The 418,757-nt window shown below is 42.9% G+C and overlaps 2 protein-coding genes and 1 pseudogene across 10 annotated transcripts; all 3 read right to left on the bottom strand.

Moving 5' to 3' along the window:
- Positions 1-58,767: 58,767 nt before the first annotated feature.
- TRAF3IP2 (TRAF3 interacting protein 2) lies at positions 58,768-98,896 on the bottom strand. 4 transcript variants are annotated; one of them, XM_070417890.1, is made up of 9 exons: positions 98,760-98,896; positions 85,838-86,674; positions 76,471-76,663; positions 73,711-73,889; positions 71,523-71,611; positions 66,312-66,380; positions 65,209-65,325; positions 61,686-61,760; positions 58,768-59,350 (listed from the first exon to the last, which is right to left on the bottom strand). In XM_070417890.1, exons 2-9 carry the CDS (start codon positions 86,664-86,666, stop codon positions 59,204-59,206), a joined length of 1,698 nt encoding a protein of 565 aa, XP_070273991.1. In that variant the 5' UTR covers positions 86,667-86,674; positions 98,760-98,896; the 3' UTR covers positions 58,768-59,203. The 4 variants fall into 4 exon arrangements, with proteins under 4 accessions (XP_070273991.1, XP_070273989.1, XP_070273992.1 ...); XM_070417888.1 differs by lacking the exon at positions 98,760-98,896 and adding an exon at positions 98,131-98,215; XM_070417891.1 differs by lacking the exon at positions 98,760-98,896 and adding an exon at positions 96,017-96,101.
- A 34,885-nt stretch (positions 98,897-133,781) lies between these two features.
- FYN (FYN proto-oncogene, Src family tyrosine kinase) lies at positions 133,782-336,623 on the bottom strand. 6 transcript variants are annotated; one of them, XM_070417886.1, is made up of 14 exons: positions 336,162-336,623; positions 309,444-309,483; positions 242,245-242,314; positions 188,916-189,173; positions 185,200-185,296; positions 178,474-178,572; positions 173,970-174,073; positions 172,855-173,004; positions 169,309-169,464; positions 166,652-166,831; positions 165,329-165,405; positions 165,078-165,231; positions 146,907-147,038; positions 133,782-135,380 (listed from the first exon to the last, which is right to left on the bottom strand). In XM_070417886.1, exons 4-14 carry the CDS (start codon positions 189,160-189,162, stop codon positions 135,172-135,174), a joined length of 1,605 nt encoding a protein of 534 aa, XP_070273987.1. In that variant the 5' UTR covers positions 189,163-189,173; positions 242,245-242,314; positions 309,444-309,483; positions 336,162-336,623; the 3' UTR covers positions 133,782-135,171. The 6 variants fall into 6 exon arrangements, with proteins under 6 accessions (XP_070273987.1, XP_070273982.1, XP_070273984.1 ...); XM_070417881.1 differs by lacking the exon at positions 169,309-169,464 and adding an exon at positions 169,881-170,045 and having other exon boundaries at positions 336,162-336,618; XM_070417883.1 differs by lacking the exons at positions 169,309-169,464; positions 242,245-242,314 and adding an exon at positions 169,881-170,045 and having other exon boundaries at positions 336,162-336,619.
- LOC139013088 (U6 snRNA-associated Sm-like protein LSm4 pseudogene) lies at positions 236,600-238,575 on the bottom strand (annotated as a pseudogene).
- Positions 336,624-418,757: the final 82,134 nt, after the last annotated feature.

Below are 418,757 nucleotides of genomic sequence, written 5' to 3'. Positions count from 1 at the left end.
GGCGATGGGAGTGATTTCAAAATAAGACTGCCATGTTAAAATGCATTTTCTGGGAAAATAAATATTTTGCACACGCTGAATGTCAGATGTACAATACCAGCGATTCTCGTGGCATTCTCTGGCACAGGAGTGTTCTTGGAAGTTGAATATTCTGGCCCTGACTCAATCACATTTTTTAGGATGGGGCCTAGGAATCTGTATTGTTGGCAACTGCCCCCACAACATTCACAATTATCAAATAATGTATGATTGAGAAGCTCTGTACTGTATTATAATAAAATAGATCCATAATACTTAATTCTATTCCTAACTAGAAAAAGGTAAAAGCATCCAGTTTACAGGTTAGCTATTTCTAGAAAAGTGTTTCTTTGCTCCTCCTCCTTGAATCAACATCACTTACTTTAAGAAAAGGCAACCACAGTTCCAATCCTTCTAGAACTCCAAGGAAAAAATATTCACCCTTGAAAAGCATTTGCAGCATGAAATTAGGATAGCGTGTTCATTGACTGTATTTGAGTTTAAGTGGATGTTCAACTGGAAACCTAGTACTACTCCCCTAATTAATCACTATAAAATGTGTTTTATAAATATATTCTCTTGAAGTATGAAAGAACTCTGGAATTTTGAATCAGAGAATGAAAAATGAGTTTGGTCAGATCACTTTATTTTTTGGAGCTTGTTTCCTCATCTATGAAATGGATAGTAACTCCTGTTTTAAATTCTCAGAAATGTTATAAGGTTCAAATGAGAATGTATCTGAAAGTATCCTAATAAACTATTGACTTTCAGAAGTCTAAAAACAGTAAAGTCATTTGAAATTGTCTTATCTAATACGATATGAGAAATGCCAAAATTGAACTCTATACTTAATATCCTTAAAGCACCACCTTTTTAGTTGTTATTGTTGAGTGGCTTCTATTTGCCAGGTGATTTGAGATACAGTAAAAAGCAAAACAGACATGATCCCTGTCTAGTAATCTAGAGGCCTGGTGCATGAAATTCGTGCACTGGGGGGGGGGGGGGGTTGTCTCAGCCCAGCCTGCACCCTCTCCAATCTGGGACCCCTCTGGGGATGTCCCTCTCACAATCTGGGACTCCTGGCTCCCAACCACTTGCCTGCCTGCCTGCCTGATTGCCCCTAACTGCTTCTGCCTGCCAGCCTGATCGCCCCCTAACCACTCCTCTGCCAGCCTGATCGCCCCCTAACCACTCCTCTGCCAGCCTGATTGGCACCTAACTGCTTCCCTGCTGGCCCGATTGCCCCCAACTGCTCTCCCCTGCAGTCCTGGTCCCCCCACCTGCCTTCCCCTGCAGGCCTGGTCTGCCCCCAACTGCCCTCCCTCCCCTGGCCTGGTTGCCCCTGACTGCCCTCCCTTGCTGGTCTGATCACCCACAACTGCCCTCCCCTGCTGGCCATCTTGTGGCTGCCATCTTGTTACCACATGGGGCCAGCCATCTTGTGTGAGGGTGTGATGGTCAATTTGCATATTACCTCTTTATTATATAGGATAGTCTAGCACCTTAGAAATGTATTTTAGTCATATGAGCTATGCTCACATGTCATGCATGCCTGTAGTAAAAGCCTTCCCAGCTTTCTGCACCAATATTGTTCAATGTCTGGTAGCTTCTGCCTGTTAGCAATTTATAACCTAGCACAGAAGGCAATGGCTACCATAATAAGATGACTTAATACCTATCCAACCCTTTTAGCTTGCTTTCTTGTACTTTAGAAGGTTAGAAAATGAAAACTACAGGTTCTAGACTCACTTGCAGCAAGAATGCTGGCATGAGATGAATGAAGTGCTAGAGAATCTTTAACAATAGCTGGGGAAGGGGAAAGACCCTGATTTGTAGCATTGGCCACTTTTCATAGTATGGATACCCCTAAGCTACTGAAGTCACTTCATTGTATGTGGAGATAGTTGGAGAAGATGCTAATGATAATGACATAGCTTCAGCAATATCACTACATATGACCTAATTTCCAGCAATCAGATGCACCCATTCAAAACCTGGTTGTAAAAGTGAGCAAAATGATGCCTCAGCTGCACTCAGGGAGATGGGATTTTCTGGCTAACACCATGGCGAAGGTGTCTGGTTCTTCTGAGGAGCGGGGAGGAGTTCTGACGTCCATTTTTAGAGTTACAGGTGCTGACTGGCAAGTGGTGCTAGGATGGGTTTCTGCTGAAATAGCCCTGTGATGTGAGATGAGCTTTCTTCCTCGTTTGTTTTTTCCTGGATGTTGTTTCTAGCTATGTATTTAGCTCTCTGAGACCTGTGAGCTAAATACTATCCTTTAATTCATTTCTGTTTAAACTAGTTCAGTCATGGCAAGCTATGTAATTTGTGAGGTTCAGAGCAAAATGAAAAACATGGGGTCCTTTGTTCAAAAGGCAGAGAAAAAGTGCCATATATCCTAAAATATAAAGCTTTTTCTGTCTTGCCATCTCTCCTTCAACTTGTCATGATTTTTCTATTTGGTTTTTAATGTCATTCTAAGTAAAGAAAAATTTGAGTTTTAAATTATTAGAATGAATTTTACCATTCATTTTTATATTGTGCATTGCCATTTATAAATGCAAATATAAGAGCATATAATTCATACATGGGAGCACCAAAATTACACAATTCATATTTCATAGCTTGTGCATGCATATATGTATTTCGTGCTTATCAGAACAGTGTAAATGCTGCACAAAATCAACACAGCTGTTTTTATTTCCCTTCTTGATAGGCACACATCCTACTAACCTGAGTAAGGAAGGTCTGAAAGGAAAAGCAGCTATGGATTGCCCTACCAGTCCCCTTCCTTCTATGGCACCATTTTCAGTGTAAAAGGTAATGCACAAGTAAGAAAGGGTATGATAGGTTTTTTTTGCTCACTTTATTAGGATGCCTTGCCTTCTTTCTACACCTGAAGCAAGTTCTGGTTCCAATGGAAAGCATAGCCTCTTGGAGCTGTCAGCACCTCTATTAAATCAGTCATAGATGTAATATGCTTATCTTGTACTCACTTTGTGACTTCAGAGTTCTTATATGTCATAGGTCCACCAGAATCCTATGCTTATGAGGGATCATGAAGACTGTATACACACAGGGTGGCAAGGAAGAAAGAACACATCCATTGCCTCTTCTGTTTGTGTATATGATGCATTGTACCACTGGACTTCATTTGTAAAACAGACAGTCAAACATAAAGGTATTAAGATTTTCAAAATGGTGATTGTAGAGCATTAAATCAAGCACTGAGCCCTGTCTGACTGCACAATTAGCATACCTGTGAACTTGACCCTGTGTTCTGTGTTTCTCCAAGGGCTTTTCTTGGTATTTTGAATGAAGCAGTTCATTGTGCAGGATATTTAACATCCCTGGCCCCTGGGAGTACATGTCACTGTGACAGAAATGCCCCAAAGAGGAGTTACTGCTCTCACTGAACTAGAGTGGACTCCACTGTCTACAGTCAGGAACCGTAATCTTACAGATCCAGGGAAGGTCTTGTGTAGTTTTTGATAGTGATTCTCAAGCAGAGCGAAATATATAGTCAAGTTAAAAAAATGTAAAAATTTGCATATCTGGGATAGCAGAATTATAGTGATTTTCCCCCATTGTCAAAAAAATGATACCACCTACATTGGTGATGAAACAAATATTTGGGATGAAAGTTTAAATGTGATCAGTGGAGCCCGGCTGGTGTTGTTCAGTGGTTGAGCGGCAACCTGTGAACCAGGGTGTCATGGTTTGATTCCCGGTCAAGGCGCATGCCCAGGTTGCAGGCTTAATCTCCAGTAGGGGACTTGCATGAGGCAGCCGCTCAATGATTTTCTCTCATCATTGATGTTTCTATCTCCCTCCCCCTTACCCTCTGAAATTAAAAAAAATTTATGAAATAAAAATAAAGGTGATCTGTGGGTTTTATGTGTCACATACATATAAATGGTAATTGACTCCAGATAGATGGCAATTTCTGGCAGTTAAGAAAAAAGAACAGAGAACCACAGAAAAGCAGTGGGAGCCATCTTATTTTCATTATCAATTAGCTGAAGGGAATGGAAGCCCTAAGTAAGTAGGGCAAACCCTGGAGGCAATTGCTATCAACTCCAACCACTCTCATAAAACTTTATGCAGGTTTCCACAATTTATTCAAAGTACCTGCCCGGGTATAAGGTATACACATAAATATGTATTGCCTGAATGGTAAATAAAGCATTTTTGGCTAAACGAATGGGGTTTTCTCTCTTTTTTTTAAACTAAAGGGAAGCCAAATTAATCATTGTGGTGTGAGCTGAATATCTCTCTGTTCTCATCTTTTTAACCAATTAATCTTCTCAGTTACAAGGAGAAGCAAAACTTATTTAAAACAACTCTCAACTCTCCTACTTCCATAAATTATCAGTAATAGTTTTAAGGGAGAGACCAATGAGCCTATAAATTAAAGATGATGTTTGAGGAACAAAAAATGAAAGAAGCTTTTAGAATAGAGCAATATTAGATCTGATGCTTAAGCTCTCCAGGACCCTCATTTAAATATCCTATCTAGAATTTGTAATGGAGCATTTCAAGTGGAATATGGCTAGGAAGGAAGAGACCAAACACACAGTAATGTCCAATTAAATCCCCAAATCTCAGAAACAAGGTATCTATATAGAGCAGCATATCTCAGAGTAGTTTTCCCTGGCTCCAAAGACCCACTGCACTTTTCACAGTTTAAATCACATTCCAGGAAGACTTCCACAAATAATCTTTGTTATTTTTTAAAAATATGTTACTGATTTTAGAGGGGAAGAGAGAAAGAAAGAACCATCAATCGATCACTCTCCCACACCCTGTTGGGGGACCAGCCCTGACTTGTAATCGAACCAGAAACCTTTCTGTGCATTGGATGATGACGCTCAACCAACTGAGCCCACACCTGCCAGAGTAATAATCTTTGTTATTGACAGTGAACTCTTGAGTTTTGATCCTCATTTTACATACGCATTCCAGGGGCCAGGAAAGACTATTCTCAGATGTGTAGATACAGATCAATACTTACATTTCTTTACCTTCTCAATAAAATGTATTTTTTCAATCTTAAAAAGTTTTAAATAGAAAAATGATTAAAATATATGGGATCACCCAGCCAGTGTAGCTCAGCAGTTGAGTATTGGCCCAGGAAACAAGAGGTTGCTGGTGCAGTTCCCAGTCAGGGCACATGCCTGGGTGCCTGGGTTGCAGGCTCAATCTCCAGTGTGGGGCTCTATCCCTCTCCCTCTCTCTCTAAAAAAATATATATATATCCTATATAATAAAACCCTAATATACAAATCGACAAAACAGCAGAACGACCGGTCGCTATGACATGCACTGACCACCAGGGGACAGGTGCCTAACGCATCAGCTGCCCCTGGTTGGGGGCAGCTCCTGTTTTGAACATCTGCCCCCTAGAGGGAGACAACCAGCGGCAGCATTTGGGGGTGCAGGGGCTAGTTGGGGATGGTGCAGGGCTGGCTAGTGGGCAGCGCTAGGCTGCCAGCCAAGGCAGGTGCCAGCAGGGGCCCTTATTGCCCCGCCTACCAGTCACCCCACAGATGGCCCTGATCGCCAGTCAGGCCTAGGAACCCTACCCTATTTATTGGGAACAGTCTCTTAGATTTAAAAATTAAAACCTGGTAAGGCTACTCTAACACTGAAAAAACAGGATAATGCAGCGATGACATACGTGGACTCTGGCTTGCACATTTTGTGATCAGCCCTGATTCTGACACTTAATAACTGTGTGCCAAAACCAATTACTTCTCTCTGCTTCAGTTTTTCCACCCATAAGATGGGGGAAATGGTACTAGTGCCTCAGAAGATTCATGTTATGTACTACTTTTTATAATCAGGGTAAAAAAAATGTAGCTGCCCATACAACAGCAAGATGCCTTTCACCTGTATGAAAAGTATGGTCACTGGTGCATGCAGCGTCCCAGATTGCAAGAGGGATGTCTAACTGCCAGTTTAGGCCCAACATCCCCTGAAGGGTCCTGGATTGTGAGAGAACGCAGGCTGGGTGGAGGGTCCCCTGCCCCCGTGCATGAACTTTGTGCACTGGGCCTCTAGTATGTATATATGACACTCAGATCCATCCAGAGGTAGTCATTAACATTTTAGTCCATAATTTTTCTAAAGAATTTTTCTAGAAATGTATTACATAGTAGAAATAATGTCCTTTTGTTTTTACTTTACATTACAGCAGAAGTTGAAAATTAAAATTCTTCATATACATTTTTTAATCGATGCAGACTATGCTGTACTGTGGACATAAGCTAGTTTACTGTTTTCCCCTGTTGGCCAACAACAGAATGTTTTACATCATTATAAATATCCCAGCATTTACTCCATTTTGGGTCCTTTTTCTTTTTTTTAAACATTTTAAAAATATGTTTATTGATTGTAGAGAGAGAAGGGAGAGAAAGAAACATCAATGTGAGAAAAATACATCAATTGGTTGCCTTCCACACATGCCCCAACCAGGAATTGAACCCTTGACCTTTCAGTCTACAGGAGGATGCTCCAACCAACTGAGCCATCCAGCCAGGGCCAACCCTTACCTTTTCAAGGAATATTTATAGTTCATTATTTGACAGCATCAGTTCCTGGTACATGCCATGTTTCTCCTCTCCAAAAGAGAATTGTATGTGATAATCTTTATGCCCAGTTTGCTGTTCCTCTCTTCACCTCTTTTTGCCCAGTTAGTTTATGCTTTGGATTTTAGGTCAAAGGTCACTTCTTCAGGAAAGCCTTTCTAAACTCTGTATTTGATTAAGGGACCCAGTAACATACTCTAATTGTAATGTGTTCCTTTTTTCTATAGCACTTACCTCTGATTTTAGTAATCAATTCAGTTGTGTATTATTTGATTAATTTCTCTTCCTCCCTTTGGACAATAATCTGGATAAGCAGTGATTTTAAGGTTGTTTATAAGGCCTATTAATGTGATCTCATTCATATCACTGACTAGATGGGTTAAAGCTTGAGATTAAAATACAATTAGTCCAAAAATACAAATGTGGCAGGCATTAAGCTAGGTGTTGGGAATATACAAGTGAAAACAGCAAGCATTGCTTTATCCTTCATGGTGCTTATAGTCTGGTTTGGCAAACTTTTTCTGTGAAGGTAAATATTTATTTTTTTCATGCAACATGGTCTCTCTCACAACCATTCAACTCTACTGATGAAATACAAAAGCAAACATCCTATATAATAAAAGCCTAATATGCAAATCTACCAAACAGCAGAACGACTGGTCGCATGATCCGCACTGACCACCAGGGTGCAGACCCTCAATGCAGGAGCTGCCCCGTGGTGGTCAGTGTACTCCCACAGGGGGAGCACTGCTCAGCCAAATGCCAGACTCACGGCTGGCGAGCACAGCAGCAGTAGCGGGAGCCTCTCCTGCCTCCGTGGCAGCACTAAGGAGCAGCGAGCGAAGTGGTAAGGAGCAGCAAGCAGGTGGGTGGTAAGGAGCAAGCGGTCCCAGAGTGCAAGAGGGGTGTCCAATTGCCTACCATACTTTTAGTAGTGACCGTAATTTTCATACAGGTGAAAGGACTGCCCACGGGGGAGCGGGCCTAAGCCAGCAATTGGACATCCCCCTAGGGGTCCTCGACTGAGAGGGCACAGGCCAGGCTGAGGGCCCCACCCCCACCCCCAGTGCATGAATTTCATGCATTGGGCCTCTAGTCAATAATTCATAAATGAGTGTGTCTGGGTTCTAATAAAACTTTATTTAAAAAAACAGGCAAGGGAGTTAGATTTGACCCATGGGCTATTGTTACTGATCCCTGGTCTAGTGGACAAGATAGCCATTAAACAGATGAGTTGAGATGATGAATACTTCAAAAGAAAAGGACAGGGTGCAGTATAAGGTCACATAGCAGGGATGTCTAAACTAGTTTAGGGAGAGGAATAAAGACTTAAAGAATATGACTAAGATTTAAGAAAGAAGGGAGTTACCTGGATAAAAATAGGGACAACAGGCTCAGTGAAGACCTGAACCATAGAAAGAGCAAGAGTAGAAAGACATTCCTTCTTGAGCTTGGCAATTGATAGGGAGTTGGAGATGAAATTGCATAAGGATATAGAGTGAAAAGACAGACTCAGAGTATTGAAACATTTTCAGAACCAAATACTTCCCTAAAGGAAGGGATGACAGCAGGAAAGACAGAGAAAGAACACTCAATGAGGTGTAGTGGTAATAGGAAGTAAGACCTTGCGGATACTCTAGCCTCCTCTTCCACCTGGATGCATAGGATATGTAGGTTGGGAGGTATTATTCTGTGGTAACCTTAGGAATTGGTAGATTTTCTGAAGGGTAAGATATAGCAGCATAGAGAATGAAAATGTGGTGAAGGAATCAGAAATAATAAAGATAGGAACACATTGCTGTTGTATAGTAGATATAGTAAGTGCCCAATACTTTTTTGTTAAATGAACGGAAGGATAACAATATAAGAATCCAAGAGGGAAAGGGTTTCAATAACAAGTTGGTTAATAGTTTAGCATACTTAAAAAGGCTATTGATCAAGGCAGGTTTCCTTGGCTATCTGGGAAAGGATTCAGGTTAAGCCACTCTTGATGTCCTAAAACAAAATAAGCCTGACCTCTAATTCCTACCTCTAGGAAAAGCTGACCTGGTTCTTTTCTTCCCTCAAGATTTCAATGTCACTACATTCCCAAAATAAAAATATAAAATTAGAATAGGAGCAAGATTTTTCATAGATTACAGTGATACTAGCTCAACTGTTACTTCTTTTCTGTCACCTATATTAAATGTGTATTCTATTACTTAATTCTAAACTTATTGTACTATTGTTTCCACTTTTTATTAACTTCTTTTTGATATCTATAAACTGTTACTTTAGATACCATGGGTGATCTAAAAAATGTAAGATATGGCTCTGGTCTCAAGCATTATGTAACTGACCAATAAGTTATAAGCTTCTTGACATTAGAAATCATATTTGACATTTTCTTTTTTTCCTTGCACAATAACATGGTAGTACTGCAGAAATATTTTTTCCCTGCCCTCTGCATTGCACCATTTGGTAACCAAATGGTGTCCATCTAGCCACTTCTGTATGAGTTGGACAAAACATGCTGCTTTCTGAGGCAGTCAATGACATTCTGAAGGTATTAGTAACAATAATTTCAGCTTGTTGAAGGTGGAAGTTTTTGTAAAGGTCAGCCTGTCAGTAAATAGCATGCCACCCTGTTCTTTCAAGATTATAAGAAACTTATAATCAGGGAACTATACCCAGTTGTCTTCATCAGATGTATTTAAATCAGATCTGGGGTGATAAGGTATAATTTACTTTAAACACATTTATTTCCACAAATCTATGAGAGCAGGGAACTGAGATTTTTCTTGCCTGTTGATTTCACTCTCCATTCTATTTTAGCAGAAAAAAACCTAACCTTAGGATGAAAATGTGAAGCAGAGATTCTTACCAAGTCTGAAAAGTAGAGCAAAGATTAGTCTTCAGGATTAAAGGCAACTAGTTTTTCTTAAAGCTGCTACTTATTTCTGCATTCGTGTGAATTGTTTTTAGAGTGAAAGCTCATAGGTAAGGCAGAACATTCCCTTTTTGGAATATACAGTTGCCTTTACAAGTCATATCTAGCCTTTCAAGACTAAATTTATTAGCAACTGACACATGACTTACAGTCTTCTTTTTACCTTAACTCCTGCCCTCATACTGAATGAATTATCACCCAAGTAGACAGCCCTCCAAGCATCAGCCTCAAATTTCCTTGACATGCTGTCTCCAGTGATCTTCAGCCACTTGCTCATGTTATCTCGCCCTGGAACTTGTCATACACCCAATCTGTTTCACCTATAACCTTGTAAATGGAGCCTTCATATACTCTGTCCAGAACTTCCATCCTAGCTTTCTCACTCAGTTACTTCCATACAACCATCCTCAGTTTCCTGAATCCCATTTCCAGTGCTCTTCCCCACTCTTCTTCAGCCGCTCACCCTTCTCAGATTTCTATGGCTTGGAACCTCCAGTCCACAGTTTTCTTTCTTCTGCCTATCAGCCTTCTCCTGCCTTCACTTCCTTTGATCTCCAGCTGCATTCTATTTTAAATTACTTTACCACTCTCTTGCCAGGAACCACATCTCCTTTGCCTTGTTGATTTCTAATCACTAATCTGACAAAACACCAGCTCTAACTGGGTGCCTATACCCAGATTGTTATGTGCACCCAGACAGAAAAAGTAACATTGCTGTGCAGATTGGCATTTAATACTGCACAGTCAGGACCACAGACGTCAGTTAGATCACTCTTCATACTGTTGGGAAGAGAAGGTTATCCTTATAATGTATTAGTCTCTACCATCTGAACCTCACATTCGATATGCCAAGGCAAATTAATATTTGATCAGTCAAAAAGAACATGTCTCAAACATAATGGCATGAAATGATAATTAAAGAAAAATCATTCCTAGGGATATTTACCCTTTTCAGAGAGGCTTTTGTGAATCCAAGTAGACTTTTAGTTGCTGTAACTCAGGCCCAAGGGCCTTGGGCTCAGCTCCCTTTCATTCTTGCCTTTCCCATTTTCTGCCTTCCCTCATTTCTGACCACACAGATTTTATAAAAACATCCTTTCCCTCTTGTTTGGATGGGAACAATGGTGGGTACTGTTAGGAGTTTCCCTACTTACCTGCTCTGTGACTTTGGGCAAATTACTTTCTGAGTCTCGGTTTTCCCATCTGTAATATACAGATGATAATATTGGTACCTACCTCACAGTGTTGTTGTGAGGGTTGAACTACATATATTAAATGAGTTAATACCTTAGAACTGGTAAGCACTCAGTAACTGTAAGTTATTATTTATCATTTAGAGGCAGCTTCTCTATTTCCTAAAATACATTTATTCATTAAGAAGAGTATAATGATGAAAGCTAGGAGCTATTAAAATTCCATTGATTGGATGTAAAAAGCAGACTTTTAGAATTGCAAAAGACCCAGGAAATTATTTAGACCATTGGTTCCTGAGCAGTAGCATGTTGCAGAACCGTTTATGAAATATTGTGTAGCCATTGTTATCCAGGCCCTCCCTTCTCACATCTACCACGTCATCATGTCCACAGGCAATTCCAGTGCAGTCTTTCCCACAAGAATCACTGAAATTTTATGTCTTTAGCTTTTATGATGAGGAAATTGAGAATTAGAATAAATGACTTGCCTAAGACCACACAGAGTAAGTGAGATCCTGGTTACCTAGCTCCTTGCTAAGTATTCTATTTTCCTATATCTCTTGCCAAATATATTAATTTTTAAAGGCATTGATATGGTAGTTTATCCTCTCAGTAATATCAGTAAGAATAATATAGACTTTAAAAGAGTACATAATTCAGCATTTAATTTAATTTCAAAATAACACAATTTATTTTACAATCCATGCAGAGGACTATTGCACATTTACAATAGGATTTAAAGTGAATTTTGCTGTGCTTTTCATGTGGACATTAGTCTTTGCCACAATGCTTGCTAATTAGTACAAGGAAACGCTGTGTGTGGCAGACAGCTGCTCAACCCAACCTCACACACTGACAGGCAAACAAATTCTGTTTAGGACAAGGTAGCTGTAGAAATTAAACCCTTTAGAGCGCTCAATAATAAAATAGGCATTTCTTCTATTTAGGATTTCTTGTTTTACATTTTTAAGTTTGGGGGTTTTTATTTAGAAACCTGTGTAAAATATTCTTGGGATTTTTGAAGTCTATGAACAGAACAATAATGTAGAAAAGTCAGTGGTTATTAGGTATTGTGTTCTTATTATAGTTTTATTGATTGTTATATCAAATGTCTAAAAAATGTAACAAAAAATTCTCTAGTTTTTGTATTTGGTATTGGGTACTATGATATTATATCTCTTAAATATTTTCTCTTTATTCATAATCTAGAGCAGTGGTTGGCAAACTGCGGCTCTCGAGCCACATGCAGCTCTTTGGCCCCTTGAGTGTGGTTTTTCCACAAAATACCGACTTCTGCGCATGGGCCACAAAGTTTCAATCGCACTGTACGTGTGTGCCCGCACGTGGTATTTTGTGGAAGAGCCACACTCAATGGGCCAAAGCACTGCATGTGGCTCGCGAGCTGCAGTTTGCCGACCACTGATCTAGAGGAATAAAAAATGTATTAGAACTTAAATGTGAACTTGTGCAAATTTGTGAATCAGATTAAGGTGACAGGGCAGAAGCAAGAAAATGGAGCTCAGATTAAATCTACCTCTCAAAGTAGGTCTATTTATATTTCACTGTATTTGCTTTTACTGTATGTGTGTTTCTTTGCTAGAAATGATAAATGGCTACCAACCCATTCTGATTCTTAGGCAACTCCATTTTACTAACAAACCACTTATTTGGATTTGGTAAATGCTATGTACAAGGCCCTAAAGAAGTCCACCATCTCAGATCCCCATTAGCTTATTAAACTACTGTTGCTTCTACTGTGTCTTTGCCTGATTCCATACCCTTTGCTCTATACTTCATCTCAGGTTCAACCTTTGGATCTTTTTACTTGATGCTTATTTTTGACTTCATAGCATTTTATTGTCTGTTTAACCTGATCATCTTTGGTTTAGACTCACCTTCCAGATCCAAGCTGCCAAGTTTTATACCCATTGATTTCAGCAGTTCAGGAATTCCTGGCTTAGCCACTGCTGCTACCTCAAGGGAACCAGTCTCAAACACTAGCCCCACGTTATAGACATCCATTTAGTCATTTGTTCAACAGACTTTACTCATCACTTCTATGTGTAAAGCACTAAACTTCTGGCTCTTAAAATCTGGTAGGACAAATAATACAACTGTACAATGATAATTTAAGAGGTATGTATTTAACTCTTATGAAGTATGTATACAAACAAGACATTAACAAAAGCTTCAAATAGATACTTAACCAGAGAGTTAAGGTGTATGGGGTACAAGGGAAAATGACCATAAGAATCTGGGATGGTGGGTCATGGATTAAAAAAGACTGAGAACATTTACAGGTATAACTAGGCTTTGAATGTAGGATAGGATAGACTCCATGGGAGAAAGACATTCCAAAAAGTGGAACCAAAACAACAAAAGCAGAAAAAGTAAGTTATGTTAAAGAAAGCTTATTCATCTAGATTGGTTGACAGTATAAGGAGTAGAGAGAGCCTAAGAAAATTGGTTGGAACCAGGTTATGGAAGGCTTTGAATACTGCTGAGTTTAGAGTTGGCAAGCATGTACTGGGAGTCGGAAGGTTTTGAGCAAATAATTGGCTTGATTTCGCTGTGGTATACAGGGAGGATTTGGTAGTGAGAAGAGAGGCAGACAGCGATTGCAGACCAGGAAATCACTAAGAGACAATACAGTACATGCGTATCTTGTTTTATTGCGCTTCACTTCACTGTGCTTCACAGATGTTGCATTTTTTACAAATTGAAGGCAGGACTCTCTACCAGCAAAAAGATTAATACTTGCTTTATTGTGATACTCACTTTATTGTGGTGGTCTGGATATGAACCCGAAATATCTCTGAGATATGCCTGTAATATAAAGTAGGGAAGGCCTGGAGATGAAGACTTTATTCATTTCATTAAGTGCCAACTGTGAGCTAGGTGCTGGTGATGAAATGAGGACTAGGGCCTTGTCACGAGGGAATTTTTATTTTTATATTTTTAATCTTAAATATGTTTTTATTGATTTCAGAGAGAGGAAGGGAGAGGGAGAGAGATAGAAACATCATGATGAGACAGAATCATTGATTGGCTGCCTCCTGCATGCCCCCTACTGGGGATCAAGCCTGAAACCCAGGCATGTGTCCTGACTGGGAATCAAACCATGACCTCCTGGTTCCTGGGTCGACCCTCAACCACCGAGCCACTCCAGCCAAGCCATGAGGGAATTTTTAGTCTAATGAGACATTGATCTCTTAAATCAGCGGTTCTCAACCTGTGGGTCGCGACCCCTTGGCGGTCGAACGACCCTTTCACAGGGCTCGCCTAAGACCATCCTGCATATCAGATATTTACATTACAATTCATAACAGTAGCAACATGACAATTATGAGAAGTAGCAACGAAAATAATTTTATGGTTGGGTCACAACATGAGGAACTGTATTTAAAGGGCCAGAAGGTTGAGAACCAATGTAAGGCTCTTAGAGAGGTCTCCATGCAAAGGGACCACTCTGACCCTTCCCTTGATTACTAAGGTCCTCATTTAACCATGAGATGTATTCCCTGCTATCTAAAACTACTTTTCCAAATGAGTCTGCTAAGGCAAAAGTATCCCAACCACTTGTACATAAAGAAAAGCAATTTATTTTATTTTATTTTTTACTTAAAACAAGGTAAGAACATTACACCAGACAAGGCAAAGAAGAAAACGACATGTGTTTTAAAGAGATAACTGAAGATGATGTGGAGAATAACTTGGAGATTAGATTAGGGGCTAGAAAACCAGTTAAGAGGTTATTGTAATAATCCACCCACTTGATTATGAGAGCCCGAAGGAGGAGAGTATGAAAGAAGAAGAACCTTTAGTGGCTACTTCCACCGTAATCCTTTCCATCACTTTTATCTGGCACAACTGAGGGATGGGTAGGGGACTCTCACTTAAAATTGAATCTTGAACAGAGAGACTCAAGAACACAAAAAACTCTGTTTACTTCTTCAGACTTGGAGGTAATGCTCCCACTGTCAAGTCGTCTCTTTTCTGGTTCCTTTCTTATTTGGAGCATAGTTTACCAGCCTTCCCATCGATTCTGTGAGCTCCCGCATAAATTCTTGCTTTTGCTTTAGTTGGCCCAAATTGGTTCCTAGGGCTTACAAATAAAAAACTCTAGAGATCTACCAAAGAACTTGTATGCATATGTGCATAACCTCTGGACACAGACAATAGGGTGGTGGAGGCCTGGGGGTGGGTTGGAGGCAGGCTATGAGGGGTCAATGGGGGGGAAAGGGAGACATACATAGTATGTAATACTTTCAACCAAGACTAAAAAAACACACCTATTTGACCCTGTATGTGATGTTTGAGACACCTATGGATAACCAAGTGTAGACTGGTAGTTGGAAATAAAACTGGGATAGTGGTTCTCAAAGTGGTGCATCAGCATCACCTGAGAAGTCGTTAGAAATGTGAATTGTCAGGCCTCACCCCGGATTTACTGAATATGAAAGTGAGGCCCTAGCAATCTGAATATTAGCCTTCTGGGTGATTCTAATGCATGCTATCTACTTTGAGAATCAATGAAAGTAGAGCTTAGGAGGGAGATTGGGGTGGAGATAAATATGTGTGAGTCAAATATGTGATAGCTGCTGTTGGGAGAATGAATAAACTCCCAGAAGAGTGAAAGAGAGAAGGTGAACCCCTGAAGTAGATGAAACAAAGAAATTGAGATGAGTGCAGTACAATTGAGGAGGGGAAAATTTAACTGAGGTGTCAGGTGATCTAGTTTCAAGTACTGTACAGAGGCCACAGTGGATGAGGTCAGAGCTAAAGCTATGGGACTGACCATTAGGAGGTTTTTAAGAGAATGGTTCAGGTAACAAGAATAGGTGGTGAGAGAGTAGAGGCCGAAAAAATAAGGGAAACTTTTGCAGCAGTTTAGAAGTGCAAGAAATTTGGGATAGTAAGGCCAAGAAGAGGTTTTTCAGGATAGATATTTCATTTAGTTTTTATGCATAACAAACACTCTAAAACACAGTGGCTTAAATGAGTTATTATTATTATCGTTCACATGTCTAAGAGTTGACTGATCTCAGCCGGGCTTGCTTCTGCATCTGCAAGCCTACTAGGTTGGACTCTGTTTTATTTACCTGTCATCCTCCTCCTGGGACTATCTGGCTTGTGTGGGCATACATTTCTCATGGAGATAGGAGAACAGTTTTAAGAGGACAAACAGAAACTAAACTCCATATTGACATACAGGCACTTCTGCCTCATTCTATTGGCCAGAGCAGATAATATGGTCAAGCCCAGATGCAAGGGGTAGGGAAATAGAATTCACCTCCTTCGTGAAATTTCAGAGTGACATGGCAAAAGGCATGGGTTCATGGAGGGGTGAAAAATTGGGACCATTAATAGCATAGTGGGAATGACCTGAGCATGTCTGAAAGTAAAAGGGAAGGGATGTGTAGAATGAAGAAGAAAATGTAATAAAGAGAAAGATCAATACCATTGGTCAGAGAATTAACCTTTGAAAAAAAAGAAGGGCACTTCTGGGAATGGAGAGAAGGGGATTTGAATGAATTAGATTTAGCAGATTAAAATACAAGATATCCAGTAAAATTTGAATTTTGGGTAAACAATGAATAAGTTTTTAATATTAAGTATGCTTTATACAATATTTGTTAGGCTCTCAGTTCATAGTTTGCTATTTTTATTCGTTTAAATGCATTTGAATATTTCTATAATGCAATATTTGGGACATATACTAAAATACGATTCCTTGTTTATTTGAAATTCAAATTTAATTGGGCATCCTGTATTTTATTTGGCAACCCTACTTTAGGTGAATTTTAGATAAATCCATAGTAAAATAATTAACGATTATTTTAATCCTAGAAGTTTGGAATAGCTGCTATGGATGCTGTTACATGTCAATGAAAGGATTGCTGAGCAGAAATGGAGGCCCACTTAACAACAGACAGTATGAATTTTTCTTGGATTAGATCAGCAGTAATATTTCACTGCTGGGAAGCAGCAGTAGTAACAGAAATTGCTGGTACAGGTGACCACGTTGGTTTGACTTCAGCAGGAGAGGCCTGTGCAGACGTTTGGGCATAATTGAAGTGAGTAGGGGTCCAGTTTGTGCCGAGAAGCAGGTAAAACCAGAGCTAAATTGGGAGGTAGAAGGTGAACAATGAATTAAAGAGGTGAAAGTTCACAGAGGAGAAATAGAATTTACAATACGGGAAGAACAGTTGTGTGTGATTATGGGATTAAAAATCCAATTTTACATTACAAAACTGGAGCTAATTAAAAGCAAGAGCTCTGGAGACAAGGTTTTAAGTGAAATAAACCATATGAAGTGCCTAAAACAGTACATCTGGTACATAGTGAGCTCTCAAATGTTTGTTTTATTATTTTAAATGCCATTTACATGTATCCATAATTAATAAATGTGCGAGCTTTCGAGAATATTATTTTAAAGACAATGGCAAGTATACATTGTGTTTTTCACCTTAGCTAACAATTGCTATGTTTGGTAAATACATACACAGTTAGCTACCTGTTGAAGTTGGAGCTAATGCAATCTTTACCATTTAAGATTGTTTTTTTTACAGTTATTATAAGAAAATAATTATCATTCTCAAGTCATATGTGTCTCCTCCTTTCCCCCTAGGTAACTATGCTTGGGGATTTTCGTAGTTTGAGTAACTCCTCTGGGTTCTGCCACCCAGCACGTTAAAGAGGCCAAGATTCCTCGAGGGGGATATGGTTCTGGGAATGTGAGAGGCTTGTTTTCATGAGATCTGCACCCTGGCCTGGCCTACTGTTAGGAGCTGTTGCATTGGTGATTGTATTGTTTTCAGTTGTCTCTGCCATCTTACACAGATGGAAGATTTTTGAAAAGTGAATATTTTATGGGGATGTTTTGGTTATACAAAAAAAATTAAAAGGATTTTAAAGTAATTACTCATGTCATAGTTTCCTCTTTCGAAATAAATGAAAGTATTAATTGATACTGTCTGGAAAGAAAATGAATACCAAGGAAATGGCTTTATGCTGAGTGTTTTAAAATAAGTTAATGTTGTCTGTTTGAATGGAGCCTTCTAAGGAATTATTACAGTCTCAGGCACAATCAACTTAAATGCATTCTTTATCTTTAAAAGGAAGCAGAATAGGATCATTGAGTAAATCACATGTGTTCATAGTCTTGTCTGGTGTAATCATATACTACACAAACACATTATTCTCTAGTCAGGAGGACAAGGGGACATTTGAAGTAGGATTTGCCCTTGAGGAGACCTTTTTTGTTTAAAGAATAGTACAGTAAAAGACCACACAGTGGAAGACAACAGAAAATATCTCTCATGACTTCCTCCACCGTTACTCTTTTTCATTCTCCTTGGTTCTCTAAGGACATCTGCTGTAACGATTATTCTGTAAATCTCATAGGTACATAGCAGAGGGCATATCATATTTCATTGATTATTTTTGTCTACGATAATTATTGCTCTCATATCATGCCATTGTAGGTTTTGAAAATATTTTGTTTATAAAAGATACAAAGGGATATTGTAGAAAATTTGTTAGTTGACTGTAGATATCTAAAGAGTGAATCTCTTAACTCTGAGTTTAATAAAATTTTATCTTAAGAATTCTAATAGGCTTATTAAGCTACATCTTAAAGAGGAAAATATACTAAAAAGAAACTTAAAAAGAAGAATTTAATTTTCCTTTTAATATTAATTGCAATGAATTTTTTAAAAAGTATTACAGACATTTGAAAGACATTCTTAATTATGAACAACAGTACAGTGATGTGAGACTTCATAGATTTCAAAATAGGTTCCTTATTTCAAAAGTTTTAAACATTTTGATAGCTGGTTTGCTGTCTATATTATACATGCAATTCAAAATGCAAGTTTTTACTTATTTTTTGTTGTTGTTAATGATCCTCTCCTGATGATATTTTTTTTCCCCATTACTTTTCAGAAAGAGTGGAAGGGAGGGAGGGAGGAAGGGAGGGAGGGAGGGAGGGAGAGAGAGAGAGAGAGAGAGAAACATCAATTTGAGAGAGACATCGACTAGTTGTCTCCCTCACAGGCCCCAACTCAGGGCGGGGAGCAAACTCCTTGACCAGGAATTGAACCCACAACCCTTTGATGCATGGGTTGACTCTCCAATCACTGAGCAACAGCTAGGGGAAGTTTTTATTTCTTATTAGAGTTTTTATATTGCCTCTCAATTTTGCCCTAGGTCAATGGTCAGCAAACTCATTAGTCAACAGAGCCAAATATCAACAGTACGATTGAAATTTCTTTTGAGAGCCAAATTTTTTAAACTTAAACTATATAGGTAGGTACATTGTTATTAACTTAATCAGGGTACTCCTAAGCTTAGGAAGAGCCACTCAAAGGGCCAAAGAGCCGCATGTGGCTTGCGAGCCGCACGGCCCTAGGTAGATCCTTTGGGGATTTTTGAAATTTATGTTTGAAGGCTTTTTTAAAATCCTTTTTAGAAAAATTTCAAATATATACAAAAGTAAAGCAAATAGTATGATGGACCCCCAAGTTATGTTTGAGCTTTAAGAGATATGTTAGTGTAGGTACTACATTTGTTAATGCAATTATTCAGAAACTCAAGAAATGCTCGTGGCTTAATGCACACTTGAAAGAATTTGTGTAAATCAAATTTTAAAAAATATCCAACCATTTCTCAACCTATGACAGATTGTATTTCAAATGTTTGTTGGTGGTCAGCCAGTTTTTGGATCTATAAATGTTTTCCTCGTAGAAATAATTTTAAAATGGCCATCAGCTTTTTAGGTTAACTCTCAGTAACTTATTTAATTAATAGTTAAGGGAAACCTGCACACCAATTTCAACATAATTTCAATGAGAAAATTCCTCCTTTGTAACTAGAATACAGAAATTGGAATACCACCAGCAGCAATCTTTCTTTGAAGGAATACCTCCTTTGTAATTGGAATACCACCACCAGCAATTTTTCTTTGAAGAATGGGGGATAAAGAATGGGGAGTCAAGATCTCCTATAGCAGGGATTCATGTCCATGATGGGTCCTTACTTCTCTCAGCAAAACTAGCAGGAACTCAGAGAAGGCAGTAGGACTGGGGGGGGGGGGGGGGGGGGTACACTCTACATACCATTTTGAAATTATTTACCATTTCTTCTGCCAGTGGAGTTTGGTTTTATGCTTTTTAAAAAAAATTTCACCTGAGGATATGTTTTTTTATTCTAGGGAGAGAGGAAAGCGGGGGGAGGGGAGGGGGGAGAGAGAGAGAGAGAGAGAGAGAGAGAAACATCCATCTGAGAGAGAAACATCGATCTGTTGTCTCCTGTACCTGCCTTGATGGGATCAAACCCACAACCTAGGTATGTACCCTGACCTGGAATTGAATCCACAATCTTTTGTGGGTATGGGATGATGCTACAACTAACTGAGCCACCCAGCCAGGGCTGGTTTTGTGCTTTTTTTTTAAAGGCCTATTTATTAAAAGAGAGGAGAGAGAGAGAGAGAGAGAAAGGCTCAGCCGGCGTGGCTCAGTGGTTGAGTGTCAACCTGTGAACCAAGAGGTCGAGGTTGGCTTCCTGGTCAGGGCACATACTTGGGTTTCGGCGTGCAGGAGGCAGCCAATCATTGATTCTAATCTCTCTCTCCCTCTCCCTTCCTCTCTTAAATTAATAAAAAAAAATTTTTTTAAAGGAAGGGAGGAAAGAAGTTAGGAAAAGAAACCTTCCTTTATAACAGAAATACTCTATGTTGTATCTAAAGTTCACATTTTACAGACTTTTTAAAAAGTAGGCTTCTGATTATTTCTTCTTTGAGTAAGCCTCTGACATAGGAGGAAAATTATTTTCATTGGCTGAGATATGCCTAAGACAACAAGAAAAGATTCCTGACTATTGAAACAAAATTGGAATATGAACAGAGGTACTAAAATTCCAACCAGCTAAAATCAAGTTGTTGAAATAATATTTATAGTGAACCAATAAGTAGTAGTAACCATTTGGAGTATCTGGGAATGACATGCAAGCAAGAAGATGAAAATGGACTCCAATGCTTTTGTCATGCCAACCTATACTTTCACTCCTTCTTCCCAATTGATCTTAAATTCCTACTCATCCAACATCCTTCTCTAGATAAGAACTTGGAGCCCCCGAATTGTGCCAATCAACTACTTTTCATTTTGTGCACATAACATATAGGGTGTTCCCCCCAAAATGATACACACTTTGAATAATTAATTACAATGGGTTAAATCTGAAAATAAAGAAACATCAGTTGTATACATTTTGGGGGGTTCACCCTGTATATAAAGCAAGGGAAGTAGAGCAAGTGCTTTATAGATAGAGCAACAGGCGCAAGATTTAGAAAGGGTGGAATAGCTGAAAACAAGGCCAGCTCAGAGTTAGGGACTCTAAATATTACAATGTTTTCTGACCCTGGGACAGTCACTTACCCTCCTAGGATAATGAATGATTAGTAAAATGAATGACTGATATCAATCAGTCCTATTCCTTCTGGTTCTAAAAATCCCATCTGTGAATAGTCACCCAGATTCAAATGCCAGTGCAGTGTGTCTATTATTCTGTCGGTTAGTATAGGCCTCAATCTTACATCTCCCCTCCGAAGAGAGTGTGTATGCTTGTGAGTGACATGATAGCAGGCCCCAAAGCTAACCAGCCTCATTTTCTGCAGGGAGTAATGCCAGCGCCCTCTGAACGAAGAGAGCCAGGCATACTTTGTGATGAGTCCACTGTAGGTACCACAGCGTGGTATACCATAGCCTCACTACTGACCCAGGCCTTAGGTAAAGAGGGGCATACTGTGTGTTAAGTATTGCATTAATGGGGTACTTTATATATGCTACTGTATTAATCTTCACAGTGACCTGAGGAAAGGGTATTGTCCTCATTTTACAGTTGAGGAAATTTTCCAAGACTGTTAGTGATGGAGCTATTGAATGGAAAAACTGGAATCAAACCTGCTATTGAAGGAAATGAACCACAGATCTCTTATTCGAACCTGCTTACCAAACTAACTAAGGGAAGGAAACCAGGAAACCTTCTCTGGAAGGTTTTTACACTCACCAGTAAATCCAGCAGGCCTGCTACTCTCCATGACTAACTGTGTAAAGTGCTTATCCTATATAATAAAAATGTCATATGCAAAGCGACTGAATTGCAGAACAACCAGTTGGTGGGGGGCAGGACTGGCGAGCAGGCGGTGCCAGGCCAGCCTAGGTGCATGACTGTGGGCAGAGGGGTGGAACGGCGATGGTGGGGGGCGACCAGCGGTGGCAGAGGAGTGATGAATGGGCCGGTACCATCCCCTGATCGGCCCGTCCAGTTGCCTCCCACAGAGGGAAGCCAGATTGCGGCTTAGGCCCGCAGTAGGACATCCCCTGAGGACTCCCAGACTATAACAGGGTGTAGGCTGGGCTGAGGAACCTCCCCCCCCGCCCCCCCAGTTCATGAATATTCGTGTACCGAGCCTCTAGTAATGGGATAAATTGCTTGCCTTCATTAAAAAAATAGTGGGAAGGAGAGCTAGGAAACATACTGACTCGTAAAAAATATATACAGATTAGAAATGTAAAAGTTATAAAGAATACTCAAAACAAAGTTTCATTGGTAAAAGAATTTGGATACTCTTTCTAGAAAATGCTTCTCAAACTTAATGTCCACACAATCACCTAGAGTGCTTTTTGGGCTGCAGATTCTGATTCCAAGGATTTGCTCCTGTCCACAGAGCACTTCTAGCATCAGACTCTAAAACTGCAGTCAGAAGTGCAGCCACTAACTATCCAAAGTCAGCACTTGAAATGTGGCTAGTCTAAACTGAGATGTACAAGTGTAAAATACACACTGGTGTTTGGAGACTTAACACAAAAAAGAATGTAAAATATCTTTACAATTGTTTTACATTAATTCCATGTTGAAATTATATTTTTGGACATATGGTATTAAATAACATGTATTATTAAAATTAATTTCACTTGGTTCTTTTTACAAACAGTAATGTGGCTACCAGAAAATTCGAAGTTACATATGTAGCTTGTATTTTTGGCTTGTGTCATGTTTTTATTGAACAACACTGATCTAGAATAACGGGATTTTACTTCAGACTGGGTCTTAAATCAGCAACATAATGCAGGAAAGTGATTAATGACCAACTTTTGTATAGTCACATAAACATTCCTCGGAGTTCTTAAAATCTATAGGTGGCAGTTGAGACAAATAGAAATCATAGAATTTTAGGTCAGGAAAGGAACTTTGAGGTCTTCAAGTTCAAACCCCTTGTCTTACAGAATTATTTATCAATTTGACAAAGATATATTCAGGACCTAATATCTGTAAGTACTTACATGATAAGAAGTGAGTAAGGTGAGGTGCCTCGCCTGCAGAAGCCACCAGTGGTGTCTGTAACAGCACCCCAGGAGGCATGTTGACAGAGTGCTCTCAAACAGAGACAGAGGCAACAGGAGACTCAATTTCCTGAGGAAGAACAAGACAAGCTCCACATAAGATAGGGTTTTTTGGGGGCTGGCCCCAAGTTTCCCCAGGTTTTACAGCTTCTGTTTGATATTAATGATGCAAATAAGGCATTAGGATTAACTTTATTTAAATAATCAATGTAAGTCAGGCTATTCTTTCTCACAGGAAATAGATACACTGCTATAAGAAAGCAAAGAGCCCTAGCCCAGTGGTTCTCAAACTTCCTAATGCCGCGACCCTTTAATACAGTTCCTCACATTGTGGTGACCCCCAACCATAAAATTATTTTCGTTGCTACTTCTTAACTATAATTTTGCTACTGTTATGAATCGTAATGTAAATATCTGATATGCAGGTTGTATTTTCATTGTTACAAATTGAACATAATTAAAGCATAGTGATTAATCACAAAACAATATGTAATTATATGTGTGTTTTCCGATGGTCTTAGGCGACCCCTGTGAAGGGGTCGTTCGACCCCCAAAGGGGTCGCGACCCACAGGTTGAGAACCGCTGCTGTAGAGACACAGCTTCAGAGGACAAGCCTACCTCATTACCTGCACAGATCCAAAGGCCCTGGTGATTCTGGGTTGGATATCATCTGAATATTTGTGGCATTCATTTTTCAACCAATATTTTTTAGATTGCCCATATGGGAAAAATCAAACCTATCCGAGAATGACTGGCTGGGCCTTGCCCAAGAGTGAACAACTGCCTAAAGTTATTCAAAGTGAAACTTGAAGTAAGGAGAATAAATAGTTCTGCCGCAAAATTGTAACTGTTTTCCTTTGCCTTTAAGAGTAATTGGAACAGCCTTTTTAGAACCTTAAATGTTTGCTAGGAACCAGTGAGTTAGTTTGGTTCATTTTTGCTTTAGTTATACCAAAAAGTAGAGTGTATTGAGAGTTTGGTTGATTTTGAATTTTCCTAGTGATTTTTAAAAAAACTTCTCATTCCCAAACTTGAGCAGTAGTTGTTTATAGGAAGTGGCCTAATTTTCTGAAATAATACTCTACGCCCCTCTGCCCTCCCCTCGTCCCCCCCACCCCCCCCACACACACAAAGGGAAAATCCATTACCTCATTTTTAAAAAATGTGTCAGTTGTTAAGAACCTGTCCTTTGGATCAGCATGTTGGGGGCGCAGGAGATTCCTGTCTTGGAATGCCTGTCCTAAGGATCCCATAATAGAGGGATTTGGGCTGATGAGATATTTACAAAGGTTTAGATTCTGTAAAAAAATATATACATACATGTAAATGTCATTAAAAATGTGGTAATTTAGGTATAAATTTTTTTCTTGCAAATGCAGTGTTTTAGGAGAATAAGATGTTTTGGGAAAATCAACACGCTGCTCATGTCTCCCAAAACACAAAGATTGCTTCTCTATTTTCCTGAGTTGCATCAATAGACAAAATATAAAATGATAATTAGTCTCCTTGTCACCTTATCAGAGCTTTTATAGACTTATAGTTTGCTGTATAGCATATTTATGACAAAACTTATACCCTTATTTATTTGATATTATTTTAGTAGATGATATCTGCAGGCAATGAAAAAACAACAATTTATGTTATGTAAGTTTTCTATGTCAGGTGGTCATTAGAAAGCTTCATGGGTCTTTTTGAAAAAATTGTAATATTCCAGACTCTTAAAATAACCATTTATCGCTGTATAACATTAATTTCTTCCTTAAAATTTGTACTTCAGCTGTGATTTTAGGGTAAAGGAAAATATACATAAATGCATTTAAATTTGTGATATGCTGATTTTTTTAAGCAGCCTGTAATAAAGAAGAAATTCAAAACACAAAACCTCTATCTAATTTCTTCAAAAGTACGAGTTACAAATCTGCCAACATTCCAATCATTTAGCTTATATCTCCAAGGCACACTACCCTTACTATAGGACAAACTTTTCTCTCTCGGAATATAGTCCTATACAATAAAAGCCTAATATGCTAAGTGTCCAGTCGTCTGGTCGTCTGTTCAACCAATCAAAGCATAATATGCTAATGATATGCTAAGGCCGCTCAACTGCTCGCTATGACGTGCACTGACCACCAGGGGGCAGATGCTCCGATCCATAGTTTAGCTTGCTGCTGGGGTCCAGCCCATCCAGACTGAGTGAGACGGCCGGACACACCCTGGAGCCTTCCCACAGTCCCTCCCTGGCTGCCCAACCTCCCACATCCCTCCCCGACGCTGATTGTGCACTGGTGGGGTCCCTCGGCCTGGCCTGCACCCTCTCGCAATCCAGGCTGAGGGACACCCCCCTCCGGGTGCATGAATTTTGTGCACCCGGCCTCTAGTATGCATAATAAAGAGGGATTGACATTGCTAATTACTTGGCTTCAAAATGATGTTTTCTTCATGTATATATATTCAGGAGCAAAATGTTTAGAAAACTGTTTCAAAAGTATCTTGGGTTGAAAAGACCAAACATGGCAAATTTAATCTACTCATTCTCTTACTCTCCTAATTCATTGTTTTATACCTTCTTCTTTTTAAGCCACCACCACCTCCTTCTCCATCTTTCTTTCAGTCCTCATTTTCTATTTTCCTAAGAAATGGGAATAATCAGAAAAGAACTTACATAGACCGCCCCCCCCGCGCGCCCCCCCCCCCCCCGCCCCGGCCGCCATGGTCATCTACTGGTATCTGTGCCCATATTCCCTGCCCTCTTTCCTGTAACTAAGAATGTAATGCCCCTAGCTCCAAATCCCCGTGGCTTGTGCATCCCTTCCCCTACTTAAAGATAGTGATTCAGCAACTTTCTCCTCTCTCCAGCATCATCATTCCTACCCTCTCTATTGTCTGCTGGCTGAAAGTGTCTTTCTTTTGCTTTAATTTTTGAAGGTTATATTTTCTGGATAAAGAATTCTAAGTTGTTGTTTTGTTTCAACACATGTCTTCTGGCTTGCTTTGTTTCTTATAAAAAATCAGCAGTCATTCTTATCTCTGTTCTCCTGAATGTAATCTTTTTCCTCCCCTCTTGCTGCTTTCAAGATTTTTCTCTTTATCATTGGTTTTCAGCAACTTAACTGTGATATTCTTTGGTGTGGTGGTCCTGTGTTTATCCCTCTTGGGGTTTATTGAGTTTCTTCAAACTGTGAGTTTAGAGTTCTCATCCAATTTGGGAACATTTCAATCTTCAATTTTTCTCTCTTCTCCTTCTAAATTATACTCCTTGCTGTTTTCCCACTGGTCACTGGGTGTGTGTGTGTGTGTGTGTGTATGTGTGTTTTCCCTCCTCTGTGCTTCAGGTTGTATAATTTTCATTGCTTATTTTTCAGGTTCAGTTATCTTCTGTAGTGTCTAATCTGCTGCTGTTAATCCCACCCAATGAAATTAAATTTTTTATTTCAGATAATATATTCTCACACTCTAGAAGTTACATATGTCTTAAAAATTATTTCATGTTTTCCTTTGCATCCTTGAACATATTTATAATAGTTATTTTAAAGTTCTTTTCTATCAATTCTACTGTCTCTGTCAATTCTGAGTCTGTATTGATGGATTTTATCCTGGCTATGAAGTACATTTCCTTGCTGCTTTACCTAATAATTTTTTTATTGGTGCTGGAAATTGTGATTATTATGATATTGAGTGTCTAGATTTTCTTGTCTTCCTTTCAGGAGTATTTTGTTCTAGCAGGCAGTTAATTTACTTGAAAATCAGTTTGATCTTTCCAAGGTTTGTTTTTAAGTCACATTAAGGTGGTCTAGAGCAGAGGTCGCCAACAGGTGGTCCATGAGGTACGAAAAGTTGGTGATCGCTGGTCTAGAGCAGAAGTAAAGTTTTTCTTTAAAGGGCCTGGTAGTAAGTATTTTAGGTTTTATCGGCCAATATGATCTCTTTAACATATTCTCCCCCTCCCCCAACCTTTAAAAATGTAAAACAACAAAAAATATTTGCTTAAAAGCCATACAAAACCAGACTTTGTGTTGGATTTGGCCTGTGGGCCTGACTTGCCAACCCCTGTCCTAAAGAATTCATTACTCTAGGGCTGCTTTAGCCATGCATTTATAGTATGGCTTTCTTGAGGTCTCTATCAAGTGCCTGCTGTCTAGTCAGGGGAACTACTCAGTGTCTGAGATGTTACCCCCTACCTGCAAACCAGCAAATGAGACTGCAACAGTGCCTAGATGCAACTTCTAGTTCAGAGACAAAAGACTTCATTACTCACAGCACAGCAGGCAGTCATGAGCTTCCTGTTCTTATTGTTTTTCTTGTCCCCCAAACCTCAAGAGGGCTATGTGGAAAGGTCCAGTGGATGTTACACATACTAGTACAATGAGCCTGGATCACAGGTGAGGAACCTAAGCTTAGGAAACCTTTCACCTTATAAGGTAGCTGCTAGCAAATCTGCCCAAACTTTGCCCTGAAAGGAGCCATTCTCTTTATTGTCCTGGTCAGGAAGCAAATCTTCCCTTTGTCCAAAAGGGCGACAATATACCTTCCAAAGGCTATACAAACATCTTTGGAAAGATAGTCCGGGACAAAAGGTGCCACAAGACTTGTAGAAATGCCATGGAAGATTGTCTCTTAGAACCCATCCCCTGGATGGAACTCAAAAGGTTCCTAGCCCTGTGAAAGTGTTGCTCATGTCTTAAATACCCAGTAGTTCTTCCTTTTAGAGTTGTTCTCTGAGTAATTGTTCTTTGCCTGGCCTTATGGAGTCCTACCTTATTATGCACGTGCATCTTAGTATTCAAACACTCAACATGACCCTTATGCAAATTTCTGGAGCTCTGTCTCTGTACATCTTTCTCCTTCTTGGTACTCTGTTTGCCAAATTAGTCACCTTCCTAGTTTCAGTGTTTCTTGCGCTCAGCAAAACTACTCTGCCCTGCTTGAGTTCTCTCTCTTTGGTATGTCAGTCCACAGAGAGTCTTAGGCAAAAAGCTGGGGCATTTGTGGGACTCATCTCATTTGTGTTCTTTCTCCCAGGGATCATAGCTAGTGGTTCAAATTCTGAAGATGGTTGTTTTATATCCTTTGCCCATTTAAAAGATTTTTTTTTATAGGAGAGCTAGTCTGGTACCACTTACTCCATCATTGCCCAACTGCCCTTTTTAGCACTAAAACTTCTTTATATGTTTTGGAATTTTGGTTTGCATAATCACTTTGAGTGGGAGATATTTTTGTTGTCTTCTTTTCTTACCCCATCTCCAATTTTATGAATATTTCCATCTTCCCTTTATCCCCAACCCACACCCCAATCCAGAACAAGATATTAAAATGCTGCTTATTAATACTGGGAATATGGCCAGTTTAGTAGTTGAGCCAGCTGATATCTCAGTTCAGTTGCTGTAGTGATGTTTTTCTTTTGTCCCTTTGCTTTCCAGGGTCCACTGCTTCCATAAATTCACAGCTTTAGGCAGAATATTGGCAGCAGTTTCATTCGGCCTCTTTTTATGGGGCTGGGGAAAGTGAGTTGATCAACCATTGCTGTTTGTCTGGAATTAAGGCGTTTCCAAGGACTTGGGGTTTTCAGTGCTAAAACAGGAAGAGAATCCTGGGAGGATCAGGTCAGGTGGTCTGCCTCAGGTCCTGGCTTTGAGTGCTGGCTTTGGTCACATATTGAGTAGAGTTATTTAGTCCCAGTATTCCACAAGAGCTGAATTTCCAGTTATCACTAGCTGCTTCAAGAACCAGACCCTGATATGCCTCAGCTTTAGCCCAGCTCACTTCATTTCTGTTGTGTTTCTTGTCCACAAAGATATTTACCTTCTTCTTTGAACCCAGCAATGACCTTTTGGTTTTCTCTTTTTTGTTTTATCTGTCATTATTATGTGTTTAGAACATATAGGATAACTTGAAGCATGAACTCACTGTGCTACTTGACTGGAAATTCTACAGATTCTTTTTCAATTTGATATTGTCCTGGTTTAGGAAATAATGTCATTTAAAAGCTTGAATTATTTAGGAACCTTCTCAGCTCTTCTGGTCATTCTGAGACCCCCAAATCACAGAAACTCAAGTGAAATGTAGTCACTGTCCATAGAGTGGTTCCATTCTTTTTCTGAGGGCATCATAACTCAGTACTTGAGTTAGAATAGGACAAAGGAGAAATGGCATCCTAGCTTTGCTCCAGACTACATCTTTAATGGTTTTGGAGAACATGTGAATTTTCAGACACTTTGTAATAACTTTGGAGCCCTCTCAAAGAGGGCAAAAGGAGCAGGAAAAGCCTTTTTACTCCTGAGTGTTTTGGTTTTGTGTTTTGTTTTGGTTTTTTTTTTTTTTTTTTTGCCTTAAATTATGCTCTATCTATATTTTTTTAGATATGATTTTTTTAAACACCCATGTTCAGTCTTTGCTCCTCCGTTCTGTTGACAATAACAATCCAATTAATTGTCTTGCAGATTTTCATTGTAACTTATAGTAAGCATCTTAAATATTTCTACTGGATTAAAGAACTTTTGAACATAGGGTTTTTTACATTTCAAAGCCAAGTATCTAAATATCATGCAAACCAAGCTTCTGTCATAGTGTAAACTAGTGAAGTAGTAAAAATGGTTCCCAGAACAAAGTAGTTCACATGATCTTAGAAAAAATACTCCCATCACTCAGCTTTGTTTTTAATTGAAGTGGTAAAATGGCCATTCTCATTTAGCCACTTAAAAAATGGCTGTTGCATGGTATCATCTTTAAGAACCTGTCTGTTTTTAACAAAAATGAAATAAATATGTCAGTTAACTGTTCACATGATGGAATTAATTATTTGGGGGGAAATAATTTAGTAAAAACAAATGATTCAATAAATGATTATCTTAAACACATACATATATAACACAGACAGACAACAGTGTGCTGATAGCAGAGGGAGAATGCAGTGGGGGTAGGTGGAGGTGGGCAAAGGGGGACAAATGGGAACAAAAAGAGACTATGCTTGGGGCGATGCAAAGTGCAGATGATGTTTTCTTGAGTTGTACACTTGAAACCCATATGGATTTGCGAACCAATGTCACCCCAATAAAGTCAATAAAAATAAAATAAAATAAAAACCTACTTCATTTCTGTCTGCAGAAAAAAATTATTATCTTACTATTTTATTTGCTTGTTTTGTTGAAGAAACTAGGTCGAAAAACGCCTTATTGGGGTATCTTAAAATAACTCTATAGGTAGCTGGTTGGTGATTCCTGACTGGGGGTGTGGAAACATTACAAAATGAACTCGAGAGCTATCATTTAGTAATTGAGAACACACTTTGTTTATTTAACGAGGACTAAATACTGCCAAAGCAAGTTTTGTGCTAAAATTAGACACTGGGGGTAGGTCCAATAGCAGCACAAGTTATAATCCTTTAGAAAGCAGAGTCTGTTGGTTCAAATCAGGACACTGTGTTGTGAAAATATAAATCACTTATGCCATGCTCTTATGAAGCCACAGCTGTTTCTATTATAGAACAGCAAAGTTACCAAAACTGGTATTACTTCTACCTAAAGATTGGGTTTTGTTTCACTTATTTTTCTTTTTTTTTTTGCTTTTCTTTTATATTTGGGAAGACTCTTTTAAAATGGTATTTAATTTCCTAATGCTCTGGCTCCATATGGAAGCATGTAAGGTGAGTACTGTGGAGAGCATAGTAGAACCAGCATAAGTTTTAGAAAATTAATGGGAAAGGTAATGTGGTCTAGTGGAAAGAGAATGGGTCTTGGAATCAGACAGACTGTCCTGTGAATCCCAGTTTCATCATTCTCTCTATAACTTGGCAAAATTATTTAACTTCTATAGGTCTCAGTTTCCTAATCTAGTTAAAACAAAAAACAAAGTAGAATACATCAGATGCTAAAAAAATGTCTCCCCCCCTGCTGTCCCCACCACCACTATCAAAAGACATTTAGATAGATAGATAGATAGATAGATAGATAGATAGACAGAATTTTATTAGCTTAATGCTTATTATGTACCCAGCATTGTGCTGCACATTATCTCATTTAGTCTTGACACACCCATGAAGTACTGGCACTTATGCAGGCCTTATATATGTCCTTAGGTTTTGCTTGCTTAAAGGTACATGACTCAAAAGTGGCAGAACCAGGACTAGAGAACAATGCTCTTAACCATTCTGATTTCAGCCTCACAAAAATCAAAGCCTCTTAGAGACATCCTACTAATTTAGTGCTGTCAGGAATGTAATGACAACCCATTAGTGTTCCACCATATTTAATTTTTTAAACAAAATTTAATTTTGATGCATGTATTAGTTTGTTAGGGTCGCCATAACAAAATACCACATACTGGGTGGCTTAAACAGCAGAGGATTATCTTCCCACAATTCTGGAAGCCCAAGATGAAGATGTAAGCAGGTTTGGTTTCCTCTGAGTCCCTCTCCTTGGCTCGCAGTTGGCTGCCTTCTCTCTGGGTCCTCACATGATTATCCCTCTTTCTATTCTGTTGTATCATTATCTCCCTTTTTGTAAGGATACTAGTCATTTTAGATGAATGACCTCATTATCGTTTAATTGCCTCTTTTCAGGCCCTATCTTTAAATTTAGCCGTATCCTGAGGTCTTGAAGGTTAAGGCTTCAACATATGGATTTGAGGAGACACAGTTCAGCCCCACACAATGCATATGCAGCATAAACTATGTGGTACCAGATAAAAAAGTGATGTCTGCTTAGGAAAAAAAGCAAAAGTGAAGCACGCATGTCTTAGGTCTTAAACTGTCAATACTTCATGTGGGTACTATTAAATAACTAACCCCTATAGAGTGTTCACTATGTGTTAACTTGTTCAAAACACTGTACACATGTTTATTTAATTAATCCACATGAGCTATGTATTATTCTTATCCCCCTTTGATACTGAGAGGTTAAGTAGTTTGTTAGAGGCCCATAACTAGGAGCTGGTGAGATAGGGTTTGAACCCACAGACTGACGCCATAGTCTGTAGTCATCCACTATATTATACTGCCCCTCACAACAGAAGCATCCCACTTGGACCAAAGAAACAGAAAACACAGTAATATTTATTTGAGGTAAAACTATGATTAACTTCAAAAGTCTGTGTATTTTGATTAGCAGTTACTAGGCTGTTATACATGAAAAATGATAAAGCCACTTTCATTCCTTTATTATGGCACAAGTAATACATCAGAGACATTTAGAAAATGGCAAAGAAATTCTAAGTAAATTTCTAGCATTCTACTCTATGCAATAAGAGTTAACACAAAGTATTTTTCTTCTAAGTCTTCAAAAGCAAATAGTAGCCCAGTGAAGAATGAACGGTTGAAGATCTAGGGCGTACATGCCCCCCTTCAAGTTCTTCTCCTAGGTGGACATCACTTCTGCTTCAGCCCATTTTACTGACGCAGAAAAAGGAGCCAAGTTCTGTGTCTGAAGTTGGGCTCAGAGTTAGCAATGTGTTCTTTCCACCCACTGAACCGAGTCTACAGGCACAAGAAATTGGAGCCAGAGGCAACTAGGAAAAGAAACTGTACCAGTAAACCACCAGTAAACCTCTTCCAGAATCCCCAGTTCAGAAGGAATGTAGGGCTCCCACTGCACGCAGGAATGGGAGCTGAGCCAATTTAGATGAGTCTCAAAGGGCAGTGTTCCTCTGCTCAGATCTGGTTTAAACCCAAAGTAAAAAAAATAAAATAAGAAAGAAAGAAAGAAAGAGAGAGAGAGAGAGAGAGAAAGAAAGAAAGAAAAGAAAGAAAGAAAGAAAGAAAGAAAGATAGATAGATTTGGGGTTAGGGAATAATACTGTTGTGCTCTCTCATTGCCAGTCATTTTAGTCCATCAACAGAGCCTCTGCCTTCAAGATGCTTAATTTAGTGACTGGGGATTTATAAATGAGAGTTTACAGAGCACTCACAGTCAAGTTCCAAGTTGAACATAATAAAATATGAGAGTGAAGCTGGAGACACTTTATGGCTGTTCAGGATTTTAGAGGCCACTGCTGACTGGAGTTATAAGGACATTCAGTGAAGAAAAGTTGGGTTTTGAGAAGGGCCTTGAGAGATGGGGTGGGATTCGCTGGGTGTGGAGAAGTGAAGGCTTTTTAGACAGAAGGTTCAGTAGCACCTGGGCATGAAGGGAAGAATGAGGGAAGCACATGGGAACAATGATGAGACATCCTCTCTGGAACAGACAGACTTGGGGAGTAGCAATCTTACCTAATAATAGACAAACATGTAAATTGACCGTCCCTCCGCTACACTCACCAGCCAATCAGGAGAGTATGCAAATTAACCCAACAAAGATGGCAGTTAATTTGCATACGTAGGCGCCCAGCGGCCTGGGTCCCGGGAACATCATCAGGCACCCAGGTCACTCCTAGGTAGACCCCGTGTGGGCCCTGAGCAGCCTAGGAAGGGCCTGAGCCAGGGGGGCTCCTGGGCAGGGCCTGAGCCTGCGATCAGAGCTGAGGGGTCCCCTGCCCAGGCCTAAAGCCTCTGCTAGAGGCTTTAGGCCTGGGCAGGGGCGGAGCCTGTGATCAGAGGGAGCAGGGGCAGAGTCGGCAATCGGAGGGAGCAGGGGTGGAGCCAGTGATCGCAGGGAGCTGGGGGTCCCCTGCCCCAGGTATAAAGCCCTGGCCAGAGGCCTTAGGCCTGGGCAGGGGCCGATGAGAGGGAGCTGGGTGTCCCCTGCCCAGGCCCCGAGGCTTTAGGCCTGGGCAGGGGCCAAGCCAGGGATCGGTGTGAACTATAGAGGAAACACCTTTTCTGACCGCTAATTGGCTAAGCTCCCTGTATGCCACTGGTAATATTCTTAGTAACTTGGGTAATAAGAATCCAAGAAGGTGACCTAGGGTTTTTCCACCACACTCCTGGAGGAAAAAACAAAGGTCTGCTGCTAGAGGGCTAAGAAATGTCATATCCTGCCCTAGCCAGTTTGGCTCAGTGGATAGAGCCTCGGCCTGCCGACCGCAGGGTCTGGGTTCAATTCTGACCAAGGGCATGTACCTAGGTTGCAGGCTCCTCCCTGGTCGGGGTCCAGGTCAGGGCTCATGCAGGAGGCAACCAATCAAAGTGTTCCTCTCACTTTGATATTTCTCTCTGTCTTTCCCTTTCTCTTCCACATTCTCTAAAAATCAATGGAAACATATCCTCAGGTGAGGATTAAAAATAAGAAGAAGAAAGAAAGAAATGCCATATCCTATGAAAGACACATCTTGAAAATGCCTAGAGAAAGTTGTCATTTTTTTCATGGTGAAGGGACTAGAGTCCATATTGATGAAAACACCTTGTTGGCTGTGATAACTGGCAGTGGCTGCAGCAGCGGGGTGATGGGCTGGTGCCTTCCCCTGATCAGCCTGGCCGCCTCCCACAAAGGGAGGCCAGACTGCAGCGTAGGCCCGCTCCTCAAGGGGAGCAGGGAGCGGGCCTATGCCGTCAGTAGGACATCCCCTGAGGGCTCCCAGTGTGTGAGAGGGGGCAGGCTGGGCTGAGGGACACCCCCCCCCCCCCCCGTGCACGAATTTCATGCACCGGGCCCCTAGTATAATATATTTTAGGATTAGACAGAGTGGGATGAGATGATGAATATGGCTTCATGCTAGAAGTCAGCATTATTACTCTGTCAGTTGATTTGCTCATTGAAATTATCTCAGTTCTCTAAACATGCTCGCAAGAACACATCTCAACTAAGTGCTCTGCATCTAGTAGCATGTTTGTTGTCCTTAAGGCTGTTCAGAAGACAACAAGATACTCTGTGGACCACAGTCCCTTCCAGAAGTGTGTCATGCCTAATTGAGCTGGGAGATCATACAACTGTTAGCCCTAGGCCTCCATAGACTCATCCTGGCTGGATGCCTTGGAGCAAGCTTAAGTGGTTGCAAGTGCCTGACTGGAGTTGAGGAGAGAGCCACTGCTCTGCGAAGGCGTATATAGCCTGAGAAATGGCTTCAACTTTTTGAATCAATGGAACATACCTTCTTTGTTTGCATTCTATAAACCTTAAGAGGGGAGAGGTCTCTAGAATTATGAGACTTCCAGGGTGTCTTGTGGGAGTAGAAAGAAGTTTTGGAATATAATAGACCTTTATTTGACTTCTGACCCTCCTGTGTGACTTTTTAATCTTTTTAAGCCTATTTTATTTTTTTAATTTGTAAAGCGGCCCAGTTACTATGCAGTTACTATTCATTCTCTTCCTCTACTTCTGTGATTTCTCTCAATCCCTGAAATTTCTGAAGAACACCTTTTTCTAATCATAAATGGTCCCTCTGTCAGGAGATCAAAACTGTTCTGCTTCAGATGCCTGTGGATCCTGAAGAAAACATGGGGTGGAGGGAGTTGGCCTGCCCCTGTCCCCTCCTTCCCCAACCATGGATTGATTTCCTCAGGATAGGATTTCAAGTCAACAAGAGCAAATCCTCAGGGTAATACAGAGTTTAATAGGCCCAGAGTTCTAGGAAATCATCTCAGAGTAGAGGAATAAATTGCCCTTGTTTGTACTGAGTTTAAAACAAAAAATATGACTTAAAGCCATTATGTGACTTAAAGCATATAAAAGTTAAGGTTACATGTGACAAAGCATTTATGAGTTCAGAAACAGGCGGGCAAGGCCATAAACTATCATATTCCTAAATTGCTACCATTTCTAATGTTCAAGGCTCCAACCATAACTTTGTCCTCAGAAATTGCAACCTGCTCTCAGTAATGGAGTACCCATGTGCTTGCAGCTAAGAAGCACATAGGGTTTGCTGGTTAGTAGTTTGCCTATATTTGAATCCTAAAAATAACCATCTCATGAGAACAGGGTGAGCTTTGTGAAGATTATATTCCAGTTGGTTAGAAAGGGGAGGTACGTTTTTTCCTATCCCCCCTTGCCTTTCATTTCTAAACACATTTGCCTCTCCCCGAAGCAGAGGAGACTATCAGAGCAGCTGCAGCGAGCAGCTGTGGAATCTTCTGTCATCTGCTCCTCTGCTTTGCAGACTTTGCCCCTTCCTCTGCTCCTGGTTGTCCTGTCTTCCTTTCAGAATGGCCCACTGCCCTCTTCTGCCAGTGCCCCGCCTGGGCTCTGGCTTTGTTCCTGCAGTGATGTCAGGGAATTTTGCCTGGTAGCCCCTTGTTTTTGCCATTCTTTGTGGTTAAAAAAAAATCATTAGCAAAAACATTTTTATCTTATGAAAAACAACTAGAAGGGGAAAAGTTTACCAGCCAATATACAGCTTGCTTGCTGCTGCCCCCGAAAGTTCTGCTGAGCGTTTTTGGTGGTGCCCTCTTCAATATGCTACCCTATCAGTACATTGTAAAGCTTTAATTATACATTTACACGAGAGACCTGACGATTATGACTCTTTGAAGAGAAGCCCTGCACAGGATTACCTTGAGAGAAATGATTTACTCATCCTATTTACAGTAAGCAGCTATCCCAGAGATTGTTCCCAGTAACTTCACACACAGTGCTCAGGGACTGGCTGAGCCACCCCCAGCATTACTCTTCACATACAATGAACTGTTACAACCAGCAGCTATGCACTTTCCTCCTCCTCCTCCTCCTCCTCCTCCTCCTCCTCCTCCTCCTTCTCCTCCTCCACCTCCTCCCTCTTTTAATGTGCAGTTGAACATAAGCTTCTCTCTCAGGTAGATTAGGGGAGCTAGTACAGGACAAATTCCTTTGCACAATATGTTAAAGACATTTCTGTTCCATGGATTTTAGGGAAGAGGCAGCTCATTTGGGCTGGTCCTTTTAATGTTGTTTTGATTTGAACACTTTAAAAATGGGCTTGCATTCTTTTTCTCTGTTTGAAGAAGCTATTATGTTGTTTTAAAAATACATATTTTAGACCTCAGGTAATATATTATCCAAATACTAATTTAAAACAGAGTATTATTTAATATATTTGATTTATAACATATTACATACCCCAAGCATAGAGAGCAGGTAAAAACAAAGTTTATGTTTCATTTTAATATGTTGGCAACAGAGTAGTCTGCTTTAAAAAACAATATAAATCATCTTTACTACTGTTCTCTGAAAGTAATTCAGGGTTAACAAAATCTAAATCGCACCTGTCAGAACTGCCAGTCATATCCTCAGTTTTCACCGACTCTAGTCTTCCTTCTCTCTCTGCATGTTTAGAGTAATGGAACAGCAGCACAGTTTCCACAACAAAAGTCTAAGAAAGCAAAGGAAGTTTATCACATTTCTTTTGGGTCTGTAAGCAGATGAGTCCCAGCAAACAGCATATAAGTACACAGAGTATAACTAAAGTGAGGCAGTACGCATGCGCCAGACTAGATGTGTGGGTGTCGAGCATGCATGTGTGTACATGTCAAATTGCCCATTTTATCACATAAATATGGCAGTTTCAGTACCTCAGTGAATATATTAATGTTTATATATATATATATATATTAAAACCCCCTCACAACTCAACATATATATATATCTTTGCTTAGAAATGTAAAAACAGTATGCTTGGGAGTGCTAATTAACTAGAATTTAAAGTAAATACTTTGTGAAGAATACATAACAAACTAGAGTAATTAGACCTCAGTTGGCCAGGCCAACTGTGAAAATACAGAATCAAAGAAGTTCTGAGCTGGAAAGATTTGATCAGGTCTCTATCATCCAAATCTTATTAGAGGCATGAATCCCCTCTGTCACATCCCAGTGAAGTGGTCGTTTTGCCCTGGTTTTAAATACTTTTTGTTATTACCACAATTAGCTAGTTATTAATATTAATGAAATTTTGGTGTAATGATACTCACTACCAATGCAACTACCATCAAGTCCTTCTTTGTTTTTTAAAAATATATTTTTATTTATTTCAGAGAGGGAGAGAGAGGTAGACATCAGTGATGAGAGAGAATCATCAATTTGTTGTCTCCTGCATGCCCCACACTGGGGATCGAGCCTACAACCTGGGCATGTGCCCTGACCAGGAATTAAACCACGACCTCCAGTTCATAGGTTGACACTCAACCACTGAGCCATGCTGGCCAGGCAGGTCCTTCTTATTTAGGGACTATATGCTTATCTGTACCTATATATTCATTTGGTTCTTTTTCTTCCCCTTCAACCCATACAGAATAAATCTAATCCCTTCTTATAACCCTTCAAATATTTGAAAACAATCATCATGACTTATAACTGTCCTATAAATGAGCTGTCACTAACCAAGACTCTTCTCCTAAACCAGTCAGAGCTGGGATCTTTATCTGTCCACATCACTCAGCAGCTGAAAGATGCTCATCCATAGGAGATTGGGGGTGGTGCTTCTCAGATGAGGCGCCTGTGATGTGGTTGTGCCGTGTTAATGAGCTACTGCTGAAGACACTGGAGCCTGAGAGGGGAGGTCCTAAGCCCAGAGAGCCCTTTTATGGGTCTTAATTAAGTTGGTGGTAGCAAAGACAGGAACTGCAATGCTGCACCTATACCAAAAACAAAAACAAAACTAGTAGTTCATGTCACTGACATTCAACAAAGCCTGTAATTTTTGGAGTTCCAATTCCACCACTACTTCTTCCACTGGCCAGTTGCATGCCTTTAGGCAATCCTCCCCACCATTCCAGAGTGCGCCCCCCCTTCCCCCCCCTCCCGTGATAATCAAAGACACACGCTGCTTTTCTACTTAGAAAGGTGGCCTCCTCTCCTGGCCTCAGCTTCCATGTAATTTCTCCAGGAATGCTTCCATGACTCCCATCCCCACCCACTGTACCCTATGGTCACCTCTACTGTAGCTCTTCACTGTGTTTCAATCACCTGTTCACTTGTCTATCTCTGCTGTACTGGGAGTTCTTTAAGGCGAGGACTCATTCTTGGTCCCCAGCACTTAGCTCACTCATGCGTGGTGCATACCAGAACTCAGAAAATATTTGTTGATAAAAGGAAGAAGGGAAAGAGGAGACAAAAGGGAGAAGATAAAATCAGGAAATTGAAGTACACGATCAAAATAGTCTCTAACAGCTAAAACTCTACAATCCCCTGTTCTTAAGTTCCATCTTTAATGTCAACCTCAGACTTTCAGAAATTCAAATTTTCTCTAATAAGAGGATGCATTTCAAGTGGGTATACCAAAGTAGGAAAACTATAAATATGCACTCATACATATAATTTTAGGACTGAGATTTACAGTTCACTTAATAAACCCAAACCTTATTTTATACATGAGTAAACTGAGGCACAATGAAATTAAGTCATATATTCAAACCCATCCTGTTAGCCGGAAGACCAGATTTCAAGCTCTTATCTCTCTTGCCCCTAAACCAGGATAGCTCATCTCTAGTCTTCTCCCTTTTTGAAAGAGCTGCTACAAACTTGGCTGCAAATGGAAGTGACAGATGTTTTTCCCTTTTATGTGATGGTTATATGGATCCACAACTTTGTGGCTGTAAATTAAACTTTGAGAAACACCCTTCTCTCTTCTCCCAGAAATGTCAGAGTGTGCTACAATGCCACCGGAGTGACTCCTGTAGGTTGTTTGCTTCTTGTGAGTTGCAGTCATGTGAATCGCTTTCTGCCAGGTTGGGTGTTCAGGCTCAGTGTTCTGGTGTTAAGCCAGAGGGGAGTGCTGCCATGAGGCCGTCTTCTTGGCGAGCAGCCCCGAGGTGCAGCTGTAAGGTGACCCAGTGCAGGCTTGAGGCCAGGGCCCAGTGCTCAGTGCCAGAAACCTGAGCCAAACACTGGAACTGATTCCCAGGACACTGAATTTGTCTCAATTAAAATTTTAGATGAAATGATATTTTTGTTTGCCCCAAAGAACCACTTCAATTATAAGCTCATAGGAAAACTGGATGTTTTGCCATTATACTTAGAATACTTTTCAGAGGCCAAATCTAGGAGGAGTAGGAGGATTATTTAAGAAGTCATGAAATGTTTCTCGAAAGCAACAGAATTCATAAGATATGCTGACTGGAGAACCGTCCTTTTTCTATGTCTTTGAATATGCTGTGTAAGTTGTAAAACTAGTTCATATGTAAGGTGGTATTGGAATAGAAATGGTAGAACTCATGGTCAAGGAGATGGTGTTGATTGAACCAAACTCTGGACCCGTACAGATTTGAATTCAGAACCAAGCTCCACCACTTACTAACAGCTGACCTTAGGTAGTGTACTTAATCAGAGGCTGTGTTATATATATAGGAGTTTTCAACCTGGCTATGGTAGAACCACCTGGATGCTTTTATTTTATTTAAAAAATATTTTAAATATGTTTTTATTGTTTGTTTTGTTTTTAGAAAGAGGAAGGGGGAGGGAGAGAGATAGAAACATCAACAAGAGAGAAATATTGATCAACTGCCTTCTGCACGCCCCACACTGGGAATCAAGCCCGCAACCCAGGCATGTGCCCTGACCGGGAATCAAACTGGTGACCTCTTGGTGCATGACCCACTGAGCCACACCAGCCTGGCCCATCTAGATGCTTTTAAAAGGTATGCCTGCCTGGGCTTCAACCCAGACCAATTAAATCAGACTCTCTGGGGATGGAACCCTGGCATGAAATACAATGGTGTGCCTACGACATAGTGACTGTTCAATTATAGCTTTATTATTATCATCATCATCATCATCCACAATTCCTTTAATTCATATTGGGCTTAAGGGTTCATAGTCCTGCAGAAAAGACTGATAAATCAGAAGCATCTTACTAATGAACATGATAGGGACAAATATTTGTATGTAACCTTTTTGTCAGATTTTGAGTGAAAGGATAAAGTTCAGGGTTTTCTTTGACTCAAGCCCCTACCACACCTTAGTATTTATTATTTCTCCACTTCACAGTCTTTAAAAACAACAACCAAGCACACAAAAAACTGAAAATAAATAAATACAGAGGCAATCAAGGGAGATACACATTGGAAGGAGGACAAGGGAGGCTGGAGGCCTCCAGCTAGAAAGATATTTCTTAGCTCAGCTGTGTGGCTCAGTACTTCTCAAACTTTAGTATACATCAGAGAATCATCTGGGTGCCTGTGAAAATACAGATTGCTGGGCCATACCCTCAGAGATTCTGGGAGTAGGTTCTGGTCTTGATTCTGTGGCCTTGGACAAGTCACGGACCCCGCTTAAACTTCAGTCTCCCCATTAATAACAGCAGGAAGTTGGACTGGGTGATCTTTTCCCACTCTAACATTGTCTGGTGGTCAGATGCAGGGGTTGTTAACCCTGTCAGTGGAATCCCACCTGGAATCAGGTAGAAAGGGCAGTTGTGTCCTCAAGGGGCTTAGAATAAGATGAATATATACATTTTTCAAACAAAGCAGAACAGTATAAGTTTGTTTAAAGAAATAAAAGGAGGAGCTATGACTGTTAGTGAGAGATCACATCTGTTTACTGATGAGGGGGATTGTGGGTGGGGACACACTGAGGGTCAGCCCATCCCTAATGTGCATGTCCCCACCTCATTGATGAGAGGAGGAGAAGCTGCTGGGACCCCCATAGTTTTAAGCTGTTGCAGAAACCCATCATGAACATGAACTGTCTAATTCGGAAGTTGTTGGCTCAAGACGCAGAAATTGGCCTAATGCTTGGAAACTGCTTACAGGGGTAAAGACAAAATGAAAATGGTTGTCAGGTTCCTGATAAACGCTCATGTCTTGGCCTGCCCGTTATTAGTCAGGTGGCCTCGGGCAGGTCACTTCTCTGAGCCTTGCTTTCACCTCAGTTCCTCCTCTAGAGATTGTGATAATAATATCGACAATGTAGGATCGTTGTGAGAAATCAATTGGATGGAGTATGTGCCCCTAGTCACCAGGGCCTAGTGTAAAGCCTGAAGCACAGTAGGCATTCAGGAAATTTTATCTTCCATCTTGCTTCCTGCCCCTCTAAACATGTCCATGTGTAGAAACAGCCTTTTAAAATCCCTTTGGGTGGGGGACAGATAATGATAGATAGATAGATGATAGATAGATAGATAGATAGATAGATCCTTCCACAGTAATTACATATAGTATTCTATATACTCTGCCTTTGCATAGATTTAAATTTTAGAAATTATGTGCCATGTTTATTGAAGAAGCTTTCCTATCCCTTTCTAGCGATTGAAAGGACAGGGTAGAAAGGGCAAATCGGAAGTTGTCCCTGGTTTATCTGTGGCTGAAGGAGGAAGTCGGGAGGTCCAGCATGTAGCATTACTTCTTTCTGCAGGTGAATTGATGCAGACTTAGAGGAAGCAGCTGCATCAAGGCCAGGGTAGCCTGCAGTGGTTCTCAACCTTCTGGCCCTTTAAATACAGTTCCTCATGTTGTGACCCAACCATAAAATTATTTTCGTTGCTACTTCTCATAACTGTAATGTTGCTACTGTTATGAATCGTAATGTAAATATCTGATATGCAGGATGGTCTTAGGCGACCCCTGTGAAAGGGTCGTTCGACCGCCAAAGGGGTCGCAACCCACAGGTTGAGAACCGCTGCATTATAGGATTGTCAGGCTTTTCAGGAGTCCTTGTTGTTGTATCTATGGTTCACCATCATCGTGGCAACCAAGAAAGATTTATGCGGCAAAAAATTACATTTCATTAAACTTTGGGATGAGGAAATCTATGTGTAGGATATCATTACTTTTTAAAAATTAAGGAAAATCATCCATTCTCCCAACCTCTAAATATTTATTGAAAGCTGCCATTGAGATGGGAAGGTGCCTAGTGTGTCTGAGGAACAGCCAGGAGGCCAGTATGCCGACTGGGGAGGGAGAAAAAAGTCCACGATATCGGGTCAGAGAGGAAACAGGTGGTTGTGTGGGGCCTTATAGGACATGGTAAGGACTTTGGTTTTCACTCAGAGTAAGAAGAGAAGCCACCAGGGAGTTGGGGCAGAGGAATAAGAAATTGTGTGGCCCATTTTTATTGAGTGCTTACTCTGTTAGAGTCTATTTCAAATGCTTTATTTGCAATCTTCACAGAACCTTATGAGCCAGGACTCATGATTTCCCCACTTACAACCGAGGAAACTGAGGCCCCCCCACAGTTAAATAACTTGCCTGAGGTCACATGGTTAGTAGGGTCTTGGCCAAAATTTAGACCCAGATGAACTCTTATTGTCCTGACTTCCCAGATGCTTAAGAGAGTGAGACAGACATTTTTTTCTTTCTTAATATCTATGTTTCCAGAGTACAGTTATAATGAATTTACTTCATACCTAGTCATGAATACAGAACTTTTTTCAGTTAAACTGACAAATATTTCCAGTATTTTGCTGCTGCTTCTTCTTCTTCTTCTTCTTCTTCTTCTTCTTCTTCTTAGTTTATTTTGTTCATTACATTCCAGATATAAGTGAAATCATATGGTATTTGTCTTTTCTCTGCCTGGCTTATTTTACTTAGCGCAATACTCTCCACCCAGTGTTTTGCTTTATGATTTTAAGTGTGTGTGTTTTTTAAGCCCTCAGAATAGCATATTAACAAGCATGTTAACATGTTTCTCTTTAATTATGCAGACAGGTGTTTTTTTGTTTTGTTTCTAATGTAGAGGTTGATTGGGAAAATTTTTATTTTATTGCTTACAACCTTACCTTAGTGCTACCTAAATCACTATTATATGATTTGGCATCTATAATTTATCACTTTCCTCTGCTATTAAATGAAATGTCCTTTAAAGCATTCCACAGCAAGGTGAACACAAGTCAAGCTTGCAAAATTCTAGAAAAAAGAATTGCAGAGTCATTAAAGAATCATGAAAGCTGATTTATATAGCATCCAATATCAGGGCTGCCCAGTTGAACAAGGATGATTATTCCAAGTCATTTTTAGAAGTCATCTGCATTTGAGCACCTAATTTTCATCCTTTTTTAAAGAATCACAACAGTAATACCTTATTTATGTAAAAATTCTAAAAGCTCAATCTTTAATTCATTTCTCTTAATTTCATGAAAGCTGAAGCTGAAACAATAGACATTTTAAAATACAGGGAGCCCAGATCCTTTTACTGTTGTGTGGCTTTAGCATTTTACTGCTGTAGCCGAGTCCTTGTTTCTGGGGCCAACTGCCTTTTGCATGCTGATTTTCCAGAGAGTCTCTCAGGAGTTATTACTTTTGAGTAGTATCTACCACGACTTCAGTCCCTGCAGGAAGTGGGGGTAGCAGAGTTTGGAATGAAAACATTGAGGGAAAACAGATCTCTCCCAGTAGAACCATTAACTCATTCTAATTTTAGGTTTCAGGCAGACCACTTAGCTGTACCTTCAGCTACCGGCAAACATATACCTCTCAGGTGCCCGTCATTAAAGGACTACAACCAGGATATAATAAAGATTTCTATTGTAATATTTTTTCAGTAAAATAGGTTATGTCTGAGAATGTGTGTATGTGCACACGCATGCAAACCATGTGCATGTACACAAGTATTCATGGCATTCAGTATAAGAGAGATGCTCCAAAAGGGGTTCTTTCTATTTTTCATAAACCCTAATTTTTCCTTCCAACCCCACATCACCAAAAGGACTAATAGTTCTGGGCTCAAGACTCGGAAACCATATTACTGAGTTTTGAGAAACAGGAATTTTTGGGTAACAAATTTTATGTGGTAGCTATTTGGGTAGAAAAAGGCTATACAAGTTAATTCAATTCACTTCTACCAGGAGCGTCCAGATGCGCTCAGCATTATGCTAGGCACTATGCAGGGAGTTGAAGAGACAGAGCACATGGCCCTTGACTCAAAACAACCAAATCAAATCTAACGAAGGTCTTTGGAGAGGAAATGGTTGAAAGGACATGCTTCATGGCCAGGAAAACCACAGCAAAGTATTCCAAATAGAAATAAATTCGAGAGTGCTACACTTTCCCGGAAGGTCAGGAAGTCAAACGCTTGGTCTTGAGCTGCCTCTCACCTCCACCCCTGCTGACCCTGAGAACAAGTCACTCTGTCTCTGTGGGAACTCAACAGTTGCTGCCAAGTCTTGCCATTCTTCTGCAGAGAAGAGCCAGGGGTTTTCACCAGAGGCTGCTGGCCAGCCTCAGCAGCAGAAGGAGGTTGCCGAGGTGCCAAGGGCTCTCTCTATGCTGCCCCAATGCCAGCTTTCTGTCTACAACAGAAAGTTCACTACACTCACTAAAGCCAAGTCTGGCCTATGTTTAAGTCTCCAAAAGGAGTTTCACAAGCAGTTTTGCTACTAGAAGATTAAGCTCTCGTTTCCCAGATTATATTTTTTTAATTTTCCTTAAATTCAACAGCACTGTTTGTTTCTTAATCCTCACCCAAGGATATTTTTTCCATTGATTTTTTTTATTGTTTAAATTATTACATATGTCTCCTCCATTGACCCCTCCCCGGCCACTCCCACCCCCCAAGACAAGCCCCCACCTCCCCAGTGTCCGAGTCCATTGGTTATGCTAATATGCATGCATACAAGTCCTTTTGTTGATCTCTTACCCCAACCCCCACCCTCCCCTGCCTTCCCTCTGAGGTTGAACGGTCTTTCCATTGATTTTGAGAGAGAGTAGAAGAGAGGGAGGGAGACACAGAGAGAGAAACATTGATGTGAGAGAGACACATCGATTGGTTGCCTTTCTCACATGCCCTTACTGGGCCAGGGATGGAGCCTGGAATTGAACCTGTATCCCTTCAGTCTGGGGGTCAACACCCACTGGCTAGAGCAGTGCAGCAGCACTTTTAATCCACGACTGCCACGGTGTACAGAAAACCAATTCTGGCCCAGCCGGTGTGGCTAAGTGGTTGAGCATTGACCCCGGAATCAAGAGGTCACCGGTTAGATTCCCAGTCAGGGCACATGCCTGGATTGTAGGCCCAATACCCAGTAGGGGGCGTGCAGGAGGCAGCTGGTCAATGTTTCTCTCTCATTGATGTTTCTCTCTCCCTCTGCCTTCCTCATCCTCTAAAAATCAATAAACACATATTTAAAAATTTTTTTTTGCTTTTCTCATAGTTTAAAGCTTACAGCTGTGACATCTTGGTACTTGTTGCCTTATGCTAACATTTGATTAATTTTTTAAATGTCCTTTAGGCATGTGTGGTTATTTGGGAAACTGGGGCTATGAAGTGAGGTGCCCCAAACAGCTGAATTTGATGAAATGTCATGCACTCTTGACCTTTTTAATAGTACCTATTTTGCTCTTTTGACAGCATCTAAAAACCTACCTGTCCTTCAGGATTTAGCTCAGTTCCTGCTTCCTATCCAAGGCTTGCCTGACAATTTAAGTTCTCACTGAGGTCTTTCCTCTGGGAACACCTAAAGCCTGATTTTCTGTGCAGCTATTATGGTGTTTAGATATATTATTATGCACCCTTATTTATTCGATTGTTTTTTTTTTCGAGTCAAGGGTCATGTGCTCTGTCTCTTCAACTCCCTACACAGTGCCTAGCATAGTGTTGAGCACATCTGGATGCTCCATGGTAGAAGTGAATTGAATTGACGTGTAGCCTTTTTCATCATTTCCCCTATTATCATATCTAGGGCTAGTGTTTGCATTATTGCCTTTTATTTCTTGGTTCCCTATCTGTTCTTTAGTGACTCATAAGCATCCAGAGTGAGCTGTGAGTTGACTACTCCTGGAATAGGTTTGTCACTTATGTTTTTTGGCTTGGACATCACTGTTCTGCATCACCCATAGAAAATGGGAGACAAATTCTATTTCTTATGACTGTAGTCATTGTGGGGGGGGGGGGGGATTACCAATGAATATAAAGAGAAAAGCTAAGCTAATGAAACAGAGAAAGACCAGAAATATAAAAGGTGAAAGGAAAAGAGATGGTGAAGAGGCAAAAAAACAAAACCCAGCAATCCTGTTCTCTGATGTAAATATGTTTCCTCTTTAAATGACAGAACATAAAGACTCTTTGCAAGTGCATTTAATGGATGATTCTTGCACATCCTATGAATGCTTGCTCTTTAGGGAATTGTATGCAGAAACAACCACCTTTCCAGTTTGAATCAGGAATAAACTGGAAAGGCAGTTACTTTGGAGGAAAGGAAAAGCCTAGCAACACTGGCACATTGTATGCAGCAGTAAGAAATGACAACTCAGAATAAGATAGACTTCTCTCTTCTGTGATCAGCTTGCTATGCCCTCAATAAGTCCATGAGATTTTGCATTTTATAGGCTGAGCTTCCCACTGGCAGCGACTGAAGCAGTTCATTATGCACATCTGTCACGTGACCCACTTCATCAACCAAATGGAACTGGGAGAATAAGTCACCCTAACAAGATCCTTCAGTACACTCTTAAAAACTACTTACAGATGTACCCTTCCTCTGAAGGGGTACAATGAGTCTCCTTGTATGGTGCCACACGATACAGGAAATGCATTATTCCCCTCCAAATTCAGACTACCAGGAGGAAGCACACGAAAAGAAAGCAGCTTACAAAAGCACACACAGCTTTTGCAGAAGTCCTGAGAGGGGCTTATCCACCAATTTATGATAACGACAGAAAAAATCCCAGGCCTCTGAAGCTCAGTTCATTACAAATGCTAATGTCCACGCAGGGAGAGGAAACCACATCAGCATTCAGCATCCACACTAACACTGCTCACGCTTTTATTTATGGTTGTCACTGAGTCCCCTCAGCAGTGTGCCAGCTCTCTGTCTGTGCTGTAACTTGAGCTGCTTTATGTGCTTTCATGACTGGCTATGCTATGTACCCATAGGCGATTTGTGCTTTCAGACTGTGTCAGGTGAGATAAGCAGCCACGCTTCTGAACTTGAATCAGGAACTATTTGGTTCACATTCAGATCAGGTAGAATGAATGTTTTTGTAGGCCAGTCCAGGATTAGATTTACCTGCCATTGTTAAGTCTTTCTATTTCAGTTGGTGTGATCAACTTATCATTCAGTCAGCCAACGGATATTTACTGCATACTTACCATGTGCCAGGCATTGTTTTAGGCACTGGAGATTAACAGTGAACAGAGGCCTACCATCATAGAATTACATTCTAGGTGGGAACAGGGGAGACAGTAAACAAGTAAGTAGGTAATATGTCAGTCAGGATAGGCTAGGTTATTTGCAGCAATAAACAACCCAATATCTCAGTGGCTTAAGACAACAAAGTTTGTGTCTCACTTACACTACACGCTCATTGCAGGTCAGCGGGGGCTGTGCTCTGTGCAGCTTCCCCCTTGATGCAGATCCTCCGGAGTATGGCTCATCTCCGTGGCAGAGGGAGAAGAGAGAGTGGGGAACTGCACACTGGCTCTTAAAGCTTACACCTGAAAGTGACACAGGACACTTCTACTCACGGGACTAAGCAAGTCTCATGGCTGCTACCAACTTCAGAAAGTGAGGAAGTGCACTCATGTGTTTGGGGAAACTGGACACATTTAGTGGATAGAGCTGTCACAGATGATGACAATTGCTATGAAGAAAAAAGCCAGGTTCAGGAGATGATGTCCCGGTAGGTGGTTTCTACTTGGCATTGATGAACAGGAGTGGTCTCTCTAGTAAGGTGATATTTGAGAAGAGATTTCAGGGGTGAAAGAGAAGGCCATTGGATGGGGGCAGGGCAGCTTCCTGCAGAGGATAAAGCAAGGGCAAAGTGTGCCTGGCATGGCTGAGGAACAGCAAGGAACTGGAGTGAGCAAGGGGAAAGCTGTAGAAAATTAGGTCAGAGAGATAACAGAGTTGTGGGACACAAGGTAGCACCTTATATTAAGGGCTGTGGCCATTGTAGGTTTCGGGTATAAACATGCTCTGAGTTAGATTTTCAAAGGATCCTTCTGAGTACTGTATGGGAAATAAACCAGAGGATCAAGGGTTGAAGCAGGGAATACTTAAGAGGCTCTTTCAATAATCCAAGTGAGGTAAAAGAGGGGGCAGTGGTCAGATTCTGGATATAGTTTGCCAATGTATATATGTAAGAGAAAGAGAGGATTCAAGGATGACTTTCAAAGTTTGTTTCTTCTAGTAATCCCTGGATATGTCTAAGGACTACTTCATGTGATGTTTGAGAATCTTCAAATTTGGCAATAACGTCATAGTAATAACCTCCCCATAAATGAGTACAGAGTTGATCAGCCAAGGGGAGATGTGGATGCTGGGGAGTCAGCTTGATTCATGTACCAGCCTAGGAACTTCTGTCCCCACATTGGCCTCATGTCTGGTCTCTCAGGGTTTGTGATCCAAGTTAATTTATATCACCAGAGAAATTAGCTTCAAAATTACAAGCAAAATAGGAGCTACGACTGAGTCATCCCAAACTCATCCCACCCCTGCATTCATTTGTGAACCTCAGATGTCACTCCCAAGAGACCCAACTATTACAGCACAAAGTCTATCACCTGGAAATTGGTTGAATAGAAATTTTAGCAAATAAAACAACATTGTGTCCCCTCTGTCTGCTCACCTGTCTTTTTGTAACATCGCTCTTCCCATCACCAACACCTAGGAAATGGCAACTAGAACTCCCTACTACTCCTAGGCCTTCCCTTGAGTCCTCTCCAGCATAGTAGAGCAGAGGTGAATGAAAAATTTGCCAACTACCATAAGATAATGAATAAATAAAGGTCAGTGCTGCTTTTAAACCCTATATTTTGGGGTCACTTATACTCAGAAGCATTCATGCTTTCAACAAATCTTAAACTCCTAGTATGTGTCAGGTACTCTTTAAGCACTGGATTCAGCTATGCATAGAATAAATAAGTAATACATATTGTTGAAAACTGGGAAAGCATAGAAAGTATTAGGGGAAGATAAAATTTCCACTAACTCAACACTGAAACATAACTGCTGGTAACCTTTTTCTGCCCAGTCTTTTTTTTTTTTTTTTTTTTAATTGTCCCATCTGCCCAGTCTTTTTCTAAAAAATACATATTCTTCCTTCCTGATTTTTGAATATAATGTACACCTTTGGACTTATACTATACATTTTTTCTTTATAAATTTTTTCTTAAAAAAATAAATCACAGCAGATGCTCAGTAATATTTTTTAAATCACTGGAATAATTAATTATAGAAACTTAATAAATTATAGAGAAGCAAAAAAATTTTTAGTGAAAATCAGCAATAATATCACTTCTTAGAGATAGTATCACTATTAATAGTTTGTGTTGTTCAGTAGGGTTTTGAATAATCAGCATATTTTTACAACACTGCTCTGCAACAAATGGTTTACTTTTTAAATGACAACTTTCTCTTTTTCCCCCTAATTTCAACTGGTATGGTAACTCTCAATTTATTTTATTTTATTTTTTAATATACTTTTTATTTGTTGATAGTATTACAGATATCTTCCATTTACCTCCTTTTACCCCCCTCCTCTTAGCTCCTACCCCCCCCCCCCATGTTTTCACTACTCTATTGCCTGTGTCCATGGGCTATGCATAGCTATATAATAAAAGCCTAAGTGACTGTTATGGTGGAACGACTGGAATGATTGGTCACTATGATGTGCATTGACCACCAAGGGTGGTCAGAAGTCGGGCTCATGGCTGGCGAGTGCAGCTGCCACAGCGGGAGCCTCTCCCAACTCTGCAGCACTGGCCAGGCTGAGGGACCCTCCACCCCCGGTGCACAAATTTCATTCACCGGGCCTCTAGTAAGTATATAAGTTCTTTGGTTTTTCTCTTCTCATCCCCCCCAACCCTACATTGAGGTATGTCAGTCTGTTCCCTGCCTCCATCTTTCAGGTCTTACTTTGTTGGTCAATTCATTCTGTTCATTAGATTCCACAAATAAGTGAGATAATGTTATATTTGTCTTTCAATTTAAATGTTTGCTTAACCAGACCCCTCCCCACCTTTCTTCTGTGGCTGGATAGTTCCAGGTAGGCTGCGTTGCAGGTGATAGTGATGCCTGCTTTTTTGGAAAAGCAGAGCCAGAGCAGAGCAAATAAGTTTTCCCAGCCTGAAGTAAGAATTTCCTTTTAAATAACAGGTATAATATGAACACAATACTGCTTTTCAAATTACTCTTCAAAATACTTTCAATCCATTATCCTATTTTTGAGGCCCCATTGTGAATCATGAAAGTTAGTTTCCTTTAAAGTCAAACATCATTGCCAGGTTTTGGTATATTCTACCTTTGATCATTCCAGCCAGTGCTGCTGGGGTTCTCACTTCCTCACAAGGTGTTGGAGGAAAGAAGGCTGTCTCCAGACTCCGGGATTGTTCTGTGTGTCAGCCATGGCCTCTCCCAGGTCAGCTCTTCTGAAAAATGAGATGGAAGTTTTAAGCTTAAAAGCTTATGTGTTGACCTCTCCTAAGGGTTCGTTTTTAAAACGAAAGACTTTTTCTTGTTAGGACTTGCTGCTTGCCTTTTTGGAAATAAGAAAATGTTCAAAGTCCCCATAAATAATCATTAATTATGAGGAAGAAAGCAAGAAGGAAACAGCAAGAGAGGAACATTTATTGAGTATTCACTGCATGCCCGGCACTATCCTGGCTTTTGTCATACATCTTACCTTATCCTGACAACCTGCCTGGGAGGCAGCTCTGCCCTCTGTTTCATGGCTGCGACTCTGGGAGGTAAAAGAGTGAGCCTCAGGCCACACAACTTGTAAGTAAGTGAACTGGGATTCAGACTCAGGTCAGTGCATCTGACTCAGCTTGGTCAGTGTTTTCTGCCACAGATTTTGTTTGGGGAAATTGGACAATCCAATATTCATTCATAGAGAGTGTTTCTTTGCCCATTCATTCCAGCAGATTATCATTTTCTGCTTTCTCACTCAGTTAGTTGTATATTTAGCTGACAGGCTCAACTTCAAACATTCTCCACACCCTACTTAGCAGAGTGCAGAAACCCATTTGCTCTCTCCCAGCAGATCCCGGCACCAGCCAGGTTTCTGCTTCTCCAGATGTGGAGGGTGCGGTATAATGAGTATGTCCTCACCTTCCCACTTCCCGCTATGTTGTCTGGCTCTAATGGAGCTAGGCTGCTGAGGTGTGTGCTATAGGCTGCATTGTCATTTACTGTTTAATATGCATACTCTGTGGGCTCTTTCATACTTTCCCATTTTGTACATTGTCTCCTAATCTCAGATCTCATTTACATGGTGATTTATAATCTAAACGTGTATGTAGGAAAAAGGAGTGAGCAAGTCTTCTGTTTATTGGTAAAAACCTCCAGTCATCTGCCTCTCTGAAGATCTGACCTTGAAACTGCATCATTGTGAGCTTGGTCCTGAGTCACCCTGAGGGTCAGGGAAAAGGGATCAGCTGGCCCGTTTGCTTAGCACTGACTGATGCTGCCTTGGGCTTGATCTTTTCACAGGTTGTGTCCTATCTCCTCAGCTAGAGTTTAAGTAATTGGAGGGCAACAGCATGTATCACTCCTCTTTGTGCAAAGCATAATATCTGGCACATAGTAGGCATTTTATAAGTAATTGGAGATTGTTTGCTGATCTGCTGCTTAACTCTCACTGTGTAACCTTTCTGAGAGTAGCTTTTGAATGGCAGTATCATTACAAGTGGGAGCATGACGGGACCACAACTTTTGTGCTCACACTGGAGTGTCAGGGACTTCTGCTTCATGTGTCTGATATCCAAAGACCTGAATTTAAAAACCTGAGTTTAAAAAACCTGAGTATAAAAAGGCCCTGCCCACCCACTATCGAAGGCCCCCACTTTAAGGTGGACTCACAGCACGGTTTCATGCTTGAACTTTGTGGTACTGTTTTTCCCAGTTGGGTTAGTGCACGGAAACCTTTCCACCCGTGACCCCGGAGCTTCCGTTAGTTCTTCAGCAGCCATTTTTCCCCCTATTAAGATCAAAGGTGTGGTGATGTGTGAAGAGGCATGCAGGCATCGTCTTGGGGGGCCAGGGCTCCATGAGAGGGGCAGGAGGGTGGTGCTGGGCATCTTGTTGGAGGAAAGAAGCGCAGACAGAAGCAGGGGAGAGGTTTGCTGAACTGCTTGCCAGTTCTGCGTTGAGCTGGCTGGCCCTGGCTGCACAAGAACTTTGAAGTTGACAACAGATTGGAAGATAGAATCGGTTAATTCCTGAACTCAAGGAGCCCTTGGCCCATATCTCAGATAACACGGATGCTGAAAATTGGACAGGTCCCAGTCTCACCTAAACACGATTGATTGTCCTCTCCTTGGAAGACTGCAGCTTTTGACCACCGCCAGTGGGAGCCGGCCGCACCGTTAAGCCTGGATGAATGAGTGAACAAGAGGCTTTCTGTGGAGGACATCGCCCAGAAGGTGCAAAGGCCAGACAGGTACCTGCGGCCCAGCTGCTGCTCAGTGACAAAGCTGGCAGCCAAGCCCAATGCCAGCTTTTTGAAAGCAGCCCTTTGATAACACTGATTACATTTGCTTCGCTAGAGCCTTGGGCTGACTGAGCAACAGCCAACTTCTCTGGGTAACAAAGAGGAGGGGAAAGTAATCCAAACACAGGTTTTATTATAAAAACCAGGGAGTGAGAGAAGTGTGTTTATTCTGTAGATAACACACCTGCTCAGTGCCCGGGAGGCTCATTTCCATCAGTTGCCATGGCAAACTGGTTATACTTCAAGGCCATGTGGCTTTGTTTCCTTTTGAGATCTGGTCCTTGTCCTACCTTTTCTAACAACTCCAGCACAATGACATGGAAGCCTGCGACAGCATAATTGATTTCTCCTTCCCTCTATCAACGGCTTCCATTTGTTCGGTGCAGGACTGAGGCTGCCTTCTCCTTTGAACTCCATGCTAACCAGGAAGGCATGCTTCAGAGAGCCGTCCTCATTAACATTCCAGGTCCCCCTTCCCTGTCAGCGATAAACAAGCCCTGCATCAATGGCCTCCTTCCTTCCAGACTTACAAATGAGTGGCTCAGTTCCACATTTTGCTGCCGATCCAGGTGCCCAGGCGGACAATGTGGGGCTAAGAAGCACGTGGGAGAAACTAAAAATAGAACAGCAGTTTGGACGCATACCAGAGCAGCTACTTCATCTCAACTTGCTTTGCACACTAAGCCTAATGGGATCCATCAGGCATGAGTTCTCTCTCCCTCCCACTCTCTTCCTCTGTCCCTCTCCTCCGTCTCCCCAGCTGCCATCAGAGCCTTCCTGGTGAAGGGAGCAAAGAGAGGTCAGGCAAGGGACAAGAAATGTGTGTCCTTAAGGTTTTAGTTTGCAAGACCTGGGAGATCTGGGGGCTGCAGTTATTCCTTCCATACGCATGTGTCTAGAGAACAGCAGGCAGGTCCAGAACAGTCACCTGTGCCCAGGTACACTTCACTCCAAGACTGTCACTGTTTAGCAAAGGCTCAAATATCAGTTCCTTAAACAACGGGGAGGTGTGCCCTAGACCCACACTCGTACACTCCTTAAAAGTTAGAGAACTAAACTACACTGTGTGTTCCTCTTACAGCCTGTGTGGCTGGAGACTAAGAATTTGGGAGCAAGTGCACAATCACAGATGGAGGGGCTGTGGCACACGTGGGTGAGCCAGCAGCAGGTGACTGCCCAGGGTCTGTGGAAGCCTCCCACCAAGGGACATGTGATTCTATCGGAAAACTTTTTCCAATAGAAAATGGAACAGATAAGTATGAAGTTAGGCACATGCCATCTTGCCTGGGCACAAGGCCACCCTGACGGCCAGCTGCATTGACTGAACTAGGCTCCTTTGTGTCGTGGATGGGCCTCCTGCAGCTTCCCCACCCAAAGGGGAGGTTGCGAGACCCATATGTGTCTCATTTCTTCATCTGGAAGGTAAAGCAGATGTTCCAAACAGCTATGTATTATTCCAACAAGATGAATAGAACAGATTTCAAAGTAAAAACCTTTTTCAATGTTTTTGTTTTGGAGACTGGCCAGATAAAACTAAAAGAAATTGACCTGACACGGGTAGTGGGTTTTGTCTGTAAGCTTCAGGAAGGTGTCAAGGTCTTTTAAATTGTGCCTTCGTTTCATATAATACCGGTATAAAATAAATATGCCAAGCTACCTCGGGAAAAGTCACACACCATATAATCGGAGCAATAATTACTTCCCCAAAGAATTTCCCACAGAACAAATTGCTACATGATCGCTGAATCCTCCAGCCACCAGAGGACAAAGGGGCATCTTCCCTCAGGCCTCCAATGTTCTTGAGGCTCAATTTACCTCCGGGAGGTACTGGGTCTGTTGTTGAACAAACCTGCCATCAAACACCAGAAAGCTTTCTACGTTCACCAAGTAAATGTCTGCAGACTGGAAATCGGAATACCTAGGTTTTACTGCCTTAGACAAGTCATGGTTTCTGAAGGCCCCCCTTTTCTCACGCAGAAGACAAAATGGCAGAGGTGCAGGATTTCTAAAGTCTGAAAATTTTATGACAGAAATAAATTATATGAGAATTAAATTGTTTTTGGTGCTTTCTTTCCTCTCCCCCCCCCCCCCCCCCCCCACACACACACACACTCAAGTTCATTCTTTACTTCTTTTATTGAGTTCTCCATCTCCAGGATGTCTGTGGCGAGCCTGCACGGTCATGGCATACTCAGCCCCACGCTGGGCGCCTTATGTGCCACGCCAGCTCAGCTGGGTTTGGTGAGCCCGAGTGGGGGTGGTGAAGGATTGAGAAAGGACAGACAAGAGAAAAAAGCTGGGTCTGGGTGGGACGCTGTCCTCTCTGATGGAGAGCTAGTGACAGCACCATGGACTACAAGCCGTGTCTTTATTTTATAGCCAGATTCCACGAGGCAAAATAAGGGCGTGGTTACAACGTTCTCGTGGGTTTCGAATCTACTCAATTACATGCACCTGAACTCTATCAAGCCCACATCATTCAGGCATGTGGGGCCACATGTTCAGACCATAGGTTCAAGCTTACAACTACAGCTGTTGGCTATAATTGTGCTGGGAGGGCTCTGCCCTCCAAGCTGGGACTTGCACGTGGCCATGAGAGGACTGTGCCCTCTCATTAGTCTGAGGCTTGAACCTGTCCAAACACTGTGGCCGCTCTCCACAAATGTCTATTTGGTTCGTTTTTAAAGTTTCAACCTCTATAGTAAGTACTCGTTTTGTTCACTGGTTTTTATTTCTGAGTTCATCAAACTGCCTCTCTGTCTTTCTTGTATTGTAACTCGGAGTTTTTTTGCAGAACTGTGATCTTGAATTCTGTCATTCAAATCACACATTTCCATGTCTTTAGAAGTTTATTTTCTGGAGATTTTTTCTTTTCTTTCTGAGCTGCCTCATTACCTTGGCTATTTGTGGTGTTTGGTGGATTCCTTCTCTGTCCACCTATGTATGAGTGACAAGTGTTTTTAGTTCCTACACTGCTCTGGCTTTCAGATCTCTGTGACTTTGGTGTTTTCTTTCTTCCGGCCTGGGTTTTTGCTTATTTGGTCAGTGGGCTCATAGAGAGCTAGTTATCTTGAAATATAGTGCATAATTCTTCAGGATGAGCAGCATTTCTACTGTGTGAAATTTTCCCACACTCTAACCTTATCTTTTCAGTTGCCCCTAGGAGGTGGGTCTCCCTGATTCTTCTTGGTTCATTGAAAAGAAACAGAAAGATTCTGTGTTTTGAGAGGCTCTTTCTGGATCATTTCCCAATGATCATAGGCTTTGTAACCCATTGGCAAAGGTGAGGGTGACAATGGGGTGTTGGGCAAAGTGGATGAGGTGGTTGATGGAATAGCTTAGTTAAGAAGAATGCTTGGCAAGGCATCATGAAACAATGTCTGGAATGTTCAAAACAGAGATTTGTTTAATAGGAAAAAAGAAAAGGCTTATCAACTATAGTAATTTTTTCTGAGCACTGAGCTGAGAAATAGCTAGTCTGATACTTTGTAACCATGGACCGAGATGTCTTTGAACAATATAGAAATTAAATTAAACTAAACAGGCAGACATTTTGAAACCAGTCACTGAAAGCAAAAATTGTATTTTAAATTTTGTTAGTCACTAAATATTAGACAAGAACCTAACCTTGCATTCTGCACATCTCATCCCTAAAGTCAGTATAGGTCTGAATAAAGCTGAGGCTAAGGGATTATTTTTACAGTCTGCCATAACCCACCTCCATCCCCCAAGTATCTACAGATGAATGCAAAAGGACCAGGATAATGTCTAAATAAATCAAGTGCTAATCTTAGTGCCAGTGCTCAAAAATTGTTGTTAAAATTCCTTTGATGTTTGTGGTCATCAGATTGCATAGAAACTTCAGGGGTCAAACTTTCATCACTTGGCCAGGTGTTGTGTGTGCGTGTGCACGCGTGCGCATGCTTTTTTTTTTTTTTTTTTTGCTACCAATGCAACCAGCTGCAACAATTTAATGACTATTTGTGGAACACCAGGGACCTTCCCTCATCATTCACCTGGGGTAGGAATAGTGGCTGAGCACTCGGGACCGGTCTCTGAAGGGTGGGAGGGCTAATAACATCACATTATTAAACCTTTGCTAACTAGAAACATTCAGAGTACTAATTGCTGATGCCATTCTATTTATAACCATGTGTAATCCTTAATGATGCTACTCCGCCTGGGCAAAAAAGATAACAAGAGAGAAAGAAGACTTGAAGATTGTGTTTGGGGTGTTTTACATATTTGGAGTTAATCAAACAAGTAAGTCCACCTGGCCGGTATGGCTCAGTTGGTTGAGCTTCGTCACATGCACCAAAAAGCAGTCGGTTGGATTCTCAGAGGCAACCTATCGATGTTTCTCTCTCACATTGATGTTTCTCTCTCTCCTTCTCCCGAAAATCAATAAAAAACATATTTAAAACAAAATGAAACAAAAACACCCCAAACCAAGTAAGTCAGTTCTACCAGGTCTCAAATGCTTTGAAGCTAAAGGTATTTGTCATTGAGTCTTACAAATGAGTATTTAAGGTATACTAGCCTTACTTTTCCTTTAAAAAAACCCCAAACGTAAAGTCATTCATCTTACTCAGTAGACATCAAGGTTATAATATAAATAAAATTAGTGTTTTTTGCATTTCATTAGTAAAGTTCATTATTTATAGTTGATAAGTATTGTTTTTGCTATGGTGACACATAAAGTTGAACTATCTCATAGTTTAAGAGGTTAGGCAGACAGATACGGGAAGAAATAGCTGAAAAGTCTTCATATTGGATTATTCATCTTGGGCCATTATTAAAGTTATTCCACCTTGTTCTATATAGAATATATATTTTGTTTATTCTTTTTTGTAGACAAAAGGAACAAGATATATTTTTCCCCCTGAAATTATGAATGTGAGGGTATTGTTTAAAAAAAATAAGAAAATGTCTCTGTTAAGAAAATGTAATTTCATTCCCTGGGAGAATATAATTATGAAAATGAAAACTTAGTTATTCTTGAACAGAGTATTTAGAATTTAGGTCCTAGACCTTAAACCTTTTAGGGTCATTAGAAATACTTTTTGGTCCATGTCATTTTATAAACTAGTCCCCAGAGTTTCAGAAAAGTGAAAGGACTTGCTTAAGGTCACACAGCTAGTTCGTGATAGCACCGAGATTGGGACACATCTCCCAAACCCCAATTCTAGCCTGCACTGTACACCCCCTGTCACTTCATATAACACAAATATTTTTACATATATATTAAGACCCTAAGAACTATGATTCTATTTAGAATCATGGTCATGTGTAGTACAAAGTTGTTTTGTTTAAAAGTTCTACTGCAAGAATAAAGTTTTCACGATTATGTTAAAGGGATTGTTTATCTGGCTTGAATCTTTTAATATAGTCTGTTACATCTGTCTAATATTATATCTAAGAAGCTTTATTGATGGTCCTTGAAGCAGCTGCCCATATTATTATACATTTATATATCTTTGAGATAAGGGAAACACAATGTTACAAAAGAGTAAATGTTTTATTATTTGTACATGAATCCTTTTGGTCCGAGGCCACACAAGCATCTGGCTAACACATAAAAGTAGCCATAAGCAATGGGAGGGTGTTTGTGGTCATTTACATGTGGTCACTTATATGAGCTCCTTGCTAAGCAGTGAGAGGCCCAGAATGGACGAGTCAGACTGTTCAGAGGAACAGGCAGTGGGGATGAGAAGCAGGGAATGCAGAGCAGCCCCGCCTCCATTCCAAAGACAGGGTCTGCGGAGGTCTCAGGAGGAAGAATAGGCTGCAAAACAGGTTTTCTGGGGTTGGAGGGCCCCTCAGGGAGGGACTGAACACAAACAGCTGTGAATGCTGCCAGCCAGCCTCAGCTAGAGGAGTGCCTGCCAGAACAGGGTCCAGATGTGGCCGGCCCCAGTGAGCTGCGGCTGGGGTGTCACAAGGGCACCACCTGAAGCGTGGGCAGAGGCCCCCGGGGGGGAGCCACGTACTCTTCCTCTCGGAGCAGCCGCAGCAGGATGTTTTTTTTATTCTTGGGCCAGCTGTAGACGTGAGTGTTCTGTAGCCAGGTGGGCACATGCTCCTATGGAGAGAGAATGACAGGAGCAAAGGCCATTAGAGAAAAACCTGGATTCCAGATCCCAGGCTCGGTTCCCAAACATCTATGGCTTTCCCTTCTGGGGCATTTCCTACCAAGCCATCCTGGGAGTTGCAGTGTTTTGCTTTTGGAAGGGGTTAGCATGTGACGTGCTCTTGGCTTTGGGTGCAAGCTGTATATCTCATTATGGAAACCACATGTGCACAGCATTTTCTGTCAGTCTCCCAGGCTACCTGCCCTTTGCATTTCAATGTGCTTTTCACCACCCTCACATAAAAGGGGTAGGACCAAGGTCATGCAGAGTGATTCGAATTCCCCTGTGATTTTGTAAGAAGTATGCCAAGACTTAATCTAATTCATTATCCTTTCACTCCAGCCACAGGTCTGGCCTGCAGTAGAAGGATCCCAGCAGACCTCCATTAGCAGGCAAAGGCAGAAACTGTGAGCCGGGGATTGTGGGGTGCAGTTTCAGACTACCCTCAAGGAGTGGGCATTCTGTTGGGGAAAGACAGAGTTGAATAAGTAAAAACATCTCGTGTGTTCGATGGGGATACATGCTGTAGAGAAAAATAAAACAGAGAAAGGGGATAAGCAGCGCTGGGGCCAGGGTGAATGGTTTGCAGTTTTAAACAGGGTGTTTAGAAAAGAGCGGAGGGAGAAAGCTTTATAGAGACCTGAGTCCAGGCGGATAGAAGAGTGCGCCTGGCTGGTTCAAGGAGCAACTCAGTGTGGCTAGAGAAGAGCGAGTGAGAGAGAGTAGGTGAGGGTCCGGAAGTGGAGGGGCCGTGTCACAGAGAGCCTTGCAGGTTTTTCTCTGAGGAGATGGCAGGCCTTTGGGGACGGCAGGATGAGCTGAGAAGCAGCACCTGCCGTGTGTCAGGCATCATGCTGGGTATTAATGACACCCAAATGAAGAAGACACAGGTACTGCCTTGAGGAGTTAATAGTCTTATGAGGGAGTCAAAGTATAAAGAAAAAGAAACTGTTTTCTAGGCAACGGCATACCCAGGGGTCAGGTGGTCGGAGCAATCTGCCCTGAGCACAGGCAACAAAGGGATTGTTTGAAGAAGTTTTAAAAACATTAATAAAACCAACTGAAAGTTGGTCAGCTTTTTCCATCACCCTGATCCAGTAATTCTAAACAATGACTCCCAGTGCCTGTACCCCAACCACACACCACGAATCAAGGTCAGCACAGGGGACGAGAGATCAGGAGAGGCTGGAGAGACTGGGTAACATAAGCATAAGCAGGATTTCACTAGACAGACAAGTCAGGGAAGGGCACTGCTAGTAGAGGGAACAGAAAGTGCAAAGGCACAGAAAATGAAAGCATGTGTGCGTGGGAGGGCATGCTGAAAAGTCCAATTTGACCAAAGCATAGAATCATCTGCACATGGTGATAGGGAAGGCTGAGCATGTGGGCACAGGCCTGTCGAAGGGGCCTCACATGTCACGCTAAGAAAGGTGGAGATGATCTTGTAGTCTGTAGGAAACCACTATGAAACTTTTGAGCTGGAGAGAAATCAGAGCTACATTCTGGGTGTCCCTCTTTGATGGCAGAGCAGAGGATGGCTAATACAGGGTCAGAGTGGAGACAGGGAGACCAGTAAGGAGATCTTGCAGTGAGAGCCTGGGCAAGGGGTGGAAAGGCAGGCTATTGCTCAGGCTGTGAACTGTGCAACCCTGGGTTCCCATTCACATAAACTGGGCCCTCCCTCATCCAGAAGTCTCAATGCAGTCCTGGCATCTAGGAGTGCAGCTGGGCCTGAGCTCAGGGTGCAGCAGTCTCACTTTCAAGACTTTACTACCTCACTGCCTTCCCTTTGCCAAGGCTTGGCCTCAGGTGTGTTTTGCCCCCATCCCCCAAACCTGCTGGCAAGCCCTTCTGGTGCAAAAGCCCTCCTATAAACCACAGCAAAGTTCACTTTGATAATTGTGTAGATTTAATTCCTGGATTCTACAGCTTTGAGAGCTGAACTGTGTGCCACAAAATACTTCCATGGAACAGCCAGCAAAAAAAGTACACATCTTGACTTTTATGTACAAGAGATAAGAAGTATCAGATGAACAGTCTCTTTTTGGCTCATAAGTTAAAACACAAACTACCTCTTTGTGTGTAATAGCTGTTCAAACAATTAGGACAGCGATGGTCTATCAGATAACACTCTCTTCATGCTGCTGAACTGAGTGGTGCAACTTGCTGATCTTTCTAACACTGTTCTTTAAGGAGTGATAGAGTTGACTAGGTTTTCCACTTAAAATCCCAGATAGCAAACAAAGCAAAGCTTGAATTCTGAGGGTATTTTTGTTTGTTGCTTACCTTCTTAGCATTTGGGAAGAGCACAGGGATGAATCTGAAATTCATACTTCCTTGTTTTATAAACTCGATCTGCATCTGGAAGAGAACAAATTCAAGGTTTAATTTCAGGAACGAGGATGAGGAGTTAGTGTACAGTACCCACAATCATACGAGCCCACAGTGCCTTTATTCTGATTTCCTTGAGTGCCTCACCCTTATAATTTGAAGCTCTCCCCATTACACATCTATGCCATTTACTCATTCACCAATCACTTATCGAAGGCCTAATCAGCGTCACGCTCTGTGCTAGACTTTGTTTTAAGGATTAGGATTGGGGTCTGCTGAGCTGGTTGGCATCAGCTCACAAAAGCCAGATGTGTGCCTCTTCCCAGTTCTGTGTTCAGTGTCTTCACATTGATAGCTTGAAATTGGCCATCGTGAGAGTAGTTATACCACAGAAATGGGAAGATGCTATGAATCAGGGTTTTGTGTGGTTTTTTTTTGGGGGGGGGGGGGGTTAAGGGTGAACCAGCTTACCAGAATACCGCTGATACAAACAAACCCTATCAGCACAAAGCCAGCAGTTTTGTGAGCACTCAGAAGGTAAATTACCAACCACAGTGCAGTGTGGAAAGTGTGAACAAATTGCTGCGGAAGCCCCAGATGGGGGCCATCCATTCTACATCAGTTACAAGGACAGTTACAAGGGAGGTGTCATTTGGATGCTGGAAGAAGAATGTGGTCAGGCAGGGGGAGAGGGGAAGGACGTTCTCAGCATAGAAAAGGCCTGAGCAAATGCCCAGCGTGTGGCAGCAGTCAGTGGGTTGGGACCAGCAGGTAATGCCCTGCAGCTAGAGCACAGAATGGGCTTGGAGGTGAGGAAGGCAGGCTGGGGGGTCAGTTGTGAAGAGGTCTGACTTCCAAGCCTTAGGCTGCCCACACCAGTTCCCATTTGTCCTGACACTGCAGTGGCCCAAGGAGCTTTAGCTGCCAGAGCTCCATCAAAACCAGAATTTTCAAACAGAGGAGTCAGAGTCTTCCAAATCCTGTGACCAGCAGCAAGTTTGCAGGCTTCTGATGACAGGGAGAAGAGGAATTATGCGTTCCAACTATTTCATCTTCCAATTGATTTTTATTACGGAGGAGTCTTTGTCGTGCATGGAATAAAAACAGAACCGAGAGGGACGTGCCAGTGGCGATGGCTCGTTACTGAATTCACCAAAGAAACCCCTCCTAAACTCACACTTGTCCACACTCACGCTTATTTGCGTACACGCCCAACCACACAACACACAAGTCATCCACAAGGTGTTTTCTCAGAACCACCTCCCACTGAGAATCAGACAACGCCAAAAGCATGTTTTAAAGTGACCAAAGCACTGCGCCCCTCAAAGCACCAGCCACATCAGTGCAGACACGTGAGCGGAAGGGCACAGTTTACTGGTTAAGAGTTAAGCACTGGGTGCAGTTCCTGACTCCCAGGGCACTGGACACTATAAGCTTGTTCACCAGGCTGCTCCGCCTGTGGAGGGGCCACCGGCAGGAGTGCATGTTTTTCGCCCATATTTCCAGATACTGGCTTTGTGTGCAGTCCTGGCTCTATGACTCAGCCCCGCCTGGGCACCTCTTCACACCCTGTCCAGGAGTTTGCTGCTGCCTGGAGGGGACCAGGAAGGCTGTCGGGCGGGCAGAAGGCACGTCTGCCTCTGGCCTCTTCAGCCCCTTCCTTGATGAGGGAGGGCCCAGGACATCGTTGCCCAAGACACTGAGTGTGATAATCTGGCTCTTAGCTGGGCGGTCGGACAAGCTCCGGGCCGAGCCGTGTTCCTGCCCGGCACTGTAGCACTCCAGCAGAGCTCCACAGGTTTCCTCGGGACCTCACGGGGCCTGGAGCCCTTCCCACACACCAGCTGTCCCCTCGGGACTGCCCGGTTCCTAGAGATGCAGACAGGACATTGAGTGCTTGGAGGCCACGCAGACAAGTAGCAGCAGACAGCCAAGGGGTGGCAGCTCCCAGGCCAGCCATGACCTTTCAGGGCAGAAACTATACTTCTCTGGGCCCTGCCCGTGGGCTGTCAGACCTGGAGAGAATGGAGCAGGAGGGAGACGTGCCCCCTGACTCCTCGGCCTTCCTCTGTGACCGCACCACCTTGCCTTGGCGTTTACTTTGGGTTGGTTCTGAGCTCAAATATGTGGCTGGCACTTGGTAGAAGAGGAGACAGAGACCCTGAAGACCCAGATGGGGAGCACCCACCTACCCTGCCTTTTTCCTGTGCTCCTGATCCGCAGGACAGACCTGATTTAAGTCAGCGTCCCCAGAGGTAAAGCTGCAAGGCCCCTGCCGGCCTGCCTGCCTCCTGCCTTGTGCTGCTCACCCGTTCTATCGGGACCACTTCTGCTTCCTGCCCATCCTCCTGGCCTCATCAGTGCCCATTCCAGGTGCTTGCCCCCTGGGGAATGTTAGGACTGAGATGGGGCTTACAGGTTCTAGTCCAGTGATCTTCAAGCCTTTTTAAATCTCAGAATCTTTGATAAACAAACAAGCCGGAGAAAGGCAGACAAGCTGTGTCTGAGGTGGGGAGAGGCCCAGAACACCCACACCCCCAGCACATATGAGCACGCAGTAGGGACTATGGGAGCATCTGACATCCTGGTCAAGCGTGACTGTCTGCACAGTATCTCTGTAACTGCTGAAAGCAGGAAGACCGCTAGCCCATAAAACAGCCAGTTCTAAAGCTGGGTGTTATTTTCCGTCAGAACGTTCCATCAGATGCTGAGTAAGTTAACTCCCTATAAATGTCTCCCCCTGGTTTTGGTTTGACCAGACCCCATAGTTGATGAGCGATGAAGAATAGAGACATGGAGGCACAGAGAGGTTTGAGCAGTTGGCCCATGGTCACACAACCTACACGTGAGGAAGGTGATTTTGAACCAACCGCACGAGTCCTTTTGGCCAGGCTATTCTGCCTCTGTGAAAAGGAGGGGGACAGGATATGACACCCCACAGGAACCCCGCCCCTCACTGCCCCGCCTGTCGATCCTCCTAGGCCCATGGTCGGCAAACTGCGGCTCGAGAGCCACATGCGGCTCTTTGGCCCCTTGAGTGTGGCTCTTCCTAAGCCTTAGGAGTACCCTAATTAAGTTAATAACAATGTACCTACCTATATAGTTTAAGTTTAAAATATTTGGCTCTCAAAAGAAAGTTCAATCGTTGTACTGTTGATATTTGGCTCTGTTGACTAATGAGTTTGCCGACTACTGTCCTAGGCCATCACATTTGGTAAACAATCAAACCAGCAGAGCTGTTTCCAGAATCATGGAACTTAGAGCACGGATCCCTCTGCCCTTGTTACTGACAAGAGCTCTGAGTCTCAGAGGAGTGCTGAACTGCCCAAGGCCCCAAAGGTAGCAGCCCCCCACTCTCCTGCCTGGGGTTCTTCACCGGCATCACGCCTTCGCTTGGTCTCTAGTGAGGGACAGGCCTTCACAGAAGAAAGAGCCTGTCTCCAGCACTGGCGAGGTGCTGCGGGCCGTCACCACTCACCATGCGATGGATGTACTTAGTATGTAAGCCGTGCTCATCCTCGTCCAGCTGCGACTCAGCGCCTTCCACATCCTGTTTGTATTTGGGGCTGATTGCTACGATTATCATCACTGTCTTCTGTTAATGAGAGGGAGAAAGCATGTTTATGAAAGTGTAACGTGCGGTCCATTTGGTGAAGGCAGGCTGGAACCCGGCCAGCAGGGCTGTGTGCATTGTCTGACACAGTGCGGGTGGAGGGCTGGGCTCATTCTCCGTGAAAGCACTGGCCCCGCTCAGGCAGACGGCTGTCTCCCTGCTCCCCTCTGCCTCCCGCCCGGCTCCCTGCACACACCCAGAGCAAGTGGCTCTGCGTGGAGCTCTCCTAAATGGATGCGGTTTTGCCCACCATTTTCCACAGCCATCACTAACCCATGGCTAATGAAAGCCCCAACCACCAAGTGATCTGCATCTTGGTGGAAAGACTCTGCAGCCCCAACGATGAAACGCCCTCCCTCCCACAGCCGATCGAAGCTGCCAGTGACTGCGCCCTGACTGCCCTGCTGGTGGCAGGGCCCGTGAGCAGGAGGACCAGACCTTCCACACAAAGCAGATGCCAGGCTGCACACAAAGGAAAAGCCCAAAGCTCCAGCCTGCTGAGACCTCCCCACCCGCTCTCTCCCCCAAAGCAGCAGCTAAAGCGCCCACAGGGACATGCTGGCAGCAATCAATTTCTATCTTGTTGAAGCACAAAGTGCCGGGAAAGCTCTTCAGCCCAGCCCTACACAACACTTGGGGTGGTCTTGGATTAAATTGAATTCTGCCTCTCCCTCCCCACTCCCGCCTTCATTTCCTCCTTCCCTCTTCTGGTCAGAAAATTGTTTGTTCTGATTGTTATCAACCACCTGTGTCTGGTTGGACTGTTATTTCCTGCCTGTGCCTGTCCAGGAGGGCGACCCCATCCTTCCTCTCCAAGTCTTTGCACGGCTGCCAACAAGGGAGGCTTTGTTGGGACTTTCTCGGCTTTGGACTTGGTGGGTGTGCCAGAGCTTCTTTCATAAAATAACTTCACAAGCTAATTGTCTTTCTCACCAGAAAATAAACTCAGGATTTTGAAATGTACTTACATCTCTAAGGTAGCGTTCCATCCACTTAATGATATCAATGCCTCGGATTCTATCCTCAAAAATGTCAATCTGCAAGGAAAGATGTGGGAAGCAGCTCTTAATGAGAAGCTTTATCTAGATGCACAGCAAGAGAAAACATGAGACTATATGCATTTAAAATAGAAAAAGTTACTCATGCTTTTTGCAGGGAGGAACGTGTAAGTCTAAAGAAAATACAATTTAAAAATAATGTTCCCTATTTCAATATTAGTAGGCATTGAACTATTTAATACCCATAATTAGGGTATACAGGCATGCATCAAAATGTGTCTTTGGCTACACAATAATTATGTTTTAAAAACCTGAGAGACATGGGCAACAGGTTGGATGTAAGCCAATAACACACAAACCAATTATATATATACTAGAGGCCCGGTGCACAAAAATTTGTGCACTGGGGGGTGGGGGGTGGGAGGGGGGTCCCCCAGCCCGGCCTGTGCCCTCTCGCAGTCTGGGACCCCTCGGGAGATAACGACCTGCTGGCTTAGGCCTGCTCCCAGGTGGCAGAGGGCAGGCCCAATCCCTAGGTGCAGCCCCTTGGTCAGGCTCAAAGCAGGGCCGATGGGGAGTTGGGGCGCCGCCCCATGTCATGTACAGAGTAGGGCGGATCGGGAGGTTGCGATGCCACCCTCAGTCACGCTCAGGGTAGGGCCGATTGGGGGGTTGGGGCACTGCCCCCTGTCACACTCAAGGCAGGGTCAATGGGGAGGTTGCGGCGCCACCCCCTGTCACACACAGAGCAGGGTCAATCGGGGTTGGGGCACTGCCCCCGTCACTCACAGAGCAGGGCCCATCAGGGGGTTGAGGAGCTCCCCCCTGTCATGCACAGAGCAGGGCCGATCAGGGGGTTGAGGAGCTCCCCCCTGTCACTCACAGAGTAGGGCCGATAGGGGAGTTGGGGCACTGCCCCCTGTCACACACAGAGCAGGGCAGATCAGGGGGTTGGGGCACTGCACCCTGTCACACTCAGCGCAGGGCCAATGGGGAGGTTATGGCTCTACCCCGTTACACACAGAGCAAGGCCCGTGAGGGGGTTTGGGGCGCCGCCCTCTATCACCCACAGAGCAGGGCCGATCAGGGGGTTGGGGCGCCGCCACTGTCACACTCAGAGCAGGGCCAATGGGGAAGTTATGGCTCTACCCCGTCACACACATAGCAGGGCCTGTGGGGGGGTGGTTGGGGCGCCGCACCCTGTCACACAGCAGGGCCGATCAGGGGGTTGGGGCGCCTTCCCCTGTCACGAACAGAGCAGGGCAGATAGGGACGTTGTGGCCCCGCCCCCTGTCACACACAGAGCCGCAGGGCGATCAGGGGGTTTGGGCGCTGCCCCCTGTCACGCTGATCCTGGTGCTGGGAGGCCTCGCGGCTCCGCTGATCCCGGTGCTGGGAGGCATATTACCCTTTTACTATATAGAATAGAGGCCTGGTGCACGGGTGGGGGCCAGCTGGTTTGCCCTGAAGGGTGTCCTGGATCAGGGTGGGGGTCCCCACTGGGGTGCCTGGCCAGTCTGGCTGAGGGGCTGAGGGCCGTTTTCCGGCTGGCGGGTGACTGAAGCTCCCAACTGCTCCTTTTTTTCTCTTTTTCTTTTCTATTCTGGGCCAACTTTAGCTCTGAGGCCTCGCTGCTGAAAGCAGGTTTCTGGCCTTTACCTTCTGTATTTGATACAATGTTGCGGTCCGGCTGGCTGAAGCCCGGCTGACTGAAAGCCGGTTTCTGGGGTTTTGTTTAGTTTCTATATTTGCAACATAGTTGCTTAGAGTTGCAGCTGAGAGGCCGGCAAGTCAGGCGGGGAACGTTGGAGTCTGCCATCACTGGAGCAAGCAAGCCTCCCTGTTCGCTTCAGTGCATGGCTGCCGGCCGCCATCTTGGCTGACAGTTAATTTGCATAAGGATATGCTGATTAGCCAATGGGAAGGGTAGCAGTCGTTTGCTAATTACCATGTTTCTCTTTTATTAGTGTAAATATATATATATATATATATATATATATATATATATATATATATAAAATTTGAAAGGAAAACATGATTCTGGAACATTTTAATGGCTACATGGTGTGCAAGTATTGAGATATAAATGTGGTGCTTTACTTGCATTAGCCAGGTCATCTTTACTGTATTATGTCCAGTTTCAATCTATATGTTTAAAAACGATTGCATGAAACTTGGATCAAATCCAAGGAATAGTCACAAAAACAATTACTAAGATGGTGGGAAACGGTTTATGATGAAAATCAAGAAGTAGACCTCTTTGGCCTTGAAAAGACATATAAAGTCTCTGAAGGAGTATAGGAAGGGGAGAAAAGTTAGTTGTTTTCTGTTTTACCGTAGCCTGAATGTCAGGCCGTTCTTGGGCTCAGACCTGTCCTGTAGCCAGAGGGTAGTGAGTGTGTACAAGGTGCTCTTGATTGGAAGGAGGATTATGTGCTGGAATGGGTGACTCAGGTCCAGTGTCCTGAGGAGGTGTTAGTTGATTCAGCCACACCACTTGCTCCCAGATCAGTTGTCTTAAATGTCATTCCACTATTTAGGACGGATGGGGTCAGCAAGCTGTCCATGGCATCTACAATCTAGTCTCACCTTTCTCCTCCCCAAGTGCCCTGCCCTGGCACTGTACCAAAAAGCACATTGCTAGCCCCCTGCTCTCTGAGTCCTCCCCACACACCGACTTCCTCCTCCTCACCTCACCAAACTCTACCCCATTGTGACACACACATTATTGTAACATTCTTTCATTTACTAAATGTCTCATTTATTTCTTCAACCTGGTCCCAAGCTTCCTAGAACGAGATAATGCTTCATGTTCACCAAACTGGCAGATACATATGGTACATAATGTGAGCTCAGAATGTTTCTTTACTGATGGCACATTAAAAATGACCATTTGCTGCTTTAAAATGTCTGTTGTCCAATGACTTACATTAAGTAATCTTGAGAAAGCTTTTGTGACTCTCTGTTACTGCGTCAGCAATCCATTTCTGTTCTACAGGTCAGAAGCCCCATAATGTTGGGGCTGAGAATAGATGGACAACTTGGCTCCACTCTTGGTTCTATGATTGGCTTCTGCACTTCCCACTTGCATGAGTTTGGAAACATTACTAAAATTCTCTAAGTTTTATTACCTTCATTTGTAATAGGTGGTTAATAAATGTACTTTCTAGGGTGGTTGTGAGGATTAAAATGAGTTAACATGGAAAAGGCATATCATAGTGCCAGGTGTGATGTAAATACTCAATAAATGATGATAATGATTATCCCAGCACCTAAATTATTCCCTGCTGTGAGCTGGACATTCCAGGAGGCACAATGTACTGGCTATCTTCCACTTGTCTCTCCAGATCTCTGCCAAAGTCCACAGCTCTGTCAGGCCAACTTTTCCACGTGGCCGCTGTTATGGGCCAAATTGTACCCTCTCCCCCCGAGATCATGTTGAAGTCTTAACCCCCAGTGCCTCAGAATGTGAATGTGTTTGGAGATAGGAGTTTTAAAGAGGTAATCAAGGTAAATGAGGTCACATGGGTGGTCTCTGGTCCAATATGACTGGCGTCCTTACTGGAGGAGAATAGGACACAGAGAAAGGCAGAAGGAGATGGCCACTACAGGCCAAGGAAGAAGCCTCAGCATGAAATCAATCCTGCTGACGCCTTGAGCTTGAACTTCTAGCCTCCAGAACTGTGAGGAAGTAAATTTCTGTTGTTTAAGCCTCCCAGTCTGTGGCACTTTCCCTAAAGCAGCCCTAGCAAACCACTACAGCCACCCTTGCTCAGGTTGCTATAACCACTGCTCCTTGCCTCTTTAGACCTAGGGGTGGTAGCAAGTCCCTGCTTTTGCTGTCCCAGGATATTCCCAAAACAGTCCCTTTAAAAAACTCTCCTTGAATTACCCATGAAGCTTTCTCACCACTGAGGAGGTCTTAGTGCATCAGTCTAGTAGTGAGCCGCCAGGACTGGGCTCGTGACTCTACCTCAGGGCTTCGCAGAGGTGAGGTCAAGGAGAGATTTAAATTCTGCCTCAGCAGCCTCTGGTTGTTTAGGTCACAAAAACCTGTCCTCTTCTCCCAGGAAAATCCGTATGCTTATTTGGAAATGACCAAAAGTAAGGCCTTTTCTGACATGTTGGCCTTATGTCCTGTAATTTGACTTTATGTCACGGTTGCCACAGCACTTGCTTATTCCAGAAATGAGAAATTGAAATGTTGGTCTCTAATATAGTCATGAAGTTGGAGTGTATAAATTGTATGCTTTTTTAAACTTTTAAACACTTGTATTTTTTAAAAAAATCATAGAATAGAGAAAAAATTCAAGTAAAAACCCTTGTTAAATGATGTCAGATAATCTTGCAAATGGACATTTTTATTTACTAAGTGTTCCCTCCTTATCCGTCAACCTTCCTATCCTTAGACATTCCCCTTAATTTTTTGCCACGCTCCAGAATTCACTGTCACTGCATACCCAGAGCAGGCCTCGGGGAGGAAAAGAAGTGGCCTCAGTGTTTGAGGAAAGCCAGTCTTCCACGTAGGCTCCTGTGATGTTTTATTTACTGTCAAGAAAAGCTTACATGGCTTGAAGCGGTGGCAAGGCACTACAGGGGGACTTGAGGAGCGTGTGCTTCCTGAGATTTCTCGGGCCAAGATCACAGTGGACCGCAGGGCTGGGTTGTCTCCCTCCCTTAGAACCAGACCAGCCGAGAACCTGGCCCTGCGGTAGAAGCATCACCGCTGCATCCGGGTGTGAGATGGCAGCTGTGCACGGCGGGGGCCCAGGCTGCAGGCTTCTGCCTCAAACCCCCCAGCACAACAAAGGACCCTGTAAAGTAAGCGGGGGAAGCCTGCCGCCTCCTGCAACAGGAAGCACAACCGAAGCGGGTGAAAGAGGGCAAAGGGACAAAGTGCAGCAAGAGGCTGGCGTTTCCTTCAGGCCAGGGGTCGGCCGCGTCTGGGCTCGGCATTAACGCCCTTGGGGCTGCTCAGAGGTTCTCGCAGGGAAGACATGCTAGAGACTTTAAAATCCAGAAAATAGTCACCTAAATTCATAAGCATTTAGTTCATAGTCACGTAAATCAGATCATTTAGTTTAAAACATCGGCAGCTATTTATCATTTGTCTCCTTTTGTGCTTTTCTTTTCCTGTACTCACTTTAATTGTTCAGTCTCCTCTTTGGATACAATACTTACTGCAGTTTGAAAGCCATTTACCAGCAAAAAGTTCACGAATTTCACCACCTCCATGGCTGTGTCCACAGAATAAGTGATAAAGACTTTCCCTAAGAGAGATTTTTCACATTTATTAGAAACTAGTCAAATAATACGTGTATTATGAACAATACATGTAAATTGTATGCAATGTCTTTTGTTCTTCTAGAATAATAAAGGGAAACCTCTGGGTGGGGGTTGGTCTAAGGGTCTATGCCTGCAGCAGTGTGGACTGCTGTCCTCAGGACATAGATCGCAGGCCCAAAGGAGCAGGGGGTCTGTCCCAGGGCGTGCAGACTGCTCATGGTGCGTGGAAAGCAGAGGCACAGGGGAGAGCGCGGGCAGGTTGAGCCAAGCTGAGAGGTCTTCTGAAAAACCACACGATGCATTAGCAGAAAATCCGTCACCCAGAACCTGCATGTCCTTAAAATCAGGACACCACCTGGTTTCTTATAGACACTTGGCACTGTGCCTAAGGAATGCTCTCACAGCAGGCCAAGAAGCTGAGTCTTGCTATGGGGCCACCCTGTGGTGTCCTCCTTTGATCTTGTGATGCTCTCTGCTGCCTTGAACTCTTGCTTGACAAGAGCAAGTGAGGGGAGAGGGAAAATGTTCCCTCTCCCTCCTTCCTCCCCATCCCCTCAGTGGTGGGGGAAAGGCCAGGAAGTTGGAGTAGACTAAAGCACAACTCAGCAATGTTAGTAAAATCTCAGTAGCTTGAAGGAGAGTCACTGCCTCTAGGCGGTCCAGCTCTCGGCCTCCCTCGCGCCTCCCTAGGTCAGCCTAGGGCGACAGACAGTATTGTGCCTACACACTTGACCCAGGCAGCGTGAGAACCAGTGTTTTCTCAGGCTTATGCCTTGGGGAAATTATCTGGCTAGCGCGTTAATATGAGAGATGAACAATCTCTCTGTGTTGGTTTCTAGTCTGGAATGAACCCGCTATATCTCAGGAAGCCCCTGGGGCAGAGGGTGGAGAAGAAAGTGGAGCTGGAGAGAAAATATGAGTCTTTTATATTAATCTATGCTTAGGCTCTTGTTTTCTGAAACCCACCTCTCAAATGGAAGTGTGTACAATGGTCATATTGGCTCTTTTAAGCAGCCAGGTATATTGATGGCACTCAATTTCTTTTCTTCTCAACACTTTATATTCAACAAATTCCTATGTAATAATTTTAGGACTCCCTTTATGAATTATGGTAAAACAAATATGATCTACATACTGACACCAGGCCTATATCCTATGCAGGGTAGCATCCATGCTCCAGAAATGCTCAAAATTATAATGTAAGACTTTAAGGAGATTAAACATGTTTTTTTGAATGAAAAACAACACTGGATCATTGTATTAGAGATCGTTCAACTTCTAAAGGACTAAAGAGCATAGATCCCCAATAGGAATTAGTACCAATGCAAAAGGCTTAATTTTCAAGCTTGGTTCAAAGAAGTGCCTAGATTTAGACAGGACTTCCTAGAATTACCTGAGCTTCCTTAGCAAGCACAGCAGGATATAACAATTTCACAAATAGTGGCTGTTTTCCTAAGATTCGTGGAACTTACTGTCCTGACTGACCTTAATATGAGGACATTTTGGTGATATTTCAACATTTTTGTTTCTGACTGCAAAATGTGGAAAAAGAATTATCACCTGACACGTAGTCAAATATTTCTTTAAAAAAAAAAAGGCTTAGTTTGCATTTGGTTGTAAGGCAGCATGGAGAATGTGAGACTGCTTTTTTCCCAATAAGACTGCTCATTCCTACAGGAAACGACCTCGTTCTTGATGGCTGCTGCTAATTTATGGTGAGAAGTTAGGTTCCTGGCCAATACCATGTGGGCATCCAATCAACTTACTCAGGGACAAGTTCCCTCAAGAGCATCATTTAGAAGAAGGAAAAAGCATCGGGGTTATTTGTTGTTGGAGTTGAATGGTTAAGAAAACCTAGTGATAAGCACTTTGTGAGTACCTCTGGTAGTGTGGGAATCACCAAACACATACATACAAAATGTCGGTCACTTTCTTAGCAAAAAGCAAAAAAGTAAATTTTATTTACTTGAAAAATATCCAAGATAATGGATGAATAATCATGAAATACTCTCAAAGTATAAAACCGGAGAAGGAGGAGGAGGAGGGAGAGGAGGAGGAGGAGAAACCATTGCAAACAACTTACGTAATTCTTCTGGTAAATTGCTTATTTTCAGAGTTCCTCTGGCTGGAGGGTTACTAGGGGGTCTAGGGACAGCAGCTGGAGACAGAGCCTGGGGACCCTGTGGTCTCAGTTCGGCAGGACACTCCAAGGACTCCTCAGGAGCTCCAGCTCGTTTTGGTGGCTGGTTATATGGCTGGTCCCTGGGAAGGAATACATGTACAACAATAAAATTTTCATTTTCAACAAAGGTGCACCTTGAGGAATAGGAAGGCTTTAAGAACTATGGGAAGATACCAGTGAGCTATCTTTCTCCTCTGCTTCCAGTTCTTTTCTGAGCCAGAGGGATAAGGGTTGCTCATGAAGTTTTGGTCAATAAGCTATAGGGCAGGTGCTAGGAGTCGCATAAGGGAAGCAGAATTTGATTTCTCGATTCAAGGACTGTCTAATTGGGAAGATGAGTCTCATGCACAGGGCTGAGGAGGTCACCAGTAAAACATAATATAATGGTGGTGCAAGGCTGGTGTTACAGGCATTCTGATAAAAAGGACTTTTAGCTCATGATAGATAACATCTGATTACGTATCAAAAAGTAGAAAAGGCCATGTAGCTTTAAAAGTATTAATGTTGTTAACAGAGGGATGAAAATCTGATCCTGAAGATCCTTTCAGAAAGTTTCTACCACTTGGTTTTGGTTGCCAATATTCCCACAAACATTCTGCTGAGAAGAACCATGAGACACACTCATGTGAGATTTGGAAGCAGAGGAAATGCAGGTTGTGCTTCTGCTATACTCCTGTGGCTTGTGCTCTGCAGTGTCAAGGCCAGGGCATGGGCCTCCGGTGTGGCCAGTGCAGATCTAGCGGGCACTGAACGCATCAGTAGCTGCAGTGCTGGCGGCTACCTGGTTCTGGATTGTACTGTGCAGTGTGGCCATGAGTGGAGAGCTCCACAGCGACGGTCTGGTTCTCTGCCTCTCTGACCCTCACATTGGAAGCAGCCCCTTTGGTGTCCTGGTCTGCGGTGTTGCTCTGGTATCATTCCTGGAAGCCCAACCTAAAGTTTGCTCCTTCAACCCAATAATGTTGTAAGCACCCAGTCCCCAAGGTAAAGCCCTTCTGCTTAAAATTGCTAGAGTTGTTTTCTGTAACTGAATCCTAACTGATAAGGGGACTAAGTTTTTTCCCTTTAAAAAAGCTCTGATTCAAATGTTAACATTTAAAAATCGAGGTAGTGGGAACATATATGTTTCTATTTGTTTTGTGTTTGAGATTATTTTAAAATTTTAAAAATGTTTTGATTACAAAATCTATGTGTATATGCCATTTTTATATGGCTTATTGCTTATGTTTTCATATTTTTACCTAAAAGAGTAAAATATGCAAGAAACTTTATACAATAGGATTTTAAAGAAAATGACACAGAATCCAAACTATACTATATTTCTAAAATATGAATATTTGAGGAAGTTGTTTTTATTCATCCAGAGAAAAATTCTTATAAAATATGCCTTCATCTAATGGGAATCTAATTCCATATCCCTTTTGCATTAAATAACTTTATGCCCAAAGTTGTTTGGTTGTTATAAAAGACAAATGCTCATCTAATAAAGAAATCTTAAGGCCTTGATAATATTAAAAAAAACTTCAATGTAAAAACAAAATCATGAAGAATAATGACAGAGTAAACGTTCTGTATTAATGTTCTCTTTCAAATTATCAGGAAGAGGAGAATTAGCTTCATTACCTAGGCTTATTCTCCATGACCCCAGAACAGCAATGTTAAATCTTTTTCATCTCGCCCTAACTGGTTTGGCTCAGTGGATAGAGCGTCAGCCTGCAGACTGGAAGGTCCCAGGTTCGATTCCAGTCAAGGGCATGTACCTTGGTTGCGGTACATGCCCTTGGCAGCTAATCAATGTTTCTCTCCCATCGATGTTTCTAACTCTCTATCCCTCTCCCTTCCTCTCTGTAAAAAATCAATAAAATATATTTTTTAAAAAATCTTTTTCATCTCATGGCACACATAAACTAATTACTAAAATTCTGCAGCGATCTGACAAAAAAATTGTATAATTTTGATTCATTCACACTGGACAGCTATTATTGTGTTGCCTGTTGTTGGTTTATTTGACAATCTAAAGGAAAAGAAGTCTGTGCCCCCTGTAAATAGTCAGGTTGTGCATGTTTTAAAAACTCTTGCGGCACACTGGTTGAAAACCGCTGCCCTAAAATGATCAAATAAATCCAACGAGACCATAGCAGGCTTAAATTGATGTTAGAAAAGCAATTACTCTGTGCTATATTTGCAATTCTTCTATAAATCTAAAATTATTTCAAAATAAATGTTTATTTTAGAAATTATTATTCTTCCCCTAATCAACACCAAATATGTTTCATAAAGATGCTTAAATTTTGTTTTCCTTAGAATTTTAGATATTTCTTCTGCCAGAGGGCTTGTAGCTTTAAAAGCTACATTTTACATTTTACTTAATACTATTATTTGAACTGAAGGTAAAAGAAGCAAGTGTGACTTAGCATCTTAGGAGCCTTTCTTTCAAGAAATTTTGAACGGTCATCAGTGGCTTTATATGTCTGGTAAAGAGATTCTTGTCAACCAGCTTCCGCTTCCTTCTGACCTGAAAAGTCTGTGTGGGGTGTTCCACTCTGTGGCTTGGCCACTAACCTGGGTAGTAAACCAACAGAGTTTTATGCTCTCGATTGCATTGACAGCATTTCTTTTTTCATTTTAAAACTGTCTGCAAGTTGGTTCTGTAATACTCACTGATATCTCAGGAGCCCTGGGGAGGAATGGTCTCTTTGTGCGGGCCTCTCTTCTTGGTCCCAGGGGCTGGGATAATTCAGAATGATCTTCTGCACAGGGTGCGGGCCTCGCACGCTGGCTCCAGGTAGGGGCTGTCTAGGTAGAGCCGGTTGGATCACTTGCTGGTAGGCTGCTCGAGGGTAGTCCTGGCCATCTGTCGGAGAAGACAGCCAAGAGAACAGGGAAGACTGACTCTAGTCCCTTCGTGTGAAAGGAGAGGTAAGCTCAGTGCAATTTTTTGTCTTGATACCAACTGAGGGTTCCAGATATCAGTTACCACCTCTGTAATGTTTGTCATATTTCTGCACATTTACTTGATAGTTTTCATTAAATTGAGTCGTTGTAGTTTTGTTTTCCAAAATAAAAACATCTGTGAAATCGTGAGTCTGATGCTCTAGTTGGAAAATGCAAAGCACCATCCAGGCCCCCATTTTAATAAGTTACTTAGGATAATCCAACCATGAAAAACCTCCCCATCACCAGAACCCAGAGCCAGGAGAAATTGTCCCCATAATAGATAAAGAATCACTGCTCTTTCCTTTTCTTTCCCCAAGTGGACACACACACACACACACACACACACACACACCACTTTCTCTTACCAAGAAATAAGTGAATGAAAACTTGGCGCATATCTCTGGGAAGCAGCCAACCAGTTGGCAATACCACCCAACTTTCTTGGTCGTTTCGTGCTAAAGCCTACATGCACTTGAGGCCAGGGCGGTTAGAAGAGGGCAGGGCTCAGCACAGCCAGGGCTGGCAGTGACTTATGTGAATGTGTAACCTCGGAGAAAGTTGGTCCCAGCCCAGCCTAGGAGCAGCAAGTCTCAAGGGAAGAAGGGCAGCCTGTCCAGGTGGGAGAAGAGCACGGAAGGCCAGAAGAGGGATGCAGGGGACCCAGTACAGGTGAGAGAGGAAAGCTCTGAGGGAACTGCCCAGGCCCAAAGGGGCTCAAGTGTGGGAAATCTGAGAGGTGAGGATGTGCCCAGCCTCTGAGGAGACTGGAGAGAGCTACATGGGTAACCCTGCAAAACTAACCATGAACACCTCCTGTGAGCCAAGCATTGCGACCTCTGCCCTTGTAAGAAGTTGGATATCTAGGAGGCATAGCTAGTTAGAGCAAGAAGGAACCTGTTTCTCAGAATATATGAACATATATATCTTTATTCATTTTCTGATAATGAAAGTAATAATCGAGTTTTCCCACTGTAGGTAGGATACAGGCAGGGATGTAAAGTGAAATCAAATTTGCAAGCAAGCAATACAGTAACAGACAAGGTAGGTTGGAACCAGAATGTAGAGGGTGAGAATGTGTGGCTAATGATTGAATTCCTAGTTCAGTAGGTAGTCAGACGCCATTCAAGTTTCCAGGGGAACATCCAGGGGAATAATGTCCTCAAATACGGAAAAGAAGACAAACAACCTGTGTGTTCACTAGTGTGGCTCCCTTCAGGTCTCCGCTGTCTGAATGCAGCAAACTTGCCTGTGTGGCCCTGGAAATGTGCCCAAGCCAGTCACTCGTGGTCAGATTCCCTGGATTCAATCTATTGTCTGCTTTGACCTGTGACACTAGCAGGTCCTTCCTGTCATGTGTCCTCTGGCAAAAGTGACTATTCTCCTCCAACCCAGGTTGTCTCCTGGCCCTGACTGTAGCCTTTGCCCTACAATTGTTTAGGACTGGTCATGACATTAGGGGCTTAAGAAAGAGGAATAGGATTAAATGGTCTATCCCAGCCTCCAGCTGATAAAGGAGACCATGATTTGAGAGCAAGTCTAAGAATGGGGAGATGGGACTACAGAGGCCCCTGTGTTCTAGGACAAGATACACTAGGCAGGTTTTGCTTTTACAGCTTCCCTGGGCAGGTCAGATATATTCCAGGGGTCCAGATGGCCAATTGGAGTTTTAGGCCAACAGGGAGGTCACGACTGCTGCTCCTTTCCCCAGCTAGAGAAAGCATCCCTGCCATCAGGCCACCAGGCAGAAGCCTGCCCTGCTTGTAGATGAATCTGGCATGAATGGACCATTTACAAAACCAGCTGTAGGTACAACCAGGCTGTCCAAAGATCCCATTGCACTTAAAATCCACCCTGTACGATCCGATCCCAGTCCTTCTAGGCCTTATCTCCTATGATGCTCTCACACGCTCACCAAGCCCCAACTACCATCATGGCCATCATTCTTCATCTTAAACACCCCAAGCTTGTCCCCACCTTTGGCCCTTGAGTTGGCATCCTCTCTGCCCAGAATGTTTTTGCCTTGTATCTTTACAGATCAACTTCTTGCTATTCAGGGCCCAGAGGCTCGGATATCACCCCTTCACCCAGTTGCCCTACCCTACCCTACCCCCACCCATTTTACTTTCTCCATAGCACTTAGCATGTGTTTGTGGAAGTAAGCATGATTGTTGTCAACTTCTTGTCTGCCTTCCCTCCTAGCATCCTGTGAAAGCATGGATTGTGTCTGTTTGCCATCACATCTCTAAGCACAGTGCTGGCACCAGGAGATGCTCAATAAATGAATGAATGAAGACTAAGCAGTTACAAAGCCAACTCCACACACATACACAGACACACACACACACTGAAAGAGAAGCCATTCACCCTCTGCCTGCTAGGTCTTGGGTAATCTAGATCAGTGGTTGCCAACCGGTGGTCTGCAGACCACTGGTGGTCCATGAGGTCCGTAAGGTTGGTGACCACTGATCTAGATCACTCTCATTAGCTGTCTTTTTTTTTTGTGTGTGTGTGTGTCTCTCTCTGAAAGTAGGAAGAAGAAAGACAAGGTAAAAAAAGAAAAATTGCCCAGCTGGCGTGAATCAGTGGTTAAGCTGTTCGATTCCCTAGTCAGGGCACATGCCTGGGTTGTGGGCTCGATCCCCAGTGTGGGGTGCACAGGAGGCAGCCGATCAATGATTCTCTCTCATCATCAATGTTTCTGTCTCTCTCTCCCTCTCCCTTTCTCTCTGAAGTCAATAAAAACATTAAAAACAAAAAGAAGAGAAACTTTGTTAGTGGGCTTGAACATTTTTAATATTTGAAATAATGTTTGCTTCTAATATCCATTAATAAGTAGCTAATAATGTTTTATTTGCTTTAAAAGGACTACCCAGCTCTAATCATAAGGCTTGTTTCTTTTCCAGAAGGCGGATGTTAGTGCTGTTAATCAAAAGCTTTGAATCCAGGTCATATGATCTCTAACAGATTATTTCCCGCACAACACGTTTTTGTCTCATAGCAACAAATCTTATCATTAAAATCACCAAGGCATGTGGGCTAAGTGTTTGATTAGCTGTAACTTTCATTTCTGAAATGGCCACCTACGGTAAAAACTTAAACTGGTTTATGTGAGCAGACAAAATGATCCACCTCATCTAGTTTTTAAATTAGGGTACTGACAGAACAGTCCTTCATGCTGCCCTTTGATTATTTAAAACAAAGAAATATTGAATATGAGAGGGAATAGCAAATACAAGGTTTCCCTCTTGTAAGTGGAATTTGGTTTTGTCTGGAATTTGGCTGGTTGTGTAGGAAAGTTGCTAAATAAAAACTATGCTTAGTAGATAGATGAATATCTTTCATTGCTCAAATTTCGATAATATTGTTTTGCTATTTTGACAGAGGCTTACTAGTTTAGGTGAGTACTATATATATAATAACGGCTAACATTTATTGAGTACTTGATACATGCCAAGCACTGTTCTAAGTTCTTTGTTCAGGATTATAGAGTTCAATTTTCTGTTTTCCTAATGAAGTTTAACTTAGAATCAAATCAAAATTCCTTACGATGGCCCTTGCATCCATCATTGTCTAGCATATCAAGTCTCTCCCTGCTCACGCCGCTGCAGCCCTGCTTTCGGTACCTGAGCAAGCTCCTACTTCCTTGACCTTCTCATCCTTTAGGTTTCAACTCAAATGTGTCCTTCTCAAAAAAAAATTCTTGCCATCCTGTCTATTAATGTTTCTTCTAACACCTGGTTATTTCCCTCATAGCACTTACATTTATTTTATTTGCTGATTTCTATTTATCTATCTCCCCAGTAGACTGTGGAAGACAACCCCATGTGTTGTAGTTACCAATGTACACTCAGTGCCTAGCAGAGTACTTGGCAAATATTCATTGACTAAATTAATAAGTGAATGGACAAGTTCTGATTCCAAATCCCAAGGACCTCCCTCCATTCGCCCTTCCCCCATGAGACAATTAGAGGCGGCCTTTTCAAGGCTTGATATCACAGGGGCTCTCTCATGCTTAGGTCTTCCTCCTTTCCCCAGGAAGTAGGGAGCAGGTTTCTTTGTATTCATTCAACAAATATTTATTGATTTTCTATGGCTAGACCCTTGGTGAACACAGATAAATAGGATACAGTTCCCTTAAGTAGCTCAAAATAAGTAGAGAGAGAAAGAAAATCTGTGTGTCTGTAGGTGTCTGTTTTGAAACACAAACCCACACTTGTTAGTGTGTGAGGAGAGGCGTGCAAATCGGCAGCCACCTACATGGTAGACTTAAGAATTACTGCCCCAAAATATCTCCCCCACTAACTTGTCCCCAGTCTAAAATTTCATCAAGAGTTTATTCTGTGCGAGATGAAGAATAGAAGGTGGTGGGTGGTGTGATAGACAAATGATTTGTTAGCATGGCAACGCCTCGATTCTGAGGCAGTCTTAATCACAACACACACCACAAATCTTACAATCATAAATGGGCGCCCAGAATGGTAGGTTATTTGTCAATCTTATGACCCTCTTGGTCAGAGTACACACGGTCTTCACGTTCCTGGGTTTTTACCACTTGGAATTTTTAAGCCAAATCCTAATGAGGTTTTCCGCTTATCAGACAAAACATTCAACATTTTTCTTCCTTATTAAGAATGGATTAGATGAGTTTATGAAAGAAAAAATAAAATCTGATTTTCAAGTTGTCAAAAAACATTATGATATAATGCAGTTTAGCCAGGAAACAAAAGAGCCAACATAAACTGTTACAGGAATGCTCCCAGCTATAAGCAGCTGTGGTTCCTGGAGGGCAACTCCTTTCTTGATCATTTCTTCCATCTGGTTTGTCTTTTCCTTACTTGTATTTGTGCGTGCATTCTAACATGCAAATAATCACTTTTCGGGGGTCCACATGAGCAATAGTAGGCATGTGTCCACAGTTTTATTTTATTCGGTCTCCTTAGTAGGGAAAGCAAGAATTTTATAGTAAAATAAAGCCTCTTTAGATTTAATACATTAATTTTTTCTACTTTATTTGTATCATGGGTTTCATTTGATTGCAGTCATGATCTCTATTCTGGTGACCTTCCCTGGAAGGATTCTCAGGCCGCCATCTCCAAAGGGGGGTGGGGGGAGGGGTGGAGAGACGGGTTTATTTCCACTTCTCCACTTGCTTTGAAAACTTTTTTTTTTTTTAACATGAAAGGGGAGACCAGTAGCCATTTTTGCTTTAACTTGCAAAGGCTAAGATATGCCATTTGCGTGGTGATCATTATTTATTTATATTTTCATTAACGGATGAGGAAGTAATGCTCTTCTAAAGCTGAGTAGAACCACGTAGCCATGGTTTCCAACTGCACAAGCATCCCTTAGGTGAACAGCTCCTTTGAAGTGGTTTTGTTGGCAATTAAGTGCAGTTACAGCCCCGACATGAAACTAAGCATTGTACACATGCTTTGAATACTTAAAATCTGTACCAGCAAAAGGGATCTGGAAGTCGAGGAGCTCTCTGCAGAGCTGTGCTGCAGGATTTTAATTTAAATAACAGTAACTGAGAGCTGCTAGTTATTCAGGGCTCACTATAAGCCAGCCACTCGCCCAGTATCTTTAATACATTACCTCATTTAATCCTCACAGCAACCTGGCAGGAAGCCTTGGCTATTGGGGCGGGGGCGGGGGGGGGGGGGGGTGGTCTCCTAAAATATTCTGGGCTCGCATTGCCACACAGAAAAACCCTAAGCCCTGGGCATCCTTGACAAAAAGGACCCAACCCTGACTCCATTCCCCATGATCCAAGGCATATGCAGGGTGAATCAGGGTGGGCCTGTCTATACACTCTCATTTTCCCTTACTTTTCTTTTTTCTCTCTTTTATTTATTTTTAGTTATAAAAGTAATACTTGCTTGCTATAACAAATGTAGCAAAAGTGCATGAAGTTAGAAGGAAAATCTCCCCCTCTCTTGGTAATTCCCCGTCCCCTTCTCCCATGATCACTGTTAACGGTTGGGGCCAGATTTTTTGGTATGTAGTTTTTAAACACATAAAGTTTTTTAAAATAACATGTATAGAATCTACACTGCATGCTTTTCCACTTGATCTTTTTTTAAATGTCAGAATGTGTATTTTACTCTGTAATAGGAGCCTACTAGTCCACTGTATGTTAGTCACAGATTACTTATTTCTCCCCTTATTGATAGGCATTTTCGTTTTTATTTTTACTCTCATGCAACAAGGCTTTACCAACCGTCCTTGAGCACGCATTTTTACCTGCTCACTCGGTGTTTCTGTAGGTTCCTACAGTGAGACTGCTGGGCCAAAGGGGAAGCACACTTAACTTTTGTGGACTGCCTTCAGGGAGACTGTACCCATTGCACTCCTACCCAGAGCAGATGGGAGTGTTCCCTTCTCCAAAACCCACTAACACTGGATGGTGTTCAAGGTTTTTGAATTATGTACACCTCATTAGGGAAAAGGTATCTTTAAAATTTTTGCACATATAAACTTTTCTTAAATTTAGTAACGTTAAGCGTGGTTTCATATGCTTATTGGCCGTTTGTATATTTTCTGTGAATTGTTCCCCTTTCCTGTCCTAATTCTCTCCTCTCTGCCTTTCATCACCTCTCTTCACTCCCAGGATCCTAGGTGCCCCCTTCCTCCCTCCCCTTCAATAGAAGGAAATAACGCAGAAAGCAAAGGGAAGGGACCTGATGAAAGAAGTCAGGTCAGAAGGTACTGGAGGCTGAAAGTGTTCCCAGTCAGGAGTTTTGTGTTTGAAAAGAGCCTGCCCAGAGCGGGCAATGCTCACCTCCAAAGACTGGATTGCTTATGGTGCCACTTTAGGCTTCAACAGGAGAAATATTTTCGAATAGGAATTTCTTCCTGGAACCCTCATATGATAATAAATCAATGCTTTCTTGGTCTATCATCATATCCTGTTAGTAGATAAAAGCAACTGCTTGGGACTTAGTATCCCAAAGCCCTGCACGATGTATTCACACATCTACACATTAATCTAAGGAATTCATCAGAAATGCAGATAACAACTTAACGTACATCATGTTTGTCATGTAATTGCTTATTGGATAAAAAACTGGAAACTATTTAAAATGTCCCACAATGGAGAATAAAACAATTTGGTAGGTCCATCAGATGAAATACTATGCAGCATTTTAAAATGATGTTAAAAGTAGTGCACTAAATGTCATTGGAAACTAGTTTGAGTTTACATTGAATGTGTAAACAAAGAAAAAAGAAACAGAAGTAAATATGTCAAAGAACCCAGTGAGGAATTATATTTGGGTGATGGAAATATGGACTGAACTTTTGGGCATATTTCCATTTTGAGAGTGAATAAATATTACTGTTATGACCAGTTTGTGGTATTATTCTAATAAAGTATTCCCTTTTAACCTGGAAATCACTGAGAAATAAATGCAACCCTGACCCTGTCAAAGTTCATTTCTCTTATTTAAGGAACCCCAGCCACCACACACATCCTATTACTGGGAGCTCAAAGCAGGCAGTGGTGTCCAAGGCTCCCAGTCAGGTGACTTCCCAACATCCAACCCTCTGGGTCTCAGTTTTAGGCCTCAGAGGCTCTTCCTCCGCAAGCCCTGCTGTTTTCGCATCTCCTGGCCTTATTCTGAAACTCATGTTCCTTCTCATCTGTTTTTCCTAATTTAAATTCCTCTACTTCCTTCCTTTAAAAAAATCATTTAATTGCTGTACTGTTCCATTCACTTTAGGAACCGTTATACTAAGTGCACATGTATAATACATAAACTCTGATTGGTTACAGCATTTGTAATTATTTCTATAATTTATTTTAAAGCTAGGTGTCAGGCCTTTGGACAGACTCTTCTTATATCACTTGAATTGCTTTTTTGTACAGTTTATTTGCTAAGAAAAGTATTGTATCTCAGAGGCCTGTGTTTGATCTGTAAAGCCCTATCTTTATTTTCCAGTGGCCTCGGTGGAGATTGAATACCAAGGATTTTGATGAACCTTCCATCTCAGTCTGAGACTTTATCACTTTCAGAGATGCTTAATGCACTGATACATATTATTCACTCATTCACTTATCCAGAAATAACTTATTGAGAATCTAGGATATGCTAGTCACTGTGTTAAATGCTGGGGAATTATAGATTGAAAATACATCTTTATTGATGTGCAAAAGCTTGCATTTTGGAAAGAGAGGTAGAGAGACTGGTTATTAGGGCCCTGACAAGCAGAAACGAAGGCAACAGAGATCCTGAAGGAGGGACTGGTCTAGGGAGGTTTCTAGAGGCAACACTTGAGCGAAGTCTTAAAAGATATATATGGTGATGGTCATATAACTCTGCAAATAGACTACAATTCATTGAATTGTACACTTAAAAAGGTGAACTTTACGGTATGTAAATTAGATCTGAATAAAGCTGTTAAAGAAAAAGAAGAGGTGTAGAGCTGGGTCACATGCACAAGAAGGGAAAGAACATCCTAGACAGAGCAAAGAGCACAGGCAAATACTTGGGATGTGAAACAGCTAGACAAGTCAGGGGACTGCGTCCGGGGTGTGGCTGGAAGGCAGGGTAGAGGCAGATGGCTCAGGTCTCCAAAGGGATTCAAGCAGCAGAATCACAGGAGCAATTTGATCTTCATGTAATGGCATGAATCCAGAGTCTCAATGACATTCTGGCACCTTCTGATTTTTTTTTTACTAAAGACCCCTTTCTCTGCCAAATCTAAGATGGGGAGGAAGCATGCAGAGAAGGAAGAATCCAGATGCCCAAGAATCAGGGCAGCAAGTACATTTTGTAGAAGTCCATTAGTTCATACTCCTGCCTCTAGGCCGGTTTCAGTTAAATTAACTAGACAGAGGAATCTTTTCTGTCCTTAAAGGTACCGAGAGAAGCCGGTTCCAAGAGGGACAGGTTTTGGGCTAAGATAAAGCATTCTTCCAAAGCCTCTTGCAAATCCAACCACACACAGAAAGCCCTACGAGAAGCAAAATGCCCTCCCTGCATCCTGCCTGACCGGTCTGTGCTGATCTGCGATACGAGGCACTGACCTGGGGCCCTCGTTTACTTTGTTGCCCAGCCCACAATGTCCAGAGGAGGGAAATCTCACTTACATGGCACCTGGTGAATGGGACCTCCAGGACGATGGTACTGATGGTTCCACTGAGCCCGTGGGGAAAGGTGGGGAGGCGGCATCTGTGCACACGCTGGGTGCCTCTGAGGTTCAAATGGATGATACTCCCTGGACCTGAGAGGTCTGGGGAGGTCCTGGGGGTAGCACATGGAAGTGAGGGGCAGGGGCCTTTCCAGCTGCCTGATGCCCAGGACATCCTGGGGCTGGGAATTGTACCCCGTGTCTATGGTAGGCACGTCTGGGGCTGCTCGGTGCCTGTGGGGCTGGGGCCGTTGCACCATCTCTTGGCTATTGCTTGAGGAGTCTGCTAAGGCATTAGGTAAATTTTGGTCTGATTTGCCTGAGCCATGGCCAGTGTCAGGAGAAGCTGCAGAGAGCGGAGATCCCAGCCATTGATTATGCTTTTCCCTAAATGAAAACTGATACTCTGGAGAGAAGGCCCCAACCACAGACTCGGGGTTAGGCTCGTTGGCCCCGGAGGAGTCCGAGGGCAGATCTTTGCCCGGGTCCGGATGTCTCCTCCAGAAGCTGTCTTCGCTCTCCTCCAGGACTTTAGCGCGCAGGCAGGTGATCTGCCGGGACACAGGTCGCTGGTGGTTTACCAGTTGCAGGCGAGGGGGAGCCTGAGAAAAGTCTTCCGAGGAATGGTGAGGGGTTTGGAGTGCAGACGAGGCATTGGGTACCATGTTCCTTATGTTTGGAGCAGGGGGTTCTGATCCCTCTTGCAGGGAATATTCTGGGATGGGGTTCAATAGCTGACTCGGGTATGGTTCCGATTCGTCAACCTCCACAGGAATGCTTCGGTTCATGGTCGTTTCTGAAACAAGAGAAAACATGCCGCAGCCTAAGAGGACAGATCCTGTTTTGGAGTGCCCACTTTATGACCTTAAGGGACCTCGCCGAAGGGATGGTTTCGATTAACAGTAGTGTGACACCAACTGTGCTGGCAGAGCCCCAGTCACACAGTTGTTTACTGACCCTCCAGGCAAAGGCACTCACGCTTATTAAGATATTTTTATCTGGAAGGTGATTTAAAGAATGTGACTGGACCGTCATGTGGCAGGTAGCACATGGGAAGACACACATGAACATCAAAGACCAAGGATCGAGGAAAGAGAACTGAATCCTGGTGTGGCTGCTTTGTGTGTGCTTGTGAATGTTTAAAACGTGTGGAGGGAACACAGGACATTGCTACACTGTGGTCTTTGAGGATGGAACTCAGCTGAGAAGAGATGTGAGAGGGAGAGCTTTTACCTTTTAAACTTTTAAAACTTTGCTGTGTGACTGTTGCCTAACAATAAAAAAATAAAAATAAATAAAAATAAATAAATAAATAAATAAATAAAAAGCCTGTGTTTAAAAGCACTGACAAAAGGGTCACAGTGACATTTCCCACTTAGGTTGTCTAGAGGATTTGCTTTCCCTCGGGCACTGTGCCTGCCACGAAGCCAGCTGACCACCTGGGTTGTGACATGCAGGCTGAACCAGCAAGGTTTGCTAAACTGGCCTTTAGCCCACGGGCCATGCAGCCCACAGCCCAGGTGACCCTGGTTTTACCTGGAGAAACAGAGCTCTTCATCAACATAACAGGAGAAAGACAATCAGCCTCCCCTTATGGGCTGAGATGAGGCCCGGGCACCTAGGCTCCAGGGGAAGGGAGGCAGCCGGGGGTGACAGGAGGTCTGTAGGAGGCTCCAGAGCAGGTGTAGTGGGAGGGAAGGAGAAGGAAAAACAACAAATCTCAGAGGTTTGGTCCATGCAGGCCTTGCACAGGCTGTACTTCAAATATCACGCAGAGAAAGGGGGGGTGCCGGCAGGGGTGGGTTTTGAAATTCATATTTTGAATCCGTGTAGCATTTCAACTGCAAACATTTACTGAGGGCTCACTGTGCCTAAAGCCACGATGTACATCAACTATCGTTTTAAGACAAATTTTGAAAAATATGAATTTGCCTTCTCTGGAGCCCTGTATCCAACCCCATGGCAACAAGACAGCATGCACTTTAAAATGCTTCCCCTCGGAGCAGAGATGGGCCAGCGCCTTCCTACCACATGTATCCTCACTGCCTATAGGAAGACACCTCAGCTGGCTTCTCCACTGAGTGCCAGATGAACGCTAGCACTTCTCTGTACCCGCACTTGGTAACAAACGTGCCCGTCTGCTGCAAACAACCTCTGGCCTGTGTTCTGGCACAGCTGAAAACGCCCGCCTCTCCCTCCTGCCTCAGTTTCCACTTTCCTACTGTCCCCTTTCCAGGCTGCTCTCTAGGCTGTGTGTGTCCCTGCCCCCTCGGCTCTGCAGAAAAGAGACCTCATCACCCAAACTGATTAGGAACCTACGCAAAGCACACACATTGCAGCTGGTTGTGATGTGTAAATGCTCACCATGGCTTTCCTTTCTTTCTTAAAGTTTTCCTACAGCCATGACATTGGAGATACCATCCAACGTGCTCTTCAGCTGGTCCGGAAACACAAGCATTTTCTGAAGGGCTGGCTGAGCGTTGTGTAACCTCCCGCTGGCATCCGTGGCGCGGCCGAGTGGGAGGGCACAGAGGCATCGAGTGAGCCAACCAGCAAGAGGACAGGATTCTGTCAACCCTTTCTTGTTACTCGGTTCTCTCCCATCACCCACACTTCAGGCACCACTGTGGGTGATCTCCCTGGGCTTTCAAGTGTGAAAGCCTTAGAAGTGCTTCCCTAAACAACAACAAAAGCTGCAGATTCTGCTCTTCTAGCTGAGGAGCCAATAAAAAAAGGTGACAAGTGCCGACATCTCACATAACTGGAAATCTGAGGCCCAGCTTACGACAACAATTCTACAGTTCAAACTGGTCTGAAAGGCACAAAGGGCCCCTCGGATGGTAGTCAATAAGCCTGGCATGGTGATGAGCAGCCGCCCAGTAAAGCTATGGGATTAATAATCCTTTAAAAAAAAAAAGGACCCTGATGTTTTAAACATATGCCTATCAAATATCCAAACAGCAAATCATTAGTGAAACCTGCTATGTGTCCACCTCTATGCTGGGTGTTCTCCTTAGGCACACACTTAATGATTTTTTTTTTTTTTTTTTTTTACAATAGGTAATGCCTACAAGTGATACAACATTCGAGAGTACAGATGGGTATGGAGCAAAAGATATTCAAAATTATTTCTAGAGACGTATAAAACATGTTTCCTACCTTCAAGTTGCTTGTGATCCAGATCAAGAGACAAAACTAGTAACAGGAAATCAAAGGCCCTACCTCAGGGCCTTTGCGCTTATTGTTCCTGCTTCTCAGAACACTCCTCCCCCACATATCTGCGTGGCTTTCCTTCTCTCCCCTTCAGGTCTTTCCTCGGCTGTCACTTTCTCAGTGAGGTCTCACTGGCTGTCCTGTCTGAATTTTTCCCATGCCCCTTTCACTCTCCTCCCTGCTGTACTGTCCTCTCTAGCAGTTATCCTCATCTTATGTACTACAAATGTGTATTGTAAATACAAATGTCTAATACATCCTTTGTTTGTTTGTCACCCACCCCCCCCCCCCCTCCAAATTTAAAGTTCACACTTTAAAGGTGTGATTTTTGACTGCTCTATTCACAGCTATATTCTCAGTACCTAGAACTGTACCTGGCACCCGTAGGTGCTCAATAAATATTTGTTGAATGAATCAATGATTGATGCCTGTTTTGAAGAGGTGACAGACCCACGTAGCTGGCAGTATCACGAACAGTGAGAATGTCAGGTTCCATGAGAGGTAGCAGGGAGTATGGGGTGGACCAAGTCCTCAGAATTTGCTAAATTATACCACATGGGTACCCTTCCCTATTCCTTGCTTTCTTTCTCTCTAATATTGTATTAAGCCCACTCAGTGTCAGGCCCCAAGGTGGCCCTGGGCCATGCCTAAGAGGTCCCACCCATGGGTAGAGTTGATCACAACAGCTCTTACAGAATAAAGGTGATTCCACCACCCAGTGTGATAGGAACATGTGACAGCAAGGCAGCTGGTCTAGTCATGTATCCTCAGAGCTTCGCCCAGAACAGCAGAGGGTGGGGCAGGCCTGCACCTACCATGTGGGTGCCTCCCAGCCCTGGACCCTTGTGAGGGTGTCACAGAGAACAATTACACAAAAATGCCACATCAGAGGACCCTGGCGGGGTAATGGGTTGTGTTGTGGTTCTAGTTCTTGGCAGTTTTATTTGTTGGTCTTTAATGTCAATATTGTAAAAAGACTTCATATTTTAAAAAGTCACTCAGTACAGCACCACTTTTAACCATTTCCATTTCCCCCTGTTTTATTCCAGGACTTCTCCATATGATGTCCACATGGTTGTAACCCTGCAAGGCCTGTGCTCTAGTCCCCAACTAACAAGGGTGACACTTGGATTACAGTGGAAAAACCCTGTCTTCTACCTATGACAGTGATGGCGAACCTTTTGAGCTCGGCGTGTCAGCATTTTGAAAAACCCTAACTTAACTCTGGTGCCGTGTCACATATAGAAGTTTTTTGATATTTGCAACCATAGTAAAACAAAGACTTATATTTTTGATATTTATTTTATATATTTAAATGCCATTTAACAAAGAAAAATCAACCAAAAAAATGAGTTCACGTGTCACCTCTGACACGCGTGTCATAGGTTCACCATCACTGACCTATGATCTAGAAGAAGGCTCTGCCCCTGAGGGGGACAGGAGACCTGCCAGACAGGACCCCGTGAGCCCCGTGCTGGCATCACCCCAACACGAATGCTGAGCTCCAAGGCCTGGGAGACGCTGAGCCTGTCGGGCCTGGAGGTCACGCTTGCCTCACCGCGGCAAATCCCTGCGGCTGGAGGTCCGCAGGAACCCAAGGGGGCTTCCAGCTCAGATCCCCTTTCTGAGCCACAGCACAGGTGCCCAGGCCCCACACCCACAGATTCTGAGATGGGGCGTGGGCTCCTGTGTGTTTTTGTTTGAGTCCCACTGGGAAAAGGGTTCTTTCAGATTTTGCCAAGGGAGGGTAATCTGTACAATTTGGCAGTAACCAGTTGCCCTTTGACCTAGTAATTTCTCTTCTAAGAATTTCCTCTCCGGTGATATGTGAAATGAAGTCCTGTGAAATGAAGCGGCCGTGAGGATAGGCGATGCAGCAAAGTGTAGAAACAAGCCACATGCCCAAAAAGGGTCTGATGTTTTAAATTGTGGTCCAGCTGTACAATGAACACTGTGTCTTTTCAAAAAGACTGAAGAAGTGCTGTGTGAACTGGTGTGGAACTGTCTCCAAGATTTATTGTGAAGTTAAAGCGAGCAGGAGGCAGAGTATGCACCCCTTTGTACCCTCTGAGCTGTATGTGCGCACACCACCCCTTCAGAAACCCGCGCAGCGGTCGCCTCTGAAAAGGACCTGGATGACTGGGAACAGGGGCCAGAGGGGGGGTGTTGCTCCTCAGAGCACTTTATACCTTTTAAATTTTGTACCAAGTGCCTATGCATCTACTTAAAGGATTAAAAAAGAGAAAGAAAAATAAAGAAGCTCTTCTGGTGATTCTGATGTTCACAAAGGTGAGAACCGGTGGGAACAAGGCACTGCTGAGACCACCCAGGAGAGGGAGAGCATGTCCCAGGTGGGAATGGGGTGGGCACAAGCTAGGCACGCAGGCCAGTCCCAAGTACATACAACTAGGCTGGAACAGTTGTGTGGCCAGTCTGGTTCTGACTCTCTTTGATCTGACCCGAGAGACGCTATTTTCCTTCTCTGGAACCCACTGCTCTTTGGCTGTGAGTTGTGGTTCTAGCTCTTGGATTCTGACCCCTCTGCTTGTTTTCTCTGCCCAGGCCTCTCTATGGCTTCCTTTCGGCCTCGGGCCTGGGACCTTCCTCTTAGCTCCTCTACTCTACCCTGGATTTGCAGATAAGATCTTACCCCAGATGGCAGCCGATTTAACATCCCATGTGACACTGCTCCTAGTGTCCCCATCATAGAATTTTCCATTCCCTCCCTCTCTCCCTCCCCCATTCTCTCAGTCAAACCCCCTGAACTGCCTCCAGTTCTTTGCTGATGTCTGTTGCCAGCACCCGTTTTCTCCTTCAGGACACCCTGACTTAAATTATATTCATTTCTTAAAACGGAGCCGATTAGTCTTCACAACACGACCTTTCTGATCTCACAGTTCATCGAAAAGCTTCTTTCCTCGCATCCTCCCCACCTCCCTTTCTGCATGCCCACCAGTCCCCGCTTGGCCCGTGTGGGAAACAAGCCGTGCACATTCACAGTTAACCGTGCCTGCTGTCTTCCAGATGGGCTTGCCCTGAGTCAACACATGGTTCTAGAATGTGGGGAAATATGTGTATTTCAGTGCGCGGGCCCCAGAGTCAAACCCCCGAGGTTTAAGCGATTTCTCTGCCAGCTGCATGGTTAGATGTGTGAACTTGAGAAAATTACTTAACTTCTCTGGGCCTCATTTTTCTCCTCTGTCAAATGGGGAAACTAGCAACACCTGCTCCCTAGGCGTTTGTGAGGATAGAAGATGTAAATAAAGTGCCGACTGCAGGGCCTGGACCATATCGAACTCTCAAAAAATAGAAAGTTATTTTGTTATTATTTTTACAACACTTTCCCAGGCACCCTATTTGATAGGAACTGTTGCCAGTCACATTTTACAGATGGGGAAACTGAGGCACGGGGAGGTTTAGTAACTTTCCTAAGGTCGCATGGCCAGCAAAATTATTATTTTGGTCTGGGAACTCTTTCTACACTATGTTCCCTGGTTTTATACTTGGGTGCTCACAATAGCACAGAAACATGATGTCTGGAGACGTATCTTTTTTCACTGACGTATATTTTGGGCACATTTGATAAATATCTCGCTTAGTCCTTAAAACAAGCTGGAATATGGGCGAGCGGTGTACTTGGTATCGCTTTACCATTCCTATGCCGCAGAGAGGGGCACATTCAGTAGCTTTCCTAGTCAAAGCTGAATCTATTCTAGCCTATACATCTCCTAACTCTTCCCATTAGAGTCATAGAAATTGGGGCTTTTCTCTTAGGGTCCAGATAGTAAATAGTTCATGCTTTGTGGACCATAGATGTCTCATACTCTGCCTTTGAGGGTTTGTTTGTTTTTAAACAGCCCTTTGAAAATATGAAAACCATTTTTAGTAATATTTTAGTTAGTACATAAAAGACCATGGGCCACCTTTGGCCTGAGGTGGTAGTTTACCAAACTCTGATACAGTCTAGGCCAGTGGTCGGCAAACTCATTAGTCAACAGAGCCAAATATCAACAGTACAACGACTGAAATTTCTTTTGAGAGCCAAATTTTTTAAACTTAAACTATATAGGTAGGTACATGGCTATTAACTTAATTAGGGTACTCCTAAACTGGCCTTTGCTAAAAACGTCCTCAATCTGATTGAGGTACGTTCGCTGAGGTCAACCCCTTCCAACTCTTCCATCCACACTCGTCTTGTATACTTGTTTCGTCTATCGTTTGTCACCCACACGCGATTTGCGGATGCGACTAGCACTAACCACTGCACATGAGACTGCTGACTGACGGGCTCACTCAACTCGGGCATGAATTGCGCGTGCCTCCCCTGCACCGCATCTCCTGTCGCCTGACCGACCGACCGACACCCCCCACTTCTTCTAACACCACTTCTTCAAAATAGAATCACCCAGGCCGAAAACTGACTGCTGCGCATGGGCCACGAAGTTTCAATCGCACTGTACGTGCGTGCCCGCACGTGGTATTTTGTGGAAGAGCCACACTCAAGGGGCCAAAGAGCCGCATGTGGCTCGAGAGCCGCAGTTTGCCGACCACTGGTCTAGGCTGTTAAATCAAAATACGCGCCTAATGTAATGGATATACTTAAGAAACCTTACGCTTTGTTAGCCATAATTGTTCCTATTCACTGGATATTTACTATGCACCAAATACTGTTCCAAGTGCTTTACATGTATTAACTTATTTCATCCTCACAGCCACCCTATTTGGTAGGCGCTATTGTCAGCCCCATTTTACAGATGGGGAAACTGAAGTGCAGGGAGGTTAAGTAACTTTCCTAAGGTCACATGGCAAGAAGCAGAGATAGGATTCAAATGCAAGCAGTTCAGCATCAGAGCCTGTGCACTTAAGCATGTTCTCGTTTAGAAGCATTAATTTATACAGCTATTTGGTGGGGAGAAAGGGGGCAGGGAGAGCTTCTGAAATGAACGTGTTTTAGCGCCATTCACCTTGAAGGTGAGGAGGTGTGGATACAGGCCACCCGTGTGATTCGGCGAATGGCCAGGCTGCAAACCTGTGGTGGCTTTCCTTCATGCCGTGACAGTAGAGGGTCTGGACGAGACTGCTCAGGCATCTTGATTGGGGAAAAGCACTTGATTGGATCTCATTAAATTTTAATCATAAACTGAATTCAAAATAAATTGGAAACTGGTTGACAGAGCACAAACAAAGGGTGATGATAAATGGTGATGCAGCTAGAGAGGGGATATCTTCCAGGGGATGCCTCTGAGGCGAGGACGGATGGGATTTAATGAAGGTGTTATGTCCCCAGAAGAAGACAAATAGCAGAGCAAGAAACAGAGGAAGGGTAGCAGTGAGCTGCCTGAGTAATGAATAAACCACGTCACCAGCTCCAAACAAGCAAGGCTTGCGGCTGTTCACCAGCTGCTTGGGTCTTTTTAAAGCATTCTTTGGGTCAACAATAGGGTCAGAGAGCATGAATATTTCAGGTGGGCTTTAAAAATAAATATATAAATTTATAGCTAGGAGGATCCTCGGATCCAATTACAAATACTTTTAATTACAGACACTCCAGGTCTTACTTCATTCCCAAGGGAGTAGTTTTCTTATGTCTAAAAGTCATGGATTTTAACAAAAAATATTTAAACTCGTTAATGTTCTTTGTTTACTGTCCAAATGCATGCAAACTTTCATGACATCGGCTTGCTTAGTGGAAGTTGGTTTAGAGTGAACTGTTTGGCTCAGGATCAAATTCCAGTGAATAAATACTTCCAAGTTTACTTGCAGAATTTCCCAGACAGAACAGTTCTTCCACTTGGTTTGCCAGAGGATTAGAAGCAGTGGTGAGCCCTGGAGACCAGGGAACATTTACTGGCCCTTGTTCAGACCCTGCACTGTACGCCTCAGCGTCAGGCTAAGGGCAGCACAGCGTGACAGGCCTGATTTGAAGAAGTCCCCTCTGGAACTCCCCTGAGCTATTAGACAAGGAGGCGGTGGGCTAATGGGAACGGGCTGTCTACGCCACGTTGGACGCTGATAATAAACATTTAGAGAACAACCTCGAAACAGCCCAGGGGATGTTTGTTTGTTTGTTTGCTTGTTTCAGATAAGACTTCTCTACCCACACATTTGTGATTCTTAATTCAGTCCAGGACCCAGAGTGAAGAAGAAGGGGCAGAAGGGAAAAATCAGGAGAGAAAGAGGAAGGGAGAGGAAGGAAGAAAGGAGAACAGAAGAGAAGAGAAACAAGGACAGCGGAGAAGCCTTGAAGGACATTTGTAAAAATTTACGCTTTGTTGGTGTAGGAGACACTTAACTGTGAGTTTTATGTATTTGGGGGTGTGAGAAGTGGCAGTGGGAAGGAAAGGAAAGAGGGAATCCAGGTAAGAGTGTTAGAGGTAATCTGGTAAGCCAGGAAGAGTCTAAGCAGACATCACAGAGGGGGAAGGGAGTTCAGGCACTGAGAGAGACCTGGTGACCCTGGGAGGGGAGAAGGAAAAACACCCGAAACCTCACCCCAGTAAAACCGCGAGGAGAGAAGAGCTGAGTTTCCTTCACCCACGAAGGAGCTGCTGAGACTCCAGCAAGCCAGGTCTGTGGATTGGAAGGGAGGGGGACACGCAGGCTGGGGCCTGGTCAGTCCCAAACAGCTTGATTACAGCTGCCTTATCAGGGAACCCAGCCAAACTGGCACAGCTCAGAGGGTCACAGCCCACTCACCTCCCCTGGCCAGTTTATAACTTCTGGTCTCCTGGAAGGTCTGTGTACACATCTGCGCATGTGCGCGCACACACAGATAGGCACACACAGGGACGCACACACACACACAGAGCAAGCCGAGCACTCAGACATAGAAGCACATTTGGCGGAGCAGGAGGCCTGCTGGGCCAGAGACACAAAGAATGTCAGAGGTAGAAAGGACAGCCTGGGTTTCACGAACTAAAAATACCTTGTGACAATTCACAGGGAAGAAATGAGAGAGGCCCACGGTGGGAGCTTCTTGATTCCGTGGGAGCTTCTTGATTCCGATCCTCAGATTGTTTTGTACCAAAGACTGCAGGATTGTTTTGATAAGGAAATGTGATCAAACATTAGGGGTCATTTCCTGGGATCTGAAAGGAATTTAAAGTGAAAGTGCCTCATTGGTGTTCTTTTCTGCATCAGTTGTCTCCAATTCATGTCATGTTTTTAAGACCAATCTAAAATTGCCCACAGCAGAAAAGTGATTTGAATTCAAGATATTTCTGAGATTTGATTCTACAATGTGTAAAAACACATAGATTTCATTTAGACAAACTACCCACCTAATCTATCTTTCTGAGTGTCTACTAAAGAAAGCCTGCAAACATGACTGCCTTCTCCTCTTCCTTTTATTTTTAATGAATTTAATTTTTCACTTTTATTTATTTTAAAATTGATTTAAGAGAGAGGAAGGGAGAGAAAGAGAGAGGAAGGGAGAGAGGGAGAGAGAGGAAGAGAGAGAGAGAGAGAAACATCAATGTGAGAGAAACATCATTGGCTGCCTGCAGCACACACCCAGGTATGTGCCCTGACCAGAACCACCACCACTTTTTGGTGCACAGGACGAAGCTCCAACCAACTGAGCCACACCAACCAGGGATCCTTTCATTTTCAGGGCATTTTAAAGTCACCAACTCCTTAATCCTGAGAGAAACTGGCTTTGCACCCTCCAGAAGTGAGTGTCCCGGAGTTAAGAACCTTTTCCCGGACAAGCTGGTTCACTGCCCAGACTTCACTTCTAGTCAGCCCGCCCCACGCAATAAGCAGAGCAGCCACACACTGTCCAGCTCCGCAGGCTCCCCCGCGGCCGGCCGGCCTTGGAGCTGCAACGCCAGGTTAAGAGTAACTGTGGGTGGTCTCCCTGGATCAAAACGAGGCTGGCGGCCGAACGTTAGCCTGATTTCAGATAATGGGGCATCATTACTTGAAAATAAAATCAGTCACTCATCACAAGGAAAACATCTTGAAATTCCTGACCTCTCATCCCAGGGGGATAGGGAGAGCCATTTAAAAACATGATGAGGACTATACCGGGGCCTGGATATTCCACAGAAACGGTTGAGCAATCCCAGAAGCCCTGAGTCAGCCATCCCAGTCAGCCACGGCCCGTCTGAACTGGTCTGACAGAGTCATTGCCCAAAAGAAACAATAACGACAACAGAAAGGAGTGGTTTGGAAAAGGTTAAGGATTCTGTGGGTCCTGTCATAGTCATCCCCCTTACATGGTATCAGGATGTGCTTTGCAGCTTCCTTTCGGCTCCCATGAGAGGCCCCGCACACAGTCCAGCAACGCCGCCTCTGCCAGCTCTCTGGCCTGCCTGACTCTGGGCAAGTGCACAGGACAGCTCTTCCTGCGTACCCCGAACGGGATATGAACTAACTCCAGGAATCCCCCGTTTTCTCCTACGGAGCTGGAGCCAGGATTACTGCCTAAATTCCAGGCAGCCCTCCCGCAGAGCCCTGAGGCTGCCCAGCTTTCTCAAAGCCTTACACCCAGACCACGGGTTTACCTTTTGCCTTGAGAGCAGACGAGCGACACAGAAATGAAAGCAGCTCGTGTGGAAGGATCCTGAGCACAGAGGGGCTGTTTGATAGTATCATGGGGGCCAGGGGGTCGAAAAGGATTAAGAAACATCCTTGTCCTCCAGCGACTAACCATCTAGCAGCAGGAGGTAAAAATTAATATATTTGAAGAAGCCGTAAACAAGGCTTCTAAGACCACCCATCATGGCTCCCCTGTGGGACTCCCATTACCCTAGTTTTATTTTATTAGAAAGGAATTTAGACAAAATCATGTTAGTTCGCCACCACCACCCCTCAGCCCCACACATTTTATTGATGAAGAAATCCAGGCCTAGGGAAACCGAAGGGAATTGCCGAAGACTCAGAGCCAGCAAGAAGCGGAGCGAGAACTTGGAACCAAGTTTTTTTGGTCCTCTTTTTATCATTATTACTTGCTCTCTTTTTTTCCTGCTCATTTAAAAATAACCCCTTATTCTCAGAGACCATCTTAAACTTAAAAGACACAAGGAGCTTGATTACCTTCTAAGATAAAGTAATAGCATTTCCTGCTGTTTCTCCCTGAAGGCTCTGTCCAGGGCCAGCAGATGTCTGGGTGGTTGGCGGGGAGGAGGGCGGGGGAGAGGGGCTGGGGGCGGCCGGAGCCGGCACGGAGCTGGGCCGCATTTCAGGCCCAGAATGGAGCGTCGATCTCTCCCCTGCAGGAAACAGGGATCAGGAACACTTGGGCGTCCCTTCCCACCTCGGCCACTGACGCCTCCCGGGGCCCGAGGCCAAGGACGGAGAATGTCCGCCAGCCCGGGCTCTCGGGGGAGGAGGGGGCCTGCATTCTGCATGGAAACTCGTGGGGACGCGAAGTGCTCCCGCAAGGGGGTCGCGGGCAGCCTCGAACCGCCCGTGTGCGAGCCTCCAGCCCCAGACCTCGTCTCACGGGCCGGTCTGGAATGCCAACCACCCCCCCCCCGCCCCTTCCACAGCAGAGACGTCACGGTCCTTTTCTCAGCGCGACTTGGTCTCCAAGCACAAGCACAAGGTGGGGAGAGGGAGGAGGGGAAGGAAGGCAGCGCATTCAGGACAGGAGGACGCGGGCGTGTGGAAGTGGGTCAGTGGGGACGGAGCCAGGCCGGGCAGCGCCCCGTCGGAGCACTTACCTGCGGACCGCGGCGGGCAGACCGGCCGCAGGTGGTCGCGCTCTGCTTCCCGGTGCCTGCACCTGGGCTGCTCCCGCCGCCGCCGCCGCCCTCCAGGCCCAGGTAAGCGGCGGAACCGGCTCCGAAGCAGGAAGTGGAAGCTGTATGCAAATTTCTACCGGGGCTAGGAAGCCTCCGCTCACAAGGCTCCCCTGTGGGCAGTGAATCAACAGCCGAGGAGTCACTTTATTTCTTAAAACAGAAACCTCCTTCATTCACTAGAACAGGCCACCGACCAATTAGGCTGCAATGTTGCCTCCACCACCCAGCTCAGCATCCGCTGGGAATGCCCCGCAGCCTGGGCCTCGGCCCGAGAGGTGCCTGGGGAGGGGGTTGAACTTGGGTGTGAAGATGGGTTATTCATTAGCGGCTCCAGGGAGGAGACTGGGGACACAGAGTGGGGAGGAGTCTAAAGCAAGGGCTTCTTGATATTTCTAACTGCTGGCAACATCATCATTGCTCACCCAGACCCTGCGAGGTCGGGCACGTGCACAGACACATAGACACATGTACACATCTACAAACACACACACAACAGACACACCCCCTCTGCCCCAATGACAGGCACGAAAAAATGACCTTTTTTTAATACTCACCAGAGGACACGTTTTTATTGATTTTAGAGAGAGAGGGAAAGAGAGAGAGAGAGAAACTTCAATGTGAGAGAAAAACATTCAGTTGCCTCCCATACACACCCCGGTGGGGGATCAAAACTGCAACCTAGGTTTGTGCCCTAACTGGGAATCGAACCCAAAACCTTTTGGTATACAGGCTGACCCTCCAACCAACTGAACCACCCGGCCCAGGAGAAAAAAATGACTACTTTTAAGAAAACACTGCCTGGCTGGGTAGCTCAGTTGGTTAGCGTGTTGTCCCGATATGCAAAAGTTACAGGTTCCATACTGCCTCAGGGCACTTACAAGAATCAACCAATGAATGCATAAATAAGTGGAACAACAAATTGATTTATCTCTTTCACTCCTTCCCTCTCTCTAAAGTCAATCCATAAATAACCCTCTCCACCACACACACATATGTGAGTGCTTTTTTCGTGACCTCAAGCTTATTTTCTCCTTCTCCTATTTAACCAATAGCCTACAGAATTTATTGCCGAAGTTGATGCTGGAGACAAGATGACCAGGGCAGCGTTGTGTGGTGAAAGCTGCGGTGGCTGGAGTCTTGGAATCAGAGGGGTTGGGTGTGAGCTCAGTTATGGCACTGGCCAGCTGGGCACCACATCTGGGGCCTCGGCAGGCACTCTGCTCCTGGTGCTCGGCCTGCTTCCTGTGGGCCGCAGTCTCCCCATCCTGGGGCAGGGCACAGGCCCCAGAGCCTCCCCAGCCAGACGGCCAGGCTCTGCTCAGGGCATGTGAAGGGGCTGCTCTCCATTCCTCAAGCAGAGGGATGCTGCTTGGTTTTAAAACAGCACATGCAGGTTGTCTACATTTTGATATAGCCTTCCAATGAAATACTACACAGCTGTTAAAAACCATAAATATTTAGGTATATATTTCTTTCTACATAGAAAAGTGGATATTATTTAATACAAACATGATCTCATTTTTGCCAATATATATGACAGATAAATACATTCATAAATATCTAGATTTGTTTGCTCACCACTGGTCCCAGCTCCTAGCTAGTACACTGTCCAGAGCATAAGAGGCAATCTATAATAGTAAAAGGGTAATATGCAAATTGACCAAATGGCTGAATAGCGGAACCATCCGGATGACCAAGCTATGACACTCACTGGCGCCAGGCCAGCCAAGGAAGGTGTGATGTGATTGGTCAGGGGCCTGGCCATCGCCCCATGATTGCCCTGCAGAGGGAGGCCCAGGCCATGGCTGGTGGGGCGATCCATCAATCAGGAGGCTCCACAATCGCCACAAAGAAGGAGGGCCTACCTCTTTGGGGCGATCGATTATGGGGTTTCCAGACTGTGAGAAAAGAAGGAGGGCCTACCTCTTTGGGGCGATCGATTATGGGGTTTCCAGACTGTGAGAGGGTGCAGGCCGGGCTGAGGGACAACCTCCACCCCCAAGTGCACGACTTTCAAATATATAGTCCCTATATATTTGTCAAATGATGAAAAGTGACAGAAATTTCTGGAAGAATTCATACCCTACTGTTAAGTGGCTGTTGCCTCCAGGGAGTGGGATTGAAGAGACTAAATAAGAATGAATGGCTTTTATGCTATATACACATCTGGGTTGTTTGATTACCCCCCCCCCCCCCCCCCAAACACACACACACAATAAGCATATAGTATTTTATTCATTAAAAAGAACAAAGATTTGCTGAAACCGGGTTGGCTCAGTGAATAGAGCGTCGGCCTGTGGACTGAAAGGTCCCAGGTTCGATTCCGGTCAAGGGTATGTACCTGGGTGACAGGCACATCCCCAGTGGGGGATGTGCAGGAGGCAGCTGATCAATGTTTCTAACTCTCTCTCTCTTCTTCTCTGTAAAAAATCAATAAAATATATAAAAAAAGAACAAAGATTAAAGAGTAGTAAAATTAACTTGGCCTTGAACTTTCTGCCTCAAATTATTACTATCATCATCAATATTATTATTATTAGTTGTTGTTGTTGTTAATCCTCACTCCAGGATATTTTTTCCACTGATTTTTTAGAAAGAGTGGAAGGGAGGGAGGGATCAAGGGAGGGGAGAGAGAGGGATAGAGAGAAAGATCAATTGAGAGAGACACATCAATTGGTTGCCTCCTTCACACGCCTGATTGGGGCTAGGGATCAAACCTGCAACCAAGCTATGTGCCCTTAACAGAGAATTGGGCTGAAGCTCTCACCAGTGAACATACCTGACAGGGTTATTATTATAACTAGAGGGCCGATGCACAAAATTTGTGCACTTGGAGGGGAGTCCCTCAGCCCAACCTGTGCCCTCTCGCAGTCCGGGAGCCCTCAGGGGATGTCCAACTGCTGTGGAGGTGGGAGGGGCTCCCACCACCGCTGCTGATCTCGCCAGCTGTGAGCCCGGCTTCTGGATGAGCAGCGCTCCCCCTGTGAGAGCGCACTGACCACCAGGGGGCAGTTCTTGCATTGAGTGTCTGCCCCTGGTGGTCAGTGCACATCATAGCGACTGGTTGTTCCACCATTGGGGCAAAACCAGCTCTCCAACATCCCCCAAGAGTTCCCGGATTGTGAGAGGGCACAGGCCAGGCCGAGGGAGCCCACCAGTGCACGATAGGGGCCGGGGAGGAACATGGGAGGTTGGCCAGCTGGGGAGGGACTGCAGGAGGGCTCGAGGGCATGTCCAGCCCATCTCGCTCAGTCCCGACTGTCTGGACCCCAGCAGCAAGCTAACCTACTGGTCTGCCCCCGGGTGGTCAGTGCACATCACAGTGATTGGTTGAGCATCCTTAGCATATCATTAGCATATTACACTTTGATTGGTTGAACAGCCTACCTGACGACCAGACACTTAGCATATTAGGCTTTTATTATATAAGATCTTTTTTTTCTTTTTCTTTTTTCTTTCTTTCTTTTTTTTTTTTAAGAAATAGCATTCTCTGTGGACTGCTTGGTACCAGAACACTTTGAAAAAGCTGTCAGTGTTAGGAGATGAGAACAGGAATGAGAAGAATGGCAAGGGGAGGACACAAGAGGGAGAGCGAAGAAAAGGGTGGGGTGAACATATTTTTCATTTCTCTTAGATGCCCTTAAATGGATTGGGAAAACCCTGGAAGGTGCTCCTGCCAAGTACTACCTTTGGAATACAACCCATGAGGAAGAACAAGGGGGGCTATTTTTTTTTTTATTTCTCCCACCACTTCCCCAGATGTGGGGGCCCAAGGGTCCTGTAGGAAGAATCCAAGCACTGAAGTGTTGCTTTTAATTGCTGTTCGCAGGGCCTGCCTCCTGTCTCAACTTAGTCTAAGCCGAGAGGCAGGCACCTAGGGAGTTCATGTTCCTACCCAGGAGCCTTTGCTGGGCCCCCTACTGCAAGGCAGCCTGAGGTGAAGCTGTTTAGAGAGGGTGTCCTGCATGTGAGTAACTTGGGTTGGAATGTGCCCCAATCAGTCACAGTGAAATATGATCCCAGGGGAAGTGTCAGGGAGTCTGGGGAATGAGCACTTCCGGCCCCAGGAGTCCCCACGGGGAGCTGGTTTTCAGGCTCTTTCTCTCTCTGTCTCTCTGTCTCTCTGTCTCTCTCTCTCTCTCTCTCTCTCTCTCTCTCTCTCTCACACACACACACACACACACACACCCTGTTAGCTGCTGCCCAGGCGAGGAGCTCTTCACTGAGGACCCACCATGCACTCCCTGTCAGTGCACTTCCTCCTCCGCACAGTCCCGCGAACTGCATTTGCTGTCGTTCCCATTTATCTGTGAGGGATCCCAGGCTCAGGGAGTAACTTCTCCGAGGTCACACAGCCAGTGTGGGGTGAAGGATTCCAGAACCTTCCCACTGCAGAAGAGGGCGTTGCTTTCCCTGCCCCCATGGCTCTGTGCAGTCGGCCTTCCTACACGCTCAGGTGGAACTCAGGTAACTTGCTTTCTTTGCACAACTCTTGACAATGTTCTAGAGCGGGAAGAAAAGGTGTAGGCAATAAGAGGGTGGGGCTGAGGCTGTGGCGCTGTGTTTATGCGGTGATGGCCGCTGTAATGAATAATAGGTCGTCACGATGTGGGCCAGCCCTCTCCCTTGAAGTCTAGGAGGAGAGGACTTGGCTGCCAGATTCTGCAGTTTGCTCAGTATTCTTGCAAAAGGCTAATTAAATAAAGGTCAGTTCTCCCCATCTCTGTAAACAAAACAAAAAACAAAACCATTTGGATTTAATGTTCAAAAACTTTCCATCCGAGGCATTAATCTATTAATAGAAAGGAGGGGGAAAGGAAAAGATTCACTGCTTGGACAAGCCTTGCTTTTCCATTTTTAAATGCTACGATTCCGAGTGTTGCAAGGGCAGAGTAAAGCTATGACACATCACGGGAAGAGCACACTCCGTCCAGCACCGCACGCACTGCCCTGACAGTGGCCTTGCTCAGAGGGTGGACCGCACTTCCAAAGCGCTGGCCACCGCCCACAGCTTCTCCTCACGCAGTCAGGAGGCAGAGCAGAGATGTCCAGACTCCCTGTGTCTGTCCTGCCACAGCCCTCAGGAGGCACCTGCTTTATTCCAGACAGAGCTAGGTGCAAGGCATGCACACCGAAAGGTTCTTAGCATGTTCTGTGTCCCTTTCCGGAGCAAACGGTGGAGATGCAGGGCAGCTCCAAACCAGCTAGCCAGCAGAGCTGAGAGTCCACCGGCGGCTTCTTCTCCCGCTGGGGTGGGCTCAAGTCCAGACCCAGGCAGAAACCAGAATCCGTCATCCAACCTCTCCCCCTCCCCCCCTCCTGCCCGAGGACCCTGCCACCACCAGCCCAGGGCCTTCTTCCTTCTTGGCAAGTTCCCCTTTGGAACTGTGTCCTGTCCTGTCCGCAGATTCAGTCAGGACCTAATGCATCTAGCAAAGGGGTCCTGGTAACACAGACTCTCACAAGGAAAGACTCGCTCTCCATCTTTTCCCTTCCAAGAGGTTCCTCAGCACCAGTACAGGTTTACTCCCCTCCTCCCCCCATGGAGGGGACGTGGGGAACAGCCTTTGTAAAAGGTCCTGCCGCATGGGTTTCCTAGGGCCCGGGGTGTCTACCCACCTTCCACGTGCGTATTTAATGGGGAGCACTCTAAAGTTCGGAGGAAAACCAAAGATGATCCACTCCAAGGTGACTCCCCTCGTGGTCAACTGGACCCAAAGTTGTTGGCAGCTTCTCTTGCTAAAAAAACAACGACGTCCTGGCACCCGGGCTCCCCATTGCTACCACCACAATGACCATAGCTAACCCGTCAATGGTGCTGGTGAAGCGCAGCAGGGCTCTAAGAACTTTTGCTGGGGTCCAACCCCAGCGGGTCCAGGGGTCCCCAAAGGTGTGGACGGAGTCGGCGATGAAGGAATGACACGGAGGCAGCATTCAGTTGATCAGCATGGTTGGGTTCTCTCGCGTGGTTCTATCCAGGATCTCCAGCCAGGTTCTGTGTCCATGTTCTCTTGCCATATTCTGTCTAGGTTCTCCAGTGAAGTTCTGTAGCCAGGTTCTGTCCAGGATCTTTTGCCATGTTCTCTGGCTAGGTTCTGGTTAGGATCTGATGAGAATCTGATGAGGAGCTGATGAGGAGCTGATGAGGAGCTGATGTGGAGCTGATGTTTATTGTCTTGTTACATCCGTATTTATACCAGCCGATTTTAATCCTGTCAATTTCTATTACAAAGGTTAGGGCGTTTCTTATCTCCATTTCAGGGAGTAAAGATTATGTAGCTTAACTACCCGCCTGGCACTTAATTAAGGGGTTGTATCCCCTCCCTAACCTCAGGGAAAGATCCCCACCTGGGGAAACAACCTTTCTCAGAGAGGTGACCTTGGTTAAAACACATGGCGATAAAGGGAGCAAACATATTAAGAACAGTATGCTATATACGCCAGGTCCCCCGAAACATACGCTGTGCAGATGTTTCTTCTCTGCAGCGACTGTGTCAAGCAGCAAGGATGGACCGGCTCCCGGCAAACTTTGTATGCGTTTGCTCACTTAATGAGATCGGCACTATAAGGCGATCTACCATTTAATGAGTGTCTGCTATGTGCCAAGTGTCTGTTATTATCTTTATAATGAAGTGGAGATATTTGTTCCGCAGAACTCCAGATAGTTGCTTTTTAAGAGAAAAAAGCAGAGAGAGACCAGACTGTGCTTCTTATGAGGGGTGGACTCAGCAGGCCAAGTCCGAGGAGAGAGGAGCGTTTGGAGGGGGATGATGATAAAGTTCCCCTTGGAAGGGAAAAGCATGAGCCCAGCAGGGGGGGTGGAGGAGACACCGGGAGCGGCAGCAGGGGCCTGTGTGGCAGCGGGAAAGCAGGTGGACCATCCCTGGGTCCATGCAAGAAAATCTGTAATAAAGAATCCATGATAAATAATTCTCCAAGTGTTCTCTAGTTGGATGTACTCAATTGGTTGACTTTTGGACATGTACACGGGCAGCTTTATTGAGGTTACATTTAAAAATTAGGATGGTTATTATAAAAAATAGAAAATAGCAAGTGTTGGCAATGATGTGGAGAAACTGAAACCCTATGTGCTGTTGGTGGGAATGTAAAATGGTGCGGCTACTGTAGGAAACAGTGTGATGGGCCCTCAAAAAATTTCAAATAGAATTACCATATTACCCAGCAATTTCGTTTCTGGGCATCTACTCAAAAGCATTGAAAGCAGGGTCTGGAAGAGGTGTTTGTACACCGTGTGCAAGCAGTGTTATTCACAGCAGGCAAAAGGTAGAAGCAACTAAGTGTTGGAGAATGAACAGGTAAACAAAAGTGCTATGTCCATGCCATGGAATATTACTCAGCCTTGAAAAGGATGGAAATTCTGACATGTGTTACAACATGGCCGTACCGGGAGGACATTATAGTAAGTCATAAAAGGACAAGACAGTCATAAAGGACAAGTATGGAATCATCCCACTTATATGAGCTATGAGTAATCAAATTTATAGAGACAGAAATTAGAATGGTGGTTGCCAAGGGCTGGGGAGAGGGAGGAATGGCGAGTTACTGCTTAATGGGTATAGAGTTTTGGTTTTGCAAGATGAAAAGAATTCTGGAGAAGGATGGTAGTGATGGTTGCACAAAATGTGAATGCACTTAATGCCACGGAACTTTACACTTAAAATGGTTAAGATGGTAAATTTTATGTCATGTGTATTTCACCACAATTAAAATAAAATAAAAATTCCCAAAGCAGCCCTGCACAACAGGTATTATTAACCTCATTTTACAGGAGAGGAAATGAAGGTGCCTGGAAGTTAAGTTCTTGCTAGGGCTGCACAGCTGGGTTTCAAACCACCTATGACTCCCTAAGAAGGCCATGCCCATGCCCTGCACCGTGCTGCCTGGCACCCACGTGAGGAGGCGGCCAGGAGGGCAGTGGGCATATACTGAAGCCGCACAGATTCATCTCCTTTCTGTGCCCTTCTCCCTCTCTAGTCTGCCCTTCCTCCAGTATGGCTTTTTCTAGTGTCCTTATGCTCTCCCCTGCCTTTCCCTCATCAAAACCTGGCCACTCGTTTATACAGAGGTTGCTCGGTGTGAATTTAAATCGCATGCGCTCTCTGAGGGGTGCTTGCATTTTAAGCCTCATTAACCGGTGAAATGAAAGCCTTTGTTCCATATTAAAGGAATTTCAGGCATCGGGCACCAAGCAGGGAGGAAAGGGAGAGTGGTGGTGGCAGGTAAGGCAAGCACAACCCAAAGAAATGCGTTAGATGGGGGAAACTTTAGGCATTAAGTTACGGGGGAGTAGAGTGTTTGGAAAGACTGATCTTTCAAGGCGACCCAACAATATGAGGCGTGGGAGCCAGGGAGACACTTGAACCCTCCCCTCTGAGCAGACTTGGCTGACTGACTTCCAGGCTCCCAAGTCTTTTTTTAAAAAAATGTATTTTTATTGATTTCAGAGAAGAAGTAGAGGGAGAGAGGAATAGAAACATCAATGATGAGAATCATCGATCGGCTGCCTCCTGCACGCCCCCTACTGGGGATCGAGCCCTTTGCCCTCCCAGACCCTTTCTTGCCACAGATCTGGTCGACCCTCTGCCTTCTGAGTGTGTCTGACCCCCCCCCCCCCCCCCGCACCCCGCACCCCCCACCCCCCCTCTCACTCCCACTGGTGAGGTAGAGGGTGAGTCGGAAGTGGTGGAGCTGAGATTTTAACCTGTGCAGTCTGACTCCAGGCTCTGGACGCTTTGCTCTGGTCCTCCAGCCTTCGGAGTTCATCCTTATTTTACAAACAAAACGACTTCATCAGGCTCCCACATCCTGTGGGAAGTCCTGCAGCCTCTCCAGCATTTCCAAGGAGTCCTGCGGGGCGGTAGGGGTTGAGTTATATTCTCCTGCTTATTTCCACTTATAATATTTTTTTAAAGAATGCTTTTTTTAAAAAAAAAAAATTGATTTCAGAGACGAAGGGAGAGGGAGAGACAGAAACATCAATGATGACAGAGAATCATTGGTTGGCTGCCTCCTGCATTCCTCCCCCACCCCCCCCCACTGGGGATCGAGCCTGCAACCCAGGCATGTGCCCTGCCCTGGAATCAAACCGTGACCTCCTGGTTCATAGGTTGATGCTCAACCACTAAGCCACACCAGCCGGGCTCTACTTATATTTTTAATCCCTTTAAGTCCATTTGCCTCTAGCATCTTCTGTCCTCTCTCCCCTTTCCTCACCCAATGTAAGAGCATTGTCTCTCCTCCTTATTCCCTAAAGCACACCTAAGCCCAAGCTGTCAAGTTAAAGGATTCTTAAGGATTGGGGATGTTTGCTGATAATAGAGGGTCACCATACCATAGGAGAGCTCAGCAAAGAGCTGCAAATTCAGAACGGGCATGCCAGTCTGCAGGCCCACTCCTGTACTTTAGGGAGGGATGGGACAAAAGTACAAATGGAGGCCCGAACACTAGCCCATCTCCCATGGTCTTCCTAACACCAGGGCATCCTGCACATGAGGGACTGCCTGTATAATACCCGGCCCATGTTTGATTGTACCACCCCCTCTGGGAAGAGGCGTGCCTAGGAGCGGGGATTTCCACGGTCCTGAAGGAGGGGGTGGCTCAGTGTGCACACACCCATTGGCCCACACAGTGGTGTGCTGCCCAGCACGCTCTTGAGAGCTGAGTCACCCCTTCCTTACGCCACTTGCAGTGCAATCCCACTGACAGCTTGAAATCAGCTATGATGTGGTGGGAATATTTCCACAGTGGGAGTTAGCAAACATGTCAATCAGATAAGATTTTATTTTTTCCCGGAGAGCCTGTTTATCGGTACACCCCTGGCTCATGGACACCTCACTCCATACACAGGGGCACAGCCGGGAGAATGCCCATTTGGACCCCTCCGAGGGAGCAGTTCTCCGATTTCACTGCATATTAAAATCCCCCGAGAGCTCTGGCAGCGAGCTATTGGTCTTTCTAAGTTTCCTAGGTAATTCCCAAGTATAGCCAAAGTTGCAGACGGATGACCTAAAACATCTCTTATCACACTAAGGGTACATATACATTTTAAATGACAGAATCTGAGGCCTGGGACTCTGCGTGTTAGTAATCTCTTTGGTCTACTGATGCTGCTACTCTGTGGACCACAGTTTGAGGAGCAAGAGCCTAAAGCACAGGCCCGAGGGCAGTAGCTGCTCTGAGGACCCTCAGCTTTGCTTGTCCCGGAGAATTTCTCATTGAAGTTACCTTTCTCCGGACGCCCTGACCTTCACCATTTTCTGGAGTCTATCATGACCCCTTTTTTTGCTATTCTGGGTATGGGACACTAGTCTCCCTTGATGCCTGGGGAAAAGTCCCAAATTCCTGCCGTCTCATCTTTTTTTTTTTTTTTTTTTATAATAACAAAGTTCAAGAACATTTATTTAGAAACAGTGGCTAAATTCATGGGGGATTGAGCCTGCAGCCGAGGTACATGCCCTTGACTGGAATTGAACCCGGGACCCGTCAGCCCACGGGCCAATGCTCTATCCACTGAGCCAAACCGGTGTGAGTACTAGTCTGTGCTTCTTCTTCTTCTTTTTTTCCTGCCATCTCATTTTGCAGATCACTTTAGGTCTTCCAGACTACACTGGGAAGCTCGCCTCTCCTTCCTAACCAAACAATGGAATACTACGCTGCTATAAAAAAGAGAGAGAAGGAATTCTTACCATTTGCAAACTGGTGTTTTCTTAAACAATGAAGTCGTTTTCTTTCTGCTTTCCCTGGCTCCCCACCCAATGCCTCTAGAATTCCAACTCACAACCACAGGGATTTCCTTGTTGTACCAATTCCTTCCCTTCCTGTTGTATCCTCGAAGACTGAGACTAGTGAGCTAGTGAGCGGAGCCCCGTTGCAGGTATGAAGGGCCGGCTGGGAGCAGAAGGGCGGGACCAGGCCAGTCACACCCGCTGCTCTCCCAGGCCCCAGCGAGGAGAAGCCCAGGCCTTGTCTCAGACTGAAATGATAGCAAACCTTTCAGCTTGTTGTGTAAAAGTGTAACTAGAGAATAATATAACTACACCTGAATCTTCCTGCCCAGGGTGGGTTCGGTCACCATCAACAAGTCTTACTTCAAGTCTTGATGAGAAACCACCCCTGTGCTTTTATAGATGCATCTCTAGACAGAGGCGACCCTACCCCAGCATTAGAATTAAAGTTCTGGCTTCCACGTGGCCGCCCGAGGCTGACAGGCGTGCAGGTCCTGTGGCAGTGAGGCGGCTTCTGTCTGAGCAGGTCACATTCCAGGCTTGTCCTGCCCCGGGGCTCAGCCCTGCCGGGAGCGCCTGGCTGCGGATGTGCTGCATGCACAGCGCTGGGAGTGAGAGTTAATCTAAGCTGTCTGGTGTCCCCAGCTCCCTGCAACTCACATTTCTGTCCACAGGCTGTGCATTTTGCCAAAACCTGTCTCTGAAAGGGCGGGTCTCGGTGTCTGGCCCGCTGGAGCACTCACGGAGCAGGGCTTCTCTGCTCAGCGTGGATGCTCGGCTTCAGGCGGCTCTGGTTTTCCTGCTCAGCATCATCCCAAAGCCCGAGTCCTCGGTTGTCTGCAACTCCCTCTTCCTTTCATAACTACGCCAAGCGGCTGCCCGTCCCTCTCGCTTCCTCGCACTCTGAATTCCTGATCTCACTGGACATGGGTGCAGCCATCTCGCCCCACATGGGAGAGTCCCTGCCCCACCTGCCTGTCCCTCCCCCTTTCCCTATTTGCTGGAAGGGCCACCATCACAACTCCTTTGAACATAACAGATTTTAGCTGAAGGTTTTGGGACAATGGAGGGAATGACATCCAGGGCAGACCGAGAAAGCAATTTAAAATGAACTGTGTGGCGTTCTAGCTTCATTGGCCGTCGTTGCCTTGGTGAATATCTTACTGGTCAACTTTCATCTTACGATTCCCAGACCTTGGTGATACAAAACTTCCCTCCCCTTTCCAGAGATCCCCTTTCTCTCCAATCAGGCCCAGAGCCCTGTCTCAACACCCCCAGTGAAGACGACATTCTTGCAACTTTAGCAGGCAGCACCGCCTAGTTCCTTTTCTCGGTGGTAACTTGCTCTTCCTGACCATTGGAAGGGAGCTTACCTTTCATGGCCAACTGTGTCCCATCAAGGTTATTCCGTGAACATCATCTGCCACCAACATCAGCCCTGTTCCCCAAATGCCAAACGTGGCCATCTTTTTATGTTTTTGTAATGATATTCTTCTTTCTGTTACAACAGAAATTTTAGGAATATTAAACACAAATTAGGAAACCATTTGGGGATTCCTTAAAAAGTTAAACATATGATCCGGCAATTGTTTTCTTCTGGGCGTATGCCTAGAACAGTGATGGCGAACCTTTTGTGCTCGGCGTGTCAGCATTTTGAAAAACCCTAACTTAACTCTGGTGCCGTGTCACATATAGAAATTTTTTGATATTTGCAACCATGGTAAAACAAAGATTTGTATTTTTGATATTTATTTTATATATTTAAATGCCATTTAACAAAGAAAAATCAACAACAAAAAATGAGTTCGCGTGTCACCTCTGACCTCAACAACAAAAAATGAGTTCGCCATCACTGGCCTAGAAGAATTGAAAGCGGGGGCTTAGACAGATATTTGTATACCCATGTTAATTGCATACTATTCACAGGAGTCAAAAGGTGAAAACAAGCCATTTGTTCACTGATAGATAAATGAATAAACAAAATGTGGTATATCCATGAAAATGAATATTATCCAGCCTTAAGAAGAAATAAAGGACTGATACGTGAGAGGCCATGAATGAAATTTGACCTTATGCTAAGTGAAGTCAGGCAGACGTAAAAGGATAAATATTATATGAGGTCAAACTTTGGAGACAGAAAGTGGAAGAGAGGTTACTGGGGATGGGAGAAGGGAGAATGGGGAGCCACTGCTTAACGGGTGTGGAGTATCTGTTTAGGGTGATGAAAAAATTCTGGAAACTGATAGTGGTGATGGTTGCACAACAATATGAATATACTTAATGCCAACGAATTGTATGTTTGGAAATGATTAAAGCAATAAATTTTATGTTGTATATATTTTACCACACACAATAAAAACACAACACAACACCGGGCGTCTTGGCTCTTTCATATTCTACACCAGGGGTGGGGAACCGTTTCCTGCCAAGGGCCATTTGGATATTTTTAACATCATTCGAGGGCCATAAAAATTATCAACTTAAAAATTAGCCTGCTATATTTGGTCAAACATCTAACTAACTCACCCCTCATGCCTAGGCAGGGCCAGACCAAATGATTTTGTGGGCCTTATATGGCCCGTGGGCCAGACATTCCCCACCCCAGTTCTACACCCTCAGGAAAGTCCCTGGAGAGCCCTGGAGGGACAGGTGAGGGCTGAGGGCAGGTGAGCTGGTTATCACAGCACAGCTGGGCCTGCAAGGAGGAGGGGCTGTTTTTCAAAACCTGCTTCTCTTTGGGACTCAGCCTCCCCACTTGGCTCTCAGGTCAGCCTTCCCTCTGAAGATCCCAAATGTGTTTCTGTTTTCAGTTTCCACTTGTCTTTTGATTGGGTTGAAGCCAGCTCCCTCCCTGGGATTAATATTCACAACAAGCAGCGAGCGATTAATTTAACCAGTTGAAATTTATTGTGCATTCGCCTTAACTCAAAGCCGGCTTCTGCTGGGTGTTTATTTTTCACTGTTGATGCATTGCTCATGACAGCCCCTAAGCACCTGAATTTAAAGCACAGCATCGCACAGAATTCCTGTGTCTCCCCCCCACCACTCCCCCACCCCCGCCCTCCGACCCCCTGAAACAGACAGAAATCCACACTGTGTCTCAGAGAAGGTAATTCTTGATTGCTGGCCTATGGGAACAGTTGGGAGCCTTAAGGCAGTTTAAGATTTGGATTTCATGCCCAGCACATCGAGCTGGTGACTCATTTCATTTCAGGAGCTACAGTCAATAAATTCTGATTCTAACTTACAAGCCCACCCCACCCCACCCCCAGCCGGCACAGGAACAGCCAGAGAGTCCGAGCTTGTCTCTCAGACCAAGCATGCAACCTTCTCACTCAGGGCTGCCCATGTGCCACCAGGCATTGGTGAGTCATCCAGCCCCAATGCTCCCTTCCCACCTCCCCTCTCGCCTCCTCTCACCCGCTGGCCCTCCCTGCAAAGTGACTGTCTAGAGAGGACTCTAACTGCTGGTGCCTAACAAGGCAGAACAAAGGCCCTCATGCTCACAGAGTTCCATTTGGAGTGCATGACAATTTCAGAGCACAAATGGAAAAAGGAGAGAAAAAAAAAGATGGTTTGAAATCTATAGCTAGCTTTTATCAAACCAGAACTTGTAGCTCTCAGCTGACAATCAGCCGGCAGCTAAAACCCACGAGGGACAGTTCTCACTGGCAGCTTCTGGCTGGCTATTAGCTACCCGCAGCCTTCTGACCCTTTTTCCAGGGACGTAACAGCTGGCAGCTGACAGAGGCGCTGGCAAAGTGGGCAACTTTCACTTCTCTGGAAGCGGATGCAAGATTGGCAGGAAGCAAGGCATTTAAAATATGCCGATCAGAAGCATTTCCACTTGCTTTCTTTATTATGCTTTGGCTTTGATAGCTAAAATGTATTACATGCTAAGGAGTTTTCATGATATTCTTTTGCACAGTAAATGTCACTAACACCCATCCGGATAAAGGTGCCTTCTATGAGTGTTGTCTGCTTAGCTATCTTTAAAGCAATTGTTAATAAGCAGAGATGATAATCTAATGGCCACAAGTGTGGTGCTGAATAATTAAAACACGGCTTCAGTTTAATGAGAGCCGGTCGGGCAGGGCCTCATGTGTGTTGCAGCAGGCAGGAGAAGTGAAATCAGGATTAACTAGCAATGCTGTGGGTAAAGATCAATTTAGCACAATTTCTCTGTTCTATGCACTACTCTGCCCTCCATTTTTCTGTCAGAAAGGGCAGGCGTGGTGGGTGTAAGTAGGAGGCCCCCATCTCATCATCGCTGAGGCATGAGCAATGGTGAGATGGGATAGCCATCCTGAGGACCTGGCACGACCACCCACACTACAGCCACTTCCGTTCCAGCTGCTTGGCCACTTTGGGTCTCTTCACAGGGCATAGCACTTTGGGACTGCGGCCAATACAATATTTGCAATACTGCTGTTTTTATTCTGAGAATAACATTACAATCTGCTATTGTAACAGTTGACCTATATCAAATGTTTTCATTAAACTATAGATGGTTAAGGTAATGTTTGTCCAAAGAGAAGCAGATGGATGAAGACAAAAAGCCTGGTTCTGAACCCACGTGGCCAACAGGATAGAGAAATATCTGAAAGGTCAAAAGGACTAGACTAGATGGAAGAAGGATGTTTCCATGATAGGCTTAAACGTCAAACACAAAAATATGCATTTTGGCTTACTGAGATGAGAATTTCCAGAATGCTGGATTCTGTTTCTTATGTTCTTGCCCAGGAGTGAAAAAAATGAGTCAATGTTGAGAGGAAGGTTTACTTTTCAAGAATGGTGGGCAGGGTACAAGGGTTTCTCTCTGCTCCCTCCCAAGAATTTATTGAAATAATAAAGAAGGAATAGGAAAGGGGTATAACAGCATGATAATTGAGGAGCAGGAATCAGTGGGTTTGGGAGAAAGAGGGTAAGAGAGAGGACTGTTGATTTTCTCACTAAATCCTCTGTACCATTTGTTTTTTAATCATGTAGGTACATTACTCTGATAAAAAAGGACTTTTTTTTAAGTTGGAAGAGACCTTGTTGTCTTGTTCCTCCTACTCAGGTTTTTAATGGCGACCACACTTACACCATCCTAAAGACACACGTTGCCATCCTATTTCTAACAACTCCCAGAGAAAGGCATCGCTAGCTTTCCTTAACGGAGCCATTTCATCGTCTGACAGCCCTCGCGGTTTTGATTCATGTTTTCCTTGTAGCCATAAGGTGCTAAGGTGCGGTTTGAAGGCGCTGATGTACACCCCGGGAGTAGCTGGGCTCAGTTCGAAGAAATAAAATGTCCAGAGCTGTCCTCGTTATGTTTTATACAGCAGCACACTTTTATGTGTGATTAAGAAACAAAACAACAAAGGGAAGAACGTACTGAATTTGTCAAAGTCCGAGAGTTTCTGCTTCACCAAAAAGCACACGAGTGCTTTCATTCTATTTCATTCTATTAGGCTGACCCTGGGGAACCAAAGATGTGTTGCGTTGAAATAAAGAGTAACACTTAACAGTTATTGTCAACCCATGGCAAAACTATGTAATAGGCGAAGTTTGTCATTAGGGTTTTTCCACCATCCCTTTCTGGGTCTTTCTTGTTATTGTCCCCTCTCTCAGCTCCAAGGCACCTATTGCTCTCTAGGTGCCAGGAAAACAACACAAACTATTTTATACTAAAGTGTCATTGACTTCCTGTGAATTCTACCCCAAGAACATTTGTATTCCATATCACTCTGGATCCAATCAAGAGAGAAAATACACACAGTAATTTGGACAAAGAAAGTATAATATAAGAATTACTAGAGGCCTGGTGCATGAAATCTGTGCACAGGTAGGGTCCCTAGGCCTGGCCGGCAAACAGGGCCGATCGGGGCCTTCTGGCTGCCAGCCAGGGCCTTCCTTCCCCTGCTGCCAGCTGCTGGCCGGGGGGGCCTTCTTTCATTCCACGCCGCTCCCTGGTGGTGAGCGTATGTCATAGGCAAGCGATCGAACTCCTGGTCTCCCGGTCGAACTCCCGAGGGGAAACTTTGCATATTAGCCTTGAACATATATAGATTAGCAACAACAGGAGATTAAGTAACAAAGAGTTTGTAGGAAGTAAAGAGCATTCTAAAGAATATAGGCAGATAAGGAACAACAGCTACCCTTAAGGCTGAGATGAAGTGCCCAAGGAAAAGCTCTCCCAGGTTGAGATTCAGACCTTGCTGAAGGGGCACCACTGTGGCTCATAGGACGGCAGAGAAGGCCCTGGGGTGCTGCATTGGTGGAACTGGCTGGAAATATGCTTGCAAGAGTGTCGGGAAAAGCTGATTGCAGGGAGACATTTCACCACAGGTACTCTGCTGCAAAACCACCTGAGGTGGGGAGTGTCCGGGAAGCTGCAGAAGCCTGGTGGGCTGCAGGACCCTGCCACACAAGCTTAAGGGAAGCAGGACAGAAAACCCCTCCCTCTTGCAGGGTCTCTCCAGCATCCTTATTGACAAAGCTCAATATTGTGCCAGCTGCCAAAGGGAAACTATTTGAAGGGTACAGGCTTATTTTTGAAGAGCAGGCAATGATAAACTTGGAGCTAAGAGGCAATACATTGGTAACTGGCATACACTTTAAGAGAGAAAGAAAAGATGCAGGTAACATTGAACCCAATGGGATTTTCTAGAGGCAAAGTTCCAGGATAGGCAGGCTAGAGCAGGTATGTTGGAGCAGGAGAGCTTTCTAACAGCTCAGAAGTCACACTAGTAGGTGACATAAATGTATAGTCAATTGAATGGAATTATTATTTTTTTAAAGTGATCACTTATTTATTTATTGTTATAGATTTTTATTGATTTCAGAGAAGGAAGGGAGAGATAGAAGCATCAATGATGAGAGAGAAGCACCAATTGGCTGCCTCCTACACACCCCCACTGGGGACCGAGCCTGCAACTCAGGCATGTGCCCTTGACCGGAATCAAACCTGGGACCCTTCAGCCCATAGGCCAACGCTCTATCCACTGAGCCAAACCGGCTGGGGCTGAATGAAATTATTAACTTTTGATTCTAGACAGGGCAGGGACACTGTCAGGCCTTAAACTCCTCCATTCCTAGATGTGGCTGAAACTGGCTTGATTCCCACTAATTCCACTTCTTCTTTCAATAATAAATGCTACTCCTCAAGCACACGAGGAGACAACATTCACCAGGTTTCTTGCTTCTAGGTGGAGCATGCAACAAGTTCTGGTAAGTGAAATGTGAGAAGAAACAATAAATGCTACTTCCAGATTTGGCTCGTAAAACTTATGTCCCTTTCCAGCGGTTTTCAACCTGTGGGTCGCGACCCCCGAAAATACATCCTGCATATCAGATATTTACATTACGATTCATAACAGTAGCAAAATTACAGTTATGAAGTAGCAACGAAAATAATTTTATGGTTGGGGGTCACCACAATATGAGGAACTGTATTAAAGGGTCGCGGCATTAGGAAGGTTGAGAACCACTGCTAGACCATCCGTTCACTATCTGTTCTCTGATGTCCAGACGAACGCAGAGGATCCAGTAGAGGGCTCCAAAGAAGCCTCAGGGGATGGTGGTGCCATAGATGGAAAGAACCTCATCATAGCTCGGAGGAGAGATACTCAGGAGAGCTGTTCAACCCACATTAGACTAGAATGTGACTAAATTGTGTTCAACCTCTGAGACTTCTGGGTGTTTTGTTATGCAGCTAGTGTTAACTTCTCTGACTGATACACTGGGCCCATTGGAGCCTTAGGACAGCATCAGTCTTAAACTTAAATAACAGAGAGATAACACCAGTCATTCCTTTTGTTTGAGCTTATCAAAATGAGGAAGCTGGATCACATATTTTCTTCGGTTCTATGTCTCATAAGTGTGGTATTTCAGAGTCCCCAAATAATTTCCCATGATCCACTGTGCAGGGCAAAGCATGGCAACTAGGTTTCTCTATGGAACAGAACAGAGGCTCCCGGAAGGTGAACTTCAGGGCATATTCTTTTCTCACTTCTGGGAGTTAATTTTGGTATTGTGGTGCAAACTACAAAGTTAGCTGTTGACCCAGAAGCCGGAACTTGTTGACCTCAGTGGGCAGGGAACTTGTCCTGATGCACAGAGGCTCAAGGTCTGGGTCTCTCCTCTCCACCATTCACCAGAGAGCAGAGGCAGATTGGGTCCCCTCTACATCCTATTTAGAAAGTGCATTCACACACACACACACACACACACACACACTTTTATTTCCTTCACTTTTTTTCCTTTCAGTATGTACGAACTCTTTTTGGGTGTATATTGTTTAAAAAGGAAGAATATTGCGCATGTGTTTTCTGCTATCCATAAAACCAAGCAAGATCTACTTCTGTGGCTTCTTCTATTATTTGGTGTCAGGCTTCAAAGGAGACATCTCTGCCCCTCAGCCTGGGGGGGGCATCAACCCACGACCTCTGCAATTTAAGACTCTCAGGCAGTGCATCTATGTGACGCCATGGGGTTAATGCACATCTGAAGGTCTGCCTCCTGTGAGCAGACACCTCATGAGTAAGTCACTTCCAACAGCAGCGTGGCACCTTATAAGGTTTATGGAGGATGGACATGGATTTGAGTCTGAAAGAGCAGTTTCCTGTGGTGACCTGCAGTGAGGCTGGTGCATTTAGGACTCACTTGCCCCTTTATTGGATTGCAAATTATGCCAGCTGGAGGCCTTTGTAGCATAACAGAACTCAGAATGAGGGTGTGCAGAGGGTCCAAGGTCAGATACTGGCACAGGCATCCACATCCAAACTCAGAAAGGCTTTTAATACCCTAGTGAGGGTCGCTAGGTGTAGGAAATTGATTCCGCTGGAGGCAGCACCCTCTAGCCCCAAACAGACACCTTTCTGGAGGTTATGACGAACTCCAGAGAAACCAAAGAATTAGGAAGTGGGTGGGGTGTGGTGGGTTGGGGGTGACAGTTTTAGTCCTTCGCATGTGGTTATATGGTTTTACTTTAGAATTCTGGTTTGAGATAAAGAATTTCCAAAGAACTCACTGAACCAAACACGTGAGGGGCTTTTTACATTGAAATCCTTATCAGTGCTCCAGGTTTGCTGCAGAACCCACCCCTTCAGCTTTGTCTGTGATTCGAGGCGGTGCACAGGCTGACAGTTGTGAACACGCGGGACCTTGGAGCCTACAGAGGTGAGAGCTTCTCACACACCTAAGCCCCAAATCACAGGAGCCCTGACAGGCTGGCTATGGCAACTGCTGGGCGCCCGAGATGTCCCAAATCATTACTCCCCAAAGGAAAAGAAGGTGGACGTAGGGAACGGAAAGGTGAAGAGGAGGCCAGTGGAGCAGGGTCGATGTAGAAGAAGGGAGTGTCATTGTCAAACATGTGAAGTCTGAATTAGGCTCAGACAGCCCCAGAGCCAGCAGTAGAGGCAGCTCTGCATGTTGGAAATGGAATCGGCCACAGAGGAAGCTGGGGCTGCCAGCTCTGCTCAAGTAAAGACCTGGAAGGCTAATGCCACTGTGGCTCCTTCAACCCCCAAACAGGAGGTGGGGAAGAGAGAAGGCAAAGGGCTTCAAGGAGGGACTGATGACCGAGAAAGGCTACCGAGCCCACCTAGAGGAGGTGTCTCGTGCGGAGATTAGAAGAGGGGATTCTGGCACGGGGCAGTCGGGGCAGTCGGCACTCCATTCCTGGCTCCCCCCACTTATTAGGCTATGACCTTGACCAAGTCACTTAGCAACCTTGTTCTCTCAACTATGAAATGGAGATAACAGACTATGTGTAAACTGTTTAGAACAGAACAAGGCCCATCAGGGGTTAAGTTAGGAGTAGTAGTCATTGTCTAAGCACCTATAGGGGAAGAAAAAGAGATGGAAGTCCTTTCCTCCCCATGCTTCAGGCCCCTTATGCTTCATGAACATAGAAATCTACTGCCAGACACAGAAGGCCAGGCCCATAAAAACCAGTGCAGAATGAATACATCCCTAGATTCCTCCCTTTTAGTGAGGCAGCAAGGGGTGGTGGAAAGACCTCTGGGCAGGGAGTCACAGGAATCGTAGGCCCACCCACCCAATCCTCCTGGCTTTCATTTATTTATAGATGCCTACAGCAGCTGAATGGGGCCTTGCAGTTAACCTAGTCCATATTCATAATGCTGACAATAGCATTGACAACTGCTACCATCAGCATTTATTGAAAGCTTCCTGTCTCAGAAACTGTTCTTAGTACTTTACATGAATTAGCTTCTGATATGTGATAGTTACTACTTTTATTCCCATTTTACAGATGGGAAAACTGAGGGAGATAAGTTAAGGAACATATTTTATATACAGTACCTAATTATCAAATTAATATAGCCAAGGTAGGTATTATCTCTATTTACAGATAAGAAACTGAAGCTCAGAGAAGTTAAATATTCCATCTGCTCCCCAATGAGAGCAGACTTAAATTTAAGCCGATACAATGTTCTTTTAATATGAGCAGCCTTTCTCAATTATTTAATTTTGTATTGAGGAATAACATGTTCAGTAATGTGCACTAGTCTTACGTGTATGCAGCTCAGTGGATTTTTACTTTGACACCAATCTAACCATCAACCCGACCAAGATTGAGCACATTTCCTTCACTCTGGAAGGCTAACTGCGAGGCTAACTTTGAACACCATTGATTAGTTGTTTGTTTTTGAACTTCATAAAATGGAATCATAAAAAATGTACTCTTTTGTGTCTGATTTTTTAAAACTCACATTATCATTTTTTTTTAGATTTTTAAATTGATTTTTAGAGAGAAAGGAAGAGAGAGGGAGAAAGAGAAACGTATTGTAAGAGCGAAACATTGATTGGCTGCCTCCTGCACGCCTCCTACTGGGGATTGAGCTTGCAACCCAGGCATGTGCCCTGACCAGGAATCAAACCAGCAACCTCTTGGTGCACAGGATGATGCTCAACCAACAGGGCCATACAAGCCAGGGCTCACATTGTAATTTTGAGATTTTATCCATATTATGGCATGTATCGTTAGGTGTTTTTTTTTTAATTTTTTATTGCTGTGTAGTATATTCCACTGTGTGAATTTATCCACAACTCACTGACCCATTCTATTGATTAACATTTGGACTGTTTCCAGTTTTTAGCTATCATGAATAAAGTTGTTTGCTATGAATATTCATGTACATGTCTTTTTGTAGGCATATGACTAATTTCTCTTGGATATATACCTACGAGTGGAATTGCTGGGACACAGGTAGTAGGCATATGCTTAACTTTACTGCCAGTTTCCCAAAGTGGTGGAATAAATTTATACTTCACCAGCAATGTTGCTCCACATCTAACATTGATATTGTCAGTCTTTTTGCTGTTCAGTGCGATCCCACTGTAATTTTAATTTGCATTTCCTTTCAGTCCGCAGTCCGACGCTCTATCCACTGAGCCAAACCGGTTAGGGCAATTTGCATTTACTTGATGAGCAATGTTGAGTACCTTTTCCTATGCTTATTGGCCATTAGGATGTCCTTTTTTGTAAAGGGCCCGTTCAAGTCTTTTGCCCATTTTTACTTATAGATTTATAGTTCTTTATATATTCTGGCTATGAGAACTTTGTAAGAAATATGTATTGCATATATCTTCTCCAAGGCTGTGACTTGCTTATTCACTTGCTTAATGGTGTTTTTGATGAACATAAGTTCTTATTTTATTTTATATTTTTAAATATGTACATTTCTTTTTATCTTCCCATGAGGATATTTTTTCCATTGATTTTTAGGAAGAGTGGAAGGGAGAGGGAGAGACAGAGAGAAACACCGATGTGAGAGAGACACATTGATTGGTTGCCTCCCACATGCCCCTGATCAGGGCCAGGAGCCTGCAACTAAGGTACGTGCCCTTGATCGTAATTGAACCTGGGACCCTTCAGTCCACAGGCCGATGCTCTATCCACTGAGCCAAACCGGCTAGGGCCATAAGTTTTTATTTTAAATAATGTTCCATTTTTTATGCTTTACTTTAATTGTTGAAATCTTCTAAAGAAATCTCTGCCTAGTCCAAGGTCATGAAGATATTCTATTATTTTCCTCTTGAGGCCTATTCCTATTTAGGAAGATGATCCACCCTCAAATCAATTTTTGCACATGGTGTAAGTGTGGAAGTTCGTTGTTTTCCCTCCATATGGATTTGCAAATGACTTGGCACTACCATATTGAAAAGACCATTCTTTTCGTGTTAGATTGCAATGGTGCCTGTGTTGCAAATCAAATGGCTATATACATGGGTGGGCAAATGTAGGTTTACAGTTGTGAGTACTGTGGAGCGGCTACAGCGTTCGGACAGGATCAAGCCTCAGACTGACTTGTGGCCAAGCCACATACAAGTCCCAGCTTATAGCCAAAAGGCTATGGTTGTAAGCTTGACCTTACAGTCCGACCTGCAGACCTAAGTAGCTAAGGGATATAAGCTGCGGGAGGTGCAGCAAGTGCTGCCTAAACAAAGCTTGATAGAGTTCAGAGAATGGCAACAACAGGAAAGAAGTAGCTTTGAAACTCGCAAGAACATTGTAAACATCTTGCCCTTGTTTTGCTTTGTGTGATCTGACTATAAAATAAAGCTTCGGCTTACGGGCTGTGTCACTGTTTCCGCATCCAGGCACAGTGATCCTACCTGGCCCCAACTGTATTCTCTTGTCTGTCTTCTTTAATCGTTCACCGCCCCTCCTCAGGCTCAACCCTGGCTGTGTTGGATGCTGTTCAAGTACTTGAAACACAGAGTTTATTTTTGTATTATTATTTATTACTGTAATATTTATTTGTATTTTGATTATAAACCTACTTTTGCCCTCCCCTGTATGTATGGGTCTATTTCTGGGGTCTATTCTGTTCCATTGGTCTATTGTTTATCCTTGCCCTAACACCCCTCTGTTTTATAGTAAGTTTTTAAATCTGGTAGTGTAAATCCTCCAACTTTGTTAATCTTAGTCAAAATGGTTTCACCTAGTCTAAGTCCTTTGTCTTTCCTTACACATTTAGAATCCTGTTGTCAGTTTCCATAAAAGTTCTTGCTGGGATTTTGATTGGAATAGTCTTGACTCTATAGATTGGTGTAGGGAACTGACATCTTAATATTATTAAGTTTCTAATCCAGGAGGGTGCAATATCTCTCTTTGCTTATTTAGTTTGAATAACAATAATTTGAATAAAACTTTTAGTATTCTCAAATGCTTAAGAATAGAGTTACCAATTCCACTCCTAAGAGAATTGAAGACATATGTTCACACAAAACTTGAACACGAATTATTCACAATAGGCAAGAAGTAGAAACAATTCAAATGTCTATCAACCAATGAATGGATAAATAAAGTGTGGTATATCCACACTGTGGGATATTATTTGGCAATAAAAAAGCACCAGTAAATGCTACAGCACGGATGAGCTTTGAAAGCATTATACTAAGTGAAAGAAACCACAGGAGTGACCACATATGGTATGATTTTATGTAAATGAGCTGTGGATAGGTCAGTCCATAGAGACAGAAAATAGGTTAGTGGTTGCCTAAGGCTAAGGGGATGAAAAGGGAATGGGGAGAGATGGCTAAGGGGTGTGGAGTTTCTTTTGGGTAATAAAAATGCTCTAAAATTGGTTGTGGTAATAGCTATATAACTCTGTGAATATACAAAAAGCCATTACATTGTATACTTTGAGTGAATTGGATGGTAGTATATGAATTATGTCTCAATAAAGCTGTTTAAACTTTTTTAAAGTTATTTTGTCCATAATCTATTGTTATGGGGTTAGACACATTCTGCACATCATGTTTTGACTCATGAAGTTACATTCTCAGGTCCTGGGATTTAAGGCTCCAATATGTGATTTTGGACCTATGTCATCAAAAAGAAAAATTTCATATATTTAAAAATGCAGATTTCTGGGTCTTGCCCAGGATCAGAAGAGCCTCAGGCCTTGTTCTCTCAGCTGTCTGAAGCAGCAGCCAGCAGGGTCTGAGCCGATAACTTGAGCAGCCAGAATCGCCAGAGTCCGTGACGCCCTGCGGGATTTCCCGGGCCGGGGGTGGGGGGGGGGGTTGGGGGGGTGGGGGCAGAGGACAGCTGCGCCTGAGGGTTTCTCAGCCTGAAGAATGCCAAGTGGGACAGGACTCTAGTCACCCAGCCTCTGAGGAAGTCCCTGTTGGCTGCTGGAATCCCCTCCACGCGGCGGTGCTTCTGCATCCACCCTCGTCCCATCCCGCCTCTCAGGAGGGTCAGGGGAGGCACTTGAGGTAGTTATATTCCTCAGAAGAGGGCATAAGAAGTGAGGTAAGGCATCCCTTCCATGTAGCCAGCTCAGGGACAAGCGCTGGAGGCCACTTCACATGGAGATGTTCTCATGAAAAGGATGAGCCAGGGGCAGGAATAAAGCCGATGGAAGTTTCCAGTGTATTTTTTTTTAATTTAAGTAGAGTTGGCATACAATCTTATATTGGTTATGCTAGTTTCAGGTGTACACTCAATGCACTTTTGGACTAGTTTCATCTATAAAACCAGGAGCTTGCCCTGAAATATTGTCCCTTGTCTGGAGGTCAGGTTCATCAAACCCAACCGGGCGGCACTTCCTTGAAGTGCTGGGGTTGAGGTTTAGGCTGAAGCTGGCCCTGTGGCCCCATATCAAGAGGGAGAAGAAATGTGCGCTGGGCATCTTTCCCTGGTACGATGCAGTCAGGTTATCCTGCTCCCCAAAGCCCAGTCCACTTCATGCTGCTCCCAGGAGCCTGCCCGCAGCTCCCTCGTGACAGGGACTTGCTTTCTCAGGGCATGAGTCAGGCCAAGCCCTCCTGCCCTGGCCTGGCCTGGTTGGCTTCTCTAAAAACTGGAAGACCAGGGCCGAGACTGCTCTGTGCCCTCCCCGGAGGGGAGCACCCGCAGCTGTGCCCTGGGGTGCTCTTGCCACCAACCCCTTTGGTGTCCCTCCTTGCCAGGCTGTGCCACAGTTGCCAGGGCTGCTCAGTCCAGAGTTGAGGAGCCTTCGTATCTGGGCCGCTGGGGCTGAGGCAAGTGGGACTTAAAAGGATGGTCATGCAGTTCCCTGCACAGCTTCCAGGGGAGAGGTGGGGGGAGGAAAGAGCATACACACTCAGCAACGGGTCCTGGGCCTCCTGCCAGGCGAGCCTGACTCAGCAAGTCTGGGGAGGGGCCTGGAGGCCTGCATTCTGAAAGATCCTCTTAGGTCCCGCACAGGCAGGTGTGGGAACCGTGGCTTTAGGTCACTCTCGCTGGGGATTGTTCAGAGTGTGTGGGAAGGGTCAGAGGGCAGTGTAAGAAAGTGAGCTTTGCTTTAGGAGTTGGGAGCCTCCCTTCCTCCCTGGTCTTGAGGTCAAGGGCTTGGCTCCTCCCATGACCTAGAACCCCAAACCCAGCTCCCCAGGGGGAGTCGGGGGCGGTCAGATACACAGTGGCTCAGGCTGGGAGTATGGTCGTGGAACGAGCCTATCACTGTCTACACACCAAGCATGTCAAACTCAAAGGCTGACACGGGCCAAATAAACAAGGTTTAAGTTTATGTGGGCCGCAAAAAAAACAAAAGCTTCAATTTTCATAGAAACGTAGGTTTATTTTGACAGAGACATGCTGAATACAATGGGCTGAAATAAATGAGTAATTGTTAACATAAAATAAGAGAACATTTTAATAAAAAATTAATATTTTTTCTTGAACATTAACTTACCAGACACTGAATAACTGCATAAATTAATAAGCATAACACAAATAAACCTATTTTTCTTGTTCTCTGAAAGCAAAATATTTCCTGTGGTGCACACCAAACAAGTCAGTCCAAGACTAATGACGTGGCAATCGGCTGCTAAAATATTCGCGGCTAGATTAGTGGAGAGAAATGGTGCGCCTGCGGCGCGTAAGGCGTGTAAGGGAAATGAATGCAACTCCGTTATAGTAATCAGTCATTAGTGAACGTTGTAGTTCGTTATTAATAATTATGCATAACAGGATGTTGTAAAAATTAAGTTACAAAATTTTTATTAAAAAGTTTCTTACATACCGTTATATTGGCTGGGCCACAAAAATATTCGTTGTGGGCCGCATGTGGCCCGCGGGCCGCGAGTTTGACATGCTTGGTCTACACGAACGGCTGCTTTCGATTCTCCACACGAGTCCATAGGATCTTGAACCTGAGTGGACATGTGGCCACATGCGATATAGCCACACCCCCTCCCCATACATTTGAAGCCGGGTGTGCCTGTAACTGCAACTGAGGGCCTGACTTTGCAGGTCCCACGTCCACAAGGAAAGCTTCTTTAAGTCTGGCCTTCCGGGTTACCAGCCGGTTTCAGCCACGGGCATGTGCGCCAAAGCAATCCTAGCACTTCCAGTAAAGAGGCAACAGATTTCCCACCAGGCCGACAGTTTCAGATTACAGCACCAAATCCAGTGCTGTGGTTCCAATCAAATCAGGAAATAAAACGTCTACAATTTATTTGGGTTTCTAAGACTCGGAACTCCTGGCCAAAAACGTGCCCTTTGATCTTCATCCCTTTAATCTATAAACGCAATTCCATTTTAATGAACAATGCCTTATATTGGCATCATACTCTTTATTGAAGAAACTTAGATCGTATTTTAGGATTCCAACCATTGGATTAAATTCAGTGGAATGTCCGAGCCTAATGCATGCCAAGTTCCTACCCGCAGTGAGGACAGAGGCAAGGCGGAAACCTCAGGGAGTCGCGTGCAGTGAACGCTGAGGAGAGACCAGAAGCCAAGTCCTGAGTTCTTAGGAGGGAGCCGTCACTTACGATGGGGGGATCGAAGAGGGCTTCATGAGGAGGAGATGTTTGAGCTGGGCCACAAAGGGTGGACAGGCTGTTAAGAAGAGGAGATGTGGCCAAAGCACACTCCAGGCCAGGGGAAATGGCTGGAGCCGCGCTTGCTTGAGGAGCTGTAGACAAATCATGTAGTCAGGATCTAGGGTGGGGGTGATGGTAGAGGGGAGGGGCAGATGAGGCTGGCAAAACAGTGGAGCTCAACTTCAGGGGCCTAACTTCCCTTGAATTAGTTAAATGACGAGATAGTGCATTGCAAGGCTTTGAGGAATCTCATGGAAATGCTGCTCAGGAAGTGGAGGTGGAGAACTCTCTCTGTGGCCCATGCTCTCCAGCCATTGGTTCTCTCTGCAGACTGTGTCCTCTGCTTCCCCACCAGGCCCACTCTGACTCTGACTCGGCCTAACCTGTAGGCCAAGCATCCATCACCAGAGCCTCTTGATTCTTGGTTCCAACTCAAGGGAGACAATTCCATTAGCTAGTGGTCAGCCAGCAGATTGGCTCCTCCTGGTCAGGCATCTGCCCCTGGAATCCTCAGCTGTTCGGGGGGTGGGGGGGGGGCGGGCGGGGAATGTCACATGGTGAAGACCTGGCCTTCAAGAGGCATAGTGTGGGGGGAATTTAAATAAAGGAGTGTGGGCTGGACAGGCCTTCCAATCACGCCTTCCTCCACTATTGGGGGTCAGTGGGAACCATCACATTTTTAAAGAAGGAGAATCACACAGTCTCAGCGTTGATTTTAGGTTATCCTCCACCATGTGAAGGGCAGACTGAAAGTGAGGGGGAAGTTGCCCACACAGACTAAACGACTGCCACATACCCAGCACTATCCTAGACGCTGTCTGCATCTTTCTTTAGTTTTCATAACAGCCCATGTTACGTATGAGGAAATGGAGACCAAGAGGCTTAGAGATATGAGGTAACTTGTCCCAAGTCACACTGTAGTGACTTGTGAATTAATCTAACCTCAGCCCAGACGTTTCCACCACACCAGGCAGGAGCTCAGCCTCTCATGGACGCTGGCAGGTGCCTCACGTGACACAAGTCCGCACGGAATCTGCCATCTTCTGCTTATTTTCTAACCCTCCTCCTGGTCTCTATCTCTGTCAGTGCTGTAACCATCTACCCGTCACCCAAGCCTACCCAGTGTGGTTTGGGCTGCAGTGGGGAAGACTCCTTTGCCCAGCCCAAATAGACACCCAAAGAGATAGGAAGTGCTGAGCTTTGGGGGTTCAAGGTTCAGGTTGTTGGCGTCAGCAGGGTTATAGAGGCCACCAGGAGACGCAGACAGAATCAGCCACAGATTCGCCCTGAAAGGTAAAAATCTAAGGGCTGGCACCAGTAAATAAACAACGGCCCTTGGTGGGAGATAGAGATGAAGAGAATGAGTGAATATCTAAATAGAAATGCTATGGTTCTAGTGGGAGTAGGAAGCAGAGGTAAGGAGGATAGGAGGATGGGCAGGGGAGGGGAAGGAAAGCGAACGGTGATAGATGGGGAGTGCACTGTTGAAGTGAAGGGCCTCAGGTCCACCTCTGGGATTCCACCCGCCTCTGACCACACTGGTTCTGAACACCTACATTGGTCATGAACAAATAGCATAATCCAATCCGTCGCAATAACACAGCTTCTGAGTGTCAAGGTGGAGTAAGGGTGCCTTTTTATCTCAGACATTGTAGATTGCAAAATCTCCACAGTTGGAACGATGCTCTCCATTTTGCATTTGATTCTGAGACAGAATCGCAGCCGCACACAGCTTTTTGTTTTATCTCTGTATCTTCCAAGGTCCCCTTTGGCTGCATGCACAGTGCTTTTGTTCTCGGCCTGCTGTTTTAAGCACAGCTTTGCTACACTGCCATTTCCCCTACAATTCAAAATCAAGTACTTATTTGAATTAGAGCAGAAAAATACCGAATAGAATGAAGCATGCTTTCCACCCCTCAAATATGGTGAGGTCATGGTTAGTGATAGAATGACAGTGATTAATGCTTCACACTTTTCACTTAGAGACCTTCGGGAACCTATATGCAAATATTTTCTGAAATTTGCAGGTGAGAGGAGTGGGTGAAGCGGCTCACACAGGAGTGTCTGATTACAGTCTGATTCCCCTTCCTCTACCCCTCCCCAATTGTCTCATAAATTGTGCTTTGGTGAACAGTACTGGAGCTGTTCATATTTTAAATCAAACTAAAGTCCACTGAAGTAGGAAAATTATGCATTTTACATAAATGATGTGGGCAAATTACTATTCAGTTTTTAACAGGGTTTTTTTTCCATCCCTTTGCTGTGCACAATGTAATACGGTTAATTTACCAGAAAGCATTGTTATTCATTCCCTAATTCTCCAGCAACTGCTGCCACTTGCTCACCATTTCCTCGCTGCTCCCTGGGAGTTGACAGACCTCCATGCTCTGTGTAGGGTGGTTGGGTCCCCAGCGATCTCTAGTGGCTCCGCCTCCCTCCTGGTATCTTCCAGGGCTCGCCCCTCGGGAGGAATCTACAAAATGAAAGCATTCACATACCCGGGTTTAGTTTATAATTGCCTTTAAAGGGATCCTTTTGTAAACACACACCAAAAAAATAAATGTATATATCTTGCTGTTTAGTAATATTTCCCCACAGTATTACATGTACGCTTTTCATTAAAAACACTATCTGATTATACCCATTTCATTCTCTCTTGCTTCCAATGAGCTACTCATTGATTATTATATAGCAAACACTTGATAATTAACTAAAGGAGAAAAAAGAAGTCCAAAACAAAACAACCAGAATACCTTGCAACTGCTAATATATACCTTTTTTCATGAGTTTATCAGTTGCATGATGATTGAAGCAAAATAGCCTAGTAAATGGAAGGGAAAGGGTGACAACAGCTTCATAAAGGAGAGAAAACCCTCTAGTAATCCTTTTTAACAGAGGTGGTGAGGAGTTATTTCCAGTCTCTTCCCAAGCAATTATTTTATTCTCATACTCTATAAATATATTTCAAACTACATTCCAGCTGGAACATTGGCGCCAACAAGCTGTCTAAAACATTACACTTTGTTCTTTTATGGTATCATCTACCCTCCAGTTAGCAGCCCACTAATCAGAATAAATGATGTGCCTATATGCTGTGTGTGTCAGAGCAGGCAGGGGGGTGGGGGTCAATTTTCAGAGTTTTCATGGTGTGGTTTTGTTTTCTCTTCACTTAAATGCATTTGCTGAGCATCTTCTATATTGAAAGCATGAGCTAGCCCCTAATGGAGGTTGGATAGTAGAAGGAAACACATTCAAAGGCAAAAAACACTGGGTCTACCGTTAAGCAATACATACTCTGCTTGTCCTTTAAGACTGAGGTCAGGCATCACCTCCTCCAGGGAGCCTCCCCTGAACTTCCCATCTTGGGGTGAATGGCATTCTTTTTTAAAAAATATTTTTTTATTGATTTTAGAAAGAAAGGGAGAGGGAGAGATAGAAACATCAATGATGAGAGAGAATTATTGATTGGCTGCCTCCTGCACGCCCCCTACTGGGGATCAAGCCTGAAACCCGGGCATGTGCCCTTGACCAAAATCGAACCTGGAACTCTTCAATCCACAGGCTGACGCTCTATCCACTGAGCTGAACTGGCTAGGGCCTGAACGGCATTCTTTTGCTACCACTTGAGCTTCCACCTAGCAGGTAGCTCATTGCAATGATCTCTTACGGGTCTCCACCCTCACTGGACTGGAAATATTAAGGTCTCTTTGACTTTCTAGTGTACAGAGTCTAACCCATAACTAGTAGGCTATGGATGCTTGCAGAATGAATGAATGTTCTTACACATATCAATAGTCACATCAACCATCATCCCATTGCCTCGAAGAGTGGTGGCAAAAGAGTCCTCTCATTCCAGCTCTGGTTTCAGGCTCCTTGCCTACCACCTCCCTCCTGTCTTCTGTTTGCTGCCATCTGGGACAAGCAGGCTGACCTGACTGGACCTGTGCTGCCTGTGGACGCTGGACGGTTTCCTCTTTCCATCATCAGCCCCCCTTGTCTTCTGTTCCATTCTCAGTCAAAGTGCCGTTGTTCGCTGGCGAAAAAAAGGGAATCAGATACGAGAATCCATATTAATGGGGATAATGTTACGTTTCCCAACTCTAGTCTTTTCACGTTGGCAATAACATGCCATGAACAGCATCTTCACCATGCTTCTCGAGCAGGGCCCAGGCCTCCTGGTCACGCAGAGGTGTGCAGGGACACGGCAAGGCCACAGGCTGGTTAACGCCGCACAGCCTGGAGGTCTGGGAAAATAACCTCATGTGAAGACAAAGATGGATATCTTAGGAGTAGATGATCCATCCAATGTTCATAAAATTACTACGTTAGAATGAGACCTGAGGGCCCCAGGTCTCAGGGGTACAAGTGTATTCCCATTGGTGTTGGGGTGATTTCTGGGAAAGGTTTGGGAAACACTAATGGTGTTCACTTCAGGCTCCAGACTGGGCCTTCCCATCACGTATTGACTCTTCAGACGGGTGACCACACATGGAGAACAGTGAGAACCGGCAGGGCTAGTGCCTCGGCAGGTCACGGCGAGTCCAGGTGGGCTCCGCGGGTTCTTAGTGTGTCACTCCCAGGTCAACCATTCACCCTGTCGGACTGCATCCTCCTTCTAGCCATCCATCCATCCATCCAACAATGTCTACCATCGGCTGGAGGTGCAGGGAGAATAGTGAACAAGTTAGGCAGTTTGTTCTTAAGGAGCTCACAATCTGGCCAGGGAAATGCACGAAAAGAAGAGTCGTGTTATTAAATAAGTGATTAGAAGAGGAGTAACTATTCTGGGAAAAAAAGCGTATGATCTGGATGCCGGGGGAGCTGTTGTTTGTCACTGATCACATTCTCCTTGGAAGAGTCTCTACTGGAAAACCATTTATTCTTATTGTCATTCCTCAAAATTAATTTCAGAATAAAGGTTATACCTAAGGGATTCTGAATATTTTGCATGTTTGGAAGGAATGAGGTACAATTTAGAAATGTATTAAAAAACAACTTCTGGGAATGCAGGCATATATAAATGATGAAGGTCCATTTGATATTTCAAAGATATTAAAGGTACTAATTTTTAATTATTTTCTCTGCAGTTGTAATCTATTTTTTATCAGTAAATAAGACAAACATAATATTGGTACCTGCTTTAGTAAATCTGTACCCCACAATATCATTTTTAGAATAAAAACTTGAGCTTCCTCCACCCCCCCCGCCCCCCCCCCCCCCCCCCCCCCCCCCCCCCCGCGCCAAACTATTCCCCTCCTCCCCTCTGTCTCCCTGCCTTTTAGCAAATATTTTGGGAAGTCAAATTGAACTCCAATAATATATAATGGTAAAAAAGTCAACAAAAATCACTTAGACCTATTAAAGTAACCTTCAGGAACACACATTGACCAAACACCATTTTATCCACTACAGCTCGTTAGCAAATGCCTATTCTGTGAAGCCAGGTTTTGGTCCTGAACCAGGACAAAAGGACGGGTGACACCGCTCACACAGCAGGCTTCAGCGGAATTCTCCCCTGCACACGGCTGGGACCTTGCCTTCTCTCAAGACTCACGAAGGAACCCTTCCAGGGAATACCACAGAGACCCTTAAGGTCCCGTAGGAAACTTCAGACAAAATCCTGTAGCTCCAGTGCTACTGGAACGGTCCTCCGGTGCCAAGACTCAGCCACAGGAGGGTTCCCGTCTCTCACGTGGACCCCTCTGGCGCCTGCCAGGAAATCTTCAGTGGTGTGGCTGTCTCTGAGGGACGAGGAACACCCTTCACTTTTCTGTGGACCTGCCTGGGTCTCCACCCACCTTTCTTTGCCGTGACCAAGGCAGAGCCAAACGCCCCTTGCTTGGGTCACTCTACACCCTGATCCTTAGCAAACACAGGGAGGCCCAGCAGCACCCCCAGGACAGCGTGAGGGGCGAGGGCCTCCGGGAGCCGGCTGAGCAGGAGCCGTTTTGGGCTTTGTCAAGTTGCTTCTCCAGTGGGCTATGTGATCTTCAGAAAGTCCACTCACCACTACGGTACCTTTCAAGGTACATTTCTTTCTTAACGAGAGAAATTCCTGGTCAGAGAATGCAACTTCCTCACCCCAGACTTCTAGGACTTGTGAGGAAGGGCGGCTTCCCAGGGCTGTGGGGGCCGCGGGAGGGAGTGTCATTGCTGGGCTGGGCTACCTCAGGGCTAGCTCCTGACAGCACATCAGTTTCTTGCAAGGAAACGCCTGAAACGCCTCTGATTTCTCCATCTTTATCGCTGCTCTCATAATTTTATCCTGGGGCCCCGCCCTGTGTTTCAGAACAGCTCCGGCGCGGCGTTTGGGAAGCGTGCCCTCAAGTTAACTCGAGTCCTTAGTTTTGATTTATAGGAGAGAATCCATAAGGAACTCAACTGATGAATTAAAGGCTGTACTTTGGTTTGAAGAGACTGTTTTTTTCTTAAAGAATCTCTGTTTCGAACAGGTTGTTATGACTTCTTCGGGTTTTTTTGAATGACCGAGACAAAAAACATAAACAAAAATCCTTCAGAGAATATTTGCAAATTATCCAAACTGGTGAGAAGGGAAGACTAAAAACAAAGCTATCTTTACAAATATCTAGAACATGTTAATAAATTGCCCAGTGGTAATAACTGGATTAATACCAAAACAATACCATAAAGACTTGATTCGCCAGAAAAATCCCTTTGTGTCACTTAGAACAAAACGTTGGAAACCCTTTCTAAATGCAAAGGTTATTCCAGCAAGAAAACGGTCCTCCTTGTGTGATTCCACATCACACCAGTGACCGTAACACACAGGGTCTCAGACCTTGCAGGAAACTACAGCAAGTCTCATCCAGCCCCTCATTTCTATAGACAGGACCTGGAAGTGAGAGAAGCCAGGCTGCTGTTCAACACAGCTGAGCGCGTGCAAAGCCGGGCCTGGACAGCTAGCCTGTCTGCCCACTGCCCCTCCAGGCATGCCAGCCTGTGTCCCTGCTTAGCAACTTCATTACAGAGGTGGGGGGACACTGGGAAATACATATACTGACTCCACGACAAGTACGGTTCTCCTGGTAATTGCTTCATTCTCCTGGTAATTGTCTCTTTCCCCTACATGTAGGACACAGAAAACTCCAGTTAGAGAAAATGTCTGATAAATTAAATTGTTAAGGTATGCCTAGTCATACGTTAACATTCCTTTGAATTAGCTAGACAATAGCCTAGCTTTTCTGGGGAAGAAAAGAAAAAAACACTCCAGGTGTCTCGAATGTTCCTGTCGTTTGGAAATCACCGCACAATGGTTACATTCCCCAGGTGGCTCCCCACCACCTGGCGTATAACAGATATGTCACCACCAGAGTCCCTTCCGTATTTAAACAAATGAACAAAAAAAAAAATTCAAATGTAAAATGCTCTCTTTTTAATTACTAAATTAAGAAAGTTAAACAATTTAAAAATGCAAAGTCACAAATAAATCATAACAAAAAAAGGAATTAAGACTTCAGAGTTGCTACTCAGTATTAAAAACTCAATAGAAATAGGCTTTTTTGATTTGTTGTTGTTAAACATGTAATTCAAGGTTGGTACAAACAGCAACTAAAAATGTAATACTTTTTTTGTGTGCATCCCCATGAAATGTCAAGTAGTGCATAGTTATTCCACTGGAGAACTCTCGGACACACAGAAAGTCATTTCATTAGCAGTACAGGACATTGAAACAGTTTACAATGGGAAGTGCACAGCCCCCACCCTCACCTTCCTGGAAGTTTTAGTTGCATGAGAAAGTTTAGCAGGTTGCCATGACTACAATGCTATGGGTTTTAGACCATTTAAATGTGGTTACAAGATTTATTAAATAAAAAAAGTTTGAAACATTTCAGCATTCATATTTTTATACAAGAAGTTTGCGTGGTATCCATCTTCCAGTTCCCTTCGTAGTAGTTTGGCCGTTGGTTGGCTTAAATATGCCCACTTTTAAGTTTCAAGAACAAATCGCAGTAAGTCGAAGCAAATATTGGAAACAGGCTTTATGAATTCAGCTCGGGGGCTGCTGAAAAGAGTCGACCTAACAGCCATCTGTAGGTATAGTCATGAATCAAAAAAGTGCAATCCAAATTAAAAAAAAAAAAATTCATGCTTTGAAAAAGCCAAAAATGAGGCCACTGGTTTTTCAGAATAACATCAGTGCTTTTCTACTGATTTTGCAGTAAAATCCTCACTCTGGGTCCTGAAGCTTGTGGTCCAGGTTGGCCATGGTCTCCACGTTAGCACCCACATGGTGTATGTACAGGGACGTATATATTATATGTATTCATATTTGTAAAAAAGAAAAAAAAACAAACACCTGTCCTGATTGGTTTTTGTTAAAACATGAAAAAAAATTTTATTGTTTTAGACAAAGAGGCCACTTTTGGAAAATAATACTTTTTTTTAGTTGAATCAGGTGAAGACAGTTAAAATCACATAGGATTTGCATTTTTAAAAAAGGAAAGCACTGGGATTGTTGGCACTGGAGTAACTATTTACACTGAACAGAGGTTTGGCCTTTTACGTAACATCGATACAATGCATTTTCCAAAGTCTGAGAAATAACAAGGTCTGTCTCGTATGCTTCACAGAGGAGGTTCGGATTTGGGGACACGTGTCATTAATGAGGGCCATGGAAGTTCGTCAGCTTCAGAGTCACATGCAATCTGATCCTGGACGGTTCTGGCTGCCCCAGCAGCTGGCTACGGATGGAAAGCTAATGGGGAGGGGCGGAGCCTCTGGGACTGGCCTCTCTGCTGACCCCTATCTCACAGGTTTTCGCCCGGCTGATACTGGGGCTCTGTGGCCGTGAAGTAGTCTTCCAGGAAGCCCTGTAAGTACTCGAAAGTGGGCCGTTCTTCGGGGTCCTTTTTCCAGCAGTGGATCATGAGCTCGTGCAGAGAGATGGGGCAGTCCTGCGGGCAGGGCATCCTGTAGCCGCGCTCCACCTGCTCCAGCACCTCCCGGTTGTTCATGCCTGCAAAGACAGGGGCAGTGAGCGCGGGCACCTGCGGCCCCCAGCCCTGCCCCTCCCCCTTTTCTATTTTGAGCCTGCACGTGAAACCGTGCGGAGGTCCCCACCTCACGCAGGGTGGGACCCTGCCTTTAACCGGACAGCACAGCACTCAGAAATAAAAAAGGAACGCACTACTAGTACACACAAAAACCCGGATGATGAACCTCATAAGTGTTATAAGTGAAAGAAGCCGGACACAAAAGGTAACATACCGTATGACCTCATTTCTATGAAATTCTAGAAAAGGCAAACCTGCCGTGATAGAAAGCAGATCAGTGATTGCCAGGAGGAGGGGCAGGGAGTGCCTGCAGAGGGGCCCTGGGTGTGCTGAGGGGTGATGGAAATGCCCTCCATCAGGGCTCAGCAAACTAGTCCTGTAAAGGCCAGAGAGTAAATCAGGCTTTGTGGGCTGCATATGTATGTATACTTGGCTCGTTAAAAATGTACAAAACAAAAACAGGGTGGAGCTGTATTTGGTCCCCGGACAGCATTTACCCTATAACCCGTATATGGTCTGACTGCTTATGTTTGTCTAACTGTATTCTTAAAATTTTTGAATTTTATTGTATGTGAAACTACACTCCAATCAAGATGACAAAGAAATATGGATGAAGCAGACAAAAAAAAAAAAAAAAAAAAAAAGCCCATGGAATGAAAACACACTGTTTTTTGTGTATAGCATCTATAAGCTCCATTTACGAAGTTCACAAATTAGCTTTCCTCCTGCCTGGGCAAGCATTGGTGCCCCATTGTCCGAGATCTGCCATCATGCCACGCTGGCCACTGTCTGACCCAGTGACCCTGGGGTTTGGTGACGCTGATGGGGAGACAGGGTGTCTCCAGGGCCAGTGTTTCCCGATTACCTCGGACAGGCCATCTATCTTTTGAGACCTCTGTGACCCTCTGGGTTGCTGCCTCGGGGAACACGAGGCTGCCCAGCGCTCGCAGGAGGCTTCGGAGAGACCGCTAACTCTCTGGGGAAAGCAGCCCCCCTGCCTTCTTGACAGAACAGGAAATACCACACTTGGGGTGAGGCGAATGCCCGACCCCGTTCCCAATCACCGCCAGGCACCGTTCTCTAGTTTTCCTTCCCTTTTGTGTCGTATCACGTTCTGCCATCGCCTGCCAAGCCCTTGTATGTTTTGGCTGCTCCTTGGCCCTGAGCCTGTAATCTGGACTCCTCCCCACCTTTTGACCCTGATAATTGACAAAAGCAAGAACTGAATTTTAAGCCATACAGAAACTTAGATTTCTTCCCTGTCTCTCAGGGGCATAACCATCAGGACAGAGCATGTGCATGCAGCAGCCCCCTTAATTCTGGAGGGGCTGGCAGCCCTCAGCGGGCCCTGAGCCTGTCCAGAGGAGCCGGCCCCGTGCACAGCCCTGCCTCCCTGCGGAGGCGACACCCAGACTTCGGGATCTGTTGCCAATTCTCTTTGTTTTGTTGTTACTGTTGGAGCTGGTTTATCCTGGCTCCTGTGGCTGCCAACCACAGCCCTGTCAGTCACATGCTTGTCCAATGCTTTTAGGGTGTTTTCTTATTCTGCCACTCCAATTTCTTGAGGTGATAATATCCACATGTTATTTCCGCTGTACTGAAGTAGGCCTTCACTTTAATTATTGTAACGTAACCTCCCTCACATTTCGGGGTGACCCTTACTTTAGTGAGAGAGGTTCTGTGAGTGAGTCTGGGTACCTAGTCCCCACATCCTGCCAGACTTCACAGATGCCCCCTTTTGTTGGATGTTTGGTCAGCTCAGTGGCTAATTAGCATAATTAGCTCCAACTGCTGAAAGTCACTTGAAAACTCAGATGGGGCGGGGAGCTGGAGCAAGGGGAGGAGCCTGGAGCAGCAGGGTGCAGGGCCAGCATTTCCTTACCCACAACTCACAAACCCAACTGGCTCTGGAAACCCAAAGTTCTGGTAACTAACTCACTTGGCAGCAAAATTGATCTGAACTGACTTCATTGGGACATAAAATCTGGCCTGATAGGAGGCTGTTTAGTGCTTTTCTGTATTCACAGGTATTGCTGCAGAAGGAAGGATGTTTGAATACAGAGTGCTGCCTAGACTCTCGTAGGGTGTTATATAATGTATGGTCTGCGCACTGTATGGGCTTTAAAAAAAAAGTCTCATTCTGGAAGCACATCCGGTCCCAAGGGTTTTTGCTGGGAAGTCCTGGCAGGAGTGACAGCAGCCTGGAAAGGTTAGAAGAGAGCGTAATGGCATATCTGGACTGGCATTCTCCAAAGCGTTTCCTTTGTCTGTCAGTACAGTCCTTGGTTTCATAGTATCTCAGAAGCCACATGGCCTGACCTGCAGAAGTCTCCCTGTCCCACCCTTGCCAGGAGCTGGAGGAAAGACAAGCAGAAGGTGAACCTCTGGGGCCTGACAGGTAGTCACAACCCCACCCCTCCCCACCCCCACGCCTCCTAGTGCTGTATTCTGGCACTGAGACCGTCCAGCATGGCACCACTGAGTTTAATTGGTCATTTGATTGCTCTACGGAGCTTATGTCAGTAAATGTTTCATTTCATTAAAAATAACACTACTGAAATAGAAAGATTTCATGTATTTTTTAAAAACTCTAAATTCAATCTCCACCAACAGAAAGTTTAATTGATCACTTGGATCAGGCCTATTTTTCCAGTGCTCGGTCCAACTCTGGGACACAGTACACACAGCAACTTGACCCTCAGCATGGAGCATCTCCTGAGGCAGCCTGCTCCCTGGGGACGTGGCCAGGGGACGGAGCAGTAACCCGGCAGGACGCTGCGGGCCCCACACTGCCAGCTCCGGGGCACACTCCTCCCGCTTCTCCTTCTCTCCTTTCTCTTCTCGTGCCTTCTCTCCATAGGCCTCTCAAAGCATGGAGAGCATATGTAACCAATTCCATGCACTGGGCCAAACAGAGACCCACTAATGACAGCTTTGCCAAAGAAGTGGGGATGAGACAATGTACTTGGCTGACAACGGAGATCTGATTGGGGCTGGCTCATTTCCAACCATCCCCAAGGCAGCATCCACGCGGCTGACCTGCGGCCCTGGCGCCTCCACTGCAGGCCTTTGCAACAGTAACTGCACAGCCACCGGATGCCCACTTAGAAGGCTCAGGCTAGTTGCTACTTGACAAACAATAGCCAGTTTAAGTGGACTGTGTTCATATTTAAAACACAGTATGAGAATACAGCTATAAGAACTTTGAAAAATCTTATTGATTTCAAGAATTTTTTTTTAGCCAAAATGGATTTTACTCTGCATACTACTTTAAGATGAGTGTATTTCATTTTCCTGTTTTAGATGGTTACATATTTTTGTTACAAAGAAAACTGTTATTTCTCCTCTTTTAGCCACTTTTCCTAAGACGTTGGCTTTGCTGGTACCTGGAGTGAAGGGCAGGGCCTGGGAAGGAATATGCAGGAGCTCGAGTGCCAGGCGGTCAGAGCCGGAGGGACACAGGGACACAGGGACACAGGAGAAAAGCATCCTTTCATCGCACTTTTCTAAGTGACGAAGCGGACAGTGAGGGAGGAGGGTGCTTGGGGATGATTTTCTTTTTTTGCCTTTTTCAGTGGGAAGAATGCCAGGGGAGAAATAGAAAAGATAGAACCTTTAAAACACGGTGTGTGGGCGCACTATTGGGACACACTCGTCAGTAGTGGGGGTCTCCAGGTGTCCGAGTGGGAGCTGCGACAGAGACCACTGCTCAGCAGGAGGGTGGTCTCCGCCAGCCCCTGGTGCTGACCATGGCAGGTGCCACATTCACAAAGTGTGTCCAGGTTCCCACTCTCCACGTCCATCAGAGAAGGGGCGAGGGCCTGGCTGCCAGCAAGCACAGACACCCTGCCCCTTTCCCCCAACGCTGCCCGCCTGGGCCCCACTGCGGCACTTGGCCTCCTGCTGCGCGCTGGAGTCCGCCAGGATAGTGGGCCAACTGTGCCGGGCCCACTTCCCTGTCCCTCTTCCCCACCTCCTCCCCGGGGCCTCCTGTCACCATGGATGTTGTTAGGCCTTCAAACGTGGTTTGATGGCATCATTTCCTACTGGGCTGCCCAAAACACTGCCTCCGATTCTCCAGCCAAGTGGACTGTGCTCACTTCCCGCCATTATGATTCTATTATCCCTTCTAAATCCTTGTCCTGGCTTCCTCTTGGTTTCCGACGGCATGTTGTTTCCAACTCTCACTTTCCAATCCTTCCTGCGTTCTGGTTGCCAGCAGGGTCTATTTCCATGGGTGTGTGTTTCTTTCCCTTCTTCCCTTTTGGTTCCCCCCCCTTTTAAATTTCCCTATTCCTCCTCTTTGAGCTACATATGAACTCCGTAGTGCCTCCTCCTTTTCCTTTTAGATTCTTTAGGGAAGAAACCCTCTCATTTTCATGGGCAGAGCCACCTCACTACTTCCAACTGCTTCTCTCACTGTGTCTCTCACTAGGTGACTTGACCTCCCTGGCTTCAGTTTCTCCATCTGTCAACAAAACACCTCAACATTCACTGTGCCTTCAGCTGTTTGGAAAAAATATCTCACATGAAAGAGGAATGTTTTGCTTTACACTTTCTCTTTTTGTGCAGCTTCCTGATATGGGTCTTGGAGGGGCCGCCTCGGCACAGTCTGGGACCTTAAAGTGTTATCTGTTCAAGTCTGCACTTGGATGTGACTGTGGGCTGCAAGAGCCTGGACCTCTGTGCCATGCAAATACCTGAGCACGGCGACAATGGGAATGACGTTCAGGCTATCAGACACCCAGGTTACATCTGAAAACTGAGCTTCCCGTTCCGAGGAGATGACCTACTGAGCACCGGCTTCCCTCAGAGGCTCCCTGGCTTCTCGGCATGACCCTGTGGAAGGCCCTCTGTCTGCTGTCTGTTGAGTCTGCCTTGTGGGGCTGGGAGGGAGGAAGCAGGATGAAGGCTGTGTTGCTTGCGCAGCACAGGTACCTGCTAGCACATCACTGTAGGCTCTGGCTGTCGTACGGGGTAACAAGCAGGGTGCCAAGTTAGGTTTTGGTGTTGGACCAAAGTACACATTTTGGGCAGACAGATGCTGATCAAAGAATAGAGATGACAATAAGGGAGTGACCCTGAGAAGGCACATGCTGACAAGCTTTATTTCTCTTTCCCTGCCTTACCAGATAACCTCAGGGCAGCTATTCTACTAAACCCACTGTGCTGATAAGTACAGAAAGGACAGGTGCCATAATGCACAAAGGTTGTGTAAGGTAGACAATACAGCATCATAAACAACTCCTTGTCCAGAGCAGAAGTGAGAAAGATCATGAGGTGCCAGGAGGAATGCCAGGGAAATGCAGGGCTGGGAGTGGGGAGCAGCACACAGGACAGAGCACAGGACAGAGTGGAAAGCCCTTCTTTGCTGCTGCCTCCTCGCCTGCACTCTGCTCCCCACCCCTCCTCCTCTCACCAGCACACAGGCCCCAGGAGCCTCACTGGGGGAGGTGGCCCCAGGAGCCTCACTGGGGGAGGTGGCCCCAGGAACCTCATTGGGGGAGGTGGCCCCAGGAACCTCATTGGGGGAGGTGGCCCCAGGAACCTCATTGGTGGAGGTGCCCCAGGAACCTCATTGGGGGAGGTGCCCCAGGAACCTCATTGGGGGAGGTGGCCACAGGAACCTCATTGGGGGAGGTGGCCACATGACTCCCGGGCATTGGCAGGATGTCCTCTTTCAGGGACCAGGTGAGCTGACCGGAGAAGCCCTGGGGCTGTGGATGGGAAGAGAAGGCAAGGGACACAACAGTCTTGACTAAGATCTGAGGTTCTAGCCTGCTTCCCATTCTCCTGGCTGGTGAGTCCTAACCTCCTCCTACCCCAAGAAAAAGCTTCTCCTATAGGCATGCTGGGCACAGCAGGAGCAGGAGTACGGGCCACAATGCTGGGCTGCTGAGCACAGCTCAGGGCTCTGGAGCATGAATGTGGCCGAGGGAGGACAGGGCAGGACTTCGGATTCTTTAAGGAAGGTGCTACAGTCTCACTGATCTCCCTGGCTTCTGTGAGTCGTCATCAAGTGACTCAGCCCATGCAGCAGTCAGGCAGCTGCCACTCGCTAAAAGATTTGAAAGTGCTTCAAATGCTTGACAAATGTGATGTGTTCGAAGGAATGTTCCAGCTTCGCCAGATCCTGCCAAATGCACAGGCAGCTGTTGGGTTGAGAGCCAGGGTTCTGGATGGCAGGGCCAATCTGCCTGGAATGGTAACTGGAACACAGTGTATGCGCTCACTACAGGGTCCATCTCCCCACACAACTCTGGGGACAGAGTCTATCTCATGCCTGAGAAAATACATGCTGTATTTATGTGTGGGATGATGGAACAGAGCCGAGATTGGCCGAATTAAAAAATCTTGTTTCAAAAACCTCATAGGCATGATCTTTTTTACTCCCTGTAGTATCCATCCATCCATCCATCAACCCACCCACCCACCCACCCACCCAAACATTCATCCATCCACCCACCCACCCACCCACCCACACATTCATCCACCCACCCACCCACCCACCCATCCACCCACCCACCCTCCCACCCATACATTCATCCATCCACCCACCCACCCACACATTCATCCATCCACCCACCCACCCACCCACCCACACATTCATCCATCCACCCACCCACCCACCCACCCACACATTTATCCACCCACCCACCCACACATTCATCCACCCACCCACCCATCCACCCACTCACCCACCCACCCACACATTCATCCACCCACCCACCCACTTACCCACCCACCCACACATTCATCCATCCACCCACCCACACATTCATCCACCCACCCACCCACCCACCCACACATTCATCCATCCACCCACCCACACATTCATCCACCCACCCACCCACCCACACATTCATCCATCCACCCACCCACACATTCATCCACCCACTCACATTTGTTCAGTCCACCACGGGACAGACACTGTGCTGGGCACTGGGAACACATAAAAGCAGCCCCCCCTCACTGTTCAGAGGTACTGGGAAGTATACACACCTAGGGACTTCAACAGAGAAGCAAGCAGAGGGACAACCCATTCGATCTGGACATGGAGAAGGCTACACAAAGGAGGTGATGTTTTTGTGTTGGGCTTGGAAGAGTCTGAGGCAGACGGTGAAGGTGAGAAGAGGAAATTCATATTCAAGAATGATCTCTTGGTGTGAAGGGTGGAGGTGTGGCAGGAGAAAACCGTAAGTCAGACCTTGCCACTCTCCCACACAAAGCCCCTCAGTGCCTCCCCATATCACTAAGAATAAAAGCAAAAGTCCTGAAAACGACCCAGGAAGCCCTATCTGATGTGCCCTGAGGCCTTCAGACTTCCTGCTCCCCCTGCTCCCGCCACACTGGCCACCTTGCAGCTCTTCAGGGCCTTGTGCCCAGTCCCCTGGGAAGGAGGGCTTCTCCCCAGATCTCCACCTGGCTTGCGCCTTGCTTCCTTCAGGTCTTTACTCAGATACCACCTTCCTGGTGAGGCCCTCCTTGCCACGCTTTCCTGATACCCTCTATCCCCTTCCCTGTTTAATTTTCTCCCTACCTATTACCACTAGCCACTACAGAATGTATTTTGCTTATTTACCTTTGTTTATTGTTTGTCTCTTCCAAGAAGAATAAAAGTTCATGAGAGCAGGAGTTTTTGTCCATTGGTTCATTGCTGTACTCCTGGTGCAAAACTAAGGCTTCTGGCTTACTTGGAAGGTAAAGGGAAGCCATGGACATTTTTAACTAAGAGAGGAGGATAACTGGGTCTGTGTTTTCTAGGATAGTAACTGTTGGTGACAATGACAGAATGGTGGTGGTGGTGGAGGAGGTGGGGGAGACTGGAAGCAGGAAGTTCCATGAAGAGGTCACTGCATGAGGGGTTGACAGCTTGACATGGGGCAGTGGCAGTGGAGGGAAAGAACAAAATATCGGAAGGTGAAATGACAGGGTAAAATGCATAATGCTGATTTTATGCATCAATACCAGAAAACTGCTTTTTGCGTTTGCATTTCTCATATACAACAATCCATCAGTACAAAATCAGCTCTAACCTTGGTGCAAAGAATGGTTCTGAACCTTGGCTGGCAGAAAAGCCAGCGGGACTGCTATGCTGAGAATGTATTCAGGTCAGGCTGCTACTAGGAAATTTGTAAGACGGAGCTGGTTTTTGTCACAAATCTTGCAAGCAACCTTCCTGTCTGATGTGGCTCCTCCCTGTTCCTCTCAGTGTCACATTTCAGTTATTTATTTATTTATTTATTTATTTGGCTTTAAGGCTCTCAATCAATTGAGGCTCTCAATCAATTTGAGCTTGTCTTTCTCTCCTTCCTTTTAATCCACACCTTTTACAAAACTTGCTAACTAACCAAGCAACCCAATGTTTTACAAAGATATGTCTCCTCATACCTTTTGCCCTTCATGTGGTCACACCTCACATACTCCATTCTAAGTTCCTTCTCTGATTCTTACTTTGGACCTTCTTTCATGCTAGGCAAAGATGCCTGGAAAGCTTTAAAAACCCATTTATAAGTCACAGCCCCTCCCTTGACCTCCATCCTCACCTAACAGCCAAGTACTTTTTCTCTGTGTGAAGGTAACACAAGGCCATTCTCAGGTATGAAAGAAATCAGAAAAGTGTACCGCCACCAACCTTTCTTGAAGAAAGAATGACTAGAGAACACACTCTAGCCAACTGAGCAGGCACTACGCGGAGACCGAGGAATGGAATCATGGTGGACAGGGACTGGGAGTCTGGCTGGGTACCACCCACAGGCAGGAGGACTCGGTGCCGCAGAGAACACCTGCCAGCAGCACACACTTGGCCACCCCAACAAACTGCAACGCAGAGAGGAAGGGCCTTTCTCCCACAGTGACATCTGGATGAAGCTAATGAAACTGTCTGTTCCTTAAGAACTGCTCTCCTTCATTAAGGTAATGATCCTATAATTGGAATCCTTCTGCAAAAGCCTCTCCCTCAAGAAGAGTCTACTGTGAGGTTCAGAGTCCAATTAAATCTGATTAGAGCCATGTTATAAAACAAAAACAAGAAGCACCGTGGAGAGGACCAGGCCTGGGAACAAGTTTCTGTGGCTTTCTGAGGGCGAGGGGCAGCGTATGTGCTTCCCCGCCCCGGGGCCGTGCAGAGGCCCCTCAGGATGGGCTCAGTCGGCCCTTCCAGCTCTTCGCCTCGCAGCCCTCTTCCCAGACTCATCTCCAGCAGCTCCTGAACTGGCTGGCACCTCCTCCCAGGCCTCCGAGCCTCTCCACATGCCCACCCTTCTCTGGGACTCTTCTTCTTCGACTCAACTGGAGGAGGGAGCCCTATTTGCCTTCTTCTATGTGAAGCCTCCCAGACACAGCCCCCTCTCTCTGCCACCCTCGCAGAGTCAGGATAGCTATCAAAGCCCCTTGCGTATCAGCAGCTGCTCATCCCATGTAGCTGTGCATAACAGAGTGGGCTTAGTTCTCATTTCAAACTGCTCTGCCATCCTCACAGGATGCGGAGTGAAGGGCCCCTTCAGTACCTGTGGTTTGCAGATCCCTGCATCGGGTGTCCCAGACCCCACTATCAGAATGAAGCTTTGGGGCCACAGTGGGTAAATTCAAGTAATCCATCCCTTGCGATGACTTCCTCTAATAATAAATGAGTAACAAAAAGGAAAGATTTCTTCCTGGATTTGAAGCATATTTATCCATGTGACCAAAAGCTCTGTGGGTGCAGGGACTACATTTAGTCCTTTGCTCACTGCTTTATCTGCAGCACCTAAAACAGTGCCCCAGGCCTCTGTTTAATCAGTTTGCTGAGAATATGAGTTCTTATTTGTACTTATTTCCCAGGCATTGCAAAGTGCCCGGCACAGCTCACGTTTTCTGGCGCTATGCTGAACGAAGGAATCCCAGTCTAAGCGTAAAGCGAGGCCATCTTCATTATGCTAAAACCAAACTTGATCATGACTCTCCCTCCCACGCACAGCACACACCTGCCTTCCTTCTCCAGGCCCCGCCCCCACCCCTTTGTCTGGGCTTCTGCGCGACCAGAGAAACAAAAAGCAGCTCGTATTACTGGAAGGAAAGGCTTCAAAGAAATGCAAAGCAACATTAACCTTTCCCCCTAGCTGCATTTAACACGGGTGATTATAAACCTGGGGGGCTCAGGGAGAAATGAGTGTAAAACTCAGACAATAAAAATTGAGGGGCCTTCACATCTGCAAAATCCCCAGACCTGCACATTTACCCCCTCCAGCAACTACTCAAAGGAGCCCCTGCTGTGCTCCAGGGCCCTCCAGGGCAGCCCTTTCTTCCGCTGGTGGCTCCTCCCACTTGTGCACACCAGGGACAGCCACCGCAGGGGCAGCAGTAAAACCGACTTCCAAGCAACTCTAACCGCCCAGTGCTGGCGCTTTGGAGGCGGGGCATTTGTCAATTTTGACTGTGCCAGCCTGGCTCTCCCAGGAGTCTCGAGGCCACACCAACCCAGAAAGAGAACCTCTTTCCCTCTCTGCATTTTGAAGATGACCAGACACAATCCTAAGAAATGAACAAAGGGATTACAAATTAATCTGGGCCCACTGGCTCCTCTGACTGCAAAGATACGATGACAAATCCAGGATTTACAAGAGACCTCCATTCCTCATTAATCTCCACTATCGTTTTCATCACTGCTTTTTTTTTTTCTTTTTAAGGCAGGGAATGAGGGGAGCTGTGTTCTTTCTTCACTTGGCAGTAACTAAAAAAATATGTCCTTAACATTTCAGAAAGCAGATCGTCCCTGCACTAGAACCACTAAAGCGGGGAGGTGAAATGGCATGAGTGTCCTTTAAGTCACCATTTGTCTAAATTAATGAATTTAAGCGTGAATAACCTGAACTTGGGCTTTCTTCGGAGACCATGAATCTGATTCCCAGGAAAATTCCAGGACAATAGACTCTCCAATTGCTTTACGTTATACTTGCTTCTGCATAGCATATTTTGACTGTTTCAAAACGTGCAGTGAGTGGCCTCCAATTGCGTTTCGCATGTGCCTCTCTGGCCATCTGGAGCCGGGCCTGCTGAGAGAACGGGGCCTGGCATCTTCCTGCCAGCATGGCTCCACGGGTCAGTGCTACAGAGCAATCAAAACGCAGTGGGGGCTTTCTCCTCTCTTTCCCAGAAGAGTCTGCAAACTAGTGGAGCAGAGGTTCTGCCAGTGACATTTCTGCTCTGGGAGACACAGACACAGTCCTACCGAGAGAGGAGAGATTCCTCAAATTGGGGTGGACCGAAGCGCTCATACCAGCTGCTAATACATTAATCCTGGCACCCAATTCATGGTGGCTGCTTGTCTACATACCACAGCGGCTCCCAGTTCTGTTCCTCTCTGGCTCAATACCTGTCCATGTTATTCAAACTCATGCTCAGCAGGAAGGCGAGGATGGGGCTTAGCAGGCCAATTGGGTGAGGTTTCCCCAAATGGTGTTGAAAGAACATCCAGTCAGAGGCCCATTTCTGCTGGGTCCTGCGCTTACCTGGGTAGGGCACTCTTCCTTTGGTGACCAGCTCTGTGAGTAAGATTCCAAACGACCACACGTCGGACTTGATTGTGAACCTCCCGTACAGGGCTGCTTCGGGGGCCGTCCACTTAATGGGGAACTTTGCACCTGCAGAAAGAGCACCCGGTTACTCATCAAACCAAGAGCATCCCACCGAGTATGGGCTGGGGAGGAAAAGCACTTGGAAGCCGCTTTCCCAGGAGCAGGTCCACAGAGAGGACGGGCAGGAGGTGAAAGCGGGAATGAACCAGGACTGAAAAGCCGTGGGGTCTAGTCCTGGCTTTGTGACCGCAAGCAAAGTCAGTTTAATTTTCCCATCAAAGGGTTGCACTTCAAAGCACCTTTAAGCTCTGGCTTCTAGAACTTGAATCTATGGCTACACTGAATGCCATAGGTTTCGTCTGGAGGTGAATCTAACTTGTGAATTAGGAAGCCATACACACACACACACACACACACACACACTGCTTTGGAATAATGTTACATTTTAATAACTACACATAGCATTAAATCATAATGCTACTCTCATGAATCCTTTCATATAGAAGACCATAGTTCTCACCTGGTGCATAAAAACCAAACCAAACCACCATGCTTCTCCCAGGGTGGAGACGATTTGCTGCCGCCCTTGTGCTATGGGCTCCACCTCCTTAAGGCCTCTCACCACAGCAGAGAAATGATTGACCTCCGGCTGCCTCCCTCCCGTCCCCATTCCCGGAGAGCAGAGCGGCCGTCTTTAATTCTGGGACAGTTTTTTCTTCCTGGCTGTGAGAGCCCTTGCTGATCTCCCTACCTCTCTCCTGCCTGCCAGAGAGGCTACTCTCTAATGTTTGTCTTTTTAAAGAACAGCCTTGCCTCCATGACTGTCTTATGAGTCTGATTTCTCAAGACCAAGGAGCAAGTTTCACGCCCAAGCCAGTAGAACTTTTTCTTTTAAACTTTCCCAATCATGAAAAGAATCCTCTCTCTAATCCAAAAGAAGGGCAGGTCCATCCTGCTCTTTACGACTCCATGTGTGTACAGGGAGTGAACGGACCCGCAGCCTGTGCCTCACACGGGCTCAGCAACGATAAAATGGCTCCACATGTTTCACTGAACAAGCTAAAAGGAAAACACGAGGAGTTTTATTTGGTATAAACACAATTATATGTTAAAAGCATGTTAACTTTACTTAGGAGCTCCTAAAAAAATCACACAAAGGTTAAACAGAAATTTCCATAGTGTCCTCTATAAAAAGTCAACAATGTGCAAAAATGGCAAGTGATTAAAATCCTTAAATTAATATGGTTTTAATAACCAGAGGTATGATAAATTATAGCAATCAGATTTTTGTTTTAAACACAGTATATGATAACATCTTTAGCAAATCTAACTGGAATTTTCTGGCAATATAATTTTCCTTTCCCATCTCTTCTATGCCAGTGTGAAATGAAATTTAAAAAAATCCTACTATTTCATTATGTGTCATTTCACATTAACACTTTTTTTCTTTTATGCACTGCACTATTTGTGATTAACTGTTTGTCAAGCATAATTATTTATCTCTGTCCTTAAGGGCTGCATGACTCCACACGAGGCTTGGTATTCTCTGAACAGCCATTAGTTTTAAAAGTTTCTTTCAAAGTATTCTTCCCGTCCTTCCTACCTTTAATCTAATCACACAGCTTTGGACTCTGAGCTGCTGGGATTAATGGAGTAGTTTTCCTTCAGTATCGAGAGCAGATTTTGCCTTGGACCAAACTTCATTTCAGAGAATTAAAGGTATACTAAATTCATTCCTATTTAAACCATCTTTTGAAAATCTATGTCCATCTCTGAAGCAAACAGAATGTTCTTCTCCACTGTGCAGACACAAATCCTGTAAATAAAACAAGCCAAGGAGCCTTTCTTCCCTTCTTGAAATCACTGACTTTGGAGGAGGTGTGTGTTGCTGAAAGTATACTATTCAAAATTTGATTAAAGGCATTCTGGATTTTCTGGGAGAAAATTTCATAATTTCAGATTTAAAAAAATCCCAGATTTCAATATATCAGCCAGGTGTGCTAGTCTGCTTTATTTTCTCATTATCATATCTACAACAAGAATTATAATATATAAAATTTCAAAAAATAATTTAAAACAAAGGCTGTAAAGAATCTCTGATAGGAAATGATTTGTAGATAGGTGTTTTGACTTATTAACAAGAGCTCACTTAAATTTATTTTGTACTAGTTTTCTTTCTACCTAATGTATTTATATCTAATACAGTTTGGAGGGGAGAAAATGAAGGATGTCTTTGTTCAATTTCTCTTATTTCTTTTCCTTCTTAAAATAGCAGGAATGATTGACAAAAGGTTCTTTAAATATAGCTAATATTTTCCTTTTAAAGATAAAGATTAATAAATTAAAACCGCTATAAGCTGTTAATCATTGATGAATGTCTCAGCAAAATAGAGTCTGTGCTCACTTTTTTATTCATCTCATTACCTCGATTTCCCCTCATCGCGTTCCCCCCTTTCCTGAGGACACGGATGTAGCTCCAAACAGGGGAGTTCACCTGTAAACGGCCATGCAGGTTGCACATTGCAAACCCCAGTCTATGAGAACGACGTCCCTAAGACTGTCCAGTGAGCACCTATGTGAGTCCACGGGTGGCCCTGCTGAGGCTGCAGTGGGATCTCTCCTTGTCTGAGTTAGGGAAGCTCAGGCACCGGGGAGGAAAGTCTCCTGGGTGCAAACAATGCTTTTCTCCTGAAAGTAAAGGTCTGCCCCCTCAGATTTTTCCCCAGATATCGTGGCAGGCATAACGTCAGGATCAATGTTGTCTTCTAAGCAGTATGGATTGTGGAAAAAGAGGAGATAGCGTCAGGAGACCTACACTACCGTGAACTTGGTATTGATTCGCTCTTCTTGAAATTCTCCGTTGGGGGGAGGGTTCAGATGCCAACACAATTTCCTCTCCTCTTCACTTTATTGGCGGGAATGTAGCAAATTAAGCAGGTATGATAAACTAAAAAAATAAAGGAATTACTATCACTCTAGTTTTTATTTTTTACTGAATTACTGTACTGGTAACAGTTCAGGCTTCTTTTAAGCCAACAGACAAGGCCATGGGTAATACATAAGCATTTATGTGTGGACTTGCCAGTTTCCACATTTCACTGCCTCCCACGGTAAACTCATTGCTGTCACTGGGCCCACGTCTGGAACCACCAGAAAAGTAGATAATCTTTGTCCTTTAGTTGCTTACCTCCCTGGCATAGTACTGAGGACTGGTTAGCCTAAGTCTGAATCCTTTTCTATAGTGATAAACATGCTAGTGTTTCACACGGTTTCTCTAAATTCTATTCTGTTTCTCTAACTTCTGTTGAGATGTGAAATGAGTGGTCATAGGCTTCATGTAACAACAGGATCCTACTCACTCTCTTGGCTTCAATGGCTCTTCTAATTCCAACGACACCAGATGGGACCTCCCTCCCACGTTCCCGACCTCCTCGACGTCTCTGAAGAGCCTCTCAAATACAACATCCAAAATTTATCTTCCCCACAATCCTGCTTCTTCTTCAGAGGGTGCCGGCCTGTAAACTGCCTGGTTGATGGGAGCAGCATGCAGACATCCTCCTGGTCCGGGTGCTGTGTCTATCTGTCCCTCGCGGTGCACGCAGGCAGCCGCCGCACAGAGCCCGCCTAGAGAAGGAGCTCAACACATCTTCACTGAGTCACCTTTGCCCCTGCTGCTTTATCATTCTCCACATGGAGTCCACGTCACTGTCCTCACGCTCATCCTCGCTCGCTCACTGTCATCTGCCTGGACTCCTGCAGTGGCCTTCCAACTGGGCCCCCCTGGCCTCTCCTCCCCACGCTCCGCCTCTTCTATGATCCTGGGCCTACCCTCCTTGACTCTCCTGCCCCACTCCCAACCTCTATGACCTCTGACTGCTCTTACCCACTGCAGGGCCATGGGACAGGCTGTTCTCTTTGTCTGAAGTCCTCACCCCACTCCCATCCCATGGCTAACTCCTGCTCCTCCTGGTTACTTACACAGGGAACCTTTGCCTCAGCACCAGGACCGGGAGAGGTTCCTTAGCTTTTCGCTGCCAGAGTGTCTTATTCTTTGTAGCTGTTACTATTCAAGTGCAATCAATGTGTGGCAGGTATCCCCACCTTCTTAAACTTTGAGCTAACACACTCTGCTATTATGGGAGACCAACATTAGTCCCTGTTTTCCCTAACCAGAAGAAATCCGAGGAGGATTTTCGCTTTTACCAAAAAAGGCGGAAAGCGAAAATAGCGAACCTGTTTGTTTTGCCGTGAGCGTTTTGGAAGCAGCGCACACCCAGAGCAGCAGGAGCGGCCCCGACAAGCTCCTTGCCAGGGAGCTACGCTCAGCCTCTCAGCGTCACGCCGCCTGAGCTCTGAGCTGTCTGTGAGCACCTGTGCTTCATCTCCATCGATTTTGTGCATCCGTTAGCAAGATGTGTCCCGAGGTGACTGCTTCTTTGCTTTACGCCACTTAGGCTTACACATGGCTTCATTTTTTGACAGTGGGGAACCTGGAGCTGCCTGAACTGTGACTCCCGATAGATACTGTCCTTGAGAGCGGGAGCGGGTCTGGCCACCATCGCCCTAGGACGAGCCCGGCGCCCGGTGCCCGGTGACCAGGAGCAGCTAGATGAAGAGGTACTGAGAGTGAACAGCGGAACCCCAGCTCCTTACAGCGCTCATTACCAATTTCCTGCTCTCTGGTGAGGCCTCCTCTCCTTGTCCTCGGTGACCAGCTGGGAGCCCTTTTAAGAGGCTAACAACTGCCAAGTACAGTAGAAAAAGCATCTGTCGCACACTACTGACGCTGAAAAACTCCCGGAAAAGCCTGTGTTTTTGGTGCCAAATGAAGTGTTTAGATGCTCTTTGGGTCTGATGGAGAATGTCTGAGGTGGAGGGAGCCCCAGACTTTGCTCTGTGAAGTCTGCAGCCAGGGGGTGGGGTGGTTGTATCAGTGGAAAGATGAGGTGGCCAGAGGCCTTGGGAGTGCTCACAGCAAAAGAAAGCAGGAAATCCTTTTCTTAATAGACTAGGGTGAGAGCAGGTGACTGGACATCGATCGATCAAAACACGGGGCCACGGTCTCTCCCATTTAAAATAAGGTGAATAATCATCTATGCTTTCGGCAAGAGAAAGGAGAGGGTTGTGGATGTATTTAGTTGTCAAAGTTTTTCCACAAAACAACCCCTTCCTCCCCCCACTGGGCCGGTTTTGTTCTCTCTCTCCCCACCACCAGTATTTCTGGAGTTTTCCCACATGCTTGGCCCTGTACTCAGTGTTGGGTGAACCCAACCCCCGGCTCTCACAGATCTGCAGCTTTGCTTGGGAAGGAGATAAAATAAACGAGTGGCCATTATGTATGTGAGACAGTGACAAGAGCCATCGAGAATAATAGCATGAGCTGCAAGGACAGATTTTGTGGGCTTTGCAGCCACACTAAAACCTTGGGCTGCCACCCTAAGTGTGACGGGAAGCCATTGGAGTGTGTGAGCAGAAGTGTGATGACATCCCACCTCATCCTTTCGCCTTGTCTCTGAAACATGGAACATAACATTATTACCTTGAGAACGATTTGTGAGGAGACAGAATGTGAAAAGCATTTTGACTTTTCAAAACTTTCAAAAAGCATCATGACATTTCAGGGCCCATGGGTGTCTGTTAGCAATTAGCAACTGGGTAGATTATACTCCTATTGTCACTTCTGTCATCGTGTTTGTCTAACTTGTGCTGACTCTAGACATATTTATGCTATTTTCTCCCACTTTCACATTTGAATAACACTAATAATCTCAGGGACAAAGTAAAAAGCCTTCTCCAGGCCTGCGTGAAGCTCAGACATTTCTATGAGAAATGTCCTTCCCGATGTGCTTCCTTTCTTCGTGAGCATTTCCTTTGTCTGCTGTAGGCTCTTCTTCCTTCTCCCCCTCTAATTACAAGTGTCCAGGGACCTCAGTGTTGCAGACTCCTCTCTCTCTCTCTCTCTCTCTCTCTCTCTCTCTCTCTCTCTCATTGCTTATTCCCCGAGGAACACCCTCTCTCATGACTAACCCTGCCCATCATCTCTATGTGAATGGGGCTGGATACGCCACACACGTTGTCTCTCATCTGAAGTCTTCTTTTTTGATCTGGAAATGTCTAAGTGACAAAGTTTTATAAAGTTTATTCTCACTTTAATTTTTTAGGATGCAAACGAAGTCCCTTTCTCTCTCTCTTCTGGGGTTAGATCCCCATTCTGCCAGGCTCCAAGGTGAAAACCTAGAGTGGGCTGGGACTTCACCCTGTCCTTGAACCTCTGTTCGGATCCAGCACCAGCTTCCACTGTTCCTTCTTTGAGACTTCCCTTAGATGTGCCCTTTCTTGTTAAGCTCCCTGCCAAAACTTGGTTGGGGTCCTCACCCGTCGTAAAGCCCTCCTTCCGTGGTGCCCTGCCTTCAGCTCACTGTCCATCCAGCCACAGATGATGGCACAGGCCCACCTCTACGCGGGTTTTTCAACTGATCCACCAATTCAAACCCAGGTTGTTCAAGGGTCAACTCCACAGTTGGGAATCTGTGTTTTGGAGCGTTGACTATAATTATACATGGATTTTCAATGGCATGGGAGGTGCGCATCCCTAACCCTCATGTTGTTCAGGGTCAGCTGAATGGCTTTAAACCTCATCTTCATAATGCCCCTGCCCCAAGCGTATAGTGGGCTCCTTACTGCATTAAATCAAAACCCCCACCTGGTTTTCATGGACCCACATGGTCCTTGCTACCCCAAACACAGTTATTCTAGTTTAGTTTGCTTCCCCATAACCTGTACCTGCACTTGGCATAATCATATTTGCTTCTCACACATTACCTTGTTCTAAATGCCTTCTCTCCTTCCACCTGCTTAACTAACACCTATGCAGCTCAAGTCTCCTTCATGAAGTCATCTGTGATTACTCCTGCCTTCCGTGGTCTCTCTCATGTGCTTGGGGCCAACACTGTAAACAACAGTTGAATGCTTGACCGTAGTTAACTGCCACAATAGCTAAACATGTATTCAATGCTTACTGTCAGGCATCATGCTAAGTGTTTTACACATAGGAGGCTGATACTGATAACAGTCCTGTTCTATAGATAAGAAAACTGAACACAGAGATAAAATGATATGCCACAGGATAGGTGGGAATGGTGGAATGGGGTTTTGAACCAAAGGAGTCTGGCTCCAGAGCCCAAGCACATAAACATGACACACTATGTTGCCATTCCTATGCTCTAACATGTCTTCCTACTAGCTCTACATGTGTTATTTTATCTCTTTAAATAGAATGGAAGCCCTTTACGTTGGAGACCATGCTTTACACTATGTTTCTCCATAGTACTTTGCTTGAGGCTGGTTAGACCACAACTGCTCAACAGATGTTCTAATTGGCTAAAGGGTCAACCTAGCAATGTATCTAACACTCTGATGGACAAAGAAATTCTCTTCCTTTATACAGATTAAATCAAATTGAACAAACAAGAGTGACAATACAGCAGTGTAACAAACTAATAACCGCACTCTAGGACAGTCTGACTGGATGCTTTCATTTTTTAGGTGAAAACAGGATGACCAGCTAAATCTATTAGATCAGGATGGCTCATCCCAGCCCCCAAGCGCTCCATTGTGGTTAATGAACGTCCTCTCTCCCCAGCGGCCAGGCTATCTGCTTTCTCTTGCCTCACACAGAAACAGTTCTCCCTTGACTGGTTACTTGCTGTACTTTACGCACCTTCTTACATTAAGATGATGGCAGTGGCATTTCAAAAGCGTGAAGGAGGGTGGCAGAGACTTTTGCTCCCAAGTCTAGCTCCCGCACCCACCAAGTGTGTTTAATGGGCCAGAGAACAGGGCTCCCTGGCGGATGCCCTTCAGTGACCATGCAAAGGGCCCTCCTGTGGGCTGAGGGGTGGTTGTGGACAGTCTAGGGGACTCATTTAGGAAAGGAGCTCCGGGTCCAGCAGATCTGGCTGGCACGCCGGATTTCCTGGGTGACCATTTAAAACCTCCCTTGGTCTTCTTATTTGTAAATCAGGGATGCCGATACCCTCATAAGGTGTGGTCAGAATTATAAATAAATTGAGGGGCTCAGCACAGACCTGGCAACTCGTAATAGCTAAATAAATGCCAGATATTATTTTCTTTAGGTAGTAGTGCAAAGGCTCTCCAAACTTCAAGAGAGGGAAGAGGATGAAGAAAACCCCAAACACTCATCAATCCATCAATGAGAACTTACCAAGTGTCATTAGGCCTCAGCACAGCAGGAGGGAGGTCACCTCCTACCCTAGGACTTTCCAGGCAGCCAGGCAGACCAAGCTCACAGGCAAACCCAACAGAGAGCTAATGTGATGCTGGCTTTAGGAAGAAGAGGCTCAAGAGAGAGGAGGAAGAGGAACTGCACGGAGCCCTGGGTTGAGGTGGCCACATAGAAATGCTGCAGTTTGACCCTGATTCTCCCGGGGGAGGCTCAGGGCAGGGCCAGGACAGGCCTGGGTAGGGCCCAGCTCACAATACAGGCTCTTACTGGAGAGCTGGGCTGTCAAGCCTATTTTTTTTTTGTCCTGGTTACCAGGCCAATTTCATAGCCCTGTTTCAGAAAGTATCCTCTCTGGCTAAGAGCTGGGTCAAGGTGGGGAAGGCAAAACCAGCGCAGGATCTCAGAACCAAATCCTTCCTGCAGAGAACACAAGGGCTGCCTTCGCAGCATTTTCAAGGAGGAAAGGCATCAGAGTCAATAACAGACACTGGTTCTCCGAGCCAAAGACCCACCCAGAGCCCCCTTTAATTATGAAGCCACAGACTGCAAGTCATTACATTCAATATTAAATAATGTGCAGTACCTCAACTTTAAAGTGACCCTGGGAATAAAGGAAAAGAAATCACAAACTATGGTAATAACAGGAAGCTGATTACATGGGGAAGTGGCAGGATGAGGACAGGATATCCTGGGAAAGAAGTGAAATCAAAGTAGGGAACTTTGTGGTTACGCAAACAAAACAATGATTTCAAACCCAATAAAACCTGGCAGGTCAAAGCTCAGAATTTTCACACTAGCCAAAGGAATGACTTTCACGTTTTCTAAATGTGTCTGGAGTAATACAACCGTGTGTTTTTCAGTTATTCCTGGTGCCACATTCTGCTGAAACTTCTACTTTACATTCATAAGGTTTTAGCATCCTGTTTTAAAGATAAAAACTAAATGACAAGTAAATGGTACAATGGAGTGAGATGATATTTCATCTGAAATGCACAATGGTGAGCAGGGTGTCTGAGAAAAAAGGAGATAGGGAATAGGGAGGAGTGCTATCCCACGGGTGGGACAGAGGAGGGACAGGTTGGGCCAAGGAAGACAAGAACCAAGGACCAGAGGCAAGGCCTGAGCCTAGTACAAAGATAAAGATGGATTAGCTGGCACGGATCCAGTCTGGTGGAGCTGAATCCGAAGAAGAAATGTTCTGATGCACAGCTCCAGTAGGGGAACCTAGCGTTGTGGACTTTTAGCCGGGACGAGAGGCAGGGCAGCTGTGTGCAGAGCTCCCTAGGCTGCTGCTCACAGTGGTGAGAACTCAGACCCAAGTAGTAAATGGATGGAGCTCAACACAGAAATGATTCCAAGAATCCAGTCATCCTGGAAGGGGCGGCCGGCCTGGGTCAATCTGTCATCATGCGGCAAAGTGTGCCAGGCAGCAAGGACAAGCACTGAGGTTGAGGGAACAGCTGGTAGTCAGACGGAGGGTTTGGTCGGGAGTTAGGAAGATATGGGAGGGAGACAGGCTACACAGACAATAGCCACTTTGGATTGCTTTTTCTAACTGCCCCCTCCCCACTTCCAGGGAGACGCTGCGGTGCACCCTCCTTTGGCAGGAAGAGACAGAGGCTTCAATATGTGGGCCCATTTTCCTAGGCACTGCCTGTCCCTGCTTATCCAGACGATGCAAAGGCAGGAGTTCCTTTTGCAGCAAAGCAAGACAAGGAAGCCAAGTGACATTTGTGATGTTTGATGGCGTCTGCAGTTCCTATGTACACACTTTACAATCACAGGGGGTGACGATCTGCTTCCTTCTTGCTGATTACTAGGAAATGTGGGACGCAGAGCCCAACAACTTGCTCTTGACCACTCAGAAACAACCCCCAAATTGCTCTGCTCCAGACAGTACAAAGGAGAGGCATCCACTGGAATACATGGAGGATGGCCCAGGGCAGATAAAGAGGAAAGATATTCAGACGAGAGGCTCTGCTCAGAGACGGGGCTTACACCAGTCCCATCTGTGTCCCTGGGCAGTCAGGGAGCTGCCCCACTGTGGGAGTGGACGAAATGAGCCCACCCCTCCCCCACAACAGTGGTAAGCCTAAAAGAGAGCCGGGTAGGCAAGGGTGAGTTAAAATCCCTTTCTTTTCATTTTGAGTCCTTTCTCCCAGGGAAAGGATGGTCTGTACCATCCATCCCTCTCTCCCTGCAGTCTGATCCCTAGCCCTGAGGTTAACCTGGCCTGGCAGCTCGGCTGTGGCTCAGTAGACACACAAAGCGTAGCTCTCTCTCTTGAAATGCGGTGGAAGCCGGGACTGTAAGCGGCAGAATACAAATGAAGGCGCTTTTCTCCCTAGCGACAGAAGTGTACCAAACTCAGATCTGGGAGGATTGATGAGAACCAGGCTCGGTTCAGGCTGCAACCCGTCCGCTCAGCAGGAATGATGGCTCCAACCCGGCCACCAGCAGGCGTTCTGCGGGAACCCCCAGCTCTCACCAGACAGCCCCTGGGGACCCATGTGTGGTCAGTTCAAACAAACGTGCTTCCTGCTCAGTACTTAAAACAATGGCTGCATTGGAAAGGGTTTGCTTGTTGTTAAAGGATGGTTTGCTTCTCTAGCATGGGAAGAATTAGATTAAATTCAATAATTAACTCCGCGCCCCCCCCCCCCCCACACACACATTTGCCCTTCAGGTCACAGCACACTGTGTGGGAACTGCAATGCTGTTGCTGACAGAGAACAAGAAGTGAATGTGCGGCCAGGGGCAGAGGGAGGGCACCTCGTGGCGAGATCAGCCTTGATCTGCCGTGGGATTACAGGGGCCTCAGAAGAGCTGATTAAGAATTCTGCAGGAGCCCTTGAGCTGGAAAGCTGGCGTTCTGAGTCTGATAATCCCCAGTCGTAGTAACACAAAGGAAGGACAGGAACTAAATTCACAGCTCTGAATTGTGAAATTCAACATATGAAAGAAATAGGGACCCGCTTCTTCCTGACTGTGTTTGTCAACCTAGCTGCCTGCTTGTTTGTGTTAAATGGCTACTGTGCTTTTTGAATCCAAAATCTGATTATATTTAATTAGTGCAGGCATCTGGGATATCTGATACACAAAGAGTTATTAAAGTAACAAATCTTTCTAAAATATGTTCTCCATGAAAGAATGTGTTAATTTATGCAGTAACAATTTTTTAACATGAAATAATTAATATGAAAACTGCAACAATTATGAATTCTTTGCAGTCTAATTTATACGTAAAATTTCCTCCAGATAATACTCTTTTCAACGTAAACCCTCAGTACTGAGAGCATCTGAACAGACGCGTTTTTCTTTTTCTATTTCATACACAAATTGAAACTTAGAGCAGGTCTTATACAACGTCCTGAGTGCCCGTTTCTATGTACATTCTGAAGATCCAGTGATTAAACTGCCTTGACATTTGCTTCCACAACAATGACCTTGTCCTTCACTTAGACCTTAAAATAAACCCCAAACACAGAGCAGCTCTGTGTTCCTGTCTTTGTGATGATTCAAATCAGGAGAGGAAAGGGTTAAGGAGGCAGGTCCTGTAAGCGACAGACCCTGATGGGAGCGAGTCAGGAAAGACCAGGGAGGTGTGTGCATTTGTGTGTGACTATGTGTATGAGAGAGAGAGGGAGGGAGGGAGAGAGAGAGTGAGAGAGCTGTCAAATAATGAAATAATATTTTTTCTCTTAAAAGATTGATGCTTCTGTATTGATTACCAATAGTCATTTTCTTAAAAAACTTTTAAGTAAGAAAATAAAGATCCTTTTCAAGAAAAATATACATAAAACATACAAAAATCAGATTATGAGAGTGGCTTTTATATTTCAGAACCCTCAAAGAACCTTTACCGACGGCCCATTTAATTCTCATGGTAAGTATGTAAGGAAATTGTTTTTAATCTCCATTTTACAGATGCTAAAATGAGGGTCAAATGGTTAAGTGATTTGCCTGGGGACAGCACCCCTGTAAGTGACAGAGCTAGTACAAACCCTGGCTCCTAACCTGTAACCTCAGGTTCCCCAGTCTCCCCAGGCTGCCTCGCCAGCCCAGAGGGAACAGAGCACTGGGAACAGCACAGTAATGCTAGGCTTGCTCTATGACTTAACAATTCCACCCCTTCGAAAATACCCAATAAATAGGAGGACGTACATCTACCACCACGGTAGCTTAATTCATAATAGCCCCAAACTAGAAATAGCAGTAGAATGAACTGATATATTTGTACAATGGAATACTACTCAGCACTGTAAAGGAAAGAACTATGGTTATGTGCAGTCACATGGATGAATCTCACAGACATAATGATGGATAAGAAGCTAGACACAAGAGTATAGCCTATGATTTGTTTGTATGAGGTTCAAGTAGAGGCAAAGCGAATCTATGGTGACAGCTGAAGACAGTGGCTACCTCTGGGTGGTTACTGGCTGGAAGGGGACGAGGAGGTTTTCTAGGGTGCTGGTGGTGCTCCCTGTCGTCATCTGTGGGGGATTTCAGGGGCATATACAGATGTAAAAATTCACTGAGTTGTACACTTCAAATTTATTCATTTTATGGTTTGTATATTATGATTCCAAAAAAACATGTGTCCACTAAAGCAAGTCATTCTTTTGTTTTTTCTTTTTGTTAATCCTCACCGGAGGACATTATTTACATTGATTATTTTTAAGAGAGGGTGGAAGGGAGGGGAGGAAGGGGGAGAGAGAGAGAAACATGGATGTTAGACAGACACATCGATTGGGTGCCTCCCACACGCACCCGGACAGGGCCGGGAATCGAACCTGCAACCCAGGTACATGCCCTTGACCAGGAATCGCATCCGAGGCCCTCCGGTGCATAGGCTGACACTTTAACCACTGACCTACACTGGCCAGGGTGAAAAGAAGTCATTCTTATACATAAACCAGGTGTATCTGAACTTGTTAGGTTTAAACTGATGTCTGTCAGCACCGAGTTTCCTGAAAGCTTATGAAGAAAAAAACAGGAGTCTGTCAAGAATTCTCCTGCTGCTTCCTGTCTGTCGGATGGCTGGAGGGGCTGTGAGTCTTGGAAGTGCAGCTGGGTGACAGCTGCCCATGCTGGTGGCTGCAGGAGACAGGTGCGGTTGCAAGTGTGAGGACCAAAGGGCGGACAGCAGGTCTCTGTGGCGCCCTGGCACGGGCATGGTGGGGGTCAGCTGTGGAATGAGGCTGGGATGAAGGTGCAGTGCTGGGGTGGGGAGGTGGCTGGGATCAGACCCTAGAGAGGGTGTAGGTAGCATGGGGTGAGAGGCATGGTCAGCTGAGGCACAGTGATGTGGGAGGGCTGGAAGGTGAGGACCTGTGGCAGTGGGCACCCTGACTGACCTCTCTGGGCTTCAACACCTCAATGGATGTAGTACCACAACCACCTCAAGCTCAATAAATCCCAAACTCACCCTCTTTCTCTGAAAATAAGACCACTCATTTCTGTAACGGGCAACTCCATTCTCATGATTACTTGCATTAGACTATTTGGGAATTATGTTTGATTCCTCTCTCCCTTTCCTGTTTCAGCCTTTCCATTGTGCCTACAATCCATTCTTGCATTTGCTTATTATCCAAAAGCTTAGTCCTATATGGAACATAACAAGAGTATTTTTTATCTGTCATCTGCTATGCACTGGGCACTATGCTAATACTTTACATTTATTGTTTTACTTAATATTTGCAAAAATTAAAACACAAAGCAGGTCAAATATATTTCCACAAATAAGCAAACTGAGCTGTGGCAAAGTTAACTAGCTTGTCCGAGACCCCAGAGGACGGAGCGGGTTTCACACCTGGTTCTACCCAACTTCAGTGTCCCTCCCCATGCCTGCTCCCTGCCCCTGTGCAGTCTTAGGCTTCGTAATATCAGCAGCTCCTAGCAAAGTCCCTTTTACACACAAGGCCCTCAAATAACGAGTGCTGGCATTCCTCAGGGGCCCTGAGTGGTCAGAGTTTAGCACAGAGCTTACGACTAAAGAGATCTACAGAGATGTATCTGCTGCAGCGGAGGAAATGTACAGGTAACAGAATGAGCAGCACCACGTAATGTCTAGTTGCCTCTAGAATGCTGTTGGCAGAGCATCATCCTCACAGATTCTGGCCTAGTCTTGACCTTCCTTTTCATATGGGGCTTCGGGGCAGTCCAGTGGGGTGGGGATGGTGGGAGGGAAGGAACGCAGGAAGGGCTGTTTAACATAGGTCCATGTTCCAGTGCTGCTTGTGCCCTGGGAAATGCCATCACATCCATCCAGGGGGAGGACAGGCATTTCGGTGTGCCCTTCAATGGGAAGGTCACAACTGTGCTGAAAAACAATTGTCACTCACAGCCCTAAATACCTGTGTCCAGCACATGCTTCGAACACTGCCCACAGTCCCATAATCAAGATTCGGCCTGGCTGTGGCCTGTGGGATCATAAAACCCAACTTGCAAACATTGCCAGGCACACGGGCCAGCTGTGTGGAGGAGCTGCTGCCTCCCAGCAAACACTTCAGCACGCAGCACGCATGCCATCTGCAGAGCACACCACAGATGCACACCAGGCCCTCTGCCTTGCTCAGAGGCCAGGGCAGGCAGACCCTTGGGAGGAGGAACTCTATAAACAGCTGAGTTGTCCCAGAGCCGGAAAAGGAAGGTCTTTCCAACACACACACACACCACCACCACCACCACCACCACCACCACCACCAAACTTTTCCATAAAATAAAGAGATAAAGGGACTTATGATTAATATCAATTTTTAATTTTCTGTTCTTTTAATCAGTCTGGATCAGAGGCAGTCAATATAGCTTAAGAGGGCAGAGGCAGTAGGGCCAGCCATACATAGATTCAAATCCTGCCTCTGCCCTTTTACTAGCTGTGGGACTTTATATGAGTTACTTAACCCCTCTGAGCCTGTTTCTATTGCTTCCTCCCCACTGCTCACATTCTCCTGCTCAGGCCTGGCTCTTGTAAGTATATTCCATAAATGCCCCTGTTCCTTCCACTCCCTCTGCTGTAGGGCAGCATTTCTTTTATTCTCCTTGAAAATCCTGGGCCCTCACAGACTTTGTGGTCCCCCCACCCCAGTTTAGTTTTCCAGTTCATTTACGTCTTACTTATCTCTCTCTAGTCTTTGGCATGGATCTAAAGATATTTGTGAAAGGGAAGACCCAGTGATTCCACTTCTGGGAATTTATTTGATGGAACCTGAAACACTAATTAGAAAGAATATATTCACCCCGATGTTCATTGCAGCATTATTTACAATAGCCACAATTTGGAGGCAGCCCAAGTGTCTATCAGTAGACAAGTGGATAAAAAAAGTTGTGGCACATTTACATATTAGAATTCTACTCTGCTGTAAAAAGGAAGAAACTTTTATCCTTTACAACAGCCTGGATAGATCTGTAGAACATTATGCTAAGCAAAATAAGCCAGAGAAAAACAAGTACTATATGATTTCACTCATATGTGGAATTTAATGAACAAAAATTTAATGAACAAACTGAACTACCAAGCAAAATAGAGACAGACTCATAGATAAAGAGCAGGCAGAAACCTCTGGTGGCAGGGGTGAGGGTGGGGGATGATAAAATCGAGAAAAACAAAAGAGAGATAACTCATGGACATGGACAACAGTGTGGTGATTGCTGGGGTGGAGGGGGATGGGTGGAGGTGGGAGAGGACACAGAGGGGATATATGGTGATGGAAAAAAAAGAATTTTAAGAAGGAAGGGTGAATACTCTTTGTGGAGATTAAGTGAAGAAAACATAGTACACAAAGGGTTTGAGGCCAATCCTTTGAAAGGTCATGGTGGAAGTGAGGGGCCACAGAAAGCAATCAGGACAGTTCACCGAAGAAGATAGGACTTGAAGGCCAGGGCTGGGTTGGCTGCTGGGCCTGTTCTACAGCAGCTGTGTGTGTGACAGTAACCAGTGAGGGCTCCTCACACGCCTTCCCCATGGGCACTCATCACCCTGGGCCACTGCCAGAGGGGTCTCATTCCAGGTGCTAAATAGCCAGGCCCTGTCAGCAGCACTCCTGCCAGCATCCTCGGGCTTCTGGCCCTATAACCCTCTCATTTATGGATGGTTCAGGACCACAAATTCTATAAAGTCCAAAGTCCAGGAGAAGGGGAGAAACAAGTCCTGAACCAATCCCTCCAGCAACATGAAGGATGCTTAAAGGACCAAACAACAAGACTGACTCTCTCTCACCACTTCCTAAATTAGATATTCATGCCTCACAACCTTCGCTTGCTCTGCTCTGTTCTCCTCTCCTTCCAGGTCTGTGAGCTGAGATCTGACAGGTTTGCCTCTGGGTAAAGGCTTTCATTTAGGGCCAGGTTTCAGACCCGGTGGTACTTCAGACAGTCTCAGCTCACCTTGACTCAAAATCACGTCCACATTTTCTGAGGACTGCCAGTGCCAACCAAAGCTGTCCATGTGCCTTTGATTAGAGATACGCATGCCATCTGGCCCTGCACTGGTGTGTGTGTAATGTGTGGGCATGCTTGCTGTGTGGGCATTTGGCTCCAGGACAAGAACTGCCACATGTTGGGGAAATTCAAATAGCCAAGCTGTCTGACCGACACATAATTTTGCATTTGGACAGTGTCTGTACGAGCCAGGATTTGAGTTTAACATTTTTCCTCATCACTGGAGACTGCCGAGAATGATAAAAGCAGGGAAGAATTGGCAAGAAATGAAAGAATTGAAAAATAAAGAAGAATAAGAATTCTGGAGGTGGCCTTTATGAAATCCAGCAGAAAGCACCGCCCTGTAATATATTCCAGTCACCACTCAGCCTTGCTCAGAATAACCAGCTTTGGTTAAAACAACAACAATGAAGGTTACCTCTTCCTTCAGACACAGGCATTATATTCCACACGAGGAGCCTACATTTAATTGCCAACAGCCCTTTTAACTCTGCATGTTTACCTGTTGACCGCTTCGTGAAGATGTCTGAGGACAGAAAATAACCGTGGGCATTTCCTTCCTGGTGCTCTAAAAGCACCTGACAAGCTGCCCACCAGAGTGGCTGCTGGTTGGGATGTGTTTTTTCTAGAGGCCAATTCTACAAATCTTTGGAGGGGGTGGGTAGGAGGAGGTAATTAAGGGAAGTTATTTTCAAGTGACTACACGTTATCTTCTATTTTCCTTCTAAATCCTCTTTTTACTGTTCTTGCTCTGGACCCATCTGAACTCATCAATGGGCGCCTTTGACCCCTAGCTTCTGGTTGGTTTGGCAGGAGGTCTGGAGGAGGCTGAAGAGTAAGCCTGGGTACGAATCCTCCAGACCCACCCTGCTGCCTCTCTCTAAGGTGGCTTTTCAGCACAGCTGCGTTTGTAGTTCTGGTGCCCGCTGCCCCCCATACTCCTTTGCCTTCAGGCCTCAGGTCCACTGCGAATACAAGCCTTGGAATATTCAGTGGAAGGCACCATGCTCTGCTTGTTTTCTGAAACCCTGCCCATGTCTTTGTAAATAACTCCTTTATTAAATTATCCAACAAGCATGCCTTCTGCTTTTTGCCGAGACTCTGGTGGAATGACGAGCTGTTACCTGACTGATCTATTGGCCTTCCACAACCCTCCTTCAAAAGCAAAGCACTGTGAGAGTGCCACAAACCAGGAGGACCACACCAGTGAACACTCACTCATCAAAAAGGAACATCTCATCCATCTATTGAAACCCACTACAGCCTCCCACCAGCTGAGTTGTCAAATTCCTGCCAGATAAAAAAGAAAAAAAACCTATCTGAAGAATGACATTTCAAATATTTTCTGAAGGAAGGAAAGGGAAGGAGGGAGGGCTGTTTTCACGGATGTGGTCATGAGCCATCATCATCCAAGTGCCTACCTTGTCTGGCTGTGTACTCATTGTCCTCAATCAATCTGGCCAATCCAAAGTCGGCGATCTTGCATATTAGTCCATTCCCCACTAGAATGTTTGCTGATCGCAGATCTCTGTGGATGTAATTCATGCGTTCGATGTAAGCCATTCCTGCAGCAACCTGTGCAAGTTGAGAGAATGGAACACGTTACACCTTGGCTTGATGTATTTACACATCATTATATCTAAGGCAGGAATCAAGGTACCATGGGGCCTACCTGTGCTGCCATGTCCACCAGATTTGGTAATTTCAGAGCTCTTCCTTCTCCATCTTTTAAGAAGTCAAGTAAACTTCCTATGAAGAAAACATGAAACAATTTCAATGTACTTTGAAAGATAAAAATGTCCAACAAAGGGCTATATTTGGCTTTCTTATTAGAAGGAGGTAACTGAACTGAATAATGCCATCAGTGCAAAAGAAAGGTTCATACGCTCAGGCTCCACCCCAGATCTACTGAATCAGAACTCTGGAGCTTAGTCCCAGAAACCTGTATTTTATGAAGCCCTCTAGGTGATTCTGACACGTAGTCAAGTTTGAGAACCACTGGCCTAGCTTATTTACAGATTTTAAATAAAAAAAAATAGCTGAAAGAAAAGAATATCAAAGGAATATAGGGTGGGGCAAATAGCTCCCCATTAGATCCTGGCCAGCCAGGACTCAAGGAGGCCTGTATGTAGATAGCTGAGCTTCAGTGCCGCTGTGATAGCGCAGCCCGAGTAGCTCAGAACTGACACCAGGGCTGGGACAGTCACATGCAGAGGCTGGAGGCTTATCAGGGTCAAGGTGATTTTTTTCATGCTTTAATCCCAAAGTTATTTACCAAATAACCCTGGATACAAAGGACAATCTGCCAGGAAAAAAATTCCTAATATATTTTAAGAGAACATGGAAAGGAAAAATTACACTGGCATCCTCTGCTGTACAATGCATTGCCTTCTAAGGACACTTTTTGTTTGGTTCATCTATTTTTCCAAAACAAAGTGATCTTTGGCTTTATCCCCAAAAATACTGCTTTGATTAGAAGACAGAGAGAGACAGAGCCACACACAGAGAGAATGAGAATAAAATGTGTTCTTTAAAAACATGTCTTTCTTCATCTGATTTTAAGAAGAGAGCTGAAAAACAAAATGTTAAAAAAACGGAGACTCAACTTAGCCGAAAGACCAGTGTCTGATATTAATTGCTCAGCCCTGCAAAACGGAAATTTAATACAAGCGATGGTGTTCAAAATAACAGCAAACTGTCACAGCCCTCTGTATCACCAACATTAGAAACGGACGCGTTCATTAAGGAGAGGAGCTAGAACTCTGCATGTGCAGCATGCAAAAGGTACCGGTATCACAAGGACCTGGGGGGCAAACTGGAGGTCATGGCCTGTTTAAAATGTTTTCACTAATGAGCACACAATTTGCACTTCCTGATGGGCATGCTAGACTCATGCAGAAACCACGGAAAGAAGCAAGCAGGCAACTCCGCTCCTCTCCCCGAAACAAGCCCTGTAGGTCATTGTGAGGTGAAGCCCGGAGAGGCCTTGCCCAACCTTTATTCATGTACTCGGTGACAATGTAGATGGGCTCCTCGGACACCACGGCGTACAGCTGGACCAGCTTGTCGTGCTTTAGCTTCTTCATGATCTGCGCTTCCTCGAGGAACGATTCAGGGGACATTGTGCCTGGTTTCAGAGTCTTTATGGCTACTTTTGTGTTTCCATTCCAGGTACCTGCAGACATCCCACAATATTAAGTCAAACAAAAGGTCCTCTTTTGATGGAAAAAAAAAGTTTTTAAATTAGTAGCTATTTATATAAGGTTAGATTTTAAATTAAAAATTTAATATAGTTTTTGTCAAACAAAGACAATAAAGTGTAAGGACTCCGTCAAGGATTTTCAATAGAAAAAATGTATTTACTTCTGGCTATACTATGGTTTATAATTGAACTATTTTCTTATTTTGATATATTTCACGTTCCTTTTCTGGTTCAGCCATGTGATTACAAATGTATACCAAAAGCTCTGGACACTTCTTTACAAGAATAAAAGCCCAGGGGTAGAACAAGCCTGGCCATCCAATATCCATCCAATAGGCAGTACAGTGAGCATGGAAGAAATGAGATTAAGTTCTGTTTTATGGGGTATACAATACCATTTTAAAAATATGGCAACACGCTGAGGATGTCTGGAAATTACCACCAGACTTTCACTTGTCTGCAATGCATGAGCTACTTGACTGAGTCCTTGAACAGGTGATCTATAAGTAGAATGCAATTTTGCTGATAAGCAGAGGCAAGCTCATAGACTTCTTGCCCATACTTCAACCAGGTAAGGAAAATTCCTTAGGCTTACTGATGGTCAGCCACAAGAGAGCAATGACTTCTATTAACTAGACTGGAAAAATTAGACAACAGCTAAGAGGGAACAGAAATATTTAAACTTTTCATGTTAAAAAAATCTAGTAGGTCCAGAGGCATGCCTGGTTTATGATCATCGGTTACCTCATCTGCAAAATACTGAAATAGAACTGGATTGTCTTTTGAATTTCTTTGAGCTCCCAAATTTTTAAAAAAGTAGGTTGTATGGGTATTCCATTATTAGTCCTATGACTTTGAATTAAAACTATTTATAAGGGGGGGAGATCTTCTACATTAGATTGTATTATTTTCTATTTGGAAAATGCTGGATTAAATTAAGATTCAATTTTATATTTAATATAATTGAATTTAGAATTCTGTAAATTGAGGCAACTTTTGTTACCCTTCTAAAAACATGGTTCATATACTTATAAAATGCAACCTATAAAATATGAATCATGAAAGAATAAGTGGCTTAAAGGAATATTCATCAAATCTTACAAAATATCTGACCATTAAACATAAATGGGAACTCTGACAACTTGTATGTGGTCTTTGCTATTTGAGTGTTAGTACCCCAAAATTTTAAATAGAAATCTTTTGTCTAATAACAACCCAGTAACTTACATTGGCATTCCATCCTGATCCTGAACTACCAAAAAATGATGTTTTATGTTCAGTGGGAAGCAAAATCTTAGTAATATGTGCAATGATTTAAAGTTTATAATTAAAATGTTTGTAAATAAATTTTGTATAGTGTTCAATTATTCCTGATTGTATTAGTGATTGGATAAAAATTCTTAGGGCCCATAATTTTAATTATAAATTGGGCAGATGGAGGAGAAGGTCATATAAACATATTTTACGATACTTGAGCTAAAGTCCAGTGAGAGATGGACATCACAATGTGGACTCTGAAAAACAATAACAGTGATAATTCTTATTAAAATAGCTTACACATATATACATATGTGTCTGACTGAGCATCTACCTGTCTCTCTATTTTTATCTCTCTCTATTTCTATCTCTAACTCTGGATCTATGCAGTACTTCCTCATTGCCAGGCTCTGTTCCAAGAGCTTTAACCATGTTCAATCTTTTAGTGCAGACTACACCTAAATACCTACAGCCACACACAACAACAATTATTTTTCATTGAATCTAAGAAAGGAAGAAGGAGGATTCCATAAATACTAATATTGCCTTACTGGCAATATTTTTTGGGTGGGGCCTAAGTCCATGGATTGTCTAAGCAAAGCTGCAACTACCTCAGAGGGAGTTATATGGGGAAGGACCAGTGCAGAAGGCCTTACCAATGAGATGACAACCAGATTAAGAGAACTACCTGTATCTACTGAGCACCTACTATGTGCAAGGGACTCTTTAATAAACATATTATCCCTTGTAATCCTCCTAGTTCTATGAAGTAGGTATCATTCCAGTTTTACAGATGAGGAAACTGAGGCTCAAAGAGGTTAAACAAGCCCTTTGCCCATGGTTAATCAGCTAGTAAAAATTGAGCAAAAAACCCAGGATCATAGAGCAAAAAAGCCCAGGGTCTCCTCCTCCAGTAGCCCATCTATAGTATCTTACCTTCCCAGGTCTTAGGAAGAAGAAACCCCAGAGTCCTATTGCATTGGTTTCCTGTACTGTGCGTGCCTTAATTAGCCACGTGAAGAAGGACAGAAGAGAACAGGAAGGTACTGCCATGTTCTGAAAATCTGGGTGGCCTGTACCAGCTATCCAGGTTAAATGTCTTGGTCCCAATGGCTGCCAATGTGTTTTGTTCAAAACCATCCGTTTAATTGGCTTTGAGATGCAGCCAAAACAAAACGTGCCCTCTGCCTTACCAAGCCACACTTCAGCGAAACACCCCTGACCCAGCTTCTTCTCCAGATACAACGAATCACGTGCAACTTCCCATGCATCTTTAGCCAATCCAGAAGTTTGTGGGGTACAACTCGATGCAATCACAGTTAAGTTAAAACACAACCCATCAGCTTTCTCTACAGGAAAGAGGATTAATAAAGAAAACACAGTCCTTATAATCCATAATCATGCATGCACTAGGAAAGATGGAAGGTGACTTGCCCTTGAGGGCGATACTGAGCTCACTGGACAAACATCTGCAGTTGGAAATGAAGAGCAATCCATACGGTGCAGGTTTGATCATTCCGTGTACCATTTACTGGCTTATGAACTGAAACACATATAATAGTATAATTTGAGCCATTTGCCAATCTTGACCACTTACATATTTTTTTCTAGAAATTCCAGAATTCCAAATCAAAATCATTATTCCCCACTATTAGTAATTCAAACTTTCCTCCTGCTCATAGTCTTTACTTTCACCTTCCATCTTTGATGTTTGAGACTTCCCAAACGAGGATGCTAGTAATAAAGTAATTGAGGCTTAGCATACCCATCCATACTTCCCCAAACTGCCCATTTCCCAGTCTCTTGATCAACTGCAGGGATTCTCGAGGGATTTCCCAGACATCTTTGGTTTTGACAGACAGATCGGTAAGCCTTGGCATCCCTTTGTGACAGGGAACTACTAGGCGGCAGCAGAGACCTGCAGCTCTCTCTGACGGAGCGGGGACAGCAGCGAGAGAGGGAGAGAAAAGCAGAACACGTGAAACAACAACACTTGCAGGTGCACACACTCAGCCAGCACACAGCATTACTCCGAACAGTACCACACTGGCAGAGAACTACACACATCTTGGAAGATTAGACACCACACATTGAAACATGTTTATTGAAGGTAGAATAGAGGACATCTGAAGTTTGTACTACTCCATATCCCCAGGTATAATATGGTCTATTCATATAAACAGATAAGACTGATTCGGTTTCTATACTCACTAAGTAAGAAAAACATTGCAGCCCAAGGTGCTAATGACATGCCTTCTGCAACCCTGCAAACACCTCCACTGATTTCCAAGGGTACGGTGGACTATGGAATGTCAACATGATTGTCCCCTCCCACCCCCTCAAATTAAGGGTTTTCGACTATATTTAAAATGGTAACTTCAGAACAGGATCCTTCTACACAACATCAGACTTATAGTCTAGTAAGAATAAAGATGATACCTAGCAGGGGCAAAACTGGCCACATTTCTCTAATCATGTGATTTCTCTGGCATTTTTACTGACTCCATCCTGCTTCCTTGGTATTTCCTATTAAAAATGTTTATAACAATCTCCAGTGTATAATTTAGGAGACTGGTTTGAAAGCAGAAAGAACAAAAACTAAAATCTATAGAAATTTAAGGATGTGAAAAACTCTATTATCCATGAAAAAGAGAAAGGAAAGAAGTAGTTATCACTGTGAGGAGATTTGGAAGTTTTTTTCTCTCTCTCTTCAAAGATTATCTAGCAGCGGTAAGGGGAAATTCCCTAAATGCCAAGTTCACACCAATCAGGTGAGAAAAGGGAACCAAAGACAGGAATGAGGGCAGTGGCAGAAGCTACACAGAGCCTGGCTGTGAGGTGGACAGAGCCCCAACCCCCGACTGGAAGTCCCTCAGATCCGGGGAAATCAAATGTAGTATTGCTGCCTTTTCTTCAGGAACCAGTGACTTTTTTTATTCCTTTCTTTTTGATAGAATTAGGTTCCAAGATGTTTAGGTAGGAAATTATTTATGTGTCCACATTTCAAAGGCACTTTATTGTGTGAGAGAAATGAGGGAAGAGGAAAAGTCTACATAAAAACAAATCTAACTTGAGATAAATTTTTTTGAGATTAAAAAAATGTCTGTTGCTCTTTCCATCCCTTCTCTCCTTCCAGCTTTATGATGTTATTAAGGTGCCTTTTCCGATACAATATTTTCAAATGATTCAAACTCTGGGGATCCTGCTGATGTTTGGCTGCAATGCAATATATTTTGGCATTTGAAAAACCCTTACAACGTGCAGGCATTCTGAGTATATCATTTAAGTTCAGGGAGATATTCTGCTCCATTTCTCCCAAATATTTCATTAGAATTTACATAAATCAAAGTTCCCCAATGCCATAATCAATAAATACACCGTGTTGCTAATTTTTTCACTTGTTCCTAGTGCCTAGGATCAATAGATAGATATTACTTATTGCCATCTTCAAAAGACTGCTTTTTGTTGGTTGGTAAAAAAATCACACACATGCACATATACTTTTTAATGAATGTACACACAGCAATAGTTGAAATCAAGGCATGTACTCTTTTGGGGTACTGGCTTTATCCTGAAGAACAATTTAAAATTACATATAGGCCACACAAAAAACTGCTGGGCTTACTGGGACATAGATCTATATCTGCACATGTATATCTATATCCGCCTGTGTGCATGTTTTATATAGTGGAATATACTTGCTAATCTAGGAAAGAAAGCTATCATTTTAACACTGGCACATAAGACCACACTCCTTAATAAAATGCACAAATCGCACACCTAAACATCTACGTGTACATTTCTAGGAACACCAGACTACTGGTGATACCTGGGTGTTAGGATGGAGATTGATCTGTTTAAAAGTTTAACACAGCAGCTGTAACTGACCTGTGGGTCACATAAGTCTAAGTCCAGTGAGGGAACAGAAGTATTGGTGGGGAAGGAGAGCATGATAAATGGGCCAGAAAACTCATCTAGTCATGAGAAAATGTACGAGCAGTCATTCCTGCAATAGAATTGAGTGTAAGGTGATGGTAGAGACACACCCGCCCTGTAGGAGGCCCATGTACGTTCCCCCTAGAGATTGCTCCTTCACCCTCTCACAGCCTCTGAATTCTTTTCTGCAGGGGAATAGGATAGATAACAACTTCTAAAGTTTAACCTAGGGCTTTCCACTTGGGAAACTAAAATGTTATAGAATCTTTTGATGTAACTTATAATTACAGTAGAAAAACATCAGTAGATCCTATTGAGCCACTGTGAGGGGCTAGCAAGGAAAACTACCATTGACCCTTGAACAACATGGGGGTTAGGGGCTCCGACCACCATGCTGTTGAAAATGCACATATAACTTTTGACTCCCCAAAAGCTCGACTACTAATAGTCTACTGTTGACTAGAAGCCTTACTGAACATATAAACGGTTGACTAGTGCTTATTTTGTGTTACATGATTTATGTATTGTAATCTTATAATAAAGTCAGCTAGAGAAAAGAAAATGTTAAGAAAATCACAAGGAAGAGAAAATGCATTTACAATACTGTATGTATTTACTGAAAAAATTCCCATAGAAGTGGACCTGTGCAGTTCAAACCTTGTTGATCAAGGGTCAACTGTATTTGACTAGCGACTGCATGTATTTGCGGTACTTGTTCCCCCTTCCCTGCCCCTCTCCTGCTCTGTGCCCACCCAGTCCCTCCAGTATCCAAATGTCCAGTCGCTGGTTGGAACTAAGGTTACCTGAGTAATGCTGTACAAGCTGTTGAAGTGTTTCAAACTGGGCCCGGGTGGTAATGTAGTATCCACCATTGTCAAGTTTGCGAATTTTATAATGTTTGACATGGTCTCCTTTCATATCATCCCAATCACGGATGGAAAGTGAATAGGCACCTGGTAAATATACAAAGTATTAGCAGCTCCAATCACTGTACCATTTGTTATTTAGGTCTCATTTACTTGACTATTCTGATTAATCATTACCAAGCGGAGACTGCCCCCCAACACACACATACTTCCACTCTGTAACATAGGAAGAAAACACCTCTTTTCTGAAAATGTCAGAAGATATTAGCAATAAAATGATTCACCCTTGAGAATGAAGGCTATTTGGATTTTTCCCTACACCCCTTCCTCCCCGATCCTGTCCCCTGCCCTGGCAAGATGGAGAGGAGCACAGACATTCCAGGCTGCGCATGCTCTTTTGCCCCTGGAGCATGCCCCCCCCCCCCCCCCCCATCCTCCTAACCCCCAATTTCATCCGTGGAGGACGGGCTGGTGGGTAGCAAGGAAGAATAGGGACTGCTTCTCTAGGAGTGAGCGTCCCATTTCTGCTTCACAGCACTTTCCTCAGGAGCAGATAACCTGTGTCTGGCCGATGAAGCTAGAGGCCTCTGCTCTTTGCCTTGGCAGGGCTCCTCTTGTGGGCTCTAATGAGACGTTAAATAATGAAAACGCCAATAGTTGGAGGAAGAGCAATCCTCAGTTATGAAAAAATCCACAAAGGAAATGTAAAAACAACCTGCATGCTTGGCGCCTGAGGAACTAAGAGTTTCAGAAATTCATAATTCTAAAGGATCTGTGAAAATTCTGTGATCTTGTGCGCCCGGAGGAGGGAAGCTGCCCAGCCCCTGTTACAAGAGGAAGGTGTTGGTTCTGAGCCTCTGTAGTCTTTGTGGAGCTGTCTGTCTGTAGTTCCAGAGCCTGGAGGAAAAGCTGAAAATAGGATGCCCTCCCTCAGAAGGCAGGGAGGGTCTGTGCCATTTACAGACCCCGTCCCTTAGAGATAAGCCTTTCATCCCCTCTGACTGATCCACAGATTGGAATGACAAGTGAACTTCTTGGGCTTATTATCTTACCTTTGGTGGTTTCACTCTCACGGATAAGAAAGGTACCACGTGGGTTTCCAAAGGACAAAAGCTGTCGCTCAGCATCTTTTCGGCCAAGTTTTCCAAAGTACCACCTATAAATGAGATCAAGAAAAGGAAACATTTGATAAGAATCACTTAAAAAAATGGAATCACGCAAGCTCTTTTGCCTGCCCCCCCCCCATCCTACTAACCCCCAATTTCATCCTTAGCCTTTCCCTATCTATTTTTTTCCTAGCCTCATCTAGTTCTCTTTCAATCTATCCCTGATTCCACCCTTAATTCATCTCTTTCACTCTGAAAAAATCAGATTTGAATTATGGGTTATTTTCCTTCCCTCTAGAGATGACAAGAACTGATTTGTGTGAAAACTGCCACCTGCCTGCACAAAACGAGAAATCCAAGACCTTGTTTAAAATGGCAACCGCAGGAAATCCTTCCCACACACATCTACAAGACCATGGATTTCTGAGCATAATTACAATTCCTAGGAAATAACAAAAACACAGTCTTCGTGTACATAAAGGTCATTAATCAGGCATTTAAAAAAAAGCCAGAATGGATAAAGAACAAAGACAATATTTTTAGTATCTGCCTACCTATAGGAACTCTGAAAAATGGTCAAGACTAGTCCTAATTTGCAATGAGGTCTGCCTTGGGATGCTGTTTGCATTGTCTTCCTGCCCAGCAGGTGTGAGGAAGCCGATCAGTAAAAGGCATTTGCCAAGCATCTGGATTGGGACGTGTCACACGCGTGCTCTGGCACAGCTGCAGGGCAGGTGACTGTGCATAGTCAATGAGCGTGTCCTTGAAAACGACTCCATGTCATACACATGCTCATATTCTCTTTGTGATGACACTCCTGTGCCACGTGAGGAGGCATCACATGAAGACACCTCACAACCTTTGTCATTTGTCTTTTATCCCCCCCTGCACTCTCTAGCCCTAACCATGGCCTGGCAATCATTTAATGTTTCAGTTTGCTCAGTGCTGAACAAGCAGCAGGGGCTCCAAGAACCCAAGCAAGAATTCGGGAGCACCCCATTGGAATCTGCGTAAAGGAACCATTTTTAGAATATTTAGCTGTGAAAAGATCCAGCTTCAGAAATGAAATTTCAATTCATTACACTTGAACATAGCTATTGTATGTTCACTGTCAAATTCTTCTGTGAATGAAAGAGCTTCCCTGAAGATAAGAAAAGACACGCTGCATGCTAGCTCCTCAGTGACTTTTAAAGGCACCAGACTGTGCAACAATCCTAACCTAGCACTAGATGGTATAAAGAGAATTACACCAATTATTTGTGAGAAATGACTTTGTGGGTCTGTATCAATTAAAATGCAGTGCAAATACGAACAGTGGTGAAAAGAGAACTGTTAGAACAATGGATTGCACTGAGACAATAGTATAGATAATGATAATTAACTGCACATGTAAAACCACAGGCACTTAAAAAATGCTATTTTATTCTTTAAAAACAAAATATTTAAAAATGGACCATTATAAATACAACTTAAATATATAGTGGGTAGGTTTCCAGTTAAATTTTTTTTAAAAAAAGCTACATTTTGGTGGTACCTTTTATGCTGAAAGAACTCAAAGATGTCTGCCAATCTGCGCTACAATAAAAATTCAATACAAATTCCTTTATTCACTGATGATGAAACACACTCACTAGAAGAAAAAAGAAGCTCAGAACCACTGAGTATTTGAGAGCGGGAAACAAAACCAGTCTCCGTAGAGGAAATACAAAGAAATTAAAGATAAGAGTGTGATCCAGTTGGGGATCTGGCTGAGGCATGGAGTCTAATGCTCTCTGAAACTTAGACAAATCCAGGGCAAAAATTAAATGTCAGAGCCAAAGGTTGGGCTCTGTGACTGACTTTTCTCCTAACGCAAGATGGCTTCCACTGAGCAGGAGGCAGGTCCCCAGGGTGTAGGGAGGGGGCCAGGTTCCTGTTTTTGGGAGACCACAGCCCGGCTCCCTGTCCCTCAGTTCAGAAATTAGGGTCGCCCACAAACCACAGACAGTCCTCCAGGCTGCAAGTGCCTACGAATCCCCACCGGTCCGGAGATGGAACAGTGCTGGTTCCTTCTAGAATGCCCCCAGACTATGGGCCACCTTCCAAAACTATTAGCAGTGAGATCATTGGGCCAACTAACTGCTAGTCACTATTAACTATCAAAGAAAAAACAGAGATCCCAAGTCAAAGGAATGCACGCCCCATTAAAATACCAACAGCATATTTCACACATCTAGAAAGAACTCTCCAAAAATTCATCTGGAATAAAAAAAAACAAGCCAAATAGCTGCTGCGATCATGAGAAAGAAGAACAAAGTAGGAGGGATCTCAATACCAGATATCAAGCTGTATTACAAAGCCACTGTTCTCAAAACTGCCTGGTACTGGCACAAGAACAGACATATAGACCAATGGAATAGAATAGAGAACCCAGAAATCGACCTAAACCACTATGCTCAATTAATATTTGACAAAGGAGGCAAGAACATACAATGGAGTCAAGACAGTCTCTTCAATAAATGATGCTGGGAAATTTGGTCAGACACATGCAAAAAAATGAAACTAGACCACCAACTTATACCATACTTACACCATTGAAGCATCAATCAACTTACACCATACACAAAAATAAACTCAAAATGGATAAAGGACTTAAACGTAAGTTGGGAAACCATAAGAATATTAGAGGAATCCACAGGTAGCAAAATCTCAGATATATGCTGAAGGAATTTCTTCACTGACACAGCTCCTAGGGCAATGGAAACTAAAGGGAAAATAAACAAATGGGACTATATCAAAATAAAAAGCTTCTGCACAGCAAATGAAACCATCAACAAAACAACAAGAAAACCCACTGCATGGGAGAACATATTTGCCAATGATATCTCTGATAAAAGTTTAATCTCCAACATTTATAGGGAACTCATACAACTTAACAAAAGGAAGGTAAACAACCCAATCAAAAAATGGCAACGGACCTAAATAGACACTTTTTGAAAGAGGACATACATATAGCTGAGAGACATATGAAAACATGCTCAAAGTCACTAATCATCTGAGAGATGCAGATCAAAATGACAATGAGGTACCAACTCACACCTGTCAGAATGGCTATCATCAACAAATCAACAAATGGCAAATGCTGGCGAGGATGCGGAGAAAAAGGAACCCTCGTTCACTGCTGGTGGGAATGCAAACTGGTGCAGCCACTGTGGAGAACAGTATGGAGTTTCCTCAAAAAACTAAAAATGGAACTTCCATTTGACCCAGTGATCCCACTTCTAGGAATATATTCCAAGAAACCAGAAACACCAATCAGAAAGGATATATGCACCCCTATGTTCATAGCAGCACAATTTACTATCGCTAAGATTTGGAAACAGCCTAAGTGCCCATCAGCAGATGAATGAATTAAAAAACTTTGGCACATCTACACAATGGAATACTATGCTGCTGTAAAAAGGAAGGAACTCCTACCATCTGCAACAGCATGGATGGAGCTGGAGAGCATTATGTTAAGTGAAATAAGTCAGTCAGAGAAAGATAAATATCACATGGTCTCACTCATTTGTGGATTATAATGAACAACATAAACCGATGAACAAAAACAGATGTAGAGACAGAGAAGCATCAATCAGATGCTCAAAACTCAGAGGGAAGGCAGGGGAGGGTGGGGGTGAGGGGGAAAGATCAACCAAAGGACTTGTATGCATGCATATAAGCGTAAGTGATGGATGTGGACAACAGGGGGTGAGGGTGAGGGCAGGATTGGAGGGATGAGGGGACATTGGGGGATAAGGACACATTTGTAATATCTTATTCAATAAAGGGGAAAAAATAAAATAAAAAATTAAATTAAAAATAAGGAAAAAAAAAAAAAGGAAAGGACGATTTAAAATGCATCACCACAAGATTTCTCGAGTTGTGGGACACACCCCACATGAGACAGTTAGACCTGTGGCATGGAAGGCCTGTCTTCTTAGTGCTCCTTTAATATTTCTGATTAGATTGAGGAGCAAAAATCTCAATTTGGTAAGAATTATTTGCCAACTCCCTCCTTCCCACTTTTTCTCCCTCTCCCTTTCTTTTTTCAGTAGGCTTAGAACCTTGGGTTGGCAGTAATATATGCTCTAGCTAGAATTTCACCACATTTTTATGGTTATTTTCTATTTATGGCAAGTAAAATTGAGTTTTCATTTAGGTTACTGACACAATGTTTTCTTTCAAAATAAATGTCTTAAATAGTGAGCAGGCTTAAAGAAAAACAGTAAGTTAATAAGAGCACCGGTATTCCACAGATAGGGCAAAATACAATGGCTTAGGCCTGGGAAACATGGCATTACCGGATCATCTCACCCTTAACCACTCCAGTGAATTTCTTCTCCCTCCTGCACAACGTTAATGGCATTTTTATTGTGCCAACTAACTTTTAAACGCAAGGAGTTAAGTGAAATGAAAAAACGAAACATACTCTTCTGCCTGGATAGAGTCAACTGGAGCCACGTAATTGCTCGGAATGTAACCCGTCTCTCCAGTTGTCAAGGAGCGGGCTTCCCACCAATCTCCTTCCCTGCAGAGAAAAAAGAGAAAAAGAAGTGAATACAGTGACCATTTCAATGTTTTGCAGTTACAGACTCAATGCTGTAAGAGTGTATGATTATCTCTTAGTCATTCTACCACCTGATTTATCTTATTCCAACACAGCCCTCTGTGAGGGTCAAAGGATCCCCTGTGAGTTAAATCCAGCATTGTCTCTTATCTCTTGCCTTATTTGCTATTCTTTAAAGACTGATTTTAGAGAGAGGGGGAGGGAGAGAGGGAAGCAGGGAAAAAGGAGGAGAGGGGGAGAGAGAGAGAGAGAGAGAGAGAGAGAGAGAGAGAGAGAGAGATGTAAGAGCAAAACATTGATTGGCTGCTTCCTGCACACCCTACTGGGGATCAAGCCCCCAACATGGGCATATGCCCTGACCAGAAATCGAACCGGCGACCTTTCAGTGCATGGGATGATGCTCAACCAACTGAGCCACAGTGGCCAGGGCTCTTGTCTTATTTGTGGGTTAAGCATATAGGACCAGGGCCAGGAGAGGGCTCTCTGAGTGGGGGGTGCAATTTGCTTGGTAAGTGTCCCCAACTTGGACAGAGGGAAAGGGAACTCAGCCAGGCTATTTAAGAAAAACACCGTAACAACAGCAAAATGTTAATTATGTGAGGTGGAGTAGGTGTTAACTAACTTGTTATGGTAAACATTTCACAATATATATGCATCAATCCATTGCATGGCACACCTTAAACTTACGGACTATTATGCCAATTATATCTCAACCAAGCTGGAGAAAAGTAAAGCACACACTGTCTCCTACAGTCTCTGTTTCGCCCCCCACCCCAGGCAACCAGGATCCTTTGGTTGCTGAAGAGATGCAAGCTGTTGGCTTTAGTGTAATTTGCCAGCCATGAAAAGACTCACCAGAAAAAGAAAAAGAAATGCATTAAAGCTGCAGATCATCTGAGAGAGGAAGCCTGCTAGCAGGCCCAGTAAGGGATGGAAGCATATTCTGAATACTTGTCTGGCCTGCTGAGGAAAATGGGTAGGATAATAAAGATACAATAGGATATGCCTTGCTCAGACAGGTTCAAGCTGAGGTCACTTCATTGTCTACTTACAGCAATGACTGGAGTCTGGTGAGGAAGAGGGGGGTGGGCGTAGCTGTGTGTGCATAAATGTGGGGGGGGGGGGCAACACTTGTGAGATTCATGTCACACCAGTTTGTACGGATGCAATAGCCTGGTCTCAGTCTGTGGAGCTCTCAGAGCTGTGGGCTGAAGGACATGAAAGGGGGCTTATAACGCCACTCACAGCTTACACCAGGTGAGAAAACTGAAGGGGTAGAGTTCATGGGCTCGACTCACAAGCTGTGTGCGGCAGAGAGCGGGGATGGAGTGTGTGCTCCTCCCTGTCGACAGTGGTTAGCAGATGTGTGAGGGGCTGCAGCTCTGGCACGGACTGCCAGATCCCTCCACCAGCCTGGAGTCAGGAGTGTGCGGGTGGGGAAGCACTGCTGCCCTTGAGTCGGGAGCTAAGTACCCAGCCTGTCCCCAGAGGCCCCGCGCTTTCTCTCCTTCCTTGTTTGGCCCTTGGAAGGAGCAAGAGAAACCCCAGGCCTTTCTTAAGATCACTTGTTGGCTGAACTCTGTGCCAAAACCCTCGGCCAGGGAAGAAAGTGAGTTGGCTTTTGGCCCTGGTCAGGATCTTCCCCAGCCTGATTTAAGGAGAGAGAATAGCCTCTACATTACACATGAGCCTTACTCAAGAGACCCATTCTTTAAAGATGGAATCTGAGTAAAGTGACCCATGAGCAACAACTCCATATGCGATTGAGTAAGGTGGCAGACAAATGGTGACAAGCCCACATGTGTGCAGTTGTGGGAAGTGTTTGGTGGCACAAGTAACACACAACAGCCCACAGGAAAACAGGGCGCTGGCAAAGGTTTTTAAAAATTTACGTTAGAATTAGTTTTTCAGTCTTTTTCCTTTCTCACCGTATTAAAGAAATTTAAACAGAAAAAAAATCAGTCAAAAGAGGGAAATAATTGTTCTCATACCTAGGAAGTCCTTTAATAATCTTAAATTTAGTTCATGTCCAAATTTTTATTATAAAATAATTTATACATACAAAGAATAGGTTTATATATGAACACCTATGAGTCCATTACCCAACTGAAGAGCTAGATCATCCTCAATTGTGTGCAATCTACCTTGTGCTGCTTCTCTTCCTCATCCCTCTGCCTTTCAGGTTCAAACATGATTTAAAAGATGTCAACATATTTACAGTTTGTATTGGTCTCTTTTCTTCATCCTCCAAAATAAATACATGGAGTTGTAAAGAAATCATCTAAGAACGCGTGGGAGTTTATTTTTTTCTTTAAACACTGCATGTATTTAAGGAAGATACTATGTTTGGAGACACTATCTTTAACAGGGTGACAATGCTTACTGCTTCAAAATTCCGCTAGATGGAGACATTTCATCATAAAAAACAATACTTATCATCTCCCTGCCTTCTCTCTCCTCCTCCCCACACCCCACACTCACCTGGGAAATGCTCCAAAATGGTGAGAAAAAATTAACTGCTGCAGCACAGACTTATTTTTTAATGCAAGATAACCTTCATCAAGTTAGTTCTAATTGATTTAAATTAAGAAAAATGAAGTATAGCATCAATTTTGGGATACTTGGTAATGTCAGCTGGGGCAGGAAGCCAATACATTTTGCTGCAGGTTGGGGCAAGCTCAGTCTTATTCAGGTGATCTTCTATTAATCAAGTAATTGCCATTTTAAATCCAGCATTAACTCTCTCATTCTGTTCTGGGTACCTAAAGAGTTTAGCACAAATTAGAATCCAACTATCAGCTCATTCTAAAGTCATGTACAGGAATTCATGAATTTCTCTTAAGTGATTCCATTAGTCTCATAAGAGTTTTCAGTTACTCAGGAGAAAGATAAAATCCTTTCCTCTAGGCCATCTAGGATCACTGTCTTTATCAAAGGAGATATGAGGTGACAAGGACACAATGTATTAGGTAGTACACTTAATATGTTGTGCCCAGAGAGGCTGGCACAGACTCAAAACATCTATCAAGGAAGTCTTTTGAGCAAATAAGTCATCTTTTTAAATAGCCCAATTCACCTATAAATTAATTATATACTCTTTATAATTCATTCACCTTGATTTAGGAAAACAGGGTCTCTATTACTGTGCTACCTTTTATTTCTTTTTTAAAAATATGTTTTTATTGATTTTAGAGAGAGAGGAAGGGAGAGAGAGAGAAACATTGATGTGAGAGAGAAACTATGATTGATTGCCTCGCGTATGTGCCAACATGCAACCTGGGTATGTGCCCTGACCAGGAACTGAACCATCGACCTTTCAGTGCATGGGATGACGCTCAACCAACTGAGCTATACCAATCAGGGCCCTTTCATGTCTTTACTTGAGTTATTGTGAGTAGCATTATTAAAGGTGCATGTCTTTAAACTGTTCTTACAGTTCAGATATTTCATTAATTTAAGAGTTGATGAGCTTTTCTTTAACTGTTATTCTTTTTTTAAAAATTGATTTCAGAGAGGAGGGGAGAGGAAGCGAGAGATAGAAACATCAATGATGAGAGAGAATCATTGATTGGCTGCCTCCTGCACGCCCCCTGCTGGGGATTGAGACAACAACCCGGGCATGTGCCCTTGACTGGAGTTGAACCCGGGACCCTTCAGTCTGCAGGCCAACACTCTATCCACTGACCCAAACCAGCTAGGGCTACTGTTATTCTTTAACATATCCAAATACATGATTTCAGCCCTGGCTCTGAATAGCTTTTAAATTTTCACAACAGCTTCTAATTTAAAGATTTATTAAGAGTGTAGCCCAATCCCCAAAACTGCTCATAGGGCTTTGGTCCCAGGAGCTGGATGCCCTGATGGAGCCAGGAAGTGATATTTGTAAAGGAAGGTCAGTCTTGATCTGACCAGCTGTGGAGAAGTTTTATTTCAAATGCTAGATTCTTTCTAAATTGACACTGCCCATCTGACTTTCAGAGAGCATGATCCATAACAATTTTATCAAATGTTTAGGTGGGGCTCTAAACCAGGATTTCTTCTTATCCTGATGAAAAGAATTTTAAAAGAGTCACTATCCTAGGCAATGACCCCTGTTCCACTCTGTTTATTATATTTTGAAGAATAGCTGTTTCTAGGTGGTAAGTCACTCATCATGAAATGAGAAAACAGAGAATGAAACAGATGAATTAAACAAAGATGTTTTGCAAAAATGGGTTCAAGTTTAATACTGTCCAAATATACCACACTGAATACTTAATACAGGTCAATGAAGGACCGCCCACTCCCAGGCTGGGCGGCAGTGCCATTAACTGTGGGCACATATGCACACACACAGATCACATGGTTCACACTGCACTTTAAAACACAAAAGCCAGCCCTGTGGCCTCCCATTTCTGCCTCCAGTCAGGGAAAGGAGTGGGAAGACGCACAATGGGAGGTGTGGCAGCTGCCCCAGGGAGACAGAGCCCTTCCCTCCCTCTGCCAGGGAGAGGCTGGGGGAGGGGAGACACATGCCATCTGGTTCTGTATTGCTGCTTTGTTTTTCCTTCATGATTATGTCTTCCCTATTATTACCCTTGACTTCAGGTTATTTCATTTGTTACAAAAACCTTATTTCCCCCAGAATCTTTACATGGCATGTAGGATGAGGAATTCCACTGGCAAGAAGGAAAAACATTAAAGGGAAAAAACCTTGTAATATTTTCTTCCAAGAGAACAGGGTCAGAGGCTCAAAGCCTTCCATAAACATTAAAGGCAAATCACAAAATATAGGTTGAGATAGATCAGATCTTGTTTTGAGTGTTTCTCCAAAATTCCAATTGGATGCCATTTTAGATTCTATCCACATTAACAAAGGAAGAAGTCCTGGCTTTGACTTTGTCAGGACTGGCTTGCAAGGCCCCTACAACCTGGTGCCAAGTCCACTTGCAGTGTGGAGAGAACCTGCAGAAGAACTGGGAATGGCACTTCCTGCCACTCCTTAGTTCTTTCAGGATCTGGTTAAAAGTTCTAACTAACCTTGGCTTAGAGGGAATATTACATGAAATGGGAGGGAAAGTGGAGTGTATTTCAAAGTCAGTAGACTCTGACAAGAAACATTCATCTGAGAATCAAACTAACAATAAGGTATTGGATTATCAGAAGAGATCAAAGCCAAATTTTCTCCTCCCTCACCGCCAGCCAACCTTTCACCCTCATATAACTTGAATGGTTCAGTCCCCTCTGATGGGAGTCTCTGGGCCTTTCCAAGACAAAACCTGACACTGTACTTAGGATGCATCCCTGAATGTCACTCTTGGCTCTGGCACCTGCTAGCTCCTTTGTGCACCTGGGCAGCTTCCAAACTTGAGCCTCTGGCTCCTCATGTGTACAGTGATGACTATGAGACACACCTCAGGCAGTTGTTGTGGAGAATAAATGTGAACATTTGCAACTTAGCACATGGCTGGCACATAAGGAGCCTTTGATAAATAGCAGCTGTTTACTATTTCAAAGAAAATTCCTGGGGCCTTTCCCCTCCACGAGATGTGGAGAGAGTGGCTGGGACAGGAGGCTGCACCTCGGTCCCCGCCACATCCCACAAGGAACTCCGAGTGTGCTGCACCCATGTTCTTCGGGAAGCAGAAGAGCTGGCCTCAGGTCCTTCCACCATCATGAAATCCAGTTCGCTCAGGGAGCAGAGGACAGGGCAACCAGACTTGGGGCACAGGAAAGCTTCTAGGAGGCCCCCACTCCTTCCCCACCACTGGGAACACTCACAGGAAAAGCTGAGGTGCAGGAGAGAAGGCTTGTCGTGTCAATGTCGGACACCACCACCTTCTCCAGTGCCCGGGTTTCTCTGGAGGGCACTCATGCATGCACACTGCCTTTGCCGGACAGAAGCAATATTCAAAAACTACAGGGAGAACTGACCCCTATTTACTCTTCCTAATGGAGGTATTCATTGTAGTATTTGAAGAGTGAGTGCTTCTCACCCTTGAACTTCCCTCCCCCAGGGCCTGCTGACTGTTGTTCCTACGGCCACATTTAAACTGCACACATTGAAGTCACTCAAGAGTGGGCGAGATCATGTCTCCCATCTCACAAAGATTTCAGTCACTCACAAATTTCCGGTACGGGGCAACGCCTCCACAGGCTTCACCCACCTGGGATGTTCAGCAGTTTTGAAAACAGAAGGAACTTGCTGCCAGCCTTAAGCGGGGGTTTAGCTAGTGCAACATCTGAAATGTGAAGAAAATCCCCAGGCAGAGGGAGGGTAGTGTGGATAGCCAGGCCTGTGCCAATCATCTGAAAACGCAGATCTGCCGAGAGTGATGTGGGGGCATTTATAACCTTTAGACCAAAACCAAAACCAAAACCATCAACTCGGCTACTATGGTTAGCCTCCCGAAAGCGCCCCACACAGACAGTGCCATAAAATACGGCACTGGTTCACGGACTCTTCATTTCTCCAGTTAAACTGGTGTGAATGAATTAACTGAACAGGGCTCTTCCAGCATTTCATATGTCTGAAAAGGCACAGACTGGCAGCAAGGATTTTTTTCCCAATCTGAAAGGCACACGCTTCCCCTTCCTCTCCAAACTTACGAGCTGTTCAATATCTGAAATTTCTCTCCTTTGTGAAAACTCAGGTCATCTTCCGTCCTTGCTTCATAATCGTAAAGGGCCACAAACAGGGTCACTCCTGGAAAAATGAACCGAAAGGGGAGAGATATCACAAGAGGAAATTAATTCCAAGAAATTAAATCTTCGCTAAAACCTCAATCTTAAAATCTAAAGCTGATCAGCACGGACAACACTCTGCGGCCTTCTAATTAACCTTTACTGGACTTATGCCTCGGTCCTTGCGGGGAAGCGTTGCTTGATCCCTCTGGAGTTGAAGGACTTTCCTCTATGCACTTTGGAATGAATCCTCGGGAAGAGACGGATGTGAATATCACGTCCATAGTGAAGGGGCGGCAGCAGTGTAATGCTCGGATTTGCAGACCTCTGCAGCAATCAGACACCTTTTATCTGACACTCGGGGGCCCACGTTAGGTTCTGGTAGATGCATCACTCTTTCCCTGGCATGACAGTAGGGCAGGATGTAGTAGGACACTCCTGCAGCTGGGGGCTGAGAAGCCTCTGTAAATGCTCCCTCATTAGAGGATATCTTGCCCTTTGCACCTGCAATTGCTTTTGGAGCTCTGGTCTCACCTTGATGTTACCTTTCCTCACACTGACTTGTAGTTCTTGCGCTTCCTCATACCCACCTTATTCTTCTCTTCTGATTGAGTCCCCACACAGGTCTTTCCTGCTTTGCGGAAGTTTGCTATTACCAGCACAGACTGTCCTGTGTCCCATTTGGCCTGGGACTTCCTCACGTAGTGGGCGGGATTCTGAGACAGCCTCAGTGATTCCCACCTCCTGGTATTCATGCCCTTGTGCTATCCGCCTCCCCTGAGTGTGGGTGAGCCTGGTGACTTGCTTCTAACATGGCAAAGATGATGGATGTCTCTTCAGGGATTAGGCTTCATATGATTGTGACTTCTGTCTTCCTAGCAGTCTCATTGTATCGTCACTTTGGCTCCAACACTTTCATGAAGCAAACTGCCACGTTGGAGAGGCCCACACGACAAAGACTGTGGGTAGCCTATGGCCAACAACCAAAGAAGAACTTAATCCTGCCAACGCCATGAGCTTGGCAGCAGATCCTTCCCCGTTGGACGGCGAGGTGACTGTAGTCCACCCAGCACACCTAGATTGCAGCCTGTGAGAGACTCTGAAACATAGGACCCAGCTACGTTATTCCTAGGTTCCTGACCCACAGAGACTGTGACATAATAAATGTGCATCATTTTAAAGTTGCTAACTTTTGTGGTAATTTATTATGCAGCAATTGATAACTAATATACCCCATTTCTCTGCTCTCTGCTTCTCCTTTGATCTAGACACTTTAAAGTTACTTGGTGTGGATTCTACTCTTCACCAAGCTGCCGTTTTGCTGAGTGGGTGGTTCCAAGGGAACAGATGTGCCCGGGGGACTCCTCAAGAACCAGAGAGGGAGGCGGAGCTCGTCTTTCTACCCCATCCCTAGTGAGACCTCCTATGGGAGAGCTGGCATTCAGAGGGTCTGACCCTGCAAAGCATGGCTCATTTGGCAACTGTCCTCCTTTCTTTAGATTTCTTTTAAAGGTTAGAAAAGAACTGGCTAAAAACAAACTAGCAGGAGCCTGTAAAGTCATGCCTATTCCTTATTCTCATTGAACACTCGGCCAACAGATGCCTTTCATTACATAATTTAAAAACAAACCAAAGCTGCATTGTGTGGGAGACAAGCACACGAGGATGGACACTCCACTCTCTCCACCAGCTAGCAAGTTCTCATAGGGTGTTTTAAAAAAATGCTTTTATTGATTTCAGAAAGGAAGGGAGAAGGAGAGACAGAAACATCAATGATGAGAGAGAATCATTGATTGGCTGCCTCCTGCACGACCCTCATTGGGGATCCAGCCCACACCCTGGGCATATGCCTGGACTGGGAATCAAACCATGACCTCCTGGTTCATAGGTTGATGCTTAAGCATTGAGCCACGCTGGCTGGGCTCACTGGGTATTTATCCTCTAGAAATGGAAGGGAGAGTCAAAGGAGGTCACAGGGACACATAGACACTGTCCCTGGCCTTAATGTTCTGAAGCAGTGGTGAGAAGAAAAACATGCATGTATAATAAAGCCAAATAATGCAAGGCACAAAAATCTGCCAGTATTTGGGGATAATGTTTTTCACTTTCAGATTTATAAGGACCAGACGGCCTTTATACTAAGATTGTCTCTGAGTACAGTATAGGCCCACACGTTCAAGACAAGTAGCTTTATGACCCCTCTAGTGACTTTATGAATGACACCTGCAGACATAGGGATTCATATCCAGCACTGACGAATGAATGAACAAAGTCAATGCCTGTATCAGCAGAATTCAGAGTCTTGTTGGCAGAGCACTCAGCAGGCACAGGGTGGGTGGCTGGGAGCAGTGCTGACTCTTTTTTCTCTCTCCTGCATCCTCCAGAGACTTTCCGAGACAGCCTGACAGCCTCTTTCCTTCCTCCCTCCATTCCAGGCGCCATTCAGGAAGGCAGGAAGGACAAGTAAGTGTCCCTAGCATTCATTCACCCAAGCAATGCCTGCTTTAAAGGGAAAGCTAGGTCCGCCATAACACAAGGACACAATGCCCAAAGCTCCGGGTCAGGCGCGTGGCTATACATGCACTGCCCTCGTGCATGCAGTGGGACAAAAACCCCGGCTAATGTCTCAGTAACGCCAACTCCCCCAGTAACAAGACACAATGGGTCCTTATATAAGACATTGGCTCCCAGATGAGTTGAGAGCACAATGGTTGATGTATATTTCCTTAAACGTTTGTAACGAACAAAACAGTTTTGGAACAAATAAGGTCCCCTATCTAGTTACCATGATTCACATACTGGGAGAAGATTTGGAAGACTAAGGATGCATGAGATAACTTGCAAATGTTTTGGAAAACATATGCCCGAGAATGTATGCCAGATATTTTACTAAGTATTAGCTAAGTCAGCAAATGCACATGGCTGTGAAACATAGCCCTTGGTGGGAAAGAGAAGGAAACTTAAAAAAAGACAACTATCCCTTAAGGATACATACGATTCAGTTTTAAAATACAAAAGATACATGGAAATACTTAAGGGGGATAAACTCAGTCATAATGAACATAATAGGGAGGTCAGAGAGAGAGTCGAAGATGATGAATGGCCAAAAATTAAATGCTGCCAAATGACCCACTGGCTGGGCAGTGACAGGCAGACTGAAAATCATGAAGGTGAGGGAGAAGACGCTGAACCCTGGCTTTTATCTGGGAAATAGGAGTGCATTAATATCTGAAAAACTCAAAATATATGCTCTCTGATCCAGTCCTGGAGCTTCTGATTCAAAAGCTCCGAGAATTGGCTCAGGCATCTGTATTTTGGGAAAGCTGCCTAGTTGTCCAAGCCAGCCAGCCAAGGTGGAGAGCCACTGCCCTCAGGGCCTTGGGAGAGTGTGCCTCACACCTAAGCAGGCCCTCACAGAGCAGCTCGCGGGGTCCCCGCACCGCTGTCTCCAGCATTCTGATGTGTATGTGAAACTCTTTTTTTTTTATAGCCCCTTATCTGGTAGAAGATAAGTGGAAATTAATAAAAACTTAAACATGAAGTCCTTAGTCAAAAGGAGCTGGAGCACCAATCTTCAATTGCCAAAAGAATGAAGAGCAGCTGCCCCCTCCCTCCAGCCCTCTGTCACCGTTGGGGCTTACCTGTCCCTCCTCTCGTACGCAAGGTCCCAGTATGAGACGAAGAGTTCACACCCCCAAAGACAGTGAGTCCTTGGCCTCCGGCTGCGTGGAAGTTGTTGTAGTTTGGGATGGAGGTCACGCCGAAGCTGGGGTAGTGCTGAGGAGTGGGGTCTGTGCCATAGCGGTACCCGGAGCTCTGGTTCAGGCTGCCATCCCTCTCCTCTGTCAGTTTTGTTGCTTCTTTATCCTTACATTGCACACAGCCCATTATCTAAGTTCCTGCCAAAAACAGAAAGGAGGCCCGTGAACTTGGATGCTCCTTCGTTACCGGTTGCTTGACTATGAAAGAGGCCCTTGGACATCTCAAGCCTGTGAGGGCATGAGACAAAGCAGTGGCTGGGGTTGATGGTTAGAAGCAATCTCAGTCCCTTAACCTGACAATCACATTTGTTCCCCATGTGCTCTGAGCGATGGATCAACACAGAGCTGATGTTCACCACACAGCAATTTTCCTCAAATGAGGTCTGCACACCTTAAAATTCTGCAATATCACACACTTGCCAGGAAGCAGCCCAATAATACTTATTATTATGCTATTTTTAGTCGTCTCCAAAAGTAACGTATGCTCTAGAAAATGAGTCTACACAGTATTAGAATAAAAAACTCCATCATGGCAAAGGACATTCAAAGAAGAGGATAGCGCCCTGGCCAGTGTGGCTCAATTGGTTGGGCACTGTCCCATGCCTGGAAAGGTGGTGGGACAGGGCACATGCCCAGGTTGGGAGTTCGGTCCCCAGTCAGGGTGCATATGGGAGGTGGCCAAAAGATGTTTCTCTCTCACATCATGTTTTTTTTCTCTCCCTTTCCTTTCTCTCATAAATAAATAAATAAATAAATAAATAAATAAATAAATAAAAACATATTCTAAAAGAGGGTAGAGGTGTGTTGGAAAAGCCCGAACACAGACCCTTAATGCCTCACTGTACTTCTTCACTCAGGGTACCCACTGTTCCAGACTCATTTGGTAAAATTTAAGCAATATGATAATGATAAGTATGAAAATGAAGCAATAGTTGCTGGATAAAAAGCTAAATTGGCAGAAACTAAGAGGTCGAATTGTATCAGGAACAAAACTAAAAGCCGCGACTTAGCACCTTATATTTCCATTAGCTTTTGGCATCTTTCAAAAACATTTAAAAAGCCATTCCCATGTTCTAGGGGTAGTGGTAGATTAAAAACTCGAGTCTTTGCCACCCCACTCCTCCAAACCTACTTCTCCTGAGCTCCTAATCTCAGTAAATGGCACCAGCAACGACCCAGTTGCTCGTCAGAATCCTGAGAAGCGTCCTTATTTGCTTTTTCTTGTTTACTTTTCCCTCTTCCTGTCTCACACTCTACTATCCAAACATTCTGAGCTTCTCATGTCCTCAAAGGTTCCATTTTTTCTGCTCTCCTTTAGGCCTTGGAACATGGCCTCGGATGCCCTTTCCCTCTCCTCTTTGATAGGCAACAGATCCTTCAAGTCCCAGTTAAGACACTGCTTCCTCTGCAAAGCCTTCTCTGATTCTCCCCCTCCCGGGCTGGGGTGGTGCCTTCTTAAAGCGTTCCCATGGCATCTTGATTTGCCTCATACTGGCACCTGTTGTGCCATATTAAAACGTGGCCTGTTCACTTATTTCACTGCCCGATCAACTTTGAGTTCCAGGAAAGCAGGGCTCTGCCCATTTTCGTCATAGCTATATTGCCAGTGCCTGGCACATAGTAGGCGATCAGGGAAGAGCAATTCAATGAGTGGAGATTCTCTAGCCCACTGTGTTTCTCTCTCACCCTTTCTTTCTCTCTGCATCAAGACCAATCGTTCTTCCAGTGACTTTTGTCAGAAGTTTGCCCTGCATTTTTTACTCCACTGGTGTGTGTGTGAGAAGTGAAGATGATTCAGAAATACAAGGCAAGTTGATTAAATGACCCCACTATGGACTAAAATACCGTCAGGTTGACAGTGGGGTGGTAGAACGTGCAATGGATGATGCCCCTGGCAAAACTCTGAAAAGTGGCCCATTTGGGACCAAAGAACCAAATAAAAAACACATGACATCATGCATAATTACATATATTCACTGGGGAGGGCACAGCTGGTCCAGGATGGGAATGGGCTTGGTGCGGTGACGGAGAATGGAAAAGCTAGCTTTCCCACAGTATCTTGCAAACCAAAATGGAGAGTGCCACGTCCAACATGGAGGCTCTCGGGGGGCACTGTTCTGCGCACTGCTTTTCTGCTGGATGGGGCCATGGAAGCAATCTCAGATTGTTCTAAAGTCCTCTCGCATTACATGTTTCAATAAATACTTATTGAATTGAATGTCGGTTCCTGAGAATGGAAATATTTGGAAATGAGCCGCCTACTGCTTGAGCTGAGATCACCAAATCTGGAACACATTTACTTGTAAATCATTTGAGATTAACTTAGAGTATACTGTGTCCAACATGCTCTCTAACTTACGGTAAATGAATATGATTTCAACAAGTTTCCAAAAGGAAATGCAAAATATCTCCAAGGCATGATTTACTGAAGAAATTTCATCATTTGTTGTTGGTGTTGCTTCATAAGACTGAAAATGTCTTGCTCACTTTAGATTAACTCTTTCATGGTAGAAAATTACTCCAAGCTTCTACAAAGGACAGACAGAAGACACTTCTTATCCTGGTGTTTTTTGTCGATTTCACTGATGTACTGTACCTCGAGGATGTGAGACCTGAATCACAGAATAACATGCATTTCACCAGTGGTTCTCAGCCAGGACTGATTGAGGGACATATTCTTTCTCTCTGCATCAAGACCAAATGCCTGGAGGCATTTTTGGTTGTCACATCTCGGGAATAAGAGGTACTACTGGCACCTAGTGGGAAGAGGCAAGGATGCTGCTAAACATCCCACAATGAACAGAATAGCTTCCAACAACAAAGGATTACCTAGCTCTAAATGTTAGTGTGTTAAGGCTGAGAAATCCTGATTTATGGAGGGGAAAGGTTTATATCTTTGAAACGGTATAACAGCTGTTTCCCTTACAGGTATATGGTTAGCATGTGATCTAGAATGCCTTTCTTAGGAAAATAGGCTTGCTAGGTAAAATAAGGCAATTAAAAAAAATTGACACGAAATGCTCTGATTTTTCTCTAGAAGCTTGTCTCTGTGATAGAGAAAATAATTAAAAATTGCCCTGGCCAGTATGGCTCAATTGGTTGGCGTGTCATCCTATATAGCAAAAGATTGCAGGTTTGATCCCTGGTCAGGGTCCATGCAGGAGACAACCAATTGATGTTTCTCTTTACATAGATGTTTCTTTCTCTCTCTCTCACTCCCTTCCTCTCTCTAAAATAAATAAAAACATATCCTTGGGTGAGGATTAAAAAAATCAATGAGAACTCTCACAAACTACTCTTCCAACTCTAACAAAACAAAACAAACCCTATTTTCAGGACCTTGCTGAAAATATGAAAATAGGACCCTATATCTAACCAAACTAAGAAAAAAAAACAGTCTTTCAAAATCTACTAAAATAAATGAGTAACAGCTTACATATAATTCTATAAAAGAGTGGAAGGAAGTAAATAGTGAGGTCCTTAAAGACAGGGATTATTATTATTTTAGTTTCATTATTATATCCCTAGTGTCCAAGACAGTGCCTGGCATGCTGCAGGAGCTCAATAAATATTTGTTAAATGTTTAAATAAAAATAACCCAAAAAACAAACACACAAAACTCAAATCATCTTGGAGAATACAATTCTCTTTTATAGAAAGGACAGCTCCGTTACCACTTCATGCATTTGGAATTTTGAATAAGGAATGTTTCTGCACAGATCTTGCTTATTCTTTTCCTTTCATTGACAAACATGAAGACTCTGAAATAAATCAGTAAACGCAGGCTCAGGCCATTAAAAGCTAATCACAATGAAAATATTTGTATAAGAGCTTGTGGTCTTCTTCCTCCCCCTTGGGGTGGCCTGACTAACCATTCCCTGCTGGAAGAGCAAAAGATGCTATATGAGTTGTCTCAATGTGACTTCAGGCTCCTTGCCACGAGGCAAACTTCTCAGCATCTGAGTTAAAACAAAAACATTCTTCATTACGCACAGTTTTGTGGTGGGGCTTTTATGGCCAACGCTGTAGGTCCACGATGAACTAATGCACTACTATACTTGCTCAAGATCTGTGGGGCATTGGGAAACTCTGAGTAATGCCATTCTGGAAGAGCTAGGGCCCTGGAGGTACTCTGATCAGTAAATCACACACCATGAACTCATGACCATCTTTCTCTGCATGTTGCTGTGCCTAGAAAAACCGATGGGCAAGCACTCTGACAAACAGGATCCTGGGCCTGAGGTCAAGGTGTCTAGATGATAGCCATGGATCTCCCTATCTGCCAATCCTGCAAACTGAGGTGCTGTGTTTCTGTAATGCATGTAGAATCTAACTTGTTTACAATTTCTTTAGTTTGGTGGATCTTCTTATATGTGCCAACAGCATTAAGTAACTCCAGGAAGAGTTGCTAAAGGGAGATTGCAAGGATGGCCACACCTTGCTCCTGTGAACATGGCATCAATTGACCTTAGCACTTTCTGTGCTATGCCATGTGCAGCCCCAGAATCCGTCTTCACATAGCCCTCGGGTGATTGACTAAAACTGACATAAAGGATGGGATCTCTCTGCTCCTCTGGGCATAGGCTGCTGGTCCACAGTGAGTCTGGTTGAACTACATTCTCTCCACTGAAGCCAGAGACCACGGTCTGTTCTGTAATGGCCATTAAACACAGATGTGCTCATGTTTTCTCACATGCCAGTCAATAAAGCACCACCTGTATGCTCAGGGTATAATGTTGCAGGGTTTCTGAGAAGATTTCACAGGTGTGCGTGAGAGCTACATACCGAAAATGGAAAAAGGCCACTGGCAGTCTTCTGCAAAAGCAGATTACGTTCTCTTGAGACACATAACCTTGCAGGCAGAGGAGGGGATGGCAGGAGGAGGAAAGGTGAAACTGACAATAACTAACTAATTTCAGCAGCATAAGCACGTTTGTCTCAGAAACCAGCCTAGGTGCCTGTGGAGGAGTGACAGCCCCTAGGCATCAGTCACCATTCTTGCTCCTGACAGCCCAGGCTTTGGAGAGTGACAGGAAAGCCACGTTGGACGGGACTCTGATGTGGCATGTTTCCTGGGAACCTAGAAACCAAACACAAGTAACTGAGATGGGGAAGGTTGAAAAAGAACTTAAAGCTGAACTGTAGGTCTACTACACAGTTCCACCCACTTCCCTGGGAGAAAAGCAAAAACTGGCAGCTTAACAAGCTAATACTCTTTTCCAGTCAACAGTGACAGCAGGAGGCAAGAGGATAATAACATGTGGCAGAGACACATCGGAAATGACGCCCGGGTAGAAGATTCATGGCAGGGGGCTGTTGATTCTTGCAAAATTGGGAACACCCACAAGAATCAACCTGAGAAATTTTGCTACATTCTCAATGGAGAGAATGAATCCCTTCAAGCCTAGGGAAGGCTGGCCTTGGTTTCCCCTGTTTAGTGACAGGCGAGTGCCACATTGCTAGCAATGGCAACTGGGACACAGGACTTGTCACCCAAATTTCCTAACACTTTCAATCCTTTATGATGATTTCAATCCTCTTTGTTGGGAGGACACTGGATCCTGACACCCCACAAGGGTGTGCAAGCAGGACAGAAGGGTCCGAGATGACTGGGGAGGCTGGAGAAAAGCAGGACCCTGCTGACTCACTAAATTTTCAGGACAATACTAAGACGGAGGTATTCTTATTTCCCTCACGTTACAATGGAAGAACAGAGACATTCGGGAATTTGCCCACGGCTCAGTCAGGGGTGAAAATGGGATCTGATGCCAGACAGAATGATACCGTGGTCAGCATGGTATCCTGGAGTTGCCTCCTGCCCCATGGAATCCAGGTCAGTCCACGCAAGCGTGTGGGTGGGAGGGTGAGAGAGACCTGTGGGGAAGATCCTCTAGTTCTAGGGAACCCAACTTCATGTGTATGACTGATGAAGGCCCTGATTTCGGGTCCTGGGCCTCACTCCACCACACTCACACCCCGCCCCCTGAGACTGGCTCTGTAGGGGTGCTGGGACCATGCCAGGCGTGGTGAGTCACCAGCTCCCTTGATGTAGTTTGGCATCTTAATGAATGTTTGAGCCAATGACAGTAAAGCAGCCTGAGTTTCCTAAGATTTCCTAGACATGGTGGGGTATTTATATATATCACGAAGGCATCAGCATCGGTCTCCTTGGTATAAAAGTGAGCCTTCCTACTGCACTTAAAACGCGATTTGTTTACAGGTAAAACTTTCTGCCACATATTTACTGCATAAAACTGAGCTATACACGAAATGCCGCCTCCAAGCACAAAATAACAGATTTCTACTCTCGATGGAGTCCTCTGAGGGCGAGGCCCCCACCCCCACACAAGTGATCAACACTACACCTCTGTGAGGAGAAGACAGATGTAAAAGCAGAAATAAATACGATGCCAGCACGGGCCACATGCAACAATGGGAGAACAGAGCCTATTCGAAAAATCAAATCAAAGCTCTGCTTCAAAAATAAGAGTTGGAGCTGGGCCGTGTGATCATTTATGCACAACTTGCAAAGACCTTCTGGAGGGTGAGGAGGATGGACCTTGGGTGCGCTGCACAGCAAGGGAACTGAACTAATATGGACCACTTGTACCATGTCACATTACTTTAAGAAAAAGCCACATTCCTGGCACCTAGAATATATGTTTGGCTCCCCCTCTGTGGCTTGCCTCGTTCAAATGACCCCCAGGCTGAGAAGCAGCAGCTCCCGCCCCCATAGCGTGTTCTCCTTTCCCTTCTGTATCATCTTCCATTCCCCAAAGCTCAGAGATTCAAAAGCACTTAATAAAAAGGAAATGGAAGCATTAGATGCCAATGGTGAAATTTAACATTGCAGTCAACGAAATGCTGGAACCATTCCCAAACCCAAATGGCCAAACGAGGGTTTAACACCAACCCATGGAAAGGCTCCAAAAGGAGGGAAGGACGTTTCCTTTTTACATTCACTTTACTCGGAGTGAAATGGTGGTAAAAACAGGGATATGTTTTAACTGTCTATGCCAAAGGTTCACAAAGATTTAGAGCCCATATCGTAAAGCTTTTCAGGCCTTCCCCCACCCCTTGTGGACCACATCGAAGTTCCCTGTGGTTAGTATTTTACAATTTTATTTTGTTTTCCTTTCATTGAGATATAACTCATATACCATAAGATTCACCTTCATAAAGTGTACAGTTCAGTGGTTTTAAATATATTTACAAAGGAAACCATTACCACTACCTAATTCCAGAACATTTTCATTCCGCCCCAAAGAAACATGCATTCATTAAGCAGTTACTCCCCATTCCCTTCTCACTCCAGCCCCTGGCAACCGCTAATCTACTTCCTGTCTCTATGGGTTTGCCTATTCTAGACCTTTCATATAAATGGGATCATACAATAGGTGGCTTCTGGTGACTGGCTGCTTTTACTTGGCATAATGTTTTCAAGGCTCATTCATTTTGTAGTACAAATTAGCACTTCATTCCTTTTTATGGTTGAAAGTATTCCACTGTATGGATATACCACTTGTTATCCATTCATCCGTTGATAGACATTGGGCTTGTTTCCACTTTTTGGCTATTGTGAATAGTGCTGCTATGACCATCCATGTATAAGCTTTTCTGTGGACATATGCTTTCAGTTCTCTTGGGTTAATATTTTAATATATAAGGAATTTATACAGATACGAAAAAGTCTAAGATTTTGTAAATGGAATATGGCAATTCAAAGAAAGGAAAAACAACTTGTGAAACATATCAGAAAATGTTACCTTCAGTAGTAATCAAAGACACACAATTCAGATTAGTGAGATACTTTCACCTCTAAATTAATAAAATTTAAAAAAGAAGTCTGCTCAATAGTAATGAAGGTTCCTTTAAATGCATATTCTCATACACTGATGATAGAAAACTAGAAGTAAGTGGATAACCTTTTCGTAAACCAACTTGACAATATTATAAAAAACTACAACCTTGCCCTGGCTGGGTGGCTCGCTTGGTTGGAGTGTCGTCCCCTACAATAAAGGTTGTGGGATCGATCCCCAGTAGGGGCACCTGTGGGAGGCAACCGATTGATATTTCTCTCTCACATCGATGCTTCTTCCTCTCTCTAAAAATCAATAAAAACATATCCTTGGGTGAGGGCTCAAACAAACAAAAACAAAAACCTTAAAAATGGGTCTGCTCTTTGTCTGAGTCTGTGCTAAAGAGATACTTAAAAAAAAAAAAGACATATAAAGAGGTTCTATGAAGTGTTACTTACAATTTGAACTGTAATGAGAAAACTTGCTAATTGCTGAATAAAAAGGTAATGGCTAAGTAAATTAAATGTAAGGCATGCCTGTAATATAAAATTAAACAGAAACTAAAACCTATGTTTACAGAATATTGTTAGTAATATGAAAAAATGCTCATGTTACAGTAGGAAGGATCACATGATTGAGACTCTATGACTAGAAATTGTTTGGAAAGAAAAGACACTGAGATGCTTGCTGGTAGTATGCCGGCGATAAGACTATGGGTGACTGATCTTCCTTCTTTCTGTTTCTTTATTTCTCAGATTTTCTATACTGAGAACATACCATTAAAAACAATCCTTCCCCGAGGATATTTTTCCATTGATTTTTAGAGAGAATGGAAGGGAGAGGGGAAGAAGGGTGGGAGGGAGGGAAGGAGGGGGAGAGGGGGAGAGAGAGAGAGAGAGAGAAAGGGAGAGATACATGGATGTGAGAGAGACACATCCATTGGTTGCCTTCTGCACACACATGACCTGGGCCAGGGATTGAGCTGGCACTAAAGTACATGCCCTTGACCAGGATTCCAACCCACGACCTTTCCGTCCAATGCTCTAACCATTGAACAACCAGCTAACTCAAGAACGTACCATTTTAATAAGAAGAATAAATCATCATTTTAAATAAGAAAGGTCCCTTTAGTCTTATCAGTTACTGACTTAATCTATACATATAAAATCCTAAGCAACTGGTTGACAGTTCAACCATTCGCTATGATATGCACTGACCACCAGGGGGCAAATGCTCAACACAGGAGCTGCTCCCTGGTGGTCAGTGTGTTCTCACAGCAGGAGCGCCGCAGACACCAGATGCAGGGGTCACTGCTGGCGAGCGCAGCTGCAGCTGCAGCAACCAGCGCTACTGAGCAGTGGCGGCAGGCGCAGCGGAGGGCCCGGGATGAGCAGGAGCGGTGCAGCGCCTGGCCAGGCTTGGGCTCCTCCTCGGCCGCCTGCCACTTCATGCACTACTAATCCCTCCGGGTCCTGGATTACAAGAGGGCGCAGGCCAGGCTGCGGAACCCCATTGGTGTATGGATCCATGCACCGGGCCTCTATTTTGTATATAAATTGACAGCAACCATATATGGATGAAGTATGCTTCATGAACTTAAATATTAAGAGAGGCAGAATGATGAATTCTAAAAGCCTGTTAGGAGGTAATCTCTCCTTTGAAGGTGTGAATGGTGACAGTACCAAAGGACAGAGAGACTTCTGAGTGTGTTTCTATAACATCTGTGCTGGGTAGCGGGCAGTGAGGGAGCAGTGCTGGGGGTCGGGGTTTGACACACACAAATGAACAGCCATAGGAATCTAATTAAGTTCACAGATTAAGCAAAGCCAGACATATACAATCAGCTCACAAAATCATGTTAATGGCAAATGTCAGAATCTGAGATTACAGAACCAGGAGTGGGGTGGTTGGGTTAGTGGGCTTTTGAGAACATTCGGGCCCCAAACTCCTAGGTGCCTGGGGAAAGCCAGTAGACTCAGAATGACAGTAGCACTCATTCAAGTCGCCCGTGGACCCCAGTCAAGGAGCCCCAGCTACTTGAGGCATTTGCAGGACCTCTCGGTGAGTGAGTGCCTAACGACCACACATTGCACGGCTCTGAGAAGGTGGGGAGGATGAAGCAAAGCACTGTTCTCCTTTGGGTGCCTGTTGGTGGTGAAAACAAGGAGACTTGCTTAGGGCACAAGGCAGAAAAATTCTGTATTTCCCCTCATCTTTCCTCTTGTTGCCTTCACTCTTGCTTGTTGGTATGCCAGTCAGCCTAGCATTTTGATGTTTTGACTTTTCCCCAGTCCCTAGATTTTGGGGGCAATCCAAGCAGGGCATAGAATAATACCAACACTGGTTTATGCAACTTGAAATTTTCCAGAAACAAAAGATCCAACAAAGATGTTTCTTTCTAATGTTGGTATTCAGTCAAGCATCTTTCCTTGGCCCTGATCTATAAAAACAACCAGAGGAAAACAAAAATAAAAACAGAAATGTGGGCTTTATTCATGAGGTAGCAAAGAGAAATAGGAAAGTCAGTGTCACATCTGGGCCACAGTGGCTTTCTGGGCTGGACTGGCTGAGGGCCCAAGGGTCAGGGTGTCAGCAACAAGAAAACACATTAGCACAAAGCAGCTGTTTGAATAGGCGTCAACGCCCCCTCCCCGCCAATGCTGAGAATGAAAGCCAATGAGGTTCACTCTCCAATGCTGAACAAAACCTTCTCTGCCAATCTTTCCAGTCTCTATAGAGGTTCCTCGCCAGATGATTCTGTAAATGTGGCCTCATCCTTTCAAAAAAGAGTGAATTCTTTTTATCTTTAATTCACTAGTTCCAGTCAAGAAGATCCATTCCTTTAAAGAAACAGAATGGACTTTGAATAAGGAAATGTTATTTTTCTTCTTTTCGTCCTTGAGCTCATGTGTGTGTTGTGACCCCCACATCTCCCCTTTTCACTGATCAGTTATCTGGCTATGCAGTCACAGCCCATCAAAATCTACTCCCCTGAGAATTTGGTTGTGTGGCCATTTGTACTGTGTTTTAGGAACGGAGGCTGGCGTCCTTTCTTTGAAGAATGACATGAAGCCAGGTCCCTGCTCCTCTGGATCTTTATGTTGGCACTTTCTCAAGTTGCAAGGAATCCAGCAACACCAGAAGCCATAATTTTTGTATCCCTGGCAGTGGTTTAGAATTTCAAAGCATCTCGGCAGCTGTTGAGGTGTGAATGCCGATGAAGTAGACTGTGGGAAAACACACCCCTCTCTAATTCCATGGCCTCTACTGGGACAAGGGACGGTGACGGTGGGAATAGGGGAGCAGAGAGAAGGACTGACTCTAGCCACACGCATCCTACCACTTTCTCGCCTAAAGGAAATGAGGGCTGTCTCTGCTTGAGTTTACTTTCCTTACCCCCGCTGAGGCCAGGTTGGTTGACTGGGTATAAAATTTATGGTAAAGCAATTCAATAGTGACTTTCCCCTTGGAATATCAATGAGACAGAGCATGATTTCTTTTTAGAGTGTTGTATTGCAGAGTAACTTGAGGTTATCTCCTTAAAGATGACAGCACAGAAGTTTACCTTCCCCTTTGCCGAGGGTTTGCAGGATTCTGAACCTGGGCATACAGCCTTGCAAACTTGAGTCCCAAATCTCCATCATTGAAAAGAAGTGAGTAGTGGGAGGATGAAGGCAGTTGAAGGGTATGGCAGACTGCTCACTGCCTCATCAAACCCACCAGCTTCCTGTACAGTAACAGTTTTAACAAGGCCTGTCTATGGGCCTTGAAGACTCCATTTTTCAGGCTCCCTCGTAGCTAGGTGTGGCCATGCCACTTAATTCCTGCTAACTGGTAGTAAACAGGCGTGATATATTCATCTGCTGCATCCTTCCAAAGGAGTGGGTTACACTCCATTCTCCTTCCCCTTCCTTGTGGACAAAAGTAGATGTGGTGCTGGTGAACTGGATTCAACCAGACAGAGGATGACAACCTGACAGGGAATGGCAGAGCTGCAGGACAGAAGGAACCTGGGCCCTGGATGGCCTCACGAAGCTGCTCGTTCACCCTAAAGCTTGATCTCAGACCCTAACATCTATTTTTTGGGGGAGTGAGGTGGGGCTTTTTGATTATAATAGGTAGCCTGTACCCCAACACAAGAAGTAAAAGAATTAAACTTAACACAGAGGTCAAAGAGTAGCTGAGTTTGTCACTTGTTTCTCTCCCCTACTCCCTCCGCCTCTAGACTTAATAAGATTGTCTGACTTCCTTTGATACTGAGAGCCAACCTTGCTACCATTTATTGAGAATGTATTTTCTGCTTGGCACTTCACATATGGTATTTCATTTAATCCTCAGAGCATCCTTAAAAGTGTATTTCACAGTTAAGAGACCTTGGACTCACAGAATTTAAGTGACTTGCCCAGGGCTACCCAGTCACTGGGACCTGGATCCAAGTCCATGTCTAACGCAATCACATCTTCTTCCGACTACCGCGTGATCCCTTTTGAGAAGCATGCTCTGTCCCAGCCATCACCTTTGCTCCTTTTGCGAAAGCCTCATCATAGCGAGGCTCCCGTTCTCTCCGGCTCTTCCCTAGGCTTGCTAAGTACAGCTGTTCCCCTCCTGAACTGCTGGAAACGAGGAAGTTAAAAAGAAAACAATAAGAACAAAGAAACTCCCCCCCAAAAGTTACTCAAAAATCTCCATAGTAACAAATCACCAGTTTTCAACTGTGATTTCCCTTGCATTTTTGTTTCTCTGCACATATCCTTTTATTTACATTCAACAAACATATTTTGATCCTCTCTATGTGACAGGCACTGTGCAAAGGGCTGTGGATATAAAGTCAAGTAAATAAGGCCCCTGTCCTTGAGCTTATGTGTACTTAGGAGGGAGACAGACAAGTCAATCAGTGGACTTGGGGTGGGAAGAGAGCGCAGAGGAAGCCCAAATTCAACCAAGTCTGCAACTGTGAAGGTGACTGGACATTGGCCCAGGCAAGGAGGGGGTGAAACAGCACATCTGAGCGCACAGAGGTGTGGCATGGCGGTCCCAGGTGGCTCATTTGATTTGTTCCCATATTTGAGCACTGAAACATGTGCCAGGCATACTGCGAAGCTTTGGGCTTGCAGAGCGAAGGAGACAGGCTCCTGCTGAAAAGGAGCTTACAGCTTAATGGAATGGATACGTACAGCTGGGAAGGTGGTTGGAAATAAAGCCAGATCATGAACAACTCCGTGCACGTTCTAGTGAGCACTCACTATGGTGCCTGACGCTTTGCTATGTGCAATCAGCAAAATATCTCTTTCAACCCATCAGCAGCCTTGTGAATTAGGTATTACTATCATCGGCAGTATTTTACAGGTGGGGAAGTAAGCGTAGGGAGGTCAAGTTACTTGCCTCAGGCTCACAGCTAGGCTGGCTGGATTTTAACACAGACCTGGCTGAATCTAAGACATATACTCTTAATCATGTGCTCATAGGCTAACGCATTTGTACATTAGCCAGCTGACACTTACTCAGTATTATGTGGGAGTGAAACTGAGTCCTCACAGGCACACACTGAAACCAGGAAGAGAAAAGGGAAGCATGGGGGAGCCAGACAGGGAGGCAGAGAATGGGGAGCGACTGCATGCAAGTGGACAGAGAGGCATCTGAGGAAGATGTGATTTACTCAGCTGGACAAACAACTCTATCCATTCTAGCTACATATTTATGCATAATTCATACCTCATAAATCATCCCTAGCCGAAGCAAAGCTGTAGCTTTTGTTGCCCATGAGCATAAAGATCTGAAACCATATTGCTGCAGAGGCGGCTTACTATGGGACTATGTAAATTGCATTTTCCGAGAGCCCTGTCGCAAAAAGAAGCCTAAGATCTTTTGGGGCTGGTAGGAGGGACAAATAAAGGCTTGTGTGCAGCTGTGTAGCTAGCTGCCGAAGCATGACAAGGATAGACAACAACAGAGATAGATACTGCAATGCAGGACATTTGGGAAAAGACAACTGCCCACTAAAAAGGGTATGTAACAACTGAGATCCAGTGACGGACTGATGTCCTCTGATGTCCACAGAGCAGCCTGAAGGGGCTCGAGTTAGAGGTGCAGGTAAGTGTAAGGTAAACAGGGGCCCAATACCCTCCATTGTGGGGCGTTTACTCCATCAGGTCGAACAGGAATGTCATTTTCACGATGCAGAAGTGTCAGTTACCCCTGTTTTGCATAAAGAATGTAATATTAACAAATTCTTTGTGCTAATGTCAGAATGTGGCTTATGTTTTAGCCGCAACAGCTCTGTTCACATTCACAGGCTCCCCACAGTGAGAGGATGGAAACTTCTGCTCATCCACAGCACCAGTCATCAACCAGCAGCCCTGCGTCCCAGCACTGAGCAGAACCGGCCTGGCCCCAGCGTTTATGCTGAGCTCCAGGTAACAATGACCCAAATGCGGCTTCACACTCTGCCCCAGTTCTGGTTGAATACAGCCCAAGCTGACTCAGGGAGTAACAATGGTACACACTGGAATGAGCCCAGGCAACAGCTCGCCATAATTCTTCTTGACAAAGGCTGACCCGACATGCTGATTATCAGCCAAGTGAAAAAAAAAATGGCCCTTTGTGTAAGCAGCCGACACAGCCTTGGATTCTACCAGGTTTCATTTTAAATCTGGATACATTTTCCCTGAATGCAGTCTTCTTTACACCCCCTGCCCCCCTTCATTCCTAGCCATCTTGCTTCCCTTTTAAGATTTACATTTTCCATATACGTTCCACTGCTAAAATTAAACTGTTGCTAAAAAGTAGTGAATCTATTGGTCTCTTATAGAACAAACTGGTTATTTATACCAATCCTTGCCTTTCCAAACCCACGAAGCTGTTTACGAACTTTGTTTTTATTAACCATTCCTCCACTGTTTTAAATCTGTTTCTGCTTTAACACGCTTGCTGGTTAATCTTCCATTCTTCTCATTATTTCTTTTGTGTCTCATACATTTGACTCTTCTTCAGCTTAAAAAACGGCTTAAATACACTTCTTCTTTTTTACTTTTGACCCAGTTGCCCCATTGCAAAACAGATAAAATTTTATCACTTTTTTTTTTTTTTTTTTCATACCATAGCATTTTGCTTCCCCATTTAGTCCAGGTGACAAAACTGTCAAACGTTTTCAAACAAGAAAAGACAAAACAAAACAAAACCTACTCCAAACCCAACCCTTGTTTCTATGTTGTGATTCCAACACAGACAGGTGATGCTATTGGCAGAATTTTCAATCTGCTAATACCAAGTACAATAAGTCCTAACTTAACATCGCCGTTAGGTTCTTGGAACTGTGGTGGAACTATAACGAAACTAATTTACCACAGGCTAATTGACATAAGCAAGAATTAAGTTCCTACAGCATCTCATCAATGTTATAACGAAAGGATGTTATTCAAGGACTTGCTGTAATGGAGAGAATGTGGAACAAAATTCACATGTACTGCTTGCTGGTGGATGTACATTCGTGCAACTAATTTGGAAAACCAATTTAAATTATTTAATAAAGATGAAGATGCATCTCTCCCACGAGTAGTAACTCTACTCCTAGGCACATACCCTAAAGGAAAATGCCTACATGAATCCGGGGATATGTGCACCCTGAGGATCGGGGAGGTCCAGGAATCTGCGTTGTAATCGCTCCATCGGCAACGAGGGGGGCTCACTCTACTGCAAGGGTCTGGGATTGCAGGCTCACAATAACAACTCAAATCTGTCTGTGGTTGCAGCCAGAGGAAAGCTCCCTGAGGAGGAGCGCTGGGGAAAGGCACGTGGTTGTGTGACTATCCTCGGAGCTCTGATCCCCGGACAAAGACAGCTAGTTTGAGAATCTGGGAGAACTCACTGTTGTTTTCTCCTTTCCCTTCTGTCACCCTTGGCATCCCAGGCGAGGTTTGGCTTGTGTGTTCCTCACTCAAACCCTGCCCCCCTTCATCTTAAGAGTCACAACATCATCCTCATCCTCATCTTCAACACAAATCCCAGCCCAACAGCGCTGCTCTGAGTGTGGTACTCCCTGCCAGAAACAGGAAACATCTAGGCGAGGCTTCAGGGATGAGGCTGGGAGGCGAGCCCTGGTGGAGCCACCATCTCTAGCGCACAGGCAGCGTGCCTTCTCTGGGCAGGCCTTTACATGGTATCTCTGTGTGATTCTGGTTGGGCCCAACACAAGCACAGTGCCAGTGCAAGCTGACCTTTAATCAATACTTTCAAAAGGCAGTGAACAGGAAGTGAGAAAGTGAGCTGACCTCCTTTTATGAAGTGAAGGGACGGAGTGCTCTGTCTGCTCTCGTTCAGGGAGGTTGTGTAAGGATGACTCTGTCACCCTCACTTCCATTCATTTCTCCTCTTGACATCAAGAATGACTTCCGCTGTCCCCCTTCTCCCCCTCATCTCTAAGGGAATAAAAGGGGAAATGGCACAGATTGGCTAGAAGGCCTCCCTCTGCTTGTCCATTCTAATAATCTTCCTATTTTGAAACTAAAATATCCCCAGGGCAAAGTACAGATTATCACGTAGCTATTGTTTTTTTTTGGTTTAAAAATATCTTCACGGTGTCAAAAGCTCTACTGATTCCACTGGGCACCTGAAATCTGCTCTATTATTTAGCACCAGTAATGTACTGAGGGTGGAGGCAATTTGTTTACTGTAAATTATTAACTCATAATAGTGTGGGGTTCTGGCAAGGTGCATATGTGTGGGAGACGATGCTATGTTGGGAGGAAATCAAGATGATGGTATGATGCAAATACATATGGTGTTCATGGAGGCCACAGAGCCCATCTCCACATCCCAGGGCCCTGCCGGGTTCTCTCTCACGTGGGGCTGCTGTGGTCCCCACTGGGGCTGCCTGCCTCCTGCCCAGCCAACTGTCTCCAGAGGCCTCGCCAGGCTGGTCATTATTTGGGCATGTGGGCAGAACAGGAGTGATTTTCCTTTAATGGTTTCAATTTCACTCGTTCAGTTCCGAGATGGGTTTCCTTTCATTTCTCTCCTCTTCCAGTCCTCTCTCATGACCTCAGGGTGTCAGAAAGGCAGAAAGCCATGATCCAGGGGAAGGGTTTACATTGTGTGTAAGTGACTAAACTTATTCTGGTTTCTTTCCTGTAAAATGAGCACTATGCCAATTTTTATAAGAACAGCCATATTCTAATATTAATTACTAATAGGAAGTTACTGATACTCAACCATCTTTGACTATCCCTAAAAAAGGGGTCACTCATTTCACATGGTTCAAATTAGTAGACAGCATCTAGACCATTATGTGGTCATATAATAGATGCTCAATAAACCATAGGTTTAACAGGCATGGGTGTGTGAGGACAGGAGGCATGCTGGAGCCTGGGGGTTCTCCTGAGGTCATGACTGGCCTTTCGATCCCAGGCACAGATGACATCCACTGACTTCCTGGCTTCCCAGGAGACAGCCAGTCTGCTATCACGGGCGCCTGGCCACGCCACCACACTAATCACCTTGGATTAAGGATAACACTTAACAAGTCTAACTAAGAAGACAGTGAAATAAATTATTCTGATAAAGAGAAAATAAAAAAGGAAATGAGGAGGTGAGATAGCTGAATTCCTGCCTAACCTTTATTTGGTTTTAACTCCAGAAAGAATCCACTGCCTATAATTTTCAAAAGGAACCACAATTGTCATACCATATGCATGTTTTGAAATGTATTATTTGGAAGGTGGGGGTAGAGGGTTGTTTATCTTTTAGAGAGAAACGGAGGTTTTAGTATAACTCTTCGGTTAAGAAACTGAGTTTGAATCATACCACCAAAGGGTCAATTTCAGAGGTCACTAAAATGAGGCACTCCAATCAGGCGGCATCTTTGCAAGTAATATGTCTGTTACACGTAAACAGTAATGCTCAAGTGCAGACTTTTCAGAAGCCCTACTCTGACAACTGAGAACACAGAGAACAGTGCCTGGATCTCAGAACAGAAGGGGTTATATTTAGCTCTACTACTTCCTCAAATGCATGAAGAGAGGGCTCTGAAAGCCTGGCATTTTCAGCAGAGTCCTCGTGGCCTGGTATGATGCGAGATCAGAAAGCTCAAAGGGAATAGGAACAGCCACATTCTAGTTCCATCGATCACTTCTGTGGCTCCATGAAGCATTGTCAGCCTCTCCCATGACACTGCTCCCAGAGGGCCGGAGTCCCCTGACTGCAGGGCCTCTCCCAGACACACTGAGACCTTCACAGACCAGAGGGGCTGCTGACCACATAGTAGGTGCTATGATGCCAGGGGCCGCCACCTTCTCAAAGTCACCTGAGCGAGGTCACCTGGGCCTTCTCCTCTTCCTGTGTCAAGGTAAGAGGAGAGTCCTCTGCCACACAGACTCACTCATCCTCTGACCAGAACGAAATGATCTGGAAGGATGTGGCTTTGAAAATTTGGGTTAACAGTTTTTGGACTTACGGTTTTTTCTGATGGTAATTGTTCCTGCTAACCAACTACCTACTGACCTATATACCCAACACTCATTTTGCTTGCTGCAAATAGGCTCACTGGATTCAATAATAAAAATGAGAAAATGACGAAAGAAAAAGACAGATTGCTTGGTAGTGACTGGAGAACCTTTGGGGTGTCAATGGAGGCCCTGGCTCTGTGGTGTGATGGGCTGCCCAGCCCAGGAATCCTCTGAGGCTGACACCAGCTGTGGGTGGAGGTCTGCGTACCGAAGGTCAACAAGCACCATGAGCACACAGCCTCGTGGCTGAGAGATGGGAGGGTAGTGGCTCCTACAACACACAAAGGTTCCTTCTTTGCCTTCAATTATTGCTGAAAGGAGCCTAAAATGCTCCTGACTTCTGGGTGGAGACCAAGTGCTGGGAGTGGTGAGTCAGTGAAGGAACCCAAAATATAGAACTGGAAACTTATTTGGAGAGTTTTCCCTTTGGATTCTAGCTAATTTCTCTTTTCCGTCAAACACACAACAAAAGCAATCTCCAACTTTCCTTTTTAGTCCTTCAGTTTTCCTGAGAAGGTAGAGAACATTAAAGAGTCTGAGCAGAATGGAGAAAATAACTGGCCGCTGTTGGGACTGCAAGATTAGGCTATTTGACGCCCAATGGGCTCCTGTGAATCCCACAGAGGAGCCATGAAGACCTACTTATAACCCCAGGTCAACTGAGCAGGACCAGGAAGCACATCAGACATGATGGCAGCCATTCATGAGGGCAGGGAAAAGTATGGTGCTTAAGATAGCTGTGCCCCGCACACCTGTAAGTGATGAGCATGGATCTAAGACCCATTACCTGTGACATACCTGTGTTTTCTAATTACTTGAGAATGAAGATGATAATGGAAACATGCAAATATGTAGCTAACAAATTAATGATGTAATCCTGTACATCATTAAGGATAAGTAAAATCCAGACTCAAAACCAGAGACAAATCATTATTTATCTTATGTTTTTCTAAGTAATTGTGCCAGGGCCAGCCCTAGGATGAAATGAGTGAGATACTTGCCCTGGGAGCAAAATATAATGAGATGCCAAAAAGCTCAATAGGATAAAAAAGATAGAATGAAGGTATTACCTTGAGCACTTCACGTTTTTTTTGGTGCTCTTACATTAAGTACATAAGGAGAGTGCCTCAGTTGCCTCCTTTTGGTCCCATGCTGGTAAAAGTCCATCAACTAAAGGTAGTAAATGACTGGAGGATGCCCAGTTATTGAATTGCAGAAGAAATCAACTAAAATACTCAAGAAAGAGTCTTCAAATGCATCCTGCTGTTGGCCAAGGATTTCTACTTCTAGGAATTATCCTAAGGAAACAACAAGGATGTGCACAAATATTTAACAACACTCATTTCAGTGTTATTCGTAATAAAAAATGGGAAATAATCTAGGTATTCACCCACAGGGGATTAACAAAATACAGTATCATACCAGATTCCTATGGAGATTAAAACTGGTAATGTGGCAGAATAGTAATAATCCTGCAAGACGTTCATGATAGTCAAGGGAAATATGCAAGTTACAAAGGACTAGCTGGGAATATGACCCAATCTTTCTTGTTTTCATTCCTACCCTTCATACCCATCCCTCACATGACAATCAGAGTGACCTTTGAAAAAAAGTTATTCCTAGTCTTAAAATGCTTTCCGATTGTATTTAGAATAAATGTAAACTATACAGCATCCTTGCTCAGGCCCCTGTCCATCTACCCCTCTGGCCTCATCTTCTACAGCTCCCCCTGCATGCCTCTTCCCCAGCCATAGTGGCCGCAGTTAGGGCCTCTGCACAAGGTTTTCCTTTCACCTGAAATGCTCTTCCCCAAAATACTCACACAGCTGGCTCCTTCCCAGTATTCAGGCCTCAGCTCAAATGTCACCTTCTCAGAAAGGTTTTTCCTGGCATTGACTCTCAGTTGGCCACTGCCCTGTCACTCTATCATATCATCCTGTTTTATTTCTTTCATAGCACTTAACACTCTCAGAAATGATCTTACTTAATTACTTATTTTCTTGTTTACTGTCTACCTCCTCCCACGAGAACGAAAACTCCACGGAGACAGAGGCTTCCATGACTGTTCACTGTGTACCCACAGTTGTCCCTGGCATAGAGCAGACCCCAGTAGATAGATGCTGAATGATGTTGCCTGCAAGGAGATGTGCATGTACATACACACAGATTAATGTACACATGTGTGCATTCATGTAAAAAGAGAAATAAGTGAAATAGCACAGCACAAAGGATTATCTCTGGATATTGAAATTATGAATGGTTCTAAGTTTCCTCATTTTGTTTATTTTCATTTTCTATAATAATGTCATTATTTCATTGAAATAATGAAAACGAAGTTGTCTTCCCTCTATCTACTTTTCAGAGTATGGTCACTAAGGAAATGTTGGCACAGCTTGATTGAGGCCAGAACCATGAGATGTCAGAATTGGAAAAGATCTTAGAGGGTGTTGGGTTCAATCCCGCCTCTCATTTCAGAGATGAGGAGGCCCAGGCCCAGCATGGAGAAATGAGTGCTGGTTTATGTAGCCGAACACTTGAAAGCTAGTCCAGTGTTCCTTTCACTACATCAGTGGTTCTCAAACTGCACACATGTGAGAGTCATCCAGAAGGCGTGTGGATACACGGGCTGCTGGGCCTCACATCCAGAACCTCCGAGTCAGCGGGGCTAGGGCCCGGTGTGAGAGCCTGCACCTGACAGGTTCCCAGATGACTCGGATGTTGCTGGTTTGGGGTCACACTTTAAAAACCACGGGGCTATGTCACATTGCCTCTCATGGCTCCCTCAGAGAGGTCTTGTTCTTTTTGCAGGAATGGCAGTAATGAAAACAATACCTTCCACGGAAGGATTCATTGAAAACCCTACCTTGTAGGCCCCATCGCAGAGGTTCCTCCCAGAAGGAAAGGGGCACGGGGATAAACGGTTTTGAGAGTCTCCTCTACGCCAGGCATTGTGTGAGGTGGCCTACAGTTTGTTTAACCCGTTTTACTGTATAAAGCCTAAACTCAGAGAAAGGAATTTATCTAAGAGCAAACAGCTAGAAGTGATGGAATCAGGTTTCAAATCCATGTCTATTTGACTATAAAGTACCTGCTCATTCTCTAACCTTCAGAACAAAACAAAATCTGGCATTCAGAGTGGCAAATCAACAACTCCAACGTAGAAACAAACATCCCCAAGAAATATTAATATGATGCCATTCCCAAAGGTATCGAAGGTGTATATACCAATATCAACATCCAACCTTTTCTCTGGATCTGAAGCCAGGGTTTACTCATTTACATGATATTCAGCAATTTCCAAACCCAGAACCCCGGGGTATAAAGATGATTTGCATCAATGCCTGGCTTACCGCAAGCCATCTGTGAAAAAAGTGGAAAAGAGAGAATCTGTCACCCGGCTGGCAAACAACTTATGAACCAGGAGGTCATGGTTCGGGCACATGCCCGGGTTGTGGGCTCGATCCCCAGTGGGGGGTGTGCAGGAAGCAGCTGATCAATGATTCTCTCTCATCACTGATGTTTCTATCTCCCTCTCCCTCTTCCTTCCTCTCTGAAATCAATAAAAATATTTTTAAAAATAAATAAAAAATGTTTTTTTAAAAAAGAAAGAATTTATCAATCTCAACCTCTGACAAAGGGGAGAATCACACATGCTCTGTGGAGAAAGAACCCAACAGACTTAGTAGGTGAACAGAATGGTCCCATTATTTGAGGAACTAAATTTAAATTCAAAGGCCAAAAGCCAAATGTAAATATGGGAATGTGTCATTTACCACTTTATGTCAAAAATAACCTAGAAACTACGTATTGCTTCTTTTCTATTTAATTGAGGAGGAAATTAACAGGGGACAAGGAAGTCTTGGTGACGAGGTCACCACACCTACAAACATCCACACAATTAATGAGTTACAATTTGTAACTCATGACCACATCATAGTCACATGTGATCCAAGTTTGGTAAAGTTCCATAAACACTGAGATTGAAAAGGGGCTGGATGACATTCTTTAATTGTTTGCGGGTAGTTTTTATCACTCGCTAACAGGTGGTGCGGGCCATTTTTGCTAATTTTTTGCGAAAATGGCAACGTTCAGTAAAATTACGATAACTTTAGTTTACGTATTTATACGTTACCCGCATTCTACCGCTAGTCTATAAAAAACGTATTAATACGTGTCCCGAGCTCTACTACACTGGTAAAACGTATAAATACGTAAAACGTATAAATACATTTCCCGCATACAATGTGTTAACATCATAGTTTTGATCAGAATTCCAAATTAAGAACAAGGTTAAAAATTAGTGAGTTATTTCAGGAACAAAAACAAAAAATGTGGTTTTCTTTACCTGTCTCTCTTATTTCTTACTCAATGTCATGATTTCCTCCATGCTTTATTCCAGATCCCTGAAGCAGCTGCATAAAGAGGTTTTACACGAAAATAAAAGGAAATACGTTCTGTGTAATTCTGGCTATAAATCAAGGGTTCAACCAAGATAGCTCACATGATCAGTCTCTTTCCATGTCCTCTCCAAGGGCCCTTTAGTATCTCTTTCAGAAGCTCATGTTCTTACCGTGACCAGTGACAGGTCTACATTTTGGCTAGCCAGTGGAGACTTCCAAAGAAAGATAAACTGTGGAGAGGGAACAGGGCAAACTAGATATAATAAAAAGACACAAGATTCCCAGAGATGGGTACCTGAGAGCAGTTAAAATTTGATATCCAAGGCAACCTTGCTGTAAACACAATTAAGAGCATGTTTAAGGTTGGAAATTACTGTGGCCTTGTTTGTGTAGCACATCAGTACGATAGACCAAATTCACAGCCTCTCATTTGGTAATGTCTGAGATCTGGCTCTATTATCCCCAATTAAAACGCACACGACTTTGTCTGTTATAGGAAAAAGAAGGTCTGAAAGGTCTTGTAGAACGAATCCTGGGTCTCTGCAGTCAGCTTCTGAGATAGGCATCTAACGAGGGACACGAGATTGGACCTCGCAGTATTAAATGTGAGCAGTTCTTTTTGTTCCCGATGCTCGCCCTTTATGAGGAGTTGGAGAATAGCCATCTTGCTTTCCCCAGAGGAATGATGCAGCAGCAGCTGCAAATGCAGGTTCAGCAGCCGTTATCCTACTGTTACATGTTTGCTTTTAAATATTGCACTGGCCTAGCAGAAATAGCTGTCTCCTCTCTCTCTCTCTCTCTCTCTCACACACACACACACACACACACACACACACACGCACACGGGTGACAAAGCTTTGTTTCCGCATTAGTGCCCACACCTGTGTCCTGGCAAGGATTTAAGAAAAGACATTCTCTAATTCCTGTCTGAATGGACAGTTACCTATTCCATGGGTTTCTAACATATATTGGCAGTGTGTGGCGCTCTTGATTCTCAGAGCTCACAGTGGCCTTCAGCCTGGGGTAGTTTATGCTGAAGACAAAAGAGTAGCTACTTGGCAGATAATGCTCTTCAGGCCTTAGGGAGGGCACTCAGCTGGAAAGATTTGTTTTCCTTGGAGATCGGAAGTGCTTTTCCAGCAATTATTTGATCTTTCCTGGGAACTCGTACTTTTGAACAATCTCCCAGACTGGCGGGAGCACATGGGTTTCTATTCTGGTCTCGGCATTATCACTAACCAGACGTGTGACTTTGGGCAAATCATCTGGCCTTTATTTCACCTCAGTTTTCTTATTTGCCTGCAGGGACAATTATCCCTTCCCTGCTTAATTCACGGGATTCCTGTGAAGATAAAACAAAGAGGTATATGTGAAGGTATGTAGGAAATGTAAAAAAGCTAACTTATTGGTAGGTGCTATTTGTATTATGTCTTTCACTTTTTTCCTGTCCTGGTGTACATTATCAGTGGTATGTTCTGGTTTTCTTCCTCAGGACTGGGTAGGAATTCTTTCACGCAGAAAAAGAGAGGTAGAGAGTGCAACCCAGGAAGAGAGCATTGTCAGGTTTTGTCTCCCACTTGGACAAAGAAAGCAAAGAGAACAGGACGAGAACATGGCAACATTGTCTCAGAAAGTCTGCGTTTGCTAGGCCCCCAGAACATTCTGGTTCTTATCTGTATCCTTTCAGAGGTCCCATAAAGAAGGCTACTGCAGTGTTGAATGAATGAACAAATGAATGAATCCACCCACCCCACCACCCACCATTTATGGACCAATACTATGTATCCAGCAGTGTATACAGAACACAAAGATGCAAAATGCCATCCCTGTAGCTAAAGAATGTACAGCCAGCAGGAGAAGGCGGTCATGGGAAGGATTTGTTCTGTTCCACGTGGCTAGTGTGCTCTCCTGAATAAACAGACATGGGCCTCTAAGGAGCTCAGGCACGTGTGGGTCACTCCAACCTAGAGGAAGCTGGGACAGATTCTCAGGATGGGCATCCTAGCTGGGACTGTGGGGAGGGTGCTGAAGGAATGGGGTGGGCCAAGTCCTCCCCAGACTGAGGAACAACTCCGTGAGGCACAGATTCGGGAAGGAGCATTCCTGAATCTGTGCCTCAATCTGGGTTGGTGTGACAAATGCCAAAATTGTGTAGGTGGACAAGCAGAAAGTCAGGCAGGGGCCTAAATGTGAAAGAGGAAGCAGGTCACCAAGGCCTCTGAGCAGATTTACACAATAGATTTGTATTTCAGAAAGATTACTAAACAGCAGGAAGGATGGACTGGAGTGAGAGGTTGAGGGGCTGAGTAACTGATTTAATATTTAATGTTAACATTTACATTTCACAACACAGAACACAAAAAAAGTCCTGGTTCTTTTTGTAATCTTTGCAAATTCCAAATTAACACAATCAACCATAAATTAGGGAGTGACTATATGCCTTCCAAAAAATATTCTTCAAGTTATAAATTTGTGTTGCACAACTTACATAACATTGATTTCCCATATAATCTAGGACAATCTCTGTGGAAAGGAAGTACTGTAGTACTACTCCATCTTCTAAGTGTGGCTGCCATTGGTGGACCATGTCCAAAAGAAACAGGAAACTGCTGTCCTACTATGCACCTGGTACAAAAAGGGCTGGTAGCCAGCTTTGAAAAAAATACCTCAGAAATAAACAAGAATTTCAAATAATTTGGGGAGGTTTAGTAAGTATTATGCATTTTCCAGTTCCTTCCCTCTTCCTTCGTAGTTTTTTTTCCCTTAAGCGTAGGTGTCATTCCCATGCAGTTCAATGTGTAGATGTTAAGTGTACAGCTCAATAAGTCCTGACAAATGTCTATGCCTCTGTAAACTAAGAGAACATTTTCATCGCCCTAGAAAGATCCATCAGGGTCCTTTTGCAGTCAATCCCATCCAGGGCGACCACAGTGTTGACTTCGACCATCATAGATTACTTGTCTGGTCCAGGACTTTCTATAAATGTAATCATATTCTTTGAGTCTACTTATTTTTTTATTTATCCACGGTAATGTACATTTCAGTAGTTCATTATTGCTGAGTAGTATAGTTTTTATTGCTTTATTCATTATAGTAGTTTTTATTGCCAAGCAGTATTCCATGGTATAAATATAGCACTATTTGGTATGTTTTTAATGGCTCTCTCTTTTGCTAAAATATGCAACTGCCACCCCAGGCCAACAAAAGAGAAAAGGCGTGAGTGTGCAGGTCAGGTGAAGTGGCCGATTGCTCTCCATGAGGCAGGCAGTGACTTTCTACGTGGGCTTCATCTTCTAGACCTTCCCACAGCAACAGGGGCTAAAACCTCAGGCAAACCAGGAAGACCAAGAGAGAGACCATCCTTAGTATTATCTGAGTGCTCACGTCTGGCTCACAGGAGCAGCTGAAAGATGGTTCCCAAAAGAGAGATGCCAACTTACGGAGAATTCGGGTACTCAGGATGAATGGTTAGACAAATAACTTTAGATAGCAACAATATTCTTTAAAGAATTAAAATGTGTCCACAGGCCCAGGATTCAATATTGTTTTCCCACCTAAATGTCAATGTTTTACTCTTACAAGCAGACTGAGGGAGTTGAGAGAAAGAAAGTGATGCAAACATATGTTAAGAGCTCACCAGTTTTCAGTAGCAGAACTGTACTTATGTCACGAGTGCCAAGTCACTACTCGGCATGACTTTAGTTCTGTTCAACCAAAAAGTGATACCTGGGAGCTTCAGGGAGAGCCAATGAACTCCAGCCAGAAGGGTTTATTGGGCAGTAGAGGCAAAAGGCAAAAGGCAAGGGAAGAAGGGAGTTATCTTGAAAGTCTTATATTCAAAAAAATATTTTCCCCTTACTCCATGGAACTGTTTAAAGAAGCAACCCAAATGACACCCAAAACACTTACTCTTGCCTTCTCCAGTACAGCTGTCACAATTCACTATGAAAATCATATAAGAATGTGCTCTGAGGACTTGAAACACACTATCTGGGTCAGCTCCTCCCTCCGTCATTGTTACTATTGTTACGCTGCAGGAGCTAGTCATTTTGGTTCCAGCATTCCCGTTATCATTGGAAGTGAGTTTGGTTCGAACAATCATGCTGAAGACACATTGCAATCAAAAAGCGCTCAGCTCGGGGTGGAGCCTGGTTTGGTTCCAAGAATCACAAGGATAATGTCCTAAAAAAGCACTGGTAGGCTTCCTTTCCATTTTTCAGAAGAGGTACACCTATTTGCTCTCTATTTTGTGCATCCCCCTTTTCTGAAGTAATTGCAAAGTAAATAATAAAAATAACTATCATTTTTGTTGAGCAATAACTGTGTCAGATACTATGTTTTATGCTCCATCCTCACAAATCGTTGGGGGTAGGCACTACTATTATTTCTATTTGAATGATAAAGGAAAATAAAACACAGCCTCGGCTTTTACAGTTATTCATTACAATTCCATGTGTTGCCTTTGGCTAGCTGGGTTGGAGGTGGGGGTTGGGAGATGTGAAAGATGATGCATGAACAGAAAGTGAAATATCCCCTTCTTTGATCTCCCTCCTCACATATCTTAACATTAAATTTTATAATTAGGTCAAAGTGAGAGATGAACTGTTGAAAGCTACAGCTAAAGTTGAACAATTATTTCTTGGAAGTTTGTTAATACAGGCTTTGGAGTATATTCATTCTGGTAGCAGTCACGGTAGAAGACATCTCATAAAGAAAAGCCCTGTAGAACATATCCACAGGAAACAGCTGCAGCTGCTAAGGGAACTTTGACATTAAGGAAGTACGGAACTTCATGGAATTCGAGGAAGGCAGGAGTAATATATCACACAGCAACACTTCCATGGCAAGGGTTGGACCACGTTTTCAATAGATACACTCATTTTACTGCAGTTCATGCTTGTTTACCTTTCTCTGGGTTTTCAGGAGATAAGCTTGGCCTATCAAGAGCAAAAGTTAAAAGAAATGTGAACTAGACACAGAGACATTTATAATTTCAGGGGTGAGGGGCCTGTGGTTTGTGCGAACTTGGTTGGGCCTGTTCAGCTGTCCAGACCTCACTGTCCAGTATGGTATGTAGCACTAACCACACGAGATGTGAAATATGTAACTGCACTTCAAAGATGTAGATTGAAGAAAAGAATGTGAAATATTTCATTAATCACTTTTAAGATATTGGCTGCAAGTTGAAATGAGAATGTTTGGGATATGTTGTTTTAAATAAAATATATTATTAAAATTACTTCCATCTGTTTCTTTCTTTTTTTTTTTTTTAAAAAAAAGTGGCTATTGAGTGAATGTTAAAAAAGTAAAACAACAACTGTGTTGTCTGCAAGTATGGTTTGTATTATATGTCTATGGACAGCACTGGCATAGATATTTAATAACTGAAAAGATTAACCCAAGTTGAAGGTTTGAGGCATTTAATCAAAAGTGGTCAACTGTCTTGTGACATATGTTTCCTAAGAGGTGAATACAATGATTTAATAGAAAGCAGCCATGCCTACTGCTCTTCCGCCCTGACCCACTGGTGACCTCAGGTCAGCCACTCACTCCTGCGCCGAGTCTCCATAATGACTGATCCAGATAATCGTGACTATCCTTCTAGCACTAACATTCTGAGTCTGTGGCAAACTCCTAGGGGCTGGGAACTCATGGGTGAAGGTGAACGAAAAATCACCCTGTATTTGCTCAATATTTGTAGCCCCAAATGTTGCCTGCTGATCTCTCACATGTGAGGCACTTGTGATTAATTCTTTCTGGAGAAATGGCTGAAATTTAACAGCAATAATAATCGTGTTTATGATATACAGATTGGGCTCCCTAAAGAAAGGAAGTCCATTTGCTTTGTGCACCCAAATAAGTAGATTTTATGTTGATAAGATTATACTTCTAACATGAAAACACTTAAGATCTAAAAAACCCAACCAATACTTAAAAAAAGGTTCTAAAATATCCTTGAGGGAGGGGGTGGAAACAGAACCAGTTATTCTTTTAGTTCAGCTTCTACCCTGTTTCTATTTATTTTCAAAGCATCTAATTATCTGCTGGAAGTTATTTTGTATCTCCCAGGCAAACTTTATGATTCTAAAGGTTTTCCTTAAAGGGTAAAAAATGTCAATTGGTAGCTCAATTATAACTAATTGGGTAAAGTTTCAGTATAATAAAAGATAAATAGCATTCATGACCCCATAAATACTTGAAGTAAATGTATGCTCAAAATCTATGGGTGGAAACAAATGTGGAATTAAGAAAGTGTAGTGAATAATGCCTATACTGTAGGATGACAATCTTGCTTATTGTAAGACTTCCAGAAATATTGCATGATCTCCCCTGGAAAGAATCTCATATTTTATATCCCCATTTTTGTAGAATATCCCAGTTATTTCTAATTTTAATCTGACATCTTAAACTTCTGACCATGTAGTGACAGTGTGTTCAACGGCTACTAAAATACTTGTTCATTTTGAAGCAGTCCTTGCTTTTAGTCTCATGGCTCTGTATTCCTTCGATTGTGACCTTCAGTAACATGACTGTGTCACTAATATTGATAAGCCATGCCTGCACAAGAAATACCTGGTAAGAAAAGAAATGCTAGACATGCAGGCTCTTCCCTTCTCTTGCCTTCTTCTTTCCTCCTTTCTTTCTTTTTTAGCTAATCTATCCATATCATGCCAATAGAATTCAGGTCATTTTTGTTTTTGTACTAATATTGTACTAATAAGGTAAGTTGGAAATTATGACTGAATTGCCAAAACAAATGGCTTGTGCTTCAGATATTCCATACTTTGGGGAAACTTTATTTTTATTTTATTAATTTTTTTAAAGCAAGAAAGACCCATCTGGAGTGGCTCAATTGGCTGAGTGTCGTTCTATGCATTGAAGGATTGCCAGTTCAATTCCTGGTCAGGGCATATACGAAAGGCAACTGATCGATCTCTCTCTCTCTCTCTCTCTCTCTCTCTCAGCATGCTCTCAGGTGAGGATTAAAAAAATAAGCAGGAGAGGACTCCAACATCACAGAACAAGGAAAGGTTAGATTGGCCTTCTTTGCTTTTGAAATTGGTGGGGTAGGAGTTGGTCAACCCATGAATGAGAGCAAGTCTCTGTGGGGCTACTCTGCAAGATAGCAATTTGACTTGAAAAAGGAAAAAATGACCCTGCATTTCTTTCCCCTTTCCACTACCTATAGAACCACATTTGAAAAAAACCAAACAAATACTAAGAGAAGCTGATAATAAAGAATAGCTTCTGGCTGGCTTTTCCTGAGCATTTCATACCTTTATTCCTTTGTTCAACCTCATTCCCAATTATTGCACTGTTTTCAGGGCACAGGGATAGGACGTCTGGGAAACATAACACATTAGCACAAGTGTTTTCTCTGTGAATTCCTTTCAGCATCTTTACATGGCAACAGGAAGGATGTGGGCTCCCTTTCAGATTCAAATGAGATAAATGAGCCCTCGCTCAGGTAGACAACATCAAGCCTGAGAAAGCCAGAACCACCAATCTCTAGGTGGGGTAAGCATTTCATCCTGGGCCTTAATCTCTATTTTTAACATTAGATCCCTAGCCCACCCTTCACTTAAAATAAGTAGAACAACAACAACAACAACAAAAACCCAAACAAACAAAACCCTGCTCACACAGTACAACCCAAGTGTCCTCTTCTATGAAGAGAATTGTGATTTTTAGATTTGAAGAGCAATGTTTTCAATGTACTTGCGGATGTTTTAAATTGTGTGGGACGAGTGTTCTCAAGTGGTAGTGTCTCCTTTCAAATAACTTCTGAAGCTTGAAGACTGTGGTAGGAAAAGTTCATTATACCTTCTGCCCAAATTTATATTCCTAAGCATGTAAAGTCAAGGGATAATGCATTTTTCATGTAGCAAACAATCAAATATGAGACTTTTGTTTTAATGCTTAAAACTGAATGTTTATTACCAATACGTCAACATGAAGCTCAAAGCAAAAGTATGGAATAGAATATGGTGCAGTGTTGGACAAATACCTTATTTGTAACTTTTGAAACTGAAACTTATTAATTCTATTAGTCAAAACTGTGTGATCTTGGTAAATTATCCTCTCTTGAGTGTCAATGCCAGTCAGCCAGCATCTATCCACCTGACTTTCTAGTAGGTGCCTGGCCCATGGTGAGCTAATAAAGTGAATAAGCTATTGTTCCAGCACCAGAACAGCTTTAGATACAACAAGTACATAAATAATTCTACACAAGACATCTGTCACTTGGAAGTTACATAGGGCTAACCGGAGTTTAGTGGTGGAAGAAATAACTTCCAAAAGAGGGATCAGTTAGGCTTCACGAGGGAAAGCATTTAGTTTATCGCTTGGGAGAGGAGCAAGATTTCTAAATCTAGAAATGCAATGGGACATTCCTGTCCTCAGGAACATTCGGGACAAAGATGGGCACCAGGAAGGCCTGGGAGACTTTAGGGAAGAGTGATGAATCCACTAGGTGGCGTAGGGCCTGAGGAATGGGAAGGTGGCTGCTCTGAGCAGATCGCCAGCCGAGAGAGAGAGAGAGAGAGAGAGAGAGAGAGAGAGAGAGAGAGAGAAAGATGAAAGATACTGGACTGAATCTGAAGTGTGGCAGGAGTCCCAGAAGAGTTCTGAGCAAGAGTGACTTGATCAGGTAGCTCTACACAGGATGGCTCAGCCAAAGGAGCACCTGAAACAGGGACACGCACTAGGAAGCAGTCTAAGCCAGTGTTAATGAATCTTGATTTAGGGAGATGATGGTGAGGGTGGGATAGAGGGATAGACAAGGCTACTGGCTGGTAGACTGGATTGGGGGACATAGTTTATGTCTAATATTCTAGTATTTGCTAGGTTAGCATAAGTGAGGGAAATTGTTAAACTGAATGCCCACAAAACAGGTATAAACATAGATTTGGGTGAAATTCAGTCCTATTTTTGTATTTGTAATCTCAACATTAATTGGTTTTATGAAAAAAAAAAATCTTATGTAAAAAGTGTCAAAGTGCTAGATGAGGGGAGAAAAACCAAATCTGGGTAATCCTACTACAGTGTTTTAGCATTTGCTCTGATGGTTCATATAGAGTGGTCGCAGGGGAGAGAGTTAGCCCACCTTCTATTGTGATAGGGATCAGAAAAATGTGGCTCTCTATGAACTTCAGCAAGCATCACCCAAAAAGGCCTCTCACAACCCTTTGGGAATAAGACAGGAAAATGTGGGCTGGATACTAAGGCAATGGAGTGAATAATATTATTTACATGGGGCTGATCAGTGAGACCAAGTCCACCTAGAAGGTGATCTCTAGGGACATAAAACAGGGCTTTGAGCTCTTCAACAACATTGCCAACATCTTAGCTAAAGTTATGGAAAACTTGCTTGCTAAAATGTTCAGATTCAACAAATTTTTGGAAGGATAGGAAATATTGTAGGTGATAATCTCAAGACAAAATATCTTGATAGACTAGAGTAATGGGCCAGAAATTAGATGATAAAATTAGTAAAGGGAAATGTAAAGACCTGAACAAAAACCTTTTGCATAAGAACAGGATGGGGGACATGTGGTTTAGCAGCAGCACGTGTGAAAAAGATTGGGGGTGGGGGAGGCAGGTTGGCTGAAAGTAATTTCAATTTGAGTCGGTTGTTTAACCTGGCTGCTTAAAAGCCAGTGTGACATAATGTGGTATTTACTGAAATATAGCAGTCGGTCTGGCCTCTGTTAAGTTGGGGCTTAGCAAGTCTGAACTTTTGAGTTTTTAAGTAGCAATGATAATATAATTTTAGGCACCAAGAGACAGAGACCAATTCAAAGGGCTGTCCCTCTGTTTCTTACTAAATACAATGCTAAGCAATATTAAGCTATTACCTGTATTGTCTGTCTGAAGGTAGGACTCTTCAAATGTCTGAACAGTTCTGGGTCCCAAGCTGGGGTTTTCTTTCTTGGTGGTTAGAGAGGATTATGAGGATAAGGGGTGAAGTGCCCTTGACTTACAGTCAACTCCCTGCAAGCACAGTACTACCTTCCCTCAGTGTTAACACTGGACTCTGACACTCTCAAAACTAAAGCTTTATGTCAGCAAATGAAGGCCAAGCCTCCCCCTATCCCCTATGAGAAACACAGAAAGCAAAACAGCATAATTTATAAGCAAAATTGGATTAAAAAAAAAAAACCCAGGAAATTTGTTGCTATGTGTTGTTCTTCCTCATGCAGTGTGCCATTGATCTTCAGGAAAAGGATCATATGGATCTGGGTGCACATGATTATGAACAGTAGGCAAGAGTCATGGTCTCTTATTCTTAACTAGTGGCCCGGTGCATGAAATTCATGCACTTGGGGAGGGAGGAATCCCCCAGCCTGGCCTGTGCCCTGTCACAGTGCGGGAGCCTTGTGATCCATCGCCTCAAAGAGATAGGCCCTGCCCACCCATTCAGGGCTCCTCAATGGATTGCCCCAAAGAGGTAGGCTGGAGCTGGGGGAGACCTGCAGACCCCGGGATGGGCTGCGGCGGAGGCCTGCGGATCCCCGGGGGCAGGGCCACAGTGGAGGCCTTCCTCTGCACACACCTGCCTAACCACCCCGCCCTCATCCCCAGTGCTACAAGGCCCCGCCCACCCACACCTGCTGCGCAGGCAGCCTGCTGATAGGTCGTTACTGTGACGACATCCCAACCAATTTGCATATTACCCTATTATTAGATAGATTGCTTCCCTTGAGAGAGAGAAATGGTTACATGACGGAGTAAGTGAATTTTAGCCTCAGTATTGGATATTTTCCTGAGGTGCTTGATTAATAATTATCCTATAAAATATTCCTTAAAACATTTACACCCTCCCCCCCCCCCCCCCCCCCCCCCCGCACCATACACACATACTGGTGTGTGTGTGCAATTTGAAAGCCATTACATAAAATCTAGAACTTGTTCAGAAAACAGTAATCAGGATGTTAAGAAGACCTGGAATTATGGGGGTGGGCGGGGAAACTAATACAAAACCTGAAATTGTTTATCCTAGAGAAGACGACATTTTCAGCAGTCTTTTAAAAAACCTGTTGGGTATTATATGGAAGGATATTTTCTGATTTGTTATAATAATGAGAATTTCCAAAAGATGATAGAAACTATCTTGACACTAGTGATGTTCATGCAGAACTTAGATATAACAGATACTGGATGAACTAGACAAACTTTAAGGCTCCTTCAAGCACATCAGCTCTAAGATTTTATGATATTTTTTTTCTTCTTCCATGAAATAGCCCATAGTGTTGAAGCCAGAAAGGTTATCAGAAGATGTTTTAGCCTTGGGGCTAGGGTTCTGAGAAACTGGATTCCTGGTTGCATAAAAGCTGAAGGAAGGAATTCACATTTTGCCAGTAAACAGTTCTTCAATAGTCTTCCTGGGAAGTGGACTTCACCAGGTATAAAGCAAATCATTAGCATTATAAGAACAAAGTGACATAGTGAGAGGATTAATAAGTATATAAAAGATTTGAACAACACAAGAGGTTTAATTGAATGGGTATACTCAGAACTCTATTTCCCCAGCCCCTATTAGAAAGTATGTATTTTAAAAAGTCATGGAATGTTTTTTAAAAACTGATCACATATAAGGCCAGTATCAATAAATTTTGTGATACTGGTATCACACAAACAACATTCTCTGACAACAATAGATTTTTTAAAGGTAGACTCCCAAAAAAGATTACTAAAAAACTAATTTGGAAATTTAAAAGCACACTGCTAATAACTAATAAATCAAAGAAGAAATAATTATGATAATTATAATATTCTTAGAACAGAGTGATGATAAAAAATGTTCCATATGAGAATTTGTCAGATGCTGCTAAAGTTGCAATTAAGTCTTACCCTAGAAAGAAAAAGAAAATGAATGAGTATTCAATTTAAGAAGTGAGAAAGTGAACAAAAGTAAATCCAATCAAATTAGAAGAAAGTAATAAAGGGAAATGTGGACGAAAGGGGCCACATGCTGACCTGACAAGCTCAGGAGAGACCTGCATGGCATTCTTGCAAACTCGGAGACCTAAAGTAACCACAAAGGATGGTCTGAAATTAAACTTTAACCTGGGTCCCAGGACAGATACCACAAATTCTTTCATCATCATGTTAATTGTTCCTGCACCCACCTAAGTATGTGTCCATCATTTTACTTTTTATCCTATCCCAGAGGTTTCCCTGCTTCGCTTAATCCCACCTCCTTAATCTACCACCAATGAGTTTCATGTAACCCACCAATGTTCCTCCTTTGATTGGAATGTATAAATACAGATGTAACCCCGCCATTCTCCAGAGCACTATCTCAATTCGTTGAGGTTCTGCTTCCCGGCATATGTCGACAGTTTGGCTCAAATAAACTCACAAAAATTCTTTACAGGTTTCAATGGTTTTTTTACGTTAACAGAAATAATTCATAAAATCATAAAACATTCACTAGAGAAGATTATCAAAGGAAAAAGTATTTCAAAAGATCAATAAAGTAGATAAGTCATCGAAACTGATCAAGTAAAACACAAAGAAGGTGCTAATAATGATATTAGGAATGAGAGTGAGAACATAACTACATTTTTAGCAGAGATTAAAAAATAGGAGCATACTATGAACTATTGTATGACATGCTTGAAAATTTTAATGAAATGAAGAACTCATAGAAAAATACCACTTATTACTGAAACAAGATGAGAGAGAAACCTGAATATTTTTTATAACCATTAAAGAAATGGATTCATCTTAAAGAAAACAAAACCAATAACATCTGGTTCAGATGGTTTTAGAGTAAAAAGAGGCAAGTGTCAGAGATAAAAAAAATGGGAAAGAACTAGTATAACCTTAGCACCAAAATCAGACAATGACAGTAGGTAAAAAAAAGGAAATTATAGTCCAATCTCAGATATAAATACAAACATAAAAATCCTAAAAAAAAAAAAAAAATCAGCAAACTGGATCCAACAGTTCATAAAATAGTTCATGGCTAATTTGGATTTTTACCAATAATGCAAAGAATGGCTTAACTTTAGAAAACTGATGATAGTAATTACCTCACTCTCAGATTAAAAGAAAAAGAACCCTATGATATTATTAATAGGCACAGAAAAAGCATTAAATAAAATTCAACACTTACCTGTGATTTTAAAAAATAGGAACTTGTAGCACACTAGGATCAGAAGGGGGACTTTTTTAACCAATGAAAAGTATTTATTAAAACCCAATATAGGCATTATACTCAGTTGTGAAATGTTAGTAGCCTTCCCTTTAAATTGGGAACAAGCTAAGAGGGTGTGCTCTCCCTACTTTCTTTTAACACTGTACTGCAGGTCCTAGAGTGGTAGCACAAGAAAAATAAATACATAAAAAATTGAAAAAGAAGAACTAAAACATAATTATTTATACATGTGATTGGTTAAACAGAAAACGTAAGAAAAATACAGGTAAATTATTAGAATTGGAGGCTTTACCAAACTGCCAAGTATTAGTTCAATATGAAAAACTGTATTTCTATGTATCATCAGCAGTTAGACAAATTAAAAAAAAAATCACTGTACTTATTTTCCTTGACCTTCATCTCTTCTTCTTCAACACATATTGAACTCAGATAATCATAGGATAAAATTTACTAGGAAAAACAAGTAATCTAATGATATTACAAAACTCTGACAGGCAGGGAAAATAATTTCTTGGAAAACTTAGAGGATTCTATAGTTCTATGTTTCCCTCAAAAAATTTTTCACTGAAAAAAACACACACACACTGAGATGCTGTAGATGGGGTTACCTTGAACTGTGGTGAATCACCCATTTTACTGGAAATGAAACACAAGCAAGACGTTCCAGACCTTTGCAAACCAAACTCGGCTTCTTCTACTCAGCTTTTAATAAAGTCAGCAGGAACCAGCCCTCCAAATGCATCTCATACCCGGAGGGATTCGGGTGTCTTACAGGGAGACATTGTCAAGAGGTAGATAGAGAAAAAGGGTTAAGAATGTTCCTGAATGTTTGGTTCTTCATCTACATGAAGGTAATACTGAAGGCTACTTATATTTTGTGGTTGTTGAAATTTCACTACAATCAAGCACAATATAACATTTACCAGATCCAACTAAGACCCCTAAATTATTATTCTATATTTGAATACATCCATCAGCATGGCACTTGGTCTTCCTGTTTTTAATAGTCTTAGGGAAGCATACCATGGCACCTACAATTCTTCACCACTCAGGTTTGATTAATTATCATTTTCAATGAAGTAATAATACAAATGAGATAAAACTTCATGGAGAACTTTCTATATTCACTTGGATCTGACTGGGCAATTCACTCAATAAAAACAAGATGATCTGAAAATACTATATTATAATGTTGTTTTAAAAAATGTTTAAAACCTAACTCACTGGAAACAACAAAAATGAGCAAAAATAGGAGACTGGTTTCCTATTTGACTGATTAAATAAATTATGGTACATTCCTATAGCGAAAGAGGATGTAGTGCTAAGATCATATTGTAAAATAAACTTAGTGACACCAAAAACATTCATGGTATACTGTCAAGTTAAAACAAAAAGATATAAAACATTAAGTAGAATTTGAAATAATTTTTAAATCTTCCAAATTCACATCAGAAAAGGACTTTAAGCAATACACTAATGTGTGATAATCTCTGAATGATGGAGTAACTGGTGACTTTTGTTTCGTCCTTGGTGCTTTTCTGCACTTCTAAGTAGTCTGCACTGGGGGTGTGCATTGATGCAGATACTATTTTAAAGAGTTCATCACGATGAAAATATCTAGAGTTCATATAGCACAAATTTCTGGAGCTCTCCAAAAACACTAAGTACAGTTTCATAGCAGCCAAAACAATCAATGAAAACAGTGTCCTACTGACAGTCCAGCTGGAGGCTATTCTATTCTATTCTTACTCCTGTTCGACCACTGCAGCGGTAATATTTGGCCTTCAGTACATCAGTGCCCCAGGAGACACTGAAAAGGTTCAGTGCCCATCCCAAGGAGACCTTTACTTCCCAGAGTTTAATCTCATACCGCCAGCAAAGGAACAATGCCCCCCAGCTCAGAATCTGAGGTAGCAGGAAATTAATGAGAATTCTGTGCATAAACGAAAGAGTCCGTTTGCCACCTTCATAAAGCCGCTTCTCTGCTTAGCAACTTTCTCCAGCTCTCCAGCCTGGCTTCCAGGAATTCACCCAGGGCCCCCAGACCTCTTCCATCAGTTTCCACGGCCCCAACACGAACTTCATCCAGGATGGAATATACCTCCACACCAATGTCCACACAATTCCCACATCTCATCCATGTGCCAGGCCCCAAGCCAGTCATACCTGCCAGAAGCCTTCCTCTCAGTTCCTCAGCCTCACATCGCGCTCTCTGTCTCTCAATTCTTTGGCTTATCCCCTGGGGTTGATCATGTGAGGGTGAGGCTTTCACATTATTTCAGTGTTTCCTGGGCACGGCAGGGTTTCCTAAGAGTTGGGCCAAGTTCTGCATCTCTTTGATTCTGCCCATTGCCCTCTCTTAGCTCCTAGTACAGGGCTGCAATGTAGTAGGTCCTCAAATCCAGGAGACAGACTTTTTAAGGTGGGTGAGTTTGCTGGCACCATTCCTAACAACAGCTTTACGAGTAATCTATCCCTTTCAATCAATCTGCTCCTTTCCCTCCCTCTTTCTGCTTATCCCATCCTTAAGAGAGAGAATGACATTTTCCTTGCTCACTCGTCTCAGCCTATATCCATATGGTTTCCTTCCATATCTTCAGCTCTCATTTAGCTGCACTAACGAATGGCCAATCATCAACATGGACAATCCACGAGGGTGCCTAGGCCTCTTGCTTTCTGGCTCCCAAGCACCCAGACACTCGAAGGGGGCTGTACTCCTTGGGCCTGTTCCCATCGAGGACTGTGCACCTTTCAGTTTCTCCCTAGCTCTTCCCCTTGCTTTTCAGGACTTTGGTGGTTAACATTATCCATTCATTTATTCACCCACTCATTCAACTCCTAGTTCTAGAGCACCTTCTGTGTGCTCAGCACTGTAACTTAAACTCACAGTTGGAGAACTAGTGTCCCCAACTAGACTGGAAGCTCCCTGTGGCAAAGGTTGTCTGCTACAATTATTTAAATGTCACCAGAGAATCTAGTAGTGTGCTCATAGTGTTTGGAAAATATGAAACTGACTGATGGATACGAGAAAGGAGAAAGGAACAAAGCAAAAGGCTACAGTTTTTATTCTAGTTTTCTCCTCTGTGTGGTTTGACCAGAAATGATATAAAGACAAGGAAAAACTCAGACTCTAGCAGAGGGAGTATAACCTTCATTTTTTTTTTTGGGGGGGGAGTCTCTGGCCAGACCACATGAGACAGTTATGTATGTAAAAGTACTCTTAACGTTGCAGAATATTTTACAAATATGAGTGCCATCATCATCATCATCATCATCACGACGTAGCCATACAGTGGTGTGAAAACTTTCATTCCAAACAATAATCAATCAAGTCACCCCACCCTGCACACTCCTGCAACCAGCAGCAACATACACCCTGGAAGGAAAGCTGACAGCCTGACAAAACCCAAATGGAAAATAAAATGAGCAAGAACAGCTACACCCAAAGAAAGCAAAACCACACTGCTTGGAGGAAGAAATCCTCTAATTGCCTCCACACTCCAGCTCGCTTCCATCTGCTTGCATTTAAGGAAGCCCAACTACTGGGCTCCTGGCAGCTGCGGAGAAGAAAGGAAATGCTCCCCAAGTGCTTGGATGGCTGCAGCAGACAAGGACGGAAGGTCCACAAACAAAGCTCAACTGCAAATCGAGCAACAGACTTAATGTTTGCTATGTCAAACTGAGCAAACGCTCTCCCCTGGTTCTGAGACCACATGCAATGATACCGGAAGTCATTCTTGGAGAAGGCGGCAGCAGCAGGCGTGGGCAGGAATGCTGCAGTGGTCTACTCCTCTGTCGCAGCAGCCTAGGAGCCTCCCCGAGGCGGGAGTCAGAGGGCCCAGGCTGCAATTAGGCTTCCTGTGGGGAAGTGACCGGGAGCACAGGCACCCACACTCCTTAGTGTGGTGGAACTCAGTCTCCTTCGGAGCCCGCCCCTGGCAAACTCCCAGGTGGCAATCTTTGTTTTTAGAAATGCCAACCTTTTGATTCTGGCCTCATTATGATCATTTCTCCCAGGCCCTCCTTACCTTAAGCTCACCAATCCCTCAGTCTCCAGTCGGCTCTCAGCCCTCACCCTTTCCGGCTGCCCCATGCTTAGGACCTTCCTGAGGAAGCACCCTGAGGAGCAATTAGACAGTATAATTTTTTTAAATCACAGCTTCTTGGATAACAGGCAGTCCCAAAACAAAACTGTGGTGCACAGATGCCAAGAGACAAGACGTGTTCACACCACCAGCTATAGGCAGGGATATGAGCCCTCATCTCACACCTACAACGTATCACACATATGACAGAAAAGGGAACCACTTGCTATGGGCCCCAGACTATGCTGGGAGACTTCATATATTTTATTGAATTCAAACCTTGCAATGAACGTATGAGCTGGCCTTATAGAAATTCAGCAACTGTCCTCAAGTGTCACAGCCAGTAATGGTGAAGTTGGGATTCACATCCAGGTCTAGGTACAAAGCCTGCTCTTCTAGCCTGTTCTGCCTGACACTTCAGGGTGAAGAAAGCTGATGGAGTAGTTAACTGAAGAGATAGATACCTCTTAAGGGCTTTAAACTCTGCTCAGAGTATAGTGAAAGAAGAACAGCATAATGGTATAAACGCCAGTGAGTCACAGGGGCCCCAAGATTCAATCGGAGTTTTGGAAATTAGTGTGAATGATTATTATTGGAAACTTCATTTTCTGGTATGATCTTAGTTTTGCAGTTTGTGAGGACCCTGGAAGATTCTGGAGAGGCAGCTTTCATATGCCTTAGCAGCCCTCTCCTCCACAACAAGATAATGCTTTTCCTGGGCCAGAAGCATGTGCCCTCAAGCACTGAAGGGCAGGATGGGTAATAGCAATGACAGCCAAGCTTGGGCTGCTGGACATTCAGGGCTCTGACAGGAGTGGGAGAGGGGCCCACCCAGGTTCTCCTTGTACCATCAGCAACAAAATGCCCCGAGGAATCCCCTGGACAGTGCATCTTTGCCTCCAACCAGCAACCCCAGCACAGCAGACTGCTCAGCTGTTCCTGACCAGGCCAGCTCACCATCAAAGCAGGGTCTGCATCACATTGTGGAGTAGTGTGGAAGGCTCTATGTGTATGATGTAGTGTTTAAAAAATTGATTATGCCCTTCCACACACGGAGCAGCTTCAACATGTAGGCTGCATGCATGCAAAATGTTCTGTTGGGTAAATGATGGGATCCCACTTAAGATGCCGGAACTGGAAAAGAGAATTGTCCACTATTACACCTGGTTCTGGTCTTTCACGGAGGGCAACAGCGAGGTTTCCTGAGCTGTCCACAGTGGAGGGGCCACCCTGGGAGAGGCTTTGCTTTTGCAGCTGGCTTTCTGAGTTCTCTAAGACCTCACTGGTTAATGTTAATTGGGTACATCAAGCAATTTCTATCCCTGGCTTGCTATTTTTAAGATTAAAATTCAACCAAGGCTCCAATCTGTCTCTTTGGAGCAGGTACCAACAGGATAGGTATCTGAAAATAGCTTGTGTGTCTTGTCCTCCACTTGATGGTTAAGACAAAATTTGCTCCTCCCCAACATTTTATGGTGAAAATTTCAAACATAAACATTTTTTTTAAATATATTTTATTGATTTTTCACAGAGAGGAAGGGAGAGAGATAGAGAGCTAGAAACATCGATGAGAGAGAAACATCGATCAGCTGCCTCCTGCACATCTCCTACTGGGGATGTGCCCACAACCCAAGTACATGCCCTTCACCGGAATCGAACCTGGGACCCCTCAGTCCGCAGGCCGACGCTCTATCCACTGAGCCAAACCGGTTTTGGCCAAACATAAACTTTTAATAATTTTACACCGGACATCCATGTACTACCACTTAACTTCTAACATTGATTAACATTATACCATATTTGCTTTTGTCACATAGCTATCCATTTATCCATACTGTAAAAAGTTTTAACTACACATTTTTTTATGGTCCTTATTTTTCCAAAGTGCAGCTTCGGGGGGAAGCATGCCTTTCAAACAACTCTGGGTATGAATCCCTGCTTGAGTGCTTCTGAGCTGGGAGACTTCAGGCAGGTGTGTAATGTCTTGGAGCTTCAGCTTCCTAAGTCGTAAAATGTGGGTAACAATGCACAGGGGTGCTGTGAACAATAAATACAGTAAGGTGTGTGTGTGGGGGGGAGGGGGCGGGCATCTGTAGGAACAGGTAACCAATTCTTAGTTCACAAACTAGCTCTCTTTCTGATCTATGAAACACATCTGAATTAGTAAAAAAAATAGTGACAATAATACAGATACAGATGAAAGGAGAATGGCAGAATGTCGATAATTGTGGGGCTGAGGGAGGGATCCATGGGGTCCATTATGCTATAATGTTTACTTTCTATAAGTTTTAAATTCCATAATAAAACAACAAAATGTTAAAAAATATGAATGGTCACTGGATTTTGTCAAGAAAAAAAAAAAGGAACCCTGTATTTGAAAAATGCAATATGTGTCCTCTGAGGAAGTAATAAGAAGCGATGACACTGGGGTTAACAGTACAGGGCTGGGGAGGCCCTGGGTGCTCTCAGTCTTGGGGGTGGGGTGAAGGGGAGGAGGAAGGACAGGGCTTGGGTGCTCAGTAAATGCTCCCCAGGTGGCAGGTTCACTGCGGGTGAGAACCTTTGTACTGGCAGAAAAGTGAGATACCACGCTTTCCGTCATATTAATTGTGAGAAAGATTGTGGGACGTTGTGGTTATTACTTGTTGACTGAAAACTTCAGCTTTAGGAAAAGTGAAAATCGATCATGAGAGACCCAAGTTAATTGGATTTGACCTGGGCCCAACTCAACTTCTCTGCACCTCAGGCTGTTAACCTGTAGACAGGGCTGGATTCCTTCATGGCAGAGTAAGAGCAGAGGGCTCTACCTGCACCCTTCTCCATCACTCCAAACTCGAGAATAATTCTGCTAAAAACAATTGGATTAACACACCGGGTTTTATCCTCAGCCAGCACTGCAACAACTGAGGCTCATCTGAGAAGCACTGCTATTTATCTGTCAGTTCTGCTTCAGTTCCTCTCCTGGGAACATGCTTAGGGACTCTTTGGTGACTCATTATCACAGTTAAATATACACAAAGAACAAGGAGTGCAGGCTGGATAAAACAGACAGATTTCATCCCCGTCTTAAGGATCTAGAGAACAATTTCAAAAAAAAAAAATTCTACAGATGATATTCAGAGGGAAATGTATTTGTTTTCTTTCAAAGCTACAGATGAACTACCTGCTATTGTGTTGTTAACCTTCTAATGAATAAATGCCAGGTTTTATAATAATATGCCAGTTAAGTAATACTTCCATGAAACCTAACTTTCCTTTTCTTCAAAATTCAAACACCCCTGAAATCAAATCTTAAGAATATTAATTTTTATTTAAAAGAGAAAGTTAAGCACAAACAGACAAGCAGTGAATTCCATTTCTAAACAAAGCCTCGGCTGACTCAAGGGGGCCTCCGCCAGCAGCAGTGTGGATGCTGAGAACTGGTGACTTGACTGATGAGTGTCAGAATATATATAGAGTAGTTGCCAATATTAAAAAGTTGGAATGGTTAATATACAGATCAAGATTTCTGAGTGCTGGGCCCACATTGCCTGAGAGCCAGTAACATTTGCCCCTTTTAAGTAAGTGTGGCTTGTGTTTCTCCAGCTGCACACCCCCTCCTGTGGGGCACGGCTACAGTGTTTTGGCCAGGTTCAAGCCTCGGGCTAATGAAAGGACAGGGTCCTCTCATTGCCATGTTCAAGTCCCAGCTGGAAGGGCAGAGCCCTCCCAGCACAATCATAGCCAACAGCTATAGCTGTAAGCTTGAACCTATGGTCCAAACACATAGCCCCACGTGCCTTGTGATAGAGTTCGGGTGCGTGTAATTGAGTGAGGTTGAAACTCACGAGAATGCTGTAAACAATGTGATCATGCCCCTACTTTGCCTCGTGACATCTGCTATAAAATAAAGACACGGCTTGTGGGCGCTGTCGTTGTCTCCTCATCAGGGAGGCAGCGTCCCACCAAGACCCAGCTATTATTCTCTTGTCTGTTTTTCCTTAATCCTTTCACCCTCCTCCCCCCCACACCCCCCCACTCGGGATCACCCTTGGCTGTGCCGGTGTGGCACACCCTCCTATCTGACTTTCCTTGTTATGGCCCTACCAAATCAGGTAGGCATTTGTCTAAGGCAGTGGTTCTCAACCTTGGCTGCACATTAGAATCACCTAGGAATCTTTTTAAAATCCTGATTTCTGAGCCTCATCCTCCAGAAATTCTGTTTCTTTGTTATGGGGTGGGACCACAACATTAGTAACAAAGAAACAGAATTTCCGGAGGATGAGGCCAAGAAATCAGGATTTTAAAAAGATTCCCAGGTGATTCTAATGTGCAGCCAAGGTTGAGAACCACTGGTCTAAGGTAAGAACTAGGGCGGTGACACAGCCAGGGTTGGGGATCAGAGGGTACATGGAAGAGTAGAGAAGCCCTGGCTCTAAGCCTGGAAGATCTCTAGTGATCTTAGTTCTACTGGAGCTGTGTGACCTTGGGCAAGTCCATTCACTAGTCTGAACTGCTGTGTGGGAAGAAAGTGAAAAGAGTTCTATAGGTAAGGGTCCTGTGTGGTACCTGGCATGTAGTAAATGCTCTGCTAGAGTTACACCTTCTTATCCCACAGGCAAGAAAGAAAAACGTTTGGCACAATCTATCATCACAAAAAAATCCAGCTGACCACTGGGTAAGCAGCTAAAAAATCATTCTTGTAAACTTAGGAAGGCCTAGATCATTCACTATAAGTAGTTGAAGAAGAGAAAACAAAGGGTAAAAAATATCATACACGATCCCAAAGTAATGATGATCCAGGCAATGATTATCCAGATATTCAGAGCACTGCAAGGTGGGGGGAGGGAGGGGAATGGACAGGATGTTCACAAAGGAACCACACACCAGCTCAAAGATGCCTGACTGACTCAAAGTGACTCATTGGTGAGCTCGGTTACCATCTTACCCAAGAGATCAGATGGTAGGACAAGTTGACATCCTCTACCTCTGGATGTGATACAACATCAAGCATGCGATGCCACCAATGAAGTATTCTTGCCAAAGGCTGTTAACCTGCATCTAACAACAAGCTTCTAGATCTAACAATTTTCAGGCAGTGAGGCGTAAGTTAACCCCGTAAAGAAACAGACAATCCCAGAGTGCAGGATGTTCTACACCACAACCAGCAAGTCTGAAGAAGGACTTGATAGTAGAATATGTTATGAAATCATTGCTAAATTTCTTAGGTATGATCATAGTATTGTTATGTAAACGAATGTTCCTATTCTTGGCAGATACATGATGAAATATGTAGAGTTAAAATGTCAAGATGTGTGTAATTTTCAAATGGTGCAGCAAAAGTTTACCTAATGTAATACACACACACACACACACACACACATATTTGGAAGAGGAAATAAAAAGCAAGTGGCATATTTAGAACATATAGGTGTTGATTTTATCATTCTCCTAACCAGCAGGTTTGAAAATTTTCAAAATAAAAAGTTGAGAGAGAAACTGGAAGAGAAGGTAAAAAAAAAGAAAAAACAGGAAAGAAAAAAAAAAAGCCAGATCAGATAATATCACACTTCCCTTTTTTATAATCACCTCACCATTCATATTCAGGTCAGCTTCACTGTGTGCCTTTTCATTCAGTACGGTTTTATTTTTGCCACTTTAATAAATTTCATGTGTGCTCATTCAAACTGATGTAGCCAGCCGTCTCGGTTTCTTTGCTGTCTGACATCAAAACCAAACTTTAAACAAAGCTCCAACAGCAGGCTCTGTAGAAGTGGACGAGGTAGGTAGGTATGAAGCCAAAGATATCATCTCAAAACCTCCTGAAATTGACACCTAGTTCCCTATCTAGATGTTTTTTAAGCTGGTAAGACTGGATCAAAGGCTGTGGGTGGGCATTCTCTGGGGCTTTGATCTTTTCCCAGGACAGCACTGGCTCTCTCTACCTGCACTGGGTGTTGATAGAGGAATGACAGGTACACGATGGTCAGAGAGAACATGGAGTTTTTAGAGGCTCTTTCCACATGGAGTGTGCTGAGCCTGAGTTCTGGTGCAGAGAGCAGCTCGCATAAGCTGCAGAACAGCCATTCTGAGTTCAATTGTAATGCCTGCGAGCTCCGGACAATGGACAATGTGGGAATCACTACAGTAGGTCCTCAGGTTACGTTGGAGATCCTTTCCGATTTTCGCCATAAGGACCCACCTACGTCACTCACATGGAGCACATACACAGCAGTAATCAAGTAAAACAGTAAAAAAAAATTAAAAGAAAGATAACAATTCCTGACCTTTACTTGTGGTAAATAAATAATAAAAAACATAAAGCACATATGTACATACGTCAAAATGACGGAACTTTTTTTTTTTTTAATAAACAAATGGGAGATGGCGATGTAACCACACAATGAGGACTGCTTGTACTGGGATGCCTTTAACTTGGAGAGGACCATAAGGGGCCTAGACTCAGAGAGAGCAGGGATGAATCTGGCTCTCCTGCATATTAGCTGCACAGCTCCAGAGCAGTGTTTCTCAGTGGGGGCACAGTGGTCACCGGGCCCTATGGTGGAGACAACTCTTCGCTTCGCAGGACGGACATAGCACTGCAGCGTTAACCATCTCTGTCCCACTTCCAAGCTCACCACATGCCAACCCTGCCTCGAGTCTTTGAAAGGAGAACAAACACCCCGCACTCTCAAACGCCCCCTGCCTTAGACATAGGCTAAATTCTCTGAGCCTCAGATTTTATCTGGGGAGGATACCTGTTCCACCACCCGAGTGGTGGTTAGGGCGGAGCAAATGTGCCACATCTCCTATACAAGTGATATCATAATACGCATTGACGTGGGCAGCCTGCCAGTCAGAGGCAGAGCTGTGGGGCAGGACCAACCGCCTGGCTCCCAAGTGGGTTCTATTGCACAATGTTAGCTGTCCAACAGCTACTGATTCTGAAAATGTTTCACCTCTGTAAGTGGGAAATTTTGGTTTATAAGTGTTGCTACAGATAAAAACCACACCACAGTGGGAAAGAATTTAGTATGAAAGCTGATGGCAGTCAAGTGGGCCATGGGAACTGACAAGCAGGATGGCAGTCTCAAAGTAGCTTCCAAGAAATCTGGTTTAGGATGGCGCCAAAATGAACCTGGAATGAGCACCAAATTACTTCAAGGATCAAGAGAATCAAGTAACAGAACACCATCCCAGAACACCAGAGCAGGGAACAGCAAGCACAGCCTGACTTACAAAATGGCGACTGCTCAGTAATTTACAGTCTTCAGCAATGCTCCTGGAAAGGACTCTAGGAGGCTGGGCAGGGCTGCTGCACAAAACCTCGCATAGAACTGGAACTGTAGGCCTTGGGGCCGCTCACTGGGTGATTTGGTTGCAGAGGGGCGGCAGATCGCCTCGGGAGAACTTGGATGCTTCTCCAGAGATTCTCAACTCTCCCTCACGGAGCATTCTGGCTCTCATTGTGTCGCCTTCATGCCTTACAATTTATGTAAAAATGCTCCTGTGCCCTTAGAACCGATTTGGTTTCTGGGTTACAAAACTGCTTGTTCTTGTTCTTTTTTTTGTAGTTGTGTTTTTTATTTTTGTAACACAAAAGAGAGAGAAAGGAAGCAAAGGACTGGGGCCCAACCAGACCCAACAACAGCTTCTGAGGCACATGTCTGTGCGGTTTTGTTTTGTAAAGACAATTTCAGGTCTGTTTGAGGAAAACTCCCTGGACTGTCAATCTCAGTGCAAAGACCTTAAAATGAAAACTTCCCATCTGTTTGCCACCCAGGGGTCCAAAAAGAGATATAAAACAAACCTGTATCTAAAATGCCCCCCTTAACACAAGGCTCTACAGATGCATTAACACACAGAACCTTCCAAGAATCAAGTTGGCTGAGACTTCACAAAATCAAAAACACCAAAAAACATTTCCAACTGTAAAAATGCTGGCTTTAAAGAAAAAGGACTTAATGCCCTGGCCAGTGTGGCTTGGTTGGTTGGAGCATTGTTGCAGTTTCAATCCTGGTCAGGGCACATATCCAGGTTGTGGTTCCATCCCAGTCAGGGTGCATGTGGGAGGCAGTAGATCGATGTTTTTTCCACATCAATGTTTCTCTCTCTCTCCCTTCCTCTATCAAAATCAATAATAATAATAATAAAAAGACAACATAAAGAGGACCACAAAATGCACAGGTAAGGTCTCCCCAACACCTGCCTCTTTTTTTCTGTTCTGAACAGACTCATGGACTGGAGCAGATACGCAGTCTCTTGGGGGAAGGCTCAAGTCTCTGGGGGAACAGGGCCAGGCTCACTGCCCGCCTGCCAGCCGGGTTTCTTTCTGGCTGACCTCTGCCAGTGTCTGGGATCCCGCCCCTAATACGGCGCCAAACACACCTCGTTCAGCACCCCCCATGCCACGGCCTTTCTGCTGCTTCTGCTGCTGCAGGCCACCACGGCCACGACCCTTGGCACCACCTCTTCTTTGACCATGTCAGTGATCTCATTGGGGATGTGCAGGTACTTAATGGTGCTGCCTGGGATGTAGCACTGGAACATCCGCCAGAACTTGTCCTGTCCCTAGATGTGCAGATTACCTCGTGCAGGTTGATGTTCATCCAGTTCTCACAGTTTACCAGATGCCCACTGTACGTCTCCCCGTTTTTAAGCTCCACTAACATGGGGTGATTCTGAGCCATCTTCAGCAGTGACAACGGGAGCATGGTGGCGGCAGGGACCTGGCCTGCCGGTCACTTCCACGGCCTCCTCCGTTCATGCGCCCTGCTTGTTCTTACTCTTTTTTTTTTTTCCCAATTTATATTTTATTTATTTTTCTATTTTTTTTATTGTCTAAAGTTTTACATGTCTCCTTTTTCCCCGGTTGACCCCCCCACCCCCCGCCAAAAAAAAAAAGGAACTTTTACCATTTGCAACAACATGGATGGAACTGGAGAGCATTTTGCTAAGCGAAAGAAGCCAGTCGGAGAAAGATACATATCACATGATCTCACTCATATGTGGGATATAATGATCAACATAATTTGATGAACAAGAATAGATCCAGAGACAAATGTTCTTATTCTTTATCTCTGTTCCTCTCCACTCCCTTCCCCATCCCACCCCCCAACACATTGCTAACTTTGTTTTGCTGATCTAATTTCTCCTTTATCATTCACTTTTAAATAAGGACTAGGAAATGCTGACTGGGCAGAAAGTCTGACCCTCTTTAAGGCCAAGGCCTCAGGAATTAACAGGGAAATGAGGGAGGCCACCAGAAGCTGAGCAGGGAAAGGGTACAAGTCTTACAGAGCAGAAGTGAAAGCAGACAACCACTCTATGTTATCAGAACTCCTGAAAGAGCATGGAAATGACCCACACATTATCCACACATTATTAGAAAGGGGGTTCTGAGAAACAAGTACCTATAAATGTGTGATTTTCCTTTAGATTCATTAAAATATTTAGCGCCAAAGTGGTATTTTTATAGTCTCACTTGCCTCTGCTTACTATTCAGCTTTGGTAGTTTCTCCAGATTCTATTCATTGTAAAAACAGCAGACTGATAACGTTTAGTCCCTAAATCTCTGGGGTAGGCCATCTGAAATGAGATCTTTTATCCTTCTCTTCTCCCACTTTACAGAATGCATTTTCATAGCATTCTTTGCAAGAAGCAAGATTATCAGAAAAAGAAAAATGAAGGGGAGTAAAGTCTAAAGAATATCATACCAAAGCCTTTGGTAGGAAAACATTTATGTCCGCAAGCACACACCACACCCTTTCTGGGAAGATATTACTGGTCTTGAAGCTGGGTTAGTGGATCCCAAAATATACCACACAAACAGCACAGTTACCCTCCCAAAATAGGCCCTATAATTAAAGTCTTTTCAAGTGGATTGTCCTATATCACAACCTGACATATGTTGCTTTAATCTCCCTGCTTCAGCAAATGTAGCCATACTGGGTACAGAGGCTCTAAAAACTACTTGCATTTAAGCCAGACTGTGGTATCACCAGGAAAATGATGCAAATATACAGCCCTGTGTACCAAAATACCAATCCCAATTATCTGTAATGAGATCTCCCTCCGCCCTAAGCACATTTTTATCTCACCAGAATCGCTACCCCTGATTCAGAAGAAAGGACTACCCCAGACAAAATGCCGTTTCATCTCAGAGGTCATCTAGAGACAAACATAACTGAAGAAGCTGGGGTTGAAATTTAAAATATAAGACAATCTCTTTTGTGTGAATGCTGGGATCATGTTGTGTGAGCATCACTTTTGGCTTTAGTTACCAGTCTTCAGTATAAGTCTTCAGGCACCCATCTGTCTGAATTCCTTATACCATTTTGTGCTTGAAGTCAGAGTTAATGTAAGAGATAGCTTCTTAGGAGCCCTTTCAGACCTATTATTCTTTAAATAAATGTTTTAATGTTTTATATATATATATATATATATATATATATATATATATATATATAAAAATAAATAAATATCAAAATATTTTAAAATTTAAACCTTCAAAATAATGAGTACTTTAGACATTAAGTTTTTTTGTTACTTCCATATCAGGTTTCTCAGCCTTGGGATTATTGTTATTTTGAGCTGGACCACTCTGTGTGTGCGGCGCTGTCCTCCTCATTGTAGGATATTTAGCAGCCTCCCTGGCCTCCACCCACTAGAAGCCAGTAGCACACACCCTTTCTTCCCCAGTTGTAACAATAAAACATGTCTTTAGACATTGCCATATGTCCTCTGGGAGGACAAAATTGACCTGGATTGAGAACCACTGTCCTCTTTATGTATTTAGATACCTCCCCCGGCATGGCCAGGAAAAGGAAATCTAGATTTTTCAAGGCATCCACAAGTTTTAGTTTTAAGAATTTCAAACTTCCTATGACTCATAATGAAGAATCAGGATCTATGATACATTACTACCTGAGAGATTTATAAACAGCACTACTGCCTCAAAATAAGGGTGGCCTGGCTTCATTTCAGTCATTTAATAGGGTAACTCTGCTATCCGATATCCTGGATTGCTAGCCCCCCTACTTTTAGGTGCTCCATTCTTAGAAGACTACTCTTAAGATACTTACCAGGCACTCCGGACTGATTATGAAGGAAGAGGATTAGGGTTGGGGGTCTGTTAACATCACCTACAGACCCCCAATGGCACACTGAACTCCAGGGTCAGCCCACTCCAGGGGCAGCATTCTAAAGCTGGGCCAGGTGTAAGCAAGCACATGGTAAAGCAGGTGCTTCCTCAAGGAGAGTTGCAGGGTGGGGAGAGATAGGAAAATAGCTTCAGAAGACAAAGAGCCAATGAATGGGAGGTGGGAGGTTCAGCTGAGAAGAAAAGGCAAATGAGGAAGGAGATTGTCCTTAAATATCTGGTGGGCTGATGTGGGAAAGTGGGTGGACTTGCTTAGAAAGTGATAAGAATGGTAGGTAATTCAGTAGATGCTTACCACAGGCCTTCCAGGGGCCGGGCACTGCCCAGGCACTGAGGCGACAGGACAGACGAAGACGCAGTCTCTGTCCCATGGAGTGCACACTGTAGTCCATAGAAGGACTGGATCTCTTCCCCTCCCACCCACCTTCCCTCTTTCTACTAGTATGTTAACAATTTGAGCCAAATGCCCAGGTATTTGTTTACCTGCTTGTGTTTTTTTTCCCATTTTAAAAGTTAAGGTTTAATTAACATACAGTAAAATTCAGCCCTTTAATCGTACAGTTCTGTAAGTTTTCACAAACTCATATAGTTGCATAAATACCATCACAATAAAAATCAAGAACAATTTTCCTCATCCCTTAAAATTTCCCTATGCCCCAATTGTTTTTTAAATTGGAGCAAATGGCTTGGGGCAATAGCAGGATCATCTCTGAGAGAATGTGAACTTCCCTCTACTGGATACTGTGGAAGAGACTTGTTTAGCTGGTGGGAGATTGGGCCAGACAAACCCCGAGGCCGGGTCCATCCCTCTGATTCTATGAAACTGGACACCCAATCTTAAACATTACCCATCTGCAGTGATACGGTTGATTTTCCCCAATCACAGGTAAAGGCCCACCCCAAAGCCATATTCTTTTAGTCAAAGCTCAATAAAATTGGCCCAATAATTGTATCTCTATGAAAGCTACATAATAAGCATAGACCAAAAAAAAAAAAAAAAAAAAATCAAGACAGGTTTGGAAATGAAAGCCTGAATGTGGCAACTGAGGTCCAAACCAAGGATACCATCTACTCCCAACCCTTCCTTTTCTTCTTGGTATTTTGGTTTAAAAAAACATTATCTCCAAAACTGAACCAAGCTCACACAATGTGACCACACTTGGCTCTAAAGGTGGCAGGAAGGGAAGTTAAATTAGCCAAGTTTGCCTAAGAATGGATCGACAGGGTTAAAGACAAATGTCTCAGGGGTTCCCACAGCTTGTTACGGAGGAGGGACTGTGGTGACCAAACCTGATGTGCCCTGTGACAGCAAATGGGGCGTGACCAACCCATCCCCAGCAGCCCTTCCACTGGGAGATATGAACACCTTTGGCTGGCTTGACCTCAGTGACAAATGTCCAGTTTCCAAACAAGCCTGTTCTGTTATCAAGAATAACTGCTTTATTGAGCACCTACTATGATACAGCACTATCTAGCTCCTTTTATTCTCACAACCACTTTATGAGGTAGGTAATATTATAAGCCTCGTTTTACAGACGAGGAAACTAAGGCCCAAAGAGGTTATGTAACTACCAGTCAGTGTAGAACTTTTTATTATTGCTAGCAAGGTCTTCTGGGTGGTTGCTGAACTTAATGTCTTGGTCTCTCAGGCCTCTACTATGCTTGTTTTGTAGGCTGGCTCCCAGGCATGCTGGATTCCCCAAGCAGCCAATTGCCTGTTCTTTCTCATTTCAACCTAGAGGCCATAAGGATCTTTCTGCTTTAGACTTTTTATTTTATTTCACTCTTTTGGTCTGCAAGTTTATTACTCTTGTATTCTACAGGTGGCTTAGAATATAAGCTAAATTGTCAAGAGTATTCCTTACCCTGCATCCAGAAGCTTCCCTAAACCTAGACTCCTCATTACATCTTAGAAAATCCCATGTTGTTTAATAACATCAGCAATAACAAGGAAAAAAGTCATACTGTCAGAAAACACCAACTGAATGTCACATTTAATTATAAAATTGCATTTTGTCTGAGTTTGTGCAGATTTAGAATGCACAGAGCAAGACAATGGCTTCCCTTTGTGAGCACCATTTTACAAAAAAGGGTATTAGAAAACAATGCAGTGACACTTACCAAAATTTCCCCCAACTATCACAAACTTTATATACACCACATGTCTTCTAATACCGCTGCTGGGGTGGTCCTGAAAAACAATACCACAACAGAAGGATAGATGGATCATTAAAGACATAATTTAATATATGTAAATATTGTGTTTTTCTCCTGGATACCACACGTCTTCCTGTTTCGGGCTCTCATCAATGTACCAAACTCTTACTGTCAGATTCCTCTTTGTTTTCACAGGAAGATAAAACTAACTTACAAATCAATGCAGCATTATCCTATATAATCCTGTATTAGTGATGGCGAACCTTTTGAGCTCGGCGTGTCAGCATTTTGAAAAACCATAACTTAACTCTGGTGCCGTGTCACATATAGACATTTTTTGATCTTTGCAACCACAGTAAAACAAAGATTTATATTTTTGATATTTATATGCCATTTAACAAAGAAAAATCAACCAAAAAAAATGAGTTCGCGTGTCAGAGGTTCACCATCACTGTCCTATATAATCCTATATAATCAAGAGCTAACATGCTAATTAGACCAGATAGCAGACGACCTTCCGGAATGACCACTGGGCGGGGGGCAGGGCCATGAGGCAGCTGGGGCTGCAAAGGCCTACCCTTGCATGATTTTCGTTCATTGAGCCTCGAGTAACAAATAAATAAAAATCTGGACAACGAAGCAAGCCAGAAACTATGCTTATAAATACTTTATTTGAATTTTTAGCCTTTTAAAAGAATTGAATGCAAAAATATCCAAAGTTGATATTTCAACTATATTTTCTCCCCAAGCCAATTCCTCTTTCCTATTTCTTTCAGTAACACATTCCTGTCTCCTTTACTGGCTGTGAAACCTGATCTTTCTTTTCTAGACTTCATTTTATTATGAAAAATAGGAATCATCATACTGACCTCCTAGGGTTGTTATGAGGATTAAATAGTATAAATTTAATGACATTAAATGACATAGAAAGGCTTAAAACAGCACCTGGTCCACAGTAAATGCGGGTGAATGTGAAAACCAATTTTCATTCTCCTAGTCACGCAGGCCTGAAAGCTACCGTGGCCTTCCTCACCTTCACGGTAAACCCTGGCCTAAGCCTGCCCTTCCAGGCCTCAGGCGTGCTGCACTCAAGGCCTCCCCATTCTCACGCTGGGGTTACGCTCCGCTCTCTCTGGTTGGCATTAGTCCTGGCAGAAACTGACCACTGGCCTCCTATTTCTTCCCTTCCAATCCCTCACTCCTGGTTCTGCAAAGCACCCTTCCTAAACACCACACAAGGCCTCAGTGGAAACACCTTCCACTGCTTCCTGTCACCTGCACCTTTATCTGTGACAGTGTGTTAGCCCAGTGCCGCAGCTCACCTCGGCTTTATCTCCACATCTCCCCACCGAGTGCTTTGGCATCCAGTCACCTGTCCCCGCCTGAGCCTTTTGGCATGCCAGTTCCCTAGTTCCCCGAATGTCTTCTGTCCCATGCGTGCTGGTAGGAGGCCCAGCCATTCACTCCCTAAGGCAGGGACTCTAACTTTCTGTGCCCTAACGATCTAGAGATATGTTTCTCAGAATAATGTTTCTAAATGCGTGAAATTAGCACATGAAATGCAAAGAAGTATACTGATATACAGTTATCGAAACTGTTATGTGCTTCTTTTGATGTTTAAATAAATTCCAGTAAAAGTCTAATAACAGCTAATTTTGAAGTACTGTTGAGGTGATCTTTCAGGATATCTTTAAGTATAATGTAATATGAAAATACTCATAATTTCTATTGGAAACAAATAGTAATGCCACTTTCATAATAGAAGAAAATGTTATATTTCAGTTAAAGAGTTAATGAAAATAAAGAGATAATTTTTTCCCATCCAAATTCACAGACCCCCTGAGTTCCATCCATGGACTCAGGTCAAGCATCCCGACTTTAAGGCTAAGCCAAATGTTCATCTTCTTGAGCTCTTTCTACCTTGATTTTCCCAATTTGATATTACCTTACCCTCTTTGTTTTTCTCTTTTTAAAAATTTTGTATTATTGATATACTTTAAATGTACTTACTGTTTCCTACTTTTCAAGTTGTAAGTCTTTTAAGGTGTAAGGGAAGGCCCTATGCTTTTCCATTTTTTAATTCCTCTCATGGCTAACAATGCGTGGCCTCACAGCAGGCACAGTAGGAAGGCATTAGGCAGCACTGCTTGAATTAATCTGTGAATAACAGTGCAATCTTGCTTATGCTACACAGACTCAGCTAATATTAATATTATCTTATCTCTCTTTGGCAGTATAGGAGGTCCTAAATATGTAGATGGGGCACCTAAACATTCCATGTTTAGAGTATAACGTACTGGAATTAGGCAACAAAATGCTCTCGTCCTTTACTTTTCCTCTTTAGAGAGTCAATGCTTAGTCAATGCTGCTGACTGACAGATCTGGGAACAGACCAGCTCCTCAATCATTCTTCTGATACAGGGGCTGCCTGTGTGATGCACAATTCCTGCCTTTGTGGAGCTCCAAGTCGAGCAGCTTTCTTGGGCTAGTTTGAGAATCTCTCAACCTTTCAGGCATTTGCAAAGACAACAATAGCTGGTGATTTCCTAAGTACACGTGCCTTTATGAGTCAGGTAGGCAGGGCCAGTTAAGAGTTGCCATGGCTTCCCATTGGTCTCACATACTAGTATGTGAGCCCCTGGTTTCAGGATAGGCGGTTCCAGTAGATGGAGCAGTGAAATTCCATCTCCTCTCCTGAGTGATGCTGTCTTTGCATATGGGGTTGGAGATGGCAACCCCACCAAAGTGCCCATCTCAGCACTGTCTACTAAGCACCTGGCTGAATAGTTCACTGTGAACTCCACTGAGTCTATAATGGATCAACCTCATGATAGATATCAGTCCTTCAGTCTATCAGCTTTTTTCCTAAATAGCTGCAGCTCAGGACTCCTGTGTGTCTTTGCCAAGAAAAACAAAAATATAACAGACTAGCTCATCCTTTTCAAATGAAGAGAGAATAATGATAGTCTCCACTGAAACCATTCATAAGGGCACTGTGACCATTTGCTTTGGCAGAAATTCACCACTGGCAGCATTTTCAAGCCCTACATCATGTCAAGTGACTCTTATGATAAGTGGGGTGTAGTCTCCCATCCCAGTAACCAAGACTAATGAGATCTCCATTCAGAGAACAAAGGCTGGACTTGGCACACAGTTTTATTCTTAAAGACATTTAAATGCATTTCATTTGAATTTGTTCCTTTTGAGACACACTAGATATGTGGTACTAAATAAAAATGATAATGGAGAGGGTAACATGACTGCTTTACCTTCTGTTTCAGGAATTATGATGTATTCATCCTCATAAATAAATAATAAGATGTTTAAAGGGGCTCCCACAGAACACATTGCACTGTATGTACTGTTTGCTTTTAATACATATCATAGACTACTGTGTGGCTCCCGGTTTAAAGGGAACATTCCCAATACACACTGAGAACAAGTTTTCTTGAATACAATTCCCATGTGCATGGAGCCATTCTCTCTTCCTTTTCCTAACAGATGCTCCATATTCCTTCAGGCACAGTGTCTCATGGACAGGTGACAGCAGCCCCAGCTGGAGGGTGGGGACCTGAGTAGTCGAAGGCTGTATAGTGTGCCAACAAGAAACATCAGCATCACCTGGGACCATCTGAGAAACGTCAGTTCTGAGGACCCACCCCAAAACTACTGAATCATAACCTATTTTACAAGATCCCCATTTCATCTGTGTGCACACTAACGTTTGAGATTCACTGATCTAAGAGAAACCCCTTTCCAGTGATGGGTTTAAGAATTGGCATGTGACCCAATTCAGGACAATGAGATGTGAAAAAGTTTTTTCGGTAGCATCTCCTCATTCTTCTGGGAGAAATTCCCTCCTCTGACTGTTGTGTGGGATGTGACACCTAGGACTTCCACAGCTACCTTTCTCCCACCTAAAGAGGAAGGGCAGAGACAGAAAAACCACAGGGAAGCATAGTAGGGCTGATTGCATTAGGTCATTGATTCCCAAAGTGGGCGCTACCGCCCCCTGGTGGGCACTGCAGCGATGGGGGGGGGCGGTGATGGCCACAGGTGCATTTGTTTTAACTTTTTTTGTATTACCTTTCTATTCTGAGTTCAATAAATAGTTTCATAGTTTCAAACTTCAATGTTTCTAATTTACACCTTTCTTTACTATATTTTACGAAAAAGGTAGAAACATTAATACATATATCTTTCTGTTTAATTGCTATTAAAATTTAAAAAAAATTAATTTCCAGGGGGCGCTGAGTAATATTTTTTCTGGAAAGAGGGCGGTAGGCCAAATAAGTTTGGGAACCCCTGCATTAGGTCAACCCTGAAGTCTGTGGAATCACCCAACTGCCAGTAAATTTCTTATTGTTCAGGCCTCCTAGAGTGGAGTTTTCAATGATCTACAGCTGGAAAACACCCCAAAATAAAGCATTATTAAGAGAACAGAATGCCCAGGCACTGGGCTCAACCACATGCTGAAGAGTTCAGACAAGTCAGTGCATCGAGGGACCAGAGCGACAGTTTAGAGCCTTGTTTTTGGGGGAACTGACCCAGTTAGTATTTCCGGTTCTGACAACCATTGTTTACTTTGCCCATTTCCAAAAGTTTTCCAAACTGGCCAGTCTAAATTATCAACCAGACAAAGTGCTGAACACTTTCCACATTATTTTAACCAGAGTGATCAACAATTGCCTTCCCCAGAAGTCACATGGATGTCATTTCCTGCAAAGACAATGGGAGACTAATTGCTCAGCCTCACACTCTAATAGGGAAGACAACCTGTGACATGTAATTACTGGAGGGTAAATAACGAAAAGCTTGAGGCTCTCAGAATCTGTTCTGGATCCACTCCAAAAACTTGGGGAAAAGGAAAAAAAAAAAAGAGAGAGAGAGAGAGTCAGCTGATCTAAGAAAAGATTTGAGGGGCTAGCAGTTTAGGTAACCACCCATACCATTTTTACACATCATTGGTACTTATTAAAGACCTATCTAAGGGAAACTAAATAGACCTACTATTATATAAAACCGTATATGGCTTTGGTGTAATTTTGCTTCATATATAGGAGTGATGTCATCAAGGAAAACTGGTGTCTAAATGGACATAATCTCTTTAGTGAGTCATGGCTTCTCAGCCACAACAGGATATTTTGGGGGATGGGCTTGTGATGACTCGATGAAGAATGTGCTATCATGGAGTGGACGTTAGTTGGTTTTCTACAGAATATTCCTTAAATTCTATTATCTAAGGTCTCTTTTTCTCTCCAAACCTTTTTGCTTTATCTTCCTTGGTACCTCATACACTGTCACAGCTCCAACCATCATTCCTTGTCATGAGTTTCAAACCATCCCTAGATCTATTGCCCACACTCCCAGTTCCTCTGCTGCCCCTAGATAGAAAGTACCCTGAGGACAAGCACTTTGATTTGGTCACTGCTCTATTCTCAATGCTTAGCACAGTGGCTGGCACTGAGTATTACATGTTTGTTGAATGAAGAAGTTAAAGGCCTCACACAGAGTCTTAAGATGTTTCACAGAATTTCCTGCCATCACCCTCTAACTGGCCTGATTCAGTTCTCTCCTTTACTCCCTCTATTGACACAAATGAATGCTCTGGATTACAGCACTGGTCGTGTGAGTTCTAGAAGGTCTCAGCTGAGAATGACTTACCAGCCCAGCCCTGAATATTTCCGGGTGAGAAACTGGTCCCACCGAGGCCAGAAAACTTGCCTAAGGTCTTATGATTAGTGGGCAGCAGAGGCAGGGTTATAACTCAGGCTGCTGACTCAGTGGCTCTTGCTAACATGTGACCGATTAGTTCAAAACCTTTAATACAGCAGTTCTCAACCTGTGGGTCGCCAACCTGTGGGTCATGACCCCTTTGGGGGTCGAACGACCCTTTCACAGGGGTCACCTAAGACCATCGGAAAACACATATATAATTACATATTGTTTTTATGATTAATCACTATGCTTTAATTATGTTCAATTTGTAACAATGAAAATACATCCTGCATATCAGATATTTACATTACGATTCATAACAGTAGCAAAATTACAGTTATGAAGTAGCAACGAAAATAATTTTAGGGTTGGGGGTCACCACAACATGAGGAACTGTATTAAAGGGTTGCGGCATTAGGAAGGTTGAGAACCACTGTTTATACATGTGTTTTCCGATGGTCTTAGGCGACCCCTGTGAAAGGGTCGTTCGACCCCCAAAGGGGTCGCGACCCACAGGTTGAGAACCGATGCTTTATTACTTTTTCAGCAGAACCTAGTACAGGGCTAGGTATGTAGGAGATACCCAATAATATTTGTTAACTGACTAATTGAATAAACGAATGGTTCTCTTTGGCATATACCAATAGGTTTCATTTTTTTTTTAATTTAAGTGGAACTCTCTTTAAAAGAAAGGGAATACCCCAGTACACAAAATGGAGAAGAAAGGAGCTGCTGGACCTCTGCCCCTGCAGTGCCTCTGAGCCACCTTCTCAAGACCTCTGGGCTTGGTGACACTACTAGAAAAACCAAGGACTTACACAAACTCTAACTCTTCAGCTTTGCCCTCAGAGCCACCCACCATCGTTCCAAACCCACCTCAGCCTTATCTTCCATTTCTTCTTCCTCCCTCATGCCCAGCCTCACCAAAGCACTTACCTCCACCTGCAAGATAGGAGAGCCAACCTGTTCCGCACACCCAACTCTAATATAAATCCTTCCCTAAAGTTCCTGTCCAATTTTCTGCACAGGAATTAATCTACTATCGGACTTATAGTACCATCTTCTTCAAGGGAAAGGGCCAGCTCCCGGAGGGCAGGAACGTACTCTAAATTAGTCTCTCAACCATTGGCACCTTGCACAGAGGGAGCACTTCTAGTCATTTTGTTGCATTCAACTAAATTATATAAGTTTTGCAATGGGGATTCCAAATCCCCCCCTCACCTGTGCAGGCTAAAGATAAAGCCAGCACACACTTGGAGACCCATCTGCTAGGGAACAGCTGTGTGAGTCTTATTTTCAAAAGCAGAGAATTGGGGGGGAGGTGTGAGGGGCAGAAAGAATGACTTCCCCTCCCCTCAAGAGCTCTTCTGTGACTATGGATGTTCTGTGCAATGTGAGATACAAGATGGGCAGCTCGTGTTAGAAATAACAGATTTTATTAAAATATAGTCCTGATTCCATTTATGCCACAATATTCTCTGCAAGACCGAAGTCAATTGCCTGAAAAATTAAAGTGTTCCAAGTGGTGGGAAAATACATTAAACAAGCAAGTGCACAAAGTCCAATCGCCAATGGCAAGAAAACACAGGGTTCCCTAGGAAACCAGGCCTACTTTATGACTGACTGTGACCTTACCTCCTCAAGGGAGAGAGGGTGGGAAGCTCTGAGGAGGCATCACTAACCCATCTGCTTCCCTTGTCTGCAGAGACTCTAATCCAGGGGTCCTCAAACTTTTTAAATAGGGGGCCAGTTCACTGTCCCTCAGACCGTTGGAGGGCCGGACTATAGTTTTAAAAAAAACTATGAACAAATTCCTATGCACACTGCACATATCTTATCTTGAAGTAAAAAAACAAAACGGGAACAAATACAATATTTGTATTTGCATGTGGCCCTCGGGCCGTAGTTTGAGGACCCCTGCTCTAATCCTTCTGGCTTCACTACAACAAGGTGGGGAGACTCAAATAAGTGTGTGGTGGTTGTTTCCTTTATTATTTGCTGGAGGTGGAGTAAAGAGCAGAAGAAAGAGGAGAAAGAGAGATAAACAGAAAGATGAGCATGGGAAGCACTCATAAGGGAGTAGGAAGGTCGAACTGCAAAAGGCTAGCTGCTCCTTTCTTGTCAGCTATTGCCAGGACCAGAGAGAACAAGAGGCTCACCAAGGAGCAAGCCACCACCAAGCCAGCAAATGAGCTTATCATCACCCGCCCTAGAGGCCAGCTCTGAAGCAGGCTAGAGACAGGTACACTGTGGGCTCACTGGCACAGATGGCTGGGCTGAGTCACAAGGGTGGCTGGAGGGGTTGGGTGTAATTTTAAGGCTCTCCTTGCTCCTCTTAATCTCCATCAACCCCAAAGAGGAGTGATATAATTTTCTTCCTCCTCTTTCTCAAAAACTACCACCACCACCACCACCACCACCACAACATAATGCTTAAATGTTTAGGCTGAGGATGCCCAGTTTATTTGGGGAAGAAATAAATGAAGTAAATGCCACTGGAATAATGAGTTGATTGTCAGGAAGAAAAAGAAAAGATTGTGCTTCTATAAATGAGAATGAAATATATGTTTATAACCGTGTCTTTTCTTTCTGGCAATGAGTTCTGTCAAGTGATCACATCAGTTATGTAGCAGGTAAAATAAAACAGTAACTGTTTTTGTAGAATACTTGAATTACTTCTGACTTGCCCTTGTAATGAAGCTATTTCTAGGGATCTGTGATCCAGAGTCTAAAACGCTACTTTGCTACCATGCAGGTGCAGCTGCTCTCTCCCAACCTGATTACTCTCTCAAGACCCTCCAAATAGACATTGTGTTAGTGGCTCCTGGGAAAGCCCATGAAATGCACACAGTATCACAATGTGGCCAAGATCAAGGTTAACAATGATGCGTGCAGAGCCCCTGGGGTGGAAGTGGGCTACAATGTTAGAATCCCAGAATCCTGAGGCTGAATGGCAAGTTAAAGAATATGTAGTCTGGTAGTATTTAAGTAATTTTGCAATTACATTCACATATACCACATACACACACACACACACACACACACACACACACATACACATACACACACACACGCACAGAGACAGACATGCATACACACATCTGCATTGCAAAGGTGTATGCTAAATTCCAAAATATTATATATCTGTGGAACATAACAGCTCTGGTTAAAGGGAAAAGGACTCAAAACACTACCACCTTTGCCATCTTCCTGGCCCCCTTCTGGGGAACCCTAACATTCTAAGAACACTGAAAATCCCAGACCTAGTCCCCTCCCCCACCCAATATCTGCATCTTGCTCTTAACATCTCCTCCAGCCTGCATGCAGTTCTACATGTGGCAATGTGGGAGACCCAACACTTCTACCTTTTTTCTACCAAGGACCTATTTTATTCACCTCTGAGGACCCCACATTTTAAACCATTTCACCTCCTGTCACAAAACATTTTTAAAGTGATAATTCATTTACCCAGCTCTTATTTAGAATTAGTGAAAGCTCAACTTCAATCTTAATCCTGGTAAACTTGGGAAAATTCCTTAATAAAGTTAAGTAGTAAACCCAGTACAAGATTTTCTTCTCTTCCTCTGCTTTTTTATTTCATCAAAAACAAATCTTCATAAAGGAAATATCAAGTATCTAGGAATAAGTCCAACAAAAGTTGTATAAGACCTTTACACTGAGATCTATAAAGCATTATTGAGAGAAATTAAAGAAGATTTAAATAAATAGAGGGTTATATCATGTAGATGGACTGGAAATCTCGTTATTTTTAGATGTCAGTTCTACCCCAAAATTGCATCTTCAATGAATTTCAATGAAAAACAGTTATTTTTTTCCTGTTGAAAATTGAAAAGCAGAATCTAAAATTTATATAGAAATGCAAAGTGACAAAAGCCAATATAATCCTGAAGAGTAAGAACAAAGATGGAAGACTTAAGTCTATCAAATGTCAAGATTCATTATAAAATGATAATGCTAAGACAGTGTATTTGTGCAAGGATAGTAAAATAGGTCAACAGAACAAAAGAGAAGGTCCAACATTTGACCTAGAGAGATAGTCTCCTAATTTGTGATAAATGGCATTGAAGTTCAATAAATACTATGTTGTGGGTTGAGTTGTGTCCCCCCAAAAGATATATACAAGTTTTAACCCCCAAGTACCTCAGAATATGATTTTATTTGGAAATAGGGTCATTACTGATGTAATTAGTTAAAATGAGGTTAGAGTGGATTAGGGTGGGCCCTAAGTCCAATATGACTGGTATCCTTAGAAGCAGCAGCAAATTGAGACTCAGACAGACATGAGGGGAAGAAGGCCATGTGACAACGGAGGCAGAGATCAGAGCAATGCAGCCCAAAGCCCAGGAACACCAAGGATTACACGCTACCACCAGAAGCTGAAGAGGCAAGGAAGCATTCTTCTCTAGAGCAGTGGTTCTCAACCTTCCTAATGCCACAACCCTTTAATACAGTTCCTCATGTTGTGGTGACCCCCAATTTCATTGTTACAAATTGAACGTAATTAAGGCATAGTGATTACTCACAAAAACAATATGTAATTACATATGTGTTTTCTGATGGTCTTAGGCGACCCCTGTGAAAGGGTCGTTCGACCCCCAAAGGGGTTGTGACCCACAGGTTGAGAACCGCTGCTCTAGAGCCTGCAGAGGGAGCATGGCCCTGCCGACACCTGGATTTTGTACTTCTAGCCTTCAGAACTGTGAGAAAACACGTTTCTATTGTTTTAAGCCACCCAGTTTCTGGTACTTTGTTATGGCCACCCTAAGAAATGAAGAGACCGGGTTTCTATATAAGAAATGAATCTTAATCTCCACCTTCACTATGCAAAAATCAATTCCACATGAATGATAGAACTCAATATGCAAAGTAAAATAATAATACTTTTAGAAGAAAACAGAGAATATCTTCAAACCTTGCAAAAATACAGATTTTTAAAGAACTGAACACAAGAAAATGTTAACCATGAAGGAAATGAAGAATGTCTTTATCAAATGACATCAATAGAAGTGAAAGGTAGGTCACATAGCAGAGAAGATAATTGCAGTACATCTATCCAGCAAAATCTCCTACAAATCCTTAAGGTAAGGGCGACAATCCAATAAAGAAATGGGCAAATATCTGAGAAGAAATTTTTCAAAAAAGAAAATCCAAATGGCCAATAAACAGAGAAAAAGATGCTCTAGTTTAGTCATCAAAGAAACATTAAAATGACAATGCATTATCAATGAACACCTACCATATTAGCTGAAATGACAGAGACAAAACCCACAGTTCTGGTAAGGATTTGGAGTGACCGGAACTCTCATACAGTGCTGGTGAGAGTGTAGGTCGATAAAGACACTTTGGGAAATTGGCAGTATCTATTAAAGCCTAACATATCCATATCCCCTGACCCAAGATCTCACATTGAGAAATCTATCCTACAGAAATGTTACAGATGCTCACCCACTGACGTGTATAAGAAAGTTCCTGGTCATACTATCTGTGATAGACTTAACAGGAAATGACCCAAAAACCATGCACAATGGAAGGGTTAGACAAATTTTGGTATAGTTAGTTATACAATACATGACACAGCAATGAAAATGGACAAATTATAATTCGTAACAACATGGATTAATCATCCAAATATAATATGAAAAGAGACACAACAGTATATACTGAAGATTTTATTTATAAAAATAGACAAAACCAACCTATGTTAGAAATCATGCTATTAGTTACCTCTGGTAGGAGTAGGGTGGTTAGGGACTGGGAAAGGGCCTAAGGGGCTTCTGGTGTTTGGGTGATGTTCTCTCTCCATCTGGCTGCTGGCTACAGGGGAGAGTACTCACTTTGTAAAAATTCATTATCAGTGCACTTAACAATTTGTGCTGTTTTCTGTATGAATATTATTATACTTCAATTTTTAAAAATCGCAGTGGTTAATGCCGTGAAACCAGAGACAAAACAAAGCTCTTAGAAGAACTGAAAGCAAGAGAGTACAGCAATTTAATCTCTGCAAGATAATTCAAAAATTTGCTTTGCTAAAAGCTTATAAGTGCCATTTCATTTAATTGTGTGTTTTATTCACTTAAGATGACTGTCATGCCAAAACTATTTTATTATGAGATGTTAGGACAGTATGAAGCCAACAGTTTTGAAATAAAATAACACAAATCATTTTAAAGCAAAATTTGGATACTGAAGTCCGTTTATTTTTCATGTCAATTAAAAATGTTTCCTTAAGGCCTTGGTTTACAGCCTGCAGCGTCCCTGGATGGGAAAGGCCTGGGGATAAAGGTGTTTTCTTTCTGTGGCGCACAGTAGGCACTCAAGATTTCCCTTCCAGAGTCACAAGGGAGATCTGCTCGTTCCTGCAAATGGAAGCCACAACAGTTGAGCTTGCCTCTGCAGCCTTGTCCTGGATAAATATAGTTTTCACCTGGAAGTCTGAAACACGGAAAATAACTCCCAGGACACCATACCTGCCTTTGTCGATTTCTGGCCTCTTCAGATTCCCGCTGTGAAACACATGGTCACGAGGTAGAGTCCTGACCTACCTCAGGGCCCAGCATCACACTGATGGAGAGAGAATTCTGTCCCCCCAGTCTTGGGGGCAGCTGGACCTCTGCCTTTATGCTAGGCCCTCTCCCGCTTCTGGTCAGAGTCTGTGCAGAGGTGAGCCCATCATCATTTGACGTGTGCTCCACACAACTGATGCACCTACCGCTGAAATTCATCCCTTGGAGCGCAGGAACTAGATGGCCAGATCGGGCTTTCCCAGACAGCTGTGTTCTCTCCGATCCTCTGGTAGGAAGATTGTCTCTGGGCACTTATACAGCATCCTGCATGGCAGGCAGCCCCCATGGGAAGCGAGAGAGGGCCAAGCTCACTGTGGCCTACATTCTGAGATGGGAAAGGAACCGTGTGTGAGGGACTTTGGAGGCTGTGGGGTTCCCATGAAGGAAACCTCAGTCCCCCTCACCTTGAGAGGAGAGTATGGGGACAGGGCCCTGGAGCTGAGCTAGTCTTTCTTTGGCCACTCCATTTCCCTGTTAAGTTCCCAAAGGAGACCCCTTAGATTCAAACTCTGCTGTTATTGTCCAGACTTTCTGATGCTAATTCTACTCCTAACTTCACCATCTGACAATGATTCTGTGGGTCATTTAAGAGGAAAGTTCTCTCTGGTAAGAAAATAATATTTGCTTTGTAAACAATATTTTATTATGAGTGGCCACAGGGATTTTCTCAACGGAAAATACAGATAAATCACAAGAGTCAAACATGAAAATAAGTTAAGAATTTATGTGGACTGAGGGAAATCGTCCAGGCCAATTCTTTGAGAGCCTTTTTGCTACCCAGCCAAAGCAGAGGTAAGGAAACTACAGTCTCTGGGTCAGAGTGGGCCCACTGCCTGTCTTTGCATGGCCTATGAACTAAGAATGGTTTTTACATTTTGAAATGGTTGAAAAAAAGAATTAAAATACTATTTTGTGACATGTGAAAATTATAAGACATTCAAATATCAGTGCCTATAAATGAAGTTGTATTGGAACCCAGTCATACCCATTTGTTTACATATTGTCTCTGGTTGCTCTCATGATACAACAGCAGAGCTGTCTCGGCAGAGAATGGACAGCCTGCAAAGCCATACAATGGCCTTACAGCCACTTATAGAAAATGTTGCTGACCTCCTAATTAAGATAATTGCTATGTATTTGCAGAAGGTTATACTCTCTGATTTTCTCACTCTGCCCTACATGTTTTGTTCTGGAACTGTCTCTACATATGATGAGTCAAAGGCAAGTACTAAGGCTGATGCCAATTTGACACTAACCTGGTAAACTTATACAGCCACTACAGCAGTGCCTTTCAATCTATGGTCCGGTAATCAATTTAGTGGGTTGCAAAATTCAACTTAGTTGGTTGTTGCCCAGCATTTTCTTTAATGAAGTAGAAGAAAAATATCAAGGGGATGGTTATGGACTGAATTATGTCCCTCTCACCATTCATATATTGAAGTCCTAACCCCAGCACCATAGAATGTGACTATATGTAAAGATAGGTTCTTTAAAGAGGCAATTAAGGAAAAATGAAGTCCTACGCTGGGCCACGAATTCAATATGATTTGGGTCCCTACAAGAGGAGGAGATTAGGACATGTGCAGAGGAAAGACCATGTGAAAATGAATGGAAAAGACACCATCTACCAGCCAGGGAGAGAGGCCTCAGAAGAAATCAACCCTGCTTAGTCAAGTCTATTGATTCTTTCATCAAGAAATAATCAGGGAAGGAAGCAAATATTTGATACCAGAATGCTTACTACATGTTATTTATAATATCAAATATGAGAACATTTGATTACACAGTCATAGCATGGTGGATGGTTAAATTAATGATGTCTATTCATACAATAGAAAACTCCATAGTCACTACGTAATTCATTAAAAAATTATCACAATTTAGCCTGGCTAGTGTGGCTCAGTGATTGAGTGTCAACCTATGAACCAGGAGGTCAAGGGTTTGATTCCCTAGTCAGGGTACATGCCTGGGTTGCGGACTTGATCCCAAGTAGGGGCCATGCAGGAGACAGCCGATCAATGATTATCTCTCATCACTGACGTTTCTCTCTCTCCTTCTCCCTTCTTCTCTGAAATCAATAAAAATATATTAAAAAAAGATCACATTTTAATATTAAATGAAAGAAGTAGGATCAAAACCATATATATATATATATATATATATTTACATATATATATTTATATATATATTTACATATATATATACATATATATATATGCGCCTGTATATGATATGCATCCTCCACACAAGAGAGGAAAAATAAATACATTGCTATCTATATTGAGATATTGTGATTAAGAGATATTTTTATTTCCTTCTTTATAGCTCACCAAATATTCTATAATGAGTGCATATTTTCAAGTCAGGAAAAAATATAAACGATTTAAAATATGTTTAAATTAAAGAATAGTATGCATATAGTAGTTCTACTGTGCATCTTTGATTTGCCAGAGGCCTCTGACCACACTGGCAAGTGGGGCAAATTTTGATAATGTTATATATACTGAGTGGCCAGATTATTATGACCACCTGACGTTTGTAGGCAAATTAGCTATAATTTTGCGCTGAAGTTGCTAGAGGGCCAGACCATTATAAACAGGGAAGCAGGTTGTTTACCACGACAGTAGAAGTGATTTTTTTCCCGAAGATATGGGTAAACAATGCAATTTAACAGACTTTGAACGTGTATACACACACACACACACACACACTGAGTGGCCAGATTATTATGACCACCCCATCAGTACTTTGTTGGGCCACCTTTTGCCTTCAATACTGCGGCGATTCTTCTTGGCATTGACTCCACGAGATGTTGAAAGGCGATGCGAGGAATCTGACACCATGCCTGATGAATAGCACTGTCCAGTTCTGTGAGATTTGATGGTTGTGGAACCAGCTGCCTGATGGCTTCTTTAACTTCGTCCCACAAATGCTCAATTGGATTGAGATCTGGTGATTGTGGGGGCCACCTAAGCAAGGTAAAGTCTCCCTCATGTTCTTGAAACCACACCTGCACAATACGAGCACCGTGGCATGGTGCATTGTCTTGTTGGAAGAAGCCATCTCCATTGGGATATGCCATCAACATGATAGGATGAACTTGATCAGCAACGATACTTAGGTATGTTGTGCTATTCAGACGTTGTTCCACACGAATTAAAGGGCCCAAATCATGCCAGGAAAACATGCCCCAAACCATAACACTGCCCTCACCAGCTTGAACGGTTGTACTCATGCATGTGGGGTGCATGCTTTCATGCTGTTTCTGTCAAATTCTCACTCTGCCATCTGCATGATGCAACTGGAAACGTGATTCATCGAACCACATGACTTTTTTCCAATGCTTGACTGTCCAATGCTTGTGTTCCTGTGTGAATTGGAGACGTTTTATCTTGGTAACTGCAGACAGCAAAGGTGTTCGAACAGGCCTTCAGCTTCCATAACCCATATGATGCAGTGTACGGCTAATTTGCCTACACATGTCAGGTGGTCATAATAATCTGGCCACTCAGTGTATATACTATATATATATATATATATATATATATATATATATATATATACACACACATCATTATAAAGTCACCAGGAAAGAGGTTTTAAAATAGATTCAGCAGTGACTAGGACAGTCACCAGGATGAATTATAATGAATTCTGGCTTTGGCAATACATTTGTTCAACAAGCATTTACTGTGTGCCTGTCATGGTCCAAGCACTCCGCTAGATATTAAAGGGTCAAACTGGGTCTCTGGGAACAAATGACCCATTGGCCGACACTGGGCCTATGCACCTGGACTCTAGCAAGATCTGTGCAGCCTGGCCCTCAACATTCCAACCACATCTGGGCTCTGACCCTGCCTGGATCTGTGGCCCTGAAAAAGGCTGGCCTCACCTTTCTAGTTCCAGCCACCTCATTTGTAAAACAAGGATAATCCTGACCCAGTTTGAAGCACTGTGGTGAAGAATAAGTGAAAAGCATTCTGGGCTTGTTTTAATCTATTCAGTGCCAGATGGATTCTACCCGGTAATAATCAGTGTTGCTTCCTTCCGTAGGAAATTGCATATTCTTAAAGAAAAAGTAAAGGGGTGGAGATGAGGTTCAGTGATTAAAGAGATATTCTGTATTTTTCTTCCTCAGAATATCCAAATTAACAATTACAGAAATGAATACCTGTTTCTAAGCCTCAGACAAGAGCAGAGGGAACTCAAAGTTCCCGCAAGGATAGGTAACATTCCAAGGACAAAACTGGGTGAGATGCTGCAAATCTTTAGGGAAATAATTCAATTATAATCAGTACTTCAAAAATCTAATAAAATTAACTTTCCCCCCACCTCTTTCTTTTAGGAAGGGTGATTTTAGAAAAGCAACATTTAAAAACAAACAACTGTCAACCTAAGTGTTAGTAAATTTAACCTTTCTAAAAAAGACTAAAGGACACTGAAAGAATACCAACCATTATGTCCCAATCAGACATAAATATGAACATCTTCTCTTCCAAATTGAACACATTTTGCAAACATGGGAACATCTGTATAAATTAATGCCTTTATTATAGACTAGAGGCCCAAGGCCCGGTGCACGAATTCGTGCACGGGTGGGGTCCAGCCAGCCTGCCCCAATGGGGCCGGCTAGGGGGAGGGGCTGCAGGTGGTTGTCTGGCCGGCCCCACCCCCTGATCGAACTCCAGGTCGAGGGGACAATTTGCATATTAGCCTTTTATTATATAGGATAGAAGAGGAGGTAGAGAAGGAGCTGGGAGAAGTGAGAAGGAAAAACATACAGATCTAAAAATGGAGCACATTTAGGAGAGAAGTCCCCTTTACTGGCTAGTGAGGTGAATAAATAAGCACTTTAGAAATACACAGAGAGAAGGTGAGGCTTTAACTCCTAGTGCTCACATTTTACAAGAAAGGTTAAGGGTATTTTCCGGTTGTTGCTACAACATCTTCAGATTCTTTGTGATCTTTCTACCACAGGAAGGATTAGTGAATGGAGTGTTCTGATAGCTTTACAATTATCTGAACTAAATCCCCCCTACCCATCAAATCTTCATTTCAGTGGTTACCTGTCAATAACCACACAGGTAGGGCACAAAGGCTCAGAGGAAGCAAACATCTCTATATACTTTTCTCTGTCTTGGGGGTGACAACAGGTATGTTCCCCTTACCATTGCTCCCACGCCTTCACCAGCCTTGTTACTGTTGAGTCCAAACACTCCTGCCCCCAGTGGTAGCCACAGGTAACATCTCCACTGCCTGCACATAGGGACAGGGCTTGCAATTTCCAACCGGGGGTGGGGCGGGGGAGTCATCCAATACTGTACACATGGCAACCATCGTTTATTCGGAAGGACACATGTGTGCTATGATATATTCAGTAATTGCTCTACTTTTTAAAAAGGAGTTGTAAAAATTATATTAAAAATGCTTGTTGATGCTCTGTGGGTTTGAGTCACTTGTAAAGCAGGATCAAAATGGATCCTCTGTTGTGGGTTCTTGCTGGTTCTTTGATTCTTAACAACTTCGTTAATGTTAATAGGAGTTATGCACACATCAATGGAACAATAAATTCCTTGGGTTTAGTGGCGCTTCAATTAATGATATGTAATAAGCAACGTAAAATGCTTTCTAATTTTGTTCCAAGTAATGACACACTACCCAGAAGAGCTGAAAATCAGGCATAGGTCTCACTGCTGAGTGGGAATGACCCAGGAGAGGGAGAAAGGAAGCTCTGTAGCTGGTTGGAGGCCTGCCTGGGGCTGCAGATGAACTCCTCTGCATAGTGCGTGGGAGTAGAGCAGGAGGGACAGACACAACTTGCCCAAGGGATAATGAATGTGATGAAGGGAGGAAAAGAAAACTCACAAAAGTGAGCCTGATGCAGAAGGAATGTACCATAATCTAAGACAGAATTGACTGACTGACACCGTGTTTCTTAAATCCGTCACAGAATGGTTCCATCTTTTCAGAGCATAAGTTAATACTATTCATTGACTTCCAAAAATACCCACCAAGATGAGAATAGGAATTTAAGTTGCAAGGATGATGCAGCAGAATTCCTAATGCATAGGTTATTTTGCAATGACACAAAGTACTGCTTCCACTTTCTGGAAACCCAGCTTCAGATTTAACCCTCTCTTGTCCTGGCCTGCAGGTCTAGGTCTCTCTCTCCTCAACTCTTCTCATAGGAACCAAATGCCAGATGATTGATATCCTCTGAGGACAGGAGATTTGCCATGGAGCTGCAGCAGAGATGCATATAAATGGCAAATGCCAAACTTCCATGATTTGGTAAAAGAACAGATGAACATTTTAATATAAAAATCTTTTCAGTGTTTTCTGTTCCATTCTTAATCACCTTGTCCTTCCTGACCTTTTATCCTAATGCTTTGCAGATAGTGTGAAGAACTCTGCTTACAAGTAACAAGACCCCATAGCTTAAAAGTCTAGATACACAATGACAGATGTAGGGGGTGTCTGCTGTTAGTTGCTGAGAGCCCAGTTTCATATTGGAGAGATTTGGGAACACCATCTGCATCACCCGTAGTGCTGTAGATGGCCAACCCGCCCTCTAACCTCTGGTAGCACCTGGATTGTTTGGCTCAGTGGTTACCTCCCACTCAGCAGATTTCAGAGCACTTTGAGTTTATGGCACATTGCATCTAAGCATTCCAATGTAAGCCATTTCCATCATGACCACGGCAGGGAGTTTTATTTAGGATTATGTGGCTTTTCAAGGGGGTTCCCTATTTTTCCTGAAACACCTGCCTAGTCACTCTGAAGCAGAATCCATGGAAATTCTTATGGCAAATATTAACTGAACAAATATTAATAGGGAGAGTGATTTGTTGGCTAGGGAAATGAATATAAAAATTCAATAGAATTTATCAGCTGCTTTATATCTGGGAATGCACAGATGGTTCACTCTATGAGTTATCAAAAAACAGGTCTCTTCACTGGTCCAGATTATACTAAAAAAATAAGCCAATTAGAAAAACAGCAAGTCCATCCAAAACTGTGACAAATGAAAATGGTGCCTGGGTTCTGCACTGTTTTTTGGATTACTCCTCCCCTGGCCCCCACTGGTATTAGAGATACAGCAGTGCTCTGTAGACAGCCTCTATGAGAGCACAGCCTTTGAGAAAAAGGCCTTGCCCCAGATCTCAGCTCCCCACAATGATTGGCATGAACCGATTGGACAGGTGACTGAACAGGATGCTGTTAGGTGCTAGTATCAGACACCATCTCAGCCTTCAAGATGTTAGCAGCCCACTTGGCAGATAAGCTATATACACATGCCAAGTTAACAACACACGGACTACCAAGACAGATGCAGAATGGGTCTTGAAGAAACTGGGTAGAACACCTAGATTTCCCAATCATGCATGTTTTTCTTGGCTAGCAAACTAAAATTTGGGATTAAAAGATGACCAGAAACCAGATGAAGTTCCTCGAAGTGAGAAAAATGGAAACTTAACAGACTGTTTACCTATTGTCTCTAGAAAAAGGCCCTACCCACTCTGAATACGATTCCTAGGATCCTCCAATTGCTTCAAAACAGTAGCTTTCCGCTGACCTTGGGAGGCCACTTGGAGTTTCAAAGTCATGTTGCCACTTCATCCTTTTGCTGCTTCATCCCCTGAGCACTGGGCTAATTTGCTAGTTTTTTAGATGTTCTAAACCAGGTACCTTTCAGGTGCACACATTTATTTGACTGTTTTAAGAGGATTAATTCAATCACTTCAAATATTTGGGCTTCATTAAAAAATTTATCTCCAAACAATGCTGCTTTTCTGGCTTGACTCTGGAAGTGAGGTTTCACATTTTTAAAAGTTGATAGATAACATTAATTAATACATGTACAAGAGGTTTTCCTATTCTCCAGCTACTCTGAATTGAGGATCACAAATTTCAAAGCTGATCATAACCCAGCCAGTTTCATTCATCATATATCCTCAGCCTTTTAGTTTCACATTCTCCAATCTGTGAAGAGTTTATTACAATTGTTAACATCAGGGCAAGTATGTAATCCACTTCATCATGTTTTCAGCCAATGACTCCTGGGGAGGAGAATGGAGAGCACAGAGGTTGTATAGGAGGATAACATAAGAACCTGAATGACAATTAGTGACTTTGCCTATGGCTTTGGCTGGCTGATGTTTAACATTATCATTTCTGAGAAACAATGTGCTGAGGCTAATTTCATCTCTGTTGCAAACAGTGCAAATGTAGAAGTACCTGAAGAACATGTGGAATTTCAGCTTCCCAAAGAAGCCACGATGTTAATGTGGAATATTTTGCTTTCCAAGAAAACATTGCAAATATTCATCACGTCAGGAATGAGCAAACCACATGAATAGAGGAGAAGGAAATCGTCTTCTTTCCCAAACACGACCTTCTCCCCTCTAAATAGTTTTCCCACGTGCTAATTTTCTGAGTGTTAGACAGTGTGGACACAGCACTGGTTTCACTGAAGAATTCTTATCCTTAAATCCACAATTTACATCAAAAGCTGCTAAAATAAACCAAAGAAACTTAAAAAGACCATTTCATTCCCACATGCCTGAAAGCCAGGAAGAGGCGTCATGGTCCTGACAATATAGAGAGACCATGCTTAAGGAGTCAGAAAACAACAAAGTTAGGCTTTGGGGAGTATCCATACTTTCTGTTACCATCAAACTCTCAGTCCCTCGAGGAGTCAGGGGGAATGGTTTTCTCCACCTCAGAAGGGACCCTCCTTCCTTCACTCTACCCTGAGCATTCCTTTCTCCCCTACTGGACACCAGAACTTTGGGCGATCATTAGCAGACTGCTGTTGACTATAGAAATTGAATATTACATTAAAAAACCACTGATATATATATTTTTAAGACAGGAGGAAGCACAACTTTAGGTTTTTCTTTCTTTCTACTGAGTAGCCAGATTTTGGAAACATACCTAACTGCCCCCAAAAAGCATGTGATACAATGAATGGCAAAATCTGGATTTTTTTTTGGCTCTGTGAAGTGGGACATAAAACATAACGCTTGGTAACCAGGGACTACCTAGGTGGTTCTTACATCAACAGAAAAGAAAATGAGGGTGGTGACTGACTCATAAGTAGAACGTGGTCCTTCCCACAAAGTTAGCCTAAGTGGCTACTGTGTACATAAAGTAGGATTGGGTGGAAACTTGGAGGCTTGAGTAAGAATCTGCTGTGTCAGCACCATGTAGTGGAAAGAACTCAGTGAAGACTTAAGAAACCCGATTCTCTACAGGCTTTACTGATGATTTTTTTCTGTGACTTGAGTAGTCATTATCCCTCATTAGATCTCGGTTTTCTCATAAAATAAAGAGGGTAGGCCAGGTGACCGTTAGGTTCCTTCCAGGCCTCTGCTCTAACCCCACTGAGGGTTCACTTCCTGGAGTCTCTGCCAGCCTGCTTCAGCCTCTGAACTCGCCGCGCCTTTGGGTAGCGCCAGTGTGGACCCCCCCCCCCCCCCCCCCCCCCCCCCCCCCCCCCCCGATCTCACCTCCTTCTAGGGCCCTTTTTGCCATCCACAACAAACACCAGGTGGCCAAAAGTATGTGTGTTTACAGCCCGCTGTTTGGTCCTTTGGTGAGTTCTCCATGGATAGTTCAGGGGTTAGGAACACTAGCTCTGGAGGCTTTTTCAACAAGAGGCTGAAAACCACAACCCTTTTAGCCTTGGCTTTCCCATCACCAGAGTCAGGCAAACAACATTTTTCTCCAGAACTGAGAATGTCAGGAGCTTAGCCACTCTCAAAGCTTCCAGATAAAATTCAGGAGGTCCAGTTAAATCTGAATGTTGGACAAACAATTTGGAACATACTTATGGTAACAAATATTTATTATTTATCTGAAATCCAAATTTTATTGAGTATCCTGGTTTTTGTTTTGTTTTTGTAATTTGCTAAATCTGGCACATGTAGATGCTGCTGTTAGTGGTAGGTACCAGGCTGCCACACTAAACGTATGCAGAATAAAACCACCACTGGCATGACTTCTGGGCCCTAGGAACAAGAGCCCTTATGGTTCAAGTTTATGTCTCCTTAGCCTCTCTCCCCTCCTAGGATCACCCCCCTTTCGAGTTCTCCTACTGGCTTCATATCACCACATATCCTGCCTGGATCCCCTTGGAGAGGTGCCCAAATTGTCTACTGACCACTTTTCCAATCACAGCCCCATTCCCTGGGCTAATCAATTTGATGGAATTAATTCACATACATGCGCCACTGTATGAGGGTAATGAGTCATCAACTTCCTCTGAAGCTACTGCTTTTTTTTTAAAAGGTCATTTATACCCTCAAATTAAAATGATCGAATTGTAGGCCATCAAAAAATTGAAGTGAAAAACAAGTAGGCTGTGTGAAAGAAAAGCATTGTGGGGGTAGGAGCTGGCTCTCATGACAGTTTCTCTAAAGTGTTTCTGCTTTTCCTTTCATCTTCTTCTTCGCCCACAACAACAGCTCCCACGGTAGCAGAAGACTCATGGAAAAGGGGCAAGTGAAAGGAGGAAGTGGCATGGGTGGAGTAGGAAGTGGGTATCTACCTGTGAACTGGTCATCACTCTGAAACAGTGCAGTTCCTAGTGTCCCCCAGCTCTAGCATCTTGATTTAGACTGGAAAACACAAGGCCAGACTGAACTACTGAGCACCTTGTGTTCAGAGATGAAACACAATTGCATAAGCTTGTACTCCCTGAATCCTGAATGCTGGGCCAAATAACTCCAGGGACCATTAAGAACCATCTCTATCTTTACAGGGCAGATCAGTCTAGTGCAGTGGTTCTCAACCTTCTGGCCCTTTAAATACAGTTCCTCATGTTGTGACCCAACCATAAAATTATTTTCATTGCTACTTCATAACTGTAATGTTGCTACTGTTATGAATCGTAATGTAAATATCTGATATGCAGGATGGTCTTAGGCGACCCCTGTGAAAGGGTCGTTCGACCGCCAAAGGGGTCACAGCCCACAGGTTGAGAACCGCTGGTCTAGGACAGTGGTCGGCAAACTCATTAGTCAACAGAGCCAAATATCAACAGTACAACGACTGAAATTTCTTTTGAGAGCCAAATTTTTTAAACTTAAACTATATAGGTAGGTACATTGTTATTAACTTAATTAGGGTACTCCTAAACTGGCCTTTGTTAAAAACGTCCTCAATCTGATTGAGGTACGTTCCCTTCCAACTATCCCATCCACACTGGTCTTGTATACTTGTTTCATCTATCTCCTTTCTGAAAACCGACTTCTGCACATGGGCCCGAAGTTTCAATTACACTGTACGTGCACGCCCGCACATGGTATTTTGTGGAAGAGCCACACTCAAGGGGCCAAAGAGCCGCATGTGGCTCACGAGCCGCGGTTTGCCGACCACTGGTCTAGGAGGTTCTGAAAGCAAACCGGGAGGAGGAGAGGGATTGCTTTGAGATGGTGGGATACACTTCAATCAGAATTACTCAGGCATTTCCAACTGGGTCAGCTGGATTCCCCTCAGGCCCTGTTCTGCCCTCCTGGGAAGGACATCTATCCAAGATGACACTTTATCTTAATGTTCACTGCCCATCAGCTAAAAGCACTTCACTAAAGCATTAAAAGAAAAAAGGCTTAAAATGAATAAAATGGCAAAATGTTATATAACAGATTGTTTACTCTCCTTTTCAAGCAATCAGCCCTCATCAGAGTGACCCCCACTCAACCTTTTGGGAAGACAAAATGGCCACATGTTCTGGCTCACTATTCAAGGTGAGATGAATTACTATTAATTTCGGATTGAAAAATTCTGTTTCATAATTTTGCAACAGCCATTGCAGGGTAGCTGGAGGCCCCTGGGGTATACTCTACTGACTCAGCAGAATACACTTTCCAATTATCTTTATATCTTTGTAACTACCATGAGATCAGAGATGTGAATTTTTTAAGATAATAACAGAGTTCTGGTGGGAGCGGGGCGGGGGGCAGGGAGTAACACCCTCTGAGAATCACGTCCCAAGAGCTTTACAATCTTATGTAGTCCTCGAGAAATGGGCCTCTTGGTCCAAGCAGAATTTGATCTCATGCCCACTGTCTACCATACCCTGTTTCATTCAAGGCTTTGAGCACTGATTTCACTTTCCCCTTGGGAGATTGGAATGCTGTTGTTTTTACAGACTGTGGTCACTGACAGGGATGGACTACATATTTTATGGGCTTATAACAAGGGCTCTGCTAAAGGCATTTATTTTAGCACTAGAGGCCCGATGCATGAAATTCGTGCAAGGGGCTTGGCCCTTGCAGCCCCGGCTGCCTTGGCCCTCGCGGCCCCGCCTCCCACCCACTGGTTGTTCCGAAAGGTTGTTCCGGAAGATCATTCTAGAAGGTTGTCCTGGAAAGTTGTTCTGCGTCCAGTCTAATTAGCACGTTAGCTCTTTATTATATAGGATAGGAATTATTGATAACTGTTTTTTGGCAGGAAAAACAGTGTCCAGTATTTAGATACTTACATTTCATATCTTGAGTTACACTTTCATAGTAAACAAGAATTTTTTTCTTAATAGATGATAATGAGGAACTCTATGGCAAATTATCAAATTATCAGACACTGGGCTTCCCTCCTGGATGACAGGGAACCATCTCTACTCTTCCAAATCTTGCATAGTGAGTCAGGAGGAGTCTGGTCACTCCCAATAATTAATGAGTTAACAAGGAGTTGAAAGAGCAGTTATTACCTATTTCAGATTAATTTTATCTCATTATATTGTAATTTTTAGGAGAATTCTTATTTTAAATCTTAGGTATTTCACTCATTCGCTCACTCATCCCCCAGTTAACAATAAATCATGGCACAAAAGGTAGGGGTCCAGTGTCCTTTAACTAGTTATCTGTTCAGAAGGCTATCTGGGCTTGGGGTAGTATAAATTATATTCTGTGTTTAGTGAACTACAAAAGATCAGTCATTGCAAGGGCCTTAGAACTGTCCTCTGTACCTCGAAGTCAGTAGGTAGAGGGGTGGGGCCCAGGAACCTGCATTTTCACAACCTCCCCAGATAATCTTGAAGCACTCCTAAATTTGGGAACCAGACTGGTATAGAACACATTGCTATTATAGCTGAAGTCAGAAGTCAGTCCTTCAGGAACCAGTCAGCTTTGCTGTGTTGCAAAGAAACCTGCACCTTTTATCAGTCAAGGTACCAGCAGGAAACAGGGCACGCCAATTACGATAACTTGAAGGGAATTTTAAAAAGGGGTTATTTACAAAGAGGTGGGCAGGGCACAGAAAAGCCGCAAGGCTTACTGCAGTCCTCTGGGCTAGTAATAAGGGGGATTTGAGTAAGGCAGGTTCTCCCTGCCCCAAGGCCTGACAGAGAAAGGTGAGGGATGGATACCTGACCCTGGTACAGAGTGCTGTTGGGTATCACTGCCTGACAGGAGCGTGAGCATCACATAAGGGCCACGGCCAGTCTGAGAGACCCTGCAGGGAATAGTATCCTAACCTCACGCTCTCTCCCTCCAATCTGTGGGCACTCCCTTCGCTGAGAGGCAGAGCACAGAAGTCAGGTTTCTGGGATCAGAGCAAAGCAAAGAAGGGTGAAGAGTATTTGGAGCCAGAGGACCAAAGGGAAGATGCCTGATGCAGTATCTCTAAAGAAACTATACCAGGGGGTGTCAAACCTTCACCTTCACCACAGACAGCAGCATTCCACATGCAAATGCTGAAGCGCCTGCCACGCCCCCCTCATGAAAGCATCTGGTGGTACAGGTAACTACAGAAAGGTTACAACTTTACCCAAGGAAGTCTTTCAAAACAAACTCACAAATGTACTTATCAAATATTTACTGAACACCGATTCCATAAAAGACACGGCATTTTACTTTAGCCTGCAGTCTTTTATGTTAAACTCAACAGGGCTACTGCTAAGTGGTCATCAGGTTTAGTGAAGCGCCCTATCACTATCTTTTTTCTAAAAGAAGCCAAAATAACTATACGACATAAAAGAAAAATATCTCAGATTTTTAAGTGGAAAAAACATTTAATTGCATGCACTCATAGCCTTACAGCAGAAATGACCCTTATTTTTTCTTTATAAAATACGTGATTTTCCAATTAGGTTTTACCTCCATATTAGCAGACAATCAAATGCATAATGTGCTGTCAGGTGGCCTGAAACAAATGGGTTGAGGGATGGATTTATTCCATCTTTCAGCTTCCACCAACTAGTGTTAGTTCCACTAAACTTAAGAAATTCTCAGGAGGCATTATGTTCGATCACCATGCTCTACTCTATGGTCACCTTCAGTGGGTGCCCAGTAACCGACTTTTAACTCTACCCCGGCTGTCTCCGAGTACACCTATTTCAAAGCAGCAGTTTCCTGGGCTCTCTGGTCGGCCGCGTTGGCTGTCCATGTGGGGCAGCGATGTGGGCCTCCACAGATGCCCCAGGTGATTTCAGACACACAAGGTAGAATTATAAAATGAGCACCTTACTCCTTTTTTAATACTTTTCAAGCCTCTCAAACACCACTCAGCTGGATGTCGAATGTCTGCAAAAGCCCTCTCTTTAACACTTGCTAACACCCTTCTTCATCAGAGAGGGGCAGCTTTGGGCCAGAGTCTATTACAGGCAAGGGCATCTATGAGAATGTGGTAACACTCTTCTTTTTACTTATATGTTGTAATGATTCTCATGTATTTATATCAAGTGATACTGGTTTATTACTTAAGGAGGTCGTATAAAGTTTCTCTTAAAAAACAAATTTGGTTTAGAACAAAAAAATCAATTTTAGGGAAATATACAAATAATATAGGTGGCACATAGATATGGTGAAAATTGTACAGGTGGTATACACATGATTAAAGTTTGGAAAGCATTGATCTAATGGTAAGTATACCTCATGAGTCAGAGAAACCTAGGTTTTAGTTCCAATTGCTTTCAAATAGGCAATAATGACTAATTTTATTGCCTTGTAAATAAAGAATTTTTCATTGAAGGTAGTAGCTCTTCTGAAAGTGGCAGCGCAAAGAGTATAAAAACAATTTAGTCAAATTGCTTTGTAATCTGAATCCTATCTTGTTCATAGAATAACAGAGATGCTTGTGATACATTATTAAAATTAAGGTCTAAAGATTCATATACAATATACTATGTAGGATGAGAACCTGGGAGAATATAAATAATGAAGTGAGAGGAAGATAAGCTAAATGCTGTACTTTCATCAGGTCTAACGAGGGGGCGGTTGGCAGTCACGGAGATGTGGAGAGAAAAACCTTTACAGGAGCCCTTTTTTGAGAGTGATCCAGGGCCGTCCAGGCAGAATAAATTACAAAGGCAATCTGTCATGGTACATGAACCCTTTTGATGTCAGTCTAGTAAAAATACTGCATATTCTGTGGTACTGATCTGGGAAAACACTGTCAACAGTCGCCTCCTACATGAACTGTAAATCTCTTAGACATTTTAGTTCAGCCCTCTTTCATCTCAAGTCACCCCAAATTCTATCCTCTTGAAAAATTTACACTTATGTTCACGTTCCATTCAAGTCAAGGCCCCAGGAAACATGAAATCAACCAAGGTATGGTGTGTTTTCTTCTTACAAGTATGCGAGTGAGGAAGCTGAGTGCTTGGGTGCGCTCACTTGCACCCACTTCCACGCACAATTGCATGTCCCTGCTCCCTATAGCCCCACCCCCCTAACTCACCCAGTGGGCAGAGCTGGGAACTAATGCTGCCCAGCCCATTCCAGAAAGACATGTTTGAAACAAAGCCTTCTGTGCTTCTGAGCCCTTACTTACGCTTGTGTTTTGCTAAATGCCACATATCAGCAGACCTCTTTCCTATGGGCCCTTTCCTATGCACTGTCTGCTGTTTACTTGTTTTAAAAATATTCCCACAATGTATCTGTTGTTCTCCATTCACTATATAATTATATGATATACTGGCAAGCAACTGCTCCTCAATGAATAAAAGTGTGTTTACAAAAGAATAATCGGAGTTGCCTGGCACAGGGAGCAGACCTTGCCCAGCACCAGCTGATGTATGCGGCAAACATAGAGTCGTCAGCCTTCTGCCTTTGCTAGATGGGCAAGCAGTCAGCATTTGCTAATTCTCATTTTAGCCATATAAGGTAGAGGCATGCTATTTTATACTGTATGTGAAATATTTTTACTTAGTTGCTAGAATTACAGGAAGTAAACAGACTAATTTTACTCAAGTCCTAAAGTTTATATTCAAATGGAATGGTTTTAAACATGCCATAAGAGATAGCTGATTTTAGGGGTAGAAGGTTCATACAACATTGGATTTGAACCTATAAATGTAAGTATAACAAACATTAAACAAAATGGGTCAAGATGCTTCTAAGACTCCAGTTTCACAGAGACTTATTTGAGGAGAAAGGGCAAAATATGTATTTATGTTTTAGGGTCTTTCAAAGCATATCTGTATTATACATGTTTTTGGGTGTCTGTTCCCTTTTCTTCGAAACTGTCCTGCCAACAGCTCAGCAACAAGCCATGTGACCAGAACTTATCCAGCAACATATGATTGGACAGGAGTCAACAACCGACCCAAAGGAGGGCCACCCCTATATGCTGGCTAGGAACCTACAAATTGTCTGGTTTGGCTTACAAAGAAACATTAAACCAATCATATATTCTGTGAGGAATTGGAAATTAAAAAATGGGGAGGTGATTACCAGTTAAGTTGTGGGTTGCTAAATTGGCAGCAATGCTTTTTTTTTTTTTTTAATTTGGGGGAGTAATAAGCAGAAATAGCTGGACTAGGTAGGTATCCACAAAACCTTCTACTTCCCAAAAGACATTTCTGGGTAGAACATTTCTGAATGACTGCTCTATAAATACATAATGCATATTATTCACCGGGGGAGAACATTTGAGAAAGAAATGCATGTACGTAATTCCTTGGGGAGTGGTGCAGAAAGTAGAGGCTGGTGTTTGGTCCATCTGATGCATGAAGCCTTACGGCCTGACAGCTGCTGGCTCTCCAGGCATCACAGGTGACAGCGAAAGCTATAGCCTTGAAACTAGAGCACAAAGGAAGAAACATATGTGCCAGTTCCCAGGGATCATGGCCCAAGACCTCTGCACCCCAAGCCCCAGCTTGAGGTGTGGAAGGTGCTCAAACATGCCTGTGAAGCTCTCTGGGACTGAACTTGGCCCAAGAGCAGCCTTGGGTGGAAGTCAATAGGCTTAGAGTTGAACTGGTTTTAGTGAAAAACAGAGAGCAGCTGCTCTCAGCACTGTATCTAAGCGAACAAAGGGAATTTTGAAGAACAGGCCGTGACTGACTGGGTAGGAGGGGTGGGTGCCAGGGCCTCGGAGAGGAGGCAGGGCAGATGGTGATGCTTCAGGGGAGCAAACAGAAATGCCCACAGCAGAACCCTGAGACCCTTTCACCTAAATGGATGTGTTAATGGCTCCCATGGAGCGGGCAGAAGAGGGCTTAACACAGATGCCTCCGTCTACTGTACTGGCTGTAAATAAACCATGTGCTTGTCTGCACCATCTGCTTAGTGTGCACTTTGTGGAGCTGTGAAGAGAAAAAACCATTTGGGGCCAAATGGCTGGAAATACTTTAGTTGTATACTTAGGAACCAAATATGCTTACACAGCTAAATTATTACATTTCCTTTAAAGTGGGTAATTAAATTTAAGATGCTTTTTATTGGGGGGTGGGGAGTGCTGGACAGTAGGAGGCCACACAGCTTTCCAAAGGTCAAAGAGCAGGTCACGGGCACAGAATGGGGCTGGAGACAAGTCTCCGACCACCGAAGTTATTCAATCTTCAGTTAGTCACACTTCACCAGTCTCAGCCACGAATTCTTCATCTATAAATGAGGCGTGTGTCACTCACCTTCTTCAGAGTGGTATTAACTCATGTCTAAAATATGAAGTTTTTTAGCTAAAAGATATCATGATTATACTAAATGTTTTTATGGAGCTGGTCACACCCTCTATAAAGTATTGGGTATATATTACATATGACTGTTGGCCTCATACACACATTGAGATTGCTCATTGCTCTTTTTTTTTTAGGTTCTTAAAATTATGTAAATAATGTAATTAATTCATTCATGAAACAACTATTTACTGAGCATATAGTATGCTCTAAATCCTGGAATAATTGCATTGAAGTACAATTATGTTCTAAAAGCAAAGAATATTTTGCAAGCAATTTAATGTTGAAAACACAAATTCAACTGTATTTTTTGGAAATTATTTGTGTTTTCAACATTAAACAGTTCACATTATTAAAAATTCTAGATTTGTGATTATCTAAAGTTTAGTGATTTGAAAGAGTTCAAGGAGCCTCCTCACTTAACCTGGAAGAACTTTTCCCAAAGCGTAACAGCAGCAACATTACATAGATATTATACACCCTCCCAGAGAGTCACCAATGTAAAGAAAACTCTCTAGCCCTAGCTGGTTTGGCTCAGTGGATGGAGCATCGGCCTGCGGACTGAAGGGTCCCAGGTTCAATTCTGGTCAAGGGCATGTACCTTGGTTGCGGGCACATCCCCAGTAGGGGGTGTGCAGGAGGCAGCTGATTAATGTTTCTCTCTCATGGATGTTTCTAAGTCTCTATCCCTCTCCCTTCTTTTCTGTAAGAAATCAATAAAAAATATTTTTTAAAAAAGAAAACTCTCTAAAACAGCATGAGCTAACCAAGCTGGTTTGTGAAATGCAACTTTGAAAGAATCATACTGTGTTAGTAAGTCCACTTACAAACTATGTTTCAGGATGATGAATTTTGACTCTCAGAATTTGTTTAGAAGAAAGAAGAGGTAATAAGTGTAGTGGTCAGAGATAGTGCTCTGGACTCAGACAAACCCCTACACCATAACGTAACAGCAGGTCTTGAATCAGCTATCTTACCTCTCTAGGTCTCCATTTTTCATCTACAGAATGGAGATAATACTACCTACCTCACAGAATTTCAGGAAGTGTCAATTGAAACAGTAAAGGTCTTAGTATATGGTAAGGACTCAATGAATGTTAGCTATTACAGAGATCTTCACTGTGTGGTAATGGAATTTGCATGGAAGCCAGAGTGTCATCAAAGAGGTGTTACTGGAACTGGAACATGGGTTGGGGATGGGAAGGGAGACCTGGATACTTCCAAGTTCCCACAGCAGCTCTGCCAAGCTTGCTATGTGAAAGCACAGAGGTGCCAAGACACTTGAGGGAGACGGATAGGCCTTCTTATCTGAGCTGAGGGAGAGCGTGCAAGCTGACCTGGAAGCAGCACTAGCAAACCTTCATTTCTCATCACATCCCAACATGAGCGTGCCTCAATGCCATCGTGATTTATGTTAGCGGTAAAGAGAAAGCACAATGTTGGCTCTGGAGGAGTTTAAAAACTAAGGGGAAATATGGCACTCCAACAATGTTTTTCAACCTTATTCTTATTAAAAACTTTATAAACAGGTCAAAATGGTGGGGAGAAAACAAATCCTAACTATTACGTAAGCTTTCAGAAATGAATTTGGTTTTATGAATTAAGTTTTGTTTCTAAAGACAAAACTGGGAAGGAGAATGACACAGCCACATTCCATTGTCCAGACTCTAAAGAAAAAGAAAACAAAGTAAAACTGAAACATGAAAATATTTTTTTTCACAGCAAGCTTTTGGAATTTCCAGGAAGACAAACATATAACTAGAACTATGGATTTAATGTAGGTAAATTTTGATTTTTCCCTTTAAACTAAAGGTTGAAAATAATTAAGAACCCGAAATGGAAAAAATTTCATGCAAAAATCTGTGTATACATAGTATATAAAATCTTTATGCAAAACTGAATATACATAGTATATAAAAATGTGTACTATGTGAAGAACTAAATTAAGAAAATAGAAACCCAAATTATGAATTTCACTCGGTGAAAAAATTTATTCAAAGATTAATGCTAAACAAAATAAATATTTAAAAATATCTATTTGGTTTGAGCCTTCAAAACAATTCCAACTTTTTTTATAACAAAGAAAAATGGCAATAAAATAGACAATTTTTCAACTAAAAAGAATACACTCAACTCCTAGGTGGCAGGAATATAAGCCAGGATTTGACTGCTAAATACTAGTATATGAGTGCTGAGAATATCTGAGTTCTCTACTTTCAGAAAATAGATGACATATAATTCCTGGACAATCTTAACATGCAAGGTAGGTAAATTGGTGAATTCACAGTTTTGCATGTGTGTATGTATGGGTGTGTGAGCTTTAAAAAGATTTACCGTGAGTCTTCTTTGAAGAGTTGGCCTGCCCTAACCAGAATTTGATAAACAAAGTTATTATTCAGTAACACAACTATCTCGGAATGAGACTTAGAAAATTGAGAATGACTCAGTCCACAGTCGGTCAGGGCAAGATCACCCTGCTGTTCTGGGAATGGAAGCAGTGTAGAGCTGTGCCTCCTGCAGTCCGTAAACTGTTTAAAAACCTTATCAAATAACAGAGAAAACCATCATGTTGTTTTTATTTGCATAAGAAGCAGACTTGCACACTGGATTAGGAGGAACTGAAAATTTATGGTTTTAATTGTCCAAAATGTCTTTCAATTAAACCTAATGTTCATTCTAATAAAAAATTTATTACAAATAAACATTAACACCTAACAAAATTCTCCATTAAACCAGTATAAAAAAATAAATCTGGGTAACCACTCTTTCTCGTTGATGAATAATTAAGTGCTCCCATTTGCTGAAATTCAACACGTTGTACAGTTTTAGTATGCTAAAATATGTATCTGGTGGAAAAAAATACTAGAATAAAATAGTCCCCAAACCAGAGACAATGGGTCATCTCTAAGTGGTGGAATTTCAGCAAAGAAATGATAACCTTTTCTTAGTGTTTCTGATTTTGCTAATTAGCTTCCTACAATAAATTTTGTATTTATTGAGCACATATTACATAACAGACAGTATGCAGGACGCTTTTATTTTCTCACAGAATCCTCACTGCTCCAGGAGGTAGACAGTATCATTACCTCTGCACAAGTGGAAGTGGAGGCCAAGGCAACTCATATGTGAGGGGTAGAGACTTGAACTCAGACATGTCTGTCTCATAATCATTCTATTACAACTCTGAATTTCATTTGTGGCCAGAAAAAAACACCTTAAAAATAAATTAAAATGTCCCATAGCCAGGTGAAGAGCTAAACAAAGGAGATATACCTCTAGGCATTCATGTTTAAGATTTTTGTTACATACTCCTTACATGCCTCTATGATTTCCTTTTATATTTTCAAAAGTATGGTATCTATGGTATCTATTTATTTGAAAATTAAAGGAATTTAATCAAATCTTATATGATAAAACCAACACACTAGGCTTAAAGCACTAATCATATTTACACCACTTCCCCTCAGTTATCTATAACAGACAACCCCTCATTGATTCTAACCTGACCCCGAAGAAGAAAGTAAAAAAAAAAGAGTCTTCCCTTTTGAGAGAGATAAAATTAGGTCTCAAAGAAAATGGTACTCCAGATAATACTGAAGCCTCAATTTCTTACTGGTTAAAATTCCCAACCCAAGTACACTACCAATCAAAGAAATCTAAGTTAAAATAGTCGAGCATCATTTTTCACCTATAATTTGGACAAAGATGATAACCAATGAAAAGTATTACCACAAGAGTATTGAAAAACTGGCCTCATTGAAAACTTTTACTAGAGACTGGTTATGCATTAAATATGGATCAAATTTCAAAATGTGCAAACTCACTGACCAGCCAATTCTCCTCCTAGGGACTTATTTTAAGGAGAAAATTAAGTATATAAAGATACATGTTGCAGTGTCAATTGCTCAATGTAGTATTGCTTATAATGTACTAATAAAACCAGTAATAATCTAAATATCTACTGACAAGGGAGTTTGCAGCTGTATCTCCACAATTTAGAATAGTGTCTACTACATGTAGGACTAAATATAAATATCTGGTGAATGAATGGTACAAGGAATAAATTAAAAAGATATAGGTATACAACTGAATTTTATGCTGGCATTAACATTTCTAATGTAAAGTTATTTGCAAAAACATAGAAAAGAGCTCATTATCATTTCATTAAGTGATCAAAACAGATTCACAGACTGGCCTATATAGTACAATCTCATTTGCATAAAATCGTGTGTATGTGTACCTGTGTATATACATGTGTAGGTGTTTGGAAAGATAGTATAGGTAGGATTTGGAAATTTTTCACTTTTTATATTTTTGTATTATTTGGTTTTTAAAAAATAATAGCTATATAGTTTCTATTTGGTTGAGAAGAATCCTATTCTTAAAATTTTTATCCCAGCCGAACCGGTTTGGCTCAGTGGATAGAGCGTCGGCCTGCGGACTGAAGGGTCCCAGGTTCGATTCCAGTCAAGGGCATGTACCTTAGTTGCGGGCACATCCCCACTGGGGGCGTGCAGGAGGCAGCTGATCGATCTCTCTCATCGATGTTTCTAACTCTCTATCCCTCTCCCTTCTTCTCTGTAAAAAATCAATAAAATATATATATATTAAAAAAAATAAAATAAAAAAATAAATAAATAAAATAAAATTTTTATCCCAACCACTCAAAGTATGGAGAGGATAATATTTAAGACAATTTCTTTACCGTTGATTTTTCAAATATTGCTGCGCTAGAAGTTCTCTTTTTTGTCACTTACTCCTACAACATGCCCAACACAGACTGGACACGAGGCACATCTGTTTTAAAACATTTGTAATCAATGCCTTGGTACCCATTACACTGAAGAAAGAATGTGAGTGCATGACAGTTCACTATTTTGACTTTCTCTGTACAGGACCCTTCTGAACCCAGCCTTGTTAACTTTCTGGCCGACCCTCATAGCCCAAGGGTGCTCTCCTGGGCTGTGTGCATCCAAGTGCATTCACCATCAATGGACTCCATCTGTCAGCTCCATGCACAAAGACCTCAACTTATTTGGTAAAGAAACACTGCTTTTTAAAATGCTGAGCTGAGTTTAAAAGTGGACAGCTTATATTAATAACAAATGGTTTCTGGTAATTTTCTTTTTCAATCAAGGAGAAAATACAAGCACCCCCTATAAACAAATGACAAAGTGTCTCTCTTTGGTTCGAGCAAGAGAAGCACTGTCTGGTTACAACAGTGCTGGGCTGCAATTCTGGCCAGCCTCTGAAAGCAGGAGTCAGGGCCAACAAACGTTACATCTACGCACATGTACTCTGAAGAATCAGCCAACTGTGAGAATGGCAGAGAGAGCACATATGAGCTGATGACTGACAAGCTGCCTCCTCTGGATGCCATTTATCTGAATTACAGAAATTTGCTGAAATTCATCTCATGCCATGCCAAAGCACGGGTTCATCAACTCAAAAATAAGCTACATATTTTGGTATTGTAGTATTTTTCCCAAAATAATCATGCACAGAGTGAGAGCAAGATGGAGGGCTGAAAGAAGAGCCAGAATGCTGGAATAAGACATACATCTGTTACTTTCCTCCTTGCAATTCTTAGGTTCAATCTGAATTCAGGGGGGCTCTGAGGACAGCAACAGCACCCACCCAACATGCAAAGCATTCTAAATATCTCAGGCATGACAGTGGCTGGCTTGACCCGATCAAGCTAATTATGACCTTAATGTTGCGAACCCTCTAAAAAGGTGCCATTGTTCAGGGGTGGGCAAAAGTAGACTTACAGTTGTAATACAAATAAATAATATAATAATAATAAATAGTACAAGAATAAACTCTGTGTTTCATATACTCACAACTGGAAACTTACTTTTTCCACCCCTGTATATGATGACAACCCTACTGGGGATGAGCTTTGAGTTGTGTTTTCAGTGGTGGTGACAGTTTGTAATCAATCATGTTTATTGGATGCTGTACCACTCATTTACAAGATGCATGGCCAGCCTAGGGTCTGTATTGTTCAATGCCCACGGCCTCCCGAGAAAGGAGCCCAGACCATGGCCCCGAGTACTTGATCTTTCGCCTGGCTGCGGCCACTGATGACTAGTTTTCCCTGATGTTACTGTCATGTGCCTCGTCTACCCAGAGCTGTCTGTATCTGAGCCACAGCTATTTCCTGAGGGATATAAACTCAACAAACTGCAAATAAACAGTACAAAACATGATCTCATGCTGTCATGCTCCTGTTTCTCTAAATTGTAGCATCGTGGCAGCACCATGCTTTACAAATATCATTTGATACTCATTTTTCCCCTGTCAGTTCCTTCTTTCCCTTGCTTTTACCTTTCGTCCATCAGCTCCCTCTCTTGCCTAACTCTGTCCCTCTCGGACCACCCCGCAACTCCCTACCAGGATTCTGGCTCTCAAACTCATCAGGCGACAAAAGTGTTCTTGTAAAGTTCACCACCAAGTAACCTCCCTTGTTCTCAAGAGTTTAACACTGTCAGTGTTGTCCCCAAGTCTTGGCTATGTTTGATTATCTTCTGCCCAAATTGTACCTCTCTGTTTGCTCATTTTAGTCAGAGGCACAGATATCCTCCCAGGCCCAGACACTCAGAATGAGTCTTGTCTCATCTCTCCTTCCTCATCCCCTACATCTAGGCAGGCTGCCACCACCAACCCTGGAGATTCGGTCTTCACAAAGGCTTATAGCTTATCAAGTTTTAATACAGGAAAAATAACATCCTCAAAGGGAGTCAGTAAACTATAGTACCATTTACAAATATATCAGTATGGGTCCAATCATTTTAATTAATTTCTGCTCCCTGTCAAAGTCATTCAAACTCTTATTCCAGTATTTAAAGCCTATTATCTGAATTCACTTTCAGTTTCCGACTAGATCATAGATTGTTGTTTGATGACAGTCTTCTGAATTTAAATATTCTTTCCCCTCTGAACCTTTCCTTTAAAACAGCACTTGAACCACCTTCCCCAAGACCTTACCCAGATTAAATTGAGTTTTAGCCATCCCAGCAACCCCTTGGGAAGAATTTTAATTAGTTTAACAGATACATATGCATTGCAGAGCTTTTATGCCATTCCCATTTTCCTGCTTCTTTATTTTCTAATTTGTGTTGTTTACTTATTTCTCCAACTGCATGAGTTCATGTCATGGTATGGACAGTTAGTGACCAACTGATTTCAGCTCATTACTAATGATAGGTTAGTCTCACCTCCCGCATCTTTTTTATACACAATTAAAACGTTAAAATATCATTTCCACACACTCACCCTGGGTGTCTTCTCCAGAGGGTCTGCTGAAGAAAGAGTTATTAAGAGTATTTAAAAGTCTCATTTCAACTCAGAAGCAAGAAACTCATCCAGCCCTGACAAAAACAGCTTAAGGATAAATTCCAAACACCAAGTGCTATTTTCTTCATCCCACAAACCCAGGAACATTACACAGTTGTGACACAGCTTGGGTGATATTCCACAGTGATCAGATGATAGCTGTTTTCATTGGTTTCTCCTTAAATCGGGGCTATGAGCAGCAGCATGCTCAAATTGACCTCAGCCAAGAGCTCAAATTGTATCATACAAGGCTCACTTCATAAACCTCAACTATTTTCCTACTGAAGAGATGTTGTATTAAGTCGATTCTGTTATACAACCATTATGCATTTATATTTTCTGTAGAGATAACTGTTACTTTATGAAGAATGAATTGCACACAAAATACTATCTGCCTTGGAAAAATGCCCAAACACATGTATTTAAAAAACACAAAACAAAAACAACCAGCCACCAATACTTCTCCCAACTAAAACAAGCGGTATACAGAATTCTCTTTTGCATAGTAGAGTAATCTTAATGGAGAAAGAAAAATTAATATTACTGTTAGGAAATGACCTGAGAAATAGATTAATTGCACCTTACAGTAATTAAACTAACACCATATTTACTATAGAGCTTAGGATATTTTAGCTTGGATTTAAACTATGGTGTAACTTAAGGTATAATATAAATTATAACAATATAATGGAATAGACAAAAATACCAACATTCATCCATTCACTCACTAAGTATGTACTGAGGGTGCTTTTACAGATAGCGGAATATGAAAAGACACTGTTTCTACCAGCTAAGAGTCTTATGGAAAACACACACACAACCATAGAAACAACATTGTCAAGTGCTGTACTTACTCAATGTGCTATGCTAGAAAACAACAGCATTTAAGAAGCTGGAGGATCATAAAATGGACAAGGTAAAGACCTGTTTATACTAACCAGGGTCATCTCCAGGTCAAGGTAAAGATCTGTTTATACTAACCAGGGTCATCTCTAGTATCTACAAAATGATCTTATGTATGTTAAAGAATAACAAACAAATCAGATTGTATGGAAAAGGCTTAGAAAAAGAGACTCATCCAGAGGATAACCATGATTAGTTACCTCTGGGAAGAAGAGTGGAAAGGACAATGATAATAATTAAATAAATAAATAAATAAATAAACTATCTTTTTACTTTATATACCTTTGTTATCATCTGAATTAAAAAATATCTATATGTTTATGTAATCCTATATAATAATAGCCTAATATGCTAAGTGTCCGGTCATCTGTTCAACCAATCAAAGTGTAATATGCTAATGATATGCTAAGGCCATTCAACTGCTTGCTATGACATGCACTGACCACTAGGGGGCATACAGTCAACCAGTCGCTATGACATGCACTGACCACGAGGGGGCAGATGCTCTGACTGGTAGGTTAGCTTACTGCTGGGGTTTGGCTCGTTGGGACTGAGTGAGAAGGGCTGGACATGCCCTGGAGCCCTCCTGCGGTCCCTCCCTGGCTGGCCAACCTCCCGTGTCCCTCTCCGGCCCTGATTGTGCACTGATGGGGCCCCTTGGCCTGGCCTATGCCCTCTCGCAATCCGGGACCCCTCGGGGGATGTTGGAAAGCTGGTTTCGGCCCAACCCCACAGGCCAGGCTGAGGGACCCCACTGGTGCAAGAATTTGTGCACTGGGCCTCTAGTACTTCAATAAGGAAGAAATGATATTAATTGAAGCAGACAGTGGAGAGGCAGCCAGCAAAGCGGACTGAAAGCTGAGCAAGAAGGAGAAGGAAATTCAGAAGGGGGTGAAAGCCACTGGGGAAGTGTTGAGAGGGAGGGCTAGTCAATCAAGACCTTTTAACAGAGGTGGAGGAGGAGGACCCAAGAAAGGGCATGTTAGGAAGCAGGAAGACTTTCTAATTTGGCATGTGGTTGTCTCAGTGGAATGGAGACTGCAGCAGGGTGAGCATGGAGTGCAGATTAAATACCACAGGATAGGCAACTTGCATGAGCAAAGTGAACTGGGAGCAAGAAAATTATGTTGCCGTCTCTGCTTTTCCATGTTGCCAAATGAGTACCGGAGAATACTTGTTCATTTTGCAAATATCAATAGTATACAAGTGATCATGAATTACAACCAACACTTGTGGCCACAGACTGTGGGTTTGGGGACCTATGAAGAACCAGACAGACCGCCTAGGAACCACTGACAGGATGAGTGCTTCTCAGCTCCAGCCCCACCAATGGCTACTAAGAGGCAAAGATTTTTAAAGAGAAGCCATAAATCTGAATTTTTAAAAATGTGAATATTCTGACTTTCAAATACTAGACTGAATTTTTAAAAAACACTGGAATAGGGAAAATATGTCTGTGGGCCACCTCTCGCATTGTGACTCTTTACAAGTTTGAAATTGAGGAGAAAATGTCAAGTAAGAATTTTATTCTTTTTCTCTCTTTTTTTTTTAAGTTTTCACATGCTAAGGGCAAAGAAATGATGGATAAAGACCACCTCTCTTTCTTAATTTTTATTAAAAAATTCTTCTTAAATTATAGTTTACATCAACATTATTTTGTATTAGTTTCATGTGTACAGCATAGTGGTTAGACAATCATACACTTTACAAAGTATTCACCCCAATATTTCCAGTACTCATCTGGTACCATACATAGTTATTACAATGTTATTGACTATATTTCCTATGTTATACTTTATATCCTGATGACTATTTTTAACTATCAATCTGTACTTCTCAATCTCTTCACCTTTTTCACCCCATCCCCCAAGCACCCTTCCCTCTGGCAACCATCAGTCTGTTTCTGTTTTGTTTGTTCATTTATATTGTTCTTTAGATTCCACATATAAGTGGAATTTGTCTTTCTCTGACTGACTTATTTCTTTAGAATAATGCTCTCTAGGAGAATGGCTATCATCAATAAATCAACAAACAACAAGTGTTGGCAAGGATGTGGATAAAAGAGAACCCTTGTGCACTGTTGGTGGAAATGCAGATTGGTGTAGCCACGATGGAAAACAGTATGGAGGTTCCTCAAAAAACTAAAAATGGGACTACCTTATGACTCAGTGATTCTACTTCTGGGTATGTATCTAAAGAAGCTGAAAACATGAACTCCAAAGAATATGTACTAGTTCATCACAGCATTATTTGCAATAGCCAAGATTAGAAGCAACCCAAGTGCCCATCAACAGATGAGTGGATAAAAAAGCTGTGGTCCATATGTACAATGGAATGAATATTACTTGGCCATAAAATAATGAAATCTTCCTTATTTTTTTAAATATCCAATATTTGAACTAAAAAGGGCTGATTTTGCTTTCCTTTAAGAGTTGATGCACTCACATACTCTGCTGCTAAACATTTAATTGAAACTCTTGTATCATGTTACATAACAGAACTCAGCTGTTACACGGGTATGTGTTTGGGTGGGAAGCACAAAATAAGAGGTTATTTTAAAAAGAAAAACATGAGGAAGGACAAGAAATTCTCACAGAAAATATATAAACACTCAAGTTGACTTTCAGTTTATCAAATTTCCTCCGGAAAGAACTTCCCATTTGCAGCTGACTTATATTATAACAACACACCCAACAATTGCATTAGAATGCTATTTTAATCAGTTCATCAGATCACTGTGCCTCAAGAACTGAAAGCCAGGAGTTCATAAAGTCAGCAACTATGGTACAGAACATTCAGAAGTCAAATGCCATTTCTAACTGGGAAAATAGTTGGAAAATCATAGCATCTCCACAAAGGAAGGGTATCAACATGCAATATTCTTATGTGAGCGCATGGTCTTTAAAAATGTTTTATTGCAAACTTCTGAAAATTGAAAAGCATCTATTATAAGATTCGAAGAATCTATTTGGTGATGACTCATTTGTGATAACATCATTGGGCGGGTCATTGCCATAGAATCTATTTTAAGTTCATTCATTTTGCCCTGGTCCTCACAGCTGATTAAGGGGCAATTTGGATGATGACAGATATTAGTGTTCCCACTTTCAAAGAATTTTCCTCCTGACCCAACTAATGCAATTTCAGGCATGTGAAAAGGGAATTCATGTGAAAGTTCTCCACACACTAGGCTTAACTGTCTATTGAAATTTGGGGTAAAGTCTGGACCCTGTCAGGGATTAGAACAGAACTCTGTACAGCATCTTGTTAGCACTGCGTGAGGTTCTTGCCTATGGTTCCTTGTGTCTTTGTCTTTCTGTCTATAGAACGTTTCTCTGTCTCATGTCCCTTATCTTCAGCTCCTACATAGTTCTGCTCCAGCCTGTCTTCCCCGTTCACTCTCTGTCTCATCTATTTTGCCTTACTCCCTCTTATTCTTACTGTGGATTTTGCTTTGTATTTGCTTGGGTTTAGTTGTTTTACATAAATCTATGGTCTCTTGTTCCTTCCCCTTCCCCTCCCTGCCCTAAAAATAAGGTGGCCACAAAATGCACTCATTATACCCTTACCCCTAAGGTTCTAATTTGTATCAAGTTCACAAATTCACACACTGAACCAGCGTGTTTGTCATAAAGGCTCTGTATTTTATACTTGTGACAAAGGAATTGTTTAAATTTCCTGTATGCTTGAAAGCTCCTCCCAGCTCCCACCTCTGTGCATTGCAGGCATTTCCTCAGATTACCAGCCCGACATTAGCTCTGCTGGTTGTAAACCTGCTAGATCAAGAGCCAGGAAGCAATAATCTCTCATGTGTGGGAACAGTGGTCCACAGAACTTCCCGGGATCTCTCTGAGCAAGATCCAGATTGTTCTCTGTGCTTCTCAACAAGACAAAAATTCTACTCCACAAATCTTTGGGAGAACATCTTCTTTTCCATTTATCTACCATGTTTTAAAGATCTTTGCTGAAAACAGATTTAACTGTCTCAAACAAACACCAGAGAGTTAGCTTATTTACAATTATGCTTCCCACCCAAACATATTTGGCAACTGAAACCACATGGAGCCTCTGGGAGGTGGAGTTCTTAGAGACAGCATCATACAGGAGAAAGAGCACATCTGTATGACTAGACAGACCTGGCTCAAACCCTAGCATTCTTTCTGTATAGCAGGAGACCAGGCAAGTTACCCGACTTCTCTGACTTCAGCTTTTTCACCAGTAAAATGAAGATATCAAGACCTACCACACAGGATTTCTGTGAGGCTTAAATTCTGTGAGGTGGTACAGGAGAAAAACTAGCCCGGCACAGCAGTAAACCAGGGCGCAAAGGAGCGGAGATGAAGAACATGCGCTCCCAGGCTCTGTTCCCTCAGCTGCAGAAGCTGACTCTGGTTCTGCCTTCCTGGTTCTTCCCCGCGCCCACCGTCCTGGGACAATCATGATCCTGGTCCAGCTGGGGGGTATTTTATGATGCAGAATAAGGAGGAAAGGTGGAAGAGAAAGTGGGCCACAGGGAGGAAACATCTGTAAGGTCTTAAGGACTGTGGGTGTGAGGAAAGCTGGGGAGGGGGGAGAGGAGGGACTTGCTGTGCTGCTGCAGTCTCTCCCCTCTGTGCTGAGAAATACAAGTAAAGAATCTGCTATTTGGAACTTATTGTCACTGGACAGTATTTGTTTGACTCCAACATCGTTCTGAAACTGGATTGTGTGGGTCTGGATGCATATGGGTTAGAGCGGGGATTACGTCAGCTTTATTATTACACAAACTTGGGAGTGGAAGTGGCCCATTGTGAAAGGAATGCAGGGAGGCACAGGGAGGTGGCTGACTGAGGGTCAGAGGGTGAGGTGGGCAGCCAGGTCCCATTATCCATCCCTGATGCACTGATTCTGGTGAGTCATTAGCATTTCTGGGTTTCAGTTCTTCCCTTGTAAAGTGGCAGGATGGAGGGGGCTATATTATTATGGCACACCAGTTGGCTCTTTAAAAGTGAGCTGGGAAGTATGCCAACAGCTGAGTCCTTCCAACTCTGGCTTGTACTGCTCCTGAGAAGTATGTGTGGGCGTGTGTGTGTGTGTGTGTGTGTGTGTGTATGCATGAATGTGCATGCATGCACACATTCTGGAGCTACCCCTGCACAAACCACTAAATCATTTAAAAAGAAAGCCTTCAAAAGGATCACCTGATCAATCCCTCTACATGTAATCGAGGATATCCCTGACTCTAAAAAGAAAAGCAAACTTTCCCTAAACATCTCCACAGGAGATGCCTCTCAAATACAGCCTCCCAACAATGATGTAGCTGATACTCTAACAACTCTCATGATGGGAAAGCTCCTCTTTGCTACATTTTAAACACCTGCCTGCATTCCCAATTCCTCTTACCACATTACTTTGTTTTTGCACAGAGCATGCCACTTTCTAACAAGTAAATAATTAACTTAATGTGTTAACATATACCGCTATTGTCTCTTCTCCTTTCCCTCCAACTAGAGTAAGCTGCTTTGTGCACTGATTTACCCAAGCGCTTCGCATAGCGCCTACCTCACACCAGGCACTCCGTAAGTATTTATAATTGGAAGCTGAATTCTTTTTAGTTTAACCTTTGATGAAATCACAAATTGATAGAGCCAGAAGGTACTTAGAAAGGGCCCTTCAGAAGTGAGAAAACTGAGGCCCCACGAGGGGAAGTGGCTGGCCAGGGATTACAGTTTCCCAAGCCCTTATTCGTGTTCTTTCCACTTCACCTCAGTACCTCCATAAAGAACTCGATCTTGGGGAAATGGCTTGGGTGGGCGGTGGCCAATCTGCACCCATTAAAGCAAGAGTCAGAGAAAATAAGCTATAGCATTTATTTACAGAAGAGTAAAGCCTCATATAATAATAATAGTTTGTGCATCAGTAGCTGCTTTCATCTAAGGATCTCAGAGAGCTTATGAAATTCTCATCCCACAATGTGAGGTATCATTATCTGCTCTCAGTCAAGGAAGCTAAGAGACTGGGTGTCCTGTGGCCTATTGCAGGGTGGTTCAAAGCTCTTTGGGATTACATAGCCACTCCATAGTTTTCTGTTCCTCCATGTCTTCATCCTTATCAACATCAAAAACAGCTTGATAAAGCTCCAGCTGCTATAGTGACCTCCTCAGTTTGTTCTCTTTTAGGCACCCCTAGGATCAGTCAGTGTATAGAGAAATGACACTGGCATTGCAGGTATTCAAGGATGCAGTGCCTCCTTCCAGGTTACCAATGGCTGGGGCTCCCTGAGCTGGTCCTAGAGCCAGGCAGACCGCCAGGACATCTGAGGTACACAGGCTACTGTCTTTCCTCAGTTTACTGGCATTGCCCCACATACTCTTTCTATCTGTGGAAGGTAAATCAACTCTGTTGGAATTTTTACCTACTCACACAATTATAGTGTTTACAATTACCCCTCAATTACTTAGGAACCACATTAAAGGCAAATTAGATTGAGTCAATGCAACAAGCCCTGTGGAGGAGCCCATTTAGATTTTGACCAGGTGGCATTCTGTCCTCTTTAGGGAGATGAAAGAAACGGTGATTTCTGAATTCTAATAATTCTCACCCTTTATGCTCTTGTCAAACAAACATGGCGGTCCAGCCAGTGCAGCTAAATGGCATTGCTACACAGCAGCCTCCTCACCAGTGCCGAGTTTCCAGCATCAGGCTCAAGCAGAAGAACCCTGTTACCATTTGCTGTGTACCCTGTGTGCTTCTGCAGTTCCTGGGGCGATCCTGCCAACCTTGCCCCTGGGCTGGGAGCTTTGTGGCTGAACTGTTGGCCAGCATCCTAAACCTTGCCTGGCCCCTTGGAACAAGTGGAAATCCTTACTGAGCTCAGAATTTCCCCAAGTGTTTTATAAGAGGCCCATATGTGTGATACTCAAAGGAATGGTGTGAAAAAGGAATTCTGTGATCAAATCAGTTTGTGAAACTTGAGTAGAAAAATACCTTAAATAACAGTGGTTCCTAAAAATATTAAAAATTGGAATACCAAATGATCTAGCAATTCCACTTCTGGGCATATATCCCAAATTAGTGAAATAGGGTTGAAGAGATACTAGTATTTGTACACCCATGTTCAAAGCAACATTATTCCCAATAACCAGAAGTTGGAAGCAACCCAAGTGTGAACTTGTGTTGAATGGATAAATAAATGTGGTTTATCCATGTAATGAAATATTATTCAGTCTTTAAAAAGAAGAAAAATTTCAAGACATGATACTACATGGATGAGTCTTGAGAACATTATGCTACAAAAAGACAAATATGTATGATTGCACTTATATGAGGTACCTAGAATAGTCACAGGCATAGAGACAGAAAGTAGAATGGTGTTTGCCAGAAGGTGCGGAAGGGGAGAAGGGTGAGTTGATTAAGGGCACAGAGTTTCAGTTTTTCAAGTGAAAAGAGTGCTGAAGATTGTTTGAGCAGCAATGTGAATATACTCAGCATTACTGAACTGTAAACTTAAAAATGGTCAAATGGTACATTTTATGTTATGTGTATTTGACCACAATGAAAAAATACATCCAGCAGCCTTCTTTCCAGTAGGACTTCTCAGAGCCTTTAAATGCTAATGTGCACTGGGAACCCCCAGAAGGGGATATACAGCAATCAGCTTTCCCAGCTTATCTTGCTACACAATTCATTTCTCACAGAGCATCTCATGGGACCGGTATGCTTCAGAACACACTGTAGAATGAGCTACTAAACTGAAAACTGGTAGACAATAGGAAAGCCTGCTTTTTTACATTTACATAAAGAAAGGCAAGATTTCAGAGCCTGAAGCCAGATTTTCAGAACAGTTTTAACTCACTATCATCCTCTGATAGAGGAGAATCGCATTCGCTCCTCACCTGTATCACTTATCAGCTGCATGGTCTCGAAACAAGTCATTATTTCTTCTCCTCTGATATATGAGAATGATACCCACTCAATCTATCTCATTGGTTTGTGGTGAAATTCTATCTAAAACATGAAAAGTACCGACTGCTCCTCAAAAATGTTAGGTAATTATTAAGTATTTAGGCTTATTAAGGTGCAGCAGACAACCTAAGGCAAGTGTTAAGAGCCCCAATATCTACTGGGCTGGGCACTAATACACATAGAGATTAAAGAGAAGGGGAAAAGAAGATCCATACACTGAGCACTTGCAGTGTGGCAACAAGAGAGACCGGGAGTCAGAAAACAGGTTCTAAAGCTGATTTTATTGCTGTCTGACCTTGCACAAGTCATTTAACCTCCCTGACTCTCAGCTTGCTCAGCTGTCAAATGAGGTAGTTGGAGATCAAAGGTCACTTACAGCTGAGTCTACGAAATACTGAAATAGATGTGCCATGGTACTTTGCACAATTCCTTCGTCGGACACTTAAGGGCCTGTCCTGTGGCTTGCTCCACGCTAGGACACAGAGTGGACCAATCACTGGTAAGCAAATAGAGAGTCACTGGCTCCAGACCAGCATCAGAAGATGAGACACGGAAGCGCATCTTCCTGCAGGCTCAGTGACTTTATGAACAGAAACTGTCAGAAGCCCAGCCACTGTCTGTCAGCACACTGCCAGCCTCTCCTAGACACCCTCATGGAGGGGCAGTGTCAGTGGTGCAGAAAGTTGGGAGAGGAGTGGCTGGGAAGGGGCATTCAAGCAACCTGGGGAAAGAAACAATCTCTGGGGGAAATGGAATTAGGAGAGCCAGTCCCTACATGAAGGAGCGGGCAACTTTGAATTTGCTGTGTGCAGTGACAAAGAACTACTGGAGGTGGGCAAGGAGGTAAGGGGCAAGGTAAAAGTGTGCTCTTGTGACCAGACCACATAGAAGGAAGACTAGAGTCCTAAATGTGTGGCAGGGTGGTTCTGGGGGGAGGGAGTGCAGGGGAGAGAAGGTGGGGACAGTTTAAATAAAGGCCAGATGTTTAAGGCTTGCACCACGGTGGTGCTGATAAACAGAAGGGATGGAAGAGGTAGCTCTTGATAGAACACGTGATAAAAATTATCACTCTATTGAATGCATGGAGTAAGAGAGCATGTTATTCTTAGCTTCTGGGGAGACAGGGCAGAGGGAGAAGTTGATGATGACCTATAATGGCTAAGGAAATAATGAGAGGAGCTAGAAATCAGTGGTGGTAGAAAAGGGATTTCAGTTTCTGTCACATTTAGACTAAATATCTAAATGAGGATATTGAGTAAAAATGCCCAATGGAGAAAAAAAGTGTAAATAAAAATGGATTTATAGACATGGGCAAGAAAGAGACTAGGCATGGAGTCGGGGTAAGGATGGGAATGAAGGGGCTGGTTGTACAATTCCATTTATATCAAGGATTCACACCTTTGGGTCCAGGAAGCAGCATTTAGGGCTCCAGAGACCCCCCTAAAGTAGCATACTGTATCTATTTGTGTGGATGTGTCCAGACATTTTTCGGGTTGGAGGATTCCTAGCTTTTATCTGGGCCTCAAAATGGCCCCAGAACAGTGGCTTAGTTGGTATTAAGATCTTCAACATTTGATAGGAAATTCCTCTCTCTTGACAAATCTGCCATGTCAGAGCACATTAAGAATAAGGTGCTAAGATAGTATTTATTACCAAATTTAGGGACCATGAAAGCTACTCTCCTTTCATCTTGTCAAAACTAAGATATGTTGTTAACACTCCAAAGGCTATGGACATTGGCCAGCATGTTTAACACAAACATTTTTAAGTTATGTTAAAAGCATATTTGGAACTTTGCAAATACAGCTTCCTTGCAAAAAGCTTAGTATGTATGGTAGTACTTCAATACAAGGGAATCTGAATCTGCTAATATTCACAACTAGATTCAAAGACCTGCCAAAAACAGGAGCTCCTTTTAACAGTCATGACATTCTTTTTCCAAAAGGAGGTTATCAAGTAGACTGTGCGGTAATGACTATAAATACATGACATGCCTATATTGCTATAAATAAATATTGCATATTCTCCCAACCCGTTTAATTACCGTTCACCTAACGCAGTACAATTAAGAAACTGTCTGTTGAATTCTGAAAATGGGAAAAGCCCTCCTGTCTCTCTCAGGCAGTTTTACAATCCTAACAATAGACTTAATGAAGCCTTTTAAAAGAAGGTTGATTACATTAAAATGACCAGGACATGTAAAAATTCATTAAAGAGATCTTCCTGCTATCTGATGGATTAAATGCCTCGTCACACCCTAGGCAGAAGTAGGAACAAAGAAGAAAGAAAAATCACAACTTTCTGAGTGAACATCTTATTCCTAAGATTTAATCCAAAAAAGCCCCGTAAATCAGTCAGAACTTCATCCTACACCCAAAGTGGAAAGAAGATATGCTTGGTATCAGATAAATTATGAAATGGTCCTAGGAGTGCTGTTGGCTTGTGGAATATAAATTAACATTACAATTCATGTCTTGATGATGCTAAGCAACAGTTATACAAGTTGATATAGCTTTTCCCCTTGAAAAGTGGTCAGGGATACAAAAATAGAGTCCACTCTGGGGACTGTCTGGGACTGTTAGCGCCCACCCACTCTCCATTGCCCCCAGAGATAGCACCACCTGACTGGTTTTTGTTAAGTGTATTCCTGTTTTCTGTTTTTTTCTGTTAGTATTAATCATAGAATTGTTTCTTTGGCTACACCTATTAGCAGCTAATACATAGAAACACAACTCATTTTGTATACTGACCTTGTATCTTGGGACTTTACTAAGTTCACTTATTAGTTCTTTCTGGTAGTGGTTTTACACATTCCTTAGGATTTGTCTACATAACCTGTCATGTCGCCTGCAAATCAAGACTACTTTACTTCTTCCCATGAAGTCTTTATGCCTTTGATTTCTTGTCCTTGCTCTCTCCCTTTCTTAATACTAGCTATAACAACCTGTTTCGCTGGCAAGAAAGTTCTTGCCGCTGTACTCCAACTTGTCTCATGCCATTTTTGGCCCTTGTAGGGCTATAAGACGGCCATGAGGAACTGTGAACTTTAGCAGAAAGTTTCTGATTCCACTAAACCATCTGCAGAAGACCAGAGGCCTGATTCAGAGCTTCAGACTTTTAAGGGAAAAGAATTCATAGTCGATGTCCTATGGTTAAAATACTTGTACTTCTCAAGATACTGATACATTAAAAAAAAGGAATGACTGAATCTTTGGACTTTTGAGCTAGAAGAGCCCTTAGAGATGAAACATCTTATAACAAAACTGAGGCTCAATACGTCCAGTGACTAGCAGCAGGCCTGTCAGAAGCAGAGGCAGAGGCAGAGGCAGAGGCAGAGGCTGCTCTTCTGGACAAGACATAAACTGAGAGTTCAGAGACCTGGATTCTAGCCTTGAGGAGGTCAGGAATGTACTCCTGCCTTAGACTAAGTCTAAGAGTCTAGGGGAGACCTCAGATACTGAATCTTGGTGCAAGCAGATGGGATCACTTGGTTCCATGTGAATATAGACATCTTTTTTTGAACTTTTTAAAAAAAATTTTGTTTTATTGCTTAAAGTATTACAAAGATTATTACATATGTCTCCTTTTTTTTCCCCCTTGACCTTCCCCCAGCCTACCCTACCTCCCAGTGTCTTGTGTCCATTGGTTATGCTTATATGCATGCATACAAGTCCTTCGGTTGATCTCTTACCACCTCCACCCCCCAACCCTCCCTGGCCTTCCCGCTGTAGTTTGACAGTCTGTTCATTTTTTTGAACTTTTGCTAAAAGTGTTCCCTAAACACAGGGCAAGATTACATTTTCCAGTGTCTGGCCAATTTGTAGCCGCCTGTTACTATCACAGAATTAATTTTCTCCTTCCCACTCGAAGTAAGCTTATGCTCAAATAAATTAGGACCTCATAGAACATCTCTGTCCCTGTTTACACCAACTGCTGAACATAATCATCTCATATCATCCAAAGTGTTAAAAACTCAATTTAACATCATAGGTTCACACACAGCTCCTGGGGATCCTGGTTGAATTCTTCTCTTACTTATAACAGTTGACCCTTGAACAACACAGGTTTGAAGTGCACTTATACACAAACTTTTTTCAATAAATACTAGAAATGTATTGTCTTTTCCTTGTGATTTTATTTTATTTTATTTTTTTTATTTTTTTTAAATATATTTCTTTTTATTGGTTTCAGAGAAGAAGGGAGAAGGAGAGAGAGATAGAAACATCAATGATGAGAGAGAATCATTGATCGGCTGCCTCCTGCACACCCCCACTGGGGATTGAGCCCGCAACCCAGGCATGTGCCCTTGGCCGGAATCGAACCCGGGACCCTTCAGTCCGCAGGTTGACGCTCTATCCACTGAGCCAAGCCGGCTAGGGCTTCCTTGTGATTTTAAATAACATTTTCTTTTTTTTCTAGCTTACTTTATTGTAAAAATACAGTATATAATACGTACAGATAAAAAATGTCTTACTGTTTTATGTTATCAGTAAGGCTTGCAGTCAATAACAGGCTATCAGTTAAGTGTTTGGGAGGGTCAAAAGTTATACACAGATTTTTGACTCGGTGAACCTACCCCTGTGCTATTCAAGGGTGAACTGTATTTGTACCTGTCTCTTAGAAGAACTTGGCAGAGCCAAGAAAGTCACCAGCTTGTTTAGCAAGCACATAACATGTTCTCTCCTCACCAGCCGAGGGATGTTAACAAGGGGTGTTCTCAAATTAGCAAGCATATTTCTGTCAATCAAATACATATATTTGAACAGCTGAAAATTATAGGCCTTTTAGGAAGTCTAGTTCTTCAAACTTCCCTTCTTACCACATAAAGGGCAAGCATTTTTACTCATCAATCCCTTCTCTAAAATAACCGTCAGTTGTCACTACTAAAACAGAAGTTCCAAGAGGTCAAAAGTGTTTACTGAGATCAGAGAGAGGCCCAACTGGACAAAATAGAAACGAGACATTAAAAGAGCATCACTCATGGCTGCTGGGTGTGTGCTGGGAGAGGCTCGTTTCATCAGAGTAGGGGAAACTGGGAAGGGTGGGAACCACTATAGTAGCTACTTGCATGGGCAGAGGGATATTAACTTATTTGACTTGGCAACAACCCTGTGGGGGTAGATATAACATCTTTAGTTCCCCAGGAAGACAGTTAATTAAATTGCCCAAGGTCAAACAGCTGGTTAATGGTAGAGTAGCAATTTAAATCCAGATTGATCTCTCTTAAGTTCATCCTTTTAATTAATTTTATTATAAAAGTAATATGACCACATTAATTGAGAAGAAAATCCTATAATCTCAAATACAACTGTTAGCATTTTGGCATAATTTTTGTAGGCTTTTCCCATACATGCATTTTGCTTTCAAAATTAGGATCATATTTCACAGACATTTTTGTATCCTGCTTTTTTCTATTTCACAACTTAAACATCTGTCCAACTTATTTAACAATTTTTATAATCATTATTTTAGCTAACAGATAATATTCCATTGATTAGACATGTCGTAGTTTACATAATAAGATCTCAATCTTGGAACACTGAGTTTTTAAAAAAATTTTTGGCAAATCACAAGTGTTACCTCCAGCATACATGCTGCTTTCCCAAATATGTAATGTCACCACCAAAAGTTTCAAACAGACAATACCAATCAACAGATGATGAAAAACTATTATTGGAATATTTTGAAAATGCCCCCACCGCTGAGCTCTCTGGCCTGGAATCAAATAAATCTGATGAATGATGTTAATGAAGGGTGACCCAAAAATAAAAAGTTAAAAAAAGCTGCACTTCTGAGACTCCAGAGCACACATGCTTTTAATGGTTTAGTGCTCTACTTTCGTTTTCACAGGCATGCCAACCAAAGAAATTATCCTCATTAAAATCTAGATTTGGAAGAATGAAAATTCATTGAAAAGAAAACAAGTCCTATCAGCTTTACATGTCAGAGTGGGCAGAACTCACAAACAAAGCCAAAATTCTCCCCTAGGACTGGGTCATATTTCATAGTTAATTTGCTATTCTAAATACCCTAGAGCCATTTTTCTCAGGTCAAGTGAATGAGCAATTTACAGAGCAGCTTCAAGTTCTCATCAAAAAACCCTATGAAGTAAAAGAGAAAACAATGACAAACCCTGTGTAAGTTTACTGAATTTATAAAACACAAAGCATGGCTGTCAGAAAAATCTCATGTTTGGAGGAAAGTAATCTCTGAAATATGTGTGTGCCTCTGGGTGGATATCTGTTTTGGAAGCTTAATTAGAATCCATGCCACCATCAGTTTGATGTGGAAACAGCACACTTACATGCCTGGCAGCATCTATCTGCTCCCCAGATAAATAACAATCTTTAGTTATTACTATACATATTACTATAATAATACATATATTAGTAGTAATAACAAAAGATTATTGCTGATCAGAGAAAACTGAGTGAAAATGGAGAGAACTGGGTATTCTTTCCTACTAAGATAAAATTTCCTCCCTAATGATAATGTGACTACAGTTCATGCAAGATGATTTTCTCCCTTCCCACAGTGGTTCCTTAAAACCTACACTTTTCTCTTCATATCCCTAGTTCTTTCTACCACACTCTGATTGGAAGTTGTAAGACACTGAGGACATCTTTTCCTCTCCAATATTTAGTTAATCCTGCATTTCATCTTTCCCGTCTCTTAAAATTTAATCTGAAAAAAAGTTAATCTGTTACTCATGCGAATGTCAAATGGAATGTCTAAATATAATGACTTGGGAAAACTATTTGGTATTATCCAGTAAACTTGAAGATGCAGATACTCTAAGACTCAGAAGTTCTTCTCTTAGGCACCTACCCTGGAGAAACTGTTGACAGCAGGATGTAAGAATGTTCATAGCAGCACTGTTTAAATAGCACAAAATTGGAAATGACCCAAATGTCCATCAAGAGGAGACTGAATACATAAATTGTGGTATACTAATGCAATGCAAGACCATATAGCGGTGAAGATCAGTGAATTTCATGCATGCCATTTCATGCATCAATGGGGATGACTCTTATAAAACAAATGTTGATTGAAAAAAGCAAACGACACAAAGTTACCATTTATTTGTAGCCCCAAGGCAAACAGAACTTAATAATAGATTGTTTAGGGAAACATACTTACACAGAAAAGCCAGGAAATGACAAGCACAAAATTCAGAACAATGGTTCCTTTTGAGGGATAGGGGTCCGGCTGGGGAGAAATACATAGGGGCTCCCAGGGTACTAGTGAGATTCTAGCTCTTAAGCTGCAAAAAGGTGTGGGGAAGGGTTGTATTTCTCTCTCCCCCTCCACTCCTGTCTCTCTCTCTCTCCCTACTCTGTGTGTGTGTGCATGTTTCTGACACGCATGCACTCCTTTGTATGCATATGTATTCTTTTGTATACATCATCATCATCATCATCATCATCATCATCATCTTTTCATGTTACCCTGAGCCCTGGCCCCACCTCAGCACCTCTTTGCCAGCACTCTGAACCTCTGCAGTGCCCTCAGCGTGGCCCCTTGTTTTAGACTGAGTGCTTGCCCACTCTGATCCAATCAAACATGATGACCACTGAAGACCCAACATGATGTCCTTTGTTATCTACATGGACTCACCTGGAGCATCTATCCAGGCCACCACTGATAGAGTGGCCAACTCTACATGACATCTTGCTTAGAAGGTGGTGCCAACTGTGTTGCAAGGGGATATGAAATGCCACTCAGAGTGCAATGGCTATTTGCTAAATTACACCATGGAGCTGTAGGCAGCAATGCTGGCCTGGATCTCCCACATTGAACCAACTGCAAGGTCTCCTGCTGTCCTAAGAAGCTTGTCACATATGCTCCATCAAATTACTGCTACCCAGCCTGAGTTTCCCAAACCACCCCTTCCTCATTCCTATAAAATAATCTCAGGTCCACCCATCTCTCAGACACCCAAGCTTCCAATCTTGACATAATTCTTCATCTTTTTTTCCTTTTTTTAAGAGTAAGCTCTGATGCATATATGTATAACCCATGGACATAGACAATAGTAAGGTGAAGGCCTGAGGGTGGGTGGGGGCTGGGTAGAGGGTGTCAATGGGGAAAAAAGGGGGGCATCTGTAATAATTTTTTAAAAAAGTGTAAGCTCTGAAATTACTTTTCTGCTCTAACCTTAGATAGACTTCTTCTAAGAGACCCTGATCTTGGTCCCACACCCTTAATTTAGACAAAATAAGAGTTCTTATTAGATTTATTCTATTTCAGGAATGCTTATTCTAAAAGCTTCTCCTATTTTTTTTACTCAAAAATTAAAACTGATAAAACAATTATTTCAAAAGCAAATGAATTTGGCAAAGTTTTTTTTACATCAGTTCCCCCCCCCCCCGCCCCCATTTAGTAGACTACTTATGAAAAAAAAATACACAGATTATAACTACTTGTGAAAAAAATACACAGATTATAATACTGTCCTGGAGATGCAAGTCTAGGTAACTAGATTTTTCTTCAAAAAATGTTTCATTCTACCTGTACCATAACCTGAAAACAGAATAGCATATCTCCATTTTCACTTTAATGGCCCTATTTTCATTTGACCACAGAAGACATACCAAAGTAAAGAATGAGTATTTTAAAAAATCACAAGGAAAGCTTATGTAAAGAGGTGATAGGATACTGTGAAGCAACTCCACCCTCAGCCCCGGAGGAGCATGATGCTGTGGTACAGTTAGGGGGCCAGGCTAACTGCATGACTTCTATCAAGAAGTCTATATTCAGCAATAAACAAGGAGACTGAAAGACAAGTCTGAAATACCAGGCCAGCGAAGGTGATTCCAAAGTGAGAGGTGACAAGCATCTGACTCAGAGACCTGACTGTGGGAAAAGAGAAAGAGAAAAAAGGACGGCCTTTGCAGAAAAGCAAGTTGGTAAGTTCCTTTAATTTGGGTGAAGAGAGCTCTTGATGGTCATGGGATCAAGAGATATAGTGATATAAGAGAAAATGCAAATATCTGTCATTCACCATCTCAAATTTAAACGAAGATATAGCAATGGACTTTCTTGTGTTAAAGCATCAGGTGAAGTGATGGCTTCCTAAAATGTACATATAAATAGGCCTAGGCCGCCACAAAATAATAAAAAACAATTTCCAAATTTTCCAACAAAAAACACTCCTTGGTCTTTAACCATACTCCTTGGTATTTATTCAAACAAATGAAAACTTAGGGTCACACAAAAACTTGTGCATGGGTGTTTATAGCAGCTTTATTCATAATTGTCAAAACTTGAAAGCAACCAAGCTTTGTTGAATAGAGGTGAATGGATAAATAAATTCTGGGACATCCAAACAATGAAATATTATTCATTACTAAAAAGAAATGGGCTACCAAGCCACAAAAAGACATGGAGGAATCTTAAATGCATATAACTAAGTGAAAGAAGCCAATCTGAAAAGGCCACATACTGTATGATTCCAAATACATTTTAGAAAAGGCAAAACTATAGAGACAGTAAAAAAAGTCATTGGTTGCCAGAGATTAGGGTGAGAGAAGGATAAACAGATGGAGCACAGAGGATTTTTAGGGCAGTGAAAATATTCTGTATGATACTGCAATGGTATATACATGTCATTATACATTTATTCAAACCCATAGAGTGCTCAACATTAGGAGTGAACTCATACGTAAACTATGGGCTTTCGGTGATAATGATGTGTCAATGTGGGTTCATCAGTTGTAATAAATATAACACTCTGATGCTGAAGGTTGACAGTGGGGGGCGGCTGCGCATGTGTGGGGGTAGGGAACATAATGGAAATCTTAGTACCTTCTCAATTTTGCCGTGAACTTAAAACTGCTCTAAAAATTAAAGTCTATTATAAAAAAAAGACTTAACAACAACAAAAAAACAAGTGCTTTTTTCTGCCCTGACAAATCATGCTCTGTTGGTTCTGAAATGATTGTTTCTGAATCTTTTTTAAATTCAAAATACATTATATTATGTCTTGTTATTGCTGTTGCTACATTTACTATCTAGAAAACACAAAAACCTAATTATATTTTCCTCTCTGACACTGTTGTTACAATTGAATAATAAAAAAGTTTTTTGATTGGCTAGTAGCCAATATTTATTAACACAAACACAAGAAAATACAGTAAATATTACGGTAACTGTCAAAGATTTTTGTTCTACCAGTATGTGGGTTACAAATGAAAAAAGCACTACTGACATTTTGCTTATGAGGCCTCCCTCACATCTGAAACTTCACTGTGACAACTTCTAAACTTCATAAATAGGTTTTATAGGTTATTCCATACCAAAGGGATGGTTTTATAGGTTATTTTCAATACCAAAAGGGTGTACAAACTTTTTCCCATTATCACATTTTCTTTTTTCAATAAGCATCACCTTAATACATTAATCAAGCTTTCCCTCCTCATTTGACAATAGTATAATAGGCAAAGTGGCAGTTACTTTGTTTTTTAAATTACTGTTTCCTCAACCCTGGTCTGTGTGGCTCAGTTGGTCAGAGCAACATCCCATACACCATAAGGTTGTGGGTTCGGATTCCCAATCGGGGCATGTACATGAGGCAATTGATTAATGTTTCTCTGTCTCTCTCTCTCTCTGTCTCTCTCTCTCTCTGTCTCTCTCTCTCTCTCTCTCTCTCTCTCTCTCTCTCTCTCTCTCATCTCTCTCTCCCTTCCTATCTCTAAAACATATCTTCAGGTGAAGATTTAAAAAAATGAGTGTTTCCCCCACCCCCAGTATGAGAGGACTATTTTTGAGAATATTCTTCTAAAGAAGGACAAAATCTTCCCCAAACACAAAAAGATTGTGTTTGTTTGTTTGTTTGTTTAAAATAATTATTAAAAATAAAAGAATGGAAAGGAATCTTCTTCCCTGGTCCAGTCTTTTACATTAAGAATGAATCTACTCCATATCATACCTGAAAGTTATCCAATCCTTGGCCAATACTGACCAAAGGGGGAACAACAAATAGAAGTTGGTAAATTATGTCCTTTCTTCATCTGTGTCTTCATCTAGCTCCTATTTGGGATTCTCTTGTATGTATTTCACAGCACCCTGTACCCCACCTTCAGATACTCCCCACAGTTGCAAGTTTACACTTGATGACTATCTGCTTCCCTCACAGCCAACATCACACAGCTCTTCAGTGGCACGGTCAGGACTTACTCAAGCCCCTGAGGCCCACATGCTCTGTCTACTGCATCACATGCCTTCTGATCGACCTTGAAACCATCTCACTTTCTCTTGGTAGTCTTGTTCGGAAGGACTATGCAAATGAATAAATTGTTGTGTAATCCCTTCTTCTGTTAACATAAATGATCCACACAGCATTGTCACTTCCTTTCCCTCACTTTACCCTCTGACTATATTCAGTAGTGACACATTTCACAACTTAACACACATCCTTCCATTTTCTGAGAAGTGGTGGTATTCACCCAACAGTGTGAATCATACAGTATGTAGTCTTTTGAGCGCTCTTCACAGACCACACATGAGCCACACAGGAGGATCAGTCTTTAGCAGAGATGAACCCTTAAAACAGAGGTTACGACTCCAGATCTGAATATGGGGTTCTGTCCCTCCTTAAAAATCACCTACAGGCTAACGCCCAGAGTGAAACCCACAGACATCAATGAGAACTGGTACCTCTGCTCTGCCCTCAGAGCAGTGAAGAAGTAAGCATTCCACCAAGTCCCCCTTCCTGTAGCACTGCCCCCACCTCGGGACATTTTCTCAGAACTGTCAGAGTGATAGGCTGTGGTCACAGAGCACTTGCATGTCAGCAAAGCCTCTGATAGCCACTGAAAGCACAGCTGATCAAGATAGGGAATCCCGGGCCAAGTGACAATTCAGTTTGGTGAACTCAGATTTGACTGAGCACCAACATCACTGAGGAGCAACATCCACCTGGAAGGAGGCCCTTGCACAGCAGGAGTATCGTTCTTGGTTAATGTTTTCATCAGGGTGTGCTTATGATCACAAGTAATTCATAGGCGAAAGGGGATATTTAATTAATTGGAAGAAAGAATAGAAATTGTAAAAGATATCAACAGACTGGAATAACTGCCAAAACTGACCAAAACAACAAAAGAACCCCCCCCCCCCCAATTAACAGAGATAAAATCCTGCTTTTAATTGTAAAAAAAAATCCAATATCTATATGTCCAATCTTAGCTGAGACAACTTACGCTGTTCACAATTCTGCAGACTCTGGCCCAGGCTCTGAGTGGCTGAGGTGCCAGGCCATGGACACTCAGACTCACATCATTGTTATGACCCTGGCTCAGACCTAGGGCTTTTATCCTTTGGGCTAAAGCTCCTGTCTTGAGCCCCACTCCCATTTCAGCAGTTGTAACTTGCTCTGGACCCAACTCTTTTCATCAGCTTTCTGGCTAGTCTTGTTCCTGCACACCAGGATTCCTCTCTGGCCCTTGACTTGCTCAGCCAAACAGTGCTGCTGATAAACATCTGTCCCTCTAGACTGCTGCCTGCGGGAGAACCTCCTGGTGCTATGCCTTACCAAATTGTCCTAGTTGCCTCCTGTTTACTGCCTGCTGCTGGTACTGTTCCCACAAGCATGCCCCAGCCCATGGATCTACCTCTTCTCTGGATTCCTGTCTGGACTATATTCTGGATCCCAAGCTGATCTGATCCTCTACTGCCAGGAACCCAGCTCTTCTACATGGCAGGAGCAAAGGGGAAAGGTTTAGAGCAATTTCTATTTTAAAGTCTTAAGAGTTTTTATTGAACACAAGCTCAATGCAAGCTGAAGGTGTAATAGAGTGCTTAAATGAGAGATGTAATCTTGGTCTGCATTAGTTAAGTATATAATGATGTGGAAAATATGTGCATCTCCTAAGACCTAACAGTCTAGACATAGAGTCCTTACTCTACCCTGGGTAAGCCATCTCTGAAAAATTGTTCATGTTTGAGAGCCACGTTTTAAAAGAGGCAATGACATAAAGGGAACACATCTAGGAGGAAGTTATCAGAATGACAGAATTCCTGACAAGTAAGAATATTTGTAAAAACCAGGGCTGTTGCACTAGGAAAGCGGGATTTGCAAGGTTTCAGGTGCTGAAGAGCTCTCATATGAAGGACCCAGCGGCTTACATTCTGAAAGACAGCTTAGGGATCTGTCTGCAGGAACAGAGAGGAAGGGGTGGGCTAAGCCGTAAGTGCTGGTCCTATCTCTGCTCTTGACTCAGGTGACCCTTCATCTCTAACCTCAGTTCCCCCCAAGACTGAGAGGATCTGATTTCAAAGGCCCTTCCCACTCTCAGAACCCAGAATTCTTCATTCTTACAATAACCCCAATCTGAGAAAGAAGATAGGCATGGCCTTCCCTTTCTGAGGCCAAAGAGACAAGGTCAGGTCTTAGGTCTTCCAAATGGCTCCTTCCAGGAAAATAAAACTCATTAAAGTAGTATGTGAAACAAGTGGTCACAAGCTTTGTTTCAGGAAATGAAAAATACAGAAATTCCCTAGGAGAAGTTGTGGGAGGAATAAAAATGTCCACTTCCTTCACCAGATATTCACTTCCTATTCCCCGCAATCTGTGCCTGTCACCTTCTATGGCATGGCATGGCATGGCATAGCATGATAATGATATGATATGATATGATATGATATGATATATGATATGATAAAGTTAAGAGTCTGGAGAAGAGCAGCTCATCCTGGATTGCCTGGTGGGCTCTGGAAGCCATCACAGGGAGCCTTATAAGAGGGATGCAGAAGGAGATGTGAGAGACATTCTGAGGCAAAGGCAGAGACTGGAGTGATGTGGCCATAAGTCAAGGAACACCTGTAGCCACCAGGAGCTGGAGAGGCATGTAACAGATTTCCCCAAAAGCCACTGGAGGAAATTCAGTCTTACCGATATCTTGATGTTAGCTTCTGGCCTCTAAAACCATAAGAGAATACATCTCTGTTGTTTTAAACCCCAAGTTTATGGTCATTTGTTATGGCAGCCACAAGTTAATCCAGAAAGTTTTCTGCTTAAATAAAATTTTGTTGTGGGCAAAAAGTGGGTAGTATTAACCTTTTTTTAAGGGAAAAGCATGAATTAATGTATTTTTATGGATTATTCCATACCAGTCTCAGAACAAGTGCAACTCTGCTTTTAAAAGAGTTTAGGGGCAGGGACAAAAGCATCTTTCAAGCCATTCTTCATACATATTTTACCAATAATCTCTCCTTCACAGGCGATTTCAGCAGACAATAAGTCTATGCAAAGCAGACAACCAAATGATCCCAATCTCTACCCAGCAGGCCTGGCTGCAGAGGAACAAATTATGCAGCAACTCACAGCTACAGGAGAAAGCCTACAGAGTGGTGGAAACTCGTCTTGATTCTCTATTTTAATGTGGGCAGTGTTTCTCCCCAAGCTCTCCCGGCAACATCCTGCTCTCACCTTGTAGAATGATGAATGTTACTGAGATGAGGAATACAATGAAATGATCCCCAAGACTAGAAACCAGCCATGGAAAGACAATGAGTGTCCCACAGGCCTCTCCAGACTCCCACTGCCACAGAATGCCATCCTTGGAACTCATTCTAATGCTGTTACCTAAGGGACCACCTGGTGGAACCAGATCAGGTTCAAAGAGATGGGTCCTCTTTTAAATTTTCTAATTTCTTCTTAATAAAAACATCCTTAAAACCACAAATAAGAAAGTCTTTTTAAATTAAGTGAAGAGAACATGAAAAAATGTGTATAAAATTAACAGTTAAATACACGAAGCTGATGATGAGTCATTGTCTTTTGCTCTGCTGAGCTTCAGAACAAGAGAACATCCACCTAGAGTGGAAAGAGAAGGGAGTGCCAGGTCCCAGGCCTACTTTTGGAACTTGCCACTTCCTAGATGTAAGATTTTGGGCAAATCATTTAACTTCTGTTGGGCTTTACTTCCTCACTTATAAAATAGGGCAACTGAATAAGACAGCATGTAGACTAGTAACAGCGGTCGGCAACCAGTGGTCTGTGAGGTCCGAAAGGTTGGCGACCGCTGGACTAGAACAGTAGTTGGCCCACAGGTATTCATTGTTTGAGAAACGAATGATTTAACTGTTCTGCATCCCAGACTATATGTCATCCCAATTTTTCAATTCTTTACTTGAATGACAATGTAAATACTGCTATCTGTAGCTCTTCCAAGGGTCATAAATATCTCCCTGAGTTTGTAATGTCTAGGAAAAAAATGTCTTTAATTGTCTTGGAAATCTGAATTGGCAGAAGGCAAGTTTTTTCTTCTTGGACAGCCGCACTGAATTTTACAATCTAGAGATCTACGTAAAAGAAAGTTGGTCAGTTATTATGGATGATGCATAATAACTATTTTGGGTCCAGGACTAAAAATGTTTGCTCTTCAGTTTAAAACAGAATTCTAAGCAAGTTCCTCCTTCCTAAACACTATCCCCTAACCCAAAGCCATCCCCTTTCCCTGATCCCCAGTCACTAGGGAAGCAGGCTGTGTGAAGCCTGGCCTTCACTCATTGATTACCTAGTGACAGAGGCTGGTCTTTCCTGATGCCTGATCACCAGTAGAATGAGCCAATCTGTGTGTAAGGTTGGGGCAGTGGACATGAAGAATGGAAGCTGACTTGTCATCCTATAGGCTCTGGGGCTAACCTTAATATCACACAGGCACTGGGGCTGGCAGGCCTATGCACGAACACTAGAAAGAGTTCAACTCCCATCTGTGCATAGGAGTTGCCTTCTCCAGTCCCCACAAGTACTGGTGAGCCTTCCCCTCCATTCAAGAAGCAATGGCTTCTACAGATGGCAGGGAGTTTGGCCTATGCTGTTTTTTCCTTCCTCCTCTTTTTTAAAAATATTTTTATAGAATTTTAGAGAGAGGAAGGAGAGGGAGAGACAAAAACATTAATGTGAGAGAGAAACATAGATTGCCTGCCTCTGGCATGCCTCCTACTATGGATACAGCCCACAACTCAGGCATGTGACCTGATGGGGAATCAAACCAGCAACCTTTTGGTGCACCACAAGATGCCCAACCAACTGAGGCACACTGGCCAGGGCCTTTCCTTACTCCTCTTACTCTCCCCCTTAACTCCATAGAGCAACTAACACACACAGTGAGATGCTGCCGTCACATACCCACCTAGACACAGCCCTGTGTCTTCCAAGTGACCAGCATTCTCAAGCCTTTGGACACAGGTAAGCACTGCTGGCCTTCTGATTCCTGGAAATCCTATTCCTTCCAACTTGGGAAAAATCTTGTATGAATTAATTTTTCTACCTCTAAACCAGCTGTGTAGGAATCATGTACCCATAGCTTTAAAGCTTGATTCCAGGTGCAGTCTCAAATTGAAGCCTCAACTGTTTAAAACTAGATTTTGTCTTCATAAGACTATTAGTCCCACAATAAGAATCAAAGATATTTTTATCATTTCTCTTGGGATTTTATTAAAACAAAATAAACATTGTAAACTGAGCAACTTCTACATACATTCAACATTTACAGACTAACACATTTCAAGGAACTCACAGAAAAAAAGGAAACATCTATAAAGCTAGAGATGATTTTTCTATTTGCTTTTCTATTTGAATGACAACTTTTATTTGGGGAGGCCTATGTCTATCAAATAGACAGTAGCATTTGTGGCCATAGTTGTGGCCTAAAGGCAACTATCTAAATCCTGCAAACAGTTGGAATAGCAACAAAGGAATTCTTGGTCTCACTCAAACTACAGAAATGATGGGGCCTCTCTCAGGGCAGGTGCCAAAATACTTTAAAAAATTTATATATATTATTGATTTCAGAGAGGAAGGGAGAGGGAAAGAGAGATAGAAACATCAATGATGAGAGAGAATCATTGATCTGCTGCCTCCTGCATGCCCCACACTGGGAATAGAGCTTATGACCCAGGCATATGCCCTGATCGGGAATCGAACCATGACCTTCTGGTTCATAGGTCGATGCTCAACCACTGAGCACGCCAGCTGGTCCAAAATACTTTTAATCACACTAGGCCAAGGCCATATATAATACATGAAAACCAAACCTCTCTCCTCAGCTCTTTGAGAGTAGTTATGACCAAAGTAGATGTTATTTTAATCAAATCCATTTAAATTATGATTTAAATTACTAAACAGGATGATTCAATTTAATGTTTTACTTTAAAAAATGCATTTTTGTTCCTCTGACATAACCTGATTACATATTCTTTAAAATTCAGTTGAGTATGAGTTTCACTTTTAGACGATACACTTTCTATATTTAAATCTGATTTATGGAAACCATAGAAGTGTATCCCTCAATAATTCTAGATGATTCTGTGCAAAAAGAAAGTTTTAATATTCCTTTGTGCTCTTACTGCCCTCCCTCTTTTATCTTCAGATTCTCTTTGCTTACCCAGATTCCTTCATTTTAAAGAATGATCCATTCATTTGTCTGCTTGAAACTTTGTATTTTTGGAGAGAAAGCCAAAGAATGATTGTCTTATCATCATAAAATGCTATTAACAAGCATAGTTTCCACAGATAAAACCCATAGATGGAAAAGAGAAACATGATATCTGGCATATAAAACAATATTTTTTACTTTGCCACCTACCAAACTTGCTTTCATTGGCTCCTATTACCCCTTAATTTGGTCAGGTGCCATTCATTCATGCCTGAAGTCAACCTTTTAAGAAAGAAGGCAGGCTAGGAGCCAGGCACTATGCTTAGCACATGTAAGGATTTAGTCCTGACAAAGCTTACAGTTCAATAGAGAACACAGATAATTCACAGTTATTGTACAAACAACTATACAACAATGATAGATATGAAGAAGTGGGAGGTGGTAGGGCAACTCCATGCAGATTGGGAGGGGGAGTGTCAAGGAAGGCCTCTCTAGAAAGTAGCATTGCTTTTTAAATTATTTATTCATAAAACTTTTTTTTAAAAGATTATACAAATATATTGTCTCAAATATTATAGCAATTCCAAGGTAAGATAGGGTATGGGAAAGAGAAGTCTGTTACTTCTGTTACTGTGGTGCCTTGAGCAACTAACGGTAAGGGACATGGTTCCCTCACAAGATTATTACAACAGTCAAGTGTGACACATGTAAAGTCCTCAGTATGTAGTGGGAGTCCAATAAACTATAGACAATAATTAATAATTACACAATTTATGATTTATGTTTGACTTTGGCATGTCAAAATAAAGCCAACTTTCCATTCAGTTCTGTCTTTACAAAAATATTCAACTGAAAGAGAAAATTCAAAATTCCATTAAAAATACACACTATGACTTCTGTGACTTTTTTCACTTGGATTGGCCAATTGTCATCATTTTGTTGTACAATGGCAGGTATATAAACAGAGAAAAAAGAACAGTTGACACATCTCTGCTCAACAGTACTACCAATATTAGAAAAGATAATGGAATTGGAGCTTTTGAATTAGAGCTTTTAAAACAGCAAACTCCCATAGGGCAGTTAACCACTCTACTGAGAGGGTGTAGGCAAAGCCCTTCAGGGGCAGTTCAAATTCACACAGCCCAAGAAGCATTTCCCACCCCATTTATAGCTTCTCTCATTCCGAATTCCCTCAATACTTACAAACACACAACCCACATGACAGAGCTGGTCACACTGCACATTCCCTCATTAGACACTCACTGTACCTCCAGGTACAAAACACAAGCCTGTGCCTTCAAGGAGCTGCCAACCTGTGGTGGGCCTTACTAAGCGTTCTTCAGACTGGTGGCTAACAGTCTTTTATCCTTTTTGGCACAAAGCCCAAATCAGAAAAACCAAAAAATATGTGTGGTTTGTGTTTTTAAGTTAAAAAATGAAGAACTTTACTTGGTCCTGGAAAAGAGACCACTTTACTCATGAGAAAAATGAGGCCCAGAGAAGAGAAAAGATTTGCATAAGGTCTCAGAGCAAGTGAACAGCAGAGCTGAAGCAAGAATTTAATTCATTCCACTCAGGGCTTCCCATGCCATTTACCGAGCGTTCCTGTCTGCCAGGCGTTGGGCTGTACAGGGAATGCAAGGTAATGGGCCCGCCTCCTGCATAAATTGGACCTCCCCCGCTCATGGTTACAGGATTCACCTCAGCCTGAGCTGCACCAGGCATGACACACCCTGCAGCCTGGAGCTGCATCAGGCATTTCCTGGACTGCTCCGGCAGAGGTTTCAGCTGTTCTGTGCTACACCAACCTGAGGTAGCTCCTGACACCCAAAGGCTCTCCAGCCTGCTGTGAGTCTGGCCTGGCCCAGGATGGACACAATGCTTACCTCCTTTCCCAGAGGCAGTGCCTTTACCAACCTGGGCTTCCACAGCCAAAACCTCAATGCACAGGGATTCTAAAAAGGCTCCCCTTTACCTAGCTTTGACTAGAGCCTTTTTATTTTCCCGAGTCCCCTTGGTTTGTCTGAGCTACATGACTGAAGTAGATCACAGACCATTCTGCAGGAGTTAGGGGGTTGCATGGGTCAAAGGTCAAGGAATGCTCATAATTGTTCTAGAAGGAGTTTTCAAATAGTACACTTCCTCAACTTAAAGGCAGAATGTCTGCATATGGAATAGTGCTGGTTCAGGGAGAAGAATCTCTCTTCCACCCAAATTCAAAATGAGAAATAACCCCAGGTCATTCTCAGATGATGAAGGGGCAGCCCCTGAGTGGCCAGGAAATCAAGGAATGCAACTCAGAACTGCTGATAAATTACACCCAAGGCAACAGAACTGGGCAGTGGAGCTTGGGGCAGAAAAAGATCCTATAGGTGGCTAGTGAGTCTTAAATCCTGCCTTTTATGGGAACCCAAAGCACCTGGAAGATGAGAGAGACGTACAAGCAGAGGAGATGGCAAACGTTCACAGAATGAATGCATACATGGTTCTTTCACACATTCTCTCCACCAAAGAGCTTTTCTAGATAGCCCAGCCCTCAGTCTGAGCTTCCAGAGCCCCTTCTGTACAGCTCTAGCACACTGTATAATAATTACCTGAGCATTCATCTGTCACAGTCATCCCTGTCTGATAGAGTCCAGCATGGTGTCTGCACGAGTGAGCACCAAAAAATGGTAAGTGAATAAAAGATGACCTGTTACACAGTGCTTTTATTTTTATTTTTAAAATATATTTTTACTTGATTTCAGAGAGGAAGGGAGAGGGAGGGAGAGATAGAAACATCAATGATGAGAGAGAATCATTGATTGGCTGCCTCCTGCACGCCCTACCCTGGGGATCAAGCCTGCAACCTGGGCATGTGCCCCAACCTGGAATCGAACTGTGACCTCCTGGCTCACGCTCAACCACTGAGCCACCCCCTCCAGGTGAGTGCTTTTAATTCAAAGGTGAAAGTAGGGACAGAGGTAAGCAGTAGCCATCTGAGGCTGGAGAAAAACAACAGTGAACAGACTAAAGAGGACTTCCCTTAACCAGTTTGAGGAAGAGTGCTACCCATCCCACCCCAAGCCTGAAGGCTCATCAGGCATAGGACAACTGATCCATTCTATTACTAGGATAAGGAGACATACCTTATAGCTAAAACATATGTTCTCATACTTATCAAAATTGAGTATTACAACTCAACTTTGGGAAAGGGGAAAAGAGCAGGTTCACCTAAGTGAGCTAAGACTTGCTATTTCATATACCAGCTCCATCTCCAACTCTACCTCTCTCTTAGAAACCTATAGACTCAGAGTCACAATCCCAAGTTCAAAGTGGACCAAGTCTTGAGTTCCAATAGGAAACCCTTTTTAATTTATAAGGTATGTACTCTCAGTGTGAAACTTGTCAACTTACTTTTTCCACGTCTAGTTCAGCATCCTGCTTCTTCAAAAAACTGTAGAAGAAAAAAAAGAGACATCAAAAGAGAGCTGAGCACTTTGCCTGTTAAACCACCCACAAAACACGACCATAAAATTTCCATTTGCTACAGAAAATCATTTTGCCCACAATTTTTTTCTTGTTCACACAATTGTTGCAAAGTCATAGTTGCCACAAACACCTGCCTGAAACTGCAAAGAACTGGTCCTGTACCACCAAAAGAAGCTAGCATTAGATTTTAACTTTCAAAAGCCAGGAAAAATAAGAATGGAGGTCTTAAATGAGTACACACACATACAAATACACTTTCTTCAGGGTATCTACAAGTCATCCATAGTTGGGACACACTAAAAGTGAGTTTTTGAGTTTTCTATGGTCTTGTTCAAAGTACCTCTTGGCTTAAATCTCCCCCAACCCAAGTACATATCTGTCTCACTTCCTGACTGTGGGTGGGCCTCACTGTCAAAACAACCTTCTTGAGATGACCCCCATTCCTCATTAGCTGGGGTTCCCCCTCTCTGGGAGGCTTGCCAACTCACCAGCCTGTACCAACCTGCCATGGAATGCTAGCCCCAGGATTACCTTAGAACCTCATGCCAAGGCCCTGGCCCAAGCTATGTGCTAATTCTGATGGCACCCATGCCCACTTCACATTAATCTTTAAAGTGCTAGCAGGGGGGTGGCAGATTTCCAGTTTACTCATACACTCTGTCTACAACCTGCCAATAGTATAGTACCTCATTTATTTTTACAATTTTAGCTGTTTAAACAAAAATGTTAGTATTAATAAGGTGTCTAAAGAGAACAATAAAAATGGTTGAATGGAATTGTGTTGACAATAATATGTTTAGGGCAGAAAGTGAAAGGTTTGAGGAATCTGAAAAACAGGAAAAAACAGAAGCAATTTTTCCTGTCTTAGTAGACTCAAATTTTGCTAAATATGATTCTTAGCTTCTTTCTTCTTGGTCCATGGTTTCAAACACCCCCATCATAAATTACTATCCCCATCAAAAGCATCCCCCCACATATACAAAAGAGAATTTTTGTGCTGTTTCAAAGGATGCATAATTAACAGTAGTATCTTTGTTTTGTTTAATCAAAGATGACTCAGAATGTAGGGGGGAAAATGACCATCGGGAAGAGAATTAAAAACTCATATATTGTCTTTTGCAGATGGGCATTCAAATCATGAACTCACTGCAGACATGCAAGAGAACTAGCAAAGAGGCTGGAGGGAGAGAATGTGCTAATGAGCATGCCATGACAGCCTGTACCTTAGCAACCCATGTCACTCCATCTCTTTATTGCTCCTGAGACACGCTGTCCTGTCCTAACCAAGGAGATGTCACCAGGAAATATATGCCTTTTCTTCTGGCTAACCCACTGGGAACTAGGTGTTGCCAAGCTGTAAAAAAAAAAGGGAATTCTCTCTGTCCAGAAATATTAACTGGTCTCCCGATAACTAGAACAGAGTAATACAGTACTATGAGAACTTTTCTCCAAAGGGAAAAGATATACAGAGAAAGTCTGACTTCCATTCTTGCACACTTCCACAGAGGTTTAGGAGGGTTGTCATTCTGATTTGTAGAACAAAATTTCCTATTTGCAAGGTGAAATATTTCTTGACTGGCCACAGAAAGAGCAGCTGGAGAATCATTACCCTTTTCCAAAGTATTGGGGGAACTTAACATCTCTCATGCACGCAGCACAACTGCAACCACACAGGATGCCCAATTCAACAACAGGCTGTGAAAGAATGAACCTTCACTTCACGGCACTTTAGCGAACAGTAACAAAAGGAAAACTGGAAAACCGTTTGGAGCTGCTGGCTCGCCACTGCACAAGGAATCTTACCCATATATGTATATACAGCATCATTTGATTTCTGTTTTGGGCTTGCTAAACAGATGGCATTAATTAACAAAAACAATATATATACACATCATTCTGCAGCCATAAACCAGAAGGATGTCACAGCTTTAACTTCCAGACTCCCAGCAAGCACATGTGACCTTAGATATTTTTAGGCACTGGCTCCATTGTTTCAAAGAGGGTAGGGATGGATGAAACAGAATTGCCTAAAAGTAAAATTCATATGGCAACCTCATCTAGAATGAAGAGTGCCATTTGTTTTAAAAACCAGGTATATCTTTCTTAAATAAAGGTTGTGTTTCTGAAAAGTTGGGAATAAATAAATTTTGGTCATGAAGTGTTTCAAGTGAAAAGAGGTATATTTAAATGACTCCTACATTTTAAAAAACAATTTTTAAAAAATTGACCAATTAGTCCTCAACTTTATCTTTATTTGAAATCTAGATGGTCAGAATATTCAAGTTTTAAGTTTCCAAGGCTTACGGCAAGATAGGCCTCCTCCACCCCCATATGTGTGTGTGTACAGATATAGATGTGCATATTTAGTTATACAGACATTAAAAATAGTTGACTATGTAATCAATTGTGAGATTGTGTGCATTTTCCATGCTTTTATTTTTTCTGTTGATGTGGTGCTGATGTTTTGCTTGAGAAACATAATTGAAGTGACGAAGATTCCTCAGGTTAAAAGCTGATGCATAAACGTTGCAGATTTGTGATCTACTGCAGGAATAGATGCCAAAGGACAAGGCCCTGGCCAGAAAAGAACTACCGTAGTCCCCCCTTATACATGGTTTCACTTTCCGAGGTTTCAGTTGCCTCTAGTCCTGAAATACTAGATAGAACATTACAGAAAAAAAAACACACCCAATTCATAAGTTTTAAATTGTGCATCATTCTGAGAAGCCTATGAAATCTTGCTCCGTCTAGCCTGAGATGTGAATCATCTCTTTGTCCAGCATATCCATGCGATATACATTCCCCGCCTGTTTGTCACTTAGTAGTGACCTCAGTTATTAGATCGACAGTGCTTATATTCAAGTATTCCTTATTTTACTTAATAATGACCCCAAAGCGCAAGAGTAGTGGTGCTGGCAATTCAGATATGTAAAAGAGGAGATGTAGAGTGTAGTATGCATAGGAAGAAATAGCATATACGGGGTGGTTCTGGCATCCATTGGGGCTCTTGGAATGTATCCCCTGAAGATAAAGGGGGGCTACTGTATTCCTAACTATTTAGATCACATCAAATCCTCCATCTTTGGAAGAATATAGAAAGGTTTTTATTTTTAGAGAAAAATCTGAAAATAAAACTGAGAAACCCTCAACTTTGAGCTCACTCTTGATATGACCATTCCTCCAACCCCCACCACTCTCGTATTTCCAAATGCCTAGGGAACATCTCCAATAGGTACCTACCAAAGGCATCTTATGACTGGACAGGGCAGGCAAAGGGATAAAGAGATCGTGAAAGAGGTGTCAGCCACATGTTCAGAGAATGGCGAGAGGCTTGGTAATGCTACCGGATCGAGAGACGGGTAACAGGATGGTGGCGGGCTGGTGGGAGAAAGGCCGTAAACTAAGGTAGAGACCAGATCATGAGAGACGGCATATGTCAGCTAAGAAGTCAGCCAGATAGGAGAACATTTTTGCTACCTCTGACCAGGTATTTTCAACCTGCCTCTATCCCAGGAAGAGGCAGAAAAATAGATGCAGCCCCAGCATATTCCTGGACTTAGCATCATCATGTCAATCTCACTAACCCTGCTGGGTCAGTATAATTTTCTCCTAATTGGTCTTCAGGGTCCAGGACAAAAATCACCTTTTCACTCTTGTTTCCTTTGGTCCCACTTCTATGCAGAACTAGATCTCCTCTCCTCTGTTCTTACAGCACTTTATTCACTACCTGTTTCACTGTCTCCCCTGCTTGAATGCCAGCCCGTCTTGGCCAGGACACACTGAGCACTGTGCTTCCACACAACTGGTGCCATCTCTGCTGGTGGCGGAGTGAGGGTGATGAGGGGCCGCGACAGAGTAACTAATGAAGAAATAACTGACAGAAAGGAATGGAGTGAAACTGCACTAAATCACGCCCACCCCATTCACCCCTGCATGTAGGAGAAGGGGTGCATGTTGGGAAGAAAGGGTATACCCACAAAGCACACACAGCATATCCATAACCAGAAGACAATCTTTTCTTTCAATTTAGTCCTGTGTCTTTAGATATAATTAGACAACAATGATCCAATCTGGAGAGTCTGCTGTTATAGTATTTTTAATATTCTCCAGTGTTTCCTGTTTTATTTTTAAAATGTGACTGAGAAACTGAGATTTAATACATTAGGGTCAGTCACGTCTCATATGTGATGAAGGAGATTGAAGGGTGCCATAATGAATCCAAGAGTAGAATCACGGTCTGAATTTTGTTTAATTATTTTAAGAAAAAAAAGACTGAGAGAAAAATGAGGTGTACTTTTCTCTTGCCACAGATCTTCTCTATTCCCAATTCAACCCTTTTCACTACTTTCAAAAGATTTAAGATATTCATTGACCTGCCAAAAAACATCTGCACATTTCTAGACACGTCCTCACACATTCACATCTGAATGGTTTCTTTCTGCTCCAACGATCATGGCTCTATTCAATCAAAATTAAAGTGAGAACCTCAGAACTGTACGTGGCGTGATGTCAGTGGCGACTGAGGATAAAATAGTCATTTGATAGCAACTTCTATATAAAGCGTGTCAACGGGGGCAGTGTTCCTTCAGTTATTCTTAACTTAGGACCTAAGGCACAAAAAAGACCAGGCAGGGCCAGACTCTGCCACAATTCCAAAGAAAGCTGGGATACACACAGAGTGCACACAGAAGCTCCTCAATGTTCTCTGGCGCGGGGTGGCCCCTGGCTCCCAGCCTGAAGCCCAGGAACAGGCCCATTCTCACAGTGGCTGCCCAGATGCCTCCACAGCTGCACAGACACGAAGTGCAGTGTATGGGACCAGCCACGCTCAGGGGCGCCACAATCTCCTGTGTGTCTGACAGTTGGGGCAGGCCTCAGAGACAGGACCCAGCTCAGAGAAGGCCCTTTGTTGTGGGGTATTCCTCATGGCTCTGTTTCCCTAGGAAAAATGCATTTTCCTCTAGCCATTCCTTCTGGGCCTAGGCTAACTCATTATCCTGTGTCTCCCTGCACAGATAAACCTCGAGATGGCAGCACCTGAAACCTCTCATCCCATCTCACTCACCCCTGGTAACGGTGCAGTGAGTGATAAGTGCACATTCAAAATGGGGTGGGGCCCAGAGCAGTGACAAAGTTGGTAACAAGTCGATGCCACCCACCGGAATCTTCAGCACATTGACATGGTGCCAAGGGAATTCCAAGGAAAGGGTCTAGTCTAGAAGAGGACAGCAAAGATGACCGGGGAACATCGAGAGTCTCCCACACTGGGAGGACATCACTGGGCTCAGCCAATGTTGTATAAACTTTGTCCTACCGCCTTGTTTTTACTTCTTGTCTGTAAATATTCATTACCTCACCGGAAAGGTAACATATGCTCATTGAAAATCTGCACCCCTAGTAAGACACTGGAGCTTTTCCCTGCTGGCCAGTTTTCTATACACAAAGAAGTGGTCACACTTGCTTGCAGTACCCCCATCTTGCACATCACAACTGGCAGCACATACTAGTACAAATTGACTTCTGATAGAAGCGAAGCAAACAAGAGTGGGAGGCACCCTAAATATGACAATGTATGTACCCTATCAATTAACTGCATGACATGATCTTTTGCTATTAGTAAAGTGCAAAACATAGGCTCTACCACCTAAGGGTGCCTCTTACCACTGACTTATAAATTCTGTGTTTTAAAACACAGAATTCTGGTCCACAGCCAGGGAGGGAACAGTTGGTTTGGAAACCAAGTTCCAACCCTAGCTATTTATCTGCTCTGTGAATGAGTGGAGGGAAGTGGGTGCAGCAAGAGATATTAAAACACCCACAGGGCCAGGCCAGCAGGTAGAATAAACGATGGAGCTGATGGTCCTCCCCATCGCAAGAAGACAGCTGCTATGCTGCTTGGGTAGGCTGTTGTCAGGAGAGAATACAGGCTTAGTTTTGCCAGCACTTCCAATATTTTCCAGAGAAGCTAGAAATACCAGTTTTTATACAAAACTGTGCAATTTTGAAGTTCTAGTTTACATTGCTTTAAATGCACCATGTGGCCCAAACAAACATAAATGAGGGTATTATCCACCCTATAGACTGACTGGTTTGCTACTACTTTATAAGTTGTAAGATCCATTCCATGGTTTCTCTATCTTTTAAATAGGACGTTGCCTGCTATCTGCCCTCCACTCGGGGTTTATTTAAAAGCACAGAAGGGGTTTTATTATCATATAACAAAATAATCCAAGTACATTCAGAAGTAAAAAGCAGCATAACATGATCTGACCCTCCCCGCCCCTTTTTAAACCACGATTTATATAAATGTTCATACATGGACTTGACATTTGGTAGAATTATTTGAAATATGTACTCAGGCATGTTAGCTTCTAAATAAACAAAAGAGGAAAACTGTAATATCCCTAGAGGATGAGGGTGTGACCAACTGGTTCAAGTGGTGGGGCGAAAGCCTGGCTGGAACAGCTCTGATTTTTTAAGCAAACGCTGTGTAGAGACAGGTAATGTAGACAATACCTCTCAGGAAGCACTGCCACAGAGGGCAGCGGGGAAGTGGGGTGGTTGCCAGAAGAGAATGCAATGAAGGTGAAGATAATATATTTTAAAAATTGATGGAATTACAAATGTTTGTATGTTGATGGAATACATACTGTTAAAGCAAACAAACAAATATGAGTACCAACTGAAGGAATTGTGTCTGCAAAATACTGGACAGTGTGGGGTGCAGTAAAAATTTTATTAGTAAGGGTTAAGAAGCCAAGATCTAGTAACACAGGTTTTCCCTACACAAGAAGTCAGAAAAAAAAGAGAAAAAATCTTTACTATAACACACATTGCCCCACATTTTATACTGTGCCATTTCCGTATTTGTCCTTTTTAGCCTACTTCTGGCACAGTCTCTCTTTGCTAAAATACATTAGTTGCCATGGAAACGATGTTACAGTGTGTGAAACCATTTACTGTCCTTGGAAAGGCATCCATGATAAAACTGAACAGTGGTATGTTTTTAAAAAAAGAGAGATCCAACAGAAAGCAGTTGTGTAAGAACACGAGATCTCAAAATCATGACTTCAAAGTATTCCTCTACCACCAATATCATATTCCCAGTTTTGCCCACATCAATCAGAGAAGCATTTTCCTCCTCCTGTACACCAAGTGGTACCTAATCTCTGACCTGTTAGGGAAAACAATAGACTCCCTATAATTCACACTTTACCTCCCCATTAGGGAGGGGCCGGGAGACTACAGAATCAGAATGGCTTGTAGGCTTGACAACACCTCCGTTATTGGGGATGATTTAATCCTGATACATTCTGCTGTCCAACTTTGTTATTAGAGATAGAAATGATACTTAGGACATAGAGATTTGGACTTGAATTTCCTTAAAGCCATAGATTAGCAAGATACTTCCTTTTTTTCTTTCATCAATTGAAGTAAACCATGCTCATTCTTTTGAGAAAATATACTGAGCAGCTCTCATGTGAAATATAGGCAAAGAACTGAAGGAGAAGGCCCTTAACAGCTTAAAATCTAGTGGGGCCAGGTGGACGAGGGTGGGAGCATGAAAAGCCTTCTGGGCCATAGTGAGGAGCTGGACTTTATGTCATAGGAAGACAATGTAGGGTTTTACCCAGCAATGTGATCTCACATAGATTTTTAAAAGCTCTCCCAGCTGTTGTGGGAGTGGGATTGGAAGTCAACAGTAAAGGAAGGCAGAACAGTAATGTTATCAGAATAGTCCAGACACTAAAGGATGATGCAAAGGAGCTGGAGAGACGTGATCTCTAACTAGGGTAGCCTTACGCCTTGGCTTGTTTGTGGAAGTGCTAGTTTACACCTATTGTTCCAACAGCCAGTTGGATTAAGCATTTGTCCAGAGATTTCATTTTTTAAACCAAGTATTATTAATAGTTGCATTAAAATGTACCACCATTGGTGCACATGCACTTCCAGCTGCTGCCATAGTCTTACTAGTGGGCGAGACAACTGCATGGAGAAGAGAATGTTCACCATAACATGTGATTAAGTCTGAAAGGTGACCAATGACAATCCATCTCCTTTTCTGTCTTTTCCAACCTTGGCTTAAGTAAACACCCCCTTTCAAGGACAACACGCAAGATGCTCACCAATAAAACAAAAAGCACTTGGACATGAGCAGTTAAGGACAGCCAACTCCTCCAACTGTCAAGTCTACCAGTCGCAGGATGCTACTGGCCAGCTGCGCTATGACCCAAGCCGCAGCCTGAGATGTCCAAAATAACGAGGCAGAGGGACCAACAGGGATTATAGGAAGTTACAGGTTAGGTTTACATGAAATATTTGTGGGAAACAGGCCTTCTCAAGAATGGTGTGCATGCTCTCACTACAGTGTTTTTGTCATTTATTGAGAGTTATGCTATTTTACTCTGCAATACTTAATGAAAAATTGAATTTGTTTTTCAAGAAAGGTGATGATGAATGCTAACTGGCACAAAATGTTTACTGATATTTATTATCTACCATGGAAGCCATAGTGATGTCATTTACTAAATAAACCATAAGTCACACATCTGCTCTAACAGCAGCAGCAACTACTGGAAATGTTAACAGTAATTGTAAGTAGCACTGTGTCTGAGGATGACACGTTCTTAGAGTTCACTAATAGCACTCTAGGAAACCTGACTCTTCTTTTAGATCGAATGGCTGCTTTTCTAGGTTGATTGTGCTTATTTTTGAGTTCAGTTTTTTTGTGCTTATATGGAAAGTGAAGTGATAGCTTTAATGTGTTGGTTTTATTAGCAGAAGGGAAACACTTAGCAAACAGTTAAGTGATTCCAGCTTTGTGTTAGTATTAACAGGTATTTTTAAAAATAAAAATTAATCAATTCTAATAACAGTTTTATTTTTTTTCTATTTCCTGAGAGCAAAGTAAAGCGGTGGAGGTTCATTCTATCACAGGTAAAACATCTCATGTTATTGTGAATGCTACTGTAACTTGTGAAAAGTTTAACACAAGAGATGAAATTTTTTGTGTAACATAAATACAAATTTGTGATGCTAAAAGCAGTTGCCCTTACTAAATAAAAAAAAAGCCTATGGAGAAAAAAGTTACTTGGAATTGGGTATGGCATATGAACACCTCATAACTGCATTCAAACAAGTGGTTATAGCCTACCAAATGAAAAATAGACTATAGATGAAGAAATTGACAAGTTAGAAATATTGAACTACAAAATTTTTGTGGCAGAGTTCTGTGAATATTCAGCATGTTCGTACATGCCTTCTGTTTTACTGCCTGTCAGCATCAACCAGGTTTTAAAAATGTTTGAGAAATGTCTGAATGTAGGTGTATCATAATGGTATGAGAGATACATTCTATAAAGTTTGGGTGCATTCTGTGCCAAAACAGTTGAAATCAAAGCAGTGACACTTCTGCTTCTAAAGCCTTTAGCCAATAGCAGTTATTAAAAAACAAGACTTGCTAATAGAAAGATGTTGAAATTTATCCCAAAGAAGGCAAAGGAGGAACAGAACACACTAAATTATGAGAACTCAAGTAGTGTCCAAGATTTAATTCTGAAATTGTATTATGTTTTGGAGTATCTCAACTTGTGGTGATCTTTTAATGGTGCTCCTAGTTTTTTGGTGGTTTTTTTTTTTAATGTTTTTATTGATTTTTAGAGAACGAGGAAGGGAGAGAGATAAAGAGAAACACTGATAAAGAGAGCAATACATCGATAGGCTGCCTCCTGCATGCTCCCTACCCAGGATCGAGCCCACAACCGGGGCATGTATGTATCCTGACCAGGAATCGAACCTGCAACCTCTTGGTGCACGGGATGACTCCCAAACAACTGAACCAACACCAGCCATGGCGGTGCTCCCAGTTTTAATTAAATACATTTATATTCTGTACCAGAATGGAGTGAAATTATGAAGATCTATGATTTTGTGTCATCTAACTGTGATAAAAGAACTGAAAGGACAATAGGGGAACTTATTTTCATACGTTTTGTCTTGTAAAAATACTGAGGATAAGAATTCTGAATGGGGTAAAAGACCTGTGATAATATTTGGGCTAAAATATTGACAGATTTCAATATAAAAAATTATTCTGAGAGAGGTCTCCACTTAGTAGAACTTGCTCTCAGCTGAAGTGTATCTGTAGAAAGAGCTATTTTCTCAGTTAAAAATATTATGACATAGACACAAATGCCAACTGAACATAGTAACAATTTCAAATATTAACTATAAAACACAACTTGGAAGATTACAGCAGCTCTATGAAAAAATAAAAAACCATTCTTCACAAAAAAGAACCAGTGACATGAATATTAGAGACATATGGCTAAAAAGCTGAGTAAGGTGAGTGAATATGTACCAAGAATAATTAGTCTTATGTTCTTTTTAATGTCTAAAAAGTTCTTTTTTTTGCTCTAATGTATATGGGCATGATTATAATTTTTAGAAATTTTATTTTTGAGATTTCAAATAAACCTATAAATACTATAAAATGATGTCGGTTAATAAGTCAACATTTTAAAAATTCTATAATTTTAATTATTTTACTTTTTAAAATTTTCATTGTGGACACTATTACAGAAGTTCCCATTTTCCTCCCCTTTGTCCACTTCCACCAAGCCCCTACTGCCCCCCCTTCCCTCTGGCCATCACCACACAGTTGTCTGTGTCTATGGGCTATTCATATATATAGGGTGTCCCAAAAAATGTATACACACACTTTGAATAATTAGAAAGGCATGTTTATTAAATACATTTCATTTTCAAAATTGAGCTATCAGTTGTTAAAGTGTGTATACATTTGGGGGACACTCTGTATGTTCTTTAGCTAATCCCTTCACCTTCTTTCATCCAGCCCCCTCTTCTCCCTCCCCTCTGACAGCTAAGTGGCTCCTTTCAGTAAATGTTATGGTCCCCCATCTCTAGCTCTCTTGGCTCCCACTGACAGATGAGGGAACTTATGAAATGTATTTACCTTTTGAGAAGATGTGCTCAAAACATCACAGTAATTTTCTAGTAGGAAAATACATAGTAGGTATCCCAACAGGCAACATCCCACCTCACTCCACCCTGCCAAACTCACGCTTTTTTAACAAGACTAAAGATTTCTCTTCCAAAATTACTAGGCACTTCAGGAAACAACAGGGTTGAAAACATCTTCTTAAATGCAATATCATCCTTGTATGAATGTCAAAGAGGAATGAAATGTACTTAAAAAGAGCTAACTGGTTTTTCCCCACCTCTCTCATTTGAGTGTTCTAGTAACTACTTATGAATTATACTTGAAAATGAATCCTTTCATAAACTCATGCTTTATTTAGTCCATGAGGATGGGGAAAAAAAATGAAGAGCTTCTCCCCTCACAGTCAGAGACTACAATTCCTAGTATTCACCCTGATACCTTTAAAATATGGAATTGAAGGGTCACACCCAGTGAAAATTCTTGTCTCCAGCATCTCAGAATATTGATTAGAGAAAGGCCTGAAATTCGAATACTTTCCTCTGACCTGAGGCTCCATAGCAACTGAGGTCCTTCCTTCCAGGAAGGACTGCCTTTTACTAAACGAGGAAAGTCCAAATCCCCACTATATTTTGGAATATCTGGTGGACAACTCTGCTCCTCCAAAAGGCAGATCGCCCCACTTCTTCTCCAACATGAACTGACCATAAGGATGTTAACCCACAATTTACTCAAAGAAAAAAGCATACTAATAGTATGCAGCAACAGCATACTATTAAAACATAGCTCAAATGCACTGTGGCAGGTTTGAAATTTACACTCATTACTTAGCTGTATATACACTAAATATGTTACTTCATTTCTCTATAGTTGAATTCAACTTGATCATGATCATTGCATTTCTGCTTATGAAGAAAAAAAACAATCTTGCTACTTCCAGATAACTTAATCTCTTCAGATTTAAAATTTTAGCTGCTTCAGGGCAATCAGTCAAATTTAATTAATCTCAAACTGCCTCTCATGGCTGTGTTCATTTCTCTCCCCCTCCTTCCCCAGGGGAAAATTACAGACCACCACAGGATGGAGAGAGAACCTGGTCCAGGTGCTGCCCTGCAAGCCCCCACTGGTCTCCTTGGGAGGTGTCATCCCTTTGTCTTTGAATGTTGGCCTGGCTCTGCTGATGGGACTGGTGGATATCTGCAGTCATGATTCCAGTCCGCCTTCAGCAGTAAGGCTGGCACAGTCCATTCTGTGCCCTCTTCATTCTGACCCCAGGCCTCTCCCACCTGGCTCTCTCAGCACCTCCACATCTAACTGAGGAGGCCTGCAGTGCCGTCAGGATTTCTCCTATGCCACATGCAGGCACCGGGGAACCATGAGGGGACACCATCTCAGGGCTAGTTTCCACAAGGTGCTTTCCTTCAAGAGTTCCAGACAGGATGCAGGGTCCAAGTGCTGCCTGCATGCAGATTATCCTCCACCCACCTAGAGTGGGGGATTCCAGCCACCCATTCATTTCTCATCTCTAGTTTCATCCAAATCTCTACAAGCTCCATCCTCCAATCCAGAAAGGTATTTCCTGCCTCCTGCAGCCTCCCTCCTGCATGGCTGACTGTACAATATATACCAGGCCTTCTGAGATCTGGCTCCTTGGAATAATTTTTTTCTAACAAAGTCTGCCTCTTTTAAAGGAAAGCCTGGGCTAACTCTGATCTCTGAAACATGCTTCAAGTGCCTGTTTTGAAAGTCCACAGCTGAACAATGTCTTCTTTGTTCTAGTCTATAGTCTGTCCTCTCCCTGAAGTAATAGAATCCTTAGCCTCCATGGGGGAGACTCCCAGGGCAACAAGAATTAGGAGGAAAGTAAAGTAAATTGAATACCAGTTCAAAATATTAGCCCCAATAAATTGGCTGGTCATAATGAAAGGTCTCAGAGGTCCCAGAACACTCATTCAGGATTTTTAAAATGTGCCACATAAAACAAGACATTCTTCTGGAAGACACCATTTATACCTATTTAAATCAAGGATTAAAGGGGCCTATGCCTTTCAGTTTCTTGAATTCTTTATATCTAATGTCCTAAATTTCTGTTTTGTTCAGTGGAAATCCATTCAACAGGAAGTGACCCTTGTTCACTATCATTTTGGATCTCTCCAATTCTATGGGTTCCCTCTTCCTAGGACCTTCTCACCTCTGTCTCTCCTCCTCCACACCTGCTATGTTTACTCACCACATTCCTAAAACTTCAGAGCCTTCCTTACTTTAGCCATCATCCCAAATCCAGCTCAATTCCCTATTCAAGCTGAACCTACCTTCAGCTGATTCAATTGATATGTTCTCTAGTCTCTTAGAACATCCTCCTCACTAGACCATTCAAACCAATTCTCAACTCTAGGTCACCCCCAAAGTGAGATTTTCCACTCCAACATGATAACTTTCAGGCAAAGTCACAAAACTGGGCTAAATAGAACCATCAAAAATACCTACAGATTCCAATGGGACCTCACAATTTCTCTGTAATACCGTCTATCTATTTATTAACAGATCATCCTATATTTTTGTTACTCTGGAGTTTTTCTGCATTCTCCAAGCCCCCCTCCCATCTCTAAATCTGTGACCCTCAGATGATGGCTTAGCCTCTAATTTTACTGAAAAGTTTCAGGAAACTCCACACCTTCAAACTTCTTTCTTTTCACATAAAAATGTCACTGTATCTTCATCTATCTCAGAGTGATAGTTACAAATCACACATATAAAGTACTGGGCCTGCACTTTCAGCATTCAAACCTATAAATACCTTTCTCTTCTGTTATTTCTCCCTCCAAGCTAATAATTTTTATCTCTCTGAGGGCTATCATGGATTGAATGATGTCCTCCTCCCTTCTTCCCCCCCAAAAAATGTCCATCTGGAACCTGTGAGTGTGGCCTTATTTGGAAAAAGGGTCTTTAAAAATGTAATTAAGAACCTAGTGATGAGTTCATCTTGGATTACGGTGGGTCCTAAATCCAATAACAAATATCCTTATGAGAGGAGAATGCCATATGAAGATGGAGGCAGAAATTGTTGGTCTATAAGCCAAGGAAAGTCCAGGTTTGCCAGTAGCCACCAGAAGCTAGGGAAGAGGCATGGAACAGTCTCTCTCAGAGCCTCTGGAAGGAACCAACCCTGTTAGCATCTTAATTTCAAGACTTCTGGCTTCGATGTGAGAGTTTTTGTTGTTGTTTTAAGCCACCCAGTTGGGGAAAATTTGTTTTGGCAGCCACAGAAAACTAATGCAGACTCCTTCTATACTCACCATCATCTTGCCCATAACAATTCTTCGTTGATTCCTTTCCATCCATTATCCCCTCTATTTCCAGCCTTACCAACATCACTCTCTTTAGGGAATAATTTCCATATGTTCTAGCTCATTCAGGAGACACTGAGAGTGCAGTTAGGTGTTCTGCTGGGAGACACGGAGCAGGGCTCTTGCCACAGCAGCAGTTCTGGATCTCAAGTGCACAGGAGTGCTACTGTGGGGATAGAGGCCAGGATGCTTCATCCCTGGAAACAGACTCTGTCACATCTGGGGAGGTGAGATCAGGGAAGGCAATGAGGCTTGCCTTGGGCCTCCCATACTGGACTCTCCCCATGTGGCCAAGGTACAATCAGAAAATGTTTGGGGCTACAGTTTTCCAAGTACCAATCCTCCTTATATCACACCCAGCTATAAACTAACCAGAACTTTCTAGGAATTACTGGCACCCACAGAGGCATCTGGTTTTGCTCCTTATACTACAGTCCTTAGAGGTTCTTCCCAGACACACCTCACTGGCTTTCACTAGCAATTCTTGACCTCTTAGCATTCTGAAATCAAGAATCAGTTGAATAATGACTATAAGACAGTGAGAATTGTACGGTTAACCACACTAGTATGAAAAGGGTGTGGTATGGCACATAATCTATGCTTTGAACCCAACTTGAAGATAGGACTAGGATTTGAGATCACTGCATTTCAACTTAAGGACGTGTAATATGAGGTGGAACCTAAAACATTATGCACAACCAAAATATGGGTTCTAAACATGACTCTGAGGATCTATCAGTGCAGAGGACTCAATGTATTATCTACAAGAAGAAAATTTATTCAAGATGCATCTCATTCTACAAGTACTGAAAATACTTGAGAAACCTCCCAGTTTGCACAGTTCAGTATTACACTGAGCACAAAGCAAATTAAAAGGCGAAAGATTTATGCGATCTGAAGAGAAACCAGAGTATAACAAAGCAAATTAAATGAGGTGGGCTTCTAGCCTTCTAGTAGCTTGCTACTGAAAATGGACAATTTTGATGCTGACATGTACGAAAGTGAGTGAACATAAACAAACTGGAAAAAAGTGGTGACATTCTATGCCAGCCAAGGGCAAAAAGCATTTTGTCAGTAGCATGTGATCTCCCACACTTAAGGCAGTGGTTGCGGCAATGGGCAGGAAGGTGGGAAAAGCACTGAAATCACAGATAGTGAATGGTTAAGGAAGGAAAAACAGTTCACCACTACTTCTCAAAGACCATAATGGTACCCCCTTGCCCATCTGGGCTGAGGTAGTTGGTCTATACCCTCAGAAAGTGTTCTTCTTGGTCTCCACCCTTCAGATACATTAACTCTGGCATCCAGGTGAGGGCTGGGGAAGGGATGCCATTAATGAGGAACCACAGAGGGCTATTCCCAGGTAGGTAAGAAGACCTTTAATGAGTGGCTGACAAACACTGCATACTGTGCTGTTGTGTCTTTTGTTACACATGTTACTTGAATAGTGCCTCCCCTCAACCATGGAAAACATTTTATAAGGCTTATTTTCAAGCATTCTTTTGAAGGATATATAAACAGAGACTGTGATATTTTGGGGGATATAGTGTGAAATAATTACTTTGTAGGACCTTAAATATATGATGGAACCCTCCCCTCCCCTGCTAAGGAGATTCTTCAAATGGTACTCCTACCAAGTGAAATAATGCATGGAGAGAAAGGCACTCCCACAGCCAAAGCTGGGTTTCTTATGGCTGAGGAATGCAGTTCAATGCTACTTTGAGAGGTCCAGAAATGGGCAGGTACATAAGAGGTGAGTACCTGCCTTCTCTCATACCCCCAGGATATACTGGTGGTCCCTTTCCCATCATTCATTACTGTATTCTTCCAGTTTCCGCCAGATTTTGAAATATTCTGCATTTACTCTGGTCTTAGATGTTATTGTGCACTGGTGACTTCCTATTGTTTTTTGGTGAAAATCTTAATGAAAGTCCGACAGCACAGGGCAAATAAGTAACTATTTCCTTGACCACCTTAAATTTTTAACAAAAAGCTCAATATTATAAACAAAAAAATCTTTAACATTTACCATTCTGAAATACAATGATGGGTCCTAAAACAGTCTAGGACAATCACCGAACCTAAATCATGTGGGTTGGTAGAAAGTGAATCTGGTGCCATCAGAAACTACAGAAGCTCAATATCTGAGGAGATGCCAGCCTAGCTTCAGATGGCCGGAAACCAGCTATACATTCCAGTATCCTGCCCCAGGGCCTGTCTGAGTAAACATCTGCTGACTGTCTACACTATGAAAGACATCCTGCTACATGCTATAGGGGACCAAAAAAAAAAAAAAAAAAGGAAGCGGGGAGCAGCAAACAATATTTTTGCACACATGAAGCCAACGGTCTCTTGAGAAAACAGGACCCATAAATATATATTTCTAGGAAACCTAGATTTAGTCTAAACTAAGTTAATAACTGGATGTATAACCATGAGCAAGTCACATAATTTCTTTACAGCTTGGATTCCTCACACCAGGAATTAACTAACAACATAAGGCATCACATATTCGGAGGTAACTGAGAGGCACAAATGTTCAATGCAAGAGAATGAGAAGACTAGGGGAATCTTCCCAGAGTTGGGCTTCCAATTGGACCTTGAAAAATGGATAGAATTCTGAGGGAAAGAAGGGTCAGGGAATTCCAAGAGGAAAAAAAAACCGCACAAAGGCTGGAACACATAATTCATATTAATGTTACAGTAGATTGACACCTGGCTAATCAAGTGTTAATGTCATGGTGAATGAGGTCAGCCAGGTATGACTAAGAATGTGTAGACAGTGGGAGGCATTGAATAACCAGTTAAGAAATTTGGTCTTTCTCTTATTCATTGGGTTGTTAATAAAGGAACAAGGCAAGAGAACCAATATCCAGTACCAGCCAGCACATCCATTCTCACATGGATCAAACCTCCTCACTCAATCTAGAAAATATAGGAGTAACAGCAGGAATTGTGTGTGTGTGTGTGTATGCGTATGCTTTGTTTTTTAGCAACTGGTATTATTATTTGCAAATCATGGGGGAGCCTAAAGGACATAACATATCAAGAGAATATAGATCAGGCAAAGATATATATAGAGGACAGCCACAGAATTGACATTTTCAAGGAGACAATAATAAAAGATACATATTGACAGAATGCTAGAGTTCACTGATATCTGAAAATAATGAGGTGCTCGCTCTGTTCTGGGAGGTTAGACAATAAACTAGACAACAAAAAAGTGAAACCCTCCAAACACTGAGAGCAAACAAGAGAAACCATTAAGAGAAATCAGCACTTTCCAAATGATCTTGTGTGCATGTGCCTAGCTATAGGCAACATATCACACAATTTCTAAAATAAAATTAAAATCAAATTTTACAAGTGACAGTATTTAAAATTGTTATTGCTTTAAAATAGATACTACAATGTGTGGAAATGAAGGAACCTGTTCATATTTATTTGCCTTTTCAGTAGAATTTAAATTGGGCAGGATTTCACAGAAATCCAGATTCAGTAACTTTTTCTAGGGATCAGAGAAGAAAGGATTGGGAAAAGTGCCCTGGGCTTTGTTGTGAGAAAGGCAATCTGGATCATTTTTAATTTTCCATTAAAGTCCTGCTTTTCAGTATAAAGCAGATGGAATCCTTATACGACTCCACAAAAAAGCCTACTATTTTTGGGTACCTCAAAGATGGAAGCTCTGAAGAAAATAAAAGTGTTTAAATTCATCAGGTAATATCCCACCAGCAAATTCAAAAGGAGCAGGTACTTCGAAATCTTAAAAATACAAGGGAAGAGGTCTTTCTGTGATGGATTTCTGATCCCCATCCTCCTCTGGGTGCTGCTCCCTCCAGCTCCAGCTGATTGATGATTCTCTACCACTTCATGGCCTGCTCCCATCACTGTGGCTGAGACTCACTACATTTGCTTCATTCCTCGTCTCAGCCATTCTCATATACAGACAAGATTTTGGGGTTCAACCTGCCAGCTCCATACTTACTAAATGAGAACAGGGTCTTACTAAATGGGAATATGCATTCTATAAGGTCCTCAGAGGATATTCATGCAACAATGATCCTAAAGCTCTTTCCTTATTATGAGCTGGTTCAATAGATTATTAGTCGTTGTACTAAGGCTGATGTTTACTGTGTGTGGACTATGAGATACGGGGCGAGGTAGTTTATATTCTCATTTGAGAAAAAGAACAAATTTAGTGTTAAAAGCACAGACTCTGGAGCCAGACTGATTGCCTGGGTTCAGCTCCTAGCTCTGCTGCTTACTAGCTCTGTGACCCTAACTAAATCACTTAACCTCCATGCCTCAGTTTCCCCACCTGTTAAATGGGAATAATAATGGCATTACCTCATCAAAAAGTGCTGGTTTTGTGATGGGAAAATCAAACCATGAAAAAGATACAATACCTGACTTACAAAGAGCCCCACAAGTAATAATAAAAAAGACAAGTATCTGTCCACTCTCCTACCAGCTGACTTCACTTGGTCAGACTGTGACAAGGGTGATAATGGGGTGGTAACCAAGTGTCATGGGAGCCCAAAGGGGGGACTTCCCAGAAGGTAAGTCTTGAATGGAGCCATCACAAGGAATGAGGTTTCCACAGGAGGTGAAGGTGCCCTTCTACCGCCAACACTGAACACAGAAGGAAGTGCAACGCAAAGGCAAGGAGGCTTGAAAACAGACAGGGAGTGAGCAACCACAGCTCTGGAACAAAAGCAAGCATGAGCTTAGGAGCCAGACAGACCTGGCTTCTCTAGTAATTAGCTGTGTGACGATGGGCAAGTTACCTTTCTGAGCCTCAGTCTTCCCATCTGACCAATGGGGATAATAATACCTGCCTCATAGAGTTATGACTAAGTAAATTACTATAAGTAAAGCACTTAATAAGGCCTCTGGGGCTCAATAAAAATGGTAGGCATTATTATTTTTATGGTGTACTTAGAGAGGCATGAGCAGCTGTGGTGTCCATAGGCCAGAAATAAGTACCCTTCAGAAAAAGCCTTCTGAATTGAAATAACCAATGCGTTAAAATTTTCCCATACTGTATTTTTTTCTCCCCCAAACTTACAGTTAATAGGCACTCAATACATATTCGCCCAAACAAAGTGGGTGTTGCTTGGGGCCACAGGTCTATAAGGATGCTCTTGGCTGCCTGAGAATACCCAGGAGAAGGACCCAAGTCTGTCTCACATCCGGAGTGAGGCAACGCAGGTCATTCTGGAAGTAGGCTCAGATGAATGGAAAATGCTCTCACCCAAATACTACAACGCAGAGCCTTACAAACACTGTTAAAGTTTCATGAGTCAGTAAGCATTATCTTTTCTTCCCATGTTTTTATTGGGCCATAAATCCAGTTCAATTTATATCCTTCTAGGATTACTGTGTTCTAATCAAGTCCAGAGTGCCACTTATTCCTAAGTTATCTGTACTGCATGTCACCCAAGTCCATTTGGATAATACTGTTCAGGCTCCTCATGTGTTTTAGCAGCTAATAATTAGATTTGTTCAACTAGATACATTAAAAAAAGATTATATTCCCCTAAATAACCCAATCACCCGTTTTATAGGAACCAAGTGCATGAAAATCATAACGTGTGTGTGTGTGTGTGTGTGTGTGTGCATGCACACACACACACATGTGGGTGGTGGTGGGTAGTTCCAACTTCATAGTTTATTCCACCTTTAGAAAATCCAACTCAAGTGATTTACACTATAAATAGGTTAAAATTCTGGTTATCTGACTAAAATAAAGAAACCTTTTGCAGGGCTAACTTCAAAGTGCTTTTGTTTTCTATTCTCAAGAATAAGAAGGCTCTGCATTTCTTAAGAAAACTTGCTAAAAATGCTGTTTTCAAGCATACCATATAAATTAATTTCCTACCTTTTCCCAATAACTCTTGATCCAGAATTGGCAATCACCCATATCCCTTTCTAAAATATTCAAAATTTCTTTTTATGCACACAATACATTTTCATCCTCCCTTCCCTAAAGGGGCCATATATGTTATATGTATGTATGTGTATATATGTAAATGTTTTGTATACACACACACACTGTAACAACAGTAGCAAACACACAGCTTTTCCTGTGTGTGGGGTACTATTCTCAGTGCTTTATATTTATTAACTCATTGAGTCCTAACAGCAAATATTTGAGGTAGACACCTTTATCCCCATTTTAAAGGTGAAGAGAGGGAGGCACAGAGAAATTAGGTAACTTGATCCAGCTCACAGAGCTGGGAGGGACTGAACCAGAACCATACTCCGGGTATGGCCCTGGGCTGAAAGGCTTGAAATCTGGCTCTCAGTGGTAACTCTGCCACCTTGGTTAAGTCACTTAGTTCTCTGGAGCTCACTTTCCCTCATAATTAAAATGGACATGTTGGACTACATGATCTCTAAGCCCTTTAGAGTCGTATGTTCTGCAGGTTTTGACATCTATTTCTACCTTGGTCTGGGGAGCAGTAGAGTTTTAGACTTCCATCCCCTATTCCCCTGATGCTGCTCTGCCTGGATTCAGAGATCTTTGGTGCTAAATGCAACTGTACTTGTCATTATTAATCTTGCTTAATGTCTGGGCATAACCCCCTCCCCCTGGGGATCAGGGACACCTCTCTCCCCAGGGCCTGCCCAATCCTCCGGTTGTCCCTCTCCCACTCAGGGCCTGGGCTTCTCCTCCCCTTCTCCTGTTCCCAGGCTCTCTCTCAGCCCTAACTGCTCTATCTCTACACTCTCTCTGAGTGATACCACCCACATCTAGGGCTTCAAGTATTTTGTAATCTGCTGCTAATACATTTATAATTCAGTCCTACTCCTCACTCCAGACCCATCTATTCAATGGCCAATGAGATACCTGGACCTGAAAGTGAGAAGTGTTCATGACAAAGTCATCACTTTACACACTCCAGCTTTTCTTACTGAACTGATGGGTCTCAGTGTCTCTCTCCACCTAATTCCCAAGGACCCCTCTTCTGGCCCCTCCATGTCTATCTCACCCTATCTTATTCTGCCTCTTTTGCTCCATCCAGACCCTCATCTATTGCTCATCTGAGTTTCCATAATTACCTTTCCTCCATCTTGACCACCACTGATCAATAGCCCACTGTGGCCAAAGGATCTTTATAAATTAAAATCAGATCAAGGCAGTATCTCCACTTACAATTCTTAAATGGCATCCCTGACAAAAATATAAGAACATTCTCAGTTTTTCCTTCATCCCCATCTTCTCCCTCTGTCCATCTCCCTCCCACCTACCCTGAACTTCTTAAAGTTTCCCAGAAGGTCTGTGCATTGGCCCTCTGGGCTGCTCCTTCTGGGGCAACAGCCTTCACACAACACTCAACTAGGTGACTCCTACTCTTCAGACTGCTACTCTTCATCTCGAAGACACCTCCTCCACCATCTCTTTGTGGAGGCCACGCTCCCTCCTTTGTGTGCCCGTGCTCCCATGAGAATCCCTAGAATCGCAGATTATCATAATGGGCAGAGTTTCCCTCCTGCAGGTAAGTTCCTTGAGGCAGGATCGTACCTTTTGGCCCCTGAATCATCTAGTTCAATGCCTGGCAAGTGGTAGATGCAATAAATGAATGCTACTGAATGAGTAAATAAGAAGGACAATCCACAATCTCATAGAAACCTATCTGTGGATCACTAGAAGAACCCAGCTTAAAATAATCACACTGAGTGAAAGTATTTCCAGTATCAACATGCTGTGCTTTCTCATTTAAAATTTTTATTTTCTATTTTCTAGGTGAACAACAGATGAGGATCTAAATCAGTGGTTTCCAACCTTTTTTTTTGGCCATTCCCCACCTATGCATCTCTAATATCCTGATGCTCTCCTGTGACATATAATTCTTATTATTCAAAAAGTGAACTCCTATTCCTGTGGAGGAAGCCTAAAAGGCCATCAACTCCGTCTAAACAAGCTTCCAAAGAACATGGCTTCCATGAAAGAGAAAAATAAAAGAACAAAAGGACAGTTGAAGTACTGAGGAAGAAATCACTAAGAAATTGTTTAAAAAATAATAATATAAATTGATATGAAAAAATAGCAAATAAAGTTTCAAAACAGAATAGAGAACTGGAATGCACAAATATGTCACAATATATATTTATATACTATATATATGCCCCTAGAACCATAAGAAATGCAAAAAAATAACTGTTAATAACTCATTCTCGAATTGCCCCCCTTAAAAATCAAATTGCCCCCCATGAGCATGTGCCCCACAGTGGGAACCACTGGTCTAAATGGAAGGAGTAGAGGTGGAAATGAACATTTTATTTTTTATTGAAATATAAAGTCCTATTCCCAACCAGAGTATCAATTTCCAAAGCATTTACACCTCTCTCCACCCCTTATGGCATGTAACACATTTAATTAATATCATCATTACATCCATATGTAGTATTTTGCATATTGCCTAGCGGCTAAGAGCAAGGGCTTTGAAACCAAACTAATTAGGCCTGAATCCTGACTCTATCACTTTCTGGCTATATGATCTTGAGTTAGTTACTTCACTTTCCTTGCTTCAATTTTCCACCTGTAAAATGGGAATTACATATGAAACTACTTCACATCATTATTGTTAGGACTAGAATTTAAACAGTGCTTGACAATAGCAACTGCTCAATAAAAGTTAGCTATTATCAATCATTTTTTATCTCTTCTAGTAGACTGTGAGCTCCTGAAGACCAAGGACAGCAGATGTATTCATTTTCAAGGCCTTATCTCCCAGTGCTTTGCACACAATAACATACTGGCCTAATGTTTGCTGAACAGGTGAAAATAATGAACTGTTCATAGCAAAAATATGTACATTATTAAGTATGATGACTAGTACAGACCGAATTGCTCCAATAATTTGGAGGCCTGTGTGAGAACAGGGACTCTACTATGTAGAACATTAGCAGATCACCCAGCTCCTGGAGGTCTGGAAGCTCACTTAGCCTCCTTGGAATACACAAGGCTCACAGTCACATAGTCAGGGTAGCTGTGTGACGTAGGGGACTCAGGTGGGACTGAAGAGCTAGACTGACTGAGGCTCCCTTCCCATTAGCATGACGTGGGGCAAGAAGTTTCTCCTTTGGAGTCTGCTTAATTTCCTCTTCCAATTAACAGAAGGTACGACTCCGATTTCTAAGGACTGCCGCCCGCCCCAGCCCCTTTAGGAGTCTCTAAAATGAGCAGATAAAAAACTAGGCCAAGAAAGGTGCTACTGGAGTAAAAAATAAAAATGAAATATCAAAGGCAACACAGGAGCTGTCACATCACTGTATTACAAGGGGTTGCTGTAGGAAACTGGCCACTTGAATTGACAAAAAGCAAAGTGTTTTGAAACATGTTCAAAACGAAATGATCTGAGCTCCTAAAACCAAAAGAACAAAAACAATGATGGGTATAGACTCCAGGTTTCCAATTAATTTGTCATCAGCCTACAAACTCCTTGAGGGCCATGACTATGCCTTGTTGAGTGGCAGCATATGGCAAAGCTGCTGGCCAAAAACACATTTCTTCTTGATCTTTCATCTACTCACATGGCTAACCTATATTTCCCAGGCTCCCTTGCAGGTAAACGTGGCCACAGAACTAGCCCTCATGTAAAGGATTTACATAAAAGTGATGAGTGTCATTTCCAGACCAAGGTATTTAAAAAGTGGGTGCACCCTCTCCACTCCCTGCTTTGTTTTCTGCCAGCTGAAAGCAGGTTACAATGGAGCACTATGAGATGGTACAACATGGGTCCCAGAATCACTACCTGGAAGAAAGTCACCCATCGACCACAAACACCCATTTTGGACTATTACATGAAGAATAATAAATATCTATTGCTTTTGAGCCATTATATTTTTGCAGGTCTACTTGTTACAGCTACTAAAATTAGCCTGATTAATCCAATGTCTAGCACATATCAAAGACCTAACTCACATTTGTTGAGAAAAGATAAATAAGACCAGGTCCCTTCTCTCAACTAATGATGGAAACAGACACATGCCAAACATAATGTCTGCTACTGAAGTTTGAGAACAAAATTGGAAGCATGATGGATTTTGGAGGAGAAAGGATGGAGAAAGCTTCACAGAGGAGATGACTTTTGAACTGGGCCCTAAAGGTTAAATGGTACCCAAGCAAATCAGATGGGGTTGGAGATTCCATGCCCAGAAGAAAGCACAGAGTAAAGGCGCAGAAAGCTGAGTGTAGATTTGTTCACATTCAGCCTTATCGTGAAGTCTCTCTAACTTGGTCAACAGAATGCATATTTACTGTGCACTGACTTTCCTTCTTGGGTCTGGCATCAAACAAACAACTCTTTGTTTTTCTAGTACACTCATTAACCCTATTGCTTTTTTTTAATATAAAAAGTTCCACAGTGAATGTCCTTAGAAAATGCAGAAATAAATATTTAATATTAATCTTATCCTTTTTCTAATAAAATTCTTGAAGAGCAAACGAAATAGTTCTATTATTTAAAACAGTTTAAGAATCATGCTCGTAGGAATCATTGGTTTCAACCTACATTTTGAGGTTATCAATTAAGCTTGTACTAGTTACTGGCTTACAAAATGTAACACCAAGCCCCCAGATTTACATTAACATTTCCTCTCTAAGAGGAACACCGAGCAGATGGTTCAAGGTTCAGTCAAAAGATTCTTTACATCCTTGCTCATAGCTAAGTGCCTCCAAAACCTTGAGATAGTAACAAACCACTTCCTCCAAAAGTCTGTGAATCCCTTCCTCACAGGACCCATGGGGCAGAGATCAGGAGAAAGAGAACATGAAGGGTGGAAAGTATTGCAGTCACCTAGGTGGAGAGGAAGGATGTGGGCCTCTGAAGGCTACCTCGAGATAAGAGACGGTTTCTAGTGGTCTTCCAAATACCAATTCAATGCTGTTATCAATGCCCCAAGAACTTGTTTTAATATAAGGGCAAAGCAAAAAATACTGGGAAGACAAGATTTCATTTCAAAAGACTTCAGTTTCAGCACTCTGTAGGCTGGAGAAGCAGCAGCAAGTCAGGCTGCTCCCCTCCTATCAAACACCAATTTAATTCTCTGACTCAGTAACAACATTTTCTGCCCCCACATTAATTTATCCCACTTCAGCTCTTAGCGCCTAAAGAGACGGGGTTAAAATGGGTAGGGAGGGCTACCTTGAAAGTAAAACAACTCTTAAGATGGCTGGAATCATTTCCCCCTTGAATCTCAGAAATAACTGCAGCTGCCCGTCAACACTGCCAGTCCAGGATTACAGCAAAATGCTAGCACCTGCTACCCTGCATCTGGGGCCATTTATTTTTTTTGGTAAATGTGGCAGGAAAGACTGCTTTATCTGAGAGAAAGGGAAGCCCCAAGCAAGAGAAAGAAGAAGCATTGCGCCCATCCTTGGGTACTTTGTGCGTCTCTTCTCTGGGCACTGAAAGAGCTCTTTGTGTCACACACACACACACACACACACACACACGCACACACAGTCTGCGTGATTTATTGGGGGAGGAGGGACAAGAAGGGTGACTTTATTATCCCTCTTCTCACTGAGTCCCAGCAAATCTCCGCCTGGGCCCAAGCTCTGTGGCCTCTTTCTGGCCCAGTCCCCTCCGCCTGTGGCCGCAGAGATAAGAGAGGGGAGGTGACCAAATAAAAACAATCATCGACCTAGGGAAGTAGGGAGGAAATCCAGCGAGCAGGGAAGGGAGGAGGAAGGAGCTTGGGGGAGCAAGAGTGGGGAGCGGAGGAAGAGGAGCGAAGGCTCCGGCACTGGGGACAGGGAAAGGGTGGTGGGTGGGTGGCGGCGCAGGAAGAGTGGAGGGGAGGATGGGGGAAGTGCAAGGGAGGTGCCAGAAATAGGCAGGAGGATGCGCCGGGGAAGGCGCCGGCCCTGGGAGGAGGAGGCCGAAAGGTGGAGGAGTGGGGCAGGGGTGGGGTGGCGAGGGAAGCAGCGCGGGGCATCAATTATTAAGTGATTACATCATCCCTGACATTAAAACAACACACACAGCCCGGGTCCCCGCGGGGGGCCCCGAAAGGAGGGCGGGGGCGGAGTCTGGGCCAGCCTCGCCCCGAAGCCGATTCCCATTCTCGCCCCGCTCGCGCTCGCGGACGGGAAAATGGGCTCCCCTTCCTGCGTTACCGAAGGCGCAGCACCCGCCTCCCGCTCGGCAGCGGGAAGACCGAGAGCGGGGCCAACTCCCCGAGCCCCGCAGGGCGCGCAGGACCCGGCGGCGGCCGGGAGACCTGAGCGCCGGGCCCCGCCGCGGGGGCAGCGCTGCGCGGGGCGCCGGCGGCCGGGTCCCCGGAGCATCCCCGCGGCCTCGCCGCGCATCCCCGGACGCTCACCTGTGCGGCACTCAGGCTCCGGAGCCCATTCACATGGTCCTCTCCCCGCCCTCCTCCAGCGCGGCCGCGGCGGCTCCTGAGGATCCGGTGGCTGCGGCGGGCTCGGGAGCCGGTGGGCCTGCCGAGGGCGCTGAGGGGGCGGCGCCGGGTCTCCCCGGCCCGGAGGCCGGATCCTTCCCAGGCGCGGCCGGCGGCCGCCGGGTGGTGCGGTGCGGGCGGCGGCTTTGTGTGCGCCCGGGGAACCCTCGGGGCGCGGGGTGAAGCGCCGCGCGCCCGGACGGCGAAGGACGCGCGGCTCCGAGGGCAGCTTCGCTTCCGCTCCCGCGGCCGGCCGGCGGGCGGGTCTCGACGATCTTCGGCTCCCGACGACCCCTCCTCCTCACCCGCGGCAGCCCCCTCCCCGCCGGCTCAGCTCTGACAGATGGCGCGACTGCAACGACGCGCTGCCGCTGCTGCGGCTGCTCCCAGCTACTCGCGCTGGATGCGCCTGCCCCTCCAGCCTCAGCCCTGTGAGAAGGGGGCGGGACACACCCTAAGAGTGGCAGGCAGCGCCACCCTATCCACGGGCCCCTCGGGAGCCTCGCGCGGCGACCATTGGTGCTGGGGCGGGGGCGGTACTGAAGTGGGTGGGGCCACCGAGTGGGTAGAGCGTTACGGTGGCAGCCGGCATCCTGGCTTACTGAGTGTTTGGGGAGAGATGCGAGGTTGGAGTTGTGTGTGTGTGTTCTTCAGGGTTGTGTGGACTTGTGAGCTAGGGAGTTGGGGCGGGAGAAGGAGGGGCGAGAGTGAACTGCAGTTTCTGCTTTGCGGAAGGTTGCAGTTGTCACTGCAGAGAGACATCTGCCATTCCCTCAAACCATGGGACTCTGTCTGAGGAAGGGCTCGCTTGCCTTTCTGGTGTCTTTTTATTTGAAGGTGGAAGGATAAATTGGGAAAGTGTTAGGCTGGTGTAAGTGTTTTCTCTGATCAAACTGAAGCATACAGTACAAGGTGGAATCTCATCACAGAACCCTGAAAAGGCGAAGAGAACCTTGGGAACGCACAATTAATATGATTAATAACAAGAACGAGAAAGGGGGGGAATTAGGATTAATTTATTAGTCTCTTATTTTCGTGGACACACACACATATTTATTTTCAAGCAAAAAGTCTGGAGGAATTAGTACTGAAATGGGGGGAGAAGGCGGAGAAGACAGGCATTGATTAAGGAACCTGCAACATTTGAGTGGAGATTTGTTTGTATAGTTTTTTCCGAATCATGATTAATTGCAGCCATTGGTTGTCTTTGGCTTCTCATGTCTTCTTACGTTTTTTTTCCCTTCACTGAATCTGAGCTTTGGCTCAGATTTTCCTTGATGGAATAATAGCCAGTTTTGCATACATTTGGGAGTGCATCAGTCTTTATTTCCTATCCAGCTTTTCTATGGCAGGATGTAACTTCATACAAAGAAACACTTTGGCTTCCTGATTTTCTTCATAGGTAATTCCTGTTTACTGAAAGTTCTGCTTTAAGGCATGCTCAGGTTCATTCTCCTTAATGATTTTGGCAAGAACCCTTCTCCCCCCCTCCTTCACCCCCAACAAATCTAATGTCCTGAGAAATATAAGTGAATTGGCTTCTGTCTGTGCTCAACATCTGTAACATTGCCTTTCCTGCCCACTAATTTTTAACTGTAGTTTAAATATATCAGTCACTTTTGCTGAGTCTTTTTTTGGACACAGTACTTTTTAAAAAGTCGCTAACAGCCGAAACGGGTTTGGCTCAATGGATAGAGCGTCGGCCTGCAGACTGAGGGGTCCCGGGTTCGATTCCGGTCAAGGGCATGTGCCTGGGTTGCGGGCACATCCCCAGTGGGGAGTGTGCAGGAGGCAGCTGATCGATGTTTCTCTCTCATCGATGTTTCTGGCTCTCTGTCTCTCTCCCTTCCTCTCTGTAAAAAATCAATAAAATATATTTTAAAAAATAAAAAAAATAAAAAGTCGCTAACATATTAAAGGATCCCTATTTTATGGATGAGGAAACTGAGGACAAGAGAAGTAAGTAACTGAACTGAAGGTGCTAACATAGGGTAGTTACTGTGTTTTGTTTTCTCCTTAAATAAAATGATAAATGAAATTACGTTGAAATTATGTGTCTGGTAATTCATTCCATAGTCCCAAGAAATGGAACCAAAACTAGGACTAGCAGATTTCCACAGAAGAGAATTTTTTAAAAAGAAAAGACTCCTCTTCTTCAGTACTAAGTGTTTCTGAATGCAATTGTCAAACCTTAGTGTGTATCAGAATGACCACATGGGACTTGTTAAAACACAGATTGGAGGGTCCCACCTCCAGAGGGTCTGATTTCGTAGGTTTGGAATGGGGCTCAAGAATTTGCACTTCTAACAGTTCCCTGGTGATGCTGCTGTGGCTGGTCTGGGTACCACACCTTGAGAACCACTGGTCTAGAACCGGGCTGTCCAATGTGGTAGCCAGTGGCCACACGTGGTTATTAAGCATTTGACATGTACTTGAGCATTTGTATAGCCTATATTGAGATGTGCTGTAAACATAATAGATATATGGGTTTCAGAGATTTAGCATGAAAAGAAAACATCTAAATTCTATATTGATTAGATGCTAAGAAGATAATATAGCTATAATGTGCTAGATAAAATATATTATTAAAGTTAATTCACCTATTTCTTTTACATTTTAATGAAGCTACTAGAGAATTTAAATTAGCATATGTGGCTCACTTTATGTTTCTATGGGTAGCACTGGTCTAGAGTAGTTTTTTTTTTCATAGAAACGTAGGTTTATTTTGAAAAGAACAAGAGCAATGATAAAATTAATGTTTTCCTCATGACACTTGGCATCTCTTCTCTGCTACTATCTTTCCTACTTCCGGGGAAATCTTGATCGCAGTGATTACTTACAAAACTGACCCAAGGTGAACGTCACTAATTCTGGATCTGACAGAAGACTTATTTCCTTTCATAATTATAAATAACTGCTCACACAGATAAGTACTTCCAAACATGAAAATAATTTCATATGTGAATTTTCGAGTATTTTCAAACCTGGCAGGTAAATATTTGTAAAATTCAGGCACCCCAACCTCACTGAATTTTGCCTTCAAATCTGAATCGCACTGGATCTCAATGACCTCCATTATCATTTGATTAGGTACTGAGATTTTCAATTTTTAGAAGACAAGTTTTCTTTGTCTTTTTCAATAAATATAGAATCAGTACCTAATCAAATGCAAATAGAATAGTTTTTGATTCCCGCTCCACAGTGCAACTGTTCAGAGCACTAAATGAGGCAAATCACATGTTCACATACATAATATGAGGAGATAGTGAAATGGAGCTCACACTACGTTTGTAAAGACTAAATGGACATGGAAGCAGTTTGTGCACACCTCCTCCTTTTTAAAGATAAACTGTCAGGTATTCTCAGCAAACCACCCTTAAGATATACACCTCCTTGGAATTCTTGCCTTGCGCCAGGAGGAGTTGATCCGGGGGAAATCTCATGTGGAAAAAGAAGGACCCTTTATATTCACCACCCCAGTATAAGCTTGGGAGGAGGTAGGGGTAGATGGTGATAAAACTGCCTTTGGGAGAGGCCCAGCAGAGTGTCTGAAGCTGGGATTCTGGTACTGCTTTCATACCTGCTCTTTCTTATTAAATTTTGTCCAAACTGGGTAGTTGCTTCTCCTGACGGGGCCACAGCAGAGACCACTTGTGTGGCTCTCCAGCTTTCTTCCCTTTTAAAAAGGTGGAGACTGAGATGAATAGACTTAATAGTGTGATTATGAACATGGTTTTAGAGCCAAAGTCCACTGGACCTCTGCTGGTGGGTGCTCTCAACATGCCAGTGTCCATACTGGGCAAGCTGAGCTGTCAGGAAGGATTGGACCTACAGAACAAGAGGCCTGTATCCCAACCGGCCAGAGGGAAAGTAGGAAAGGTGGTGGTGATTGACGATGGGCATCTTTGATTGTTTGCCTGACTTCCCAGGGAAGGCCTGGTTTATTACCTGATATGGTTTAAATGTCAGGAAATGGGACTTGGTCAACTTTGAGGGTATACATAGAAATACTACTTAATTTCATGAAGTAGTTATCTTCCAACAGATCTCCTACAGGAATCATTGTGAGATTCTAACAAAGGAGGCTTTTTTGTCATAAGATGGCCTGTTCCTTTCCTTTACATTCTAATTAGTTGTACCTCCCACTCTGACCCTTTCTTGGCTACCCACTCTTATCTACTTCCTGGCTCCACTCTGTGCAGCGATGGTGCTTGAGACTCATCCTGTGCGGCTGAGACATAAGAAAGCCCCACCCTTGTGCAGATAATTTGACCAGAGGCCTTCAGATTCCCCTGTTTGGAGGCCTAGGTTGGCGAGGCCCGATCTTATTTGAGTGAGGGGAGCCTGATTTGCCACCCCTGGGGAGATACTCAAGAGCCACACAATGAGTCAGTGAGGCCAACAGGTGGTGTGTGTGTGTGTGTGTGTGTGTGTGTGTGTGTGTGTCTGCCCTTGGTGATCAGATGTTTTTCTGGTTGTAGTCTATTGTAGTTCTAATGAAAATAAAAAAATTAAAAAGAGGTAATGTTTCAGCTTTCTAATTATTTTAGGGATCTACATCTGTATGAGACGTGGATTTTATAACATTATCTTACCACTTTTTTTAGTTTTTTTTTTTTAATATATATATTCTTTATTGCTTTCAGAGAGGAAGGGAGAGAAATACAGAGATAGAAACATCAATGATGAGAGATAATTATTGATTGGCTGCCTCCTGCATGTCCCCTACTTGGGTGTGCGGGGGGGCGGGGAGGGGGGGGACGGACAGTAGGGCAGGGGAAGGGCGGGGATCGAGGCTACGGCAGTCTTATTACTTTTAAGAATTCCAATAACATATTTGTCAGGTTGTCAAGGGGAAAAAACAAACAGAAGAAAGAGAAAATTATTATATCAGTCAAGGTTCTTGGTTGCAAGCATTAGAAACTAACTATGTCTAATTTAAGCAGGAAAGGGATTTCTTATAAGGATATTAGTAGCTTATAGAATCAATGGGAAAACTTAAGGCCCAGGCTCAGAAAATAAGCAGGCTCAGATATAGCCAGAGACATATCTGAGGAGTGACTAGAACACTCTGTGGAGACCTCACTGCCAGGGGCTTCTGCCACTACTGGAGGTGAATTCTATCTCTTCATCCTCCTCTCCTTTGCTGTAGCAGTCAGCAGGGGTTGGGGGACCAGAGGCAGAGGAGGGGGAGGGTATTTGTTTTTCTTCAGTTTCTGTGGAAAATGGTGAGATCTGGTCCCCAACCAACTCAGGTATAGGATTCTTTCCAAAAAAGGAGGAGAGGTTGGATGCTGGGCTGGCCAGAATTTTAAAAATGACTAATGCCCCCCTGCAATTGTTCACCCATATCTCTGCCAACACCAATGTTCCATCATTGTCACCACTCATTTAACAGGAATTTGTTCCTTTCCAGAAATGATTCTGTTCCGCACAAGAGTATGACATGCTAGGTCCCACAGCAAGATACACAATATCTGCTTGAACATGTCTCACATGAGTGATCGTTTAACTTTCCTTTATTCAGCATTTCCCATGGGAGAGTTGATTCTCTTTGACAGAGAAGGATTTATGATGGTTTTATAAGACCTGAAGCTCCTGAGGAATAAGAAGATTGATGAAATTTTTACCCTTCTTCCTTCCTACCTTGAGAGCCAGCATAAAAGGCTCTGCTAGTCTTGGCCTCTTCCTGTGTGTTATCATCCTTCAGGTACAAGAACTCTTATAGTGGCTTCCCAGCTCACAGTGATTCCTGGTTTTGAAATAGCTCCCAATGCCCAGGAATGAGTGTCTGGAGGCCATGTCTACGTGGAGTGACCCTCTAACACCCCAAGCCAGCCATAGCCATATGATCAGGGGTAGACACTTATTCCAGAATTAGTCAAGTATTATTTACTAAGAATTTGAAAATTTGATCAGAAATATACAGACCTGGGTGTATTCATTAGGAAAAACCAACTGCTATAAACAAAGAACCCCCAAATCTCTGTGGCTTTACACAACAGAGATTTTCTCTCAAGTAGTAGTCCAATTGGGTTTTTGTTGGGGGACTTTTGACAAAATGATTGAGGGACACAGGCCACAGGCTCCCTTAAACCAGGATTTTGCTGGATTATTTTCATACCACTGGGAAATGAGAGAGAGAGAGAGAGAGAGAATTGTGAAGCTAGACCTAAAACTGAAATATATCATTTCTGCTCACATTCTATTCGCCACAAATAGTCATATGGCCACGCCTACTAGTATATGCAAAGGAGCTGGGAAATGTAGTCTCACGGTGAGCATACTAAATTGGCAGATGGTAAAACTGAGCAGTGCTCTGGGGAGACTATCTACAAAGCCCTGCTGCTGAGCCTCTTTCAGCATTTTGGTTTCTTACCTTCTTCTAACTTGGTTTAGTCAATTTCTTGGACTCACTGAGTCCAAGGGATGTCCAGTAAGTATCCCTTGGTAAGTAGATGGGAATATCAAAGGTATTTGGTGGGCAGGACACTGGTAGTGTCTACCACATGTTAATAAAAAAATGAAAGGGACCTATATATAAAAACTGCACATTTCTACTGAGAATCATGAATAGAAATTTAAATGGAAAGATGGAGTATATTCCTGAGAGGAAAGACTTAATAACGTTAAGATTCAATTTCCCCAAAATTAAACTATAAACGGAATACAATTCCAATTAAAATTCTACTGGGACTTTTTTTCCCCTTTAAGTTTATCTGGAAAGAAAAAATGAATGAGAATAGTTTTAAAAATTTAAAAACTTTTATGTAGTCAATACTACCCTTAAAAATCCATTAGCCCAGCTGGTGTGGCTAAATGGTTGAGCATCGACCCATGAACCAGGAGAACACAGTTTGATTCCCTTGCAGGACACATGTTCCAGCTGTGGGCTCAATTCCCAGTAGAGGGTGTGCAGGGCAACTGAAATCTTTAAAAATATTTTTAAAAAATCCTTTAATTAATGAAAGGGTACTGTCCTTGTGCAGGAATAGAGAGACAAACATAGGGAAAAATTCTAAAGATTGCAAGAACACACCCAAACATTTATAAGCATTTAATATACACTACATATGGCATTGCAAATCAGCCATAAATGAAAGTAATAATTATAAATATTATTGGGACAAGTTAAATGTGCAAAGGCCTTGGAATGGCAAAACATTTAGTGATTTCAATGAATGGAAAGGAGGCCAGTGTGGTCAGGGAGAGGGCAGAGAAAGTGGTAAGGAATGAAATGGAAGAGGTAGACAAGGATAAAGTCATGCAGAGCCTTCCATATCATGATAACTAGTTTGGACTTTACTAGAAAATTTACGGGACTCCAATGAAGGGCTTTATGCAGAAAAATAACGTGATCAAATTTTCCACTTATGAAGCATGTCCTGTGACTACTTTGTGAACAACAGACTAGAAGAATGTAAGAGAATAAACAGGATGACAAGCTGGTAAGTTATTGTGTTTGTGTAGAGTAAGCTAAGTGATGTTGACATGGATTAAAGATTATAAAGGAGATAGAGAGGAACTAAGATATATTTTGGAAGGAGAAATAATAGGACTTGCTTATGAATGGGAAAGGAAAGAGCATAATAAATGACCCTCAGGTTTCTTACCTAATTAGCTTTGAAAATGCTACATTTTCTACTACAGGGAGGACTGTTTATTCAAGAATATGTGAAACTTGAGATCCAAGTAGTAATGCTACCATCAGTTGAATGTCTGATTCTGGAGCTAGGCACAGGAGTAGAGATTTGGGAGTTTGGGTTGTCAATATAAATGTGGTAATAAGTATATACAGTAATTATATAGGACGTGAATGAGATCGCCTTGAGAGGCGTCTGGGGACTAGGCCACAAGAGATCAGGTAGAGGAGAAGAGGAGACTGAGAAGGGAAAGGTAGAGAAACAGGAAGATGTGGTATCTCAGAAGGCAAGACAGCAGAGGGTTTTGAGGAGGAAGTGGTAAGTGAAGTCAAATATCACCAAAAGGTTTAGAGAGATGAGATCAGGAAAATGATCTCAGAATTTGGTGAAGGGTAGGTTACTGGAGATGGGAGTGGGCTGAGAGGTGAGTGAACACAAGTTAGAGACCTAATATCTAAGAAATGTGGCCCTGCAAAAGCACTGGAATCGCAACTCTCAAGGACAAAACACAAGGGTCCATAAACAAATCAAAAAGCATTTCAACTTGCCAAAACCGGTTTGGCTCAGTGGATAGAGCGTCGGCCTGCGGACTGAAAGGTCCCAGGTTCGATTCCGGTCAAGGGCATGTACCTGGGTTGCGGGCACATCCCCAGTAGGAGATGTGCAGGAGGCAGCTGATCGATGTTTCTCTCTCATCCATGTTTCTGACTCTCTATCTCTCTCCCTTCCTCTCTGTAAAAAATCAATAAAATATATTAAAAAAAAGCATTTCAACTTGGTAGCAACCCATGGAAAAAAATTAAAACAAAAAAGGAAAATCTTTTTAAAACTATCAAATTGGCAAAATACTAGGTATTTTCTAAGTTTGGTGGTGGAGAGTGGACAATGTACTCTTCCACACACTACTAAAGGGGTTGTAAATTCATGTAAGATGCCTGAAAAAGTAGCTTTGCATTAACCATTTTGACTCAGCAACTTCATTCCTAACAAGATATTGAAAGGAAATAATCAGGAAAGTGTGCAAAAATTAGGCTATCAATGTTTTTGTCACAGTGTAAGGCATATAAAATTGTGAAATATTGAAAACAATGGAAATATTTAACAATAAGAAATTAGTTAAATTGTAATAGATCTTTACAATTGCAGCTACTAAACATCTTTGCAGCTACTACAAATTATGTTGTTGAAGGTTGTGAAATAATATGAAGAGATAACAGTATATATTACAAAATATATCATAATGGGTCACATTTATTCAGTGCTTAGCATGTACCAGCACCATTCTTAGTGCTTTACATAAATTAACTAATTTAAACCTCATTAAAAAACTATGAAATAGATATTATTCTTCTTTTCATTTTATAAGTAAGGAAACCCAAGCTGAGATTGGTTAAAGAAACTTGCCCAAGGTTGTATAGCCGGTAAGTAATGGAACCAGCACTCTGTTGCTGTTTTTCTAATATCCCATTTTTACTAACAATGATATCATACATTAATGAGATAATAAATCCATACAAAAATGTTGCCATTGGGTACTTCTTGTGGTGGGACTATGAGTGATCTTTTTTATTTTTTGTATTTTTTTCTTGTCTATATTTTATAGATTTGCTACAAAAATGTATACTGCTTTAGTCATTTAAAGAAAAATAATTTCAGAGAATGAGCAAAGGACAAGGTTTTAACATCATGAATTGTGATGTGCCTTAATAGACAAATGGACCGGTGGTCTAATTTCTGCCAGAAAAAAAGTGACCTTAATCATAATTGATTATAATTCCAAGTCATCTTTTTTGCTCAGGTTCCCCTCCCTCCTCACTGATGTAGTTAATAACCCCTGTCACCGGTCCATTCATTCATTTATCTAGTGTGGATTATGCAGTTTATCTTAACTGTGTACCAAGAAAGACCATCAAAGGCAGACTTTTTATGTGGGGAGGATTTCCTGAGAGCTCTTTATAAGACACAAGCAGGCTTTGACTATTCCTGCTTTCAAAGTTCTTCCAAACTAAAATTGTTAAAGATAACACTTTATGGCACAGAACTTCAGTGCCTCAATGACCTGTTTGTGTATGTTTCAGAAAAAGTTCAAAATTATTTCCTTAAGATAATCTTGACCTCCCCGTGGGCAATTTCAGCCCATCTCTGAAGATGGTGGTGAGATGGGGTAACTATTACATGGCTTTGTTTATATCAGAGGTCAATCCTATTTCTTGAAATGTAAAACAATGCACCTCACCCAAGTGTTCGCTCCCAGTGGGGGATAGTGTCAGGATGAATGTACGCTGTACTTCTCTGGGTAGTAATGGCTTCCAAGGCAAAAAATGAGTCCTGGCTCTGCACCTCAGTCGCTGTGTGAACTTGGGAATGTTACTCAGCCTCTCTCAATCGCAACTTCCTCATTTATAAAATGGAGGTAAGAGCACTCACTTTCAAGAGTTATTGGGGAAACTAAATGAGGTAATGTAGACTAAACCCTTAGCATAGAGCCAGCAAAGACTTTATAATCTGTTAAGTAGGAGCTCAAAATAGGTGTTTTTAATTATTTCAAAAATGTGATCTGTTTGTTTATCTTGAAAAGCATAGTGATTTTTTGGTTTCTTATTCCTCACGTTACAAATAAGGAAACCAAGGACTTGTGAGGTCATTTGTTTTATTTTATTTTTTTAAAAAATTCATTTATTTTTGCTCAAGGTCATGTGGTGGTTTGGTTTTAATTCCTTTGGTAATTAGGAATGCTTTCAACTATAAATAATAGAAAACCTGATGAACAGTGGCTAAAGCAAATAGATTTATTGTTCTCATTTCAAGAAGTCTGGAGACAGGCAGTTGCTGGCATTGGTTCATCAACTCAATGAGGTCAGAAATGGTGGAGGATGGGTGGGGAATTAGCCTAGGGACAGCCAGGCAGAAAGCGACTTTCTACTCATACACCTTTAGCCTTTTACCAGGAGGAGAATGCCCAGCAAACGTCCCCTTACATATCATCGGAAGGAAAGAGATCACATGCTCATCTCTCCCCAGACCAGAGGCCAGAACTATGTTTCTTTTATTTGCCCAAATATATTTTACTGATTTTTTACAGAGAGGAAGGGAGAGGGATAGAAAGTTAGAGACATCGATGAGAGAGAAACATTGACCAGCTGCCTCCTGCACACTCCCTACTGGGTATGTGCCCGCAACCAAGGTACATGCCCTTGACCGGAATGGAACCTGGGACCTTTCAGTCCCCAGGCTGATGCTCTATCCATTGAGCCAAACCGGTGAGGGCAGAACTACGTTTCTTGGTATCAAAGGCTCTCTGCCAATAGCGGAACAAAATGAGGAGCTGTTGGGAAAGCAACTATAGTGTCTGCCAGAGTCCCCATCGAGGGCACCTGAGCCACTGCACCCTTTCCCCTGTCCCCTGATGTCTCTCTGTTCTGACACCTGTCTGTCCCCCAGTACAACTTGCTCTGTTATCCTGACTATTTCCCATAGCATTTCTGACAGGAACTCTGCAGACAAGATTGCTGAGCCCCTATTCTAGACAAATCTGCTCGCCAATATATAAAAAAATACTGTTATGTCTTTTTTATTGCCCCCAGAGTTCCAAACACCAAAAAAGCAAGTAAACCCCGAATGTTTGATGAGCGTTTTTGGTTTGCAGCCAAGCTCTTAAAATTTCAATGCAACTTGAAGTTTATTGAAACGTGTGTAATGGTCACACACACCCATAAAACGAATCTATCTTTGCAACCTTCAAAGATCACATATAAAAAGCCCCCAAATGCTGCCAAAGCCCACTGGAAGACAGGAAAAATATGTATACTTCTGAATGCAACTTATTTTTGAGACATCATTTATGCTAATTCTTCTTATAGTTCAATTTTTAGTGTTTTCTTTGCTATGAATATATTCCTCATGAGTTCATAAGATAGAGAGTAATTACCGAGGGCACCGCTATGGTTTCGTCAAGCTATAGAATTCAACATTCCTGGGCAAGTGCAGTCAGAACTTAAGGCAGGCCAGGTAATATACCTATAGGAAATACTTGGTTTAAAAAACAAAACAAAACACTGAAAAATTCTTACTTTGCACAGGATTTGGCTGCCTGAAAATTCCAGAGTATGTGAAATTACTTTAGAAATAAGGTGATGCAAATTACTTTAGCAAATACTATGCCATATTTACTCCAACTAACAAAGCAACAAGGTTGGATCTTACAGTTCCTGGTAGAGACTTGTTAACAAAAAAGCCATGCATGAATTTAATTATTAATTCACTTGGAATTTCTCTTCTCCTTATTTTCTATTTTACATGCCCAATATTGTAAGTTTTCCAGGATCATGATCTTGGAATTCTGCCTACATTTTCTGGTAAATCTTTAAAGACTCGGGATTGCTCTTTTTAGTCTTTTGAAATCTATTAAGAGGGTTTCCTCTCTGCTAACCCCATGGTGTGTGTTCTTTCTTTCTTTGTGTTCTCACAGCTATTTCCACTGTGTCTTTCAAGAAGCACAATGCAATGATGATGAGAGGGAAACTGGCTGAGAATTTTGAAGATTGGAAAATTGGGTCGATGCCAAAAAGTATGAGCCTGCCTGTCTCTCCCCCTCCCCCTGCCCCCAGAGGCCCCTGCTTTTGCTCATTTACTTACTCAGGTCACTGAAGACTTGAAAGTCTGAGGCCAAAAAAACATATGAGGGTTATCTCTTGTCTATATAAGCAAACAAACACACAAGTGTACACATTTTAAGCAGTATTGAAACTATTCAATATGATGAAAGAGCACTCTCAGCAGGTTCATGAAAAGTATGTGTGGAAATCATTCAGAGAATTTTTTTAATGTGTATTTTTATTGATATCAGAGAGGAAGGGAAAGGGAGAGAGAGATAGAAACATCAGTGATGAGACAGAATCATTGATTGGCTGCTTCCTGCATGCCCCCTATTGGCGGTCAAGCCCGCAACCCAGGCATATGCCTTTGACCAGAATTGAACCCAGGACCTTTCAGTCTGCAGGCTGATGCTCTATCTACTGAGCCAAACCAGCTAGTGCCATTCGAAGAATTTTTAAGGAATTGTTATTTTAACCAAAACTCTGATTCTTCCTCCTTTACTTTCTAGTTCATAGTCTTTGCCAGCTCAGGTCTATCCTCTAGTCTCTAGAAAGGAAGATTTGGGTTTTCTATTTAACCTGATTCTCAATCAAGGTAAGTCAGCAGCAGGATGCTTTCCTCATCTGAGGAGGAAGGGGCTTCTACTGGGAAAAGGACAGAGCTAGAGAGAAGCCCTAGGGCAGGGGTCCTCAAACTACGGCCCGCGGGCCACATGCAAATATAAATATTGTATTTGTTCCCATTTTGTTTTGTTTTTTTTACTTCAAAATAAGATATGTGCTGTGTGCATAGGAATTTGTTCATAGTTTTTTTAAAAACTATACTCCGGCCCTGCAACGGTCTGAGGGACAGTGAACTGGCCCCTGTTTAAAAAGTTTGAGGACCCCTGCCCTAGGGGGAAGCAGAGAGAGACCTTAGTGTGGGCTTAACTTTTCAAAGTTGCTTGTCCCTTTTGGAGGAGCCAGAGGAGGATCAGAGGGTTGAAGTTTCCTCCAGCATTTCTAAAACCTACTGAGGACTTTATCACTAACAAACCAAGACTACCATGTGCAGTTGGTATGTACATTTCAGTTAATCCCATTGGAAAGGAAAAAAACAGGCCTACTTACTTGCAGATTTAGACAGAAGCCTAGGACTGTGGCAACATAGGGTCCAGGTGATCATCACTGTCATCATCTTCCTTTCACATGAAATGTAATCATATTTTTGCTCCCAATAACTACTGTCGAGGGTTACCTCTGGGGAGAGGCATGGGGCAACGAAGGAGCGGAGGAACTTTTATCTTTTGCTCAATATCCTCTGTTCTGTTGGAGCTTGTTATAAAGTCCATATGTTATTTTTTTAACATAGTGATTCAACATTTAAGTTATTAAGATATTAAAAATGAACTACTTTATTGTGGAACCTAAAGATAAAGAGAAGTAAAGAGGAACTAAAGAAATTCCGTTTTTTAGAGTCCTCCCCCCACCCAAGAATGAAATACCAGACCTGTCCATTCAGGTAGAAAGATGGACAATAGAACGGTGGTACATAGAAGCAGGGGGATTTGAACTTTAACACAGTGCTACAAACATGAATGCACTGTATTGGGTTTCTTTCTTTTTCTGTTCTGAGGTTTCTCCATTTGCTTTTGATTCGTGATATAGCCTTCCTACAAACATACGGAGCTTTGAGCCTTGCTCTCTAGAATCCCATTGTTTCACTAGTTTCCTGGAGCTTTCCTCTCACAGGATTGCATGCTTGATTGCGATTGGATTTCTCCTTTCTGTTCCAGTTTCTACATGTAAATTGAAAACTAAAAAGCCTGTGGGTTCAGATGCAGAAGACTGGAAATAGATGCATCTTCTTCCATTTGGCACTGGGAATACAAATGCTGGCTTAGCCCTGAGGAGGGAGAGAGGACAAAATGGAGAGAGGGAGGCATAATAGATGGAATTAATGGGCATGGTCTCATTTTATAATTAAACATAGGGCACTCTATGCCGAAACCGGTTTGGCTCAGTGGATAGAGCGTCGGCCTGCGGACTGGAGGGTCCCGGGTTCGATTCCGGTCAAGGGCACGTACCTGGGTTGCGAGCACATCCCCAGTGGGAGATGTGCAGGAGGCAGCTGGTCGATGTTTCTCTCTCATCGATGTTTCTGACTCTCTATCTCTCTCCCTTCCTCTCTGTGAAAAATCAATAAAATATAAAAAAAAAAACCAAAAAACAAAAAACAAAAAAAACAACATAGGGCACTCTAATAGATATATGGATATTTCTCATAGATAATACAGCAATACTACAAGCATTTTTTGATTTCTACAACTAAAATATTTCTTAAAAGAAATGTAAATATATTTCTTTTGAAAATCATATAATGATCTATGGGCCCATGAGGAACTTCCCATTTAGAAGACTCTAATTAGGAATGTATTTGTAAAACTCATTTTATTAGTTATCTCTTCTCTCTTATATGCCTCAGAATTTTTCATTCTACTCGTTTTTCCTTCTTATCAAATAGACAACTTTATCTTAAAACAAAAAAGAACCCTTTTCCCCAAATGTTTCTTGCCCTGTCTCCTCCCTTTCACAGCTTACAGTTTAGTGATAGTGACTTCATTACACACTAGAGGCCCCGTGCATGAAATTCGTGCACTGGTAGGGTCCCTAGCAGCTGCCAGCTGCCGGCTGCGTACTCCCTCCCTTCCCCTGGCCACCTGCCATTTCTGGCCAGGGCCTCCCTCCCTTCCCCTGGTTGGCCCTGCCCCCTGGTCAAACTCCCGGATGAACTCCCAGTCAAGGGAACAATTTGCATACTATGCTTTTATTATATAAGATGTGCTAATGGTCACTAGGATGAGAAATCCGGCCCAGACCTTTCTTTTCAGTTGTAGACTCATAGAACCAACACCTGCTAGACATTTCTACTTGCATGATTCAAACATTTAAAACTAAACATGCTTAAAATAGAATTGTTCCTCTTTCCATTCTTACCCAAACACTCTTTTTTAGAGGTTGGTGGCTGTCTACTCAGTCACCACGGGCAACTTGGGAGAAAATTTCTTGGCTCCTTCTTTTCCTTTAGCCTTTGCATCCATTTTGTCACCCAGGTCAGTTGTATCTTTATGAACATGGCTCATATCTGCCCTCAATGCTCTCCAATCCCAATGTGTCCACCATCATTTAAACCCTTATAATTTCTTGCCTCCTAACTCATCTTCCAGCCTCTATATCTATCCTCTTATTTCTTTACTATATGTTTCCCAAATATTTCTGAAAGGCAAGTGTAATCCCATCACTTGTCCATTTAAAAACCTCTGTTCCCTGTTGCTTGCTGGACAACACCCAAACTTGGAAGCATGACATGTTAAGCAACATACTAGGCACACATAACAGATGATGTTCTGTGCTTCACAAACTTACATACCTGCCATATTGTAGTGCATATTTATAAATACGTACTAATGTGTCCCCAGAACATTTTAGCTGCTCTCAGGCCTTGTGCCCTTGCATAAAATCTTCCTCTTCTTGGAATGCTCTTCTTCTTCTCAACTGTCTAATTCCCATTTTTTCTTGAAGAGCTAACTCAGTGTCATATTGACCAGGAAGCCTTGCTAAACCATCAGTCTGAATGAGGTGCCCTGCTGTTACGTTTCCTCTCACATAGGACTCAGTGCATACATTATATTCCTGTATACTATAGATCAGTGATGGCGAACCTTTTGAGCTCGGCATGTCAGCATTTTGGAAAACCCTAACTTAATTCTGGTGCCATGTCACATATAGAAATTTTTTGATATTTGCAAATATAGTAAAACAAAGATTTATATTTTTGATATTTATTTTATATATTTAAATGCCATTTAACAAAGAAAAATCAACCAAAAAAATGAATTCATAGGTTCGCCATCACTGCTATAGATACTCAAAAAGTGTTTATTGAATGAGTAGTGACCATAATCTCCTAATTTATGTTGGAATCATAGAGTTGTAATGTCCCAAGGAATCTTATTGAATATCTATTTTACAGAGTAAAAATCTAAAACTAGCATGTAGCTCTCATCTCCTTTTCATTACTTCTGAAATTTGTATTTTCATACTTCTCAACTGATTAAAGTTAGATATCTTTGTTATGAAGTTTTAACTAGGAAGTGACCAAAGTTATCCAAAGGTATAAATATAGTGACTGTTAGATGAGATGCATAGTATCCTTACTATTCTTCTAGGTTTAGCTCATTCATATGTATTTATAAATGCACAGGATGTCCTGCCAGTAGTTAGCATGCCACTTTTCTTTGGTGATATTACCATTTTAAAACTATTCTTTATTTTATAAAAGAGCAGATAATGAGTATTTCCCAGGTAGAATTTTCATTTTTCTTTTCCCATTTATTTTTAGTCTTTTTTTTTTCTAATCATCATCTTCATCATCATCACATCTTCCAGAGAAGCAAATCAATGAGCAGAGAGATTGCTAACACATTGGAGACCAGCCAAAAAGAAAAACACACACAAAAAAACACCACTACAATATCAGCTAAAAAGCCTATGTTTAAGAAGCAACAAGAATAATTTGGCATGCATAACTTAGAAGAATGGCAGGAAAACAAGGATATGGGGACTTATAAATAACTAAGAGCCACTAAAAAACAAGAGAGGAATGATATATTAGAAATGATCAAGGAGATAAAGTCAAGATAAGGGAAGAATGAAATAAAAAAAATGTAATGTATAAAAACTATGTTGGTAAATAGCTTAGCAAGAAAAATAAGAAATTAAGCTACAAATATTCAATGCTTACTAAATGTCAGGCACTATCCAAGAGTGTTACTGAATTAACCCATTCAATTCTCATAACTCAGTGAGGAAGGTTATTATCTCTGAGGAAAGTACTGAGCCCCAGAAAGGTCCAGCAACCTGCTGAATGTTTCACAGGTTTTACGCCTAAGCAGTCTATTTACTATTTACAGTTAAATAATAAATAGCATTTGTAAAATGTGTACACTTTTCAGAAGAATATATACACATGATTGCATAGGTCTCACAACAGTTCTGTCATTATTCCTGTTTTTAGGTAAGGAAGGGGAGAGGTTAGGACTTTTCCATGGTTGCAGAATCAGGAAATGACACAAGTGGGTTTTAAACCAGTCCTTCCACTACAGCAGCAAACATCTAAGAAGATAAATTGTAACTAGGAATGGCTAGCACCCAAAAGACAAGCTTGAACCCGTTTCAGCTTATCTTTTTTTCACAAAAACATGTACTCAACAGCTTTATTGAGGTGCAATTCATATGCCATAACATGTTCCATTTAAAATACACACTTCAACGGTTTTCAGTATACTCAGAGTTGCACCACAATGTAGTTTTGGAACATTTTCAGCACCCATCCCCACCCCCAAAAAACCCATATCCATTAACTGTTATTTCATATTCTCTCCCCTCTCCAATACCTAATAAATACAAATCTATGTTCAATCCTTATGGATTTGGCATTTCATTAACTATGTGGCTTTTTGTGTCTGGCATCTTCCCACTTACCATCTTTTCGAGGTTCATTTATTTTGTAGCAATACTTCATTCCTTTTTATGGCTGAATTATATTCCATTGTGTGGCTGTATCACATTTTAGTTATCCATTCATGCATTAACTGATGGAAACAGGTTGTATCTACTTTTGGACTATCATGAATAAGACGCTAACGAATGTTCACGTACAAGTTTTTGTGTGAAGGTCACGCATTTTAAAATAAATAACTATTTTCACAAGTGTCCTAATGACTGGTCCTATGGAGGACTGGCCCCATGAAATGCTCTGCAAAACAGACAGACACGTTCTGTGGTCAAATAGGTTTCCTTAGTGTTTCAAGATGTATTTCTGTGCTCTTTTAGAGTCACATCACACAACAAAGCACCCGGAAAACCTATGCTAAGGAAACCTCCTTGATTTGTATGCCTATACCCCCAGCTTCTATAATGCTGGGACCTTCCAACATGATGAGGAACTGGTGCACTATGGGACACATCTAGAGAAAAGCTGCCCCCAAATGGTATCAAAAGGGCCTTTTGGGGAGTAGAGCAGAAAGCTTGGGATTCATAATGGGATGCTCCCTTCCCTAAATCTGATCCAGCATCCTTGTATATGACATGCATGGTATAATAATAGATTAGCATATGGCCCCATTTATACTTGGAATTGGGGAAAGTAGGTTAAAAATTTCTCTCAAAATATGGCTTTTTGGGTGTGTGTGTGTGTGTGTGTGTGTGTGTGTGTGTGTGTGTGTAAAAATAATCAGCAGGTTGCCCTGGCTGCTTTGTCACCTGTTTCAGTAGAGCTCGAGGTCAGTCAGGGACCCGTGAAGCCAGGAATGAAGATTCCATGACCACATAAGTCATGCCTTTGTCATCTCTGTGATTTTCCTAGCACCCAGCAGAGGGTTTGGCCCACAGTGGGCACCCAAACTGCTGGTAAATGAGTGGGTGTCGATGATAGAATTGGTAGGGACTCACATTTTACAGATGAAAACATGAGCCCCCAAAGCACTAAGTGATTTGCTGAAGGTAACACAGCTGCTACTCACTGCAGCCCCAGGACAGGATCCAGTTCCTCTGCCAGTTCTGTATTCTTTCTGACATGTGCAACTTTGAATTAGAAACATATTTTTTAAATTTAAATTTCAAATGAAACTTTACAAATGTTTTTACACTTTTTTTTAAGTGAGCTGGGCTTGAGCAAGGCTAACGGAAATCATGCCAAGAAATCAAGGTCTGAGTTTTTCCTTCCTTGGAATGGTGGGATCGCGAGAAGAAAGTAAGCACTGGACCCAGCTGGAGGCGGAAACTGCCAGGGCATAAGCAATGAGCAGTTCAGAGAAATACTACGACGGAGAGATGAGAGCTAAACTGCAAACATCATGTGGGGTTTTGTGGGGCTGCCATGCATTTTCAGCCAGTTTCTGGAGTGGCAAAATTATCATTAAAAATGTGTCTAAATACAGTCTGTGCTAAACAAGCTTGGGAAGACAAGCAGCTTGCTTCTCCTTCCTGATTTGACTGGGTCACTCAGGTTTTGCTAGAGTACATGAATCTGGTGTGCAGCCACGGAGAAAAATATCATCCATGTAGTCAAGGCACCTAAACTCAACACAAATTAGACACCCAAAGAAGGTGTCTAATAATATCATTATTCACTGATATTCATAAGACTATTCTGAAAAATTGCTTAGTATCAAGTTTTATAGGAAGATGCAGTCACATTGGAAACTAAATGTAAACTCAGGAATCCCTTTTGCCTTTTGGAAGATTTCTTTTGATACCCTTTGCCATATCGGGGGAGAACTTCAAGTCAGTTGATTTTGTAAAGCATTCTTTGAATCATTTTGCTCATTTTCACTAGAAGTTATGAAGGTGCCAAACAGTTCTCCTGGGCCCTTTCCTGGGCCCCCTGAATATGCCCTCTTGACCTATTTTCCTGAATTGTAATGTAAACCCCTAGTTTGTTTTCTCTTTTCTGCCCCTTTAACACAGTGTACTTCCCCCTAATATTTAATTTGATCCTAATACACTGTACTTTCATAATATTTCATTAGGGTAATAATAACATAGTAATTCTCCCTAACACTTGCACAATGCTGACCTCAGTGTTTAATATAAAACACCCACTGAATATAACTGAAGGCCTAAAATAGACTTTCCTTTTCTGGGAATGGAAATCAAGGGTGAAAAACGATCTCTCTACCATTTGTGTGCAGAAAACTGCCAGCATGGAGGCTGTATCCCCCAGGACACGCTTCCTGACCATCTTATCTCAAATAGCACCACCCCAAGTTGCTGTTTCTTACATCACTCTGTCTCCTTTATTGCATGTGTCATGCCTATTTGTTTGCTTGGATTGGTTTGTGCCTGTCTCCACGCTAGGAAAGCAGTGTAGCACCCTCGCTCCAGATGACTGGTGTGTCCCAGAGTTCAAGTCTAAAAACTGAGGGCTTCATAACCCTCTGCTGGGGACCATGGGAAGGGGTACAAAGAAAGGGGAGATACTTGACTCAATATTTTCTCTTCAGTCCGCTGAATGGCCTGGGCTTGAGACAGGCAATGCCACCGGGACCCAGCACTAGAGATTCACTTTTTTTTTTCTCCTTGGGTATAAACCAGCCTTCCCCAAATCCATAACATAAGCCCTAATACGTGACTTTCAGACATTCAAATCCAATGACTTTTCAGGAATGCATTATATGTAACAGTAGGGGATCATCTGTATGGGCTGCAAAATGCCTGCCGCTAGGCACTTAGCATGCTGGCAATGGTTGCTTGCTTTTTTATGTCGTTTATCCCAGGTTCCCATGCTGCTGCCCCTGGATCCCAAGTCCTGCCATTTCTCTGGGCAGCAGAGAGAGCTTCTAATAGGAAACATACCTTCCTGACTTGGGCCCCAGCAGACAGCGGATTCCCAGTTGAGCAGGAACATGTGCATGATTTTACCTTCTAATAAATATTGCTTTTTAACCCTTTCACTGTCATTTGAGCTGCCCTAAGAAAAAGGAAAGCAACAGAAGGGAAACAAAATCATCTGTCATAAAAATTCTGGAAACAAATTTAGGATTGAGAAGCTAAGAGGAACTGATGCAAACTTACAATACTAGTTTCTGATTATAGTTAGATTGTAAACATATGAATGGACATATGACTCAAGGGAGAAAAGGGAAATAGTAGACGAAGTATTAGGATGCTCAAAAGGAAAGCAGGCTTAGGAAGCAATTAGTTTGTTTCCAAAATTCAGTCTTTGTAGCTGCTCCATAATTTTGGACTTAGTGGCATTTCCTTTGTATGATTATTTAGCTAATAATCTTCTTTACATAGACTTATCTTTTTTAACTAAAATAATTTCATTTAAAGTTTATATAATGTTCATGAATGAAAACCAGTGTTACTTGCCAAAGATAGTTCATTACTGTAAAAACCAAGTTAATGAAAACAAAAGGATGTTGTTAAAACATAAAAGTTAACAATGAATTAAAGGTAATAATAAATCTACTTATAAAAATATATATTTAAGTAGTTTATTCAGTGAAAACAATGAGGTCATTTATGGTTATCTGGTAACTTGATGCTGCTAAATGTAAGACTAAATGAAATTCTATAGCAATGAAAACATTTTAAAAACTTTTTTTTAATCCTCACCCGAGGATATGTTTTTATTGATTTTTAGAAGGGAGAAGGGAGAGAGAGAGAGAGAGAGAGAGAGAGAGAGAGAGAGAAAGAAAGAAACATCACTTGGTTGCCTCCCCTATGTGCTCCAACCTGGGGATGAACCCCAAACCTGGGTATGTCCCCTGACTGGGAAACAAACCTGAAACCTTTCGGTGCACAGGATAATGCTCCAACCAACTGAACCACTGGGCCAGAGCTGGCTGAGTGGTCTTGGTTAGGAAAGCCATTGAACCTAGCTGGGCCTCTGTCTTTGCATTTTCTCTTCCATTAAGTGGTGGTGTGTGTGAGAGGGGCATGGGGCCGGGTGGAGGTGGGGGGGAGGTGAGAGAGTGGGGAGTGAATGATACCTACCTCACAGCTTGGCTGGGAGGATTAAATGAAATTCAAAACTACTGGATTCCTTTGTAAACATTGCAGCTCTCTCCAAGACTAAAGCATTTTACTGGTGTTACAGTTGGGTCTCCCACTACAGTATCTCCAACATTTATTTCAGAAAACATCGACTTTTCATTTATTAAAAAAAGTTAACTCAAATGGGTGAACATTTGTGCATTTTTAACAATTGAACATGGCCCCAGAATTCAACCTATATCATGGAAGGGAGGGAATGGGCAGCCCCCAGAAAGAATCTGAAAGTGTATGAAACGGCCACTTCCTCAGATTTAAAGCAAACATTTTAACTTACTATGAACCTGCTAGTTGGTCTCAGGACTGCAGAGAGAACACTCTCTTTCCTTTCCAACTCCTGTCTCTTATTCCCTACCCCCACCTGCATCCATCTGTCCTTTTGTCCTTGGTTACCGCCCCCCCTCCACCCAAGAGTCCAGTGGCTCCATCTGGCCTCTCCTGGGTGGCCCAGGGCTGTCTGGTGTCAGGAGAATGTAGAGGGTCCTGAACTATATGATGTCTTTTCAGGGAGCTGAACCTGCAAAATAATCAGCCTTTCACCAGCCTGGATAGACAATCCTGCAAATTTCTCCCTTAGGCTCTGATGCCAGAACAACTTCCTGACCCAGGTGAGCAGGTGGAAGGAGGAAAGGCTCATCCTGTGGCATAAACATTTAGTGCATGACTGTAGTGACTGGGGGGGGGGGGGGGGGGGGGGAGGTGGGGAGGGGGACTGTGACACTTGGGGGAGGAGCACCCAGTTAGGGGGAGTTTGAGGATCCACTTTAGAAAGGGTTCAAAATTTAGACATTAAAGTCAGACTTGCAAATAAGTGTAGAAATATCCATCACCAGTCAAATAGAAAGTCTCTAAAATCCTTTACTCCTTGGGTCAGTGACTTCTGAGCCATATCTGATCATTCATTCATTCATTCATTCATTCAGCATTTAGAAGTGCCTACCAGCACCAGGTCTCTGTCAGGACTGCATTTTTTGGTTCAGCTTGTAAATATCTAAGAGCTCAGCCAGATGTTGGGTTCCTGTGGCTGCTGGTCACTAACTTATTTAGAAGCTTGGTTAAAAGCACCACATTCAAAGCTTTCCTGCTTTTTTTTTTTTTTTTTTTTTTTTTAATTAAATCTTTATTGTTCAGATTATTACATTTGTTCCTCTTTTTTCCCCCCATAACTCCCCTCCTTCCAGCTCCCACCCCACCCTACACCCTCACTCCCCACCCACTGTGTTCATCCATAGGTGCATGATTTTTGTCCAGTCACTTCCCGCATCTCCCACACCCCTTTTTCCCCCAAGAATAGTCAGTCTATTCCCTTTCTATGTCCCTGATTCTATTATAATCACCAGTTCATTCTGTACATCAGGTTATTTATTCACTTGATTCTTAGATTCATTTGTTGATAGATGCATGTTTGTTGTTCATAATTTGTATCTTTACCTTTTTCTTCTTCTTCCTCTTCTTAAAGGATACCTTTCATCATTTCATATAATACTGGTTTGGCGGTGATGAACTCCTTTAGCTTTTCCTTATCTGTGAAGCTCTTTATCTGACCTTCAATTCTGAATGATAGCTTTGCTGAATAAAGTAATCTTGGTTGTAGGTTCTTGGTATTCAGCACTTTGAAAATTTCTTGCCATTCCCTTCTGGCCTGCAAAGTTTCTGTTGAGAAATCAGCTGACAGTCGTATGGGTATTCCCTTGTAGGTAATTGAGCCTCTTTCTCTTGCTGCTTTTAAGATTTTCTCTTTGTCTTTTGCTCTTGGCATTTTAATGATGATGTGTCTTGGTGTGGTCCTCTTTGGATTCCTTTTGTTTGGGGTTCTCTGCGCTTCTTGGACCTGTAAGTCCATTTCTTTCACCAGGTGGGGGAAGTTTTCTGCCATTATTTCTTGAAATAGGTTTTCAATATCTTGCTGTCTCTCATCTTCTGGCACTCCAATGACTCTGATATTAGACCGCTTAAAGCTGTCCCAGAGGCTCCTTACACTATCTTCACACTTTCGGATTCTTTTTTCATTTTGCTTTTCCAATTGGGTGTTTTTTGTCGAATCTTTGGTTTGATTATTGTACTCCTCTGGTCTGCTATTGGGTATAATATTCTTTATTTCAGTCCGTGTATGCTTACTTTCTAATTTCTTTATCGTAGCATCGAGGGTCTCATTAGTTTTCGTGAGGTTCTGCACAAATTTATGGCAAGCCCTCAAAATTGCGATTCTTAGCTCCATATCCTCCATTTCTGTCATGTTTTTTTGTCTCCGCATCTTTTATGCTTTCTTGGTGCACCCCCTTGTGGTCTCTGTGCGCAGTCTTGTTCTAGCCAAGCCTTAATTGTTGTAGTTAACACTAGGGGGATTTGACCCTCAGGCCGACTGGCTATAGGAATCAGCTGTGCGGAAAACGTCTGTCTTCTGGGGAGGCGCTAATCCAGCCTTTGCCTGAGGCGATCGGCAAATGGCTGTGCTGCAGGCTTTGGGCGGGGCGGGATCAACAGGGCGGGCGGAGGGAGCAGTTATGGCCACGCTCAGTCCCGTTCCCAGAGGCTCTGCTTCTCAGAACCCCGGCAGCCGCTGCAAACCTCGGAGAGAAAGCTGCCCTCAGGTTCCAACTGATGCCGGATAATCCCGCTTCTCCCGTTTGAGTCTGGGTCCCTAGAGACTCGCCCGGATCTGGAGCCCAGAGTCTGAGACTCACTCCCTACAGAAAACGACAACCGCGCCCTCAGCCACCAGCCCGCTTTCGCGCGCACCTCGGTACCTTTGTATTTTCCACACTGCGCCGCCTCTGAGCCTCGATTTGCTGTTCTCTTTCCTTCTAGTTGTAGAGTCTCTCTTCAGCCAGCCTTCCTGTGGTTCTGGGTGATGTCCGTTCAGTCTTTTAGTTGTATTTTTGAAATGGTTGTTTGCGGCAGCGGTCTCCGGTGTTTACCTACGCCGCCATCTTGGTCGACTCTGGAGAAAGCTTTCCTGCTTTGAGATAATTAACTGCCTATCACCTGATGAGAATCAAAACCTGCTTCATTTTGTATTGATAAGAATCAGCAACTGGTAAGTACTTGTTTTGTTGTAAAAGCGCTTTTTAATTTTGCATTTCATTTCTGAGAGTCGCTTAGATGCCATCATTTGGAAACATGACTGTAAAAATACCAAATTATACAGAAATTACAGCACAATAAGTATTTTAATCACTTTTTTATGGCTTGCAATCAAGTTGACAAATAAAAAAATTGCTTGAGTATTATTTCTTGAAAGATCCTATAATTATCCCTCTTGTTTTCCATCTTCTTGGAGTAGGATGCGCTTTGCTGTGCGTGTTGCTTAATGATCAAGAAATATGTGAGGAGAGCGGTGTCTTCTAGCCAAATAACCTTTAATTAATTTATTTAAAACTCATGATGGACTAGTACTTTCTGGAAATAATTTTCAGCAGTGTTTTCTTATGGAGCTTACTTTTTTATTGTTAAACTCATTGGAGTGACATTGGTTTATAGGGAAACTTACTTTCTTAACAATAATATAATCACATAAACTCCTTATTAAAGGTGCCTCCACAGCCCACCCTGTTCATCTCTCCCTGTCACAACAAGAAATGCATTGTGGGAGGGCTTGGTCATCTTTCCATGAGACTGACCCTAACTCACCCTGTTTCCCTTAACTACCAATTATGTTTCTTCCTTCATTAATTTATTTTCTCTAAACCTTAATAAAAACAGATTTATATATTCAGCAAGAATGATTAATATTCTGGGAGGGCATCCAGTCACAGTAATTTGCAAAGTTGTTAAAAATACTTTATTTTTAGTTTATTAGGTAAACATTTACAGAGCAGGGAAATGATCTGCCATTGATGACATCAGATATGGGAGGTTCATGGTCACAGTCTAATTTGAAAGTAACAGTTAGAATCTGATGAAATCATAGCGGGTATTGCAAGAGACACCCTTACAGAAATTTGAAGATTATTTTGAAACTGCTTAGTTAGTGTATTCTTTTAAATATTCCTATGTACTGCTTATGAGTTATAATTAGCATGGATGTACTGTCATATCATGAGTATTGTCAGTGGCTTTTGTAAATACACATTTGCTTCATAATTACTCCAAGTAACTGAATGCCAGCCACGTACATGGTCACCTTTAATCACTGCACAGCTCTGCCAAAGACTTAATTACAAAGGAAAGGGTGGGATTCTTTCAACCAGCTCTGTAATCCTTTATAAGGTACATTGCATTATGGGATGTTTAAAATTTCAAGCTTATCTCAATTCTTGTTTGTTTCTTTGTATGTTTATTCAGTCTCCCTCCCTCCCTTCCTCTGCCTCCTCCTTTTTCTTCTTCTTCCACTTTTTCCTTTTCTTTCTTCCCGATATCTGTACACCATGCGTTGTTCTAGGTTCTAAGAATTGGTAGAAGTGTCAGAAAACAGCTCACTCAAAATTTTCGATCCAAATCCAATTAACCAATACCCTCAATTTGGAACAACTCGAGATGGGCCACATATTACAGAAGGGGAGCTGGCAATCAATCTTGTGAATAAGTTTATTGCTCCAAAAACTTCCATGTAGCACCATCAGCCAGCAACTTGATGTAATCATGTGCAATCACAATTGGAAATTTATTTAAAAAGGAAAAAAATTCTGGCTTCTTTTATCTGAGGATACAATAATGTGTTATGAAATGCTGTGCAAATTATGAAATGCTACAGAAATGTATAAAGTTTTTTGTTGTTATTCATCAACATTGATATGCTCTGATTTTTGCTGTTTCTTCTGACTCTTGATTTGAATTTTGTCAAAGATTAATATAGGGGCCAAGGTGTTAGAAAATAGTATATGGGTAAAAATAAATCTGCAGGGACACAATCTGGCCAGGGTGAGAACTGACCTTTTCCCTTTCTTTCCTTTCTCCCTTGGACACTTATAGTCTCATCCCCATATGCTTTTCTCAAAGATGCTATTTAAAGGGAAACTATATCTACTTGGCTCAAACCATCCCTGTGAAAAAGACACTGTCAATTCTATACTATTTTGTTTCAATAAGACAAAAAAACCCCACAAATTATATCCATTTAACTTTTATTTTAAATCATCTGCTGAGATTCTAGTCTTCTAGAAACATAATTGTATATCAGATAACAATCCAAGTTAGGAAGATTATAGGTATAATGTAGGGCAGGGCATTACAGAAGAAGAAGAAGGAGAAGAAGAAGAAGAAGAAAAGAAGAAGAAGAAGAAGAAGAAGAAGAAGAAGAAGAATCATTTTACTCTTTGAGACAGCATAGAGGGACCTGGAGAGTATTATGCTAAGTGAAATAAATATCACATGATCTCACTTATATGTGGAATCTAATGAACAAAATAAACTGATGAACAAAATATATCCAGAGACATTGAAGTATGCAACAAACTGACGTATTTCAGAGGTAAGGGTGGCAGGGGGAAGAGATTAACCAAAGAATTTATATGCATATATGAATAATCTATGGACACAGACAATAGTGAGAGGAAAGTTTGGGGAGGGGGCAGGAATGTGGTGGAGGAGGTCAATGCGGGGGGGAAGGGGGGAGGGACATTTGTAATACTTTCAACAATAGAGATAAATAAAAAATAGAAAACAATAAAAACATAATAAAATGAATAGAAAACATTTTCTACAATTGTAAATGAAAATTAAATCTTTAGAAACAACTAAATGACTTTTGGCAAAATTAAACGCTGGTCAAATCAACTGGAGTTGATAGATAATATATGTGTGTAACTATCTAGCTCTACAGATCAAATGTCTATTACATATTGGGCTCTGACTATTGAACAATAATCTCCTTCAATTATCTATCTGTTTAGCCAGTCTAATGATCTACCCGTCTACCTTATTTTCTGGCATTCTAAGATTGGTTGATATGTCCTATGTGTTAGGATTAGGATATAGGTTTGGCTGCAAGTGACGGAGACCCAAAATAACAAATAGGAGTTCATTTTTCTTTCATATAAAAGTTCAAGATAGTTAAAGACCTGGTACCACCAACTTATCAGTGGCTCCTGCTCTTTCTGAGTAGTCCAAGAGGCGTTCCCTCCATGGCTGTATTCCAGTCATGAAGGAGGTGAAGGGTCTGTGGTATCCATGTAAGGCAGCGGTTCTCAACTGTGGGTTGTGACCCCTTTGGGGGTCGAACGATCCTTTCACAGGAGTCGCCTAAGACCATCCTGATATTTATGTCACGATTCATAACAGTAGCAACATTACAGTTATGAAGTAGCAACGAAAATAATTTTATGGTTGGGGGTCACCACAACATGAGGAACTGTATTTAAAGGGCCAGAAGGTTGAGAACCACTGCTTTAAGGGCACCACCTGGAAGCTGCATGCATCATTACTGCTCATATCCATGAGCCTTAAATAGATCATGTTGTCTACAAGTGACCACCTGCTGCAAAGGATCTAAAAATTATTGTCTCTTTTTTGGTCAGCTATGTGTTCAGCTATATAATCAAGGTTCTATTGCTGTGGAAGGGGAAAATAGATATTAGGGAGAAACTAGTGTTTTTGACTAAGTATTCTATCAAACACTACTCCTCTGTCCATCCTGAAGATCTATACACCAGTGGTTCTTAAAGTGTGGTCCCTTAACCAGCAGCATCAGCATCACCTGGGGATTTGATAAAAATTCAAATTCTCATACTCCACCTTCCCAAGGCTCCTGAATCAGAAATTGGGGGTGGAGCCCAGCACTCTGGGTTTTAACAGGTCCTCTAGGTGCCTGCTAAAGTTGGAGAACCCCTGGTCTAGAGTATGCTTTTCCCAAAAGCCAGAGGGGAGGCTGGCCATTAGAAGACGATAGGAGTCAAGAAGAAGAGGTGCAGAAATGGTCAGCTTCAGATCCTTTTCTGCTTCAGTCCTAATGAAGGCTCCCCCTTGTAAATCTCTCTCACCAAGGCTCCTCTCAGTAACACAGAGCCAAGGCCATCCCTTATGATGGGAAGATCATGCGATTACCAGGAAATGGAACATTTACCTTCCCCAGCAGCATATTTCACCTTTTTGTGACCCATTTTTATCCTCCATAAAATAAGTGGGGGGTGGAGAGGGAGAGCAAATGACCTTGCCTTTCTCCTCCAGCCCTGCTGTCCATGGTTCCCTGCATTGCTCTACTGGCTCCCTTGGGTCACAGTTCTGTTCTGTGACCTGAGATGGTGCCGTCTGGGGCGTAAAACAAGGGCTGCAGAGCCAGGTTGGTTTGGATTTGAACCAAGGTACCCGCACTTGCTAGCTTAATGACCGTGGGCAAGTTGCTTAATCCTCTGGGTCTTAATTTCCTCTTAATAACCTACTGAACTGTTTTGGAACTTAAAAGAGATGTGTTTCTGTGTATGAAACGCAGAGCAAAGTGCCTGGCATGAAGTAAATGCTAACTAAATGGCAGCCATTGCCACGCTGTGTATATGTACTTAACTGGGGCACATTAATGGAAAAATTGTTCCCCCCCCCCTCCAAGAATCTTTCCTTATGCGTGGAATCTCCATCGTGTAATTTTTTTCTTTTCTGAGGTCTTACACACTTCAGAAAATAGAGACCGAACTGAAGCATGATTTTTAGGAAATGTAATGCCTTCCTTACATAGAAAAAGATACGGCCATTAGTAAAGCTACCTTACACGAACCTCTACAAACCTCTCATAGATACAGTCTCCCTTATGCCTCCTATAAAAGAGAAGAGCAGCTTTATTCCTGTTTTACAGGTAAGTAAACAAAAGCTCAGGATGATTAGATGCTGAAACAAGGTCACCCAGCAAGTCCATGGGGAGCCTAGATTCAAATACTCATGTCTGAGTTGGACGCCTCCGCAGAAACCAGGGTTTAGTTATCCTGTAAAAACCCTGCTCTTTTCTGTTTCTCTCAATAGCCAGTAAACCCCTTGCACCTCCCAGACCTCACATTATCTTTGGGTCCCCAGCACCAAATGTGGCCCCTGGCATGGAGTAGGTGCTAAACAAATGCTTGTGGAATGACAAAATGAATGGAAGAGACAAAGCTGTTGGACTCCCACCCTCGGGCTCTTTGCACTCCTTGGAGGACTTCTCTGTGCAAGTGTTTGAATCATGACACAGAACTTACCCACGGAAAGGGTTCCTCTGCGGCCCCTGGAGACATGGCTCAGCCCGCTCACCACCAGCCCTTCACTTGCCACAGGGAGTTGTCGGTGTGGTTAACAGGTAAGTAATTCTCCACTTCTTTCCTCCTCCCCCTTTTCTTTGGGACTCACTAACTCCAGCCCTTCCCTCACGAACCCCGAGTTATCATTGTAGGTTGTCTGAGAGCAGGTGTCCCTGAGTGGGCATCCAACGTCTCTTATTATAATGTCTTTTACCCAAACAGCCCATTATGCTGCTGACGTCCCTGGACACCAAAGCTGGGGGAGGGAAAAAGATGAGTCAATGTAATGGGAGAATTCTGCCTTTCAGACATCACACGCTCCCCCTCCCCCCTTGCTCTCTATCAGGTTCCTCTTCCCCACTGTCAACATTGGCATCTGTCAGCCGGTGGCCAGACACTTGAACAGACTTTGCCAATTAGAGAAGTCACACCTCTTGGTTGGCAGGCACACCACTGGGAGCCATATGGCTTTCGGGCAAAGGGTTTGCCAGGGAGGAACAAGGGAGTACCCCCGAGGGCAACTCCAGTTGCTGGGAGGCCCCCTCTGAAAACATCTCTCAGGTAAAGAGGCAAGATGAGCTGTCTTCTTCCTCAGTTTTAATTTGAAGCTCTTGTTGCTTCACTTCCAATCATCTTACTCCATTCCCTGGGGGTCGGGGGATGGGTGGGTGGGGGTGGGGAAGTGGTTTACACTGAATGTGTCTTGGCAGCATAAAAGGCAGTCTGCTGTTTTGTTGTTCTTTATTACTATCCCCACACCAACTTCTTCAGTGAACTCTAAATTTTGCTATTCTATACTGGGTAAATTTAACAATATTTATTATTTAAAAATAATGACTTCTTACAGTTGTGAAGAGTTTTGCAAAGCCCTCTCACCTCCCCAGGGTAGTTCTGAATGAATTAGAAAGTTGTGTTGTTCTCATTTTAGGGATAGAGACACTGAGTTCCAGGAGAATTCAGTAATTGGTCTGCCGCACGATGAAGAAGAAAGAACGCTGGACAGAGAATCTGGATCTCATTCCTGGTCATCCACAGGCTGGCTGTATGTCACCCTTTTGGCATCAACTTTCTCATCTGCCGTTCAAGGGGGAAAAAATAATCCCCGAGGTTTTTTGGGCTCCAAGAGTCTTTATTTCCATGGTCACTTAGTTTATAAGTGATCTAAATGAGATTAAATCTCATATGGCCATGCCCTGGCACAGAAATTGATCCTTAAGTGAGTTCATTTTCCCCCCTAATTTTAATGACAGAAAATGTTCAAACACACACAAAGTAGAGAGAATCCTATCTAATAATAGACAAACGTCGTAATTGACCATACCTTCACCATGCCTCCCATTGGCTAATCATCAAGATATGCAAATTAACCGCCAACAAATATAGCGGTTAATTTGTATAATTTGTATACGTAGGCGCGAAGTGGCGGAGCAAAGACTGAAGGCGGCTCTGGCCGGAGCGAAAGCCTGGGTCCCGGGTGCCAGAGGAAAACCGGTGCTGGCAGCCAGGGGAAGGGAAGGCCTATTGCACGAATCTTTTCATGCAACAGGCCTCTAGTAGTATAATAAACCCTCATAGCCCAGAAACCAGCTTCAACACTGACCAACATTTTGCCCATCTTGTTTCTTCTGGCCTTTTAAAAAAATCAGCAGTATTTTGTTCACCATAGGAAATATAGTCAATTACATTGTAATAACTATGTATGGTGCCAGTTGATTACTGGAAATATCAGGGGGAACACTTTGTAAAGTATATAATTGTCTAACCACTATGTTGTACACCTGACACTAAAACAAAATAATGTTTAATGTAAACTGTAGTTTAAAATGTTTTAAAAATTAATTAAAAAAAAAACAAAACCCAGCCCAGACAGCGTGGCTCAGTGTTTGAACATCAACTTATGAACCAGGAGGTCATGATTCGATTCCTGGTCAGGGCACATGTCCGAGTTGTGGGCTTGGTCCCCAGTGGGGGGCATGCAGGAGGCAGCTGATCAATGATTCTCTCTCATCATTGATGTTTCTATCTCTCTGTCCCTCTACCTTCCTCTCTGAAATCAATAAAATATATATTTTTAAAAATTAATTTAAAAACCTGCAGTTTTTAAAAAGTAAAGCCCTGATATCTTACTAATTCACTAGTACAAATTTTAGTATGTATGCATCTCTAAATGATAGGAATTTAAAAAAAACACACGAAAAAACCCACCATGCCATTATCCCACCTAACAAAATTCACTCCTTACTAGTATGTATTCAAATTCACTGACTGTCTCAAAGATGTCGTTTATTGATTTGGATAGGGATGCAAACAAGGTCCATACATTGTATTTGGTTGTTAAGTCTGTATCATCTCACCTCTAGCTCTTTTTTTCTTCACATGCTATTGATCTGTAGGAGAAAACAAGTCATTTGTCTCAGAGAATGTCTCATATTCTGGATTTAGCTGATTGCTTCATGCTGTCCTTTTACTTGTACCTCTGTCCTCTGTATTCCTATAAATCAATAGGTAGAGATAGAGGCTTGATCAGATCCATGTTTAATTTTTTAACTTATAGCTGGTGCCAAGTACTTTCTATTGCACATTTTGAGGCACATACGGTCAGATTGGCCATTTTTTGGTGATTCTAAGACTAGAATTGATTAGAAGGTTCAGATATTATCAAAGAGACCTCCATTATAAATAGTCATTTTTTATTTGCACTCTTCTTCAGTCTACATTCCAACAGAGCAAAATGTATCTGCCTTTATCATAGTCTCTTTCATCTTTTTCAGTCTTTTCCTATTTCCCATGGTAGATACTCATTTTCTTCTTCTTCCACCACTAATAATTAAAGAAAAATGAAAAGCAGTATTCTTAAAAACATACACACACACAAAAAAAAAAAACCTGAAAACAAAGCACCACACCTTCAAATGTATACCCAGACACTTGATTTGGTGCAAGGACAATCTGATGCTCATTTCAATATTATTGATACAAATAAATTTCACATTGCTGTTTTGTAAGCCTCTTGGTAGAAATTCTTAAAAGTAATTGAGAATTTATACATAGGTAAATTATGTAAATGAACCTGGAAAAAATGATAAATAGCACTCTCAGGAATGCAGCTAAGGATTTTTTTCTTTTCAGTTAAGGATTTTTAAAATGTCCTTTTGCTCAGCTGGCCTGCTTCTGCTTTTGTTTCATCTCCACACAAGACAGAACACTCCTGGGGGTGGGACATGGGGAGGGGAGTGGGGGACAAGGGGGCAGCAGTCTGGAGGCAGGCAGGCCAGCTGGGCAGGGGTTCCTTCTCAAGGAGGGTGGAGGCATTGCTGGTCTCAGCTGAGGTGGAATCAATGAATGGCGCAAAGTGGCGTCTAAGTGGTATTTACCACTTGTGCATTGTCATTATGTTAATTTAGATCAGGGACACTGATAAACATCACAGGGTACATGCTATCATAAAGAAAGCAGCAGGAACCTGTCAGAGCTACTTTCAGTTCTCTGTAATTACAGTGGGTCTAACACGCATTCCCATACGTTCACTCCCCCTACAGAAAGGCAACATGCTTCTTAAAGAAAGTCTATTACAATAATAAACAGTTGAAGTTGGCTTTTAAAATATAATACTGTCTTTTATGCTGCCCTGCCAGACTGGTTCCCTACCTGTCAGCCCTTTCTTTACTTCCCTGTTCGTTCTTTTCTTCTTTAGCTTTAAGCCCTGCCTCTGCTCCCTACAACTAGTGTGGGACTTGGTGTGAAGCACAAAAGCTCTGGGAACCTCAGTTGCCTCTTCCTTATACCTACCTGGGGGTCCGCCCATTGTTAGGACTAAGGAGATGGAGTCCTGTCTTAGAAGGCCTGGTAAACTGGGTAGAACTGTACATTCCCATGGTGCTGCTCTTGCCTCTTATTCTGCCCAAACTTTGGAGTTTAAAACCCTTTGGTGGCTCCCCCTTGCTCTTGATGTAGCACAGACTCTTTAAAGGGGTTCCAAGGCCTGCAGGATCCAGTTTCTCTTATCTCTCTAACCTTATCTCTTCCCACTCTGGACTCTCTCAATCCAAACCTACAGACTTCCTGAACTTTATTTTGAATACTAGAATGTGCTGTGCCCGCTTATCTTCCTGTCTTTTCACATGCTGTTTCCTTGGCTTAGGTCATTGTCCTTCACCTCCTCCTGTTTGCTTAGCTAATGCAACCTCCAAGTTCTTGTTTCTGTATAGAGATTACTTAGTCTAAGAAGGTTTCCCTAATCTGCAAAAATTGTAGGGTACTATCAGATAGCACTTGTCACCCACGTTGTAATTTTTTATTTGTCTCTTCTTCATTAAATTGTGATTGTTTTGAGCACAGGAAATATTGCTAAAACATTTATTTTTGTGTCTCAATTTCCTACCTCAGTGAAGAGAACACATTTAATACTCAATTTGTGTATGTGTGTGTGTTTGAATAAAACAGTAAGTTCCAACTCTACTTTCTTTTTCAAAAATTGATGTCTTCCTTCTCCAACTGGTTTTTCACATTTTAGAATTATCACTTCATTGTACACAGTCTTGTTTTCTATAGTATATAGTTTATCACCTCCTTTACTATGGTTTTATTCTCTAATGTGTGTTTGTATCTTGTTAGAGTCCCAGTATAGGTAAACCAGGAACTTTACCCATCCTATCTAATAAAAGACAAAAAGGGTAATTAACCGTACCTTTGCTACACCTCCCATTGGCTAATCAGGGTGATATGCAAATTAACTGCCAACAAAGATGGCGACTGGCAGCCACACAGCTGAAGTGAGCAGGAGGCTTGCTTGCTCCAGTGATGGAGGAAGCCAAGGTTCCCTGCCTGCCGTGGCCCAGTCTGAGCTCTGAAAGCAACTAAGTTTCAATTATAGAAGCTAAACAAACCCCAGATACCTGCTTGCAGACGGCCGTGGCCTCAGAGCTGGAGCAAGCAGCTCTCGTGACAGCAACAAAGTTTCAATTATAGAAGGTAAATAAATCCCAGAATAAAAAAAAAGAAAAAAAAGGAGAGGCTGGGAGCTTCAGTCGCCGGCCAGCCTGAAAACAGCCCTCAGCCCCTCACCCAGACTGGCCAGGCACCCCAGTGGGGACCCCCCCACCCTAAAGGGGGTGTGGCCAGCCTGAAAACAGCCATCAGCCCCTCATCCAGGCTGGCCAGGCACCCCAATGGGGACCCCCACCCTGAAGGGGGTGTGACCAGCTGCAAACAGCCATCAGCCCCTCACCCAGGCTGGCCAGGCACTCAAGCGGGACCCCCACCCTGATCCGGGACACCCTTCAGGGCAAACCAGCCGGCCCCCGCCTGTGCACCAGGCCTCTATCCTATATAGTAAAAGGGTAATATGCAAACTGACCCTAACAGCAGAAAGACTGGGAATGACTGGTCACTATGACACACACTGACCACCAGGGGGCAGACGCTCAATGCAGGAGCTGCCCTCTGGTGGTCAGTGCACTCCCACATGGGGGAGCTCTGCTCAGTCACAAGCCAGCCTGATGGCTGCCAGTACAGCAGTGGTGGTGGGAGCCTCTCCTGCCTCCTCAGCAGCGCTAAGGATGTCTGACTGCAGCTTAGGTCTGCTCCCCACTGGCAAGTGGACATCCCCCGAGGACTGCCGGGCTGCCAGAGGGATGTCTGATTGCCATCTTAGGCCCAATTCCCCGGGGAGCAGGCCTAAGCCAGCAGGTGGTCATCCCCCGAGGGGTCCCAGACTGCGAGAGGGCACAGGCCGGCTGAGGGGCCCCCCCCCCCCCCCCGAGTGCACAAATTTTTGTGCACTGGGTCTCTAGTCTATATATATAAAACGCTAATATGCAAATAGACCAAACAACAGAACAACCAGTCGCTATGATGTGTGCTAACCACTAGGGGGCGTATGCGGAACATGGCGGGCATCATCTGTGGTGGGATGGTGGAGCAGGTGAGCGGAGGTGCCAGGCTAAGGTGGGGTGCTAGTCACTGTCATCGGGGTGAGCCTCTGGTGGTTACTGAAAATTCTTTGCTCCCACGTGCCATGGTCCCACCTGGTGTTTGCACCTGCTGGCGGCGCTGGTCCTAATTGCTGGGTGCCGTCAGTGGGTGCAAGCGGGCCGGCACAGTCAGCATGTAGAAATGGAGGTGGGAGCTGGGCTGCCAGCAGACAGGGGAGGGGGGGCAGGCGAGAGAGGGGGTGAGGGGAGAGTGGCAGGAGGGGGGGGCGTCACGGAGGATGGGCCAAGACCCGCCCCTGTGCCCACTGCAGCCTTACAGCCCACAGTTCCTTTCAAGGTGTATGGATTTGTGCCTGGTCCCCTAGTATTGTATAGTTGTCTATTGCTATGCAACATGTTTCCCCCAAATTTAGCAGCTTCAAACAACAAGGATTATCTCACACAGTTTTCATGGGTCAGTAATCCAGGAGCAGCTTAGCTGGGTGCTTCTAGTTCAGAATCTTTCAAGATGTCAGCCAGGCTGCAGTCACCTGAAGGATCTGTTTCCAAGAAGGCTCACTCACTTGGCTGTTGGCTGGAGGCCTCAGGGCCTTACCATGTCACTGCTCCACACAGGGCTTCTCAGGTTTCCTCACAACATGGCAGCTGGCTTCCTCCAGAGAGAGTGATGCAGAGTGAACACAGGAAGTCACTGTGCCTTATGTGACCTCAAAGTCTCATACCATTACTTTTTTTTCCGATTGTTGGAAATGAGCCATTAAGTCTAGCCCACACTCAAGAGGAAGAGAATTGTGGTCTGAGAATATAGTCTGTATGGTTTCAGTCCTTTGAAAATTCTTGAGACTTCTTTAATGGCCCTTTAGGTGTTCAATTTTGTAACTGCTCCTCCTATGTGCTTAAAAGACAGCTGTTGGGTTGAGTGTTCTATAGGTGGGTTTCCCAATTGCTTGTTCAAATCTTTTCTAAGCTTACTCATTTTTTTTGTTTGCTTGATCTATTGATTACTAAGAGAATTGTGTTAAAAAGTTCTATCATGACTGTAAATGTGCCTATTTATGCCATGTTATTCTGTCAATTTTTCTTTGTATACTTTAAGATAATATTATTAGGTGTACATTTATAATTATTGTATCTTTCAGATAAATTTAACCTTTTTTTAAATACAGTGAGTCTCTTTATAACTAGTTATGGTTTTGCCTTAAATTATATGTTGGTGCTGTTAATAGCATAGCTTTCTTTTGATTAGCATTTGCCTGGTATACATTTTTCTTTCCTTTCCTTTCACATTTTTTGTATTCCTGTATTTGATGGGGGTCTCTTGTTAGAAGTATATAAAGTGGAATTAAAAATATTTGGTTTGACTACATTTTTCTTTTTATGGGAACATTTTATCTAATACAATTATTAATATATTTGGAGTTATTAGTAATCTTATTTTATACTTTATAGTATCTCATTATTTTCTATGTTTCTTTTTCTCCTCTTTCTTGCCTTCTTTTGGATTGATGTTTTTTTTCTCTTTCCATTTTTTCCTCTATGAATTTGGAAACTGAACACTGTATTTCTATTATTTTAACATTTAGCCTGGACACTTTCACATGTTTATTTAACTAACCAAATTTTGTGTTCTGCAGTTTCAGTGTTCATTTCTAGGTTTCTTTTTATTTATTCTGCTTGGGTTTTATTGAGGTTCTTGAATAAATAGCATATTTTATTAGTTCTGAAGATCCTCAGCCATTATCTCTTCAAATATTGCCCCATCCCACAATTCTCAATCTCTCTCTCTCTCTCTCTCTCTCTCTCATTTTCATTCTGATTATGTTAGGTATCCTTACTGTGTTTTCCATACTCGGCTTTTTTTTTTCTATCTCTTTATATCTCTGAGCTTCATTCTAGATAATTTATTTCACTTCCAGTTTTTTAATTATCTCCTCAACTTTGTCTTTTCTGCTGTTAACCTTCTCTATTAAATTTATAACTTCAGCTGTTTATTTTTATTTATAGAAATTTTATGTATTCTTTTAAAAATAGGCTTGGTTATATTTTAATAGACTCTTGCTTCAGCTTAAGGATTTTCCAACACCTTGGTAGTGTGAATTGGGGTTAAAAAATGTAGGTGAGAATCAGGTCATAGTATGAATTCTCAAGTGGTATTCCCCCATTTTACTCAGCGTTAAGTTCAAAACAGGTAAGTTTCCTCTCAGTCTGTTAGGAGTATATTTCTGATTTAGCCTGACTGACACTGAAATTATTGCCTACTTCCCAAAGCCTTCCAGTCTATGAAAACTGAAGAACAGGTTGACTGGTTTAACAGAAAAAAGAAAAAATGAGAGAAAATATTAACTTTCAAAACACAGGATCAAGAACAATACACCAACTAGTTTAAATTAATAACAAGGCATTTATTTAAATTAAGTTAAAGTGATGTAGGACAAAACAGCGCAGAAAACAAAAAATGTAATGCAGCAACCTTAGATGGCCAAGAGTGAAATCAGGAAGATGATGATGATTATTTATTTAAGGAAAGCTGCCAGCAGCTATTGCAGCAACCAAGTTTCTCTGAGAAAGAACGTCTGGACAAGGCTAGTTTTAGATCAAGGGCTCAACAAATGAGAAATCATAAGTAAATGATTCTGACAGCTCAGACTTTTTATACTGTGACTGCCTCCAGGGCAGGGACTATTTCTGTTTGGTTAATTCTGTTTGGAATTGCAAACCTGAGCATGTCATGTGATTTTGGGGGGCTAAACACTCACAGAGCACAGGGTCCATCATGGTGACTTTTCTGGGTCCCTGCTGCCACTCAGCAGAGGCAGGGGTGGCCAACCTAGCCCTTAGCTGCAGCACCCGTGTGAGGGGCCCAGGTACGGTAGTGGGACCCAGGTGTCAGTCATCAGGCTCTTCACTAGCAATTCTTTTTATTTTAAAATTTTGTTATTTTTAAAAAATAATTTTTATATTTATATATATTTTTTCAGTTACAGTTGACAATCAGTATTATATTAGTTTCAGGTGTGCTGCATAGTGGTTAGACATTTATATAACTTATGAAGTTTTCCTCTTGATAACTCTAGTACCGACTTGAGCCCATACATAATTATTATAATATTATCGACCATATTCCCTAGGCTGTACTTTACACTCCCGTGACTGTTTTGTAACTGCCAATGTGTATTTTTAATCCCCTCACCTTTTTCACCCAGCCTCCAACCCCTCTCCCATCTGGCAGCCATCAGTCTGTTCCCTGTATCTATGAGTCTGTTTCTGTTTTGTTTGTTTATGTGTGTTTCCCATGGTTATAGCAGTCGTTGTCTTCCCAGCCCTGGAAGAAGTGTCCATTGAGCTGATTTCTCCAGCTAGTCTTTTCCTTTGTGAACAAGGCACAGGTGACCTGACACCATTTGACCCTGGAAGGGACATTGAAGATAATAAAAAAAAAATAGCTAACACTTTCGAGTGTTCACCATGTTCCAAGCACTGTTGTAAGTGCTTTGCTTGTATGAACTCATTTCATAAGACTCTGAGATATCACCTCATATCTGAATGGTGAAAGATGTCCCAAAGCTAGGTTTATCTAAGGTCTCCCCAAAATGACCTAGAACCAAAACCCTAATGTGCTTTCGGATTTATTATTGCTTCCAGTACAAATGAATAACATTCCTCAGAGAGTAGGTTACATACTTGGATAATTTTGGCCCATGTGTATATTTTTCTATTTATACACACATAAATATCAATGAATGGCAATTGTCATAGATGAAAAACATTGGCAAGATAATTCTTAACATCTGTAAAACTTTTTTTAAAAATAGCAAATTCCCTTTCAAATTTACTTGGGAACTTGCTTAAACCAAATAGGAATTATCTTGGTCTTTTCCATTTTATTTAGGCACCTGTGCCATCCACCAGAGGTTTAAGTTAGAGGGTTTCTGGATTTCATTCTTTGCCCTCCTATTGAAATATTTATTTTACGTATTAGACACATACTGCATTTCTCATGTATTCGGTATTAGACTACCTATATTAACTTTATTAGCTCTTCAAAAAAATGAACCAAGATGTCTTTTTGGTTTTGATGGGGGAAACAACCCTTCCCTCTCTTTACATTGGTAAGTCTCGTCCTCTTCAATAAACAGTATTGCTTAATGAACTGTGCTTTGTACTGGACAGTAGCAGGCCTATCAGACCTGCTGGGCTTCCCCTGGATGCAGGCTTCCTGATTTAAGCATCAATCCCTTTTCTCAGCCCTGTCTGCTGGCGGGCTGGCCAGCATCTTACACTTCTCAGTAGTAATTACTACCTCGCATCTGCAGAGGAGCTGGTGGAGGTCACTTTCAATAGTGATGATGATAATCTCCCCTTCCCCTCTCATCTCCTTGCTCTTCAGTTATTTTGTTTTAAAACAGCATTCATGTTGAAAGGGAAGATATGACATTCTGTGTCTAACTCTGCTTACTGGCTGCTACCGCAGGAGGACTGACGCGCCCAGGATGCACACCAAAGTTAACATTCCCAGAGCTTCAGTCCACAGACCTCTTTGTCATTTAACATAGACTCTTCCATTCACCAGTGAAGGGGTTTCTATCAAGCAGGTTTAATACCAAATAGGACTCAGGTGGGGGGAAAGAATGTCTCTTGGTAGATGGTAGAAGGAAATCCCCCCTAATTCTTAGTACGAGACTGGTTCAGATGGATGACTCTTCTTTCTTAGTACAGTGCCCATCCTGGGAGATGCCTTAGAGATTACTTGAATGAGGTCTTCTGTGAAGGGTAAAGAAATGGATGTCAAAAGGGGCCAAAGGCCTTGGTCAAAGAACACAAATTGGCAGCGTAACCAGAAGTGTTGGATAGCCTCTGTTTACCCTCCAGATTCATGTCCACCCTCTTCTACCCTCAGGGCTCTCAGCCTAGGAAGCTGACCCATCTAGGCTGTATCAATACACACCCACCCTCCTTGGCTGAGGCAGTGTGAGATCTTAACTTTCACTTCTATTTCTTCAGCCACATTCCTCACTTGCAAATGCTCCCCTATTAATTCTCTGACTATAATCCTTGAGAATAGGCAAGACCCCTGCATTGTGGGGCCTGGAACTGTGTCCATCTTGTTCCTGGTAACTGACACAGCCTTGGCACACAGTATAAATGTATATGAGGGAGTCAGTCTTTGATTTCCTATACCAAAGCTTGACACAAAGTAGGACCACAAAATATGTCTATTAAACAAAATAATTGTTTTCTCAATGCATTCAGCTCAATAAATGGAGAGATGTTCAGATACCTCTGATAGCCATGCAAATTTTGAGGAAATTACATCTCTTTAGCTTCCTCATCTCTACAGAAGAATGAATAATATCCAATCCTGTGTTTTCCTCTTAGGAATGGTGAGAGAATTTAAATGTAATACTTGATGTGAGTGGAATGCCTTGAGGTTCTTGGAAGAGAAAGAATCTGTTTTTCAGAAAAGATAGAATCTAGTAAGAATGCTATGTTGGCAAAGGGAATATTGCTTTGTTAAATAGTGTATTTTACATGAAAGCGACATAATGTAAGTTAAGGACTCAGCCTAACTAGTGTTTGACATAGAGAAAGCACTTAGCAAATGCTTGCTATTGTCTTTAGTGATTGTTTTGTAAAACTCTACTCCAACATTAGGTAATGAGCTCCAGAATCTCTTTGTCATTTTATTGTTGAAATGGAGTGTTATGTGCCTATTTGTAGTGTTCTTTGCTCATTGTATCTTGTTATATTAATAAACAATCACTTAAAAATAATTAATGTGGGTAAGGAGGTACATGGGTGGGTGTGGGATTATGGGAATGGAATTTGTTATAGAAGATCCAGCAAGGGGACAGAAAATAAAACAGGTTGCGAAATAGCCCATTCAGGGAACTTGAAAAGTTGTTTGCACTTTGAGGTTCCTGAAATGATATTTTTTTAAAAACATAAAAAATTTCTTTGTTATAACAGCAACATCTGTCTATTACAGAAGAAGTAGAAAATATCCTATATAATAAAAGCCTAATATGCTAAATGTCCAATTGTTCTTTTGGCCATTTGGCCAGTTGCTATGACATGCACTGACCACCAGGGGGGCAGACACTCTGACTGGTAGATTAGCTTGCTGCTTGGATCCAGCAAATGGGGACTGGGCGAGACAGGCCAGACATGCCCTGGAGCCCTCCTGTGGTCCCTCCCCAGCCTCTAAAATATTTCTTCTAATTAATTTTCTTTCAATGTGCATGAATCTGTGCACTGGGCCTCTAGTAATATATAAGTTCATGTTTTTTGGGCTCTCAAGTTGGCAAAATAAACCTCAAAGCAAAACAGAATGCCCACCCAGTATTGAAAAAGGCATGTTTAATACCCCTCTGGTCATCTCACAGGATGGGACTAAGCCTGGGTGGGTGGAGCTGTTCTGTCTGTCTTCCCCAAGATGAGATGGTACACGATTTTCTTGCTGGGTGACCAATGGTTGGTCTCAGACAGTAACTGGGGAGGCGAAGATAAGAAAGAATAAGTAGGCACAGGAAGGGGCAAAGGAATAAATCATTTCAGAAGAACTTGGGAGACAGGAAGGAACACAGAAAGGAACATTTACCTTTGAGATCAGAGGTAAATGACGAAGAGAAAGTCATTCCCACAGGTCTTGGAGCCGTGATTCCATTGGCACTTATCCTAATCACTAGGTGCATTATGACATGTACATGTTTAAAGTGAATAAAAATGATTCATTTGACTTGGTAATTTCAGAGGGCTTGAATCACTTCTGAAGAAGCCATTTCATTTCTTCAGACATGATTAGCATTGGGTCTGTTTCCTCCACTGTTTCCCAAGGTCTCCAGTTCTATCCTACTCTCCAGCTCTCCCCATGACCTCTGCACAAAGCGGCACTTGGCAAATGCTACCAACTGAACATTTCCCCCCAGAATGAGTCCAACAAGGCATATAATTCGACAATGTCTTCTGACTTTCAAAAGTATGAATGCTACCCTACAAAAGTGGGGCACTCATTTATCACCATGACCACAGAGAAGGCCTCTGTCAAATGTTCCTGAGGGCTTTGCTCCAAGAGCCTTGCTGACTCACCTCAAAGGGAACTACTATTTGGGCAGCAACTTCCCTTTTGACGTTTTCAAGATCAGAAGGATGATTTCCCCCAGATCCTGGTTTTCCTGGGAGTGGCAAACAGGCTTTGGAAATACCCTAATAAATCCAAAGGTTTTCTACTTGGTTCTGGACTGCTCCCTACCGACCCTGTTAATGGGGGTACTGTTACACACCATATCCCTTGGAAGGTTATGTGGAGGAGCACACAAATCCCTACCTCTTCAGAAGAAAAACAGGTAACTCTCAGAAATGTAATTGTTAACTAAAACAAGTTACAGTTCTGTGTTTTTGGTAGTGTCAACACCACAGATTTTTAACCCAGGTGGGAAACACCAGGACAAATTGTGAACACAAAGCACGCTGCTGCTCTTCGGCTCTGCCCATATTTAGCAAGCGGGTTTGTCTGGCCGCTGTGCAGCACAGGGTTCTCCTTTCTTTCACTTCCCTTACTTCCCTCTTCAAGAAGGACGCTCTTGTGATCTTTGCCCTTCTCCCAACCATCTCCCGTTCTCTCAGAGCAGCTGCTGGTATCCAGGTGCTGGCCCGTCTTCTAGATGCGCCTGTGCCCTGGTCACAGCTGAGTGATGGGGGGAGGGGGTGGACACCTGACCCAAACTGGCCAATCTGAGTTTCTCTCCTGAGAACTTGCAATGGGACCCAGATAGATAGGGACTAAAAGTTATTGGCACTACATCCCAGTGTGGCAGGCAGAATTTCTAATCCCCATCTTCCAAACTGTAATAGGTGAGATGATAAGACATCTATACCTTATGATTGCTTTGTTATGTGGCAGGGTTGACCTTAAGCTAGGGAGAGTATCCAGGTGAGCCTCGGCTAATCATCTGGTCTCTTAAAGCAGCGGAAGCTGGGGAGATTTGAAACAGGAGAGGGGAATTTGACACCTCACTGCCGACTTGAATCGAGAAGGGGCTATATGTGCAGAAACCACAGTGGCCTCTAAGAGCTGACAGCCAGATAGGAAGCAGGGAACTCACTCCTACAATCACAAAAACATGGTTTAGCCAACAACCTGATGAGCTTAAAAGTGGACTCTCCCCCAGAGTTTCCAGAGAGCCCAGCCTGGCTCATACCTTGGTTTTGGCCTCAGGAGATCCTGAGCAGAGAGCCCAGTTGAGTCATGCCAGACTTCTGACCTATAAAACTGTGAGCTACGAAGTCTGTGTTGCTTTAAGCCGCTATGTTTATGGTAATACGTTAATGGCAGCAACAGAAACGAATGCACAAGGAGGTGGCAGTGCATTTGGAGAGGGTGGCAACCTCCTGCAGCCCAGGGCCTCAGCACAAACTCATTCCTTCCCTCCTTCACTTTCTTTACTTGGCTTATGAGATATAAAAGTATTTTCCAATAAAATTCCCTCTTTCTGCTGAAGTCAGTAAATTTGCTTTTCTGTTGCTTATTACCAAAAAGGCTTAACATCAGGAGGTGCAGACTTGGGTGTCCTGCTATAATGTGTATCACAGTGTCAACCTGGCACCTGGAAATGTGGCTCTGTGAAGCTGCATGAGAGAGTAGATGAACTTTGGGAAGTCTCAGAACCTTAAGTAGATTAAGGTTATTGAAAAATATCTACTATTTTTATTGAGTATTTATTCATTTTAAAGACATTATTTAGAGGTGATGACAATATCGAATTTGATCCATAGATATGCCCACCCATCCATACAAAGCCAAGTTACATTGTTCACTAATAGAAATACTTTGCAATCGGCCTGTTCATTGGGCCGGGGAACACGCTCTGAAGCTCTGGTAGCCTGAAGGCTAGTTTACATTGGTTGAAAAGCTGGGTGAAGCCAGAGCATGGCTTGCTGCTTCAGGCATTGGTGAGGCCAGATCAGAGTCCTCCCCACCCCCACCCAGCTCCAGCTGACTGCCCACAGTGGAGCCCAGACCCCCACAGGGACCATGCCAATCTGGCCTCTGGCCAGGCAGAGTGAGGGAGCAGAATGACAGAGACATACATCCAGGTGCAGACAGCTGGCTCGGCAGAGGAGAAGGGGCTGATTAACACAGAGGAAGAGGAGGGCAGGCCAGGGGCACTGTCCTGAGCCTGGGAATCTGCCCATGCCTGGACTCCCAGTCTGCAGAGGAGTGTCACCCTCTGTCCTTGCAGGTCAGTCAGAGGGGAGGAAGGCATGGACAGCAAGCTCCCTTTCCACTCTGCTGCTGGAGGCTGGGGCTGGCAGTGAAATAGAAGTAGGGGAGAGAGAACTAGCAGAGGGAAGATGCATCCACTTAAAATGTACCCACAGTGGAGAAGGTGTTCTTGGCTTTGCTTGCTCAGAGTGTACAGTAAGGTTGAGGTCCACAAGATTTCTTTTCAGCTGCTCCTATAAATTTATTATAGTATCATAATCTTTTTTCTTTCTAAAATGTCCTTGGTGCAGAAAGCATGACTGTGTTGGTTACAGACAATGAAATACAGTCCCTTCTGGGTGGAGTCAGTGGGAAAAGGAAGAGGATAAGGCCAAGGGCAGGGAGGAGGGACTGTGAAAAGCTGTGTGTAAGCAGGAACAAAGAGTAACTGGGTCTTGGACATTCTTCAGAGAAAACAATTCTAAAAGAAAGAATCCACTTAGAATTTTGGAGGGGTCTCCTTTGGGCACAAGGACAGAAAACCTGGGCTGCTTATAGAAGGTTGGTGTGGGGCTCTGCTCCCTGTCCGGGCAGGCTCAGCCTGGGACCCTGGGGACAGTCTAGCTGATTTCAAGCTGCCAGCCAAGCCTCACGCATAGTTAGGTGGTTCTGGATAGAAACCCCACCAACTGATCTTACCTGTCTGCCTTTCTACACTTCGGTTTTGGCTTTTCTTTCCCCTCTAACCAGTTTCTTTAGGGTTTAGTATGTTCACTTATTTTTCTTCACAATGGGAAAGAAGTAATAAATTGGCTGGGTTCCTAGCTGAAAGTCAATCTTGGTATTCCATCGATAGGAAAACCTCTTATCTCCCCTGCTCTTTTCCCAAGAGAGCCTATAGATTAGGCATTTTGCTATTTTTCAAATCTTTCCCCAAACTGAAAGTAACTAGATAACCATCGTGTAAGATAAAGAGCATGTTCTCTGATGGATAGGCTAGGGCAGTGATCGGCAAACTGTGGCCCCTTGAATGTGGCTCTTCCACAAAATACCACGTTCGGGCACACACGAACAGTGTGATTGAAACTTCGTGGCCACACTCAAGGGGCCAAAGAGCTGCATGTGACTCACGAGCCGCAGTTTGCCAACCACGGGCTTGTGAGGCACATGCGGCTCTTTGGCCCCTTGAGTGTGGCTCTTCCTAAGGCTTAGGAGTACCCTAATTAAGTTAATAACAATGTACCTATCTATATAGTTTAAGTTTAAAAAATTTGGCTCTCAAAAGAAATTTCAATCGTTGTACTGTTGATATTTGGCTCTGTTGACTAATGAGTTTGCTGACCACTGGGCTAGGGGAATAAAATATTTGGGACTTCCCCCCTCCCCCCCGCTTCTGTTCATCTACTTAATAGTGTTTCAACAATTTGCTCCTGTAACATCAGCTCTTTTTACTGTAAAATGAAGAGTTTAATTCTAATCATTTTCTTCACAGTTCCAAAGGAGATTTAATGAAGGTTTATGGACCATAGAAACTAGTTGTTTACTGCATCCCTTCCCCCACTCCCATATCCACATACGAATTTCCTGTAATATTTGATGGAGCCTGAAAATACTCGTTCTGGCTTTAGCCCTAGCATGTTTTGCTCTTTAAGGAAGAAAATGTATTATTCACGGCTGATTTGGGTAGTTTCTTGCTCTAACGTGTCTTTGATCTTTCAGCAGCCCTTTGCTCCACTGATCACAGCCTTCCCTTAACCATGTAAAAGTCTCAGTGGGCCCTCTGACACCTAGTTCAACTCGGATTTCTCAGTGCGCTCTCAGATGGTGTCTCTGGGGACATGTTCCGCTGACCCACTGAGTCAGCCCTTTCATCAGACTCAGGGCTCTGCCAGGGAGCACGGTTCCTCTTGCCTGCTCCAGCTCTTACTCACTTAATTAAAAGCAATGACAGCATGTATTTAAGGAGAGGAGATCTCTTAGGATCTAAAAAACGGGGGTTACAAAATCTGTATTTTGGTGTATAGTATTTTGGCAAGATTTTCAGTTATGAGGGAAACAAACTAGTTTTGAGATTGCTTTACAGATGGGTAAATAGAAAAGTCAGGGACAGATGAGCTCTGCTCTTTCTTGCTGAAGGAGGGGGCTGAGGTGGGCAAGTGAGAGATCTTATATCCACTGCTACACATGGAAGGGGTCCCATCTCTCTCTGCTGCCCTCCTCTGCCTGAAATATACATCAGTCGGGGTGCGCTACCCCTGCACATGTGTGGGAGCCAGTGAGAGTGGGGCATCACAATCCCCAGGGCGGTGGATGGGTGGTGGGGAAGTGGGGAGGGATGAATCTCACCCCAGCACTTGTGCCATGCCTGAGCCCTTGTGGGCACGCAATACATATTTATTGAATTAATTTGATTTAGAGCCAGAAAACCTGTCCTGACTCTCTTGTTTACTGAGACCAAGATTCCTAATCTGAGTAGGAGATGGGGAAGGGGTTATTTCTTGCTCTAGCTGCCTCATGAAATGGTTGTGAGGACAAATGTGAGAGTTCCTGGACCATAAAAATATACCACATATTTAGGATGGTTTTCTCAAATATGGCTCCTGCTGGGAAGACAGTGGACATCATAATTGAAGATAGTATAAAGCCCTAAACTGCCTGAGTACCTGGGTGTAACTCTTGCCTCCACTTCCCCACACCCTCCCCCCAACAACACACATACACACTCTTTGAAGTTGTCCTTTCACAACTGACTTCTCTGCCAAAGGTGGTACCACAGCTAATGGCATGGTGTAAGGGTCAAATGCAAACCATACTCTTCCCATGTTGCCTGCTTTTGTCTCTCTCTTTGAATGTTTGGCCCTTGTCACATTTTCTTCCACTCTGGACATATGATTGAAGGGCCATAACATGTTCTGTTGAATTAAATTTGTTCTTATTTGGACATTTTCTTATGGAGTCTAATTCATAAATTAATACATGTAATCTGATCAAAAGAGTGGCAACTAGCATGTGCTAAATGAGAGTTAGCGTCTACTAACTATTATAGATTACTAACCTACTTAAATGTCTCCTCCCCAGAAAGGCCTTCTCTGATTGCCTTATCTTGAGAGTATGGTCCATCACACTCTGTTTCTCCCCCCTATTTTATTTTTTCATAATAGCACCTATCATTATTATTATAGATACTCTGGTGCTTATTATCTGACTCCATTAAAATGTAAGCTCCTTAGATGCAGTTTTTGGGTCTGTTTTGATCACCTCTATATTTCTAATGGCTTGTATATAGTAAGCCCTTAATAAGCATTTATTGTCCAGACAACCATGCAGAATTTTGTGGTATTTTTAAAATCGATCAATGTTATTTCTGGAGCAAGCTTGTGAAAGCCGATTTTGTGCATTTTTCTGACTTTGTTTTTGGTAATATCACATTGATTGTCTGAAATCAGCCCTGGTGGGAGTGTTTACATCATGGAAATTGGCAAATACTATAAATCAACAGCCATGCTCCTCCTTCCCTCCAGTCAATGGTTAAACATTTACTAGCACAACTCTGTTTCTAAAGAACCAAATCAACCACAGGTAGGTTACACAGTTCAGAGGACTGGTGTATGGGTTAGAAGTGGCCAGAAATGCTTTGTCACGGGCCTCACTAGCATTGGAATCTGTTATCCACCCCCTAAAATGTTGCTTGATCCGGTGACTGTTTGACCAATAGAATACAATAGAAGTGACCTTTTGTTATTTTCAGACCCACCCTTTAAGAGGACTGGAAACTTCTATTTTCTTCTTCTTATATCTTACCCTGCTGTGAAGAAATCTAAGAAGCTGCAGGGAGAAGCCTCGCAAAGAACATCTCAGCTGATTATCACCAGCTTGCCAAGCTTGTGAGTGAAGCCAGGTTGGAGGTAGATCCGTCAGCCCCAGGCCAGCTCCCCAGCGGATGCCTGTGGATCAGAGATGAGCCATTCCCACCAGAGGTACCCAAACTGTCAAACAGTGAACAAATAAACCAGAGAGTGAGTTGAGAAAGACTGAGGAAAGGAGACAATATGAAAGAGTTGTCTTAGAAAGTGAGAAAGTCAATTTTTTTGAAATATATTTTAGGATTGTCTGATTAATTTGAATGAGCTGAACATATACCTGAAAGTTTTTGCCAGATGGTGTGTTTATTTCAGCTACATCAGCAGGAAGTGAAGTGTTTAACTGGGGTGGGAGCTTCATCAGAGAATAAAATGAAGGAAGCCAGCAACTAAGGAATTACGGATGTAGATGTAGCTGTAAATATAGATATAGATGTGTGTGTGTGTGTGTGTGTGTGTGTGTGTGAGTGTGTAAAATTGTATAACATGGGATCAGAATGTAGTCAAGAGTAAGAACAAAGGTAAAATATATGAAACTGGGTAGAAGTGCAGGCAGGGGGATTGAGAGTAGAAAGACATTGGGACCAATGAATAGGAATTGGGATCTCATAATTGCTGGCGGGAGGATACTGGAGTAAGCGACTTGGAAGGAAATAATGTGGTGGTCAGAGCGTGGAGGCTTTAAACTGAGATATCAGAGGTGTTATCGTTATTGGCGATAATGAAGACTGGGGGTATAGCCATGCCAGTGGGTGACTCAGGTGGGCTGTAAAAAGAGGTCTTTGGAAGTGAGGAGATCAAGAAACTGCAAAGCCAGGGTGATGGTAGCTTGTTTTCAGAGAGGTTGAAGTTTCCATTAATGATGACAGAAGTATCAGAAAAAAGGGAAGATGGTTGAGCCAGATGCTGAAAGGCAGGAAATAAAGGCAGTGACCTGGGAGTCAGTGGTGAGAGCACAGAAGAGGGGTCATGGTGCCATTGTCTGATGGCCTGTTCTTCAGAAAGAGCTGAGGTTTTAAACAGAGGAGATACCAGACGTGGTCTGGGAGCAACAATGGAGAACCAGCCTGAGGCCCTGTGCCAGAGGGTGAGAGGAAAATCAGTCTCCACTTGCAAGAGCTACATGGGGGCTTGGTGCTCATTCCTATTAGACCAGCGGTTCTCAACCTGTGGCTCGTGACCCCTTTGGCCGTCGAACGACTCTTTCACAGGGGTCGCCTAAGACCATCCTGCATATCAGATATTTACATTACGATTCATACCAGTAGCAACATTACAGTTATGAAGTAGCAACGAAAATAATTTTATGGTTGGGTCACAACATGAGGAACTGTATTTAAAGGTCCAGAAGGTTGAGAACCACTGTGTTAGACCCAATGCTATGCTCCCTTTTTATAGCAAATCTCCTGTAACTCTCTAGCTGTAATACAATGCAAAGACAAAAGGAAAGTAATGTATACTAAGATAATTTCATCTTGACATGTAAAATATTTGGTCATCATTTCTTTAAAAGGCCTAATGCCTGGCTGGTGTGGCTCAGTGGTTGAGCGTAGACCTATGAATCAAAGGAGGTCATGGTTCGATTCCCGGTCAGGGCACATGCCTGAGTTGCTCACTTGATCCCCAGTGTGGGGCATGCAGAGGGCAGCCAATCAATGATTCTCTCTCATCATTGATATTTCTATCTCCCTCTCCCTCTTCCTTCCTCTCTGAAATCAATAAAAATATATTTAAAAAAATAAAAGGCCTAAAGAAGTTGCTTGCTATATGGACCCATTAAGTGAACACTGTGATGTGCCAGTGACGCAGGCAGACCGTGAGAGGCGTGTAGCCTTCCCCAGTGTGATTTTCCCAAACGCTGTACAACTCCTAGAAAGTGCATAAAACAAAGCACGATGTTCCACTTATTACACGGAAGTTTTATTTCTGGAAAATTCAGTGTATTTTAAAACCATGAGAAATATACTTTGGACTTATCTGTAGAACAGAGTTACTATTTGGACCCATTAAGTGAACACTGTGATGTGCCAGTAAATCTAGCTTCAGATCATTGTAAGTAGTTTCCTAAATCCTGTGACTATCTGTCAGGATACAGAGCAATTCTTCATTATGAGGGGCTGTTAGGCTCATTGCAGCAAATCTCATCACCCTGGCAGAAGCAGCACCCAATCATTTTGGTGACTAACATTTCAAATTTTCAAAATGCTTCCTCATCGCTGAGTTAGAGTGACAAGGTAAGGCTCGGCGATAAAGTTGGAGATACAGGGGTTTTGCTGATGCCACCTCACGGGTTCCAGAGGGCACACTGCTGGGCTTTGGGGGTATGAGGGTGGAAGGCTCAGTGATATGCAGCCATGTTCAGAGCTCTGGGAATAAAAGCCCAGGTGGCAAGAAGCTGGGCTCCCTGTGGTGATGGACAGGAACAGAGATGTGAGACCTGACAGGAGCTTCTCCTGGTGGTCTCTCAAGGGAAGCTGGGAAATCAGGTCAAATTACAGCTTCCTCCTTGGATGGCCCTGAAGGCAGTTTGCTGTGGAGAGGCAAGGCTGTGCTGAGCCTGGGCACGGCCCCCTCAAGGGAGTGTTTTTCCCCCCATGTTTCCTCACAGCCTTCACAGTTGTCAGCTTAATGTCTGCATAATGTTCTGTGGGGCCGGTATACCATGAATTATTAAAGCATTACCCTGATGTTGGAAATTTAGGTTGTTTCCAATTTTTTGCTATTTAGAATTTGTTGCAGAGATTGTTTATAAGTGCATTTATTTTTGCTGCAGTTTCAATACCTCCTGAAGCTCTAGTAGTCCATGAGTCTAAACACTTCTATCATTTTTTTTTTCATTATGGCCATTTGCTATTCAGAAGGAGTTTTTAAAAACCAATTTATGATACCATCAGAATTTGTGAGCATATTGGTTTCTCTGCAATTTCATCAAAATTAAGAGTCATTTAAGCTTTTTCCTCTTACACTAGTGGATAGAAAAATGCAATCTCAAGATTGCTTTTAATTTAGTTTTTTTGATTATCAGCAAAAAGGATTTTTCCATGTTTGTCTACTTGTATTTCTCTATCTGAATTGTTTATGACCTTTGTGAATTTCCTTTGTAAGTTCTCAATATTTTTGTTCTAAATTTAAATGGACTATTCATAGAATGTGTATATACACACATATTGCCACCCCCCCCCCCCCCCCCCCGCAAAGCACACACATTGTCTTCCACTCCTGATAAAAAATTCTATATTCTGCAGTCCACCCTGCCCTATTCCTGCCAGTCTGTTTTCCTTGGACATTCTGCTTTTGATGAAAAGCTAGGCAGTATTCAATTTATTATTAATCAGTTGTGTTACTAAAGTCGAGATTCTCAACTTTGGCTGCATATTGGAATCACCAGGAGAGTTTTAAAACCTACTGATGCCTGGGTTTCACTTCTGATTTAATTGGCCTGAGCATTGGGGTTTTTAAAAGCTCCCAAGGTAATTCTAATATGCTGCCAAGGTTGAGAGCCATGATACTAAAATTTGTAAATTGGTTGTTGGTTTAAAATGAAGTAGGAGGAGTTGGTGGGTGGATTCAGGGGAGAGCATGGGCCTGTAGGGTTGGTGGTGGAACAAGGTGCTGTTGAAGGTGGGAGGTGGGGGTGGGATTCCAGGCTTCCACTGGCGTAGATATGTGGGCATGTTTCTTGGCTAGTCAATGCCTGCTTTCTTCTGACTTTATCCAGAACCATGCTATCTGTCTCTTCTAACCAAGTTTTTCCCTCTAAGACCCACAGTGGGATGGAGCCTACCCAATCTTGTCACACACCCTACTATAACGCTGTCACGTGGCTTTAAAAAAAAAGAGAGAATTAGAGAGTAAAAGACCCTCTGCGGATTTTCCAATCCCTTTTCTCTTTTTGATTTACATTTTGGAGTCAGGAAGATAACGCATGTTCTGAAGGTCCCAGTTCTCACTAACTTTGGATAACAAGGAGATTTCATTAACTTTAAAGCCCTCCAGATAGGTGCGTAGTAAATAATTACTGAATGATCCATTGAGATGGAGGGTTTTGCAAGCCCTTCTCCAATGTTTATATGTTGGCTTTTCTGGACAACCCTTCTTTTAAAAAGGATTGAATTTTGCCCCAAAACTGTGTCAGGGGAAATAAAAGCAATCACCTAAACATTGAACTGGTCATTTGCTTCTTGAATCAATCAGTAACACTGTTTGCCGCTCTGTGGAAGAGGAATAGTACTGGCCATTTTCACAATGCTGTTTAAAAAGTAAGAATTGTTTGGAAATAAAAAACCAGAATCAATTGAAGCACACCTAGTTTATTACCCTGAATTAATCAAACACTATTTGCTCCCTCGTACCTTTTGAATTAGAATTAGATGACAATCAAATAGCACATGCACATTAGATGTGTTTGTGTATTAAATGAATACTATTTAAATTTAACAACTTCTAGAGGCTACTCTGGAGTAAATAAAGATTTTTAAATACCTCTGATAGTTTTTAATAACATAAATATTATAAGAATCTGAATCATGAAACAGTACTTTGCACATTTAACTAATGTATACTTGCATGGTTAAGATTTTAATAATAAAAATAAAACAAGTGACAATTTTTTCATCGACAGTTATTACACCCAAAATGTAACTACCCAGAATACTTTATTCTCTGCTTATTCCAGGAAGTTTAGATTTTATTGTAAAAAATAAAAGCATTTAAACCATCAATGTTGAAAGCCTTATCTTCTAGAATTTGCCAGAACACACACCTATTATTGAATGTATTTTAAATAAAAAGTTTTATAATTGATAGTAAACAACTTGAGATATTTATGGATTAAAAAATTTTAAGCAAAGTAATTTTTTGTTTTTTAGAAATAGAATGATCATATGGTATCTGAGAAGTTACTACAGTTACTATAGATTTAGAGTTATATCTCTTAGATAGAGTACAGTGGGTTAGGTATTGGCATACTCTTATTTTTTTAATATATATTTTATTGATTTTTTACAGAGAGGAAGGGAGAGGGATAGAAAGTTAGAAACAGCGATGAGAGAGAAACATCAACTAGCTGCCTCTTGCACACTCCCTACTGGGTATGTGCCTGCAACCAAGGTACATGCCCTTGACTAGAATCTAACCTGGGACCCTTGAGTCTGCAGGCCGACACTCTATCCACTGAGCCAAACCAGTTAGGGCTGGCATACTCTTATCAAAAGCAATTAGAGAATACTGATAATATGTATATAAAAATATTTTTAAAAGGTTAACATTTTGTAAAAAATTATTAGGCTAATTTTAGGGAAGGAAAAAAATGATAAATTATTTGTCCCAAACTGCTGAACCCAGCAAATTAGATTTGTTTTAATGGTCCAAGGGGCTGAAGTGACAGAAAATAAAGTCTAGGGCCTGAACAAGATAGAGGTCTAATGGGAAGCCCTACTCGTAAAAACTGAGGTTAGACTCAAGGTAAGAGCTAGACCCTTGGAGTTAGTGTCAACCAGAAATATACATATCATTCTTAACCACCCCCACCTTCAATGAACTGTAAGGAAAGTAACCTTGGTTCTGAGCAGAACATGTATTGGGGAAACTGGCCCTGACATATCTTAGCCACAAACATCTATGCTTGTGAATCTTTTTTTAAGATCAAATTTTATATAATTTGGATAGTTAAAAAACTTCAAGCCTAATTTTAGGTTAAAGTAGACTAGCAGAAGCTTCAGGCAACTGGGTAGAAGGAAAAGCAAATTCTGTCTGGATGAAAGCATCTTCTTAACAGGTGATAAAAAGTCCCACAAACAGTTTCCATGCAAAATGAGTAGATCACAGTAAGAAATAACTAAGCACACAAGGAAATTGGCACCAGGAAGTAAACCCAATAGGAAAACATATGGGAGGAAAAGATCTACAGAAGCTTCACATAATGGATTATTATTTAAGGAATATAAAATCATCATGCTATGTTGAAAGAAATAAAAGACAAGCTGGAAAACACCTACAGAGAATAAGAAATTTTAAAGACTAGACAATTTTGAAAAAGGACCAAGAAGAACTTTTAGAAAAAGCACCAAGTAGAACTTTTAGAAAAAGCATAGTTAAAATTAAAGCACATCATATGGGTTTTAAATAATCAATAAAGATAAAGAGAGAATTAGTAAATTGGAAGATAGGTCAGAAAAAATTACCCAGGATGATTATTTATTTATTTAGTATTTATAACATCAGATAGTGTCCCAGGTCTTGTATGGAAAAGATAAATGATAGCAATAGACTTTTCTACATTTGAAATTAAATGTGGCACTTATATAAATAGTGTCTCCATGAATATGTGTAATCCTGGTGAATTCGCAGTGTTAGATAAAAATTTTAACTTAATTTGAGATTAGATACATTTGGTTTTGAACTTTTACAATTGTCTTCCAAGACACAACATGTCTGGATTTTACCAAGCCTACAAGTCTTCCTCCTTAAAGTTTTACAAACTGCAGATGCTGAAATTTGGGAGGGGGTGCAAATACTAAGATAAGTCAATTAGATTCAAAATGATCTAAATTTAAAAGATGGATAGGAAAAAAAATCACTTTTCACTTTGGAGAAACACAAAATTATGCATCTATAGAAAAATAATTTAGGAAATGCAAAATTATCCAAGGGTGGGTGAAAACTGTAAAGAAATGAATGCCTAAAAAAATGACATTAATGATGAAAAATTTTAACACTGAGATATGCTCTATAAACAATGAAGACACCATTTTCTTGAACAGAATAATAGTTGACCCAGCTGAGAATAGTCTGAAATTTTAGGTACAAGCTCAGATACTGTGAGGCACTGTCAGATAAATCATTTTTACTCACTGAAGAAGCAGGTTAGTTTTAGTGGGGTTTGATTTGGGGCGGGAGGGAAAGTGTGAATGCTCACACTTCATCAACAACTATCACTCAGCATACCAGCAACAACCACAAACATCTCTAGAAGATGGCCTTTTTCACTTCTATTAAAATATATTTAGTCTACTAACAAGCAAAAGAAATTCTGTTAATAATAACTACTTCTTAGCTGAGCACTTACTATATACCAAGTACTGAATTAATTACTGTCCTGAATACTCGCAACCACCTTATATGTCAGGGATTGAAATCTTTTTTTAAAAAAATTGAGGAAATGAAAGCTGAGGTTTAAGACTACTTTCTCAAGCTTGCACAGCTTCAACCCAAATCTGTGTGCCTCCTGAGCCTGCACTTTCCTCTTTATCACATAACTAGAGGCCTGGTGCACAGGATTCATACACTGGTGGCGGGTGTGGCCTGCAGGGATCACCCGCTGTGGGAGCGCCACTCATCCCGACTATGGACCACCCTCTGAGCTGCTGCTCCAACTGTGGGAGTGCCACTCATCCTGGTCAGCCCAGCGGCACTCCCACTGTAGGAGTGCACTGACCACCAGAGAGCAGCTCCTGCATTGAGCGTCTGCCCCCTGGTGGTCAGTGAGCATCATAACGACTGGTCGACCGGTTGTTCTGCCGTTTGGTCGCTGGGCTTTTATTACATAGGATTTCATTACATATAACTACAGACAGTTACAAAATGGTGATAGTTAAAAATAATCTCCCAATAAAAGTTAATCCAATTTGGAAAACTGACTTAAGATGTTTATAAAAGAGAGAAAGTCCAACCAAATACAAGAGCTGAAAAATCTCACTTCCATGGAACTGCCTTTCAGGAGACGTAGAATCAAACTTAACAAAGCAGCTGACATACGTTGTAGGAGGAAAGTGTACTGGCATTAGAAAAGCAAGAATGACTTGGTAGGTTTTAACCAAAAACCTTTAATGTGGAAAGAATTATAATGAATAATGGCAAGTATTAATTATAACAAATAAAATAAAAAAGAGTCTATGACTCCTTACTAACTAAAAAATTTATAAACAGAGGAGAAGTAAAATGCTTTACAGAAGAATGCCAGCTAGTAAATGTGGAAGCAGTGACAGAAGCATAAAAGCACCACTTTACATCCACCATAGTGTATCAATGGAGTCAGGCAAGAATCATCAATGGATGACGAAACAATTGACAAATGGGTGTAAGACTGTTGGGAAACAGAATATTTACAGAGTCTGAAAGAATCCTCCTCAGATTTCTTATTAATTACAAAGAAAAAAAGATACCTCTACAATGGAGATAGCTAGTGAACCCCACCTTAACCGCATGATCAAACTTAACGTCACCAATAATAGGACAAACAAGCATCATGTGTCCTGATGTGATGTATTAAATTGAATCATATGAAATTGCTGATATTTGACTGGTTTTTGATTTATGCAAATGACAATTTCATATTACTTAACCTAAAAGTGTTTCTGTTGTTTAGCATGAATTTAATCATGAATAAGCAACAAACCCAAACAAAGCATTCTGTAAAACAACTGGCCTGGATTCTTAAAACAATGATCATATAATGAAAGAATAATAATTTTTAAAAACCTGAAGGACTCTTCTAGATTAGAGGAGACTAAGGAGTCATGGCAACAAAATATAATGATTGCTCTTTGCTAAGATCCTGGACAGGGCTGGTCAGCAAAGGCCTGCAGAGGTTAATGATAAAAACAAGCTCTTATAGGGAGCCGCCAACTGCAGGACCTGCTGCCAGTGCTTTATATTTATTTATTAAATTAATTAAATTTTTATCAAGGAACATTGGTTATTAACATTATATAAATAACATCATATAAAAACTCAACCCTAAAAATTGTATTGGGGTAAATGGAGAAAGTTGAATGTAGATTGTATTTTAGATAATAATATTATATCAATTATGAAATTTTATGAGTATGATAATCATACTGTGGTTATGAACAAGGGCGATATATGGTGACGTATTTGAAGCGAAGGGTTATAATATCTGCAAATAACTCCCTAACTGTTCAAAGGCTCTGTCAAAAGTGAATGTGTCTATATGTGTATGTATATGTGTTATAAATGTGGCAAAATATTAATAACTGACCAGTCTAAGTGAATGGTAAATGGATATTCATTGTAATTTTCTTGAGACCTTCCTGTAAGTTTGAAATTTTTCAAAACAAAACAGTGGAGGGGAGAAAAAAGAGTTGTCATCATTTTCTTTCTGGTTGTGAATGCTGGGCTTCTGGGTGCTTTCCTGAATGGCATCTTTTGACTCTATGGCTGCTATGTAGTAACCAGGATCATTTACAAAAGGCCCAGGTGCAATAGAGATTGCCCTGTACCCACAGGAAAAGGATGAGTTTTCCCTTTCCTGTGACTGGAACTGCGGATCGAGGTGCTCAGCATGGGTGCATCTGTGACTGGCCTCGCTTTGCACAGCACAGCTGTCCATCAGCACCTGAGAGTCCACAAATCCATCTTGATCTGTGCATTAGTGGAAAGCTCCCTCAGGGATTTAGAGATTTTAAAAAATATTGAGTTTTACTTGGATCTTAGAGCAATTAGAAAGTTAAGATTCTGCAGAACAACTGCATCATTAGAGATAAGGGGGTGGGGAGTCATCTCATTCCTAAAAATAGAAGCGAATAGTGGGATCTCCAACTTTTAAAATGTAAGAGTTGAGTTATAATTGGAGTGTTGAGGGCTTTGGGCAGAGATTGGGCTTCGCCCACCTCCTGCCCAGTGTCCAGGACCCAGAGGCAGGAGGAGAGGTACAAAGGCCTTTCCCTCTTTCTCTCCTTAGAGCTGCATCTTTTCCTGAGCCTGTCAGTGTTATCTGAGCTCTAGTTTGCCACTTTTCATGCCAGGATTCCTGCCAAGATTAACTTTGTTTTTTTCCTGGCCTTCAATCCGGTTTTTGGTTCTTTGCAAGCATCTCTTCCCATCTGCTCTCGAGCGTCCACTCTCTTCCTTCTGTCTTGTTAGCTTTCTCTTTGTCCTTTTGGCTTCCCTGCTTGCTCTTCCTGCCAGCAAGTCTGTACTATTTCCCTCCATTCCTGATCTCATTGTCAATGTAATTACATTTCTTTGGGAGTTGGAAATAGATGGATGAAGGGGCAAGTTATCCTTCATAACACACACACACACACGCACACGCATGCACGCACACACGCACACACACGCACACGCACACACGCACACGCATGCACACACACACACGCGCACACACGCACACACACACACACGCACGCACGGACGCACGCACGCACGCACACACACATGCACATGCACGCACACACACACGCACATGCACGCACACACGCACACACACACAGGATGATGGTAAAGCAAGGGATTATTAATAGAAGAAAATGTCTCTCTGCTAGAGTTTTAATTTCTTTAAAAGATTTTAATGGTCCATTTTAAAGCATCATCTTATATTTAAACTATTGGATGTGGGATATAGCAAACAGATCTGGGTTGAAAACTGGTTTCATCACTCACTGTGTAAACCTGGGCTAGTTACTTCACCTCTCTATATACGTTTGTTTGTGTGTTGTTGTTGCTTTTTAAATCTGAGAAATGAGTATGGTGATAGTACCTTCCTCAAAGGTACTAAATGAGATAATACATTTAAAGTACCTGTCAGAACAAACTCAAATGCAGAAAACAGAATAGTGGTTACCAGAGGGGAGGAGTGAAGGTAGGGCAAAATGGATAAAAGGGGTTAAATATATGCTAAAGAATGGAAATTATACTTTTGTGAGCATGCAATAGAGTATACAGATATCGAATTATATAACATTGTAGATCTGAAATAACCAATGTCACCTCAATAAAAAATAAAAATAAATAAATAAATAGAAGTGAAGTACCTGGCAGAAGGCCCCCATAGGGCAGGCTCTCTATCGGAGATTGCCCTTATCATTAACCTCTGCAGGCCTTTGCGGACCGGCCTGATGAGGCAGATGGTGATCTCTTTCTCCTCAAAGTCCCTGTGGCACAGCTGTTACACCGTGTATTAGGCTCCCCTTCATCGTCTTTCTGCCTGCTTTCTTCTTTCCCTCCTACCACTCTCTCTTTCTCCTTTCATATTTTCTTCCTTTCTTGTTTTCTTTTGCCCCTTCCACTATCCCATAAAAACTTGAAAAATATATCCAACAGAAAAACTTAAAATTAATAGTTGAAGAGGAAAAAAGTGAAGGAAAATGAGGAGATAGAGGTAAGGTAAAGCCAGAGTTAAGAGAAAATACATAAATGCCTACAGTGGTTAGGCACAGGTGCTAGCTAGGTCAACCATTTTACTGAGCTTTCTAGCAACCAAAGGAAAGATGGAGACAAGTAAGAGTAGGAAGGTGTGCGAGATTAAGGAAGTATATAAAAATTGGGGTTCATTTCTTGAGCACTTTTGTGGAATCTCATAAGGGAAATGTTGAGTGCAATAAGTAAATGCTCTCTAGTCTACTTTTATAAAGATATGATAATAAACTTTAGAGAACTGTTTCTTATGATGCCCTTCAATAAAGCTGGTGATATACAGCTGAAGTTCAATCCAGTAAAAGCATTTTTTCAAGGAGCTAAAGTAGTGTGCTCTATGTATGCAATTCTCCAAGGCCTGGCATGCTGCAAGGATAAATTTTAGAATCCAGTGAGGAATAAATAGACTCATGTCCTTCAGGCAATCCTCTATAGATGTTATTTCTGGCAACCAGGCTTTTGAAAAGTACATGAAGGTAGAGTTCAAGGCAAGCCCCTGAGTATGGATACCCTCTGTTGTTGATGAAAAGCGGAGAAATGTGATTGGATAATCTGTCAAGTAGAGAATAAGAACAGAGCCTTTTTTTAATGAAAATTAAGAGCCAAACAAACATACCTGCCTGGGCAGAACTATCCCATTCCTGGAAGGGCTGAGAGATTATCTACAGGCAGGATCAAAATAGTCCTCAATTCTGACAGTGGGTAGTTCTTTATGGTGCATTATTAAATGACAAGAAATGTTGGATACTATTTTGGGACAAAGAACACAAACATATGCACAAAAAGAAAATGCACCAGAATGTGATGAAAGAAATCTCTGGGGGGTGGCGTTTTAGGAGATGTTTCTCTTTTCTATGTATTATTCTACAATGAGCAAATATTTCTTTGGCTATAAGAAAAAAAAGAAAGCAATGAAAGTTATTTTCAGAGAAAAAGAAGCTACCCTGAGCTTCTTTGATACATAGTTGAGCAGTGCCTAACACGTAATGGGTGCCAATTTAATATTGTTGAATGACTGAATACATTAAAAGGGAAAATAGTATATGTTTAGACTCTGATGAGTTGTGACACCTCACTCTGGTTACCTTTGTATTTTCAGCTATCCATGCACACGTGTATCAACACTAATCTCTGCCAACTTAACGGCATGAGGAATCTTGTATGTTTTTGTCTCCCCAACGTATGTACATGATTCAAAACATTGAACAGAAATTGTATATGTGTACATGTTAATTGAATATTTGTGGACATTGAGACTCGGATGTTAAGGAGGACTGGCAGGTTCCTTACCGTGTCCCCATCAATAGATGCAATCAAAAAATTTCCCAAATAAACTCATGTTCTGCTCTTGGGACAAAATGAAAAAGCTTATTACCTGCAAGTGTGGTCCTATTTTTGTGGTCTCTCTTCAGATTTAGAAAGTTAAGTATAGTTACAAACATCTCTGAATTCCTGCATCTCAAGGCTCAGAGCAAGCACAAATCAAAGGAGACACAGCATTATTTTGTTTAGGGCTCAGCCTCAGTTACTGCTCATCGAGGCAGTTTCCAGATTCCTCTTCATTTCAGAAATCCTCAGCGGTGCTATTGGGAAAGTCTTGGCATTTGTTTTCCCACCAGTGATTGGCTCCAACACCAAGAAAGAGACTCGGTAGTGAAGGACATGATCTCCAGAGGAGATGTGTTGTATCTGTGAAGGCATTTTCCACATATGGCTGGGTGGAGTTTTTTTTTTTTCCTGCATTATTTTTAAACACTTGCCCAGCAAACTGCATAGCAAGTCATTTGTGCCAATAGAATGACAGTCTTCTTCAAGGCCACAGACTAAGAATATGAATTATCTGCTAGAAATTGGTCTAGGATATATATATATACACACACACATATATATATACATATATATATATATTTTCTTCCCCTACTCCTTCCCAAAGCCCCCCCCCACACACACACACATAGACATACACAGAGTCACACACACATACTTGCACACTTATAAAAATTGGATTTTCCAAAATTTCCCACTGGTTTAAGAAGAAAAACACAAAGTCAGATGAGGAAAGGTGACTCAGTCCCATAAGGTTGGTATTTACTGCCAAAGAACAGATTTTCAGGAAGAAAAAATCATATTTCCCAAACCATCACTAAAGTATTTGAAGGAATCCGGTCCCGTGTCTGCCTCAGAATCTCCATGAGGCTGCGGTCTGTGAGGGGCAGTGGCTAGTGGCTGTGTGAGGCCCGGAATGCTTTGCTTCCTCTTGTGGGACAACATTTTCTGACAGTTAACAACAATTTTCATTTCCACGTGACAGACAGAGTTCATATGGCCAAAAGAACTTGACCCAAGCCCTATAAAAGCAACAGTGTGATGTTTTTATTTGAAAGCATGTCTCTTTAGGGCAATCTGAGTGGAACTGCGAGTTGAGTGGGCTGTGGTACAAATAACCATACTTACATGGTATTAGAAGCAATATGTCCTTCTCTGAAGTACAGCATGATTTAGTGGTGGTATAATAGTCTGAGCTCTGGGCAGTCCAGCCTGAACAAGAACTTGATATACGCATTTCTATGACTCTCTTTGGGTCTCGGTTTCCTACCTGTAAAATCAAATGTGGATCCTTTGTCGGCAGAACTATTGAGAGGATTTGCATTTTTGAAATGCTACATGCTGTTTTCTTTAGCCCCAGCAACAACTGTGCTCAGTGACTTTCTGCGGGACTTTGAAGAATGTTGGTATGGTAATTGCAGGAAAGAACCTCTGCTTCTGGAAACCATTTGTTACTGCACATTTGTGGGGCTTCACTCTGATTCCACACCCAGAAGAACTACCCTGTAACCCAAGAGGACATTCAGATAGTTCCCATCTCTTCACTGATCACATTGGAGGGGAGAATTCTGAATCCCTAGGTCAGCGGTTCTCAACCTGTGGGTCGCGACCCCTTTGGGGGTCGAACAACCCTTTCACAGGGGTTGCCTAAGACCATCAGAAAACACATATATAATTACATAATGTTTTGTGATTAATCACTATGCTTTGATTATGTTCAATTTGTAACAATGAAATTGGGGGTCACCACAACATGAGGAACTGTATTAGAGGGTCGCGGCATTAGGAAGGTTGAGAACCACTGCCCTAGGTGAACAAAGGCAGTGCTTTGCGGATGTTGGTTTTGAGTTTTGCAAAGTATGACTTATAAACTCCATTTCTCTCAGCAGTGGCTAGCCTATGAGGAGAGAGAGAGAGAGAGAGAGAGAGAGAGAGAGAGAGAGAGAGAGAGAGAGGAGATATTGAAGATGCTACACTTTTAATTACATTGCAGAGAGGTTTGTTCCTGGGGCACCACAGAACAAACTGGTTGGGTGATCCAAGGAAGAGCATTCATAGGACCATCCTGTGGACTCTCCAAACCACTGTCTGTGTGTTCAAGGGAAGGAATCTCAGCACGGTCACAAGTGGCGCTATCTTTCCACAGGATAGTCATTGTTTTGAAAATAGGAGAAAACCTCCACAGCTCTGAAGCATATAATTAGGCTTTCTTATTGCCCAACAGGAATGTTTTCTGAGGACTTGTTGTGATGATATGCTTGCAAGTGCCTTGGCGGAGGGAAGGGTGGCTGAGGGGAAGAGTGGGAGGCGGGGAGCAGAGCTGCTTGCTTTCTTGCTTTCTAGTCTACTGAGTCTGTGTTTGTGGTCTTACAGCTCTCACAGATCTGTGGCTTTCCCTCAAATAAACTAGGTAGATTTTTGGTTGTGGGTTCCCAGGCTCTGTCCAGTTATCAGTGTCATAAGTGATTTCGGAGTATTAGAGCAGATTCCACTACCACTGAATCACATACAGACTCAAGGCCAGATGATGACATCAGAAACATATGTGTGAATCTGAAGGCAGAACTTGGCCTACAAAACTGAGAGCAGATATTCAGGGGTGAATATTAGGCTTTCATTGGCCTAGAAAGGACTCCAAGAAGAGAGCTTCCTTATCTCCAGGCAGAAAGCCACTTAAAAATCTCCCTCACATGGTTGATGTGCTGTTCTCAAATATTTTTAGGAACGCTCTTTTAGTAGGTTGGGACTTAAGTGCTTTGCAAACAAGACAAAGCTTTGGGTATGAGGGATGAACTCCGCATGCTATAACTCATAATTACCGTGATTTTATAAATCTGGAATTTCCTAACCAAGCTTTATTTTCGCTCAGAGCAGCATCTGTGAGATATTCTTCATTAATCATGTTTGCCCACCCATATAAAAAAAGACATATTCAAAGATATGTGTTTGATATAGACACATCACTATATTTGGGTGTGTTAATTCCTCCAAATGTTTTTTATCAAGCCATGGGACAAATTCCAAATCACTTTATAAGTTGACATCATATTTGAGCTTTATGTAGACCCTCTGGTTTCTATAGTAACAAAATCAGTTCATAGTATAAGAAACATGTGGACGATTATGGGGGAAAAAAGAGGAAATCTGAATGGAACAAAAGACAGGAGCTAAAGTCAGAATTTCTTGGGATGCTGGGAAATTTTTATTACTAATTTATTTATCTCAAAAGACTAGTACAAGTCCTCTTTATGTTTATATATTTAAATTATGTTTGTGTTCTCATAATCTATCAAGATCCATCTTATTCCAAGCCGTAGTTTTAGACACACACTCTGAAAATCTGTGCTCTTTGAAAAAACTGGTATCTTCTTAGATCAGGAACTGGTAGCAAAATAACATTTCAAACGACTTACCTCATTTTCTCTCTTACCCACACACAAGCACTAAGACAAGCTGAACTTCTATTTGGATAAATAGTATGTTACTTAGCAACATTATCCATTCATCCACTTGCTCATTTGTTAGAGACATATTTATTGAGCATCTCTTATAACAGATAGGGTGCTCATACCAGAGATGAAGCCTTAACGTGATAATTTTGATACCTGGAAGTGCTATGTGGGTAATGTATAAGTAGCTTAAAGGAAATTTTCCTGGTTTCTCACCTGGACCCCTCTGTGAACATAGCCTACATCCCCCAAGCAGTGGGCAGCTCAGCCAGCAGTTTGGGTCCCTTTCCTCATGGGTTGCGAGCTCTTTTGTTAGAGAGTTGGGCTGGATATTTCACTTAACTTCCATGGTTGAGGAAACTTGTGTTCACCCTGTTTCTCTTACTATGATGATTAGATGAACACAACATAATCCTTGAGCTTTGGCTTCAAAGTGATGAATAGTATGACAGGCTTAGTTGGGAATTTTAAGACAGCGTCTATGTTTGTGATGCATCATTAAGCAAATCCCGGCTTTCCTGGGTGATGAATTTCTCCTTTTGGTTGTGTAAGAAACTGGAAGGGAAGTCCTTTCCACAAATCTCCTCAGAGATAGGAGTTGGGACCATTAGAAATGTCCACACATCTCTCCAGAGACTGACAAGCAAAGTGAATTCTGATACCCTCCTTCTGGTCTCCTCTAACAACCTGACTACTTTGAGGTCTTTCTAAAGAGATGGCTCTTCTTGTGAGGGCTGCCCACGATGGCCCCGGGGAAGCCTTAGTTGTGCTGCTGCAGCCTGTGAGATAGGTGTGCCTGAGAAGGCATCAAAGGCATTAGAACTGACCTCTGGGAAGAAGTTCCGGTCATTAAAATTTCTGCCATCTTTTCCTTTGAGAAGGGTTTTTGTCCCATGACAACATAATGGCCCTAACAAGTGTGACCTGTTATGAGTGCATGGGTGGAGATGTACATGATGGTCAGGGACATAAAACTGCCTTTTGTGAGCCACCTCCATCCCCTGTCTGGAGCCTCTTCTATGCACTTAAGCCTTTCCCTTTGCCTCCTCCAGATCCCGGCTCTCTCAATAATTCCTTTAGTCTCCATCTTTTCTCTGGCCTCTTCCTTTTATCACAAATATGTAAAAATCACCCCAAATTAAAAAAATAGAAATGCACAAACAAGTAAAACCCTGTGGTCAGCCCTCTTTTTTCGACCTCTTGTGGTTGAGCTTTTGCCTCATCCTTCAGCTGAAGATCCTGCTGAGGTTACAGTTGCCTCCCAACTGCCAGATTCTTGTCTTCTGTCCTCCTACTTGTACCCTCTGCAGCATCTGAGGCTCTTGAACACCCACTCCTTTTTGATAAGTGCTCCTGCTCTGGTTTCTGCACTGCTACACTCTCTTGAATTTCCTCTGTATATCTTACTTTCTACCATTTTTTTTGCAATTTTCTTCAAATTTCTCCTTTTTTGCTTGCCCTAAGAAGTCAATGTTTTCCAGATAATATTCTAGCCTCAGTACTCATCTCTTCTCTCTCACTCTGTATATTTTCCAATATGAAAGATTCTACAAATGAAGTTGCCATTTTTGTAGGTAAAATGCTGGCAATTTCCTATGGTTCAATCCATAATAATTGCCCATACCCCTATTTTCAGTCCTGATCTTTTCCCCAAGCTTAGACAAATATTTCCACAGATCAACCAGATATTTCCAACTGGACTGTCTTTTGAGTTACCTCAAAATTGATACATCTCAAGTTGGGCCCCTATAGCCCTAACCTCTCTACCTGGAATATTCTCAATCTTAGTTCATGATGTCACCACCTCCTCTGTTTCCCAGGTTAGAAAATCTGGAGTTATTCTTGAACTCCTCTTTCCTTTCAGGTCCATAGCCAGTCAGTCACAAAGTAAGGGGATTTCACCTCATAAATATTCCCACTGTACTACCTTAGATCAGACCATCACCATTGTTGACCTAGGGCAGTGATGGCGAACCTATGACACGTGTGTCAGAGGTGACACTCGAACTCATTTTTTTTTGGTTGATTTTTCTTTGTTAAATGGCATTTAAACATATAAAATAAATATCAAAAATATAAGTCTTTGTTTTACTATGGTTGCAAATATCAAAAAATTTCTATATGTGACACGGCACCAGAGTTGAGTTAGGGTTTTTCAAAATGCTGACACGCCAAGCTCAAAAGGTTCGCCATCACTGACCTAGGGGATTGAAATGGCTCCATCTATGGAATCTTTGCTTGTACTTGCACTGAATTCCAGTTCACCCTGTGTAATGCCACCAGAAGTGTCTTTCTAAAAAGGAGACCTGACCCTGAGACTCCAAGGCTCATCACAGTCCAGTTCCAACCTAGCTATTGCTCATTTCCTCTCACTGACCTTTGACCCTTCACCACCATCATGCTGATGGAAGATTGTTGTTTCCTGAAATACCAGACTCTTTCACAATCTTTGTTTCTTCTGTCTGAAATGTTCTCCACATTCTCTAAAAAACTCCTCGACCTCTGAGAGTCAACTCAAAAGTCTTCTCTTGTATCAAACCTTCCCCAAAGCTCCCAGCCAAGCTGTCCTCTGATTTCCACAGGCTTTGCCAGTATTTCTTTTCTAGCTCTTTATGGGTCATCTGCAAGTTTAACTTATTCCTTTGCATATTGGTCTTCTCTAGTAGATTAGGAACTGAGTTCATTTCTCTCTTATGACCCACATGAGGTACTTAATAAACAATTACTAAGTAATTGAATAAGACGATTGAAAGACACTTGGGCCAAAACACAAATTCTAGGTTGAGATGAATTAGGAGTTCTTATGTCTAGGGTTGTGTATTGCATATAAACTGTATATTGCTACCCTGGAAACTTATCCGCTCTGCTTTCCCTTATTGCAGAATGAGAAAATAAATATTTACTAAGTCTGTGGCATTAGATTAATAGGACACTAAATATGATTTGGATCTCCAAAACAAGGCTGTAATAAGAATGCCCACATTGCCATCAAATGATATGTTTCATTTTCAGCAGAATTGCACCATGTGAGAAATGTACACTGTTACGGCAGTATTATTTCTATATTCAGAGGTCTCCATTTCATTTTGTTGAAGTGATTTCAGTGAGGCACCCCCCTGGGATTTCAGAGGCAATTATAGATGAGAGAAGATACAAATAATCAAGCTTTCATTTGGTATTCTTTGACAAATTAGAGAGACTCCCTCTTGACACAGGGTCCAGTCTAATCCTAATAACCAGAAAGAATGGGAGCCCAAAGTTGTTAGATCACTGATCCTCAGAATGCCAGCTGTTAGCAACACTCACTGAAACCCCAGTGCAGAACAGTGAAGGGGGAGAAAACCATATTCAAGTCAGTAACTCAGAGTCAATACAGTACAAAGAAGCGAACCTGTGGCTGTCTTCTTTTGGACATGGTGGACTGCTGTTAACATAGTGGACATGCCCCTATATTGCTTAGCCACTGTCTAACACACTGACTGCTGTTCCTTGCCTCTTGCTTGAGGCAGTACCAAATTACTTATATTTCCCTGCAGATAGTATAATGTGCTCTTTCCTACCTCTTTGCTTGTGTTTATTGTATTCTCTCTGCCTAGAATGCCACTGATTCCCTATCCATTTTAATGAATAAATTCCTAATCAGGAGAAATTCAGCCATCACTTCTCCAAACCTACCTCTGACCCATGCCTTTTTTTCCCAGGGTGGGTTAGATGTTTTGCAGTACCACCATGTACAGTTGTGCAGGTTTTTCACTCCACGATATCACCAGCTGACGAAATAGAGTCCTGAATTCAAGCCCTTCCACTGACTAGCATGTGCCTTCGAGGCTAGAATTTTTCCTAATTCCTATAAAGGCAGCCTCATAATATGCTGTGCATAATCCCCTCACTGCCATGACCACAGTGTACTGTGAATATCTGTTTACCTACTTCCCCTACTAGGTCCCTGGGGTAGGGCGCAACTCCTTCTATTTAGTACGGTGTTTGGCACTGAGTAAATTTTTGTTGAAAAAAATGCTGGATTCTAACAATGATTGAGAAGTAGATAGTGTTCTAGGAATTTTAGATGCATAAGTCATTTGTTTATCTCAACAATGCTGATGAGAAAGTACGATTTTAGCCAATTTACAGAAGATTGAACTGAAGTACCAGATGATAAAGTAAGTTGGGTAAGTCACACAGTTGGTCCATGAGGAGCCAGAATGTGCTTTTTGGTTGTTGGGCTTCATAGTCCATTCTTTTTTTAAATATTTTTTATTGCTTTCAGAGAGGAAGGGAGAGGGACAGAGAGATAGAAACATCCATGATGAGAGAGAATAGTTGATCATCTACTACATGCATGCCCCACATTGGGGATTGAGTCTGCAATCCAGGCATGTCCCCTGACCGGGAATTGAACCATGACCTCCTGGTACATAGGTCAATGCTCAACCACTGAACCACACTGGCTAAATCATAGCCCATTCTTTGGTCACTACACCACACTATTTCTTGACACATTAAAACTTGTCAGGACTCCACTTCCTTGTGTTTCTCCTCCTTCAGGAAAAAAAAAGCATGTCCTTATTTGCAACATCTGGGAACCCTACTTCTAATCAAGACACTGTCCCAAGTATCCAGGAATCTCCCATGCCCTGAGAGCTGGTTACTATGGAGTGGTTCCTGGCTCCTCTTCTAGAGAGTGCCAGAGTGAGTCCATATACAGAAGGTAAGTGGGGGGCAAGGCCTTCTAGGCAAAGGTGTGTGGGTCTGCGGGTTTACAGGAGAAAGCAAGGCATGTACTATGTAACGCAGAAAGGAAAGGGAGGGGACTGATTGCAAGCAGGTGATAGGAAGAAACGGATGAAGGTTGAAAACATTCATTTAGTCACTTAGAACAACTCAGTATAAGAGGGTCATCTTGGAGAGGGTTGAAGAAGGTTGGCTGGGTAGGGTTAGAAGGAAAACAGCACTGTGGGTGTCTGTGGGAGTAGGGGAAACGAACAGCCTTGCCATATTAGTGGGTTACCTGCCTCCAATGTATGAAGGTGGATGGAGTGTGAGAACTTTTTCTAGATTCAGGGAGGGACCAGGCTCCAAGTTCTGTTCTGAGCAAGGACAGCCGGCAGGAGAGAGTGTGCTGGGAGGGAGTTTCCAGAAGGATGATACAGAATTGAGGTAATGAAATGCAAATTGGGGCGCTAGAAAGGCGGCGGTTCTCAACCTGTGGGTTGCGACCCCTTTGGGGGTCAAATGACCCTTTCACAGGAGTCGCTTAAGACCATCGGAAAACACATATATAATTACATATTGTTTTTGTGATTAATCACTATGCTTTAATTATGTTCAATTTGTAACAATGAAATTGGGGGTCACCACAACATGAGGAACTGTATTAAAGGGTCGTGGCATTAGGAAGGTTGAGAACCACTGTTTTAGTGTGATCTGGGAATGACAAGAGGCATCTGAAAGGTTCAGGGAACAACATAGGGTTTTGTGGCCGAACATTCATGATAGAAAACTCCCAGATCAGGCCTAGATTCTTGACCATGTCTGAGGTCCTCAGCTGCTCTCTGATGTGTGTTCAACCATTGGTCTCTCCTGGGCAGAGACGTACTTGTTGGCTGGGGAATGAGAATGAGACCTCAGTGGGGAGGGGGGGTTGTCTGGCTGGCTCTGGGGAAAGGGAGCAGCCTCAAATAAGAAATGCACGGAGGTGGGTGTGCGGCCCGCCAGTGGCACAAGCAGCTGATAGTCGGGAATTTGGACTGTCCCTCTTACACTGACTCAGCCTGTGGCCTGTGGCTTGTGGGTCACAGCCTGTGGGTTTCTCAAGCCTTGACACAGGGATAATGATACGCGCCACTTAGTAAGGGGGTGTTAATTAAAGTTTTCCAACCGCGTGGCAATGCAGGGATGAAAGGGGTTAAAACTAAAGCGCAATCATGCTGCAGGGTAGGTGGTGTCCTGGGCAGGCAAACGTGCAGTTTGGGTTATGATTAGAGTTGAAGGAGACAGAATTTATCTTAGCACACAGGCTCTGGGGAGCACGGGTCCCATTTTACAATGTGTATCAGGAGCCACATGAGTCCCCAAACTGAAGTCCAGAGGAAAATGTGGATTTGCACGGGGGGTGTGTGTTCACGGCTGACACTTTCCCCTGCAGTTTTGCAAACAGTGAAGACAGCTGATTCTCGAATGTCACATATTTCAAGTTTTCCTACAGAGACTTTGCTCCTTTAATATTCAAACCCAGCAAACATCTGGCTGACAGAAAACACAGCCAGGTGAGCACAGCTGGGCGCGGTGTAGGGATAAGGCATGCCCCACGAAGGAAACCCAGCACTTTCTCACTCTCCAGACAGCCTTTCTCAGAGTCTTGCCGCCAGAGCCACCTCCTCCATTCCTGACCCCATTCCACCGCCCTGGGGCACTGTGGGACAGGGAGCCACAGTGATGTGCTGTGACAGCTCTGTGATTGCAGAGTGCTCTGTCCTCTCTTTGTTTTCACCTGTGCTGGCCGAGATCCTGGATCGCCTTCTGCTGAATTGGTCAGAATGATGTCATAGGTGAGGCTAATTTTCTGGAAATGAAAATCAAAATCTCTTGGGGAAACTTGAATGGCTTACAGATCACAGAAGAATGCTACAAACATCACATCACTGTGTATATGGGGAATTCAGCTGTGGCGTGCATGGTGGATATGCTGGCCCCTGTGCCTTGATGTCTAAAGCGAATGAATAATTAAGAAAAAAAATGTCAAAACTGTGAAATCCCAAAAATCTTTACCTTCTCCCAGCTTTGTCAAGTTAGGCAACAACTGGACCAACAGATCAAGGAGCTCATGTCTTTATTCAAGAGTTATACTGATTCACTGAGCACTTTCCGTGTGCCGAGCACTGCTCTGGATGCTGGAATATAGCAGTGCACAAACCACACAAACATTTATCTCCTCGTGGAAATCATTGGATATCACTCTGGTGGAGAGATGTTCAAAGTGGAGGGAAATGTTTATAGCATCACCACTTGAATAATTAATTCTGATTTTGGCTGTCCTGCCTCTATATGGCATTAAGACCTTGGTCCAATCCCAATCCCACTACATCCTTCTCTATAAATTAGCAAGGATGAAATGTCTAAAATGAGGGGGTTGGGAGTAGTTGTTTTTAACTTAGAAGCAGGGGTGGGGAGTATTCAAAATATGTAACAACTGGTATAGCACAGGTACTGACCCATCACAATGGGTACCATGGTCCCCGCTGGGCCAACACTAACCCTTGAGTTTTTGGGTCATGCCAACATCCAGAGATATCAGAGGTGGGGCTGAGGTAGCTGCGCTGGTGGGAGAATTCAGAGTGGAGTTGATTGGGGCATTGACTATTTATCAAGTGGCATGGAAGTATTTCAATACTTTAATTGCAGGATGGCTGTTCCGGATGGTACCAGATGAATATTAATCATACTCTGGAAAGAATCTAGAAAAAGGACCTGCCCATCTAAGATCTTGGTCAATATTCATTGCTAAAATATTCAATAGCCAACAGAGGACCTATTGTTAATTTAAAAGTTTGAATTTGAATTAGGACCCACAGCTACTGAGTCTCCACAACCGTGTAAGATGAGTTTGAAAACAAGGTGGACTTGTCATAAGTGATAGGGAGGTGGAGCAGAGCTGTCAGGAGTACCAGCCCCTGTGAAAATAAACAGTCTTTACTGAAAAGAATGCAACAACCCCCAGATATGCTTCGATGTGCTGATGTTTTCCTCTGGATCTGCTCTTGTCTGGTCACTACTTGGTTTACACAGAAGTTGGCCAAGGAGGAAGCCATACCCCTTTGGCAGGTAGACTAGAAATACTGTTGGCAAAGAGCATTTGGCAAGCAATCCCAGTTGTGGTTGCCAAGGTGCTAGCATATTACTGGTCCTTCAGGTTTCTAACTTGTCATCATGGCTTGCAACATCCCCTGGCTTTTATTGAAGGCCTAATTGGAGAGTGTGTGATGCCTGAAGGGCTTTGCTGGTTGACAACCTTGGAAGTGGTGGAAGAAAGAAATTGAACCAAGGCCCTGTGCACTCTTTCCTCCCTCACAGGAGGAGCCTGTGATATATATCTCCTCTCTATGGGCTACACAATAACTCCAAGGATGGTTGTTTTGATTAGAGGCTGTCAGGGAGAGTTACCCACCCACTTAAAAAGAAACATAGCCTATTCTCATCAAATTTGCTAACAAATTGTATGGTGAAAGAGAGATGTCAATCACCTCTTTCTAAGGGAAATGTCCCTGTTGAGTGACTACTTTTGTACCCCATGACCTGTAGTGACCAGAGTACCGCCGGGAAGCTAATTCATGGACTTGTCAGGATACTGTAACATGGCACAGAGAGAGCTGGGCCAATCTGGTTTTGCCTCTTGGTAATGTGACCCAGGAATTATTGAGAGTCTGGAAAGGGGAAAAGTGGGTGCTGTGGCTGACAATCATTGGGTGGAGTGAGAGAAGGGGTGCTTGGGGCATTCATGGCTGTGCAGGTCAGTTGGTGGGGGAGGTTGTAGAGAAGAAAACAGGTAATGTTGTGGTGTGACTACTTCGTTGCTTCATTCAACCACTATTAATGAGGATCTACTATGCATCAGCCACTCTTGTGGTATTGAGGAGACAGCAATGAACAAGGCAGACACAAATCCAAGTTCTCATGAAGCTGGCATTCTGGTGGGGGAGACATAAAATAACAAAAAAAAAAGAAATATATGTTAGATAGTGATAAGTACTGGGGAGGTTTATAAATATTGCAGGAAAAAAATGGAGGGGAAACAGATGAACAAGATTGGTAAAACTTGGACATCTGATCAGTGATGGATAAAAAGGAGTCCATTATGCTATTTTTCAGTATGTTTAAAATTTTTCATTGCAAAAAAATGTTAGAATAATACAGGTAAGTTGGCTAAGAAGTGTTTGGGTGGGTGGGCTTATAAGTTTAGACAGGGGGAAGGCCTCACTGAGAAGATGACATTTGTGCAAAGACCTAAAAGAAGTGATAAGCAGATATCTGGAGATGAGCATTCCAGGTAGAGGGAACAGCGAGTGCAAAATCCCTGAGGCAGAAGCATCCCTGGAGTGATAAAGGACAACAAGATGGGTAGCATGGCCAAGCAGAGTGACTGAAGGAGAGGTACTATATGAAGGGTGGTGGTTGGAGAATCTGTGGGTCATAGTAAAGATTTTGTCTTCATTTGGACTGAGATGGGGAGACACTGGAGCATTCTGAGCAGATGAATGACAAGATCTGATATGAGTTTCAGCAGATCTTGGAGCTTTTGGAATGAAGCTCCATTAACTTTTACCTCTGGGGTCCACTGAGTATCCTTGAAGCCAGCACCATCCCCTAGGGCTTTCAAGACTGAGCTGTATTATAGCTCCTGTTCTTGGATGTCCTTGGAATGTCATTTCTTATTTATTCCCTACAATGATTCTCCTTTATTTGACTTAACTTCAGTGGGACCCCATTTCCAAATTGAAACAAACCACAGGCACAGCCATTTTTTTCTCATTACATGGCTGCCGGTCTTGGAGAGCAGGCAAGGTGTGCAGCAGGAGAACTTGGGCTGTTCTTCACCTCAGCTCAGGAGGTGAGAGAACATGCCACAGTTCAGGAGGCAAAGAGAGAATGCCACAGCTCAGGAGGTAAGGGGACAATATCACAACTCAGGAGTTAAGAGGAGAATACCACAGCTCAGGAGGTGAGAAGTCTATTCAAGGTGACACTCCCCTCTGATTTCATGTTTCAGGTGGTCTAAATTTCTTTGTTTTGCTTTTGTTTTGTTGTTGCTGTTGTTGTTTTTGCATTTTGTTTGTTTTACTTCTATTTGATTGGAAAGATTTGGTGGCTCATAGGATTTCTTTTGTTTTCTTTCAATTACACTTTATTTTCAATATTATTTTGTATTGATTTCAGCATGATAATTTTATCTGGAAACCTTAAAACAAAAAGTACACTTTAACCAAAACCAAATTTAGATATATCTATTTATTTTTAAATCTCATGTTATGAAATATAATAAAATTCAAAGATATTCCCTATGTTCTTCAAGTTCTGAAATGTGAACCACTACCCGGAAGTCAAGAGGTATAACTAACTGAAAAAGATGGCCATTAGTAAGAGATTTTATTATTCTCTGTTGCATTTGATGGTCAAATCAGGTGCTTTCCTTTAGGGTCTGATTTTGTTGGCATTTATCTTATCAATAAGGTTGAAGAACTACTAGCTAAACATAGTACCTAGTGCCGAGTTTGTCAGGTCTCCAATCTCTCCTGTCCCCAAAGCCAACTTCTCTCCTCATTCCCATCTAAATCCAAAAAGCCAACCCTTCCATTGCTTTCATGTGAGTCTTGCCCACAAATAACTCCACCAAATCCAGGACTCACACATGTAAATGTGCTGAAGGTGCCCATGTAACTTCCTCAAATGAGAATGTCACCAAACCAGTTTACTATGAGCTCTCAAGCTCTTACTGATGAATAAACAAATATGAGCTGGACAGCTTCCTCTAATAACATTATGTGCCTATAGAATCCTTTTGTACTCAGGATGGATGAGTCAAATGCCACATTCCTTTTCCATTGTAAAAGTTTTACTAAGATAGCAAAATAGAGAAAAGATTCTTAAAAAATCAACTGGACTCTTTTTACCTTGTAGTTGGAAGTGATGTCCCTAAAGTCAATTAGCATGTACGTAGTGCTTCTATAAAGTGCCCTGTATTTCTTTCTTATTTATAGTCTATTAGAGGCCCAGTGCACGAAATTCGTGCACAGGTAGGGTCCCTAGGCCTGGCCAGCAATCAGGGCCGATCAAGGCCTTCCTTCCCCCAAATGCCAGCTGCCAGCTGGGGTCTCCCTTCATTCTGTGCCATCCCCTGGTGGTCAGCGCACATCATAGTCAGCAATTGAACTCCTGGTCTCCCAGTCGAACTCCCACGGGAACAATTTACATAATAGGCTTTTATATATGTAGATAACCTCTTAATATCTATAAATTGCCCCTCCCTGGGAAAGTGGCCAATTTTATCAATATTACTTTACAGAAAATGGTGAGCAGGCAGAGAAGGTGGTCAAATGCCTTATCTCGGATCATGCGATTGCAGGGATGGGGTGAGGATTAGAATGCATACAGCTCAGATTTGGTGCACAGAATGTTCCTGAGCTGGATCCCACTCCAAAGCAACATGGCTAAGCCCTCATAGAGTTATTAGACATGAGCAGAGCAAGGACAATGGGCCAGGTATAGAAACTCACCAGGGCGGAAAGCTCTGGATGCCTAGCAAGGGGCAAAACGGGGAAAACAAGAACCTATCCTCCCCTAGCATATCACTGGTCTTGAAGTTTGGACCCCTGATCTTTCATATGGATAGTCAGGTGATTTAGACCTCCCTCACCTTTTCCTTCCTAAAGATAACATCTAGACCTCAGTTGTATTTCAACTCCAGGCCCAGAAAAGCAGCAAAACCAGGCAAGTGATGCTGTGGCTGCCTCAGGACCAACTAAATTGGCCAATGACCCCCCCTGACCTGGCACCAACCAATCAGTGCAGACTACAGCCATGAAAAAGCACACCTGGAAAGCTGATGTATATTCTATTAAAGACCCTCTGCTGAGACCTTCCCTAAGATTTCCACCTGCAAGAGAGAGATAAATACACTCAGGACAAAGGACCCAGTGCATGCTCTCCCTCCAAGGAGTATGCCCTGCCATTCCCCCAGAGGTATGTATCCCCCAACCTCTAAGGCAGTGGTTCTCAACCTTCCTAATGCCACGACCCTCTAATACAATTCCTCATGTTGTGGTGACCCCCAATTTCATTGTTACAAATTGAACATAATTAAAGCATAGTGATTAATCACAAAAACAATATATAATTATATATGTGTTTTCCGATGGTCTTAGGCGACCCCCGTGAAAGGGTCCTTTGACCCCCAAAGGGGTCGCGACCCACAGGTTGAGAACCGCTGCTCTAAGGGATCCCAGAGACTTGCAACCAGGGGAGCAAGAGGGTAGCTCATCCTGGGTTAACCTCTTGAACCTGTCTCCAAGGCCCCCTTTTCTCTGACTTCCCAGTGAGCCAAGGCAGTCCAACCTAGGCTCTCCTGTTGCTTCCTCTATGCCCTTCCTCGTTTCACTCTCCTAAGTATGATTTTGCTGGGGCCAATAAATTATTCCTTGCTTTTCTACACTTTGTCTCTTGATTGAAATCTTTCCCTCAAGAAGACAAGAACCCAGTTTCCAACTGGTAACCCCAATCGGTAACAAAGTGTTACCCCAGGCAACCAAGCGTGGATTTTGTGCCTTAATCAACATTAAGTCCTTCTCTATAACATGACAGGAACATGGGGAGAAGAGGATTTTGCCTATTCTTGTGGACATGTTCTATTTTTTTCCTTAGACTCAGCCTGAACACCTACACTTAGGGAGGCAAAATTACAGGACTGTTCCTGAAAGTGAAGGCTCCTTTGTCACAAAGGCATTAGCTCTTCTAGGCCACAAGGGTATTGAGGAAGGCACTGGGAGAGGTTATTCTCCTGATTCTGCAGCAAACTCAGCTCAGCGAAGTACAACCTGGAGTTTCAATCTCAAATGTGACTTTGCCCTTATCTTTCTTTCCATCTGAAGAACATAAATCAAATGTTACTAGGAGCAGAGAAACAACGAGAACTATGAACCTATTCACAGGTGCCAAGACCTTTCCCAAGAAGCAAACTGGTTCTCCAAGGATGATCAGCTAATGACACCTTCTATAAATACCTGCTACTTTATGAATATGTCAAAAGCCAAATTAATTTGTTCTGGTTTTTCATCAAGGTCACCTCAAGCTTGAACCTGGTGTTCTTTACTTGGGTGTGGTTTTCACTTCAAAACAATGATGGATATCGTTTTCATCTGACTCCCTGTGGAAGTGTTGTCATTTTACTTCCAGTATTAGCTGCTGTAACAAGTAGACCAAACACTTTTTCATGGTTAATGTAATAGGATTTTATTTCTCCCTCAGTTCCTGCATGGCAGCTGGCTCTCCTCCATTTGATGATCCTGAGACTAAGGCTTCTCTTATCTTTTTAAAAAAATATATATTTTATTGATTTTTTACAGAGAGGAAGGAAGAGGGATAGAGAGTTAGAAACATCAATGAGAGAGAAACATTGATCAGCTGCCTCCTGCACACCCCCTACTGGGATGTGCCGCAACCCAGGTACATGCCCTTGACCGGAATCGAACCCGGGACCCCTCAGTCCGCAGGCCGACGCTCTATCCACTGAGCCAAACCAGCCATGGCAGGCTTCTCTTATCTTACCTAGAATCCTCTAGGCCAACCATGTCAAACTCTCGGCTGACAGGTCGCATGCCTATAAACAAGGCATGTGGTCTGTCGGCTGCGAGTTTGACATGCTTGCTCTAGGCATTTCCATTATCTGCATCAAGCTGGCAGAAGGCTAAGGAGAATATGAAGAAGGTACAATCACTTCTTAAAAGCCCTGCCCTAGAAGGACAGGTATCATTTCTGCTTACATCCCCTTAGTAAGAACAAGCCACATGGCCACACTTAGAGGCAAGCACAGCAGGGCACTGTGGTCCCTGGCTGGCAGCCAATCTTCAGACAACCCAGTACCATAAAAGGGCAGGCAAAACTGTTGGTGAATATCTAGCCATCCCTGCCCCGTGTTCTTCAGCAATGAAATTAATGAATGTGGATTATTTTTTGTTTTAAACTGCATATTAGAACATACTTTGGTTTCCTCTGATATAAAACCTTCAAGCGTCTGTGGAAATGGTAAAGCAGGGCCGATGCTGCACACCTATCGCGCATGCACCCAGGCCTGCCTGGGCCTGTCCAGAAGGTGGGAAGGAATTCTGTTTGCATGAGATCTGGATGAGCTTCCAGGAGAAACAGTATGTGGCTGAGCTGGGCATGAAAATAGAGACCCTTTGCCTTCTGAGAGAGTGAACTGGGTCTGCAGATTCTGCATGGAAAGGTTGGGGCTAGCTGTAAGAGACTGGAGTAGCAGGATCATTAAGGGTAGCATTAATGGCACTGTTGGGTCTTATTACTATTGAGAATCAAACCTTCTACACAGCTTACTGTTTGCACATGACTTTATTATTTTGTCTTCATCACATAATTTTGTTATTCTGGGAAACACTTGTCCAGGTTGATAAAGTTGCAGATAACTTTATTGATCATTATAGGAACTCCCTGGAAGACCTATCAATTTTTTAATTAAAAACATTAAGTGACAGTTTATACCCTAAGACTCTTTAAACCTCTTGCCTCAAAATCCTTCTCTTGTCCATCAATCTTAAATTCTAACATCAGGATCTCACCTTGGTCCTGACTATGCCCCCACATCGAAACACCTGCCATAAACCAGACTTCAAAATTTCACTAAGTATATCTCCTTAGCCCTTCTGCTTTGGGATGCTTCTAAGACTCTGAGTAGGTGCTTTCTCCTTTACTACTGTAAGCAATAAACTCAGCTTTGACTTATCAACACATTGTTTGGGTGATATTTTGCAGAGCTAGCATTCCACAATATCTCCTGGTCTGAAGGATCTGCACCAACTCTTTTAAAAAATATATCTTTATTGATTTCAGAGAGGAAGGGAGAGGAAGAGAGAGATAGAAACATCAATGATGAAAGAGAATCATTGATTGGCTGCCTCTTGCATACTCTACACTGGGGATCAAGTCCACAACCCGGGCATGTGCCCAGAATGGGAATGGAACCATGACCTCCTGCTCAACCACTGAGCCACACCACTGGGCTGATCAAATTTTGAAAGGAAGAAAAACTGTAATGAAATAAAAGTTGTATTCAATGCAAAGGTGGTCCCATTGGCAGCACCCAGTGCTGGCTAGGCCCAACTCATACTTTGGTGCTAAAGGTCTTTTTAATAATGGTGGGGAAAAGACCCCACCTGTATATAGACTGTGATTTGGAGAAAAATTGTGATTCAGAGAAACACAACAAAGAAGCTAGAGTTGTTGCAGGATAGCTGGGAGGCAGAGGTCCCTGCAGGGGGGATCATGAGGATAGAGAGTGGCAAAAGGTCACTGTTGCTCAAGAGCACACTAAAGCCCCTTCGGGGGCCCTTGGCCAAGCATCAATCATGATTTCATGGATAGGGCTGGGGTCAGCCCACATCCTAGTTACTTTTCTCTACACTGTGCTCCCCAAGTCTGGGAATGCATGATTATGCATGGGAGATTGGCATCTGGGAGACTGTGGTCCTAAGAGAAGAGTTCCTCCGTGATCTGTCCCCAGATACCTGAGTAGCCACCAGCAAGAGAAGGTATGGGAGGTGAGTAACACTGAGCAGAAGAATGTTTGTGAGCTTCCCCAGAAACAGAGAGAGAAAGAGTAAAGGCCTTCTGGCTCTGGCCCTAGGGGAAGAAAAGGAGGAAAGAAAGTGAAGAATATGTGATATCTAAAGGAGAAAGGAGTTGAAATCACAGGAGAAGCTTCTACCAAAAACGAAGCCATCTTCATGATGAACTGAGATCTTATCAGCCCTGGCGATCTTTCCCACAATAGGATTGTGGACCAACATCTAATTTTAGATTGGGTTAGGGATGGAGGGAAAAAAATGTGGAGGATTTATAATCCCAGCAGGGTAAAGATTTGCATTAAATGCCTCTGATAAAACCTTTACTTTCCCTGAGAAAATGATCAGGCCATCAGCCATTCACACTATAAACTCAGTTAGTGGATCAGCTTACTTTCCTCCTATTATTTATGTGGGGTGGAAGAAAATTGGAGTTCGGTGAGGTTAGGGGAGTGTGAGGGGGATAGGGGTGTCAGGGAAAGGAGAGGGAAAGGTTGTTTAGAGTGTGGCACACTTCAGAAGAAATCAGGTATGGAAGGATGTTGTAAAGGGGCCCTGAAGACAGAGGAAGTAGTATGACATTCAATGTGAGTATGTGTGGGATGTTCATGGTGAGAAAGGGACCAAACAATTCTTCTTACTACTTATAAATTTATTTCCTAGACCAGAAATCCTGCATCTTTGGGCTAGTATTGTCTAGAGGGTTTAATCTGTATAATGGAAACATTCGATTAGCAGTGCCTGCATGCTTGAAAAAATGACTATTTGTTTAAAATATATTTTTATTGACTTCAGAGAGGAAAGGAGAGGGAGAGAGAGATAGAAATATCAATGATGAGAGAGAATCATTGATCTGCTGCCTCCTGCACGCCCCACACCAGAAATTGAGCCCACAACCCGACTGGGAATCAAACCATGACCTCCTGGTTCATAGGTGGACGCTGAGCCATGCTGGCTGGGCTTAAAGGTTTTAGGAAAAGAAATATTAAGAAAAAAACAGTGAAACCTCACAGTTTTGTGCTCTATACATAAAGGTAGCAGCTGCTTTTTCTATTAGTGGAGCAGATTATCTGCTTGGGAAGTAGAGCCTCTTTTCTCTCAAACCCAACTGCTAAGAAACCTACACTGAAACTGAGAAGCTGGGTTTATGTCCTTAGAGAACCCTGGTGATATTCAGCCAAGCATTTGGTTAAATGTTTTGAGACATGGTGAGAATTGTGAACTCTCCTTTCTCCTAGTTTTTTCTGCTGCAAAAGAGAAAAGTAAAAACAAGAGTCAGAGAGATATTTCATTTGGAGAAAATCCCAGGGAGGACCAAGCAATTCATCAAGTGAAGCAGTCGTGGTCAGGGAAAAAAAAAAAAAAAAAGTCTGGCCAGAGGAAATCCATCTGAAGAGCCTGATTCTTGTTGATAGCGGGCCTGAGAGACATCCTGGGACTCCTGCACCCTCTGTAAGTGGCCCATCATCAGCTGTAGCACCAGCCTCATCACAGCAAAATTTATGTTTTTAACAAACAGATACAGAATGTTTGCATTAAAAAATAACATTGAACTGAGCTTTAACATAGAGAATAATGAGGAGGTAGACAAACAATAGGAGAGGCGATAATCTCACTTTGGATAAAATAGAACTGTGAACCTATCCATGGTCACAAATGCAAATATACAGAGAGGCCTAATCCATGATTTATTCATTCAGCTCCTGATTGATGAACACAGTCTATTGGTTCCCCACTCCCTCTTTTTTAGTATTAAAATTTTTGTAGCTATGGCTATCCTTGTATGAACGTCTTGGTGAACTTTCACTCAGATACCCGTGAGTTTAATTCCCACGACTAGCATGGTGAGTTATAGGTAGATGCATAAAAATCATGGTAGGTCATAGCTACCTTTTGAACAACTCCTTTGGGCTGAGGAAAGTTTTATATATTAATTTTAATTCTCACAACAGCCTTGCAAGGTCATTAACATCACCAGTTATTACCAGGGAGGCTGAAATGAAGGTCAGACAGGAGGAGGGTCCTGCCTAGGTAACAGAATTGGAGGGCCAGAGCTAGACTTCAGTCTCAAGTCTGACTTGGAACTGACACAGCCATCTGAAGTTTACAAAGAACATTTAAGAGGAGATCATCCAACTGCAAAGGCCTTGGCCATCTCTTGGTCCAAGTCTTCTAATTTCGGATGTGGCAAGACCTCCATAATCTCAGTGTCTTGTTAACGGCCATGGAGATAGGTTGGGACCCAAGGCCTGTCTCCTAGCACAGTGACCTTTC

This window comes from Myotis yumanensis, unplaced genomic scaffold, assembly GCF_028538775.1.
Source record: "Myotis yumanensis isolate MYYU_CA2020_CCGP unplaced genomic scaffold, mMyoYum1.0.hap1 SCAF_6, whole genome shotgun sequence".
Classification (NCBI taxonomy): domain Eukaryota; kingdom Metazoa; phylum Chordata; class Mammalia; order Chiroptera; family Vespertilionidae; genus Myotis; species Myotis yumanensis.
The sequence above is the reverse complement of the archived record's forward strand: the minus strand, read 5'-3'. Positions and strand labels throughout refer to the sequence as shown.

Excerpts from the sequence above, each read along its gene's own strand:
- TRAF3IP2 (XM_070417890.1), bottom strand. The coding sequence starts at position 86,666 with ATGAACCGAAGCATTCCTGTGGAGGTTGACGAATCGGAACCATACCCG. Across the intron at positions 65,326-66,311 it reads TGGAACGCTACCTTAGAGAT|AAGACAGTGATGATAATCGT; the intron begins GTAAGTACATTT and ends TCTCATTAACAG. Across the intron at positions 59,351-61,685 it reads TCTTCCCAAATGCTAAGAAG|GAGCATGTGCCCACCTGGCT; the intron begins GTAAGCAACAAA and ends CTCTCTCCATAG.
- FYN (XM_070417883.1), bottom strand. The coding sequence starts at position 189,162 with ATGGGCTGTGTGCAATGTAAGGATAAAGAAGCAACAAAACTGACAGAG. Across the intron at positions 185,297-188,915 it reads GCGTACGAGAGGAGGGACAG|GAGTGACCCTGTTTGTGGCC; the intron begins GTAAGCCCCAAC and ends TCATTTTTCCAG. Across the intron at positions 178,573-185,199 it reads TTTCAGATATTGAACAGCTC|GGAAGGAGATTGGTGGGAAG; the intron begins GTAAGTTTGGAG and ends TTTTCTCTGCAG.